This window comes from Ahaetulla prasina, chromosome 10 (assembly GCF_028640845.1).
Source record: "Ahaetulla prasina isolate Xishuangbanna chromosome 10, ASM2864084v1, whole genome shotgun sequence".
Lineage (NCBI taxonomy): Eukaryota > Metazoa > Chordata > Lepidosauria > Squamata > Colubridae > Ahaetulla > Ahaetulla prasina.
The window spans coordinates 33,539,475-34,081,000 of NC_080548.1; the positions used below are offsets into that span (position 1 = coordinate 33,539,475).

The following is a 541,526-nucleotide window of genomic DNA, read 5'->3' on the forward strand; positions in this document are numbered from 1 at the left end:
AAGACCAAATCATCAGCAAATGCTTGTAGTTTGTATTAGGATAGCTCTGGGGGTCAGGGTAACTCTTGGGGGGTCAGGATATTTCTGAGGGGGTCAGGATAGCTCTCAGGGGCTGGGAAGAGCACAGCCCAGCCTGGAACTGCTGCTGCAGCGCAACCGAACAGCTGCCTCTCTCCTTGGCTTATATATATATATATATGCTTATTCCTCCTATTATTTACTCATATATATGTTTATACACTATATAATCTTTTCTGTATAATACTTATATATATTGTTGTGACAAAATAAATAAATAAAATAAATAAATAGATCATGCGGGTGATCCCCAACACACGGACCACGCAGATGGAATGGATGAACTTCACAGAGCACCTGACGTGTGAATGCAGGTGAGGGAGGGGACCAAAAAGCAGCCTTCCTGGATGGCTAGTCAGCGGAGGCGGGATGGGGAGAATTGCTGGAGGTGGAAGAGGACAAGCAGCTCTTGGGTGACAACCCCCCCTCCCCTCCCCTCCCCTCCCCTCCCCTCCTGTTTTGCTTGCTTCCTCCCATCTTTATTATTTTTACAAATAAGGTGGCAAACATATCCCTATTTTCTCCATCACAACAACCCTGTGAGGCGGGTTGAGCTGAGAGAGAGGGACCTGGCTCCTTTTCCACACTGTGGCCCCTGAGCTGCTGCAGAGGGTGGGGTTCTTTGCCTGCTGGCCCTGCAGAGTGCAAACGGGTGACTTTCTCTTTTCAGGCTTCTGATAGTGAGCAGGACAAAGAACAGGAAGAGTCCGAGGCACAAGAGGTACCTGGGGTGGGGCTGGGGGTTAACAGAGTTGTAAGGGACCTTGGAGATCTTCTAGTCCAACCCCAGCTGGGAGGTTTGGGGCAGGAGGGCAGAGGCTGTCTCAGAGCTGCTTGAGCTGACCTCTTCTCTTCCCCCCTTTGCAGGAGACAAGCAGAAGGGGAGCCAAGAGCCAGACTCCCCTTTATCTGACCAGCCTTTGACTCCAGCAACCCTTCAGGGTGGGAGGTTCTGCTCTGCAGAGGCCAGCTGGGGCGGCCCTGTTCTTTCTGGTGCTGGGGGGGAGGGGAGGGGAGGGATGTCCAACATCTGGAGAAGTCACTGTGTGTCTGTGTGCCTCCCCCGTGTTTTTTGAACTACAAAACACATCACTCCCAGCCAGCAGGGCAGAACTGAAGGCCCAGTGCAGCCTCCCTTCTGAACAAGCCAACAATGGAGTTTGAATTTGTGGCACCTTTTTCTTACATCTGAAAGCCAAGTTTGACCAACCCATCTCCCTTCGGCTTTGCCATTCTCTCTCAGCTTTAATGGCTTTTAGTAAAATTGTTCTTGAATACACAATTTTTAAAATTAAGATTTAATCTCTCCCGGCTCCTCATCAGGGGATCTGGGGGAAAACATTTAGTTTCTTTTAAAGAAAGTGGAATTATATCTTTCAGCCCCGTCTGGATCTGCATGATTTTTACAGAGCCTTTGAATAAAGGGAGTAAACTGTAGGTGGCTTCCTTGCTTTACTCTCAATGTACAACAGGTGGCGCTGTTCTGTAAGGATTGCTAGTTTTTAAGCAACGTCTGCCTCCCGGTGTGTTCACCTCTGCAAGGCTTGAACCCAGACCGAGTTTGTATATTTAGGAGGTAGTTTGCAATCCCAGCTTGCTTGCGGCTTCAGACTGCAAAAACACAACTCTTTTTCCCTGAAACCTGAGGGCACCTGGGGAGGTTGGAGCCAAGTCCTGACACCTGTCTGGGTGACAAGCTTAGTACAAGAATTGGCAGGTATGGAGGGAAGCCCCTTCCCCCCTTAGTGTCTGTCAATGTGGCAGCAATTTGATGGTGTGCTCAGCAACCTGGAAAGGGGGTAACTTGTTCCGTGAAGAGAAGCAACCTTGCGAGCACCTGGAGGTGCTACGTGTCCTTGAAAGGCAGCCAGGGCCACCTGGCCACCATGGCTCCAAACAGGTGGCTTCAACTTCCCAGAATTCCCCAGCCAGCATCAAGTCTTAAAGTTGCCAAGTTTGGAGGCTCCTGCTCTGGCTGGAGAATTCTGGGAGTTGAAGCCCACAACGTTGCCAAGTTTGGAGAGCCCTGCTCCAGAGGGTGACACGATTGAGTTGGGGCGGCCCCAGGTGTGCTGGCTGCTTAAATTAAGATGGTTTCACATGGCTCCACCGAAGCGCATTATGTGCTTTAAAGTTTTCACGTGAGGACCTGTGTGCATGTTTGAACATTGTACAGGTAGTCCTCGACTTACGACCTCAATTGTGGCCGAATTGTTAGATGAGACAGTTGTTACATGAGTTTGTCCCTTATGGCCTTTCACTGCAGTTACTTTAGTAACACGGTTGTTAAATGAATCTGCCTTCCCCATTGATGTTGCTCGTCCCTGTGACCTTACGACCTTGGGTCCTAACTCTGAAAAAACGGACATAAGCCACTTTCTTCAATGCCATTGTAACTTTGACCGATCTCTAAATAAAATGTTGTAAGGCGAAGATCTCCTTTACTTGGCATCTCAGTAATAAAGGCGACGGCGCGGACGGGGTGAAACCCATTCAACTAAAATACCAATTTCAACCCTCCCCATCCAGCGTTTCCCCCCCCCCCCCGCCCCAACGGCGGATCATCGAGTGCTGCCCCCTAGTGGCGCCTTCAGTCCCGTTTCCCACCATCGTCTCGGAAAGGGAGGGGAGGGGGGCGCCGGGGGGGGGGGTGCGAGAGGCGGGCGCGGAGTTGCTCAGTCGCTGCACTCTGCACCGGCTCAGAGGCCGCCCCTCCGCTCTGGGGCAGGACGAGCCGGGGGGCGGGGGCGGCTGGCAAAGGAGGGGAGGGGAGGGGAGAGGCGGGGGGCATTCCAGAGACGTGCGTCACGCGGGGAGCGCGGGGGCCGCCGGGAGTTGTAGTGCGGCGCCATCCCCGCTCCAGGTGCGCGCTCCGCTTCGCCCCGCGCGCCCATCCCGAGCCGGTCTCCCCATCGGGTCCCGTCCGAGGCCGCGGCGGTCCCCGACCCATCGCCCAGGGGAAAGCCGGGACGGTTCCCGCAGAGCGGCTTCCGAGCGCCACCCCTGCCGGGCGGCGGCTCACCTGGCCGGCCGGGCGGGCTCTGCGGCGGGAGGCGGTGCGGACTGCAGCTCCCAAGGTGCAGCGCGCCCACCTGCGGGCGGGGCGGGGCTCTCCGGCGGCGGCGGAGGGCAGAAGCGCGGCGGCGAGTCCAGCGGAGCCCGAGCGAGCGCCCAGCGGGAGGCAGAGGAGCGGCGGAGGGTCCCGGCAAGCGCGGCCGCAGCTCAGCTCCCCGCCGCAGGTCGGTGGCGGCGGGCGGGGGGGGGGACGGGTGCTGGGGACCGCCGTTGTCCGTCCGAGGAGCCCGCGGAGGGTGGGGTGCCCGAGCCCATGGCAGCCGCCGACTGAGCGGCCCTGTCGCGGGAGCCCGGCTGGAGGCTCTGCGCCCGCCATCCGCTGTTCCGGGCCGGCCGAATGAAGAGCGGCCGCCCCTTTGGCCCGTTGGGCTCTGCGCTCCCTTCCCGGCGAAGAAGAGGCGAGGGAAGCCCGGTCGAAGCCTCTGAGCGGCTCCGGGGAGAGCTGGGTGTTCCGGGGCGGGTCTCCCCCGAGGGAAGGGCGGAGGGGTGGTCGTGGCCTTTCCGGGGAAGCCAGGATTCCGGCACCTGGCAAAGCCCCTCCCGCCCTCCAGATGTGCCCTGCCTGGCGGAGAGTTCTGGGAGTTGGCATCCTTCCCAGTGGAGGAGGCCGGTTTGGAAGTCAGAGCAGAGAAGGGGTCGCCGAGGATCCTTCTCTTGCAGCAGGACCTTGGGCTGAGAGCCAGAAGGTCACCCTCTCCACTGATCGCCCAGCCGGCAGCGCCCAGGCTAAACTGGGGCTGGGGTGGCACTTGTCCCCCGCCCCTTGCAGGTGGCTCCAGACCCCACGTGGATCTCCTGCTGGAAGAAACTAGGTGGGGAGGGCCTCCCCCCCCCAAGTTTCTAGGGAGCTGGATCCCACACAGGCCCTTGCCTCCATCTCTGCTTCTGAGGGGGGCCCTGACTCTAGCAGGGTTAGGGTTAGGGTAATCAACTAAAAGATCTTCCCTTCTTGCTGATCCCCAGTATTCAGAGATACGCTGCTCCTGATCAGGGAGGTTCCGCTGCTCTCCTGGCCAGGGGCTGCTGCTGGGTCGCCCCTCCACAGCTGGCTCAGTCTTTCCAGCTCTCTAGGAGCCTTTGGGGTGTGGACACCCCTGATCATCTGTCAAAGGGGGGGAATAGCTTGAAAGGGGATGAGTGAGCCAGTCAGCGAGAATGCAGTTCTGCTAAACCTGCCCTGCTTTATCGGATGACCTTTTCAGGCTAACCATCAACACGTCAGCCTGCAGCTATTCCAGGCTCTTTGTGTGGCATGCTCCCAGACCCAGACTCGGCTGTTTGTCTGTCTGCCTGCCTGTCCCCGGGTGGGAAGTCTTTGGGGTGGAGCAGGTTCCTTCCTCAGGCTCACAGCCACACAAGGTGCCTGGCTGCTTCCTGCGTTGGTGGCCGCTGGCTGTGACAATTAGCATTCCGGGCACATTCTGGGCAAGCTGCTAGTCGGACTGCTGTTGGGGAAAAGTCCCTGACCCAGGCCCTGAGTGCCCCTGCTGATGCCCTGGGCCAGTGCATTCTTGGTCTCCCAAAATCTCAAGCTCCGGTGGTCCTCTTTTGCTCTTTCAGGCAGAACCTACTGAGATCAGGTGTATGTTACCTGTAGCTCCCTGGATATTCCTGAACTGCAGATCCCAGGCCATTGGTCCTGTGTGTTGGGGCTGGAACATCTGGAGGGCTACACATCCCTGGCACTGTTGGGCTCCTGCAGCAATCTTCTGTGCCAGCCATTGAGCCAAAGAGCTGCCCAGATAGAATGAAATGAAACCTATTAACCTTTTGGATAAAATGAATCCTGTGGTGGGTTTGCTCTGTTCCGGTGCAATTATAATGCGGAGAAAACCAACACCAAGTGCAGAGATGTGGCTATTTATTTATTGCTGTTTACCTCCTGCTTTGTAATAAACATGTCGTCAGTGGCTTACAGGGGTGATTAATGCTGACCAGCTAAGAGAGGACTCCAGATTCTGCTTCAAATCCTAAGCAGTAGCGCCAGCCCCGATGGAGCAGAACTGTTTGCCCCTTTAGAATAAATAAAGTCTCCATCTGAGACTTCAAGATGAACTTTGGAAATCGAGCCAAAGAGCCATTTAACATTTTAAAAATGGATTTAAGTGTAACAACTCTGTAGGATTGCTCACAAATGCTGGGCACTTCGAACTGACGTTCTTGGGTTGTTTCTTGGTCCGGGAGAAAAAAGAAAGGAAGATATTGTATTAATGAGTAAAGTCAATAATGGATTAGGGAAAAATGTGGTTGGGTAGCTTAATAGGTGGCTTTTGTCTTCCCTGTAAAATATGATAAATGAGAAATTGCTGTTGCAACGTTACACAGTGCTTCCCACTCAGAGTAAACCGGGTTGAGATTTCGGCTGCTCTGTTGTTTCGTCAAGTTGTTGCCTTCCAGATGAGCTGTGTTGCCCTTTCCTCCCAACTGGAGCCTCTTTGGGCTGGTGGGGGATACTAATAGAATAGAATAGAATTTTATTGGCCAAGTGTGATTGGACACACAAGGAATTTGTCTTGGTGCATATGCTCTCAGTGTAATCTAATTCAACCTCAGCCGCTTTAAGATGGGGGCACTTCAACTCCTAGAATTCCTCAGCCAGCGGGCCAGGGAACTCTGGGAGTTGAAGTCCACCTGTCTTAAAGTGACTGATGTTGAGAAACACCCGTTTAACCAGTTGTGCTGGGCCTGGTTGGGAAAAACTGGGATGAGCCCTGTAACCATCCGTGCACATGCAGAGAGAACCATTTTTTTCCTTAGTCGGTTTGAGAAGTCAGGATTAAAAGGGATTCGTTTTAGCTTCTTCCAGGCTGGAGCAACTTAAGATCATTTAAGATCACTTGGCAACTGGCATGTATTTACAACGGTTGCCGTGTTCCAGGGTCACGTAATGCCCTTTTGCGTCCTTCTGACAATCAAAGTAAATGGGGGAACCAGATTCACTTAACCGTGTGACTAACTTAACAATGGCAGTTATTTGGTGGATTATTCAAAATGTACTGAAGAAGAAGATAAAGTTCCTGCCACAATTTTTCCTTTTGGGAATTATAACAGATTGTACAGGGATTGAGACTAAATTGATTCTGAATTTAATAACAGCAGCAAGACTGTTGATTGGACAATACTGGAAGAAAGAAGAGGTACCTACAATAGAAGAATGGATACTGAAAGTCATTAATTTGGCTGAGATGGCTAAAATCTCAGCTTTTTTAAAAGACAATACGCAGGAAAGATATTTAATTGAATGGAAAAAATGGATTGATTATCTACAAAACAGATATCAGATTAAGAAATATCAGATTGCCTTTGAATAATTAGAAAGTTATTTTATGTAATGGGGAGGGGGTTGGGAGATGAAAAGCTTTGGATGTGGTTATTTGGATTGGAAGGGAAAATTTTATTCTATGTTTGGTTTATGTATAACAATACCTTGTGATTGACCCGGGAAGCCGGGGAGGGAGGGGGAAGGGGTTTTGGGGAGGGAGGGGGGAAAAAAGGGGGAAAAATTTTTTGTTTTTTAAAACTCTTTCAATAAAAAAAACAATGGCAGTTATTCACTTAACGACTGTGGTAGGAAAGGTTATAAAGTGGGGCAAAACTCACTTAACAGTTGTCTTGGTTAGCAGCAGAAATTCTGGGCTCAACTGCGGTTGTAAGTTGAGGACTACCTGCATGGAGTTTCCTGCTCACAGCCTTTTGTGCCTCCTCCTGGGCAGAAGTGCATAGACTGGCTGGGCCAACTCCCGTCATCGGCCCAAGTGCATGTGGCCCCACCCTGCTGCAAGACTCTGGCAGGACCCCACAGCGTTTGAATTGAAGGCAGAGATTTTTGTTTTTAATCTGTATCCTCTGTATCCTTCCTTTATGATTTTTACAAATAACTCAAGGCAGCAAATACAGCCAGGATACCTTCCTCCTCCTCCTATTTTCCCCACAACAACAACCCTGCAAGGTGGGTTAGGCTGAGCGAGAGTAACTGGTCCAAAGTGGCTTTCATGGCTAAGGCAGGACTTGAACTCATGGCCTCCTGCTTTCTAGCCTGGTGCCCTAACCTCTAGACTTGAAGTGGCTGCAGATGCTGAGATAGGTGCTCCTTATTGGTTCCAGAAACCAGATGAACTCTGCTCACGCTCAGAAATTCCTTCTTGTTTACTCTTTCTGCAGCTCTGTTCTCCAGACCAAGACCTCCAGACTGGCAAGATTCTTACAATAAAAGCAGAGTTAGTCGTCAGGGTTTTGGTTTCCTGCCTGGACTAGCTCAAATATCTGACATCAGCCTTTGCAAGCCTGGGAGCATTCCCCCCTCCCCGCCTCTGCTTCCCAGAGAATTAGGGGAGGGGGTCCCTTCTGAGTCCCACCCCTTCTTTGGATTCGGATTTCTCTTTATCTTTCCTTGGTCGACTTCTCCCCAAGGTTATTCTCACAGGGCTGGAAAAATGCCTGCTCAGCTACTGGTTGTTTAAAATGCATTTTTGGGGGGAGGGGGGTTGTTTTACATTGCAGCCCTTTATTGAAAGTTTTGAGCAGGGCTGTCCATCTTTGGCAACTTTAAGACCTGTGGACTGCCAGGAGAACTGGCTGGGGGATTCTGGGAGTTGAAGTCCACAGGTCTTAAAGTTGACACAGACACTTCTGGCTTAGAAATTCCTCTTCTGTTGTTGAGAGTAAAAAGTGGAAAAGAGTCTCCTGGCTTACAACTGAATATGGCACCTTAAAGTGAACTCAAAGCTTTGGGGATCCCTCTTTTTCAGCCGCAGCCCCCCTTCAAAATGAGAGCGGAGTACCTCTGAGCATGAGCCGAAAGCTTTTGCCTTCCCGCTTGGTGATCCTGGGCTTGAGATCATTCACCGGGATAATTGTTCTAGGTCTGCCAAGGTGAACATTTGGGGAGCTGCAGCTGGGCGCACGGGGGGCTCCACCTGGCCCCATAGCCTCGTGCGCTGCATCCCCACTGGGGATCTGGGCCCTTTAGAGAGTGCGTATTTTTGGCAAGGGCAAAGGGTTGGCGCCTGCCCCGCAGGGCTGGGTTGAGGCTGGCATGTCTGGGTTGGCAGGGTGACGCCCTCTGTGCCTTGCGAGGGCAGATTGCATCCTGCATGCAAATCAGGGTAAATATTTTTAGTCTTTGCTTTCGTTTCCAAGGGGGTAATTGGCAGCTTGACCAGTGAGTGACCTGGCCTTGAATGCACTTACCTGGTCATTTCACTTGTGAAATCGGGCCGTTGCAAGAATTCCATGGGGTGAAGTCACTGGGGAGTCGAGCTTGATGCCGGATGACTTACAATCCATCCATCTTAATTCCTTAACAACAATGTGGGGTTTGTTTGCTTCCCGATGTCTGGTTTTGCTTCCCAGCCTTGTCGGGAGACATGGGATCCTGGGTGGTCTCCCATCCGATGCCTAAACAATTTTTCTCAGCTCAGGCAACTCAAAGCAGCTCGGAGCTTCCAGGGGCACCTTAAAATAGTTTATTTGTGGCTAGAAGGAAGCGGCTTCCTTCCTTCAGACATTTCCTGAAAAGCAGCTCTGTCTATGGAGGTTTATAGGGGTCTTTGGGGGCGGGGCTAAGGAGACCCAAGGCCTCCCCCCCCCCCCGTGAGCGGGAGGGGGGGAGGATGCAGTCCTGCTTTATTCTTTCCCTGAGTTGGAAAGAAACTTGAGTTGAGAAAGACAGACGTGGGAAGCTTGCTTAAGGATTGTAGGAGGCAAATTCCCTTGCAACAGTGACTCCGTCTTGGGAATGCAGAGGTATTGAGGAGGGACGGAAACCACCTTTTCTAGCAACAGGACGTCCTTGCAGGCTCAGGACTGGGAGAAGGCAGGGATAGGGTGAGGATAAATACCCCCCCCCCGGGAAGCCTCCAGCTGTGGGTCAAGCAGGGGTAGAGGGCGATGGGTGGCAAAAGGGGCTCTGCTGGGCTCCCTGGATGGAGGAATGAAAGTCAGAGGCATTTTTCTCCTTGCGTAATTGGATTCCTGGTGTCGTTTTTTTTCAAAGTTAGCTCTAAAAAGGCCGCTTTGACCACTGACCGAAGTAACAAGGGAGTTCACCAGATCTCCTGCCTTTTTGCTTGTCATGACTTTGGCCCCTTCCTGAGGACTAGAACCCTGTGCCAGCCTGAAGCTAAGGCCCCAGAACCATCCTGGAAGCCAGCAAGAGGCTTGTTTTGAGGAGCTATTTACTTCCCAGCTAGTCTGGCACCTGGCCCAAGAAGAGGCCACACGGGTGGGGCAATCCTGGGGCTTTTTAGCTTTTGGCCTCACCCACCCACCCACCCTCTGAAACTCGGATGGGCTCCCCGGGAGCTTTGTGATGGCGCAGCCCTTCCAAGTCCTGCCAACCTTGCCCAAAAGGCTGGATTCAGAGCTCGGCTTGCTTCTCGGCCCCTCTGGAAAAGCTGCACTGGTGCCAACTTGCAAGCAGGAGACAGGGAAGGCTGATTCCTTGGCAGCTGCAGAGCTGTCCTGGGCATGTCACGGGTGCCAGGAATAGGCATGGAGGTGCCACCCTGGGGCAGGGCAGCAAAAGAACTGGTTGGATGCCATTTACGGAGATGCTTCCTCTTCCCAGGTCACTGAGACCCTCGGAGTGCTGCTAGCTGCTGGTGTGGAAGCCCAAGTCGCTCGCCATGGCCAGTCAAGACCTTGCCAGCACTCAGGAGCTCCTGGATCTCACCTTCCAATGTGAGTTGAGGGGAGGCAGAAGAACAGGCGTGGGCTGAGAGAGAGAGAGAATTGGAAGGGGCCACACTGGGCAGCTCTGCTTGGACCCCCCCTCCCTCAACCACCTTTCTTCTTCCAAGAAAGCCAAGTTGGATCTCCACGTGGAAGGCCTCTCCAAGCCCAATTTCGACAGCAGCAGGTTTCCTAAATCATCTATAATTAGCCTTTGTCAACCTTGGTGACTTTAAGATGGTGGATTTCAACTCCCAGAATTCCCCAGCTGGCTAGGTTGAGACTCATGATCCCTACCTTCTAGAGCAGAAGCCCCTCGGTCCCCACACTGAGGCGGGGCTGCACTTTTGCTTCCTTCCAGGCCCACCTGGGTGACCTCTTTGTGCCTGAGATGGCCACTAGGAGCGTGGGACCCTGGACAGCAATAGCCCTTCCCAGTGCTTTCCAGCCCTCTCTAAGCAGTTTACAGAATGACCCCAGAATACAGAATTGGGGGCAATTCCCTGTATAGGGAGCCTCTTGCCCCCAACAATCTGGGTCCTCATTTTACTCACCTCAGAAGGATGGAAGGCTGAGTCATCCTTGAACCGGTCAGGATTGAACTCCTGGCAGTGGGCAGAGTCAGCCTGAAATGCCGCACTCTTAATTACGGCGCCGGCAGGGTTCAGTGGTCAGAATGCAATAGTTGAACCTAAACTTCTTTGCATTCCTCTCTGATTGGGGAGGGGGCTGTGGAACGATGGGCAAGCACCATCTGTAAGAAGAAGAGAAGAAACAGCTCAGTTTGAGTTTGCAGCTGCAGTCTGGAATGTGAACGAAACAGCTTGTATGTTTGTACGGAGCCTGTATTTTGTACATGCAGATATATGAGTGATGGTTATAACTGTTGGTTAAATGGCCCCTTGTTGCTCTGAGTGTCTCTGAGGCTGATGGTCGCATCCCCAGAGGGTCCCCCTGCCCCCTTCCAGAGGGGCCCTGATTCCCATTGTTTGGCTGTGCCTACTGGGGATAAGGGGGATTGTAGTCCAGCTTCTTGGCTGGAAACCCTTACCCCAAGCTGTGTAGATTCCCATGGACGGCGTCTGCCTCTTCTACAGGTTTATCTTGGTAAAAGAGGGGCGGAAGCTGGAGTTGGCAGAGAGCAGGTGTCCCTGCATTCAGTGGAGACGTGATGGGGTTAGAAAGTAGCCAACCGGCTCATGTCCAGTAATTTAAATGTAAATATAGTACAGTACTATAGTACAAATATAGGCAGATATGCAGGGTATTTACACCTGATTAGCTTGCTGCTTTAAAGTGCAAACACAGTTAAGAAGCCTGGGATGCTTCCTCAGAAGCAAGGACCCCTGAAGAGTCCAGCTGTTGCACCAGGCCACTGGCTTCCCCCCTGTCCATTTTCTTACAGTGGTCAAGGAGATGCCCCCTTCTTGAGAAAACCCAAGGTGAACAGTTTCACCCCCGCCCCATCACCTGTCATCTCATTTCCTTGCTCCTGCCATTCTGCTAGCTGGGAAATTCTGGGAGTTGAAGCCCACAAGTCCTGGACACCCCTGAGCTGGAGGAATCCCTTCCAGGGCCCCTTTGGGCTGGAGAAAGCGGGGGCTGCTCGTCTTAATTTCGAGAGGCAGAAAAGGACCCCCTTGTGGGAGCATCTTGCTAAGGACAGGGCCTTGGGCTAACCTCCCAACTCCCGCTTCTTGCCTTGGACTTTGATTCCCATCATCCTGTACTGGCCAAGGATAATGGGTGTTGAGGTCCACCATGCTCAGAGGTTGTTCCTAAAGTTCTCGGGGGGGGGGCTGCCCCTCCTCACCTGCTGTTCTTCCCCATAGCCCTGGCTTGCAAGCACATGGACCTCAAGCAGCTGGAGCTGGACACGGCTGCAGCCAAAGTGGACGAGCTCTCCAAGCAGCTGGAGTCGCTCTGGACGGACCATCCTGGGCCAGCCGCCCTGCCATCCCTGGTGAGGCAGAGAAGGCGAGGCCAGGGCTACCCTGGGATTCTGTGGGGCAGGGCGGGGCCTGCCGGGCTGCTCAAGGGGGTTCCAGGTTAAGCAGTTCCAGGTTAACACTGGAACTGAGGTCCTGGGAGGCGAACTGGGGATGTTCTTCATGGGAAACTGCAGCTCTGCCACTCGGCATCCCCGGCCACCTGCATCCTCCGGTGCCAAGCAGTTTGGGGGGAGGAGCCAAGCCCTTCTCTGGAGGGTGGCCAGGATGCTCCCTGGATCTACTCCAGAGGTTCTGGGGCAGAGAAGTTGGAAACCAAGCCCCCCCGGGGGTGTCCCATGCCCTCCTTCGAATAAACAGACGTGTCCTTTCACGTTGGAAAATGGTGATTTGGGGATTGGGCCCTCCCTAGCGCAGGGAGACGGCAGCGATCCTTGGCAAAGCCCCCACGTCAGGCGGAGGCTGCCTTTCCTCTGCCTGGAAGGAAAGACAGCTGATTCTCACCCCACTTTGCTTGGCAGATGGCCGACAGGTACAGCTCCATCTCTTCCCCGGACCTGCTGAAGATGGATGCTCGGGCTGCCTCTCCCCTGCACCTGCGGAAGAGCCCCACCTGGGACCTCGCGGAGCCCAGCGGCCCTCCCAGCTTGTCCCCCTACAGCTCCTCGCCCAGCCAACTTCTGGCCCCCAAGCCCACCCTGGGCCGCTCCTCCTCCCCACGGCCTTCCTTCTTCCTGCAGTCGGATGTGGACTGGAGCCCCACAGCCCCCTCCAGGCCCAAAGTCATGGCCGTCCCTTATGAGGGCCTATCTGGCCCCGGGGCCCATGGCGGGTCCCCTCGCTCCCTCCGACCTGCCGGCCTTCCTGAGCGTCAATTTGACTACCGGCCCTTTGCTGCCACCGGTGGGTGGGGAGGCCGTGCTGGTTCTCCGCGGCTGCCTGGAGAAAGCTCCATGTCCCAGGCCTTCTTCCCAGAGCGAGGACCCTCTCCGCGCCCCCCTCTCCCGCCCCCATACGAGAATCACAGCCTGTATCCTTCAGCGCCAGGCTCCTGGGCACAAGGTAAGTGCCTGCCAGACCTGTTTGGCCCTTTGATTGTTTTGGTGCCCTGCAGCTGCACAGCGCCTGGATTGCAACCCGGGTTCCGTCTCTCCCAAGTGTTGCTTAAGAGGCTAATTATGACTACATTCAGGGCACAGAGAGTGGGGTGTGTCGGCTGAAGGGGGTTGGAATGTGCTCTCCCAAGGAACCCGAGCTTCGAATATCAAGTTTCCAGCTCTTAGGAAGCTGCCGAGACGTGTTTGGGCAAGATTAGATGGATGCTGGGGGCCATCTTGGCTAAGCCAGATTTCTGGTGGGAGGGAGTGGAGAGCCGGTGTTCCTTTTATGTCCCATTCACTTCTTTGTGCTGCTGAAAAGGGACGGAGTAGCAAAGAGAAACAAGAGGAGAAGAAATCCAAGCAAAGTGAAAATCTGCAGAATTTCTGTTGTAGAGTCCAGAACATCCCTGGGTTATAATAGCAAATACGTCTGTCTCCCTTAGCATCGTTTTAACTGCTCCCCCCTCCACACCCACATCTCTGTTTTTAATTTGGCCGTTTCAAAAGATAAAAGTCTTGTAGCAGAATTTGAGAGCTTGTGCAAAACAGCCCTTCCCACCTGGGGATTACTAGTTGGACTGGGTGCACGCCCCCCCCCTTCTAAGCAGCGGGACCTCTTGGTAGCAGGTGCTGGGAGTTCCAGTCCTAGCGCCTGGGGGGCTGTAGGTGCTGGAGCTGCCCTAGAAGAAAAGAGGTGAGCAGAGCTGGCAAGAGTAAAACGAGGACACCTTTTTCTCCAAGAAGCTGTTCAGGCACCCCCCAAAATCTGGGCTCTGCTGCAGTCTGGCCAAAGGCTGGCATGGCTTTTCCCACAGTTGTTCCCCTCATCCAGGACGGAGGCAGCTGGAGAGACCCTTCTGACGCCATCCGGGCTGTTTCTTTTCTGCAGACGACCTGGTGATTCGCAGGAGAACACCGAAAAGCTGGAACGAATCGGATCTGGACGTGGCCTATGAGAAGAAGGCGCCACACGCTGTCGGCTACGAACGTGAGCCTGCCCTGCGGGGGAGGGTGGAATTCCCTGAACAGGCCTGGCATTCACGGGGGGCACATGCCAGAGGGTGGCTGCCCCAACAGAAGGCTCTCCAGTGCCCACTGGCAGATAGATTCTCCCAGAGGATCCTGGATTCCCCCTGGTAGATCCCAGTCCCAGGGGATGTGTGCTTGGGTGCCGGAGGGATCCTGCCGGCAGCCGATGGCTGTGACCTCCTGCTGAGCGAGGGTCCCTCAGAGGCCGTTCCCCATGTCGGTGCCTGTGACTGGGGACAACTGCTGGGCACAGGAGAGACCCCTGGCAGAGGGAGGGGCCAGACAGAGACTCGGCCCCACTGACGATGGTCTTTCCCCCAGGTGTGGATGCGCACGCAAGCCTTCGCCAGAACGCGGCTGGGCTGCCCCTGGCTCCCTGGAAGGAGTCCAGCCTGGATGGGGGCTGGCCAGGCAAGGTCAGTCTCCCTGCCGGAGGCCCTTTGCGGCTTCAGAGACGGAAGCTGGCAGAGAGGAGGAGGAGGAGGGACGGAGGGAGGGTAACAAATGACCGTCTCTCTTGGCTTCCCTCCCCCTTCAGGAGGATCATTATGGGATGAACAGCGCCACCTTGCCCAGGAATTACAAGGTCTCGGCCCTGGCTGGCGAGAGGCGCCCGGACAGCTCCTTCCGCCGCTCCCTGGCTGTCAACCAGGCCGGCACCCTGCCTCGCAACTGGCAGCCCATCTCCCGCATCCCCATCCCCCCGCCTGCCCCCCAGGGTGGCAGCCTCCCCAGGCGCCACAAGCCGCTGCCCCTCTCCATGATCTTCCGGCTGCAGAACGCCTTCTGGGAGTCGGGTGCGGCAGGTGGCAAACTGGCCCCGGGGCCGGTGGGGTCGCCATTGGCCCTGCGCTCCTTGCAGAAGCTGCTGCTACAACAGCCGGTCGCTCCAGTGCAGCCCCCCCTCCGGACAGTGCAGCCCGGCAGCGAAGGTGAGTGGTGCTGGAGGGAGGGGGCAGCCAGATTCACTTAACAACTGTGTTACTGCAGTGATTCGCTTAACAACTGTGATAAGAAAGGGTATAAAATGAGGTGTGACTTACTTAACAACTGTCTTGGTTAGCGACGGAAATTTTCTGATCATAAGTCGAGGACTACCCATACACAAATGCTTTTGCTGAAGGCGCCACCTTCCCACTTCCGGTCTTCCCCCCTCTAGGCAATTCCAGCCCCAGGGCCGCAGCCATGCCAGCTGAGCGCAACGTGCCCATTGTCCTGACACCGAGTGAAGCGGAGCCCGAGCTGGAGAGCCTCTTGCCAGGCAGTGAGCCGGCCGAGATGGACAACCTGGCCCGGCCCCTCAGCCCCACCCGGCTGCAGCCGGTCCTCCCACCCGAGGCCCAGAAGGTGCCCGAGTTTGAGGAAGTGGCCCGGGTGCTGGCGGAGATGCCTCGGCCCCTGAAGCGCCGGGGGTCCATGGAGCAGAACCCCAGCCCGGCCCTGCTGCCCCCGCACAAGAAGCAGTACCAGCAGATCATCAGCCGCCTGTTCCACCATCAACCCCGCAAGGAGGAGGCTGCACCCGTGGGGGACCCCCCCTCTCAGCTGGACCTCTCACCCATCACTGAGGCCACGGAGCAGAAGGGGGGCCCGGCCACCCCAACTGCCACCCCTGCCATGACCCCTCCGCCGGCACCAGAGAGTCCGGCCACTCTCTCTCCAATGCCCAGCCCGGTAAGTGGAGAGTTTGACAGCTGTTTTGCCCAGTTCCCTGAGGATGGGAGCCCCCACCTGCCCCCTCTGGAGGAATGACCAGCTGGCAACCACAGCGGAGAGACCCTTTGCAGACCTGGAGGCTGCTCCTCCTTGCTTAGGACTCTGGTGCTCCATAGAGAGGAGGCCGAGAGGGGAATGGCTCCACCTTCTGCTTGTGAACCCCCCAAAAAAATACCTGTCTGGACTGGGGGGGCCTCGACCTGCCCTGGCTGGGCTGTTCTGGTGCCCATCACGGGCTTAGCAAAAGGCTTCCTTTTGACTTGCCCTTTGGCGATTCTGTGCAGCTCCGTGACTCCTCCAGCTCAAAGGGTCCAGGAGCCCCTGGAAGGAGGGCAGCTCATTTGGTTGAGGAGGGGGCATAGGGTGCCCACTTGAGGCCTCTGATCTGGATCGCTCCTTCCTCCTACTGGCTTGGGAAGGGACTCCCAGGGGCTGATAGCAGGAAGCGGGAGTTTGTGTGTGGAGGAGGGTTGGTTAGCCTTAACCGCTCCTTGGGCTGCTCTGCAGGAGAAGCGTTCGGTGCTGCGCAAGGTCTCTTCCCCCCGGAAACGGACAACCAAGAAAGCGCGGCTCAACCCCTTAGTGCTGCTGCTGGACACAGCCCTGACCGGAGAGCTGGAGGTGGTCAAGGAGGCGGTGAAGGAGGTGAGCTGGTGCCTGGCAGCCCCCGGATGGGGCACCTTCCCCTGACTGAATATGCCCTGCGGTGGTTGTTATGGCGTGTGGTTCGTGGTTCTCTTTTTAAGCAAACAGCAGCTGTGCGAGGCAGGTCAGACTCAGAAACTGCGACTCCTGCAGAGAGAATCGAGAGTAATGACCTGGAATAAAAGGGGGTTCATAGAAATGAAGCTCCGTAGCTGGACTGACCGTGGTGCTCTCTGAGCTTGGTGGTTTCCTTGGAGACGTTTCGTTACCAGACTGGATCACATCCTCACTGCAAGCAATCTGCCAAGCTCAGAGCACCGAGAACTCTGCAATAGAGGGAGGGGGCCTAAATGAACTGGGTGGGTGGGTGGGAGGTACAAGCAGATGAGGCTTTGGGGTAAATCTGTCCCACGAGTTGGTGTGGCCATTCTGCAACCCAGTCTGCAGCCTTGGATGGCTCTCTGCCTTTTCCTGCCACAGCTGAATGATCCGAGCCAGCCAAACGACGAGGGCATCACTGCCCTGCACAATGCCATCTGTGGGGCCAACTACAGTATTGTGGACTTCCTGATCAACATTGGGGCCAACGTCAATGCTCCAGACAGCCACGGCTGGTGAGTCCCAGGGGTGGGATGGGGAGCAGGAAGGATGGCAGCCTCTGCGGCGCTTCCCGCCCTGTGTGCCCATTGGCCGGACACAATGCAGGCCTTCCCTGAGCTGGCCGCCTCCTTCCTTCCAGGACCCCCCTGCACTGTGCAGCTTCTTGCAATGACACTGCCATCTGCATTGCTCTGGTGAAGCACGGGGCTGCCGTCTTTGCCACCACCTTCAGCGATGGGAGCCTGGCCATCGAGAAGTGTGACCCATATCGAGAAGGCTACAACGAGTGCTTCAGCTACCTGGCAGGTGAGGGGGAGGAAGGCCGGCTGGCTGGGAACCCCGGAAGGCAGGAAAGTCCTGGCAGCCCTTCGATTCTGCTTAGTGGCACTGAGCAGGTCCCACTTGGCGAGCGCCCTCATTTCTCAGGTGGCACAAACTGGCGGCACAGACGTTTCTGGGGCACTGAAGCCTGGGGGCTGACTGCTTTCTCATTGTTTGCCATGGGCGGGGGTCTCTCTTGCCGTAGATGTGGAGCAGAACATGGGGCTGATGAATAATGGGGTGGTCTACGCCCTGTGGGACTACAGTGCTGAGTTTAGCGACGAGCTCTCCTTCCGTGAGGGCGAACCGGTCACTGTGCTGCGACGGGATGGCCAGGAGGAGCTGGACTGGTGGTGGGCCTCTCTCTATGGCCAGGAGGGCTACGTGCCCAAAAATTACTTTGGGGTGAGTTTTGAGGACCGGAAAGTTTGCCCCGGGGGAGCCCAGGCCAGAGGCAGCCCAGGACCTGAGGCCAGAGCAGCCGGGCTGTGTGTCTCCTGCTTTCCAGCCACATGGGGCTGCCGGCTTTGTCTTGTTAGCTGCTAAGCCGTGGCCTTTCTTGGTCCTCATGGCCCCCTTCCTTTCCCAGCTGTTCCCCAGAGTGAGGCCCCAGCAACAGAAGACGTAAAGGTCCAGCGAGGCTGTTGGAGGGGGAGCCCGATGGTGGGACTCGCATCCGTGCACGTGGAGAGACCCAGGGGAGGGTCCCTTTCCCTGCTTCTGCTGGCCACCCTCTGCTTTCAGAAGAGTGTAAACGGAGGGACCGTCCATACTGTCCCCCTCCTCCCATCGCTTTTCTTGCTTCTCTACGTGAATCCCCCCCCCCCCAACCTGGAGGAGAGCTTTGGTGTCTTTCATCACAGCCAATGCAGCGATGCGCCCCTTCCCCAAAGGCTGACCAGGGAAATTGGCGCAGGGCATCTGGGGCTTGGCTGCACTGGGGAGCTCGGCTTCCAGTTTTCCTCTACCCCCGTTTTGCTGACTCTCTTCTGGAGCCCCCAGCAGAGTTTGCCTGCGGTGGAAACTCCTGCCTCCCAGACTTGGTCCTTGGGGTCACAGCGGTGCTGCTGCCCCCAACTCACAGTCAGTGGGATTTTAAACATCTTTTCTTTTTACCCTCACCAACACCATGAAGGAAGAAGACAGACGGGGCACCCCCTGGCTCTTTCTGTGTCTTCTTTTTGGGCATCTGGAGAAAGAGTGAACTGCTTCTGTGCAAGGACAGAGTGCAGAAGCGGGGGGGCACAGCCCCTAGGAGCTGAACTAAAAGTCATGGGCTCTGTAGTCTACACTTTGTTTTAAATGGGCTATCCTCAACTCCAGAAGTTCTTTCTCAAAAATTCTCACTGCACTCAAGACACGTACGGCTGACAAGTTCCCCTCATTTTGAAACGAGTTAAAGTGATCCTAAGTTGTCCCTTCTCGGTATAAATCTCAAGTGATGCCAAGGGTGGGGTCTGCTCCCCATGGCTTCTTGATTCAACGTTAAGACGGCAGTGCAGGGGTCCCCTGAATCCAGAGCAGCCAACTCTTCCCTCTCAGAGTAGCATAGCCCCCCGTTTTTACAAATCATGTCTAAAGTTGAACCCCATTGTGGACTTGATTCCCTGAGGTTACAGTTGATGTTCTGCCAGGGCGGAAGGGAATGCCCTCGGCTGCTTAACCTGAGTAACTCAAAGTATCTCACTCCTACTCCGGAGGGAGGAAGGTGGGGAGGTGCCCCCTGCCAGTGGAGGGACCCTGAGTCTGTCTGCCCTGCTGAGAGCCGACAGAGGCCGTGCAGCTGGGCAGCAGCTGGGCTCCTTCTTGCCAGTGCTGCCCACAGGCTGATATTCCAGCTGCAGCAGAGGGACTGTTCATGATGCTGCTGCTCATTGTGCGTACTCTACAGCTGGAATGAGATCACAGGGAAGGAGGGAGGATGCTGACCCCTGCTGTCCAGTGCCACCTTTTGGCCCGCCTGGGCAGAAGCTGCAACTTGCGTGCCAAAGCTTGGTTTCTGTGCCTGCCTCTGCCAAGCCAGCATGGGGTCTCCGTGAGAGTTTCGCCTGGCCAAGGGCCCTTCTTTTCACACTGTGCCTTAATTTGGGCCGGGATGCCAGGGCATGTCCCGATGCTTCTGGGGTACCTTTGGTTGGAGCTAGGGAGGTGATTTTGTGCCTTTAAGGGAATGGGGTCTTTTAGGAATAGCTCCATGCAGGTTGGGGGTCCGTGGCCTGCAGACCCCGCATCTGAAGGCTGTTTCAGATGGGGCTTGGCCAGACCCAGATCCAGGGAGGGGGAGGGGGTCACTGGGGTCCAGGTGGGCCCTTCTTGGGATTGTTGCTAGCCCTGGCTGGAAAATGTAGCATTCCGTAATAAAATGGTCTAACTGGACAAATGTGGTGGCTATTTTCAATGCAGTGGGGGAGGGTATTATCGCCTCTGTGCAAGGAGGAAACATTTGGCTGTGGGGTGGAATGGATGATCTGAGTAAAGACTTCAGAGGTGGCTTCCTTGGACAGCAAAAGTGCCCAACAAGCACAATAGCGCATAAGACCAGTCATGTCACTAGAAAGCAAAATCATGTCTCACTTGCTTTGATCACATCTTGCAGAGGAATTGAATGGAGAAAGCATTTATGTTGGGAAGAGCTAGCAATAGTTTATGCTTCGATTCCCACAAAACTGGAGTTTGAATAAAAAGCACCTTGGAAATTAAAGGGGCAAAACAGAATTACTTTGAAAATGCTAATAAACCAGGTAGATGGTTAGCTTACAAACTGAAAAAAGAGAAAGAAACCTGTAGAATACCACAACTAATGGATAATAAAGGCCAGATTCAATATACAAATGAAGAGAAGAAAAAAATTGTGCAAAACTACTATAGGGAACTATATGAACAAGAGAAAATTGATGAGGGAAATATTATATATCTACAGAAAGCAAATTTACCTCAGATTTCCAAAGATACGGAAATGATGCTGGGAGGAAATATAACAGTGATGGAACTAATGCAAGCACTCAAAAAACAAAAAAGTGGAAAAGCACCGGGCCCAGATGGACTGCCAGTTGAATATTATATGACATTTCAAGATCAGTCGAGTCTCCCACTACTAGAGGTCATGAATGAAGTGATGTTAAAGAAAAAAATACCTGAGACATGGACAGAGCCATATATTACACATATCCCGAAAGAGGACACTGATTTACAAGTTAAAAATTATAGGCCTATATCTCTGTTAAACTCAGACTACAAAATTTTTGCTTTAATATTGGCAGAAAGACTTAAAAGATACTTGAATGATTTTATACACTCTGTTCAAAATGGATTTCTGCCCAAAAGACATATCAAAAACAATATGAGAATAATACTGGATACTTTAGAATATTATGAGGCCCATCCCGAAAAACATCTGGCGCTGATTTTCTTTGATACACAAAAAGCCCTTGACAATGTTAACTGGCGCTTCACAACTGGAACAGATGTTTTTTGGTGGAATGTTTATCAAGGCAATAGAAGCTACATATCATAAGCAATCGGCTAAGGTAATGATAAATGGCGAATTGACTGAATCGATTCAAATTAAAAAAGGAACAAAACAAGGTTGCCTGCTGTCACCGCTGCTGTTTGTGTTAACATTAGAAGTACTAAATAGAAGTATTAGAGAGGAAAGAGAAATAAAAGGTATGAAAATTCAAAAGGAAGAATATAAACTACAAGCTTTTGCTGATGATTTGGTTTTTATTATTGAGGATCCATTAGAATCTATAACTAGTTTGAAAGATAAAATAGGAGAATTGGGGAAAGTTGCAGGCCTGAAAATAAATAAAGATAAAACAAAGATCTTAACAAAAAATATGTTAATGAAGCAAACAATTGAATTAGTAGAACGTTCAGGGATGCAGATTACAAATAGTTAAATATTTGGGGATATATTTGACTGCAAGATGTAGCACGTTGAAAGAGAAAAATTATAGTAAACTCAAACAGCAGATTGTGTCAGATTTGATAAAATGGGAAAATTTGCAATTATTGCTTGGAAGAATATCAACGATTAAGATGAATATACTACCTAGAATTTTGTATCTGTTCCAGACAATTCCAATCAGACTGGGGAAAGGATATTTTGAAGAATTGAATAAAATAATGTTAAAATTATTGCAAGATGTGAGAACAAGAGGGGGTTTTGGGCTACCCAATTGGAAACTGTACTATCAAGCAGCAAACTTAATGTGGATCAAGGAATGGATAACACTATGAAATAATAGAATATTGACTTTGGAAGGCCATGACTTGCTATTGGGATGGCATGTTTTCTTATGGTATGGGCAAGTTAAAACACAAGGATATTTCAGAAGACATTTTGTTAGAGAAGCGTTATTAAACTGGGAGAGGATTAAGAAATGCCATTTTTTAAAAATTCCAATTTGGGTATCATCTATTGAGGCATTCTCATGTTCAATAACATTTAGAAAGGAACAAATTGTTAGATATAATGAATTGTTGAATGAAAAGGGTGAATTAAAAACTAAGCAAGAACTAGAAGTAGAAGGCATAAAAATGAATTGGTTTTCTTACTTGCAAAATACACTCCAGATACGATAAAGATTCCAAAACAGAAGGCTTCTATAATAACTTAACTAGTTTTGATAAGATTTTAACAGGTACTGATGATAACTTAGTTAGGAAATTGTTATGGATATTTATTAGAGGTTAAATTGGAAGAACAACAAGTAAAAGAGACAATGATTGCCTGTGGGAAGAATTTTGGTCATGGGATAGCTCTAGAGATATGGCAGAAATTATGGACATATAATTATAAAATGACAATGTCTACAGCATACAAGGAGAATTTGTATACGATGTTTTACAGGTGGCATTTACCTCCCCCCTCCCCAAGAATCGCCAGAATGTTCAAGGACAAATCTGAAAAATGTTGGAAGTGTCTCCAGATACCTAGATCATGCTATCATATGTGGTGGACATGCGTTGAAGCTAAAAGATATTGGACTAAAATACACACATTGTTGGAGAAAATGATTAAAAAACATATAGAATTTAAGCCAGAAGTTTTTCTGTTGAGGATTATACCTGAAATATATAGTAGAGAATTAAAATATTTGATGGTGAAGAGCAGCTAGGATTGTGTTTGCTAAAAATTGGAAAAATGAGAAACTACCTTTGCAAGATAAAATCATTAGGAAGATAATAGCATGTGCAGAAATGAGTAAATTGACATTTGAAATTAGAGAACAAGAACATAAGCAATATTATAAAATATGGGATTTATTTTATCAATGGTTAGAAAAAAAGATATGTTAGAAAAGAGTTAAAAAAGGTTGTTGTTAAGAGAAGCAACTGAATTAATCCAGAATGGAATGAACAATGTTATTAGATAAAGCACTAATTCTTATTACATCGGTAGATAATCGCCCAGCCGCCTTGTTTAGGGTGACCCGCTCCCTAGTTGAACAGGGAGCTCGGGAGGACCCTTTGCAGGGTCGCGCTGAGGACTTTGGTCAGTATCTGTCCGATAAAATCGCTCAGATCCGGGATGGTCTGGACGCTGATTGGGTGGATCCTTGTGGGATGACAGAGGCTGTTCTTGAGAATGTTATCTGGGGAGAGTTTGATGCTGTGACTCCCGACGACATGGACAGGATACTGAGGAGGCTGAATGCGACCACATGTTTATTGGACCCGTGTCCCTCCTGGTTGGTACTGGCCACACAGGAGGTTACGCGAGGCTGGCTCCTGGGAATTATCAACGCCTCCTTAATGGAGGGCGTCTTTCCTACTGCCTTGAAAGAGGCGGTGGTGAGGCCCCTCCTTAAGAAGCCCTCCCTGGACCCGGCTATTATGGCAAATTATCGTCCTGTCTCCAACCTTAGCTTTGTGGCGAAGGTTGTTAAGAGTGTGGTGGCATGTCAGCTTCCTCGGTACCTGGATGAAACCGTCTATCTGGACCCGTTCCAGTCCGGCTTCAGGCCTGGGTACAGCACGGAGACGACTTTGGTCGCGTTGGTGGATGATCTCTGGAGGTCTCGTGACAGGGGTTGTTCCTCTGTCCTGGTCCTGTTAGATCTCTCAGCGGCTTTTGATACCATCGATCATGGTATCCTGCTGCGGCGGTTGGGGGGTTTGGGAGTGGGGGGCACCGTTTTTCGGTGGTTCTCCTCCTATCTCTCCAATTGATCGCAGACGGTGTTGGCAGGGGGGCAGAGATCGACCATCTAGGCACCTCATTTGTGGGGTGCCACAGGGGTCGGTTCTCTTGCCTCTCCTGTTCAACATCTATATGAAGCCGTTGGGTGAGATTATTCGTGGTTTTGGGGTGGAATACCATCTGTACGCTGATGACACTCAGCTGTACATTTCCACCCCTAACCACCCCAATGAAGCCGTCAACGTGATGTCCCAGTGTCTGGAAGCCGTGCGGGTCTGGATGGGGAAGAACAAGCTTCAGCTCAACCCATCCAAGACAGAGTGGCTGTGGATGCCGGCATCCCGGTACAGCCAGCTTACACCATTGCTGACTGTTGGGGGTGAATCATTGGCCCCCTGGGGGAGGGTTCGTAACTTAGGCGGCCGTCGCCAGGGGAGCTTTTTATCAGGTCCACCTGATTCGCCAGTTGCGTCCCTTTCTCGACCGGGATTCCCTTCGCACGGTCACTCATGCCCTTGTCACTTCCCGCCTGGACTACTGCAATGCTCTCTACGTGGGGCTCCCCTTGAAGAGCACCAGGAGGCTCCAACTGGTCCAGAATGCGGCTGCGTGGGTAATAGAAGGGGCACCGCGATGCTCCCATATAACACCGCTCCTGCGCAGCCTGCACTGGTTGCCGGTGGTCTTCCGGGTGCAATTCAAGGTACTGGTTATCACCTTTAAAGCGCTCCATGGCACAGGACTGGGTTACCTTCGGGACCGCCTACTGCCATCTATAGCCTCCCATTGACCTGTGCGCTCCCATAGGGAGGGCCTCCTCAGGGTGCCGTCAGTCAAACAATGTTGACTGGCGGCCCCCAGGGGGAGGGCCTTTTCTGTGGGGGCTCCAGCCTTATGGAATGAGTTACCTCCTGGGCTGCGTCAACTCCCTGACCTCCGGTCTTTTAAACCCGAGCTCAAGACTTTTCTATTCCACCGTGCGGGGCTAGCTTGAGGGAATTTTAAGATGGGTTTTAGGATTGTTTATTTTAGTGCTAATTTTAAATTTGGCCTGTTTATAATTAGTTTTTAATATGTTTTTATATTAAAAACATTATTTTATGTATTTATGTACTAGTTGTTTTTATTTGGCTGTTCACCACTCTGAGTCCTTCGGGAGAAGGGTGGTATAAAAACCTAAATAAATAAATAAATAAATAAATAATTTGGGGAAATTAACATGAAATGAGAGCATGAAATGTTATAACCATTGTTTAATTAAAAATTGACTGAGTAAGAGATTTGGATAATGTAAGATTAGATGAACGAAAGAGATGTTTATTTTGAAATTGCACAAGAGATATGCAAACACCCCACGGACACACTGTAATTGGATTGAAGAGGCATTTATGTTTGTTTGTTGTAAAAAATAAAAAAAATTATATAAAAAGCACCTTGGAGATGGTGACACATGGCTCTCAGTCACAAAACAAAATCTCAGTTTGGTTTAGTGCATGTGCATACAGCACAAGAGGTTACCCAAAACCTGATGGAGTAGAGCTGCTTGCTTCCAATTTGAAAAAGCCAGACTGACATTAGGCAAATTCTATTACGATTTGTGGCTTTGATTCAAAATGGCCCAGCACCAATCATGCTGGGCTTCTCTGTTTGAAAGGAACAGGGTGCCAAAAATCCTGTCTGTAACAGCCCCTCACACACACATTACAGCAGCCTCGCCCCTTGCATCTCCCTGCTTTCCCTTGCAAAGAGCAAAATGCCCCCACCAGAATGTGAACAGGACCTGCTGGACCATAAAGAGGGGTCTCAATGGGGTAACTAACTTCTTAAGCTGGCTTGTCAGTTTGGGATTCAATGCCAGAAGCGTGGGTCAATTACACGTTGCTTCAGTTAGCCAAAGTTTACAGCCACTAGAGTCTTGCTTCCTCCTTGGATCATTTCTATAGGAAACCTCCGGTTAAGGAACTGGGGAGGGGGAGCTTTGGGGTTTGTGACTTCAATCCAGCCCATCTAAATGGCATATAATTAAGGAGGACAATTCAACAGGTGAAGAAGGCAGGATGAATGGCAGCCACTTTCCCATAGCCCGGAGCCTCGCGGTCCCAGGAGCGGAAAGCTACTGCGAGATTTCAGTCTGCTAGGGAAAGCTAAATCCATGCTCTCCGGATTCGACTTCTTCAGCCTAAGTTGCAGGCACGCCGTACGATCGTCTTTTGAGCGGCTCGTGATGCCTGCGCGTGCGCAGCCGAACGCTGGGCGGAAAATCTGATAGCGGGCGGAGGCGGGCTCTTTTCAGATCAGCCACTGAGGCCTTCGTCGGGGAGTCTTGTGAGCCAATGGGATCGAGAGCTATAGAAGAAGCGGAGTGGCGACCGAAGGAACAGTTTTCCTTTGAGAGGACCGGAGTGAGAACTTCACGGCAGCGCGGCTCACGCCGCGGACGAGACCATGAAGTGAGCGGCGGCGGGGGGGCGTCTGGGAGATACCACTTGGGCGGCGGGAGGCGGGCGGGGGTCGCGGGGCGTTTGCCGGCTGGGGATGATGGGATGCGGGGAGAGGCAGCCGGGGCACAAGGGGGCGAGAGGGGTGCGCGCTTCGCCTCGGTCCGTCCGCCGCGCGCCCGGGTGGGCAGATGTGTCCGGGGAACTCTCGGCCACTCCCTCCCTCCACGCAGGCTGAACATCGACGGGCTGCTGGTGCTCTTCCCCCACGACTACATCTACCCCGAGCAGTACTCCTACATGCTGGAGCTGAAGCGGACGCTGGACGCCAAGGTGGGCCGGGCGGGGGTCTTCGTGGGGGGGAGCATCTGGACTGGAGCGGGGAACAGCAGGACTGGAACTCAGAGCCTGCCTCCGCTCCCAGCCCGGCACCTTCCCCGGACCCCCCGCCGGCCCTGGGTCCCTGACGCTCGCCCCTCCCTCGCCCCGCAGGGCCACGGGGTGCTGGAGATGCCCTCGGGCACCGGGAAGACCATCTCCCTGCTGGCGCTCATCCTGGCCTACCAACGCGTGAGTATGCGGGGGGGGGAGGGGTTTGCCAAGCTGCAGTGGCCCCGCAGGCGGCCGAAGGGGGTGGGCTGGGCGACCCTCGCTCCCACTCTGCCTGCTTTTCTTCCAGGAGCCCCCTCCCCTCCCAAGCGTAGCCCTCTAAGCCAGCCCTCTCCCCCAGGCTTACCCGCTGGAGGTGACCAAGCTCATTTACTGCTCCAGGACCGTCCCGGAGATTGAGAAGGTACCCGAGGGGGAGGGCGGGCACCGGGAGAGATGCCCTTGGAGGGGGGGGGAGTGCCAGGCCTGGCTAGGAGGGCTTTCCTGGTGGGAGGGAGGGGCTGGCCTGGAGAGGTCTGGGAGCCTCCCCCATGCCAGCCACTGGGCTTCTCCTCCCCAGGTGATTGAGGAGCTGCGGAAGCTGCTGGACTTCCACGAGAAGCAGACGGGGCAGAAGCTGCCCTTCCTGGGCTTGGCCCTCAGCTCCAGGAAGAACCTCTGCATCCACCCCGAGGTGCCTCTGCCAGCTGAAGGGCAGGGTGGGGAACTCAGCCTCTGGGGCAGCCGGAGGAGACTCGGGGAGCCCCTCTCGGCCGTCTCTGGTTCCACTTCTGTCCTTCAGCCAAATGCATTGCAGGGGGCCCGGAGGCTCCCTTGCCTCTTCTTGATTCCTCTCCCAATAACCGGGTTGGCTGGAGTGAGAATGGCCAGGTGGCCTCTTCCTCCCACTCTCTTTGCTAAGAGTTCACTGTCCACTTTGGGCCACGGCCACTGAATCCCCTGGCAGTGGGAAAAGTCGGGTGCTGTAGGCGCCATGTCCCTTCTGCTCAGACCTTGCAACCCCCCTCCCCTTCCTTGTTGCAGGTGAGCAGCCTGCGCTTCGGGAAGGAGGTGGATGGCAAGTGCTTCAGCCTGACCGCCTCGTACATCCGGGCTCAGCACCAGCAGGATGGCAGCCTTCCCTCTTGCCGCTTCTTTGAGGTAAGGGTGAGGTGCGCAAGGGGGTGGGGCAGACAGTCAAAGCTCCCCTCCCCCGGGCCCCAGGGAGGAGGACCTGGGTGGGGCCCTAGATCTTCTCCCCAGGGCGGAAGAGGCCAGATTGAAAAGTGAGCTGGACCAATTCTGCCCCTCTCTTTCCCCTATTAAACTGTCTTTGTGTGTGTGTGGAGGGGGATTGCAGAAATGTTACAGAAACGTGTGTGTGCAGAGGCATTTTTTTCCCTCAAAGTATGTTTGACGTGAGAATTTGAGCAGCCGAAAACCATTCTGGCTTGTTTGTAAGGCCGGGGCAAGGAGATCAGTTCAGCCCTGCTGTGAATCCCTGCAGGAATTCGATGCCCACGGTCGCCAGCTGCCTCTTCCTTACGGTGTCTATAACCTGGATGACCTGAAGGCCTACGGTCAGCGGAAGGGCTGGTGCCCCTACTTCCTTGCCCGCTACTCGGTAAGACAGGTGGCTGGCCTGCTTGCGGTCACAAGCCCCCTCCCCTCTTTCTAGGGCAAGAGAGGTCTCCTTGAAGGATCTCTGGGCTTGGTTGTTTTCTGGCAGACGTTTCATCACCCAAACTAGGTAACATCATCCATGCTAGTAAAGAGAAGGCTTGGCTCTCAGTTTTATTCCCCTTTATGGGATCTGTTTGGTTAGATGAGCTTTGGTTAGTCAGGGAAAGACCCTGAGCAAAAGGAGAAAGTTGCTGCTGCTTGTTATTGCAGAAGTTGCAGTAGGGATTGAAGTAGCCGGTGCAGGCTGAGTCTCAGAAGCTGCACAGTGACTGAGCGCGGTTGGTCTTTCGGGAACTTTGTGCCTCCCACAGTGAGCTAAATCCAGCAGTTCTATCAGTGGGAGATTCAACCCCATCGATGCAAGTTTCTCATAGCGTTTTTCCCTCTGCATTTGAGCACCGAATCCAAATTGCCTGTGAATCTCCCAATGCAACTCTTTCATTCTGAAATGTCCCTCTGTTGTCAGAAAGTCTGCCTAGGTAGCTTTGAAGTTAAGAGAAATAAGTACATTTTGTAGTTAAGTATACAGCTAGTCCTCGACTTACAACGGTTCATTTGGTGGCCACTAAAGTTACAATGGCTCTAAAAAGCGACTTATGACCCGTTTTCACATTTATGACCGTAGCAGCATCCCCATGGCCATGTGATTAGAATTGGTAAACTGACTCATATTTATGATGGCTGTGGTGTTCCAGGGCCACGTGATCCACTTTTGTGACTTTCTCACAAGAAAGGTGAATGGGAAGCCAGATTCACTTCACAACTGTGGCAAGAAAGGTGGTAAAAACTGTGTCGCTTAGCTACAGAAATGTTGGACTGAATTGTGGTTGTCTGTCAAGGACTCCCTGTGTCTTAGCACATGAACAGACCTGGGGTTGGTCCCTTTCTCCTGTCTTTGAGAGTAGAAATGTCTCCCAGCCCAGAAATCTTGGTATTTCCCGCATGACTGAGAAGCCAAGTGCTGTAATTCCCATTTGGGGATTTCGAAGTTCCTCCTTTCCCAAGGCGAGTGGCCAAGCTCTGCTCTGCTCTGCTTTCTCTCCCCACCTGGAACAGATCCTCCATGCCAACATTGTGGTCTACAGTTATCACTATCTCCTCGATCCCAAAATTGCGGACGTGGTCTCCAAGGAGCTGGCCAAGAAGTCAGTGGTGGTTTTTGATGAGGCTCATAATATCGGTAGGTGTGAGAGGGGCCAGTGAGCCCTTCTGGTCCAGGAGGGGAATTGGGCTGCCTGAAAAATACGTTGGGATCCACTTTCTTCCCTTAGAGGAGAGTTTCTCAATTTTTCCAACTTTAAAATGTGTGGACTTCAAACCCCAGAATCCCCAGCCAGAAACACAGCTCTAGAGACAAATTCCTCTCTCACTCGGTTTAATTTGGGTGGATGAGAACTCAGCCAAGCCGCCTGTAAGGAAACCAGATTCAGATTTTTTTTAGTTGTAGTTTTATCCTTAGTTTATAATAATTTTCTTTTTTTTCTCCTCTTAATTACAGATAGTCTTCGACTTATGACCCCAATTGAGCCCAGATTTCTGTTGCTAAGTGAGACAGCTGTTAAGTGAATTTTGCCCCATTTTTGATGTTTTTTGCCACAATTGTTAAGTGAGTCACTGCAGTGAGTAACCCGGTTGTTCAGTGAATCCGGCTTCCCTATTGACTTTGCTTGTCAGAAGGATGCAAAAGGGGATCACGTGGCCCCGGGACACTGCGACCGTCATAAATATGAATCAGCTGTTAAGTGTCTAAATTTTGATCAGGTGACCAGGGGCCTGCTGCAACAGTCCTAAGTGTGAAAAACGGTCATAAGTCACTTTTTTCAGTGATGATGTAACTTTAAACGGCCACTAAGTGAACTGTTTTAAGTCGAGGACTATCGGAACTGTATCTGCTAAGAGTCTCCTGGATTAAAAAAATAAAATTGCAAGCGTGTCGCCCTGAACCGTTTCTCTGAACTGCCCTGAACCATGCAAGTGATGGACATCAGCTGTCCTGGGCTTCCTTGACCCCCTTTTCTTTCCCTTGACCCACAGACAACGTCTGCATTGACTCCATGGGGGTCAACATCACGAGGAAGACCCTGGATCGCTGCCAAGGGAACGTGGCCACGCTCCAAGCTGCCATTCAGAAGTGAGCAAGGACTTCCTGGCCTTTTGCTCTCCCCACAAATGACATCTGCGTGTGTAAAGACACAGAATTGGAAGGGACCTTGGAGGTCTTCTAGTCCAACCCCCTGCTCAAGCAGAAAATCCGTATTCTACCATTCCGGACAACTAGCTGTTCCACAAGCTGTTCCTCTAATCAATCGTTCTCACTGTCAGGAAATTCCTCCTTAGTTCTAAGTTGCTTCTCTCATTGATCAGCTTCCGTCCATCCACAGAAGACTCTTTCCTGGCACAGCCTCCTCTCTGGAGTCTCAGCAGGCATTGCCTGTCACGGCACGCATAACTTCATATTCATGCAGGCTAGAAAGTAGAAACTTGCTTTGCGTTCTGAAAGCAGACTGGTTCAGGGAACTGAATCTGGGGCCCTGAGCAGGGAGTTGGACTAGAAGACCTCCAAGGTCCCTTCCCCACTCTGTTATTCTGCCTCTAAGAAACTGCCTGGGCCCCTGAATTGTACCAGGCTGCATTATATTATGGGATATGCGCATGCAAGGGGCAGTCATGACTGCCTCTCGGCTATCCAAGCTCCATGAGCTGACAGCCTGACATTAGCAACGGCCGGGAGGGGGGGATTAGAATGTAGGGAGGAAGAAGGGGAGGATGGAAGCCCAACTGAGCTGGCCAAATTGTGAGAGGCTTCAGCCAGCCAAGGTCAGCCATTGAAACATAGCTGGGAACTGAGCCACTGTGTCCTAAACAATATACAAGCACATGACTGGACATTTACGGATAACAGGGAGATGGCCAGGGAGGAAAAGGAGAATTTCCTTTGTGTTGTTTGTATGGGAAAACCTCAGATTCGGCTTCACTGCTTCTGTAGTCACATGCTTCAGTAAAGTACATTCTTGGCCAGAACAAGTGGCCAGGAATCTCCCTTGGTTAGATGGCTTGAGTGGGGGCAGTTGACAGGCTCCGAGTTCCAGTCCTCTCACCTTCCCTCCCCATCTGCTCCCTTTCCAGAATCAAGGAAACGGATGCGCAGAAGCTGAAAGAGGAATATCAGCAGCTGGTGCAGGGGTTGCGGGAGGCCAACGTCGCCAGGGAAACGGATGTCTATTTGGCCAACCCAGTGCTGCCGGCCGAGATCCTGCAGGGTACGTCGGCCCCTTTGTGGGCAGGAGAGGGGGAGCTGATGCTTGGATGCTGGTGGGGCGGGAGGGAACGCCGGTGCTCGCTGCGCTCCCCTTGCTCTTCTGCCGTTTGGCATTGGTTGCTCCTGCTTAGGGAGGATGGTCTTGTGTGGCCTCATTGAACCCGGGGATCGGGGTGGGAGCAGGGGCAGCCGGGCGACCTGCCTTTGAGCCACTGTCCTGACTGGCCCTCCCCTCACGCAGAGGCCGTGCCGGGCAACATCCGGACAGCAGAGCACTTTGTGGCTTTCCTAAAACGCCTCTTGGAGTACCTGAAGTCCCGGCTGCGCGTCCATCACGTGGTCCAGGAGAGCCCCCCGTCCTTCCTGAAGGACATCTTTGAGAAGGTCTGCATTGAGCGAAAGCCCCTCCGGTGAGTGTGGGCAGGAGGACCCCCCACGGGCTCTTTCCCTCCTCATCTTAGCGGATGGGTCATCCCTTCCTCCTCCCCCACCGCCAGACCCATGTTGCTGAGCCTTGCTCTGTTGCTTGGAAAGGACAGGAGCAAGGGTGGGGGGGCACATGAGGAAGAGCCCGGCCGGGTCCAGCGGGCTATCCAGAGGGCCTCGGGGCAGCTGTTCCAGGGTGTCCTCCTACCAGCCTCCATTCCTGGGTTCTGGCAGGTTCTGTGCCGAGCGGCTGCGCTGCCTCCTTCGCACGCTGGAGATTGCGGACATCTCCGACTTCTCACCTATCACCCTCATCTCCAACTTCGCCACCTTGGTCAGCACTTACTCCAAAGGTAAGGAGGCCTCTCTTCAGCCAGCCGGCCTCCAGGGTGTTGTCATTTCTTCCCAGCCACGTCACCACCTCGGAATTGGCAGGGCGAAACCTGGGAGGGACCTGGAGGGCGGCCAAGAAGGAGCTCTGGGGAATTACAGGTCTGCTTTCGGGAATTGATAGGAAGGCCAGCTGAGGATGACACAAATAAGCAGGCAGCAGCCACCTTCGCTGAAGGAAAACCATCATGGCTTCTGCGCCGTCCGGCCCAGCTCGGATGAACATTTGGGAGTCTTTTGGCGTCACCACAAATATGTCCCTAAGGTGCTCTTGGAAAAGGCAACTAGACTTCCTTGATTTTGTTCCTTGAAAACGTTTTGCTTCTCATTCAAGAAGCTTCAGAATGAAGAAATACGAATTGAAGAAGCTTCTGGGATGAGAAGCGAAACGTTTTCAAAGGAAGAAAACAAGGAAGTCCAGTTGCCTTTTCCAAGAGCACCTTTGGGGCAGCCGTGACTCGGAGAACTGAGACCCTCCAAAGGCAGCTCAAATGTGTGGGGAGGGTTGGTGCCCCAGGCTTGGATCGTCAAAAAGCCCTTGACGAGGCTCTTCGCGTGAGCTCCCCAGAGGATCCCGGTGGCCACTGCTGGCTGGGGGCGGCCTTCCCTGATCCGGCCGTGCAGGGGGGAGCTCCGTGCCCCTCGTCAGCGCCTCCTCGTTTTTGTGCCTCAGGGTTCACCATCCTCATCGAGCCCTTTGACGACAGGACTCCCACCGTCCTCAACCCCATCCTGCACTTCAGGTGAGGGGATCCGGGATCTGGCTGGCCGGGAATTCTGGGTGTTGTGGTTCAGGGGAAAGCTACGCTGGGCAGGTAGAGTGGAAAAGGGCCTGGCTCTGACTTCGCTCTTCAGCGGATGAAGGATCTCTGGCGGTCTCTTCCTTCTAAAACTTTGGGGTCTGAGTTGGGAGGAGACGGCTCTCTTCCAGCTGCCTCATGCCAGAGAAATCAATACTTCCTCTTCCAGCTGCATGGATGCCTCGATCGCCATCAAGCCCGTCTTTGAGCGCTTCCAGACGGTCATCATCACCTCAGGAGTGAGTGAGTGGGGGTTGGGGGCATTCTCGGCCAGTGGCAGGACACCATCTGTGGGGCTGGAAGTGTGGGAAGCTGCCGCCCTGACCTGCTCTTCTCCTCCCTGGCATACAGACCCTTTCCCCCCTTGACATGTACCCACAAATCCTGGACTTCCGGCCGGTGACCATGGCCACTTTCATCATGACCCTTGCCCGGACCTGCCTCTGCCCGATGGTGAGTGCCAGAGGCTGGGAATAGAGAGAGACTGCCCAGCCTCCCGTTCCTTTCCTAGGGGACCAGGCGGGCCCAATTCGGTCTGGCCTGTGGGCCCCTCTCAACCGGCTCCCTGGCTCTGGCTGGTGACAATGGGGGCCCCGGGCCCTTCCTCTCATCGGTTTCCCTTCCAGATTGTGGGCCGAGGGAATGACCAAGTGACCATCAGCTCCAAGTTTGAAACCCGCGAGGACATTGGTGAGGGTCTTCGATGGGGAGGGGGCAGCAGAGCCTGGAGCTTCCTCCCTTCCCAAGTGCAGGGGGCATCCCCTTGTCCACTGAGGCTGCCTAGCGGAGGGGAGGGCAGTGGTGAAACCGCTTGCAGCTGGGATTTTGTGGGGACGACCCCTGCCTTGCCCTCCCTTCCTGGCCCCAGTTGTGAGGGCCTGGGAGCCTGAAGGGAGTGTGTTTCTCCGGCAGCCGTGATCCGCAACTATGGCAACCTCCTCCTGGAGATGTCGGCTGTGGTCCCTGATGGCATCGTGGCCTTTTTCACCAGCTACCAGTACATGGAGAACATCGTGGCCTCCTGGTATGAGCAGGTACGCCAGGCCAGCTCTGCTCGGGGCTGCTTTTGATGGGGCCTTTTGGGGGGGCTTCTGCCGAAGCAGCAAACAGAGAGAGGCGGTTCCTGGTGTGCCTGAAACCCCTGAGAATTTCAAAGGGGAAAAACTCAAGTCTTCTAAAATGGGGGCTGTGTTGCGTCCAAGACCAGACTGGCCAACTTACTCTCGGTCAAACGCTCAGTCCAACTTGGGGAAGGAGAGCCTGACCGCTGGGGAATTTGGGGAACGGTTTCCCTTCCTCCTCTGCCTGATGAGCTGCAGCCTCACAGCTCCTTGTTTCCTTCTCCAGGGCTGATGCCAGGAGCAGGCGCTGAGTTGAAAGCATTCAAAGTTTATTCTATGCTCCCCCTACACAAGGCTGCGCTACTGTCAAGGCAAATTGGCCCTAGATAAAAGTCAACGGAATTCATGGGGGTGGGGGGAGACAACTTAGGTCGCTTGTGGCTGCATAAGGATTCCAAACCGATAAGGCATTTGACCCACCTTCATCTCTGACGCCCTTTCAATAGCTGATCCCAGAGCGTACCTCTGTGGTCATTAAGCGGGGCACACATCAAAGACTTTGGGGATGTGGAAATAGAGTGCCCCCCCAACACAAAGCAGGCCAGGCCTTCCGCAGGTCTCACAGAAACCATCCAGCTGCCGCTCCATGCTTTGAGAAGTGGGTGGGGAGGGGAGAGACCCAGGAGCAGGGCGGGGCTGCAGAATCGAGCAGCCATACCAGGTGGGCTTTCCACAGCTGGGGCTCCACCTCTCTCCTCTCGGGCTTCTCCAGGGGATCCTGGAGAACATTCAACGGAACAAGCTCATCTTCATTGAGACGCAGGACGGAGCTGAGACAAGCGTGGCCCTGGAGAAGTACCAGGAGGTGAGGGGAAGACGGGGAGGGGCTCAGTTGAGCAGGTTTCCCCCCCCTCCCCATTTACCTTTCTCCTGAGGCAGGACTTGCTGCCTTTTGGAGGCGATCAGTGCACTGACTTTTTTTCTGAATTTGGGGTAAAAAGATGTTGCGGGTGATAAGAGGATGGGTTGGTTTGCACCCCAGGCCTGCGAGAACGGCCGAGGAGCCATCCTGCTGTCGGTGGCCAGGGGAAAGGTCTCCGAAGGGATCGACTTTGGTGAGTGCCCTCCCCCCTCCCTTGACAAGCTTTGAAGGGGATCCAGGACCACGAAAGCTCTTCTGGGCAGAAGTTGTGTGCCCAGCCTTAAATTCAGGAACGTCTTGAAACTGCAGGGAAAAGACCCATTTAGATGCAGTGTTGACCTCCCCTCCACCCTCTGCTTCCTCCCTTCCCCAGTGCACCACTATGGGAGGGCCGTGATCATGTTTGGCGTCCCCTATGTTTACACCCAAAGCCGAATCCTGAAGGTGAGCCCCGTGTCGGCTGCTCCTCTGCCTGTTCCTGCTCCGATTTGATCGGGCAACAGAGCCTTCCTTTCCTCGAGGGGGAAGGTCTGGGACCCCCCCCTTTGCCTCAATTGGGGGGGACAGAAATAGCCCATTTTCCCACCCGCTGTTGGCTTGGCTGTTTCTCACAAGCGGCAGATGGAGGGAAACTGTTTCTGGCGACCTGAGCTGATTTCTTGGGGAAGGGGGAGCAGACCCTCACTGTCCTTTCTCCCATCCCAGGCCCGGCTGGAGTACCTGAGGAATCAGTTCCAGATCCGTGAAAACGACTTCCTAACGTTTGACGCCATGCGGCATGCGGCCCAGTGCGTCGGACGGGCCATTCGTGGCAAGACAGACTACGGCCTCTTGATCTTTGCTGACAAGGTGTGTCCAGTGGGGGGAGGGGGGTCCTCTTGGCTGCAGCCTGGACGGCCGAGCAGCGGCTAATCCAGTGTCTCCCCTGCAGCGCTTCGCCCGGGCGGACAAGCGGGGGAAGCTTCCTCGCTGGATCCAGGAACACATCACAGACGCCAACCTGAACCTGACGCTGGACGAGGCCGTGCAGGTGGCCAAGCACTTCCTGCGCCAGATGGCCCAGCCCTTCCGCAAGGTGAGGCAGGGGAGGCACTGTGGTGGGAAGAGGCAGGCTCCAGCCACGGGCATCTCGTGGCCCAAAGGTCTACGAAGTTGGCAGCTTTAAGACTTGCAGACTCCCCAGCCAGCCATGCTTATTTTTAGTTGTTATTTTATTATTAATTTTTTTTTGCCACCTGTGTCTAACGGCTCTGAGTAGAAGTGGGTTTGGTTGTCCTGGCAGGGGGCCAGTGGGCATCTTTTTTTTTAAAATTTGCATTTATATCCTGCCCTTCTCCGAAGACTCAGGGCGGCTTACACTATGTCAAGCTACAGTCTTCATCCATTTGTATACTATACAAAGTCAACTTATTGCCCCCAACAATCTGGGTCCTCATTTTACCTACCTTATAAAGGATGGAAGGCTGAGTCAACCTTGGGCCTGGTGGGACTTGAACCTGCAGTAATTGCAAGCAGCTGCTGTTAATAAGACTGTCTTACCAGTCTGAGCCACCAGAGGCCCTCTTGACGCCTCCTCCCGTCTTGCTGTCTTTCCAGGAAGACCAGCTGGGCCTCTCCCTGCTCACCTTGCAGCAGCTGCAGTCGGAGGAGACCCTGCGCAGAGTGCGGGAGATTGCCCACCAGGTGTGAGTGGTGGCCGAGGATGTCAGCCAGCGCACTCTGCAGAGCAGGGACCCTGGCTGGCTGGCCATCCATCCATCCATCCATCCACACTACGGAGCTCAGCGGGCGGCAGAGAAGAGAAAGAGGCCTTCCCTTTCGACCTGGACCAGCCCCTCGGCCCTCTCCCTCCTCCCCTCCCCCCCCCAACTAATCCTAGATTTCTGGGTTGGGTTTTTAATAAAGGGGATTACTGTGTTGCTAGTCAAGTGATTTTCTCTGTGTGTGTGTGAGAGAGAGAGAGAGAGAGAGAAAAAACCTGGGGGAGGCATGTAATCTTTTTCATCCAAAGCCACTTTGCTGGGTGGGCTATAAAACTTGTAGAGACCCCTCCCCCGCCCCAAAATAAAGAGTCCTCCTTCATTCCCAGCAGACTTTATTTAAGGAAAAATAAGGTGCATAAATAAATGAAGGATTGGCTTCACAAGAGCCACAGAGGGATTGGGATGGGGGGGGCAGGCTGCTGCTCCTGCCCCAAGGAGTTTAAGGCAATAGCCAGAGGGGGAGAAGCTTCCTCCCCCCCTACCATTGTGACGCTTTGGGATGGCAGCAGCTGCTCCATTCCTGAGAAAGAGTCCTTTGTGAATTGGGAGGGGCGCCTGCCACACCCCTCCCCCCAGGAGGACTTTCAATGCATGCAGCGGTCAGTCCAGGGAGTGCCAGGTGAAGTGCTCCAACCAACAGGCGGCCCAGGGAGATTGAAGGCCGGTGGGCCTAGTGGGCGGTGCGGTGCGTGAGGTCCTGGATGCTGGTGCTCAGGTTCCGAGTGGGCTGCAGAAGAGAAAAAGGAGGGGTCCATTTCAGGCCTCCGCCTCAGCCGTGTCCCTCTTCAGGCTGTGCTTGGAGAAATGGATGATTTACTGCCACAAATGTTCTCTGCACCAATTCTTGCTTTTCCTCTTGGGGTTTGCTGGGTTTGAACAACAGGCTGAACCGGATTACCCAGCGAGCTGCTTTGGCAAATGCTCCCCTGAGCCTCCTGGCTTCAGCTAAGGCTTTGGCTGTTTTTTGACTGCATGAGTCCCTGCAGCCTCCTTGGCAAGGTTGTCCACAAGCGGTTGGCCATTGCCTCCTCCCAAGGGCTAAGGAAGTGACTGGCCCAAGGTCATTCAGCTGGCTTCATGCCTAAAATGGGGACTAGTCCGTCTGCTTCTGGCCTGGCACCCAGAGCCACTGGACTGGACTGTTTCTCAACTGAGTGGGAAACAGGACACAGCCCTAATTAAAGGTGCCCGATGGCTCCGGTTGTGTGAACCCAGCCCCTCCTTTGGAAGGGAAGGTCCCCCTTTCCCTCCCCCGCATTGTTTGGGGCTCAGCCGGGGCCTCCGCAGGCCTCTTTGCTCTGGCCAGACCAAGCCATCTGTTAGCTGGCCAGGACCATCCATGGGGCTGGCTGGGGCCTTTGTCCATTGCCCCGGTGTTCAGCCTGGGCTCTGCTGCCAAGTGTGGTGGTCCTTCTGGGCCCCCAACTCACCTTTGGGGCTGTGACCGCTGCAGCCTCGTTCAAATACAGCATGTTGAGGGAAGTGGCTCGCGTCATCCTGAGGAACAGAGGCCCGGTTAAGCTCTTCCTGGCCGGCATGGTTGAGCCTCCCTAAGGCCAGACTTGCCATGGAGGCTTCTGGGGAGCCCCGACTCACCTGGGGGCTGCAGTGTCCTTGGGCTGCCCCACTGCTTGGCCCCGGAGTTTGGAGACCAGCTTCTCACTGCTGCGTTTGAGGGACTCCCGGAAGCGAGAGAAGGAGCTACTGCGTCTCATCCCCTCCTGAAGAGAAAGGGGGTGCATTCAAAACTTGGGGAGCTTCTCCATCCCCCCCCCAACCACCTGTGGTCCAATTCCTAACAAACAGGAAGCAGCAGGTGAAGTTAAGCAGAATCAAATCAGATACCTGTACAATTAGCACAGCCCCCCCCCCCAAGGCTGTGTGCTCTCCCCACTTCTCTCTGTATACCAATGACTATCTCTCTAACGATCCATCTGTTAAACTACTGAAGTTCGCAGATGACACAACAGTGATCGGTCTCATTCAAGACAATGATAAATCCGCATATAGACGGGAGGTTGAACAACTAACCTCTTGGTGCGACCAGAACAATCTGGAACTGAACACAGTCAAAACTGTAGAAATGGTGGTGGGCTTTAGGAGAAACCCCTCCATACTTCCACCTCTCACAATACTAGACAACACAGTATCAACAGTAGAGACCTTCAAATTTCTAGGTTCTACCATATCGCAATATCTAAAATGGACACCTAAGATCAAAAACGTCATCAAAAAAGCAGAACAAAAAATGTTCTTTCTGCGCCAACTCAGAAAGCTCAAATTGCCCAAGAAGCTGTTGATCCAGTTCTACAGAGGAATGATTGAGTCTGTCATCTGCACCTCTATAACTGTCTGGTTTGGTTCTGCAACCCAATAAGATAGAGACAGACTTCAGAGGATAATTAGAACTGCAGAAAAAACAATGGCTACCAACCTGCCTTCCATTGAGGACCTGTATACTGCACGAGTCAAAAAGAGGGCTGTGAAAATATTTACAGACCCCTCACATCCTGGACATAAACTGTTTCAACTCCTACCCTCAAAACAACGCTACAGAGCACTGCACACCAGAACAACTAGACACAAGAACAGTTTTTTCCCGAAGGACATCACTCTGCTAAACAAATAATTCCATCAACACTGTCAGACTATTTACTGAATCTGCACTACTATTAATCTTCTCATGGTTCCCATCACCCATCTCTTTCCATTTATGACTGTATGACTGTAACTTTGTTGCTGGCAATCCTTATGATTTATATTGATATATTGACCATCAATTGTGTTGTAAATGTTGTACCTTGATGAACGTATCTTTTCTTTTATGTACACTGAGAGCATATGCACCAAGACAAATTCCCTGTGTGTCCAATCACACTTGGCCAATAAAAAATTATTTCATTTCATTCTATTCTATTCTATTCTATTCTATTCTATTCTATTCTATTCTATTCTATTCTATTCTACTCTATTCATGGCAATGGAGATAGCCACGGTCTGCCTGCTGCCCTCTTTACCTCCCTCTCTGTAGGCTCAGCTGACAAGGCTTGGAGGAGGCAATGGTGCCAGGGTGAAGCGGCTTAAAAGATTTGCTCCTCCATGCCCCTCCCTGCTTGCCATCCCTCCCCAGATGGTCAATCTCCAAAGCCGCTTGTGGGGGAAGTGCTGCAATGACTCACCTGCCCTTCCCAGGTGTTGCCAGTTCCTGTCCAGCTATAATCTGAAGAGGATGGAGGGAGAGGAGGGGAGGGGAGGGGGTTTCAAGAGGTGAATCCAGATGCTGAGGACCCTGCCTTCCCCCCCCCCCCACCCTAGGGAAAAGGCTGCCCAGCACTGGGCTCTTACCACCCCTGGGGGCGCTCAGCTCCTGGTCCTGCAGGGACAGGATCTCTTTGTACAACTGCTCAGCCTGCTGGAACTTCCCCTGTTTCACGAAACACGAGGCCTGGCCGGAGAGAGGAAGCAAAGCACGAGGGGGGGGTGAGCCCCTCCGCTCTTCAAATAGCATTTAAATAGAATTCAAATGGACCCCCAGGTGGGCACAATCCCTCCCACCAACCAGCAAACACAGCCACCCAAAGGGCAAACTAGGAATCCACCCCAGGAAAAAAGCCACTGCTTTGGCCTCGTAATTCTGACTGGGGGGTGGGGAGGAAAGGGGGAGGGGGTCGGAGAGAACTAGCCACTGCGACACCACGGTTGAAACCAGGGGTGAAATCACCTGATCAGGTAGCAATGGCGGCGGATGGTTCGGAGAACCAGTAGCAAAATGCCCTGCCCCCACCATGCCCAGCTGAGCTGTGCGATCATCTGAGGTTATTTTTTTTAACTTTTAAAAGCATTTTTTCTTCGGCTGAAAAAATGCTTTTAAAAGGCTCCTCTGGCGATCCCAGCTGAGATGCCTGATTATCAAAGGCTTTTAAATGCATTTTTTTACAACCTCTTCGGTCAAAGTAGTAGTAGAAAAAATGCTTTTAAAAGTTAAAAAGAGTTGGCCACACCCACCCAGTCACATTATATCCCCAAGCCACGCCCACAGAACCAGTAGTAACAAATTTTACATTTCACCCCTGGTTGAAACAGATCCTGGCTTAGTTTTAAAGCTTATTGTTCAATGAAAGCCTTGTCATTGGCATATGTTTCCCTGCCTTAAACATGTTTTAGCCAAAGAAATTTACCCCGGCTAAACTTCAGAGCCAGCAGTAACCCTCAAAGTCCCAGGGAGAAGCTCCAAGCTCCCCTTCCCCTCCCCCTCCCCAAGGTTACCAGGTTATTCTTGGTCTTGGCCACGTTGCCGTCATTGGGGCCCAGCTGGGTCTGGTAGATGCAAAGGGCCCGCTGGTAATACTGCTCCACCTCTTCGAACTTGCCCTGGTTTTGGCACAAGAGGGCCAGGTTATTGAGCTGCTTGGCCACATCTGGATGGTTGGCGCCCAGCACCTGTGGGGAAAAGAGCAGCGGTGCTCAGCTGATGGGCTGCTTGTGCAGCTGGGCAGTACTCGGTGGGGCCATGCCTGCTCCTTGCCCATCTCCGATTGCAGGTCTGAAAGCCGGGCGTCTCCCCTGGCCCCAGAAAGCGCCAACTGGTTTATAGCAAGGGGTCTCCACCCTCGGCCGCTTGATGACTTGTAGACTTCAACTCCCAAAATTCCTGAGCATAGCAAGTCGTCAAGTGGCCGAGGGTGGAGCCCCCTGGTTTATAGCCACCTTCTCCATATTCAGGCAGGCCTTTGGCTGTCAGGACCAGCTCAGAGCCTCTCCCCACTTCAGGACTTCTCCCCCTCACTGCTCCTGCCTGCGCCAAGGCTACTTTGGGAGTGGGGGGGGGGGAGAGAAGAGTTCAATTGCTGGTTCTTCTCCCGCTCCAGATCTAAACCTTTCCAACACTGCCTGGAGGCCCCAGGGCAGGAAAAGCTGGAAAGAGATCCACTGGCTCTCCCCAAGGATCTAAAAGGGGATTACCCAAACTTTCCCATAGCAGGAAGTGGGGCTTCGGTGCCCTCCCTGCTCGGCTGGGGGCGAGCTGCAGCACTGTCCCTCCTCATCTGGACTGTGGCCTTTGGTTTGTATTAACTTATTTATGTTTTTTAAACTGTCCAGAGTTACTCTAAGATGGGCAGCCAATACATTTTCTTTCTTTATAAATAAATAAATGAATAAGTAAATAAATAAATAGTCCATTTCAAGAGGCCAAGGACACAACCTTTCAGACTCGGAATTGTCAAGCCTGTGTGTTTGTGTCTACCTTCTCTCGGATCTCCAGGGCTCTCTTGCACAGAGGCTCGGCATCTTGGTACTTTCCTCGCTTGCCGTACAGCACAGACAAGTTGTTCAGGGTGGCAGCCACCTGACAGGAACAAAGGCTGCTTAATGAGATTGGAGACCCTCAGAAGCAAGATAAAATGCTGGCATTTTGCATGGAACCAAGCCGGGTGCTCCCTCCCTCCTTCTTGGAGCCTCTGCCAGCACCAGCCTTCCCCCCCCCACACACACACACAGCCTGGGCACTCACAGAAGGGTGTTCCATGCCCAGCGCCTGCTCACGAATGTCCAGGGCGTCATTGAGCAGCTCCGTGGCCTCCTTGTACTTGTTCTGGTCCCTGCAAGATGAGAAGCAGGGAGATTGGGGGCTGCAGGGGGCAGCCTGCAGGCGATGCCAGGGCAACCCCAGGATGCAGCTGCTCAGACGACTCCAGGGGTGTGGTGGGAGCAGAGAAATGCAACAGCCAGAACAAAAGGATCCCCGGTCTTCCCACATGTTCCCCAGAAGCAGGGCCTGGTGGAGGGGGGACAGGCAACCCTAGCATCTTACCGGTAGACCAGGGCCAGGATATTGAGCATCGTGGCAACATCCGGGTGGTTGTGCCCAGAGCTCTTCTCCAGGTCCTCCAGGGCCTGCTTGCAAAGCGGCACGGCCACCTCGTAGCGCCCTTGAGACGCGTACTGGATCACTAGGTTGTGCAGTGTCCGCAGGCGTGCTGGGATCTCATACCCGCCCTGCTGGGCTGCCAAGGCAGCTGCACCCGGACTCTGCCCCTCTGCAGGACACAACACCGGCCAGACGGTGAAAAGAGAGCCTGGGTGGCCAGCCTGGGTAGAAGCAAAGGGTGCTTCTGAACCCGCCCACCCTCATCCCTGGCCGGGGGCTTCTCCTGCTTTTGTGCAGGTTAAAGTGCTGCCCATGGAGATGGCAGGGGCTCTTTGCAACCGGCGGCTGGGCCTCAGCTTCAGCCTCATTGAGGCAGATAGGCAGCAGTTCGTCAGGCCGAGCTCTGCTTGGGAGCTGACTGAGAAAGCCAAGGAAACACACCTGGCCTTTGGCCGTCATCCGTGCTGAGAAAGCCTTCCTCCGTCTCCACCTGCAAAGAGAACCTGGGAAAGTCAGGGAGAGGCAGGGAGGAGCCCTCGCCCTGTTTTCCTTTAGAAAGCTCTCCGCTATGCAAGATCCATGTTCCCCTCCCTGCCTCCTCCTACACTTCCAATCCTCCTGAGCCAGAGTACCATCTCTGAGCATCCAAATAATTCGGACTGAAGATTGAACTCAGGTCAATGATTCATAGGAACCTTCAAAATTTCTTTGTGGACTTGAATTCTGTCAGCTGTAAGCAGCCTGATCCACAAATGGGTGTCACTCCGAACAGTTTCCCCATCCTCCAACCTGAGAAAAGCCCCTCCCCCACCTGGGCGCACCTGCTCCTCCCGGGGCTCGTAGTGCTTGAGCTGGTTCAGGAAGCGCAGGTGCTTGTTCTCTTCCTCCAGCTGAGCCACGGCCTCCGCACTGTGCTGCAGCCGCAGCTGGGTGCCGGCCAGCTCCTCCCGCAGCCAGAGGTTCTCCTGGCCCAGGCGCCTCACCTGGGCCCGCAGCTTCTGCTTCTCGGCCTCGAGCGCCCCGATGTGCGAGGAGAGGGCGATCAGCATCTGCGGAGAGGAAGGGGCAGCTCCAGCAATCGCAGCCTTTGTCCTGAGGAGACCCAGAGGGGGCTGTGCAGAGCCACAACAAATGACTTACAGAAATACGAAGAAAAAAGGAAGAAAATGGGAAAACAGGGGAGGAAAGGGGAAGGGAAAAAAAGGGCATTGACTTCCAAGTCCTTTGGGTGCAGTAGAATAAGATAACATTATTTTTATATTTTGAGAAACTATTTTTTATATATTGTTTTTTGATAAATTTTGCATGTTCTATTGCTCGTGTTTGCGTTATATTCAATTCCAATATTTTGGAATTGGACCTACCTATTCTCCAAAGCACCTGAAGGCAGGACAAGAAGCAACAGATGGAAACTAATCAAGGAGAGAAGCAACCTGGAACTAAGGAGGAATTTCCTGACAGTGAGGTCAATGGTTTCCCTCCAGAAGTTGTGGGTGTTTCATCACTGAAGGTTTTTAAGAAGGGACTGGACAGCCACCTGTCTGAAATGGTGGAGGTTCTCCCACTTCAGTAGGGGTTGTGAGTAGAAGACCTCCAAAGTCCCATCCCCCTCCCCACCCCCACCCCTTAACAAATAAAATATTTAAAACCAAACCAATAACTTGAAGGCAACCCAGGGACAGTCAGGACAAATGGACACCCTTGACCTTTCTGGTTTGAGCTGGCTGTCAGGGTGGCCCCTGCTAGCATCACCTCCCAGGCTTGTGCAAAGCGCCCCGGGAATTCCCAAGGATTCCTTGAGCTTCTTTATGCTCCATGATGTCATTGCCAGCCAAGCAGCTCCTGGCTACCCCCCTCTGGGCTCCCGGTGTACCTGGCCTTCAGCAATGCCCAGCTCTATGCCTTCCAGGCTCCGGCAGATGAGGTCCTGCTTCTCCTCCAGGAACTCCAGGGCCTGGGCATCAGCAGCTGCCAGGGACTCCTCTCTCTCCTTCAGCAGAGCCTCCTGCAGCTGGTGGTGGATGCTCCAGTTCTCGCTGCGCAGGGCTTCCAGGCCCTGCATCACCTGGCGCGTCTGGAGGATGATGTCATCGCCCGTCATCCTCTCTGATTGGCTGTCATCCAGGCCCACCATGATGGACATGGCGGGCCACGTTGGCCCCAAGGAAGGAGGGCTCAGAGCTCCTGGCGTCTCCTGGGGTGTCTTCTAAAAGGCAAAGGAGGAGCCCTTCTGGCCGTTTCATCTCAAGGATGGCAGCATGTCCTCCAATCCAGGGGTCTCCAACCTTGGCGACTTTTAAGACTTGTGGACTTCAACTCCCAGAATTCCCCAGCCAGTGCTGGATAGGAAATTTTGGGAGTTGAAGTCCACAAGTCTTAAACTTGTCAAGGTTGGAGTTCTTTGCTTTAATCCTAGACAAGAAGATTAGCCAAGCCCTTTGCACACTCTCAGTGGCATTTCGGGTCTTCAAACCCTGACCTTTTTTCACCCAGGATCTATTAATCAGAAGGAACATCAGCTAGACAAGTTGATGAGGAAAAAAGTGAAATTTCTGGCCCCAGATAAAACGGCGCACTCCATGTTGGGAATGCAGGAGCCCTTCAATTGCAGCCAGGTGGGGCTGGGAGTCCACCCCATCTGGCCCAAGCCCTTTGGGAAGGCATCCAGCTGGATCCACAGCTGAATCCCAAACCAGTCTCTCCAGCTGGATGCCACCACCAGAAAGCAGGCAGCAACATGCTTCTCGGCCGAGCCTGTCTGCAGCCACACACGCCTCCCAAGGTAGAATCCTCACCCACCTGACTTCGCCTCTGGGATCAAGGCTCCCCTGCCCTCGCCATGGGAAGAGTGCCAGCAGGCCTTTCTGAGGCTGTCCTGGGCCCAGACTGGCTGCCCGGCCACTTCAGAGACCCCCAGGGAAGAGCCCTCAGCACTGCCGAAAGTGGATGTGGCTGGTGCACCATCTGGCCCTGGTGGCTGCTTTCTTATTCTCAATGGATCTGACCCCTTTCAGAGTTTCTCCGTTGGGTGCCCATATTCTTAATCCAACCTGTGCAGAAACACTGCCAGTATTTCCTGGGCAAGTCTGCTGCTTAAAGAAGCCCCTGCTTTTTTTTTTTTTTGTTTACATTTATACCCCGCCCTTCTCCGAAGACTCAGGGCGGCTTACAGTGTATAAGGCACTCTTTGCTCTTACTTCACTCTCCCACCAAAAGGCCAGGTTCTAGTAGCACTTAGACTTATATCCTGCTTCCCAGCCCTCTCTAAGCAGTTTACAGAGCTAATAGCACCGCATAATAAAAATAAAAATATGTACATATTTTGGAAGTGTGGCAACCAGAGCTTCACACAGTACTCCCTGAGAATACTCGTGGTCCAAGAGAAGGGCATTTCTCTCGTGCCACATCTGTCGAGCTGCACATCTGTTACATCAAACTGAGGCACTCTTCCCATGTCTGCAACCATCAGGGCAAGGATGTTGGTTTGTGGATGCTTTCCAGAGGGCCTCTCCCCCTCTGGAAACAGCCCAGCACTGGCCCAGGGCTGAGGCAGGAGTCCCCCTCCTCCCATAGCCTCTCCCTGAGAACAAGGTCTGGTGTAAAAACTCCTTTAACTTTTGGGGCTCTCTGAGCTTGGCTGTTTTCTTGTAGACATTTCATGACCCAACTAGGGAACATCTTCAGTGTTAATGTGATAATGAAACTTGTTCAAGGAAACAGCCAAGCTCAGAGAGCCCCCAGAGCACACACACCCCAAGTTCAAGATGGAACTACAAATATTCTTTTCTGCTGCCACAATCCGTGCATTCCCATTCACAAGTCTGGAAGCATCTTCTGAGCCAGTGAAAAGATAACTTTCATTGCAATCCTCTTCTGTGGCAGAGTAAATATTTTACACAAAACTAGATATTCTGTGTAAAGCTCCTTACTCCCCTCCCCACTTGTAAGTCCATCACACGCAAGCGCCTCCTAGCTCTTCACTGCGGCTGGCTTCTCCTCGGCGGGACCCGCCACGCTTCCGCGTGGGAGACCCCGGTAAGCAAACGGGTTCAGTGCCGACTGGAGCTCAGTCTGGCTCTCCTCGCGCCTCTCCGCACTCAAAAGCGACTCGGAGGGAAAACAGGCCGGCCCGATCCCGCTGCGTCGGAGCCCCAGCTCTGCCAAGAGACGGGACTGAGGTCTGGGACTGGGTCGCTCCCTAAGGGGCCCCTTGAACAGTCTTGCGGATCCGTCCTCTCTCCCCTCTCCAAGCTCCCCCGGACATCCCCTTCGCCTAGGGGAAGCGGAGAGCTCCTCCAGCGCTGGCGGCTTCGGAACCGGGAACTCTGCGAGCCGCAGCTCCGGCAGCGAGGAAGACGCGGCAGGATTCTCCCGGACAAATCCTGGCCCGCCGCTGCCTTACCTGCCGGCCTGTCCAGGAGGAGGGAATCGGCGCCGTGCGCCCCAATCCGCCAGTCGCGCCCCAGCAGCCTCCGCTCAGTGCCTCGCTGGGAAGGAGGGGCGCTCCTGCTCCGCCCAGCGGACCCGCGGCTTACCTGGGCCGCGACTGGAAGGCGCTCTGCACGTGCCCAGAGGCGCCCGCCCCTCCTCCTGCGCGGGGGGTGGGAGGGCTCTCTTGAAACCTAAAAGCAGCTCGCCCCAATTTCTGTAAGGGTCCCCCGCCTTTCTCCTAAAGCACGATCCCTTACCTGCGCCGCCTCCCTCTCACCTGCGCCCGACGTCTTGGGAGGGGGCTCCGTAAAGAGACGCGCCTCTTTTAAAGACCCTCCCGCATCGGGTCAGCCCCTTGGGTCTTTCGCAGGAAAGGTGTCCCCTCCCCGCCTGGCCTTGAGGCTACTGCAGAGACCGCAGCATTGAGCCTTGCCCTCTCCCTGCCTCGGCGCCGTCGGGAAAGCGGTGCCAAACAGACCCTCCGGCTCTCTAGCCGAGGTGGGGGGAAGCCATCACCTGGCAGGCTGGGAGCCGCCTCATGAGCCCTCCCCCTCCCCCGGCGGGCCTTGGCTGGAGTGTCAGGGCGAGGTTGGAAGAGATGGAGAAGCCGGGCGCACCAGGCGACCTCGGCCTGCCCTACGTCCCCACCCCCAATGCCGCTCTGTAACCTTCGCAGCCTCCGCCCAAAATTGGATCTCTGCGCCCAGGAAACCAGTTTGCAGGGCGTCCTCAAGATATGGGAGCAAGCAAGCCAAGAATAGCAGAGGCCGGGCCTCTACTCCGCTCCTGTGAGCGGGAAGGAATCACGTGTCTAACGGCAAAGGTGGAGGGTCTGCATTTAATAAACTTCTGCCAACTTCTGTTCGTTGTGGGTGGCTCGGCCTGACAGTTGAAGCAGCCTTTGGTCGCTTTACAGGTCAATGTTGATCCAGGAAATGGCTCGGTTCAGTCAGGTTATTGTGTGAACCCAGTCCCGTGTCTTCGGCTGGTTCTATCCCTTCAAGGTCGAATTGCAGAAATTAAATCCCGGGAACTCTCTTCGACCGCGGACTGAAACAGGAGCTCCTCTGAGCATTGGTCAAGTTTCTTTCCCTACCCGTTGTGCCTCGGGGACTCAAGGGGAAGATTCCCTCACCCACCCACCCAAAAATAAAGGGTCTCCGCCCGATCCTCGCCTTCGCTCTTTGCTTTCAAGGTTAAGCTAAAGCGACGCTGCTGGTTGCGGGGGGGGGAGGAGGGGCTTTGCAGCAGAGCGGGTGGGGGGCGGCAGGCAGGTGCTGCCAGGCTGCTCGTGGTCAGGAGAGGCAGGAAAGGGAGGGGGGAGGAGCTTCTTCCAGTTCCTTTAATATTGTATAAGGGCGCTTGGAATGCGCTTCGCTTCCCTGCTTAGCTCGTAAAAGGCTCCACTGGCCCAAAGCCAGTCCAGTTGCTCTCTTTCTCGGGGGGGGGGAGGGGAAGGGACCCGGCAACGCTAGTCTGGAGACTGGCCGGCAGTAGAGGTGGTGGAGGGGAAAAGGCAAAGGGGGAGCTGGGCCCTGTGCAGACCTCCGTCATCACCGGACACCGGCCAAGCCAGCGCATCCTCTCGGCCAAGGACGAGCAGCGAGTCGGTCCCTGCCCAGCCGGGTCCCTTCGGAGAGCCCTTCTAGCATGGGGTCTTTCTAAGGGACCGCGGGTCGCCAGACTTGTCTCTGGGGAGGCACAAACCAAAGTGCCAGGAGCCAACAGAGGCCCGCCCAACCACAAGGAGAAGGAGATCTCTTGGTTAAAGCCGGGGCTTCCCTGGTGGTCCCCCATCCCGGTTCAACCTCAGCCCGGGAAAGGCGGGCCTGGTGCGGCCTCCTGCCGAGCAAGGCCTTCATCCTTCGAGAACCGGGCCGGACGGGCGCCTCGCCACGGGGCTCTCCTAGCATAAAGACCCCCGACCTCCCCCGCTGCCTTCCCTTCGCTTCTGCCTCTCGCGGGCCGAACAAGGACGGTTCCCTGGATGATTCTGGGGCGCGAATAAAGCAGGGAGCCAGAGCCGCCCAGTCAGCACTTTTAAGAAATGCATTTATTCCGGGGTGGGAATGGACAGATGGGGAGATGGCAAGGCGAGGAGGCTCCTTTGCCAAGCGCTGAAAGCTGCAGAGCCGCTGCCAACCCCGCTCCCGGCTGTAAATTCTGAGCAAATCCTCTCGGCTTCTCCGCATCGCGTTGGCCTCACGACGGGTCAGCTGTCTCGCTCAGGAACACTTGCCCGGCTTCAGAAATCGGCCCGAGGCGAAACATCCCCGAAACAGCCGGGCTGGTTCTGGAGGAAGTTCGCGGAGGATACGGACACACCTACCCACCCACCCCGGCCCAGTAAGGCCCTTGGTCCCCCGGGTGCCTGCTGTCTGGAGCAGAGCGTCTTACCCTCCGCCCAGGGGCTCTGACTCTTCCCCCCTGCAAGTATGAAGCCGCCCCCTCAGCCCGGGGATTCCCTGGTGGGCTTTCATCCCGGGGCGAAAGCTGACACCCTGTTCCGTTATGCCCAAGCCCTACGGCTCTGCAAGCAGCCACCAGAGAGCGCTGCGTTTCCACGCCGGACCCGCGAGCGGCCGAAATGGGCCGGCGAGTTCTTCCAAGCGGCGTCACTGCGGGACGGGACCCCCCCTCCCAATCTGGAGCCCGGAGAGCCTCCCTGCGGAGGGTCTCCTGGTGCTGCTTCAGGGGAAGGTTGGAGTGGATGCCGGCTCGGAGACATTGAAGCGGAAGGGCGGGGACCGGTCAAAGGTGCGCCCCCCCCCGTCGATGGGAGGAGCCCGGCAGACTTCTTGCTTTGCCAGCCCAGGGCTGCAAAGGCAAGCCGGTTCTGTAGGTTGGGAGATGCTGTGGGGAGGCTGAACCCCATTTGCCCCCAGGGAGGCTCTTTGCCTCTTCTGATTTCCCCACCAACCCATTGGCTTAGGCGATGTTTTTCCCCCCCTTGAGAGCTGGAAGAGGTGTGGACTCAACTCCTAGAATTCCCCAGCCTGCTCTGCTCTGCTCTGCTCTGGAGTTCTGGGAGCTGAAGTCCATATTTCTTCCAGTTATCAAGGCTGAGACATCTTGATCTAGGGGATGATGGGAGTTGGAGTCTGGCACAGTGGGCCTCAGTGTTTGTTTCTGCCAGGACAAGCAGGTGCCCTTTGTGCGTCCTCAGCAGCATCAGATTGAGCCTGCTGTGCCCAGAGCCAGGCCCCTCTCTCCCTCTCCGAGGAAGGTGGTATCCATGATCCAAAATAATGACATTTCCTTAATGTCTCGGATCGCAATCCGTAGACCGGATTGGTTCATGGATTAACCAACCAATGGCCAAAGTAGGCTGTGCAGCTCTGGGTTGGCTGCCTGCATCAAACCCAGTTCTGGAGGTGATCCCACCAAGGCCAGGATTCCTGGATCCATCTGATTGTGGGAAGAATGAGCAAGCCCCTTCCTAGGGTCTGGAGAAAACAGGCCGAAAGAGGGCAAACTCTCCCCTTCACAACCGGGTGGCCTTGAGGACTTCATATCTCTGGGGCCTGGGAGATGGCACAGGCGATGGGTTTAGGTTGGGGGGGACAGCTTCCTTCACCTGCACCCAGAGACCCAGACTTGCCCAGAAGGTTGTTTCAGAGTCTGCAGCTGCTCAGAGATATCTTGATAACCTTATATATTTTTAGACTTCTGCCGGGTAAGCAAACAGAGCAGGTAGAGAGACCTTTCTGGGACACAGAGAGTTGAAGGGTGGAGAGAGACAGAGGGGAAAACGTGGCTTCCCTCTGCTGCTCTGCCTTCTTGACACGGAGGGACCCACACCCTGCAGGCAGAGATCACTCTGGAAAGAACCAGAGGTGCTCCCCAAATGGGGGAACTGCCCAGGGGCTGCCCTCCTTTTGAACTCCTGAATAACAGAGTTGGAAGGGACCTTGGAGGTCTTCTAGTCTAACCCCCTGCTTTGTGTACACTGAGAGCATATGCACCAAGACAAATTCCTTGTGTGCCCAGTCACACTTGGCCAATAAAAATTCTATTCTATTCTGCTCAACCGGAGAGCCTATATCAGGGGTCTCCAATTTTGGAACTTGAAGAATTCTGAGAGTTGTAATCCACCAGTCTCATTGCCAGGTTGGACACCCTTACCCTAATTGTTCTCACTGTCATGAAATGTCTCCTTAGTTCTAGGTGCCTTGATCTCCTTGATTACCTTCCATCCATGGCCATTGATTCTGCCTCTTGTGCTAAGGAGGGCTTTGCCCTTAATAGCGCCTTTATCAGCAGCAACCTGCCCAAGAGTTGTAAATAATGAGCAGAGGCAGCCGCTCTCCACCTGTCCTTCCTGGGAAGTGAGTGTGTGAGGCAGAGGGCGGATTCAACAGCAAAAAGGCCCAGAAGTTGCCTTTTCAAACAGAATCCGGTGACAGATTTTCTGTTTTTTAAAGGAGGCCTCACTGGATTTGGGAGAGGTGGGAGAGCCTCCAGCCAAAGGAGCGAAGTGTGGGTTTGGCAGCATCTTGCCCCTTCTTTTCAGAAAGCCTCCTGAAAGTGGGACAGAGCCCTGCTGGTGCAGATGGCTCTCCTGGGGCCTGGGCTGTGGTTAAACCAGAAGATGGCATTAATTACTGAACCATCTCTTGGGGGCCTGGTCACGTCTGACCTCTTTCCTTCTTCTCCTGCCTGGCACAATGAGGGCTACCTCCAGGCTTCAAGTGATGAGCTGGAAGTACAACGTGGTGTTGGTCTGTTGGTGTTCAGTCTGCTTGTCATTTCTAGAAAAGCGAGTTGTGGTGTTGCTGTTATTTGGCAGAGGGAAAGAGTCTGTCAAGAGTGCTCGGAGCATTTCGGTCCTTGGAAGCTGGGAATTTCATTGCAGGGATGACACCAACAGCACAGGCTCCTCTTCAGATGCCACACAGTTCTGCTCTAGAATCCATTTTCCACATCTGGGCTCAGCCAAAGCTTTATAAAGCTTTGAGGCCAGGCCTCTGAGCATGGGCAAAGTGCCTTTACAATGTCCCTTGTGTACCTATCTTCCAGAACCGAGTCTGAGCTTTGGGGAAAATCACCCTTGGAAAAACAGTCCAGCCGGAATGCTTCACTGCCCAGCTGTTGCTCAGCTCCAGCCTGCTGCTGGCAGAGGGTCAGGCCTCCCACACGGACCCCTTGGAGAGCTCTGTACACTGACCTCTCCCACAGGACCCCTTCAACAGGTGGACCTGCCAAGTGTTGCCCGGGAAGTGGGGGCTAGGGCAGCCTGCGCATGCCTTGCCAGGAGCAGAGTAGTGGCCTAAGACATGGAGGGGAGGGCGCAAGGCAGCTGCTGCAGACCCCTGAAAGGCTTAAGAAAGGCGGCCTCTCTCAAACTCAAACGCAGGAGCCCTGGGAGGTGTTGCTATCCTGCTTGGTGCCCTTGGTGCCCTTTGCTAGCATGGAGGACATCTGCCTGCCAGGCCATCCTCCTCCACAGGCCCTCCCTCCTTATGTGTGCAATTCCAGGCTTGTTAGAGCTTTGCCAAAGCGGTTGCCGAGAGGAGACCGCAGATTGCAGGCTTCTCCCTCTGGTGTACAAAAGGGCAGGATTTTCACATGGGTGACTGGCACAGGGGCTTTTGGCCTAAGGCTGTCCTGCCCCCAGAACCTGCCCGCTTGAAAAGAAAGGAAGGAAGGAAGGAAGGAGAGTGGGTAGCTTTTACAAGCATCCTCTCCCATAATGGGAGGGCTACCCACACCCCCATCGGGCACCTGCCCACTCCCCAAAGCCTCTGCCTGGGACCAAAACTTGCCCCTAGTGGCCAGACCCCTTCTACCTTTGGGTTCCTAAACTGGCCCTCCTCCTTCTGTGCACACCCAGAGCAATGAGCAAGCAACCCACTGGAGACAGGCAGCCAATCAATTGAAACAAACACACAATCTTAACTCAGTGGAAAGAATTGCATCATCGCCAGAGGCCACATGGCTGTTGGCATCCGGACTTCAAATGAGGAGGAGGGCAGGGCGATTGGTGACTATTGACCATGGCTTCCGTGTCCAGCTTGCCGCTTTCCCAGGAACCTCTTGCCCCTCCCCAGAAGAGACCACAGTGGGGCCACAGTGACCCTGATCTGGTGTGGAAGAGCTGATCTTCCTCCCGATTCATGTGCCATCTCTGGCATTGCCCAGCTCCAAAGCATGGCTGGAGTGTGCCATACCCAGGCAAGGGGTAACTCTGAGGGGAGGGGCTGGCCTGGCATGACCTTTGGCCTTTCTGGGGGTATTAAGGCCTCTCACTTGCAGGGGGCTTGCAATGGCCAGCCTTGAGCCCCAAATCAGCCTCGGCTGCCCCCCCCATCTACCCTCTGCCCTCCTTTCACACCCAGGCAACAGAGAGCTGTGGGGAGCTGGCTACAAAAGTTGGGGCTGTCCGAGAGATTTGGGGCAGAGAGAGTGGTGCGCAGCCCTTCTTTTTCCTTCCTCTCTTTGGTGTGAAACTAGAGACAGTTGCGGCTGTGGTGGGAGAGGAGGTCTCTAAAAATACATTCTCCTTGCCCTCCACCCTCCCCTGGTTGCCTGCGATAGAATTCCCATGGGTTGCTGACGTCAGATAGGGTGCCCGGTTCCCAGCGAGGAAGTGCCAGCCAAGCCCCTGGAGGAAGAGGGGTGGAATGTGGCCCTCCAAGCTACGGGATAGAATAGAATAGAATAGAATAGAATAGAATAGAATAGAATAGAATAGAATAGAATAGAATAGAATAGAATAGAATAGAATAGAATTTTTATTGGCCAAGTGTGATTGGACACACAAGGAATTTGTCTTGGTGCATATGCTCTCAGTCTACATAAAAGAAAAGATACGTTCATCAAGGTACAACATTTACAACACAATTGATGGTCAATATATCAATATAAATCATAAGGATTGCCAGCAACAAGTTATAATCATACAGTCATAAATGGAAAGAGATTGGTGATGGGAACTATGAGACGATTAATAGTAGTGCAGATTCAGTAAATAGTTTGACAGTGTTGAGGGAATTATTTGTTTAGCAGAGTGATGGCCTTCGGGAAAAAACTGTTCTTGTGTCTAGTTGTTCTGGTGTGCAGTGCTCTATAGCGTCATTTTGAGGGTAGGAGTTGAAACAGTTTATGTCCAGGATGCGAGGGGTCTGTAAATATTTTCACGGCCCTCTTCTTGATTCGTGCAGTATACAGGGCATCAATGGAAGGCAGGTTGGTAGCAATTATTTTTTCTGCAGTTCTAATTATCCTCTGAAGTCTGTGTCTGTCTTGTTGGGTTGCAGAACCAAACCAGACAGTTATGGAGGTGCAAATGACAGACTCAATAATTCCTCTGTAGAACTGAATCAGCAGCTCCTTGGGCAGTTTGAGCTTACTGAGTTGGCGCAGAAAGAACATTCTTTGTTGTCCTTTTTTAATGATGTTTTTGATGTTAGCTGTCCATTTTAGATCTTGCGATATGATAGAACCTAGAAATTTGAAGGTTTCTACTGTTGATACTGTGTTGTCTAGTATTGTGAGAGGTGGAAGTATGGAAGGGTTTCTCCTAAAGTCTACCATCATTTCTACGGTTTTGAGTGTGTTCATTTCCAGATTGTTTTGGTTGCACCACAAGTCTAGTCGTTCGACCTCTCATCTATATGCGGATTCATCATTGTCTCGAATGAGACCAATCACTGCTGTGTCATCTGCGAACTTCAGTAGCTTAACAGATGGATCATTGGAGATGCAGTCATTGGTATACAGAGAGAAGAGAAGTGCACCCTGTGCTAATTGTACAGGTATTTGGTGTGATCTTGCTTAGCTTCACCTGCCGCTTCCTGTTTGTTAGGAATGTGGAGCCCATTCAGATCTGATTAGGATGGGAGTGGGTATTTGGCATCTGGGCTGGTTTCCATTCATCTTTGAAAGCCTAGGGCCTCTTTCTCAAGCTTGGCCACTTTAAGCGATGTGGACTTCAACTCCCAGCAAGCTGGCCGGGGAATTCTGGGAGCTGAAGTCCATATCGCTTAAAGTGGCCAAACTTGAGAAACACGGGGGGGGGGTTTGTGCCAGAGAGGAATGGCATCACATGGTCTTGTGGGGGGGGGCGTCCCTCTTCACCTGCAGGTCAATTGCTCAACAGGCTGACAGGTTTCCTTCTAATGTGTCTCTCTGCCCTCCCCGCCCCCCCGCCCAAGGGCTAGATTTCCGTCTTCTCAGCAGTCCAATTTGGTTGTGCAGACGAGGCATCTCCTCTGCCAGGAAAGCGTTCCTGTTGCCGGGATCCAGATTGAGCCAGTCCAAAGCCTCAACGCAGGAAGGAAGGAAGGCCTGAACACAAGGCTGTCTCTGAGCATGAGTTGAGTGTCTCTTTCGTTTGGGGAGTCTAAATACAGGCATCTTTCTGCCAGGCCGAGCACAACAAAGGAGGCTGTGGGGCAGGAGGTAGACATTATTGGTGCCATCCACATGAGCTGGGGATGATGGGCTTTGTTGGGCTCCAAGGGTGGAAATTGTGCAGCTGTCTGCCCTCGGAACTGGGCAGAGGCATCCTTTATTCCTCAAAACCTGAAGATCAGCAGACCTTTGTCCAGGGGCAACTTGCAAACACTCTTTCTTGGAAAGATCAGATGGTACTTTAATTCAATCAGCCAAGATCCCTCCATGTTGAGTCACTCATTCGCCTTCCCTGCCTCCAGATCTTGTGGGAACAAGAAATGCTTGAGATCGGTTAAGGCCAGAAGCGGTTAGGAGTGTGCGGGATAGGAGGCACTGAGGCACGCAGAGGGTGCCCCGGCTCTTTGGCTGAATCATAACTCTCCATAAATGGAGCTAAACAGGATTAAATTTAAGGTAGAGGGAAAAGCTGGCAAAAAAGAAAGAAAAAAGAAAGAAAGAAAGAAAAGAAGAAAAAAGAAAAGAAAAGAAAAAAAGAAGCAAGCAAGCAAGGGAGAAAAAAAGACATTTTGAAATTTCCCTCCCCTTTTCTGGGGTCTTTCCGAGAACTATTTTTAAGAGGCTCTGCAGGATTTCCTAAGATTGTGTCTCCTTTGGGAAAGGGGGGCTGGATGCTGTGTCCCCCAGAAGCAACTTCCCAGTTTCTGATTGGAAACTGATGTGCTTGGAGCCTCCTCCTTGGATGCAAGTTGGCCCCCAGAGCCCCGGACCTGCCTGCAGTCTGCTCTCCCAGGGTCTTCTTGGGGGGCTTAAGGGACCATGCCTGCCAAGACCTTTTGGTGGCCCCAGACGGAAAGTCAGGCAGCCCTTCCAGAATTCCCCTAAGCAGACACGACTTCCCCTTCCTCCAGAAAAGCACCCTTGGCCCCAGGCCGCTTCTCTCTTTGTGGGGCCTTGCTGGCTGGGGGAGGGATGGGGGGGGGGTCACACTCAGACCCAAGCTGAGAAGAACCCCTTGTGTGGGCTCATCCTCTCTTAGAAACCAGGAGGGCTTCCTTTGCCTCCAGGAGAGACTCTGCTCCTGGCAGCCTTTCTTAGTCCCCCATTTCAGGGCTGGCAAAACCTGCCCCAAATGTACTGCTGGTCCTGCCTCCCCACAGCCTGGACAAAGGGGCAGCTCTTTACACCTGGTCAGGCCGCAGGACCCGAGGCAGGCATAGACAGGGAGAGGGAGGGAGGGAGGGAGAGAGCGTGAGATCAAATTCCCAGAAATCCGTCCAAAAAGGCAGCTGCTGTAGGACAGAGGCTTCTCCCCAGAGAATGAGGAACCTGATCCCACTGGCTGGGGTGGGGGAGGGCTGGGACAGGCCCAGTTTGCAGTAGGCATCCTGGCCCTCTTGGAGGGAGCGTGTTTCTAACTGTGGCCCCAGAGAATTTTCCCATGGAGATTAAATCCGGATCCCCCACTTTTCCAGGACGGGCAGAGGAAAAGAGGCCTCTGAGCTTGTGCAGAAGGCTGAGAAACAGTCTGGGTCTCTTCCTGTGGCTGGCAGTGACTGGATGTCCTATATGTTGGACTACAAACCACATTAGCAGAGCGAAGGCAGTGCATGATAGGCTCCGCTCCAGCCCTTGTATTTCTTACCTAACCTGAATGCCTGGCGGGGGTGGGGGGGTGGGAGGCACATTCCCTCCCAGCAGCACCAGGGATCTGGTTACCACACTGAGATGAGGAGGGGGCCGGGTCGGGCAGCAGCTGGAGGCCCTGCACCTGCTGGGCTGGGTGCTGGGCGTCATGGGGTGGGGGTGGGGGTGCATGGAGGAAGAGATCTTTGGAGCAGCTGAAGGTGGGGGGCGGGGGCAGAATGGTCCTGGGGAAGCAGAACTTTTTCCCTGCAAGTCAGAAAGCCAAGCTCCCTTTTTTCACTTAATTCTGCTCTATCTGAGGGATGTGGGGGGGAACCTGGCTTTCGCATTCTCTGATGAAGCCCACTTGCCAAAGGAGGCAGAAGCACAGCTGGCATCCTTCCTGCCCTGGGATGTGCATAGAAGGACCCCCGAAGGCTCCCTGGGAGAGGGTCAGGCCTGGCAGGGGTCCCACTAGCCCCAGAGCTTGGGGGATTCTGATGTTTGACAGGCAGTCCGCCTCTGGATGCCAGTTCTTGGAGGGGGGGCATTACTTGGGGGTCTTTCTGGAAGAGGAGAGATCTCATCTCATCGACCCGCCAAGGAAGCAAAATCCTCCAGCAAAGAAATGGGGTTTTTTGAGCTGACTTTCTCTTTCCCCTGCATCCCATGGCCCAGGCTCACCCCAACTCCCACAACCACCCGCGCGGAGGTCCTTGGCAGAACCTCTGGAAGCTTTGGTAAAGCCCAGAAGCCCAGACTCCTGACCGGTCCTCCTCCTTCTCCCACAAACAACGGGTCTCTTTTCTCTGTCCCCCTCTTTCTCTAGGGTGCTTCCAGCATGGCTCAGGCCCCTCCAAGCAGCCCCCAGCCTTCCTTTCCGCACGCCATTTGCCTCCTTTCAAGGCAGCGTTGAGGGCCTCTACAAAGCGAGCAAACGGTTTTTGCAAAGGTCCGTCTGTCTCTTTCTGCTTGGAGGCTCATTCAGGAACTGTGTGGCACCAGTTCGGGTGAGGAAAAAGCTTTCTCCACACACTCACAGCCACTCCTACAAACCTCAGGCATTACTGGCCAGATCTTGGGGGGGGGGCGGGGGGGGGAAGGGAGGCTCTGGGGCTAAAGCCGGCAGGTGCCCCGTCCAGAAAGGATGGGTGATGCCTTTTCCAGTGATCAGAGCGAATACTCCCACCCAATTTCAAGTTGAGCTGAGGGTGCTAGGTCCAATCACAGCTGGGCTGCTGGCCGGGCCTCAGCCAATGGGAACGAGGGCCAGGCTTTATATGCTGAAGCCCCCAGCCCGGACTCTTGGGTCACCTATTGTGCAGGAGTGAGACAAGGCAGCCCCTGGGACTCTGCAGGCTTCGTTTCTCCTGGTCAGGTAACCCCTCTCTCTGGTCTGGATTTGCAGCAGGTGGGTGAGTGGGGAGACAATTGGCAGAAATAGGTGCGGTACTTTTGCTAGCAATTTAGGGGGAAATTTAAATGGCCTTTTTTGAAAACGCTGCCCTTCGTGCAATCCTCTATTCGTAAAATCAGGGCTGGGATTCGCTTGCAGGGGGCAGCTCTTCTAAGCGGGTACTGGGGGAGGATGTATGGGGAGGGTGACCACAGATCTGGCCATGACCTTGTGCTCTCCCTATGGTGTGGGGATCAAGGGTGAGCAAAGGGAGGTTGGAGACTGGGGGTGCCTGACAGAACCCCATCTTCTGCAGAGGCTATGCTCAACCTCTCCACCCCCCTGCAACCGCCTTCCCTTCCTGGGCTTTCCCCACCCCAGAGGCTGGGTGTTTGGCTTCTCTCGTGGCTGCAGAGAGTGCTGACAGTGGTCAAAAGTCGCCCCTGGAATGCCACTACGCTCGCAGCCAAGGTGCCGCCCTATGCAAAAGCCACGAGAGGCGGTGATCGGGGCCCTTTTGTGGACAAAAAGAAGCCACTATAAATAAACTTGCTTCCGAGAGGCTAAAATTATCCTGGCTTTCTGTGGGTGGAACTGAAGGGGAGGGGCAGAGCCTGTGCCCTCCCCACTGTCTCACTCTCTTGGCACCCACACCCAAGATGGTCTGCGCAGTTGCTGCCTTCTTGGTCAGCTGACATCTCCAGTGGTTGACCTTGAGGGTGACCCTCAAGAAGGGGACCCCATTTCAGTTTTAGTGCCACTGGGGATTAAGACTGTCCCACCTGGAAACCTTTTGGGGTGCAAGTGAGGGAGAAGGTGAGGGTCTCCAAACCCTGGCTTGCCAAGGGCTTCCTCCTGCAAAGATGGCCCCCCAGGCATTGCTTCCTGGAGGGACTCAGTCCTGGGTTCCCTCTGGTATTGATGGCCCTCAAGAAAATAGAGCAAGCAGATGGCTTCTTGGATGGTGGGCAGGTTTGCTTTGAAGGATGCCAAGAAGGAGAACTCTTCGGATCTCCAAAGGGCCGGGTCCCCAGTGATTGAGGGGGTCCTGTCCGCTGCCCCACATTGGGGAGATGACCAATTCTGGCTTTAGAATCTTAGATAGGGGTCTGATTGCCCCCCAATATCTGTTACTCAATATCTGACACCCCAAGTGCAAGGAAATAGCCCCAAGCCAGGTCCATCCTGCAGTGAAAATGTGGAGTTTGGCGCAGTGTGAAGTTGTGGTCTGTTTTCTTTTCAAAATCTCCTCTTTCTCACTGAATTCTTCACCTGCCAGGTGAAGCTTCCCCTGTGAATTTTCCCACATAAGACCCACATTTTACATCTGGTCAAGGAAATCTTTTCAGGCAGTGACCCTAAGAGCCCTTCCCGTCCTTCTAAGCCTCTTCTGGAGGGGAAGCGATTTCCATAAGCCCCCATCTCTGGGCACATTTTCACAAGCCTCTTTCAAGTCTCTCTGCCCAGAAATTCCCACCAGATTCTGGATCAGCTGTAGCTCCAGGCCCTTCAGCCTCTCCCTGTCTGCCCCAGCAGGACTTGCCGTCAGCCGCCACCATGCCTTTCGGAAACACCCACAACAAGTGCAAGATGAACTTCCCTGCGGAGGAAGAATTCCCCGACCTCAGCGTGCACAACAACCACATGGCCAAGGCGCTCACCCTGGACATATACAAGAAGCTGCGGGACAAGGAGACGGCCAGCGGCTTCACCCTGGACGACACCATCCAAACCGGCGTGGACAACCCAGGTGGGCCCTGCCCCTCCCTTGGTCTGGCTAGATGCAGTGTGGCCCCTTGTCCGTTTTCTCTCATCCCACCCTTTGATTGGCAGCAGCCCTGGAGGGCGTTGCCACTGACCTTGCCCTCCATGCAAAGCACAAGCTGTGCCTTCCAGTGCTCCCTCCTCTCCTATAGCTCATTCCCCCCTCCGGCGGGGGCTGGCATCACATTGAGCAAGCTGATTGCCTTTGGATGAAGGCAGAGCAGAGCCCAGCTTGGCTGTCTCTTCTCTTCTCTTCTCTTCTCTTCTCTTCTCTTCTCTTCTCTTCTCTTCTCTTCTCTTCTCTTCTCTTCTCTCCTCTCCTCTCCTCTCCTCTCTTCTCTCTCGTCTCTTTCTCTCTTTTTATGAATTTCTATATGTACTCTGGAGCTGGCCTGACTGAGGCCATTTTTAGGCTCCAGGGTTGCCACATGGAGAGTTGGTTTAATGTCAGGGTTCCAAGTAATACGCCCATAGCAAAGAAAACTTTAAGGTAGGTTCCTTAAAGAATAGTTTTATTGTATATATCATATTGATACAGGATGTTGAAAACCAACTTTAAAGACTCCAGTGGTTTTCATCTAATTAAAAGTTTTCCCCCTTTCCCAAATAATCAGTCACGTAGTCTAATCAAGAAGCAGTCCGGTTGGTTGGCCAACATCATTCCTCCTCCCTTCAGCCATCTGTGGGAACCCTGACTACCTACCTACCTACTACCTAACTACCATCTCTATCTCTCTGTGTCTTGCTATACATCTAATCTTTCATCCATCATCCATCCATCATCTATCTAATTGCTTTCTCTCTCTCATCTCTCTCATCTCTCTCTCTCTCTCTGTTTGTCTAGCTATCTAGTATCTATTACTGTATCTATCATTCATCCATTTTCTATCTAATCTATCTATAATCTATTTGATTTGTGTGCTGCTTATCATGCGCAGAGCAGACTTCCGTGCATGGGAAGGGGAGAGGCAAGCTAAAGCATGTGAAAAAATCAAACCCATTCTTTCAGTCTTATTATTCACATGGACTAAAAAAAGTTGGTTATTTCTAGACATTAACTATGAATCGCTCTGCTGGCAGGAGAATTCTGGGAGTTTTTGTTTTTACTTTACTCCTTGAAATTTGTAAACATTTTGGAGTAAGACAAATGGAGAGGTGAAGGCAAAGGCTTTAGGGGCCCCTGCCTGGAAAGAAGCATTGCTAAACTAGGTTAAAAAGTTTTAGGAGCAACGTTTAGCTTGATAAATGTCACCAGGGTCCAAGGGGGCCAAATGCCGGCATGCATTGACCTGGGTAGCCTTGGGGGTGTGTGTGAAATCTGGCTGGGCTTCCTTCCCACTGATCCCTGCCGGACATTCTGCTGGGGGTTATGCTCAAGCCCCTCTCCCTGTCCCACTACTCCTGTCCTCGCCTGGTCCCAAATGTGTTTGGGGCAGCTGAGAAAACTGGTACCAGGCAAGGGTGAGCAGAGACCTCCATGTGTGCCAACCCCTTGTCTTTCAGAAGGGGACTTGAGTCCCCTCCCCACTGAAGCCCCCTGTTCTTGCAGGTCACCCCTTCATCATGACGGTGGGCTGCGTAGCTGGTGACGAAGAGTGTTATGACACCTTCAAAGACCTTTTTGACGTCGTCATCCATGACCGCCACGGAGGCTACAAACCCACTGACAAGCACAAGACTGACCTGAACCATGAAAACCTGAAGGTGGGGGCAGTCAGTGGGGAGGGCTTGCTTTGCGGGGGTGGAGGAGGAACTTCAGGGAAGCCCTTGCAAAAAAGTGTGCAAAGATCAAAGTGTGTGTGTGTGTGTGTGTGTGTGTGTGTGTGTGCGCTCCCTGGGTATCCTATGTAGCCCAGGCAGGTGCCCTCCAGAAGCATGTGGGGAGGCCCAGGAAGGGCACGGGGGTGGCGGGGTGGCGGCGGGGCGGGGAGTGTCTGACAGACTCCAAAGATTTCAGAGTTCCCTCAAGGGGCTGGGGGAGGGGCTGGTCAGCCTGGGCAGAGAGAGAACCCCCGACTTTCCTTCCCTGCAGGGCGGTGATGATCTGGACCCCAACTATGTGCTCAGCAGCCGCGTGAGGACCGGCCGTAGCATCAAGGGCTACACCCTGCCCCCCCACTGCAGCCGGGCTGAGCGCCGGGCCGTGGAGAAACTGTCCATCAAAGGTAAGAAGGGAAGAATGCGTGGGGGGGAGCCGCTTTGTCCAAAATTGGGGGTCTCCACCCAAACTTTGGAGCTTGGTTGCTGTTTGGCTGGGTTCACAGCCCGACCAGTCCCCATTGGCTGGCTGAAGGCAGCGCCCGGGGTCGCGCCCGGAGGGTCCCCCGCTGGTCCAGCAGGTGGCGCTAGTCCCGCCGAGAGCTTGCCCAGCTGGGGCTGCCCCGAATATTTCAGGTCCGCCTCAGGACCGCGTCCCAGTAACAGACCTGGGGGTCTCCTTCCCGTGTTGAGGATGGACAGAAACACCGATTTCAGCCCCCGCAGGGCTGTTGAGGAGACCCCCCCCCAGTTGAGCGGGAGAGGGAGGAGGGGCGGCAGCAGCAGCCTTTGCTGAGGGTGGTCCCGCTGTGTCCCCCTGCCCAGCCCTGAACAGCTTGACCGGAGAGTTCAAGGGCAAGTACTACCCGTTGAAGAACATGAGCGACGCGGAGCAGCAGCAGCTAATCGACGACCATTTCCTCTTCGACAAGCCCGTCTCCCCACTGCTGCTCGCCTCCGGCATGGCCCGCGACTGGCCCGACGCCCGGGGCATCTGGTGAGCGGCTCCCGCCCGGCCTGCCCTGCCCACTCGGCTCCGAATCTCCCCCGTGGCCCAAAGGTTGCTCCGGCTACCCACTTTCCTTACCCAGTTCCTGAATCTGCCCCCCCTCCCCAAGAAGAGCTGCTGAAAGCCGCCTTGGCAAGTCGGGTGGTGGGCAGCCGAGGCCCCTTCGATGCCCTTTGGTGCCGCCCCATCCAATGCCGATTGAGCCCGAAGGCCAGCAGGCGGGGGACGCTGAGGCCTCTGCTCCCCTCCCCCCCCAGGCACAACGACAACAAGACCTTCCTGGTGTGGGTGAATGAGGAAGACCACCTGCGGGTCATCTCCATGCAGAAGGGGGGCAACATGAAGGAAGTTTTCCGGCGCTTCTGCGTGGGGCTGCAGAAGGTGAGGGGGGGCTCCAGGGAGTGGGAGTGGGGCAGGAGAGGGCATTGTGGGATCCTGGACAGGCCACAATGTCTGGTCCTGCTCTCTCTGTGGTGACCCCAAAGTGATGGAGCTTCCCTCCCATGTCAATGGTGTAAAGACCTTGCTGGGAGAAACAGCACTGGGGGGGGGGGACGTGGGTATCGCCTGCTTTGCCACTAACCCCTGCCAACCTCTGCTTCCCCCAACCCGCAAAAGATTGAGGAGATCTTCAAGCAGGCCGGCCACCCCTTCAGCTGGAGCGAACATTTGGGCTACATCCTGACCTGCCCCTCCAACCTGGGCACCGGCCTGCGTGGCGGTGTCCACGTCAAGTTGCCCCATCTCAGCAAACATGCCAAGTTCGAGGAGATCCTGAAGCGTCTTCGCCTGCAGAAACGCGGCACAGGTGGGAGGAGGGGCCGGGAGGGCAGAGGGGGGGCCAGAGCAAGGATGCCAGTTCAGCTTGGGCAAAGGGCCAGCTCGCCAGTCGTGCCCACTCAACTCTCTTCAAACAAGGGCCTTTTGCAACCCCTCCTGCCTTTCATCCTGGCGGGGGGTGGGGGGGTGGAAGAGGCAGCAGCACAGGGAATTTGCTTCTCGGCCCTGCGGACCCCCCTCCTTTCCAGGGGCCTTGTTTCTGTCTTCAGGATGGTGCTTCAAAGCAGCCCCTTTTTCCAGTCAAGGATAAAAGCTGCTGGCATTTGCCCACCATGTGCCGGGCACTCACGTGCCCCTTGTCCTGGGTAGGAGTCTGGCCGGGTGGGCCCACTTGGCCACTGGAGTTGCCTGGCAGCATGTTTAGGGGTCCCACAGATCTGCCCCCACTGCGGGTCAGTGGACTGAGCGGGCACTGTGCTCCCCTCCCCCCAGGTGGCGTGGACACAGAGGCCGTGGGCGCCGTGTTCGACATCTCCAATGCGGACCGGCTGGGCTCCTCCGAGGTGGAGCAGGTGCAGCTGGTGGTAGATGGTGTGAAGCTGATGGTGGAGATGGAGAAGAAACTGGAGAAGGGCCAAGCCATCGACGACATGATCCCTGCCCAGAAGTGAGGGGGCCCCCTGATCCTGGGCGGCCTGGGGCTTGGACTCCGGGGTGACCCCAACCCTGCCACTCGTAGCAGCAGCTCCTGGTGCTCGTCTCTCCCCTGTGAGGGGCTCCGAGTGCCGGGGGCAGCTGCCCTTTGCCAGCTGGGAAGCTCTCCTCCTGGGAGCCCCGGTGGACGGAGTTAATAAAGCAAACGATCGGCCCCAGAGCCTTGTCTCCCCCCCACAGACGGCCCCCCACGTGCCTTTCTTCTCTTTGCCGCACATGCTTGGGGCGGGGTTGTTTCAGAGCAGTGGGGTCTCCCATTTTGCCTTTCAGCCCTTGAACACGAGGCTGCCCAGGGGAAAGCAACTGGCAAGCCAGTGCAGGGTCCCCTAAGTCTCTCCGAGTTTCCCAGGAATGCTTTCCTCCACCCAGATCCAGGTGGCTGCCCTGCCCCCCTTCATCTCCAAGTGGGCAGAGGGGAACACTGGCTCCTAGGTGGGGAAGGGGCTTTTCTTAGAAGGGATCTCAGCCCACACACCTAGAGCACCTCTGCCGTGATCATTGAGCATCCACCCACAGTGACAGTCTACCTTTATGAGCAGAGGGGTCCTTTTGCCTCAGTTTGGGGGTCTCCGAAAAGCAGCGGCTGTTCTGGCTGGCTGGCTCTTAATGCAGGGCTGCCCTTGGAGGGGGTCCTCTTCCCAATGCCCACCGAGAGGCTTTCTTTGGCAGCCGTGCCTCTTGCCCCAGGAGCCGCCAAGGCTGGCAGGACTCTCACCCAGGGCCTTGCCAGCAACCAGCCCCCCACCTTCAGCTCCACGGGGGACGCAGGGAGCAAACGGAGCCAGGAGAGTTTCTACGTTTATTGAGGGTTGGACACGACCATCATTTGGGGCCGGAATAACTTACATCGTCCAGAGGTGAAAAGGTGGCGCTTAATCTCTCTACCCAGTGATACGGGGCTAAGGGACTATTATTTACAGGGGGTTTGTACAGAGTGGGGGGCACCCAAGAGGCCAGATTTGAGGGGAGGGGGGAAGTCACAGCAGGGGCACCCAGTAAACAAAGGAAAGCCGGGGGGGGGGAAGGAGGGAGCGGGGCATTGCAGCTTTCCCCACTGGAGTGGCCAACTCTCCCATCAGCAGCTGTGTCTCTGCCTGTCCGCCCACTTATCCTGGCCAAACAGCTCCACCCTGCCCATGCCCAGGGCACCTGGCAGCTGTGCCACCCGCTATGCCAGTCCCCCTCCACGGCTCCTCCTCGCTGCTGGGCCCCAAACTCTCAGGGCTGAGAGGTGCCAACCTGCCATCCAGCATGGGCTTCCTGCTGCACTGAAGCAGAGCTTCTTGGGCACTCAGCATCACCAACTCGTGCCCACTCCAGTGAGATGGCCAGCAGCCGTCAAGGTGACTGACTCCTGGCCCCTCCACCCACTCAGGAGGACCAGCCCCTTCCGAGTGGGGTCCTGGCTCCACTTTCTTCAAGCTTCAGACTTGGTTCTTAGTCCGGTCACGAGGTCTGCATGGAGACATGAGAGTTCTGCCTGCTGCCCGCTGCTCTTGTTGAATTTTACCCTTAAAGAGTCCTACAGATGGCATCAACTTAGCTGGTAAAGCTATTCCTGGCATCAGGTTAAGTGGAGCCAAATGCTTTACTGCCTATGAAAAGCTCCGAAGCCCTCCAGATAAGAAAATATAGAGCACGGGTCTCCAACCTTGGCAACTTTTAGACTTGTGGACTTCACCTCCCAGAATTCCTCAGCCAGCAAAGCAAAGCTTCTGGCCCACAGGCCTTTGGGCAGGAGGACCTCCGGTGCCCAAACTGCCCGAGGGCACAGCTGCCTGCCCAGTCGGGTGCGAATGGTGCTGCCACTGAAGGCAAGGCTGGATATAGTACTGCGAAGACCCAGACCCCTTTGCCAGTCGGGTGGCCCTTCCTGGCTCAGTTGAACTACTCTGCTCTATTCCCCTGCCCAACCCCTCCCCCGCTGACCCAGACCGCACTAGTTCCCTTTATCCTGGAGGATGTTTGAATTCCTGGGGGCAGCAGCTCTTCTCGCCAGTTCTCCAGCCAGAGTGGAGCCCAGGATGTGTGTGTGTGTTTGTGTATGATCCTTTGTGGGTGCCAGGAAAGGGAGGCAGGACACTCTATGGGCAAGCCCCGAAACCGCTCCCCCTCCATTTTGGGAAATGAAAGCGCTTTGGCTCCTGGAGTCTGGATGGCAATGAGGTGGCGAGTGAAAGGGTCATGGCTGGTGGCCACAGCACAATGGGCAGGGGTCCCCTTTGTACAATGGATGAAGCAGGGGGCGCATCTGAGCCTCGCCTGCAGTTCCCCCCATGTGACTCGGGAAAGGGAAGGCCAGCTAGCCTTTCCCTCACCCAATTAGGGGCCAGAGAAGGGGCCAGCGCCCTTCCCTGCCAGCCCCCCTTATTCTCCCCTCCCTCCTGTCCTCCCCCTGTGCCCCTCCTAGCACCACTGACAGGCTGGCAGGCAGCAGCTGGTCCCACTGGCAGCAGAGGTGGGTCCAAGGACCGCCTGGGCCCCCGGAGGGAGGCTGGGAGGCCCCGGGGTCACGTCCTCCCCCGCATGGCTCCCCAGCCTGGGGGGTCAGTCAATGCACGGAGCAGGCTGGGCCACCCTAGAGTTGCAGCTGGTCTGTGATTTTGGCCACCAGACTGCGGAAGGCCAGGGAGGTGCCAGCCTGGCGCCGGAAGAGCACCCCGTGCAACCCCCCCAGCCGCTGCAGCCGGCAGACCTCCACCTCGAAGCAGCAGAAGTGCTCATTGGCGCTCTTCCCATGGGTGCAGGAGAGGACGAAGGGCTCCGTCTGGCGGCGGCAGCAGTTGGCAGAGTCCGTGGCCTGGCAGAGGGCGGCCAGGATGGCCTCGGCGGAGCGGGTGCTGGTCAGCTTCACATTCCAGGTAAATCGGAGCAGCCGGGGTTCTGCTTCCTTTTGATGCCAAGGTAGATTGCAACTGTGGGCGAGGAGGACCAAGAGCCTGCTCAGCAAGCACCAGCGCCAGATGCCCCAAAGGCCCTGGAAAAGGGACCCCGGGCCAGCCAAGATGCCAAGGGGGCACGTTTAGCTTGGTCAGGGTTTCTGACCACGGCTTAAGGCATCGTGAACCTAGATTGGCTACGATTACTCCAGCCTTGCCTTAGTCCCTCTATGTTTGCTGCCATGAGTTACTCATAAAAATAAAGGTACAATGTAAATAAGTAAAAATAAACTCCAGCAGACTGTAGATATTGGAGGAGCCCAGATAATAGTTAGGTGAACAAACCCTGGAAAGAACGGACTAGTTTGCAGAGGTTCCCCCCACACCCCAACTGAGCTGGGCTCCAGACCCACACATTTTACGTAGCACAATCACCCACATGCAGCCCCCACCTGAATTCTGCAACCGAACTGTGCAAAATCAACACAACTCTCACAAAGCCGAGGTTTCCTGCTGCTGCTGAGAAAGTCAAGCCCTCCCCCCCCCGCGGCCTCTCCATCAGCCCCCTTTGGCCTTTCGAGCTCTCAACATAGCCTGCCCCACAGATGGGGGTGGCCCCCCAGGGACTCACCTTGTGAGCGCAGGTCCCCTGATTCTCTCAGGTTCGTCTGCGACCCTGAAAGGCAAGACAGGAACAGCAGTGAAGGCAAAGTGGATATGGGGAGCAGTCGTGAGGGTCATCTGGGGGAGCCCCCCTCCTTCACTGTCAACCTCCAGCTCCAAATCCTCAGGGAGACGAGGCAGATGGGGTAGCTGGGCAGGGGCCGCCCGGGAGTGGGTCATTTAGAACTGCAAAATGGGGTTCCCTGGGGCCAAGCCCTGCCTCAGTCTGCCGCCCAGAGAAAGGGGGGCAGGGCTCGGCCACAGCTCTGCCCCCTCCCTTACCTGCTACCTTTCTACAGGGAGGGCTTGCTGCTCTGCCTGGGTGCCTTGCAGCCAGGGCAGGGCAACTGAGGCACCAGCTGACTGCCCGGCAGAGGACAGGGAGCAGGCTGGGCTGCTGTGCGGTTTCCATGCTGCCCACAGGCAGAAAGGCAGCCTGGGCACGGTCCACCTGGGACCCCCTTCTGCAGAAGCCGGCCGGCCTCTGCCCTGGACTTGCCCGGCTGCACACCTGGCCGGGCTCTTATCTGGCCTTGCTTAGCGTCCCGGGTGGGCAGAGGGCACCTCGGGCTCAGCTCCAACCTGCAACGTAAGGAAGAGAGTCCCGAGTGCTTCAAAACACCTTTTCTGTGCCTCTGGAACTGGCCAAGTGGGGGGGGCCTCCGGAGCAGTCAGGTGTAACTGAGAGGCATTCCCAGTGGGGGTTGCTAAGGGCTCTAGCCAAGTAAGAGGGAGCCAGGGGTGGGGGTGGGGAGAAGGCAGAGAGAAAGGTAGCAGCAGAGGGGGGAGCAGCCACTTACTGATTTTAGATCCTTGAGGCACTGAAGCACCCGAGACGCACCTGTTAGAATTCTGCCGCTTAGAGGGGTCAAGAGTGACCCTGAAAACAGAGAGAAGCCAGAGTGAAAGGAGCGCGGAGGGCGGGGGGGGGGACAGAGCAAGAGGGGTTAGTGGGGAGGGGGCGTCAGTCCTGCCTCAGTGGCTGCAAACGCTCCGGGTGGGGAGGGGGAGGTAGAGTCCAGGTTGTGCGGGGAGAAGCTCCTTCCAGCTGGTTTTTGGGAGTCTGCCTTTCACCCCAGAGGCTCCTCTGGCTGAGCCCCCCAAAAACGAATCTCCAACTCCTTTTCTGCACTCAGCCAAGTCTGCTGCCAAGAGTGTGAATCCTGCCCCGCCCATTTGCACCTAAATATCCTCCCTGCCCTGGGTAGCAACCTGCCCTCCATTCTGCCCCATTGGACACCCCCCTCGCCACCCCCTCAGGGCTCTGGCTCCTCCCCAGCTCCTGCAAGGGTCCTGCCCATCTCCCTTTCTGCCCCACAGTCCCGTCGAAGGACTTGTGGGGCCCATGCTCAGGATGGGGCTGCCTGAGATTTTGGCCCTTCGCTTCCATGCCCCCTGGTTGGGGGAAGGAGCTTCCTGTTCTAACCTTCCTGTCTGGAGTCCCTATCTGAGCCAGCTGTTTTCTCCTCCCCCCCCCCACTTCTTTTCTCACCTCTCCTGGAACTGGGGAGGGGGTAGGCCAGAGCCGCCCCTCCCCTCTCCCAGGAGGGTCTCCTGGGGAACACAGCCGCCTTCAGCTAAGCAGTGCTGGGACGAAGCAGCTCCACCCAGGGCTCACCGGGGGGAAGCCATGCGTGCCCCACACAGAAGTCATGCTCTTTTGCTTGCCCTCCCAGGGGGGGCTTCAAAAGCTCTGCCAGGCTCTTTGGGGCGAAGCTTTCACCGCGGGGGGCTGCAGAAAGTGCCCTGTCTTTGGCCAACCATCCGGGAGTCCTTGCGGGAGTGGGGGAAGAGACCAGTGGTGAAATCCTCCACAGTTTGCCACCGGTTCGCTGCCTGCGCATGTGCAATGCGTGCCAAATGTATGTTTCGCATGGAAAAATGATGCTTAACAAGGTAAGTAGAACACTAAGGGTGGGGGGAACAGCTGTGCTGTGCAATTTAGATTTGCTAGAAAGTAGCATTTCCTGCTTTCTAGCGAATATAAATCACGTGGCACAGCTGATTGTTGGAAATGCCAGTTCGGACCAACCAGTAGCTTTTTTTTTTACTACTGGTTCGCCCAAACCGGTGCAAAGAGGTAGAATTTCACCACTGGAAGAACCTCCTGGTTTTCCCTGGATGGCAGACACAGGGCCAAGCAGGCTGGGGAGGAACTCGGGAAGGCTTCAGAGGGGGTCCCCAGGGGGGAAAGGCTACGCAGGGGAGCCCTCCATGGGGCAGAGTCAGCCTCCTTCAGAAGAGAGGCACCTTCCCTTGCTGGGCTGGGCACAGCTGTCCTGAAGGTGCTTTGCCACCTCCGAGAGCTGCAGGGGGAGGCCTGGCACCAGTGGGGCAGGGCCAGGGGAAGGGGCCATGGAGGGGGGGTGCTGAACACCCTTAAACCTCCCCCATTTGTTGCTTCTTGCCTTCTTTCAGGCAGTCCTCGACTTACAACCATTCACTTAGTGACTGTTCAAAGTTATAATGGCACAGAAAAAAGGGACTTATGACTGCTTCCCACACTTATGACCATTGCAGCATCCCCATGGTCATGTGTCAAAATCCGGTTGTTTATGACGGGCGCAGTGTCCCAGGGTCACGTGATCCTCCTTTGTGACCTCCTGACCAGCCAAGTCACCTATCAGCCGTGTTACTCACTTAACAACTGTGGCGAGAAAAGTTGTAAAATGGGGCAAAGCTCACTTAATAATAGTCTTGCATAGCAACAGAAACCGTAGGCTCAGTTGTGGTCATAGTTTGAGGACTTATCTGCGGAGGGGGCAGGAAAGGGGCTTAGGTGCTGCCTGTATTCCAGGAATGGCCTGAACTTTGCAAACTAACTTGAGGGGGTGGGGGGAGGATTCGATGTTGCAGCTCCCCCCCTGCTCTGGCCAGAAGCGGCCTCCACTTACCTCCGTGTGAGCTTCGAGGTCAGTTTGCTGAACAGGTTGGAGGTGGCCCGGCTGCGGCTCTGAGGCAGAGTGGGGGCTTCGTGGGAGAGGGTGGGAGAGGGGGGCGGCCCGTTCTGCACACCGGTGCCACGTCGGTCCCGCACTTGGCCCCCGTGGAAGGTGCTGCGGATGTTGGTGCCGCGAGAGAGCCTGGTGCGGTCGGAGGAGGAGGAGGAGGTGGCGATGCTGTGGCTGGAGGGGGAGGCCGGCGGCACCCGACTGGCACCTGAGCTGCAGGGGGAAGAAGGAGAGGGCACCACTCAGGGCAAACCAAGATTATTCGCCCCCAACAAGGGCAATGTGGGGCCCGGAAGAACTTTGGGGCAAAAGATTTGAGAAATCCCAAAGGTTTGGCCTTTGACCCCTGAGCCACCCCTGGTCTCCTGCAGCCCCTTGAGGTGACCCCCCCCTCCTCAGGATGCTGATCTTGTGCCTGGTTTCTGGACATGAGATGGCCAAAGGCCCTGCTCCCTCGGTGGGATGCCCAGGACCACTCAGGAGCCGTGGGGCAGGCGCTCATAGGCATCCTGTGCCCCCGCTGTGTCCCTCTCTGGGGGCTTCTGGGAGGGGCCACATGGCTCTCTTGGTCTCTTGTTGAGCTGAAACAGCTTCTGTTTCTCCCTTTGGAAATGAGGATCTCCAGGCCGGGTGTCTCTCCGTCTCTTGAAGAAGGGTGGACTTCAACTCCCAGCAGGGCTGGCTGAGGAACTCTGGGAGTTGAAGTCAAGCCAACTCCAAATGGCCAAGATGGAGACACCCTGCGCCAGACACTTAAGTGACCATGCCCCAGAGCCACAACAATGCTACCCCACATGCCCCGCCACACCCAAAGTCCACCTGTTCTCCTTCCCGTTCTGGAGCAGGGAGTGGCGGTCGCCCCCAGGCCTCTCCGTGCAGACATAGGTGTTCCGCCGGGTCATCATACTGGACGGGATGTTATTCTGAAACAGGAAGGAAGATGGCCAGCTCAGAGCCCGGTTGCTGGGGGCCAGTAGGTTAGACAGGGCACGGGGCCCTGGAATTAGGGGGATGGAATGGGGTCAGCTGCATCATAGTCTCAGCATCCAGGTCTTTGGCAAGTTAGACATTAACAGAATTAACAGGATAACAGAGTTGGAAGAGACCTCGGAGGTCTTCTAATCCAACCCCCTACTCAAGCAGAAGACCCTCTATCATTCCAGACAAGTGGCTGTCCAGTCTCTTCTTAAAAGCCTCCAGTGATGAAGGGCCCACAACTTCTGGAGGGAAGCAGTTCCACAAGTTAATTGTTCTCACTGTCAGGAAATTTCTCCTTAGTTCTGAATTGGGTATGGCCTGTCTACAGAAAAGAAGGACTAGGGGTGACATGATGGCAGGGATCCAATAGTTGAGGGGCAGCCATAAAGGAGAGGGTGTGTGTGTGTCAGCCTATCTTTCAAACCACAGGACAAGAATCAACGGATGGGAACTTATGAAGGAGAGAACCAACCTAGAAATGAGGAATTTTCTGACACTGAGAACAATTGATCAGTAGAACAAATTGCCTTCAGAAGTTGCAAATGCTCCAAGACTGGAAGTTTTCAAGACGAGATTGGACAGCCAATTTGTCTGAAATGGTAGAGGGTCTCCTGCTTGAGCGGGGGGGTTGGACTAGAAGACCTCCGTGGCCCCTTCCAACTCTGTCAGTCTGTTAATAGTTGTATCACTGATCGTAACACAGAAGAGGCCCCAGGGTCACCTTCTAATCCAAGCCCCTCTTTGGCAGATTCTGCTTCTGCTTGGACGCAAGAAGCATGACCAGAAGAAAGGCTCTGGAATTTCGCTCCTGAGACCCGGCTGAGTGTCAGTTTTTTGCCTGGCTCCGTGACTCCTGGGCACAGAAGGACCCGGGCAGCGCTCCGAAACCACCCGGTGCCCTGTCAAACTCCATCCCGCGTTCCCCGACGTCTAAGGAAAGCTCCTTGGTCCTGGCAGGGAAGGAATGCCCCCCCTCCTGAGGCCCTGGCATAGATGCCCAGCTGCCCTGGGGGAAGAGCACCATCGCCTCCCCTGCCTGCCCCACCAAATGAAGGTTTGTGCTGAGGGAGGAGCCCGCCAGCCCCCCACCCTCCCCCCTCACCGTGTTGACCGCACTGTCCTTGCGCCGGTCGGGGATCTCCGATTTGTTGGGGTTGTTTGCGCTGCTCACCATGGGGCTGGAGGGCGGGAGGCCCCCCCGGCCGCTGCTCACCACGCTGCAGCTGGCCTTGCGCGAGGGCATGCGCTCCTCCTTCAGCTCCCCATCCCCGGTGCTGGTGGGGCTCCGCTTGGGGTGCAGGGGGGTGGGGGAAGGGCCACCTGGGGGGAGGGGAAGGGGGCACTTTCAGACAGGGCAGCATCCAATGACCCTGAGTGGGCAAAGGGGCTCAGGACAAAAACTATTGTCCATTTACTTTCTTTAAAATTTCCCCTGAGATGAAAACGCAGAATAAACACCTGTATTCGAAGGTAGTTCTCAATTTACAACAGATCTTTTAGTGACCATTTGAAGTTACAACCCACTGAAAAAAGTGACATGCCTGGTTTTTCACACTTATGACCATTAAAGCATCTATTCATGGTCATGAGATCAAAATTCAGACGTTTGGCAACTGAGTCATATTTATGACGGTCAGTGTCTCGGGGTCACATGATCCCCTTTTGCAACCATCTGCCGAGCGAAGTCAATGGGGAAGCTAGACTTCACAACTGGGTGGCTAACTTAAAAACTGCAGTGATTCAGTTAACAACTGTGGCAAAAAAGGTCATAAAATGGGACAAAACTCAAGAACTCTCTCATTTGGCAATAGAAACTTGGGCCTTAGTTGTGGTCATAAGTCAAGCACTACTTGTATTATGTTCCCCATCTCAACATGCCGACCATCTTGGATGCACCTCAAACCTCTGGAAGGAGAGCTCCACAGCTGCAGGAGTTTAGAGGGTTAGAGGACTCCTTGAGGCCATCAAGCCAACCCCCTGCCTTCAAGAGGACTCCAAGAAGCCTCAGCTTCACACCACTGCCGGATTCCCATGGACTCTTGGACCATTTTATGATTTGGGGGACAAAGCTAAGAGAAGGGCTGGGGTCTTAGGAGACCCTCCAGGTAGTGTGCTGGGGGGGTCACGCCAGACCCCAAGAGCGGCCCTCAGGGCTCCAGAGACGACAGCCCCTCTCCTCCTGGCCACTTACAGAAATCGCTGTGCCGCCGTTGCCGGTGGTATGTGGAGGAGCTCCGTTGGCCCTTAGCGTGTGAGGAGGACTTGCTGGTGCCGTTGGAGACCTCGCTGGGTGGCCGTGTTCGGGCCAGCGAGAGGCTGCTGCCTGTACGGGACTCCCCCGCTTCCACCTGCTGGACAGAGCAGATCGCCAGGCCCATCAAAACTGCTGCAGCACACGCTCAAGCAGGCATGCGTGTGCCTGCAGCGGGGGGGGGGAGGGAATTGCTCCTTCCTTAGGCCAGCTGGAGTCCAGCTCCTCAGAAGCCAAGGACCCACTTCGACACCCAGGGTTCTTGGGCAAATCCAAAACCTGCCCCTTGTAGCCTCCTGGCAAACAGAGCATCACTGAAGCGTGTGCCACCCCCACTACGGATTTGCAGTAGGATGCCCCCCACGCCTGCTCAAACCCGGGGAGGGGTGGGGGGGGGAACATGGCTTTGGCAGCATCCATACCTCGTTCTTCCTGCCCAGCAGCAGGTAGGTGGCTGTGACCTCATTGTACTTCTGGTTGGCCAGGGCCTCCTTGATCTCCTCCCGGCTGTAGCCCATGCCCACCATGACCTCTGGAGGGAGGAGCAGAGGCAGCGGATTAACCCAGCCCACGGCCCGGAGGGGCTGGAAGGTCCCACTGCTGTCAGGGATGGGGGATACTGCCCAGCTGCCCCACTGCCACTCCCCTCGGTGCCCAGGAGAGCAGCTGGGCATTGACGGCAGACCCTTCAGTCTGGGACGCCTGTGCAGGTGGGAGACCTCAGGCAGCAGGATCAGCCGCACTTGTGAGGGGGAGGGTCTAGGCCGCTCACCCCCCAAGCACCGGGCGGGGGGAGCCTACCTATGCGCTTGGCATCCGCAAAATCCTCCTCAGGTTCTCGGTAAGGCTTCAGCTCGTCTCCTTCATAGCCGATGTTGATCCACTTGTCCTTCATTATTTGCTGGGGGGCGAGAAGCGTTAATGGGGGACTGAACTGCTGGGGCCCCTCCCGGGCCCGCCTGGCGCCCTGAGCGTCAAGCCCTTGTAACTCCCACCTGAGGCATCTGGGCACCCCAGGTGAGCAAAGGCCAGTCCCTGCAGCCCTCAGCACATGCTCAGAGGCACCTTCAATTCTTCACCCAAGGGACTCCCCCCATTTTTTTCCAGCCTGGGTCTCCATTTCAGGGGAAGCACAAACAGCCTCGCAATAATCTACAGGGTGCCTGCGGAGGCCCAACCGGAACACTCGCTGAGCTGTGCCAGAAGGGGAGGGCGTCCCTGACACACCGTGCAATTATCCTTGAGTCAATTAGGCTAATTACAGTCATTGGTGGGGGGGGGAGTCAGGGGAGGAAGGCTCAGCAGTGGGGAGGGCCAGATCCCGCAGAGACGGTTGCTAATTAAAGGCCCGGCTTCTGGTGGGTGCCCAGAAAACTAGCATGGGGGATGGGCAGTGCCAGCTGTGCTCCTTCAGCCCCAGAGGGACCACAAGGGAGGAAGGAGCATCTGGAGCCGCCCAGGGATGGCAAATTGCCACACGGGGCTTGTCACGGAGCCGGGGCCCCTCACCTCCAGGGTGCAGCGCTTGGCAGGATTCAGCACCAGGAAGCGCCTCAGGATGTTTTCGCAGTCCGTGGACATGTAGAAGGGGACACGGTACTTGCCACGCAGCACGCGCTCCCGCAGCTCCTGGGAGGGGGGCAGGGAGAAGAGGCCTGTCGGTCAGAGCGGAGCCTGGCTCTCCCCCATCAGTCGCTCTGGGTAGCCAGTCTGCTGGGGGGCAGCGCTGCCTGGCCAAGGGCGCCAAAGGGCTCATGCCAGGCCAGTGGCCACGTACCCGGAAGGTGCCAACACTCATTTCCCTGGTGGGAACCGGCCTTTGCAACTTCTGGCATTGGGCAACCAGGCAGAGGGAGGAGAAAAGTCTTTGCACAGAGAGGCAGGAGATATGCCAATTCAAGACATAAAGAAATAAACAAACAGCCACGGGCACAGAAAGGGAAAGCCGAAGAAAAAAGGTGGAGACGCTGAATGCCCAGGTGCCCTTTTCCCGACTGGATCCAGATCCAGGAACTCATCCGGCACAGCCCTCCCCACCCCGAGCAGCCCAGCTAGCCCCCCCTTTGCTGACCTGATGCTCCCTTCCTTGCAACTGGGACCCCTGCCCTGCCCCACCCTCTGCACCCCAAAGCTTTCACCCCACAGCCTCACCTTGAGGTTCTGCCCATCAAAAGGCAGGGAGCCACTGACCAGGGTGTACAGAATGACCCCAAGGCTCCAGATGTCCACCTCCGGCCCGTCGTACTTCTTGCCCTGGAAGAGCTCCGGGGCGGCATAGGGGGGGCTTCCGCAGAAGGTGTCCAGCTTGGAGCCGAGCGTGAATTCGTTGCTGAAGCCAAAGTCCGCTATTTTAATGTTGGCATCCGCATCCAGCAGCAGATTTTCCGCCTGGGGGAGAGAAATGGGGGGTAAAGTTTTGCTGCAGGCCCCGAGCCCAATAAGCTTTTTGGAACCTGCACCCAAAGTCTAATGACCAGCAAAATGCCGGCCGGAGAAGCTGCCTAAAGTCCAGCTTCCCTGGTTCTTCTAACTGTCCTGGTGAACTGGCATCAACTCTAAGAGCAGGCAGCAATTCTTCCCATTTTATAGGTGGAAGCACTGAGGCTCAGAAAATCCAGCCACTCGGGGTAAGCAATGGTGGCTGAACCATTGCTCTCATACAAGGAGAGGAATTGGGGAGGGGGAGGCAGAGATGGCAGCAGCATTGAAACTCCTCACCTTCAGGTCTCTGTGTACAATATTCTTCTGGTGACAGTAATGCACAGCCGAGACAATCTAGGAGTGAAAAGGAGGGGTCCTGGCTAGTGTGCAAGCCCCCCTCCAGCCCCTCCACAGCCCCCTTCCAGGCAAAGCAAGTGAACCAACCGGTCCTTAGGCCCTGGAGACTGGACTCTTAGGCCAGGTGGGTGCTCAGTGGAGGAACCCATGCCAGATGAGCCCATTTGCCCAGCAAGGTGAAGGGAGTCAAGCAGACTCTGCCAGGCAGCCAGAAATGCTTGCCCACCCAGCCAGGCCCTATGGGTACCCTTGCCCAGGGCCCAAAGAGAGGGAATGCTCGGTGGCATCGTGACACCCCACCTGCCTGAACTTGGCCCGGGCTTCTTTCTCCTTCATGCGGCCATGGGAAACCAGGTAATCGAAAACTTCTCCTGCATCAAGAGAGGAAGGACAAATGAGTGAGGCCAGCCTGGATGCCAGGGCTAGAAACAGGGAAGGGTGGAGGAAGTGGAGGAACGGTGAAGCTGATGGTGGGTGCCACGGACATTTTGAACCTGGGGCCATCAATGCCAGGGAAGGGCAGGGTGCGCTTGCAGCTGTTCCTGGAGATCTGCCGGGAACAGCCTGCCCAGGTAATGGGGTGGGCAGAGCAAAGAAATTCCTCAGCTTGTCAGCACAAAATGGGGTCAGGCGAGGACAGCTGGAGCGCAAGAAAATGCATCCTGGTGGATGAGCCTCCAAATGTAGAGTTTTGTCGCCCTTAGAAACCAGTCCAGGTGACAGACTTTCCTGGAGGGGCACATGCTGACCCCCAGCCTCTCTGCAGAACCCCTCCCCCAGGTCGCAATGTCTGTGTGGTCCTTGGTGCTCTCTGAACTTGGTGGTTTCCTTGCAGACATTTCAGGACCAAACTAGGGAACATCATCAATGCACTGACAGCCAACCTCAGAGTGTACTGATGAGGTTCCCTAGTTTGATCCTGGTTTGGTCAAGGAAACCACCAAGTTCAAAGAGCACCAAGGACCCAACAATCTTTCTCCTCCTCCTCTTCCCCTCTTCCTTCCCCTCTACTCTGCAAAACCCACTCCTTAATAACACTGACGAGGTTACCCAGTTGGGTCATGAAACATCTGCAAGGAAACAGCTCAGCTCAGAGGCCACCAAAGACCCCTCATGTCACCCTTGAGCTACAAATGTTCTCTTCAACCCGGCCAGAGCGAGCTGGCATTTTCCAGCCGGGAAGGGCAGGCGAGGCTTACCGGCGCTGGCATACTCCATCACCAGGTAGAGGGTCTTCTCCGTCTCAATCACCTCAAAGAGTTTCACTGCACAAAGAACCAGAAGCCACGTCAGCCTCCCCACCAAGGAGCTGCCCTCCCCGGGAGGCTTCATTACTGATGCTGCAGCTACCCCACTCCCTCTCCCACCCCCACCCCCGTCACCAGCACGAACCTCGCAGGCCTCTTTTTAAGGGTGGACTATTTTCTTTTATATGGGACAAGCACTAGAGAGGGAGGCCGCACTAGGCAAAACTGGGAAAGTTAAAATTCTGGGCAGCAAGACAACAAGCGGGCACTAGGACCCCCATCTGCGATTCTGCAGCAATCTTTCCCTGGGGAGCATGAAGCCTTGCAGGGGCATCCCACAGCAGTCCCTGCTCCCCAAAGCTTTGCCCACATCCCAGATTCTGCTCATTTCTTGGGGGGGAGGGTCCTTTTTCTGAGCCCTACCACCGTACCTAGCAAGCTTTTGCAACCTGATGCCCTCTGAGCCCCCCTTCCTATCACCAGCAAGTTGTCTTCTGAATTGAAAGATGGGCCCCCATTTTGACCCCAGCCTCCAGACCCCTTCAGCTGCTGAAGAGCACGACTTCCTTGTGAGGGGGGGGCTTCACAGGGCCTCCCAGACTTCTGTTTCTTACCAATATTGGGGTGATTCAGTCCCTTCATGATCCTGACTTCTCTGAAGAGCTGCAAAAATGTCCCAAACAGGAGTTAGCTGACACCCCCACCCCGAAAGGTCACAGTATAACATTTTTCTCTCCACAACCCCACAACCCCCCAACCCCCCAAAGACAGACCGGTTTTAAATTCCCCCAAACAAGGACGTTTCTGTAGAAAGGGGACGCTGGTCCAGTTTTGCTGGCCAAATGGAAATGGGACTTTCCCTTCATTTACCAACTTCCCCCATTGTCCATAAACCTTTATTGTACTATTTTCCTTCTTTTTCAGTGTTTCTGTAATTTCGAAGAGCCACTGAATGAATGGTCATAGGCCAAGGACCAGCTGTATACGTGATATGGCCCTGGGAGGAGATGGGAGGAGACAGGAAGACCCAAAGTTTGGAATCTGACAAATTCTGGGCAGTTTCATCAGCCTTGAATGCAGAAAAAGGCTAATAATGTCGGGCTGAAAGTAAAATCTTTCAGCCTGTGAAATGCCCCTTTATAGCTGCAGAGAAGGGACAGATCAATATCGCTCCAGGGAGCCAAGATTTAATTTGCTCTTGAAGAAGAGTCCTTGTGTTTGATAGAGGCATTGGGATCTTCTCTTCCTTTCTCTTTCTAATGGGCCTTAGCAATCACATGATAACAACACACTAAAAACAAAAGTCTGGGACTTGCCGTGAGCTGTCAGAACCCCATTAAGGATTCTGGGTCCCATTAAGCCTCCCTTCACTTCTGTCCCAGGCAGCCTTTTCCCTGTGCTTATATGGTGTGTACGTGTAGCTTGGCTCACTTGCTGGAGCGCTTTGCTGGAATGTCTAGAGCACCCAGCTTTGGAAACGGCCCTTAGGTTTGACCTGCAGGTCATGGATTATTGGACTGTCAGGTCTGAATTGGCCATGGCTGTCTTGCCATGCTCTGCTGGGGGTTGAATGGCCTTTAATTGATTAACCATGATTAATAATCACCCTTTCAAGAGGATCTCCCAAAGCAGCTTTTGCATAATTAAATTATAATGAATAACAATACTGCATGTCTGGCTGTCTGCTTGCCCCTCCCTTCTCTCCATTCCTTCTCTTCCTTAGCACCTAGTGAAGACATTCTTAGGGGGCGGGGTGTGTGTTTCTGTGTAGCTGAAGGACACTTTCCTATGCCACACCCCCCAGTCAGCCACCCATAGACCCCACATTCCCTCCAGGGCTATCGTTGACCAGCCTTGGCCACTGATATGGGTCTTGCCCTCCCCCCCAAAAAACCTGGGGTACCCAAAGGGCCAGTAGCTGAACCAATGGCGACTGTGAAGGGGGGCCGGCAGCCTTTACAATTCACCTCCCCCTTCCCTGAAGCTCATTTGTCCTGGAGGATGCAGCCGCTAATTAGCAGGTCCACCCCTCCCCCTCCCTATTGGGAAGCTGGCAGGAGCCGGGTTTCCACAGCGACCAGCTTAGACTCACAGCCGTAATTAGGTAGGGGGGCAATGGGGAGCAATTTCTCTCCCCCCCCCACTGCTGGCAGGCAAGGCAGGGAGCCAAGAGGGAAGGGGGAGACACCTCAACCTGCATTGCCCAGGCCAAGGACTCAAGACTCAGAGGGTAGCACCCTGCCCGCCAGGTGGGGAAGGGGTTGCTTAGCCCTGCAGGGGAGCCCTGCATCTCTTTGTGGGGCTTCCCAGGGACCTTTCTAAGCAGAGGAGGCCATGGCACTCCTCCCTCTGTGTCCACCCCTCTCCCCAGTCCCTTGGAAAGGGAGATGGCAGCTGAGCTCTAAAGCCCCCCCTTGTCTCCCCCCAACATCTGCTCACCTTCTGGAGACTTGTTGGATTGAGCTGCGTCTTGTCGATTATTTTGATAGCCACCTTGAGAAAATACAATGCATAAAATCAGTGGGGCTCCCAGGATGGGGCCTTACAATGGCCAGGCGCGGCCCGGATTCAGGTGGGCTGAAGCTCAGTGGCTCCATGGAGTGGGGGGGGGGCATGGACAACCTATTCAATTCAATTCAAGAGGGAAATCCACAGGCTCCCCACACGCAAGGCGGGAGCTCCCGTGGCCATCACAGCTGGCTGTCCCTGCGGCTGGGCCCTTCTTTTTTTATTATTTCTTTTTGTCACAACAGTATACACAAACAATTGTCATAGATAAAACAACATATCTTGAAGAAAATATATATATAAGTAAAAAAATATGCATCAACCATATTAATTTGATATAATGAAGGGAACAATAGGACAGGAACGGTAGGCACTATTGTGCTCTTATGCACGCCCCTTATAGTCCTTTTAGGAATGGGGTGAGGTCAATAGTAGACAGTTTTTGGTTGAAGATTTTGAGATTTTGAGTAGAGACTATGGAGTCAGGTAATGAGTTCCAAGCATTAAAATTTTCTGCAATCAAGTTTGAAGCGGTTGACATTTAGCTTGAATCTATTTTTTGCTCTTGTAATATTGCGATTGAAGGTGAAGTAGTTTTTATAGGAAGGATATTGCAATAGATGATTTTGTGTGTTAAACACAGGTCATGCCAAAGTCGACGGAGCTATAAGTTTTCTAATCCCAGGATTTCAAGTCTGTTGGTATAAGGTATTTTGTTGTTTTTGGAGGAGTGAAGAACTCTTCTAGTAAAATATTTCTGGATTCTATTGTATTTATGTCAGAGATGTGGTATGGGTTCCAGACGGATGAGCTGTATTCAAGAATAGGTCTGGCAAATGTTTTGTATGCTCTAGTTAGTGGTGTAGAGTTTTTAGAAAAGAAGCTGCGTAAAATTAGGTTTACAACTCTTAGGGCCTTTTTTGCTATGTAGTTGCAGTGGGCTTTGGCATTAAGGTCATTTGATATGAGAACTCCAAGATCTTTGACAGGGTGGGGGTCGTCAGTTAGGTAATGTCCATTAAGTTTGTTTTAAGTTTAATTAAGTTTTTTGTAATGTCCATTAAGTTTTTTCTCTGGGTCTGTGGGGAGCCTTTCCTCACTTTGACTCCTGTGCTCTGGAATGCCCCCCTGCCCCTCCCCCCCATTCAACCTGGCTATTCCGCTGAGTGCAGGAGGGGGGGGGAGACTGTGGCGGAAAGTTTGCTTCTGCAGCTGGCTCTTTGCACTTTTCCCTTCCTTGTACAATTGCAGATACTGTCTTTATTTTATGATTTTTTTTTTGAGTGGGGGATTGTCTTTGAGTGCCCGGGGCCTTCCGGAGGGTCTTGGCCAGGCCCAGCTTTTGCGAGGGGAAACCAATGGCCATTCAAAGCAACCCCAATGGGATGCTTAAGAGGAAACCCCCAGCAGGGGCCCTGACTCCCTGGGAAAAGCCCCCCTCCCCTGAGTAAATGCACTCAAGTGCAGCTGATCCCCACCACCACCTGTGCTGGGCCCAGCGACCCTTCCTCTCGACTTGCTAGCTCTGCCTCTTCCCTGGCCAGTTTCAGCTGCACTGGGAGGGACGGCTCCCCCTACCTCCCCAGCAATCCATGATCCCCCCAGACCCCAAAGGGCACCCGGCCTTCGCCCGACTCACCTCCCTGCCCGTCAGGATGTGTCGGGCCAGCTTGACCTTAGCAAAGTTGCCCTTGCCAATGGTCTTGAGCAGCCGGTAGTTGCCGATGTGGGGCTGCTCGTCGGGGCAGGAGGCGATGGAATTGCGGCATCGGGCGCCAAGCGAGCGGCTGGACCATGAGGAGCCCTTTTCGGAGCGGCTGCTGGCCAGGGTGGAGGGCTGGGGAGACAGCGGCGGCGTCACCGGTAGGGGGGCAGGCTCCAGGGTCACCACCGGGCAGCGCTGGTGCTATGGGGCAAAAGAAGGGTTACTGGAGAGGGGAAGGGGCCTGGCCACCCCAGTACTCAAATTAAGAAGTGAGGGCATAAGCCGTGCCTGCTGGCAGCCGGGTAAGGACTTCACCAACCTGTGCCCCACACTTACCACCTAAAGCCCACCCTCAATTCTCCTTTGCTGCTTGGTCGCATTCTGCCCAGCCCAGCTGCTCACTTCCCGGCCTGTCTGGGCTCCCCAAGGCCTCCTGAAGGGCCCCTGTCCTCCACCCCAGAGACTGCTTTCATCTGGCTCTACAGGAGTTGCTTTGGGGATGGCAGGGGATCCCCTCTCACCCCCCATCAGAAAATTTCACCTGGATCAGTTCTGAACCCAGAGCTTTGGAGGCAAAAATTCCGCCTCCCTGCTCGCCCTGGCAGGCACAGCATTTATTTATTATTTATTTTATTTATTTTATTTATTTTGATTTTTATACCGCCCTTCTCCCAAAGGACTCAGGGCGGTGTACAGCCAAGTAAAAATACAGTATATACAGATTAAAAGAAATTAAAAGAAAACATATTATATTTTGGTCGAAAATTTAAAACAATTTAAAATCTTAAAATATAAATAACCCCAATAAAAATTTTAATCCAGTCCCGCTTGAATGAATAGGTGCGTTTTCAGCTCACGGCGAAAAGTCCTAAGATCAGGCACTTGACGTAAACCAGGGGGAAGTTCATTCCAAAGCATAGGAGCTCCAACAGAGAAGGCCCTTCCCCTGGGGGCCGCCAACCGACATTGCTTGGCGGACGGCACCCTGAGAAGGCCCTCTCTGTGTGAGCGTAAGGGTCGGTGGGAGGCAAAAGGTAACAGCAGGCCTGAGCCTCTCCAGCTGAAAGCGCCCAGTTGCAGCTTTCCAGAAGTGGCCACAATGTGCCCTTGCCCATCTCATGGCCAGTGCCAGAATTCTGGCTGGCAGACTTCCTTGGGGGGGAGGGGGGCATATTCCAGGGCCGAGAACAGAAAGGCCAAAGGCAGAACAGGGTCTCCTCCATGGCAGAGTCACGGGGGTGGGGGGGATGTCTGTACACCTCCCAGTTGGGCTTTACAGACAGGGGTGCTGCTGCAGGATTCTGGGGGCACATTTGAGGGGGGAACCTGAGCTCTTGTTCTCTTTTCGTTTCTGCAAGATTCACGACAGCCTACCCCAAGACTCAACCTGCCCCACCAGATGTCCTCTTAGGGGCCCAGGTACCACCCTTATAAGTGGCCTTGGCAGAAAGGTGGGGAATGCTTGAAGGAGAACTGGCCAGGCTGCCATCCCTGCAGGGAAGAATGCTGGGCAGAGCCAGCCAGGAGGAGCCGGGTGAGATGATGACCTTGTCGCTTGTTTCCAATCGGAACAAATGTCCTTTTGTGGCTTCTGGCCCTGGGCTTTGGGCTGGGGGTTGGGCTGCGGGAAGCGCCCAGAACACGGCTAAGGCCAAGGCGTTGCCCCTAAAGGTCCGAAGTTCCCACCAGAAGGCAAATCTGATCTGCTGAAGGGTCCCTGTGGGTTTCTTCCGGACGGTCTCCATTCTCTTAGCAGGCAGACACAAAGCCCTCATTGTCCCAGCCTCTTCCCAACCAGGCCTCTCCAACCAGCTGCTTTCCAGATGAGTTAGGATTACAAGTCCCACAATCCCCAGCCAGGATACATTCTCTTTGACCCAGGGGTTTCTGTTCATAACCCACAAGGCTCAGCCATATGAGCACAGCAAGGACACACGTGTAGCACAGAGACCCAGATACGTCTGTCACTTTTCCCAGACTTCCTATCGGCTCTTCTCAGGGACAGCTGACCACCTGCTCCCCAGGAATACAGGGAGTCCTCAACATAGGACCGTAATAGAGTTTAACGTTTCTGTTGCTAAGCAAAACCTCTGTTAAGTGAATTTGCCCCAATTTGCGACCTTTCTTGCCACAGTTGTTAAGTAAATTACTGCAGTCATTAAGTTAGCAACACAGTTGTTAAGTGAATCTGGCTTCCCCATTGATCTGGCTTGTAACAAAGTCGCAAAAGGGGATCACGTGACCCCGGGAGGCTAAATTTTGATCACGTGACTCTGGGGATGGTGCAATGGTTGCAAGTGTGAAAAAAGTCAATTTTTTCACTACCGTTGTAACTTTGAACGGTCACTAAATGAGCTGTTGTAACTCAAGGACAACCTGTAGTGCACGAGATGGATGCGGGCCGAAGGCCTCAAGGAGCAGGTTGCAAATATCTGTGTTCCCCATTTCTTTATATGTGGAGGAAGCAGGTACAGCTTGACAGGCGAGGCAAACACCTGGGGGGCTTCCCAAAGGCCATTGAAGGGAGAGAGAAGGAAGAGTGACTGCCAACTAGGGCGGGATCAACCTGGCTTGGGAAAGGTATTTGAAGAGGATGTGACTGCAACCTGAATACAGGGAGTCCTTGACTTACGACCATAAGGGAGCCCAAAATTTATGTTGCCCCAGGGGTAAAATCTACTTACCTTCCCTACCGGTTCAAAAGTGCACGTGCCGCGTGTGCATGTGTCACATCCGCACGCAGACCCTCTGCGCATGAGCAATTCTTCTGCACATGTGCAGAGGGTAAAAAACAGGAAGGTTAAAACCAGGAAGTAATGATAACTGGGCAAGTGGGTGGAGCCTTCTCTGAACCACCTGCTGTCATCGTTACCAGTTCAGCTGAACCGGTCCAAACCCGTAACATTTCACCCCTAGTTTTGCTCCATTTTACGACTTTTCTTGTTAAGTGAATCATTGCAGTTGTTAAGTGAATCTGGCTTCCCCATTGTGTTTGCTGGTCAAAAGATGGCAAAGGGAGGGGTCACGTGACCCCAGGAGGCTGCAACCGTCATAAATGTGAACCAGTTGTCAAGCATCCAAATATAAGTCACATGGGCCATGGGGAGGCCGCGATGGTCGCAAGTGTGAAAAATGGTTATATCATTGTAACTTCTGACGGTCACTAACTGAGCTGTTATAAGTCAAGGACTATATGCACGAGACTCTTGGAGAAGGGGTGGCCCCAAAAGCCAAGACCACACCAGGCGTGCCAGCAGAGGCATCGTGCTTGGCGTCTGACCTCCTGGATCCCATGTCCAGCTGTGGGCATCAATGCCAAAAACTTCGGAGGAACCGAGAGAGCAGCAAGAATCAACAGAGGATGCGGAACTCGGCCCCAGGAAGGCCAAGTGAAGGGAAGAGCTGGCCACACTCCCCTTCCGAAACCCAAATGGGGCAAGGAGAAGAAAACAGAGCCATTTCCCCTCCAGAAGTGCAGGATATGGAATTATGAGAACAATTAACCAGTGGAACAACTTGCTACCAGAAGAGATCAAGAGATTACCCTGTTTCCCCAAAAATAATCTTCCTGGATAATAAGCCGAATTGGGCTTTTGAGCGCATGCACTAAAATAAGGTGCCCCTGAAAATAAGCCCTCCCCGAAAGTATTTAAATGCATTTTCTTTGGTTAGGGTTAGGGAGACACCCACCGGCTGGGCAAGGAATGGAGCCGAGGTGGTCAGGGGGGGGGCACAAAAGTCAGGGACTTTGGCTGGCCGCCTCCGCAGGGGATAGAGGAACAAGGAGGCAAGCCTGCCCCAGAGAAAGCAAGCAGAGGACTCTCCTTCCTTGAGCAGCAGGGGTGGGGTGGGGTGGGGTGGGAGCTGGACCCAGGCCTGCTGCCCTGGCCTGGCCTTTCTGGAAAGCTCCCTGCGTTTCCACAGTGCAGGAATGCCTCGGTGCATTGTGGGATGCCCAGGAACACTGCCCGTCCTCTCTCGTGAGTGCGCAGGGCAAGGGGAGGAGGGAGGGGTCTATAGCATCCCCCCCCCTTCAGCAATCATCAATAATGCACTGGAAAACAGCGCTGCACACTTCAAAGAGACGGCAGGGTGGCAGGGCGCCTGGTGTGTAGATTCTCTCACTCCAGATGGGAGACCTTTCGGAATGCCTGTGGCATGCAAAATGCTGCCATCCTTTGGACACCCCCTTCCCACGCTCGAGCAAGTGCAAAACCTGGGCACATCGTGAGAAAAAGGTGCTTGGTACACGGCCCCTTCTAGGCTGCAGTAAAACCAACAATGACTCAAGGAATTTCAGTGCCAACTCCGTCTTTCAGTCACTAAGCAGGCCAGAAGGGAGCCGCAGTTGCCCTGGCACTCCCAGCCCCAAAAGGTTTAGCCCTCCGTCAATGAGAAGAGAAATCCTTGGCCAGAGTCTTTTGCCTCTCAATACAGGTGGGGGAAAGGAAGCCAAAGACCTAGTAGAGGCAGAACCTGAAGGTGAGGCCACTACCAGGGGCACCGGGCCAGGGAGTGGAGTGCCACTTGGGCCCACGACCACCCTCAGCCGTGGAAATCCACTGGGTGATTTTGTCACCTGCTGTCCCAGCCTACCTCACAGGGTTGTTGTAAACCACCTGGGGCTTTTGGATGAAAGACAGGATAGGAATCTAACAAATTCAAAACAAATAAAGGGGGGACTATTTGTTGCATATATTTTTATACAGCTTTTGCTTGCTAACATTCCTATTTAGATTACTACCTTTGAAGTGCTGAAAATTTGTTTTGCTTTCCCCTCCCATTCTCCTTACTGGAGAGTCCTCTGTGGTTCCTTTATGATGGGATCCAGAGGAAAGTTGTTAGCAAACCACGCTTCCTTCCCAGCCCATTTCCTTTCTCGAGGTGCCAATCCTGGCAGGACCCTGCGGGCTGGGCCAGCAGCCACCCTGGCTTGGCGAAGGAGGACATCCCACAGCATCCACACAGACCCTAACCCTAACCCCAGAGCGCACCTGGCCTCTCTCTCCAGATCCAAGCGGGGCTCTGTGTGGAAGTCTAAACCTCGTCCTCCTTTCCAGCCAGACCTGGGCTCTCATGGGTTCCACACCGCTCCAAAGCCAAGCCCAGGAGCAGATCCGCAAGTGCCAGGCCCTCGGGCTTACTCAAGAGCAGGCAGGCAGTGCTAGTCCCGGGACCATGTAAGACACTCTGAAGCAGATGGGACTCAGGGCAGCACTTTCGCTCAGCAGCTGCTTCCGACAAATCGGCAGGTCGCTCACTCCCCGGAAGCCCCAAATGTTATTAACTTTTAATCCAGGAAGATCATCACAACAACAGAGAAGGAGGAGGAGGAGGAGGAGGAGAGCCCAGGTGATCCAGGAAGTGGCCCTGCCCTGACACCTCATCCTCCAAGAGCCACAGGGCCAGCGGCTGCTACTCTTTCAGAGGAAACCGGAATGGCAGATGAGTCCCCAGCTGGGTGAGCGTCCCACTCAGGGTGGGACACTGGGCCACAACCAGGCAGCCGCTCGGCAGGGGAGGCCTGTAACAGATGTGCTTCCATACCCTCTATCTCCAGGCCCATACACCGAGTGGGTAGCATCCCCCTTGGCCCAGGACTGTTTCCATACAACAACTGTGTGAAGGATGCCAGGAGAGTCATCCAGAAGGCAAGGAGCAGCCCGAGGCCACCTGGGTCCAACTCTTGGAGGGGGGATGTTCTCCAGCCCAGCCTGCTCAAGGCCCAGCTACATAGGGAGGGGTGCGCCATGCAGAGAAGCTGTTGGCCACAGAAGAAACCGGCCAAGGCCATTGCCAGGCAGAGAGCTCAGGATCTCAAGGACGCAAAAGCAGGAGTCGGTGCCCTTTGGTCTCTGCCAACCTAGCAAGGCCAAAGTCTCCGAGCCCTGGTGCCACAGCTCTCCTCAAGGGTGTAATGTGGGGCCAAGGCAGCAGCTTCTCCTCCATGCCAGCTTCATACATAGTTCTGGATTCCCCTTGGGAGTTCAGGGGATGGTGTATTTGTGGCAGGGAGCCCTCAGCTCTCCCTTGACTCCTCTGGAACTGTGATTGGAGGAAGGGCAATGGAAGGGGCCAGCTTCTCCTCCTCCTCGAGGGGAGGAGGACTCCATGGATTAGAGCAGGCAGGGGCCTGCAGCCTTCCAGCTGGGCTTCACCGGCTTGGGCTACCAGGAGCTGCAGGTGCCCGGCCCTTTTTGGAGAAACCCCCATGCCAGGCTGTTCCTGAACTGGTTTGGCAAAGAGCTCTCGAGCAAGATGGCACCGTCCGCCTCACTCCGTCATTTGTATATGCTTTACTCTTTGATCCGAGCTGCTGGGGAACCACACCCGGGCACTCCCAGGCCAGGCAGGTAGGGGCAGGCTGCATTACTCACTTGCAGGCCAAGGAAGCTCTCGGCACATGCTCAGAGACACCCTGGTCATTTGACATCTACTGGCCACAAACGCAGGTGCTAGGGGCGATGCCTAGTTGGCTGCCATGGTGAGGACCTCGCTGCCATGGCAACACAGCGGTGCGGCACTCTTCAGGAAGCCTTGGCGATCTGCGATGTGGTTGTCAGCAGCAGCGGCGGCAGAGAGGGTGGGGCCTGAGCCAGAGAAGGCCTGGCAGACAGCAGTAGTGGGCCTGGGGCAAGTGATCCCAGCATAAGGGGGGAGGGGGCACTGAGGCTGGAAGCGGCCCCCTCCCAAGTGGGCGAGCAGAGTCCATGAGCACGCGGAAAGAGATGCGACAGGAAGCTGGGATTTCAACATGAAAGGAGGTGACATCCTTTGTCGCACAGACATAAATACACCCGCCCACTGCAACTGGAGTCCCACACAGCTTCAGAATATCCTGCTGGTGTTGCTAGGGTGTCAATCAAGAGCTGAGAAAGTCTGTGCTTGGTGGCCCCAAGAATCTCTGGGGCCCGGGGCCTTTTTGCTTCGGAATTTTCAGGGGCAAAACCAGGGCCTGCACCCACCTTTCCCTTAAAGCCCCAGAAACCATTTGCTGACAGTCTCCCCCCCCCTTGACAGGGGCACAAATCCAGGTGCAGACAAACAGACAGAAGTTGCTCAACCTCCCCAAAGTGAAAGCGGCTAGGCTGACCCAGGCAGCATCTAAAGCACAATGCACAAGCCTTCACATCGAGTCTCCCACCCCTCATTCTGCCTGGCCAAGGACACCGCGGCTTCTAATGTCTTTTGGCAAAACCTGGTCAGGCACTTTGCTTAAAAACATACCAAGAATGAGCCCTTATGCCTTACTGAAGTCCTCAAAATGGCATTTTGTGTAGGCTAGCCCCACAGAAGGGCACCCAACACACATGCTTCAGACCAAATGATATGGGGGTTGGAATACTCCTTATTCCAACAGCTTGGCAGACACCCCGGCTGCCACCAGAGAACCAGCAAGCAAGCAAGCTGCACCCAGGACATCCCCTCCCCTGGGAGAAAGGCATTCCTGGACGGCAAGGAGCTCCTGGGATGTCTAAGGGGCGACCGGAAGCGGGAGGGGGGTGGCTTGCACAGCATTAGGGGGAAGCTCGGCCTGCAGGCCATTGCCCGCCCTTGGGGCACTCCTCGGGGCAGCCGAGGGCGCTGGGGCGGCCGTCCGGATCTCCCAGCCGGAGACCGGCTTCCCGCCCCCTCGGAAAGGACCCCCTTTGACCGCTCGCTTTCCGCCTCCTGCCTCCCCCCGGGCTGGAGCGGGCGAGGCAGGACGCAGCGCGGCAAAAGCAGCAGAATCACTTTCCCTCGCCTTCGGCCGCTCACCGGAGCCCCTCCGGTGACCCCCCGGCGAGGCCCACCTCCCGGCCCGCTAAAGCTGCCGCCGCCAGCGCCCCGGGCGGCCTGCCTGGGAAGCCGCGGCACCGGTGGGCGGCCCAGTGGGGTGACTTTAGCCCCGAGGCTGAGTCAGGCCGGAGACTGGAACGGCTCGCGTTTCCTTGGCGGGGCCCGCGCCCCCCCACTTCCCCAGTAGCCCGCAGCGGGGGAGCCGAGCCGGCGCAGAGGCGCAGCGACCGGCCGCCGCCAACTCTGGGCTGCCCGCCGTGGTCGTCCGCCCGCCCGCCCTAGCCCGGCCTTCCTCCAGCCCCGGTAAACAAGAGGGGCTGCCGCCGCGGAAGACTCACCGGCTCGGAATTGCGCTCGTTGCCCGCCGCCAGCGCGATGCGCAAAGACATTTTCTCCCGCGGCCCAAGGCCGGACGCGGGGGGGGCGACGACGGCCGCTTGCCTCCCAGTGGCCACTCATGCGCCCCGGCGCGTTCGGAGGGCGAGAGGCGGGCGGGGGGGGTGAAGGGGAGGCGGCCGGAGCGGCGGGGGGCGGCCTCCTCTGAGCGGAGACGCGACTCGAACAGCGCTATGCGGCCCGGGGGGCCATGGGGAGGGGACGAGGGGAGGGGGCCGCGAAGGCAGGCCCGGGCTCAGCTCCGCTCTCGGCCGCCGCCTCTCGCTCGCCTTCACTGCCGCCTCGGTGCCCGGCCCGGCCGCCGCACTCTCCCCGCAGGCAGGAAGGGGGAGCGGCGCTTCCTGTCACCCCCCATATGGCTGCGTCCCCGCGCTGGGGGGGGGGGGAAGGAGGAGGAGGGATGCGGACGCAATCCGAACCCCGGGAAGCCCCCTCCCGTCGCCAGGAGCGGCCGCTGAGCCCCCTCCTCCCGGCCAGGCGGGGCGCGCTTCAGCTGGGGCTGCTGCCCGGGGGCGCCGGATCCGGGAGGGGAAGCCCCGGCATCGGCCGCTTGGGGATGAGCGCGGGGGTCGAAGCAGCGGCTGCTCGGGAGGCCGAAGAGGCGGGCGTCGCTCAGGAGGAGGAGGGGAGAACGGGGGAAGGAAGCAGGGCGTCGAGGAGGAGGCCGGGCCGGGCTGGACGACACCCGGCAGGAAGCGCCTCCGAGCTGCTTAAAGGCGCCGCCGCCGCTGCTTCCAGAGGCGCGCCGCGGACCCGGCGGAGGGCAGCGGCTCCCCCCCTGCCCTGATAGGCGCGGGAGGGGCCGGGGAGGTTTCTGGGCCGGGCGGGCCGCCGGGGCTCAGGCGGCGGGAAGAGCAGCTCCCAAATCCCGCCCGCCTGGTCCGGGTGCTATTCCCGAAGTCAGGCCGGGTTCTGGCCGCCGAAATGCCGCAGCGACCTGGAAGGCTGTTCCTCGGAGCGCGCAGAGGCTTTGCAACAAAAGCCGGGCAGCCTTTAACTCTGGCTCCAGGCAAAGGGGCCGGTTCGGATGCAACAGGAATCCTCACGGAGTACCCAGGCTTTATATGTTGGGGGCCGGGCGTTCCCGTCTCGGGCAGTTGGCGACTATGTGCTGCCCTGAGAAGGTGCTTCGGTAAGCCCATCCTCCGGGCACTCGGAGTCTGCGGAACGCGCGCTGTCCCTCGAGCCCCGAGACGGCCCCTCCTGCCCAGCCGGCCATCGGCTTCTTCCCCTGGGCACGGCCGGCCAGGAGACGGGCTGGGCAGGGGGTGGGGAAGGCAGCCCTGTCCAGGTGAGCCGGTTGTGGATCCCCAGCCTCTGCTCTCTTCTCCGGCCGAGCTGGAAGCTAAGAAGCGGCCACGGCAACCGGCTCGGACTTGCACCATTGCAGACTTTGGGCCAAGCTCCCCGTCATGTTTGTCCGAGGGTTGCCTGGCATAAATACACGAGGAATAAAAAGGGCCAAATGCCCGGAAAGGTCTCCGGAGAAGAATGAAGCCCTGGAATGATGCGCCCTGCTGCCCTTCCCCTCCAGCCGTCTGTCCGACCTGGCAGCGGGAAGACCTGCGGACTTCAACTCCCAGAATTCCCCAGCCAGTATAGCTGGGAGTTGAAGCCCGGAGGTCTTCCCGCTGCCAGGTCGGAGCCGCGGTTTGAAGAGGCCGCGAAGCTCCGCCTCAAGCCCCAGCACTTCCTTGGGCGGCATGCGGAGGGCAGCGAAGAAGAGTCCTGCTCCAGAAGGCGCCTCCCCAGGCCGGCCTGGCTGGGCTCTGCCGAGGGAGCCTCTTGCACAGCGCAACCGGCAGCCGTGATTTGGAAAGCTGGCATTTCACCTTTGCCACCGGTCAGCAAAGAGGGCAAAGGCGCCCTTTAGCTGCACCTGAACAGCTCACAAGGGGAACCGGTTGCCACGGGAGAAACTCGGGGCGGGGGGACAGTTTAGTTGCAGGGATGCTGATTGTGCAGCATCCCTCGCAATGCGTAGCGCAGCCTGGAAGGGATCCCCACGGAGTGCGCGATTTACTGAACCGGCGGCTCACGACCCCACTTCCCGGCCATTAGGTGCCCCCTTTCCGGTGCCAGGGACCCAGGCCTCCTTTAAACGCAGCCTCGCCTGCAGGTTGCCAGCTGCCAAGCCGTACCCATGCAGCGGCCAGGCACCGCCCCTGCCGGCGCTGATTGGCTGCGAGGCAGCACGGAGACAGGCCGGCCGGTCCTCCCCTTTCCCCCCAGGAGGCCGAGTGGCTTTCACCCGCGCTTTCTATTGGCAGGGTGCACAGCCAATCGCCATCTGCCGAGCACCGCCCTTAATTCTTGCCTGCTCTGCCGGAGGTACCGAGGGAGTCGCTTCTGCGCAGGCGCAACCCGGTATCCGAGGCGAACAATTCTGCAGAGGCGGACCGCCCCGCCCCGCCCCGCCGCGGGTGCTTGAGTCGGTTGCTCGCTGGTCCGGTGCAATCCAGGTGGCTTCCCTGAAAGGTTCTGCAGCCCTCCGCCCTTTGAGGTGGGGTGGAGTCCGCATCACGAGCCGCTCCTGGGAAGAAGAGCTCCCCAAGCTGGCTGGCCGGGGATGATGGGAAGCGTGGTGCCCGGAGCGCACCTGCAGGGTGGGGCCTGTGGCTCGTCCCACCGCCCCCTTCTTGCCCGCCATCCTTCCTCTGCCTTGAAACGCAAAAGGCGGCGGGGGTGTCTGGGTGTCCTGGCTCAGAACGTGGCTTAGAAAGCTGCACCTGGGGAGATGGGCTGAACACCCCCCCCCCAAAAAAAAACCCTATTGCTACCAGAAGTCTTCGGCTTGGTCACAGCCATGGGGGCCTGTGCTGGCTTTAGTAACCTGCTGAGGTGTGGCTGTGCGATGCCAGGCCATATCCTGCCCAACTAGCAGCCCCAAACAAAATGAAATGAAAATGAATAGTTAAAGGGGCAGTTGGACGGTCCTGTGTCTTCCTGGAAGCCGAAGGAAAGAGCTCCCCAGGAAGGAGGCTCACATCACCTGCCCCACGGACAGAGGATCCCTGCCCCCCAGATGGTGGATGCCCTTAAGAGTCTCCCTTCAAAGTCCCTATCAAAGACATTTAAGGCCCAAAAGAAACTGAGTTGATCGGACAGCTGAGCCCTGGCTCTTCCAAACGGCCCTCCGTTGCTCACAGTTGCAGCTTCCAAATTTTTTTCAAGGGGAGCCCCAAGCGCAGCACCCAAAAAAGGCCCCACTGGGCCATGGAGCCATGGGTCCCGGCTGCCACTTGTTTTTTGTTCAAAAAAGTTTTATTTTGACATTCTTATCCAATAACATATCCAATAACATATTTAATGTACCATCATATACAATTAATCGGATCTGCCCGGTCACCACCCCCTTCCTTTTCCTTTTACTCTCCTTCTCTACCTTCTTCTACTTTCCATAACCATCCTCCCCCTCTCTTATCTACATCCTCTCCTCTTTCCTCCCTACTCCTTTCTTCTCCCTCTTCCCCTCTTCCTTCCTTTCCTCCTCCTCCTCTTCTCTTTCCTCCTTCTCTCTTCTACTTCCTTCTTTCCCATCATTCTAAAGTAGTAGCCAGGCAGGTCCGATCTTACATTAATTATACATCTTCAATCATCTTTGTACATTAACTATCAATCCATTTTCTGCCCCTCCCTCCCTTCCCTTCCTCCCCCACCCCCAGGACTTCCGAGAACCGAATACAGGGTATAAAACTAACAACAAAATTAAAATCTAGCACAAATCATAATCCATAGTCATTCCTTAAAACCTCCACTCCTTCCAAAGACAAAGAAGATACTTTTCTTCCAATCCATTATATATCAGACCATTCCACTCCTAGAGTTCTCAGAAGTTTCCGATTGAGTTAGTGTTTATTCTTGAATAAAGTACATAGTTTTAATATCCAACCTTCATCAATCAATATCAAAACAACGTTCCATCTTCCAATATTCACCAAGGGTTCTTCTAAAATGTCTTTCTTCCTAAGCAGTCTCTCAAAAATAGTTCATATTTCCAACTTAGTTTCTTTAATTTTCTGTCCAACCTTCAAGGGTAAGCAATAGTCCATCTTTTCACATCTTTAACATTTATATATACAACAAATAATATTACAAATATCCAAAGTATCAATTGTAGTAGTTAAAATCTTCACTTTACCTTACTTATATCAAATAGTACCCTAAAATTACATTCTAATTAACATTACATCCATCTCTTAAATATAATATTTAATCCAAATTCCTAAATTTTACTATCTATCCTCCAAAATTAAACAATATTCCATCTTCCAATATTCACCAAGGGTTCTTCTAAAATGTCTTTCTTCCTAAGCAGTCTCTCAAAAATAGTTCATATTTCCAACTTAGTTTCTTTAATTTTCTGTCCAACCTTCAAGGGTAAGCAATAGTCCATCTTTTCACATCTTTAACATTTATATATACAACAAATAATATTACAAATATCCAAAGTATCAATTGTAGTAGTTAAAATCTTCACTTTACCTTACTTATATCAAATAGTACCCTAAAATTACATTCTAATTAACATTACATCCATCTCTTAAATATAATATTTAATCCAAATTCCTAAATTTTACTATCTATCCTCCAAAATTAAACAATATTCCATCTTCCAATATTCACCAAGGGTTCTTCTAAAATGTCTTTCTTCCTTTATAATTCAGTGTTAAACCAGCTGGAACCTCCCATCTAAAATATATCTGATGTTTCTTAAGCTCATCCACCAAAAAGGCCCCACTGGGCCATGGAGCCATGGGTCCCGGCTGCCACTTGTTTTTGTTCAAAAAGTTTTATTTTGACATTCTTATCCAATAACATATTTAATGTACCATCATATACAATTAATCGGATCTGCCCGGTCACCACCCCTTCCTTTTCCTTTTACTCTCCTTCTCTACCTTCTTCTACTTTCCATAACCATCCTCCCCTCTCTTATCTACATCCTCTCCTCTTTCCTCCTTCTCTCTTCTACTTCCTTCTTTCCCATCATTCTAAAGTAGTAGCCAGGCAGGTCCGATCTTACATTAATTATACATCTTCAATCATCTTTGTACATTAACTATCAATCCATTTTCTGCCCCTCCCCTCCCTTCATTATTCCCTGCCCATGGGGAGGAGCCGCAAGCCTCGCAGCGAACCACCGGGCAAGCACTGGGAGGCGGCCGAAAAGGGCCATATTCAATTATATTTTCAGAATTTGCTGCGGGCCAATAAAAACTGACCCGCGGGCCGCAGTTGGCCCACGGGCCGTAGTTTGGACACCCCTGCCTTAAAACGTCCACTTCCCTTCCAAAAACAAAGAAGTTACTTTTCTACCAATCCATTATATATCAGACCATTCCACTCCTAGAGTTCTCAGAAGTTTCCGATTGAGTTAGTGTTTATTCTTGAATAAAGTACATAGTTTTTAATATCCAACCTTCATCAATCAATATCAAAACAACGTTCCATCTTCCAATATTCACCAAGGGTTCTTCTAAAATGTCTTTCTTCCCTAAGCAGTCTCTCAAAAATAGTTCATATTTCCAACTTAGTTTCTTTAATTTTCTGTCCAACCTTCAAGGGTAAGCAATAGTCCATCTTTTCACATCTTTAACATTTATATATACGACAAATAATATTACAAATATCCAAAGTATCAATTGTAGTAGTTAAAATCTTCACTTTACCTTACTTATATCAAATAACATTATTAAAATTACACCTATAACTTATCCAAAATATATCTATTATAACAATTACATTCTAATTAACATTACATCCATCTCTTAAATATAATATTTAATCCAAATTCCTAAATTTTACTATCTATCCTCCAAAATTAAACAATATTCCATCTTCCTATTCCTTTATACCTTAAATATATCAAATAGTACCCCTAAAATTACACATTTATATCCACAATAAATCATTTACAAAAATTAACCATAATCATATATAATAAAGTTAAACATTCTCCCTCCCCTTCTTCTGTCTTACACATTTTCGACCATCTATTCACCATTCAACTTAACATCTGTTAACAAAGAATTCCCAATCTTTAATACATTAGTATAAAAATCTCGTGCTTTACAAATTGTGTTGAGAAAATACTTTCTTCCTTTATAATTCAGTGTTAAACCAGCTGGAACCTCCCATCTAAAATATATCTGATGTTTCTTAAGCTCATCCACCAAAAAGGCAAATTCTTTTCTCTTTCTTAACATTTTAGGAGGAATTTCCTTCATCATTATTATATCTTGTCCTAATATTTGAAATTTATTTTTATAAAATGCTCGCAAAATTCCATACCTAATCCTCTTATTTGTAAAATAAATAACCACATCTCTCGGTAAGCACTTCTGCCTTGCCCACCAAGAATTAACACGATAAACCGGCTGCCACTTGTGACTGCATAAACTGGCACCAGAAGCCGGGGTCCAGCTGCTCCCTCTGGGTGGGGCTTAGTGGGGCCTGAAGGCAGCCCCAGAGTGTTACCATCAGCAAAGAAGCTCCTTGGAGGGGAAGTTGCTGCTTGGTGGGATTCAGCCAGTTTGCACCGCTTCCGGAGAACCGGTTGTTAACTTTCTGAGCAGTTTGGCAAACTGGTTGCTGGAAGAAATCATTAGGGCAGAGAACCGGTTGTTAAATTATTTGAATCCCACTACTGGGCCAAACCCTTCGAAGGGGGTCGATTCTGCCTTCTGAGAAAAGGCGATGGCCGCCAGGGGGCAGGATCGGGCTGAGGACGGGCAGCCGAAACAAAGGCGGAGGAGGCAGCCAGCCTGGATGGAGCCCCCACCTTTGGGCCTTCCTGCATTACTGTGCCTGGATAAATCAGGCCTGGCCAGAGACAGTTCGGGAGTGGGTGGCAAGCCTGGTTTGGCCCTTTTGCTCCCTGGTCCAGATGGGGGTCAGTTGGTGGAAGATTGTCCAGCAGAAGGAATGAGAGCAGCTGCCCAGGGACCCCTGCCCAGAATTTTTCACGGGGGGCGGGGGGCAGGGGGCTACAAGAACCTTCCCCCTATAAACAGTTGAGCGGTTTGGGCACCCCAGATGTTGAAGGTCAGAGGTTGGCAAAGTCCTCAGTGCCAGGCTACAGATCTGCTTGCGTTATGCAGCCCATGGCTTTGTGCAACCGTGGTCTATTTAAAAAGATGGAATTGGTGTGATTCGTGTACAGGCAGTCCTTGACTTACAACAGTTCATTTACTGACTTCAAAGTTACAACGGCACTGAAAAAAGTGATCATCCCCCTGGTCACATGATCAAAATTCAGATGCTTGGCAGGTGACTCATATTTATGACGGTCAGAGTGTCCTGGGGTCACATGATCCCCTACTGCAACCTTCTGACAAGCAAAGTCAGTGGGGAAAACAGATTACTTACTTAGCAACTACATTGATTCACTTAACAACTATTGCCAGAAAGGTCATAAAATGGGACAAAATTCACTTAACAAATGTTTCACTTAGCAACAGAAATGTTGGGCTCAATTGTGGTTGTAAGCCGTGGATTATGCTAGGTTCTGAATCCTGGTTTGTGAAAGATGCTGGCTGAGCACCCGGAACAAACCATAACGATCCCCCCGAGCTTAATACAAGTGTGCAAAGCCAGCCTCTAGGTCGGAGGAGGGTGACCCCCCCCCGAAGCACCTGGCTGCAGTCGTCCATTTTGGAGGCAGGCGGAGGGCATCTGCCGTGGTCTCCCCCCTCCCAGCTGGCAGAGCTGGAATTTCCCCGGCTCCACCAGGTTGAACTTGGTTGGTTATCCGCCTGAGGATGACCCCCGCCCTCCCTGCCCAGACCCACAAGAGAAGAGTCACAAGATTGTGTCCAGTTTACATAAAGCTGCCCTGCTCCGAATCATCTCCGGCCTGGCGGGGCTGGGAGGGGCTTCCTTCCAAGCCTCCTCAGCCTCCCCAGCCCGGCTGCCCAGAGCAGCCAGACTGCCCAAGAGGAGTGGGAGCCTGCAGGGAAGGCACCAAGGTAGGGACTTTGTGCTCTGACAGGGGAGAGCCTTCCAGCCCTCTCCCCCTGCTTTCCTTCAGGTGGGTGGGGGGCGCTGCAGCTTCCATCCAGGCATGCCCTGTGGGGCTCGGGGGCCGTCCTGCCGTTCGGATCCTGGAAAGCCCCTACCTCCTACCCACTGCAGACTCTGAGGGTAATTTGGGCAAAACTTCCTCGGAGGGAGCTGTGCTCTGGTGCCCCCTTTTTCACGAGGAGGGGGTTCTTGGGTGGGGGGAAACTTCTGTCTTTTGAGCTGCCCAGAGTTGGTTGGGAGAGATGGGTAGCTGTGCCAATCAAAGAAGTCACCCTCATCATCCTCGTCGATGTTTGCCCCCAGCCCATCTGTGCCCGGCTTGTGGCTGGCTGGGCTCCACTCAGTCTGGGTTCGGGGGGGGGCAGTTGCTCCTTTGCTGACAGTTTTACCTTTACCAGCCGTGGAAGGCAGGCTGTTGTTAAAGAAAGCCCAGCAGGCAGGGGTGTCAGACGGGGTGGGGTCCCTGTTTCCCTCTGGGCAGGGAGTTTTTTGGTGTCATCAATCCCAGGAGGGGCTGGAGAAGCCCTTTGCCTTTCTGGAGGGCAGGAGACCACAGCGAACCCACCCGGCCAGGCCCCAAGCCCGAGCTCAGCTGAAAGGAAGTATGCAAAGGGGCCAGCCTCATCCTGGCCCTTCCTGAACAACTGGTATTGAGAGACCCATAACTTCTCTTGGCTGAGGGCCCCCATCCCATCCTTTGGGGGGGGGCAGATTCTGATGTAACTTCTTGGAAGACTCCCCAATCCTTTCTGAGAATGTAAGAAAGGGAGACCCCTGTCTCTCCCATTCCCCACCCGGCTTCCCTCTCTAGCCCCCTGCCCCTCTTTACTTTTTCTTTTGCGGGGGATGGGGTTAATTCTCTGCTTTCCTCTTGGGGGGGGTTTTCCCTGGACGCTGAGTCACTTGTGGTCCTTTCTGAGTGTTTCCCCTTCTCCCTTTCTTTAAGATCTAGGACTGACCATAAGGAAACGTTATTTCTCACCCCTGTCCAGGGAGCCCAGAGAGTTCCACCCCTTTGCATCCAAGCCCATCACTTTCCTTCGGTGTCCCTTTTTGTCCAGGTCTCCAGGGCAGGGCGATCTCATCGGAAACCCCTCCAGCTTTGGGAATCGCTCTCGAATGAGGGGTCTCTTTCCTCGTCCCTTTGGCAGCTCCTGGATCCAAAGGTTGAGGCCACCAGCTTCAGATGATCGGCTTAGCCACATCTGGGCTCTTGCAAAGGCATTTGGGTTCTTACCTTCGGGTCCTCCTCAAAGTGGCCGGTTTAATTTGGGCTTGGCGGGTGTGTGTGCAGACCCTGTCTGGGGCAACTGGAGCACTGCTGCCGGCACCGGCTACCTCTGACTAGGGATCGGTTCAGCGTATCTGTGGGCCCAGATTGGCTTTGGACCCTGGTCTGCTTCAGGATTATTGTGATTGCATCGTATTCTGGGTTGCTTAACTGCTTAATGTGGCCCGTGATGGCGAGCTCCTGGGGGTAGCTGGAGAACAGCCTTCAGGTCTAGAGACGGCTGCCACTCAACCTGGGTGCAAAATAGGGCACCCTCACCTCACCCCTCCGGTGCAGCTGGCCAGAGAGAACCAAAGGCCTGGCAGGGGAGCCCCGTCTCACTTCCTCTCTGACCCCATGCCAGCCTTCCCAACCCGTTCATCTTTGGCATTGGGGTCTCTAATGCAAACCTGGGAACAGACCCAAAGAAGGGGGCCAAGTGATGCAAAAGCTTCCCTTTCTTAGCTTTGGCTGCTGCCAGCCTTGCGAGGTAGACCAGACAGGTAACATGTGGCTGGATGATAATTCTATTTTTTTTGTAAAGTCACATTAACAGAACCTGAGCAGCCTGGAAGTGCATCTCTCCCCATCCCACCCACCCGCCTCTTTTACAGCCCAAGAAACTAGGGAGGGTCTCTTCTGAGCCACATTCCTGCTGTTGGCTTTTATCTGACTGTCCCCTTGCTGCCTCCCTTCACCTGTCTGCCAAGGTCGTCACATCTGTCCAAAGACACCACAGGGGAATCTGCTGGAAATTTACTGGCAAGGGAGTGTGATGTGTGGGTTTATCTTCTAAGTGGCCTAAAGTTACATCTGATATGACGGGGCCTTAATTGAGGTGATTATCATCCAGATAATCGCCCTCCCCCTCAAAATGTGCATACTTGAATACACAAATACATACAGGTAGTCCTCACTTAATGACCGGCCACCTAGTGACCGAAATTATGTCAGACCCAGAGCCACTTGTTTTTAAAGGCAAGGAGACGACCTTGGCAGCTTGGAGATCAAGAGAGGCTCCTTGGAGGCTGCCTCCCCTCCCCCCCAGCAAAGACCGGGAGTTCCCTGGGGGAGGAATTTCCTCCTCCTCACTTGCAGGACAAGAGTCAAGGCGGAGCACCTCATCACTTTCTCCTTCGCCTAGACTTTCTGACCGCCACTCAACACCGCAGGGAGACGGAACCAATACGTTGGTTCCGTCCCAGGCGCCTGATGGACCCGGAGAGGTTCCAGACGGAGCTTGGGCCGTTTCCTGAGGGTCTGGCTCACGGCACGGCCGAGGAACTTGTCGCGGCTTGGGAGGCAGCGGCGGGGCCTTGGATCGTGTCGTGCCTTTGCGGCCTCTGACCCGGCGTAGGTCTCAACCAGCTCCCTGGTATTCAGAGGAGCTGAGGGAGATGAAACGCCGGAGAAGATGCCTAGAGAGTTCCTGGAGGTCCAGTCGTTCGGAGGCTGATCGGACACTAGTTAGGTCCTATACTAGGACCTACCTAGTGGCAATGGGGGAAGCGAGACGTTGCTACGTCTCCTCCCTCATTGCGTCGGCAGATAACCGCCGGCCGCCCTGTTTGGGTAACTCGCTCTCTCCTTCAACAGGGAGAGCGGGATGACCCGCTGCAGGGACGTGCTGAGGAGTTTAGTGGTTAGCTATACGACAAAATCGTTCAGCTTCGGGATGGTCTGGACCAAAATTGGGTAGATCCGGGTGGGATGTCTGAGAGCCGTCTTGTTGAGATTGTTTGGGATGAATTTGACCCTGTGGCTCCCGAAGACATGGACAGGTTGCTGGGTAGGTTGAATGCCACCACATGTTTACTGGACCCGTATCCCTCTTGGTTGGTGCTGGCCACACAGGATGTGACACGAGGCTGGCTCCAGGGTCTTAAAAATGCTTCTTTGTTGGAGGGGGTCTTTCCGGCCGCCTTGAAAGAGGCGGTGGTGAGGCCTCTTCTCAAGAAGCCTTCCCTGGACCCAGCTGTGTTAGGTAATTATCGTCCGGTCTCCAACCTTCGCGGCGAAGGTTGTAGAAATGTGGTGGCATGTCAGCTTCCCGGTACCTGGAGGAAACCGTCTATCTAGACCCGTTCCAGTCCGGTTTCCGGCCGGTTACAGCACTGAGGCGGCTTTGGTCGCGTTGGTGGATGATCTCTGGAGGGCCAGGGATAGGGGTTATTCCTCTGCCTTGGTCCTATTAGACCTCTCAGCGGCTTTTGATACCATCGACCATGGTATCCTGCTGCAGTTGGAGGATTGGGAGTGGGAGGCACCGTTTATCGGTGGTTCTCCTCCTATCTCTCGATCGATGCATGAGCAGTGTTGACGGGGCAGAGGTCGGCCCCGAGGCGCCTCACTTGTGGGTGCCTCAGGGGTCGATTCTCTCGCCTCTTGTTCAACATCTATGAAACCGCTGGGTGAGATCATCAGTGGTTTCGGTGTGAGGTACCAGCTGTGCGCTGATGACACTCAGCTGTACTTTTCCACACGGACCACCCCAACGAAGCTATCGAGGTGTTGTCCCGGTGTCTGGAAGCCGACGGGTCTGGATGGGGAGAAACAGGCTCAAGCTCAATCCTCCAAGACGGAGTGGCTGTGGATGCGGCATCCCGGTACAGTCAGCTGCAGCCTCGGCTGACTGTTGGGGGCGAGTCATTGGCCCCAATGGAGAGGGTACGCAACTTGGGCGTTCTCCTGGATGGACGGCTGTCTTTGAAGACCATTTGACGGCCGCTCCAGGAGAGCTTTTACCAGGTTCGCCTGGTTCGCCAGTTGCGCCTTTCTAGACCGGGATGCCTTATGCACGGTCACCATGCTCTCGTGACATCTCGCCTGGACTACTGCAATGCTCTCACATGGGGCTCCCTTGAGGAGCACCGGAGACTCCAGGTAGTTCAGAATGCAGCTGCGCTGGTGATAGAGGGAGCCCTCGTGGCTCCCATGTAACACCTCTCCCGCGCAGACTGCACTGGCTGCCTGTGGTTTTCCGGGTGCGCTCAAGGTTTTGGTAATGATCTTCAAAGCGCCCATGGCATAGGGCCGGGTTACTTACGGGACCGCCTACTGCCACCGAATGCCTCCCACCGCCCGTGCGCCTCACAGGAGGGACTCCTCAGGGTGCCGTCGGCCAGGCAGTGCCGACTGGCGACACCCAGGAAGGGCCTTTTCTGTGGGGGCTCCCACCCTCTGGAACGAGTTCCCCCCAGGACTTCGTCAACTTCCTGACCTTCGGACCTTCCGCCGCGAGCTTAAGACACATTTATTCATTTGCGCAGGGCTGGACTAGATTTTTAAATTTTTAAATGTTTAAATTTTAGATTTGGTTTTAACTGGGGTTTTATTATTTATATGTCTATTTTAAATATTTGGCCTATATAATAAGTTTTTTAGATGAATGTTTTACTTTGTATATTTATGTGTTTTTATATGGCTGTACACCGCCCTGAGTCCCTAGGGAGATAGGGCGGTATAAAAATATGAATAAATAAATAAATAAATAAATAAATAATAAATCCTCCCATCCTCCCCTCTGGCCCAGTGCAAAACTGGGAGAAGGAGAAAGAGAAGGATGGGAGTTGTAGTCCAGCAAGTCTGGAGAGCCTGGTTCAAGGGTGGTCTTTGTGGGAGGGTGAGTCCAGACCCTCCCCCTCTGGCTTGGAGCCCCTTCACTGGGGAGGCTCAATATCACTTTGCAGAGGTTCTGCCACTTGGGCATTTTTGGCCATTCCTAACTTGGCAAAGTATACAGAAGAGAAGAAAAACACTGGCCTCTCCCCAGTTACCCCATAACCCTTTGCTAGAACCTTTTTCCTATGGGGGGGGTCCCCACTTTCATTCTCACCTCTTCCCCCTTCATGGACAAGCTGGAATCGAGGTTTGAGAGCTCCTTTTGGGGAAGGCTCCCACCCACTCCCTCGAATTCTGGGAGTTGAAATCCACAAGCCTTAAAATTCCCCAGGTGGGCACCTTCGCTATTTTAGATGAACGGTTGTCCAATCTTTTCTTGAAAACTTCCAGTCTTCTGAGAGGCTTTCAGTCTTGGGGTCCCCCCCCCCGTAGCTCAGCCCGCAGTTGCCAAGGAGGTGGCCTGAGCTGACCGGAGCCCTGAAGGCCACCTCCTCGGGGATCCTGTTAGCCCAGCTCAAGGTCTCTACCGAGGGCTGCCCTGATTGAGGCGTGACCCTCATGTGCCCCACCTTCCCAACTGGGGCTGCCCAGAGGTCTGCAGATCAAGCCGCTGCTGTTCGAGGGAGAAGCTGGCTGTGCAGCGATTCTGAGCCCTTCTCCCTTACAGAGACTGCAGCCTCCAGGCTGTGTGGGCAGGTGAGCCGAGGTGGGGCTGGGCATGAAGGGAAGGAAGAGAAAGTGGAAGCGAGGCTGCCGAGCCTCGGCTGCCAGAAGCTCTGGAACCACGGAAGAGAACGCCGGACCCTCCCAAGGAGCACCCCAGGGGCAGTAAGTGGGCCAGGTCTCCTCAGCGGGCTGATGAACAGTGGGAGCTGTTATTCTTGCTGGATTTCTGCAATTCTTCCTTTAGTTTTCTCCTTTTTCTTGGGGTGAATCTCTGTTGATGCCGAGAGTCCGAAGTTTGCCTCCCTCACTCCGTCCTGCCCCTCTTTTTCAAGGTGCCCCCGTCCATTTGGTCTTAGCAGCCAGGCCCCCATTCATGGGGCCTGCTGCTCCTGCCCAGGAGAGGGGGGCACAGACAGTTTGGATCGCAAGGAATGGTTTCGGCTGTCAGAGGTGTCTGCCAGAAAATATCGGCCTCCCTTCCCACCTTTTCAAGAAGTAGGAAGAGAGCAGGAAAGGGAGGGGGGGATTTCATGCAGCTGAAGGGGGCAGTTGCACAGAAATGGGGAGCAAAGCAACAGGCCCCTGCGTGCCACCTCCACTGCTGGTTCTGTGGGTCAGGAATCCATGGGAGGTGGAGCTTCCACAGATCACCTTTGCCCCCTGCTCTGCCACAGAAGTAGTTCTAAGGTGGGAGAGGTAAACCCCTTGAGCCAAGGGGAGTCTGGGAGAGCCCCATCCAACTCTGGGCTCCCTGGTAGAGCAGCACTTCGGCTGACATTTCTGCTCCAAAGTGATGGCGTCTCTTCCTACATATTTTTTCTGGTCTCCTCTCTGAGGGGGCCACTGTGGGGTCCTGGGTGGGCCTCTCTGCTGCCTCCATCCTCGGGCCTTCCACTTGCCCCATTCCTTGCAATGCCCCCAGTTCTTTGCATGGGGTTTTTCCTGTCATCTTCCGAGAAGCTTTGCTGCCCGGGGGTGTTCCAGTGAAGCGGGCACCTCCCTCTTCTTTTAACCCAACAGCAAAGCAAAGTCCCCAGTTTGAATGGGGAAGCAAACACGTCCTGGGTGTTTCCTTGCTTTGGGTGGAGCCCACAGCTGTCAATTATAAAACTCATTTTATGGCCCATGGGCTGTGTAAACACAGCCAATGTTGGCTGATTCAAAGCAACCGGCGCCCTGGTCCCATATTGGAATCTGGCTCCAGAATTTGGAGTAGGGTGCCGGGATGTCCCTGCCCAGATCTCTTGTGTCAAGTGGGCCCCCCTGAGGGCATCCAGGCAATTCCTAGCAGCCATGACTGAGCATCGCTTATTCTCCGCAGGGCCCAGGGAAGGCAGCCACCATGCCAGTCCTCAAGAACCCCCATCAGCTGAAGGCGGCCGGCAGAGGCCCTGAGGACAGTGGTGGGGATGGCAGCCTCAGCGGGACACTGATCCTGGCCAAGGAGAATCCAGGGACCAACCCTTTTGAGGAGGACCTGGAGGAGAATGAGAAGGACTCCTTCCTTGGGAGCATCTCCCCCGGACGAGAGAGGACCCTCCCAGGGGACAGGGGGGACTTTGAGCGGGGCCTCTTCAGTGGCAGCCCTGAGGACCGCTTCAGACGCCGGGCCACCCTGGAGAAGCTGGTGGGGTTGAGCCCCTTCCGCCTGGGCAGGAGCCGCAAGAGTGGGGAGAGGCGGTCGCCCGGGGGTGAGCAGGGCTCCGACCGGCGTTCCTTCCTGGAACGCATGATGGTACCCCTGATGGAGAGTAACCTGGGCCAGCGGGCACCCGAGAAGAAGAAGCCGCGTCGCTGCTCAGAGGACTTCAGCCTGCTGCAGCGGTTCAACGGGCGCCGCAAGGAAGGCTTCTACAGCTCAGACTGCAGCCCGGAGGAGAACGGCGGTGGGGACGCTGCCAAGCGCAGCTCTTTCCTGAAGATCGGGCTGGGCGGGAAGGTGCGCCGGGCATCCCTGGTGGAGAAGCTCAACCAGACAGAGGGCTTGGAGGCTGCTCCGGCAGCCGAGAAGTGTGACCCCAAGCCCAAGGAGCCACTCTCGGGTGAGTCTGGCCTGGCTGAACGAAACTGGAATCCAGGCGCACCTCTTGGCACCCTGGCAGGTGAAACCCTCAAGGGTGGTGGTGGAGAGAATGCCTAATCTAGGGACCAGCTAGGGGGTTCCAATTGCTAGCTTAAGTCTGGGGGGGGGGCGAAAACCGGCCCCCCACCCTCCAGTGCACTTTTATCCCTACTTGTGTAGGGAAATGTCTGGGAAGACCAATTGCGTAGAATTCCTTCCCCAAGCGAGCAGCTGAGTCCGAGGCAGCCGGAGGTGGACCAGCCGTGACCCAACCAGGACATCTCACCAGTGTGGCCAAACAGCCTGTCCAGGCAGTCTTCTGAGACCCTCAGGGGCTTGGTGGCTGGTTCTAGCCCACAGGCTCAATTACTGCCTGCCTGTAGCATTAACCATATATGTGTATATCATTTCTTCCTGCTATCAACCACACCAAGTGCCGGCTGTGTCCATAGATAACCACAGGGGGGCCTTGGAGGGGCTGCAGGGCCTGGCTGTGTAGAGCTGCCCACCGGCAGGGGAAGCTCTGAGAGGCATGGAAGGGACCCCCTCAGCCTCAGTCTTAGCAATCCCACACTTGGTGCAAGGAGTTGCCGGCCCCGCCATTTCATATGCACGTGCACTGCAGCTTTCTTGTGGCGGTGCTTTCAGTAAGAGGTCTCTGCACACAGCTGAGAAGAGCGGATTGTAGAGAAAACGGCCACTGTGCAAGGAGAGGCCACAAGTCAGAGGCCCATTTGTTTCAACCTCTGTTTTTTTTTTCCGACCCCTTCATTTGTTTGTCACCCACTTCCACAGATTCTGGGCACTTCACAACAACTGCATGTCCTGAGCCACTGGGCTGCCGAAGCCAGAGAACCCCCAGGGTCCCGCTTGCCCCTCTCTGGCGCTGGGTCTCTGCCTTCCCAGGGCCAATGGCTGGCTGTCCAAGTGGCCCTTCCCAGTCCCCCCCCCCCACCTCCGGACAGAGGGAGGGAAGGAGGAGTGCTGGGCGTCACTGACCTTGGCCAGGCTGTTTATCAGGTTTAATGAGCTTCTCTTCCCTTTGTGCACATATTTCGGGCTCATTGTTCCCGTGCTGTGATTCAGAGCCTGATTGCAGGAGCGTCTCCTGAGCAGCGGCCTGTGACCTTCCCGAAGAAGGCGCCAAGAGAAGGGGGAGGCACGGGGGGGGGCACATATGCATGAGCCATCCAGCTTCCCCCCAGAGCCTGGAAAGACCCTTCCCCCTCCCCAAAGGCTCAGGGCCAGTTAGTGGTGGTGGTGGTCTCTTTACCTGAGCGCCAAGACGATGCATCGACCATGCATTGCCCAGGGTCCTCCTGTAGCTGGGCTCAGCAGAGGGGCGGTTACTGGGCAAAGAGGATGAGAGGAAGGCCAGGGTGTGTAGGGGGAGACTCCCCTGTGCTCAGTGCTCCCCAAAAGACCTCGCTCGGCCCTCACCCTCCAAAAAAGGAGCTGCGGGGACGGGCAGAGGAGCTCTCTCTGCCTATGATTCTGAGGAGCCTCCCCGCCCCCCCAAGAACAGATAAGGGGGAAGCCCTCAGGCAGGGGGCAGGCTGTGACTTGCCTCCCCCTTTTCTTTGACTGTCCCTTAACAGTTGCAGCTCTGCCCTGGTAGGTTAGACCTGGAAGCTGCTGACCAGAAGGGCCCCCTCCCCAGCCCCTTGGGCCAGACTGCTGGTCTCTTTCCTAAACTTTCCTTAGGCAAATGGAGTGGGAACCAGAAGACACCTTGGGCCACCCGCTCCCTAGCCTCCTCCCTCAGCCCTTCTCAGAGGAGCTCGAGACCTGGAAAGGGGCCCCTGGGAGCATTTCTCAGATTCAGCCCCAGCCCCTCCCCCCAGCTGATCTCTGCCATTCAGCTGATAAGGTCAGGTCATGGTGGTGGCAGGAGGCTGCGTCATCTAGTCTGGGGCATTTCCCCTCAGTGGAGGGCAGGGAAACGGAAGAGGCTGCTTTTAGCCCAGCCGGACCCTCGGCCCTCCACGGCTGCAGGCAAGGAAGGCTCCTTCCTGCGATGAGGATGAGGGCGAGGGCAAGGGCTGCCTTGAAACCTTCCGGCAAGCGGAGGATGTACGCCAAGCCCGGGACGCTCTTCCCCACCCCCCATGGCTGCCAGGGCCCCTTGTGGCCCCAGTTACTCCACCCCCGGCACATAGGAAAGGTGGGGTCTTGTGACCCCCAGCAATGGATCTTTTTTCTCAGGAGGGGCACCTCAAGCATGCAAGCCGTGGGGGGGTGGGCAAGTTGCCTTCTCCCTGGGCAGGCAGCCCACCACTCCACCAGTCAGGTGTGATTTCGGAGGCCAGAGCAGCAGTTCTGAGAGATTCAGCCCTCAGGAGCTGTTTGGTTTCTTAAAAAACGATAGAGGTACCCACACGTTTACAATGGCCGCATCTCTCGGCCTTTGCTGTTTTGATGATGATGATGATGACGACGGTCTCTATTCAGTCATGTCTGGCTCTATGGATTCTATGGGCCGGGTCTCTCCACCTCCTCCGGTCTTGCACTGCATATTTACAGTTTTAAAGAGCTGCTGGGTTGATTCTCGGCCTGCTTCGAGTCCCAGCCTTTTTTCACTAGGGGACTCAGGCAGCAGAGCCCCTCTTTCTTTGCCCAGAGCCCCTCTGGGTCCTCCTCTGCCTGGGAGGGGGGTGCTCCCTCCCCTCCTAGCCTCAGCCTCCTTTCCCCCTTGTGTCCCTCGCTCAGTCCTGGAGATCTTCCACCTGATCCACCAGCGGGATCTCTGCCTGGCCGACCGGCACATCGTGGAGCTGGAGGCCGAGTGCGCCCAGGAGGGCAGCGGGAAGGATGGCAGCCGCAAGACCAAGGACGTGGCCCTGCTCTACGAGGCGCTGCAGAAGGAGCTCTGGGCGGTGCTGGCCGAGGCGCTGGCTGCCAAGAGCTCCTACCCGCCCCTGGAGCAGCTTGTGCAGGTCATCGAGCAGGAGGAAGACGCTGACCGCAAGTGGCGCCAGGCCCAGGGAGACTCCGTGGGGGCCCCTGGGGCACGGCCCCGGAAAATGAGGTGGCAGTGGGCCGAGGCGGTGGACCGGCTGGTGGGCCAGAAGCTGTGCCAGTGCATGGAGGGCCGGGGGGGCACCATCGCCACCCAGATGGACCGACTGGCCAAGTGCACAGTGGAGGACCTGAGCAGCGTCAGGGGCCATCTCCTGCAGGCCTACCCCAAGGAGTACCAGGCCTTCGGTGTCTACTTGGGCAGCTACCACCGGGGCCTGGCCCGCTGCCTGGCCGAAGGGGTCCAGAAGCAGCTGAGCCTCTCCGAGCTCTACTTCGTCTTGGACTGGAACAGCAACATCTACCAAAGGTAGCCAGTGAGAGACCTCCTGGGGGGAGGGGGAGGCCGGGGTTCTTTGCAGGAGTGCCCACCTGGCATCGACCCTCTTGGGACCCAAATGGGAATGCTGGCTGGGAGCCAGCATGTAGCTTCTGGCAGGTGTGTGTGTGCAAGGCAAGGGGAAGAGTTGTCCTATAAGCTCAATGGTAATTCAGCCCAGCTGGAAGCTTCTTCATGGGCATCTTCCCGCACTCGGGACGCAGCACTTTAAATCTCCCCTGGAGAAAAATTGAGACCTGGCTCCTCCCCCAAATCTCTTTTCAATGGCAGAGCTCACCCCCCCCCCCCCGCCTCCCAACTCCACACACCCCAGCAGAGCCCTCTGGCCATGCCCTGGCTGCTTCTGAGCTCAGAGCTGGCAAGGTGATGCCATTCAGATACCACAGAGGAGTCTGGATTTTGCAGAGAACTGCCCCCCCCTCTCCCCCTCTACAACAGGGAGGTCCTCAGCCGGCCAGAGATCTCCCCCCTGGTCAAGCCCCAGGAGCTCGGACCCCTCCTGTGCCCGGAGACACAGCAGAGTCTGGAGGAGCAGTGCATTGCTGCTGTGAAGGTAATGGCTGGCGGGGGGGGTTGGGGGGGGAACCTATTGAGGCTCTAGACAGGCAAATGGCATTCAAAGTGGGAACAAAACCCCCCACTTGCAGTTATGGGGACTTTCTCCCCTGTTTGGCCCCTAAAAGGCAGCATTTTCAGCCGGGTTGCTCCAGACAAGGAGCTGCCTATCTAGGGCAGCTGGACTGTGTCTCTTTGCAGGTTACCCCGTGAGGCACGTGGGTCCCACTCCCTGCAGGGTGGAAGGCCAGGTCCCAGGGCACAGGTGATTGTGCCTTCCTTGCAAGGGTGTCCCAGAGATAATCCCAGCCAGCCACCATAATCCTGCTCGGTTATAAAAACAGTATAAAGCCATTAGAAATCTCCTTCAGAGCAATCTTAGGGAGCAGACAGGTAGCCAAATGACCTCAAGAGGTCTCCCCACCTCCCTCAAATCCCGAAAGCTGCAAGCCCTAGGTGCCCCCATCACCTTGGAGCCCCCCTTTGTGGACTCTCTCTGGGGCATCTGCAGATGACGATCGCCAGGGACATGAGCCAAGAGCTGCAGAAGGAGGAAGAGTGGTGGGCGCAGGAAGACAAGGAGAACAGCTTTCAGTTCGGCTTGTCCAGCAAAGTCATCTCGGTATGTTGGGCAGTGGGGAAATCCAATTTTTTTTACTACCGGTTCTGTGGGCGTGGCTTGGTGGGCGTGGCAGGGGAAGGATACTGCAAAATCCCCATTCCCACCCCACTCCTGGGGGAAGGATATTGCAAAATCCCCATTCCCATCCCACTCATGGGGGGAAGGATACTGCAAAATCTCCATTCCCACCCCACTCCTGGGAGAAGGATATTGCAAAATCTCCATTCCCACCCACTCTGGGGCCAGTCAGAGGTGGTATTTGCTGGTTCTGCGAACTACTCAAAATTTCCGCTACCGGTTCTCCAGAACCTGTCAAACCTGCTGGATTTCACCCCTGATGTTAGGGTCCCCACCGTGCCCTGGAATCTCACCCCCTCTTTTCTGCTTCGGGCAGCAGGCTTCCTTACAGGATGCTCAGCTCCACAGGAAACGGCCCCTCACCAGAGCCACCAAGGGAGGCTTCCCTCTGCTTTCCAGCCCTGGCCTGACCCTTGGGAGCAGGAGCCAGGAGGCGCTCCGTCCATTGGCCTGGCTGAAGAACTGGACACGGGCTTACTCAGCCTGGGCAGCAAGGATGCCGAGCAGCCTGAGTTGGTGTTGTGGGAAACTGCCCTGTCCCCTGGCTGAGCACAGGCCTTAGCGCTTGTGCCCCAAACCAGAAGAAAAAAAACACAGTGTCATGTCCCACTCCTCCGCTGACGGCCGGGTCAGGGAAATCCGAATCAGGCTTGCCTCTGCAGCTCTGCCCAAAGTCCTAGCAAAGTCCTCAGAGCAGGCAGGAGACCAGTAAGTGACTTCAGCAAGATAAGTTTGACTTTGCCTGACTCAGAGACTGCCAGAAAGCAGATCCTTTATATAGGCCATGGGGTGTGGCTCCATGACTCAGCACTCATTAAGGCCTGCCCCTCCCTTCCTTCTGTTGCCTCCGCCTATCCAATCTTCTGATGCGAGGGTCACTCCAATCAGCTGTTGGTAATAAACCCTCCTCAGGCTCACATGCTGTGGAGGAGGGGGAGGGGTCTAGCTGCTCCGTTTGCCTGGGCATGGAGTCAGGGCTGGGGCCGGGAGGTGCTCCTTCTTCTGCAGTTTGTCTGGGCATGGAGCCAGGACTGGGGCCGGGAGGCATACATTCCTCCGTGTTCGGGAGCAGATAAGAAGGCCCCGGCTGCTCTGAGGGCGGGCAAGACACAACACACAGGTTGGCATTTTGTGGGCATGCAGCCCTAATTTGGAAGAAGGAATCAACCCAGCTGGGCTTCCTTCTGTCCTGGCCCCACCTCTGTAAGTCCGTCCTCCCCCCAACGATCTCCTCAGGGCGAAGGGAGCTGCCATCTGTCCCAGGGGTGAAATCTACTTACCTTCCCTACCGGTATGGAAATGCACGTGCTGTGTGTCACGTGTGCATGCGGACCCTCTGCGCATGCGCAAACCCTTCTGCACATGCGCAGAGGGTTAAAAACAAGTTAAAACCAGAAAGTAACGACAACTGGGTGGGTGGACGGAGCCTCGCGCTGTCATCGCTACTGGTTCTCTGAACCACCCGCCGCCATTGCTACCGGTTCAGCCGAACTGGTTCGAACCGGTAGCATTTCACCCCTGATCTGTTCCCACCCCTGGGACCAGTCCCTTCTCTGCAATGCTGGGCCACTGGAACATGCCTGACCCTGCTGGCTGGGGATGATGGGAGCTACAAACCATTGGAGAATGCCAGCTCAGTACACAGATGGCATCAGAGGCCAGGCATAAAAAGGGTCCCTCTGAGGATAGCATGCTGACCCTGGCAACAGAGGGGGCATCTGCCCTTCTTTCCCCTTTCTTATCACAGGAAGCTCCCCCCCCCAATCTCAGCTGGAAAGTTGCCCACCCCCAATATCCCCAGAGGCCTTGTATGTTTTGCTGAGTCTTTCTCTTGCCTTGCAGGTGCTGAAGGGGCATGCTGACAAAGCCCCACAAATCACAGAGGATTTTGGAAGGAGGGTGGCCCACTGCTGCCTCGCCAGCCTGGCGGAGTTCTTGCAGAGGTACTATTGCCCAGCAGGGAGCTGGGCATGGGGCAGAAGAGGGGCGCCCAGTTGCTGCAGCATCTGTAGCCAGGCCCTCCGTGGGAAGCGGTCTTCAAGGAGGGAATCAGATCTGGGCATCTGTTGGCTTTTTTCTCTTCTGAAATGACTGCCAGGCTACAGACCAGCCGGGGGCAGTTTCTCCGTCTGAACTGGGAGGTGCCTCCCCTCCAAAATTTAAGCCCTGGTTCCAGAGGCTCCTATTCCCTGGTGGGATGCGGATCCTCACCAAGAGGATCTCACCAAGAGCTGGGAAAAGCTGGTGCCGCCCCCCTTCCCTCCCTCTGGCACGATGTGGGTCAAGGTGGAGCAGTTGAGTTTCTTTCTGAGCCCTCCAGTTTTCCTGGGCTGAGCTCAGCCCCAGCTGCCACGTGTTTGCCTGTGCTGTTCCACGGGGGCAGAGACAGGCAGGTCAGGGGAAGACGCAGCATTGCAGATGGTCTTCTTCCCCACAAGGCAGCGGGGGAAAGCAAGAGGTGGCACCATAGAGGGCATGCCCCCAGACCCGTAAAGTGCCTGCCAGGCGTCCTTCTTGCTCCTTGAAGGGTGTCCGGACCAATCGTCCCGTGCTTCCTGTGGGAGAAGAAACATGGAGGGTGGCACAGGGTGGGCATGCGATGGGCTGAAGGGGAACATGGCGCAAAATTTCCATTTCAAACTGGCTGCCAGGAATAGATTCACCTTGGGGTATAAATAGCTGCCGTGGCTCATTTATAAGGAAATGCCAGCGAGGTGGAGCCAAAGGGCCCAGCGGTCAGGGATTCTGGGGTGGACGGCCCGAGCCTGGCCAGAGACTATTTTTAGCTGTTGGCTTCCTGACGTGCCTGTTTTCCGAGAGCTCTGGCTTCCGAGTGTGCTTGCGGTTTGTCTCAATTGTGGCTGCGTCCCCACGGCCACTGTGGAGGGCATTGCAGGGTTGGGGTCTCGCAGGGTCCCTGAGCACAGGTGGGGTAAGGAGGTTGTAGAGAGGGCTGTGGCTGCAATAAGACCCGCCCCTCAGGCAGCTGCCACAGTGTGTCTGGGGCTCTTCCTGCATTCCAAAAGTGGCCAAAGGGCCCAGGGGGTCTTTGGTAAACCAGCCCCCTCTGGGTTGAGAGAGACTTCTTTGACTTAGCAGGTTTAGCAGGTCTGGGATTGCTGCAAAAATGGAGGGAGGGGGTTTCCTGTGCTGGAGGGGCCAACGTCAGGGCAGGGAGGTGGCACTGACAGGCTGGCAAAACGGGGGCCTTCACTACTTTGCTCCCAGCATCCTCTTTACCCCCCACTTTAGTTTCCAGAAGAAAGTCGAAAAGTTTCACGAAGGCCAGGTGGTCAGCAGCCTCAGTCCTGAGAGCTATGTGGGCCGGACCATCATGCTGGTCAACTGCTGCCCGCCCTTCAGGTAAGTGGCCAGCCCTGGCCCTGATGCCAACAGGGAAGCCCTCCTTGCTTTGCCCCCCACCTCCATCTCAGCCCCCAATGTCCCACCCTGAGATCAGTTCAGTTCAGTCCTCCCCACAAATCAATGGGGAGGTTGTTGTGCCCCCCGCCCCCAGTTGTGAGCCTGGCTGGCTTTGCGCAATTCGCATGCAGCTCACTTGATGGGGCTGCTCTTCTAGGGACTACCTGGAGCACCTGGCCAGGTTTGGCAACCCAGACAGCGAGGCTGCAAAGCAGCTGGCAGGCTTGTCCCTCGACCGAGTGACCCGGCTGTGCAACCGAGTGTTGGCTGACCAGCTCTTCCAAAGCCTCAAGGTAACCGGAGGGTCTTCTGGGGCCCGCAAGGAGGAGGGGGAGGCAGGGCGGGTTGTGCTGCTGGCCCCAATCAGATGACTGGCTCAGTGGTGAAATCTGAACCAGTTGACTACCGATTCGCTGGCTGCATGCATGCAGCTCACTTGATGGGGCTGTTCTTCTAGGGACTACCTGGAGCACCTGGCCAGGTTTGGCAACCCAGACAGCGAGGCTGCAAAGCAGCTGGCAGGCTTGTCCCTCGACCGAGTGACCCGGCTGTGCAACCGAGTGTTGGCTGACCAGCTCTTCCAAAGCCTCAAGGTAACCGGAGGGTCTTCTGGGGCCCGCAAGGAGGAGGGGGAGGCAGGGCGGGTTGTGCTGCTGGCCCCAATCAGATGACTGGCTCAGTGGTGAAATCTGAACCAGTTGACTACCGATTCGCTGGCTGCGCATGCATGCTTTGCGTGAGCATGTACAGTGTGCACCATGCACCAAATGCAAGGTGTGTGCGCGCGCGCAGTACACGCCAAAAGGAGGCGTAGGGTAAGTAGAACAGTGCGCAGAGGTGGGTGGCGCTCTTCAGCTGTGGCGTGTGATCTTTTTTTTACTTTTAAAGGTATTTTTTTACAACCTATTCAGCTGAATAGGTTGCAGAAAAAAACGCTTTTAAAAGTAAAAAAAAAAGGCTCTGACGATCACGTGGCTCAGCTGTGATCATCAGAGCCGTGTTTTTTTTTTACCTTTTAAAAGTATTTTTTAAAAGAAGCGTGTAAACGGGGAAGCAGATGACCGAGCTGAACTGGTCCAAACCAGGAGCGTTTCACCCTTGGACTGGATCATGGTCCCCATAAACCATGGTTTGTTCCCTTCATGTTTTGAGAACAGACCTATAGGATTGGCTGACACAATAACACACCAACCCATCAACATGGTCTGCCAGGATCAGTGGGTGGGTTTCCTCGGGGTGAGTTGTCACGAGTGGGTTTTGCTTGGAGCCAGGGAAGCCTCTGCCCACAAACCGGGCCTGCTCTGAGGCTGCATCTGAGACAGGGTCCCTTCCCTGCTCTCCCCCTCCCCAAAACAGCCCTACTTCTACAAGCTGATGAAGCGGAAATGGCTCAGCAACCCCGAGGCCTTCTCCACCATCATGGCTCTCCTGGCGGAGCACACTCAGAAGCTGAGGAGGATGAAGCTGGGGCCCTACCAGGTGGGAACAGGGAGACCCTCCCCTCCAGCCAACCGTTCTCTCCGTGCACTCGGAGGCTTCCAGGCGGGGCCAGGTTGGATGTCGAGCAAGGCCTCTGTGGAGCCAGGCTTGGTTTCTTCTGTCCTTCCACACAGCTGCCCAACCTCTCCCAGCAGGAGCCGGTTCCCCTCCGAGCACCTGCGCCCCAGACTGCCACGGAGGGCAAGCCAAGAGCCTCTTACATGCCTCATGCCAAAGAGAAACCAGGGATGTGGGGCTGCCCCAAAACTGCCCTCTCCTGCCCCAGAGGTCCCGGCCTTCTGCCACCTCTAATCTCCCCCCACCCCAGATGCTGGTGAAGGAGGTCCACCGACGGGTGCTAATCGAGTACGTCAGGCCACTGATGCGAGTGCGGATCATCTGCACTTCGTCCAAGATGAGAGCCAAGGTGGCCCACCGACTCCGGAGCGAGGCCAAGCAGCTGCAGGAGTTCTTCATTCAGCTGGTGAGATGGGGGCCCCAGGAAAAGTGGGGCTTGAGGGTAGACATCAGCAGGCAGGATTGCCCTGCCCCATGGCCACCTCCCCAGAGATTTGGAAATAAAGGAGGACGGGGGAGAAGAGGCCAAGGAAGGTCCCACTCCTCACCTGACCTCTGGCTCCCTGTGAGACTTTTGAGATTCCCAAAGAGAGTTGGGAACTCTGCTTCACCTCCTCCAGCAGTGGCCTCCGAGAAGGTCACTTCCTGAGGGCCTTTGTTTGCACATGCCGCACACAAACCCTCCCTCCCACCCGGACAAACGAGGGTCTCTCTATAATTAACTGCCTCTCCTCCCTTCCTGCAGGAATCCTCCTCCTCCTGGCTGGACTCCGTGGTGCCCCACCTGGCTGGGATCCTGGAGCTGGAAGACACACCGGCCATCCAGATGGAAGTGGCTTTCCTGGCCAGGGCCTTTCCTGACGTGCAGTGAGTCAGGGGTGGGAGGGGAACCGGCCTGGGGTCCCCAGAGCATGTGCAGAGGCTCTTGCCTTCCATCACAAGGCCTCCAGGGGCCTGGCTGGAGCAGACCAAGAGTCATTGGGGAAGGGGCAAGGGCCATTGCTGGTGCCTCTAAACGTATCTCGGCCATGGGAGGCTCTTTCCCCTCTGGGGAGCTGGCCTGTTCCCTCCCCAAAGTGATCCTTCCCCAGTTTGGGGTCCTCCGGGTGTATTGGATCTCAGCTCCGGCCATCCATTCCTCTGGTCATTCCAAGCCTCTTTCCTTTCCCTTTGGTCAGTGGACTCTTGGCAGAGTGGAGCTCAGCTCTCTAGGCTGGGCTGCATTTCCAGAGATGGAACAAGACACCAACCATCCCCAGTCATTTAACGAATGCACGGGGACAATGGGACTTGTAATCCAGCCTCCTCCCGGGAGTCGTGGATTCCTTGCAACTGCTTGGGCCAGCGTCTTCTTTGGATTAATGGCCACAAGATCCATGGAGGCTTTCTAAGAAGGAGATAAAGGCAAGAGCTGTTGAACCCAGCTTCTGCAGGGCTGGCTTCTACCTTCTCCCCACTCTAGGTTGGGGGCTATAGGGCTGCTCATTCTTGGCATGGCTCTTTTGCCAAGCTGGGCACCAGAAGAGGCAAAGCTTTGGTCTCTCCCTCCCCTGCATCTAGCCACAGCCACATTTCCCCCTTTGGTCCACCTGCATCAATCCACGGACTCCTTCCAAAGAACTGGTCTCCCAAGGACTCAACTGAGGCTCCACTCTACTCAAGCCTTGGGCCACACAGTGAACTGGGCCTGGCCCAGGCTAGAGCTTGGCCTGTTCCACACTGTGTCCCGTTGAGAGCCAGGCTCTGGATAGAAGAACATGCCTGAGATGCATCCATCTAGTGGTGGGAAAGCTGCTGCCCCACTCAGAATTGGCATTTGAGGGAGATATGTGCCCCTACCTCCCAAAGGAACAGTTCAGGGTGGAGCTGCCGCTAAGACCCCCTTCCTTCCTCTCCAGAGACTGTACCCCCCATCGCAACCGAGGAGCAGCCACATCTCTATGAGGAAGGAGCAGGACATATCCATGCCCAGCCCCTCCTCCCTCAGCTGTGGGCTTCCAGAGACCACCCAGGCGTCCTGCTCTTCCCCCCACGTGCCCCTCGTAGTTTTCTACCATTGTGCCCACCTTCTTCCTTCTACCAGGAGCAGAAGCCGTGCAAGCAACTCGGAGCTCCCTGCCCAGGAGAGCCCTGACCATCTGCTCTCAGCTCCAAGGATGCTGGGCGGCCACAGCCCCCTTGCCCCTGGGCAGCCTCTGCCTGTTCCCCTCTTCCCTCTTTGATCTCTGCAGGGGAAACTAAGGCAGGTAGATGACGCTCCCAGGTTTCCTGCAGGGCGTCCTCTGTGTCCTCCTCTGCCTTCTCCAAAGGAGCCACTTCTTGGAAGCAGGACTGTCACTTCCAGTTCCCAGGACCAGGCGGCTGGGGAGTTATAAATACCCTTCCCTTCCCTGCTCTGCCCACACGGCTCTGCTGGCTACCAGCTGGCTGCGTCACGGGGGTGGGGGTGGGTGGGGGTGGGGGCAAAGCCTGGCCTTATCATGCCTCCTCCCCCCCTTGTTTTTCTTTCCGTCTTCCTGCTGATTGCATCCTTAGGAATTGTTTCGAGGCGGCAGATCGCCCGTTAAGGGTAGCTGATGGACGTTTCCTGTTTTATCTGGATTTCTTGTTTCTTGAAAGAAAGAGAAAGAGAGAGAGAGAGAGAGAGAATAAAACCGTCCAACAGAGCAAAACAAGTGGCCGAGCTTCAGACAGGAAGCAGAGTTTGGGGGCCATTTCCTGCCAGACTGCCATTTGGGGCTGGCAGCTGGACAAGAACCACACCGGCTCTGTCAGGATTCCCGGAAGCTCCCATGGGGCGCGAAGGGCCTGTTGGCACATCTTTGGGAGAGAATCTTTTGGCAGAGGGCGCTGGCTCAGGGCCGCCCACCAACCTCCTTGGTGCCCAAGACGTGCCGATTGCCAACCCTTGGGAAACTGGGCATTCACCCCATGATGGTGCCCAGCTTGCGGAGGGGGCAGAATGTGTCTGCCAACCCGAGCAGAGGATGCCAGCACCCCTTCTAAGCTGCCCTAGCTGGGAGGAGCAGAGGGGCCTTCCTAAAAACGGGGCAGGAGAGCCATACTGTCAGCCTCACCCCAGGGCTGTATTGGCTTGGATGGTCTTCTGCCCCAACCTCGGGCTTCTGGGCTTGGCTGATTGTGCGGCCAACTTCCTGAGGTTAAGGAGCATTCGAACCAGCCGGGCTTTCAGTAAACTCTTTTGTGGGACAGGGGAGCCTCCTGCGGTCTCACCCCATCTGGGGCTGGAGGGGGGTCCCCAACTCGGTCCTCAGGCACGAGAGCTTTCCAAACTGCCACTCCCTGAGAAGGCCAGAGCTTGGATACCCTCAGGAAGGGCGCCCGTCCAGCGTTTGAGGGTCCTAGGGGGACTCAGCGGCACCTGGAGCTGTGGAGAGCCCCCTCCCCGCTTGGAGGGGCTCCCTGGGGGAGGGTGCCAGGGCGGGTTTTCTCCCAGCCCTCTGCCTGCAGCCAGGTGCCTCTTTCTGGTTGTGAGGCTCCTGAGGATCCAGTGAGCATTTGGGGGCTCCCTTTCTCTGCACCCTCAGCAGGTGAAGCCCCTGGCTGCCTCAGCCTGATGTGGGTCGGTGGGAGAAAGCCCCTCACCCTAATTACAGCCAGTTTCCTTCCCCCGCTATAGCCTCCGCTGTCCAGTATTTTCAGCCACATACAGGGAATCCTCGACTTACAACAGCTCGTTTAGTGACCATTCAAAGTTACAACGGCCCTGAAAAAAGTGACTTATGACTGTTGTTCACAGTTATGACCTTTGCCGCACCCCCCTGGTCACGTGATCAAAATTCAGATGCTTGGACACTGACTAGTATTTATGACCGTTCCTGTGTCCCAAGTGACCCCCTTTTGCGTCCTTCTGATAAGCAGCGTCCATGGGGAAGAGAGATTCACTTAACGATCAGGTTACTAACTTTAACAGCTGCAGTGATTCGCTTAAGAGCTGTGGCAAGAAAGATCGTAAAAGGGAAGGAAGCTCACTTAAGAACAGAAATTTTGGCCTTGATTATGGTCATAAGGACTACTTGTACTCCCTCCCCATTCTTCGTATGGGAACTGCTCCCCCATGCAAGCCCAGCCCTTGGGAAGCCCTGCAACGCAGCCATGCTTGCCGGTCCTGGCGGCCAAAGTCCCCGGGGTGGATGACGGGCTGGGCGTCCTGCCTGCTGCATCTCCCTTCTTCCCTCCCTGCAGAAAGAAGCACCTGTCAGCCCTGCTGGATGTGCGGGGCCTGCAGAGCCAAGGCCAGCGGCAGCTCATCCTGGCGGCCTTGGAGAGCCTGGAGCTGATGGGGGCTGAGACGGGCATCTGCCAAGACCGGGCCTTCTTCTCCGAGATCACCACCGGCGAAGTCTTCTGTGTCCGCGTCCAGCTGCACCGCCTCTCGCACTTCGGGCTTGCCTGCATCTCCCGGATGCGCCGGAGGCCTCCCCGCCTGCAGCAAGAGAGGAGGGGGCTGAGAGAGAAGGAGGCTGAAGCTCAGCTGTGAGGACCCCAACCGGACATTCTTGGCCTTTTGGCCAGAGGGCTACCCTGCCCTTTCCCAAGAAGTCCTGCTTACGGTGCTCACCCACTGAGGAGGAGTGCGGCTGCCTGCTGGACACGACCGCTCGGCTCTTGAGCTGCAGGCCTCCTGCAAGTGGCCGAGAGCCAGACGGGCAACAGCCACTCTTTGACCGCCTGGAGTGGCCATGGTGAAAGACCACTGCCTCACATAGGCTGGATTTGGGGGTGATTGCTGGGGATGGGGGGGTAAGAAAGGGGGCTGGGGGACAAATTCATCCACTCTTAGACTATCTGAAGGGCCCCCACCCCTATAACCAACAGGTGGGTCTGAAATCCTGATGCTCCTCTCAGTCCAGTTCGAGGCCAGGACTATTTCAGGGTTGAGGGAGCCTTGCCCCAACTAGGGCTTCTGGGAGGCCGAGGGAAGGAGCGAAGGGAGCCATGGCTCAGGAGGAAAACGCAGGAAGAGATCCAGGAAACACAACCCTGATTCAGCCTTGGAACCACATCAAACCAGGTGGAGAAGCAGCTGGTGGGAGGGAGTTGGGATGCCAAGTGCCATCTTCCTTGCCAAGAAGAAAGGAGCATGTGGCCTCCTCCTCCGAGACCATAGGACAGGCTCTCCAGACTTGGCCACTTGTGGGCCAAGTCTGTGGGCTTCAACGCTGGCTGGGGAATTGAAATCCACACCTCTTAAAAGAGGTCAAGTCTGGAGATACCTGACATACAACATAAGAGTAATAGGGTTGGAAGAAACCATGGAGGACTTCTAGTCTGACCCCGCCTATAGCGAGAGATCTTATACCGTAGGGGAACCCTCCAGTCAGCTCGTTCACCATGGCCAAGTTGGAGGGTGAAGAACCATTCATACATCTCTCTCGTCATGTCCCTCCCCCGTTTCTCTCCATCCTATGTGTGAAGTGGGGCAGGTGAGAGGAAACCAGCATTTCACCCCTCCCAGCCCCCATCACAAACCAGCACATAAACTTCACCTCCTTCCTTCCCCACCAGCTCAGAGGCAGACTCCCCACCACCACCTTCTTCGGACACCCTCAGTGGATCCCAGGTCCCCATGCTGGGCACTGGGTACCCCAATTCATAGCCATTACCATGTTTTTCCCCTTTTAATGTTTGTACTTGGGTTGACCTTGAAAAAGACCCCAAGGAAAGCTGGGCCTCCACTGGAATGCGAGACCACCTGGAGATCTCAGGCCTGCAGACTAAACCCAGGAGGAGTGAACAGCCAGACCTTCTGGGCACAAGTTGCAGCCTCCTCTTCCTCTGCTTCATAGCTGCGCTGTTACCAATTTTATTTCTGCCAGCACTAGAATGACTAAAGAAATGCTCGAAATTTATTTCTGGCCTTGGGCAAAAGCTGGTCTGTTTTCTAAAGCTTTTTGATATATCTTAATTTGAAATGAATATGCTGCATAAAGACACTTAACTCCTTCACCTCCTGGTTCAGTTCTTTACTTTCTCATGTGTATTGATTAACGTGCTTATTTTGTTATGTATTTGGATTTTTATTTGAATTTTTAAATCCAGTAAGTCTAATATATTGTAAGATGCTTAGATGAATGGCCTACGAATTTTAAAAATAAAGAGCTAAAATAGCCATCTATCAGCCTTCTGGGAAATGCGGTGTGCTTGTTCCAATCCAAGGAGTCCCGGTTGCAGCCCGGACAGCAGGGCCAGCTTGGACCAGCTCGCTCCGTCTGAGCCTCTTGGCCTCTGGGGGGCAGCCTCTCCTCCCCCCCTCTCCACCACAGGCATCTGGATCTGCGCCAAGAGACAAAGTGTCCCCCCAGGACCGGCTGCAGTCACGCCGCGTCCCCATCAATCCTGCTCCTGCCCTGACCTGTCCGGCCGGCCGATCCCTGGCTGTAAACAGAGCGGGAAACGCCACTCATTTATCCTGCGAGATGTAAACTTTCCTGATGGCTGAAGAATAGCCGGCCTCTCGGCCAGCCTGGCGTCCTCCAGGGAACACAAGGCGGCTTTGCAGGCAGAGCAGCAGCAACAGCAACAGCAAGAGGCTTCCAGGAATGCCCCGCCCCTCCCTCTCCCTGAAGAAAAACACCAAGAAAAACAGTTTTTCTTCCTGACACTTCCCATTTGACTCTGCAAGAGGTCATCAAGCCTGTCTCTGGGCTTGGAAGTCTGGAGCCCTGGATCCTACACTGGAAACATCCCAGAACGGATACAGGCGGGGGGGGGGAGGCAGTTGGGGGGGGCAGAGGACGGGGCTGCTGGCCTTGGGGAAAGAGCCTGCTGGGCCCTGCTCCATCCAGCCACCATGGCTCTTGCGCCCCAGCCCATCACTGGGTTGAACTAGGCAGGGGCTGGTCTCTGCAGAAGCCTTTGGGCTCCCACAAGCCCACCTCTCCATTTCTACTGCATGCCTGTTGCCTCCCCACTCAGAAGCCCCCAAGAGCAGTGCTCGCCAATTGCCTCCTTTGGGGGCCGAGGCAACTCCCGCTGGGCAAGAGAAACGGGGGACAAGAGCACCACCCAGGCACAGGTGTCCGCCCAGGTGAGAGGGCACTGCCTGGGGAACGGAAGCCCCCCCGCTTTTCCCTGTCCTCCTGAAGGCTTCCCCAGGACAGGGCCAGAAGGCGAGGAGTGGGTGAAGGGTCAGGGGGATGTTTACAATCAGGGACGCTCAGGAAAAAGCCTCCACTTCTTTGGAGCACATTTCCTTCAAAACAGCCCAGCCTGCCTGAGTGGTGAAATATGACCAGCCCTGCCAGAGGAGGGGTGGGTGGGAAGCAGCCGGGCTCCCTTCCAGCACTTCTGGAGCCTGAAGGTGAGGTGGGGCTGGGCTGATGGGCATGTTCTCACTCTGCCCTTTGGCTTTCTGATCTTCTGGCATGGAGCCCTGGCTCAAATTAACACTCCCCCCTGCAACATCGTCCTTACAGGATGCATTTCTAGGAAGCCCCTCAGATCTCCAGTGGGAAGTGGGAGGGGTTGGGGGGAAGCTAATAGCCTTTAGCCACTTATAATAAGCTGCTCTTCTCATGGCCACATCCAACCATAGAGCCCCCCCCCTCGACATTTTCCTTACAGCCTCTGGCTCCAGACCGAGAATGCCCCCTGCCTGGAAATGCTAAATGAGGAGGCCTTGCAAAGACATGCCAGGCCCTAAGACAAAGATTGGAAAATGCAGCCAACTCAGGGACTCCCAGGGTCTGAAGGCAGCATGCAAGTAAATCTCATCTACAGCGAGCAAGTTGTGCCTGCAGCTGACCTGCCCCAAAGACTTTTTTCTGTTTGTCTCTTCAGTCACCAGAGCCTGCAGGCAGTGGGCAGGTGGATACACTGAGGAGGACCCAGAGCTCTTGCATGCTGGGAAGACCTGGGCAACACCTTGTTGCTTCCTTTCTAACAGGCTGCCCTCACCTGCTGTCCACTTAGCAGAAATGGGAGAGTAGGCAAACATTTGGAAGAAAAGGAGTTTGAAAAATGGTTTGGCACAGGGGCCAAATTAAGTCTGGACTTGGAGAGGCCAGCTGCCTTTGACACTGCTGGGGTCAAGCAAGCAGTGCAGGCTGGGAGTCAAGTCGGATTCTCTTAGGAGCTTTGGCCAGGGAAGAAAACAGGAAGCTGGACCAGCCCCCTCCCCCGCTCCTGAGAGGTTGGAAGTGAAGGTGCAGTACTCACGGGGATCCCAGAGGGTCTCACCCTGCCTGCAGCCCCAAAGGGCTGACGGAGGGACAGAGACTATTTTCAGCCGTCCACCGGGGAGTCCTTATTTATTTTATTTTATTTATTTTATTTAATTTTTATACCGCCCTTCTCCCGAAGGACTCAGGGCGGTGTACAGGCAAAAGTAAAAACAACACAATATACAAATTAAAATACCTTTTAAAAACTTATTAAATTAGCCTGAAATTAAAATTTTCCATACTAAAAACCCCATTTAAAATTAATAAAATTTCCCCTTAAAACTAATTTAAGCCAGCCTTCTGAATAAAAAGATGTGTTTTAGTTCACAAATGTCCGGAGGTCAGGTATTTGACGTAAACCCGGGAAGCTCATTCCAGAGTGTGGGTGCCCCACAGAGAAGGCCCTTCCTGGGGCCGCCAGCCGGCATTGTTTGGCGGACGGCACCCTGAGAAGTCCCTCTCTATGGGAGCGTACGGGTCGGTGGGAGGCATGTGGTAGCAGCAGGCGGTCCCGTAAGTACCCAGGTCCTAAGCCAGCTCCTTCTTGGGAAGGAGCCGCGAGAGGCTTCCTGTGCATAAGCAGAGGGCCTTGAGGACAGGAATAAACCCTTCCTGGCCAAGTGGGAAAGGGCTGCAGGGAAACGCTGCGGAGGAACCCACAGCTGACGTCAGATGTGGGAGGATGTCCGGGTGTTGGCCCCAGAGGACAGGGAGGAGACGCAGGGGCCTCCGCCAACTGCACCCCAGGCCATGACCCTGGCTTGGCTCTTCCAGACCCACTTTGGCTAAGGAGCTGCACCACCTTTCCTGAGGTTGCCTTCCGCAGGCTCTGCTTTCTGATAGAGGCAGGGCAGAGAAGGGCTGAGATCTCTTGACCAGTGGAATCCGCACGTGGCCCAGAAGTGGCTTCCTACTAGTTTTTGGCCTCAGTCTCCCCAGAGCCCACTAAAGCCCTCCTCTTTGCCAGCACTGCCACACAGCAGGCTCCTTTCTCCATGCTCCATTCCAGCCAGGAGGCACCGGCCACTCGGGCTGGGACTGTCTCTTCCAGTGTGGGTGCCAGATTAGCTGTAGGGCAAAGCAGCCCCTTCTGCCGCTCTCCAACCTCCCCACTCTGGCTTGTGGTCGCCTGCGCACCGTGGCTGCTCCTTGGCCGGGGGAACTGACCAGCACTAGTGGGAGCAGCGCCCAGAGCTACCCTCACCAGGCAGGGTTTCCTCCTCTCTAGCCGTGGCTGTGGGGCGCTGCTGACCGCTTCGCTTAATCCCGTGCCCGGCCGCCAGCAAGGCAGCCTTGGATTCACGCACGGAGATCGCGCAAGAAACTTCCACCTCGGGCCGCTGCGCATCCTCCGCCGGGCTCCCGGGGCACCAAACACCGGTGCAACAGCGACACCCAGCGGCAAAACGACGCGCTGCACAGGGCCAGCCAAGGCCAAGCAGGCTTCGCTTCTGATGGGATCGTCGGGCCCATCAGGCACTGCCGAGCCTGACGCCTGTGAGTCTGGGGGCCACGACCAGGTACCCTCCGCAATCCACTGAGCCGGACACAGAAATCCCGGCTCTCTTGCAGGGGGAAAGTCCGGTTGGCCCAGTAAGCCAGGACTGCTGACTTCACACACCGCGTGGAGCCCCTCCAACCCCCCCACAATTGATTGGGCGGAATTGGCTTCGAGTCGCGGTATGAATGCAGCCAACATGCGGTGCATGCCAGGCCAGGACCACCAGTCCCATCAGCCGCGCCACTGGGCGGGGGCCGGGGGGCCTGGGTTGATGGGACCTGCAGCCCGACTCGTGAGCCCATCCCTCCCGGCCTGCGGCTGCTCCGCGAGAAGCTCCCCGAAGGCCTCCGGTCCCTTTAAGGAACGAGCAGGACCAGGTTCCTCGTGGGCGGGGCCACGCCTACGACGTCACGCTCGCGCAGGCGCACCGCGGAGGCGGCGTGGAGCCTCCCGGAAGGCGAGGCGCCGGCGCGGCACGTGGCCCGGCAGAGATGGGGGCGGCCGGCGAGGAGGCGGCGGCGGCGGGTGGGGCTCGGGGGCCGCGTGTCGGGGGGCCCGGAGTCTGCCGGGGGCAGCGCGGGATCGGCGGGCGGGGGGTCCTGGCCGCGCTGAGCACCCCCGTGACGACGCCGTTGCTTCCCGCAGGGCCCGCCCGCTTCCAGTGCCCGGAGGACTTCTGCGCGCGGCACTGGGCCCCCGGGGCCGCCTTCTGCCCGGAGAGCCTGGCGGCGGCCGGCAAACGCCTCCTGCTCATCAGCGCTCCCGCCGACTTCCGGCCGGAGAGGTGCGCGGGGAGGGAGGCTGGGCGAGGGGCCCCAGGCGCTCAACCGGCCCCGACCCGGCGCTGCCTGGGGACGCAAAGTGGGCGGGCGGGCGGGCGGGCGACGCGGGGCCTGGCAGTCTCCGGGCTGGGCGAAGCTGAGCGCCAGGGAAAGTCCTCAGGCGTTCCCCTTGCCCGGAGCGGCGTGGGGCGGGAGGGCGTGCGAGCTGACCGCTGCGTCTTGTCCCCCGCAGCCTCTCCGGCCACCGCCTGGCGCTGCCGGGCTCCCCCCTTTTGAGGGCATCGCAGCCAGATGGTAGCCAGAAAGTCTACAGTCTCCAAGCCAGCCAGGAGGAGAGCGCTGCCCGCCTGCTGATTGCTGCTGCCCGGCCGGAGCGGCTCACCTGTGCCCGGCCTTTCGGGGCCTCCCTGAGGATTCAGGAGAGACACGCGGACCCCGGCGCCACCCCGGCCCTCTTCCCCGTCGCAGAGAGGCCGCCGCCCCGGATCCCCGAAGGACTCAAGCAGCGCTTCTTCCCCTTTGGAGCCCGGGTCAAGGGCCCTCTCCCTTCCTCGGAAGTGGCAGGGAAGGCTGCCCGGAAGAGGGGCAAGAAACGACTGCTGCTGCCTTTGAAGCAGGCACTCTGGCAGCCGGAAGGTCCCGAGCAGCTTCAGGGGAGTTCCCCGGAGCCCGCAGGGGGTCTGCTGGGAGGGTGGGTGGGAGGTGGGAGTGAGCCACGGCTCCTGAAGGAGGAGGTGGCAGCGGCAACTGAGCCAGCAGTGCTCCCAGTGCTTGGTGGGCAGCTGCTGTGGAAGGATGCCCGGCCAAGTGGCCACTTAGAGGAAGGTTCCTTGTTGAGAGAGGTGAAAGAGCTGGACAGGAGAGCCAGGAAGAGAGAGAAGAAGCGGAAGACCCGCCTGGAGACAAAGGAGTTACCAGATCCCAGTTCCAGGTACTGGCAACCTGAAGCGGAACCCTGGTTGCAGGGAGGGAGGGAGCCAAAGGGAGGTGGGGGCGACTGCGCAGGAGAGCCGGCCGGATGCAAAGCCAAGAAGAAGACGACGCAAGAGACCGCGGCAGAGGGGCTCTGGGGCGCTGCTGCCATCAAGGAGGAGCCGGTGGATGTCCCTTGTCTGGAGAGCCTCCTGGAAGAGAATTTGAGGGCCATTGGAGAGGACCCTGCTGGGGTCCCCAGCTGGAAGAAGAAGAAGAAGAAGAAGCGCCGAGAGAGGCTGGCAGAGGGGCTCTGGGGTGCTGCTGCCATCAAGGAAGAGCCGGGGGACGTCCCCTGTCTGGGGAGCCTCCCAGAAGAGGGTCTTGGTTGGGAACTCGCTGGCTACATAAAGCAGAGCCCAGGGAAGGGGGCAGGGGAATTGTGGAGCATTGTGGCTCTTAAAGAGGAGCTGGGGGACGTCCCCTCTCTGGGGAGTCTCCCAGAAGAGAGTCTGGGGGTCACCCCAGAGGACTCCATTGGGGAACACCCCAGCTGCAAGAAGAAGAAGAGGAGGAGGAGGAGCCGAGAGAGGGCGGCGGAGGAGCTGTGGGGCGTCGCTGCCATCAAGGAGGAGCCAGGGGACATCAGCTCTTTGGGGAACCTCTTGGAAGAGGGTCTGGAATCTGCTAGAAAGGGCCCAGCTGGAGAACTCCTGGCCTGCAAAAAGAACAAGAAGGGAAAACTGGACAAGGAGCCCCTACAGGAACAGGGGACAGAAACACAGCTGGACTGGGCTGCCCCTCTCTGGCAAGAGGCAGGGCAGGAAGAGCCATTGCAAACTAATGGGGCGGTTCCAAGCCCCAGACCCAAAAAGAAGAAGAAGGAGGGCAGGAGGAGGGAGGGGGAGGACCAGGCTGGACTCTTTGAGGCAGGAACTTAACAGCCAGGGAGGGATGGCTCTCTTCCTGCCAAGTGTTGCTGATCAGTTGCCATGTTTTTATTCCCGCTCTGTCTGCCCCTCCAAATAAATTCGAGAGCTTTGCATGCCATTTTTCCCCTTAAAAATGAGTGGCTGCCGTATTTGTTTTTTTCCTGCCGGACGGTGCTTTATTGCCTGTTTTCTTGAGCAATGTTCACATAGCAAAATAAGGCTTTGTTTCTTCTCTGAGAGGGAGTTTTATTGCTCTCTTATCGCTCTTCTGGGAGTTTTGAGGGAGGAAGGCCATTGGATCCTGGTGGTTTCAGAGAAGGTTGTGAATCGTCCTGGGCCCATCACCACCTGCTTTTCAGTCCCCTCCTCACTTGGGCACCTTCAGAAAGGGTTCATGAAGGATGTCAAAGAGCCTCTTGGCCTGGAAAGGAAGAAGAGGTGCAAGTCTGTGTGGGAGGGGTCCAGGTGCTTTGGGAAGTCCAAACTTTAAAAGCCTCTTTTCCCCTTTTATGAAATTCTAGGTGTTTCCCACTGAAAGCCTTTTCAGACGTAGCAATCTTCCTCTGCCAGGCCTCCCCCAGCTGTGTTGGGACTCAGAGTGCAAGACATCCAGCAATATTGCGGCTGGGCTACCACTGTGTTTGGCTTCCCAAACTGAAATGGCCGCTTCTCCCCCCTGTGCCAGCTGGTCTCCCTTCTTGGGAGAAAGCCCTGGCTCCACAGACCAGCTGCCGTAAGGTTAAGGGCAGCAAGCGAGGGATGCCCCTTGCACAGGTACCAATTCAGCTCTCCTTAGCTTAGGAAGGGGAAGCCTCTGACTAGGGGAGGTGGGGAGGCTTCCCTTCCATTGTGCCAGCCGATGGGTTTGAGGGCTGGGGCGACAGGCTCCACTCACCTTTTGAGGCCCAATGCCAGGGCACAGGGAGAGGTCCTCCTTGGAGGCATGGACAATGTTGGCTAGTGACTGCAAGGTAACAGCAGAGGGACTCAGTGGGACCATCCCAGGGCATTCACGGGCGTCAGACCTGCCATAAGCTCAGAAGGAAGCGAATGCACAGATGCCAACACCCACCTGGGAGTCAAGGGGAAGGAGGCTTGGAAGGAGCAAAGGACAAGAGGTAGTCGCATCCCTCCCACTTTTGCTGCATTGGTTAGGGCTGATGGGAGGTGGAGTTCAACAACCTTGGGTGTGTGTGTGTGCGCGCATGTGTCACAGATGACCCCTTTCGGCTTGTAGACTACTGGGAAGTGCTGCTCTCAAAGCACCAAATCCTCCCTGCCCATCCCCAACAGAGAGAACTGGCTCACTCACTCTGAACGTGGACAGCAGGCTCAGGGTGTCTGTTTTGTTCACGGATTTCACGCTGGTCAGACAGTCGCTCACCTGGGGGAGAACAAAGCAGCTGCAGCACCAGGCCACGTTTAGCTGCTGCGCAAGGCAACTGGCAGCTCGTGGCTGGGACAGAGGGATGGGGGGGGGTGCCTCTGCCCTCCTTTCTCCCCAGCCAAAGGAAAGCAGTCGCACCCGCGAGAGATAGTCGTGCTCCACTTTCTCCTTCAGCAGGTCAGCCGGCTTCTGCTCGTAGGCCTTGTAGGTCTCCAAGTAGCGTCCGGCTTCTTCTGGACTGAGGGTGGGACAGCATCAGAAAGCCATTGCAGGAAGTTCAGGAGAGCTGCCTCTCTGCTCTGCATTCATGAGGTTATTCCTGTCTGCCTCGGACAAAATCTAGGCACAGGCTTCCCATGGGAGCAGGGGCATTTGCCTTACGGAAAATTTTAAGCAGAAACTTGCTTTCTGGTGCCTCCCCCTTGTACGGGGTCTTCCCTAGCCAGGTTTCTGCCACCTGCCCAGCACTGGGGTCTCACCTCCAAGCCAAGATGAGGGTGCAGTCAGCAAGGATGCAGATCTTGGCCAGCTCCTTGACTGCCTGGTGGGGGTCTTTCTGAAAGCCAAGATAGGAATTGCGGCTAAGGCAGCCAGCCAGCCTTGGAAGGCAGAAAAGGGCCCTGCGCTCCAGCATCTCCCCCTGCAGGCCTCCTGGCAGCTGCCAAGGTCTCGGCAGCCACAGAGAATGAACAGAAGCGTTGTGGGCCTATTTGTTAATGGACACTCGGCTGGGAAAGGAATGTGGGGCCAAGGAAATCCATAGAATCAGCTGCCTGAGGCAGAAAGGGGGAGGGCTGCATCTCACCACATCAATCTGAAGCAGAAGCACCTGCAGCTGGTACGTCTTCCCCAAGTTACGCAGCCGCTCATGGATGTAATTAGGATTCAGGTTGTGGTACCTGAGGCTACAAAGATAAAGGTCAGAATGGAGTTTGTCTTTTTCAAAGGGGCAACCGCTATCAAGATTAGGTTTTACCAAACCTCAAAATGTTGCAATAATGATTGAAAAAAGGGGCCCGATTCTGATCTGCACTGGATTCTGCAATAGGCATCCTAAATCTCTAGCTCCGTGTGGCTAAAATCGGCTGGTGCCTTTCAGACTGTACATTTCACCAACTCTTCATCGTAGGAAGTTTAGAAACATGCTCCAAAGAAATGAATGGAGAGCATTCTGCTTATACCAAGGGGGAAACAGCATTTTGGACCGGAAAAAGAATTTGCAGAAGACCTAATGTCAGATGGTTTCCCGTGTGGTACTCTGATCTCCCCACCCCACCCCCGAAAAGAAATAAGCCTAATTCCTATTGAACTGTGAACAGACATGGGTCCTCTGAACAGGGATCCCCTGAACAGACATGGGTCCCCTGGCAAAGCTTGCATTCAAAACTGATATTACTATACATGCAAGTACATTTACAGTTAATTATAAAAATATTCTCCCTGGCAGGGGACTTGAGCCCAAAGCCACTACTTGAACAGCTTGTGGTGGAAGGGAATGTGGGCTTCCTCTCCTTACCTCAAGAAAAGGGCACATGTGCTCTGGCCCAACACATAATCTGGGACAACTTCGCCGAATTCCCAAGGCACGTTGCGGACAAACTTCAGAATGGGGTTCCCCCTCTGAGGGCAGAAGAGAGTCCTCTGTCACTGTGGAGGAATTCCCACCTGTGCCTGTGGTCACAGAAGAAGGCAGGCAGCCCGCTGCTATGAAGCAAGATGAGAAACTCCCCAAAGCATCAGCAGTACCTGGAAACTCCTGAAGAACGTGGAGGTAATTTATCAGGGTGGAGAAAAGCCATGCCTTCTGCTGAGGGAACAGGGAGGGGTGGGAGCTGGTGCCAGTTAGATAGAAAGGCTTTGGGAAATTCTGGGAGATTAAGTCTACACATCTGAACAGTTCCCAGAATGATCTAAGTCAGGGGTCTCCACCCTTGGCAACTTTAAGACTTGTGGACTTCCACGTCCCAGAGTTCCTCAGCCAGCTTTGCTTTGATGCCTGATCTAAGTGGTCTGTGCTGGATGTGAAGAGTAGCCACGCCCAGTCCTGCCACCTTCCTGGACACCTGTCCCTGAGCACTGACCACATTTGCCTTCTGGCCTTCCAATAATAGCCAGGCTGTCAAAATGGGGGTCTGACCAGGAATGTTCCCTGCTGGCCTGCCTGCTTTGTCTCACCTGCCGGGGACTGACGATAATAGCATTGTGCTTGGCCCCCGCTTTGGGGGCTGTGGGGCTCAAGGGGGAGCCTTTGTCTTCCGCTGTGCTTTTGGGGGCCACAGCACTCTTGTCCTGGTTCTGTGGAGGGGCTTCTTCCGAGATGCTCCTAGCCGATGCAGTGGGAGCAGCTGAAGTGGGTTTCAGCTGAACAGCAGTGGAGGAGGAAGAGGTGGCCACAGCTTGCCCAACAACATAGTCTGCGTAGGATGCCCCCCTGGGCGCAACTGAGGCCGCAGGGACTGTTGCGGCTTTGGCTGCCGAAGCGGCTTTGAAGAGAGAGTTCACCTGGGAACGAGGGAAAATGGGGGTGGGGGGAAGAATCCGTCTCAGATGCTGAAAGGAGAGATGGAGGCCCCTCAGACTCCCCAGGTAGAAGTTAAGGACCCAAATCCCCCCCCCACAGTCAAGGGAAAGGAATCTGCAAAGAGATTCACAGATCACTCGAGAGGGAAAGGAGGAGAGGGGCTGGCAGAGGGGAGGCAAGCGGGGGATTAGCCTCGAATGGGCCCAAGAAAGAAGTTGCCGAAGGCTTAACTGATCTCCTGAAGTGAATCACAGAAGTGCTCTGTGGCTTTTCCTACCAGAAAAGGAATCGGCCCAATTCCTTTTGAATTGTGAACAGAATTGTGGTTCCTCCATTTCCGGCAAAAACGGCATTCAACGCCCATATTACTATGCAGGAAAATACATTTACACTTAATTATAAATACTCTCTTTGAGCCCAAAGCTGCAGCCTGAACAGCCTGTGGCGGAGGGGAAGCTGGGCGTCCCGAAGGCCCTCAAGCAGCCCGGTGGGATCCCCGAGTTAAAGGCAGTAAGCAAGGAAAGTGGGCAACTCTTTCCAGCGCTGGACGGGGCTGTGCCTGCCCGCTAAGGAGGGAGGGAAGGAGGGAGGAATGGAAGGAGGGAGAGAAAGAAAGAAGGAAGGAAGGAAGGAAAGAGGGGGAAGAGAAGGAGGGAGGGAGGGAAACAGGCGCTCACCTCCTCCTCCTCCTCCTCCTCCGCCGCCTGCAGGGCGAACCTCCTGGCCTTCCGGGCCTCCATGGCGGGCCGGGGGCTGCGCCGGGCTCAGCGCGGACGGCCAGCGGGCGCTCCCAGCCGCCTCCTCCCGGCGGGCCCTGCGAGGAACAGGGTCGGGAGCGGCGAGGCGGACGGATTCCCGTGTATTTTATCTGCCGCCCCTCTCGAAGCCGCTGCTCCGGCCGGATGGCAACCGCGGCTGCACCGGTGGGATTTCCGCCTACAGGCTTCTTTCGCGGACGCGACGTCCTCCCGCGTCCAGCTGTGCGACCAATCAGGGCCTTGCCTGTCTGGCGCATGCGCGCCACCTCAGACCCCCGTGGTGGGGCAGCTAGGTTTCCGGCAGCTAGAGAGGCGGGTCCGGAGCGCCTGGTTTCCGCCGCGCCCCTCTGACGACCCGAGCTCTATCGTCCTCCGCCGGCGGGACAGAAAGGCGGCTGTGCCGTCGGAGGGAAGCGGCTCCGGAACTTCTTAGACTGCCGCTCTAGCCGGGGGGCCTCGCTATTTCTTCCACTGGGAGGGGCGGCAGCTCTTGCGGCAAAAAGGGATTAATAAATTTGTATGGAAGGGTAAAAAACCGAGGATAAAGTTAAAAATAATGCAAGACGTTAGGGAAAGAGGGGGTTTAAAAATGCCTAATTTGAAATTGTACTATGATGCAGTTGTTTTAACTTTAATTTCTGATTGGATTAATTTAACAGAGGAAAGGATTTTGAATATAGAAGGTTATGGTTTGTTATATGGATGGCACGCATATGTAATATATGACAAGAAAATTGATAAGACATTTAAGAATAATATGGTCAGAAGTGCGTTGTTGAGGATTTGGAAAAAATATCAATATAAGTTAGATGGAAAGATACCAATATGGACCATCCCCAGACATATGATAGAGAATATAAATATATTACAAAAAATGGAAGTTATCACTTACAAAGAGCTTTTGACTATGGTAAAAAGGGAATTACAGTTGAAATCTAGGGAGAAATTGAGGATGAAGGAAGAAATTATACATGGTTCCAGTATGGACAATTGCAATCTAGATGGAAAATAGATCAGAAAATTGGTATAAGGCAAAGTGATGATAATCTGGTAAAACAAATAAAAGATCAAGGTCAACAGCATATAAAGAGATTATATAATGTATTGGTTGAAATTGATTCAGAAATGGAGTTGGTTAAAGATTGTATGGTAAAATGGGCACAAAATTTTCAACAACCTATAATGTTAGAAACATGGGAAAAATTTGGGTGAGGAATGTTAAATTCACGCAAGCACAAAATTTAAGAGAAAATTTTTATAAAATGTTTTATAGATGGCATTTAGATCCTAAAAAACTGTCATGTATGTATCCAAATGTGAAAGCAAAATGTTGGAGATGTGATTGTGAGGATGCTACCTATTATCATATATGGTGGACTTGCAAAAAAGTTAAAGCCTTTTGGATTAAAATATGGTGGATTATGCAGAACATTTTGAAAAAGAAGATCAAGTTTGTTCCACAGTTCTTTTATTAGGAATAATCTCAGATTGCACTGTTATAGAGACAAAACTGATTCTGAATTTAATAACTGCTGCAAGATTATTGATTGCACAATATTGGAAGAAAGAAGACTTACCTACAATTGGAAGGAGGGAGGGAAACAGGCGCTCACCTCCTCCTCCTCCGCCGCCGCCGCCTGCAGGGCGAACCTCCTGGCCTTCCGGGCCTCCATGGCGGGCCGGGGGCTGCGCCGGGCTCAGCGCGGACGGCCAGCGGGCGCTCCCAGCCGCCTCCTCCCGGCGGGCCCTGCGAGGAACAGGGTCGGGAGCGGCGAGGCGGACGGATTCCCGTGTATTTTATCTGCCGCCCCTCTCGAAGCCGCTGCTCCGGCCGGATGGCAACCGCGGCTGCACCGGTGGGATTTCCGCCTACAGGCTTCTTTCGCGGACGCGACGTCCTCCCGCGTCCAGCTGTGCGACCAATCAGGGCCTTGCCTGTCTGGCGCATGCGCGCCACCTCAGACCCCCGTGGTTGGGCAGCTAGGTTTCCGGCAGCTAGAGAGGCGGGTCCGGAGCGCCTGGTTTCCGCCGCGCCCCTCTGACGACCCGAGCTCTATCGTCCTCCGCCGGCGGGACAGAAAGGCGGCTGTGCCGTCGGAGGGAAGCGGCTCCGGAACTTCTTAGACTGCCGCTCTAGCCGGGGGGCCTCGCTATTTCTTCCACTGGGAGGGGCGGCAGCTCTTGCGGCAAAAAGGGATTAATAAATTTGTATGGAAGGGTAAAAAACCGAGGATAAAGTTAAAAATAATGCAAGACGTTAGGGAAAGAGGGGGTTTAAAAATGCCTAATTTGAAATTGTACTATGATGCAGTTGTTTTAACTTTAATTTCTGATTGGATTAATTTAACAGAGGAAAGGATTTTGAATATAGAAGGTTATGGTTTGTTATATGGATGGCACGCATATGTAATATATGACAAGAAAATTGATAAGACATTTAAGAATAATATGGTCAGAAGTGCGTTGTTGAGGATTTGGAAAAAATATCAATATAAGTTAGATGGAAAGATACCAATATGGACCATCCCCAGACATATGATAGAGAATATAAATATATTACAAAAAATGGAAGTTATCACTTACAAAGAGCTTTTGACTATGGAAAAAGGGGAATTACAGTTGAAATCTAGGGAGAAATTGAGGATGAAGGAAGAAATTATACATGGTTCCAGTATGGACAATTGCAATCTAGATGGAAAATAGATCAGAAAATTGGTATAAGGCAAAGTGATGATAATCTGGTAAAACAAATAAAAGATCAAGGTCAACAGCATATAAAGAGATTATATAATGTATTGGTTGAAATTGATTCAGAAATGGAGTTGGTTAAAGATTGTATGGTAAAATGGGCACAAAATTTTCAACAACCTATAATGTTAGAAACATGGGAAAAAATTTGGTGAGGAATGTTAAATTCATAAGCACAAAATTTAAGAGAAATTTTTTATAAAATGTTTTATAGATGGCATTTAGATCCTAAAAAACTGTCATGTATGTATCCAAATGTGAAAGCAAAATGTTGGAGATGTGATTGTGAGGATGCTACCTATTATCATATATGGTGGACTTGCAAAAAAGTTAAAGCCTTTTGGATTAAAATATGGTGGATTATGCAGAACATTTTGAAAAAGAAGATCAAGTTTGTTCCACAGTTCTTTTATTAGGAATAATCTCAGATTGCACTGTTATAGAGACAAAACTGATTCTGAATTTAATAACTGCTGCAAGATTATTGATTGCACAATATTGGAAGAAAGAAGACTTACCTACAATTGGAGAATGGATTAGTAAAGTATCAAATTTAGCAGAAATGGCAAAAATTTCTGCCTACTTGAAAGACTGTACACAAGAAAAATATATATTGGAATGGAGGAAGTGGATTGATTATATTCAAAATAAGTATCAGATTAAAAAATATCAATTAGTTTTTGAGTGAAGTTAGGAATTATTATGTATTAGTTTAAGAAAGAAGGGAATTGATAGTGTGATGGTGTGAAATGGAATATGTTTTATGTTATATTTTAGATTATGTTTGTTAGTTACAATACCCTGTATTCTGTTCTGGGAAGTCTCGGGGGGGGGGAAGGAGGCGGGGAAGGGGAAGACTATAAATTGATTGGTTGCCATTGTACAGGAATAATGGTAGAATTAAACAAGTTGGAATGGTGTAATGTCGGGACTGCTCGGCAAACACTCCCGAAGGAAAGGGTAAGGAAAGAGGAGTAAAGAAGGAAGAAAGTAGGTAGGTAGGTGGGTAGGGAGGAAAGAAGGAGGAGAAGAAAGGATAGGAGGAGGAGAAGAAGGAGATAGAGGGTTAGAAAGGATGGTAGTGAGAAGTGGGAAAGAGGAGGGGAAGTAGGAAAGCGAGGAGAAGGTGGTGGGGGAAGTTTAAGAAGGATGAGAAGGGAAGAAAGGATTAAAGGGGGGAGTGGCAGTCGAGCAGCCCTGACTGAGTATAATTTGAGTATAGGACTGATTGTTGGATAAGTGATTGTATTGTACACTGGTCAAATTGTGGGAATTATTATGGAAAAATAAAAAAATTTTGCAAAAAAAAAAAAAAAAGAATTCCGAACTGACCCTCAAGTGGCGCTTCCGCCGCGCGGAGATCGCCCTCCGTCGGCCGCTTGGCCTGGGGAGGCCTGGGGAGGCGGAGCCAGAGGCCCGTGATATGGCCAATGGGAAGTGAGGCAGCCCGAAGGGCGGTGCCCTGGGCTCCGACCCGGCTCCCGCGGCCGCCCCCTGCGGGACAGGAGAGCAGCCTATTAGTCGCTGCGGCTGCCGATCAAGCGGAGGGCGTGCCCGCGCGCCGCTCGCTTCGCGAAACGAGCTGGTAGGAGTTGCGCGACCCCGAATGCCGCTGACCTCCATGAGGACTAGAGGCGCGCCCACTGGCCTTTTCGCGTCCTCCGAGCGGCCGGCTCAGCCCCCTCGCCCGCCTTCCAAGGGGCCCTGTTGAAGGTGGGTGGGGGGTTCCGAGCCACGCTCGCCCTTTGGGCTGCGCCTCCGGTGTGGCGCCCCGGCCGGATTTGCGCCCCGGGGGATGCGGAGGCGGCCCCGAGGGGCTTCTGGCGCCGGATCCCTTGCAACGGGGCTGTTTGCGGGATGGAGGCTTGGAAGGGCTCTTTGCGGAGGGAGCCCCGAGGACAGGCTGGTGCGGGGCGGTGATGGTGTCCTTAGTCTCCAGCCCTTTAATCATCTTCTTGCTCTTCTCTGCACTTTTCCCAAAGTCTCAACATCTTTTTTGTGGTGACCAAAATTGGATGCAGAATTCCTGGCCTTGCTAAGGCTTTATAAAGCGGTACTAAGGCTTCACATTATTTTGATCCTTGGAAAGAGGAAAAAAGGAAAGAGAAAGCTGTGTGTGTGTTTGTGTGCACGTACACGCTCGGATGATGTTGCAAACCTTGCCTCTGCGTCCCCTTGCATGGGATGGAGTGAGCTGGGCATGAGCGAGTGTGCACTCCATGTGAAGCAGCCCTTCTGAACCCTGCTGTGTTCAGAAGTCTCTGGAGTGATCCGTGGGCATGTGCATGAGAGGGTGGGGGCTTCCCTTTTATTTGCCAATCCCCCTCCCCCCTTTCCTCAGTTATGGTGGAAGAAAGATGGCTGAGGACATAGGAGGAGGAGAGAGAGGGTCTCTGCCCCATTCAGCAGGTAGGTGAGGCTGCTGGTGGATGGGCAGTTTAACCCAGGGGAGTGGGATAGCTGACCCCCGAAGCCAGCTAAGGGCCCTGGATCTGTTTGCAGCTGTTGCCCCCCCTCCCCTTTCCTCCCTGTCCTTACGCTGGTAGCAGAAGTGTGTGTGTGTGTGTGTGTGTGTAGGGGGATTTCTTCAGTCCCCTCTGCTGCATTTCATTGGTTGGAGCTGAGCTGTGCTTCGCTGGGCTGTCTGGATGCGACATGTGAGGCAGTGAGTGGCCCCTCTGTCCTCCTTTGGCCACTCTCCAGGAACAGAAAGGCAACTCTCCCTTTCAGCACCTCCTGCCCCTCCCTCCCTCTCCCACGTAATCTCACACCGCCCACCCCATCTCCATGGCGTGCAGGGAAGCCTGGATCTTGTGATGCTGGGAACACTCTGTGCTCTTACATAATCTGGCTTGACCTAGGAAAGGCGGTGCAGCCTCTCTGCTCGGGCCCCTTCCTCTCCTTGCCGCCCCCCCCCCCAAAGGCCCTGTGCAAAGCAGACACGTGGCCAGCAAGCTGATGGGTGGTGGGGACGACTGGAGAGTTCACAGTGTTGGGGCATAGCTGAGTCCCCTGGAGACGGGCTGAGCAGGGCGGGACCACATCCACAGCACAGATAAAATAAGGGGACATTCCTGAAAGGGCTGAGCAGATGGGGGAATTGCCCCTTGGCATGCTTTAAACAAAGTGGGCCACATCTCAGCGTTTGGGGCAGAATGGGGCTTGGGCGCTGCACAGATGTTTCAAGCCCTCTGCACCACAAAAGAAAAGATTGAACTGCCATTTGTCAGGAATGGTGTAGGGTCTCCTGCTTGAGCGGGGGGCGGGGGTTGGACTAGATGACCTATAAGGTCCCTTCCAACTCTGTTAAAAAACCCATCAGTCTGTGGGAGTGGGGGGCACCGTTTATAGAGGGCTGAATGGCAGTTGCAGAGATGCTTTCTGTGAATTGAATTGAATTGAATAGAATAGAATAGAATTTTTTATTGGCCAAATGTGATTGGACACACAGGGAATTTGTCTTGGTGCATATGCTCTCACTGTACATAAAAGAAAAGATACGTTCATCAAGGTACAACATTTACAACACAAATGATGGTCAATATATCAATATAAATCATAAGGATTGCCAGCAACAAAGTTACAGTCATACAGTCATAAGTGGAAGGAGATGGGTGATGGGAACGATGAGAAGATTAATAGTAGTGCAGATTTAGTAAATAGTTTGACAGTGTTGAGGGAATTATTTGTTTAGCAGAGTGATGGCCTTCGGGAAAAAACTGTTCTTGTGTCTAGTTGTTCTGGTGTGCAGTGCTCTATAGCCTCGTTTTGAGGATAGGAGTTGAAACAGTTTATGTCCAGGATGTGAGGGACCTGTAGATATTTTCCCAGCCCTCTTTTTGACTCCTGTAGTATACAGGTCCTCAATGGAAGGCAGGATGGTAGCTGTTGTTTTTTCTGCAGTTCTAATTATCCTCTGAAGTCTGTGTCTGTCTTGTTGGGTTTCAGAACCAAATCAGACAGTTCTAGAGGTGCAGATGACAGACTCAATAATTCCTCTGTAGAACCGGATCAGCAACTTGGCGTGGACAGCCTGGTATGTTCAGGCTGAGCTGCGTTCACCAGTCTGCCCTTCTCCTAGAGGTGCCATCTTTGAGTTGCTGATGGTCAGGGAGAGGGAGGGGAGGAGTGCATTAGATTGGATGGTTGGAAGAAGGAAGAGCAGGGAGGACTTGTGTAGCCCAGAGCAGCTTCTGCCACTGCCACGGACGCTTCAGTGCTGTGTGTCTGGCATTCTAGCCTTGGAGGGAGACAGTGAAGCTGCCACTTTCTGCAGCCCCTTGGAGGTCCTCAATTAGGCTGCCTGGCTGTCCTTAAGGTGGGCCTGGGTCTGCTGGGAGATAGAGAGAGAGGTGCACATGGCTGCACAGCCTCCAGGTTAATGCTGCCACAAGCCTCTGTGGGGCAGGCAGGCTCCTCCCTGGGCTCCTCCAGCACCCTGGCTCCAGACCCCGCCCGCCTGGGCACCCTCCTCCCTAGTGGAGGGCAGGTTGGGACTCCCCCCCTCCCAGAGGAAAGGGGAAGGCACCTGCTGCTGGCCACAGCCAGAGAGGCTGTGCCATTCCTGGGGAGCACAGATGGCCTGTGCCATGGGTGGGTTCACAGCCTCCCCAGGGCTGGCTTCATGGGGCCCAGGGTTGTCTGTTGCTTCTCTTTTTAACGGGAGACCCCTTGACCAGATCCAGGCAAGGTCCCTTCCTTGCCAAGACCCCCCCTTGCCCCCCAGTGCACAGGGGAAGGCGACTGGCAGTTGGCTGGCGGTTTAGGAGGGGAATGGGTCCTGCTGGTGCCATCTGGTGGCCTCTGGTGTGTGGTGCAGGGATAGCGCTCCAGCAGCTTGGTGGGTGGGATCAGCCCCTGCTCCTCTGATGGAACAGGGACTTCCCTAAGAGAAACTCCTCCCTCCCCCACACTCAGTCCCTGGAGACTAGGGGTGCCCTTGAAGTTGCTCTGCTCTTTCACTTTGCAGCTCCTTGCCTCATCCAGTGACGGCTCACCTGCCCTTGCTTGGGGGACGTTGGGGGGGGATCCTGTTAGCATGCCTGTCTCTGCCCAGCCCTTAGCAGGGTGCTTGATATGGCAGCTGGTGGGGCACTTCGGGTTCAGCAGGGGCACAGGGTGAACTGGAGCCTTCCAGATGCTGCTGGTTGCCCTTTAGGGGGAGGGGGATTCTGGTTTGTGGGGTTTCCTGTGTCTTTCTCCTCACCATGTCTTTCTCACCACCCTATTTTTGCCTCCTTACAGGACTGAGAGAGGTACAGGCATGCCTTTCAATGAGCCCTTTAGCCCCCCTTCCTGGCCTGCACATCACAAGAGGAGCCCATTGGCCAGGCCAGGTTCTAAGTGGGGGGGTCACGTGGGGCAGCCTGAGAAGATAGAAAGGGACACCCATAATGGCCCCCCCAATCCCAGCTGCCCAGTGAGTGAAGGAGAAAAGGACTCTGGATTTTCAGGTACAGACCCTCGGGGGGGGGGCTTGCTATAACAGCCTTCTTGCTGGGGCAGGGCCTCTGTCCCAGTGGTGGAGAATCAGTTGCTGGGGGCCCTGGGTGGAGGTGAAGGGGGCGAGAGGACCACAGTGGTCGTCTCGCTGGGAGCAGAAGGGTGACCTGCATGATGTGGGGTGAACCTATCGCACTCGCTCCTCAAAACCACCCCACACGCTGTGGGGCCACAAAGGGCCTCCATGGCCAGGAGCTGCCAGCCTGTCCCCTCACTGGCTTCACCCCTCTCTCTTTGCACAGACGGCAGCTCGGAGTGCCTGAGTGCTATTGAGCAGACGGACACCGAGGACCCGGCCAGCCCGCCCTTGTCCCCGGGGCCGGCCAAGTCGCAGAAAGCAAAGAGGGGGCTCCTGGGTGGCACCTTTCCTGGTGGGCTCACACCTCTTTACCTCATCAAGAACGTGATCCTCAAACAGGTATCATGTGTCGCTGGCCACCTGGGCCAGGCCCTCCCCACATCCCACCCCGGTCTGGCTGCCCCAGCCTGGCCACACCATCGGCCTCCTACCTGCAGGCATTCATGGCACCTGACTCCCTATCTGAAGGAGTGCCCGGTCGGTTTGGGGGCGCGGGCTCCCCTTGCCTGCGGGAATTGGGTGCCATTGGGTGGCCCAGGGAAGTCCCCCTTCTGACCCTCTTGCTCTCTTGCAGACCCTGGGAGTGCCCCCCATGACCCCCTTCCTGGCCTGGAGCAAGCAGCACCCACTGGAGAGTGCCCATAGCTCTGCAGCCCACCTCCTCCTCCTCCAGGAGCCCATGGTGCCTCTGAAGCCCATGCTTCCCAGCCAGAAGCCCTCTGACAAGGAGATCTGCTTCCCCACCCACAGCGCTTACCCTAGAATTGCTACTCACCTGGGCTGGCAGGGCAAGGAAGCACCCAGCCCAGTGGCAGAGCCCAGCAGGCACAAGCATTTCTACATGGGGGAAGCCTGGGCATCTCCAGAAGCCCCCACCGCAAAGGACAGCCGCGAGAAACCAGCAGAAGAGTTGCCTGCTGGCCCACAGACTTCTGTCCTAGTGTGCCCAGAGGCACCTGCTCAGCCTACCCTGTCCTGCGCTGGGTTACCCCCTGCTGGGGACAGGACAACTGTCAAGGGTGCCAGGAGACTGGGGGGACACAGCCTGGTGAGACAGCGCCGCCTGCAGAGCACGGTGGAGATCCTGCGCAGGTCAGGGCTGCTGGGCATCACGCTACGGACCAAGGAGCTGCTCCGGCAGAACAGCAGAACCCAGCAGGAGCTGGCCCAGCTGCGGGAAGAGGCCCAGCTGCTGTGCGAGGCCATCCGGAGCAGTGACTCCCGGGCGTGGGCTCGCCTCCAGGATGCCATCGGCTGCTCGGCAGCCCCCTGCCCTTCCAGCAAGGGGGGTGGCGCTCAAATCCACATTTAGCCGCTCATCCCACAGGCCCTCTCCTTCCCAGCCCTGGGGAGCTCCTGTCCAGCTCTGGGATGGCCCTTGGCCCAGAAACCACCTTGGCTGTGGCTCTGCCTTAGCTGCCCCCCAAGCTCACGTTGTGCCCTGGGCAAAGGGGCACCGTCTCTTTCGCCAAAGGAGCTGCCAGCTGCCAACAGGTCCTGCTGGCAAAGGCGTTTCTTTTCCCGGTGTGGTATTTGGTCTCAAGGTGGGCTGGTTTCTCCTGAGCTCCCAGGATGGGGCTTAGCAGGCCCAGGATCAGAGCCCAGTGAGACGGAGAGGAAGGAAGGCATTTGGGAGGCACCCGTCGTGTTGGGCATTGTTTGCATCAGCCGTGAGCCTCTGTCTCCAGAGTTTGGGCAGTCAGAAGTGGGGGACCCACCCAAAGAAGTGGCAATCCGGACATCACCCCCCCGTCCCTTGGCTAGCAGCTGCGCTGGCCTGTTCATCGGGGCAACTGTGCCCTGAAGGAGCGGGTTCTCTGCTGAACAACACTGGGGCACTTTGGGGCTGCACAAAAGTAAGCTTTCCCCTGAAGCCTGCCCTGCTGTTACCAGAAGAGGCGTTAATAAAGCAAAAATCTGGGTGTGATTCAGCCTTTGTCTTTTGCCACTGCCCTGTGGGCAAGAGGGGGACATGGGGTGAACAGGTGCTGGGGCATCCACTGCGGGGCAGCAAAACTTCAACCTTGGAGTGAGGAAAGATTTGGCCACCCCAGAATCAGCCCTTCAGCCTTGCTAGAGATGCTAAGAAACTAGTGGTCAAATGTAAAATGTGTTACTACCGGTTCTGTGGGCATGGCTTGGTGGTGGTGGTGGCGGGCACAATAATTGGTTAGTAATTACATCATTGGCTTTTCGTGAGAATACGTGTTCATGCTAGAAAGCAAATGCAACAGTGTTTCAGGGCTATAACTTTGTTTCATCCTGTGTTCTTGTATATGCTGGGAACGCTGCTTAAATGAGGTTTGCCATCCAAGATAAGAGCGTTACCCACATTCCAAAATGCATACATGATGAACAACAAAATGTTTGCCTTTCACAATGTTTGCCTTTCACAAACCCTTCATTTCCTCGCTTTTTGTTTTTAATGAAGAAAAGAGAGACTTTTCAATAGCACGTAATTGAATTGGATGCAAAGTAATTGGAGAAGGCTTACGGAAAAGAGCACAAAATGAAGGAATGCATTGCATAAAACAACCACAACTTATAAGAAAAACAAATACAATCAAACCATAGAAAAACAATAGTTTTAGCCAAGAAAAATCAGGTAACCAATTACTTAACCAATCAAAAGGAGAAAACTTTTCATGAACATTATCTTTTATGGAAGCCTGTAAATTAGCCAGTTCATCCTCAATAGTCTTATTAAGTGAATGAAAATGCACAGCACAAGCACGCTGACCAACCAAAGTACAAAATCCACCTTGACGAGCCAACAAATAGTCTATAGCAAAACGTTGTTGAAGCATATCTTGATTTAACTCTTCAATCTCATTCTGTAAATCTCTAATGATTGCAGCAGTAGCATTGATTGATTTTTCTAAACAACATGTAAGTCCTAAAATAGAATGTCTATTTTCTTGAGCAGTTATTCCTGGATATGATCCCAAGGTAATGACTCCAGTTATTGCTCCAGTAATTGCACGTCCATAGGTAGACAATGCAGAAAGTTGAGTGTCCATGATGACTTCATTAGAACATGCTGGTCCCAAGGCTACACGCTTCCTGCGAGATGATAATCGACCAGGAACACCTATTTGTACTGGTAAAGACAAATATCCAATTGCAGCACATTGATAGTTCTGAGGGTGTACATTTGTTGCATATTTATCAAAGAAGAACCACATAGTAGGATCTTTTAACTGCCAGCCAGCGCAAATTGATCCAACATTAAAAGAATATTTGGCTTCAAAAAGAGGAAAATTATCAGGATACATATCAGGCACAATATTATGACCTTGTGATGTTTTGTTAATATTACCTCATAACCAATATTTTTGAGTACATGACTATAATTTCCCAAGTTATTTAAAATATGTTTTGCTTTTGGGTAATCAGACCAGTTATTAAGCCAAGTTTGTTTAGCATAACAACAAAAACATAAACCTCGAGTAAACTGATTAATACGAAGATAATTCCATTTGACAAAATTCAATTGACTTGGAGGTTTAGAAAATAACCAAGAAGAAGAAATATGTTGAAGTTGCGAAACAATAAAGGTAGCAGGGGTAATTAGATTAGGAATAAAAGCAACTTGACCAAGAGCCATAGGAGGTTCATAATATAAAGTTATGTTACGACCATGAACTAAAAACATATATTGAGCATGACGAATCCAAAGGTTATGACTAAGGGGAAAAGCAGGAGTTGTTTCAGAAGTAGTAGAAACAGGAGGAGGAAAACAAAGAAAACAACACAAAAGAATAGTAACAGAATTAGCAGTTATAACAGCAAAGACTGCAGTTACAAGATTTTCTGGAGTTTGTGGTAAAGAAGCTTTCTTCAGTTGTTGTTGAGCTTCATAGGTAGTAGCTTTAACTTGACCCCAAGTCATGGCAGGAGGATGTGGCGACCTGAGAAGACGAGCCTCCGTTTTGAGATTCGGATTGAAGTTTGGAATAGGATTGTGAAGACTCTGAAATTCTGAAAAGGAATCTAAAAAGGTTAAGTAAAAAGCAATAGAGATCAAATTTTGAACTTTTCGCAGATTGTATGGACCAGATTCAGTTTTCAGTAATTTAGTTAATATAGCTTTAAATGTTCAATGAGCTCGCTCAATTATAGCTTGCCCTTGAGAGTTGTAAGGAATTCCATGAGTCAACTTAATATTCCATTGTTGACAAAAGGAAACAAAGTCCTTACTAGTGTATGCTGGACCGTTGTCTGTTTTCAGTTGAGTTGGTCGGCCCATTGCAGAAAAAGCAGAAAGACAATGAGATACTGCATCAGAAGTGCGCTCATGTCTAGAAGCAGTAACCCACAAAAAGTGAGAATATGTGTCAATGGATGCATGCAAATAAGTGTATGGCTTAAAATTAGGAAATTGTGTGACATCCATTTGCCAAATTTGATTAGCTTTTGTTCCACGAGGATTTACTCCCATAGGAAAAGGAACAGCAAATTGTTGACAAGAAGTACATCCTCAAACAATATCACGAGCCTGAGAAAAAATATGAAATTGTTTAACCAAAGACTTAGCATTTTGATGAAAATATGAATGACTAGCAACAGGATCAGAAAATAGTATTGCAATATCTTTCAGAGCTTCATCAGCCCGTTGATTTCCTTCTGTCAAAGAATTCTGAAAAGGAGTATGGCTTCTAATGTGTTCAACATATAAAGGAAAAACACGTTCTTCCAAAATATGTTTTAAAGATAAAAATAAAGATAAGAGATTGACATCAAGAGAAGCTGAACAATAAGCATAAGGAAGAGACTGCATTGTAAGAAATACATATTGTGAATCAACAATTAAGTTAAGAGATTGGTCAGAAAATAATCTTAAAGCCAAAATGACAGCAGCCAACTCAGAACGTTGAGCAGATGTTTGAATTGAAGTGTATTTAGAAAACCATTGTTGACCATCTGTCCAAACTACAACACCTCGAGTAGGTGATCCATCTGTGAAAACTGTTAAAGTTTCAGGAAGAGGAGAACGAACAAAAATAGAAGAAAAAGAAAGATTTAATGTATTTGTAATGACTATGCGAGGATCTTTAGGCAAAGAATAGCTAATATCACCAAGATATTGAGAAAAAGCAACATTTCTCCTGTAGAGATTTGAAAATATGGACGGGCCCAATTAATTATGTCTTAACAATTTTTGCCTTTTTCAGGAGCTATATAGAGACCCCTGCTGGCCACAATGGCAGTCAATTTTTTCTAGCGAAGATCATGTAAAAATCTCCATTTTCCACTTTTTTTTTTATAACAAAAACAGGAGTATTCCACGGATATTGGAAGGCTCAATATGGCCAGCATCCAATTGCTCCTGTACTAAGGAATGAAGAGCAATCAATTTTTCAGATGATAAAGGCCATTGCTCAATCCAAACAGGTGTAGAACAAATCCATTTAAGAGGAAATGCCATTGTCTAAAACCAGATGAGTGTTGAGAAGAGAAAGAAGGTCCCTGTCCCCATATATTAGTATGAATATCCCTATAGAAAGAGAAGTAGACCCAAAACCAGAATTACCACGATGCCCTGTGCCAGAAGCAGGAACCTCATATGGAAGAAAAAGAAGTTGTGCCACAGAAGAGTCTTTAGAGAGAAGTTGTGGAATATTAGCCCAAATTTGCATCAGTATAATCAGAATCAATAACTCCTGGAACTACAAAGCATCCCAATTTATGAGCAGAAGAATGTGGTAAAATAAGACCAACTAGTCCAGAGGGAATAGGACCAGAAAACTGTGAAGGAACAACTTCTAAGGGAAATTTAAAATCCAAATCTTCCTGAGTAACTAAATCAACCCCAGCACTACTGGCTGTGGCTAGGGCTGCACAAGAGAGGGAGGAGGAGGAGGAGGAGGAGAAGGTAGGGTTATGGGAAAGGCACACTTTGTTTTCTCCATTGGCAAGTTTCCTGAGCGAAAACTTAATGCCTTCTAACAAACCCTTTGTAAAATTTCCAGTATCTCCATAATCAGTAATAGCTTTTTTCAACTCATGTAAAATTTGATATGGCAAACCTTCCCATTCTGCTATCTGTTGTCTAGCTTGCGGTCCTGGATGATATTGCACTGGGCACACAGATAACAATTCAGCTAACTCTTCCCCAGAAATAGCAGCATCTTTCTTACAATTTTCCACCATCTTTTGGAAAGAAGATTGTGGAACGATGTCAGGGGGAGGTTTTTGTCCAGTATCAGGAGGTGCAGAAGGCAGCAAAAATTTAGTTTCAGATACCGGAGGAAGCACTACAGCAGTAGAAGGCTGAGGCAAAGGAGGTGATAAAAGAGAAACTTCCTCCTGGCCAAATGTTTCCACAGCATGCCTGCACAAATGCCAAGCATGCAAAATTTCTATCTCTGCCCTTGGCTCAGAATGCAAAGCTTCACCAATTTTTTCCCACTCTGACAATTTTAAAGAACCGTTTTCAGGATACCATGAACATCTTAAAGCAATTTCTCGTACCAGCCGAAAAAGAGCTTTCTGTGAAACAACTAAACCTGATCTTTTAACTAGATAAGTCAACTCATTTGCATGCTTTCTCTGCTCATGTGAAAGCGAGCACCCCATACTTACAGAAACCTCGAAAGGTTGAGAAGCCCGAAGGCTGAAGGTGCACCTGTCCTCGCTGGACGAAGTAAGGGGTCCCTGTTCCGGGCGCCAAATGTTGCATGGGCCAGGAGGCTGAAGATGATTGAGAAGACTTTACAGCAAACAATGTCCAGAATCAACAGCATAGAAAGTCTAGAATCAACAGCACTTTATTGAGCATCAGACAAAGTTTATATAATTTCTCAGTTTCTCATGTCTCACCTAACATACGTGTTACTTCATTATTGGTTAATTGGTCTCCAAGGCACAATAATTGGTTAGTAATTACATCATTGGCTTTTCGTGAGAATACGTGTTCATGCTAGAAAGCAAATGCAACAGTGTTTCAGGGCTATAACTTTGTTTCATCCTGTATTCTTGTATATGCTGGGAACGCTGCTTAAATGAGGTTTGCCATCCAAGATAAGAGCGTTACCCGCATTCCAAAATGCATACATAATGAACAACAAAATGTTTGCCTTTCACAATGTTTGCCTTTCACAAACCCTTCAAGGCTCCTGGGCTGTCAGGAGAAGAAAATGCAGCCCAACAACAGTAAACCTATATTTTAAAGTTTCCAAAGAACTAACACAAGGAAAAGTTGAATTGTATAAAAATGTGACAGGGCCCTCATCTGCCATTATAACAGAGCAGAGCTTTGGAAAGTGCCAAAGAAAGTTGTTTAAGTATTTACAGTCTTTAGCTGGGAGCTGTAGGGTGGTTCACAGAAGTTAAGGGAATTCAACAGGTATGTGTTCTGGGTTTCGGAAGTTGGCTGCTTCACCTGCTGTGGCCACAGTGGGAAGGGAGGAGGAGCCTGTCTCTAGGCCAGGACCCACATCTGGGGGAGAGAGGAAGGAAGGAAGGAAGGAGAGCAGGCATGGTGGAAGGAAAGCCTTTTGGCCTGTGGCCACAACATAGGCATCATCTGGTAAAGCTCAGGGACCCCAAAGGGCTTCTTTTAATGGAGGCACTTTGGGGGTTTCCTGCCTAGGAAGAAAGGCGTTAGCCAGGATTAACTAAGAACCCCAAGTGTCTTCAGGGTTTTTTGGCAGTGGTGTATTAACCCTTAAGCAGACTAAGCATGTGCTTAGGGCACCAGGCCCAAAGGGGGCACCACAAAGTTGAGAAAGAAAAAAACCCAATGAAGATTGGCTCCGTTTGTACAGTATATACAAAGGAGGAAGGCACCAAGATTTGCCAGTGCTTAGGGCACCAGTGAGCCTTAATCCGCCACTGGTTTTGGGTCAGGCTGCCACTGCCACCATCCCCTCGGCTCATCTGGAGAGTGAAGAAGGATCCTGGCGGAACCGCTGGTGGTTGGACTCCAAAGTCCAAAGGGTCCTCCCCTTCCTCTCGAGCAGCGGGGGCTGGAGTGGCAGCAGGCCCAGGGGCTACTCCCCCAAGGGGCACACTGCTCCAAACTAGGGTGCCCTTCACAGCCCCCCCTCTCTTGGGGAGGGAAGACCTCCTTCCCACCTGCTCTGCCCAGGGTCACTCGGGTACAAGGACTGTCCTGCCCACCTTCCTTTCAAATCCGGGGCCGGAGGGTTGCGGGGAATGCAACTCCTGGCCCTTCACTCGGGGTCGCTGCCAGTGGCAGCCTGGCTCACCCCTTTCCCCAGACAGGTGCCCAGCTCAGCCGCATCCAGCCAGCCTCCCTGCCGCCCTCCTACAAGAAGCAACCCTTGGAAAAGAGATGGGGGCAGGGGGCAGTGGGCAGGCGGACCGGCAGGGCCCCTTCGCCATCCGCTTCTCCCAGTGGGGGCGCTGTCCTGGGTGGCACTCCCTTCTTCAGCCCCAGCGCAGAGCTGCAAAGGGCGGCACAGGAAGAGATAGTTAGCTGTCATATTAATTGCTTTAGGACAGCCGGACAAGGCCCACAAGAAGGGGTCCCCAAAGGCCAACCGTGATTGGGGGGCAGCTGGGCTGCGGCTTCTGCTCTGGCCTCCTTCCCTCCTCTAAGGGTGGGGGGAGGGGGTGTCAGCACCTTTGGCCGGCATTGTAGGGCTTTGGCTCCCTGCCTGGTGTCAGACTCCACCTGGGCTTCTTTGTGACTAAGTGCTTCTGTTAGTACAAGGATATGATTGGAAACAGAAAACATTTCTGACTAAAAAACAAAACAGCCGCCCCCCCACTTTACAGACCTCCGTCCAACGCTGCAACAGCTTTGGATCTCTGAGCAGCTGGCTGTTGGGGGCAGAACAGGCTTCAAAGGCAGTGGGAATGATTAAAAATTGATTGTGCATTTACACTTAGGAGCAATATACACAACTGGCAAGATGAATATTGCCTCACATCTGCCACAAACGAATGAGGAAGACTTTGGGCTACCCAAGGTGAGGGAAGATGGCACAACTTTGTGTGCTGCCAATACAAAGGAAGGAGTAAGGGAGGGTCCCGTTGGTCCCCAGGTAATTGCCCCCCTCCTCTGCCAGATGTGGTATAAACACTGGCTTCCCTGTTAGCTAAAGTCTTTCCCGAAAATACTTAAAGATGCAAATAGAGACATGGGGAAGACACCCCACACAGCATTTCCTACATCCACCTTCTGCCACGCCTGATCTTGTCCAGATGCCCTCAGTGGGGAGGGGGGTGTTGTCTTCCCACTGATTTCTTCCCTGGGGGTCAACAGTCTCCCCAACAGCCTCCCTTGGCAGACCTGGTGAGTTGCAACCTGCCAAGCCCAGGGCTTTCTGTGGGGACCAGTCCTCTGGAAGGGCCCCGGTCGGAGGAGGTCTCCTCAGTGAAGATCCGTTCTGAAGGGCTGCCCCATCTGATCGGGAGGCTGTTGCTGCTTCAATCCCCAGGGCTGGGAGCAGTGGGGGAGGGAGGCTTTGCTTTCACAGGAGAGACTAAAAGAAAAGTTCTGCTTCAGCCACGCTCCTCTTCTGGCTCCACAGATGGGGTTCCTTGAGGGACCTTGAGGCCCTGGTCTTTATGGTGCTCTTGTGCAGGGCCAGATTTCCAGCTCTTGGCTGCAGATGAGCTTCCTGGCCTGTAGCGTGCCCAACGGCAAAGCCCAAATGCCAGTCTGGAGGGCATCAGCCAGACCCATTTGGTCCTAAAGGGGAGCCTATGGGCTCCTGATCCCCAAGTCAAGACATGAACCCTGCAGCTGTGCCAGCTAACTGGCCAGATGCAGATTTTCCCACTAGGCTGGGCATAATTGCACTCTTAAACTTTAGTTTCCCAAAGTCATGTTTAAGATGGGTGGCCTTATAAATCTTTTAAATCAATCAATATCGATATCAATCAATCCCTAGCATATCTTGCACTGCCTGAAAGAACTGCCTGGTTGCCAACCACAGGCTTGCCACTGCCTCCCTCTTCTCCGGGTCTCTGGGTGCAGCTGCTGGAGCTCCTGGGGTGCCCTTGCTTGAGCTGGCCTGGGAGCTTCTGGTGGCCCTCTGAGCACCTGGAGTGGAGAGGCAGAGGGAGGCCCCCAATGCCAGGACCGTCCCTGGGCAGGAATGCAGCCATGTCCATGGGCAGCAGGGGAAAAACAGAGAAGCGAGGAGATAAGGCAAGGCATAAGCACTCTACAGAGATATGACTGATGAACCCTAGGTCATGTTACAAAAAAAAAAAGCTTCACTTTCTGATTTGGCACCAGTATCAGTGATTAAGCGTTTGATATACTTGCTCTTACATAACCCAGAAGTGGTGCCAAACCCAACCCCAGTTAAATGTCCACACTGAGCACTGAGCCTGGACAGAGGCAGACACCATGGAGCTGGCAAGCGCCGTCTCCCTCTTCTTGGTCGCCTACCTCTCCTGCCTCGTCTTGCTGTTCGTTCGGAGGAAGTCCTCTGCCAGGGGCCGCCTGCCTCCTGGACCCTTTCCTCTGCCTCTGGTTGGGAACTTCCTGCAGATTAAGGCATTCGAAACCTTGCCTTCCCTCCTCAAGGTAAGCCCACCTCCCTTGCCCAGAGGAAGCCCCAGAGATGTCCTCCCCTGGCCTCTTGGGTTGCCCCCTGGGTCTTCCTTCTCCATAATCCCAAATGTTCCCAGCTGTCTCCTTCCAGCACCACCTTCCTGTAGCTTCCGTGAGATTCTTCGGGCTGAATCTTCTTTCGGGATCCAATCTGGGTTGGTCGTCTTTCCTTTCTTCTTTGGCTTCCATTTATGCATTCACACCTATGTGGCGCCTGGGAAAGGAGTTTCCCACTTGGCCATCGTATCTCGGATTTGGCGGAATCGCCTTCTGATCAAGCAGATGGAGTGTCTCCCGGGGAGCCACAAGAACTAAGTTTAGAGAACATTTCTAGGCTAAAGCGGTTCTCGAGCAGCCTGATGGGGCTGGGAAAACGTTTTGCTTTCCTTGGGCAACCATTTCAGGACTATTCGGCTGGCAGATGGAAGCCTGTCCCCAAAAGCATGGCACACAAGGTTGTTTTGGGGAGCAATTCATTAACCTAGAGTAGCCAGCACCCCTACCACCCATTTTTAATTAGTCTAGCGTCTGGGATATTAATGATGAAACATCAGGAAATGCAAATATCTCCCTTCCTGAACTACACACCTGAAGGATACCAATGCTGCCTCCTTTGTCAAAAGATCCCCCAGAGCCGTTTTCTAGAATTTTGGAAGCTTTGTTTCCAATACTTCAGGTGTGTGTGTGGGGGGGGGGGCTCTCTTCTGCCTTGGTGCGACTTCGGGGCATTGTGCAATTTTTCTTTAGACTAAAGGGTACACAGTGTGTTATGCTACATGATGAATAAAGGAATGTTTATTTAATAAACAATATTTATGTCCCTGTTCCAAGAACTGGACTGTCAAGGCAACTGGTGATTCATGAGGCGGGACTTCTGGCATTAAGATTGTACCTCAGGGCACCTTCTGTGTCAATTGCTTGAGCCACTAATGGCTCTGCCTCTGTCCGTAAAACAGTCCTGCAAGTTGAATGACACTTGGCCTAGCCCGAGGCAAAAGTGAAGTGGGCCCTCCTTTTTTAAAAAAAAAAAAGGTTATTTTTAAAAAAATCTTTCATCGTACATGTTTTATGAACAGAGTGTTGACCGGATCACATCTTACACATCTTATACCTTGATGAACGTATCTTTTCTTTTATGTACACTGAGAGCATATGCACCAAGACAAATTCCTTGTGTGTCCAATCACACTTGGCCAATAAAATTCTATTCTATTCTATTCTATTCTATTATACATAATTAAAATCATCATTATAATATATCTTAATCTTCCCATTTTTTCCAATGTTCATCTTTTTTGTATAATCCTTTATCACAAATTTAACATTTTTCTCCATGTCTTATAATTTCAACTTCTGCCACATTATTTTCTTTCCATTATTCTTTATCATTTTCAATTTTATATTTGAATAACATCACTTTATGCCTTATATTTCTCCTCAGTTACAATTACTCCAGTTATTTTTCTTCATTTCTGAAAGTGTCTCTCTAATTCCTTCTTCCCAGTCATTAAAATATTCATCTTAATTTACATTGTTATCAAAATTAATAATATATTATTAGATTACTTATTTTCACCTTTCCATCTGCTGTAGTTTATCACAAATATGTTCTATTCCTTCTTCTTTACAAAAATAATCACTTTCATGATTTCAACATTGTTATTCTCTTTACAATTAACATTTTAAATGTTCCTTTTTATTTACATTTTTATCAAAATTAATAATATTGTCAAATTACTTATTTTCACATTTCTTTTTTTTTTTTTATTAAAAAAGTTTTACAACAATTAAATTTTTCCCCCTCCCCCCTCCCTCCTAAACCCCCCTCCCCCCCCCGGACTTCCCGGAGCAAACACAAGGTATAGTTCCTTAAACAAAACAGTCATACATTAAACTTTTTAAAATCTAACACAATTATAATCTTTCTCTCTCACATAACCTGACTTCTTCCATTAAAATCAAAAATAACATCCTTCATTCAAAAGCAATCCGAAATTTCTTAATCCGATATCTATTTTGAATATAATCAATCCAGTTCTTCCATTCATTTAAATATTTTTCTTGAGTACTGTCTTTCAAGAAGGCTGAGATTTTAGCCATCTCAGCCAAATTGGAAACTTTCAATATCCATTCTTCTATTGTGGGTAATTCTTTTTTCTTCCAATATTGTCCAATCAACAGTCGTGCTGCTGTTATTAAGTTCAAAATCAACTTAGTCTCAATCACTGTACAGTCCGTTGTTATTCCCAAAAGGAAAAATTGCGGTAGAAACTTTATCTTCTTCTTCAGAACATTCTGCATAATCCACCAGATTCTTATCCAGAAAGACTTAATTTTCTTACAAGTCCACCATACATGAAAATATGTAGCATCATCACAATTACATCTCCAACATTTCGCTTGCATATCTGGATACATACATGATAATTTTCTTAGGATCTAAATGCCATCTATAAAACATCTTATAAAAATTTTTCCCTTAAATTCTGCGCTATGTAAATTTAACATTTCTAACAAATTTTTCCCATGTTTCCAACATTATTGGTTCTTGAATATTCTGTGCCCATTTTATCATACAATCCTTTATTAAATCTCTTTCAGAATCTATTTCTATCAACACAGTATACAATCTCTTTATATGCCCCTGAGTTTGATTTCTAATTTGTTTAACCAGATTTTCTTCATTTTGAATGATACCAATTTTCTGATCTTCTTTCCATCTAGCCTTTAACTGTCCATATTGAAACCAAGTATAATTCCTCCCTTCTTCTTTTAATGTATCCAAAGATTTTAGTTGTAAATTTCCCCTCTCATTGTATAAAAGATCTTTATAAGTAATCATTTCTTGTTCCTGTTCTATATTGATATTCTCTACTGCGTGCCGAGGACATACCCATATAGGAATTTTATAATTTAACTTATAATAATATTTTTTCCAGACACGCAGAAGAGAAATTCTCAACACATGATTCTTAAAAGCTTTATCTACTTTCTTATCATACAATAAATATGCATGCCAACCATATAATAAATCATAACCTTCTATATTCAAAATCCTTTCCTCCGTCAAATTAAACCAATCACTTATTACCGAAAGAACAACTGCTTCATAATACAGTTTTAAATTAGGCATTTTAATCCTCCTCTTTCCGTGTATCTTGCATTATTTTCATTTTGACTCTCGCTTTTTTCCCTTCCCATATAAATTTATTAATTCCAATCTGCCATTCATCCAAATTTTTATCTTTCTTAATTATTGGTATCATCTGAAACAAGAACAAGAATTTAGGCAGAACATTCATTTTTATAGCTGCTATTCTCCTAACAAAGATAATTGTAATTTTTCCAAGTATTCATTTCCTTCTGAATTTTTTCCATAACACATCATAATTATTCTTATACAATTTCCATTTGATGAAGTAAGAAAGACTCCTAAATATTTAACCTTTTTTACAATTTCAAATCCTGTTATTTCCTCTAGTTTTTCTTTCTGGTTCTTAATCATATTTTTGGTTAACACTTTTGTTTTATTTTGATTCACTTTAAACCCTGAGACCCTTCCATATTGATTAATTACTTCCAACAAATATACACTCGAATTTATAGGCTGAGTCAACATAACAACCAAATCATCTGCAAATGCTCTAACTTTATATTCATATCTTCTAATTCTAATACCTCTATCTCCCTTAACTCTCTTATCTTATCCAATAAAGGTTCCAAAGATAAAATAAACAATAAAGGTGATAAAGGACACCCCTGCCTTGTTCCTTTCGCAATTTTAAAACTATCTGTCAAACTACCATTAATTATTATCTGAGCTGTTTGCTCTCCATAAATTGCCCTAAGTATTCGTGTAAAACCATTTCCAAATTGCATTTTGTCTGATAATTTAAATAAAAATTCCCAATGCAAACGATCAAAAGCTTTCTCTGCATCCAAGAATATAAACGCTGCCGGAATCTGATTTTTCTTTTCCAAATATTCCAATAAATTCACTATCTGCCTAACATTATTCCTCATTTGTCTCCCTTTTATGAAACCAGACTGGTCAGTGTGAATCCTTTGTTGTACAATTTCCATTAACCTATTTGCCATTATTTTTGCAAAAATCTTATAATCATTATTCAAGAGTGAAATCGGTCTATAATTCCCAGGCTTAGTACAATCCTGATCCTCTTTTGGTATCAATGAAATAAAAGTAGTCCTCCATGATGGTGGTACTCCTCCTCCCATCAATATCTGATTAAATAACTCCATAAGTGGACCAACTATCTCATCCTGTAACTTTTTATAATATATTGCTGTAAGTCCATCTGTGCCTGGGGATTTCCCTATTTTTAATTGCTTTATTACCAAAATAATTTCCTCAGAAGTTATAGGCCGATTCAACTCTTCCCTTTGTTCATTAGTTAAACCTTTAACTTTATATTCTTTCAAATATTTATCAATATCCATATTCAATATTGTATCTCTGGCATATAAATTTGTATAATATTCCAAGAAAGCTTTTTTAATTTTATCCTGTTGAAATCGCACTTTACCCTTGTATTCAATTCCTTCAATAGTACGTGCTTTCTGTCTTTTCCTTAACATATAAGCCAACCACCTCCCTGATTTATTGGCATTACAAAAAGTATTATGTTTAGCATATTGTATATTGGTTGCCACCTGATCTGCCATTAACATATTAAATTGACTCTGTAATATCTTTATCGCTTCAGTAGTTTTTAAATCATGTGGATTATATACCAATAATTGTTGTTTCCTCTGAATTTCCTCTTCTAAATCCCTACGCTGTTTTTGTAGTTTTCTCCTCTGTCTACTATTAATATATATCAAATTTCCTCTCATAAAGGCCTTGCTCGCGTCCCACACCATTTCTATCCAAGTTCCCTTTCCCAAATTATAATCAAAAAATTCTTTCATTTGTTTTTTACATTGATTTACATTATCCTCATATCTAAACAAATTTTCATTTATTCTCCATGATCTTCTTCCACCTTCATATTGCAACTCCATCCATACCGGACTATGATCAGTTAAACACCTTGGAAATATCTTTGTTTTCCTAACCCTAGAAAGCAAGTCATTGGTAATTAATATAAAATCAATACGTGAAAAAGATTGATGCCTGTCCGAAAAATAAGTATAATCTCTATCATCAAAATTCTGCCTTCTCCATATATCTTTCAACTCAAAATCTTCCATCAAATCAAAAAGATTTAGGCAATTTTGCATGCATAGGAATTTTCTTAGAAAGAGTTCTTTTATCTCTTCTAGTGTCCATTACACCATTCCAATCCCCTAATATAATAAATGTTTTATAGTCCCAAAAAGTCAATTTTTCATGTAACAGTTTATAAAATTTTTCTTGTTGTTGATTAGGTGCATATATGCCAATCACAAGTGTCTTTTTCCTTCTAAAATCAATTCAATAGCAATATATCTTCCTTGAATATCCGTTTCAATTAATTTACTTGATATATTTTTCTTCAAATATATAACTATACCATTTTTCTTATTTGGAGCAGAAGAAACAAAATGTTTACCTAATTTCGAATTAATCAAATATTTCTGATCTGATAATTTTATATGTGTCTCTTGCAAACATATCACATCATTTTAAATTGTTTCAAATAATGGAATATTTTTCTTCTTTTCTGTGCTGAATTTAAACCATTAACATTCCATGTCAAAAATTTATTTGCCATCTCTGGCCTCTTGAAGCTTCTGAGCAATTAGCTGAAGACCCTCACTCTTCGGCTTGGCTCCTCCCACAGCTTCAGTAGTAGAATCCCGTTCCTGTCTTTGAAGTCGTTCCTCCATCTCCTTACGCCTAATAGCTCCCTTTGTCACTCTTTGTTCTTGAGATTGTTCTTGAGGTACTGATATCACAGGTGCAGTTTCAGCTTCCCCACTCTGTTTCTCTTGAAGACTTTTATCCACTGTTTCTACATCCACTTTCAATACATTAAAAAGAAAATCTTTTGCTTTCAATTCAGTATCAATTCGATATCTCCTGCCTTGAAAAAATACTGTTAAACCAATTGGAACCTCCCATCTATATTGAATCTGATGCTTCTTAAGCTCTTGTGTAAAAACCTAAAATCCTTCTATCCTTTAACATTTTAGCAGGGATATCTTTCAACTCAAAATCTTCCATCAAATCAAAAAGATTTAGGCAATTTTGCATGCATAGGAATTTTCTTAGAAAGAGTTCTTTTATCTCTTCTAGTGTCCATTACACCATTCCAATCCCCTAATATAATAAATGTTTTATAGTCCCAAAAAGTCAATTTTTCATGTAACAGTTTATAAAATTTTTCTTGTTGTTGATTAGGTGCATATATGCCAATCACAAGTGTCTTTTTTCCTTCTAAAATCAATTCAATAGCAATATATCTTCCTTGAATGTCCGTTTCAATTAATTTACTTGATATATTTTTCTTCAAATATATAACTAAACCATTTTTCCTATTCGAGCAGAAGAAACAAAATGTTTACCTAATTTCGAATTAATCAAATATTTCTGATCTGATAATTTTATATGTGTCTCTTGCAAACATATCACATCATTTTTAAATTGTTTCAAATAATGGAATATTTTTCTTCTTTTCTGTGCTGAATTTAAACCATTAACATTCCATGTCAAAAATTTATTTGCCATCTCTGGCCTCTTGAAGCTTCTGAGCAATTAGCTGAAGACCCTCACTCTTCGGCTTGGCTCCTCCCACAGCTTCAGTAGTAGAATCCCGTTCCTGTCTTTGAAGTCGTTCCTCCATCTCCTTACGCCTAATAGCTCCCCTTGTCACTCTTTGTTCTTGAGATTGTTCTTGAGGTACTGATATCACAGGTGCAGTTTCAGCTTCCCCACTCTGTTTCTCTTGAAGACTTTTATCCACTGTTTCTACATCCACTTTCAATACATTAAAAAGAAAATCTTTTGCTTTCAATTCAGTATCAATTCGATATCTCCTGCCTTGAAAAAATACTGTTAAACCAATTGGAACCTCCCATCTATATTGAATCTGATGCTTCTTAAGCTCTTGTGTAAAAAACCTAAAATCCTTCTATCCTTTAACATTTTAGCAGGGATCTCTTTCAAAACCAACACCTCCTGTTCTGCTATTTGCAATTTCTTTTGGTATGTAGCTTGCAAAATCTGATTTCTTATTGTAGAAGTTAAAAAATAAATTACAATATCTCTTGGGAGCTTTTTCTGCCTCGCTACCCAAGAATTAACCCTATATGCCTTATCAATTTGAAAATCAACTTCTCGAGGGTCCATGCCTAACATTTCAGCTAAGGCTTCTGATATAACTTTTTTAAGATCTTCTTCCTTCCGGTCTTGAAGACCCCTAATTCTCAAAGCCTTCTCCAACGCTCTATATTGCAATACCACCACATGATCCTCATTTTTATCCACTTTATTTTGAAGCTCTCCAACTTTATTATCCAAATACTGATTTGCTTGACTAATTACTTCCACTTTATCCTCCATTACTTCCAAATTTTTTGCCAAACCTTGAAAAACCATCAATAAATCTTCTCTAATTTTTTTATTAGTCTCTTTAATTTCTTCCCTAAGTTGATCCTTCACACCATGAATATTATTCATAATTTCTTTAAATCGCTCTTCAGAAACTCTATTCTGTTCCTTTAATATATCTTCTAAATTAGTTTCAGACCCCCTTCTCGTCATGGGAACTTTTGGTGGCTTAGAAGCCATTTTAATTAATTAAATTTCTGTTAAGATTTATTGTAGACAAATTCTATTCATCTTTATCATATAATCACTTATAATCATTTTCCACCATATCTTATTTTTTCTTCTGCCATGTTATTCTCACATATTTCTTTATCAATTCATTTTCAATACTTTAATCTAGCTAACACCACAATATATCCTATATTTCTTCTCTCTTACCAATACTATAACAATTAAAATTCCATTCTAATTAAAAAACTATCAAGAACATTATTAGTATTATATTGTCTATTTTCCCATTTCCATTTATCAATCTATCTTGTATATATTTACTAATATTTACCTCATCAACCTTCATCTTTAACCATCATCTCTCAATCTTTTTAGCATCCCCTTTTCTAATAGTTTTTTGCATGACCTTTTATCTCGCTCTAACTTCTCAATTCTCTCTTTTTTCCTTTTTATATATGTTACATTTCATCTTCTGGCTTCCTTTTATCTTTTTTTGTTGTATTGTTTGAACATCCCTCACCAAAACTTTCCCTTGTTTCTTCTAGATATTCCCCTTTTTCCCTTCCTTTTGTCTGTTTCTTTTCTAGGCGGGATTTCCCCCCCCCCCTTTCCTCTCTGCTCTTTTTACATTCCCAAACGTTTCTATAGTATTCTCTATATGATTACAATTTTTAAATACTTTCTCTTCAACATTGTTAATGTTAACCGCCCTGAGTCCCTTGGGAGATAGGGCGGTATATAAATATGATTAATAAATAAATAAATAAATAAATAAATTTCTTGTTTCTCATTTAAATTTCCCTCTTCCAACTCCTCTTCATTTTCTTTTTTTGTATATTTAAATGTGTTTTCCATTTCTTTTTTGCCTATTAAAGATTCACACATGCTTTTAAACATCAAAAGTAACTCTTCATACATCTGCAACTCCATTTTATAACAATTTAAAAGGTTACTAATACCTCCCCAATTATATCTCTTTGCAATTAGCCAAAATTTAAAGTCTATATAATTTTCTTATCTCTCCTCTTTTCTTCTTTTCTTCTTTCTTCTTCAATTATTCCTTTGTTCTTTAAAATTAAAATGTTCTTCTCAATTATTAATTATTGTCCAAATTCAGCAACAGTCAAGTCCAATTATAAAGCTATCTTCCAGAAGAGAAGAGAAATTAAACAACAGCCAGATGTAAAACATAGTCACTCCTTAAATGTTTTCACAGTGTCCAAATTATCTTTTTCTACATGGCCAAGGTTGAATTCCAGCTGCTATTCCTTCTGTTTTGTCTATTTGAATAGAATATTACAGTACTTTTTCTTTCCTCCAGCAGATGGCACTCTCCGTTTTTACTCCGTCACAAAATAGTATATTTAATCCAATTATTTATCAAAATATCCAGTAATTTTTTTAAGTCCTCTTATAAATCATTGTTTTCTTCAGAAAATCATTTTTTTCCTTTTAAAATCTTTTGCTTTTCCCAATTTTCCAAATCTAAGACGTCCTCTTAGATTCTTTATATTACACTCCATGCTTTCTCTTTGTGTGTTCCCCCACCCCCAAATGCCAGATAGTCACTAGTCCAAGCTCAGAATTTTTTAAAAAATTTCAATTTCAAATTTTCTTAGTATAAGTTGGCAGTTATCTCACCCAGTTCTAGCACTCCGTCCAAATGTCACTCCGGCTCAATTTTTTGGTTTGGTTGTCCCAGCTTCAAGGTGGCCACCATAAGATGGCCGTCGCCCCTGCTGCTGCTTCAGGAGAACTGTTTCTGTTCCAGCGAGGAAATTACCAATGGTCCACGAAACACCTCTCCTTTCTTCACCATCCCTAAAAGACAGCTATGGCTCGAAAGTCTTCCGGCAGCAGTTTGTCCGGCTGGATTTTGCATGGCTCATCAGAGCCAGCTATTTTGTAGTCCATTGCCGCTGCGACGTCAACCGGAAGGCTGACCCTCCCTGTTGCAGTCCTTCAAAGGGTGGTGGAGGCCGGTTTCCACAGCAGAAAAGTTCTGATTGCATTCCAAGAATTTCTAGTAATCCGGTGACACATGTCCTGTTGGTTCCATGCGATTGGTTGAGGAAGGAAGAGCAAGGAACAAAGTCCAAGGAAGCTTGGATGAATCCCAGCCTTCTAGGTTTTCATACTGATGGCCCTGAGCCTCAGCCTCTGGCAAGGGCACCTCTGGGGCTCCTCACAAAGACATGGAGTGGCTGCTTTCTCCTTCGTCCACCCTGTAGCCCTGGGAATCCTCAGTTCTCCATTCGAGTCTGTCTTCAGGCAGACCTTGCTTGGCCTTTCACGGTTACCCAATTGGTGAATTTGAGATGGGCGGCTCCATAAATCAAAGCAATCTGTCCATCAGCCAAAGGCTGGGTGATGCAGCTACCTACGGAGGCAGGTGGGTGATCCGTCTGAGGAAAGAGGAACCCTGCAGGTGGGGCAGATGAAAGAAGCACCCTGTGGCCCATTTTCTCTCTGGGAAGAATTTCAGCCATGGCCGCTTCCCTCCCTTCAGCGAATGTGAACATGGCAGCCCATCTTCACCTGAAGTAGAACCATGGACAGGCCATCTAACTCTGGAGAGCTGGATCTGAGTAAAGGTAGTCCTTGACTTACAACAGTTTGTTTAGTGACCATTCAAAGTTACAGCGGCACTGGAAAATGTGACTTATGACTGTTTTTCACAGTTATGATCTTTACAGTATCCCTATGGTCACCTGATCAAAGTTCAGACTGTTGGCAGCGGCCTCATATTTCTGACAGTCCAGCATCCCCGGATCCCATGATCCCCTTTTGTGACCTTCTGACAAGCAAAGTCAAAGGGGAAGCCAGATTCACTTAATGACCATGACAAGAAAATTTTTAAAATGGGCCAAAACTCACTTAACAAATGTCACATTTAACAACAGAAATGTTGGGCTCAAATGTGGTTGCAAGTCGAGGACTGCCTGTATTTCCATCTCACCTTTTGCTTCCTCTTCCTCTGTAGCTGCGGGAAAAATACGGGCCCGTCTTCACGGTCTACTTTGGGAACCGCCCGATTGTGGTCTTGTGTGGCTACGAAGCCGTGAAGGAGGCCCTGATTGACAAGGCAGAAGAATTCTCTGGGAGGAAAACCAACCCGACCCTGCAGAGGACCTTCCAGGGTTACGGTGAGGGCCTCAGGCTGGTGGGGCAGGAGTAGGCCAGGTGCCCCCACTTTCCTTGCCACGGGGCCCATTGCTCTCCTCTGCCCCCAGGGTTGATCTTTGCCGGGGGGGAGCGCTGGAAGCAGCTGCGCCGGTTCTCCCTGACCATGCTGAGGAATTTTGGAATGGGGAAGAAATCCATTGAGGAGCGGATTCAAGAGGAGGCCCAGTTCCTGCTGGAGGAATTTCATAAGACCCAAGGTGAGGCTGGGGAGGGGGAAGGGATGGTTTGAAAGGCTTCTGGACCTACCGACCATCCAACCCATTATCGCAATGCTGAGGTCAGATGTCAAGATGTCCAGAACATAAGCATAGAGTCACAGGGCCGAAGGGGGACTGAGAGGCAGAAGACCTTGAGCAGGGGCTCGGACTAGAAGACACCTGTCCAAGAGATGCTTGGGCTGAAAAAGAGCATCACGGAACATAGTTTCTTTTTTGCTGACTCAAAGAGGCATCAGGCATCCCTTCCTCTCCAAATCATTACATACAGGGGAAGAGAGGAACCACCCCCACCATCCCCCCCAAAACAAATCAGGAGAAAATTATTTACCTTTTTGGCCTAAGCGGTTCCTACAACATGTTGACCCTCCCTTCCTTCTCTCTTTCTCCCTCTGCACCAGAGAAGCCCTTCAGCCCCATCTTCTTCCTCAGTTGCTCCGTGTCCAACGTCATCTGTTCGATCGTTTTTGGGAATCGTTTCGATTACAAAGACAAGGAATTTCTGGCTCTCATGAAGATGATGAATGACAGCTTTCGGCAGATGAGCAACAGCTGGTCTCAGGTAGCTCCACACAGCTCCTCGCCTCTCTTCAACAAAATGGGAGCTCCGAGACTGCTCTTCCCTCAGACAAGCTGGCACTCTCTGAAGACGCTGGGCAGCTGCCCTGGCTTGGGGGGATGAGAACTCTGGTCCAAGGCATAAAAGGCAGCCAGGAGGGAGGAAAGAACCCTTGAAAGAAAAAATCTCCATGATTATTTAATATTCCTCTCGTATCAGCTTTATTCTGCAAATGCACCTGCTGATTTATTCTTGAAATGCTGCATTCATTAATTGATTAATCGATCTCAATGAGCCCCTTTGCCTATTCATCCACTGGCTGGAATGAACTTTTTTCCGACCCATCCTTTTCCTCTCTTTTCCCGCAGTTCTACGATATCTACGCCAACCTCCTGAGATACTTCCCAGGGCCCCACACCAAGATCTATGACATCCTGGAGGACATGAGGCTCTTCATTGCCAGGAGGGTGAAGAAGAATAAGGAGACCCTGGACCCCAACTCTCCCCGGGATTACATTGACTGCTTTCTCATCCAGATGGAGAAGGTAGGATGCAGGCAGGGAGCCAAGGATGATTTCCCCAGCCACACGGGGCAAAAGAAGCCCCCAGGGTCGGAGCACGCTCTCCCTTCCAAAGCAAACACAATCACCAAAGGACAGGAAGGCTGGGAGATGGGAGCTTCTCGGCCAGATCTTGTCAAAAGAACTTCTAACCCAGCCACAAGGCAAGCAAGAAGCCCGCCAGGCCCACCAGGCCACAGTCTCTGCAGCTGCACCAGGGTCCAAACCGCCCTTCCTCCCTCGTTCCAAGGGCAACCTCTCGGGAGGCCCAGCTTGTGCGGCTCCTTTCCTGCAGAGGGCACTGGGGCACTGGCAGAGATGGGGACGGAGGCAGGTGAAGCAGGAAAGGAGCCGGGAGTGGAGGCAGCCCATCCCCTGGGAATTCCTTGGCCAATCCGGCCACTTGCTAGGACCAAGGGGCCATTTCTGTTTTGGGGAAACCGGCGCTTGATCAGCCTCCAAGTAGGGCTCTTCTCGCCTGGTGTGCACCCCCCAACCTAGTTGGAAAGCCTCCTTCGAGCTCCCCCAGGGCTTCTCACGCACTTGGCTTCCATTTTGCCTTCAGGAGAAGGACAACCCGGACAGCGAATTCAACCAGAAGAACCTGGAATTGACCACCCTCAACCTGTTTTTTGCCGGGACGGAGACGGTCAGCTCTACCCTGCGATACGGATTTCTGTTGCTGATGAAGTACCCCGAAGTGCAAGGTATTTGGGGGGGTGTAAATCAGCCCAGTGGTGAAATCTGAAGTGGTTTGCCACTGGTTCGCTGCTGCACATGTGCTGTGTGCGGGCATTGATGGTGTGCACCAAACGCGCTGTGCATGCATATGCAGTGTACACCAAACGCACATTGCGCACACGCATATGCACAGTACGTGCCAAATGCACACTTCGTGTGGAAAAAGGAAGCTTGGGAAGGTAAGTAGAACAGTGAAGCGGGGGAACAGCTGTCCTGCACGATTTAGATTCACTAGAAAGCAGGATTTCCTTTTTTTTTTATTACCGGTAGGCCCGAACCAGTAGTTTTTATCACTGCTGGTTCACCTGAACCGGTGCGAACCGACAGCATTTCACCACTGATTCAGTCCCACTGCAGCACATGTCTCTAGGCCAGGAAAGCCCCCCCTCCCCCCCGCTAAGTGCCACAGGAATTGCTAGGCCAGCATGAAGTTGCTGTGAGCTGCACAAAGGCCTGGATCCAACCTGAGAGCCACCCATATAGGAGGTCAGGCCAGAAGCTTCTCCTGCCATGGGGCAAAAGGGGGGGATGCCAGCCCCATGGACCTTGAGAACAGCCCCCTCAGCAGATGGAGACCCCTCCTGCCCAGTTCTTTGCGTGCGCCTCCCCCCCCCGCAGCCGTTGATCCAGGAGCATCAGAGAGAGTGCAGTTGAAGCCACTAAGTTTAAGGCCATCTTTTGCCAGCAAAGATGCAGGAAGAAATTGACAACGTGATTGGCCAGAACCGGATCCCCAACATTGAAGACCGGAGCCACATGCCCTATGTGGATGCGGTCATCCATGAAGTGCAGCGATTCAGCGACCTCATCCCCATGAATGTGGCCCACGCAGTCACCCGTGACACAGAATTCAGAGGCTACCTCATCCCGAAGGTCAGAGCCTTGGGGAGGGGGAGATGGGCCAAGGGGTACGGGGCTGGCATGTCGCCACTCTGGCTGCCCAGCAAGATCGGGCAGAGAGACAAGGGGCTGAGGAGGGCTGGCCAGGAGGCAGGAGCCCCAGGCAGAGAGTGCCCACCTCGAGGGGTCAGATTGTTAATGGCCCAAAGGCAGTGCCTCCTCTCTGCCCACCCTGCCGGCCAGGTCCGATGGGGAGAGGGTGTGGATCTGCAGGACAGAAGGATAGGAAAACCCAGGTACTCAGCACCCATCCAAAGTGGCCCCCACTCTGTCACTGCAAAAAGGAGATGGTCTTTTGGCCGCCTTGCTCAGATCGCTCAGGCATCTTGAGCCACCGGGCGAAAGAACCTCTGCTGCTTTGAGCCGGGCCTTCTCTTCCTCAGGGCACAGAAATCTTTCCCATGCTCAGCACCGTCCTGCATGACAGCACCAAGTTTAAAAGCTCTGAAGGGTTCCACCCGGAGAACTTCCTGGATGAGAACGGGCGCCTGAAGAGGAATGACGCCTTTGTCCCCTTCTCTGCAGGTACAGCCACACCGAGCCCCCCTTCTCCCCCCCCCCTCCCGGGCCAGGCTTCTTGGCTGTCCTTGGGATTTTTCCTTTTGTGGCCTGCTTTTCCAGTTTCCATGCCAAGCTGGAATTGGGACTGCCTTGGCATTTCCTGCGCATGCTAGACCCCCCCCTTTGCCCCACTGGCAACTCAGGAACCCAGGCGAGAGGTGGAAGGTGGCCCTCTAGGCAGTGGCCCTGCCTTTCCCAGAGAACGGTGAGTTTTTGGCCAGGAAATGGCTTGGACCTGCCTGGAGGGACTAAGCCTGCTTCTCCCGCTTTCGCCTCGCAGGAAAGCGCATCTGCCTGGGGGAAGCCCTGGCCCGGATGGAGCTCTTCCTCTTCTTCACCACCATCCTGCAGCGGTTCCAGTTGAAGCCCGTAGTGGAGCCCAAGGACATTGACCTTACACCCCAAGAGTTCGGCTTTGCCACCATCCCGCCCCTGTATGAGCTCTCGGTCGTCCCCCGCTGAGACAAGGGAGCCAAGCAGACGGGCAAGTGCGCCCCGCCTCTGTGCTCCTGTGCTTTTGCACCAGCTAGACTTTCCGGGGGGTTGCACAGTCCCCTTTTCTGTGACCACCCCCAGGGGCCAGGATCTCTGAGGGGCTGGGAAAAGATGCCTCTTCCAGGTATTTGCCTTCAAAATATAAAGCTTTGCGGTGATGGAGGTGACCTAAACTGGTGCAGCCTTGGTTTGTTCTAATCTCTCTCTCTCTCTCTCTCTGCGCGTGCGTGTGTGTGTCTCTGTGTGTGTGTGTGTGTGAGGGTTTGTTTCCTGGTTGTTATCGTATCCCAACACAATCACTTGGGTAAATCTAGATGGCCTCTGTGGTATTGGCTCAAGAGAGCAAAGCAGAAAGAGAGAGCAAAAGCCAGAGAAATGGTGATCTGTCCAGCACGTTTTTTATTTATTTTATTTATTTATTTGTCACAACAATATATATAGGTATCACACAAAAAGATTTATTTATTTATTTATTTATTTATTCGTATTTCTATACCGCCCTATCTCCCTAAGGACTCAGGGCGGTGTACAGCCATATAAAAAACACACAAATGTACAGAATAAAAACATTCAACTAAAAAACTTATTATAAAGGCCAAATATTTAAAATAAGATATAAATAATAAAACCCAATTTAAAACCCAAGCTAAAATTTAATCATTTAAAAATTTAAAACCCTAGTCCAGTCCTGCGCAAATGAATAGATGTGTCTTAAGCTCGCGGCGGAAGGTCCGAAGGTCAGTATACAGTATATGAACATATATATGAGGAAATATAAGGAGGTATAAGCATATATATATATATAGGAAGAAGAAAAGAAAAACAATAGGACAGGAACAGTAGGTACGTTTGTGCTCTTATGCACGCCCCTTATGGTCCTCTTAGGAATGGGGTGAGGTCAATAGTAGAAAGTTTTTGGTTAAAGCTTTTGGGATTATGGGAAGAGACCACAGAGTCAGCTAAAGTGTTCCAAGCACTGATGATTCTGTTACAGAAGTCATATTTTCTGCAATCTAGATTAAAGCGGTTGACATTAAGTTTAAATCTATTGGTTGCTCTAGTATTATTGCAATTAAAGCTGAAGTAGTCTTTAACAGGAAGGACATTACAATAGATGATTCTATGAGTTAAACTTAGGTCTTGTCGAAGGCGACGGAGTTCTAAATTTTCTAAGCCTAGGATTTCAAGTTTGGTGGCATAAGGTATTTTGTTGTTTTCAGAGGAGTGAAGAACTACTCTTGTAAAATATTTCTGGACACGTTCAGTTGTATTGATGTCAGAAATGTGGTGCCATAAAAACGTTGCCATAAAAAGCCATGGGATACCCACCCCTCACCCCGCCTGTCCCGGACCACATGGCCCCAAATGTGACACTCAGGAAGTCCACTTACAGGGCCCAAGAGGAAGTGGACTTCCTCTTGCTCAGGCCGTGAGCTTTGTGGAGTGCGGAAGAGGCTGGACAAAAGACCACGTCGATCCTTCAGCCCTGTTTCTTGGCCCAGTAGAGCAAAGAGCAACTGGCCTGCATTACCCAGCCTCCTTCAGCCACCTTGCATGGCTGGAGAAGAATGACTACCAAGCAGCACTGGTGCGCACTGAGCTCCGGTCAGCTTTTCGGGCCAGACACTGGGCCAGGACAGGACAGGCATCAGTGCCAGCTGAGCTGGAGCAACTCTCTGGACAGAACAAGAGGACCCAGCCAGGTTGGCCAAACTTCAGTGGGATCTGAAACAGCTGCTGATGGGCTGCAGCCCAGAGTCAGCTGAAGGGAAAGCAGCTCACCCAGAAATGAGGGAACCCCCAAAGCAGCAACATCTTTGCCAACCCACAGCTCCCAGGCTGCCTTCACACAAGGTGCATACTTCAGTTACAGAGTCACCCCCCAGTGCATTCAACCATCAACTCACCTACATTCACTTGGTTTGCTAACCCCCCCCCCCAAAAAAAAATTAATCCAGGATGATGCTAAGTGAAATATTAAGCAAGTGCAGCCACAGAATCTGATCTGAATTATTTGTGCGAATGCAGCTGGGAAGAAGGAGCAGAAATAATAATAAATAATGGCCATAATATAAATTGGGAGGAGGAGGAGTGGGGGGAGGAGGAGAAGTGTCCACTATCCAGAGGGCTGAAAGCATGGCAGGGCAAGAGAGCGAAGGGGCCAAAGGAATCCCTGGGCCAGTCCCGCCTGATGCCCTGGCCACAAAGGGCTCCCCTTGCAATGCAGCCTTTCTGGGGTCAAGATCATAATTAGGATTAAAGCTCTTTCTCTCTCCCCTTTCTCTCACCAGGGCAACCCTCTAGCCCCCCCCCTCTTGCCCCCCCCTCGGGTCGCCCTGGTGAGCTTGGCAAAGCCTGCCCTGCGAAGGGGGAGAGCTTTACATAAGCCGTCGTCTGGTTAAGCCTCTTTCTCCACTCACAATGGGAGCCCCGGGAAAGGGCTCCAGTTTCCTGGCCCTCTCTGGCTTTCTCACGGGGCTCATCCCCTCCTGGCCCAGCCCTTTGTCTGCCAGGGCTTCTCTGCACACTTGCTGGCTTCTTTGGGCCAGGAGGGAGGTGGCTTGGCTTGGTTTCCGAGGAACCAAGACAGAAATGACCATCGTGTTTACAGGACGCATTGTGCGAGTGAGTGTTGTGTAACCCCTTTCACAAGTGGAATTTCACAAGGCAAGAGCACATCCAGAGGCCAAGGCAGCAGAACCTGATGTTTAGCATTGCATTGGTATGGATAGAAGGGAGGGGAGGAAACTTCAAGGAAGTTTACTTGCTTCCTGGCACGACTGAACTGCTAGCAGGGAAAAGGGGAGATTTGCTGTTTCCTGGGGGCCCTCAGCAGCCGGGTTCCTTCAGCAAGCATGGAGGAGATGTCTGAAACCGTCCTTCTGGGACCACACATTGTCCACTGCCACCAGAGCTGGAACATGAAGGCACCTGGGAGCCACAGCCTCTGGGGCCCTGGCAGTCGTGTGCCCTTGCCAGTGGAGAGATGTGCAGGGGCATTCCAGCCGGGCAAGGCCACGTTTCACGGTGGATGCACCACCCTCTACTGGAGCAAAACAAGCCGACCCCTGGAGCAGAAAGGGGTGGGCAAGAGATTTCCCCAGTCCCTGCAGTCCAGAGAAGGCGCCGCTGCTTGGGGGAAAGGACAACTCTCTTGCTTGCCATCCCAGAACAGACTCTCCCCAAGGGCTCAAAATGGTGGGGGCAGCTTTCACACTCCCAGCGTGGTGGGAAATGGACCCTTTGCACTATCAAACTGCTTGGCTGAGCCCCCTACCTGAGCCCAGGGAAGGCCGTAATCCCAACCTTTCCTTGAAACTCAGACAACCGGCCCCAAACTCCAGCCCTCTTCATGCCAACCTGTGTTGGTTCTCCCTGGGCCAGATTGGCCCTGTTGCTTTCTTAGCCCTCAGCAAAAGATAACATCAGAGTTTGCTCCTCTGAGTCTTTCAGTGGAAAAATGATAAGGGACGTGTTGCAAGAAAGGATAAAATCCACAGAAACTGAGGCTGTTGTCCTTCTTCATGGAAATTGCCAAAAACACCCTCCCCCCCACACCCTTCTTGCTCATAGGTGTCTGTGCAGAGTCTAAAGGATTGTTTGATGAGCCAAGCTGTCTCCTCAATGGAAGCTCCACGTGGGAAACCTTCCCGGAGCAGTCCTGAAGCCCAGAGGCATCTTGGCTAGCCCTGACCGTCACCTGGCTCCCCACTTTGCTTCCCAAGGAATTGGGCCTCACGTGAGCAGAAGCCACAGAGGGGAGGGGAGGACTATTGCCTTTCAGCAGGTTATATAATATCAGTCAAGAGGTAATTCAATCCTCTTTACATAACTGCCACCCTCCTTCGGTATCGGGGCAGCTCCTTGCAGGACAGCTGTTATGTAACTGAGGATGACGGGAAGGGAGTCTGCGGTTGGGTTCAAGGGCAGGATGTTGACTCTTGGCACCCTACTTGTTCACCCTCCTTCGCTTAAAAAGGAACGAGCCCAATTATTATTATTATTATTATTATTATTATTTATTAGATTTCTATACCGCCCTTCTCCCGAAGGACTCAGGGCGGTGTACAGCCAGAATAAAAACCCAAACAATACAATATACAATTAAAACAAAATTAAAAAACTTATTATACAATTGGCCGAAAAACTTTAAAACATTTAAAATTCTAAAAATTGATTAAAATTCATATAAAATTTAGAAATATAAAATATAAATTTAAAATACAACAAAATTTAAGCCAGCCCCGCGCGAATAAATAAATACGTTTTCAATTCGCGGTGAAAGGTCCGAAGGTCAGATATTTGGCGTAAACCAGGGGGAAGTTCATTCCAGAGGGTAGGAGCCCCCACAGAGAAGGATCTTCCCCTGGGGGCCGCCAGCCGACATTGTTTGGCGGACGGCACCCTGAGAAGTCCCTCTCTGTGTGAGCGTACGGGTTGGTGGGAGGCATGAGGTAACAGTAGGCGGTCCGGTAAGTACCCAGGCCCTAAGCCATGGAGCGCTTTAAAGGTAGTAACCAAAACCTTAAAGTGCACCCAAGAGACCACAAGCAGCCAGTGCAGTCTGCGCAGCAGTGGTGTTATATGGAAGCTACATGGAGCTCCCTCTATCACCCTCGCAGCATTCTGGACTAACTGAAGCCTCCGAGTGCACTTCAAGGGGAGCCCCATGGGGAGCCCACATTGCAATAATCCAAGCACGAGGTGACAAGAGCATGAGTGACTGTGCATAAAGCATCCCAATCAAGGAAGGGGCGCAACTGGCAAACCAGGCGAATCTGGTGAAAAGCCCTCCTGGAGACGGCCGTCAAATGATCTTCAAATGACAGCCGTTCATCCAGGAGAATACCCAAGTTGCACACCCTTTCCTTTGGGGCCAATAACTCGCCTCCAACAGTCAGCCGCGGTTGCAGCTGACTGAATCGGGGTGCCGGCATCCACAGCCACTCCGTCTTGGAGGGATTGAGCTTGAGCCTGTTCCTCCCCATCCAGACCCGTACGGCTTCCAAACACCGGGACAGCACTTCAACAGTTTCGTTGGGGTGGCCTGGGGTGGAAAAGTACAGCTGTGTGTCATCAGTGTACAGATGGTAACTCACCCCAAAGCCACTGATGACCTCGCCCAGCAGCTTCATATAGATGTTAAACAGGAGAGGCAAGAGAATCGACCCCTGAGGCACCCCACAAGTAAGGCGCCTCGCGGTTGATCTCTGCCCCCGTGTCAACACCGTCTGCGACCGGTCAGAGAGATAGGAGGAGAACCACCAATAAACGGTGCCTCCCACTCCCAAACTCTCCAACCGGTGCAGCAAGATACCATGGTCGATGGTATCAAAAGCCGCTGAGAGATCTAATAGGACCAGGGCAGAGGAACAACCCCTATCCCTGGCCCTCCAGAGGTCATCCACCAACACGACCAAAGCTGTCTCCATACTATGTCCGGGCCGGAAGCCGGACTGAAACGGGTCTAGATAGACAGCTTCATCCAGGTAGGCTTCATCCAGCTTCATCCAGGTACTTCGCCACAAAGCGAAGGTTGGAGACTGGACGATAATTTCCCAAAATAGCTGGATCCAGGGAAGGCTTCTTGAGGAGGGGTCTCACCACCGCCTCTTTCAAGGCAGCAGGGAAAACCCCTTCCAACAATGAAGCATTTATAATTCCCCGGAGCCAGCCTCGTGTCACCTCCTGTGTGGCCAGCACCAACCAGGAGGGACACGGGTCCAGTAAACATGTAGTTGCATGTAACCTCCCCAGTAACCTGTCCACGTCCTTGAGAGCCACAGAATCAAACTCATCCCAAACAACCTCAACAAGACACGTCTCCGTCATCTCACTTGGATCATCGCAATTTTGGTCTAAACTATCCCGAAGCTGAACGATTTTATCATATAGATAACCGTTAAACTCCTCAGCACGTCCATGTAAGGGGTCATTCCGCCCCTTCTGATGAAGGAGAGAGCGGGTCACCCGAAACAGGGCGGCCGGGCGGTTATCTGCCGATGCAATGAGGGTGGAAACGTAAGAACGTTTCGCCTCCCTCAATGCCACTAGGTAGGTCTTAGAAAAAGACCTAACTAGTGTCCGATCAGCCTCGGAATGGCTAGACCTCCAGGTACTCTCTAGGCGTCTTCTCCGGCGTTTCATCTCCCTCAGCTCCTCAGAAAACCAAGGAGCCAATTGAGATCTACGCCAGGTCAGAGGCCGCAAAGGCACGACATGGTCCAAAGCCCCAGTCGCGGCCCGTTCCCAGGCCACAACTAGTTCTTCAGCCGTGCCGTGGGCAAGATCCTCAGGGAACGGCCCAAGCTCCGTCAGGAACCTCTCGGGGTCCATTAGGCGCCTGGGACGGAACCAGCGTATTGGAGACGGCCGTCAAATGATCTTCAAACGACAGCCGTTCATCCAGGAGAATACCCAAGTTGCGCACCCTTTCCTTTGGGGCCAATCCCCCCAACCGGCGCAGCAAGATACCATGGTCGATGGTATCAAAAGCCGCTGAGAGATCTAACAGGACCAGGGCAGAGGAATAACCCCTGTCTCTGGCCCTCCAGAGATCATCCACCAACGCGACCAAAGCTGTCTCCGTGCTGTATCCGGGTCGGAAGCCGGACTGGAACGGGTCTAGACAGACAGCTTCATCCAGGTATTGGGGCAGCTGCCGCGCCACAGCACTCTCTACAACCTTCGCAACAAAGCGAAGGTTGGAGACCGGACTATAATTACCTAAAATAGCTGGGTCCAGGGAAGGCTTCTTGAGGAGGGGTCTCACCACCGCCTCTTTCAAGGCGGCAGGGAAAACCCCTTCCAACAAAGAAGTGTTGATAATCCCCTGGAGCCAGCCTCATGTCACCTCCTGTGTGGCCAGCACCAACCAGGAAGGGCATGGGTCCAGTAAACATGTAGTGGCGTGGAGCCTCCCCAAAAACCTGTCCACATCCTCGGGAGTCACAAGATCAAACTCATCCCAAACAATCTCGACAAGACGTGGCTCCGCCCTCTCACTTGGATCATCCCAATTTCGGTCCAGACCATCCCGGAGCTGAGCGATTTTATCGTATAGATAACCACTAAACTCCTCGGCACATCCCTGCAAAGGGTCATCCCGCACCTCCTGATGAAGGAGAGAGCGGGTCACCCGAAACAGGGCAGCCAGGTGATTATCTGCCTACGCAATGAGGGTGAAAGCGTAAGAACGCTTCGCCTCCCTCATTGCCACTAGGTAGGTCTTAGAATAAGACCTAACTAGTGTCCGATCAGCTTTGGAATGACTGGACCTCCAGGTACTCTCTAGGCGTCTTCTCCGGCGTTTCATCTCCCTCAGCCCCTCAGAGAACCAAGGGGCCGGCTGAGATCTGCGCCGGGTCAGAAGCCGCAAAGGCACGACACGGTCCAAAGCTCCAGCCGCGGCCTGTTCCCAGGCCGCAACTAGTTCTTCAGCCGTGCCGTGGGCCAGATCCTCAGGAAATGGGCCAAGCTCCGTCAGGTACCTCTCAGGGTCCATTAGGCGCCTGGGACGGAACCAGCGTATTGGCTCCGTCTCCCTGCGATGGTGAGTGGTGGTTCGAAAGTCCAGGCGAAGGAGAAAATGATCTGACCATGACACCGGTTCTGTTGCTAAATCATCTAATTCCAGATCATTTAGCCACTGTCCAGAGATATAAATTAGATCCAGCGTGCCTCCTCCCATGTGCGTAGGGCCATCATTTACTTGAATCAGGTCCAAGGCCATCATGGAAGCCTGGAATTCCCGAGCTGCAGTCGATGACAAGCCGGTCGATGGCAATGTTGATGGCAAATGAAGCAATCTGCCGGCTGAGCTCTGGGGTCACCACAGGGCAGCCTTTGCCAATTGTGGCCTTGGTGCCAAGTCCAATGTACAGGAGGCGCAGACCCAAAAAAAGCATAAAGGTCCTGGGTCCTTTGGCATCCTGCCCATTGGGCTTCTCTGTGGGGAGAGCGGGGGAGGGAAGCTGGTCCTAAGGACCACTTAAGGGAGAGTCAGGGCCAAAGCAGCCCCTCCCTGCTCTCTGAGGTCTGGCAAGCCACTGGAATTTGCTAGAGGGTCACCCCCCACCCCCACTGCTCTAACCAAGAAGAAAGCTTGTTTTTGTCTCCTTCCATCTTTGACCCTTTTCTGGGCAGGTCAATAGAGAAAACTTTGGTGCAAGCACGACCTTCCCTCCTGGCCCTTCTGGAAAGCAAAACTCAAGCTGGACATACCTTTCCTTCCAGCACTTCAGAATTCCTTCTTTATTTTTTAACTCAAAGCAAACTCCATATTTTGTAATGCACTTGGTCAAGATTCTGGTAGTCACTGTGGAAATTGTCTGCGCCCCACCTGGTGCCCAGAGGCATCACCTCTGGGAGTCCAGACCCCCAGAAGACACTTCCAAACCACCCTTCAAGTGTCCTTTGGCCATCCAGACATTGCTGATGAAAATTCCCAGCATCCCCTCTTGTTCTGCTCTCTTTGGTGAAGTGGGAGGGTTCTCCTGGGTATCCAAAACTCACCAGCATCTGAAAGGCAGAACCACCCCTTCCATTGGGGTCCAAAAAGTCTCCAGCACATGTAACTCCGGTTGTGGAGATTCTGTCTTCCTGTCCCAGTTAGGGTGGGAAGATGGCATAGCTCCCTTCACATTAGGCCAGAAGACCTCCACAAGCCCTTCCTGCCCAGGGAGATGCCCACTCCCTGCCTCCCTCCCTGCCAGGCGCCCAACAAACGTGGCTTTGAAACCCAATCTTCTTTTCCTGCTCAGCTCCCGGGTTTCAGTGCCAGGAGAGGCAGATAAATAGCAGCAAGTCCTGGGGCCCCCAGGTACATTTCCCGCCTGGTCATCATGGAGCTTGGGGGCACAGTGGGCATCTTCCTGGGCATTTGCTTCTCTTGCTTGCTGCTCCTCTCTGTGTGGAAGCGAATGCACAAAGAAGGGAAACTGCCCCCAGGACCCACCCCGCTGCCCTTCCTTGGCAATATCCTGCAGGTGAAAACCAGCGAGCCCTTCAAGTCCTTCCTGGCGGTGAGTGGTCCCCTCTTTGGTGCAAGGAGGTGCAGGGGAGAAAAGTCAACTAGAGGTATTCAAGCTCATGGGGTGGCTGAGCAGAAGCTCCAGGTTGCCCAGAAGGAGCAATTTTAAGCTCTGGGAATGAACACCCCCCCACACACACACATACCCAAACATGGTTCCTCAAGTATCTCTAGGGGTCCATGAAAAATGGAGGAAGAACTTTTCCCAAGCCTGGTTTGGCAGCACCACAGCCAACCAGATCTCCAGGGCTTGATAGTGGTGCCACCCCATTATTGACCCTACAATAAGCAGGCTCCTGGGATAGGCAGCTCCCAACCATGGACGTGCCATTGAAGGTTCCTCAAGGCTGTTGGAATCCTTCACAGAGAGTAGATCAATCTAAATCCATTTTAGAGTCATCGAAGATCTGGGTTTCACCAGACAATCCCCCAAAGAAAAACTGTCCTGCCCTCTGGCCTAATTTTGCTGCCACGACCCTAAGTGGAAGCCATTCATGAACTTCTGTCCTTGGTCTTTCCTGCAGTTGAAAGAGAAATATGGCCCCGTGTTCACAGTCTATCTGGGCCCCCGGCGGGTGGTGGTTCTGTGTGGACACGATACAGTGAAAGAAGCTCTGGTGGACCAGGGTGATGAATTCAGTGGCAGAGGGGAAATAGCCACCATTGACCGGAACTTCAATGGTTTTGGTGAGTAGACCAGATCCAGGGCATCTCCTCAAGAGAACCCAGGTTTTCTAGCAGAAGGAGAAGCCGGTGGGAGGTTGAGGGAACATTGTGGGGGAACTCTCATCTTCTGCATGGTTCATTGCTTCAGAAAGGGAAATGTTTTTATGGGACTGAAGATGGTGCCTTCAAAGGAACATGCCCCTTGCTTTCTAGGTGTCGCTTTAGCCAATGGGGAACGCTGGAAGCAGCTCCGTCGCTTCTCCCTCACCACCTTGAGGAACTTTGGGATGGGCAAGAGGTCCATTGAAGAGCGGATCCAGGAAGAGGCCCAGTATTTGATGGAGGAAATCAGGAAAACCAAAGGTCAGTGATCACCAGACCCAGCAACACCTGAATGGAGTTCGGGCTTCGCATGTCTCCAGTTTAGGGAAAGCTGCATCCTCAGGTAACCCTTTGCTTCCTGTCTCTCAGGCCAGCCCTTCGACCCCACCTTCTTCCTGAGCCGCACAGTCTCCAACGTCATCAGCTCCGTTGTCTTTGGCAGCCGCTTTGACTACGAGGATAAGACCTTCCTCTCCCTGCTACAAATGATCAATGAAAGTTTTATAGAGATGAGCACCCCTTTGGCACAGGTAGTGGACAATCCTGAAGCAGGCCTTCTCCCAGGTGTGCGGATGTGGGCCAGAAGGGTCCTCCCACTGGGCTCTTCCTTGCAGAACCAGGAGCAGACTTCTTTCTGGGTTGACTCTGGTTAATTTCAGGGTACCGATTTTGCCCAACAAACATGCCAAGTTTCTTTTCTTTGCCTTCCAGCTCTACGACATGTATTCCTGCATCATGCAGTACCTGCCGGGAAGACACAACCACATTTACTACCTGGTTGAGGACCTGAAGGACTTCATTGCTGGGAAGATCAAAACCAACCAGGCAACGCTGGATCCCAGCAACCCTCGTGACTTCATCGATTGCTTCCTCATCCAGATGGAGAAGGTACCGCCAGGGATTTCTCATCCACAAAGAGAAGCCTGGAAATCTGAGAGATTAGAAGATGGGGCGGAGTGGGAGATGGGTGGAAATTCCCACTGGAGTCTGTCCCACAAGACTATGAAGGAGTAGGAAGCCATCTCAGGAGCCATTTCTTCTCCCTGCAACACAGACGGTGGACTTGTCTGGTGACAGCAGGAGGACCCCCACCTTAGATTAGTGTTCCCCAGCCTGCTTCCTTCTGCTCCCCCAGTAATTTTGGGGAGCCATCATTGCATTTCAGTTCCAGAATACCCAGCTAGTAAATAAGCGAGTGGCTTGTAAACCTGGATTTTCTGAATCCATGTTGCTTCTTACACGGTTCCTCTACTCACCATGCACGCCCTGCTGAGACAAGCCGTTTCTTCTCTCGAAGGAAAAAGGAAACCCTTCCACTGAATTTAACCTGAAGAATTTGGTCCTGACCACCCTCAACCTGTTCTTTGCTGGGACAGAAACCGTGAGCTCCACCCTGAGATATGGACTCCTTTTCTTAATGAAATACCCAGAAGTGGAAGGTAGGTCAGTCAAACTCTGGAGCCGTTTGCATGGACTTGTCCGAGGGAAGGCAGCTTCCTCCCCTCAGATTCCAGGAAGCTGCCCCCCCCCCCAAGATGGGAATCTCAGCTGTCTGAATGGAGCACGGACATTCACCCCAATAAGCAGCTTACAGAAGACCCATTCAGAGTGGAGAAGGCAACCTGGCCCCTGCAGCCAGCCAGCAGGAATCTTTCTGTGGGTATAGCAGGAACGTGGGTGGGTGAGCAAGGTAATTTTTATCGAGGTGGCCCCAATGAAATAACAGGGGTGAGTGTGTCCCTTAGGTGAATCTACTCCCACCTGATGCTTCTGCCTTGGCTGTGAGAATGGGGGCCGTGGGACTTGGAAAAGGGACGGGGAGGGAGCTGCTCTGGACCTCTTCAGTTTCAGAGGCCTACCCAGGCCTGCCCAGCTTCCTGGCTAATGGGCCCAAGGCAGTGGCCCCCACTGGGTTGAGAGGCCTGGGCCACTCGTGGCTCCCCCAAAAGGATTTCCTTTATGTTTCGGCAGAGAAGGTCCACAAGGAGATTGACCAGGTCATTGGTCCCAATCGCCTTCCTGCCACGGAAGACCGGCTGAAGATGCCCTATACGGATGCCGTTGTCCACGAGATCCAGAGGGTGACAGACATTGTCCCCATGGGAGTGCCCCACACGGTGATCCGGGACACTCAGTTCCGGGGGTATCTTCTGCCGAAGGTGAGGAAGGGGACGTGTGCAGCTATGATCTCGGCCATCCCTGGTGAATGGAGCCTCATTCTGAGTTTGTGTTTTTGCAGGGCACGGATGTCTTCCCCTTGCTTGGCTCAGCCTTACGGGACCCCAAATATTTCAGCGACCCTGAGAACTTCAACCCTGGACACTTCCTAGATGAAAACGGCCGTTTTAAGAAGAATGAGGCTTTTGTACCATTTTCCTCTGGTAAGGGTTGAGGTTTGCTCTTTTTCTCTTCAGCTGTCCTGGCTCTGGGGCACCTGACCAGGGCAGCGCAAGGGGCAGCACAGGGGAGGCCGAAAGGCAGCGCTGCCTCAGGGCCCAGGCGGGACCTTCCCAAAGAGCTTGTTCGGCCATTTGAGCTGCAGTTTTACAGCCGGAAAGAAGAAACAGCTTCTGCCTCCGATGCTCATCAGGCTCCCTTTGGAAACCCGTCCCCCCTTAAGGAGGCAGTATGGGTCTTGTGGGGGCAGTATGGGTGGCCTGGCTCCTGGAAGCCTGCTCCAGGCTGACCCTCTGTCCCCTGGCCTGGCCCTCCCACTGGCTCTCTGGCCCAGCCAGATGGGGCGATGAAGAGAGTGGTGGCCTTGGCCTCAGCCCCCCCCCCACCCGTGATAAGCCCCCTCACTGCCTTCAGACAAATCCCTCCATCAGGTTATGGCCCTCCCCCACCCTACCTGAGGCCTTGAAAATATGGTGGCCCCCCAGGGGCAAAGAGAAGGGGGAAAGTCTCCCTCGGTGGACAAGGATTCGTTGTGGGCAGACTCTCTGGCCAACGTCTCTCCTCTCCTCCAGGGAAACGCGTCTGCCTGGGGGAAGCCATGGCTCGGATGGAGCTCTTCCTCTACTTCACCACCATGCTGCAGAACTTCTCGCTGAAGTCGCCTCTGCACCCCAAGGACATTGACGTCTCCCCCAAAATGAGCGGCTTTGGGAACATTCCCCCCATCTACCAGCTGAGCATGCTGCCCCACTGACCCCGGGCATCTGTCTGCTTCTCTCTAGCTCTCTTCCTGATGCTGCCCTGTCCAAGCCCCACAGCCACCCCACCCGGGAAACATTTCCCTCCAGACAGCTCTTGCCCTGGGCACCTCCCTGCCTCCTGCTGGGTCAGTTGAAGCAGATCACATGCTCTTGGATGTGCTAGGTCAAATGGATCCCTTCCTCAGAGCAGGCCCTCTTCTTGTCCAGATCCCAATCAGGGGGAAGAGGGAGGGCATCTGTGAGGAGCCCACAGCATCCCAGTTGTATTCAGTCCTGGGAAAACTGCTTCCCCTCCCAAATCAAGGGGCACCTTTTTCCATCCCAGCCCTGCTTGGCCCTCCAGCTGGGAGCTCTGGCCTCTGCTCTTCTCTCTGCCCCACCAGAGCCCATACAGGGTTGCCGCACTCACACCCCGCCTAAGACCTTCTCCCAGCCTCCAGCCGTGAGCGGAGTGTGCTAAGCTCAGTCTCTGGAGACTGCAGTCAGAACAATCTGGAGGTAATCAAAAAGAATGCCCTAAACGTTACGTATTCCTTCTGTCTCTATTTGGCTCTTTAGTTGGAGACTTCCTCTCCTGTTTCAGCCTCCCACAGCCCCTTCACGGCCCAAAGAAAGATCAAGGACAACCCACCCAGCCAGCTTGCTGTGGGACAATTCAACGCTGTATTAATCATTGCATTCAGTTACTTTTATTATTGGTGACCACATTTTTGTCAAAATTATTGTAACTCTCACATTTTGGATTGACTTTATTATTATTGAACATGGTTCCACCGAAATCAATATAACTTTTGTATTTGTTGAATTGTCCTACGGCGAGTTGGTCATGGCATGTTGCCTCCTTCCGCCCCAAGAGAGGGCCTGAAAGCCCCCCGCCCAAAGAAACTTTGTACAGGAGCTGCCTTTATCCACAGCGCTGATTCCAGAGAGTCTTCCGTCAGTCTTCTTCTGACATGTCTTAGCTTAGAAATCTGCCGGACCTTTAAAACTGCAAATAAAAGTCAGTTTAGAGAAATAAGCACACACACACAAAAATCTGTATTTTAATAACAAGATATTTAGACTTGGAGAAGTGAGTGAAACTGCGGAAACAGAGGATGCTGCAGTCCACCTTCCTAAGCAGAATTTATTTCAAAAATCCTTTTTTACTTTCCTATGAATATTACTTTTATTATGAGCATTGTGAAGACATAGAAGTTTTAGGATGAAAGAGGACAAAATGCTGGATTTAGTAAGAAAATGCTTATTACAAATGAACCTGTACAGAGTCAGGACAAAGTTTAAGCACAGAATAAAACAAGTTTTACTATCAAGAGATTATGGATTAAATTTTACGGGGATTAGGACATCTATATTGTGTATACACAGAGGCTTCACTAGGTGAACCCCAATGCCTCTGCTTGGGTTGGCTTCAGCCCAGGAGAGTGTTTCCCAGAGGGAAAATAAGAGATCCTTTTGGACCCCTCAAAACACGGAGAAGCCACAGGGGAATAAAGTGCAGCAGTCCCTCCTTAGGACTGACAACTGGACAAGCCATCCTCCCTTGTCCCAGGCAGGGCAGTGGGGGGGGGGAGGGTGTCCTGACATTCCCATAGACCCATCAGCAGCAGTGCTGTGGGGTGTGAGAGGCAGCCTTTGCTCCAGCGAGTGCGAAGAGCGAAGAGCTACATGCTCAGGCCTTTGGCCAATCCAGCGGTCGGGTGAGGGTGGGGAGAAATTGCACAACCTCGGCTCCAGCCAATTCCCACCTGGGAGAACTGCACAAGAGCAGCTGTGTGCTTGAAGGAGTCCAGAGGGGTTTCCAGAGAAGATGGCATCTTCCCCTTGCCCCATCACTGCACACATCGCTTGTGGAGGGGCCGTGGGCATTGCCCGCCCATTGTTGGGGCATCTCTTGGTTCCTTTCCATCCCCCCTTCCAAGCATGTGGGAGGGGGATCCCGACTCCCATTGGCCACAGCCCTTAGTGACTGCCTTTCCCTTCAGAGGCCTACCCATGAGCCCCCCAAGTCTGCTGCGCTGCCAGTTCTGGGTTTGGAGTTGATCCAAAGCTTCATCCATGAACGTTCCTTGCCCTTCATGCTGACATTCCCTGAATCACAGCCTTTGGTGCCTCCCGTCCTCAAAACCCCCACCAGAGTCACCTCCTTGTCCATAAATGCAGGAAGGGGAAGGGAGAGACTCCTGCAGCTGCCCTCCAGAGGTGGCATGCACCCATCCTTGCATTCAGGGCAACCAGAGGGCAGCTCTGCGATGTCCCCCTCCAGCCTGCAACCTTGGGAGCTTCTGGGGCCTTCAGTGCAAGTCCTCCCCAACCCTCCTCAGCCTTCTGTGGCCAGAGGAGCAGCCTACCACCTGCTCCTCTTCTGCTTCTTTGGGGGATTGATCAGTTCGCATCTCCCTGGCTGGGCTGTGCAGAAGGGAGGCCCGGAGGCCCAGTTGGACCAGACAAGCCTGGGACCAGAGATGCCAAATCTCAGAAAGGGCAGAAATGCACTCTAGGCGTCGCTCTCCTGCCTGGCTTGGAAGAGACCTGGGCTGTTGCACAACCTGGATGATGAGGTGGGCGTTGCATTCCTTTCTGGGTCTTATATTAGGTGCCTGGAGAGCCAGGCTGACACTCTCCCCACAGCAGCACCTGGGAAGGGCTGGAGCTGCCCCTCCCCATGGATCTCCTGGGAGCAGGGATCCTCCTCCTGGCCATTGCCCTGGCCGGCCTTTTGGTCCTCTCCTCTTGGCAGCAAATGCACGGAAGGAGCAAGATGCCCCCTGGACCCATGCCCCTCCCCCTGATTGGAAACCTGCTCTGGATAGATCGAAACAACCTGCCCAATTCACTCATCAAGGTAAGGCTCCCCCTGCCCCCTGTGACCCAAACCCCTGCCCTTCTACCTGCTCCTTCCTGCCTTCCCCATGACCAGCTCAAGTGGCCCTTGCTGGCCTTGGACTCCCTGGCATCAAAGGCCAGCCGACTGGGGGAGCCCAGCACCCCAAAGCTTGAAGGGGATTCTCCCTGTCCCCCTCTTCAGAGGACCTAAGATGGAGGAAGAGGACTGCTTGGGTGGTTGATAAGGCGCCATCAAGTCCTGGTTGACTCTTAGTCGCCCAGCAGGCAGATATTCCCTAGGGAAAGCAACCCAGCTACTGCCGTTCTCTTCCCTGCAAGGGCTCCTGCTTCGTGTGGACAGCCAGAAGTGTGCTGTGACCTTTTGTGCACTGGACAGGGGCCTGGGGGGAAGAGGGCAGAGGAATGTGCCCTCTCCCATCAAACACCCTCCATGTCTCTTCATAGAGCCTGTTGGGTGCAGCTGGTGGGCATTGGTCCTTCCAAAAACTGTTGCTGACAAGAGGGCAGAAACCTGACCGCAGAATCTCCAGGAATCATGAAGGAGAGCTGTGTTAGTCTAGAGGAGCCAAAGACCAGGGGGTCTTTGACCTCCCATCAAATGTGTTTTTTCAGCAAGTGAGCCAATGGGAAAGCAGCACTCTCTGTCTCCTGTGGATTCTGGACCAGCAGAGATGTTCTCCCACGGGTCTCATAGAATAGAATAGAATAGAATAGAATAGAATAGAATAGAATAGAATAGAATAGAATAGAATAGAATAGAATAGAATAGAATAGAATTTATTGGCCAAGTGTGATTGGACATACAAGGAATTTGTTTTGGTGCATATGCTCTCAGTGTACATAAAAGCTTCTGCCGTTTTGTAAATGTCTTATTCAGAAAACGAGCCCCAGATGCCTCCTGATGTTTTCAATACTTATTGTGTGAAACAGAGATTGCAGCCCAGATAGAGCAGACCCATATATATGCTAAATCTCGATTTTAATACAAGTCAATCTTTCTTTCCAGTTGGATTCTGTTTCAGCAACCAGACAGATAGGAAGTTGGAGGTAGAATTGGGGAGTCACTGGGAGGGTGGAAAGTGCTGCTGAACCAGAGGGCACCTTAGGAGTTAGCCTGAGATGATAACATCAACCTAGAGAGGAGAAAAACAGTCCCCTTCCCCAGCATCTGAGGTTCTCAGGGGATAAACACCTGCTGTTGAATAAAGCTAATCCACATCAGGAGACCCACCCCATAGATTTCCCCACCGAGACCCTCTCTGTCCAGAAGCTTCTTCCCAGGGTCACAGCTGGTCAGCCAGGGGAAGATGCTCATAAGGGCCAATTCAGTTCCGCTGCCCAATTCTCTCCCCTTCTTTTTCCCGGTTCCTCTGGCAGCTGAGCGAAAAGTATGGGCCGGTCTACACGCTCCAGCTGGGCCCCCGGCGCATCATGGTGCTGTGTGGCTACGAGGCCATTAAGGAGGCCCTGGTGGACCAGGCGAACGAGTTCCGGGACCGGGGCCAACAAGCCAGTTTTGACTGGATCTTCCAGGGCCACGGTGTGTTCCAAGTTCTGCGTCCCCCAGCAACTTGATGATGAGTTTTGCTAAGCAGCCATCTGTGGGAGAAGCCATATTTGATGTTCCTTGCACCAGGCAGGAATGCTGGACCAGGCAATGCGCTCCGTCCCTCCATCTCCCTCATTTCAGGGTTGACTCAGCATGACCCACCTTTCAAGACCACCGGAGAGACCCTTCTCTGTTCTCCAGGGAGGGAGCTCTACACTGCTTCTCCTCTAAGGAAGGGCTCAGAAGGGTCTCTTCCTACTCTGGGCCATCCTGCGCTTGCTGGGGGTCTTTCTGTGTTCCAACACCCCTTTCCCCCCACCCTTGTCTTTCGGTCTGCAGGAGTTGCCTTCAGCAATGGGGAAAAACCCATCCATCTGCGACGGTTCTCCATCATGACCCTGCGCAATTTCGGGGTGGGAAAGAGATCCATCGAAGAGCGGATCCTGGAGGAAGCCCACTTCCTGCTGAAAGCCCTGAGGGGCACAAAAGGCTGGTGGATTTCTGGATCCCCCTGAAGTGGGGCAATGGGGCAATTCACGGGGGGGGGGGGGGCTGGAGAAAATGGTACATGCTTGGTTAACGAAGCCCAAAGATCCAAAATGGGAAGTTGCCTTAAGCCATCCAAACAAGCTTTGTCAAAGGCCCCAAGACCACCAAGGGAAGGTTCCACTTCCTGCAGCCCACCCCCCCAGCACACTCTCAGATTTAGCCTGGAGTGTTTTGTTTTTTTCTTTGGAGGGGGCAGCGTTTCCATTTGCTTTGGTTCTTGGCTTCACCAGCCTGCACAGCCCTTGGCATAGCCGATTGCAGCCTGGTTGGTTCAGGCAGTGGCGGATTAAGGTACCCTAAGCACTGACAAATCTTGGTACCCCCCTCCTTTGTACATACTGTACAAATGAAGCCAATCTTCATTGGGTTTTTTTTCTTTCTCAACTTTGGGCCTGGTGCCCTAAGCACACGCTTAGTCTGCTTAAGGGTTAATACACCACAGGGTTCAAGGTTCATGTCACTTTTGTTCTCTTGACCTGCAAAGGAAGGGCTGGGGCTCAGACTTCCCTGCTGGTTTCAGTGGTGGACACACCTGAAGTCATCCCATTTCCGAAGGTCTGGGCTCCCCCTTTCTGGCCCAGGGATGCCCACAGCATCAACTGCTCTGTTTGAGCTCCTGGCAAGGACACTAGCTACCAAAGGGTGCCCCCCCCCGCAATCCCTACTCCAGGAGGCAGAGCTGAAGCCAGAAGCGCTTGAGGAGGGGTTGAGCCTGGCAAGGCAGAGACACCACAGTCCTCTGTCTGCAAGGCCCATCGTCAGACCCCTCAGTCCCTGCACGAGCATCAAGAAGAGCTTCTCTCCCCCCAGGAGCCCCCTTTGACCCCACCTACTTCCTGAGCCGCTCCGTGTCCAACGTCATCAGCTCCATCATCTTTGGCAGCCGCTTTGACTACGAAGACCAAGAGTTCCTCTCTTTGCTGACCACAGTGGCAGAAATCTTTCGCTTCAGTGCCTCAGCCCAGGGACAGGTACCCAGCCCCCTTCTGCTGCTTCTGCTTGGGGAAAGCATCAGCGTTCATTCAGGGCTCTGAACATTGAGGCACTGGGGATGAAGTCCTTGAGAAGAAGCGATGAAGGTTTCCTGTTTATTGGCTTATTTATTTATTTATTTATTTATTTATCAAATTTATATACCGCCCTATCTCCCGAAGGACTCAGGGCGGTGTACAGGCATTTAAAACACATAAATACAATGTAAGAAATATAAAAACAGTTAAAAAACTTATTCTAAACGCCTATTAATTTAAAATTAACAATATAAAATAAAAGCCAATTTAAAAACCAGTAATTTAAAATTTAAAATTTAGCTCAGCCCTGCACAATTAAATAAATGTGTTTTAAGCCCGCGGCGGAAGGTCCGGAGGTCCGAAAGCTGACGAAGACCGGGGTAGTTCATTCCAGGTGGGGCCCCCACAGAGAAGGCCCTTCCCCTGGGTGCCGCCAGACGACATTGCTGCGCTGACGGCACCCTGAGGAGACCCTCTCTGTGAGAGCGCACGGGTCGGTGAGAGATATTCGGTAGCAGTAGGCGGTCCCGTAAGTAACCCGCCCAATGCCATGGAGCGCTTTAAAGGTGGTCACCAACACTTGAAGCGCACCCGAAAGCCACAGGTAGCCAGTGCAGCCTGCGCAGGATGGTGTTATACGGGAGCCACGGGGCTCCATCTATCACCCGCAGCCGCATTCTGACTAACTGCAGCCCCCGGATGCCCTTCAAGGGGAGCCCCATGTAGAGAGCATTGCAGTAATCCAGGCGCGACGCCACGAGTGCGTGAGTGACCGCATAGGCATCCCGTCCAGAAAGGCGAACTGGCGACCAGGCGAACCTAGAACGCTCCTGGAGACGGCCACAAATGATCTTCTAGAGACAGCCGCTCATCCAGGAGGACGCTGTTATGGACCCTTTCCATCGGGGCCAATGACTCGCCACCGATGGTCAGCTGGATTTAGCTGACTGTACCGGGATGCCGCATCCACAGCCACTCTGTCTTGGAGGATTGAGCTTGAGCCTATTTCTCCCCATCCAGACCCGCACGGCCTCCAGGCACCGGGACAGCACTTCAAAGCGCTGGGTGGTCCGTGTGAAAAGTACAGCTGGGTGTCATCCGACAGCTGGTACTTCACACCAAACCACTGATGATCTCACCCAGCGGTTTCATGTAGATGTTGAACAGGAGGGCGAGAGGATCGACCCCGCGGCACCCACAAGTGAGGCGCCTCGGGGCCGACCTCTGCCCCCGTCAACACGACTGCGACCGGTCGGAGAGATAGGAGGAGAACCACCGATAAACGGTGCCTCCCACTCCCAATCCCTCCAACCGCGCAGCAGGATACCATGGTCGATGGTATCGAAAGCCGCTGAGAGGTCTAATAGGACCAGGGCAGAGGAGCAACCCTCATCCCTGGCCCTCCAGAGATCATCCACCAATGCGACCAAAGCCGCCTCCGCTGTAGCCGGGCCGAAACCGGACTGGAACGGGTCTAGATAGACAGTTTCATCCAGGTGCAAGGGAAATTGATATGCCACCATATTTCTACAACCTTCGCCGCGGCAAGGTTGAGACCGACGATAATTACCTAAAACAGCCGGGTCCAGGACGGCTTGAGGAGGGCCTCACCACCGCCTCTTTCAAGGCAGGCGGAAGACACCTCCACCAAAGAAGCGGTCAATCGCCTGAGCCAGCCTCGTGTCACCTCTCGAGTGGCCAGCACCAGCCAAGAGGGGCACGGGTCCAGTAAACACGTGGTGGCATTCAACCTACCCAACAACCTGTCCATGTCCTCGGAGCCACAGGGTCAAACTCATCCCAAACAATGTCACCAAGACCGCCTCGAGCATCTCACCCGATCACCGCAATCTTGGTCCAGACCATCCCGGTTGAACGATTTTATCGATAGATAACGTTAAACTCTCAGCACGCCCCTGCAACGGGTCGCCGCTCCCCTGGTGTAGGAGGAGCGAGTCACCAAACAGGGCGGCTGGGCGGTTATCTGCCGATGCAATGAGGGAGGAGGCGAGCTACGCCTCGCTTCCTCAATGCCACTAGGTAAGTCCTAGTATAGGACTTCACTAGTGTCCGATCAGCTCCGAACGGCTAGACCTCCAGGAACTCTAGGCGCCTTCTCCGCGCTCATCCTCTCAGCTCCTCGGAGAACCAAGGAGCCGGTTGGGACCCGCGCCGGGTCAGAGGTCGCAAAGGCACGACACGGTCTAAGGCCCCGCCGCGCCCGCTCCCAGGCCGCAACAAGTTCCTCAGCCGAGCCGTGAGCCAGACCTCAGGAAATGGCCCAAGCTCCGTCCGAACCCATCCGGGTCCATCAGGCGCCTGGGACGGAACCAACGATCGGCTCCGCCTCCCGCGGTGGTGAATGGCGGTCAGAAAGTCCAGGCGAAGAAGAGAGTGATCTGACCATGACAAAGGTTCAATGACTATTTCCTTTAAGTCCAGATCTCTCAACCACTGACTAGAGAGAAAAATCAAATCCAGAGTGCCACCCCCAATGTGAGTAGGGCCATCAACTACTTGAGTCAGGTCCAAGGCCGTCATGGAAGCCATGAACTCCCGAGCTGCCGTCGATGACGAGCCGGAAGATGGCAAGTTAAAGTCCCCCATGACTAAAAGTCTGGGGGTCTCAACTGCCACCCCAGCCAGCATCTCCAGAAGCTCGGGCAGGGCGGCTGTCACGCAGCAAGGAGCCAGGTACGTGATCAGCAAACCCATCTGACACCTACGACCCCATCTCACAAAGAGGGATTCGCACCCGGCTTATCTGGGCCCCCTCAACAGATTCAGGAAATGCCCACTTGCAGAACCTTTTCTCCAACGTGGGATGAAATAGAATGCCAGGGTCACACCAGACTTTGTCTGCTTGAAATATACTTTAAGGGGCATCTACTCCCCTCCCACTGAAGACAGTTGGGGCAGCAGCTGGCTCTCTCCTCCCACACAGCTGAAGGAGGACCTTCTTCTGCAGACCTGAAGAAGCAACTCGCCTGGGGGAAGAAGGAAGGAAGGGTCAGGGGTCCACAGGTTTCCTGGGATCAGTGGTGTGTTGCTATTGGTTTGTCCCAGATTGGGCGAATCGGTAGCGGTGGCGGCGGGAGGCTCCACCCCCCCACCTGGATGTCTCTGTGCATGTGCAGAAGTGTGCATGCACACATGAGCAAACCAGTAGATACGGGATTTGGGATTCTTCACCTCCTCCTCCCAGGCCTTGCCCACCCCCATCCCCCCTTAGCTACACCTGGGTCGTCTACTACCAGTAAAACCTTCTTTTCTTCCCTTCTCCAAACTCCCACCCAACCCGCAGCTTTTGGACATCTTCTTTGAAATTGTGCAACACCTCCCTGGAACACAGCAAATGGTTTTCAAGAGGTCTTCAGAGCTGAAGGAATTTGTGGCCAGGAAGGCAAAAGCCCACCAAGAGACCCTGGACCCCAATTCCCCACGGGATTTCATTGACTGCTTCCTGATAAAAATGCTGCAGGTAGAAGGGGGGGCTTGATGGGATGATAAACACACAGATAAATACACTCAGCCCAACTCAGATGACGGGTCCTTGGTGCTCTTTGAGCTTGGTTGTTTTCCTCCTTTATTGGCAACTTGAATGGCACCAGATACAAACCTTTGAGAGATTCTCCGTCCAAGGGTCTTTTGAAAGGGACTGCGCCAGATTCCTGCCCTACAGAAAGCCCAAAAAAGCAGACAAGTGCGTAAGGTGTGGTCCAAATTCAAATCCACAAAAAACCAGTGTGGGACAGCAAAGTCAGCCTCATCAAAGTTTGGGGTGTCCAGATTTCTAGAGAAGCTCTCACATCAGCAGATTAGGAGAGCTGTGAAATACTTGGAGCTCCACATCTCTTGATTTTAAAATTTCCTTTTCTCTCACCAAGGAAGAAAAACCCCAACTCCTCTGTTGCATCCCATTGGGGAGGGGGACAGGGGGTCCTCCTGCCCACCAGCCTCTGCTCTGGTCTTTTGCAGGAAAGCGCTACTGCTTCGGGGAACATCTGGCCCGTGCTGAGCTCTTCCTCTTCCTCACCAGCATCCTGCAACATTTCCGCTTCAAGTCAGCTGTGCCCCCTGAAGACATCGACCTCTCCCCAATGTTGGTGGGGTTTGCCACTATCCCACGGATCTATGAGTTCTCTGTCATCCCCCGCTGAGCAAGGGGCCCTCTGGAGCCTTTGCAACATTCCTTTCTACATCTCCCCCCCCCCCACGCCTCTTTCCTCTGGCTGCAGGAGATGCCCTCTAAGGACATGGTTCTCTTGCTGAGGGCACTGCAGCTGTCTCTCCATCTCCAGAGAGCCTGGCATTCCTTGCATTGGATTCCGGCTCCTGCTTCTGTACTCCAACCTCTGTGCTCTTTCCTCCAGCAGCTCCGGCCAGGCCAGCTTTGGGTGGGGGGCATGGAATTCAGCTGGTGTTCAGGTCTCCCCCTTCTCAGACAGTCTAGTTCAGTCCTGCCTCTCTCCTTTGAAGTTGCCAACTCAGACGGGTTACTGGTGTCAGCTTTGGAAGCCATACTAGGCCGAAGGCTTCCACACGCTGCCACTTTCTCCAGAAGGGTTTTCTGGAATGCTGACAACTGGCTTTTAAAATCTCCTCTGTATGTTGACCTGTTTTCTACATGAATAAACCTTCTTTGCCAACCTAAAATGGAAGCAGAGGCGAAGGTCAAGGGTTCTGTGCCAGCAGGCAGAGCTGGAGCTTGAGGTTGGTGCCAGTTGATGCCAAGAGCTGACCCATCCTTTCCTCGTCCTTCCTGAGCAGAATTTGAGATTCTTCTGCCCAGATGTGGAAAAAATTCAGCTTGAAGAATCCATTCCAGGCTTCCTGGGAAAAGAACAGCTGGACTTTCGGAATTGCTTTGCAATCCTTGGAGCTCAAACGCAATAATCAGAGTTCCTCTTGGCTTCCGGTTTGCTTTAATCGGCACAAGAATATCCCAAGAATTTGAGCCTCCAGAAGTTCTTTTGACCTCTTTCTCTGCAGGAGGTAATTCAATGCAACTGCACAGCCCTCCTTCCCACCATTAAACACACACACACACACACACACCCGCTTTCCCTGTGGTCTTGTCTACTGAGCTTCCTGCTGAACCTGAAAGGTGGGTGAAATTTGGGGTTGGATGGCACATTCACAAAGAGGGAAACTGAGGCAAGGGACCTGGGAAGAAGCCTTCCTGAGCAAATGATGTGACTTCTTGGGGTGACTGTCACTGCTTTTCTCCGAATTGGAGGCTGTTGCATGGAAAAGAACTCAGGCCATCAGGGAGCAGAAGGGGCCCCACTCCCAGGGACCCCCCAGCAGCTGAAGAGCCCCTAAGAGAGCTGTGCCTGCCCTGGGGAGGATGGTGGCTGGATGATGGTCCCCTGGAAAGAAGGGGGTCCCACTTGGGGGGAGTCAGTGGGTATTCGCAGGACTGCCGGTGTTATGTCCATCGGCCCACCCTCCCTAGACCCACATGTGGATCTCGCTCTGCCTCCCTCCCCAGAAATGTCTACTGGCATGAAAGGCACCTCCTGGCCTCTCTCTGCCAGGGCCAAGGCGACCCCCCCCCCTCACACCGGCCCTGTTCCATCCCCATCCAGCCTTTTCCCTCTAAGCTCTGCAGCTATTCCTTCATGCTCTGCCCTCAAAGAGGAAAAGTACAGATCCCTCCAAGGAGAATGAGATTACCGTAAAATGCTACATGTGCAATACATACGCCCATCAATCATGTTTGGGATATACTGAAGACATAATCCAATTTCTACAAAAGTCTACAAATTTATTTACTCATCTCTGCCCATCATGCAAACCCAGATTAGACCAACTCAGTATCATGTCTGATAAGATCAACAACACGAGAACACAACTTTCATCCTTTAACAACATAGAAACACATTTACTATCATCCTTACCAACATAGAATCACGCTTAGTACCACTTGAAAACATAAATACAACACAGAAATGCGAACATCCAGTAAATCAAAATTCTATCCCAATTCAACCACCTCAACAACAGCAGCAACAACCACAGCAACAACAACAACTCCTACCACAACCAGCCACCTACTCAACAAATGACCTTTCTTTACTCATCAGATGCCATTGAACAAGAACAGAAACATCACAATGCCATCTTATTTGGCCTTGAGGACACCAATGAGTCTAATGATATTACAAAAGTACGTGACATCTTCAACAATTGTCAGACACCATCCATCTCTGCAGAAGAAATCATTGATGTTTTCCGAGATGGCCCTGAGTACAGTGATAGCTCAGTGATACAGTGATGGCTCAGTGGCCCCACGTTTCTGCAGAGTAATATGCAAAAATGAGACCAACAAAAGGAAATTCATTCATACCATCAACTTAATTGCAAGAAGCAACTCAACTTTGCTCAAGGCCTGACCTATCTATGCTTCAAAGACCTGTGAACTAAGTGCTGAACTCAAAACACGCCAAAACCAGGGAGAAACGGACCTATACATTGATTACCATGCCAACTGTATTAAAAGAACGACAATGGTCCTCATCCCAATAACCATCACCCCAACAACCAACACTAGGCATGCACACCCCTAACTTCCTCAAAATTCATGCCACAAATCTTAAATGCAAACTGTTATGTATTCTTGTATGTACCTTTAAATATTTGGGCGGGAAATCAGCACGTTGCTGATTGGACGAAGCCGCCAGTAGAACTGTATAAAAGGAGAGGTTTTTCCCCAGCCTGTTGCTGGGTTCACCCTATATTAAAGAGCTGTTGTCACTACCCTGGTCTCCAGCCTCGTTACTTCCAGAACTTAACACTGGCGAGGATGGGATTTGAGCTGAGAGAACCAGAACCCAGCTGAAGCACGATAGACCTGAACCCAGCAAACACAGGGCAGAAAAGCGGAGATGGCCAGTTACACCGCCCGCACCATTTGACCCGCTAGAGAGAAATGGGGAACGATATGACCCGCTTCAAAGCTTTCTAGAAGCCAACGAACTGCAAGGAGTTCCAGATAACCGCAAAAGGGCTTATTTCTTAAGCCACTGTGGTCCGGAGGTCATCGATATCATGGAAGCCCTGGCAGAGCCAACGCCGATACAATCGGTATCGTGGCCAACTCTACAGACTTACTAAAAACCATTTCGCGCCAACGCCCAAATACGGCGGGCGGTTTGAATTGGAGAGCGAAGACAGATGGAGGGCGAATCCATCGGTGACTACATGGCCGCCCCTAAGGAAAGCGCCCAAGGACTGCGGATACCGCGACCTAGACGAGGTGCTCTCGAGCAACTCATCCGAGGGGTCAGGCGGCTGCTAGCAAAGAGCAACCTAACGCTGGCAACGCCTGGACGCCAGAGCACATGAAATGTCCACCCAAGCGGCGGAGACACTGCAAAAGCCTCCCACCAAAGGCGAGCGAAACCAACCCAGTGCACCAGGAGGAGGTTCAGACCGAATCCGACGGTGAAGATGAGGAAGGGGTCTGCCGAACCGAGAAACGCATAAAGAGGACCGAGACGAATGCGGAAGCTGCGAGGTCAACACCAGCGCCAACGCTGCAAGTTTAAGGACGCATATGTCGGGCGGCGGAAAGAAAGGGCACCTAGCTCAAGTTTGTCGAGCGCCCAACCTTCCCGCCGAAAATTCAAATCGGCCAATCAGAGCGCTGGATCGGCAAAGGCGACCCGCGATTGGCTCAAACAAAAAGGCGCGGATTCAAACCAAACGACTGTGGTCATAGGTCGCCAACCCGAGTGGAGAAGAAGATCTTCACCAAACCCAAAATAGAAGGGAGTGGTGCCGGCTCAAGTAGACACGGATCAGCGATCACCATCATGTCCTGGGACACTTTGTCGAAGTCACTGCCACGTCAAGCGCCACCTGCAAGCACAACGGCCACGAGTCCACGACTACCAAGGGAATCGCATCCCTGTTCGAGGGACCACCTCCGTCCGAGTCGAGTACGGACCACACAAGAAGACCCTGCCCATCACGATCGTCGAAGGACCCTGCCCAGTCTGTTGGGACTAGACTGGTTTCGTGCCCTGGGCATGGGAGTGACTGGCATCTACAGAAGTGACTGTAACCTGAAAGACATTCTCTTAACGAGTTCAAGATATATTGAAAGAACAATTAAAACTTTCTGAAGATAGGCAAAAAGAGATGATGGAGAATTTTAATGCAAAAATAAGAGAAGATATTATCATGGCTGTTCAAGGTTTGAGTAGAACTTCCTTTTAATGGACAGCTGTACCTCATCCATAAAACTGAGCAGGAGAAGGGTCCAGTTGTATATTCATCTTACAGGATTGCTATGAACACCATATCACTGAAGAATAACCCAATGGGCCACAATGTGTTCCTTGAAGGGAATATCAGAAGCAGCAGTGGGGAGATCAGACGCATGACAAAACTTGCATCATAACATCATGATGCCAACCCTGTGATTTGCATTCTTGTGTATGATATCAGAATGCACATTTCTTCATTTTGTCCTCTTCTTGGCATATATGGAGACAAATGGCAGGAAACAATATCACACTAATATCACACGTGTGATATTAGTGTTTTGTCAATGTAAATTATGTGTTATTGCCAGGCTGGTGAGTGAACCAAGCCCCTTTCCATAATTGCTTAATTCCATAATTGCTTAATCACATGACTGTGAGAGGGCTCTTGGAATCCAAGTGGAAAATCATTTAAATATGAGCCAGCAGTGTGCTGCAGCTGCCAAAAAAGCCAACACAGTTCTAGGCTGCATAAACAGAGGCATAGAATCAAGATCACATGAAGAGTTAATACCACTTTATAATGCCTTGGTAAGACCACACTTGGAGTACTGCATCCAGTTTGGTCACGATGTAAAAGATGTTGAGACTCTAGAAAGAGTGCAGAGAAGAAGAACAAAGATGATTAGCGGACAGGTGCTAAAACATATGAAGAACATTTGCAGGAACTGGGAATGTCTAGTTTAATGAAAAGAAGGACTAGTGGAGACATGATAACAGTGTTCCAAGGAAGAGGGAGTCAAGCTATTCTCCAAAGCACATGAGGGTAGAACAAGAAGCAATGGGTGGAAACTAATCAAGGAGAGTAGCAACTTAGAACTAAGGAGACATTTCCTGACAGAACAATTAATCAGTGGAACAACTTGCCTCTAGAAGTTGTGAATGCTCCAACACTGGAAGTTTTTAAGAAGATGTTGGATAAACATTTGTCTGATGTGGTGTAGCATTTCCTGCCTAAGCAGGGGGTTGGACTAGAAGACCTCCAAGGTCCCTTCCAACTCTGTTATTCTAAGAAAAGCTTGCCACAATAAGCCTTTAGATTGGAAAAAATAAAATGCATCAAGAGAAAGCTTGGTTTATTAAATTATCAGGAAGTTATTCCATATCTTTCATGAATTAGGCTGATCTTCCTCAGGCTGTGGAATTTTGGGAGTGACCGGTCCATGACCTCTGAAAGAAATCCCATTAAATAGGTTTGAATTTAGTTAGTCTTACATGTGGCTATGTGTTATGTATTCATGTATGTACCTTTAAATATTTGGGCGGGAAATCAGCACGTTGCTGATTGGACGAAGCCGCCAGTAGAACTGTATAAAAGGAGAGGTTTTCCCCCAGCCTGTTGCTGGGTTCACCATATATTAAAGAGCTGTTGTCACTACCCTGGTCTCCAGCCTCGTTACTTCCAGAACTTAACACTGGCGACGAAGGTGGGATCTCGAGGCTGAGGAGAACCAGAACCGAGCTGAAGCACGATAGACCCGAACCCAGCAAACACAGGGCAGAAAAACGGAGATGGCCAGTTACACTCCGCCCGCACCATTTGACCCGGCTAGAGAGAAATGGGGAACGTATATGACCCGCTTCAAAGCTTTCTAGAAGCCAACGAACTGCAAGGAGTTCCAGATAACCGCAAAAGGGCTTATTTCTTAAGCCACTGTGGTCCGGAGGTCATCGATATCGCGGAAGCCCTGGCAGAGCCAACGCCGATACAATCGGTATCGTGGCCAACTCTACAAACCTTACTAAAACCATTTGCCAAACACCGTCCAAATACGCAGCGGCGGTTTGAATTGAGAGCGAAGACAGATGGAGGGCGAGTCCATCGGTGACTACATGGCGCCTAAGGAAAGCGCCCAAGGACTGCGGATACCGCGACCTAGACGAGGTGCTCCTCGAGCAACTCATCCGAGGGGTCAGAGACATTATGCGACGGCGCAGCAAAGCAAAGAGCAACCTAACGCTGGCCAACGCCTGGAAGCCAGAGCACATGAAATGTCCACCCAAGCAGCGGAGACACTGCAAAGCCTCTCCCACCAAAGGCGGCGCAAGCCAACTCCAGTGCACCAGGAGGAGATTCAGACCGAATCCGACGGTGACGATGAGGAAGGGTCTGCCAACCGAGAAACGCGACAAGAGGACCGAGACGAATGCGGAAGCTGCGGAGGTCAACACCAGCGCCAACGCTGCAAGTTTAAGGACGCAACATGTCGGGTGCGGAAAGAAAGGGCACCTAGCTCAAGTTTGTCGAGCGCCCAACCTTCCCGCCGAAAATTCAAACCGGCCAATCAGGCGCTGGATCGCAAGGCGACCATTGGCTCAAACAAAAAGGCGCGGATTCAAACCAAACGACTGTGGTCATAGGTCCGCAACCCGAGTGGAGAAGAAGATCTTCACCAAACCCAAAATAGAAGGAGTACGGTGCCGGCTCAAGTAGACACGGATCAGCGATCACCATCATGTCCTGGGACACTTTGGCTAAGTCACTGCCGTCAGTCGCAAGCGCCACCTGCAAGCACAACGACCACGAGTCCACGACTACCAAGGGAATCGCATCCCTGTTCGAGGACCACCTCCGTCCGAGTCGAGTACGGACCACAAGAAGACCCTGCCCATCACGATCGTCGAAGGACCCTGCCCAGTCTGTTGGGACTAGACTGGTTTCGTGCCCTGGGCATGGGAGTGACTGGCATCTACAGAAGTGACTGTAACCTGAAAGACATTCTCTTGAACGAGTTCAAGATGTCTTCAAAGACTGCCTGGGCAAGTACAAGGGGACCCCTATTTCCTTCAACTTAGACCCCAGGTAGCTCCCATTAGGCTCAAGGCCTGACCTATCTATGCTTCAAAGACCTGTGAACTAAGTGCTGAACTCAAAACACGCCAAAACCAGGGAGAAACGGACCTATACATTGATTACCATGCCAACTGTATTAAAAGAACGACAATGGTCCTCATCCCAATAACCATCACCCCAACAACCAACACTAGGCATGCACACCCCTAACTTCCTCAAAATTCATGCCACAAATCTTAAATGCAAACTGTTATGTATTCTTGTATGTACCTTTAAATATTTGGGCGGGAAATCAGCACGTTGCTGATTGGACGAAGCCGCCAGTAGAACTGTATAAAAGGAGAGGTTTTTCCCCAGCCTGTTGCTGGGTTCACCCTATATTAAAGAGCTGTTGTCACTACCCTGGTCTCCAGCCTCGTTACTTCCAGAACTTAACACTGGCGACGAGGATGGGATTTCGAGGCTGAGGAGAACCAGAACCGAGCTGAAGCACGATAGACCTGAACCCAGCAAACACAGGGCAGAAAAGCGGAGATGGCCAGTTACACTCCGCCCGCACCATTTGACCCGGCTAGAGAGAAATGGGGAACGTATATGACCCGTTTCGAAAGCTTTCTAGAAGCCAACGAACTGCAAGGAGTTCCAGATAACCATAAAGGGCTTATTTCTTAAGCCACTGTGGTCCGGAGGTCATCGATATGCGGAAGCCCTGGCAGAGCCAACGCCGATACAATCGGTGTCGTGGCCAACTCTACAGACTTTACTAAAAAAACCATTTGGCGAACGCCGTCCAAATACGTGCGGTTTGAATTGGAGGCGAAGGCAGATGGAGGCGAATCCATCGGTGACTACATGGCCGCCTAAGGAAGCGTCCAAGGACTGCGGATACCGCGACCTGGGCGAGGTGCTCCGAGCAACTCATCCGAGGGGTCAGAGACATCCGTTTGCGGCGGCGGCTGCTAGCAAAGAGCAACCTGGCGCTGGCCAGCGCTCTGGGAAGCCAGAGCACATGAAATGTCCACCCAAGCGGCGGAGACACTGCAAAGCCTCTCCACCAAAGGCGCGAAGCCAACTCCAGTGCACCAGGAGGAGATTCAGACCGAATCCGGCGGTGAGATGAGGAAGGGTCTGCGAACCGAGAAAGCGACAAAGAGGACCGGCGAGAATGCGGAAGCTGCGGAGGTCAACACCAGCGCCAACGCTGCAAGTTTAAGGACGCATAGGCGGGAAAGAAAGGGCACCTAGCTCAAGTTTGTCGAGCGGCCCAACCTTCCCGCCGAAAATTCAAATCGGCCAATCAGGCGCGGATCGGCAAGGCGACCAGCGATTGGCTCAAACAAAAAGGCGGATTCAAACCAAACGACTGTGGTCATAGGCGCCTCAACCCGGTGGAGAAGAAGATCTTCACCAAACCCAAAATAGAAGGAGTACGGTGCCGGCTTGAAGTAGACACGGATCAGCGATCACCATCATGTCCTGGGACACTTTGGCGAAGTCACTGCCGTCAGTCGCGGCGCCACCTGCAAGCACAACGGCCACGAGTCCACGACTACCAAGGGAATCGCATCCCTGTTCGAGGACCACCTCCGTCCGAGTCGAGTCGGACCACACAAGAAGACCCTGCCCATCACGATCGTCGAAGGACCCTGCCCAGTTTGTTGGGACTAGACTGGTTTCGTGCCCTGGGCATGGGAGTGACTGGCATCTACAGAAGTGACTGTAACCTGAAAGACATTCTCTTGAACGAGTTCGAAGATGTCTTCAAGGACTGCCTGGGCAAGTACAAGGGGACCCCTATTTCCTTCAACTTAGACCCCCAGGTAGCTCCCATTAGGCTAAAGGCGAGGAGAGTCCCTTTTGCCCTTAAGCCAAAAATTGATAAGGAGCTAGATAAGCTCATAAATCAGGGAATTTTGGTACCAGTCGATCACGCAAAGTGGGAGACGCCAATCGTCACCCCAATAAAACCAGATGGGTCAATTAGAATTTGCGCTGACTACAAGGCGACGCTAAACAAAGCCTTACAGAAAAGCGCTTACCCGGTTCCCGTAGTGCAACACTTGCTGCACTCTTTGGGGCAAGGGCAGGTCTTTGCAAAGTTAGACTTGGCCCAAGCCTACCAACAACTGCCCGTAGACGACAGCACGGCCGAAGCCCAAACGATTGTAACTCACAGGGGTGCATTCAAGTGCACCCGATTACAATTTGGGGTGAGTGTGGCACCGGGGCTGTTCCAAAACTTAATGGAACGACTTCTGCAAGGGCTCCCAGGGGTAGTTCCCTACTTCGATGATGTTTTGATTTCAGCGGAAAACGTAGAGGAATTGGGGGAGCGTTTGAGAAAGGTTCTGGGCATTTTCCGGACAGCCGGATTAAAAGTCAAAGTAAACAAATGCCAGATAGGGGTCGAATCCGTAGAATTCTTGGGCTACCGGATAGACAAGAAGAATTCACCCACTGAGAGCAAGGTCAAGGCAATTAAAGGCTCCAGCGCCCAAAAACAAAGCAGAGCTACAGGCATTCCTGGGCTAGTGAATTTTTACGGTTTTTAAAAACAAAGCGACCGTGCTGAACCGCTGCATAAGCTTTTAGGAAAAATACTGTTTGGTCTTGGGAAAGTCGGAGAACAGGGCTTTCAAGCAGTAAAAACCTGCTCTCGAGCCGATAGCCTGCTCATCCAATATCATAACTCATTGCCCCTAGTGCTGGTTTGCGATGCCTCCCTTACGGGTGGGGCTGTACTCAGCCAGACTTCAAACGCACAGAAGCCCCTATAGCCTTCTACTCCAGAACAATGTCCTCCCAGAGAGGAACTATAGCCAGTTAGATAAGGAAGCGCTAGCAATTGTGTCAGGGTAAAAATTCCACGAATATGTTTTTGGGCGAGACTTTGAAATCGTGACTGACCACAGACCGCTGTTAGGGATACTGGCTGGCGACACCAACGCCTGTGGCACTTTCGCCACGATTGACCGATGGACTATTTTCTTAGCCGCTTATTCTACAAGCTGCAGCATCGACCAGGAAAGAAGTGGGGCATGCGGACGCGTTAAGCAGATGCCCACTACCAGGGCGATCAAGACCCCACTCCGGGACGCCCATCCTGCTTATTGACTCTTTGGACTCTGGCCCAGTCACATCTAAGGAAGTGGCTCGGGCATCATACCGACATTATTTGAGGACTGTACTCGGTTGGGTACAAAGAGGGTGGCCCGCGCGGTGAACGTTTTAAAATTTGTTAAAAAGGATGAACTCTCGGCTCAAGGGGTGCCTGTTATGGGCGATCGGTGGTGATCCCGATAAATTAAGGGAAAGGTACTGGACCTCCACGAGGTCACCCAGGGATCGAAGGATGAAGGGGCTAGAGAAGCTATGTGTGGTGGCCACTCATGGACTCAGAGATTGCTGAGAGGGTGGGAAATGCCAGGCTTGCCAAGAGTCCAGACCACTACTAACGGCCCCAGTCAGGAATGGGAAAAACCCCAAGGGCCCTGGTCAAGAATCCACATTGATTTTGCTGGCCCTTTCCATGGCCAAACTTTCCTAGTGGTTGTCGGCATTCTCTAAATGGTTGGAGATCATACTCATGAAATCCACTACGGCCGAGGCAGTAATCGCAGCCCTCGCCACCTATTGCAACCCACGGGTTGCCTGACACTCTGGTGTCCGACAACGGCCGCAATTCACGGCAGCCCAGTTGAAGAATACTTGGCAGAGGAGGGCATCCGACATGCCCTCTCTGCGCCTTTCCACCCGTCGAATGGCCTTGCAGAGCGTTCCGTCCGGGCGCTAAGGAGGCATTGTCCAGGCTCAAGCCAGGTGACTGGCAAACAAAGATAGACTTCTTTCTGGCCGTTCAGCACAGAACCCCAAGCACTGCTACAGGCAGAAGCCCAGCGAATTATTGATGGACGGAAACTCCGGTGCCCACTTGACCGTTTGAATCCCATTACACACCAGAGGGTTACAAGGGGAAATAGACAAAACAAGGGAATTGGGCATAGGCGACCAGTGTGGGCCCGCAACTATGGGGACGGCCCAAGTTGGCTAGCAGGGCAAATCATAAAAGCAACTGGCCCAAAGTCATACTTGGTGATTACAAGACAACCGAGTATGGGCGCCACATAGATCAGATAAGGAACGAATAACTGAACAAACCGAGCCACATGAAACAAATCATGACCACTCCTTATTTGAACCCACAGCTGACCATGACCGGGAGGCGCAAGACTTAGCTGAGGTCCCGGAGGTCCAGCGGCGCCATCAGGTTCCCGAGGGAAACAGCAGGACGGCAATAATCCAAGGCGGATGGCCAAGAAAAAAGTCTGCAATAATCCAGGGCCGATGGCCTAGAGAAAGAGCTGGGAGGAGAAAACAGACCTCCGACCAGCTCAACCCACCCAGGACTGAACCACGCAGGTCTGAAAGAACTAGGAGAGGCCCAGGTTATTTGCGTGACTCGAAAATAACATGTAAATAATATGTAGATAGAGGCAAAGTGTTTTCTGGGAGGGAGGAGTGTTATGTATTCTTGTATGTACTTTAAATATTTAAGGAAATCAGCACGTTGCTGATTGGTTGAAGCCGCCAGTAGAACTGTATAAAGGAGAGGTTTTTCCCCAGCCTGTTGCTGGGTTCACCCTATATTAAAGAGCTGTTGTCACTACCCTGGTCTCCAGCCTCGTTACTTCCAGAACTTAACACACAAACTACTTAATTCACGAAGCCTCATGAACAAAATACCAGAATTCCTCCTTCTACTAAATATGACTATATTCAATACTATATTTTTATGTGAGACATGACTGAATTCATCACTACCAGACTCCATTATCACAGTAAGAGACTATCATGTATACAGATCTGACCGAAAATGTCATTTTGTTCTGGGAAGTCGGGGTGGGGGTGGGGGAGGGAATTGGTTGAGGCTAGAGATGGAGTGATGGTTAATGTACATTATATTGAAGATGTAAATATAATTAATGTAGGTCTCTGCCCAGTTACCATTTTAGAACGACCCATTTGAATTTTATTAAATAACTCTTTAAGTGGTTCAACCATCTCATTTTGTAAATTTTATAATAAACAGCTGTTAAACCATCATGTCCTGGGACACTTTGGAAGTCGTGCCAGTCGCGAAGCGCCACCTGCAAGCACAACGGCTACGAGTCCACGACTACCAAGGGAATCGCATCCCTGTTCGAGGGACCACCTCCGTCCGAGTCGAGTACGGACCACACAAGAAGACCCTGCCCATCACGATCGTCGAAGGGACCCTGCCCAGTCTGTTGGGACTAGACTGGTTTCGTGCCCTGGGCATGGGAGTGACTGGCATCTACAGAAGTGACTGTAACCTGAAAGACATTCTCTTTAACGAGTTCAAGATGTCTTCAAGGACTGCCTGGGCAAGTACAAGGGGACCCCTATTTCCTTCAACTTAGACCCCAGGTAGCTCCATTAGGCTTAAGGCGAGGAGAGTCCTTTGCCCTAAAACCAAAATTGATAAGGAGCTGGATAAGCTCATAAATCAGGGATTTTGGTGCCAGTCGATCACGCAAAGTGGGAGACGCCAATCGTCACCCCAATAAAACCAGATGGGTCAATTAGAATTTGCGCTGACTACAAGGCGACGCTAACAAAGCCTTACAGAAAAGCGCTTACCCGGTTCCGTGGTGCAACACTTGCTGCACTCTTTGGGGCAAGGGCAAGTCTTTGCAAAGTTAGACTTGGCCCAAGCCTACCAACAACTGCCCGTAGACGCAGCACAGTCAAGCCCAAACGATTGTAACGCACAGGGGGCCTTCAAGTGCACCCGATTGCAATTTGAGTGTGGCACCAGGGCTGTTCCAAAACCTAATGGAACGACTTCTGCAAGGGCTCCCAGGGTAGTTCCTACTGATGATGTCCTTGATTTCAGGGAAAACGAGAGGAATTGGGGAGCGTTTGAGAAAGGTTCTGGGCATTTTCCGGACAGCCGGATTAAAAGTCAAGGTAAACAAATGCCAGATAGGGGTCGAATCAGAATTCTTGGGCTACCGGATAGACAAGAAAGGAATTCACCCCACTGAGAGCAAGGTCAAGGCAATTAAAAAGGCTCCAGCGCCCAAAAACAAAGCAGAGCTACAGGCATTCCTGGGCTAGTGAATTTTTACGGTCTTTTAAAAACAAAGCGACTGCTGAACCGCTGCATAGGCTTTTAGGAAAAATACTGTTTGGTCTTGGGGAAAGTCGGAAAATAGGGCCAAGCAGTAAAAACCTGCTCTCAAGTGATAGCCTGCTCATCCAATATCATAACTCATTGCCCCTAGTGCTGGTTTATATGCCTCCCCTTATGGGTGGGGCTGTACTCAGCCATAGACTTCCAAACGGCACAGAAGCCCCTATAGCTTTTACTCTAGAACGATGTCCTCCCAGAGAGGAACTACAGCCAATTAGATAAAGAAGCACTAGCCATTGTGTCAGGGTAAAAAAAATTCCGAATATGTTTTTGGGCGGATTTTGAAATCGTGACTGACCACAGACCGCTGTTGGGATACTGGCTGGCGATCGCCCAACGCCTGTGGCACTTTCGCCACGCTTGACCCGATGGACTATTTTCTTAGCCGCTTATTCTACAAGCTGCAGCATCGACCAGGAAAAGAAGTGGGGCATGCAGACGCTAAGCAGATGCCCACTACCAGGGGCGATCAAGACCCCACCCGGGACGCCCATCCTGCTTATTGACTTTTGGACTCTGGCCCAGTCACATCTAAGGAAGTGGCTCGGCATCATACCGACATTATGTGAAGGACTGTACCGGTTGGGTAAGAGGGTGGCCAGCGCCCGGCTAACGCTTAAGGAATTTGTTAAAAACGGATGAGCTCTCGGCTCAAGGGGTGCCTGTTATGGGGTGATCGTGGTAATCCCGATAAATTAAGGGAAAGGTACTGGACCTCCTCCACGAGGGTCACCCAGGGATCAAGGATGAAGGGGCTAGCAAGAAGCTATGTGTGGTGGCCACTCATGGACTCAGAGATTGCTGAGAGGGTAGGGAAATGCCAGGCTTGCCAAGAGTCCAGACCCTACCCCAACGGCCCCAGTCAGGAATGGGAAAACCCCAAGGGCCCTGGTCAAGAATCCACATTGATTTTGCTGGCCCTTTCCATGGCCAAACTTTCCTAGTGGTTGTGACGCATTCTCTAAATGGTTGGAGATCATACTCATGAAATCCACTACGGCCGAGGCAGTAATCGCAGCCCTGCGCCACCTATTCGCAACCCACGGGTTGCCTGACACTCTGGTGTCCGACAACGGCCCGCAATTCACGGCAGCCCAGTTTGAAGAATACTGGCAGAGGAGGGCATCCGACATGCCCTCTCTGCGCCTTTCCACCCTGCGGAATGGCCTTGCAGAGCGCTCCGTCCGGAGCGCTAAGGAGGCATTGTCCAGGCTCAAGCCAGGTGACTGGCAAACAAAGATAGACTTTCTGGCCGTTCAGCACAGAACCCCAAGCACTGCTACAGGCAGAAGCCCAGCCAATTATTGATGGGACGGAAACTCCGTGCCCACTTGACCGCTTGATCCCCATTACACACCAGAGGGTTACAAGGGGAAATAGACAAAACAAGGAATTGGGCATAGGCGACCGAGTGTGGGCCCAACTATGGGGACGGCCCAAGTTGGCTCAGGGCAAATAATAAAAGCAACACCAAAGTCATACTTGGTCGAATTACAAGACAACCGAGTATGGAGGCGCCACATAGATCAGATAAGGAGACGAATAACTGAACAAACCGAGCCACATGAAACAAATCATGACCACTCCTTATTTGAACCCACAGCTGACCATGACCCGGGGGAGGCGCAAGACTTAGCTGAGGTCCCGGAGGTCCAGCGACGCCATCAGGTTCCCGAGGGAAACGACAGGGAAAATTACAAAAGTAATCCAAGGCCGGACGGCCAAAAAAAAGAGTCTGCAAATAATCCAGGGCCCGATGGCCTAGAGAAAGAGCTGGGAGGAGAAAACAGCCCCTCCGACCAGCTCAAAACACCACCCAGGACTGAACCACGCAGGTCTGAAAGAACTAGGAGACGCCCAGGTTATTTGCGTGACTCGTCGAAAAATAACATGTAAATAATATGTAGATAGAGGCAAAGTGTTTTCTGGGAGGGGAGGAGTGTTATGTATTCTTGTATGTACCTTTAAATATTTGGGCGGGAAATCAGCACGTTGCTGATTGGACGAAGCCGCCAGTAGAACTGTATAAAAGGAGAGGTTTTTCCCCCAGCCTGTTGCTGGGTTCACCCTATATTAAAGAGCTGTTGTCACTACCCTGGTCTCCAGCCTCGTTACTTCCAGAACTTAACACAAACTACTTAATTCATGAAGCCTCATAAGCAAAACAACAGAATTCCTCTTTTTACTAAATATGACTATATTCGACATTATATTTGTATGTGAGACGTGGCTGAATTCATCACTACCAGACTCCATTACCACAGTAAGAGACTATCATGTATACAGATCTGACCGTGAAATACCCTGCATTTTGTTCTGGGAAGTCGGGGTGGGGGGTGGGGGGAGGGGAATTGGGGGGTTGAGGCTAGAGATGGAGTGATGGTTAATGTACAGGGATTATTGAAGATGTATAAATATAATTAATGTAGGGTCGGGTCTGCCCAGTTACCATTTTAGAACGGTGGGGAGGGAGAAAAGAGAGAGTAGGAGGTAGGAAAGAGGAGAAGAGGAAGGAAGAGGGGTAGAAGAGGGAGAAGGAAGGTGGAGGGTGGAGGGAGGAGAGGATGTAGATAAGAGAAGGAGAGGAAGGTCTGGAAAGTAAAAGAAGGTAGAAGAGGGAAGAGTGTTAAAAAGGGGGGTGGTGACTGGGCAGGCCCGACTAAATGTATATAACTGTACATTGAATGAGTTGTCCTCCATGAAGGGGGAACATCTCCTCCCATTTGAATTTTATTAAATAACTCTTTAAGTGGTTCAACCATCTCATTTTGTAAATTTTTATAATAAACAGCTGTTAAACCATCTGTACCTGGTGCTTTACTGATTTTAAGTTGCTTAATTGCTAACAAAATTTCCTCTGAAGTAATTAATTGATTCAGTTCTTCTCTTTGGTTTTCTGTAAGCTCACAAATATTTTGTTGTTGTAAATATCTTTCTATCTCTGTATCATCAATCATATCCCTAGAATATAACTTACTATAATACTCTAAAAATGCTTTTTTAATCAAGTTCTTTTGATAAACTTCCTTACCCCTATATTCTATTTTATCAATCGTTCGTGATTTCTGTTTTTTCCTTATTAAATAGGCAAGCCATCTTCCTGGCTTATTGGCATTATTAAATGTATTATGTTTTACATATTGTAAATTAATTGCTACTTGATCTGCCATCAACATATTAAACTGACCTCTTAATATATTTATTGATTCTTTTATTTTACTATTTCCTGGGCTATTTATCAATAATTGTTCTTTCTTTTAATTTCCTCTTCCAGTTCCTTTTCTTTTCTGCAATTTATTTTGTATTTAATATTCATTTGTATAAGATTTCCTCTCATATAGGCCTTTACATCCCAAATCATCTCTATAGATGTCTCTTTTTCATATTCATAATAAAAATTCTTTCATTTGCTTTTTACATTCATTTACATTTTGTTCATATTTAAACAAATTCTCATTCAACCTCCATGATCTCCTAGCCTCCTTTTCCCGATCAAATTCAATCCAAACCGGACTATGATCAGATAGAGTTCTTGAACAAATCTCAGTCTTCTTCACTCTAGAATACAAATCATTAGTAATCAAAATAAAATCAATCCTCGAAAATGATTGGTGCCTGTCAGAAAAGAAGGTAAAATCCCTCTCTTCTGTATTATGTTCTCTCCAAATATCTCTTAATTCCAAGTCCTCCATCATTTCAAAAAAAGCCTTTGGTAATTTCACCCGGCTTGATATCTTCCTTAAACTTTTTTTGTCTTTTTGAGTATCCAACACACCATTCCAATCACCCATTAATATATATGATTTATAATCCCAAAATACTATTCTTTTATGTAAAAACTTGAAAAAAAATTCTTGTTGTTGATTCGGAGCATAAACTCCTATTAATAATGTCTTCTTTCCCTCCAACAAAAGTTCAATAGCAATGTATCTTCCTTGCTTATCCACCTCAATTAATTTTGCCGATATATCCTTCTTTATATATATAACTAAACCATTTTTTTTCCCAAAGAGGCGGCAACAAAATGTACTCCCAGTTTTGAATTTATCAAATATTTCTGGTCTAAAGATCTAATATGTGTTTCTTGTAAACAGGTAATGTCATTTAAATTGTTTCAAATAGTGAAATACTTTCCTTCTCTTCTGCGGTGAATTCAAACCATTAACATTCCAAGATAATAGTTTAATTACCATTATCGGCCAAAGGAAACTTTTGGAACACTAGCCGCAGATCACATTTTGCTTTAGGCCTTGCTCCTCCCACTGTTTCCGTTGTAGTAGTTGCCAGTTGTTGTGCCTTCATCTCTTGTTCCTTGCATTTAGCAGCAGCTCTTGTCAGCCTTTGTTCTTTTGAGTCTGAACCCGTCGTAGGTATTTCCAACACTTGTAATAAATCTTCTTCCATCACAATCTGTTCTTGTACCTGCTTCACTTCTCTTTCCTTCACTTCCGTCTCCTTCTTCTAGCTTCCAATGGAGGAAGACTTCCAACTTTAATGCCTCAACATAAAATTCTCTTGCTTTTCCAACTGTATTGAGACGATGTACTTTCCTGCATAATATACTATTATACCAGTTGGAATATCCCATCTATATTCAATCTGACGTTTTTAAGTTCATTCACCAGGAAGGCAAATTCCTTCCAGCCCTTAACATTTTGGTGGAATTTCCTTTAATATTAAAATATCTTGACCAGCAATCTGAATCTTCTCCCTTATATGAGGCTTGCAAAATCTGATTTCTCACTGTTCTATTTGTAAAATAAATAACAACATCCCTTGGCAACTTTTTGCCTTGCTATCCAAGAATTCACATGATATATTTTATCAATTTGATAAGCCACATCTGCTGGACGAGCTGCTAATATCTCAGCAAATACTTCAGAAAAAATTTCCCTTAAATTCTCTTCTTTATTCTCTTTCAAACCATGGATTCTTAGAGCAAATTCCATATTTCTATATTGTATCAAAACTATTTCATCATCTGTCTTTTCCATTTTACTTTGAAATTCAGCCATTTTATTTTCTAATTTTGAATTATGCTGCTTAATTTCTTCAACTTCCTCTTCTAATAAAATCACATTTGTTGCCAAACTTTGTACTGCAATTACAAATCCTTCTTAACTTCTTTATTTCCCACTTGAATTTCTAATATCTGCTCTTTCATTTCAGACATCTCATCAGTTATTACTTTAAATTTTTCTTGCATAAAGTCTTTTAAGTTCTCTTGTACCGCCTCTAAGTTCAATGTTCTAGTCTCTGCTGTATGAGCTGGAGAGGCACCAGCTGATGAAATTCCAGAGCCCTTTGTTACAGTAGACTTTAATTGTTTGGCTGCCATCTTCTATAAAATTATTTATTTATTTCCAACTTAATATTCACTTTAAATCTTCTTAACCTCTGAGAAACACAGTCTTTTAAAGCAATATTTAAAAAGAAAATCTCCCCTAGATTCTAGGCAGCAAAGAGTTAAAGAGTTGAAGTAGCAAATAACATGCAATTTACCAGCACCAGACGGCAAACGCTAAAAGTATCACTTTCGCTTTCCACTCGTTAACTTGTTAACAATTCGCCTCCATTTTCTTGCTGTTTTCAAGCTTGTTACAAAATAACGGGGAATTGGCTTGGCTACTTGCATAAAGTTCTCCCACTTTCGTTCTGTCCGGTATAATCCTTTATTGTCCAAAATAAATCTCGGTGTTTGGTCGTGGTGATTGGTTCCGCCAAAGCAGAAAAATCCTCGGATCTGGAGCACTTTGGGTTACTGGAGGGAACTTAACCCTTCAAACCCCTTTTTTCTCAGGGGCTTTAGGGAAATTCAACCTCTGCCCTCAGCTCACAATCTCTTCTTCTCCCGAAGAGAGGGTTTTTCGAACCGCTGGGGAGCAGATTTAAGCTGTCCTAGCGATTCCACATAATCCAGAGGTTGGTGATCGTAAAGATCACCGCCATCACCTACGGTGCCAAACAGGAAGTCCTTGCCAAACCAATTCTTGAATATAGCTCATCTGTCTGGAGCCCACACTGCATATTGGACATTAATACAATTGAATGAGTCCAGAGATATTTCACAAGAAGAGTCCTCCACTCCTCTGCTTGCAACAAAATACCTTAATGCCATCAGACTCGAAATTTTGGCCTTAGACAATTTAGAACTTTGTCATCTTCGGTCTGACCTAAGCATAGTACATAAAATCATCTGCTACAATGTCCTACCAGCCAATGAATACTTCAGCTTCAACCAAAACAATACAAGAGCACCCAATAGATACAAACTCATGGTAAACTGATCCAGCTAGACTGCAGAAAATACGACTTCAGTAACAGAGTTGTCAACGCCTGGAATGCTCTACCTGAATGTGGTTTCTTCCCCAAACCCCCAAAACTTTAACCTAAGACTGTCTATTGTTTGTTTGTTTGTTTGTTTGTTTGTTTGTTTGTTTATTTAATTTAATTTATATACCGCTCTTCTCCCAAAGGACTCAGGTCGGTTTACAACCAGGATAAAAACACAACAAAGAAAAGTTAAAAAACATATAAAAACTACTTAAATTAAAAACTGAAGGAATATAAGATTATAATAAAACCCCAACAGAAACTTCATTAAGCCAGCCCTGCACGATAAAATAGAAAGGTCTTTAGCTCGCGGCAGTTGATGTATCCTCGGAGGCAGCTCATTCCAGAGGGCAGGAGCCCCCACAGAGAAGGCTCTCCCCCTGGGGGTTGCCAGTCTACATTGTTTGACCGACGGCACCCTGAGGAGACCCTCTCTATGGGAGCGCACGGGTCGATGGGAGGCTATTGGTAGCAGCAGGCGGTCTCGTAAATAACCAGGTCCTATGCCATGGAGCGCTTTAAAGGTGATAACCAGAATTGCACCCGGAAGACCACCGGAAGCCAGTGCAGCTCGCACAGGACAGGTGTTACATGGGAGCCTCGGATTGTTCCCACTATTACCTGCGCGGCCGCATTCTGAACCAGTTGGAGCCTCCGGGTGCTCTTCAAGGGGAGCCCCATGTAGAGAGCGTTACAGTAGTCCAGGCGGGAAGTGATGAGAGCGTGAGTGACCATGCATAAAGAATCCCGGTCCAGAAAGGGACGCAACTGGCGAATCAGGCGAACCTGATAAAAAGCCCCCCTGGCAATGGCCGTCATATGCTCTTCTAAAGACAGCCGTACATCCAGGAGGACGCCTAGATTGCGAGCCCTCTCTGTGGGTGCCAATGACTCGCCCACATTCCTAAGAGCTCTGTAAGGGGCGTGCATAGGAGCACCAGCGTGCCTACTGTCCCTGTCCTGATGTTTTCTTTAATTCATATCCTTTACATGTGTTTATAATTATGTTTACAGTTGTATCTGTCATAAAATACATGCTTGACAAAATAAATAAATAAAATAAAAATAAAAAAGTACAGGCCCTTTCTTTGAAGGGGGGGCAGTGGTCGAAGGGCTCAGCAGCTGTCCCTTGTGCTACCTGGATGGGTTTTATCCTCTGGGGCACACAAAGAGGGCAGAGCTGCTAAAGGCCAGGAATGTCCTTGGTGAAAGCAAACCTGCCAACATCCTTTCCAAGGTCTCAGGTGGGGGCTGGGAAGACCAAAGATGTCCCCCCCTATCTTGCCTGCTTGTCCTACCCCCACCAGAGAGAAGAGGACTGCTCCCTTGCAGGCCAGCTGTTGCATGCTGGGCTTCCTTCTGATGGGGGCAAAGTGAAAACAGAAATTGGCGTTACTGAAGAAAACATTTTTTATTCCAAGCATTTTGTTTGTTTGTTTGGTGGCTGTGGGAAAAACACTCACCTAAGCACAAAAGTGACTCAATTTGGCTCTTTGGAAACAGTGCCATCCCAGCCCCTGAACTCTAGGGGCTCGTTCCCTAAGTAGCAACTTCCTGATTTGGGGGGTGATTGCAGATGGAAGCAGCTGCTGCGCCATGCGCCCTCAAGGGAGCTGGAAGGGGTCCTCCTCAGTGCTCCCAGAGCTGGGTGGTTTCCTTGCAGAGGCTTCACGGCTGGGCTATGCCGGAGTGGCACTGAAGGGTCTGCGAGGAAAGCGCCCAGGTCAGAGAGCCCAGAGGAGGAGCTCACAGTCCGACCTGAACCGTGGAGGTGATTTTCTATTAATAGCATTGGGTGCCTGTCACAGGAACTTGCTCCCAATAAATTGCCCTGCTGAAGGAACTTGCAGCCTCCCACCCTCTGGGCATTTGAAGAGTATGACAGAAGGGAAACTGTGTGGGTAAAGCAGACTATCAAGCTTGGCGTGGTGCCACCAAGAGCTGGTATCTCATGGGCACACAGCTGACTCCACTGGCATCGGGCACAATGCTGATCTCACCCAGGGACACTGGTGACATGAGAGGAGGAAAGAGGAAGGGAGGAGAGGGGAGAAAAGGGAAGGGGAGTCCCCCCCCCCAACCTCCAGCCCCAGGACACACCTGCTGAGAAAGGCATGAAGGCATCTGCCCTCTTGAAACGGCCATAACTGTCCAGGAATTTCCTGGGGTCAAACTGCTCAGGGCCGGCGTGATGCTCAGTGTCATAGTGCACCGTGCTGGGTAAAGGGTAGACGTAGGTCCCCTGGCAGGAACATCCAAGCAGAGGAGCAGAAGGGAAATTGGAGGCAGTGGCAAGAAGGAAAGCCCAGAATGAGGTGCCCACCAGAGACGGGAAGTTAGGATTGAGTGGCATTTCAATGATGCTGTCCAGGGCAGAGAACCTTAGAAACTTTGCTTTGCAGTAGCCAAAAGAGATACCCACCATCCTTCCACTGCAGAATCTCTGCTTGGGCACATCCTCCACCCACAGGACCTTCCCCAAAAGCCTTTCTCGGCTAGGGAGCTGCTGCCTATCCCATTGGACAAGATTCAATGGAAACTAAGGAATTAGTTTCCCCTTTCCCTCTTCTCGGATAACAGTTCAACAAAGGCCAGCTGGCGCTTGAGCATGCAGAATGGCATGGCCAGGCCAATGGGGCAGGTGCAGCTCTGGCGCAAATGACACCCCCGCCCCACAGCGAAGTGCAGACCCCGAAGGCTGTAATGGAAGGGAGCATGCTGGACAAACGCTCTAGCCGGTGCTGAGTTCTGAGCCCCAGAGCCTCACCTTCGGGATAGTGTATCCCCTGAAGCGGGTGTCTCGAGTGACGGCATGAGGGAGGCCCATGGGCAGAATGCCACTGAACCTCTGGATCTCATGCAGCACTGCCTCCAGGTAGGGCATGGGCCTCCTATCCTCGGCCAGCCCCGATCACTCGGTCAATCTCCCTGTGGAGCTTTTCTGGGGAAAGATGACCGAGGAGGCTCAGGGGTCAGACTTGGGGGACAGACCCACCTGCTTGCCACGAAATGGGCATGCAGAGCAAAGCAGCCCTGCACAGGTGGCAGTGAGTAGCATTTATGGTCCAGGGGCCGCAGAGGCCGAATGGGCCAAGTCAAAATAGGAAGAAGGTTTCCTCCATGTACAAAGGTCAAGAAACTGAATTGAATGAAGAGCTCTTAAAATGATTGTTCCCATATGGTTAATTCATTTCTATCCTACTTATTTAAAAGACACAATGTGGGATTAACTTCTAGAGCTCCCTAAGGGCCACAAGCCAGCCTCAGAACATGCACCCCTGGACTGCTAACACCAGCAGCTGAGGCCTGAATGTTGTTGTGGACTGTCCACCTTCCCAGACCAGAAGCTCTCATGATACCAAATGGACAACTGAGAAAAGAAGCCACCTCCCAGGCTGAACTACATCTCTCCCCCGCTTGCCAGCCCACCCCTGAGGAGGCCCCTGGCAGTGCTGGGGGGGGGCTCCTTCCTCTTTTACCTTGGACCTGTGGGTGCTTCATCAGGATGAGGAAGCCGTATCTCAGGGTGGTGCCGATGGTTTCTGTGCCAGCAAAGAACAGATTGAAAGTGGCCATCACCAAATTCTCCATGCAGAATTCAGAATTTGGGTTGTGCTTTTCCTGCCAAAGATCACGGAAGAAAAGAAAAAGTCGTATTTGTTTTCAGGCCCTGCTAGCTGCAAATCTTCCAAATTTTGCTGGTGCAGGTAGAATAAACCTGCAGCCAGAATGACTGGCAGCTACAGAATCGACACTGGCCAGTGTCAGTTTCTCAGGTACTGCTTCATGCCCTTCATCCTTTGGGCAGTATGTGGCCCTGAGATCTTTCCTAGGGGGAGCTTTCCAAGGCCAATTGCTTTCCGGGTTGACCTCCTGGGATGAGAACCGGGGCACTCCAGAGTGGAAATCTGTAATGTATTTGAATTTTAGGAGGGAAATTTGGGCGGGAAAATGCATGTTGCTGATTGGCTGATGCCTCAGCCAAAATACTATTTAAAGAAGGGTTTTTGCCTGTTGGCTTTTGCTGGGATCACAATAAACCAAAGAGCTGTTGTCACTTGTATCGTCTCCTGCCTCTTCATTGCCCGAACATAACATTGGCGACGAAGGTGGGATTTTGAAGGCAGGATAGATAAGGAAGGCATCCACCCAATTGAGAGCAAAGTGCGAGCCATTAGAAAGGCTCCAACCCCAAAAAACAAAACAGAATTACAAGCATTTTTGGGGCTTGTAAACTTCTATGCAGCATTTTTAAAAAACAAGGCAATGGTAGCCGAACCGCTACATAAACTGCTAGCGAAAAAAGCGTCTGCAGCAGCTGTGGAAATCCCTGCTTCTCAAATTCAGCAGAAGTGAACTTCAGTTCCTAGATGTCAAAGAAGATTCTCAGACATCCAAGTACTGTTGTCTGGAAGCTGACACATTTCGCTGCTAATCCAAGTCGCTTGTTCAGACTTTGAGAAATGCTTTGAACCAACAAGAACCACTTGCCTGGGCTCAGCTTCCATTCAGCTCCTAGAATTCCCCAGACAGCACAGATGAACTTCAACTCCCAGAATTCTCAAAGTTGAAGTCCACACATTTTAATGTTGCCAAGGCTGGGAAGCCCTGATCTGAAGAGTCATTGTCCAGGAGTTCAATTCCCATAGCGCAGGAGTGAGGAATGAAGGCCCTGTTATGACTGGTGGACTTCAACTCCCGAATTCCAGACCCAAGATGTCTGGCTCAGGAATTCTGGGAGTTGAAGTCCACAGGTCATAAAAGGGCCATGGTTCCCCACCCCAGCCATAGAGGCTCAAACCCCCTTGTGAAAGCAGTCAAGTAATGAGCTCCAGTAGAAAAAACCTGGGTCAATAGAAGGAAAAGCCTGGTGCTCAGATAGTACCCAATGAGCATGTCAGGTCTTGTTCCCTCCCCTCACCCACCCACCCTTGCAGTTTTCCATGTAATCCACTTCTAAATAGACCGAAGTCATTTGAGAGCTGAAGGTCCACATTTCTCTATTGCAGGCAATGTGAAGTCTGCCCGGTTACGATCCTGGGCAATTTCTCTTAAGCAGAATAGGAACAGACCACATGAAAGAAACTTTGTTCATTGGTTCTCTAACTCAGCCTTCCATAACCTTTCCAGTTTTGTGGACCAGTGGTGTGTGTGTGTGTGTGTGTGTGTAAGAGGGGATGGTTCCGCGGGAGCGTGTGCACGTGCACCCAGCTCTATTTGTGCCAGTGGCAGGCATGTGCACCCACCACTCACACAAATGGAGTTTCCAGCGCATACTCACCCTTTGCTTACACAAGTGCAACTGTGCATGCAGGTGACCTCACCTGCTGCTTCCATGGCCCAGTAGTAGGCTGCAGCCTGGAGGTTGGGGACCCCTGCTCTAACCAATTCATTACTTAGCTAAGCTATGAGTTGGAAGGTGACTGTAGAAGTGTTGGGTCGCCTGTGCCTAAATCTTGACCCAAACTCTGGTGCTGGAGATTTGCCTGAACCCTGAAGACCTGACAGACCGACAGCCTCAGTTGTTTTTGATGGCTATAAAGAAAGGGGGGAATAACTTCTCCTCCTTCCGTTCAAGGGAAGAAAGCTGGGGGGGGGGACTCTGGGGCCAACAGAAAGACAACAGCTGCACCCCAAAGACCCACAACCAACTCATTTGCCTGGCAGCTGAACTCAGGTGAAGCACTTTCACGCCACCAAAGTGAGAAGTGAAACTCCTTTGATAAGTAGGGTTACCTGCTCCATCTTTGCCAAGAAACAATCAATATTGTTGGGGCCTCTGGTGGCTCAGCAGACTAAGTCTGTCTGTTATTAACACAGCTGCTTGCAATTACTGCAGGTTCAAGTCCCACCAGGCCCAAGGTTGACTCAGCCTTCCATCCTTTATAAGGTAGGTAAAATGAGGACCCAGATTGTTGGGGGCAATAAAAGTTGACTTTGTATATAATATACAAATGGATGAAGACTATTGCTTAACACAGTGTAAGCCGCCCTGAGTCTTCGGAGAAAGGCGGGATATAAATTCAAAAATAAATAAATAATAATAATAATTTTGGGGGGGCACAAGGATCGAGCAAGGCTTGCTGCATCTGGATCCTCTCCTTTATGAAGCCGATGATCTGTTGAGAACACCTGTGGCCTGCGTGATGCACTCCAGAGATCTTCTCCATGATCTCTGGAACGATGTTGTACAGCTACCCCATGTTTGACAGGACAAGGGGTGAAACAATAATACTATTAGCTTTTCTTGACCACAGAGTTTGGGTGCACCGGGCTTAACTTGGTAAACAAACTGACGTATCTGGGCAGATCGTGCAATATACACATGGGTTAACTGGCAAAACAGACTATAAAAACGAAGCAAGCTTAGATAGCTGTGTGCAAGCAGCTGCTACTTCTTAATCACACTGGTGAAAGGCAGTTGTGAGCACATCCTTCTGCCATGTGTGTCTCTGAAGACGTTGCTCCACTTTGAGAATATTGGTGAAAATTCACAGGGAGGGGGAAGGAAGACAGGGTTCCAGTTGGACTAAATTCACCAGTGTCCAGAAATGAACTTTCTCCAGTTCTTCACATAAGAGATCAGATGCAGCCGATTCCAGCCAGCTTGGAAGCAAATTGAGTTTGCTCCCCCATCCCAGGCAGGATGGACCTGGAGGAACCTCCACCAACATTAGAACTTTCATCCTTTTCTCACCGAGGGAGGAAAGCCACGGGGAGCTTTTTCTCCCCCAAGAATAGCAAATTTAGTTATGGACTTTCAAATATTTGGGGGACAAAATGCCAGACACTCAGCAGAAAGTGGCTTAGTTAGTTCATGGTTTGATTAGGGAAAAGGCAGCAAAACTGAACAAAGACTCCTGCTGGGCCTCATCGCGGCTTCGGTTGAGCTTGCAATGCGGAAGCGCTCTGTTATCAGCTTGTTCAACCTGAGGAATTTTTCATCATTGTACTTGAACCGATTCCCAAACACAATGGAGCAGATGATGTTGGAGACAGCTCAGCTAAGGAGGAAGGTGGGGTCAAAGGGCATCCCTGGAGAAAAGAGGGGGGAATTTTGCTGGGCCTTGAGCATTCCCTTTCTCTCTCTGGGCTGAGCTTCCCACCCACCTGCCCAACATTAATAATAGCCAGTCTGGACATCTGGCTGACTGTGCAACAAACCATCATGAAAATAATCGCAATTGAATATGGACTCAAAAGTCCAAAATCCTCACTTCCGGGAAGGACAAACAATTGCAGGGAACATGATGACATGATGTGGGGAAGGGGGTCAGTTCTAGAGCCCAGGAGCCCGCACAGCAGGTAAGCAGCAGGCAATTCTGGCCCATGGAAGCGAGGGCTTGCGGGTCACATCCTGTCTGTGGCATTTGGACAGAAAGGTGAGAAGGGCTACTACTAGCCCTTGATGATATCTGGGATCAGTCAGGATCAGCTTCTGGGGGGACTGCTCACAAGATCCCAGGGCATCTAGCTGGCCACGGTGGAAAACCAAACTGTCGTGTCCCACTCCTCCTCTGAAGGCCGGGTCGGGGAAGTCCGTATCAAGCGTGGCTGCAAAGCCTCTGCAGCTTTGCCAAAGTTCTGTCAGAGTTCTCAGGGCAGGCAGGAGACCAGGATGTGACTTCAGCAATCCAAGTTAGACTTTGCCTGACTCAGAGAATGCCAGAAAGCAGATCCTTTATATAGGCCATGGGGTGTGGCTCCATGACTCAGCACTTATCCAGGCCTGCCCCTCCCTTCCTTTTGCTGATGTCGCCTCTCAATTCTCCGGAAGCGAGGATCTCTCCAGCCTCCAGCTATTGGTAATCTTAGCTCATGACTGGCTTCACATTCTTCAGGCTCACATGCTGTGGGGGAAGGGTTTAGTTGCTCCGTTTGTCTGGGCATGGTGCCAGGACTGGGGGCTGGAGGCACGTCAGGCCATTCGTCTTGCTCGGCCTGTCTGGACATGGTGCCAGGGCTGGGGGCTGGAGGCATGCCAGGACATTCTTCTGCACTATCAGCATCCGGCAGGAAATAAGAGGGGCCCGGCTGCGACGGGGGGAGCGAGCGAGGCACAACATAAACCTTCCCCTGTTGGGATTCTAGCAACCTCCTGATCAAAAGGAATTGGAAGGGGAAGACTTCCTTTGCCTGCTATTCTTCTATCTCCCCTTGAGTAAGGCTCAGGTAAACTGAGGTAAGGGAGGGAGGGGCTACCTTCGGTCTTCCGGAGCTCCTCCACCAGGCACAGGGCCTCCTCCTGGATCCATTCTTCAATGGACCTCTTGCCCATCCCAAAGTTCCTCAAAATGGTGAGGGAGAAGCGACGGAGTTGCTGCCAGCGCTGCCCGTTGGCAAACACAATCCCTGCCCAAAAGACCAGGAAGACAGGTGGTTTCTCTCAGGACTCCCCCCTCAATGCAATACAAGCCCAGCGAGGCCAGTTCAGGCCCATGGTTTGTAGCAAAACCATTCCTCACCATGGTGGTTGAAGTCCTTGGAGAAGGCGGGCACTGAACTCTTCTGCCTGATCCACCAAGGCCTCCTTCATGGCTTGGTAGCCACAGAAGACCACAACCCGCTGCAGTCCCAGGAAGATGGTGAACACCGGCCCACAGTCCTCGTCCATCTGCCAAGAAAGACCAGGAGTGCTTTGAAGGGCCCCGCCCTCATCTGTCTGTCTGTCCGTCTGTATTCGGAGCCTTTAGCAGCCCAAGAAAAGCTCTTCGTGAAGGAGGTAGAAGGCCTCTGAAGTCCCATCAGCCCAAACTGCCTGACCCTGCCAGAAAGATATCAGCTTTCTCATTCTCTCTCTCTCTCTCTCTCACACACACACACACACACACACACACACACACACACACGAGATGCACAACAGTTGCTGAGCAACAACTCAGCTTTTCCCCCAAATCAGAATCAAATGCTGAACATTTGAAACTGCAAATAGTCTGATCTGAATTTCAGATTATGCATACAGACAGACAGGTTTTTGTTTTGTTTTATAAAAGCATCTCTACAGAAATCCTGGGTTCTTGCATGAATAGTTTGGGTTCAATGCTCTTCTAGGCTCAAAAGGGCTTGAGTTGCTTTGGGCTAACAGCCGCGGGCAAACCCTGCGGTCGAGGAAAATTAGTGTAAGGTGAGATCCAGCTTAAAATCCCGCAGAGGAACCTTTGTGGATGGAAGTTTCCAGCTGGGTGGAAGAAACATTTCTGGCCAACACTGACACCCAGTTCTGAAGTATTCTCCCTGCCTCTCCCTTCCCTCCGGGCACGATACTCAACACTGCTTGGCACCCAGTGCCACACACACACACATACACACACACACACACACACACACACACCGAGGCTGAGCTTTGATGCCAGCTTCAGATGTTGACAGACGAGGGGCATCGAGCCAGGTTGGAGGGGAGGGGGGCAGAAGAAGTGGGGCCTGGGAAAGAGGCAGAGATGCTGCAGCTGCTCCCCAGACAGGCCTGCTTGGCTCTTCCTGACCCATCTCTCTTTCCTCTGGGTTTCTCCCGACACCTTTTCCAAGAGGCAGAAAAACCAAGTTGTTTCTGGGGTGAAGGAGAGGGAGGGTTACAATAACCAGCTAGATGAGTGATGCTGCCAGTGGAAAATGCTGGCCCAAGGAAAGAGTTGCTGGTGGCTGGAGGAGCAGGAGGGAAGGTCGACGTGAGGACTCTTCCTTGTCTTTGACGCTGCACGCTCATATACCCCCTTCCAGTCCCAGTCAAGGGGGTCTCCAGCAATCTGATGGCCCCACATCCTCCTAAGGCTCCTTTGGGTCAGGGAGTTTTATTGGGCTATTCACCCCCAGCAGAAAAGGCAGCCCAGCAAAGGCAGTTCCTGCTTGCATGCCAAGCTCCACAGGTGGATTCTGGGGTGTCTTTGGTGGGTGGGAAGGTGGAACCTCCTCTTCCTCCTCCCTGGAAGCCATTTCCATCTTTTTTCTGAAGGGATCAAGCAGGAAAACTTAGCAAAACTCTTCACCCACCAGTCAATCTCTTTTTTCTCAAACTGTTGGGAATTCAGAATAAAAACCAGGGAGATGAGCAGATTCCTCGGTGCTCAAGATATTCTTGTAATTCTTTCTTATTCTGGAATGAGTTGTCAGGATTTCTTCCTCTACTATTGTCCCCTTATCTCCACCCACCCTCCGAGTCTCTTGAGATGGGGCCAGAAGACCCCACTTCTGATAGACCCCAAAAAGCCAGACTGGACATCACCATTGCCTGGGGGATCCCCGCTAGGGACTCCTTTCATGTCCCCATCAAAGAGCTAGGACTGTATGATAAAGTGGGCACAAAATTTTCAGGAGCCAATATTATTGGAAACGTGGGGAAAAATTTGGGTTAGAAATGTTAAATTCACGCAGGCACAGAATCTGAGGGAAAATTTTTATAAAATGTTTTATAGATGGCATCTAGATCCTAAAAAATTATCGTGTATGTATCCAGAAATGCAAGCAAAATGTTGGAGATGTAATTGTGATGACGCTACATATTTTCACATTTGGTGGACTTGTAAGGACATAAAGGCCTTTTGGATAAAAATTTGGTGGATTTTACAAAATGTTTTGAAAAAGAAGATAAAGTTCCTGCCGCAATTTTTCTTGTTGGGAATTATTACGGATTGTACAGTAATTGAGACTAAATTGATTTTAAATCTAATAACTGCAGCAAGATTACTAATAGGACAATATTGGAAGAAAAAGAAGTACCAACAATAGAAGAATGGATATTGAAAGTTGCCAATTTGGCTGAGATGGCTAAGATATCAGCCTTTTGAAAGACAATACGCAAGAAAGATACTTAAAGGAATGGAAAAATGGATTGACTATATTCAACGAGATATCAGACTAAGAGTTATCAGACTGTTTTTGAATGATTATGATGTATTATTTTTGATTGCTTTTGGGGGAAGTTAGGAATTGATGATTGTAGGGGTACAATTAAGTTGGGATGAAATTTTTTTAGCATATGTTTGTTTTATTTTTAGCTATACCTTGTGCTCGTTCCGGGAAGTCGGGGGGGGGAGGGGGGTTGCGAAGGGAGGGGGGAGGAGGGGGGGAAAGGGGGAAAAAAAATTTTTTTGTAAAACCTTTTGAATAAAAAAAAAAAAAAAAAAAAAGAGCTAGAGCTAGCGACAGGAGCTCAACCCACCAGGCAGCAGCACTTGGGTCTCGAACGTAGTCAACCTCCAACCCAGCACCTAACCATGTGAGCCATGTGCTCCTTCCAGCAGGATAATGACCTCCAAACATACATCTGAGAAAACCCAAGAATGGTTCCGAAATGACCTGCTGTGACCTGAACTCACAGAACAGGGACTCCAACCTTGGCAACTGTAAGACTTGTGGACTTCAACTCCCAACATTCCCCAGCCAGCATGGAGACCCCTGCAATAGAACATTTATGGAAAGAGCTGAAATTCACAGGGGTGGGGGGAGAAGGAACCCACCCAGCCTAAGGCATCTGGAGCAGTGGGACGGTTGCCTGTTGAGAGTTTTCTTCGGAGCTGCTGAAAAAAGTGCTTGCCTGCAGTTAACTGCTCCAAAAACGTTTGCTGTGAAAGATTAGGGCATCAACAATTATGTCCGTGGCATTTTAATTTCTTTCCTGCTTTATGACATATGACAATATGTTAAGCCATTCATCACAGTGTCTGCTTTGTGGACTGTGGAACAAAGAATGGTGGGTGCCATTTATTTGTATCAGTTTCAACATTTTGTGGCCAACTGTAATTCTTTGGGTTAGAATAGAAGGATATCAATATTTCGGGCCACGTCTGTGTATCAACCCCTGCCAGCTGCCTTCACGATTGCAATGCCTCCTCCCACCCCATGTGACTTCCCTGATCCCTGAGCTTCCGCATGCCCAGGCCAGGAGGACACCATCCAAGAGCTGGACCAGCATAAACAAGGCCAGGCCGTTGTGTGGACTTGTCCTTCTCTCTCTGTCTCGGGAAGAGGAGGCACCATATCCTCGGATGGTAGGGGTATTCCATCTACTTCTGCCCTCTGCAAAAATGCCCCAGGTGCCCTCGACACCTGGTCAAAGGTCAGCCGTTCCTTTTTTTTTTTTCTCATAAAAAAGTTTTATTTTTACAATCATATCAAGCAGCTCATCCAATGTACAGTTACATACAATTAGTCGAGCTTGCCCAGTCACCACCCCCCTTTTTAACACTCTTCCCTCTTCTACCTTCTTCTACTTTCCAGACCTTCCTCTCCTTCTCTTATCTACATCCTCTCCTCCCTCCACCCTACACCTTCCTTCTCCCTCTTCTACCCCTCTTCCTTCCTCTTCTCCTCTTTCCTACCTCCTACTCTCTCCACTTTTCTCCCTCCCCACCGTTCTAAAATGGTAACTGGGCAGACCCGACCCTTCATTAATTATATTTATACATCTTCAATAATCCCTGTACATTAACCATCACTTTTTTTTAAAATTTACATTTATATCCCGCCCTTCTCCGAAGACTCAGGGCGGCTTACAGTGTGTAAGGCAATCCTCTACCCTCAACCCCCCAATCACTCCATCCTCTACCCTCAACCCCCCAATTCCCCTCCCCCTTACTCCCCACCCCCCACCCCGACTTCCCAGAACAAAATACAGGGTATCAAAACTAACAATCATAATCCAAAATAAATCCTAAATTATAATCTCTAGTCACTCCACACATAAAGGTCAGCCATTCCAACATTGCCCATCAAGCTCGCTGTGAGTTTGTACCCCGAGAAGAAGCTGCTGGCTCTCAAGGAAGGAAACCTAACTCACCTTCATCAGGGACTGGACTAGATTCTTCCGGTCCAGCTGGAGAAAATTCCCCAGGATGGGGAGTGGGGTGGGCCCAGGGGGCAATCAATCCCCTCTTCCTCCCATTCAACCTGAGCAGCAGCAACAGCAGCAACAACGGTGAAGGAGAGACCAACTCCTTGTTAGAGAGCCTGGGAAACTGAAAAGAAACAAGGCAGCTATTAGCCAGGGAAAACAGAGAAGAAGAGGGAAAGGAAAGGTGATGCTTACATCTATCCGGCTACAACTTTCAGCTACCTTCAGTGGCTGCAGATTCAACCATAAAATCCCAGTCCTGCAGGGACCCCCAGGGTGGCTTCGTCCAAAACAGCCGGAAGCCTGGCAGAAGTTCATGGACAGAAGCAATCTACTTTCCATATTCGTTATCCTTTCCCAAGTTACGCTTCGCCCACCTGGATTTTTAACCTCATCTAGCCGAGTTGCAAGGAGAAAGAGGATTCACTCACTGAGGGGACAGTGGTCATTTGGTAAAACAAAACTGATTTTTTAAATTCAATCTTGGTGTTAGATATTGACAGTTTGCATAGTTTTTTATCTGGTCCATTGTTTGAGTAGGAAGAATACTCAAACATGATTAGCTGAGCCCTCTGGCAGCTCCCTATATAACGGCTGTCTCTCAGAGAGACTAGCTGCTGGATTGTACACAGTTGCTGAATAAAGAGCTGTTGTCTGAAGCCTGTCTCCAGTCTCCTAATTCCTCCAATCTAACATTTGGCAAATTCTGTTAAGAGCAAAGTTAGATTCCTTAGGATGAATAAAGAGATTTTAAAGAGATTTTATGAAAGGAAACTACAACCCAAAGGCTGAATTCATACAACAGGATAAACCCTAAACCATGATTAACAAAACAAAACTTCCATGATTACGTTGGTTCCTAAGTCCAAATAAATAAACTGCATTGTTCCATAAGGTGATGGCCCACAACTGGCTAAGTCAACTGCTACAGTTCCACCACCGATGATCTGCAAACCATTGGCTTGTGCCCCACTTGGAAAAAGGCCAGAAGTTCCATTTCACAGAAGGAAAGGGCTGCAGCCAATTCAGGCAGAGCACAAGCAGCCTTCTCTGGGTTCTTACAGTGCAGAAGAAGTCCCTTTTGGGACTGGCTGCCTGGAATTGAGCTGCAATAAAGGAGAATATTTGTAGTTCAGGGGTGAAAGGCTGAGCACTCAGGACGTTACCTAGTTTGGGTCATGAAACAAAATGCAAGAAAATAACCCAGCTCAGAGAGCCCCAAGGAATTGGCCACAGCAGGAAAAGAGGGGTGATTCCAATTAAGACTGATGCAGCCTCCTCTTCCTTATTCCTTGTATTCTTTTACACACAAACACACCACTGACACGCATCTATGGAGATTTTCATTCCTCCAGGACAGGTCATGGTTATCCCAAAGGTTTCTAAAAGGCAACTGGACTTTCTTGGGTTTTTCCTTCAAAACATTTCCCTTCTCATCTAAGAAGCTTCTTCAGTTCTTCGGTCAGAACTGAAACCCAAGAAAGTCCAGTTGCCTTTTGGAAAAGCATCTTCGGGATACACGCCTATTTCCTACCGTTGTCTGGGTTCATGCCACCTGCTTTATCCCTGAACCAAGCTTTGCTTGCTCAGCCTGTTCCTCTGGGCCTCTGGCAGGAGTTCAGAGTAGCCAGCTGGGCCTGGGCTGGGTTGCCGGGGCCAGCAGTTGAACGTAGTGGCTAGTTGGGGACTCAACAAGCCATCTTGTCTTTATAGCCCACTTTCAAAGCAGAGTTATGGAGGGACAGATCCAGGAGAAAGAGACTTTTCCCAGCCCTGGAAGGTCTTTGCTGTAGAAAAAAGGCCCCAAGTGAGCAGGAGGCGGAGAACGGGGGGGGGGGGGAGCGCCTGGTGCAATAGGAGCATGGACATCCATGCAGTGGCTGGCCTGGACGTGGCTGGGTTAATGTTTGGCCAATGGAGCAGCCCCAGCCAGAGCTTTCAGGAACTGCAAAGCAATGTGCAAACATGTCTTGAGAAATCTGGGTAACGATGGTGGCTTAATTTCAGCCTTGTTTATCTGTTAAGGAACAGATAAACAAGGGTGTGCCTTGCCAAGCAGGCAGAAAGGGCAGATTGCGTGCATGAAATTGTCTTGGATGCTGCAAGATACCACAAGCAAGGAAAGGAAAGGTACCAAGACTTTCCTGAAAAACTAACAACTTCTTTAAAGGGGGATTTTAAAAAGAGTCAAAAGGTTCCTGGATCCCCAGCGGAATTGGCCTCCTTCAGTGCAGCACCACCCAGCTGACATCAGCCGAGCCTGGCTGTGGGCCAACTTCCGGTGGGCCGGGGACTGGCACAAGCGAACACTTCGGAGTCCCGACCGTATATATCCTGCCTGGTTGGCAACTGCTTGGCAGCCCCAGCTTGACTCGCAGCAGCCATGGAGATCTCGGCCCTCACTCGGATGGATTGGGGGGGAGCCTTCAGCGTTCTGTTAGCCATGGCCGCATCCTGCCTCCTCTTCCGCCACTTCGCAGCCAAGAAGAGGTTCGCTGGCCTCCCACCGGGCCCCTCCCCTCTCCCCTTCATCGGCAACATACTCCAGGTGGACGTGAAGGAGCTGATCCCCTCCCTCAGGGAAGTGAGTCAGGGCAGGTGGGGGCTCCTGGGAGGGGGGAGGGAGGGAGGGAGGGATGTGGAGCGTAAGGGGCAAAATGGTTTGTCTATATGTCTATCATCTGTCGATAGATATCTATTGAACAATCTGTCTATCAAACCATCAGTCGGTCATATCTCCCTGACAGAGAGACCCCGGGTGCAAATAGAAGAGAAGCAAACAGGAAAGCAAGACAAGCCCAGGCAGTTGGGAAACTGGACCGGCTCTCTGTTTGGTCAACTGAGGCCAATGTGGGTCCCCACCGAGCCAACGGCATCTCCCCGACACCCAGGGAAGGGGCCATCTTCCCTTCCCAGGCCAGAGCAATGCCCGGCATCAGGCCCCCTCCCTGCCTTGGCCTGAAGCAGCAAAGCCCCCCTTAGTTGTAGGGGGTGAAGCACGAGGATCCGAGACATGGGGCAGCTCAAGCATCTCTCTGTGGGGAATGTCTGCCGGGCCCCACAGAGCAGCTCGAGCTGAGCCGGAAGGGTGTGGCCCTGGGCAGGCACCCCAAGGGCCTGAAAGCACACAGCTCCACCCAGGAGCTGGGAGGGTCCTCCTCTTAGCAAAGCCCCCTGCCCCATTCTAGGTTTGGCCTCTTCTCCACCAGCCTTAATTCCAGACAACTCTAGATCAAAGAAAAGGCACAGCTTCCCCCAGAAAAGTGAGTTTGTGTGCACATATTAAATTAGATTGAATTAAAGTGGAACCCAGCTAAACTAGGGGCCCTTCCTGTTGAGAAACTACTAGCCAGGCGAGGAGGGACCGAGCGGGGAGTCTTAGGACTGAGCCCCCACCCCTCCACTGAACCTCGCCTGTTTGTTCCCGAGAGAAACTGGGCAGCCTGTGGGAGACTCTTGCATCATAAGCAGAAGGCAAGAAAGGAGAAGGTGGCTTCCAGCCTTCATTTGTGGGTCTGGTGGGTCCATCAAAATAATTACACAATAAACTGCACCAACTGTATTATAAAGCCCCCCTGCCTGCCCTGCCTGGGAACCAGGGGTGAAATGCTCCCGGTTTGGACCGGCTCAGCCGATCGGGTAGCGATGGCAGTGGGTAGTTTGGAAAACCGGTAGCAAAAATACCTGCCCCCACCCACCTATGCCCCCCCCCATGCTCGGTTGCCCGCTTCCCCGCTTGCCACTTCTTTTAAAAAATGCTTTTAAAAGGTTAAAAAACACAAGCCCGACTAATTGTATATAACTGTACATTGAATGAGTTGTTTGACATGATTGTAAAAATAAAACTTTTTTATGATAACAAAAGGTTAAAAAAAAAGGCTCTGACGATCCCAGCTGAGTTGCCTGATCGTCAGTCTTTTTTTTTTTACTTTTAAAAGCATTTTTTAAAAGCATTCAGCCGAATAGGTTGTAAAAAATGCTTTTAAAAGTAAAAAAAAGATCACCCGCCACAGCTGATCATGCCCCCCCCCACGCTCTGTTCTACTTACCCCATGCCTCCTTTCGGCATGCACTGCGTGCGCCTGCACCTGGCATTTGGTGCGTGGTGCACAGTGCACATGCACAGCCAGCGAACCGGTAGCAAACCGGTTCAGATTTCACCACTACTGGGAACCCGCTCCTCAGTGGAGGGAAAGAGGCTTTGAAAGCCCAAATCCCTGCTGAGTTGGTGGTTCTTGTTCCCTGCTAGAGGAGCCACCCACCCACCCAAGAAGGAGCCCTGCCCTGACCAGTGTTCCTCTTCTCCCAGCTCAGCAAGACCTATGGGCCCATGTACACCTTCCATCTGGGCTCTCGCCCTTGCGTGGTCCTTTCGGGGTACCAGGTGCTGAAGGAGGCCCTGATTGACAAAGCTGAGGAGTTCAGTGGCCGGGGGGACTTTCCTGCTGTCCAGATGTGGAGCAAAGGAAACGGTGAGACATTGGAAGGTGGGGAGGCGGCGGCAGCTGCCCAGGTCACTCTTCAGTCCTGGATTTTGGAATGACGATGATGCCACGTTCAATGAAATATATTTTTCAGGGCTTCCAGAGCTGAATTTTGACTGTTAGAAGAACCAGTGAGGGGCAGGAGGTGGGGAGTGAATCATAGCCCAAAATAAGCCCAAGTTAGTCTCAAAATAAGGAGATTCTTGTTTCTGATTCTCTGGGCTGGAAAGAGCTTTGGTGGGAGGGAGCTGGTGGGCTTTCTGGGAAGGAGGAAAATTGTGGGCAGGGCAGGCTGGACCTGGTCTTGGGTATGTTGTCCCATCTCCACCCCCACTTCATCCCCAGGAATCGTGTACGGGACAGGGGAGCGCTGGAGGCAGCTGCGCAGGTTTGCCATCGGGACCCTGAAGAATTTTGGGATGGGGAAACGGTCCATGGAAGAGCGGATCAAGGAGGAGGCCCAGTTCCTGGTGGCCGAGTTCCGTAAAATCCAAGGTGGCTGGAGGGTCCTTGCCCCACCCTTTCCTTCTCTGGCTTATAAGGCAGGACAGGTCTGCCTTGGGGTGCTGGTGTTTTATAGCAGCAGCCAAACGCGGCGCTTTCCCTCAGGGGTCAAAGGGGTCCTCCCTTCCTTTGGGGCCAGAAGAACCCCACCTGCTGGATCCCAATTTTAAAAGAGGCTAATATCACCTCTGGTGGAAAATGTGCTGAGTTTGTTAAGGATTGTTCAATTAGAGCAGGTGGCTCCCTTCCAGTTCCCTCCTCTGGAAGCTCTCCAGGCCTTTCCTGAATATAAAGTGCCTCATTTTCCAAGAATTCCCTCCCCCAAGGAAGCCAGAGAGGCTGTGCAAGAGAGGTGCAGCTGCATTCGCAGGCTGTGCTCCTCCAGGTGTGTCGGGCCCTTCCTTCATCTGATGCCCTCCAGGAATTCTGGAGGCATCAAACACCACATCTGGCATGGAGCAGGTTGGAAAGACTGCTAGGCAGAGATTTCAGTTATGCCAAGTTATTTCATTTAATTATTCAATTGCCATATTTAAGTCAACTTTTTTGAATTGTGCCAAAGAAAGGCTATATGGCGTGAAGCAATCCCCGGGTGGGTGGGGGAGTGGAGGAAAGTTATAAAATACCCCTGGACTGACCGCTATTTCCCCCCTTACCCCGTTTGCTCACAGGCCAGCCCTTTGACCCCACCTTCTTCCTAAGCTGCGCCGGCTCCAACATCATCTGCTCCCTTGTCTTTGGAGAACGGTTCGAATACACAGATCAGACCTTCCTCACCTTGCTTGATTTGATCAACAGCAACTGGAAGCTCATGAGCTCCACCTGGGGACAGGTGAGGCTGACCTGGAGAAAGGACTCAGGTCCTTCAGCCCACTTAGAGTTGGCTGTTGTGATGTGGGGCGGGCTGGTTCTCACCTAAAGCTGCCATGGGGCCAAGGGGAAAGGGCAGAGGCCAGTTGGCCAGACCCAAATTGAGAAGGAAATCAGATTTCATTGTGTAGTGGCTAATAATTTAACCGCTCTGTGCCAGTCCAGTGGAAGTTTCGAGATCATCCTCACACATGTGCCAGCAGTGGAGTGCCAGGGCTTGTCAAGTAGAGCTGGGGTGATCCAAGGAGGGCAAAGAGCAAGAACAAGTCCAGACCCACATCAGTGCCCCTCTTCAGGAAGCCCTACTCCCAGCTGAAAATCCTTAATGGAGGGGGAGAGAGAGAGAAGGAGAGACAAAGGTCACCCAATCTGCAATATTGAAGTTGCCACCTGAGCTGTGCCTTGTCTAGTGCCAGGGACCAGCTTAGGCAGAGCAAAGGGGCAGTGGAGCTGAAGGCCAATGAGAGAAAGAGAGAGAGATGGAGGAAGAAGGGGAGAGAGAGAGCTAGAGAGAGAGAGAGAAGACAATGAGGCAGAGCACTCTTCTGGGGAAAAGTCCAAAGGAGGCCAAGGGCTACGGGTGTCAGGGCCAAAAAGGGCCGGGCTGATGCAAGACTAAACCTGAGCACAGGATCTTCAGCTGACCACTCGCTGCCACCCCCAGAGTAGCTGCCCTGTGAGAGGGCCTGGCTTTCGCCAGAGTGGTTTGGCTCATTTCTGTGGATTGGGGGACCCCTAACCCCACCCCACCTCCTCTGCTGTCAACTGAGGTTGATTCCTGAACTGCCTTATTGTAGTGGATGGTTGATGGCTCACCCCAGAATTGGAAAGGACCAGAGAAGCCCCTCCCCCCGGGCTCAGTCTCTGGGCTCCCTTCTTTCCATCTCTTAATTTGGGGAGGGGGGTGAGGTTGTGACCCTGAGAGGCTTCCATCCATCCAGGTGGGCCTGCTGGAAGCAGCTGGGGTCCGCCCAGCCAGAGACCCCTTCAGAGCAGAGCTTTGCCCTTCTCCTTCAGCTGCTCTTCGTCTTCCCAAACATCATGAGGTGGGTCCCAGGGCCCCACCAGAGAATCTACGCCAATTACCTGAAGCTGGCAAAGTTTGTGGGCGAGCGGCTGGAGATGAACAGGCGGACCCTGGACCCCAACTCCCCAAGGGATTTTATTGACTGCTTCCTCATCAAAATCCAGCAGGTATTGCCGTGGCCCCTGCCAAGTGGGGAAGGGGCTTTCTCCCGGACCCCCATCCTCAGGATTCCTTGGAGGAGGCCACACAGTTGCTGCATCACCATCTGGGGTCTTGCACCCAGGGCCGGGCAGCCGTGCTGGCTCTGCTTGGGCCTTGGGGCGGGTGGCAGCTCCATTGTGGGGGAGCCAGGCTGAGCCTTCATTTCCTGGGCCCTCCTAGAAAAGCCCATCCTTGTGGGCAAATGGGGTGGACTCTGATTTCCAAACAAGATCCCTCAGCCTCAGTTTCTCGACTGGCATCTTTGCAGTCCTGTTAGAACCAAACCGGGCTGGTTTCTGCTGCTTTGCAGGAAAAGGGCAACGCCAGTTCTCACTTCAACGAGGACACGATGTCCAAGACCACCGTCAACCTCTTCTTTGCTGGCACTGAGACTGTCAGCTCCACCCTGCGCTATGGGCTGCGCATCCTCCTGAGGCACCCCGAGGTGGAAGGTAAACTGGGGCAGGGTGTGGAAGAAGGGGGCCCCCTGCAGCGTCCAAGCGTGTGGGGGTCTCAGAGGGACAGGACAGAGACCCCCATCTAAAGCAGAAGGACAGGCAGCCCCCTTTGAATCCCGCCCCCGCCCTCTCCCAGAGGGGACCTCAGGTGGTCCCCTCCCCTTGCCGTGGCTTTTGGGGTAACTCTGGAGTTCTTCTGGCAGAGAAGCTGCATGAAGAAATCGACCGCGTCATTGGGGGCAACCGTGCCCCCTGCATGGACGACCGGAATCAGATGCCCTACACGGATGCGGTCATCCACGAGATCCAGCGCTACGCCGACATCGTCCCTATGGGGGTGCCCCACACAGTCACAAGAGACATCAAATTCCGGGGATACAGTCTTCCCAAGGTTCGGCCAAGTAGAGAATAGGGGGCGGGGGATGGGATGAGGGTCAGCAGCGGCCTCTGCCGTGATCGACTTGGGCTGGTTCCCAAAATGAGCAGCACACCTGTCTTCTCCCCAAGGCCAAATGGTGCGGCAGGCACGAGGATGCCCTGAGCAGAAAGCGCTCTGCACATGCCTACGATGACGATCTTCTCCACTCAGTGGGGGAGAACTGGGTTCAGGGCAGGCTGCCCTCTGATCACCCTGCCTTCCCCCCTCAATCATAGGACCTCAACATCATCCCCTTGCTCTGCACCTCCCAGTTCGACCCCACGCAGTTCAAGAACCCCAAGGCCTTGACCCGACCCACTTCCTGGACGAGTGGGCGGTTCAGGAAGAAGGGGAGAGAGAGAGCTAGAGAGAGAGAGAGAAGACAATGAGGCAGAGCACTCTTCTGGGGAAAAGTCCAAAGGAGGCCAAGGGCTACGGGTGTCAGGGCCAAAAAGGGCCGGGCTGATGCAAGACTAAAGCCTGAGCACAGGATCTTCAGCTGACCACTCGCTGCCACCCCCAGAGTAGCTGCCCTGTGAGAGGGCCTGGCTTTCGCCAGAGTGGTTTGGCTCATTTCTGTGGATTGGGGGACCCCTAACCCCACCCCACCTCCTCTGCTGTCAACTGAGGTTGATTCCTGAACTGCCTTATTGTAGTGGATGGTTGATGGCTCACCCCAGAATTGGAAAGGACCAGAGAAGCCCCTCCCCCCGGGCTCAGTCTCTGGGCTCCTCTTCCATCTCTTAATTTGGGGAGGGGGGTGAGGTTGTGACCCTGAGAGGCTTCCATCCATCCAGGTGGGCCTGCTGGAAGCAGCTGGGGTCCGCCCAGCCAGAGACCCCTTCAGAGCAGAGCTTTGCCCTTCTCCTTCAGCTGCTCTTCGTCTTCCCAAACATCATGAGGTGGGTCCCAGGGCCCCACCAGAGAATCTACGCCAATTACCTGAAGCTGGCAAAGTTTGTGGGCGAGCGGCTGGAGATGAACAGGCGGACCCTGGACCCCAACTCCCCAAGGGATTTTATTGACTGCTTCCTCATCAAAATCCAGCAGGTATTGCCGTGGCCCCTGCCAAGTGGGGAAGGGGCTTTCTCCCGGACCCCCATCCTCAGGATTCCTTGGAGGAGGCCACACAGTTGCTGCATCACCATCTGGGGTCTTGCACCCAGGGCCGGGCAGCCGTGCTGGCTCTGCTTGGGCCTTGGGGCGGGTGGCAGCTCCATTGTGGGGGAGCCAGGCTGAGCCTTCATTTCCTGGGCCCTCCTAGAAAAGCCCATCCTTGTGGGCAAATGGGGTGGACTCTGATTTCCAAACAAGATCCCTCAGCCTCAGTTTCTCGACTGGCATCTTTGCAGTCCTGTTAGAACCAAACCGGCTGGTTTCTGCTGCTTTGCAGGAAAAGGGCAACGCCAGTTCTCACTTCAACGAGGACACGATGTCCAAGACCACCGTCAACCTCTTCTTTGCTGGCACTGAGACTGTCAGCTCCACCCTGCGCTATGGGCTGCATCCTCCTGAGGCACCCGAGGTGGAAGGTAAACTGGGGCAGGGTGTGGAAGAAGGGGCCCCTGCAGCGTCAAGCGTGTGGGGGTCTCAGAGGACAGGACAGAGACCCCATCTAAAGCAGAAGGACAGGCAGCCCTTTGAATCCCGCCCCCGCCCTCTCCCAGAGGGGACCTCAGGTGGTCCCCTCCCCTTGCCGTGGCTTTTGGGGTAACTCTGGAGTTCTTCTGGCAGAGAAGCTGCATGAAGAAATCGACCGCGTCATTGGGGGCAACCGTGCCCCCTGCATGGACGACCGGAATCAGATGCCCTACACGGATGCGGTCATCCACGAGATCCAGCGCTACGCCGACATCGTCCCTATGGGGGTGCCCCACACAGTCACAAGAGACATCAAATTCCGGGGATACAGTCTTCCCAAGGTTCGGCCAAGTAGAGAATAGGGGGCGGGGGATGGGATGAGGGTCAGCAGCGGCCTCTGCCGTGATCGACTTGGGCTGGTTCCCAAAATGAGCAGCACACCTGTCTTCTCCCCAAGGCCAAATGGTGCGGCAGGCACGAGGATGCCCTGAGCAGAAAGCGCTCTGCACATGCCTACGATGACGATCTTCTCCACTCAGTGGGGGAGAACTGGGTTCAGGGCAGGCTGCCCTCTGATCACCCTGCCTTCCCCCCTCAATCATAGGACCTCAACATCATCCCCTTGCTCTGCACCTCCCAGTTCGACCCCACGCAGTTCAAGAACCCCAAGGCCTTCGACCCGACCCACTTCCTGGACGAGAGTGGGCGGTTCAGGAAGAGGGAGGCCTTCATGGCTTTCTCAGCAGGTAAGGAAGAGAGGCCTGCCCCCCCCACCTGGTGGAAAGAGGCCTCATCCAGTGTGGGGCAGGAGAGGCTAAGAGCCTCATCGGCTCCTCTGGCACAAAAGAAGCCGGGAGGTGGTCAGGCTGACCAGTGCCGTGGGGGTCACTCGCTTCCTGGCATCTTCCCAGGAGTGGCTTGAGGAAAGCAAAGGAGCCGCTTCCTCCAGACGTATTGGACTGCAAAGCTCATCATGCTCAGCCAGCAGGGGAGGGCGAGGGATTGTCCAGGGGCTTTGGAAAGAGCAGACGCTTTTGGGGGGCGGATGCCAGGCTGGGCCTCCATCACCTCCCTTCGCTGGCAGAGGCGCCAAGGAAGCCTTCTCTCCCCACAGGCAAGCGGGTGTGCCTGGGCGAAGGCCTGGCCAACATGGAGCTCTTCCTCTTCCTCACCACCATCTTGCAGAACTTCCGGCTGAAAGCCCTGATGGACCCTGCAGCCATCGACATCACCCCCGAGTCCACCGGCCTGGGCAGCATTCCCCGGCCTTACCAGTTGTGCCTCCTGCCCCAATGAAGGGTTGACCTGGGGGGCTCAGCTGCTGTGGGTTGCTTTCCTCCCGGATGCCCGTTGGGGGGTCCCTGCCCCCCAACCCCTCACTTTCAGGTGCCCCCCCAACCTCTACTTTCCTCTCAGCCCAGTGCTCCCAGCCAAGCCAGTCGCCCGCACCTGCCTGCCTCCGTGTGGGCTCCTCTGGAGACGCTTGCCCTGGTGGCAGGGATGCCAGGCTCAGCTGTCTCTCAGGCTCTGGGCTACCTTGGCACCCCAGCAGGCATTGCCTAGTGCCGGAGAAGGTCTCAGAGCAGGAACCTCAGGGGCACGAGCCATCTGCCCTGCAGGTGCCAAGGACAGAGCTGGGTGCTGCCACGGGGGTCTTTGCAAGGCTGAGGAAGTTCTACATTAGGAAGCGCTGGCTCAGTTTCTTTACCCAAAGCCCCCTCACTTGATGCCATGTTTTCCAGGGGAAGGAAACTTGCCAAGGAAGTGCCAGGGCTGATGATGCTGCGCAAATAGGCCGGTTGCCCAACTTGCAGATGGAGAAGCCACTTCCGGGGGGAGGGGCTTTCTGGGGGTGGGGGAGGTACAGAAGCACATCCAGGTGCCCCACAGGAAGACAGGCTGATCTGCACAGCGTCTGTCCCAGCCAGCCGGGGAGGAGAGCTCGGCTGCCAGAGTCGATTCCTCAGTGGGTTCCTGCTTCTCACAGCCACCAAAGTATAGCTGGTGGCTTTCAGGGGGATCCCTTCTGCCCTCCTGGATGGGCTTTTATGACCCTGCTACTCCAGGGGGCGGCAGCTTCCCTAACCCTAAGTCTTACTGGCTGGAAGTCAGGAGAGGCTGGAGAAAGGGAAGTTTTGGTCACACCAAGGGTGATTTGGGCACTCTGAGTGCAAATCCCGCCTGGATTCCCAGCCCTGGTCCCGAATGCAGGAGGGGAGCTTCTTGTGCGTGCTTGCTTAGCATTTTATTTATAATGTTTGTATCGCACTTTCCTATCCCCGAAGACCCTCAAAACAGTTTGCAAAAAATTCTGAAAGATAAAAACTCGCTGAAATTGATTAACAGAGCAGAAGAATCTCTTAAAAAGCAAGATTATTCCATCCCTCAGCCCATTTCTCCAAGGAAGCCTCTCTGCCCCAAGTCAAGTCAAGGACAGGAGCCAAGACACTTTGGGGGGGGGGCACTTTGGGGGGGGGCACTTTCTCTACAAGGGAAGCATTTTCCAGAGGTTCTGAAAACTGTCGGTGTTTTAACATAAAAATATGCCAATGTCACTTCACTGACTTGGAAGTAACCTTTGAAAACATTTGTACTGTGCAATTCAATTTTTGCATAAGAATATTTCTTATTTTTTGTTGTCCCTCTGCAAGTTATCACCTTTCAGCCTCACCCACGGGGCCTGAAAAACAGCATCTGGTAACAGGCACAAAGGGCTCTCAACGGCCTATTAGATGGAGGGTTGGGCGGCTCTGGATTAGCACAATTCAGCAACGGCATTCCAGCCTTTTATTACACGGTTTACGGCAGGTGTTCACTCCGGCGGGTTTTTCCTTTCTGTCTGCATTTGGTGCCTCGTGAAATCGTCTCAGGTGCAAAAGCTTACCCGGATTAAAGCGCTAGGCGGTTCCTCGGTTCCGCAGCCCTGAAACCCGAGGCCTCGAGTCGGATTCAGGGCTGGAGAGGCGGCACTTTCGCTCCCGCTGCGGCGCTGGCGAGCGGAAGGGGGCAGGCCGGCCCTTGGGGGCTCCGCGCTCCTGCCGCCGCCCGCCCAGCTACCGCCTCACCGGGTGGAGTCAAGCCATTAAGCGGAACCCAGCAACCTGCGCGCCCAGGGAAGCCCCATCATCACCGCTCTCCTGCAGCCCCGCCGCTCCCGCTCCGCTCCGGAGGGCAGGCTGGACCCTGAGCTCCTCCTGCGCCCCCCCCCCCGCTGCCCCCCGGCAGCAACGGCGGCATCAGCGGGCGAGCGGGCGGCAGGTGTAGGGCCGAGGCACGTTCCCGATGCCGCTGGCGAGGGGCGAGAGGTCGAGCTGGTCGCGGGGGCAGCTGGGCTGGAAGGAGAAGCGCTGCAGGAGGGCGGTCAGGAAGAGGAAAAGCTCCATGCGCGCCAAGGCCTCGCCCAGGCACAGCCGCTTCCCTGCAGGGCCGAAGGAGGGGGGGTCAGAAGGGGGGCTGCTGGGCTCCCCAAACCTCCCGCCCCGCACGCGCTGCCCCGTCCCCGGCAGGAGGGGGGCGACTCCAGACTGGCCTCTGGCGGTCACTCACCAGCGGAGAAGGGCATGAAGGCGTTGGAGCGGCGGAAGGCCCCCTCCTCGTCCAGGAAGTGCCCAGGGTCAAACATTTCTGGGTTCTTGAACTGGCTGGGATCTTGGTGCACGGAGTGGAAGAAAGGCAGGACGTTGGTGCCCTGTTGGGAAGGGGGGAAGGGAAGCAAATGAGCAGCCTGGAGGCTGGTCTGCTTTTAGATGTCCTTCCGACTCGGCATCTTTCTATTTATCCACCCTCTGTACGAAAGGCCTCCCTGCCTTCACTTTATTCATCCTCTGCAACCAGAAAGAGAGGGAAGGTCCCCACTTGGCTTGTGGCTTCATGTTTCTCCAGTTGTGCTTGGCAGAAGAAAGGGGCATGGACCTGTTGAAAGGGCACCCAGCAACTGAATGCACATCCTTGAAAACGCACATATCTTCAGGCAAAGACTGGCCAAAATGTAAGGCACAAGGTGGGGGGTGGGGATCACTGAAAAATGTGTAAATAGGGAAGTCATGCTCACATTAGCTTAGGGGAAATATGTATGAAAATGAATACTAAATTTTACAACCCTGTTTTGACTGAGAAACTCCCCAGCACTAGAGATCTTTGCCTCTTTCTATCCTGAGACACAACTCGGGGGATGGGGAGTTCCCTGGCAGGAATGGAGGACTTACAATCAAAGCTACAGATATTTATTTAAATGAGTATTAAACAAAAATCAACCAAATATTACTTGTCCTTCGTTCAGTCATGTCTGATTCTCAGAGACCGTTTGTACAAGTCCCTTCAATTTCCTTGGCAAGGTTTGCCATTGCCTCCTTCCTAGGGCTGGGAGAAAGTGAATAGCTGAGGGTCATGTCCAAGGCAGGGTTAGAACTCAACTCTCCCGGTTTCTAGCCAGTGTCTTAACTGCTACACCATCTGGCTCTGCAATATTTTTTTGTTGACTTAACAAACTGATATGGCCACCCGTTTACCAAAAGGAACTGGAGGATGAACGTTTTTCTAAAACACACAAAAGGATTAGCAAATAAAAATCATTTAAAACAATCCCAGAAAGAAACCCAATAAAAGCATGCAGGCACTAATAAAACTTGCATCCATCATACAACTGTTGGCACCATCAGTGTACAAGAGACAGGTATGAAAGCAGAAGGTTGTGCTGATGCCACCCAATTCCCTGTGCCCTGGGGAGAGGTTCGCTCAACCCACGCAGACCCACCTCTAAGAGAAAGCAGCTGCCATGACTGCCAAGGGGAGAACTACAGCCAGGCTGAGCAGGAGCTATAAAGGGTGAACCAGGCCTGGATAAAGCCTCCCCCAGCCCAGACCCCATGGCACACTCCGTCACCTCGGGAAAGAAGAAGCCCCGGAAATGGGTGTCCTTGGTCAGGGCATGGGGGATACCCATGGGGATGATGTCGGCGAACCTCTGGACCTCATGGATGACGGCCTCTGTGTAGGGCATCTTTGCTCGGTCAGCAACGGAGGGCAGGCGCTCTGAGCCAATGACCTTTGCGATCTCCTCCTGCACCTTGGCTGGAGACAAAGGGGTGGGGAGGGGCGTGAGACCCCCCCGCCTGGGCTGCTTTGAGGGCTGAAAGGCCCTGGGTCCCTCCCTCCATCTCCTCAGTGCCCAGGGAGAAACTGTCTAGCAGGGTCTCCACCAGCCTCTCTCCTCTCTGCCCTGTGTTCCTGACTGGTGCTCGCTGGGCAGAGTTGGAGAGGTGCCACCTTTGCCAGCCTCGGGCGCTCGGATGCCACAAATGGCGATTGCCTCTCTGGCCCCGGGGGTGGGGTGGGGGCTCCTCTTAGCCTCACCAGCAACTTCGGGAAACTTCATGAGAATGAGGATGGCGTAGCGAAGGGTGGTGCTGATGGTCTCGGTGCCCGCAAAGAAGAGGTTGTGGGTGGTCATGATCAAAGTGTCGGTGTGGAAGAAGCTGCGGGAGTCTCCCTTCTCCTGCAGGCACAGGGATGCACAGGGGTGAGCCTGTGTGGCTGACTCCTACCCCCATTGCCGGGTCAGGCAATCCTCCTGTAGGAAAGGGCTTCATGCAGACGGTGCGACCATGGGTTCGCCTTGTCGGGAGGCAGGGAGATTTTTCCTGCACACCCCAAATTTTCAGATCCTGTGGCTCTAAGAGCCAATCCCCTGGATGGGAGGCTTGCATCTGGGCTGCCCAGGAGCCACATCTGGCCACTAAGTTCCCATCAGCTATTGCTCTTCCCTGCCCTATTGGTGGGGGTGGGGAGGGCAGGTGTGGCTCAGGAAACCAAGGTGAGAGAAAGGAAGGGCTCCTCTTTCCCCCATCCCTGCCTTTGCGGCCAGCGGGAGGTTCAGCCTTTGGACAGCAGCAGCAGCCAGGAAGATTTTGTGGAGAGGAACCTGGGCGCTGTCTTCCCCCTTCCTCAAATTGCACTGTGACAATGACCCCCACTCTGCATTTGACAGGTGGCAATCTTGTCCCTCTTCTGCCATGGAAGCCCACACAGGGAACCACAAAGCCCATTCTCACCTGCTCCATCTTCAGGAGGAAGCTGTCTATAAAATCGCGTGGGCAGCTAGGGTCCAGGCTGGCCTGGTGGGCCTTGGCCATCTCCTTCACCAGGGCCCGCAGCTTCTCAAAGTTGGCAAATATCTGGTTGTGCGGTCCAGGCAGGTAATACATGATGTGGGGGAAAATGTTGTACATCTGAAAAGAAGGAGCAGGGATGGGATATGGAGGCAGCCAAAGGAGTGAGGATGGGGGGCTGGAAGCCAATCAAGCCGATCCCTTTTGGGAAGCAGGGGCAAAGGATACAAAGAAAGACCCCCTCCCAGCCACACAACCCCACCCTTCCCTGGGAGCTTCCCAGCTTCCCCTCGGCAGTTGTGGCAGCTGCTTAGCAGGCCCGGCAAACACAGGATGGCCTCTCCCACCTCCAGCCCTTGACCGTGGAGAGGAGAAAGTGAGGTGGGGCGGGTGTCTCCCCTCATCTCGCATGTGCTTTGAGATGCCAGGAAGGCCAAAGGTTGCCTTTGCCTTTGCATCACTTTCACGACATCATCCTAAAGGTGCTTTTTCAAAAGGCAACTGGACTTTGTTTTTTCATGAAGTTGTTTCACTTCTCATCCAAGAAGCTTCTTCAGTTTTGTTGAGACCCTCAGGGTCCCTGAATCAGTGCAAATGGGTGCAGAACCTTCTTGGAACTGCTAAAAGGACTCTGTTGTAAACAGGAGATGGGTGGTGTCGTATCCCTCCCCTTCCGTTGTCAGAGGATTGTTCAATTTTAATGTAGATGGCCTCTTTGACTCCTCTTTCAAACCAACACACCATTGGGCTGATGCCATGAAAGTGATGCCGGAGGCTGAAGAAGTCTTTCAGTACTTTGAAGATGAAGGTAGGGGAAGCTGCCATGGCCAGAAACCCCACAGGAGGGCCCAACAGGAAAGAGGGGCAGCGAAGGGGCTGCTTCTTCCTGCAAGGCCTGTCTACTGCCTCTGCCTGGCCTCACCCCCCATCCCCACCCCAGAGCAGGTGATCACCTGGGCACAAGGAGAGCTGAAGAGGCGGAAGTTGTCATTGACCAGCCCGATGAAGGTCAGGAATTGCTGATCCTCATAGTCAAAGCGATTTCCGAAGACGATGGAGCAGATGACATTGGAGACCGAGCAGCCAAGCAGGAATGTGGGGTCAAAGGGCTCTGCAGCACCGAAAGCAAAAGGCCCGAAGGACTGAGAGGTGGGCTGGCCAACCAGCTCCCCACCACCAAATGTTGATATTCTTCACAAAAGTGAGATTGCAAGACTTGGCCAAAGGGGCAGCCTGAATCTCAGAGCAGAACCCTCCATGAAGACAGAAAAATGCAGGTTAGGCAGCCTCACTACCAGATGTAGTCATAACTGGCTGAGCAAGTGCACTCAGCTTAATGGAACTGCACCTACATCGGGGGGGGGGGAAGCAGTGGGGTGCCCCAAGGCTCTGTCTTAGGCCCAGGACTCTTCAACCTCTTCATCAATGATTTAGACAAGGGAGTAGAAGGGGGACATCAAATTTGCTGATGACACTAAACTGGCAGGAGCAGTTAACACCCCAGAAGAGAGGCTTAAGATAAAATACAGAAGGATCTTGACAGACTCGAACAATGAAATTTAATGTGGAGAAAAGTAAGGTTTTACACCTAAGCAGAAAAAACCAAAAGTACAAGTACAGATTAGGCGAAACCTGGCTCAACAGCAGCAATTGTGAGAGGGGGATCTTGGAGTCCTAGTGGACGATCACTTAAACAAGAGCCAGCAGTGGGTGGCAGCTGCCAGTGCAATCCTAGGCTGCAGAGGAACAGAATCGAGGTCACTTGAAGTGTTAATACTACTCTATAATGCCTTGGTGAGAGCACACTTGGAATATTGCACAGTTTTGGTTGCCACGATACAAAAAAGATGTTGAGACTCTGGAAAGACTGCAGAAAAGAGCAACAAAGAGAATTAGGGGACTGGAGACTAAAACATACAAAAAACGGTTGCAGAAATTTGGTAGTCTAGTGAAAAGAAGAACTAAGGGAGATATGATAGCAGTCTTCCAATATCTGAGGGGCTGCCCCAAAGAAGAGGGGGTCAACCTACTCTCCAAAGCACCAGAAGGCAAGAGAAGAAGCAATGGACGGAAACTTTTCAAGGAGAGAAGCAACCTGGAATTAAGGAGAAATTTCCTGACAGTGAGAACAATTAACCAGTGGAACTCCTTCCCTCCAAAAGTTGTGAGAGCTCCACCACTGGAGGTTTTTAAGAAGAGACTGGACAGCCACTTGTCTGGAATGGTATAGACTAGTCTCCTGCTCGAGCAAGGGGTTGGACTAGAAGACCTCTGAGATCCCTTCCAACTTGGCTATTCTGTTAAAGTGAAATGTTTGTTTCTCGTCCTGCTCTTCAACTTTGCTGCTGCTGCTGCTGCTGCTACTATTACTACTACTACTACTACTACTACTACTACTACTATTATTATTATTATTATTATTATTATTATTATTATTATTATTATTATCCTCATCAGTGCTCATTCTTTGGGGTTTTTTAATAGGTTTTTAAAAAGGAGGTTTTTAAAGGGGGGGAGGGTAGAGACGGGTAGGGGGAGAAACCCGTCGGGGAGGGTATGTCCAGTCCCAGTGTCTGCTCACGGCATTATTCTACCTGGTCCGAAGGGGGGGGAGGGGGGTGCTCAGAGCGTAGAGTGTCATTCCATCTGTACGGTAAGTAGGAGAGGCAGATATGGCAGAGACGAGGGGCCGTATCGTTCTTCGGGAGCACGTGTTCGCTGTTTAAAAGCAATCACGTGCTCCAGCCCCCCAGTCCTTACTTGTTCCCTGGATGGCCAGGACCCTCAGAGCTTGGGTCTTCGGCTGATGCTGTGCAATGTCCGGTCCGTGGTTAATAAGGCTCCCCTGATTTGTGATCTTATTCAGAGGGAGTCCGCGGACTTTATGGGCATTACGGAGACCTGGTTGGGCACAGAGGGGGGTGTACCCCTGGTTGAACTGTGCCCTCCGGGTTTCCGAGCATTCCATCAGCCGAGGGCCCAAGGTAGGGGTGGAGGGGTGGCAGTTGTGATTAAAGAAAGTCTAGAGCCGAGGGAGTCCACTGTGCCTCAGATAGCTGGTTGTGAATCCCTCCTTGTGAAGTGGGGCCATAGGAATCAGATGGGTTTGTTGATCGCATACCTGGCTCCTTGCTGCGTGACTACAGCCCTACCTGAGCTGCTGGAGGTGCTTGCCAGGGTGGCGGTTGAAATTCCCAGACTTTTGGTCATGGGAGATTTCAACTTGCCATCGGCCGGCTTGTCATCAAAGGCGGTCCAGGAGTTCCAGGCTTCCATGATGGCCTTAGACCTGATTCAAGTAACTGATGGCCCTACACACACTGGGGGAGGCACACTATATCTGATTTTTATCTCTGGACAGTGGTTTAATGATCTGGAATTAGGAGATTTAGTGACGGAACCTGTGTCATGGTCAGATCATTTTCTCCTTCGTCTGGACTTTCGGACCGCCGCTCACCACCGCAGGGAGACGGAGCCAATGCGTTGGTTCCGTCCCAGGCACCTGATGGACCCCGAGAGGTTCCTGACGGAGCTTGGGCCGTTCCCTGAGGATCTTGCCCACGGCACGGCTGAAGAACTAGTTGTGGCCTGGGAACGGGCCGCGACTGGGGCTTTGGACCATGTCGTGCCTTTGCGGCCTCTGACCCAGCGTAGATCTCAATTGGCTCCTTGGTTTTCTGAGGAGCTGAGGGAGATGAAACGCCGGAGAAGACGCCTAGAGAGTACCTGGAGGTCTAGCCATTCCGAGGCTGATCGGACACTAGTTAGGTCTTTTTCTAAGACCTACCTAGTGGCATTGAGGGAGGCGAAACGTTCTTACGTTTCCACCCTCATTGAATCGGCAGATAACCGCCCGGCCGCCCTGTTTCGGGTGACCCGCTCTCTCCTTCATCAGAAGGGGCGGAATGACCCCTTACATGGACGTGCTGAGGAGTTTAACGGTTATCTATATGATAAAATCGTTCAGCTTCGGGATAGTTTAGACCAAAATTGCGATGATCCAAGTGAGATGACGGAGACGTGTCTTGTTGAGGTTGTTTGGGATGAGTTTGATTCTGTGGCTCTCAAGGACGTGGACAGGTTACTGGGGAGGTTACATGCAACTACATGTTTACTGGACCCGTGTCCCTCCTGGTTGGTGCTGGCCACACAGGAGGTGACACGAGGCTGGCTCCGGGGAATTATAAATGCTTCATTGTTGGAAGGGGTTTTCCCTGCTGCCTTGAAAGAGGCGGTGGTGAGACCCCTCCTCAAGAAGCCTTCCCTGGATCCAGCTATTTTGGGAAATTATCGTCCAGTCTCCAACCTTCGCTTTGTGGCGAAGGTTGTAGAGAGTGTGGTGGCATGGCAGCTTCCCTGGTACCTGGATGAAGCTGTCTATCTAGACCCGTTCCAGTCCGGCTTCCGGTCCGGACATAGTACGGAGATAGCTTTGGTCACGTTGGTGGATGACCTCTGGAGGGCCAGGGATAGGGGTTGTTCCTCTGCCCTGGTCCTATTAGATCTCTCAGCAGCTTTTGATACCATCGACCATGGTATCTTGCTGCACCGGTTGGAGAGTTTGGGAGTGGGAGGCACCGTTTATCAGTGGTTCTCCTCCTATCTCTCTGACCGGTCGCAGACGGTGTTGACAGGGGGGCAGAGATCAACCGCAAGGCACCTTACTTGTGGGGTGCCTCAGGGGTCGATTCTCTCGCCTCTCCTGTTCAACATCTATATGAAGCCGCTGGGCGAGGTCATCAGTGGCTTTGGGGTGAGTTACCATCTGTACACTGATGACACACAGCTGTACTTTTCCACCCCAGGCCACTCCAACGAAGCTGTCGAAGTGTTGTCCAGGTGCTTGGAAGCCGTACGGGTCTGGATGGGGAGAAACAGATTCAAGCTCAATCCCTCCAAGATGGAGTGGCTGTGGATGCCGGCACCCCGGTACAGTCAGCTGCAATTGCAGCTGACTGTTGGGGGCGAGTCATTGGCCCCAATGGAAAGGGTGCGCAACTTGGGTGTTCTCCTGGATGGACGGCTGTCGTTTGAAGATCATCTGGCGGCCGTCTCCAGGAGAGCCTTTTACCAAGTACACTTGGTCTGCCAGTTGCGCCCCTTCCTTGACCGGGATGCCTTATGCACGGTTACTCACGCTCTTGTCATCTCTCGTTTGGATTATTGCAATGCTCTCTACATGGGGCTACCTTTGAAGTGCACCCGGAGGCTTCAGTTAGTTCAGAATGCAGCTGCGCGGGTAATAGAGGGAGCCACACGTTGCTCCCATGTAACACCACTCCTGTGCAGTCTGCACTGGCTTCCTGTGGTCTTTCGGGTGCGCTTTAAGGTTTTGGTTATCATCTTTAAAGCGCTCCATGGCTTAGGGCCCGGGTACTTACGGGACCATCTGCTGTTATCGTATGCCTCCCACCAACCCGTACGCTCACACAGAGAGGGTCTTCTCAGGGTGCCGTCCGCCAAGCAATGTCGGCTGGCGGCCCCCAGGGGAAGGGCCTTCTCTGTTGGAGCTCCTACTCTTTCATTTCATTTTCATTTCATTTATTAAATTTTTATAACGAACTTCCCCCTGGTTTGCGCCAACTGCCTGACCTTCGGATCTTTCGCCATGAGCTGAAAACGCATTTATTTATTCAAGCGGGACTGGCTTAAAAGTTTACTAAATAATTTTAATCGGGGTTATTTATGAATTTTAAGGGTTTTTAAATTGATTGTTTTAAATTTCGGCCATTTATGAAATATGCTTGTTTTAAATTTTTGTTTTAATTTGTATATTGTATTGTTTTATAATTTGGCTGTACACCGTCCTGAATCCTTCGGGAGAAGGGCGGTATAAAAATCTAATAAAAAAATTAAATAAATAAAATAAATTCACTCCCATCCTGCCCCTCCTTTCTGGGGCCAGGCGGAGTGTTCCGGAGCAGCTCGCTAGGTCCCTCCTTGCCGATGAGCCTTTTTAAAGCGTGCAATTAACTGTTCTAAGAAGTTGCTGAAGCGAAGTCCCCCTTGGAGGGAGCGAAGGTGCAGCTCAGCCGGTCCAAGCGCCCCCCTCCCCGCAGCCCTGCGCACCTGTCCTCTTGGCCAGCTCCTTCACCAGGCACTGGGCCTCTTCCTGGATTCGCTCCTCAATGCTGCGCTTGCCCATCCCGAAGTCCCGTAAGGTCTGAATGGCAAACCGCCTCAGGATCTTCCACTTCTCCCCATTGGAGAAGGCAATGCCTGGATGGGGGGAGAGGGGGCAGAGGAGTCAAGGGCAGGACTGGCTCCAGCAGTGGCAGCTGTTTCTCCTGGACAGCCGGAGGGTCATCAGGTGGACAGCTGGAGAACCCCTGATGTCCACAAGCAAGAAAGGGCAAACTGCCCCTCCCTGACTGGGATGGAGCCATACACACACACACACACACACACACACACACAAGGTCCTGGAAAAAGGATGACTCACGCAGAAGAGCAAGCCTTGCAACGGTCTGCTTGGAGCCTGCTGGCTGCCCTCCTCACCCATTCTGGGGCAGCCACCTTTTTAGGGAAACTGATAGCCCTGCTGGCTCCCCAGCCCATCGTTCTCCTGCCAAGGGCAGCCCCAAGGAAAGCTCTGCAGCCAGTTGGACTCACCGTTGCCCTGAGTGAATCGGAACAAGACTGGCATGTCTCCACGGCCGCTGAACTCCTCGCCTTGGTCTACCAGGGCCTCCTTCACCATCTGGTACCCACATAGCACCACCACTGGCCGGGACCCCATGTGGATGGTGAAGAGCGAGCCGTACTGCCTGCTGAGCTGGAGGCCCACAAGGGGAAGAAATCTTGGGCTGGGCAGTGCCTCTTGTGCAATGCCCCGTGCCGAAGAGACGCCTTGGCCCTCGGCCTGCCTTCCTCGACCACTGCCACCACAGACTCCTCCACAGAGCATCTGCCACGCCTGTTCCCGATTTGTGGCAGAGGCTAAGCTTACCTCCAGCAGGGACTTGATCATGTTCTTGGCATCCAGGTGAGGCAAATTGCCGATGAAGGGAAAGGGCCGAGGGCCGGGGGGCAGGCGTGACTTGGTATCCCATCGTCCTTGGAGGAGGAGGAGCAGGAACAGGCAGGAAAGGCAGAGAGCCAGGAGGAGAACCATGGCTGCGCTGGCTTCCATGGTCGGAATCCTGATTGGCCTGGCTGGGAGAAGGAGGTGCCCGCCTCCCATGCCTGCTTTTATGCCCTGGGCACAGGGACCGAGAGAAAGGCGTGTCCCCTCCTGGCGGAACCTGATCCCTCAGGGCGGCTCCAAAGGCAGGCTGGGTGTTGGAGCTGAGGTGGCTTTCGGTCTCTGATAGCCGCATCACCTGCTTGCATAACACTTTCGCCCTGGGCAGGAACGCTGCCAGGCCACCCCCTCCCCACCTGGGGCCTTGGGGCAGAACGTGCCCTGCACCCAATTCGGTCCCCAGAAGAATTGCCGGGCAGAGAGGAAAGGATTCTCCTGGGTGCTTCCCACCTGCCGGGCCACTGTGGACCCCAAGCTAGTGACCTGGCCGGGGAACAGCTGGGGAGGATGGGTGGCCCTCCCTGCAGATGGTCCGGACGCTTCTCGCCCCTTGTCCGTGTCAGGCCTGCCAGGGAGGCTGAGCTACCTGCAGCGCCCAGCATTTTCACCAAAGGCTTCTGCAGAAAAGCCAGGAAACTGCAGGGCTGCTGTGGAAGGGAAGGTGGGGGGCGGTCAGGAAGGTAAAAAGGAGAAGCCCCCCTCCGCTTGGACCCCTTCAAGGCAGGGGTGAAATCTAAACATTTTCCCTACTGGTTCTGTGGGCGTGGCTTAATTGGTGGCGTGGCTTGGTGGTCAGATGACTGGGTGGGCGTGGCCAATAACAATAAATAATAAAAATAATAAACAAAGTATACAAAACAATAAGAGGTTCCAAAAACCAAACTTTTACACTTTACACACACACAACTGACTCACACACAATGTAAAAGCAGCTGCACTTCACCCAAAATGGCCCCTACAACATGCAGGAACCTCACACAGCCACAAAAAGCTCAAAAACCAACTTTCACACTTTACACACACACAACACAACACAACACAACACAACTGACTCACACTCTCACACACACACAAAATGCCACATAAAGCTTTGTGAGATTTTGTGTGCTTGTGTAGTTAAAGTGAGACACTACAGAAACACACCAAATCTCAGAAAGCAGCATAAATATTTTATTTTATTATTTTATTTTATTCATATTTTTTAGATCAGGGGTCTCCAACCTTAGTAACTTTAAGGTTTGTGGACTTCAATTCCTAGAGTTCCTCAGCCAGCAAAGCAGGCAGATTCAATTGCTAGCTGATGCAGCTGATGTAAAGCATGGCTTTCCCAGCCGAAAGGAGCAGTTATTTCAGTAAGTGCTTCATGGCAGCCCAGAACCTCTTAAAAGGGGGTGTTCTGTCCCCGTCCCCACTTCACAGAGCAAACACCAAGACGCATGTCTCCCAGTCTTTTTATTTGCTACAGACCTGATTTTCTTCAATTGAGGAAATACGAGGCAGTGACCGTGCAAAGGCCTGCCAAGTGCTGGGTCCGTTATCTCGTTTCCAAGGTCCATTGCCAAAACTCATTGACAAAGTCTGTTAACCCTCCAACAACCAAGCTGCAGTGCACCTTGATGGCTTTTTTGTCCATGGGCCACATGGGCCCATGGCAGCTCCACCCACTTTTATACCCTGTGGGGTGTGGCTCAGTGACTCAGCAATCTCTGAGCCTGCCACACCTTTTCCTCTGTTGCGCATGCTTATTTTTACTTCACTGCCTTGGATCAATCTGGGATTGATTGTCAGAAGCTGGCACTTGAGGCGTTGCCAGGGAGGAGGAAGGTGCGGGAGACGGAGGCCTTGTCAGCTCCTCCTCCTGGCCTGCAGCTGGAACTTGGGGCATTGCCAGCAAGGAGGGTCCTGGCGAGGGAGGCCTTGTCAGCTCCTCCTCCTGGCCTGCAGCTGGAACTTGGGGCATTGCCAGCAAGGAGGGTCCTGGCGAGGGAGGCCTTGCTGGCTCCTCTTCCTCACTCTCCGAATCATTCTCCTCCATGAGAACAGGCTCGAGGGCCGTAGTCACAACAGGAAGCTTTCTACAAGCTCTTCAGCTGAAGAGCTTATAGAAAACATGTTTTTTAAGGTTCTGGTGATGAGAAACTCAGTTGGGATCGCCAGAGGAGCCTTTTAAAACCTTTTTTTTTCAACCTTTTTGGCTGAAGAGGTTGTTAAAAAAAAAGTTTAAAGGGTTTTGACGATCTCAGCTGAGCTGCGGGATCCTCAAAGGCTTTTTTTTTTAACTTTTAAAGGCATGTTTTCGGCTTAAGAAAAACTGCTTTTAAAAGTAAAAAAAAACAACCTCTGATGAAGGTGCGGCTCAGCAGAGGCAGGGGGCGGGGCCAGGGATTTTTGCTACCGGTTCTCTGAACCACTGACCGCTATCGCTACCGTATCGGGCGAGCTGGTCCGAACTGGGAGCATTTCACCCCTGCTTCAAGGGCTTTCCCTGCGGCAGCAGTTTTGGCAAACTGCCCATCAGAGCACCTGTTGGATGGCCTCTCTTGCACCCCTCAGTGGGAGACGCCTAGCCAAGAGCACAGCCCCCTGCTGTTCTACACTGGGAATGGAGAGCTCTCCCCACAGGCCCAGGGACCCCTGTGGTTGTGCCACATCCCTATTTTCTAACATGGAGAGATTCAGGGCCGCTGCCAGCATGTCACGAGATGGGATGGGGGAGGTTCTGGTGCCAGGGGATTATCAGGCTGATATAAAAACAGCAGGATAGTGTTACAGGATCAGGTTTCCACCAACCTTGGCATCTCTGCCACTGCCGACCCCACCCATGACCTCACAGCGATTGTGAAAGCCTCACACCCTCCTTTAGCCAGCACCAGGGAAGCGAAGGGGGGGCTCAAATGCCAAGGATATTCTTGGGAACGCCTTTCTCCTCCGCAAAGAGAGCAGAGGCCCAGCAGCTGCCCTGGGCCTTGGCCGCCCCGGGTGGCCCGGTCCTTGCTCCCCCCCACTCCAAGACTCAGCTCCTGTCACTGGCTCAGTCCCCTTAGTGGCTCCTGCTTCAGGCACCTGGGAGAGGGAAAAGCCATTCCCTCCTTTGGGACTTGAATGTGTGTAGGAGTTAGGTCCTCTCTATACATTCCATTGGCAGGGGTTGGGGGGCTGTTCAAAAGCTATTGCAGATTTTGAGAAAAGTCCCCAGCAACCATTTCAGATTCCTGACATTCACAGCCCAGGGCAGCAGGGATCACTTCTGGCTGAGAGGGGCCCCATCCCCCAGGCCTTCCTTCTCCCTTTGTCTCCCGCACTCCTTAAGAGCAAGAGATCAGGTCTGCGTCCCTCAACTTGTGGCAAATCTTCCCACGATAACTGGGGAATCAACTTCTTAGCAAAGGATGCTTTGGGGTGCGGAGGTGGATGCACAAAACCCTGGAAGCTGCCCGGTTGTTTGTCCACCCAGGGATCGCTCTGCATTTCCCAGCCTGCAGCCCTCCCCTCTGCTGTGTGTTCTGCCCCCTGAGCAGCTGCCCCCGCCCTGGCACAGAGGCCGGGTTTCGACTTCGGCAGAGTCAAGAGATTAAAAGGGCAGCCTTGCTGATGTTTATCCTGCATGCTTCAGCTGCCCTGAAGAGCCGGGCGGAGGGCCAGGCACGGCTGCCAGTCCCCTTTGTTGCTGTGTTCGCTAGGAGACGCTTCCCTAGAGAAAGGCCCCAAATCCCCGCTCGGCTTGTTTAGGCACTTACTGTCTCCTAGGGAGGGTCTAAGTGGCAGCCATTTCATCCTTGGCTTGGCAATGTCGAGATGTGTGCACTTCAACTCCCAGCATTCCCTGGCCCAACCACCACCACCGCAAGCAGGAGGCCCAGCCATCTCCCGTTTCCATCCCGGAGAGGTCGGGGAGAGGCTTTTCTCTCGTGGCGCAGAGCCAGGAAAGGAGACCACGGCCCACAACTGTCCTCAGGCACAGACCCAGTTTGGCCCAAAAGCTGGCAAGGCCCCAGAGGGTCACTGACACCCCCCACTCCCTGCTTTTCAGGCACATTGCAAGTGTTTACCTCACCAGGTGTCCTTCGAGATGGGCAACCAAATGTGGGACAGAGCCAAGGGGCAAGACTGTGGGGGGGAGGGGAGGCAGTTCTTCTGGCCCTGGAGGGAAGGGGGTCGCAAGAAGTCCATGTCCCAGCCAAGGCAACTCTGTGGCTCAGACTGGTAAGACAGTCTGTTATTAACACAGCTGCCTGCAATTACTGCAGGTTCTAGTCCCACCAGGCCCAAGGTTGACTCAGCCTTCCATCCTTTATATAAGGTAGATAAAATGAGGACCCAGATTGTTGCAGGCAATAAGTTGATTTTGTATATAAATATACAAATAGGATGAAGACTATTGCTAATAGTACCTTGATGAAAGTATCTTTTCTTTTATGTACACTGAGAGCATATGCACCAAGACAAATTCCTTGTGTGTCCAATCACACTTGGCCAATAAAATTCTATTCTATTCTATAGTGTAAGCCGCCCTGAGTCTTCGAGAAGGGCGGGATATAAATGAAAAAAAAACCCCAAAAAACTCAAGGGCACCACCTGCTGGCCACCTCCTTGCCTGCATCCTTCACTTCTGGCTGCTCCCTAAATCCCCTCCACCCCCAGCCCCCATTGGCCTCTCTTCTCCCCATGGACCCTCTGGAGACTTCACAGGACAAGAGGGCAGAGAACTATTTCCAACAATCCAAACTGAGCCCTCACAAGGAAGGAGAGGAGAGCTCAGAGGAAGAACCCCCAACCCTACAAGGGGAGGTCCTACCCTGGGGCTGCCAAGGTGGCAAATGGGGAGACGCCGCCCACCAGAAACAGACCAGGCTGACGTGATTGTAACTGTCATAGCCTGTCGTGGGAACAGGGCCAACAATGGGGCATCACGGGTGCACAGCAGTCATGGGAACGCAGCTGGGGCACTTTAACCTGGGTCATGTGTCAAGCCCCCCTCCCCAAGAGATCAGCCAAGAGCCTTTCCAAATGAGGTATCTTTATTGCACAGTCCTCCTCTCTCTCTCCCTCTCTCTCTCCACATCCGCAAAGGGGTGATGCGGGCAGCAGCAGGATGGGGCAGCCAGGGGGGACCCACAGCACCCCACGTGGAGCTGCGTTTACAGACTGGCCAAAACACAGCTGCACACCATAGGGACACACATCCAGGGTTCCTCCTTGCACTCGGGGCCCCTCTCTCCCGAGACCCCCTCCCTGCACCAGGGCATCCTAGCCCAGCAGTGGCAGCATCCGCAGGCAGCTGGGATGGCCAAAGGAGGGGTGGGCCTTGCCAGTCAGGTTCCCATGGCAACATCTTCCATCCATCACGTGGGGCCGTCAGTTCCTGTCCCAGAAGAGGCTCCTTCCTTCTGAGCAGAAGCTGCGGGGGTGGGGAGGCTGGGGTTACTCACAGGAAAGCCTCCCTCCCAAGCAGAGCCCCACATCTCCAGGCACCCCCCGCCCTTTCTCTCAAGCTGCCCTCCACTGCTTTGCCCTCCTTTTCCTGCTCCTTTCCCAGCTCTGCCACAGCCTTTGCAAGCCCCAATTGTGAAGTGGCCCGCAAAGGCCAAAGAACCCTCAGGGGGGCAGCAGCCTCTGTTCACTGCTCACCAGCAGACTCTCCTGGCCGGCCAGCCACCATAGGCCAAGCCCCTCTGGACAACAGTCCATGAAGCTTCCAAAGCTGGGTCTACCCCACAGCTAACTGGGCTAGCCATTCCCAGGGAAAGACCCTCCCAGGGGCTGCAAGCAGACGACTCCAGCACCCAGGCTACAGGGGCATCCCCACAGCACCTCTGCTGAAAGGAGCCCCCATCCCCCTCTTACCCCGCTGGTGCGCCTCCTTGGCTCTGGCCCGCTCCTTGGCGTCGAAATACCAGACTGTGATGGCATACCTGGGCAGATGGCAGAAAGTAGGTCAGGAGGCAGTGGGACTGTGAGAGGGGTTGAGAGAGCTGACTGACTGATCTAATGGGGGGAGTCTCTATGGGTAGCAAAATATGGGTAGGGCACAAGAATACTCCCCACATTGGTTCTTCTTAGCATCTTCCCTGCATGCCTGATCTGAGGGCAGCCCCTCCCACAGAAGAGCTTCCCCCCACCGCCCCAGCCTTTATCAGCAGCAGCCCAGAAGCCTTTGGCTACAGCCTCTCCAGAGGAAGCGGAGGGATCGTCTGTCCAGCCCAGGGACCCAGATCTGGCTAGGCATCCCAGTCCTCCAGCCTCTTGGAGGGTGCTGCCACTGGACTTCCCTGCCTCTTTCCTGTGAGGCAGTCAGCTCTGAAGCCTTCCTCTCTACGGGACAGGGGCTCCATCTGGCTCCTCCCCCCATTGCCAGCACATCACTCTGCATGTCTGGGGAGGAAACGACTCATTTGCAGACCCAGGGTGGCTCTTGCCCAGCCCCTTCCCTCCAGCCACCCCACCCCCACCCCGTCACCTGGTAGCATAGGCTGGCTTCACTTGGTGTGGGTTGCGCTGGTCAGACCAGAAGATCAGCAGCCGGTCAAAGATGGGATCGATGTTGGCCACAACCGGGCGGCCCTCTGGGAAGATCTGCAGGAGGCCCCCGTGCACCTGGGGGAGATGGGGCCAAGGAGGACCCTTCAGGCTGGCCATGGAGGCTGGGGGCATCGGAAGGGCAACCCTTCGTCCCAGGCCTTGCTGACACCCGATCTTGCCACCATGAAAAGGCTTCTGTCCGAGACCCCAGGCCTCCATCCGCAAGCTCCCCTCAAGGGAAGCCCACCTGCTCTTTGCAGCATTCTAGAAGCCATCGAAACCTCCCCTTTCAGGGGCTTCAAACTTCCCGCTTTTCAAGACTGGGGATTTTGCTTGGGGCGGCTTCCTTTCCCCACATTCGCCCTGAAACAGCAGCTGAGCCTCAGTCACGATCCTAACTGCTCTGAGCTGCCTCGGAAGGCAAGGAAGAAACCCTTGAAGCCCACCAAAACCCAGGAGTTCCAGCCTTGCCCCCTCCTCACACACACCCCGCACCTGCCACCACCTACCTTGCTGTCCCACTTCCGGTTTAGATAGTAGATGCAGGTGACACAGCGTCCATCTCCATGGGGGTTGTCCACATGCCGCACGTAGCCCAGGCCATTGCCAGGGTAACAGGCCACCATGGCCTGGGACACAGTAGGAGAGGAGGGGAAGGGAGGGGATGAGCAGCTAACAAATCCACTAGGGCTGCACCCAGAAGTTCCCTGCCCCTCTTGCCAGCCAAGGACCACCTGGCAAGACACTTCCCAGCATTCCAAAACAGGCGTGGAGGGGAGAGCGCAAATGCTAGGGGATGAACTCTTCTGCCACCATCAAACAGGTGCCAAGGCCTCGCTTCTGTCAGAGCTGTTTGACCCACATACCCTCACTGCAGGCACCCCAGATATAGGAGGCAAGTCCAGGCAAGATGCTCTCCTTTCAGAGGGGAGCCCCCACCCCACATCCACAGAGACTCCCTGTGAAAACCAGAGAGTTTTCTCCTTCAAACCCAAGGTGGACAAAAGCTGGACTTAGCGTATGCTCAGAGGCAAAGTTATTTGCAGGATCTATTTGCAAATGCCCCCATCATGAATTGTTCATCTGAACAATGGCAGCCCCACCATGAGAGGGATGCTGGCGGTGGCCCCCAAGCAAGGCATCTGCCCTTCCTGCCCCCCAAGCCCATCTCTTCCTTGGGCAGCCAACCCTCCTAGCCAGTGGCGCTGCAGCAGGGACCCTCTCCCCACACAGGGCTGGAGCAGCCTGTTCTCAGGATCACCGAGGACATCCAGTCCCAGTGAGGCGGGACCTGCTACCTCCCAGCTGGGCGGCTGCCATCCACGTGGTGGATGTTCCCTGTAGGGTCACCGGAGGACAGAGGGGAGGAGATGCCAATTCAGAGAGCCTTTTGACCAGGCTGCAAAAGGAGGCAAAAGCAGGGCTAGTTGCCCGAGGGGATGCTGGCCTCCGAGGCTCCTCTTATCACTTCATGGATGTGGGCACTTCAGCCAGGGTTTCGCTGGGGCATAGGCTGGCAAGACTGGTAAAGGGAGGGAGCCTCTTCTGAGTCAGAGAGGGCTGGTGGTCAGAACCAGTTGAGGACAGGCAAAATGCCCATGCTCCTCCTAAACCTGACCCATGTGCCCCACAGCCCCTCCCCTCTCACTTCCTCCCCCTTCCTTCAGGGCTCAGCCCAACCACTGTCTCCAAAGTGGGAGGGGGAGAGGCGGGAGAGGCTTATTTCCCTTCTTGGCCTGAAATCTACAGCAGAAAAGATCCAGGAAAGCTGCTCCCATCATCCACAGCTGCCTGTCCCTTCCCAGGTAATAGGAGGGCACGCCTCCCTTCCAATAGATCGAGCCCGGGAAGCAGAGGACCAAGGCAGTCGCAGGAAGAGCCAAAAGCACCAAGGCCTTTCTGGGGGAAGGGGAATCGGTTTCTGCCTTGGCTGCTCGCCCAGCGCCAAGCCCCCCCTCCCCGCCCAGCTTAAAGTCGATGGCTTTTAGCGCCCTCGGGGTGTGTGTGTGTGTGGCCCCCCTCCCCATGTCTGCCCGAGGGACCGGCTGGAGGGGCTGCCCTGCGGGCGGGGGGCTGAGCCCGGGCAACGGTCCTTCCGGCCGGGCTCCTGCCTGGCGGTCGCTTACCTTTGTCCGGCCGTTTATCTCGTAGCTGCCCAGCTTCCCGGAGCACTGTAGGATGAGCTCGTCCAGGCGGGCCATGAGGGCGCCGATGGCTCGGCAGCCGGGCTCCCGGCCCTCCACCCAGGCGACCTGGTCCCCGCGGATGCGGCGGGCGGGTCCCGCTCTACGAAGCACTAGCTGCCCGTCCTGGAACTTGCCGCCGCGGTGCAACCCCTCCACCTGCGCCAGGATCTGCCCGCCCAGCGCCTCCCCGAGGAAGGCGTCCTTCACGCAAAGGCCGTAGCGGGCCAGGCAGGGCACCACGTAGTCCCGAGCCAGCCGGCAGACAGGCCCGCGCCGGAAGGCGCCCGGCTCTCCCCGCGGCCGCCGCTCGGCCGAGCCCTCCGCCTCCGGGCTGGGCCGCTTCGGCTCCCGGGTCAGGGCCAGCCAGAGGAGGCCGCGGACGGCTACCCCTTTGCCCTCCGCACAGCCCGCCGCCGCCTGCTTGCCCTGGCCAGCAAGCAGCCCTACGGCAGGACCCGCCGGGCGGGAGGCGTCCATCTCAGGACGGGGCGGCGCTGGGCGCGGGCCGGCAGCATGTTGCGAGCGCCAGGGCGGCCCAGCGCTGGCCCCAGAGGTCGCCGAGTAGCGGGAGGGCCCGGGCCCGGTTGCCTGCGGGAGGGAGAAGAGGGGGTGAGCGCGCAACGGGCCCGAGCGGACTCAGCGCTCCCAACCCCACTCCCATCCCCAGGAAGGAACGAAGCTAGCATGGGAGGATTGGGGGGAGGGTCAGAACGGGACTGGCGCTCCCAACCAGACATTCCCAGGTCAGGCACCCGATCACAGGTCCCACCATCCCCGACCAGTTGCAGAGGCTGGCGGGACCGTCATCCCACAAATGGCGAAGAGTTGCGGGAGGGCTGCGGGAGATCCCGGCATGACGGGCCACTGTCCGCGGGCAAACCGGGTCCCCAAGCGCCGCCACGGCTGAATCCCGGAGCCGCAACTGAGGCGCAACTTGGCCTTCGGCAGCCGCGGCTCCGCGCTTGGCGACTCGGCTGCAGAGCGGCGGGGTCTCTCCGGGTGAGGGCTGCCCTCCGCAGGCAGCCGCGCTCTCCTCGGAAAGGGGCTAGTCCTCAGCGCGCACCAGGCGCTTCTCACCTGCACTGGAGCCGCCGCTTGTCCTCCCGGGCTCCGGCCAAGCGTCACCCGGGAGCTAGCCGGCTCTGGCGCCGCCACACGGGGCCCGCGCAAGCCCCTCTGAGCGGAGGAAGCGGAAACGAAGCGCGCGGGGGTCGTTCGGGGCGCCGGGCCTTTCCTGCCAGCGCGGAGCTGCGCTTTTCAAGCGGCCGCCTGAGCCGAGTTGCTCCGGGAGCTCCGCAGGGTTGGAGGACGGCTTCCCGGGGTAGCCGAAAGGCGAAGCGCCCGGCCCGGCTATTACGCTCCCGCGGCCGGCCCCCCTCCGGCCCCGCTGCTCGCCGGTTTTTCCTCGCAGCCTCTCTGGGCAGACCCGGCGCCTCTCTCCAGCCAGCGCAAGTCGGAGCCCGGGGCGGTGGGGATAGGCAGAGGGGCAGCCCACCGCTTCTCCCGACTCGATCTGGTCAAGCGCTCCCTGAACGCCGCACCTTTCCAGCGTCCCCCACCGCCCCGTAGGTTTTTGGAGTTGTTCTTCCTCCAGGTTGGACAAAATGTTCCTTTCTCTCTCTCTCACACACACACACACCGGCCAAGGCAAGCAAAAATGGTCAGCTTGGGTCAGGCATGAGGCTTCCGAGGTACAGCTGGTGAGCAAATTTTCGCGGGAGGGAGGGGCTCTTGGGTGGTACCGATATCAAGCATCGAAGGCAAAAGGACTCAACCCTTCCTAAGTGGGCACTAACAAGGAAGTTGGGCAGGCCCACGGATGCCACCCCCATAGAAACCATCTCTTTCTTCCCAAAAGGCTGAAAAATCAAATCACTGAAGGGGGGGGGAATTCTGGCAGAGGGGTTCTGGTCTGAGATTGCAGTCTCCCCTTCCTTCTCTTTCCTCCACATGCTGCAGGCAAACCCAAAGGGCCACTTTCTTCCCTGCTTTCTTTCTAGGGATCTGCCTGTTTGTGGCAAACCACTGATGCTCTGAGGCACCCTCCCCCCCTCTGGTCCAACTTTTTGAGAATGCCAAAACTAGAGGCTGCTACTCACCAAAAGTCTCTGCAGACTGCCTGGGGGCCTCTTCCAACACTACCATCCCGAGTATTTAGAGGGGGCTTCTTGGAGGGTTCCTAAGCCCGCCCACCCATCCAGTTTCAGCCAGCAGAGGCTTTGCACTTCTTCCTCTGAATTGAAAAAACACTAGTGGGGGATTCCCGTTTTTTGGAGCTCAGCTAAAATGCATCTTCACTTTCAGATCACAGCCGAATAAGAGTCATTTGTGGCCAAGAGAGGCTTCTTCCTGGGAAGCTTGGTGGATCCCTGCCATGCACTTGATCTGCGGATTTGGAGAAGATAAGAACTTTCAGAAGAGGTGCTCCATGGATTAACTGGGAAACTGGTCTTTTAATTGTTGCTCTTTATTTTCTGAAAACATTTTCCAATTTGTCTTTTCTGTTTCTGTTTTAATTTCTGTTCAGTTACAGGCAAGAAATGTGATAAAACATGTAAATCTTGGAGAACTCGAGTAAGGATTCAGTCTGAATTAAGTTAAAAGTACTACAGGATCATTCCTTGATATGGTTATTGCATATATCTTCTGAATGGATGGCTTCTTGTTACCATGCTGTTTTGTTATTAAAAGGCTATAGAATTTGTCTTCAATGAGAATCAGGGATCCGGTGCTTACTTATCCCTCCCTCTCTATAGTAAAGGACAGGAACATCTTATGAGAATAACAGTCTTGACAATTCTCCTGTCATTTGAAAAAATGAAAAATGCCCCTTTCTCCTTTGGAGTTCTTTTGCCTCCTGTCAGCTGTAGAGCAAATCGCCCAAGTTAAGGGAAGGAGGGAGCTTTTGGGCAGAGAAGCAAGGGAGGATTTTCCGCACTTCCCAGCTGAACACAGTGCTAAAAGGAGCAGAAACAGCTCCTGCCACCAGAAGGCCTGACGGAGATGCAGAAGAATTCTGGGAGCTGAAGTCCATAAGGCTTCAAACTGCCAAGGTGGCAGAGCCCTGCTCTGGGGAGCAGCTAGAGGGCCCACTGCCCAATGCCTGGCCCGGTCTCACTCTTGACAGGGAAGGGGAGAGCAGTCAGTTGGAGGCCCTGCTGGTGAGATTCCCAAAGCAGATCAGCCATGGTTAGAAACAGCCTCTCTTCCCCCACAACCAGCGTTTATCGGTCCTACAGGCAGCCTCCCCTACATTTGAGTTGCCTTCGGCCCTCCTGCTGCTTAATTACCATATACGTATTGCTTCAAAAAGAAAAAAGCCATCACAATTCTGACATTTGTAAAAGGGGAAAAAACATTTTATGTATGAGTATCGGTTTCACAGCCTTAAAGTTGGAGGGAATGTTTGCATCTATAGAAAAAATAAAATAAACCAGAAGATTTAAGTTTTAAACTGCGTATAATTATCAGCTGTTTAACTCTGGATGGAAGGAACTCCTCCTCCTACAAAGCTTAAGGAATCAAACCTGGGATACAGCCGAGGTGGGCAAATGAGAGCAGGGACCCCACCTGCAAAGTGAGCCTGTTTCTGCCCTTGACACAGAAGAATAAATAACAAAGAGAAACATTACACTTAAAAATAAAATACGAACTACCACCCCCGTTTCATCTTCCTTTCTTTTTGAGGGTGTAGGAGGAGAGGAAGCGGAACCTTACCAGCACACAAGCAGGAGCAGAGATTGCTACATCCTAGCAGAAAAAAATAGGTCCCACCTCCAGGTTCTCACCTTCCCATTATGTCACTATAAAACTGGGGAGGGAAGGGAGAAAGTCCCCCAATCAGAGCAGCTCCTCTTCCTGCAAGGGAGCAACCATCAGTGGCCAGAAGTAACTGCTAACAGGAACTCCCAGGTTCTACCTACCTTCCTCAGTGAACCAGGGAGGACTTCTGGCCCAGCAAACTTTTCCAAACCCACCTAGCTTGCCATCATCTGGACCCAGGCCCATTCTGGATGGCTGGCAAAAACCAGATCCCTGACGATCCATGCAAATGTGGATCAACACACAGGGAGGCAGCTCCTGGCCCACTGGAGAAAGGGAGGCGGGAGAGAGCCAGGCTCTTTCAGAGGGTTAAGAGAAACTATTGTAATTGGGGGTGGGGGGGAGGGAATCCTCATCAGAGCTGGTGCCTCTCAAAAGATCCCCACCAAACCATCCTCTCCACTGCAGGACCCAGACAGCAGAGGGACCCCGCACAGCAAGCCTGGTAGCGCTGGCCACGGGACTGGAGGCAATTCCATAACTTGGTGTTTTTTCTCATCTTCTTGTGACAAAATTCAGGCTGGGCTCTTTGGAAGTCAGGGGTACTTTGTCAACAGTGGGCCTCTCTTGACTCGGCATCAGCCTCTCATGCTGGTGCCCAGTCAAAGGCTCTAGCGATACAGACCTCTTGCAGCACTTGAATGCATGTGGGAATCCAAGCGTACCCAAAGTGGGGGGGGGAAGCCCCACAGCTTCCCACACCAGGAGGGAAGCAGAGATTTTTCTGCCAATGCTATGGCTTTCTTGCTGTGGACTCAGCCCAGAGTAAATCACCCAGGAAAGAGCTCAAAGAAATTGCCCGAAGGGAGCATTTCTCACTCCATCAACACTGGGCAAAAAAAAACCCCTCAAGAACCAACCCAACCTGCCCACTGGTCTGGCCCAGCCACTGCAGCCCCAGGAAAAAAGAGGGGTGCAGGCAGAGGCACAGGCCAAGCATAAGAGGGGCCTGGAAAGCCAAAGAAGGCATGGAAATGCCACCCTGCACAAGCGAACCTGGGGGGAGAGGCATTCGCTCGGGATCCTGCCCTGCAAACAACACCACAGTTTCCACCCCCACAACTGTGCTCCCACCTGCCCCCAAACCTCCCCCCCCCCAATTTCTCAAGGCAGCTTGAGATTCAGTGCAATGTAAAAGATTTCAAGGTCTTACAGAGGGAAGGAAGGAAGGAAGAAAGTAGAGCATCTCGGGAGGGACATGGACATTCCTTCCCAATCAGAGGGATTGGCTGCTATTCAGCTGGAGGCAGCTACGGAGCGCAGACGGGGTCAAGAAGACTCCATGCCCTCTAGGGGCACCCCACACAAACACCTTTGGGGAGCAGCAGTGTGCGAGGGGGAGGATGAAGGGGCCTGGCCACAGCTACTTGTGCAAACCTTCTGCTAGGAAATCTGAGAGCCGAATGTGCAACCCTTCTTGTCTGAGGACAGGAGGCGAGGCAAGGGGAAGGAAGCGGCAGTGGCTGTGGCAGCAACAGCAGGGGGTGCAGCGGGGTCTTCAGCCCACAAGGCCTGTTGCTTTGGAGAACCAAACGGAAGAAGAGGCTTCATGTAGCCCTGGGCCCAGAGCAGCGGAGTTCCAGCACTGAGGAAAGAGGGGGAGTATGGTGGGGCCCTGCAGAGGCACCAGTTCTTGGCAACCCCCTCTGGGGGATGGACTTGTGGCCCAAACCTCCTGACCACGTAGCAGCCACTTTGATTGTTCACCAAAACTCCCCATTCCACTCGAAGGTTAGCTTCTTGCCTGTGGCTCCGATGCATGGGGGCTAAAGCCAGGTCATGGAGTGGGGTGCAGGCTGGAGGCACTCCCAGTCACCCCTTTTTCTGAGATGGAATTGGAAAAGTCCCCTGCCCACACAGTCCCAGTCCAGCCTCGGGGGCAGAAGGCGCACAGCAGATAGAAGGCCCTGAATGGCAGAGTCACTGGGGAGCAGTTCCCAGCTCACCTTGCAAGCCGGTGGGGACCTGGGGCTAGCAGGTGCACTGCTGTCGCGCCTGTGCCTGGCTGCTCCGGGGCTGCCGCAGCTGCCGCAAGGACACATCCCCGTACTGGATACCTGAGCCCATCCTCTCTGGGTCAAGCTCACCTGGTAGGGGAAGAGACAATCAGGTACCACTGGCTTTGGCCACAGTCCCCCACAACAGCTGCCCAGTCCCAGAGCCTCTTTGCCACGTGGGTCAACTTACCCAGAGTGAGTTTGGGCAGGTCTTAGGGCCTCTGGCTTTGGCACATCATCCAGAGCTTAAGGGACCCCAATTTCAACCTCCTCAAAGCCATTTTGACCCTAACCACTAAGCTGCGTCTTTCCACCTCTGGCCCAGGCGACTGAGGGATTTGTACTGCTGACTGCACAACAGTTTCCACAGTTACACACCACCCAGAGTCTTTCAGGACTCAGATGATTCATAAATCTGCTAAAAAATAAATAAATGGCACACCTGATTCGATTTTATTTAGTATGGTCCGTGCACATTTCAGGAAAGCTTCTTCTACATTCTCTCCAGTCAAGGCACTGGTCTCGAGAAACATCAGCTCTGCCAGGTGAAAAGAAGCCTCAGATTAAGACCGCTGCCGTAATGCTTCAATATATGTTCTAGACCCAGAAGTGAGCTTGGTTAAAGCAACGGATGGGTGGGAGGAGCCTTCCTGCACCCCAGGACAGAAACCCAAACCAAGTGGTGCAGAGGGGGGTGATTGCAGGCCTCCCATGGTTTCCTGAAGTTCCAGCCTCCAGGAGAGAAAAACAACCCAGCAGTTGACCCGAGGTGGCTGCTCCTGCCCAAAGTATCTCAGCAGCAGCTCATCATAGCCAGTTCTCCCTGCCCCCACTCAACCCAGCAGCATGAGATGCTTCCAGCGAAAGCAAGGCTCCAGGGGCTGAGCTCCCTCCAGTGCCCACCCCCACCCCCTGTATTACCATTCTCTTGAGCAAAACGAGAAGCCTCTAAAAAAGTGACTTCCCGGTCAGCATCCAAATCCTTCTTGTTGCCGCATAGAATAATGACAATATTGAGGCTGGCCAGAGTCCGGGCATCGGTTAGCCAATTGGTCAAGGCATTGTAGGTCTCTCTGCTGCAAGACACAATTGACAGATTGAATGCCAGACAAGAAAATGTCTGGGATACTCAGAGAAGGCTTTGTCCCAAAGAGGGAATGGAAACAGATTTCTGCAGGAACTGCTTTGCTGGCTTCCTCCCGCAAATCCCCCTGCTGGCCTACTGACCCCTCCCCACTGCCATTCCATATGTCAAGGTGCTCCTCTTCCCCTAAATTCCACTAAGAAACAGGATCACAGCTTTTCTACAATGAAAATAGTCTGTGAAGAGCCGTAGCAGAAACAGCCCCTTCCCAGGAATTCCTATTGCTGAAAAGCAAGAGATAGGGGTGCAACATGCTCACCTCGTTATGTCATACACCAAAAGTGCCCCAGCTGCACCTCTGTAGTAGCTTCTAGTGACAGACCTAGAGAGTAAGTGAACAAGGCTTGAGACAGCTATGACAGACCGGGTGTAATGCAAACTATGAAAATGGCACTCGTACATGGCTAACTTGAACCTTATTTCTAAGTGGGTTCATAGAATCTGGATTGTGCAGTTAGAGCCACGATTATTACTCTGAAATCTTCTGTGAGCTACGAAGCATTCTCTAGGCCAACATGTGGGATAGGCTTAGATTCAAACTTACAGACAAAGCATTCTTTGTTTTAGAGAAGACTTTGAAAAACTGGAATGGCATCTGAAGCCTTGCACAAACAAGTCTTAATCCGGAAGGAACCTCTCCCCCCACATATGTCCTTGACATCTTTTCAAAAACAACTTTAACAACTGAGTTATGAAAAGAATAATATGAACCAGAAAATTCAGCAGATGGCTGATCTTGCAAGCTTGGATAAATCGGTACAATCCTTGCAGAACAGGCTCTGGTGAAAATCTACTTTATCAATATCCTGTGCCTGCAAATCAAAAACTAGTTACTTCAAACCCTTTAAAAATCCTTTCGGGTGCCCTTCCCAGTGCGGCACTATCCAGGCTCGTCTCCCAGTGCCCAAAGCAGACTCTTCTCAACGACTGGGGGGAGGAGGGCTTCCCTCGCCAAAGCCCGCAACGGCCGGACCCACCAGCCTCGCCGCCGCTGACCTGAACCGCTCCTGCCCAGCCGTGTCCCAGATCTGCAGCTTCACCGTTTTGCCGCCGACGGTCACCACCTTCGACCCGAATTCCACCCCGATGGTGTGGTTGGAGTCCTGCTTAACTGCCGAGGGACAAAGCGGGCGGCAGGTTACGCGGGACAGCCCGGGGACGGCTCAGAGAGCGGCCTGCTGTGGCTCCGTCGCTCGGAGAGGAGCCGAGAGGCGCCGCCTGCAGCCGGAGCCCGCTGGGTGGGCCGAGCCACAGCCGCCCGGGGACTCCGGTCGGGCAGCCCCGGACGGACCCACACCGCGACGGGCCCGGGCGAGTCACCCCCCCGTGTCCGTTTCCCCTCCCCGCAGACTCACACTTGCTCTCGATGAACTGGTGCAGCAGGCAGGACTTGCCGGTACCGGCGCTGCCGATCACCAGGAACTTGAAGAGGAAGTCTGCGGGGGAGACAGAGAGACGGGAGGCAGCCCTTGCAGAGGCCCCCGCCGCCGCGCCCCCCTTCGGCCCCGCCGCGGCCCCGGCGCCCACGCACCGTAGGTCTCCGACATGGCGGGCGACGCGTCGGCCCTCGCCGCCTGCTCTGCCGGCCCGCCCGCCGGCCTAGTCGCGCAATATGGCGGCGCCCAGGGAGCCGGCCGAAACGGGCGTCGCGGGGAGATGACGTCATGGGCGAGCCAACGAGAGCCGCGCCGCCGATCAAAGGACGGAGAGCCTAGAGAGGCAGCGCGGCGGAAGGGAGCTGTGCTCCCGTCGGCCTTTATTCAGCCAAACGGTCCGCGTGCGTTATTTGGGGCCCCCGCGAGACGTCACGGCTGGCTCTCGGCCTGCCTTCCTCCGGGTGAAACCGCCGCGTCCAGTTGTCTTTTTCTTCCCACCTGGCCCTGACCCTTCCGATGCAAGCTCTTCCCCCTAGGAAGCTGGGCGTCTCCTCCCTCCCGTCTGCCTTCCCGTGTGATCAGTTTCCCAGCCTGAGACGATCCTCCCTTTGCTCTCGTGTGCCCAGGCACTCAGGTGGGAGGCTGGTTGGGCCAGGAGATCAGGCACAAGGAAAGGGCCGATGTCAAGCCACAAAGGGCAAAAAGCGCTGACTGATCTGGTAGCAGGAAGGCACCTGTGTGTACACAGCGGGCAGCCTGGTGGAATATATCCCAGCCTCTGACACTGGCAAGGCAGCCAGTACCCTCCCTGCACCTCACTGAGCCTTTCCTCTTCCCTCCAGCCCCACAGGCTCCTGCAAGCCCGCTTTGGGAGACTGGCAGAAGAGACAAGTTGCTCTTGGCAGGAACACCCTGTCTCTGCCAGGGAAACAGCAGTGCCCGGCAGGCGCTCAGGGGCAAGGCACAGTAGGGCACTTCCTCCTCCTGAGTCCTGCAGCAAGCAGGAGAGGCGAGGGTTCAGAGAGCCCAGAGGGCATTTAGGGGTAAATATGGCCTCCCCACCCCCTCAGACTGTCAGCAAAGCTTGAGATCTCAAGGGATGAAATCGCAGTAACTGAACCCTAACATTCCCACTCCCACTTAGCACAATAGTGTTCCTTCACATCTCAAGCTACCAAGCTGCCAAGAAGGGCCAGCTGATCCTGGATGTCTTCTCCCTCTCTCTCCCTCTCTCTCTCCTCCTTATCTGGCATTCTTTATCTTGAGCAAGTCAGGGCTGTTGTGTGAGTCACCCTTTCGGGGTTGGGCAGTTTTCAGGACTGGGAGGAAGAAGGTTGCCCTGAAAGGGCCTGGATTGACAGCAGATGGCAAGAGGGAGGTTGAACTGCTGCTGAAATATATATGATACTTCCTCATTATCAACAAATCTTTACTCCAACCCCTGCTCCGGTTAATATTAACCTCACAAGCCCCATTACATCTTGCAAAGTGTACAATGCTGCTCAGGCCATAGAGTTAATCTTTCAGTGTTTCTGCTATGTGCAGAAAGTTCTTCTTTACTAGCACTGATGATGTTACCTGGTTTGGGTAATGAAACATCTGCAAGAAAACAAGCAAGCTCGGAGAGCACCAATGACCTTGTTCTTCTCACAGAATACCTACATCTTGGGGTTCAAGGAGGAATGTCCCAAATACTCTGTTTAGGGGAAAATACATCGAAACAGGTAATAGTTGCAGAGAAAATGCAGAATGAAAATATTTAGTGCAGAAAGCCCAGGGGAACAGAAATATTGCACCACCTCAAACTTTCTTCCATAAAAATATTTGGGCAGGGTGATCAGCTGGCACTGGGCACTCCTGTCAATCTGTGGGGCTGCAGTGGCTACAGTTAGAAGATTGGCAGGATAAAGAGCGACTGGGATTAATAAACCCTAGAGATCCCAAGATAGAGAAGAGGACTAAAAGTCAGCAGGCTGCGCCAAAACAAAGGCTCCGAGATTAAGGCCTGGGATTTGCCTATCGCATGCAATTTAAAAACAAAAACAAAAATCCAGTTAGCACTGTTCTCTGAAGCGTTTTGTTAACCATATTTTTTAAAGCATGTCATTTCACTTCTCAAAATCATACTATTGGATTATGCATTTCTGTTTACAAGAAAATCAACTCCTTGGTCAAAACTTTGCACCGTCATTTGGGATGACAACAGCAGGCGCTTTGGTTGGTTCTGCCCTTCAAGGACCCAGGGCCGTTTTTTCCTTTTTTGCACTCAGCGAGAGAGAAGAGTTTGGATCTGTCCTTCCCTGGAGGGTCCTGCCCAGGCAGCCCTCCCGTTTGAGGCTTTCACCACAGACGGCAGGCTGGCAAGAGGCATTATCCTTCAGGAGGGGCACAGCGCTGAGCTTCTGGGCCCCTGACCCAGGAGCAGTGCGCCAGAATGCACCATGATGGATGCCAGCGCTGAGCCCCATCCCTGGGGTGGCAGGAGAGGATGCTGTCCCCAGGGCTACCGCACACAAACGTATTTGTTCCACCAGTCTTTGGAGAGGGCCCAGATGCAGCTAGGGGGGTTCCTCTGCCCCTTGGGGGTCTCACCAGTCCGCAGCCCCAACACAATAGCGGTGTCAAAGACTTCCTTTAGATTCTGTTGGGTGAGGGCCGAGCACTCTATATAGCCGGCCATGCCCAGCTTCCTGGCCAGAGAGCGGCCGGCAGTAGGAGGCACTGGCTTCTCCTGGCACTGGGAGAGGGCAATCAGCACCTTGACATCCTGGCGCAGGTCTGACTGGGTCCCCACCAGCAGCACTGGGGTGGAAGGGCAATGGCGACGCACCTCCGGGTACCACTTGTCCACAATGTTCCGGAAGGAGGTGGGTGCCACCACGCTGAAGCAGAGCAGGCAGATGTCAGCCTTCGGGCAGCAGGCCTGCCACAAGGCATCAAATTCATCCTGCCAGCAGAGCGGAAGGGCACAGTGTGAGGAGAGACTCATCACTCCCTCCTAGAGTTCCCCTCTCCATCCAGGGCCCAGCCTTGGTCTTTGCAAATAGATGCTTAGGGAAAACCCAACAGGAAGCCTGACCAAAGTTCAGTTGGGATGCAACATCAACATCATTGCTTGGACGAGGCCTCAAAACCCTACTCCCACCCAGTGATCAGCCTCTGGCAGTACAACTTCAGTTGCTCATTGCATTAATAATGTCATAAATCATCATTGGGATTTTGAATATGCCTCTGTGTGTGTGTGTATGCAGAGTGCCTGTCTCTGGCTTCCACACATTGCTGGGGGGTTGAAAAGAAGGTGGAGGCCAGCAAAGGGCACCCTATGGCTCTGGAGAGGGGCTCTGGGAACCAGGGTGTATCCCAGGTGGGAGTAAAGCAGAGCGGGACCCAAAGAGATCAGGGCTGGCTCCGCTCCGTTGGGGATCCCGCCCAGGCGAGGCTGCTCTTCAAAGGACTCCGAGGAGCCGCAGCCGGGTCCGCGGAATCCACTTTTGCCAGGCGCCTTGACCCGGGCCGCTGATTCCGGCCGCAAAAACAACGCCGCACGCGGCAGCCTGAATTCCCGCCTGGAAGGCCGCCCGCACCGGCGCTCCAGACAAGCCCTTACCTGCCCGGCCGTGTCGCACAACTGGAGACGGATGGGGGCGCCGTCCACCTGGACTACAGCTGAGGAAACACAACAGGCGCTCCGGTTAGCTGACAGACCAAGGGAGTCCGGCGGCCAGAAGTGGCGGTCGAGCCGCCGGCGCGGCGCTGAGCCCCTCCTGGCCGGGCCTCCCCCGGGGGATTCTGCCCTGGCGGACCCGGACCCTCCGGCTCCCGCCAGCCTGCGCACGCGGCGCCGGCCTAGGGATGCGCCCTCCCCGTGGCGGAGCCGCCGCGACGGTACCGGAGAAGCGGTCGAGGGCCGTGGGCACGTAGCGCGCGGGGAAGCCGTTGGTGCTGTAGCTGAGCGCCAGGCTGGTCTTGCCCACCGCGCCGTCGCCCAGCAACACGCACTCCAAGCCCCGCAGCGGCCGCCACCGGCGGGCTCGGGGACGGTGCGGAGGCACCGGCGGCAACGGCATCGGCGAACCGTCGGAGCGCGGCGGCGACTGCGGCGCAGCTGGAAGGCGAGAAGACTCCTTTGCCTGACCACGCCCCCTGGCCGCGGGGCGAGGACCTACAGCATCTGCACCCTGGACCCGCCGGCCTTGAGCGCGCCGCCGGCAGCCCAAGGGAGGGGAGGCCGGCCCGCCGGCACCTTCGAGCGGGGACCACCGCGAACCGGGCAGGGAGTTCCAGGTGGTCCCGGCTTTCTGGCGAGTCCCAAGCGGCGGCTTCTTCCCCTCTGCACTGCAAGAACTGCCCGCGACCTCCCAGAGCAGGGTTCACCAACCTTTCAGACCTCAGGGACCACACTAAATTCATAATTTTAAATCCCGTGGACCACTAACATGATTTTTAAAAAAAGATAAATAGCATTTAATGCAATATAAAAAATGCAGAGAATTTTTCTGCAGACCACCAAAATTTTCTCATGGACCACCGGTTGGTGACCACTGTCCCAGAGGTCCATCAGGCAGCGCAGTTCCAGGGAAAGGGGTTCGGCCTCACTGCCCTCCTGCTCGGGAAGAATTCTACTTTTCGTGAGCCCCACCCCGGAGGGGGCTTTCTGCTTAGCAGGGGAAACTCTGGCAAGGTCACCCAGGAAAGAAAGGACAGGGGAGGAGACAAGGGAAAGGCTTCTCTCTGGCTGGGAGCACTCGGCTGATGCTCAGAAGTGAGATCTTCCTTAGTGGTCACTGGATGAGATCCCATAGGTTTTTCCATGGAAATTGAAAAACATCCCTTCCCGGCTAAGCTTTTTTTATTTTGAGGTTGGGGGCGTTTTTCCCTGCTTTTCAGACCTAGCAGGAACACCCCTCTTCTTGGGGCTGGGTATCCCTGCAAAAAACAGGAAACATTCGAACCCTTCGGATGGGGTGCTGGAAGGTCAACTGCTCTACCATGGCAGATTCCCCAATCCCACTCCCAGCATGTCCTGCCCCACCCCCACCCAGAATTGCAGGATCCTGCAAAACTCGTTTGGCAAGGAGCACCTCCAGTCCTGGGCAGGGATCCCAAAAGGAAAACAGCAGTGCTGGCAAGAGGCAGACCAACCTCAGGCCTGGCCAATCCTTGGTCTTGGGAGCAAAGAGCCCAACCAGCCCTCCTGCCCAGGAAATGTCTAGGCTGGGATTGGAGGGAGGCAGAGAATTCCAAGGCTGAGCATCTGATTATATTTTCGGCAGGAGCTCCAGTGCCACCAGGCAACCCATCACACAAGCTCCAAGCTGCCGTTTTGCCTGGCCGGTCAGGAAGCCGAAGCTGGAAGGAGCTAAGCTCTGGCTGGGGGTCGATGACTCCTCCCTATTTCTACTTGAGGGATAGGAAGGGGGCCTAAACCTTGAAGGCCTTTTCTGCACTGGAGGACTTAGCTATGAGGACCAGAGCAGATCTGTCTTTGACAGAGGAGGGGAGCCAAAAGTTGCATCCATTTGGGGAAGCCCCTTGGGGGATGCAGCATCTTCCTGAAATCTTAAGCGGCATACAGCCCAGCCCTGGAAATCTGGATGGTCCCAACCCTGTCAGCCTTTTGCAAGGCTCTGGAGCCCTGGCAGTTTCCCAGGGGCTTGAGTCTCTGCTGCTGCTGCTGCAATTGCTGGGGTTTTTGTAACTTTAGGTGGTATGTTTTCATCCCTGGGTGCAATTGAGAAGAAAAACTTGCTCTTAAGCAGAACCTGCAAGGGTCCCCTTCTTGCAGGCCGCGGGATTAAGCCCCACCCATCAAGGGTTCAGTTTTGCAAGACTCTGATAGCTCTTGGTCACTGAAGCCCCCCCACCCCCCTTTTGAGTTCAAACATTTGTCCACTAGGATTCCAAACTTACAGCCAAGTGTTCAATAGCTGCTCTGACAGTTTTGCAGCAGCATAAAAACCACTCTGGGAAGACAAACCTTTGCTCTCAATCAAAAGCGAATGGTGACTCTTTTATGAACTAAGCAGCACTGCCAGGCCAGCTTGGAAATGCAATCAGCCAAGGGGGGATCAGGGCCCAAGCTGGGTGCTGCTCCCCTCCCACCCCCATGGGGCAACTCCTCACTTGGCCTGTGGTGAGAGAGTGGGGCAGAAAGTTTCAGGGGCTTACACAGCAACCGCCCCAAGAACCGAGACCCACAAGCCTCTCCGGTCAATAAGATCCAAATCCAAAAGAAAGAACAAAGAAACACATTTATTGCCCAAAGGAAAAGCTCCAGGTGCGATGTCTGGCCGTCAGACTCTGGGTACAAAGCTTTTGCCAGGACTCGGCTGCTTTCTTTCAGACTCCACACATCCAAAGGGCAGACAGCTCCGCCGGCCTTTCGTGCAATCGCAACTTGTTTCACTCATCCACACACACACGCACGCACGCACACACACACTTACCTGCACAGGAGACAACATTAGAGAAACATAAACAATTTTACAGGCAAAAACTAGAAAAAAAGGCCAACAGTTCAGGAAATGCCCCCACTTCAGGACGGGGCCTCACTTCTTGGCAAAGGAGATCTTCATAGCATTGTTCTGGGTGATCTTGAACCCTTGGAGGGCATCACGGGCGGCACCAGCCTGCACCTCATTGTCGAATTCAACGAAGGCAATGTCATGGCGCCCGGGCACCAACCTCACCTCCTTGAAGCCAGGGAACCTGCAGCAAAGCAAAGAGAGCAGCTCAGGGCTGAATCTGCAAGGCTGGCATCTTGGAAGAGAATGGGGCCGCAGAGTCCCACCCCACTCTGAGGGAAATGCACAAGGCCATAAAGTCAAAAAAGGGTTCTTGCATTAAGAGGCTCTCGTGGGCATCAGCATAGGAAAGGCTGGTGCGCACAGAGCATGGAGTGAAGTCCGCTGCCCGGTCCTCCCCCAAAGCCTCTCCAAAGAGCGGAACTTACTGATTGAAAAGCATGGACAGCATCAACTCATTCGTCTCCTCGGGAAGGTTGGTGAGGAACAGGATGTGGTTAGGCGGATTCTCGGACAGCTGCAGGGGGCAGAAACATCCCACCGTTCTGATCGCTTAAGGCCCAGGAAGGAAGGGCCCTTGGACCCCCTTATCAAAACGGGAGTAAGACACAGACCCCCAGTGGTTTCTACCCAATGAACCAGCCCTGACCAAGCTGGCCCTGGGTCGCTCACCTGCTGCGCTGTGGCCATCTGTCCTGGCAGCATCTGTTGTGGTGGCATCGCCCCTGGAGGGATGGAGCCCGGTGCCATGCCAGGTGGTGGCATCATGCCTGGAGGTGGCATGTAAGGGGGCTGCCCTGGCATGTGATGCATCACACAGGGGCCCTGGTTCATGGGGGGCATGCCCTGAGGAGAAAGCCAGGGATACAGGAGGTTCATGCTATGCCTCCCTCCTGCACCTCAGAAAAGCCAGCCTGGGGCCCTACCCCTCCAAAAGGCACAAAGAGACCCCCATCTCTTGCGGCTGCAATTCAAAAGCCAGCATGAAACTTCCAAAGAGCCCTGAATCACAAGACCAGGCCAGGGAAGAAAAAAATTCACACTTCAGAAAAAAACCACAATCCCTCCACACTCTGCCAGGGTCTGGGTTTCATCTTGGAGAAGGGCATCCTTGTTGTTTCCCCAGTGTCCAGAGGCACTCACTGGCACGGTGCCCTGGACAGAGGGGGCAACTGGGGCAGCTGCTCCTGGCATCTGCTTCTTAACTGCTTGCGCCTCCTGGCCTTTGGGCTTTCGCTTCTCTCTCTTGCGGTCCCGCTCCACAAAAGTGCCCTTCATCTTTGCTATGATGTCAGAATCTGCCTTGGCATACTGGATCCTCTGGGTATGGAAAAGAAGCACCAAGTTACCAGACACCTGGCAAGCAAACTCCCAAGCTTCACTGGATCACAATGGCAGAAAAGGCCATCTTGGTCCAGCCACATGGGAGTTCACAGGCATTTGGCTAACGGCAATTAGATCTCCTTTCTCAGGAGAGCCACCTGCCTCACCCCCCACCCCCCGCCCAAGCCAAGAATGGTGGTGACTCACCATGGGCTTGTCATAAAAAGGGAACCCCTGCATGGAGCGTAAGGCATTAGTGGAACTGCAAATCTCTTTGAAAATGACAAAGGCCTGGCCTCTCATTTTCAGGTTGCGGGACACCAGAATGTCGAGGATCTGCCCAAACTGGGAGAAAATGGCGTACAGAGACTTCTTGAGCTCTGGAGAAAAAGGAAACATTTTTAACTTTTGCTCTATGCTGCAGTCGTATCTCCTTCAGTCAAAACACACATAGGTTATTATGTTCTTAAGATACCTCAACTCTGGGACAGTTTTTGTCCTTCCATAAATACCAGGACAAAAATAAGCAAAATTTGCACACAAAGCATAGATGCTGCAATATATGCTAACATACTCCAAATACTCTTCCTTTCCAGGAGAATCTAGGAACCCAAAATAGATCACCAATACGGAAACTGCAGCCCTCCTAAGGCAAAATCCCCACCCCTAAAGAAATCCCCAACTCACCATCTTTCTTGATTTTCTCATTGAGATTATTGATGTAGATGGTGTGGTTGGACCGGGATTCTGGGACCGCCATGACAACTGCAAAACTGAGGCTGACAGGGAATGAAAAGATTCAACCAAAGTAATTAATTTTTGCATTAAGATAAAACTGAAAAACAAGAGAAAAAGCTTAATTATGGAGAAGTTGAACTGGAACACTCAGTCAGCCCCAAGGAAAGGGCCACCCGTCCATCTCCAACACTCCACAGAACGGAAGGGAAGGAGCCTGTGGTTCCCCGTTACCGAGACCGGGTAACTGAGAGCGGAAAGGAGATCACTCGGTAAAGCATGGCCACCAGAGTGCCTTGATGGGAGGGGCAGGACGGAATGCAAGGAAAGCGCTTTCCTCCAAACGGCCGGCTCTGGATCAAATGCCGCTCGAGCCTTCCTCCTCTTCGGAGCAAACCAAACGTTGTCTCATATTGTGTATTATCTACCCGGGATCCACTTTCCTTCTAAGAAACCGCGACCGCCGCTTCCCTTCTAATTCCTTTTTTTAATTTATTTTTTAAAGCTTTTTATTAATAATTCAAAATTATTCCGCTCGAGCTGCGACGGCTGCTACCCGGGATGCTCTGGCTCACGCGCGCGCCCCCACGTCCTGGAGAAGCCAAGGAGGCGGCGGCGGCGGCGGCGGCGGGGGGGGGGGGCGCTCGGACAAACGAAAAGCGCAGTCCGCGCCGCTGCCCTCGAACGGAAAGCCCGCCCAGCGCCTCGCCCCCAGCGACACCCCACGCGCGGATGGCGCCCCTCTCGCCCGATCCCTCACCGATCCTGTGCAGGCCGCGTCAGCTCACGAACAAGCGGTCCCGCCGAGCCTTCCTCGCGTCCTCCACTATTGGACGATCGTTTGCCAATCACCGCTGGGAGATGACGACTTCCTCTGCCTCGCTAACGTCCAATGGCCAGCGTGCCTTACTTTTTCTCCCACCCTAAATGGGGTCATGTTAGGAAGATCTCTTCCGGAATGTACCCCGCCCATCATCCCAGTCGCAATGTTCGATTGGTTGATTAATGAAATCAGTCCAAGATCGGCGCGTCACACGCTGGGAAATAGATTGCGTCATCTATTAACTGACGCGAATAGATGACGCAATCCGAGTACCGCCTAACCAACCAATGACGATTCGGCCGAAGGCTTCGTGACCCTTGACCCGCTGGGTGTGAGGCGGCATGGCTGAGTTCGTCCGGAGTTTGGTGGCGGAAGGCCCCGCGCCGCCGCCGCCGCCGCCGCCGCCGCCGCCCCCCCCTCCCCCGCGGGGCACCGCGTTCCTCCTGGCGACGGCGCAGCAGGCGGGCGGCCTAGGGGACCGCGGCGACGTGAGGGAGCTCCTGAGGCGGCAGAAGGCCCGGTAGGGCGACGATCGCTCTTGCGCGTTAACGGAGCCCGGGTGGCGCTTGGCCTCCGCGAGCGCGGCCGCCCTTTAGTACGCTGCTTGGGGGGCGCCGAGGGCGGGAAGGGCCGCTGGTGCCCGGCGGAGGCTCTGAGGCTGCCTCCCCGCTGCTGTTGCAGGTTCAGCCGGCATCTGACGTGGCTGCTGTTCCTCCGTCCCGTCCCGTCTCTCATCCAAGACGGCCCGCAGTGAGTATCGCTCGGAGAAGCTAGTGGGGTCTGGCCCGGCCCATTTCTGTATGATTAGTCCCTCCGGCTGAAGATTAAAAGATGCGGGCCTTCGTGCAGTCAAGAGCCTCCGGCTTTCTTCCTCCTGCAGGTGTGGTTTGGTGGCCCTTTGGATGGCCGGTGCTCACCTTTGCCTGCCTTCTGAGGTTCCCCTGGAGAGAATTAGGCAGGTGGCTTTGGCCAGAGGCTACACAGCCCAAGGAGAAATGTTCTCAGGTCAGTAGCTGAGAAAGACAAACGGTTACCCTGCAAATCTGTCAGGGGCCTAGAGCTTCTCTAGGTTGGCAGCGGGTGAACCACTGGTTCGGCTGCCCTGTTACACAGGGTGCCAGTTGGGTCAGATCCTCCTTTGTAACGAGCCCAGCATTCCCCTTGTCACCCCCCTCAGCCGCTGACATGGCCAAGCTGGCCAAGGAGGTCTTCCCCTGTAAAACAGAGCTGCTGTCTGGAGGCCTGCAAGGACAGAATCACAACAGGATTCTTCAACATCTCGGTGCTGGCTTCCCTGTGCTGATACCGTATCCTTCTCTAGGGAAGCTTTTCCTTTCCGTTTCCGTCAAGGTTTCTCTGACGTTTGAAACTGTTTACTGAGACTTTCAGTGGGTCTCTTGTCAGTGGGGGAAAGAGTGTTTTCACCCAAGGCAGCTGGTGCCACAGGGGAGCTTCCTCTTGAACCAATCTCCAGACCTTAATGCCTATTACAGCTATGACGAGGACTACAACCACGAGCCCTGCCTCAGGAATGGCTACAAAGCTCACTGGGCTGTTGCCTCTGGTATGCCCATGTCCCTGGATGGGGATTCTGGGAATCATGGTCCCAGCACAACTGATGGATGACCAAGTTTGGGGTGGGGGGTGCAGATCCTAATACATCTCTGTTGTGGAAGGGAGGTCAGTTGGGAAGGACAGATTTAGCCAGGGATAGGGTTAGATTTCAGTATCAGGACTAGCTTGCGTGAGCAGCAGTAAAGGCAGCCCCTCCTCCCCCGGTTCCACTGAGGGCCCAGAAATCTCTTCCCCCATATCTCATTTTTTTCCCAGGAGCTCTGCTTGGTCTGAAGAATGACTTCCACCTACCTGCCTGTCAGGAAGACGAGGACATCCCAGGGCTCTTCCATGCCAGCCACACTGCTTCAGCTGTTCCTTTGGAGGCTGTCGCTGAGACCTACCTGCTGTCAAAGCAGGGCAAGAGTTGCCGCTACCAGCTGTGGAACTATGCTCAGATACAGGAGAGCAATGCCCAGCTGACAGGCTTCAGTCCCCAGCGGGCAGCCGATGGAAAGGTGTACATTGTGCCCGCAGGGGGGGTGCGAGAGGGACTTTGTGGACAAGCGGTGCTGCTGCAGCCAAAGGCATGAGCGTGCTCTGGCAGCACCAAGTCTGCACTGGAAGGAGGCTGCACCTAGCTTTGCAGAAGCACCACGGGGCTGTTAAAGGGTCTTAGACAAATGCATGGGAACTGTTCACATTTAGCAGTGCCTTTAGACAGGAACATTAGGAGGCAAGAAAAAGAGGTGTCCGCCGCCCCCTCATGCAGAGCTCCAGGATGCCTGGACAAGGTTGGGGAGAGAAGTTTATACTTGAAGCTCATTTATGCCAACCAACCTGGCACTAGAACTTTGTGTTTCAGTAGAAGGAAGAATGCAGGAAATAAGGCTTTCAGGTAGCTTAAATTTCCTCTGCAGAGTGCTTTTTGCCTTTAGAAATTAGAACAGCTTACTGTTCTGATTATAAATGAGATCAACTTTGAAACTTTAAGGAGGGAATAGAAATGCTGGTGTGAAAGTCAAGCGACTGCCTGCCGTTTTGCCCTGTGCTGCTGGTGTTAATAAAGGAGCGTGACACTTTGGGCCTTGGCCGTGCAAGGTTTAGAGCTTCACTGGTTGCTTTTCCCTCTCTTAGCTGTCGCAGTTCCCTCGCTCTTTACAGCTGGGCCACAAATTTTCCCTTAAAATGCCTGACTTTTAAAACAGCCTTCCTCATTCTGTGCCAAGCGACTGCAAGAAATGGCTTGTTTGTGATGCTCCCCTCCAAGGAGCCAGCAAGGCAAAGGTCATTTTGAATTCGAGATGGTCTTTCCAGATTTTTCTTGAATTAGGGGTTTCTAGCCTGTGGGCTACGGCCCAGTAGTGGGCCATGCCCTAATCACCAGCGGGCTGCGTGAGGGCTGGCTGGTGCACACGCATTTGTGCGCACTGACAGCCCCTCTTGTATGAGCGTCGCCACATCACAGGAATTTGCAGCCCCACTTGTGTGAGCATCATCACAAACATCACAGGTGCTTTCTCGTGTATGTGCCCCTCCCACCAAATCGTCCCCTCCCCCCCTTCTGGGTTACCTAGAATGCCAGTCATGGATCACTTGAACAGGTTTATTTAATTGACCTTACAGGCCACCCCAATCAGGCTTACCATACTAGGTCTCCTTTTGATTGGTTAATGAAGGGGAACTGACAGAGCCTTCCTAGCAAAATCCCCCTTTGTATTCCAAGTCACTTGAAGAGTCCTAGTGCAGAGACAAGACATGTCTTATGGTGGCCCAGCATTCGGGTTGGAAGGAAGGTTAAAAGGAACCATTTCCATCATGAAGTTTCTAAACATCCAGCGCATCACATGGAAGTTCTTCAGCTGAGTTTTTTCAAGCATGGAAAGATGCCCAGGCGGGCTTTGCACTATAAAACTATGCTTCTGTGCACTGCTCACGTGGAGAAGAGTGGCTCCTTCTGAGGTCCTTGCATCTAGCTGATTTGATTGACGAGTGCTTGAGAAGCGCACCCTCTTAAGAAAAAATGTTGACATTGGTATTCTTAAATCTGTTCCTTCCGCTCGTTCAAAAATTAAAGCTTTTCTGCCTTCTCAGAATTGACAGAGAATTCTCTGAACATGGGATTGCAGCTTCTATGGGAGGACCCCAACTCTGTCCTGGGGTCCTCTGGCCATCCGTACTTCCATAAAAGTTGACTGCTGGGTATTCGGAATGCTGCTGCCAGGTTCTCTGGGTAGCTGCAGTCCAGTCCTAGACATTCCTGGGGTTTCTTAGGATATCTGGCTGAAATTAAGTCAGAGTCACTGGGACTACATGTTGCTCCTCTGGTTACGTCGGGCTTGTGTCCAGGGTGCTGTCCGATTTTCCCAGCATGCTCTGCATGATTGCCATGAGGTTTTCCAAGCCCCACAAGTATCCATCTTCACGATTGCCTTCCACCCAGGGCAGCCGATGGGTCAGGGTTTGTTTGTCAGGCAGTGGCACCGTCTTGCCGAAGTCAATCATCCAGACTCTGGCAAGCCCCGTTTTGTCATGCACAAAAAGGAGGGAACTGCCTACCACCTGGAAACAGAGAAAACTCAGCAAGGGCCATGAAGGTGCCAGACAGATGCCCACAGATCACCTTGGCGGGAAGGTGCCAGAAAGTGTATCTGCTTAGCAGAGTTGGTCCCAGGGGCATCTAAACAGGGTTTACTGAACCAACCAATAGTATCAAGCTAGAAGGACGCCACCAATTGTTAATCCTAACATGTGCCAACCTAGCCAGAAAAGGCATCCAAGGTAATGGGGCAAGGCTGCCCTTCTGGGAGATTCTCCCCAAACAAAGGCAAAAACGCACCTCATGTGCCTTGAAGAACTCTGACTGATCCAGTGCCGCTCTCACCTCCTGCAGCTGCTCCAGGTAACTGCTCTGTGGAGAAAGGAATGAAGCAGCCACAAGCTCGGTTAGGGATCCTTCCCACTGACCCCCTGTACAGTGAAGAGGCTTGGATTATTATTTTTTTTTAATTGAAAGAGTTTTAAAAAACAAAAACATTTTCCCCCCTTTTTTCCCCCTCCCTCCCCCAAAAAAAACAAAAACCCTTCCTCCCCCCCCCCCTGGCTTCCCGGATCAATCACAAGGTATTGTTATACATAAACCAAACATAGAATAAAATTTTCCCTTCCAATCCAAATAACCACATCCAAAGCTTTTCATCTCCCAACCCCCTCCCCATTACATAAAATAACTTTCTAATTATTCAAAGGCAATCTGATATTTCTTAATCTGATATCTGTTTTGTAGATAATCAATCCATTTTTCCATTCAATTAAATATCTTTCCTGCGTATTGTCTTTTAAAAAGCTGAGATTTTAGCCATCTCAGCCAAATTAATAACTTTCAATATCCATTCTTCTATTGTAGGTATCTCTTCTTCTTCCAGTATTGTCCAATCAACAGTCTTGCTGCTGTTATTAAATTCAAAATCAATTTAGTCTCAATCCCTGTACAATCCATTATAATTCCCAAAAGGAAAAATTGTGGCAGGAACTTTATCTTCTTCTTCAGTACATTTTGAATAATCCACCAAATTCTTATCCAAAAGACCTTAATTTTCTTGCAAGTCCACCAAATATGAAAATATGTAGCATCATCACAATCACACCTCAACATTTCGGTTGGATATTAGGATACATACATGATAATTTTTTGGGATCTAAATGCCATCTATAAAACATCTTATAAAAATTTTCCCTTAAATTCTGTGCTTGTGTAAACTTAACATTTCTAACCCAAATTTTCTCCCATGTTTCCAACATTATTGGTTCCTGAATATTCTGTGCCCATTTTATCATACAATCCTTTACCAAATCCTTTTCGAATCTATTTCAAGCAACACATTATACAATCTCTTTATATGCTCCTGGGTCTGATTTCTAATTTGCTTTATTAAATTTTCCTCCTTTGCATTATACCAATTTTTTGATCTTCTTTCCATCTAGCACTTATTTGCCCATATTGAAACCAAGTATAATTCCTCCCTTCTTCATTTAATACCTGTAATGATTTTAATTGCAATCTACCTCCTTCAGCATACAAAAGTTCTTTATATGTAATCATTTCCTGTTTCTGTTCTATATTTATATTCTCTATTGCATGTCTAGGGCTCGCCCATATAGGAATCTTGTAATCTAATTTATAGGAATATTTTTTCCAGACCCACAAAAGAGCACTTCTCAACACATGATTCTTAAAAGCCCTATCCACTTTTTTTTCATAAAATAAGTACGCATGCCATCCATATAACAAGTCATAACCTTCTATATTCAAAATTCTTTCCTCTGTTAAGTTAAACCAGTCACTTATTACTGAAAGGGCTACTGCTTCATAATATAGTTTAAAGTTAGGCATTCTTAAACCACCTCTTTCCCGTGAGTCCTGTATTATTTTCATTTTAACCTCGCCTTTTTACCCTGCCATATAAATTTATTAATCCCAATCTGCCAATCTTCCAAATTTTTATCCTTTTTAATTATTGGTATCATCTGGAACAGAAACAAAAATCTAGGTAACACATTCATTTTAATAGCAATCCTTCCCAATAGGGATAACTGCAATTTCTTCCAGCCACTCATATCATTCTGAACTTTTGCCATAGCAAGTCATAATTATTCTTATAAAGTTTCTTGTTCGATGAGCTAATATAGACCCTAAATATTTAACCTTTTTTACTACCTCAAATCCTGTCATTTCCTCTAGTTTTTGTTTCTGTTGTAGAGACATATTTTTAATTATCACTTTTGTTTTATTCTGATTTATTTTAAATCCTGATACCTTTCCATATTTATCAATTACTTCCAACAAAAATCTACTTGAATTTATAGGATTTGTTAACGTAACCACTACATCATCTGCAAAAACTCTAACTTTATACTCATATTGTCTAATCTTAATTCCTCTATTTTCATTAATTCTCGTATTTTATCTAATAATGGTTCCAGAGTCAAAACAAACAATAATGGTGATAAGGGACATCCCTGTCTTGTTCCTTTCGCAATCTTAATAACTTCTGTCAAACTACCATTTACTATAATCTGTGCTGTTTGCTCTCCATAAATCGCTTTAATTATTCTAATAAAACAGTCTCCAAATTGCATTTTCTCTATTAATTTAAATAAAAAATCCCAATGCAATCGATCAAAGGCTTTCTCTGCATCCAAAAAAATAAGTGCCGCTGAAGTATTCTTCTTTTCCAAATATTCCAATATATTAATAATCTGTCTAACATTATTCCTCATCTGCCTCCCTTTTATAAAACCAGATTGATCAGTATGAATTCTTTGTTGTAAAACTAACATTAATCTATTTGCTATTATTTTTACAAAAATCTTATAATCATTATTTAAAAGTGAAATTGGCCTGTAGTTACCAGGTTTAGAGCAGTCTTGCTCCTCTTTCGGTATCAGTGAAATAAAAGATGTTTTCCATGACGGGGGTATTCCCACTCCTAATTGTATCTGATTAAATAATTCTTTAAGTGGGCCTAATATTTCATCCTGTGTTTTTTTATAATAAGTTGCTGTAAGACCATCTGTACCAGGGGTTTTCCCCATTTTTAATTGTTTAATTGCCTCCACTATTTCTCCAGTAGCTATCGGCCGATTCAGCTCCTCCCTCTGTTCTAATGTTAGAATATTAACCTTATAATCTTTCAAATAATCATAAATGTCCCTATTCAATATTTTGTCTTTTGCATATAATGCAGTATAAAATTCTGAGAATGCCTTTTTAATTTTATCCTGTTGGTATATCTCTTTACCTTTATATTCTATTTTTTGTATGACACGTGCTTTCTGTTTCTTCCTTAAATTATATGCCAACCATCTCCCAGGTTTATTTGCATTACAAAAGGTATTATGTTTAGCATATTGTATATTCGTTTCCACCTGGTCTGCCATTAACATATTAAATTGACTCTGTAATATTTTTATAGCCTCTTTAAGTTTGTGATCTTGTGGGTTTTGAATTAATAACTGTTGCTTCCTTTGAATTTCTTCTTCCAAATATTGGATTATTCACCGAGGCCCATAACTCAGTTTAGAGCTTTATATACTAGAGCAGTGATGGCTAACCTTTTTGCCATTGCGTGCCAGGATGGGGGGGGGGAAGGTTTGTGGGCGCGCGTACCCACACCTGGATGAAGCTGTCTATCTAGACCTGTTCCAGTCCGGCTTCCGGTCCGGGTATAGCACGGAGACAGCTTTGGTCGCGTTGGTGGATGACCTCTGGAGGGCCAGGGATAGGGGTTGTTCCTCTGCCCTGGTCCTGTTAGATCTTTCATCGGCTTTTGATACCAAAAGCCATCGACCATGGTATCCTGCTGCGCCGGTTGGGGAGTTTGGGAGTGGGAGGCACCGTTTATCAGTGGTTCTCCTCCTATCTCTCTGACTGGTCGCAGACGGTGTTGACAGGAGGGCAGAGGTCGACCGTGAGGCGCCTTACTTGTGGAGTGCCTCAGGGGTCGATTCTCTTGCCTCTCCTGTTCAACATCTATATGAAACCGTTGTGCGAGGTCATCAGTGGCTTTAGCGTGAGTTATCAGCTGTACGCTGATGACACTCAGCTGTACTTTTCCACCCCGGGCCACCCCAACGAAGCTGTCGAAGTGTTGTCCCGTTGCCTGGAGGCCGTACAGGTCTGGATGGGGAGAAACAGACTCAGACTCAATCCATCCAAGACGGAGTGGCTGTGGATGCTGGCACCCCGGTACAGTCAGCTGCAACCGCGGCTGTCTGTTGGGGGCGAGTCACTGGCCCCAACAGAGAGGGTACGCAACTTGGGCGTTCTCCTGGATGGACGGCTGTCGTTTGAAGATCACCTGGCGGCCGTCTCCAGGAGAGCCTTTTACCAGGTTCGCCTGGTTCGCCAGTTGCACCCCTTTCTGGACCGGGATGCCTTATGCACGGTCACTCATGCTCTCGTCACTTCTCGTCTGGATTATTGCAATGCTCTCTACATGGGGCTACCCCTGAAGTGCACTCGGAGACTCCAGTTAGTCCAGAATGCAGCTGCGTGGGAGATTAGGGAGCTCCAGGTTGCTCCCGGGTAACACCACTCCTGTGCAGTCTGCACTGGCTACCTGTGGTCTTTCGGGTGCGCTTCAAGGTTCTGGTTACCACCTTTAAAGCGCTCCATGGCTTAGGGCCCGGGTACTTACGGGACCGCCTGCTGTTACCTTATGCCTCCCACCGACCCGTATGCTCTCACAGAGAGGGTCTTCTCGGGGTGCCGTCCGCCAAGCAATGTCGGCTGGCGGCCCCCAGGGGAAGGGCCTTCTCTGTTGGAGCACCTACCCTCTGGAACAAACTTCCCCCTGGTTTGCGCCAACTATCTGACCTTCGGACCTTTCGCCATGAATTAAAAACTTATTTATTTATCCAAGCGGGACTGGCTTGATTTTTAAATTTTTCAAATTTTTAATTTTTAGTAATTTTATATGGGGTATTTTAGGCTGGGTCAATTTGACGGTTTTAATTTGGCCATTATTAAATATGTATTTTAATTGATATTTTAATTTTGTATATTTAACTGTTTTAACCTTGGCTGTACACCGCCCTGAGTCCTTCGGGAGAAGGGCAGTATAAAAATTTAAATAAATAAATAAATAAATAATTCTATGTGCCCTGCCCTGCGCGCGCGCAACCCCCTCCCACCCCGCTCCTGGCACATGATGGCCTGGTAGGCCCGTTTTCTTTCTCACCTGGCTCCAGATCCCCTCTATGCATTTGGAGAGGGCGAAAACAGCTCATTTTCCAACTTCTGGTTGTACAGGAAGTGACTTTTTTGCTGTCCCCAGCCTCCAGAGCCTCTCTAGGAGTCTTTGGAGGCAAGGGACAGCAAAAAAGTCACTTCCTGTCCAACTGGAAGTTGGGAAACAGGCCGTTTTGGGCCTCTGGAGGGCCTCCAGAGGGCCTGTTTTCGCCCTCCCTAGATGCATAGAGAGGATCTGGAGCCAGGTGAGAAAGAAAAACGGGCCTTCCCCACCCACCACAGGCCCTCCAGAGGCAGGAAACAGCCTGTTTCCCTACTTCTGGTGGGCCCAGAAGGGCCAACTATCAGCTGGCTGGCGTGCGTGTGCTGGAGCTGAGCTGGCGTGCCCACTGATATGGCTATGTGTGCCACCTGTGGCAGGCGTACCAAAGGTTTGCCATCATGGTACTAGAGCAACAAAGCTGCTGCATCAAATTCAACTCCAGTGAGAGGCTCTGTTGCTGGCTGCCGGGCCATCAAAACCACCACCAGAGCAATGGCAGAGCAGTCCTACAGCAGATCCCCAGACAGAATGGAAGGATAGAAAATGTTGTCAAGGGCCCTCCTGCTAGGGCTCTCTCTCAGTGATGGGAGCACCCCAAGCCCCATCTTCCACTGGGCAGAAGCTGGATCCTCACCAGAAGGTGTTTGTCCTTGTCCAGGAAGTCCCAAAAGGCCTCCACGACCTGCTCAGCTTGCCGGGTCTTCTTAAAGCTAGTGCTGCAGGTGCCACTGGCCCTCTGGGGATCCGGGGGGGGGGGGAGAAAGAGGAGGAGCCTAGTCAGTCTTTACTTAGATCAGAAAACAGACTCCACAGGAAGAGCAGGAGGAAGCTCTGTGGAGACGGCTCTAGGAGCAGAATCTTGCTGTTCTGCATGGTGGGTTCCTCCCCACTGCTTATGCCCCGGGGGACCCAGCCTGAGCCTCCTTTCCCAGGACACAAGACAGGCTTGGTTCTGGCAAAGATCTCCTTGAGTCTCTCCCCAAACAGTATCGGATGGCAGGGAGACTGGCCAAGAGTGCCACCAGGATCCAACGGGCAGAAGGCAACTGAGCTTGGGCAAGGGGAAAGCCCCCTCCCCAACCAAAACTGGGCTTCCCCAGCATCCAAGCAAGAGGCAGCCAGTTTTTGGAATGCTTTGCCTTCCTAATGAGGAGCGCCCCCCCCCCCCGCTCACCTTGACCCCCTCAATGCGGAACCCGAGTGAGCTGGTGGAGCTGAGCGATTCCCTCCATTGCATGTAGCGGGGCTTCAGCACGCCACGCTGGGCGTGCTCCTCTGGTGTGGGAGCGGAAGGGTCCACTTCCATCATTTTGTCATACATGTCGTGGCGCAGGCAGGGCTGCTGCCTCGCCTTCTCCAGCTCCTCCTCCAGGTACGTCCTGCACACGGCAGGAAGAAGACTGTGCCCTTGGAGACATTTGTGGGGCAAAGCTCTCCAGAAGATGCAAGGAGCCTGCTTCCCACCCACCCCCCGCCCCACCAAGGATATCTGCGGCTGAGCAAAGGAAGGCTCACCTGATGCCCATTTTGCAGTCCATGATGGAAGGGTTCTCAAAGCCAGACAGCAGGTCTTCCATCTGGATGTAGGGCTCCCCATCATGCTCCACCATCCCATAATATGCTGGGACATAGGGCTGCAATGCATCGCCTCCCAGGCGCTCCAGGCACTGCTGCTCATTGGAGCAGTGTCTCTTCAAGACGTGGCCCAAATCCCCGGCCTTGAAGTTGCCTGAAAAGGAGGAGTAGGATGATGGAGGAGAGGCTTGGCAGGAAAGATGCCCCCCCAGCATCCTCCCAGTGCCAGAGCTGCTCCTTACCTGCATGGCCAGCGAGCTGAACCCAGGAGTAGCGCTTCTGGAAGGAGACCACACAGGGCGACCAGTGCACCAGGCTCTTCAGCTTCTTCCAGGGCTTGTTCTGCAGACAAAGCGAAGGGAGGAGGGTGAGGGGGGAGGAATCTGCCCCAGATTCAGAGAACGGCATTGATCTGAGGATTGGAACTTTTTAAGAGTGAGTCTCAGCTAGCTCAGCCACAATTGTGGCAGATGCAGACTGTCAGGCCTGGAAACCATACTAGGCCCTAGGTTTCCAGACGCTGCCACATTTCTCCCCTGCGGGGAAGAAGGGGGGTTGAGGGGTATGGTAACATTCTTCAAGCGGTCAAGGTCGGATTGTGTTCGCATCTGAGAAGGAGTGGCAAGAAGAGGTTTCGAATAAAGTGAAAGAATGTTGGACCATGTGACCGGCAAAGGGGTTAGGGAGGTGGGACGCTTGGGGTTTGTATAACTGGGAAAAGAATCCGGAAGTTTCAGTTTTGGAATTTCACTCATCGTGTGCCAGTTTCCTTATGCTAGTAAAAAACTTTGAAAGACAATGGCTTCAGAGTTTTTTTCATGCAGAAGAGGTTTTTCTGGAACTATGTCACAGAGAAGAAACAAGCCAACTCGATTTTCTTTTCCACCCGTGACTTCGTTTATTGGTTCTGCTGCAAACCGAGTTTCAGTAATAGTCGAGGTCTTCTGCCTCTCAGCCCCTTTTAAACATCCCACGCTGCTCATGCCCTGCCCCATGGCTGAACTGCTCCGTTGATTTGACGCCCAGCCGCTCTCCCTCCTCGTCTGACAGCCTCAGCTGCCACGTCATCTGCCAAATCCCAAAACTAAACCAGCTCTTCATGATGCCCAGCCCTCATCTCCCTCTATCCAGGCCACCAGTGTGATGATCTCCTTCCCATGCTTCCCAAGCGCAAATCCCTGCAGCGTCATGTGTCGAGCCGAAGCTGGGCTCGATAGGGAGAGAGAGAGAGAGAGAAAGAGAGAGAGAGAGAGGAAGTGGCTCGCTCATGCCTTAGAGTTTGATGGAGGCAGGCTGCCAGAGAACACAAAGGAGAGGCGGCTCCTTAGAAGCATGAGAACAGCTGGTCTGATACACAACAGCAATACTGCAGAAGAGCACCTGCTGTCACACCTGAGTCAGTCTCCCGAAAGAAAATAGCACGAGGTGCCAGGAAAGGCCAAGTCTGACGGCAACCAGAAGGAAAAACGATTGGAAGGGCTTGGAGCTCATTGGCTGATGAACCCACCTCACAGGGTTGTCGTAGGACAAAACAGGCCCGCCATATTTGCTTCCTATGATTCTTGAAGCAAAAGCAAAACCCCTTATTATTTTCTCCATGGCAATGAGTTCCAATGTCCATAATATACGATTGTTACTGTCTTGAATTGTCTCCCTCTATTTTCTTCTAAGATAATTTCAAAAACGTAGAATGAACACCCAAAGAGTGAAGGGTCCCAAGAGCAGACCCTCTTGGAGGAACTGGAGCCACCAACAGCATCCCATTCCAGTCCTTCCCCCCCACTCCCCACAGCAGCCCCCAAGTAAAACTGGGCCCAGCAGTGGGAAAGATCCTGCTTGGAAGATCTTAGAGATGGTAGAGAGAGATGCCAGAGCAGCAGGAATGGGCGGGGGGGATGAAATTTCAAAATAAATCACAGAGATGTTGCTTTTGTTGTATCACAGGGTGCAAATGCCCTCCACGGTGGAAGCCTTTTATCTACAATATCAGGACAGGGAGGGGGCCAGGCAGGAGGACCCTTCTCCTGGCCACGTCCCCATTTGCACCCAGCTGACGAAATCTATTCCCTCAGCTGAAAAAGCCACCAGCTCCCAAACCACAATGGAGAACACAAACCGGCTGGTGCAGTAGCCCCACAGCCTCCTCGGGGCTCCTGGGCTCTGGACAGGGACTGGGCAGGAAAAGGGGGGAAGTAGCGTCATGAGAACCATCTCTGGAAGAAAACCCAATGTGCCCACCTCCCCAACAGGTTTGGCTGGTTAGCACAGGAGAGACTGCGGGCAGCAGCGGCAGCAAGGATGGCAGTGGCAGGTGCCAAGTTTTCCATCTCTTGTAAATAGACAACTTCCGGGGGAGACCAGCCTGCCAGAGCACACCTGCAGCCCAGCACCCCCACCAGCCCTACCCCTTAAGAATCCCAGGCCAGTTTTGTGCTGACAGCCAGCTATTCAGGAGCCCTGATCCCCAGAAGGAGACACAGCCCATCAAGAGAGAGGGGGACACCTGCTTCCCGCCAAGGCAAGGGAGTGTCCCCTGTCCCCAGCAGAAGCCTGGATGAAAACTGCCAGAGCGGGTCTGTGGCTGGAGAGAGTGGGGAAGTGCCTACAGGGCCCTTGTGAGGCAGCCCCTTCCTTTCTCCAGCTCCGAGGAAGACCCTCGGAAGGAGGGGGACACTCACTGGAAAGGAGCCCGTCCAACTTCTCCCAGGCCAGGAACACTAGCTCTCCAGCCAGAGGAGGTTGGCATCTACCCAGCCGTGGGGTACCCGCAGGCAGGGTGTTTATACGCTGCTTTCCTGGTCACACCGCTTGGCATGATGCTGATGGCACCCATGGCCCCTCCCTTTTCCTGGAAGTGGGGAAAGGAAGAGCAGAGAGGAGGCAGTAGGTTGCTTAGCAACCTAGGGATATTGCAAGGAATTTTCCATGACAGGCAAAGAGTAGAGCAAGAGGACCATCAACAGACAAGAGGACAGTCACTGGAGAGCAAGATGTCTCTGCCCTGGAGGCCCTGACAGCGCACAGGCTCTGCTTAAGTCCGAGGAGAGCGATCTGGCCGGACTCACAGTGAAACATGTCTCAGATAATGCAGGCACACCTGTTGGCGCCGCTCGAGGGACCCCATGTTGTCCCTCACTCAGGAGGGCCAGACTGGAACATTCAAGCTGGGATGAGTGAGAATCACAGCTCCGTTCCTGGCCACATCTGCAAGGGTCAATCTCCAAGCAAGGCAGGAAAGATGCAACCTCCGAGGAGCAGGGTGTCCACGCAACGCCTGGCAGACAAGCTTAAAAGGACTGTGTGTGCTGTGCAAGGGGTGGCACTTGAAAGACATTGTCTTGGAGCCCACTTTGCCCTGTGAGGAAAGCACGTGCAGAACCTCCATCATTCTTGGCACTTCAACTCCTCCACCAAGCAAGCAACACAGCGATTCCCACCCAAACCATTCGGGGCCCCCAGGAAATACCAGCCAGCAATTCAGGACCAGAAGCTCCATTCTTCCAGAACGATCCTCTGGTGCAATCGGAGTTCTTTTGTGCAACTGACCAGGGACCAGGAGGAGCAGCTACCCTCAGCCCTTCCGTAGAGCAAGCACCGTCCCTTCCTTGCCGCTCTAGCAGGAATAAACTCTTCTGTGTTTTGAACTCGGCAAATGCTCCTGACACATTCTTCTTGAATGTCAGCAGCACCAACGCCCCCCTCCCCAGGCTGGGGGGGGGATGGTGTCAAGGAGGTTTGTTTCCCCCAGGGAGTATTCAGTCTGCATCCAAATGCTTGCAAAAGACCCACAGGTGGGGAGGATCACCGTTGATCTACAGTGGCCTTCAAAGAAGCTTGAACTGCTTCTTGGATGGGAAGCAAAACATCTTCAAGCAAACCAAGTCCAGTTGCCTTTTGAAAAAGCACTTTGGGACAACCATGAACTGGAGAGCTGAGGATCTCCTTGTCTCACCTCTACCTCTTGGTCTCTGAAATTGAGCGTCCTTCACAGCAGGGGTCACCAATCTTTTGGACCTCAGGGACCACTAAATTCATAATTTTAAATCCTGTGGACCACTAATATGATCTGCCTAATGACCGGCTGGGTGAGCGTGGCTATGTGGTCATGTGACTGGGTGGGTGTGGCCAACTCAATATCTGTTGTGGCTCCCACCCCCGAACCTGGCCCCATGCCCGAAAGTGCTTTGGAGCCGGGCCTGCTGCCAGAAAGTGACTCGGAGCCGGGCCTGCTGCCAGAAAGTGATTTGGACAGTGAGGGGGAAGGGCCGTCAGGACTTACCTCGGAAGCACCGGCCTCCCTGGATCAGCTCCAGGAGCCAGAAGCAGACCAAGGATAATGAGGCCTCCTTCTCCTGACTCTCTCTCTTCCCCCCCCCCCAGGCCACGCCTGCAGACCCAGCTGACAGCAATCAGGCTTGGCTCAATCCCAGGTTTCGTAGGCAGGAGAGAAAAGAACAACAGAAGCAGGGAAGGGGCAGGCCTAGGAAGTGCTGAGTCATGGAGCCACACCCCACAGGATATAAAAGGCAGCAAGAGCTGGTGTGTCTCTTTGTATCAGGCAAATCCACGGATTGACTAGAGCTGAAGGTTGTGACTCACCAGCGTCTTGGCAGCTATCGAGGGCTCTTGGCAGACGCTGATTCTTTTGCTGCCAGAGTTGATAAGAGCCGGCTAATTAAGCCATCGTTCGGATGGAGGTGAGGAGGACACAACAACATCACTCACATGGAGGGGCACCTCGCCAGCCTCTACTCCTCCCTCCCCTCCCAGCCACTCCTCCCTCCCCAGGCTCCTTACGGCCCCAACAGGAAGCAGTTGTTGGAGCCAAACAGCCACGAGGAGAAACAGTTGGCAAAACAGCTGGCTCAGTTCAAATTGGATGTGACCGAGAAGGAGACTCAGTAGAAGCACCTCACTGAGGACTAGGAACATAGGCTTTCCAAGCAGAGGGAAGACCTGTGGGAGTGCAAGGCCAGGTACCGGTGCCTGGAGGCTCAGCGGGCTGAGATGGTCAGCCAGTTCCAGGCCATGATGCAGTCCCACTGGAACAAGGCCCGCCGGCTCTTCGCCACCAGCAGCACTGCCCTCCAGCCTTCGTCCAAAGCCCAACACCAGGAGGCTAAAGCAGACTCCAAGTCAGAATTTCTACACCCCTCTGACCCACACAAGAAGACCCCAAAGGGGGAGACTCTCTGCAGCAACGCAAACGTTCATTTGCACTTATTTATTTATTTATTTATTTATTTATTAAACTTTTATACCGCCCTTCTCCCGAAGGACTCAGGGCGGTGTACAGCCAAGATAAAAAGCAATAAGTATACAAAGTTAAAAATCAATTTAAAATACCTATTCAATAGTGGCCGAATTAAAACCGTCAAATTGACCAACCTAAAATACCCCATATAAAATTACAGAAGATTTAAAAATTTAAAATTTAGAAATTTAAAAATCTAAAAAATCAGTCCAGTCCCGCTTGAATGAATAAATGAGTTTTTAATTCCCGACGAAAGGTCCGAAGGTCAGATATTTGGCGCAAACCGGGGGGAAGGTCGTTCCAGAGAGTAGGTGCTCCAACAGAGAAGGCCCTTCCTGGGGCCGCCAGCCGGCATTGCTTGGCGGACGGCACCCTGAGAAGACCCTCTCTGTGAGAGCGTACGGGTCGATGGGAGGCATAAGGTAACAGCAGGCGGTCCCGTAAGTACCCGGGCCCTAAGCCATGAAGCGCTTTAAAGGTGGTAACCAGAACCTTGAAGCGCACCCGAAAGACCACAGGTAGCCAGTGCAGACTGCGCAGGAGTGGTGTTACCCGGGAGCAACGTGGTGCTCCCTCAATCACCCGCGCAGCTGCATTCTGGACTAGCTGAAGTCTCCGGGTGCACCTCAGGGGTAGCCCCATGTAGAGAGCATTGCAATAATCTAGGCGAGAAGTGATGAGAGCATGAGTGACCGTGCATAAGGCATCCCGGTCCAGAAAGGGGCGCAACTGGCGAACCAGGCGAACCTGGTAAAAAGCTCTCCTGGAGACGGCCGCCACATGGTCTTCAAACGACAGCCGTCCATCCAGGAGAACGCCCAAGTTGCGCACCCTTTCCGTCGGGGCCAATGACTCACCCCCAACAGTCAGCTGCGGTTGCAGCTGACTGTACCGAGATGCCGGCATCCACAGCCACTCCGTCTTGGATGGATTGAGTCTGAGTCTGTTTCTCCCCATCCAGACCCGTACGGCCTCCAGACAACGGGACAGCACTTCGACAGCTTCGCTGGGGTGGCCTGGGGTGGAAAAGTACAGCTGAGTATCATCAGCGTACAGATGATAGCTCACCCCAAAGCCACTGATGACCTCGCCCAACGGCTTCATATAGATGTTGAACAGGAGAGGCGAGAGAATCGACCCTGATCTCTGCCCTCCTGTCAACACCGTCTGCGACCGGTCAGAGAGGTAGGAGGAGAACCACCGATAAACGGTGCCTCCCACTCCCAACCCCTCCAACCGGCGCAGCAAGATACCATGGTCGATGGTATCAACAGCCGATGAGAGATCTAACAGGACCAAGGCAGAGGAGCAACCCCTGTCCCTGGCCCTCCAGAGGTCATCCACCAACGCGACCAAAGCTGTCTCCGTGCTATGCCCGGGCCGGAAGCCGGACTGGAACGGGTCTAGATAGACAGCTTCCTCCAGGTACTGAGGAAACTGCCACGCCACCACACTCTCTACAACCTTCGCGATAAAGCGAAGGTTGGAGACTGGACGTAATTACCCAAAATAGCTGGGTCCAGGAAGGCTTCTTGAGGAGGGTCTCACCACCGCCTCTTCAAGGCGGCGGAAGATCCCTCCATCAAAGAAGCATTTATAATCCCTGAGCCAGCCTCGTGTCACCTCCTGAGTGGCCAGCACCAGCCAGGAGGGCACGGGTCCAGTAAACATGTAGTGGCATGCAGCCTCCCAGCAGCCTGTCCACGTCCTCGGAGTCACAGAATCGAACTCATCCCAAACGGTATCAACAAGACGCCTCAGTCATCTCATCCGGATCATCGCAATCTTGGTCCAAGCTATCCCGGAGCTGAGCGATTTTATCGTATAGATAACGTTAAACTCCTCGGCACGTCCCTGTAGGTCATCCCGCTCCCCTGGTGAAGGAGGAACGGGTTACCCAAACAGGGCGGCCGGGCGGTTATCTGCCGACGCAATGAGGGAGGAAGCGAGAGCGCCACCCTCAGTGCCACTAGGTAGGTCTTTGAAAAGACCTAACTAGTGTCCGATCAACCGGGCAGCTGGACCTCCAAACGCTCTCTAGGCGTCTTCTCCGGCGTTTCATCTCTCTCAGCTCCTCAGAGAACCAAGGAGCTAATTGAGATCTGCGCCGGGTCAGAGGCCGCAAAGGCACGACACGGTCCAAAGCCCCAGCCGCGGCCTGTTCCCAGGCCGCAACTAGTTCTTCGGTCGTGCTGTGGGCAAGATCCTCAGGAAACGGCCCAAGCTCCGTCTGGAACCTCTCAGGGTCCATCAGGCGCCTGGGATGGAACCAACGTATTGGTTCCGTCTCCCTGCGGTGGTGAGTAGCGGTCTGAAAGTCTAGGCGGAGGAGAAAATGATCTGACCATGACACCGGTAACGTCACTAAATCTCTTACTACCAGATCATTAAACCACTGTCCAGAGATATAAATCAGGTCCAGCGCGGATCCCCCCGTGTGGGTAGGGCCATCAGTTATTTGAACCAGGTCCAAGGCCGTCATGGAAGCCTGGAACTCCTGAACCACTGTCGACGACAAGCCGGCCGATGGCAAGTTGAAGTCACCCATGACCAAGAGTCTGGGGATCTCCACCGCCACCCCGGCTAGCACCTCCAGCAGCTCAGGCAGGGCTGTAGTCACGTAGCAAGGAACCAGGTACGCGATCAACAGACCCATCTGATTCTTATGGCCCCACTTCACAAGAAGGGATTCGCAGCCGGCTATCTGAGGAACAGTGGTATCTCTCGGCTCCAGACCCTCTTTCATAACAACCGCCACCCTTCCACCCCTACCCTAGGCCCTCGGTTGATGGAATGCTCGGAAACCTGGAGGGCACAGTTCAACTAGGGGCACACCCCCTTCTGCGCCCAACCAGGTCTCCGTAATGCCCATAAAGTCCGTGGATTCCCCCTGGATAAGGTCACAAATCAGGGGGGCTTTATTAACCACGGACCGGGCATTACATAACATCAACCGGAGGCCCGGGCTCTGAGGAACCGGGGAACGGGAAAAGACTGGGGGCCCGGAGCACGTGATTGCTTTTAAACAGCGAGCACGAGCTCCCAGAAAGCGATATGGCCCCTTGCTTCCGCCATATCTGCCCCTCCCACTTACCGTACAGATGGAACCAACTTCCACCTCTGGAACGTACCCCTCACCCCCCTCCCTCGGACCTAATAGATAAACACTGGGAACAGTTTCCGGGACTAGACCTGCCCTCCCCGACGGGTTCTTCCCCCCACCCGACACTACCCTCCCCCCCTTTAAAAAACCCTTATTAAAAAACTTATATACAAAGCCCCACAAATTCTTCTTCCTCGCATGCCACCTCTCCGGGTCCCAAGACCCCTCGTTAAGGCCGGCCCTCGATAACCCAGAGGGCCATTCCTGCGAGGCGGGGGAACCTCGCAGTCGAAGAAGTTCGGCAGACGTATATTTCATGCGATTAAGATGTAAATGACAGCGGGAAAAAAAGGGAAATCCCAGGTCGATAGATGGTATCGCGGACAACAGGCAGACCCGAATAGTTACAGACCACAGCAAAAGGCCGGTACGGCAACAGTCTGATGGAATAAAGGATGGAAGTTGGGCTGGTGGATTCTGCCCATGGCATCGCCCGGCAACTTATCTGTCCAAGGGGCCGTAGTTTGAGGACCCCTGATTTAATGCAATATAAAAATTGCAAATATTTTTTCTGCGGACCACCAACATTTTCTCACGGACCACCAGTGGTCCACGGACCATCAGTTGGAGACCGCTGCTTCACAGGACCATGCAAATTCAGCACCACCACCTCAGCCTGTCTGCATCAAGGTTTTCTGGAGAGGTTCCCCCAAATACTCTTTTGCCTGAGGATCCCCGACAACTGAGGCCTCCCTCCTTCTGCTCAAGAGGGTCAGCTGCTGCCAAATCCTGAGGCAGCTTCGCTCCAAGCCAGGGTAGCCAGGCACTTTAGAAGAAATTCTATTTTTATGCTTTTATCATTTTCAATGTGACTAATTCCATTATGTTTTTATTGCAGTGAATTAACTTGTGTAAACACATTCATTAGTAGTTCTTTGAACACTGTCCCAGCATCTTCCTATGAAGGGAAATGCAGAAATATCTTAAACCAGGGGTAGTCAACCTTTTTATACCTACCGCCCACTTTTGTATCTCTTAGTAGTAAAATTTTCTAACCGCCCACCAGTTCCACAGTAATGCGCTATGTATGGTCGTCTGCACATGCCTCTCGCGCATCATGGATTGGAGTTGGGGGGAGGGCGCCAACTACCAGCTCTGCTTGTCTGTTACAGCTGGGTGGTGTGGGGGGAGATGCGCGAGCTATTCTGGGACGAGGCTCTTTTGTTTGCGGTTGCACTATAGCGCCATTTAGTTTCACTTACGTAACGTGAACTAAACTTATGCGCGGGTGATACAAATAGTATATTTTCAGAAATTTAAATTGTCACAGGGAATTTTATGAAAACCTAATGAAAATGTTTTTAAATAATGCTATGAAAATTTTTTAAAAAGTCAATTAAATTAAAAAAAAAGGAAAGTGCTTCAGTATCGGACAAAACCCCTATCGCCCACCATGAAAGCTGGAACGTCCACTAGTGGGCAGTAGGGACCTTGACTACCACTGTCTTAAACAAACATCTTGGTTTACAGAAATAAGCCCCTTTTTTTGCTCTCCTTCAGCTTTCAGGATTTTTCTAAGGGTTTCCATTCAGGAGGCGAAAGGGACCAATTAAGAGCCTAAGCCACCACTTTAAGGTTCATAAAAAGCATTTAGCCCTTTTTGTATTTCGAATGGCCATAGAAAGGGGCGGCCTGCCATTCTGGGTCTGCCAGGACGCTTCCCCCCTCCCACTTCTGCTTCCCCTCCTTTGCAAAAGCGTGGATGGGCACATGCCCAAAAAGGCAGCTGGAGCTCCAGGGCCAGTTCAGCCCTCCAGCCGGCATTAGTCAGGCGTGCTCAGCTCCACAGACTGGCCAGAAGCACCTAAATCAGCCCACGGTGATTCATTCTGCTGGAAATGAATCCGTTGCACCTGAAGCAGCTCATCAAGAGACCAACAGGTGCTTCACAGGTAGAAAAAAGTGCTCTGTATCAGGGGTGAAATTTAAAAATTTTCCCTACTGGTTCTGTGGGCGTGGCTTAATTGGTGGGCGTGGCTTGGTGGTCAGATGACTGGGTGGGCATGGCCAATAACAATAAATAATAAAAATAATAAACAAAGTATACAAAACAATAAGAGGTACCAAAAACCAACTTTCACACTTTACACACACACAACACAACACAACAGACTCACACACAATGTAAAAGCAGCTGCACTTCACCTAAAATGGCCCTGCAACATGCCGCTACAAAAAGCTCAAAAACCAACTTTCACACTTTACACACACACAACTCAACTGCCTCACACACACACAAAATGCCACATATAGCTTTGTGAGATTTTGTGTGTTTGTGTAGTTAGAGTGAAACGCTACAGAAACACACCAAATCTCAGAAAGCTGCATAAATATTTTATTTTATTATTTTATTTTATTTATATTTTTTAGATCAGGGGTCTCCAACCTTAGTAACTTTAAGGTTTGTGGACTTCAATTCCCAGAGTTCTTCAGCCAGCAAAGCCAGCCAGCATCAGTTGCTAGCTGATGCAACTGATGTAAAGCATGGCTTTTTTTAAAAAAAAATTTACATTTATATCCCGCCCTTCTCTGAAGACTCAGGGCGGCTTACATTGTGTAATTTGTACTAATAATGTACATTGTGTACATTGTTTCCCAACCCGAAAGGAGCAGTTAATTAGGTAAGTGCTTCATGGCAGCCCAGAATCTCTTAAAAGGTTGTTTTCTACAAGCTCTTCGAAAACATGTTTTTTACGGTTCTGGAGATGAGGAACTCAGCTGGGATCACTAGAGGAGCCTTTTAAAACCTTTTTTTTTTACAACCTCTTCAGCCGAAGAAGTTGTTAAAAAAAGAGTTTAAAGGGTTCTGACGATCCCAGCCGAGCTGCGGGATCATCAAAGGCTTTTTTTTTACTTTTAAAGGCATGCTTTTGGCTGAAGAAAAACTGCTTTTAAAAGTAAAAAAAAAAAACCACCTCTGATGATGGCGCGGCTCAGCAGGGGCAGGGCCTGAGATTTTTGCTACTGGTTCTCCGAACCACCAGGCGCCATTGCTACTGGATTGGGTGAGCCGGTCCGAACCGATAGCATTTAACCCCTGCTCTATATGTTCCAGAATGTTCCAGAAAACAAACAAAGGCAGGAAGGGATGATTGGAGCAGCTTTTCTCTGTGTCAAAAGAATATGGATATTTGTTTGAAATAGAACTTTTATCAAACTTCGCCCTTTCTTTCTCTTTCTTTTGGCTTTTGATACCATCGACCATGGTATCCTGCTGCGACGGTTGGAGGGACTGGGAGTGGGAGGCACCGTATTTCGGTGGTTCTCATCCTATCTCTCCGACCGATCGCTGACGGTGTTGGCAGGGGGGCAGAGATCGACCTCGAGGCGCCTCCTTTGTGGGGTGCCACAGGGGTCGGTTCTCTCGCCTCTCCTGTTCAACATCTACATGAAGCCGCTGGGTGAGGTCATCAGTGGTTTTGGGGTGTTACCAACTGTACGCGGATGACACCCAGCTGTACATTTCCACCCCTGATCACCCCAATGAAGCTGTCGAAGTGCTGTCTCGGTGTTTGGAGGCCGTACGGGTCTGGATGGGGAGAAACAGGCTCAGGCTCAACCCCTCCAAGACTGATTGGCTGTGGATGCCGGCATCCCGGTACAGTCAGCTGCAACCGCGGCTGACTGTTGGGGCGAGTCATTGGCCCTGATGGAGAGGGTGCGCAATCTGGGTGTTCTCCTGGATGGACAGTTGTCTTTTGAAGAACATTTGGCAACCGTCTCCAGGAGAGCTTTTTACCAGGTTCGCCTGGTCCACCAGTTGCGCCCCTTTCTAGACCGGGATGCCTTATACACAGTCACTCACGCCCTCGTCACTTCTCGCCTGGACTACTGCAATGCTCTCTACATGGGGCTCCCCTTGAGGTGCACCCGGAGACTAGTTGGTTCAGAATGCGGCCGCGCGGGTGATAGAGGGAGCCACTCGTGGCGCCCATATAACACCGATCCTGCGCAGGCTGCACTGGCTACCTGTGGTTTTCCGAGTGCACTTCAAGGTGTTGGTTACCACCTTTAAAGCGCTCCATGGCATAGGACCGGGATATCTTCAGGACCGCCTTCTGTTACCACATGCCTCCCACCGGCCGGTACGCTCCCATAGAGAGGATCTTCTCAGGGTGCCGTCAGCCAAACAGTGTAGGCTGGCGACCCCCAGGGGGAGAGCCTTCTCTGTGGGCGCACCTACCCTCTGGAACGACCTTCCCCCAGGACTTCGACAACTTCCTGACCTCCGGACCTTTCGCCACGAGCTGAAGACATATCTATTCTTTTGAGCAGGACTGGCTTAAACAGGGTTTTTAAATATGGATTTTATTGGGTTTTTTTAATATTTTGTATGGTATTTTAAATTTAGGCTATTTTGAATAAGTTTTTTAAAATGTGTTTTATTGTAATATATTGTACTATTTTATTTGCCTGTTCACCGCCCTGAGTCCTTCGGGAGAAGGGCGGTATAAAAATTAAATTATTATTATTATTATTATTATTATTATTATTATTATTATTATTATTATTATTATTATTATTATTATTATTATTTCTCTTCTCCTCTCAAGATAGACAGAGTGTCCTGGGCTCACATGCACAACCTCCCACATGCTTCTCATTCTCTGGGAAAACATGTGACGGAAGGAGCAGCCCCACACTTGGGACAGGAAAGCGGGAGCTCTACCTACCTGGCTGGGAATTCTGGAAGTCCCCAAAGTCAGCCCCCCATTTGGGGACGAGGATTGAAAAAGCCTCTGATCTCCAAGCCTTTGAGCCCATCAAGAATACCCTGGGCCTTTCCTGGGAAGATTGGAGGGGCCAGGAAGAGACGGGCCCCCAAACGAGAGGCAGGAGGCAAGCACCATTCCCTCTCCTGCCGAGCCCAACCACTTGCTCATGGAAACCAGGTTCTTAAAAAGGCAGAAAATGTGGCTGAACTGATGAGAAATCACAGAAGATCCAGGATTCAGAACAAGAAGTCCCTGTTGATTGAGTTGCTCAACTCTTGTAAAATTGGAAATACTTTGCACATCCTGCACTAGTGGGGCCAGCTGTTGCTCTCAGGTAGAAGTACGCGAAGGGAAGGAGGCATAGGGGAGGCTGTGAAACAAGGGAAAGACTACCCTTGACTACCCTTGTGGCTGGCAGATGTGAGATTTTATTCTGTTTTCCACCTGAGCAGCATTTAGGTTTATTTTGATCTTTGATCTCTGCAGATGGGAGAGCATGGTCCATCAAGATAGTACCTCGCATTGGGGAAATCTCCTTCTCATGTGGCAGCAGGATTCCCCAGTTGGTGGCTACTCTTGCTAGGAGTTGATCACCAAGCCAGTTCTACCTGACCTTGAAAGCAGGATCAGACCGCCAGGACATCCACAGGTGGGGCTGGGCAGGATGCATCCCAGAGAGAGCAGAGGCAAGTTTGTTCCATGTTGCTGTGGCTACCAAAGAAACTCCGTGCTGAGACCTGAGGGATCCAGAATCCAGTGAGGCTCTGGCTATAAAATGGAGCCTACCATTGCCATCTTTGTTGTTTTGGTGCCCACATATCTGGCACATGTGATACCATCAACTGCAAGCGGTGTTGGCTACCAGTGTGAGTCTGTGAGGCGATTCAAGGTGCTGTGTGTCTCTTTCGAAATTCCTCCCATCTGACCTGGCAGGAAAGGCCTGCTGCAGGTTTCATCAACCAAGAGGGAAGAGGAGCCTTTGCTGCTGCGGCACCTGCCTGCAGGAGCCTCTCCCTCCCAGGATTCGGTTGGAGCTCAGGTTGCCGGCCTCTGAAAGGCCTTGGAGGCCTGGTTCTGGGTGTGTGCAGAAGCCCAGCCATGGCTACCTCCAAGGCCTTTTATGATTCTTCAGCTGCTATGTGCACCGTTTTTAAAATTATTTTAGTAATTGTACTTTATTTTAAATTTGTACACCGCCCAGAGTCACGTGAGATCTGGACAGCCCTATAAGCGAGATAAACCAATAATAAAGCATAAATCACAGCTGAATGCCCACCACGGGGCCCTTCTCCATTCAGCCAGCGGGTTCCGAACTGCTTGCACCCCGCGGCCAGCCGTCCTAACCCCGAGCCAAAGCAGCTGAGCCCTCGGAAGGGGATCCGTCAGCTGGTCCTCCGCCCACCGGGCTCTGGCCAGAGGCTTCTGCGGAGCGGCTGCATCCGGCCCGCGCTCGGCAGTCGGGCAGCTCGGGGTCCCCGGCCGGAGCCTCTGTGGCCATGGCAGCTCCGGCTGCGGGGCCCCGATCCTTCGGGTTGAACCTCGCGGGGTCGCGCCCACCGCCCCGCCATCTCCCGGGGCAGTCGCCCTCCCCTCGCCCCTCTCGGGGTCCCGGCAGCGCAAGGCCCGGCCCGCAGCGGAGCCTCCCCGGCCCCAGAACCCTCCCCCGGCTCGGTCCCGTCACCCCCCGCCTCACCTGCGCGTCCCCGCGCTCGTCCCCTCCGGAGGGCGCTTCTCCCGCGCCGGCGGCCTCCAGCCGCATCGCCCTCCCGCTCCGGCCGCTGGCGAGTGGGCGCCGTCCGGCCGGAGGAGGGGCGTCCGGCGGCCGCGTGGGGACTGGCGGCGTCCGAGGCGATCCCCGCCTTCTCCCGGCGAAGCAGAGCCCCGGTGACGCTGGGACTGGCTGCCGGCTCAGGCGGGGCGACGCTTCGGGAAGGGGCGGGGCGGGGCGCCTCCGGATGCCCGGAATCAGCCGTGGACATCGCAGAGCCCGTCCGGAGATCCCCTCCCCCACCCAGGCCTGGCCTGGCCTGAACCGACCCGGGTGCCCCAGACCACCGGGAGGAAAGGCCCCTTTCATCCTGGCTCAGGGGTTCACACTCTGGACTCCTGGGGGTTTATGCAAGCAGCCCTGCAACTGAGCCAGCCCAGTCCTGGCCAAAGGAGGGCCCCGTCACCCAATTTTTGGGAGGGGCTTCGGGAGGCCTGGAGCAAATCGGTTTCTTCTGGTGGGTGCGACTCGCCCCCCAAAGCTGTGAGTTTGAGCCTGCGCCAGGGTCTCTTGCCCTGCCGTGCCTCATCCCCAGGGTGACTCAGCACATCTTGCCCACCTTTTGTCACTCACGCTGCCTGGATAGCTCTTCTGGGGTCAGGGATCTTTTGTGCTATGCCTTCCCACTCCCAACTCTGACATATCTGTCAGCAAATGTTGCATCACCTGTCCCCAGCAGCTCTTCCTTGCATGACTCAGACAAAACAGATCCGGGAAACTGAGCGAGTCATGTTCTGTCCTGCTCCTGTGACTGGTTCCCTGGCAGAAAACATGCAAATATTCTCTGAGCATCTCGTGATTCCTCCGGAAAGATGTAGTACAATTAGTCAGTGATGCTCTGGGATTTGTACCCCTATCAGGATGGATAAAAATCGATGATTTAAAAAAAAAGATTTTTTTTAATTTAAATCAATTTTTTTTATTTTTATCATTTATTTTAATAAAATGTTTTTGGAGTAAAAATCTAAAGATAGTTTTCTATTTAAGATGCATTTTAGTTTATGAATAAATTTAGTTTATTCAGCATGAAATGGAAGCTTAGTTATGTAGCATGAGGCTGTATATTCTGCAATACTGGGGCTGTCGGTGAGTCAACAGCAGGTCAGAGGAGGAGCTGCTGTGGGACAGAGGTGGCAGTTGCTCTTTAAAAATTATGATTTAAATCAACTTGATTTAAATCAAATACACCCTGACCCCTGTCCATGACTCCCTTGTCCCAAAGAGCAAAGTCCCAGTTATTTATTTCATTGGTCAAATTTCTTGGCCACACATCTTACTACAGGGTAAGTTATGGCACTGGAAGACTGCCACGTTCAGGTTGATGGGCCTGATCCATTGGCCAAATGTTCCTCGAGGAGAAAGGAAGGGCGAGCCACTGTTTTTTAGTACACAAAATAGCCCCAAGAATTATAGTACAGGAGCGTACTAAAAACACTAGTAAGGTCTCACATTCAGACCTATCTAGTAGCGATAAGAGAGGCAAAACATAATTATTTTTCCGCTCTTATTGCATCGGCAGATAACTGCCCAGCCACCCTGTTTAGGGTGACCCGCTCCCTTCTTGCGCAGGGAGCTTGGGAGGACCCCTTGCAGGGCCGTGCTGAGGATTTTGGACAATATCTGTCCAATAAAATCGCTCGGATCCGGGACGGTCTGGACGCTGATTGGGTAGATTCAGGTGGGATGACAGAGGTAGTTCTTGAGACTGTTATTTGGGGAGAGTTTGACGCTGTGACTCCCGAGGACATGGACAGGATACTGAGGAGGCTGAATGCGACCACATGTTTACTGGACCCGTGTCCCTCCTGGTTGGTACTGGCCACACAGGAGGTTACACGAGGCTGGCTCCTTGGAATTATCAACTTTAATTAGCCTCTTTAATGGAGGGTGTCTTTCCTACCGCCTTGAAAGAGGCGGTGGTGAGGCCCCTCCTTAAGAAGCCCTCCCTGGACCCGGCTATTTTGGCAAATTACCGTCCTGTCTCCAACCTTCCCTTTGTGGTGAAGGTTGTTGAGAGTGTGGTGGCATGTCAGCTTCCCCGATACCTGGATGAAACTGTCTATCTAGACCCGTTCCAGTCCGGCTTCAGGCCTGGGTACAGCACGGAGACGACTTTGGTCGCGTTGGTTGATGACCTCTGGAGGTCTCGGGACAGGGGCTGTTCCTCTGTCCTGGTCCTATTAGATCTCTCAGCGGCTTTTGATACCATTGACAATGGTATCCTACTGCGGCGGCTGGGGGGCTTGGGAGTGGGAGGCACCGTTTTTCGGTGGTTCTCCTACTACCTCTCTGACTGTTCGCAGACGGTGTTGGCAGGGGAGCAGAGATCGACCTCACGGCGCCTCATATGTGGGGTGCCGCAGGGGTCGGTTCTCTTGCCTCTCCTGTTCAACATCTATATGAGTCCGCTGGGTGAGATTATCCGTGGTTTTGGGGTGGAATATCATCTGTACGCTGATGATACTCAGTTGTACATCTCCACCCCTAACCACCCCAATGAAGCCGTCGAAGTGATGTCCCGGTGTCTGGAGGCCGTGCGGGTCTGGATGGGGAAGAACAAGCTTCAGCTCAACCTGTCCAAGACAGAGTGGCTGTGGATGCCAGCTTCCCAGTACAGCCAGCTTACCCCATCACTGACTGTTGGGGGCGAGTCATTGGCCCCCGGGGGGGGAGGGTACGCAACTTAGGCATTCTCCTGGATGATCGGCTGTCTTTATTTATTTATTTATTTATTTATTTATTTATTTATTTATTATATTTGTATACCGCCCATCTCCCGAAGGACTCAGGGCGGTTCACAGTCAAAAACAACAGAAAAACATATAATACATAAAAAGCTAAAAGAATAGACAGTTAAATTCAATTGATGCTCTAACTTTTAAATACAAATTTAAAACCTCATTTAAACCCTTTTTTTTTTAAATCCCAAGTTTAAAACTACGTTCAAGCTAGTCCTGCTCTTCGAAACAGCAGCGTCTTCAGCTCGCGGCGGAAGGACTTGAGATCGGGGAGTTGACGAAGCCCCAGAGGAAGCCTGCCCAGAGGGTAGGGGCCCCACAGAGAAGGCCCTCCCCTAGAGGTCGCCAGCCGACATTGTTTAGCTGACGGTATCCGGAGGAGGCCCTCTGTGAGAGCGCACTGGTCGGTGAGAGGCTAATGGTGGCAGTAGGCGGTCCCAGAAATATCCCGGTCCTAGGCCATGGAGCGTTTTAAAGGTGATAACAAGTACCTTGAAGTGAACCCGAAGACCACTGGGAGCCAGTGCAGATTACGAGGAGGGGTGTCACATGGGAGCCAAAAGGTGCTCCTCTATCACCCGCGCAGCCGCATTCTGGACCAGTTGGAGTCTCCGGCACCTTCAAGGGAGCCCCATGTAGAGAGCATTACAGTAGTCCAGGCGGATGTAACCAGGGCATGAGCAACCGTGCATAAGGCAGCCCGATCCAGAAAGGAACGAATTGGCGATCAGGCGAACCTGATGAAAAGCTCCTGGTGACGGCTATCATATGATCTTCAAAGACAGCCGTGCATCCAGGAGGACGCCCAGATTACGAGCCTTTCCGTGGGGGCCAATAGTTCGCCTCAATGGTCAGTGATGGAATTAGTTGACTGTACCGGGCCGCCGCATCCACAGCCACTCGGTCTTGGTGGGATTAAGTCTGAGTCTGTTCCTCCCCATCCAAACCCGTACGGCCTCCAGGCACTGGGACATCATTTCAACAGCCTCGTTGGGGTGGTTAGGGGTGGAAATATAGAGCTGGGTATCATCAGCGTATAGATGACAACTCACCCCAAAACCACGGATGATCTCACCCAGCGGCTTCATATAGATGTTGAACAGAAGAGGCGAGAGAACCGACCCCTGAGGCACCCCACATAAGAGGCACCTTGGGGTCGATCTCTGTCCCCCCGTCAACACCGTCTGCGACCGGTCGGAGAGGTAGGAGGAGAACCACCGATGAACAGTGCCCCTCACTCCAAGTCCCTCGAGTCGGCGCAGCAGGATACCATGATCGATGGTATCAAAAGCCGCTGAGAGATCTAATAGGACCAAGACAGAGGAACAACCTCTGTCCCGAGCCCTCAAGAGATCATCAACCAATCTTTAGAAGAACATATGACAGCCGTCGCCAGGGGAGCTTTTTATCAGGTACGCCTGATTCGCCAGTTTTTCTTCTTCTGCGCATGCGCGAGTATGGCGGCGACTTGATTCTCATGGAGACAGCAGGCCGGGTTTCCTAGGCCGAGAAGCTATATGGGCCAACCGCCGAGCTGCCTGAGTTTTCCGCCCCGTATTCTATCGTTTCAGCAACCGAAGGAGAGGTTTCTGGGCCTCGTTGGACCCTCGGCTGCCGAGAACAGGGCTGGAGTCCTGATTATACAGCGGATGGCGGTGGCCATTTTGGGGGGTGCGGAACGGCGCTCTCTGAAGATGGCCTGCCGGATTGCTGCTTCTAGCCGCGATTGACATCGGCGGCTAGAACTTCTGCTGCATTTGGTAGCAGCGGCTTGGACATCGGTGGCTCTGGCGGCGGAAATCACTATTAATGGACCACTAATCCACAAACGACATCAGCGGGACCATCAAGTGCGAACGACATTGGCGGCCAGGATTTTTCTGCCACGTCTGGCATTACGCCTTTGGACTCTTGCGGACTCTGGCGGATGGAATTTTGTCGCCATATCTGACATCGGCGGCAGTGCGGACGGAATTTCTTCTTTATCAGTCCGAAGTTTCTTTAATTCCAAATTCTGGTCGTTCCACTGGCCTGGCTCTTAATCATGATCAGGCTCTTGGTTTCAGATGGTGATTTCCCTGCAGCGGCGCACCGGACCACCATTTTCATCAGCGGTCTACGGACAGCCCGATCCCTGATGACGTTCTTCTGTGAGGTTCGTCTTGATACTACTGGTTTGCGGTTGTTCCCTTCGTTTCTGGACTTACCGGCTTTGGCGGATCCTTTTGATCTTCCGGCCTTTATGGGTCTTGCGGCCATTTTGTGGCACGGGTCAGCATTTCCGGCCTGGTCTGGCCTGTTCCCCAGGCCGCAATTATCATCAGCGGCTGAAATGGTGGGGCCTGACTCTGGCCGTGAGTCTGCTGTTTCCCTGCCTGAACTTTTGGCCATGGCTCGACCCTGGTCGCAATTTTCATCTGCGGCATACTAGTCTTTATAAGATAACAACATCAATGACAATGTCAATTAATAACAACATCAAGAACAACAATGGGATAGGGATTAAGCAGACAGTGGGGACGGTTTCATGTCGGCTAGGGCAGCCCCTTTTTTCTGCTGTTATTCCAATCTTCCATGAGATACTCGTCTCTCGAACTTTTACGACTGCGAGGTTCCCCCGCCTCGCAGGAATTGCCCTCCGTACTATCGAGGGCCTACCTTAATGAAGGGTCTTGGGATCCAGAGAGGTGGCATGCATCGAAGAAGAATCTTTGGGGGTTTTTAAATAGGCTTTTAAAGAAGAGTTTTTTAAGGGGGGGAGGGAAGAGACGGGTGGGGGGAGAGGCCCGTCTGGGAGGGTATGTCCAGTCCCTGCGGTTGCTCGCGGCGTTATTTTATCCTGTCCGAAGGCGGGGGGGAGGGGGGTGTTCACAGTGTAGAGTGTCGTTCCATCTGTACGGTAAGTGGGAGAGGCAGATATGGCGGAGGCGAGGGGCCGTATCGTCCTCTGGGAGCACGTGCTCGCTGTTTAAAAACGATCACGTGCTCTGGCCCCTCAGTCCTTACCCATTCCCCGGATGGTCAAGACCCTCAGAGCCTGGGCCTACGGTTGATGTTGTGCAATGCCCGGTCCGTGGTCAATAAGGCCCCCCTGATCTGCGATCTTATTCAGGGGGAGTCCGCGGACTTTATGGGCATTACGGAGACCTGGTTGGGCACAGAAGGGGGTGTACCCCTGGTTGAACTGTGCCCCCCGGGTTTCCGGGCATTCCATCAACCGAGGGCCCAAGGTAAGGGTGGAGGGGTGGCGGTTGTGATTAGAGAAAGTCTAGGGCCGAGGGAGTCCACTGTGCCTCAGATAGCCGGTTGTGAATCCCTCCTTGTGAAGTGGGGCCATAGGAATCAGATGGGTCTGTTGATCACGTACCTGGCTCCTTGCTGCGTGACTACAGCCCTACCCGAACTACTGGAGGTGCTTGCCGGAGTGGCGGTTGAGATTCCCAGACTTTTGGTCATGGGGGATTTCAACTTGCCATCAGCCGGCTTGTCATCAACGGCGGTACGGGAGTTCCAGGCTTCCATGACAGCCTTGGACCTGATTCAAGTAACTGATGGCCCTACACACAGTGGGGGAGGCACACTGGATCTGATTTATATCTCTGGACAGTGGTTAAATGATCTGGAATTAGGAGATTTAGTGATAGAACCTGTGTCATGATCAGATCATTTTCTCCTTCGCCTGGACTTTCGGACCGCCGCTCACCACCGCAGGGAGACGGAACCAATGCATTGGTTCCGTCTCAGGCGCCTGATGGACCTCGAGAGGTTCCTGACAGAGATTGGGCCGTTTCCTGAGGATCTTGCCCACGGCACGGCTGAAGAACTAGTTGCGGCCTGGGAACGGGCCGTGGCCGGGGCTTTGGACCATGTCGTGCCTTTGCGGCCTCTGACCCGGCGTAGATCTCAATTGGCTCCTTGGTTCTCTGAGAAGCTGAGAGAGATGAAACGCCGGAGAAGACGCCTAGAGAGTACCTGGAGGTCCAGCCGTTCCGAAGCTGATCGGACACTAGTTAGATCCTTTTCTAAGACCTATCTAGTGGCATTGAGGGAGGCGAAACGTTCTTACGTTTCCACCCTCATTGCGTCGGCAGATAACTGCCCGGCTGCCCTGTTTCGGGTGACCCACTCTCTCCTTCATCAGGAGGGGCGGGATGATCCCTTGCAGGGACGTGCCGAGGAGTTTAACGGTTATCTATACGATAAAATCGTTCAGCTTCGGGATAGTTTGGACCAAAATTGCGATGATCCAAGTGAGAGGATGGAGACGCGTCTTGTTGAGGTTGTTTGGGATGAGTTTGATTCTGTGGCTCTCGAGGATGTGGACAGGTTACTGGGGAGGTTACATGCCACTACATGTTTACTGGACCCGTGTCCCTCCTGGTTGGTGCTGGCCACACAGGAGGTGACACGAGGCTGGCTCCGGGGAATTATAAATGCTTCTTTGTTGGAAGGGGTTTTCCCCGCCGCCTTGAAAGAGGCAGTGGTGAGACCCCTCCTCAAGAAGCCTTCCCTGGACCCAGCTATTTTGGGAAATTATCGTCCAGTCTCCAATCTTCGCTTTGTTGCGAAGGTTGTAGAGAGTGTGGTGGCATGGCAGCTTCCCCGGTACCTGGATGAAGCTGTCTATCTAGACCCGTTCCAGTCCGGCTTCCGGTCCGGATATAGTACAGAGACAGCTTTGGTCGCGTTGGTGGATGACCTCTGGAGGGCCAGGGATAGGGGTTGTTCTTCTGCCCTGGTCCTATTAGATCTCTCAGCGGCTTTTGATACCATCGACCATGGTATCTTGCTGCACCGGTTGGAGAGTTTGGGAGTGGAGGCACCGCTATCGGTGGTTCTCCTCCTATCTCTCTGACCGGTCGCAGACGGTGTTGACAGGGGGGCAGAGATCGACCGCGAGGCGCCTCACTTGTGGGTGCCACAGGGGTCGATCCTCTCGCCTCCTGTTCAACATCTATATAAAGCTGCTGGGGGAGGTCATCAGTGGCTTTGGGGTGAGATACCAGCTGTACGCTGACGACATTCAGCTGTACTTTTCCACCCCAGGCCACCCGAATGAAGCTGTCGAAGTGCTATCCCGGTGCCTGGAAGCCGTACGGGTCTGGATGGGGAGAAACAGGCTCAAGCTCAATCCCTCCAAGACGGAGTGGTTGTGGATGCCGGCTCGGTACAGCCAGCTGCAACCACAGCTGACTATTGGGGGCGAGTCATTGGCCCCAATGGAAAGGGTGCGCAACTTGGGTGTTCTCCTGGATGGACGGCTGTCGTTTGAAGATCATTTGGCGGCCGTCTCCAGGAGAGCTTTTTACCAGGTACGCTTGGTTCGCCAATTGTGCCCCTTCCTCGACCGGGATGCCTTATGCACGGTCACTCACGCTCGTTACCTCTCGTTTGGATTATTGCAATGCTCTCTACATGGGGCTCCCCTTGAAGTGCACCCGGAGGCTTCAGTTAGTTCAGAATGCAGCTGCGCGGGGATTGAGGGAGCCACACGTGGCTCCCATGTAACACCGCTCCTGCACAGACTGCACTGGCTACCTGTGGTCTTTCGGGTGCGCTTTAAGGTTTTGGTTACCACCTTTAAAGCGCTCCATGGCTTAGGGCCGGGGTACTTATGGGACCGCCTGCTGTTACCTTATGCCTCCCACCGACCCATACGCTCACACAGAGAGTCTTCTCAGGGTGCCGTCCGCCAAGCAATGTCGGCTGGCGGCCCCCAGGGGAAGGGCCTTCTCTGTTGGAGCTCCTACCCTTTGGAACGAACTTCCCCCTGGCTTGCGTCAATTACCTGATCTTCGGACCTTTCGCTGTGAGCTGAAAACGCACTTATTTATTCAAGCGGGACTGGCTTAAATTTTTAAATAATTTTTAACTGGGGTTACTATTTTATGAATTTTAAGGATTTTAAATTTAAATATTTTAAAATCTGGCCATTTATGGAATATGTTTTTTAAATCTTTGTTTTAATTGTATATTGTACTGTTAAAATTGGCTGTACACTGCCCTGAGTCCTTCGGGAGAAGGGCGGTATAAAAATCTAATTAAATAAATAAATAAATAAGTTGCGTCCCTTCCTTGACCAGGATTCCCTTCGCTTCATGCCCTTGTCACTTCCCGCCTGGACTACTGCAATGCTCTCTACATGGGGCTCCCCTTGAAGAGCACCAGGAAACTTCAAATGGTCCAGAATGCGGCTGCGCAGGTGATAGAAGGGGCACCACGATGCTCCCATATAACACCTCTCCTGCGTAGTCTGCACTGGTTGCTGGTGGTTTTCTGGGTGCAATTCAAGGTGTTGGTTATCACCTTTAAAGCGCTCCATGGCACAGGACTGGGTTACTTATGGGACTGCCTACTGCCACCTATAGCCTCCCATCGGCCTGTGCGCTCCCATAGGGAGGGCCTCCTCAGAGTGCTCTCAGCCAAGCAGTGTAGACTGGCGGCCCCCAGGGGGAGGGCCTTCTCTATGGGGGCTCCTGCCCTTTGGAATGAGTTGCCTCCTGGGTTGCGCCAACTCCCCGACCTCCAGTCTTTTAAACGCAAGCTCAAGACTTTTTTATTTCATCGTGCGGGGCTAGCCTGATGAAAAATTTTAAGTGGGGTTTTATGGTGGTTTTGTATTAGTTTTAACTTATTGGGCCATTTATAACCAGTTTTTTAATTATGTTTTTAACTTCTGTGTATGTTTTTATAGGCTGTAAACCGCCCCGAGTCCTTCGGGAGAAGGGCGGTATAAAAGTTTAATAAATAAATAAATAAAATAAACATATTAAAAACAATCTCAAATAGCTGCAATAGGCATCCATTGACCTGGCAATTTTTTTTAACTTGAGATTTTAACAAATCTTTCAGAATTTCTGATGGGCCTGAGAAATAGATGCTGTAGTCCCACCAAATGAGGCTAAATGGGTTGGTGTGATTTTGTGTAAGGGAACCCAGCCAGTCATTATAGGAGCAGACAAAAAAGAATTAATGTACACATTTCCAACCAGTTTTAGGGTTTTTTTTAAAAAATGTGTATTTATGATTTTAATGCAGGGTGTCTGGGTTATTTTCTGTCTGCGCAGTTAGCCTACACGTGGGAAAGCCAGAGTAATATGTTAAACATCACAACTCATTACCCTGCCTGCTTGAACAAAAAAACCGCGCACCGCCTGCTCACCAAAGCAGCGCAATCAAAGCCGAAGGCTGCGAGGCAGCTGGCGGCCAAGGAAGCGCGTCGCTTCCTTGCGCGGGTCCCGCTCCCCTGGCCGCCGATTTGCAGGAGGAGCCGGCTCGGAGTCCGGGAGCTCTTTCCCAACCGATACCATTTACGCAAAGGCTTCCCAGCTAAGGCTGCTGATATTCATGCCCCTTTTGCGAAGAGGGGGCCCGGCTCACCCTGCAGGCTCCGAGCGACGGCCGGGCTCCGTCTCAGCGGCAACAGGATTCCGGGCGCCCTGCACCCACCCAACCCGGGCGGAGCAGCAGAATAGGCTCCTCTGCGCTTTCCCCGAGCGCCAAAGGGCTTCGCGGCTCCTGAATCTGCCATTCGGGGGAATAAGCGCCAGGCCGCATCCAGCGTTGGGCCACGACCCGCCCACCCAGAGAGAGTCACGCTCCAGCACCGATATATTCCTCCAGGGCTAAAGCCAGACGCCCGGCCGCCCACCTGCCGAGCGCGGCTCCCCCCGGACGCTCCTTGGCCCACCCGCGCGCGGCCTGGTCGCCTCCGACTCAGCCGTTAGCAGACGACCGCTAGGACCGCGCGGCAGCCTGCCGTCGGGCGCCCGGCGGGAAAGGCGGACCTGGCCGCGGCCGGAAGTTACGCACCGGAGGCGGTCCCTTCCGACCGGAACCCAGACCCAGGGCGATGTGGTGGCGGGGCCGCGCGGCGGGACGCCCGGTGAGCGGGGCGGGGCGGCCGTTGCTCCGCGGCGCCGCTCCTCTCCTCCTCCGGCCGCGGGGACTCGGAGCGCCGGACGGGCCCGCGTGGCTCCCCCCTGCCTGGGCGGCGCTGCACCGGTCGGCGCGGCTGCGCGGGCTGAGCGCGGAGGAGGTGCGCAGAGCCCGGGAGGCCCGGCCGCGGAAGAGCGCGGGAGCGGCCAAGGCCAGGCCCCAGGTGAGCGCCTTCCCGGGCGGGGCGTCTGGCGGCCGGGGCCCCGGTCGAGGCGGCGCCTGACTTGTTTTCTCTGCAGCTGAACGAGCGCGCCCGGGAGCGGAAGGTGCCTGTCACGCGCGTCGGGCGGCTGGCCGCCGTCGGAGGTGAGCTGGGCGGGGCGGGGCTGGGGGGCTTCTCCCGCGGCTGCTGCTTCCCCTGTGGAGACGGGGCTCCGGGATCGTCTGCTGCGATGGCCGGAGGTGGGTTGCGGAAGGCCGTCTGGGGCGGTTCGGGGAGGGCAGCGAGCCTCCCGACGGAGCCCGGTTCTCGAAGGAGCGGAAAGCCCCCTCCGTCTCCTGCGCTGAGCTGCCTTTGGGGCGATGTGGATGCCGGGCGCTCCCCTCGTAGGCTGAGGACCTTGCCCCCTCCTCCCCTTGCAGGGCTGGCCGTGGGGCTGGGCTTCGGGGCTTTGGTTGAAGCTGTGAGGAATTCCCTCCGTGGGGACCGAAGCACCACCGGTAAGAGAGGCCGCTTGGGGCTTTGGAGGCGTGGGGTGGTGGTGGCTGCAGAGCCTGCAGCAACTTAGTGCCGGTGCAGGCCCTCTTTGGGGGGAAAGAGCCCACCCTGATGAGCTTGGGTCCGCAATGCTTCCCTCCCCGCAGAGAGCAGCGTTTCAGAAGCCAACGCAGAGCGGATTGTCCACACACTCTGCAAGATGCGAGGGGCAGCTCTCAAGATCGGCCAGATGTTAAGCATCCAAGGTGGGGACGGGGCTTCTCTGTTCACTGGAGAAGCTGCATCTCAGCTGGACCAACCTCCCATTAGCACATCTCTGACAGATATCTCTCACATGGGATGGGGGGCATTGCAGCCCATTTTCAGTAGCCAAGCACTGAATGTTTCTGCTTTCCTGTCGCTCCATATTTAGCAAACTACATTTCTTGCCATCTGTTACAGACTTTATGGCATATGGGTTTAATGGGGACCAGCCCCCCAGTAACCCTCCACTCTTCCCACAGACAACTACTTCCTCAGCCCCCAGTTGCAGCAGGTCTTTGAGCGTGTCCGGCAGAGTGCAGATTTCATGCCACCCTCACAGATGATGGTGTGTTGCTGATGTGGAGTCGGGGATGGTGGTGGTCAGTTTTAAGCCCTTGGAAAGCCCCAAGTGGTGGGACAGGATAGAGGGCAGTGGCAGCTAGAATCTGGTGGCTTTCAGCCTCTGCAGAGGAGGGGTCTGCCTGGGCAGCCATCGATGTAGCTGTTTGCCGGCTGGTTGACCAAACCCCACCCCACCCCCCAAAAAACCTGCTCTATGGGATCCTCCCCTTCCAGGGGGTGCTGTCCGAAGAACTGGGCACCGACTGGCGTGAGCGGGTGGCCTCCTTCGACGAATTGCCTTTTGCTGCTGCCTCTGTGGGGCAGGTGCACCTGGGAGTGCTGAAGGATGGGATGGAGGTGGCAATGAAGATCCAGGTAAGGACCATGGAAAGAGCCCAGGAAGGGAAGAGGTGGGAACCATCACAGGGTGCCCTGTCCTGCCCCACTTCTAACATCACCTCGACCTCCAACCCTTGTCCTTGCAGTACCCTGGAATTGCCCAGAGCATTCGGAGCGACGTGGACAACCTCCTGTCGGTACTCAGGATGAGCACGATGTTCCCGGCAGGTAAGGGGAAACGGTGTCGCATGGGATACATTTCTTGGGCTTCTGACTGGCATGAGTGGGGAGGAGGAAGAGCTCCCAGAAGCTCAGCTGTGGCCCTGCCCACATCTGTGTCCCTAAAAATGTGGCTGCTGGGCTGTGAGCCTCGTGCCCCTGTGAGGAAGGCGCTCGCCATCTGTGAGGAGCCAGGAGAGGGTTGGCATTGAGAAGGGCAGAAGGTGAAGTTGGGCAGCCCTCCGCTCTTCCTTCTCCAGGCCTGTTTGCAGACAACACCCTGCAGGTCCTGCAGAAGGAGCTGGAGAAAGAGTGCGACTACGAGCTGGAAGCCGGCAGCACCAAGAGGTTCAAGTAAGCTGTGGCCAGGTGGGAACCCTTGGGCCGGTGGCTTTGTGACACCCAGTTAACCATCGGTTCTTGCGTGGGGTTTTCCCCAGGTGCTGTCCCTGCTGGCCTCTTGGGCCTCAGAGGCTCATTACCCAGGAAGGGGCTTGTGGGGAGGGCTCAGACAGCGGTCCCAACAGGGCTCTCTTTCGCCAGGCAGCTTCTGGAAGGCGACCCTTTCTTTGAGGTGCCGGAGGTGGTGGACGAGCTGTCCACCAAGCGAGTGCTGTCTATGGAGCTGGTGGGGGGAATCCCGCTGGACCAGTGCCAGGAATTGAACCAGGAGGCTCGCAATGAGGTGAGGGCTGCTGGGCAGGATTTTCGTCAGAGTGGCGAAGTCTCCCGTCATGGACCCTTCTGCCCGTGACCCACCAGCTGCCTCTCTCCCCCAGATCTGCTCACAGATCCTCCGTCTTTGCCTCCGGGAGCTCTTCGAATTCCGGTTCATGCAGACAGACCCAAACTGGGCAAACTTCTTCTATGACACGGAGAGACATAAGGTGGGCCTTCCCTCAATTCCAGCCAGGCCCTGGGGGGAGGCAGCCCTTCTGTGGGGGGAGGACTGTTGTTGCTGTGGCCCTCAGCACCACCTTCCTTGCAGGTCACCCTGCTGGACTTCGGAGCTAGCCGAGATTTTCGCAAGGAGTTTACTGACCACTACATTGAGGCAAGTTCTGAGTTTCTGCCCATGCGATTGTGGCAGCCTCAGGAATGGAAGCAGGGCAGGCCCTTCCCTGGAGGCTCCCCCCCCTCACCACATCCCCAGGTTCCCTTCTCTCCCTTCATGGAGTAGGTGGGTAAGGAGCCCTACTGTAGGGCGGCTTACCCCATTGGCACGTTTGGTGCAGGTGCTGGAGGTGGGCCAGCGGAGGAAAGACAGGAGCAGGGAAGGTCTGAAAGTTTTTCTGTTTGCCCAGGTGGTGAGAGCTGCTGCCGATGGCGACAGAGAGAAAGTCCTTCGGAAATCAAAGGACCTGGGATTCCTGACTGGATTTGAAAGCCAGGCGAGTTCAGCAGTGGGAAGGAATGGGAGGCCTGGCTTTAAAAGTGCTTTTGGGGGGCAGAGGGGGTAGCAGTTGTTTCCCCTCCCATGAGCCCGAGGACTTCACTTGCCTGCCTTGTCCCTTTGGGAAGGCAGGGAGGTTGCACAGCTGACTGCAGCTGGCCCCCCTTCCAGGTCTTTGAGGAGGCCCACGTGGATGCGGTGATGCTCCTGGGCACAGTCTTCTCAGGCCCGGGGCCCTTTGACTTCAGCGCTCAGGACACAACCCGCTGCATCCAGGACCTGATTCCCTTGATGATGAAGCACCGCCTGTGCCCACCCCCAGAAGAGAGCTACTCCCTACACCGCAAGATGGCTGGTGCCTTCCTCCTCTGTGCCCATCTCGCTGCCGTCGTGCCCTGCCGGGAGATGTTCGAAGAGGCCTACAGCCAGTACACAGGCCGCGAACATGCCGCCCATTTGGCAGAGGAGCAGGGGGAGACCCCTTCTAGGCTGGGGTGAGGGTCTCTGCCCACTTCCACTTGGTCATGGCTGCCTTGGCACTCAGGTAGCCCACTGCATCTGTACGGCCTTCAGAGAGATCAGTTCCCTGTAAGTGAAGAGAAGAGGGTCATTCTCCCGTCCCCTCCCTGGGCCAGGAACCAGCCTTCCTCCTCCAGGGAATCCTACTGCTTAGACTGCAGGGGCCGAGAGCAAAGCCTGCCTTCTCTCTGCTGCCTTTCTGTGGGAAGCATAGGGGGCTGTGGGGCTGTTGGTTGCCCCACAAGGAAAAGGCAACTGACTCCTGGGCTGCAAAGGGAAGAGAAAGTGGCTGGACCTTTTGTGACTCAGGCTGCACTCGGCTGTCAGTTGCTTGTCCGGGTGTCCATTACGCAGCTCTGGATAAACAACTGCCCTCTAGATGGATTGGGATATCACTCCCATCATCCCTAGCCAGTATGGACCACTTTCTGGAGGAACTCTGCAGGAAAGCAGAGCAGGGTGTCCAGGCTCCCCTGCCAGAAGTGCTGATGGTTCCTTTGCAGGAGCATCAGGGACTAGCTGACCAGGCCCCCAACTCGCAATGGGGGGGGAGGGGAGGAGCCGCCTTGCCTTAGACGACAGCCCTTCCCCTTTCTGCCAGTTTATCTCTCAACACCTTTTGTGGTGGCTACTTGACCTCTGGGTTTGTGGAAAGCTGGCCAGGAGCCAGAATAAAGACAACTGACCATCTTGGTGGCTGCAGTGGGGCTGGGTCACCCCAAGGCTCCTCCATGGGGGGCCTAGCCTTTCTGCACCTTTCTCCTTTTTTGAGCCCTTGGTCCCGAGTATCATGAAGAGCAGAGAGAAGGGGGGAGAAATCTCTGACACCCCTCCCCTCTTGGAGAGGGCAGCCCTGGCTGGGCTGAGAGGCAGGTCCAGAGTGACCCAGGGGAACGTGCCCACACGCCCAAGCTGATGCTTGGAAGGCAGCTGCTCTCTAGGCCTGCACAGCCTTGGCTGCTTCCTGCCCCGGAGGGGAAGTAGGGGCTGATGGTTGATTGGGGAGGGCCCACGCCTCCTCTTGGCCTCCCTGCTCTGAAGTTTGGTGAGCAACTGTCGCCTGGCAGGGAGGCCCACAGCAATCATCCACTTCCCTCCATGTCTTCCCCCACCCAGTCAGCACCAGGCTCCCAGCATGGAAAGCAGGCCCTCTGGCATCACCTGGGGTGCTTTGGCCACTGTTTGTGTGTCTAGCACTTGGAGGCAGGGGGAGGGGGGGCTCTCGGAAGCAAGCTTGGCGCCTTGAGAGAGGAGTGGGGCTTCTCCAGGAGCTCCTGGCGGCTGCTGCCGGGGCTCAGTCCTTTTCAGTTCAAGTAGCCAGGTGGCATTTGCCCACTGGGGCCCCCTGCATCGTGAAGTCAGCCCATGGGGAGCCTCAGTTTGGACCAGTAAGCTTTGCTGCCTCCGTTTCTGCTGGGCCAGGAGCCAATGGCTGCTCTTGCAAAGAGGAAATTGATGCATGGTTTGGCTCTTGCATGAGAAATGGATCTTGCTGTCAGTGTCCATGTTCATTTGCCAAGTTTTGTAACCTTTAAAAGCCCATTTTAGAACTCTATAAATATAGAATTCAACCCGGTTCCTCCTCCATGTCAATTCAGCATAAATCAATTATTTGTTCCTGGAGAAAAATCTTCTGATTGTGTTTTCATCCTGGAAATTGCTGCTTGTGAGGACGAGAAGAGCTTTCTTGGAATGAATCCTCTGAAGCGCAAAACCCCTTGTGGGAAGTTTTAAGCAACCTGCATGCACACTGGTTAGCTCAGCCGTCCTGGCTGTGGGCTTCCAGGATCAGCAGTGCAGAGCAAGGGACTGCTTGGGACTCTGGGGGTCCCAAGTTGGTTGGGAATGATGGCTTATGGCTACATATGCCAGCTGTTTTAACCTGGGTTGTGGGGCCCTGACAAGCCAGGGGAGTGGGAGGGGTTTCTGCTCAGACTTTTTTGGGACTTGAAAATCAACTGGGGATTTTCTGGAGGCAAAAATAGCCCCCTGGGTGGGTTCCGTTCCCCATGGCTTCCTTGGGCTGCACAGCTGATCTGGGGTGTCCCCAAGCTCTTCCGCTCCCTGGAAGCTTCCCACTTATAATGGAGAGCTGGCTGGCCAAGGGAACTCCCCACTGTGCTTAAGGAGACTTGATGGGGTGGGGGTGGGGGAGGTGGCATCCCTCTTCCCAGGAGCACCTGTGGCTTCCATTGCATGGAATCTGGAAGGGCCTGGCTCACCCCACCCCCATCGCTGATCGTTAAATGGGCTGGCAGCAAAGCCCAGCTACAAACAAGGTGGATCGATGGGGAGCACATTGGGGCAAGGCAGGGGTCGATACAGCAGTGAGCATTCTCGCTCCCCTCCAAGTGGCAGGTTCGGGGAAGGGGAGCAATTGGAGCTTCCGTCTCGGCTGCCTCTTCACTTGCTCAGCCTTGGAGGCATCCAAGCTCTTCTGGGTCAGGCAGCCGTGGACCTTTCCTGAGGGAGGGGGCTATTTGGCCAGAGGGGCAGAATCTGCTCCTCCTCCATCACTGGCTTGAGTGATCCCCCTCCCCAAATTATGAGCACTTTGGCATTCTCTGTACTGGCCCTGTGCACTTCCTGGCATTCAAGGAGTTTAGGGGAGACAGTAGGCAAGGATAGGTGGTGCTGGCAAAAAAGTTGCTTGGCCTGAATTTAGCTGAGTTTTGTGCATGCTATCTTGATTTGTAACCATGGTTAGCCTTGCAGTGTGATTGTAATAAATGTTAGTTTATTCAATAAATGACAGTCAAACCATAGCTTGATGGGCAAATGCAGTTTTCACCCTGCCTTGCTCCTTAAAGGAGCCCTCACAGATCAAACTGCTCCAAGTTGCTGCTTCCAAGGAAGCCAATGGCCGTCTGCTGAGGGTTTGAAGCCAGCATCCATTAACCCACCTGACTCTGCCCGGCCTTCTGAAGCTCCTTAATGGCTGTAAGGTGCTTCAAAAGACATTCTGGGCAAAGACTCCATGAAACCTTAGGTGGGCTTTCTCTCTGGGCTCTTCACAGCCTGGGCGGGGTCTCCCGGGGGTTGGTTTTGGCTCATTCAGTGAGCTGGTCCTCTACAACTTCAGAGGGAGGTTTCCAGGGAGTGGGTGTGTGGAGAGATTGCACAACACATAATCAGTGCCAAGGCCTCACTATTTTTACTCTTAATTTTCCTCCTGAGTATCTGTTTGGAGCTCCAAGCCTCTCTTCGCTAAGAAAGCTGAAATACATGATTTTTATGGGAGATGTCTAAGAGCCCTTGTGCTGCACCGCCACATCCCATTCCCCTCGGCAATTCCTGGAGGCTCTTCCTTTCCAGCTTGTTAATCTTCCCTGTTCCCTGCTGGGTAAGCCTGACTCCTGGGTTTAGGATTTAATAAACAGGCTGTTCTGTGGAATGTCCACTCTCTAAACTTTTCATCTGTTATTGTCCCTATAGCACCATTTCTGCTAGAGGTATTTTCCAAAGGAGGTCTTTGCCCAAGGCAGCAACTTGTAAATCTTGCCCAAAAGAGGGCCTACAAAGGGTTTTCTTCTTTCTGCCCAACACATCATGGCTCTAAGAGGATATAAATATAAAGAATACAATACAAATCCAGAATTTTGAACAATAACATATACCATTCTTGCAAACTGATCATCCCTGCAAGGGGCCTGTGGCCCAGTGTAGCGCAAGGAAGCTTTTTTGGGCCCCTTTGAATAAGTGGGGGCATAATGCCAGGATGCCTCCAGGTAACCATTACAGCTTACGGAGCTGTTGTGCAACACAGGCAGGCCTGGGAATGCCAGAGCAACAACTTTCTGAACCAGCTGAAGTGCCCTTCAAGACAGAAGACATTACAGCTGTCTAAATGCAAGGTGATTGATATATGAGTGACAGTCTGAAAAATCACCTGCTCCAGCAATGGGTGCATTCAGTGAATGCATGGCACAGTTGCCTCAAGAAGGAGCTGCGGGTCCATGAAGGCACCCAAAGTGGAAAGCACCCAGTTCAGGACAAAAGTTGGTCCAACACCCACAGCTAATCATCTCTGAGTTGAGCTCAAGTTCTCCCCCAGTCTCCAAGCCCTGGGACAAGATCTTGGCAGCAGCAGATATCCTGGCTCAAGAGGTACAATTGGGCAGCATCCTGATAATACCCAGCCTCAAGCCAAGAGATAAAGAGATCGCGAGCTTAAAACACACTTATTCATTTACGCAGGACTGGATTAGTTTTTAAATTTATATTGGTTTTAAATGGGTTTTTATTATTTATATTGCTTTTTAATTCGGCTTTGTAGAATAAGTTTTTTAAATGTGGTTTTAGTGTGTATTTATATGTCTTTTACTTGCCTGTGAACCGCCCTGAGTCCCTCGGGAGATAGGGCGGTATATAAATGTGAATAATAATAATAATAATAATAATAATAATAATAATAATAATAATCTTGATCAGCAGTGTTATGTAGCTATTGAGCAGGACAGGTGAGAGCACTGAGCCCTCCCGGCACTCCTCTTGCCCACATCTACGCTCCATTCACAGAGGAGGAGATCTGGCCCAACACAAGGGCCCTGACTCTTAAACCCACCAGCGGTAGAACATGGACAAAGGCATCAAAAGCTTCCCAAGAGATCCAGGATGGCTGCACCACCCCCGTCCTAGCTCCACCAGAGGTCACCAGCAGAAACTCCAAGGCCATCTCAGGACAATCTTCCACTAACCCCTAACAGAACTGGGTTTTGATCATCCATGCCTTCCAGGGAGCCCTGAAGCTGCAGTCTTCTCAACCTCCTTCATGAAAGTTGTTGTTTTGGTCAGAGCTGCAGGTAGAATGGCCCCCTTGAAAGCAGCTCCTTCCTTCTAGGGACTGAGGAATGAGACGGCGCTTCCTCCAAAGTCCAGTGGGGCAAGGATGTCCTCCACAATTTTTTTCTGGCAGTGATCCGGCCTTGTGGGCTCCACCCAGGTTCCAGGATCAATTCTTGGTTCCTCTGCCCTTGTGTTTTTTCCAGCTGGTTTTCCCAGCATGTTTCCTCCTGACCCAATGCCCACTGGGAGGGGAGCGCTTCCTTGCTGGCTAAGCAGAGCTCTCCCCCCCCCTCTGCCCAAAGTTAGAGAAGGAGGTGCTTTCAGGGTCCTCCTTGAAACCCCTCGGAGGGCTGCCTCCATCTGCCTTCTGGTTTTCCTTGCAGAGACGGCCCGGCTCCTCCCTGCCCAGCCCATCAGGCACTGCCAGCTGAATTTCATTGAAGCCTCCTTTCCCCGGAAAAGAAAAGGGGGTGGTGGTGCTCCACTGCAAGGGTGTGTGAAAGGGGAGAGTTGTTAACCGTTGCTCTCCTTCTCTGTGCTCTGAGAAGGGAGGGAGCCCTAGATCCCTGCCAGGGGGAGGGGAGCAATCTCCTCGCCCCATGGATGCAGGTCATAAGCACCTCCGAGATCCCCGAAGTCTCACATCCTGCTCTCCCAGCCCGTCACCAGCATCTTCCCCAGAGTGGAGACTCCGCTTGTGGTACCCAGACTCCGGAGCGCCCCACCCACCCAACATGTGCTCTGTGCCGGCCCCTTAAACGCTTGGGAAGGCGCAGAGGGGGCCTCCTGCACGCAGCCTGACCCCTTTCCCCTAATAGGGGACTCCCGCACAATAGCCTCGCCCCAGGACAACGGCGCCTCCCCGCTGCCTCTTCTCTGTGGCGCCGGCTGCCTTTTCCTCCCAGGCGGCGGGATGTCGGTCTATCGGCCGCCTGGCTATTTCTTGGCTCTCGCAGCTACTGAGGCAGCATCGTTGGTTCTCGCGGGAAGGTAGAGGAGCGGCAAACATGTACAAAGTGCCTCCGGCTTCGGAAAGGCGCCGCTTTCTTTCAGGCAGGGAGGCGCTCTCAGAGCCCGCGCAGCCACAGGCAGTAGGAGCCGGGCCGGGCCGGGCCGAGGAGCGGGGAGGGGGCGCGGTCTGGCGGCGGGGGCGGGCCTGCCTTGCATCTCCGGACCCGGGGCGTGGCCAGGCGGGCTAGAGTGTGTCCTCGGAGGAAAGGCGACAGGGAGGGGGAAGCGCGTGCGTGCGTGCGTGCGGCGGCAGAAGAGACGAAGCAAGGTCCGCGGGCGGACGGAGCAGCAAGGGCGGCATCGAGCCCTTCCAAGCTCGCTCCCCTTGGATGCCGACCCGGGAGGAGGATCGCAGCTACCACATCCAGGTGAGGACGCTGCCCGCTTGCGCGGACCGCCGGGGAAGGCTCTGTCCTCCTTGACGGCTCCACGAGCCCCGCTCCCCCGGCCGCATCCTGTGGGGCGCCAGGGCTCCGAGGCGCGCTTCTCACGCAGAGGAACCCCCGGCCCAGGAGCCCTCCCCGCCCTTCTGCCTCTGCCTTCCACATAGAGCAACCCTTTCCGGGTTGGCCAAAGGGGGTCGCGGGGAGGGGGCAGGGATCGCATCCCGCCGCCCCCGCGTCTCCGGTTAGCTGCTTGCCGGCAGGCGCGCCGGGAAGGTCTGGCTTTCCATTCTGGTGAGGCGGGCGCGGGCTGTCCTATTCGCCCCCCACCCCTTCGCCCCGCCACACCTCAGGCTGGCCGGGAAGCTCCGGCATCGGCTGCCCCACCCAGCGCTCCGGCTCTGGCGCCCGCCATCCTTCTCCACCCGCGCCCGAGCGGGGGGGATGGAGCAGCCCCCAGCGCCGGCCCCTAACTTGCTAAACGGGCTTGCGGAAAACTTCTCGCCCTGTCCCCCTTTCTGAGAGGGGCTAGTAAGTTCCCCGCCAGGCTAGCGAGGTTTTGAGGGTGCAGCTCAGGATGCTGCTTTTGTTGCGTTACTGGGAATTTCCAGGAAGGGCGCTGTGCCTGTATGTGGAAGTTTGCAAGAAATTGGGGTGTGGGTCACAGAGGGCAAAGCTTGCAGATGGTGCTACCAAGCAAGGTCTCTTAAAGTGGGGATGATCAGCGGAGGGGTCTTAATTTTCTCTGTTCTGGATGGTTTACGGGAGACGATTTCTGTCCCGAATTCTTTTGGAGGGGGGTGATTTCCTGTCTGATCCAGCCACTTGGACCTACTCAAAGAATGGGCTCCATAAGTTATGCTGATCTGCACCCTTAATACATTCTGTGATGTGCTTCCCCACGACGACCCTTTTGGAGAGCAGCCTTGACTCTGAGAGGCTGGGTGGCTGCAGGTTTAGCCCCCACCTTCACTGCCCCCCCATTTTCCAGACTTTGCAGGGGGGGGGGCTACCCTCCAGCCCCTCCATCTGCCAAGCCCCAGTTCTAGGCAAAGGGGCCTGCTCAGCTCCAGGAAGAGGATTGCTCAGGTTTTCCTGCCTTGAGACAAGTAACCACCTCTCCCTCCATCTCCTCTCCTGGGAAGCTGCTGCCTCCAACAGGACTCAGCCCTCGAACACCCCATTTGCCTCCCCATGGCCTGGCTGCCTCAGCTATTTTAAGCTGCTTAGGAAGTCTGCCTGGTCTGTTTCCTTCCCTCCAGGATACTTTTTTCCTAGGTGGGGCCGACAGAAAGCTCTGTGACATGTTCAAAGCAGGCTCGGAGGGGGGGGGTGTCTCCCTGGTGGGCTCACTTGTGGTCAGCCTTGGAAGAAATGAGGATGAGTCGGGGACAGACCAACATTGGGGGGCAGGGAGGCAGGATGAATGAGGCCCTTTTCAGGTGAACATTGGGGAGCTCGACTTTGGAAAAAAGCCATGGAGGAAACCAGGTAGCATACCCCCCCCAAAACCATAATTTCCTGGGAAGGAGGAGGGTGAGTAGATCCAGAATTCAGGAAGAGGCTCCCAGACATTGGAGGGGGCCACCACCCCAAGGAGCCCCTCCCTGTGCAAGTAAAGATTCCAGAGCGTTCTTGTGCTGGTCCCAGCAGGGAGATTTGTTCAGATTCCTTTCCCCGCAAAGCTCTGGTGGTTCCGATGAAGGGCACCTCCCTCCCACAGGGGGCATTTCTTTGGGGGGTGCACAGGCAGAGGAGTGGTTTCTCTGTCATCATCCCCCAAAAGGTGCTGCTCCCATCATCTGTAGTGAGTGGAGGCTGGAGAAGGCTGTTAGAGCTCCGGGATCCAATCCAAATAGCAGCCAGGGGTGAGGGTCATCCTTGGGGAAGGAATGCTGTCTGCACTCTGCCTATTGCTCATTGCATATCCTCCGGCTCAGGATCTCCCTGGATCTAATCCAGGCAGGGAGCTTCTGCCCACTGGGATGCCGTCTCTGGGTCTTGGCCTGAGTAGATGGCAGGCAGCCAGAGGGGCCGGTGATATCTTTGGGGTCCTTTCTCATTCCTGACACTGCAGACCCACCAGGCGGGCTCTCTTGCCAGGATCAGTTTGGCCTGCAGTTCCACCATGGAAAGGCCATAGGAACAGGTCCACATTGGCTCTTCCCGGTCCTCCTGGCGCCTCTCGAGCCAAAGGGAGCTGCTCTGCCAGGTCCTTATAACATGTTGGGGTGGGGTTCCAGGGTGAGCCCCAGACAAATAGGGGCGCCCGCCCAGGATGGCCTGGAGAAGATCGCATCCTCCCTTGGCTCCTCTTGGGGAAAGCAGCAAGCAACGCTGTGGACTGGCTAAGAGACAAGGAGGCGGGGTGGGGGGTGCCCACCTATTTTTAGTGTTCTCATAACACCCAAACATGACATGCAGTTTCACACAGACAGCTGTGTATGTAGCTGGGAGAAACTAAAATCCAGTCATCCTGCCCTGTGCCACTACTTCTTCCCTGAGCTGGGCACTGCCCTGGGGTGTGCCTCTGGGCTAGAGGGGAGCGATGGAAAGGGGGCTCGTGACTCCTGGTGGGGCAGCTTCTGCACATGGACCCTAGCACAAGCAGGTGGGCTCACTTGCACAAAAGGCCCAGCTCCCCTTGTTTCTTTGGGGGGGAGTACTGTCTTGTGCAACCACCTCCATTTAATTAGCGGGGTTCAATAGTTGACCAAAAACAGATTGACTCAGGAAGCAGATTGTGCAAATGTAGCCAGCTTTGCATTGGCCCAACCAGAACCTGTTTTGGTCAGAAGCATAGAGCTCGTCCAGCCCTGCCCCGCCCCACCCCTCACACACAAACAGACTGTTCTCTGGTGCAGGAAGCCATAAGCTCTCCTGGGTTGGGACAAGCAGCAGGCAGGCCAGGCAAAGGGCCCCTCCTGTTTCCCCCTCCTCGAGGCTTGGCCTGCTTTGTGGGCTTTTCTGCCATGCTGAGATGAGCTGCCAAGGGCAAGGTTGCCGAAGTTCCTGGACTCTGCCTCCTCCAAGAGATCCCCAGATTCCCTGGATCCTTCTGTCCTGGTCCTGATCACCAGGGACAATCTCTCTCTCTTTCTCTTTTCTAGGCCCACTCTGGGCAAGGAGAGCTGCTCCCTCTCTTGCCCTCCTTGTTCGCCTGGGAATAAATCCCATCTGCTCCCCATCAAGGCCTGCAAACCCTTCAGCCACTTGGGTATGCCAGGCTGCCGGTGGCCGGGGGGGGGGCGGCATTCTGGTGGCAGCTGAGAAAACCCTCTTAGCCAAATGTTTGCCCAGCCCCGGTGCAGCTGGTGCGCTCGATGGGGAAGGGGGAGGAGGGCCGGGATACACACAGCTGTTGAGGGCTCCCCCAAGCCATTCAGGGGCAGCTGCTCGCCTGACGTGGGGGCCCTCCACGTTGCCCTTTTGTTTTCACCAGCTCTAGGCAGCTGTTGCGTGGAAAAGTTTGACTTTGCTAAAAGGCCATCTTTAAACAGGACCTCGTTCCTCCTCCCCACAGACACACTTCCCCTAACCATGTCTATGTCTGGGCCCCTTTGTGTGTCTCCCCAGCGTTCCAGGGGCTTCGCTTTGTGGCCATTGTGTGGGGCACAAGCTCCGCACAAAAGAGACCAGGCTTGGTCTGCACTGTGGGGCAGAGTCCATTTAATGGCCTGGACCATCTGTGAGCTGAGGGATGCCTGCTGGATTTTAGCAGAAACTTTCCTGTAGACTGGAAGAGTTTGCAAAGGCAAAAGGAGGCTGTCCCCTCAGCCCTCGATTACATCTGCCCAGCCAGATTGGCTTTAAGCGGAGTCGGGGGCTCAAGGAAGCCGCACGAGGGGGGCTTTGTGCCCCTCACTGCAGGTCTTCAAGACAGCAACACTGGCAGGGAGCAGGAACACAGGAGGGACAGAGATGGGGTTCTATCTGCTCCCCAACATTGGGGTGCCAGTGAAGCAGCATGCAAACTAAGGGGCCAGGATGCCACCTCTGAAGCCGGCCGCTGTTTCCAGGAGACAGGAGAGGAAGGCAGGGGAGCGTCCAGCTCTTTGCATCTTTTGCATTATCAGAGCGTGACTGAGAGGCCCCCCTCCCCCACCGCATGCAACAGCTCCAAAATGGAATGGGACAAGACCCTCTGCCCCCCACCATCACCACTTATTTGATGGGGATGAGGTGTGGTGGTCCAAACCCAGGCAAGCCTTTCTGGTGGAGTCCAGAGATTGATGTAGGGCTAAAACAGGAGAAAACAGGGACAAAAATAGCTGGGGTGGTTTATTTATTTATTTATTTATTTATTTATTTGATTTCTATACCGCCCTTCTCCCGAAGGACTCAGGGCGGTGTACAGGCAAGAATAAAACAGACGGTACAATATACAAATTTAAAATGCAGTTAAAAAACTTATTTTAAAATTGGCCTGAGAAGTAAAATATATAATAAGCTAAAAAACCCCATTTAAAATTAATTTCTAAGAATTTAAAAATTTGTTAAAATCAATTTAAGCCAGCCCCGCGCGAATAAAAAGATGTGTCTTCAGTTCGCGACGGAATGTCCGAAGGTCAGGTATTTGGCGTAAACCCGGGGGAAGTTCGTTCCAGAGGTGGAGCCCCACAGAAGGACCTTGCCCTGGGGCCGGCCAGCCGACATTGCTTGGCGGACGGCACCCTGAGAAGTCCCTCTCTGTGAGAGCGTACGGGTCGGTGGGAGGCATGTGGTAACAGCAGGCGGTCCCGTAAGTACCCAGGCCCTAAGCCATGGAGCGCTTTAAAGGTAGTAACCAACACCTTAAAGTGCACTCGAAAGGCCACAGGTAGCCAGTGCAGTCTGCGCAGGAGCGGTGTTATATGGGAGCTACGCGGAGCTCCTTCTATCACCCGCGCAGCTGCATTCTGGACTAACTGAAGCCTCCGAGTGCACTTCAAGGGGAGCCCCATGTAGAGAGCATTACAATAATCCAAGCGAGAGGTAACGAGCGCATGAGTGACCGTGCACAAGGCATCCCGATCAAGGAAGGGGCGCAACTGCCGAACCAGGCGAACCTGGTGGAAGGCCCCCCTGGAGACGGCCGTCAAATGATCTTCAAACGACAGCCGTTCATCCAGGAGGACACCTAAGTTGCGCACCCTATCCTTTGGGGCCAATAACTCGCCTCCAACAGTCAGCCGCGGCTGCAGCTGACTGAATCGGGGTGCCGGCATCCACAGCCACTCCGTCTTGGAGGGATTAAGCTTGAGCCTGTTTCTCCCCATCCAGACCCGTACGGCTTCCACACACCGGGACAGCACTGTTACGAGCCATCCCACCCACAATGGGCTGGGAGGTGTCAGAAAGAGAGGAGAGATCAATACTAGAAGCTGCCTTTGGTCCCCAGTTCCCAGGAGGCTGCAGCCCTCTGAGGAGCCTGAGAGAAAAAGTGGGAAGGGTCTCCTCCGCTCAGCAGGTGAACTCTGCTCCCACCTTGCAAGGGTTGGCTGGGCTGTTGTCTCAGGAAGCCAGAGGAGTGGAGCCCAAGGCTAGGCTCTGCCTGTCCCTGGCAGGGCTGCATCTGTGGGGAGCCAATGCCTCGGGGGGGGCTTTTCCTGGGAAGAGCACCTCCTATTAGGGCTTAAAGACATCCGGGGGGCGGGGGTTGCCCCAAGGACTTAGCCACAGCTCAGGGTGAACTTTGGAGCATCTCCGCCCCCTCCCCCCCAGCCAAAGGATATGCCAGCCCCATTTCTGACATCCTGATGAGGAAAGGCCAGCTTGGGATTTCCTGGACAGTCCAGGGAGATACTGGCCACAGGCCGACACTCCTGAGCACCGGAAGGAGAGTCTTACTGAAGCCTGGGCTGTGCATGGCTCCTTCCCTGGAACGCAGCTGGGCTCACCTGCCCTCTCCCACCTCAGGCCTGGCAGGGGTGAGCAATGAACAAACTGCGGCAGAGTCTCCGGCGCAAGAAACCATCCTACGTGCCCGAAGCCAGCCGCCCCCACCAGTGGCAGGCTGATGAAGAGGCGGTGCGTAAGGGGCGCTGCAGCTTCCCGGTGCGGGTGAGTGGCCACCCCTTTCCTTCTTGGGCTGGCCCAGCCCCTTTCCGCAGCCCCATTAAGGCCCTGGTAGTGCCTCTGACCCTTGTGGGCGGGAGGGAGCCCCTTTATTTGTCTTGCAGCAGCCAAAGGGTTCTGATGATTGGGGCTGTGCTGGGTCCCCTCGATTTGTGCTTTTCCTACCAGTGCGGGTGGTCAGATTCTGGGCATCCTGGGCAACCTCACGATGCAGCTCTTGCTGCTCTTTCACTTCTGTGGCACAAAGATCATGTCCTGTCTGCTGACCCCACCCCTTCCTTCCCTTCCTCCCTTCCTCCCTCCCTCCCTCCCTCCCTCCCTCCCCGCAGTACTTGGGCTACGTGGAAGTGGAGGAGTCCCGAGGGATGCAGGTGTGTGAAGAGGCGGTGAAGAAGCTGAAAGCGGTGAGGGTCCAGTTGGCGAGGAGGGGGCTGATACCCAAGGAGAGCTCTGGCCAGACCGGAGGCTGCGCACACATCCCGGGCTCTGAGCAGTGGGAGTTCAGGGGGCTTAAGTCCAGTTTGCGACTTTCTTCTTTGACTTTTTCTTAATTTGGTCTTTTCTGGAGGAGGGGCAGATGGCTGCAGGGTCTTATTGGCCATACAGAATCACAGTTGATGCTGGACCCCCTCAACGCCCAGTGGGACTTCCTGGCCGGGTGGCGGAAGGTTGCATCCAAAAATGCCTGTTTGGTCTTTGGGTGACTCATCAGCAACTTTGCACAAAATATTGCCAGGATTCATCTTCACCCCATCCGTGAAGCTAGTTACTCACCCAGGGATCCAAGTTCCCACAACATGCTTGTTAAGGCTGACCTTTGGCAAACTTAGCATGTTGTGTAAGTGCAAGGGTTAAGTGTGTCCTGCCGTCGCAGTGTACTACAAAACAAAGTTGCTCCTTCTAAAACTTTTTAAAATAATTATTGATGAGTTTTAAGGATTATCTTCAAATCACAAGACTCAAAAGGAGCAGGCAAAATGTATGCTTTGCTCTGTGAAGCTGCCATTTGTCATTTGTCTGAATTCCAGCAGAGGAAGCCGAGGCATTGATTAGTGAAAGATAATTTGATGTACGCAAGCTTTCAAACCATTGTTTTGCAGAGGGGGTGGGCAGGCTTTGGGTGGGTAGGGGCACATCTCCGCTGCTGAATCTCCCAGAAGGTAAAGAGCGTTCCCCCACCCCGCCCCGGGGTGGGAGGGATGGAGATGTTTCCACTGCAAACTGCAGTGTTTATAAATAATGTGCCAACAAAAATAGGCCTGACTAAGAAGGCCTTTTAGTCCTTTGAATAATTTAGCTAATTAATCCGAGGCACAGGTTGCAAGGGGCACTTTGTTTGCTTGCTCTTCATCCAGGAGTCTCATCTCTTCGTTTCTACCCTCACAACCCCCCACCTCCGCCTCTGCTTGGACTGGGGGAGCAAGTTTGCAGGCACAAGGCTTGGTGTGATTCATCCATGTAAAGTGAGGATTCCCTGACACAGGCCCCACCCGCCCAGGAACAAAATTCAATTTGAATCCACATTTCACATCACTAGGCACAAAATTCAGTGGCCTCCACCCTCTTGCCAAGCAGAGCAAAATGACCTGCAGGCTTCTCTCCTGCTCCTCCCCCCAGCCCTCAGTGGGCCTGTTTCTGCCCAGAGGAGTTTGGAGAAGGAGAGAACCTGGGGGCAAGAGGGCTTGGGATGTGGGCCGGCCCTTAGTGGCCCCTGATGATGTGGTCCTACTCTGTGGCCTCCACAGAGCGGCCGCAAAACTGTGAAGTCCGTGCTGTGGGTTTCAGCCGATGGGCTGCGCGTGGTGGACGACAAGACCAAGGTAGGCATCTGGCAGTGGGGAAGGGTAGTGTGCCTGTCCGAGGGTGTCTTGCCTTCAGTGCCCAAAAATTGGTGGCCTTGACCACAGCTGGGCTCCGCTTAAGTGGGAGGAAACCATGCCCCCTTTCGGCCCCTTCCACCCCCCTTCAACCAAAGCCAAGCAGCTGCTCGTGGCAAGGTGGGAGTGGGGGGGACGTCCTTCCTGCTCTGGGTGCAAGCTACAATGATGAAAGTGTCCAGAGCATGTGCAGACTGCTCCCCGCCCCCAGGACCTGATTGTGGACCAGACTATTGAGAAGGTTTCCTTCTGTGCTCCGGATCGCAATTTTGACAAGGCCTTTTCCTATATTTGCCGGGATGGCACCACCCGGCGCTGGATCTGCCACGGCTTCCTAGCCCTGAAGGACTCGGTGAGTGCTGGGTTTCCTCCCTGCCACAAGGGAGGGACGGTCTGCTCCTCCTCCTGGCTCTCTGCCCCAGAGGGAGGGTGGTCCTGAGGAGAAGCTGCCCCATGCCTGGTGGATGGCCAGGATAGCCCCTCATGGATCTGAGAAGGTCTGGTGGATTGCAGGGCTCTTTCCAAACACTGACTTGTCAGTCAACAGGAAACTGAGGCAGACTGTCCCATTCTGGGGTCACCCGTTCTGTCCCTCTCTGGCTCTTCAGTCATCTCTCCAGACCCAGGAAGGGAACGGCACACCCTGTTTTCTAGATCCTTCCCCACCCCCCAGCAGAGCCCCATGTTCACTCGCTTTGCCCCTTTGTGCCAGGGGGAGCGTCTGAGCCATGCCGTGGGCTGCGCCTTTGCTGCCTGCCTGGAGCGCAAGCAGAAGCGTGAGAAAGAATGTGGGGTGACAGCCTCCTTTGATGCCAGCCGCACCAGCTTTGCCCGGGAGGGCTCCTTCCGACTACCAGGTCCCCCGGCACCCACCTCCCGCCCCTCTGGAGCAAGGCCCCCCCAGGATAAGAAAAAAGGTAGGGGGCACCAGGCTATTTGCGTGAGCTGGCACCTCAGGCTGCAAGCCTCGTGCTGGGTTTGCCCCGTTGAAAGGCTTGGAAAGACTGGTGGCTGTGGATGATGGGTCTCTGTCCAGAGAGAGGTGGGGACTACTTCTGGGGGGGGGGCGAGCCAATCTGATTCTCCTTCTCTACTGCCCCTCTCGGCTGTCAGACGAAGGGAGCAGCTTTCTTGTGTTTCCTGAACTCTACAATTGTGGTCTCTTTACTCTCCATCTGTTGGGAACAAGCCGGGATCAAACTGCATTTGTAAGGGTTGACATGATGATTTTCCAAGGACAGAAGCCATTTCGAGAGACTCTGCTCGCTGACCTCCCCCTGGGCCAAGCTTTGCTCCCCCGCGGGGGACAAGGAAGAAGGAAGGGCTTGGCCAGCTGCTGGGGGCACTCCAATGTATAGCAGGGGCTTTGGGGGAGCGGCACCAGCAAGATCCCCGGTTTCTTTCCTCTTTTGCAGCGGAAGCAGCTGCCACCCCCTCAGCCCCAATCCCAGCCCCCACCCAACCCGGCAGCACCTCCCCTCACCAGGGGGCCACTTCCCCAGAGGAGAAGGCGGAGGCTGGGGGAGCACACGCCATCCCGCGCCGCCATGCCCCCCTGGAGCAGCTGGTGCGGCAAGGCTCCTTCCGAGGGTTCCCCACCCTGAGCCAGAACTCCCCCTTCAAAAGGCAGCTCTCCCTCCGCCTCAACGAGCTGCCCTCCACCCTGCAGCGCAAGGGCCACGCAGAGAGCAGCACAGGTGAGGCGGCACTTGGTGCCAGGGAGGGTGGGCAGAAGCTACTGGCCGGAGGGAGGCCAGAGGGGCTCTCCGGTCCAGGGGAGAAAGGGGCAGAAGGAAAAGTGCGGGGGAGGGAAACAGATGCCCCAAGCGACCAATTGCATTGAAAGCGGGACTTCTCCCTCCTTCTCTTCTGCCAGTCTTCGAGGTGGAGGCAGCCCCCAGCAGGGACTCGGATGGCATCTCAGCTCTCTGCACTCAGATTGACACTTCACTCGCCCAGCCGGCTGGAGAGCCCCCCGCAGCCCTCATGTCTGCAGAAGGGGACAGCACAGGTACAACCAGAAGGCCCACTTCCCCTGTGCTGCGGGTGGTTGGGTGGAGCTTTGGAGGCCTGTTTGTGAGGGTCTCTGACCTTTGTATTGCTGTCTTCTCAGGACCCCCTTCCTCATGGAATGACCCCCAAGCCAACCCCCTGTTCCAGCCGGGACACAAGAGGACCCCCTCGGAGGCAGAGCGCTGGCTGGAAGAGGTTGCCAAGGCTGCCAAGGCTCAACAGCATCAGCAGGTGCCCTTGGCTGCCCCCCTGCCTCTGCCTGGCTTTCCTCTGAGCTACGAGGCAGCCCCCATCCCCGCAGGCATCTTCACGTCTCCCCACATGCCCCCCACCTTTGTGCCTGTGGGCACTGCCTACATGCCTGCATTGCCCTTCCCTGCCATCCCCAGTGTGCCCGTGGTGGGCATCACGCCCTCCCAAATGGTGACCAATGCCTTCTGCTCCGCCACACAGGCTCCTGTTACAAATTTGGGGGTCAAGGCCAGCCCCTTCCCTCAGGCCCTCCTGGATCCCCCTCGGCTCAAAGCCAATGGGACTATCTGGCCCTCCAAGCAAAGCCCCCCAGGTATTTCTGCCCCCCACTCCGAGCCCCCTGACCCCTTTGAAGCCCAGTGGGCTGCCCTAGAGTCCAAGGCTCCCACTGCTGCCTCCAACCCCTTTTCTGGTGACCGGCAGAAAACCTTTGAAATAGAATTGTGATCCCAATTTTTAAGGTTCCCCCTTAGCACCCCATCTTGCTAGGCTAGCTTGTCTAAATCTTGGGGTGGGGAGAGCTGGCTGGGAGCAGCACTTCGAAAAGCAGCCAGTGGGGACCGGGAGAGCTGCCCCCAAGCAATGGGGGGAGCCACTCAGGAGCTGAGAACGAGTGGCCGGTTGGAAACCAGGGTAAGCAAGCGGCCTTCCAGGCCTGCTGCAGCCTCCAGAGAGCAGGGGAAGGAGGGGGGGGGTTTCTGTTCTCTCTCCCCTCCCTTGTGCAGCAGCAGCACCAGAGTCCTTTTTTTTGGGGGGGGTGCCCCACTCTGTGCATGGCAGGCCCCCTCCTCCTTGGGCAGCTGTCCTCTCCTCTTCCCAAAAGGGGGGGCATCTTTGTGGAGCTGCTGGGGAGGTTCTGGGCGCCTCTACTCCCCCCACCCAGGCTGCCTGTGGTTTGGCCTGAAGCTACGAAGGAGGCTCCTTTCTCTCCAGAGGCAGAGGGACCCTTCCTCAGGCTGAGGTTCTGATATGTGATGCACATGGGGGACAAACAGGGTTAGAGTTAGGGTAGTACAACACCCCCCCCATTGGATTATTGGGAAATCCATGATCTTTTTGTTGGGGGGGGGAGACAAGGGGAGGAACTGGCTTTCCTCTCCAAAACTTAAATGGTGGGGGGTGGGGTTGGTAGAATGGTTATTGCAGAAGAGGTGCCCCCCCTCCTCTGTTTTGGCTAGGGTAGAGAAAAGTTCTTCAGATTAATCTTTTTACATGTTCCCAATGTTGGGTCTGGCAGGTACTAGTGCTCAAATTGCAGCGGGAGGGGAGGGGAGGACATTCCCGTACATTTCAGGTTGATGCCTGGCCTTGAGAGGCTCCCCTGGCTTTGCCTCAGTAATCCAAGCATGGGGAGTGGGAGGTGGGGAAGAATCCCTCCAAGATGTAAAGGCTTGGGAAGAATCTCTTTCTTGGGGGACTTCAGGGTCACTGTTCCAGAACAATAAGGCTGAGGGTTTCCCACAAGGCACCGCAAGGGTGATCTGGGAGGGGCAGCCGAGGGAGGACTGGGGTGGGGGGTGTTCCTTCTCTAGTGGGAGAGCCGACTTCAGGCAGGCTCTTGAAAGCAGCTGCCTCCCCCACCCCACCCCACCCCTGCAGCTGCCTGGCTGAAAGGCAGCAGCCCCTCCCACATGGCTCCTTGGCCTCCTCACCCTCCCCCCCTCAAAAGCAGAACCATGTTGCTTTTCCCCCACCCCCACCTTGGGCGAGCAGAGAAGACAAAAGTTGAGGAACAATGCTTCTCCTGACCAGACTGCCTGGAGGTTTCCAAAAATGGCAGAGGGTGTTATTTTTTATCTTATTTTGAAACTTTTTGTATTAAAGAATCCCACCTATTTGTATTATACAATAAATAACAGAGCCAGTAATATAATACTGTACTGCAAAGCTTTTATGGGGGGGGGGGTTGAAGGGGGCAGAGGAGGGACACCTTGAGCCTCTCAGCACAAGAAACAAATGTGGGGAGGGGGCTTCTTGGCTTGGGCCCTTTTGCAGCCTCTGCAGTCCTGTCGGATACTTTATGGGGATGAACCAGGAAGGTGAAGCATTGGTGCCTGCAGGCTACGCAACTGGGATTTTGGTGCCGCCATGACCAATTTTCTGGGTTGGTGTGCCAGGAGATATTCTGCTGGAAACTGATGGTGGCAGCTGGTGTTGCTCCTGCCAACGATGCCCACAAACGTGGCTGGGAGCCTATCGCATGCTCAGCCAGGCACTGGTTTCTCAGGCCTGGCCCCTTACTCATTTTAACAACGTGTTACGACCCTCCCGCAGGGGCAGGCGCAACACAGCAGGCGGGGGGTGGGGCGTCGCCTTTGAATCTGTAGTTTTAGCGCAATTCGAACCCGAGGCAGGTGGCTGCGGGCGGCAAGGCCTCAAGGCAACAGCCCCGGGACCTCGCTAGGCCGCCTTAAGAGCACCCCGAGCGCAGAAATCCCGTTTCTCTGCTGAGCGGCGCGGACGAAGGAAGAGCGAAACCGCCAAGCGGAGGGGCGGCCAGGCAGGAGAAGCCCCTTCACGTGCGGGGCGGCCGAACGGCTCGTGGGGCTCTCGGAAGGCAGAGCGCGCCAGTCGCCTTTTGCAAACAGATGCCGGCGGGCGCCTGGCCCGTCGCCTCGGTTCCCACCCAGACCTCCGCCTCTGCCCCGCCCTCCAAAAAAACTTGCAGGGCTCTTGTACGAACCTCGCAAAGGGAGGAACTGGCAGCCACTGGGAAGGAGGGGCAATGCCCGCCGCCGGGACTCTTTTGCCCAGCGGAGGGGGGGTAGGTGGGCGGCGGCATTCCTTGAAGAAGTCGGAGGGCGGATCCTGCTGGTCCCATGAAGCGGGGCTGCCGGTCAGGCCTTCGCCCGGAGGCCAAGGCGCTTCTCTGCGCCCACGCAAACGACGGAGCGGCAGGAGGGGCGCTGCTCTGCCCACCGACTTGGCCTCGCGGATTAGCGACCGGCGGTGGGGGGGCGAGGTTTTGCCCCGGCCTCCAACCCATAGCGGATCGTCGCGAGACGTGAAGGGCCAGAAGAGGGGCGGTTGGAGTACCCCCCCCCCATGCGGATCCTTCGAGGGCATTTCCAGCTCAGTTGAGTGGAACGCCCCCTCCCCGGCGACCCGTTCTTCGTCCGGACGAAAGGGGACGGAGGAAAGCGGGTGGGGGTCGCCTAGCGGGGGAGAAACTGCGAGGCTGCACGACCGGAAAAGCGCTGCGGGTCCCGCTCGACCCCAGATCTTTATGCCTGGAAGCGCTCTGCACATGCTCGGGAGCACCCTCTCGGTTCCGGAGCCAGGGACGGTGACTTAGTTTAACTCCTGTAGCCTGCGCCTACTAGGTGTTGCCGCTGCCGATTCGGCCTCCCTCTCTTGCGGTCGCCCCAGCAAGCCCGGATTGCGGTCTTGGCGGCCGAGAGCCCCGCCCGCCCGAGCCGCTCCTCGGAAGCCGCGCTGCAACCGGCAAGGAAGGGCGGCTTCTTGCAGCAATGCCATTTACAGTGAGATTAATCCCTCTCCCGTTTTTTTAATATCCCCAACCAATCCTCCCTCCCTGTGGAGGTGGATCTCCCAGCTGTCAAACGCATGGTCTTCTGGGAGTTGTAGTCCTCCTGTGACATGCCTGCTTCCTATCCCCAGTGGGTAAAGCACTTGCAAAGGAAGGAGGGGAAAAATATTAATGCCAAAAAAGTGTCTGTGCGTGTGTATGTGGAGAAGTCTTCTGTAAGACCGAGACTACATTCCCCATGGTGCACCGGGCTCAAAGGAGCTGGACTGTGATTGGCCCCCCTTGCTGCAAGCTGCTCGAGAATGAATAAAATTGTACAGTATATTCCGATGTGAGAGGTAAAAAAGGGGGGGCTGGGAAAAAGAAAAAGAAAGAGAGAAAAGAAAGGGGGATCTGTGGTTTCTCCCACCAGCCCAGCCAGGCTGGGTGAGGCATTTTCTCCCGTATCAAAATGGCCACAGCTGTGCACAAGTCTATCAAATGGTGAGTGCCCCACATCTGGGGGGTGGCACGATTCCCCGGCAGGCACGAGGGGCAAGGATGCAAAATGGGGGGAGGGAGATGACTGGAGTCTCCCTCCCCTCACGCGGCGGGGGCTTAGCCGTTCCGGCAGCTGTTCTTGGCGAGAGGAGGTGGAGGAGGGAGGGGGCAGATGGGGGGGCGAGAGGCTCGGTCTGCCTGGTGGCTGGCAGTACAGATGGGCACGGGGAGGGCACTTGGGGCTGGGAGAGGTGGGCAGGCATCTGAAAGAGGCCTCCGCGGGGATGTGACTGCGCGTTCGGCGGATCGGCACCACCGTGGGCTGGTCTCGGTGTCCTTCCCGGTGTCCCGCGTGGAGGTCTGTAGGCACGCATGTTGCAGGAGGGCCAGCGGTACAGGTGTGCCCGAGGAAACAGGTGCCGGGGCTCTCCCCAACAAGACGCGACGGCCAATCCAAGCAGCAGGCGGCCCGGCTGCCGGGGTGGGGTCCGCTACCGCTCTTTCCCCCATTGTTCGGTGCCGGACTTGCTCAGCCTCCCCGTGGGAGGAACTGAAGGCATTCCGCACCCCCGTCCCCTCCTGGGCCGAGCTAGCAGATGGGCAGAAGCCAGTCTGATGCCATGTCCCAGCTGGTGCCTTCGAGCCGAGACGCTGCCAGGCCAGGAACAAAGTCCCCGGATCCCCTCTGGGGAGGGGTCTCTCGGGCTGGTTTCCCAGGGGAGGGGACTCTTCCAGGGGCAAATGGTCTCCTCCTCACCCTTTGGTCCTGGACCAGCCGTGGCCATCGCCTCTTCCTCTTGGGGACCAGCTCTGTTTTTCCTGGACGGTGGGAGGGGACGTGGGGTCCCATGCCCTGCCGCCTCTAGGGGCACGGACTCTCTCCATGCTGCAGCCGGCGGTGGCCTTCTCCAGCTCCCTGGACCCGCTTTCTCGGCTCTCGACAGCTTTTGACCCGAGGGCTGCTGTGTGAGCCGCGGCGGGAGCGTGTTGGCTAAGGGCCGGGCTTTCTTTTGCAGCCTGGGCGAGGATTTCTACCGAGAAGCCATCGAGCACTGCCGTAGTTACAACGCCCGCCTGTGCGCCGAGCGCAGCATGCGCCTGCCATTCCTGGACTCGCAGACAGGGGTCGCTCAGAACAACTGCTACATCTGGATGGAGAAGACCCACCGGGGCCCAGGTGCGGACATGCCCGCTGGGCACTGTACGTAATGCTTACCCTCCCCCAGGGACCACAAAAGCCGAGTGCCTAGTTGTGGGGAGGAGAGAGAAGCACACACTCCGACTTCATGAGGATTAGGAGCCTGAAACTGATGTGCAGAGAGGCCCATAGGTGGGCATCCCCCCCCCCGGGGGGGGTGTCAGTTCTTCCTGAGTTCCCTGGGCATCAGGACAGGCTGAGTTCAATGGTGGAATAAGAACAGAGAGAAACACAGCCTGCCTTTAAAGCACTCCCCTCATGCCAAACGCCATGCCAGGAGGGCACGGCAACCCATTTACTTTCAGCTTCCTCCAGGATTCCATGAGGCTGCTCCACTTCAGAGCCCTGGCAGAGCTGAGACTCCTCTGCCAACCTTCAGATGCCAGGGGAGGGAGGCTTGCCCTCCCTACTTTCCCTGCCAAGTTCAGGAAAGATTGTGGGCGTCTCTCCTGCAGGCCTGGCACCCGGTCAGATCTACACCTATCCAGCTCGCTGCTGGCGGAAGAGACGGCGGTTGAACATCCTGGAGGACCCACGGCTGCGGCCCTGTGAGTTCAAGATTGGTAAGGAGCTGGGGGGCAAGGGGGGTGGAGAGCATTGCCCTGGGCGGGTGCTGTATCTCAAGTGCAGCCCCCTTGCAAATAATGGCTGCTGGGATTCTGGAGACTTCAGAGTGGCAAAAGATGCCAGTTGCCAACCAAGTAAAACGGACCCGATTCGGGCCGTGGCTAAATGGGAACTCTGGAAAGACTAGATCAGAATTTGGCTTTGAATCATGATTTATGGAAAGATGCTTGCTGGGTAAGTGGGCAGCCTTGCTTAGCAGTGGTGGGCAGATTATTTAGTTATTAAAAAAAATTACGGAGGTGCCAGAAGGAGCACTGGTCACCAAACAAAATTAAAGCAGCTGGGTGAGGAGACCATTGAAAACAGTTCCCTTCCTGACAACATTAACTCTTTCCGGCCTGTGGAATTGCTGCCTGCAGTCTCTGGCCTCCCAGCTTGCACAGGTTGAGGTGATCCTCAGCTTGCAAAGCCCTGGACTAGCCATGGGCAGGAGATTCCAGCTTGAGTGGGGGCAGGACAAAACTGCTTTCCCCCTCAGGTTAAGCTTTAGGGAACAGGTGTGTGTGTGAGGAGGAGGATGCCCTTACCTCGGAAGAGGAAGGGGCCAGAGGCAGGAGGCCTGGGGAGGGAGAATGAGCAGGAGCCTTGCACTGCTCTGTAGGTTCTGGGTGCGAACTACTATGGCAGGTGTTACTCTGGGACGAAGCATTTCCCTGGCAGGAAGCAGCAGCTGGGGCCGGTGGAGGGGAGGGAGGCGATAGTGCCACAAGGAAGACCAGAGGAGGGGCTCCTGTCTGACCCATCCTCCGCTTTCCCCCTCAGATTGTGAGCCTCCCCTGAAGAAGGAGGCCTCTCTCCCAGAAGGGCCTGTCCTGGAGGCCCTGCTCTGTGCCGAGACGGGAGATAAGAAGCCGGAGCTGAAGGAGGAAGAGCTGATCTTAGACTGCCCGGTGAGGGAGGGGGAGGGCCAGGGTCCCCCCCCTCGGGCCTCAGGATGAGGGAAGAATCTGGACGGTCTCCTTGCTGTCCGTCCCCCAGCTTCCTGGTTTGAGTGTCCGCAGGCCCTTCAGCTGAGCCTCCCCAGGGTCTGGGAGGGTGGTGGCCTCTGATGCACTCCCTCCACTTTCTCATAGAAGGCTCCTCTTGGCGAATTTCTGCACGATTTGGATCCTGAAGATCTGGAGGAGGATATCCCCCGGCGGAAGAACAAGGCCAAGAACAAGGTGAGGCCAGCTTCTGCTGGGCAGCAGGGGGTGAGGTGGGGGGGTGTCTGGGGCATCTTTGGCTGACAAGAGAAATACATCGGGCATAAGAAGCCTGAGCTTTGCCCCCCACATGCTTCAGAGCCACTAAATTTGCCTTGACCAGCTCACGAAACCCAACACGTTTTCTACATCTTAGAAAAATATGATCTTCACCAATGAGAAAGCTGGAGAGAAAAAGATCACTTGATTTCCTACTGTTTTCAGGCAGGGTCGAAAGAGAGACCCTAATCCATCAATCGCAGTTGTTTGCTGGGATAATTGGCAGAACTTCCAGCAACAGAGGCAGTCTAGCTCCAGGCTTTCCAATCAGGAGGTGGTGGGCTTCCTCAGGGCCTCTCACTGGCTGCTTGGGGAGGGACAACCTGACCGAAAGGGGCTACCTTAGTCCGAGGCCTTCCGCCATAGCTGCCTTTGGGGCTCTTGGATCCTGGGGGTGTCCTTGGCTGCCAGCCTGGCCAAGGTGGGAGGGCCTCCACCAGAGGGGCTCCTGGCCAGCAGTCACCTTGGAGGCCTCTGCCAGCCATGGCAGCCCCTGAGTTCCTGCCTCCTCACAGCGGGTGGCACATCAGATGGCAGCTGCCCCCAGGCAAAGACCCACAGTGGGGAGGTGGAGCAAAGAATAGTGGGGAAGAGGGACAAGGAAGAATGGGGGGGGGATCCAGAGCCCCTTTGTTTGGCACAGACCCCTGGAGAGCAGCCAGGGGAATTCTGGCACGGTTCCAGCAGTTCCAAGGCGAAAGCCTTGGGTTGTGTGGAGGGCTCAGCGAGAAACAGAGAGTGGGGTCCATCTCTGATCTGCGCCCCCACTAGAGTTGCTCCCAGTCACCCATGAAACTCAAAGCAAAATGCCAGAAAACAAAATAGGTCATTTTGTTTAGGGTACAGAATTGATTCAAATCGCATCAGTTGTGTCAGAAGCTGAAAGCACAGTGACCAGAAGGGGGCAAGGAGCCTCTGGCCAAAAAGCAGGGAGGGTGACAGCACAGCTGAAGGTGGGGGGGGAGGGACCCCCCTAAAAACTCAGAGACGCTTGTGCAGGGAGGGTCTACAGTGTGTCTCCTCTTTCCCCACAGATCACCCACCAGTGCTCATGAGGTCTAGAAAGTTGCCTCCATTTAAGAGTCCTGGGAGTGTCTCACTGCCTTTCTTCCCCACACAGGCCTATGGGATTGGAGGGTTGCGGAAGAGGCCAGAGACGGCCCTGATGGAGGACCGGGACAAGCCCTACGTGTGTGACAGTGAGTGTGGCTTCCTTCTGGGAGGGTTGGGGATGATTTCTGTGCTGAGGCTGGGGGGGGGTGTTATGTGGGGCCTCTCCCACCGGGCTGACTTCCGCCATGAGCCCCCATGTCCACCTGATGTCCCTGATTAGAGGCTGTAGGGGAAGGAAGGGGGAGTGGGCTCAGGGCGGCCAGGAGAATGACCCTGTAGGGCCTTCTGGGGGATAGGGGGCACCGTTGGCAGCCTCCCAAAACCACCTGGGGGAGAGGAGAAGCCTGCAATTTCCAGGATGACAGAGAAGCTGGGGAACCTTGGGGTGCCATCCAGGTCAGCCTTTGGGGTGCTTCCTCAGCAATTTTCTGGTCTTTTCAGTCTGCGGAAAACGCTACAAGAACCGCCCTGGACTCAGCTACCACTACACGCACACACACTTGGCGGAAGAGGAAGGTGAGGAGGGCCCGGAGCGGCATACCCTGCCCTTCCACCGCAAGAACAACCACAAACGTGAGTGCTGTTCCCCCACCCTACCGCCCTTTGTGCCAGGGTTGCAGCCTGCCTGTAGCCTCTTGAGCGGGGGAGCCAGCCTGGGGTGGGTGTGCTAAGGCAAGGCCAGGATGCAGCTTCCCAAATCAGGTTTAAAGGATGGGAGAGTCTCCCAGGGAGCCCCCAGAGGGATAGCAGCACAACTCTTAGGGAAGGGGCTACAATCTGCAGCCCCTGCCTTGTATGGGGAAGCTCTCAGCTCAGGGCCTGCCAGAGTTCCCAGCCACCCAGGAAAGCCCCTGACCCAATCTCCATCCCTGCTGCCCTTCTTTCCTTGCCTTGAAGGGGGCGGAGGTCCCAGCCTCCTTTGCTAGATGTTTCACAGGCCTTCCTCTGGGGGAAACGCCCTAGACGCCACCCCACCCACAAAGGAAAACATCCCGCACCCCAATGGAGCAGCAATTGCTGTCTTCTGCGAAAGAGCAGCAACTGGAGGTTTGGGGCTGGGGGGAGGGCTCTGGGTTCCCAAGGTTGGCACATTCCAGACAGGCACCTCACCCTCCCAGAAAGTCCCCCCTCCCTGCTTATCCACCACTGAGGGAAGGCTCCGCTCTGAGAATCTCCCACCCTGATGCAGTTGCCATGGAAACACGGTGGGCGAACTTGGCAGGTGGAAGATTTCCAGCTTGGCCTTATCCAAGAGTGGGGGGGACTGGTCTGGGGGAGACTGAGGCTGGTTGGGGAATGGGAGCTGGAAAGGCAAGGGGGCAGGGAGGGGGGGCATTCATGTTTGCACACATATGCACATGGAAACCTCTGCCTCCCCAGGAAAGCTTGGGGGCTGAGTGTGCAAAGAGATGCCTGTACAGTTTCAGAACAGAGCTCAGGTTTTTCGGCTTGTCTGTATGTCTGTCTGTCTGTCTGTGCGTGTGTGTGGATGAATTTCAGGGAAGGGAGAGGCCGGATGGGGCAGAAGAGGAAGGACTCTTCCTCTGAGAAGGCTGCAAAAATGGGACCCCATTCCTTTTGGGGAGGAGGGGGACATGGAAAGTCTCTGCAAGGGGGCGCGCCGGATGAAGCCCTCTCCAGATCCCTTCCCCAGACCTGAGGGAAAGAGGCCTCCCCCTCCCTAACAAAGACATCCCCTCCCCGGTCTTGGTGGTTGCCATGGAGATACCAGCGCCGTCGCTGGAATAGTCTGCATAAAGCGCAGGGAGGTTGGGGGAAGGGGCTATTTGGAGCCGCCGTCCCTGGAGAAAAGGGGCCGGGGGCCTGCTGGGTCCCCCCCCCTCGACCGAGTCCTGCCTTTCTCTCCCCCAGCGCCGGTTGCAGAGTCGCTTGCTCGCTCGCACCGCCTGGGCTGCTTTTCGCCGAAAACTACCTCCCCCCGCCCCGCGCCCCAGTTCTTCCCCAAAGCAGTTCGGCCGCTCCTTCGGGAGATCCGCTTCCTTGCTCGCTCACCTGCTTGTCCCGACAGGCCAGAGGTCCGGAGAAGGCAAACGCCCCTCCCAGGCTTGGTTCCCCGATTCAAATAAAATATATTCCTTTATTTTTTCTTTTCTATGCTTATTTCCCTCTTTTCCCTTTCTTCTTGCCATTTCTGGCTTTCTCTAGAATTTTACAAAGAACTGAACTGGGTCCCAGAGAACCAGCGCAGGCACACAGGTAAATCCCACAACAGTGCTGAGAGGTTGAAGGCGTGGGAACGTGGGGTCTGTCTGGGACCCCCGTGTGGCCTCCCCTCCCCTGTCCCTCAGGGGCTTCTCTAGAATTGTGGGGAGGGTGGGAGGAAGCGCAGCCCCACCTGTCTGTCCTGTGGTCAAAGTCTCAGTTTGGGATCAGCCTCCCAACTGTTCGTGATCCTCTGAAAAGCGGCAGGGAAGGGGAGCATTTTCGCAGCCATGCAGGCGGCTTCCATGAGGCAGCTGCGCGATTGCTGTCTTTTGTGATGTGCCCACCTACCGATGCAGGCTGCCTGAGGAGTGCCTGGGTGGCAGCTCCTGGCAGAAACCTGAGCTGAGTGCGGAGGGGGGAGGGTGTCTGTTCCCTTTGGGTCCCTCTAGTGCACAGCCAGGTGCTTGCTATGCACCCGGGCGAGGTCCCCTAACTAACCAACCTCATTGTACATATGTTATGCACTGACAATAAAGATTTGAACTGAATTGAAGGGGGGAGCGCGGGAGGCCAGAGCAAGCCTCTTCCAGCCCCGGGAGAGCCGTTTGGGAGTGAGCAAGTGAGCGCGCTTGTGGCAGGCTGGATGTGGCAACCCCCCCTCGGCGTGTGTGTGTGTGTGTGTGTGTGAAGACAGAAGGGCGTGTGGGTCCACCCCTGATTTCGAACTCTCCTTGCTGTTTTGCAGCTAAGAAAGCTCCGGATGGGACAGTCATACCAAATGGTTATTGTGATTTCTGTCTAGGCGGCTCCAAGAAGACTGGCTGCCCAGAGGACTTAATCTCCTGTGCTGATTGTGGACGCTCAGGTGAGCCGGGTCAGCCTCTGGCCAAATGGCACCTGTGGGCATGATGCAGCCATAGAGTTTGGGGTCTCCGGGGGACCCATGAACCCAAAACTTTGCTCCCCCTTTTTTGAGGGAGGGAATAGAGTGGCAGTTGGGAATTTGGTGGCTACACACAGCACAATGAATGAGGATTGCTAAAGCCCTGCCAGGGCTGGCATGTTTGTGGCTTGGCCCAATACTTTTATTGGGTACACGATAGGATGTATTTTCTGAATCCTCCTTGCCACTGATCAATAACCAAGTGAAGCCAGTTGTGTGGATGCCCAGCCAGCAGAGTCCTTTTTGCCCAGTGGCAGGACCCACCTGTGGCTCAGAGGCACCACCTGAACATGAGAGGGGGGCATCCCTGGTCCATGCAGGTGCCTTAAGGTCTTTTGATGGCGGAGTGTGGAAAAAGCTGCAGGGCCTGGCTTGTTAGTTGTAGGACGGCTGGAGCTTTGGGTTTTGTGTGTGCAAGGCCAGGGGTCCCCATCCATTCTGCTTCGGTCCTTCCCCAAAGCTCTTCCAGCTTCCCCTGCTGGACGGCTGGCCCTTGGAGGCCATTCCGGAGGGGAGCCCAGCCTCGCAGGTCGAGCCTTGGAGGCAGCTGCCCACCTCAGGGGCTGTTGGTTCTTCCCACCCCCAGGGCACCCGTCGTGCCTGCAGTTCACGGTGAACATGACGGCCGCTGTGCGGACCTATCGCTGGCAATGCATCGAGTGCAAAAGCTGCAGCCTCTGTGGCACTTCAGAAAATGACGTATGTGAGCTGTTGCTGGACAGCAAACGTGGCTCCTCCGCTCCCCCTGCAGGGTTGCCTGGAGCTCCCCACCTTGGCCTGCCAAAAGCGTGGCCCTTTCCTAGGCCAGTGGCAGGCTGTCAGGGCAGCTATGGGGGGGAGGGTTGCTTCCCCCACCCCTTGGAGCAGGGTACCGGATGCGCCTCTCAGAGGCGGTCCCTTCTTCCGCCCCCCAGGATCAGTTGCTCTTCTGCGATGACTGTGACCGCGGCTATCACATGTACTGCCTGAGTCCACCGATGGCTGAACCCCCTGAAGGTAAGGAACCGCCAGCCGGGCAGGGCAGGGCAGGGCAGGGCAGGGAGGGGACTCCCTCTGCAGAGGCCAGGCTGTGACCCCCAGCTACTTTGGCTTGCAGGGAGCTGGAGCTGCCATCTGTGCCTGAGGCAGCTGAAAGAGAAAGCCTCTGCCTACATCACCCTGACCTAGGCTGCAGCCTCAAGGCCCCCCCTCCCCGCCAGCCTCAAGGCCTCCCCAGGGGCTGGAATTGTACTGCAGGCCATACCCGGGAGCAATGCAGGACCTCCACCCGTGACTAAGAGGAGCATCGAGGTCTGGCACCCAAAATGTTGATGGGGCTCCTGCAGTGGGGTCTGGCACTTGCCACCTCCTGGCTCCACCTAGGCCACCCCAATGGGGACAGTCCACACAAAGCCATATGCCGGGGGGGGGGCAGAGACCAGCCCCTCTGCCCTGGTTGTGGGGGGGGGGGTGAAGCTCCATCCTCCAGACGGATGCATGTGATGAAATTGTTTGCCTTTGCTTGCAAGTCCAGAGGCTGGCTACCTGGAGGGGAGGGGGGGCGTCCTGGCTGTGGACCGTCTTCCTGCCCATGGGAGCAACTTGCAAGGCCTTTGACCAGCCGGCGGGACTGGGGTTGGGCTGGGGGAGGGAGAGCCAAGAGCAATGGGGGGTGGTAACCACTAAGCTGTTGCAAGGCTGGGGGTGTGTGTGTCTCTTTATGATTTTAAAGGTGGGGGGAGAAGAAAGTTTTAAAAGGGCAGCCTTGAAATAGGGTGGGTGAGCTACTCCAGGGACAAGCGCCTGGGAGTAGCCAGAGGCCTGTGGGGGCCTTGCCCTGCCAACCTCTTGTGTACCTGTGTTGTTCCGTTGCCTGCAATTTTTGTGTGCTTGGATTGTTATGTACATTAAATGTGGTCAGAATCGCTGCCTTCGCCTCTCTCTGCCCCACTTGCAACAATGGGAGGGCAAATACTGGCCGGGGATGGCTATCGGAAGGACGGTAGCCCCTTCCCGGCCTCGGTCAGGGTCTCCCAGTCACCCTGACAATGGAGCACCCGAGCATTGGGCCCCTCTAGGAGCTGAGGTTAGAGGGGATCCCCCCTCCCATCCGGAGTTTTGCCACCCCCCAAAAAGAAGGCTGAGATTTCCAGAGTATTAGAGAATTTATTTTACAAAAACTGATGGTTCTCTCCATCAGCAGCTTTAAGATAGAGCAAAATTAAATAATACAGATTTGATCTGCAAAGATTCTTATAAAATTAAAAACGAACATGTAATACAACCGATAGACATGAGGAGCTGCAGGAGACATCGTGCTCACAACTGGGGAATTCTTTCTAGAAAGTGAGGGGAAATCCTTAGGACACAAATTCCAGTGAGGTCCCACTACAAAATTAAAAAAAAACAGCCTAGAAAGGTTGCTAGGGTGGTGGGCCCAGAAGAGCGGCAATGGGGGGCCCTGGCACTGGTCTCCCCCCACCAACCCGCCCAGAGAGGGAAGTGGGGATTCCTGCAGAGCCCCTGGATGGGCTCATCGGCAAATGGCTTCCCAGCACTGGGGGCCAAGAGGAGACAGGAGCCCCTCTGCCCACATGCAGAATTAAGGCTAGAGTGGAAGGGGAGGGAGGTCCCGCAGCCCCAGTGGTGCCTCTCTGGCCAGGCAAAAGTCAGGAGCCTTTTTGCCCCCCTTTCTCATTTCCCTGAAACCCTGGCAGATGGAAAGATGAGGGAGGGGGAGGAAGGCTGACCCCTGGCAGATCTGGGCCAACCCCCGGGACAGGATGTGCTTCGCATAGATCATACATAGGCTGGTTTTGCAATGTGAAGTGTGGAGGGGGAGGTGGGGAGAGAAATGGTCCAGGCCAGCTGCTCCAGGCTTTCGTTGGCAGAAGCCTCAGCCGAGGAGGGTGAAGGACCCCGCAGGTCACTGAGCAGGACAGACCCCCCCCCTCTCAACCGACACCCCCTTTGGGTGGAAGGGGCCCCTCGATCTGAGCGTAGTGGAGACAACGGAGCACTGTGTGTGCCCTGCTGCCAGCCAGCCCAGCCCAGCAGGACTGGCACAAGGGCAGGAGGCGAGGCAGGGAGCCCTCACGCTCCAGAGCAGGCACCCAGGAGGGCCCGGGGGTGTGTGTGACTGGGATGGGGGGGCGCATCCCCCAGCCAGGAGCCTTCACCTGGACCTCTATGGCTTTGTGTCAGGGCAGGGTCCCATCCCTGCTGCCACTGGAAGAAACCAAGTGTGCTGAATTCAGTTGCATGCACAGAAATGCAATTGAAAAAGATTACAAACAGTACCATTGATACAAATATAGTGTTTTATAAAGAATGTAGACATTTAAACTTTTTTTTAAACTTCCTGAGGCGCTCTGCATTCCCTAGAAAATAATTTAGTTGTGAGAAAGTGCTCTGAGAAGCTTGGCTGCACTCGGTCGCCCAGCCTGTCGGACACAGACCGACCCTCTGACGGCCCTTGACTGGGGGGTGGGGGAGCGTGGCTGGCCTGCTCCAGCCAGGGCTTAAGGACCCCTCCTGTGTCACGACAGACCTTCTCTCCAGCTGAGGCATGAGGGAGGCCATGGGGTCAGAGCCCAGCTGGGAGATGGGGTGCTGGTGGCGTACTCTCCAAGGGAGCCCCTGGGCAGGTGCCACGCATGTTCTCCCCCCCACACACACCCCAGCCGCTCACAGCTCCTCTTTGTCGACGGCGCTGGAGAAGATCTGGGCGAACTTGCGCAGCTGCTCATTGGCAGTCTGGGACTCCTCCTGCAGCCGCTGGTTGCTCTGCCTGAGTGTGGCCACTTCTGCCTGCAGCACCACCTTGTCCTGCTTCTCCTGCGGGGACCAAGAAGGAGCAGGGAGTCCCAGGCCACGCAGAGCCCTGCCCCGCCCCGCCTTCACAACCTCGTCCCTCCCCCTGGGGGTCCTGCCAAGCCCCCCCAAGTTCCTTACTTTCTGCAGGTCACTGTGCAGCTGCTTCAGCATCGCTTCCAGGTGGGAGACCTTTCCTGTCAGATCCACCGGGTGCTGCTTGCTGCAAGGGCAGACCGGAGAAGGTGTAACGCCAAGCCCGCCTGGGGCTCCTGTAGAGGCTCTGCCAGAGGCTCCCCCGCCCAAGCTGTCCAGAACAAAGGCCACACACCCACACCCCAAGCCCGGGGGTGAGTGGGGAGGGCAGAAGCCACATGGAGGTGGGAGGAGGTTCACTTGCAAGGCGGGGCTCCAACCTCACCCAGACAGACGGGCAGATCTTGGTGGTCCCAACATCCCAAAATATGACCTTCCTTGAGGAAGTTTTCTCATTGTCTTCTCAAAACATACGTCTGCTCCCCTCCCTCGGCCCCCTGCTCACCTTAAGACAGCAGCAGTATGTGGTGCTGGCTGCCTCTCCAGGCTCAGGTGGCCAACGCCAGAGCTGCCAGCCGGTGCCACATCTGGGCTCAACGTGGCCTCATGGAGGGAGAAGAGGGAGACAGCTCTCTGCACTGGGGGGGGGAGTAGGGGGGCGGAAAAGAGAAGGAGAAACTGTAGGCTGTCAGGTGAAAACTTCCAGGCCCCCGACCACCCAAAACTGTCACCACTGCCAGGGCAGAGAGCCATGCCAGCCTGATGACAGGTGGAGGAGCTCATATGCCCTGGAGGGCAGCCCCCGCCCAGGTCCTGGAAGCCCCTCTCTGGGGCAAGGGAAACATTTAAGGGGATGGAGCAGCACTTGGAAGGCCATAGACACCTCTGGGTGGTGGGAAGGGAAGGGGACCCCTGTTTGGAAAGTCCATGCTGAAGGCTCAACCTAGCCCCTAAGCAGCAGCCCCTCCCCCACACACCCTGGTATCCTGGCAGGCCTTCTCGCTTTTGGCTTCCATGTGCCACCGTACACTCCAACCCTGAGCTCAGAGAATTCAGCCCAGCTGCCCCATCACCCCATTCTCTGCCTTGCTCGTGAAAGCAGCCCAAGGCCAACGGCCCGAATTTGCACAGAAAGGAGGCACAGCTGGCATGAAGCCCATGGGGGGAAAGCTCTGCTGAAAACTCCCACCGTCCATCCGGCACAGTGGCCGCTCTGGCAGTGGCCGGTCTTGCCCCACCTTCCGCCTTTGCTTACCTTTCGGCTGGCTGGCTGGGCAGCAGGAGGAGAAGGCAGCCCCTGAGCCCCCGTCTCTCCGCCATGACTTGGAGAAGCAGCCTCTCCCCTTATTCACCAAGCCCTTGCCCAGAAAGGCGGTGCCAGCTGAAGGCAGCCAACAGGGCTGCCAGTGAGGGAGACGCCTGCCTGGGCCGAGGAAGGAGCTGTGCCCTAACATGCAGGCTGCCTGCACACTTTCCTCCAAAGGAGGCAGGCAGGTGGGGGGGAGGGGAGGGCAGACTGAGCGCAAAAACTGACAAGCAACCACCACAGTTCCTGCTGACACCAACTCTACCATCCTGAAATTGGGGGCAGCCAAGCATCTGGGCTGGAGGGCAAAGCACTTTGTGGATGCTTGTTTCCCATCACTCTGCATGAAGGGTTTCCCTGCCTCATGCCATGGCCGGGGGTGAGGGCAGCAAAGGAAGCTAGGAGGGATCAGGGCTGCCCAGGGAGGGCAGAGGCCCCCAAAGCAAGCAACACTCCCAATAGCCAGCTGGCTCTGGGCCCCGATGCCAAAGTCCTTTCCCGCCTCCTCAGAAGCAGCGCTAGAGACCCCGTGCCCCTTCCTGGGCTGCCGCGTTTTCTGCCTGGGCAGGAGGAAGAGGGCACACCCCCTTACCTTCATAGGCCTTTGCGGCACTGACCAAGCTTGACCACTCCAGGCCTGCAGCTGTGTCCGGCAGGGGCATCAGGGCAGGGTCAAGGCACCGCAGGGGCTGGTCGCGAACCTCGGTCAGGGAGAGCTCAGAGGCCGAGACGGTGGCTGCAGAGAGGGAGGGAGGGAGGGAAAAGGCCCCCAGACCCATCAGCCAACCTGTGTAGGCAGCCCCGCCGGTGGAAAATGGTCCCCAAGCAAGCTCCTCCTGCCCTGGATGTTGGGGCAAAGACTGGCTCCCTTGTATCCTAGGAATATCGGGGAAGACAGGGACCCCCATTGGCCGCCTGTGACCTACACTGGGACTCCCCCACTCACCCTTCTCCAAGGAGCCTCCCTGGCTGCTGCTGGCCGGCCTCCGCCCAGGGAGGGTGCTGGTGAAGAGCATGTCACTGGAGAGGGGCTGCTCAAAGCAGGCGCTGCTGGCGAAGGAGGGATCTCGCCGGCCACTGCACAGGCTTTCATCTGAGAGGGTCCGCTGGAGTGTCTTCTGGGGGGTCTGCAGGGGAGAGTGGAGACCCTCTTCAAAGACCCAGCAAGTCTGCAGCTCTCAATTCTTCTCGTCCCCAAAGAGTTGGAAGGGATCCCTGGGAAGCCTCTAAGTGGCATCTCCTCCAGTGTGCAAAGGCTGCCAAGACTCGATCCCACCGAGGCCCAGGGGAGCATTCGGACACCAGCCCCTTCCCTTCCCACCAGCTCACTCAGACCCGCTCTGATGGGGAAAAGCCGGTGCGAAGCCCTGACACATTTATGCCGCAGGTTCTAAAAATGCCCCCCTCCAGCAGATCCCCCTTCCATGGGAAGGAAGGCGGTGGGGTGGGGGGCGCACCAGCTCGTCCTCCTGCTCCAGGCCGGTGGAGTCCATGATGATCAGCTTCTTCAGGTCATCTTCGATGGTTGACTTGTGGGCCTTGCGTGGAGACCGAAGGTCCCGCAGAGAAGCTCGGAGGCGAGGCTGTCCAAAGACGTTCCTGGTGCTCAAGTCCATTCCTCTGTGGGTAGAGGGGGGGGTCAATCCCCCTCCTCAGTCTCAATCAGAAGCCTTCACGCCCACCCCCAGCCAAAGCAGCTGGCCATGGCACTAGCCAAAGCAGGGCTCGCTGCTGCTCCCTGCCGATGCTCACTTTTGGGGCTCCGTGAAGGGGGCTGGCCTGGCGGAAGCCTCGGGACTCTTCTTCCACCCAGCGGGTTGGGGCCTGGCACTCTGGCCACTCTGCTTGGACGAGAAGGACTTGGGCACAGAAGCCGAGAGCTGGGAGGAGCTCGCCTGGGGTCCAGGAGCCACCCAGGAGCCATCTGCGGGGGGGGCCTTGTAGACCTGGATGGGGTAGGTCAACCTGGAGCCACTGGGGCTGAAAGAGAGATGGACAGTCTGCGGGTGGCTGGGCCCCCAGCTGGCCATGCAGGGGCCACTCCCTCAGCACCTGGCCATCCTGCCTACCCCCTGCTTGGCCCTGGAAAAACAGCACCTGCCTCTCTTGGGCGGGGAGGGAAGACCCCCACCCCAAATCCAACCCTGGAAAAATCAGGACTGGGGCTGCTATCAAAGGCAGGTCTGGCCCTGAGGCCCTTGCCATTCACCCAGGAGGTCCTCCCTTCTGAAAATTGAGCAGCCTACCCTACCCCCCTTCTGAAAATCAGATCTCATCTTGCAAGACCCACAGACCCCCCCTGGCGCCCAACAGGCCTGCAAGCCCACCACGTGTTCAAAGTCCTGGTTATGTTGGTGGGGGGGCAGCTGCAGGGTCCTTACCTGGCTTGCCAGAAGGGCTCTGGGGCACTGTTGTTTCCCCCCCTGGCGGGGCCGCCAGCACCTTTCCCAAAGGCCCTGGGGCAGTAATTCCAGCTCTGTCTGCCCAAGTGGCCAGCGGGCCAGGCCACCTCCGCCCTCTTGCTATGGCCTTCGGGGAGGGCGGGGCCAAAGAGTGGTGAGGACACAGGGACTCGGTCACGCCGGGTGGACGTGGCACCACTGGCATCGATGCCACTGTTGCTGGAGACCCCGCCCTTGGCCCAGAGCTCTGGTGTGCTGTCTCCAGGATCGGCTGGGTCATCGCTGTGGCCACTGGAGGCATTGCTGGAGAGTGTGTTGCTGCTGGAGGTCTGCCCCTCACCCTACAAGGGGAGGGGGAGTCAGCCACTCAGACATGGAGGGAGATACCCATGGGCAAACTCCAGGAGCCCATGCTCACCTTGGGGGGTTGGTCTGGGGAGTCCAGCAGCTCCCACTGGCCTGGCCTCTTATTCCCGGAAGCCGCTGAGAATCTGGTGGGCCCCGGCATGTGCCACAGTAGCTCTGGCAGGGCAAGGAGAAGAGTCAGGGGGAGCCACTCCTTTGGGGCCTCCAGGTGGGAGATGATTGGCTTCCTGCTTCCCCAGAGCCCCATCCCTTGGCTAGAGGACTGGCCTCTGCCAGCCCTCTTTTCCTCCACCACCATCTTGGGCGAGGCTTCTATTATCCAATGCCAGGCTGCAGGAGACAGCAATAGTGGCGTGCCACCTGTCTGGCCCCATGCTGGGAAGGGCAGCCCTCTCTGTGCCCAGGCAGGGCTTCCCCTCCCCGATGTCTGGTAGCTTCAGCAAAGAGGCTGCTTCTAAAATCTCAGCCCAAGCACACCACCAAAACCCCCCTGTGCCTGCCATCCGTGCTCACCGGGCTTGAGCCTCTCCGTGGTGCCTTCCTGGCTGGCCAGCCCTCCACCGGATGAAGAGGAGTCCCCGTTCGGGGTCACCTCAGAGGGACAGAGCGGCTCAAAAGGCCCCAGAGGCCGCAAAGGGACTACGTATCTCTGCACAGAGCTGAAGCAAAACAGGGCAGCTGAGAATGCCACCGACACAGCAGGAAAAACACCACCCAGCCCGTTTGTTAACAGGTTTTAAAAATACCAGGCTTAAAGGAGGGAGGGAAGAGAAGCACAGGGGCGGAAGAAGGGAGCCAAGTCCTCCTGCACTCGGTTCCATGGGTGGGCAACAGAGGGGCATCTAGAAGGGGTGGAAGGCCAGGCCGAAGGGCCAAGCCAGGCTCTCAGCTGGCGCAATGCGGTGCAAGAACCATGAGCAGCATCCTGGAGCCTTTGGGTGTGGATCAGAATGCCCCTTGGCAACTGTCTACAGTGTCTGAGGGTGCAGAGAGAGAGGTCTCCCTCCTCCCTCCCACTCTCTCATTAACAACCTCTCGAGGCAGAATCGGGCAGGGTCAACATTTTGAGCTGACAGACCCCATTTGCAGAGGGTCCCTTCCCCCTCCAAGCCCTTCTGCCTGCTACCAACAAGAGCAAACAACTCAGGTAGGAAGCGGCTCCCACCCAAACAACCCAGGATGACAGGTTCAGCTCTCTGCATTTCCTGGTTTGCCCCTTGCCCTGGTGGACTTGCAAGGTCTGGCCCAGCACGGCCTCTGGCTGCTTCTTTGAAGGAAAGCCTCCCCCCCACAGCCCTGCAACTGGAACTGGAGTGGGATGCAAACTGCTACGCAGCAAAGAAGCCCCCCACCCCCGGAGCCAGGCACTCCCCTGGTTCTCTGGAACAAACCCTGCATCTTTGCTGCCAGTGGGCAGCACCTTGCTTGAAGAGAACCCGTGGGATGAAAAAGCCAGGCTGGTCAAGCAGGCGGGACCCAGGACCTGGGCATCCCTCTCCACCCACGTACTTGTCCGGTGAGGGCCTGTAGCAGGCGAAGGAGCCTCCCGAAGAACTCGGAACGGAGAAACTGCCTGAGGGCTGCCGGTACGACTGGCTCTTCTCTGTGCCACTCTGGGAGGAGGAGACGACACGGGGGGTCTCTGGGAAGCTGGCGGGCCTAGAGAAGGACGGAGAGCCCTGAAGGCTGGGCCCATGGCTACATGGCCCACAGTGGTGCCCAGGAGTCATGCAGGCCTCCTGCGGGGCCATGGCCCAGGTCAGAAGAGGGCCATTGGCCAGGCTGCATCCACCAGAGGCCACAGCAGAGCACACGCCGCAAGACTCCAGGTCCTAAAATTCATCCTGGCACGGAGCCTGCAGCCTAGCTCAGAAACATTGGCAAACAGTCACCAGAGCCCAGGCCTCCCCTCCTCCTCACCTTTTGCCATGCAGAGGCTGGGCCTGGCGGTAAGGGGTCAGAGCGCTCTGCTTTGGGGTCCTGGTGAGGGACTGGGACTGGCCATGCCCTGGCTGCTCCACCCATTTGGGGGGCTGGGAGGAGCCTTGGGTGGCAGAGCCACTCCACTGCCAGGCTGAGTTGCTGCGGTACGGAGGCCGAGAGCCCCCAGGCAGGCTTTCGGGTTCCCCCCTGGGTTCCACTGCACTCATCTTCAGGGACTCGGCCCACCCCCTGGAGAGAGAAAGAGAGAGAGGAAAGCCAGGCATCTCTGCCTGCCCAGCCCAGGAGGTATCAGGAGTCGTGCAGAGAAGGGTGCCAGGCAGCTCTGTGAAGAGAAGTTGCAGGCATAGAGGTCAGCCTTCCTGGTCCTCATCCTGCCTGCCAGTTGCCCACTTCAGGACCTGCACCAGGGGCACTGCTGCCCCCCAGAAGACCCACAAGCAGTTGCTGACACAGCCTGCCTAGGCCCTTGCCCAGAAGGCCCTATCCTGGGCCCCCTCCTGGCTGCTTCAGGTGCCTGTGAGGGGCCCCAGCCGCTGCAGTGCCTGAGAGGCAGGCATCATTGCCCCCTGCCCCTAGCCGAACCTTTGGCTAAGCAGGTTCCAAAAGCGGCCTAGTCTGCAGGAAGGGGGCAGCCCTGTCAGCCCCCCTTTCTCAGGTACCCTGTGCTGGTGGGCGGGAACGCAGCCTCCCTTGGGGGTTCCTCCACCGCTCACAACATGCAGTTCTTGGCAGACGGAGCCATCTAAGCCAGCTCTGCAGCTGCCAACACAGGAAACGCCTCAAAGCCTGGGGCAGCTTGGCAGGAAGGGACCCTGGGCAACCTCAAGCTTCCAGCCCCCTGCCCAGCCCCTCCCCAGGCCAGGCCTTGCTACCTGCCACCCACCTCCTGACTCCATGCAGCGTAAGAGTCACTGGACGACCACCCTCCAGCCCAGCTGCCACGCGAGAGCCAGCTCAGTGCAGAATCCTACCCTGCCTATCCTAAAGCTGACGGGGAGGGAGGGAGGCATTGCTGGAAGCCACCAGGTGCCTCGACTTGCTTTGCAAACCACACCTGGAAAACCAGATAGGAAGCTGGGAGCTGTGGGGGGGCACCTCCTCCTCCTCCTCCCTTCTCTTAACTGTTTTAGAGGGAGGAGGGAGGAATGTCTAAATGTGTGTGGAGGAGACAGCAAGCGACTCTCAGGTAGGGACATTCAAGAGTGGAGAGGTGGAGAGGTGTGATAACTGGAGAGTCAGAAGGAAGCAGGGGAGGGCCAAGCCCCGGCAGTCCCCCTTCTACACAGCCCACCAGATTTAAGCCTGGATGCCACCCCAGGCCTGAGAGGCCCACAGGAATCCTTGGCCTCTGCGCTTGCCTCCCTCCACACACATTTAGTGGCTTCTTAGCCCAGATCCAAGGTGGTGGCACCTTGTCCTAAAACGAAGGCAGCCCCACAGGTGGTCAGAGCAGCTGCACCCTGAGCCCCAGGACCCCCTCAACCCCTCTTTTTGACCTGAGGAGCCATCAGCCGGCCTCCCTCTGTTTCGCTCCCAAAAGCAGCTCAGATTCCCAGCAGCTTCCCACTCTCAGCCAGGGGCTTTCCCGAACAGCAGCCCAGATTCCCAGCCAGCCCCGGTACCTGCCAGAAGAGCCACTGTTGCCACTCCCCACTGGCTGCCGAAGCCACAGTCATCCCAACAGGATCTGCCCAAGGGGTTCCCCTCTCAAAAGCCAACTGTCTTTTCCTGGAGATCCCAGACCAAGAAGGGAGAGCTACCCCAAGAGGGGCACCGCAGCACAAGAGAATCAACCCAGCAGGGTAAAAGCCCCCTCTCTGAGGAGCTCCAAACTCCCACCAAGGCCAGGAGCCAGTGGAGCAGTGCAGAGAGGCTGGTAGCCTTGGGGCTTGGCAGGGTGCCCATACCCCAGGACAGACCTCCTGCCTTACACAGGGCTACCCACGGCACAGGCTATGGGGTAAGATAGATCCAGGTTATTCAGAGGCTCAATTCTGCTGTGGGACTGCAGAGGATTTCGCTTTTCTCTGGCTGAGCCAAGAGGGCCCCCGTTGGCCCCTGGCTGCTTCCTCCTCCTGTGTGGCCCCTGGCTCTTTCTTAATCCTGCCTGGAGGCGCAGAGGCTCACCTGCGTGGAACACCATCCTCATGTGGCGGAATCACCACCACTTTCACAGTGACGGAGGTGCGCAGCCAGTCAATCATCTGGTCGTGGCTGAGGGTAACCACGGCCACCTTGCAGATCTCCACCAGCCGGCTGCCCTGCCGCAGGCCTGCCTGCCAGGCGAAGCCATAGTCCTCCACCTCAGCCACTGTCCCGTCAAACTTCACATGGAAACCCAGCTGCCCCAGCCCGTTCCTCCGCAGGGTCATCTCCACCGTCTCGACACCAGAGGTCATGACCTGGATGAAAGCACACAACCCCGGCGGGGTCAGAAATACCAGTTTCCACTCAGAATGGTGGGGACATCTTAACTAATCAATGGGCAGGGGTGCTACTGACCTTCAGTCTCTGCACAATCTCTTTAACATCTTCAGGATTATTCTCTGTGGCCTGGACAAAAATATGGTCCCCCCGTCCATAGAAAATTTTGAGGCTGCAGCTGTCTGGTGTCCATCCGATCACATCTGCACAAAAGCAGTTGAAGACCACTTCCTTGGTGGCCAGGTCCAGGAGGGCCATGAACTCATTGGAGATGCCCAGCAGGCACTCAATCTCTGCTCCCTGCGAGTAGTCCTGGGCCAGAACGCGCCATACGAGGGCTCCCGTGCTCTGCTGCTCGGCTCCGGCCCGGGCCCTCAGCTTCTCCCTCTTCTTAGAGGCCAGTGAGATCAGGTTGAACTTCCCCGTGGAGTCGATGGGGGTACTGGTGACGCTGTTCTCAGCCAAATCCTTCAGGTACTCGTGACGCGTGCGTGTAGCCATAGTGTGGAACTTGTCTGACTTGTGGGCGGCATTCTCAGCATTAATCACCTTGGCGAGCAGGAAATCCCGGAAGACATCCGACTTGTAGAAGGTGGCCTGACTGGGGATGGCCGGACCAAAGGGGGGCACATCCTTGGAACGAGTCACTGCCACACTTGGGACATGGAAATGAAAACACAGGCCTGTGGCTGAGACTACACAGGCCGCTGCCAGGTTACTCCTTGGCCGTTCCCTGTGGGCCAATCCCAGGGAGCAGGACGAGGCCCAGTTCAACCCGAGGGCCCAAGATCGGAGGATCAGCCGCCCAAGAAACCAGAATTGCGAGGATACCTGCAGCCCTGATCCATCGTCCGAGAAAGGCCGCCTAATCGGCCCAGCCTCTGGAGAGCTGAGGGAGTCACACTGGTGCCAGGATGCAACCAAAGCCCAGAGGCTGTGCTCCTCAGATGGCCGAGCCCAAACTCTGGCCAGACCCCCCTCCTGCAGCCTTACCTGTAGCGGACGTTCTCTGTGCAGGGACTCTGAGCACAGACAATGACGAAGACGTGCTGGAAATGAGAGCGGATGTTCTGGGGGGTGAAGGGCAAGGCTCCTGGCTCCTGGAAGATGATAGTGACGATGTCGTTCCCGATGTGTCTCTTCCGCAGCAGCTGGGAGGGGAGGATGGCACTTGAGAGCCTGGGACAGAAGCCTGGAGCCCAGCCAGAGGCTCAGGAAACCAGGAGGAAACATGGTCTCCCTCCCTAGTGGGATGCGGGAGGGGGTCATGGTGCAAAAGAGAAATGAAAGCCAAGACCACTAGATTTGAGCCCCACAATTAGTGACAACCCCACAATTCAGTATGCGCCACATGACCCCCAAGGCCAGTCTCCTCTGTCCTCTGAGCCAGCCCCCCACCTGCCTCGCCCAGTACCTGCTGCCTGTTGTTGGGGGTGTAAGGAAGCATTGTGGAGACGTGGAACATGATCTCATAGCCCTGGTAGGTCGTGTAGAGGGAGTGGGTGCCAGTGGAGTCGGCTGTGAAGGAAGGAACAGGGAGGACTCAACTGGGTGGCTGGGCCCCTCAGAGGGCAGATATGGTACCAGCAGTGTGTCCCGCCCTACCAGCCCCCAATCCCCCCTTGGCAAAGACTTACTTTTGGTGTCTAGCTGTGCAGCATATTTGCGGAAGCCCCTCAGACAGACCTTCTCCCCCAGCAGGGCCAAGAACTCCTCAAAGGCCAGGCCGGCCTCCTCGTTATTGTACATCTCCTCCTCTGAACTCTGGCCAGCCTTGCAGTACAGGACGCCCACCTTATGTTTCCAGCAGAGCTGGGGGGAAGGCAGGGAGAGCCCCCTCAGAGCTAGCTGGGGTCCATGGGTTAGGGTTAGGATTCCCAGGGACTCTTGAGAAGGGGCTCTGGGAAAGAACAGGCAAGGTGGATGGGCAGGCAGGAAAGCCTTCCACCATCACCCAGGTCACAACGAGGGTGCTTACTCCTTGCTCATCCAGCTTCCGCAGCTGCTCACAGACTTGAGGCACACTCGGAGCCAGGCGCAGGCAGTGCATATTCAGTTCGGGGATCACATGCTCCAGCACGTCCTTCAGAGGGATGCCACGGACGGTGCCGTGCTTGGTGGTGGTGGGTGTTGCATCTTCTAGGATAGCACCACGGAGGGTGGTCAACTGCAGGGCCCAGAAAGAGAGGCAGAAATGACGCTTGACGAAGGGCCACCTGAACTCCCTTCTTCTGGCACAGCATAGCACAATTACAAAGACCCATAAGTCTCCTCATTCAGGCCATTGTATCTTCAAACCGTGGATCACTTGTATATTATAAACCGGTCAGACCCCACCTGCTGCCCAGACCCCACCCTTTGAGAAGGGTCAGGAAGACAGAAACTGCCTGCTACAAAGAAGGTGGACCTCAGCCTTGCAAGAAATCCAAGAAGGGGACAGAAAGAGAGCCACCATCGTTCCAAAAGAGAGCATGAGGATAGAGCTATGCCAGAGATCCCAACTGAATGTTGCAGAAAAAGGATGAAGATTATGAGCTGTCTGCCAGAGTCCACACAATTGCTGGTCCCCCCTTTCCTAGAGATGGTCAAGCTGGGATGGCTTCTGTATGGAAGCGGGACTTGACGCCCTGGATACAGGAACCCCTTTCCATTGTGGGATTCTAACTCTCAGGCAGGAGACCCTCCCACGGGAAGGATTAAGGCAGTCTCTAAGCTGCATCCACAGTGACCAACTGTCATCCTAATGTCCTGGTAGGACAGCAGCCAAGAAGACCAAAGACGTGTCTTGGGCCGGCTGGATGATTCTCCTGCCCCTTGAGCTTCTCCGCACTAGGAGGGGGTTATCTCCCAGCCAGTTTGGGAATTAATGGGGGTTAAAGCCCACTGACTCGCAGAGATCTTTTTAAAACCCACCATGCTCCAAATCCTGCAGCTTCTGCCTCACCCACCACTGCTGAGCTGCAGGACCTTCAGTGGCTCTGAGCAACTTACCTCACTGGTGCGAAAGATAATCCTGTACTGGTACTGAGGCCCATAATCCCGATGGTCCTCCAGCTTCTCGCGCCTGATGCTGACTGCCACGGGGCCCAGCTTCTCATCCACCCCAAAGTAGTTAAAATGTTCTGATGGGGCAGACAGGAAAAAGACTTAGCTATTCATCCTGCGCATCATACCCTCAACTGCGACATAGTTCCAGCCATTATTTACCAATCAGCAGAGATGCCCACCCACTCCAAAGCTCCTCCAGCAAGGCTGAAACTTGCCTGCCCAACTAAGCCAAAAAGGCAAAAAGGATATGAGGGGCAACGGGGGGCTGAGGGGAACTGGAGGGGGGGAAGAGGTGCACCAGGGGAACAGAAAGGAGGAATTTGGGGTTGCTGTCTCCATTCATGTAGGTATATCCTGGGATCAAGCCTCATCCTCAACTGCCCACCTCCTCAGGGGCCAATCACCCTCTAGCACCCCAAATGGCAAAGCCCCAAAGTGCCAACCTTTGCCAGAGAAGTAGTCCCGGTAGTACCGGGCGCCCAGGTCCATGTGCTCGATGCTGTAGTGCTTCAACCGGCTGAGACTGTGCTGCAGCTCCTGTGGCGTCTCCAGCACAGAGATGCTGGCATTTGTGCAGTAAGGGGCAGGGGTTGTCTCCGCAAAAGCTCCCTGCCCACAGCTACTCATGGAGGGAGGTGAAAAACTGATGTTGCGCTCCACCTCGCCCCCAATCTCGTTGCGGAAGTGAGGGCAGCTGAGCAGCAGACTGTTGCTGCTGTTATCCCCTGGATCATGCTCCAAATTCTCCTTGGAGTTCAGGTCCTCAGGATTGAAGAAAGTGCTGGGCGCATCCAGGCCGGCCAGGCCGCAGCCGACAGCAGCTGAGCCTGCAGAGGCAGCCGAAGCCCCTGTGGTGGTGTTTCTCCGCTGAGCCACACAGACCCGCCTGGCCACCACCTCATTCAGGTCAAAGAGCAGGCTCTGGACGTCATAGTGGGCCAGGCCCTTCGGGCACAGCCAGCCCCGGCCCATCTCCTCCGCCTCCCCCAGGGCCCTGCTGCAGTCTCCCTCCACCCGGCCACTCCGCAACTTCCGGAAGATGGAGTCCCCCCCACCCCCCTCTGCCCGGAGCCCCTTCTTGCGGGGCTTCTCCTTGGGGTGAAGAGGCAATCCTGATTCTGCCCGGGCCTCTGCCTTGGCACTCCTGGCAGTGTGGAAGGGATCCACCAGCCACTGCCGCTGCCCAGTCACTGCCTTCCCGCTCCGGAACTCCTTCAGCATCTCGTAGAAGCTCTGCTCAGAGAGGCCTTGTGCATCGATGGAGGATGTGCTGCCATACTCACGGAAGAGGGGCAGGCCACCAGCCAGCCGGGCTCCCCGGGGCTCCATCGTGGCTTCCAGGTCGCACTCGCTCAGGGTGACTTCACTGTTGCTCCTGTTCCTCAGCGCCAGGAACACCCTGCCAGGAGAATGCGGCCACCCATCCTGGAACTCAGTGTCCTTGGACCTCCTCCGAGCCAGGCGCCGGGAAGGTCTCAGCCCCGATGGGAAGGCAGCCTCCCTAGGCGACTGCCCATTCTTAAGTTCCCACAACATGGGGCCCGGGGTCTCTGGGGCCTTGGCAGTACTGGGGGCAGCTGGATCCTTCAACCCTTCTCTTTTGGGGGGCCAGTCGGCAATCCGGGCCCGCACCCCCATTTTTGGCACAGCAGGGGTTGTGGTGGCCGGTCGCAGAGGAGAGGCATCATCCGCATGTGGGGCACAGCCATTCTGGGACCAGGATCCTGGAGAGGAGTAATCGCCCCCTGTAGGATCCGGGCCCCCCACATCACAGCTCTCGTGCACAGGCCGATATGCGGTCATAGTCTGGGTTGGGCTCCCTGCAGGAAGACGCTCTTCATCTCCATTGGGACATGGGACACCACAGCCGGCATTGGGGGTGCCTGGAAGAAGCTGAGGGGGCTCAGGGCAGCATTTCCCCCAGCCTCTCCTCAAGGCCAGCACTGGGGAATGATGAGAGCAGCTGGGCTTCCATTACTCCAGCAATATGAATCATTCTGAAAGAGAGGGAGAAACGGCATTAGCCTTGGCGCTCTGGGGCAGAACATGGGGGCGGGCAGGCCCACTTTGCTACTGGGGAACAGAGCTGGGAATCTGCTCTTCTGCAGAAGCCAAATATCCTCTATGCTGGGCAATAAGGAAGTCCAAACTCCCTCAATTCGTTTTGTCCGGGGCAGCCCTCGCCCTGCTAATCAAACGAGGGCGGTGGGGCGCTGAGTTTGCCTGCAGATTGTGGTGCCCAAATTCCCCCTAAATCTGGAGGCCAGAGGATAGCCTGTGAAAGTCCTGAGACAGGCTGAGGACCGGCTGGGTGGCTGCTCACCTATGCCTGCGTGGAGCAAAGCATTGTGTGTTTTTTGTGTGAGTGTTTGTCAGCCCTCCTTGCCTATTCATTCCTTTATTTAAAAGATTTGTATAGTTGCCTATTTTAACTGCAACTCTGGAACGACCCACAACCCGGTGTCCCACCGGACAGTGGGGCCCCAGACATCCCCCTTAAGGCAGAAGGGAAAGGGGGCAAGGGCTCTCCCAGGGTGGCAAGGGGGTCTGGGTTTGCAGCCATTTCTCAGGCCGCCTGCAGTGGGGACCCAGCACTGAGCACTCTGGCGCTGCTGCATCCACGTCTCAAGTGATGGAAGAGGCAGAGGGAGGAGAGGGCATTCCTGAACTACAGATGAGAAAATGGACCCCTCCCTCCGAAAAACAAAATGGAAGTATCAGCATCCTTCTCTTGAGCTTCAGACCTGCAGTACAAGAAGCATCCCAGCACCTGCTGCTGGCTTGAAGGGGCCTCCAAAGGGCAGTGCCTTTTTTGCCAGGCACTGCCAAGGGAAAAAAATTGTATTCCTGATGAGCCTGCCCTCTTGCCCCCATCCCACCCCCCTGGAGGACATCATGCTGCAGAAGCTCGCAGAGCAGAGGAGTCCTGTGCCCAAATGTTCGTCTCACAACATCCCTAAAGCCTATGGGGAAACGTCCAGCTGCCCCAGCCTCAAGAAAGGTTGGCAGCCGCCTCAGCATTCTGTGTCCCCTCAAATAAGCCTCTCCCGGCCATTCGTGCTCTAGAGGCCGTGCTTGAAACACTGCAGTGGAAGGCCAGCCTCCCACTGGGCCACAGCCACATCTCACTCGCACCCCCCCGCCTGACCCTCTCTGTCATGCCCCACGCTCAGGAGCCCGCAGGTGGAAACATTGTGCACCCTTGACTGTTGACCCTTGTCCAGTGCTAGACAAACATTTCAGACTGAGCAGAAACTCTTTAGGGAGAGCTCTGGCTTTTGGCTTTTGGAAGCGCTGCAGGCCGGGGAGGGGCAATGCACGCACACACACACACAGCTCTGGTGCTGAGTCCAGAGATGTCCAGAAACAACTGCCACTGCTCATGCCAAGCAGAGCTGGATGCTTTTCCCCCCTCATCAAAGGCTGTGCAGCAGGGGTGGATTTCAAAACCCGTCTGGGTGGGTAGGTGGGTGGAGCCTGCTGCCACCACCGCTGCTACCGGTTCGCCCTATTCGGGGCGAATTGGTAGAACTCACCACTCCTGTGCAGAGCCCTGGCCTGTCTGGGCTCCGACAATAGCAGCCAGGAGCCCCAGCTGGCCTTCCCCAACCAGTGGGATGGATAGGAGCCAGGAATGCCTTGCAGCCTGGTCCACGCCTTGAGCTGAAGTAAGGGAGCCCTTGGGAGCCTCCTGCCAGAGTCGCAGGATCCCAAGCACTGCTGCCTGACCAGGCAAGCCAGCAACACAGGCTCAGGTGCCCAGACCTAAGGAGCAGGGATAAAATCTAAAATTTTTCCCTACTGGTTCTGTGGGCATGGCTTAATTGGTGGGCGTGGCTTGGTGGTCAGATGATTGGGTGGGCGTGGCCAATAACAATAAATAATAATAATAATAATAAACAAAGTATATAAAACAATAAGTGGTACCAAAAACCATCTTTCACACTTTACACACACACAACATAACAGAACACAACTGACACACACAATATAAAAGCAGCTGCACTTCACCCAAAATGGCGCTTGCAACAAGCAGGAACCTCACACAGCCACAAAAAGCTAAAAAACCAACTTTCACACTTTACACCTACACAACACAACACAACTGACACACACACACAAAATGCCACATACAGCTTTGTGAGATTTTGTGTGTTTGTGTAGTTAGAGTGAAACACTACAGAAGCACACCAAATCTCAGAAAGCTGCACAAATATTTTATTTTATTATTTTATTTTATTTATATTTTTTAGATCAGGGGTCTCCAACCTTAGTAACTTTAAGGTTTGTGGACTTCAATTCCCAGAGTTCCTCAGCCAGCAAAGCCAGCCAGCATCAGTTGCTCACTGAGGAAATAGATTAGCTAGCAACTGATTCTGTCTGGTGCTGAAAGTAAAACTGCTCCTTTCGGGCTGGGAAAGCCATGCGTTAGATCAGTAATCTAAGTGCCTTAGAATCTCTTAAAAGGAAGTTTTCTACTTGTAGAAAACTTGTTTTTTAAGGTTCTGTTGATGAGGAACTCAGGTGAGATCACCAGAGGAGCCTTTTAAAAAAAAATTTTTTTAAAGTTTAAAGGCTCTGCCGATCTCAGCTGAGGGGCGGGGTTCTCAAAGGCTTTTTTTTACTTTTAAAGGCATGTTTTCGGCTGAAGGAAAACTGCTTTTAAAAGTAAAAAAAAAAACCCTCTGCTGATGGTGCGGCTCAGCAGAGGCAGGGGGGTGGGGCCAGGGATTTTTGCCACTGGTTCTCCGAACCAGCAGCCACCATCGCTACCGGATCGGGTGAGCCGGTCCAAACCGGGAGCATTTCACCCCTGCTAAGGAGGCACCGGGGACACACGGAGACCGTCACTGAATCCTGCAGCTGAAGCCTCTATTCCCCCCAGGAGCCCTGCAGAGATTGGGTCAAGGAGAAGTGTTCTCCAGGAGAACTTTGCTTTGGCCATGCACCCTCCACACCCCACAGCAGCTGCAGGACAGCACACCCGGTCTGCCTCCTGGACAGCACTGGGGGCTGTCCAAGCGGCTCTCAATTTGTCCAGCCTTGGATTGGGAACCTCCGTGCCAGCCCTCAGAGCCAACTGCCCCCCACTGTCCAAACACTCTGCCCACCTCCAGAGTCTTCCCAAATGGCCTCCACCCAACCAGACATATATGCATGCAAAAGCCTTGCTAACGATTTTCAGCTGCGTGCAAAAATGACCAACGATTCAAGTTTTCTAAGACTCCCTCTGGAAAGAGAAGCCAGCAAAACCTCTGCATGGAAGAAAGTTTCCCACACATTTTCCCCAAAGGCCGAAGCAGACTTCTATTCGGGTGCAGTCATGCACAATCTGTACAGAGCCCACAGTCTGGCTCATGTCACAGCACTTTCCTCTGAAGGAAGGTTGCTCAAAGGACAATGGTGAAGAACTATTTTCTATCGCCACAGAACCAGGACAAGAAATATCAGTTGCACGTGCCTGAATTTTATTTAAACACAAGGAAATAAGATCTGTGCCTAAAACTCTTGGCCAGCTGAAGAAGTCCAACTCAGCCAACTTACTTCCACATCCTGGTGGAACCTAGGATTCCAAAGCCCATTCCTTAGGGAGCTACAGCCTCCTTTCCAGGCTCCTGTTTCTAGACAGAGTGCACAATGACACACTCACGCTGTGCTTCCTGTTTCCTCCAGTGCTGGAATACAGCAAACCCTGGAGACCCACATGCCTGTGGTCATGGGGTGCTCAGCAAATGGAGGAAACCGCAGGCTGTACCTCAGTTTCTCCACTAAGCAGGCCCCCGGAAGCCAGAAAGGAGCCAAAGGAACATCCAGAGACTGAAGGACAGAATCCAGGAAGCAAACCCCGAGGCACCAGCCGTTCCCCACAGAGGCATCTCTGGCCATTAAGCTACCACTGGATCAGCCTAGGAGGATCCCCACTGCTGCAGGCCCATCTCCAGAGCTTCTTGTCTGACAAGGCCACCTAGGCAGAGTCCGTGGTGGTCAGCAGGCAGCTGCAGCCCCCTTTAGATCCAACCACCTCCCAAAACTAGAGTTGCTCCCGTGGTGGCAGAACCAGGCTGGGGCCATGGCAGGATGCCCCATCCTGGAGTGGGGCAGTGGGGAGAGCCCGGTCGACTCACTAGAACCCAGAAAGCATTGGCTCCTTTTGCCAGTCGTTCAGGATGGCATCTGGGGTGGTTCTCAGAAGGAGCAGAGAGCAGCAAGAGAAGATGCGGCACCAAGGCTGGCCTGAGTCCATGCATGGAAGGAAGCCAAAGCTGGCCTGCATTGGAGAGAGGGAGCCATGCTGAACCCAGTTCTAAGTTGGGTTTACCTCGAGGCTCCAGTGACGTCACCGCTCCTGCCGGGTGCTCTAACAGAGCACTCCGTGTTAGAAGATTGTAAAAGTCAGTGAAACAGAAAAAAAATCACTGTTCACTGATCTTAGCATACCCTCCGGGCGAAAGAGGGTTATCAGAGTTGTGGAAAAGTGGCAGGTCTGACAGGGGGTTTGCTCTTAAGAGCGAATTTTCCTGGATTTATGGTCCCACCGAATTCCACTACCTCCAACTTCAAACACGCTCCTGTTTTTTTTTCAGGAAAAAGGAGTAGGGGGGTCATTTCTGCTCAAAAGGACTTATTCAATTGATTGATTTTCTAAGCAGACGGGAATTTCACAAGCGTTCGATCTTTGATGTAGAATCAGCACGGCAAGTACCGACTCCCTTTTTGAAACCTGAAACCTTTCTTTGTCTTTGATTAATTGACTTTTAAAATGGCGTCTGAAAGTGAAAGTAAAATTTTTTAGTACGATAAAGTAGCGTTATTTGTGGATTGTTACAAACGGAGTTTTTTTATACTGAAAGGAGGGAAGGAAAGTTATTAAGTTTAAATTCCTGATTCTTTTGAAGACAGAATGGCAGCTAAACCTTTAAAGCCTTCTGGAAGAAGGGGATCTGAACCAAGTCTTGAGGATATATTGAAAGTACAATTAAAACTTTCTGAAGATAGGCAAAAAGAGATGATGGAGAATTTTAATGCAAAAATAAGAGAAGATATTCTCATGGCAGTTCAAGGACTGAGTAAAAAAATTGAGGGATTGGAAGAGGAAATGCAACAGATCTCTCAGTCAAATAAGCATTTAGAAGACAAAATGAAAGGTGTTCAGAAAAAAGTGGATCAAAATGAAGATCAGGTTGTGATATTACAATATAAACTTATGGAAGGAGCTCTTAGAATCTGTGGTATGCAAGAAGAGCGAGGAGAAGACTTAAGAAAAATTATATCAGAAGCATTGGCTGAATTTATTGAAGTGGAACCCCAAGAGGTAGCTTACCAAATTGATAAAATATATAGAGTTAATTCCTGGATTGCAAGACAGAGAAAGCTTCCTCGGGACATTGTGGTTTATTTTGTGAAAAGGACTATGAGAAATCAGATTCTGCAAGTTTCATATCAGACAACTTTAAAAATTGGAGAACAGGAGTTGAAGGTGTTGAAAGAGATTCCTTCAAAGATGTTAAGAGATAGGAAGGAATTTGCTTTTTTTACACAAGAACTTAAAAAACATCAGATTCAATTCAGATGGGAGGTGCCAGTTGGACTGACAGTATTCTATCAAGGAAGGAGATATAGAATTGACACTGTTTTAAAGGCAAAGGATTTTCTTTCTACAGTTTTGAAAGTCGAAATAGAAGTGATAGAAAACTTCAAGAGATCCAAGAAGGCGTGGTGATCCAAGAGCCTTCATTGCTGCCAGTATTAGAGGAACCACAAGAGCAAAGGGTGACAAGAGGAGCTCTTAAGCGTAAAGAAGAGCAACAGTCTCAAAGTAAAAGTCAGGATCCCAGTATGGAAGCTGTGGGAGGAGCTAGACGGAAGATACCGGAGGAGGAGCTTCCGTTGTCTGCTTCAAAGCTTCAGGAGGCCAGTAATGGCAAATAGAATTTTGTCATGGAATGTTAATGGCTTGAATTCAGCTCAGAAAAGAAGGAAAATATTTCACTACTTGAAACAATTTAAAATGATGTGATTTGTTTGCAAGAGACACATATAAAATTATCAGACCAAAAATATTTAATTAATTCAAAATTGGGTAACCATTTTGTTGCATCAGCTTTGGAAAAGAAGCATGGAATTGTTGTATATATCAGGAAGGATATACCAGCTAAGTTAATTGAGGCAGATATTCAAGGAAGATTTATTGCTATTGAACTGGTGATAGATGCAAAAAAGACTTTGCTGATAGGTATTTATGCACCTAATCAGCAACAAGAAAAGTTTTACAAAATGTTACATGAGAGGTTGACCCTCTGGGATTATAGTTCGTTTATTTTATTAGGAGACTGGAATGGAGTAATTGATACAAGAAGGATAAGAGAACCTCCTCCAAGAAGATACCTATACATGCAAAACTACCAAAATCCTTTTTGAAATGATGGAAGACTTTGAGTTTAGAGATATATGGAGGTTACGGAATCCAGATGAGAGAGATTTTACTTTTTTTTCTGATAGGCATCAATCTTTTTCACGTATTGATTTTATTTTAATTTCTAATGACTTGCTTTCTAGGGTGAAGAAAATGAAGATATTTCCGAGGTGTTTAACTGACCATAGCCCAGTATGGATGGAATTATTACAAGGGAAAAAAGGTGGTAGAACATGGAGGTTGAATGAAAATCTGTTTAGATATGAGGATAATGTAAATTATTGTAAGAAACAGTTGAAAGAATTTTTTGATTTTAATATGTACAAAGGGACACCTATAGGAACTGTGTGGGAGGCGAGCAAAGCGTTTATTAGAGGGATATTGATTTATTTGGATAATAGGCAAAGGAATAATAAACAAAGGCAGCGTAGGTACTTGGAAGAAGAAATTCAAAGGAAGCAACAGTTATTAATTCAAAACCCACAAGATCACAAACTTAAAGAGGCTATAAAAATATTACAGAGTCAATTTAATATGTTAATGGCAGACCAGGTGGCAACGAATATACAATATGCTAAACATAATACCTTTTGTAATGCAAATAAACCTGGGAGATGGTTGGCATATAATTTAAGGAAAAAACAGAAAGCACGTGTCATACAAAAAATAGAATATAAAGGTAAAGAGATATATCAACAGGATAAAATTAAAAAGGCATTCTCAGAATTTTATACTGCACTATATGCAAAAGACAAAATATTGAATAGGGACATTTATGATTATTTGAAAGATTATAAGGTTAATATTCTAACATTAGAACAGAGGAGGAGCTGAATCGGCCGATAGCTACTGGAGAAATAGTGGAGGCAATTAAACAATTAAAATGGGAAAACCCTGGTACAGATGGTCTTACAGCAACTTATTATAAAAACACAGGATGAAATATTAGGCCCACTTAAAGAATTATTTAATCAGATACAATTAGGAGTGGGAATACCCCGTCATGGAAAACATCTTTTATTTCACTGATACCAAAGAGGAGCAAGATTGCTCTAAACCTGGTAACTACAGGCCGATTTCACTTTTAAATAATGATTATAAGATTTTGTAAAAATAATAGCAAATAGATTAATGTTAGTTTTACAACAAAGAATTCATACTGATCAATCTGGTTTTATAAAAGGGAGGCAGATGAGGAATAATGTTAGACAGATTATTAATATATTGGAATATTTGGAAAAGAAGAATACTTCAGCAGCACTTATTTTTTTGGATGCAGAGAAAGCCTTTGATCGATTGCATTGGGATTTTTTATTTAAATTAATAGAGAAAATGCAATTTGGAGATTGTTTTATTAGAATAATCAAAGCGATTTATGGAGAGCAAACAGCACAGATTATAATAAATGGTAGCTTGACAGAAGTTATTAAGATTGCGAAAGGAACAAGACAGGGATGTCCCTTATCACCATTATTGTTTGTTTTGACTCTGGAACCATTATTAGATAAAATACGAGAATTAATGAAAATAGAGGGAATTAAGATTAGACAATATGAGTATAAAGTTAGAGCTTTTGCAGATGATGTAGTGGTTACGTTAACAAATCCTATAAATTCAAGTAGATTTTTGTTGGAAGTAATTGATAAATATGGAAAGGTATCAGGATTTAAAATAAATCAGAATAAAACAAAAGTGATAATTAAAAATATGTCTATACAACAGAAACAAAAACTAGAGGAAATGACAGGATTTGAGGTAGTAAAAAAGGTTAATATTTAGGGTCTATATTAGCTCATCGAACAAGAAACTTTATAAGAATAATTATGACTTGCTATGGCAAAAAGTTCAGAATGATATGAGTGTCTGGAAGAAATTGCAGTTATCCCTATTGGGAAGGATTGCGGCTATTAAAATGAATGTGTTACCTAGATTTTTGTTTCTGTTCCAGATGATACCAATAATTAAAAAGGATAAAAATTTGGAAGATTGGCAGATTGGGATTAATAAATTTATATGGCAGGGTAAAAAGGCGAGGTTAAAATGAAAATAATACAGGACTCACGGGAAAGAGGTGGTTTAAGAATGCCTAACTTTAAACTATATTATGAAGCAGTAGCCCTTTCAGTAATAAGTGACTGGTTTAACTTAACAGAGGAAAGAATTTTGAATATAGAAGGTTATGACTTGTTATATGGATGGCATGCGTATTTATTTTATGAAAAAAAAGTGGATAGGGCTTTTAAGAATCATGTGTTGAGAAATGCTCTTTATGGTCTGGAAAAATATTCCTATAAATTAGATTACAAGATTCCTATATGGGCGAGCCCTAGACATGCAATAGAGAATATAAATATAGAACAGAAACAGGAAATGATTACTTATAAAGAACTTTTGTATGCTGAAGGAGGTAGAGTGCAATTAAAATCATTACAGGTATTAAAATGAAGAAGGGAGGAATTATACTTGGTTTCAATATGGGCAAATAAGTGCTAGATGGAAAGAAGATCAAAAATTGGTATAATGCAAAGGGAGGAAAATTTAATAAAGCAAATTAGAAATCAGACCCAGGAGCATATAAAGAGATTGTATAATGTGTTGCTTGAAATAGATTCGAAAAGGATTTGGTAAAGGATTGTATGATAAAATGGGCACAGAATATTCAGGAACCAATAATGTTGGAAACATGGGAGAAAATTTGGGTTAGAAATGTTAAGTTTACACAAGCACAGAATTTAAGGAAAATTTTTATAAGATGTTTTATAGATGGCACTTAGATCCCAAAAATTATCATGTATGTATCCTAATATCCAAGCGAAATGTTGAAGGTGTGATTGTGATGATGCTACATATTTTCATATTTGGTGGACTTGCAAGAAAATTAAGGTCTTTTGGATAAGAATTTGGTGGATTATTCAAAATGTACTGAAGAAGAAGATAAAGTTCCTGCCACAATTTTTCCTTTTGGGAATTATAACGGATTGTACAGGGATTGAGACTAAATTGATTCTGAATTTAATAACAGCAGCAAGACTGTTGATTGGACAATACTGGAAGAAAGAAGAGATACCTACAATAGAAGAATGGATACTGAAAGTTATTAATTTGGCTGAGATGGCTAAAATCTCAGCTTTTTTAAAAGACAATACGCAGGAAAGATATTTAATTGAATGGAAAAAATGGATTGATTATCTACAAAATAGATATCAGATTAAGAAATATCAGATTGCCTTTGAATAATTAGAAAGTTATTTTATGTAATGGGGAGGGGGTCGGGAGATGAAAAACTTTGGATGTGGTTACTTGGATTGGAAGGGAAAATTTTATTCTATGTTTGGTTTATGTATAACAATACCTTGTGATTGACCCGGGAAGCCGGGGGGGGGGAGGGAGGGGGGAAGGGGGTTTTTTGGGAGGGAGGGGGGAAAAAAGGGGGAAAAATGTTTTTGTTTTTTAAAACTCTTTCAATTAAAAAAAAAAAAAAAGTTGGGTTTACCTCCTCCCACCCCAGTCCGAATTTGGGGCCTGAGGCACCAGAGCAGCGACATTCAATGGCAGGAAGGATCAGAGCTGCAAACAGGCAGGCAGGCGTGTGGGCAGCTTCAACTGCTCGACAGCTCCCTGGCAGTGCACCCCACTCATTACGAGTCCCAGACAGGCTGACCTGGTGCCTTCTGCTCCTTCCCAATGATTCCTCCCCAGCCTGGAACTTGCTGCTGGCCCACTCAGCCCACCACCCTGTGTGGTTGCCTCTGCTACCTCCACCCCGCCCTGCCCCCCACCCCGCCTGCCTGCCTGCTTCTCCTTGGCCCACAGCGCCTGACTCTGGCCCTTTAGTTTGCCCAGCAGGCAACCCAGCCTTGGAGGTCTGACAGGCATTTTTAACCAATAGGCACTATTAGCCACTAAACTTGGCAGACAAAGAGGAGGAGCTGCAGCTCCCCAAACTCTCTAGCAATTGGCGCCTCTGGATATCTTGCAAAGAAGCCAAATGCAGATCGTCACGTCAAGGCTGATCTGGACAGAGTGAGGCCATTGCCTTCTGGAAAGAGGACCCATTGGGCATCCGGCCGTCTTCTGAGCAAACCAAAGGAAGAAAAGGATGCTAAGCCTTTCTTGACCCTCCGTGCCAACCATGAACGCCTGGGCCTTCCGCAGCAAACAGAATGCCAATGTGCCAATATTAAGCCTCTTCCACAGCTAAACAGACTCTGCCGCCCAGGTATCCAAGGGAACGGCTGCCCAGGGGGCAACGAGAGCCCCCATTATGCCTGTTTGACTCCCAAGGACTCTGGAGGAGCAGACAAGCAGAAGCCTTGGAAAGTCCTGTGTCCAAGAAAGGAAGCCCGCTGGCCTGGCTGTGTCTCCAGCTTTCGGTTCTTTGTCCCAACCGGCCAGGTCAAAGGTCCCAAGGCTGTCCTCACAGCTACCCGAGCAGCTCTTCCCTCCCACCGGCTGTGGCTGCTCCCTCTGACTTCTGCTTACCCTCCCTCCTCCCCACAAGACACAGCTCGTTCTTGCTGGGAAACAGCAGAATTACCTGGCCTGGCTGCCCTGTTCTAGCCAGTGTCTAACCGCCCCATGGGGGGTGGGGCTGCCTTGCCTCTGCCCGCTTTTCTGGGGCACAGCCATAGTTACCAGGTGACCAGATCTGAGGGGCAGATTTGCAGCAGCAAAGCAACTAGATGCAACTGGTTGGGGGGAGCAATTCCTCCTCCTGCTCCTCCTCTGCACAGTGCAAGCAGGGAAGAGAGGAAGGGCACGGGCACGGACAGGGCAAGGGCACGGACAGGAGAGGGGTGGGGAGCCCTGCCCTTTTCCCAGTCCCCCAAATGCCAACTACCCCATCAGGCCTGTCTCCAGCCGCCTTGCACCACCTTGGCCAGGAGAGGGCAGGCCTCTCAGTAGCCCTGCGGAGCAGACCCAGGTCACTGATCAGAATATCTTAGAGGGAGGGGTGGCTTTGGAAATTGTATCACAGGCTCCTCCTACCGATGGTTTCAAGGCAGCTCTGGACTGCAGGCTAAAGAACCTGCTTGATGCTTGGCTCTTCCCACTGGTTGCCTTTGGCCACTGCACAGGCTCTTCCTTCTGCCGCTTCACCTGCGCTGAGCCGCGAGGCCACTACCTGGGGTGAGCCAGAGACTGTTTCTCCCTCTGATCTTGGAGATGCTGAAGCCTTTGGAGCCCAGCCCCTGGGGAAGCAGCTCAGCACTTCTGGGGTGGCCAGAAGAAGCAGGGAACCCCTAGCAAAGAGCCCAGGGGGAAGGGGTTGTAGGTGGGCAGGTCTCAAAGGTGCACTGATCAGGATCAGGATCAGGATGCGGCCTTAATGGTTTACTATTGGGAAAGAGCAATTGTTCTGATGACAGGGTGGACCAGCTGAAAAGGGAAACACCTGTAGCATTTCAGGAAGCCAACCCCATAGGATGAGGCAGAAAATGTGGGGAGCAGATCCAGCGAGGCATCTGCCAGTTCCACTAACCAACCTAACCCCTAAAGCTGCACTGACAAAAGCTGTTCAACTGCACACTGAAGCCTCCAAGCAGCCCACTGAGAGCCCCCCTCCAGGAACTGGGGGCATTGAGCCTTCATGTCTGCTGCTCCGGAAGAGGCCCCTTGCAGCTTGTTGGCCACCTTCAACAAGAGGACGGGGGGGAGCCAAGGAGCACCTCACTGGGACCTGCATTTTATGCATTCCTGGAAGAGGACAGGGGTCCTGAGCAGACTTGTCTGTTCATTAAAGTTTGTTAAACTATATAGTCCTAGACCAAACACCCAGAAGTTAAAAAGTCCACTGCAGACACACCCACCTGTCCAAAAGCTGTTTATGCCTACAGCTGGAGAAGCCATTCTTAGCTACCCCGGTAATCATGGATTACATAATGTAGAACTGCCATACAGGAGGAGTCGGAAGAGTCTGCACTCGGGATCGACTCAGCTCCACAAAGTTGCAGATGCCGCCCCGCCCCCCTGGGGAAGAGAAGAACTCCCCGTCGAGCTCTTGGCACTCCCAGGTTCCCTTGCAGGCATCTCACTGATGGACTAGGAAGCACCTTTGGCGCTCAGAAGAGTAGATAACTCAGAAGCAGGAGCTGCTCTCTCGGTTTCAAAGCCCAAGCAGATGTTGTGAGTGGTCAAGCAGAAACCAAGAGCCCAAGGCCCCCTCCCTGAAAGAATTCCATGAGAGGAACAACGCTTTCACTTTCGTTCTTGATTCAGTGATGCCCAGTATTTGATGTAAGAGGAGCGACTATATAAATGGCTTAAATACCTACACAGCCCCATAGAGCCACCACCTGAGCCAGTGTTGATCGAGAGCAGAAGTAACACAATTCTGTCCTGCTAGCATTCGTTTCTCTCTATCTAGGCACCACCAGCCTTCAGACACAGCTCCAGCTTCCCCCAGGTGACCTCTGGCAGCGGCCATCAGCATATGGATGACAGCTGACTGGAGGAGAGGGGACCCTCCGCCTTCTCTAGCTAAGCTGGCCTTCCTAATCTAGTTGGCTGCAGCAGTGAGCAAAAGAGGTCTCAGACACGTTAGAGGATTACTGGGTGGGGGGGTATTGGTGGGGGTGGGGATAGTAACAGGAAGTCAAAGAGCTGGCTTTGCAGGTGGGGGGGGATACATGTTGTTCTTGGCTAAGATGGTCATTCACAACATCCTGAGACACATTGACTTACGACAGCTGTTCCTGTTGCCATTGTAAAGTGAATCCCATGCAGTCATTAAGCGTGAAGTCACATGATGGCCACTGGTGGCACCTGCCAGCTTCCCCATTTTGCTGGTCAGAAGCTGTAAACTGCAAATGGCGATCACGTGCACACAAAATGTTGCAATTCTCACAGGCACCCAGCTACCAAATCAAATCACACGACTGCAAGGATGTTGTAACGGCTACAACTTCAAGGAACGGTTGTAACTTTGAATGGCTGCTAACCAAGGACTGCCTGCATTATGGAAAATCCAGTCGGACCATGCCAACCACTCAGTGTTCTGAATAACATCCCATCTGCAAAGATCTCTGTGCTGGGCAGAAGGAACGTCTCCTCAAGTGATCTGGCACAGAAAGTGTTTGAAACAAATTGAATCAATGTCTATGTTTGGGGTTTTAAATGAGAGGTCCCGGCCAGTGATGAAATGTAAAATTTGTTACTATCGGTTCTGTGGGCGTGGCTTGGCGGGTGTGTGTGTGTGTGTAATGTGACCGGGTGGGCATGGCCAAGGTTTTTTTTTAACTTTTAAAAGCATTTTTTCTACAACCTCTTTGGTTGAAGAGGTTGTAAAAAAATGCTTTTAAAAGGCTCCGATGATCCCAGCTGAGCTGCGCGATCATCAGAGGCTTTTTTTTTTTACTATTAAAAGCCTTTTTTCAGCCAAAGAAAAAAATGCTTTTAAAAGTAAAAAAACAACAACCTCTGATGATCGCGCGGCTCAGCTGGGTATGGGATGGGGGCAGGATTTTTGCTACCAGTTCTCTGAACCACCTGCCGCAATCGCTACCAGATCGGGTGATCCAGTTCGAACCGGAAGCATTTCACCCCGGGTCCCGGCTACTGTTTTGCAGTCCAGACTAGCATCCATAATTCATTACCCTGTGAATTTTGTTACATTCTGCTGTAAAGATTTTTGCCTGAACAGAAGGTAGGATTCACAAGAACCCAAAGTCTGAGCTGGAAACAGCTTGTGAAGCTCTTGGAAGCAAATGCAACTGTCCTCCAGCGCCAGCTGACTGAGCAAGGCAATCCCAAGGCGGTGGCAGCTTACGACACCCACACATTTCCCGTAGACTTCAGCTCCGAAAAGGGTTTCTTGCCACCTTCCCCACAAAAGCCTTTGCAGCCAGGCAAACGGTGGGTAAAGACCCCGGGGGAATCTGCAAGAGGGCAGGCTGAAGAGTGCTCACCCATCCTTAAAAGTCAACAGATGTCTTAGCTGATCTTGGTTCAATCAGATCTAGAACTGGACCCACTTTTGTCTACAATAAAGGTCTAGGCTAGGTAATCCTGAGGAAGAGAAGGAGGAGAGGAGGAGGAATAAGAGGGGGAGGAGGAGGAAGAGGAGGGAGGAGGCGGAAAGAGGAAGGAGAAAGAGGGGGAGAGGTGGAGGAGGAGGAGGAGGAGGAGGAGGAGGAGGAGGAGGAGGTGGAGGAGGAGGAGATCTTACCAGACTAAGACTCTCAGCATCTCTCCATCTACAATGAGCCGGGGTGGTCCACTGGTGAGAGTGCAGCACTGCTACTTCTGCTGCCTGCTGGCTGCCTGCAATTTGGTAGTTCAAATCTCACCAGGCTCAAGGTTGACAGCCTTCCATCCTTCCGAGGTCGATAAAATGAGGACCCAGATTATTGGGGGCCAGATGCTGACTCTGTAAACTGCTTAGAGAGGGTTGTAAAGCACTGTGAAGCAATATATAAGTCTAAGTGCTATTGCTATTGCTATCTTCAAAGGGAAAAGGAGTTCTTTTCTGTCAGCTTAAATCACTCAAGCATTTTTCATATACCAGCTTCAAACTCCTCCCTAGCTGAAGGAATGGGGAGGGATCTCCCACCCCTCTGATACATATACACAAACACAAGATCACAAATGGTTTAGAAAACCTCCTTGCAAATCTTCAGTGCCACTCATCGAAAGCATTCCTCATCCAGAGAAAAACCAAATTAGCCCTCACTGCAAGCAACCAAAGGGGGGCTGCCAAAGCTAAGGGGGGCCCTGCTCCCTCTCCAGATCCTCCTATCCCAGCCTTGGCCCTACCTAAGGAATAGGAGCTGAAGGCCCATGGAGGCTCCTGGGCACGAGGCCGAGCTGCTTCCTAAAAGCCACCAGGAGGGTCTCTGGCGCAGCAGACAGGCACACTGTCCAGGCAGGCAGGGGCAACCACCATGGCTCTCATCAGCACTGACCAAAAGGAGCTGAAATTTTCTCTCTCTCACACACTCCAAGTTCCAGGGTGCCTGCCTGCCCCACAAGAAGCAAGAGCCACAGAATCTGGAGAGGCAGAGAGACCCTAATCTCAGAAGCCACCCACAGACCATGGGCCCACGGAAGCCCTTCCTCTGCAGACTGGGTGGACTCCAGAGGAGGATTTGCCCTTCGGAATGCAGGGCTCAGGCCTCCTTGGACCCTGACCTCTTTCAGCCATCCCACCCACCCCCATTGGGTAGAGTGCCCCAGAGCCTCCGGATGGTCACTTCCAGGTGCTTGAGCAAGAATGTGGGCAAGACAAACATGGCCAGGAGTGGCTATTTGTTTAAGGGAGCGATTGTTGCCTTTGTCAACAGAAGTCAAACAGAAATCTCCCTCCACCTTTGTTTTTATCAGGGCAGGCTTGTGCTGAACAGGGACGTCCCGCCATGTGGTTTCTCCAGCGGGCAGGCCCACTTTTCAGGTGTCACCTGGGAAGAGCGCGGGAGTCACCTGCTCTGTGTACAAGAATGGACTGGGAGGAATCCTTGGCATTGCAGTCTTCTCAGAGCCATTGCCACAAGGCCAGCAGAAAACCACTGAACCGTCTGGCTGCTCCTTTCGTAAAGCATGTGGCCCGAGAGGACTCCGAGCCACATCTCAGGAAGCAGCCACTTTCGTTCTTGATTCAGTGATGCCCAGTATTTGATGTAAGAGGAGCGACTATATAAATGGCTTAAATACCTACACAGCCCCATAGAGCCACCACCTGAGCCAGTGTTGATCGAGAGCAGAAGTAACACAATTCTGTCCTGCTAGCATTCGTTTCTCTCTATCTAGGCACCACCAGCCTTCAGACACAGCTCCAGCTTCCCCCAGGTGACCTCTGGCAGCGGCCATCAGCATATGGATGACAGCTGACTGGAGGAGAGGGGACCCTCCGCCTTCTCTAGCTAAGCTGGCCTTCCTAATCTAGTTGGCTGCAGCAGTGAGCAAAAGAGGTCTCAGACACGTTAGAGGATTACTGGGTGGGGGGGTATTGGTGGGGGTGGGGATAGTAACAGGAAGTCAAAGAGCTGGCTTTGCAGGTGGGGGGGGGATACATGTTGTTCTTGGCTAAGATGGTCATTGGGACCAGGAGGCACAACATCCTGAGACACATTGACTTACGACAGCTGTTCCTGTTGCCATTGTAAAGTGAATCCCATGCAGTCATTAAGCGTGAAGTCACATGATGGCCACTGGTGGCACCTGCCAGCTTCCCCATTTTGCTGGTCAGAAGCTGTAAACTGCAAATGGCGATCACGTGCACACAAAATGTTGCAATTCTCACAGGCACCCAGCTACCAAATCAAATCACACGACTGCAAGGATGTTGTAACGGCTACAACTTCAAGGAACGGTTGTAACTTTGAATGGCTGCTAACCAAGGACTGCCTGCATTATGGAAAATCCAGTCGGACCATGCCAACCACTCAGTGTTCTGAATAACATCCCATCTGCAAAGATCTCTGTGCTGGGCAGAAGGAACGTCTCCTCAAGTGATCTGGCACAGAAAATGTTTGAAACAAATTGAATCAATGTCTATGTTTGGGGTTTTAAATGAGAGGTCCCGGCCAGTGATGAAATGTAAAATTTGTTACTATCGGTTCTGTGGGCGTGGCTTGGCGGGTGTGTGTGTGTGTGTAATGTGACCGGGTGGGCATGGCCAAGGTTTTTTTTTAACTTTTAAAAGCATTTTTTCTACAACCTCTTTGGTTGAAGAGGTTGTAAAAAATGCTTTTAAAAGGCTCCGATGATCCCAGCTGAGCTGCGCGATCATCAGAGGCTTTTTTTTTTACTATTAAAAGCCTTTTTTCAGCCAAAGAAAAAAATGCTTTTAAAAGTAAAAAAACAACAACCTCTGATGATCGCGCGGCTCAGCTGGGTATGGGATGGGGGCAGGATTTTTGCTATCAGTTTTCTGAACCACCTGCCGCAATCGCTACCAGATCGGGTGATCCAGTTCGAACCGGAAGCATTTCACCCCGGGTCCCGGCTACTGTTTTGCAGTCCAGACTAGCATCCATAATTCATTACCCTGTGAATTTTGTTACATTCTGCTGTAAAGATTTTTGCCTGAACAGAAGGTAGGATTCACAAGAACCCAAAGTCTGAGCTGGAAACAGCTTGTGAAGCTCTTGGAAGCAAATGCAACTGTCCTCCAGCGCCAGCTGACTGAGCAAGGCAATCCCAAGGCGGTGGCAGCTTACGACACCCACACATTTCCCGTAGACTTCAGCTCCGAAAAGGGTTTCTTGCCACCTTCCCCACAAAAGCCTTTGCAGCCAGGCAAACGGTGGGTAAAGACCCCGGGGGAATCTGCAAGAGGGCAGGCTGAAGAGTGCTCACCCATCCTTAAAAGTCAACAGATGTCTTAGCTGATCTTGGTTCAATCAGATCTAGAACTGGACCCACTTTTGTCTACAATAAAGGTCTAGGCTAGGTAATCCTGAGGAAGAGAAGGAGGAGAGGAGGAGGAATAAGAGGGGGAGGAGGAGGAAGAGGAGGGAGGAGGCGGAAAGAGGAAGGAGAAAGAGGGGGAGAGGTGGAGGAGGAGGAGGAGGAGGTGGAGGAGGAGGAGATCTTACCAGACTAAGACTCTCAGCATCTCTCCATCTACAATGAGCCGGGGTGGTCCACTGGTGAGAGTGCAGCACTGCTACTTCTGCTGCCTGCTGGCTGCCTGCAATTTGGTAGTTCAAATCTCACCAGGCTCAAGGTTGACAGCCTTCCATCCTTCCGAGGTCGATAAAATGAGGACCCAGATTATTGGGGGCCAGATGCTGACTCTGTAAACTGCTTAGAGAGGGTTGTAAAGCACTGTGAAGCAATATATAAGTCTAAGTGCTATTGCTATTGCTATCTTCAAAGGGAAAAGGAGTTCTTTTCTGTCAGCTTAAATCACTCAAGCATTTTTCATATACCAGCTTCAAACTCCTCCCTAGCTGAAGGAATGGGGAGGGATCTCCCACCCCTCTGATACATATACACAAACACAAGATCACAAATGGTTTAGAAAACCTCCTTGCAAATCTTCAGTGCCACTCATCGAAAGCATTCCTCATCCAGAGAAAAACCAAATTAGCCCTCACTGCAAGCAACCAAAGGGGGGCTGCCAAAGCTAAGGGGGGCCCTGCTCCCTCTCCAGATCCTCCTATCCCAGCCTTGGCCCTACCTAAGGAATAGGAGCTGAAGGCCCATGGAGGCTCCTGGGCACGAGGCCGAGCTGCTTCCTAAAAGCCACCAGGAGGGTCTCTGGCGCAGCAGACAGGCACACTGTCCAGGCAGGCAGGGGCAACCACCATGGCTCTCATCAGCACTGACCAAAAGGAGCTGAAATTTTCTCTCTCTCACACACTCCAAGTTCCAGGGTGCCTGCCTGCCCCACAAGAAGCAAGAGCCACAGAATCTGGAGAGGGGCAGAGAGACCCTAATCTCAGAAGCCACCCACAGACCATGGGCCCACGGAAGCCCTTCCTCTGCAGACTGGGTGGACTCCAGAGGAGGATTTGCCCTTCGGAATGCAGGGCTCAGGCCTCCTTGGACCCTGACCTCTTTCAGCCATCCCACCCACCCCCATTGGGTAGAGTGCCCCAGAGCCTCCGGATGGTCACTTCCAGGTGCTTGAGCAAGAATGTGGGCAAGACAAACATGGCCAGGAGTGGCTATTTGTTTAAGGGAGCGATTGTTGCCTTTGTCAACAGAAGTCAAACAGAAATCTCCCTCCACCTTTGTTTTTATCAGGGCAGGCTTGTGCTGAACAGGGACGTCCCGCCATGTGGTTTCTCCAGCGGGCAGGCCCACTTTTCAGGTGTCACCTGGGAAGAGCGCGGGAGTCACCTGCTCTGTGTACAAGAATGGACTGGGAGGAATCCTTGGCATTGCAGTCTTCTCAGAGCCATTGCCACAAGGCCAGCAGAAAACCACTGAACCGTCTGGCTGCTCCTTTCGTAAAGCATGTGGCCCGAGAGGACTCCGAGCCACATCTCAGGAAGCAGCCACTTTGCTTGCGTCCCTGTGACGAGCTGCCACCCACAACCTGCTACAGAGTCAGCACGGATCTCAAAGGGCGTAGGAGGCTACCTGTCCAGACTGAGAACTGCCAAAGAGGATGGGAAGCGGCTGCCTTCTAACTGCAAAGGTTCCCAGCCTTCCTGAAAAGTTACTTTAGCAGAGAAAAGGGACAAAATGCAGCCTCTCTAGCCAGGGCAGTAACCCAAACGGTAAACGGGGTCTGGGGCAGAGAGGGAAGGGCCGCTCGGGAGAGCCTTTCAGACCACCGCCTCGAGGTTAGGGTCGGTTTAGGCGCTGCAGCCTCCAGCTGCCCCAGGGGATCGGGTCCAGCCTCAAACCCCGGCCAAGAGGTCCAAGGGGGGAATCCTAAGCACGGGCCTGGGAACTAGCCGCAGACTACAACACCCATCCTTCTCTGTCCCGCGGAGACAGCCTTCCCGCATCCCCGGCCGACCTGGCCACCCCTATGTGGAGGCACCGCCGGCTGCCAATCTCTCCCGGCGACGCGCCAGGGGAGCAACAGGAGGGCGGCCGGGCGGCCTGCAGCGGCTTCTGACGCGGGGGGCGGCCGGAGCGCTTTCGGGAGCGGCCTAGGCTCGGCCTTGCCGGCCCGGCAGCAGCGCCCCCGAGGCCGCCCTGACACCTGCCGCCAGGTGGCCCCGAGCCCGGAGGGGGCGGCCCGGCGCTTCTCGGCCCTGCGCTCGCCGGCCCCGGACGCCATCCGCTCCCCCGGCCGGCCCGGGGCGCCCGCCGGGGTCGACGCGGCTCCCGCCCGGTCCGCTGCAGCTGCGGCTTCCGAAGCACAATGGCGGCCGGGCAGCTCCGGGCAGGAGCCGCTTCCCGCCGGCGGCCGCCGCCGCTTGGACGCTGGAGCCAGGGAGCCCAGATACCCCACAGCCCCGCGCCGGGGACTCCCAGGGCGGCTGCAGCGACCCCTCCCGCCACGCGCGCAGATCCCGCGGCCTCACCTGGCGCTCGGCGGCGGCGGCGGCGAGCGCGGAGCACCCGGAAGGAGGGCGGGCGGGCGGCGGGTCCTGGGGGCGGGGCGGCGGGAGCCCCGCCCCCCAGGACCGAATGCGCCAGCGCCGATGGGGCGGGAGGGGAGGGGAGGGCGGCGCTCCCTCCCTCCTTCCCCCTCCCCCCCCCGGCCGCTCAGCTCCGCTTCAACCGTTGCACTGCAGCCCCCCCCCCGCCGGCGGCCGTGCCCGAGCCGATGCCCGGTGGGAGAAGGGAGCGGCGTCCGGCTGCAGCTGCAGGAGCCCGGCCGAACGGGACGGTCCGCCCTCTGGGCTGCACGCGGCCTTCCTGGCCGGCCGCGGGGGGCTCTCTCTGGGCGCTGCGGAGCTTCTTGTCCTGCCCCCTCGGTGGCGGAGGATAGTTTTGCCCAGAGTACAAAGAATACAGAGGAGCCTCCGCTTTCCGTTAGGTCGGGCCCCAGGCGGGTCACTTGGAGGATGCCGCTCCGGACGCTTCTGGCTCGGAGTCCGCCCGTCCGTCGCCGAGGAGCGGGAGCCGTTTGCAGACGAGCAAGGCAGGCGCGGGCCACGGTTGGAGCGGGCATTGGCCGGCTGGGGCGGCCCTTCCGCGCTCCCGGTCCAAGGGCCGCCCAGTGCTGGCGCCCCGTTCTGTCCCCTGGCCCTGACAACCCGGGAGGAGCCCGCGGCTCTCAGCCAGTAGGAAGGTTGCGTTCTTGATCTGTTAGCTTAAACCATCCCAATCATCACCTCTCTTCCTTTCTCCTTTCTTTTGGGATACAAATACTTGGACCAGTGACCATCATGGCCTCCCAAACAGAGCATCCCGTTCAATGGAGTATCTCTGATTTTGCAACATGGTACAGAAAAAGATCCACCTGAGCTGAAAAGGAAGATCGCCATTATTACTTATAATCATCAATAAGGTTGCCCAACTACATGGTGGCTCTGGGCAGTTTAGGCACCTTTTTCTGCCCCCTCCCAAATTAGGAGGTGTCCGACCCCCAGCCTCGTTTCCACAGGGGCTCCTTGCCCATTGGGTGGAATGCTGTGATGTCATAAAGCCCTCCTGGGATTCTCCTGGGATTCCAAGGCTCCAGGCAAGTAATTCCTGGTCCTTTGGGCCTTCCCTCCCATCCCATCCCACCCCCACTTCATCCAGATACCTCCCATCAGGACTCAGCTAGGCAGTGCCCACCAGCCACCACCAGGCCCCTCCTGCCAAAGGCCTGTTTTCCTCCAAGCTGAGGTGGCAGCACCCTGCAACCATGAGGGAGCTTAGCTTTTTTTTAAAGAAAGAAAGCTCTAACCAGGAGGGGAGACCCTCCGTAAATCCCGGGGCTGAAAGGGAGATGGGGATGCTGACAAAAAGCTTCTGAAAAGGAGAATGATGGCCGCCACTGTTCTGTCAAGAAAAACATCAAGCAGTTCATGGCACCCTCGGCAGCCAAGCGCCTCCCTCCCTCCACTCCAGAGGCCCTTCTGAGCTTGTTCTGCTTTTCCCCGGGGGCTGGCTGGGATCAAGCCACTTCCATGCGGCTTTTTGGCTTCAGGACCCAGCAGCTGCTGTGGTTTATAGCCCAGCCATTATGGCTTCTTCCACGAACCATGGTGGAGCTCTATGAGAACTGAGCCGATGCCCGCCATCCATATTTCCCAGGCTGCTACCAGGGAAGATGCCAGCAGAGACAGGATGCTGAAAGGCCCCGTCCGTGTCGCCCCTCAGTGGAAGGAGCTCCAGAACCAACTCAGGGGGAGGCTGGAACTGCAAAAGGTGAGGGTCCCAAAGCCAGTCTGGAAATCTTGGCCCAAAGTGGGAGGGGGCCATGGGGCAGGATAGGGGATCAGGACACAAAGGGGGATCAAGGCCAGAGTCTCAAAGAATCAGGTTTCTTGAAAAAGAAGAGACGGGGACAGAATCCTGGGAAGGGGATTCTTTGACTGTCGCTGAAGCGATGGGGCAGGTGCCCCTGGCCTCACTGATCCGGGAAAGGATGCAGCTGTGTCAGCAGCCAGCTCCTCCCCTTTCCTAGCCCTACTGCTCTGGCTTCTGCCCTCGCTCGGTGCTGCCCTTCCCCCCCCAACCTCTGCAGCCCCCCTCTCTCTTGGCCCAGGCCTTGCCGGAAGGGGCGGAGGGGACTCCCTTTCTCCTGAGTGACAGACCCAGCATCGTCTTCCGGGAGAGCTGCTTCCCCAGCTACATGCCGCTCTTCTGCTACTACGCAACCGAGTGGGGGAACTTCTTTGCGTCGTTCACCTGGAGGAGGGCCAAGCGGAGCAGGGTGAGTGTGAGGGAGGCTCTGCCCACAGCCTAGAAAGAGGCTCCCCCCAACAGTGTCCAGAGGTTCTACTGCTGGATCAGGCCAAGGCTGCCTGCAGGCCACGGCTACGAGCCTTCGGATCTGTGCTTGATCAGAGCAGGCTGCTTCGATGGCCTCTTGCCGGCCGTCCTCTCCCTACCTGCACCCAGAACTGTCCTGGCCTTGGTGCTAAAAGGGGCTGCTGGCATTTGGGCCTCCTTGATTGCACCTAACTTGGTTTAAAGGAGGACCTGGCTTGTCGTCCCCACATCCCCCCCCCCACCGTGCCTGAGGACGCTCTGGTCTTGTGTTCTCCAATCTGGCTTGAGTAGCTCTGAGCCATTCAGCCTTCCCCTGCCCAAGAGGGAACTGGCCCTCTGTGCCCCAGTCCTGCTGGTCAAACGAATCAGCAAGTCCCTCCTCCTTGTGCCCAAAGATGCTCAGATTATGGTGGGATCCTCTTTCACAGCTAGACAAGATCCCAAGCCCCTTGCAGTCAGATCTCCCAGATCCTTTTTCTCCCTCTGAGCAAAGGGTACCTGGCGGCCCAATTCTCTTTTCCCAGCCTCCTGCTATGGCCCCACTGCAGGCAGGGCAGAGGAGGGAGGGTCTTTCCACTCTGCCCATCCAGCCTCTTCTCCCTTTGCCACAGAAGTCCAAGCAGCGCTGGGTTGAAGGGCTTGACGGGGCAGGTGGGCACAAGCCTTGAACGGAGGAAAGGTAGCGCCCAACTTCCCTGCTCCCTGAATGGCCACTTTTGCTGACTCTTCCTCTTTCCTGGCAGGTGCGTGTCTGGAGTTATAGCATGGAGGACGAAAGTTCAGTGACTGAGAAAATGTACACCTTAGATGAGCATCCAGGGGTCCTCACCATCACCTATGTCCCCCACGTGCACCTCTTTGTGGCTTACTGCGATGACATCCACTTTCGCTTTTTTGGGGACCACACTCGGGACTTCAAGCTGCTCTCAAAGATGTCTTCCCCCTATTCGGTCACCAGCTTGTGCTACAGTCCTGAAACGTGTGAACTGATTTCTGGTGCCATTGGAGTAGTGGCTTTTTGGACCTTTTTGATGTTGGAGGTTCCCTCTATGAGTGTCACACAGGAAGTATGTGTTGCGACTGGTGAGTTTGTGCATTTTCTCAGGGTGGAGCAGGAGCGGAGGATGCTGGTGGCCCTTTGCGAGAACATTATTCGGGTGTATGACTACCAAACCAAAGCCCAGATCTGCACCTTCCAGATGAGCCAAGGCGTCTCTCTCACTTGCTGTGCTGCCTATTGGCCCCAGAGCTTCCTCTACACAGGAGACCTGGCTGGGGATGTCAAGGTGTGGAACTTTGATACAGGGACCCATGTCAACCATTTCAAGGCTCACCAGAGTGCCATCAGCAATGTAATCATCCGGATCGCTGTGCACAGCTTCATGACTGCCTCTTTGGATGGAATGCTGAAGGAATGGAACCTGACGACCTGTGAGCTTCTCCGGCGGGTGGACATTGGAGAGGAAGTCTTCCAGATGCAATTCCTCAATGAGCAGACTTTCTTCCTCCGCACCCAGTATACCTTCTCCATCCGTACAGTCAACAATTTCTACCAGCTCTTCAACAGAAGCAAATCGACTCTCAAGGGGTTAGTGCGTGTAAAGTGTGGACCAGACAAGGCCCGCATCCTGGCCACCACTGAAGATGGAGTCATCCGATTCTTATCCCCTGTGACAGGAGAAATGTTGTTTGTTACCTGGCCCTTCCAGCTGCTAGAAAAAGCTCTGGACTATGTTTATGACCCAGATCGAGAGGAACTCTTGGTGACAATGGGCACAAGTGACATTTACGTGTTGGATACCACCAAGAACCCTTGCCCAGCCAAGTACATTTTGCGTACTACAGACAGCATGGACGACAAGGTTCTGTGTTTGGCCTACAGCCGTCTGGACCTGAATGGCCGGACCACCAGCTTCATTTTCAGCGGGTTCAAGAGTGGCAAAGTGCGCTCGGTCACTCAGCAGTTATATCGAATGGGCGGTCGCAAACTGCATGATGGCAATGTAGTGGCCCTCAGCAGCCTCTCAGGCTCAGGGTACCTGTCATACCATTCAAGGGAAGCCTCCTTCCTCTGCTCCTACGGACTCGACGAATACATCATCCTCTCGGAAGTGATCTTGAAGAAGAACAGCCTCCTGGAGTTGCTCCCTCTGGTCATCATTCCCAGCACCAACTGCAGGATCAACATCCTCCTGCTCATCCCCGGCTACATCTGTGCCTTGACGGAGCAGAACCGAGTCCGGCTGTGGCGCCAGGCAGCCCTGGTTCCTGGCGAGAAGAATCCCTTCTGGAAGGAGACGGCAGCCATGCACTCGAGCACCATCACCTCTTTCGACTACTGCCACACCCTGGGCATATTGGTGACCGGCGGCTCGGATGGTTCCGTGCGCATTTGGGACATCCTGGGGAAAATGTTGGTGGACTTTGACACCACCCTCAAATTCAGCCGCGTCTGTTTTGCCAACCAACGGGGGGACCTGGTGGTTGGCTGCAGCACAGACATCTACTTCATCTCATGTGTTACATACCTACCAAGGAAGCATCTCACCAGTTTGTTGACCCATCATGTAAGGGATGATGTGATTGAATATCCACTGCCCTTCCTCCCCTGCTTCCTTCTTACCTTCGATATTGTTTTTGTGCCCAGGTAAGTGGTTCCATTGTGTTTTGGTGAGGTGGCTAAAATTATCTGTCTGTCTGTCTATCTATAGCCATATATCTATATCAATCTATATTCTATCTATACCTACCTACCTATCTATCTATCATCTGTCTGTCTATCATCTCTATCTTCTGTCTGTCATATTATCTGGAGCTTGTTGGCTTAACAGACATTGGGATTTGAATTTTATGGTGCTTTATGATTTTTTTTCTGGAGAACATCTGCCTTTGCATATTCCAGATAGCTGCAGGTTTCTGCTTTGTGTGGTGTTGGTTTTTTTTTACCACTACTGTACCAGTTGGACAGTGGACGCAAACCTCCTTGGCCAAAGGTTTCCCCCCACATCCACTAAATGCAAAGTGCTTTGCCCCAAGGTGACTCTTCCAGGGCTTGGCTTTTTCACAGAAGCTCTTCTCATAGGTCAGACACTGAATACTCTTCTTACTCATCCCTTCAAGTTTTTTACTAGCTCAGTTTGAGCTTCGAAGCTTTTGCTGGGATCATTGGGCTGGAAGACCCTCATCCTTGCAGACCTTTGGATGGTTAGTCGTAAATCTCAGTGGGCTCTCTGGCTCCAGAGCAAAGTCCCTTTGCCTCTGCTTCTAATTGAGCTCTTCACAAGCAGGAAGAGCCTCAGACCAGAGGATGAACGGTTCAATGAAGGTGTCGATACTTGTGGAATTGCCAGGTGAGATTCCCCTTCAGGATCAGCCAGGATCTTCTTTGCATCACTCTTGTTTCTTGAACCTGTAGCCCAGCTACATTTTCATGGATTTAATTCTATGTCTGCATCCCAACCTAAGTAATTTTTATTAATATGGGAAGTAATTAACTTGACCGGTCCAATTATTGTATCCATACTCTCTGTGTTTAATGTGGATTTTCTTTGCATCATAGATTTATGTAGCTTTGTTTAGATCTACCTATCTTGAGAACATTGTCCTCTCTCTCTGAGTTAACAGAGCACACCCTGTTCAGGATGGGTCTTCAATGCTTGAACTCTTGAAAAAATTACTGAGTTTCATTAAAAAACCCCAACATAATTTGCTGACCTGGGATTGAAATATACTGTTGAGTCTCCTCTGCGTGATACCCAGCCCAACTCTGGGGAATAACCTCACCCAGCAGCTTCATACTGATCGAAAGTACGGAAGGAGAATGTTGAGTCCATGACATCCCACCATGGAGGAGGCTTCCACTGGCTATCCTCTCCCTCCGCTGGCCTTTCTTTGGGCCTGATGATGGCTGTGACCATCTCATCTCCTTAAATTCCCGGTACTTGGCCAAGCCTGCTTGGATTGAGATTGCAGAAGCTCTGCATGGACCAGACATCCTGGGATCCTGTCTCAGAGAGGGGTGACCACCAGGTCAACCACTATCTGCACCTCTTATCCATCCTAATCATTCCTTAGTTCCTTACCACTCACCATCGCCTCTTTCTTTTGTCAGCATCTTCCTTGGCATTTCCCTGTGAGTTCCCTTACTTCGTTCATGCAACAAACCACCTGCTTGGTTTAGATTGCAAACACTCATCCGCCTGAGGTCAGATTCATCTGAATTGCTCCAGAAAGGCGCAGTGGGATGGCGCACCCCTTTTCCTTGTGGGTATCATTGTTCGATGAGGCCGTGGTGCTATGGAAGAGTCGGCGGCAGAAAGACAGCCAGACCCCCTAGCAAGGGACAGCTGTTTTGGCTGCCATCCTTCCCTGCCATCTGGCGGTTACCATGCTTTTAACCGTATCCGCACACAGATACCCTGTTTTCTCTTCCATGCCAGTAGACCATGAGAGGCAGGAGCAAATGGACCATTGTGGGGCTTGCAGGTTACTTAGACACAGTTTCCACTTGGGGACTGTTTTGAAGAAGGGAGGCTAATGGAGAGGGACACCTGGAAGTTTATGGGTACCTGATTCTTTTAGGATGGATGGAAAAGTGATGCTTTTTCCATTAAAGATTGGGACCTTGAGCACTGTTGGGGAATCAGCCCGGGAGATGGCATGCCACCTTTTGCAGTCTGATGCCCACTTTTGCGCTATGGATTCTGGAAGTTGTAGTCTAACTTATCTATGGGGCAGCAAGTGGGCATCTGCTGATAAACTGCTTGGGAGGTCAGGCATGATGTGCTGTATGGTTAGGAGAAAGAGGCGGCTTTTAATTCTCATGTACCACCATCCTTCGTTGTTCAGGTACCTGCAGGTCGGCAAGCAGGCCAAGACGTTTGAGCGGATGGAGCCCCTCACCAACCACAAGGAGGTGTTGATCGAAAAGAATGTGGCCAAGGTGGTGGAGTTCGTCGGCAGAGATGTGAGCGTCTTTCCTGGCCCTGATTTCTATGGGCTGCCCCTGCCACTCCCCAAGGAGACGCTGCCGGAGTTTGCAGTGGAATACCAGCTCATTTCGCAGCCCACCCTCAGACCTTCTCTGGAAAAGAAACTTGCTCCCCCACCGCCTTACCGTGGCCTCCCGCGGATGGTGGAGCATGTCCCCTTGCTCCAGACCCTTCGCTTCCAGGAGGGGCACTCCTGGCCAATGGCTCCTGATGGCTACGTCCCCAACTCAGTCATCCGGGCTCAGCTCTTTCCCAAAGGAACTCCTCCCGATCTCTGGTGCCCCTTGCTGTCAAGCCGGGACCCCCTGCCCAAAAGGAAGCTTGTCAAGATCCAGATGCCGGAGTGGGACACATCCGAGGTGGTGGAGAAGGCGCGGAAAAAAAAGGCCCAGAAGATGAAGCAGACACCCTCTGCCACCAGGGGCCATCGTGACTTGCTGGCAGAGATCATGACCAAACCCTGGCTGAGGCACAAGCCCAGCGACACCAGCCTGCCCTCCATCATGAAAGCCATCCTCAACCTCATGGACGATGTCCCCTACTCCACCTACCTGCTCTGCACCTCCGCGCTGGTGCAGCTTTCCGAGTCTTACACGCTGCCCTCCTCCATACAGGAAGTGGCCTTTGAGCGCCTCATCCAAGACACAACCCATAAGGAGGTCAGGGCAGGCGGGACTGGGGCACCTCCAGGGGGGTCCTCGGTTGTCATTGTCCACATCCTCCTTGGAATGACGAGAGGAGGGGTGGGGGAACGGCAGTTGGTATGTGAGAGTGGAGGAGGAGGAGGCGGCAGTTCTTCCTCCCCACTCCAGCCCAAGATGGACGCACAGTCAGAGCCAAGTGACAACGGGGTGGGGGGTGGGGGCAAGGAGGAGAAGGCAGGAGCTCCTCAACTCCCAGGGAGAGGCAGCTGCTTCTCAGGAGCTGCAGGGCTGGCAACTATCTAGCAGGTTGGACAGGAACATCCAGAGATGACGATGTGTGTATCCAACCTTTCCCTCCTGCTCTTTCCTTCAGGGATTGGAGGCAGAGGGAAGAGCAGCTGGCTCAGGTGGCCTGGAAGGCTTTGAGAGCTGCTCAGGGGCACTTCCAGAGGCTGAGGTTCCCGCCTTCAACACCTGCTTATTCTTTACCAAGCTTTGTTATTTAGCCAGAATTGCTGCAGCCAGTTGAGCTGCTGACGAATCCTTGTAGAAGTTGGCCTGAGCCAGGTCCAGGTCTAACTCTGACCATCCTGCTTCAGCTCAGGCATCTTATTTCCCAGGTGAGGATGCGGCTGGCGGCCTGGGAGGCCTTGGGGAAGATGGACCTCCTGAGTGAACAAGAGGTGGTACCCCTGGCTCGGGCCCTGATGGATGAGAACAGGAAAGTGCGGGACCTGGCCCGTTCCTTGCTCGACTCAGTGGCCGGCATCACCGACAAGTTTGTCCTGAAACAAGAAATGCAGCGGCTGGCGGCAACAAGCCTGGAAGACCTGTGAGTCCCTTCCCTGCCTGGTTGGAGGCAAAAGATGTGTTCCCACTCTTTCTGTTCGTGTGAGAACCAGACCCTTCTCCTCTGGCCAGAAGCAGGTCCTGGAAGGGTCTCTTGCCCAACCTTGCAGTGGGCAATCTATCTGTGTGGCCGATTCCCATCAGATGGCCTTTAACCCTGAAGACCCACTGCTCACTGGGGCAGCCCCCAATTCCTGCTGCAATAGCAGAAGGGCGGAAACCTCTGCCTCCACCCTGGCTTCCAAGCACCCCGGAGTCTTCCGGTTGGCCCATGTGAGAAACAGACAGGAGCTGGGCTCAGGTGGTCCTCGGCCTCATCCAACAGGGTAGTCTTTTCCTTTGGTGTGATTTTACCTCTCTATCAAGGTAGGCCGTGGGTCAGGCTAAGGGGCTAAAAGATGCCACCCCCACAACCTAAGGCTCCTCTGGTAGGCCTGGGGCCCTCAGGGCTGCTTTCCTCTCCAAGGAAAGGCAGATCCAAAAGAGCCGCCAATATCTGCAATATCTGGACTCAGGGCTTTAAACCGGGTTGTCCTCAAGGAACCAAGCGATGCCTGTTTTCCTGTGGAGCATGATGGTTTCCAAGGTGGGGAAGGACCCTCCCTCTGGACCGCCTGCCTTCACACAGGGGTCTCTCTGTCTTTCCAGGAGGGTGATGAGCCAGAAAGAAAGAGCCGCGTTTCCTCGCAGAGTGCGAGCGGCCGGCATCGTGGCTGACTCAAAGGATGAAGCCGTCTATGCCTTGACGGAGGGCACTGAGAGGCTGATGACCTGCATAGAGAATCAGCTGACAGCCAATCTCTTCCTCATGTCTGAGTTCCCCCCACCAGAGGCCCAGCTCTTGGGGCAACCTCCCCCTTCCCGGCGGAGGCGCATCTCTGGAAAAGCAGCTGAAGAGTACGGAGAGCCAGAAGGGCCAGAGGCCGGCCAGGCCCGGTGGCTGGGGCTCTTTGGCCGCTCGGGCAGGAAAGAGGCCGAGGCTCGAGGTAAGATCCCTTGTGCCTTGGAAGCAGTGTGGCTTCCCTGCGGCCCCCCACCCATGTGTCTTCCTGTGGGGCTTTGAGGCCTTTAAGTCCAGCCATCTGCGGCCATTCTCCGGCAATGTCAGAAGGCTGTTGGGGGCACCCCAAAACTTCTTTTGGGCTCAGAGCCTGGATCCCAAGGGGGAGCTCATCTTGGCTTTGCTCTGATGGGGGACAATACCTGCCGCTCTGGAAAAGGGCATTCATCTTCACACAGATGCCGTAGATGAGATGGATGGTTGGAAGCTAGGGGGTTGTGGGGGGTTTCTGCTCCTGGCGCAGACGGTGTCTTGTTATTTGCACCCTGCCTCCTTCCTTTCACTTCCTCTCTCCAATTGCCCCACAGCTACCACTGAGGAGGCCAAGCAGACTTCCCCCAGGAAGCTGCCCCGCATCCAGCAGGCCCGAGGGAAGGGGGTTGCCATCATGCCATCCCCTGAAGCGCCAGAGAGCAGCAGCAGCAGCAGCCCCAGCAAGCACACCACTAGCACCAGCGGCTCCCCCACCACAAGCAGTGGCAGCTCCAACACGCGGGAGCTGCGGGCCGCCAAGAAGGCGCAGCGTGAAAAGGAGAAGCTACGGCACCCCAAGGTCCCAGCCACCTCTTCCCAAGATGTCCACAGGCTCAGGAAGCTGCGCAAGCGGGCCCAGCCCATTCTCCTGCAGCGCCGAGACACCCGCACACAGCTCTACACGGAGATGCTGAAGAGCATGAAGGTCCGGAAGGAGCAGTCGGCACCAGCGGTGGTAGTTCCTCCAGCGAAACCCAAGGCCGGCAGCAGCCTTATACAGGCCAAGCCCAGCCCCGTGGAGCCACCCGTGGGGCCACCCGTGGGGCCCCCAGGGGCCCCCAGGGGCCCCATCAAAGGCATCCTCATCGATCCTAAGCAGCAGTATGCAGCCGACAAATCTAACTGGCGCAACGACCTCTACAAGCTGATGATGCTGCGCATCGCCCCCTCGGTTGAAGGGCGCACCGTAGGAGAGGACTTCCTGGCCTCCGCCCGAATTGCCCTTGCTGGCCAAAACCTCTCCTGGGAGCTCCTGACCAACCTCAGCCAAGCCCTGCTCAGCTCCCAGGAGAAGCTAACCACAGAGACCCCCGCCTGGAAGAAATACATGGATGATTTCATCAAGCTTTCCCTGAAGGAGTCGTGGCTCCAGTCTTCAGTGGAGAGTTTGGAAACGGTCTTGGCGGTGAGGACAGCCGGAGAGATGCCCAGCAGCTCAGAGACTGATGAGCTCAGCCAGGGTGAGGCAGAGAAGGGGCTGCGGGAGGAAGCGGAGGAGAGAGCCATAGTGGTGGAGAAGAGGCTCCGAGAGCATGGAGCTAAAGAGGGCAAGCTGCTCCAAGTGGCCTCCGAAAAAGAAGCAAGGCGGATGGCTAAGTTATCCGAGAAGTGGGGTGCCAGAATGGAAGAGTTTTCCAAACGGAGGCCGGAATCGGGGGCCAGGGCCAGGGACCAGGAGCTTGCTCGGAGCAAGGAGCAGTTGCCTGCCAGGGGAAAAGAGCGGGAACGCCTCCTGGAGAAGGAGAAGGAGCGGGAGCCCTCTGGAGGCAGAGCACGAGGAGCAGAACCTTGGAGGCGGAAGGAACGGGAAGCTCCTGAAAGGAGAGGAAAAGACGTGACTGTGCACAAGACCGGCCAGCCTGCAGGCAAAGAAGAAGAGAAGGCACAGGAAATGGAGGAAGCAGAGAGGAGCCAGGAGGAGCTGCCCAGCATGGAAGAGCTGCAGAAGAAGCCCCTCCTAACGGACTCTGAGAGGATCCTGACCCAGCTGTCGGAGGACATGCTGACCGAAATGAGGGCAGAAGGCAAGGCCAGAATGATGGAGGAACTGAAGGCTAGAGCTTGGCAGAAAGCCCTGGAAGAGATCAAGGAGAGAACCCTGGCTGAAGCCCACCAGATAGCTCTGGCCGAGGCCAAAGACCGGGCATTGCTCGAAGCCCGAAAGAAGGCCCTGGCAGAAGCTTGGGAGAAGGTGCTGGCAGAAGCCCACCAGAAGGCGCTGGAGGAGGTGATGGAGAGAGCATTGGAGGAGGCAGAAAAGATTGTCCAGGCTGAGGGACTGCAGGGGAACATGGCGGAGGAAAGGCTGCAGGAACTGGTGCTGGTAATAGCTGAGGAACTGGCCAAGGAAAGAGCCATGGAGTTGGCCATGTTGGCCAAAGTAGAAGTAGATGAGGCCAGAGTTCTGGAGCTGGCGGAGGAAGAGGCGATAGAAATAGATGAGGTGAGACTTCTGGAATTGGTTGAAGCAAGCCCCCGAGAAAAGGCTGAGACCAGGGCCCAGGAACTGGCTGAAGCCATCATACTGGAGATGCCAGAGGAAAAATTCCTGGAACTGGCTGAGGTAAGAGCCCAGCTGCTGGCCCAGGCAAAGCTAATGGAGCAGCAGCTGGAGCAGGAAGAAGAGGAGTGGGCCGAGAAAAGGGCTCTCTTCTTTGACAAAGAGAAGGTGGGTTCCCCAGAGGCCCTGGACGACAAGGGCATTTGGCTCCTCTCTGAAGACGAAAGAGAAGCCCTGGTGACCCTGTGGGAGATGGACCAGGCTCCAGAGGCAGAGGCTGAGCTGACCGACCAGGCCCAGCTGCTCCTGGAAGTCCTGACTCAGCCAGAGAAGCTTCAGAGGAGGGATTCCACCACCTTTCAGAATCTCTTCCGCCTGGTATCCCTGGTCAGGGCCCCCTCAACGGCACACCTGCAGGAGATGGTTGATGCTCTGCTCCAAAAAGCCGAGGACCTGCTCAAGGAAGCTGAACAGAGGCAGGAGTCCTTGTCAGAAGAACAGGTGTCTGTGCTCGGGCGTCTCAAGGAGGCGGTGGAGGCCCACAAGCCCTGGAATGCCAGCCCCAGGCAATATGGCGCCCGGATGAAGAGGCTTTTTAAGTCTGTCCTGGCTGTGATGCAGGCCAGGAACCTAAAGAGGAGGCTGACCAACAATGTCTGGCTGCAGGCTTGGCAGCAGAAGGTGGAGAAGGCCTGGACCCAGGAGGAGCGCCAGGAGGAGCGCCGGGAGGAGCGCCGGAAAGAAGACCAGAGGGCCTGGCTGAGGAAGAAGCTGAAGCAGGCCTTTGGGAAGTTTCAGGCTGAGCAGGAAAGGGCTCAGCAGGAAAGATGGGAGCAGCAGCGCAGGGAGAGGTGCCTCAAATTCAGATCGCGGCCCATTGTGCTGGGCTTCCCGGAAGGGGCAGAGGGGAAGGAGGGCAGGACAGAGGAACGGGGGCAGAGGGAGGAGGCGAGGGGAGAGGGCCTGGAGGTGAACAGGCTGGCGGGCAGGCAGAAGTCATCCCTGAGAAAGGAGAGGGCAGCAAGGGACCATGGGAAGCTGACGTGGTCCATGGGTGAACAGTGGGAGAAGGCCTGGCATGCCTTTTTGCAGATGGAGGAGCTGAGCCCAGCCCTGGCTGCCCCCCAGCCAAGGGGGTACCGCCTGCCCAAAGATTCTCTGTATAAGACGACCAAGCCCACCCGGCGCCTCCATCGGAAGATGCTCCGGCGGGGCGGGCGGCAGCACATCTTCCGCCTGGACGAGGCCAAGGGGGTGGACTGGGAGGCCTTCATGGGGCTCTACCTCTCCATCGCCTCCATGAAGGAGGAGGGAGTGGCGGCTGCCACGTGGCAGGAGCAGGCAGCCACGTTGCTCGACCTCTATGGCATGAGCAACCCCCTGGTGCGGGCCATGATCCAGCAGCTCCTGGTGGGTGACCATCGCCAGCGCAAGTACGTGCCCAGCAGCTGCTGGAGACTGAAGACGGCGCAGGCCGACCTGGGCCAAAGGATCCTCTACGAGATGATTGTCCACTCCGCCCATCTTCGGCCCCCACAGCCCGCCTTCCACCACGTCATCCCACTCAGCTACCAGAACAATGTGCAGCCCTTCAAGATGCAAGGCATCACCCACTTTGGCCCCCTCTACCTTAAGTGGAAGACCTTCTTCCCCAAGGGAAAGCTGCCCAAGCTGAGCCTCTACGTGTATTCGCATCCCTCCTCATAGCTTTCTGCTCTGTCCACATGGATCCCTTCCTTCCCACAGACGAAAAGCTCTGTTTTGCTGCTTTTCTTGTTTAAAGAATAGCCTCAGAGAGCTAAGATTATTTTTTTTTGCAGGGGTGGGGGGAGCAATTTATGCAAACTGTAGAATAAATTAGTTATTTGGGCCATCTGTCTGGATCATTGTTTTAAGTTCGCTTGGTTATTTAATTGTTAGTCCTCTGCACCAAGCAGAGACAAGAAGGGGGGGTGCGATTAATATATATTATAACATATACACTGAATCAGGTCAGACATCACCTTCCTGGGCTGGATATTCATAGGGATGGGGAAGACGAAATAAAGACTAGCAATGGTCTAAGCAGAATAAGTGGAGAGACATCACATAGAGCACAAAGGGAGATATTTTCATTGTGGTGTTTGTGACATGTGACTGTTGAAGCCAGAAAGGCTGGGTGAAAAATGGCCACTGGCTTTGAGTTGCACTCCTGGAGAAAAACTGAAAAACATTTTGGGTTGCAGGAAGAGCAAATCTCACATCTCCAGAACACACAGCGGTCTGGGCACAGAGGCCTGACAGAAAACCACAGCCGAGACCGTTCAGTTGAGTGGCTGGTCCCAGGAGGCAGCCAGCAGAGCACAGCAATGCTTACCAATCCAATGTTCCTCTTGGACCAGTTTCTGTTTGGGATTAATGTACATTATTCAATTGACATTATTCTTGTTTTCCTAAAGTAGCCGTATGAGTTTCACCTGTCACACTCCATATATTAGACCCATTTTTTTCAAATATATGATACATTATTTGAGAATTACTATTTCCAAACAACTTTACTTCAGGACCAAAATGATCTTCAAATGTACCAGAAGAACAAGCTGGGGTAACACAAAATCTGCTAGATAAAGATTACTTTTAGAATAGGTCACTATACCTCCAGATAAAATTTTACCGCACTGCTTTTCTCCGATGATCTCACACCATTCCTGTTTGACAGATCCCTTTGTAACAAACAGGCAAAACTTAAGAAATTCTTTTCCAAATTCGGTGGCTCAAAAATTATTTTGACTGACAAACCAGTAAAAAAGTCTTGGGAAGCTCCAAGTGATGGCTAATGCCTGCAAAATCCTGCAGGGCAGTGACATCTGTGGGCCACTCAAAAGCCTGCAATGGAAGAAGACAAAGGAATAGCATCCAGGAAACCCACCAGAGCAGAATCTAATGTCTGGTCTTGCTCAATAAGCTTAGATCCTTAGATCCATGATGGCGAACCTGTGGCACGCAGAACCCTCTGCTGGCATGCACGCCATCACCCCAGGTCAGATCTCCGTGGCGTTTCTTATGTGAGCTTCTATTTCACCATTTGCAAACGACGAAACAGAAGCTTACGAAAGAAAAAGATCTTGCTGCACTGCCGGTGTTGGGATGCCCCGTTGGCCAGCTGGTCTTCAGGTCTCTGCTGCGCATGCGTGCATGTCTGTGTGCGCATGTGCACCTTTCAGTTTGGGCATGCCTGCGTGCACAGTTTGGGCACTTGGTGTCTAAAAGGTTTGACATCACTGCTTTAGATGCTTTGGGCAAAAATTACAGGACCGTGTTTGTTGTCACTTACATTGTCCTGATTATCTGTGTTGATCTTTACATGTTAACCAACTGAGATATTGAAGTCTTACCTAACCAATATACTCCTATTCCATTCTGTGATATTTGCAAATTCCCTATTCATTCACTTTGTCTTCTTTTTCTTTGAGCCTGTTTTTCCTCTTCACGTTTCTTCTTTTTTTCCTTCTTGAATGGAGAAGGAAGGAAGGAAGGAAATGGATGGGAGGCAAAAGAAAGGAAAGCCTCCTCCTCCCTCTCTCTACTGCTGGCCCAACGGCCATTGCCACCTCCTTCTGGGAAATGGAGGACGGGGGCAGCAGTGGCCCCATGGCTCACTGCTCTTCTCCAGTCCTGGTTCCAACTAGAAAGCCCACAAGAACACAAATTAGCACTGTGGATATGGGCAGAGGCTTGCTTGTGTCTGGGACCTGTCTTCCGAGATCAAGAGTGCCTTGCATCCTCAGCTGCTTCCCTGCTTTTCCGTGGGGGTCTCCAGGGCTTCTGCATCTCAGCCATTGCTCAGTTTGCCCTGTGATAAGTCCTTCTGGTCAACAACTCCGAACGCCCTCTAACCTTCCAGGCCAATGATCAAGGGCCAGACGAGATGGGGGGGAGGCACCTGCAGCTGAAACCTTCTAAATATTTAAGACCACATCTATGGAGATTCTCAGTCACCAGGCTGTCTCAAACTTATTTTTTCAAAAGGCAAGTGGACTTGCCTCTTTTTTCCTTAGGGAAGAAGACCTTTCCTTCTCATCCAAGAAGCTTCATCAGTTCTGAACTGAAGAAGCTTCTTTGATGGGAAGGAAAGGTCTTCTTTCTTAAGGAAAAAACAAAGTCAAGTTGGTTTTTGAAAAACGCATCTTTGACATTTGCAGACCACCTGCCAACCCTTCCCAAATGCCAACCAAGTGCTCATTGTTGCAAGGAGTGCCAGATAAGAGAGCGCCGTTCTTGGCAGCCCCCCCTCCCCCCTTTCAAAAATACTGGTTCTTGCCAGATTGCTAATTGGCCACTTACCACAAAGGTTGCGCTGCAACCTCCTTCGGATTGTGAAGGAGAAAAGCGGAGGTCAGAGGCTAGAAATAGCAGCCAGCCCGTTGCCTCTGGAAAGCAAAGAAGCGCTCGCTGCCCGGGGAGAGGACCGGGATCCAGGCAGGATAAAAGGGGACCGCAGGGGCTGCCCGCTCTCCACCTGAGAGGGAAGCCGTCGTGGAAACTACGAATCCCAGCATGCCCCAGCCTCCCTTCCCCCCCCCCGCCAGCTTGCCTGGCTATCCTCGCACAGCTGACGGATCCAGCAGCAGTGGAGGAAGACAGGAAAAAGTGGGGGGAGTCAGGGAGGCGGGAGGCGGGAGGGGGAAGGAGGGAGCCTGGGCAAGCGTGCAGCCGAATGCAGTAGTCGGGCGCGCCATCTCGCCGCGCCTCCGCCTTCTCTCGCAGGCACGATGCTTGCGGGGACGGCCAACGGGAGGGGGGATCCGGAGCTGCGGACAGAGGCCCGGGACCGCTACCGAGGACGCCTAGTCTATGATGTGGAGCGCACCGCGGGGGCTGCTCCTCGGCCGGTGTAGGGCGCCAGAGCCAGCGGCGATCGAGCGGCACGAAGCCCCAGCCAGAGCTGGCCGGCCAGGTAAGTGAGCGATAAGCAGGTGAGGCCAGCGCGATGCAGCCCCACCCCCCGTGCCCAGGTAGCTGCCACCTGGCAGGCCCGGATTCCCCCACCCACCCACACACACACATATCTCTTTGTCGGGCGAGGGGAACGTGCGGGGAGCAGCAGCCGCGGAACCGAGAAAGTCCCAATCCCGTCAGCTGTCTCGGGACCCCTCCTCCCCGTGGTCGGTCGCGCCGTCCTGAGCGAGCGCTGCTTCTCCATGTCTTGCTCGGGGGGATGGCGCCGCGCAAACGTAAAGCCTCTTTCTTATCCAGCCGGGAGTGGGATGCCCTCAGCTGGGCTGCAGGCGGGCGGCCAGGGCCAGCCGCAGGAGGCCTCGCGGCTTGGCAAAAGACAAACGGACGAGGAATCAGATTCCTTTGCAGGGACTGCAGCGCCGGGAGCGGATGCCTTTCCCTGGACCTTAAGAAGATTCCCGGGGCAAAGAGTCCTGCCCCCCGCCCGCTGGGAAGATGCGGCCTCAAGAACCTGGGGCGCCCCCTAGCGAAGGGCTGAGAAACGGGGCTTTGGCTTGAGCTGCTGCTAGCCTGTCAACCTTGCTGGCTGGAGGCAGACAGACTCCATGGTCCCAGGCTGCAGGGACCACGAGAACTGCAGTGCCCGCACTCCAGGATCTGCCCACTGGCCCCCAACCCCTTCTGGATGGCCGTATTTGACTACAAGGTCCCAGCTCGGGGGATGTTGGCTGGTGGACAGGGAAGCTCCAGGAGAGAAGTATTTCCCCCAGCAATTACGTGTCCAGTGACCCCAAGTATGCCCAGGTCCCTGCCCCCTTGGAAATCCCCTTCCGGGAACTGGAGCTGGACGAGATCATTTGGTGTGGGGGGCTTCAGCAAGGTCTACAAGGGGCTGTGGCGAGGAGAAGAGGTAGCTGTGAAGGCCACCCACCAGGATCCAGAGGAGAAGCTCGCTGTGGCAGTGGAGAATATGCGTCACAAGGCCCCAATATTATTCAGCTGAAGGCGGTTTGCCTGAGCCCTCCCAACCTCTGCCTGGTGATGGAGTATGCCCGCGGAGGGACGCTCAACCAAGCCTTGGCAGGCAAGAAGGTCCCTCCTCAGATCCTGGTCAACTGGGCAGTGCAGATTGCACAGGGCATGAACTACCTTCGCCAGGGAGTCCTGGTTCCCATCATCCATCAGGATCTCAAGTCCATCAACAGTAAGTCACCTGGGTGGAAGACCTCTGGTGGATGCAAGATTGTATTATTTAGCCCCCCACCCCCACCTTCGTGTTTCAGCCCCCTTGGTCCTCCCAAACTTTCTCCCTTCTAGGCTGGCGGCTCCACTGATCCCCAGGCCCACAGGGGTTTGAGCCCTCCAATGACTCTTCTCCAGGAGTTAGAGGAGGTTTTTAAGGAGAGATTGGACAACCGTTTGTCTAGAATGGTCTAGGGTCTCCTGTTTGAGCAGGGGGTTGGACTAGAAGACCTCCAAGATCCCTTCCACTCTCTTATTCTGCCTGTGACATTTGGTTGCTGCCAGTGGCCCAGCAAACCGTTCTCTTCTCTCAAAGCATGGTGGCTGGTACCTGCTCTTATTCATGGCCAGTTAATTAGTAACTCACTATTTGTTGTCATTTCTCCCTTCTGGCTCTGAGCACCTTGTCCAATTGTGTGTCCCGCCCCACTTCCAGTCCTCCCTCTGGGTGCCAAGAGAGAAGGACCAGAGGACTGGACTGGGCCCCATGAAAGGGCTCCAGTGACTCTGAGCCTTTGTGGCCTCAGGCCTCGGCACAGAGTTTGCAAACCAAAGTGTCAAATGCAGCCTTGGAATAGATTGGATGCTCTCTAGTATGTATATATGTATATATGTATGTATGTATTTTTTTATTTTTTTATTTATTATTTATTTATATCCCACCTTTCTTATTTTTGTTTGTACAAATAGCTCAAGGCAGTGAACATGTTCAGCACACCTTCCTCCTCCTCCTATTTCCCTCACAATAACAACCCTGTGAGTGAATTGGGCTGAGAGTGAGTGGCTGGCCCCAGGTCACACAGCTGGCTTTCGTGGAGAAGGCAGCACTTGAACTCATGGTCTCATGCTTTCTAGCCCCTGACCACTAGGCCTAGGTTGCTCTGAAAACATCCCCTCCCCCCACACTCCGCTTGTCCCTTTTGTGGACATGGTGTGATGTAGAAGAGTTTCTTTGCTAGGACTGCTGCTCCCAATTGAGCCAGACTGCAGCCACCCACCCACCCACCCACCCCATCACGGGGCAGAGCCAAACCCAGCACCTAAGCCAGTGGTGAAATCCAGAGTTTTTTACTACCGGTTCTGTGGGTGTGGCTTGGTGGGCTACTACTTGGTGGGCTACTACTCCTATAGTGTGGCCATGAATAAGCTGATGCTGCCCATCCCTTGCACATGTCCTGGACCCTTTGCCCGCCTCCTGGAAGGTGAGACGGAGGCTCCCAGCTGTGGCAGGGCACTGCCAGTTCTGGGAGGGGTCTCCCACTCCCTACCATGCAGGAAAGGGGAAGGGCAGGGCAGCCCTCTTCCTCTGACATGGTCCCTTTCCCTGCTTCTCTCTATGCCAGCCGCTGCTCTTATGTACCGCTCTGAGGCCAACATCCAGGATACCCTTGAAACAAATGCTGTCCACCTGGTGAAACTGGGCGAAACTGGGCCATAACATTTGAGCCCCCCTTCCCTCCACAGGGCCTGCCCTCACACATTAAGCCCGGCACTTTCCTTGGCTTTGCTCTGCAGAATGCTGGCACCCAGACCCCCATGCCCGGCTGGACTTCGGCAGGATCCTGGGGCAGCTGGTGGCCATATAGCAGTTGTCCCTCTTTCAGATGCTCCTGGGTCCTTCCAGTCACTGCAGCGGGACTGGAAGATGGAGATTGTGGGGCTCTTCCATGATCTGCGCACCAAGGAGAAGGTGACCCCCCCATCCGCCATGCCCTGTCTGGGCCTCGTCAGTCCAAGAATTTAGGTTGGGCAGCACTGCTCCCACCTCCCGCTGTGAAATGCAAACCACATCAACCTCTCTTCAGGTGAAGCTTGGGTCGCCAGTCCCTCCACCCTGGGTGGGAGGTAGGCAGGAAGCACCAGGCGGTGGTGGCTGAATCACTTGTCTCTCGGCTCGTCTAGGTTTTGAGCACAAGATCACAGGGCAGGCGTCCCCCAGCCTTGACTGGCAGAAAGTGCTAGGGGCCCCCAGACCCCCAGGAAACCCCGGCCTCATCCATCTGCGGGCCATTCACCATGAATCCCACAGCCACCGGATCTGCTCTGGGAAGGGCCAGCACTGCAGACACCTGCATGTCGGGCGGAGCAAATGTTTCCGAGGAGCAGGTGGGAGAGATCTAGGGAGGGAACCACCACAGGGCCCCACTTGTTATGCTGGGAGTCTGGCAAAGTTGGCTAGGCCACTTTGGGGGATGGAGGTTCCATTGATTGAAAGATCCCTCCAGTTCAGCTGATGCCCTGAGGACCTGGTAGAGCTGGGACTCCCTGAAGCCCCCGGGGAAGGGTGATTGGAGGTGGTGCCGCAGGGGTAGAGGACCACTGCTCAAAAGCCGCTTCCCCATCCCTGGTTTTGCAGTGACCCCCTTGGATGGAAACCAGATGTGGGGCCGAAGTAGCTTGGCCAAGGAGGAGGAGCCAGTGGGGCCCAAGAAGGAAGGGCGGATGGGGGGTGGGGGGGCTGAGCTCCACAGTCCACAAACAGAGACTTGGTGAGAAGGACAGATATGGGGCCAGGTGGCTCCCAGAAGCTTGGCTGGAGAGGCTGGAAGTGGATGGTGGCAGACTGAAGCCGCCGTGACAGGATGTCCTGTGTGGGAGAGCCTGGGATGGTCATGGTACGCCTTCCTCACCTGCACCAGCTGAAGTCCCTGGCTCAAAGCAATAAACAGTGCTCATCCAGTGCACCCAACTTGGGCAAATCCCCCAAGCATGTGCCCCTGGCAGTGGACTTTTCCAGCCTCATGGGAATGGTAGGCTGCTCCCCTCTACCCCAAGAGCCACCTTCTGCACCCCTTTCCCCAGCAGCTGAGAGCCGATCCCTCAGGCGCAGATTTCTGGGCATAAGCAGGGTGCCTCGGAATGGCTGCACGGTCCTTTTGTAGCCCTTAACTTAAGGGCCTGAGATAGTTGCCATGGATTTGGTCCTGCACTTCTTTGAAGTTCTCCTGTCCCTGTTGGACTGTCCAAGAATGAAAGTCCGAGTTGGGTTGATCAGCGATGATTTAAATGATTGATGTTTCCAATGTGGATGAACCTGAGCAGGGGAAACCTCAGTGGAGGCTGAAATGAGTAGGGGCTCCTCACTGTGCTTCCTTCCCCACATCTCAGCTTTAGCAGGGCAGGGTGGGGAAAAATGTAGACAAGTGTCTAGAGCCCCCTGAAGCAACAGCAAGGGGGGGCTGCTGCACGAGTTTGCAAATGTGAGCATGTGTGCATGCGCATATGTGCGTATGCTTGCGCACACCTCCTCCATGCATGCACAGAGCTTTCTGCGCATACACAGAGAGTCAAAAACAGGATGTAATGACGTCCAGGCAGGTGGGTGGAGCCTCCCATAGCCTGCACTACAGGTTTGCCTGAGCCAGATAGAACCGGCTGAATTTCACCACTGGGTTGCTGCCTAGGAAGCTGTGTTGGTCATGCCACAAAATCTGCCTTCCTTTTCCTTTGCCTCCCCCAGAACAGCTCACCGAGAAGAACGCCTCCCCCCCCACTCCAGCCATACTCACTCCTAGGAGTCCAGTTGCAGCTGCTGCCACCCACTGCCGAGGGACCCAAGCAGGCTTCAGCCACTGGGCATTGTCGCTGCCACAGTGACCTCATCCTGCTGGGCTGCACATCAATTTTGGCTTCCCTTTTGCTGGGCATGGAGTTGGCTGAACTGTCAGGCGATGGGCCAAGGCTGCCCCCACCTCCCGGGTCACCCAGCAGAGTCACCCTACTGTCCCTTTCTGACAGCAACTCCACCAAGTTGCTTCTGCCTTCTGACACGGAAGATGGCCCCCTGGATGAGCAGGCCTCGCCCCCAGAAAGCCCTACCTGCCTTCCCCAGTGGAGTCCCCTGGTGGACATGGCAGTAGAAGGCTTTGAGAAGGACCCTACCAGCCACTCGCCCCACCCACCCACCCACGTGACTGCCACACAGGCCCTGAGCCAAATGCACCGCCAGACACCATCCGAGGGAGCTCCCCAAGCTGGGTCCTGGCCATCCAGGTGGGCATCAACTGCAGTTGAGGTGCAGGCTAAAAGGACGCAAGGCTGATGACCGCAGAAATGAATCCCGAGCATGGAGGGGCTTCCCAACTCCACCTGAACTTCCAGGGGTCTTTCTGACCTATCCTGGCTCTGGGAAGAGGGTGGGGATGGGGCGCTGTTGGCAGTTCAGAGGCTAAAAATGAACCACCTGGCTGCTTTGAGGCAAATAACTCGGTAGGGGTTGGGGATCGACTTCCACACAAAACAGAGCCTTCTGCCCTCCACCATCTTGGTTTTTCTCCCTCCAGGCTGCCAGGAAGCCCTGCCTTTTTTAGCTTCCCTAGATCCTCACTTGCTCTCCACTGTCCAAGCCGCCAGCCAGGACACGAAGCAGTTCAGTCCAAGTGCCACTGCAGTGCGGCCTCCGCAGACACTGATCTTTACACCTCTACTTGGACTGACCTCACCTGGACCCCTGGAAGCTCATCTCCCTGGGCCGAATCCCGAGGGCAACCCTCTCCCCAGGAACTCATGAGTCCTGCCAGACCCTTCTGGACGTGAATGTGGGCGGGCAGCCCCAGGACAGCATGGTAGCCCTTTGTCAGGCACAGCCATGTCTGTGCAGCCTGCAGGCTGACATTTCTCCCTGACCCACAGCCTCACTGGCCCCTGGAGGACCCTTTGTACTCCAGGACGTCCTTGGGAGGCTGAGGGAATGGGCCGGCTTTGGGCTCCAAGGACCCTGAGGGGAGCTTGTGTCCAGGGGGGGATGCTGGGCTGACTAACCAACTGGAGGCTGCTGGATTTTTGGGCTTCTGTGATTGATTGTTTTTAAAGAAAAGGTGTGTGAGAGAGAAGGACAGTGCCTGCCTGACCTGCTTTTGCTGGGTTCCTGCCTCATTTAAGAAGGGGCAAATGCCATTGTGCGATGGCACCTTTGCCCTTGCTCTGAACTGTGGTATCAGTATTGCATGATCTTCCTACAGGCTTCCCACTCCAACAGTTCTGCAGGGCAGGCTCACTTAGGCTACTGAAGAGCTCCCAGCCCTTCCCTTCCTGCTCTCCCTCAAGCTTTCTGCCCCATGTTTGTCAGGTGAGTTTAAATTTCTAAGTGAAAAACAGAAATTGGTTTCACTTTCCAAGGAGGTCTCTGAGACCACCCCTAAAGCACAGAAATAAAACAGAGGAGCTACAGCCGAAGCTCACAGGACCTTCCAGAGAGGGGAGCGTGGCATACCTGGGCAGACCCCCTTAGCCAGCCTTCTGTGAGAAGGTCTCCCCATGCCAAGTCTAGACCCTGCCCCGAGGGATGAGATGGTTACACTGAGGCAAACTGCTCCAACTGTGGCAGGATAGCCAGGAGACCCCCAACTCCCAGGTTCTGGGTGCATAGAAGGGCTGCACCTTCACCCACACATGAAGGAAGCCTGGCTGCCTTTTCTGAATGCCTAACCCCAACCGGGGCTTCAGCATCACAGAAGGCAGCAGTCAAAATTGGGCCTTTTGCTAGTACTTGGAAGTGGGGGTAAAGGAAGCCAGGAACTGAGCAATGGGGAGCAGACCATTGATAGCTCTTCTCCCAGTTAGCATTGCTGTCCTCTGTATGGCCCTGGCACAAGGAAGCTGCACCCCATTTCCCCCTCCCCAGCCAACCCCCAGGGCCTTCCTGCATGGTGGCCAGAGGGCAAGGACCAGCCTGTGCCTTCAAATGGTTTGCTGTTTGGCTGAAGAAACCCCAATTCACAAAGAAGGACCGGGGGGTCTGCCCAAATATTTTCTGCCCATCAGCACTAAGAGGAGGCTGGGTGGGATGCCCGTGGCAGCCCCTCTCCCCAGAACTGATTTATTTAGGTGGTCAGGAACCACTTTGTGGATCCAGAGGGATTTTGAGATCATCTTATGGCACAAACCAGAACCAGAACCTGGGTTTTAGGCCGGGGGAGGGGAATGGGCTGCAGATGGGAGGGGGACCAGCCAGGCAGGAAAATATATCCTCCAAGGGCTACCCAGAAGCAATTGGGCAGCCAGAGCAGAACTGGGGGTGGGTGGGAATGACAGTGTTTTCCTGCCAGGTGAGATACTGAGTGTGAGGAGGAAGGAAACAGCAGGTGCACTTCCTTCCTTCCTTCCTTCCTTCCTTCCTTCCTTCCTTCCTTCCTTCCTTCCTTCCTTCCTTCCTTCCTTCCTTCCTTCCTTCCTTCCTTCCTTCCACTAGAAAACCCTTCTACTCTTTGCTGGGGGGGTGGACCCCGAGGGGAGTTCTGCGGGTGCTCCCACAGCTTGGCTAAAAGAATGCTGTGTTCACCCATTCTTGGGGGCGGGATGATGGCCATAGCCCCAGAACCCTCTGGCTGCTCCCTTTGCTTTTACCCCTTTCTCCTACTTCCGAGGAAAACCCTCCAGGACGCGGAGCCGTGAAAGGAACCCGCGCCTGTCCAGAAGCCCCTCCTTGGAGCCTGTCGAAGGTCCCGCTTGCGCCGGGCCCGTCGCATCTGTGCCCTTCCCCGTCCCAAGAAAGCACGCTGCACCCCAGAGGTGTTTGGCAAAAAAACACTACATTCTCTAGCTCGCAGTCCGGGTCGCTCTGGGTCAAGCTGTCTCCGGAGTGCATCGCGGATTCCCAGATCTTGGACGCAGCTGAGGCTTCGATCAAGGCCCGGCCCGGCCAGACAGACGGGAGGGAGGGAGGGAGGGAGGGGCAGGTCCCTTCTACGCGGTCACCTCCTTTTCGCGCTGGTGGCAGCGGCTGAGCTTCAATTCCGTCAGCTGGATGTAGCGGAGGACGTTGGTGTCTGGGGGGGGAGGGGCCGTGAACGTGGGGGGGCTGCGCCGAATGGGAAGTGCCCTCCTCCCGCTTCCCTCCGACATGGCTTGGCCCCCTTCTTGCCCGGACCTAGAGCAGCGGGGGCTCAGGGCCGGGGTCCCCGAGCGGCCCCTTACCGCCTGGCCCGCTGCCCGCCCAGAAACCCACCTGTGGGCTGGCGGCCCTTGGCCTCTTTCAGGTAGAGCAGGGCCTTGTCGCAGTCGCCCAGGTGGTAGAAGGCGATGCCCGCGCGGTACATGGCTTTGAAGTTGCCCTTCTCCTTGGCCAGCACCTTGAGGCAGTATTCGCGGACTCGCTCGTAGTTCACCAGCTCCGACTGCAGGAGGCAGGCTGCGAAGAAGAAAGCGGAAGGCACCGACACACCCCGAGCTCGCCTTCCCTGCTTTCACCTGCGGCGGGGGCGGCGTGGTGAGACTGAGCCGCCCCCGAGAGGTGACCCCCCCCGCTGCGCTTCATCCAACCCGGGGTCAATGGCACCTCAGGCTGCAGCAAATGGGGGCGGGGGCGGGGGAAGGAGAGCTGCTCCCTCTAGAGACTGCGCGCGCGCCGCACTACCTCTCCCCAGCAGTGAGGCTATTGTGAGGCTCCCTCTTTTTTCCAAGTTTAACTCTTTGGGGTTAAACTGGGGTGGGTCTATTTCTTCTTCCTCCTCCTCCTCCTCCTCTTCAAATACTAAGCTCTTTCCTTCATTTTGTCATTTCTCTTTCTTCTCTGAGACAAAAGCACAAAGTTGTCGAAGTTCATTTCAAGCTACAAATCCCACCTGAAATGACCCAGCTGAAGGCTTCCATTCTGCACACCAAGAATGCAACCGGAAGTGCAGCTCTAGCCGCCTCTTTCGCTCCTCGAAGGGCTTGTAGTGGCAAAAGGGTCAACGTGACACTAAGGATCCAGAGACCTCGCGGTGCTGCCAGGCGCTGAGAAGGACCTCCATCCCGCACCGCTGGTCTCAAAGCAAGGAGGCCGGTCCGCAACCAGGACGGGCCGGGAGCCATCGCCTGGCGCTTTGGGACGCGGTTGTGAGGCGGGCGGGTCAAGCAAGGGAACTTCGCCTTAGCGCTGAAAGGCCCCGGGGGCTTTTGGGGCTCTTTGGGCCAACTGGTGGCCTCGGCCCATCATCCAGGGGGGTTTAAAGGTACAGGGAGCAGCTTGGCTCCATTGGAAGGAACACCTGATGACATTAAAGGGAAAAGGCTACCAGAAAAAAAACATGTTTAATTGGCATTCAATGACCAAATGGCAAGATTAAGTTCGGCGGCCCCTTTTCAGGCTTTGCAGAATTCCAGTTGGCCACAAGCAGCGCTTCCCTGGGCGTCGGCAGGCAACAGAGGCCCCTTCCACAGTGCTGGGAGCGGCGTCCGACTCTGAAGGGCTTTCTCCAGCTGGGCGGGCTGGGTCGGGTTTTTCTACCCCCCGCCTGGGGCCAGGACTACGCGGCTTCCTCCTCCCTCCCACCTCGGCGGCGGGGGCGGGCTCTTACCAGTCAGGCTGTCGTAGCACTCCATCTCGGTGCTGTCCGCCTGCTCCCGCTGCTCGGCGGACAGGTGACGCCAAACGACCAGCGAGCTGCCCTTCGCAGCTGCCGCCTCGGCCTCCCCCTCGGCGGCCGGCGGTTCCAGTCCCTTCAACTGCAGCAGGGCTCGGTGGTACTTGCCGATGGCTTCGCGGAGCTTCTTCTGCTTGTAGCAGCGATGTCCCTCCGTCTTGAATTCCACCGCCCGTTGGAGTTTGGCCTCCAATTCCGCAGCCGCGGCGCAGCGGGCCCGGCAGTCCCCTCCACCGGTGCCCAGCACTAAGGAGGCCCCGCCGGCCTCCAGGCGGCTCTTCTGGTACGGGCTGCGCTCTTCCATCCCCGCCTTCACTGGCCGAGACCCATAACGAGCCCAACGCCTGCTTCCGCCGGACGGGGAGCTAGAAGAGAGGCTGGGCGTAAAGGGAGGGATGCGGGCAGAGCCACCAGCGCCGCTTCAGCACCGCGGATAGCGCACTAGTGCATTGTGGGAAACTCCTCCCGCCTCAGCACCAGCAGCCTGACCTCGCACGGCTCGGGACCGAATCGGGAGAGGTTGCTACAGGCAGCACCCCAGCGGATGGGCGGGCTAGCGCCTCTTCCCTGCCTCGGAGGCCTGCTCGACCCGACATTTCCAAGCTGGACTCTAGATCGGGTTTCCCACAGTTTGAAGGGAGCTGTGTGGTCAGACAGCCGGCTAGGCTGAAGTTGGCTTGAGAGGCATTGTGAGGAGCCAGTCAACGGGGGGGGGGGGTGGAGGGGGGGGTGTATTAGCTGCAGCACATAATGGAGGACTCATGGCTATGAATGAACGAATGTCAAAATGGCTTGTAACCTGCTTGGAATGTCATTGGAGCAGGAGAATTCAAAGCCTGGGATGCCCTCCAGCATGGTCAGCTGGTAGCCACAGCAGCAGCAGCCCCCCAGCCCCTCTGGGACCTGAGCTGTGAAGCCTGGGCCCCACACTGCAACTGTCTCCTGGGTCCCGCCAGCTCCATGGGAGGGAGAAGCACCCCATTTTTCTGACCTCAGAAGCAAGAGTGTTTCCAAGAGAATAAAACACTTTATTAGACATATGAAGTCCCTTTGCTTACAATCTCTTTTTTTGTTTTTAGTCATGGGGGGGGGGGATTGTGCAAGACTCAAGACCACAGAGAGAAGGTGGGATAGACAGACAAACAGACCAGGATGAAGTGAGAAAACTTTCTGTATGAAGGAAGAAAAGGAGAGAAGGGGTCCCACACACTCTCTTGAGCCTAGAGTCATGCCTTTCTGCACTCCCAGTTCAAACGTCATCCCGGCATCCTTCTCCCTCATTGGATGGGATCCCCCAGGAAGCGGCTCAAGAACTTAGAGGCAGCAATTGCAGGGTTGGTGCTGACACAAAGCTTCTGTGGCCTGGAGTATTTCAGGAAGATGGCACGAAGGGAGGCGTTGGCGCCCTGCAAAACTGCCTTGGCCATGGACGGGAAGACAGCCGACAGCTCGGTCTCACTGTGAGGAGAGAGGAACAGTTAGAGGGCACTTACCGACTGAACCCATCTTTGGTTGGTTACTGTTCAAATGCCCCAGTCCCTGCGGTTGGGAGGACAGCCAGGGCCATCTCGCTGGGCTGCAGCTGACCTCCAGTGTCCTGAATGGGGCACAACTGTACAGATGTAACCGGGCACCCCATGGGGCATGAGACATCTGGTTTCATGCAAGAATTGGGGCAGTAGCCACACCTGCAGTTCCCATGCCCTCTGGGCACATGAAGGAACATGCAGCCTCACGACCAAGAGGTTGTGCTTTAAAAAGCTGGGAAATGAGGGAGAGATGCCAGATTATTTTCACCTCTGCTATTTCTCATTGACATTACCTCCGTTCCTTGCTTATCATACCTGTATACGTGGAACTTTGGAAAATATTCCTGAATCGCATCCATGTCTTGGATTCTGGCTTCCCATGACAGCCGGTGTGCCAGAGACAAAGACGCAAAGGACAACTGAGCAGGCTCAAAGCGCAGGCAGTCCACCTCCATCAGAGATGCTTCCAGGAAATAGAGGGCCAAGAACTGGACCTGAACATGGGGAAAGAGGGAGAAGAGGATGGTTGCTGCCTCCCCCCAACACTCCAGGACTAAATCTCGGAGGGGGGGTGTCCTCCAGGTCCGCAAAGGTACCTCTCTCTCTCCTGCCCTCCCACAAGGCCAGGGATCTTTACCCAGGGACCACTTGGGAACAGCAACTGGTGATCCTGAAGCTGGTTCTGGGCCTCGGCCAGCTCACTTGGGGACCTTTACCTCCAAGGTGCAATGGGCCACTTCTGCCAGGAGGCGGAACAGGTGGATGGGATTGGCATAGTGTAGCTCAAACCTGAGCCGGGCTAGGATTTTGCGTTCCATTTGCAGGAGGTCCTTTCGGCTGCAGGAGTTCTCCATCATGAAGCATAGCTGGGCTGGCTGCAGGAAAGGAGAGAGCAGCTCAAACCTTATGCCAGAACATGATGGGGGCTTCCAGAGAGGTTCAGATGCCCTCCTCTGCCAGCCTCAAAGGCCAAGGACCAAGAAGGGCTGCTGGACTAAAGCAGAGCAAGCAAGTCGCTTGGCTTGCCCTGGTCTCTGGAAGGGCAACAGACATGCCCGAATCCAGCTTTTGTACTCTCACCTCTGGACAGGTGTGCTCCTCCAGTTTGCACGCTAGAAAGAGGCAGGTGGCGCTGAGGAGCTGCAAGTGAGTGATCCTGACCCGGCCTGCTCTCATGTAGCAGTTCATGAGATGGACGGCCAGGTGGAGGGTCTCATCAGCCAGATTCAGATAGTCCTGGAGGGAAAGGAGCAGAGGTAAGGGGGAATTCCCCTCCCACTTTTAGACCCAACAAATCTGGCCACCCCAACCCAGCACTTACATGCACTTGTACCAGCCAGTCCACCAGAAGGGCTCGCATCTCCACTGTCACTGACCGCGGCAGGTCAAAGCCCTGGAATGCATACGACGGCTGCTTCCGCTGTGAACAGTTCAGAGCCAAAGGTTGGGCAGGGCCTGGCCCCTGGCACAGTGTGCTCATTGGGTAGGCCAGGGGAAGTAGGTGGACTAGAGAGGTTCCCTGGAATGGAGCTGAGGGGGAGGCAGTGTTCTGCTCTGCTCTTCTCCAGTGCAGGGCAGACTCCTTGGAAGCCCTCAATGGGTGTACGTGGCACACACAGCAAGAGGCCATAGTAGCCAGCAAGCCCCAAATGATGGAGATTTAGGCTGCCTTGGCTAGGCAAAGATGCCATCAGAGGAACCCTGAAACCTGGGCCAAGCCAAGGGGGTCCGTCTCTATCTTACAGTTACCAAGACTGCTGGTAGCATCTTCCGCCATTCCAGAGGATAAAGCACCTGGATGCCTTAATTGGGTTCCCGCAGGGAATGCAGCAAGCCAGCTCTCCCGCCTTCACCTGCCTCCCCAGCAAAGAGCATTCTGGAAGCACAATGCCAAAGGCATCCAGGCCAGGTGTTCCCAAAGGCCGGGCCGGGTGGGGGGGAGGGCTCCATTGCCAGTGCTCACCATCAAGTTGCTAAAGATGTCAAAGGCGTACTCCCTTTCCAGGGCCATGTCCATCCGCAGCATCGCTTGGGACAGCTCCTGCGCAAGGGCCAGTGAGGCTGGGACCACTGGGGGAGAGGGGGGAGACTGGGAGATCAGCAGGTCTTCCTTGCGATGAGGGAATGCTGGCTTGTCACAGAACATGGTGCACGCGTAGGATTATCCCCCCACCCCCCGAAGATGGACTACATTCGCTGCCTTCCAGGGCCCTTTTGGGTTATCAGCACCTCACCTCGCTCTCTTGGCAAAGGAGCTTCAGGCAGGGCTTGGGGGCACCCCCACTTCTCAGCCTCTTTTTCATAGCTTTCCAGGCCTTTTTTCTGAAAGAGGAGGGAGTCGGGCAGCCAGAAGGAAGGCAAGGCACGGGACGGGGTAGGGAAACAAAGCCCAAGCAGCCACCTTCCCCCCTCCCAACCCTTTGCACACAACCTGCTGCCCTCCATCTCAGAGCCTGGAGCCCTGGAGGGCTCAAGGTTGCCTCCTGCTGTGTCCAATGCTGGTCAAAGGCAGGATTCCGGGCCTTCACCCCACCAGGGGAGCCCACCCCGAGCTCCCTCTTGCAAATCTCATGGCTGCAACCTAATGCTTGACAGAGGCACCCTAGCTCCACCTCCTTCCCTGGCTAGAGTTTCTGGTGGTCCTATTTCACCCAATCCCCCTGGGAATCTGGCACCCAATGTATTGGGGGAGGATTTGGGGATTTGTTCCTACCATACTGCCACAGCTCAGGTGCAAAGGGGCTGAAACATGCCTCTTACGCAGTCCCACAGAGAAGGGGGCATTAAAGTTGGGCTGGCCATCTTCTCTCCCTTGACCAGATGGATTCTTGCCAGTGGCCCCCCCTGCAGCCCCAACTTTGGGTTGACTTCCCCCAGGATTGATTCCTGAGAGCACCCAAATAATTTCCAGATCTGAAGCTTCAGGCTGAAGCTGCCCTCCCTCCCCACTGCAGGGCCAGGAGTGACCCACCTTCCCAGGTGCTTTTTCGGTGCTCTGGCCTTCATTGCTCTTGCTTTTCAAAGGCTCCCTTTTCTCTTCCACCTGAAAGAGAGCAGCATTACTGAAAGAGGGAGGTTGTTTAAAGGAACAGGATGCAGCCTCATTTTATTAGCGAACCTTCCCAGCTGCCCCAGAGATGGCAGGCCTTCCATTGGCCCCTCCCGAATTGGTGGGAGTGGGAGTCCTTGCTCCCAAGTGACTGAGACGCTGCCTCTATTCCTCCTTCCCCCCCCCCCCAAGTTTGAGGAACCCAGATGAGCAGGGGGTAACTTTGCAGCTCAGACAGAGGAGCTACCAAGGCATGTTTGTAAGCAATGCCAAAGAATTGTTTCTCCAGATTGCCAGAACTGGTCATGGGCATCTTTGATGAAAGATAGTGGCCACAGATCCTCCCTTTGTGAGAGGACAAGAATAGTATTTCTTCCATGACCACCCTCTGAACGCTCAACCCCCAACAGCCCAGGGCACTTGCTCAGCTTAGTCTGCCCCACAAACAAGGCCCTACCGAAAGAACAGCTCTTTGCAGCTGCAGCAGCGTCCAGGGCCTCCTCTCAGGGCCTGCCATGGCCTTTGCCCAAACACCCTGAAGGTGGGAGGGAGCTCAGAGCGCCAGAGGATTCCCAGCTTGGCTAAATTAGGGCTCATTAGCAGAACAAGCCACCAGCGAGCGGAGCAGGAAGGACGTTTTGATGTTCTAAGGTAAGGTAGAATATAATATTGCAGGATATAATTTTAGGTCACTTTTCAAAACCGATGGCAGACTGGAAGGGAAAGGGAGCAAGAACACATATCCTGGCATGGTGCCAATTCCTGAAAGGTAGGGCAGGTGGAACCATTGCCTGATGCTCAAAGGTTGGAGGGACCATGGTGGACCTGGGGCAACTCTGGGGGTTGCTTTAGCGCTGATCCACCATTGAAAGGAGGGGGCTTAAATTGCAAAGATTGAAAGGAGGTGAGGAAGACGGGGATGGATGGGCTTTGCTGAAATTCCCTGGATAAAATGCTCATCCTTACGAAAATGAGGTAAGCAGCCTTCCTCAAAAGACCACGGCTACCTGGGATTGAATTTGTAGATAATCAATTACAATGAACAAGAGCTTGGGCGTTGCTTTAAAATTGTAAAGTATTTTAATAATACTAAATAAATACAATAAATTAAAAAAAGACCACCACATAACCAAGAAATAAAATCTTTTATTGCTTGTACCGTACAAATCTGAGGGTGGAGGAAGGCAACTCTCTGGTTTACCAAAAAGGAAAAAAAAGCCTTTCCAGTTTTTGTGCTTATCAGCCACATTTACAAAAACACTCCAGCAAACTTTATTTTACAAAGGGAACTCAGGCTCTCAAGCCAGCCCTGTCTGCGAAGGGCCAGAGGGGCTGCTGACTTCCAGCAGTGGGGAAGAGAAGGGGGAGAAAACGTGCCACAACAGAGCGGGCGCTTCACTCTAGTCTAACAGTGGCAACATTAAATTAGTAAATCTGAATTAGAACTACAGCAAACATGAAAAACTGTTCTTTCCCCAATCACCCCAAGCGTCACAGAGATCCTACCCAGCCCTACAAGTCCAGCAGGGCACAAGAGTTCCTCCCCAGGAAGCCGAACCCCAGGCTGAGATGCGTTCTGGGCAGACCCAAGAGGCTCAAGGAGGCTGGGGGCTGCCGGCACTTCAGGTGTGCTGAAAAGAAGGCCACGTGGGGGTCTGGAGCAGCTAGGGCTCACCCACCCTGCACTTTCAGGAGCTCTGGCCAGGAGTGCCCAGTGAGAGCCCCCCACAAGGCAAACAGGCAGCACCAGGGGCAGCCGATCAGGAGTCCCAAAGGCTGCATTCACTGGGGGAGCCCTGTCCTCTCCCTCCAACTTCCCACAGGACCCCTCAGGACATCGGATCACGGAACGGCCTGCTTGAGGGCTCTGCACAGTGCAATCGTGCAACTGCCACTGGCTGCCTGCAAGAGTTGACACACGGGAAGCCAGACAGGGCTGCCGTGGATATTTACAGCCAGGTTCACGCCGTGCCCCCCGCCTCCAGGTTTTGTACAAAGACTCGTGGTGGAGCCCAGAGCAATCGTGAAATTGGCAGAAGTCCCTAGCACAGGCAGGTCCCCAAAACCCAGGACGCACGGGAACCCCAAGTCTGCTGAGGTCAATAGGAGAGTCAGATAGAGCAAAGATGAGCTCAGGGCGTTTGCTATCCTCTGGCCCACCAGGTGGCGTCCTCTGGTACCTGCCCAAGAGGCGACATAGGTAGGCAGGAGGGACTGCTCTGCCCTGCCAGCTACACAGCTGGAGCAGTCCCTTTCCCTGAAGGCCTCCCACTCTTTGCACTGGGATGGATGGGGGGCTGTGGACTATTAGCCAGCTGCGGGAAGGTCTGTCCACTTTCCGGCCATGCTTGCCAGAGGACCACAACCTCCTCTTTAGCAAGAGGTGTGTCTGTCTGCCTGGGTGGCTTCTGGGCCCTCTGCAGCAACTCAGCTGAGCAGCATCTGTGCCCTGGCAAAGACTGAGCTGCTCAAATCTGCCTGGCCTAGCCTGCTCCTTCCCTGGTCAAGCCACATAGGGCTGGGGGGCAAGGTGAAAGGCGGCCGGCTAGCAAACCTCCCTTCCTCCCAAGGCAGGGCCCTGTAGCCGTGGGAAGAAGGGAGGAGGGCTGCCATCCCCACAGGGCCAGAGATGGGAGACCACAGGCAGCCATCTTCCACAGCTGAAAATTGGGAGGGAAACACTGCCAGGGCCATACACACCCTGCTCCACCAGGGCAGCCCCCTTCATAGGAACTAATGGGCAGGGGCAGCTGGGGACCAATCGCTCCAGTGAGGGCCACTGCTGGGCCTTGCAGGGGGCAAGAGAGTGAGGCTGCCATGCCCAGCACCCTGGCTTTTGTTAGAAAAGGCCACTGTTCTAAGCGGGGGCCAGTTCCCCATTATTTGGAGAGCAACTCAAAAGTTCCTGTTAACAGCAGCAGCACCACTGGAGGTGATGGGGAAGCCCACCAAAGGTCAACAAGGTAACAGTTGCCAGGCCACTGACCCCAAGAGGCACCTGAGTGCTGGCCGGCCAGCCGGCCACTATCCCATAGAAATAGGATGGCGGGATTTTGGGGCTCTGCCCCTCTTAGCACAGCATTGCAAGCCACAGTGCTAGGATCCTCCACACTCTGGGGTCCAGGGTGGCACCCCAAACATGAGCCAGCGAATGGTGCTCCCTGCCTTCCACTGACACAATTTGGTGGCAGAGCGCAGCCCTCAGAAGCCAACCAAACACGCCAAAGCAATTTCCATGTAAGGTGGCCCAGAGGCAGGGAGAGAGGATGGTGAGTGTGGGAGGGGGGGCAGGGACACATGGGCACAAGTGAGCCAGCTGATTCTGACTGCAAGGGCTGACGTGGCAGGTCCAGGCTCCTCCGCTTGGCTCCCAGCAGTGGGAAGGTGGGATCAACCAGATGGGGTGGTCCACCCCCCACCCTGAGTCCTGGCTCTCTCTGGCTGGCGCTGCAGCCCTACTCCCGAATGCTGGCGGAGTAGGAGAACTGAGGGAAGTGGGTCCGCTGGTCGGCATCCAGGGGATCCATGCAGTCGTCTGTGGACAAGAATAGCCCGGCCGGGGGCTTCCCAGTGAAGCCAGAATCAAAGAACTACATGAGGTCCGTCCCCCCGCCTCCCAATGAAAAGCCCCCTACTCACATCGGTCTGGTGGCGTAATGGTGATGGACTGGGCTGTGAACTCGTCATCAAAGTACCGCGTATCTATTTCGGACGTCACCTGGGGCTTGAAAGGGGGCATGAGCTGGCGGGAGAGAGCCTGCTTAGTCTGCGCCAAGGGGGGATCGTGCTGCAACTCCCCTTCCCCGCCTCCCCATCCTGGAGAGCCCCAGAGGGGAGAAGGGCGGCAGCAGCAGCAGCAGCAGCACCGCAGGGCCTACCTTCTTCTGAACCACGTCTTGCCAGTTAATGGCAACAAAGAACCGATGCTCCATTACCTCCTTGGCATCATTGGGGCCGCCCCCCAGTCTGGCAAGAAAAGGCTTGGTTAACAGCTTTCTGTGTGCATGTGTGTGCCCACAGATTCAGGCAGAGGGCAAATGCCTGTTTGAGGGAGAACCAAGCCCTTTGGGAAAGACAAAGAGGGAGAATTCCTCAGGGTGGGGCTAGCAGCCCTACCCCCCCAAGAGCTGCACCCCAGCACCTCCTCACTGTATATTCTGCTGAGAGGAGGGCACTCACATTATACGTGCATTTGTGCAAACTATGCACTAAGTGTTTATTTCAACCTCTAAAACAAAGATGTCAACTGTTATTTATTCCCAATGCTGTATTCATGCCAACCATGGCTTGGCCTTTGAATCTGATCAAGGGACACACACACACACACACACACACCCCGATCCAGCTCTTGCTCTCCGGCACATCCAGCAACCCAGCCCAAGGACCCCTGACTTTGACAGCTTGGCCCCTCTGCTTCCCAAGCGAAGGCCCAAGGCCTGGCTGACGCTTGGAGGGGCAGCCAGGAACTCCCTCACCTCTGCTTGGGGTCTTTCTTGAGCAGGCCAGCCAGCAGGGCCTTGGCTTCAGGGCTGAGGGTGCGTGGGAAGCGGATCTCCTCCAGGAGGATCAGCTCAAAGAGGCGCTCGTGGTCCTGGCTGTAGAAGGGCAGCCGGCCACACATCATCTCATACATGACCACACCCAGGCCCCACCAGTCCACGGCCCGCCCGTAATCGTTGTCCTCCAGCACCTGTGGGGCAAAGGGCAGGAGAAGGGTAAGACACGCAGTGTTTGGCAGCGGGGGCTGAAAGCCATTCCACATGCTGGCCATGGCCCCAGAGGAGGCAGCCCTGGGCCCCCTGTGGCTGGGCGAAGCTGGATTCGCCCTTCCTCCCATACCTCTGGGGCCAGGTACTCCGGTGTCCCACAGAAGGTCTTCATGGTGGCACCATCTGAGATGCCTTCCTTGCAGAGCCCAAAGTCCGTGATTTTGATGTGCCCATCTTTATCCAGCATGAGGTTCTCCAGCTAAAAGGCACAAAGGCGGTTGGGTCCTAGCCGAGGGAAGCCCCCCCTCCCCCACACAGCTGACCTGGGGCCCACCCTTTGGACCCTCATCTCCACCTTGATGTCTCGGTAGACGACATCCCGTGAGTGGAGATACTCCAGGGCAGAAACGATCTCAGCCCCGTAGAAGCGGGCACGCTCCTCCGTGAAGACGCGTTCTCGTGAGAGGTGGAAGAACAGCTGGAACGGAAGCGGCCGGGTCAGGGGGAAGCGGCCAGGCAGGGATGCCAGACCCAAAGGCCACTGCTGCTTCCAGCGAGAGCGTAGCAACTCCAAAGAAGGGACTCCTGGCGGAAACCCACCTCCCCTCCATTGGCGTATTCCATGACGAAGCAGAGGCGATCATTGGTCTGGAACGCATATTTCAGGGCCTAGAAAGAGGGGCAGAGATTTCCCTCAGAAATGGCCCCTCCAGAGAAGCCGTTCCCTGCCCACCATGGCCCTGCGCTCTGAGTAAAATCAACCCGAGGCTTGGCACACAATCCTATTCTTCTGCCTTGTGTATTCTGATGTCGCCTGATGGGAAGAGAAGGGGAGAGGGAGAGAGACGAGGAGGAGGAGGAGGAGGAGGGTACTTCAGAGGCTCATTCACCTGAAGCCACGATGTGGAATTGAGCCAGCCTCAATCTGGGCCTCCAGATTGGGGCAGGACCCCCAGGCATTTAATAGCTCTGGGCGCCCCCCTCTACTTAGCCCAGAAGCAAAGCATACTTCCGGCTAACGGAAGTATTCCAAACCCTCCCTGGATCATGGCCAGCCTGCCCTTGGAATGTACCGTGAGAAAGGGGTGCCTCGTATTCTGCAGCACTCGGCTCTCTGTGACGGTGTGGGCCACTTCATCCTTAGAAGAGAGAAGAGCGTCTTCACCCAGCACACCTGGCAAGCACCTGCCCTTCACCACCAAACTCCCCCCCACCCTGTCTCTTCAGGCTCCAGGAAAACAGCAGGAATGGCAACCCTTCCCAGGGCCGGTGAAGAGGAACAGCTGGTGGGAGTAAAGACATGCCCTTCTCCCCCCATAGCTGAAACAGGCAGCTATCCTTAGCCAAATGGCTAACTTCTCTGCGCGTGTATGTGGGTCGGATCCATTCTTTTTTTGGGTGGCAGAGGAAAGGGGCTTCCCAGAATCAAACAGTCTGAGAGCTCGTTTCTTTCTCACTCCAGGCGCAGAAAGCCCCCGATTCCAAAGGGCTTCCCCACTACCAGATTTTCTGAGGAAGGACCCCGGGTCAGCCCTCTGAAGGAGAGGTGGGCGAATTCTACCCTAAGAGAATCCTAGAGGACTTGAGACGGCTTGGATCCGTCAGGGCGGGACCTCCCTAAACATCTTCCTCTGGCCGCTAAGCCTTAGATAGGCCCCCTCTCTGATCTGCTCTTGGGCAGCAGCCCTCTGGCTGGTCCCCCAAGGCCGCCTGTTGCTGGCCTGGCCAAGCTTCTCCATTCTTCCGCCCCTGCCCGCCCCCAGAGGGGCTGGAGCTTCCGCCCACCTTGGCAATGATGACCTTTTTGCGCAGAATCTTCATGGCATAGTAGCGCCCCGTGGCCTTTTCCCGTACGAGGATAACCTTCCCAAAAGTGCCCTTTCCCAGGAGTTTCAGGTAGTCGAAATCACTCATGGTCTGGCAACAGAAGGCAGGGGGAGAGAGGGGGGGGGGAGGAGAGGGAGAGGGAGAGGGAGAGAGAGAGAGAGAAGGAGAAAGGAGAGCTCCTTGCCTGCCTGAGCAAAGCCACTCAGGTAGAATCCCTGGAAATCCCACAGCCGTCATTTGACAGCACCGCTCAACCAGCCAAGATCAGCGTCCGTCTCCTTCCTGCAGACCCGCTTCACTTACCGCTTTGGTTCTGGCCTTGGTCACTGCCACTTCCATTTCCTCGGCCCCCGGACTGTCGCTGGGGGAGCCACACTTGTAGTCCATCCTGTCCTCCTCTTCCACCTCCTGGTTCTTTAAGCTGTTGGCCACCGTCTGAATGGCCTGGATCCATTCTTCCCTAGGAAGATGCAAACCGGCGCTCAGGGCGCCAAGAAGCTTCAGAAGTCTGCCAAGGCAGGCCAGCTCCGTTACAGGGCAGCCGAGACAAACCAAGGGGGCAGCCCCAGGCAGAAGGTGCCATTGCTGGGTAAGAGAGCCGCCATGGTCAGGGAAACTGGGCATTTCTGGCGGCCAAAGACGACCGGGGTGCAAGAGTTTGATGCAGAACTATGCAGGACGGGAAATGACCCCAAACAGACCACCCAGCACTCCCAACTGGCATCTGAAACCGCAGCTGCTAATGGTTTATGGTTTATGGTTTATTAGATTTTTATACCGCCCTTCTCCCGAAGGACTCAGGGCGGTGTACAGCCGGAATAAGAACAAAATATATACAATTTAAAACAACAGTTAAAAAGAGCAAATTTTAAAAGGCTGAATTATTAAAATTTAGATTTAAAATTTAAAAAATATTAAGAATACCCAATTAAAATTCATCAATAATTATGCCAGTCCCGCTTTAATGAATAAATATGTTTTGAGCTCACGACGGAAGGTCCGAAGATCAGGCACTTGACGCAGGCCAGGGGGAAGTTCGTTCCAGAGCGTCACTGCCCCCACAGAGAAGGCCCTACTCCTGGGGGCCGCCAGCCGACATTGTTTGGCGGACGGCACCCTGAGGAGACCCTCTCTGTGAGAGCGTACGGGTCGGTGGGAGGCAAAGGGTAACAGCAGGCGGTCTCGTAAGTACCCGGGTCCTAAGCCATGGAGCGCTTTAAAGATAGTTACCAGAATCTTGAAGCGCACCCGAAAGACCACAGGAAGCCAGTGCAAGCTACGGAGCAGCGATGTCACATGGGAGCCACGAGCGGCTCCCGTTACTACTCGCGCAGCCGCATTCTGGACTAACTGCAACCTCCGGGCGCACCTCAGGGGCAGCCCCATGTAGAGAGCATTGCAATAATCCAGCCTAGACGTAACCAGAGCGTGAGTGACCGTGCATAAGGCATCCCGGTCAAGGAAGGGACGCAACTGGCGAACCAAGCGAACTTGGTAAAAGGCCCTCCTGGCGACGGCCGCCAGATGTTCATCAAAAGACAGCCGTCCATCCAGGAGGACGCCCAAGTTGCGAACCACCTCCTTTGGGGCCACTAACTCACCCCCAACAGTCAGCTGCGGATGCAGCTGACTGTACCGGGATGCCGGCATCCACAGCCACTCCGTCTTGGAGGGATTGAGCTTGAGTCTGTTTCTCCCCATCCAGACCCGTACAGCTTCCAGGCACCGGGACAGCACTTCAACCGCTTCGTTGGGGTGGTCCGGGGTGGAAAAGTACAGCTGAGTATCATCAGCGTACAGATGGTAACTCACCCCGAAACCACTGATGACCTCACCCAGCGGCTTCATATAGATGTTGAACAGGGTAGGCGAGAGAATCGACCCCTGAGGCACCCCACAAGTGAGGCGCCTCGGGGGCGACCTCTGCCCCCTGTCAACACCGTCTGCGGCCGGTCGGAGAGGTAGGAGGAGAACCACCGATAAACGGTGCCCCCCACTCCCAATCCCTCCAACCGGCGCAGCAGGATACCATGGTCGATGGTATCGAAGGCCGCTGAGAGATCTAATAGGACCAAGGCAGAGGAACAACCCCTGTCCCTGGCCCTCCAGAGGTCATCCACCAACGCGACCAAAGCCGTCTCCGTGCTATAACCGGGTCGGAAGCCAGACTGGAACGGGTCTAGATAGACAGTTTCCTCCAGGTGCCGGGGGAGCTGCCATGCAACCACACTCTCTACAACCTTCACCACAAAGCAAAGGTTGGAGACTGGGCGATAATTTCCCAAAATAGCTGGGTCCAGGGAAGGCTTCTTGAGGAGAGGTCTCACCACCGCCTCCTTCAAGGCGGCGGGGAAAACCCCTTCCATCAAAGAAGCATTTATAATCCCTGAGCCAGCCTCGTGTCACTTCCTGAGCAGCCAGCACAAACCAGGAAGGGCACGGGTCCAGTAAACATGTAGTTGCATGTAACCTCCCAGCAACCTGTCCATGTCCTCGGAGCCACAGAATCAAACTCATCCCACATAACCTCAACAAGACGCGACTCTGTCATCCCGCTGGATCATCGCAATCTTGGTCCAAACTATCCCGAAGCTGAACGATTTTATCGTATAGATAACCGTTAAACTCTCAGCTCGTCCCTGTAAGGGGTCATCCCGTCCCTCTTGATAGAGGAGGAACGGGTCACCCAAACAGGGCGGCCGGGCGGTTATCTGCCGATGCAATGAGGGTGGAACGAGGAACGCTTCGCCTCCCTCATTGCCACTAGGTAGGTCCTAGTGAAGGACCTCACTAGTGTCCGATCAGCCTCGGAACAGCTAGACCTCCAAGTACTCTCTAGGCGTCTTCTCCGGCGTTTCATCTCTCTCAGCTCCTCGGAAAACCAGGGAGCCAATTGAGATCTACGCCGGGTCAGAGGCCGCAAAGGCACGACACGGTCCAAAGCCCCAGCCGCGGCCCGTTCCCAGGCCGCAACCAGTTCTTCAGTCGTGCCGTGGGTAAGATCCTCAGGAAACGGCCCAAGCTCCTCTGATGGTGGTCGAAAAGAGGCCTCGGGGCTGTCCACCCACCTTTCTTCTGGAGAGTCCACATGGAACGTCCGCTCAATGACCGTTGTCCACTGCAGGCAGCGGATGATGAATGTGTTGGGGCGAGGTCGCTCGGCTTTCATCAGCTGGCATTCTGGGGAGGCAAGGGGAAGAGGAGGAGGAGGAGGAAAGGGCCCCCAGGTTGGAGTCTCCCCAGGGAGCCTTTCCAGAGGCCCTCTCAGCCCAGCCCTTTCAAAATGGCCCTGGTCTAGCCCAGTTCCACTGACCAAGATCTACACGTGCTTAGCCAGGGCAACTTCCCTCAATGCAGAGGCAAAGAGGAAGAGGGCAATGCCAGAGTACCCGTCAGTCACACACCCAAGTCACTTGGTGAGGGAAGATCCTCTGCCAGTGTCCCTGGAGGTCTGGAGAGCAGCCCACCCACCTTTTCCAAGCTAACCTGGGCAACGCACCTGCCACAGAGAAGTTGTTCAAAGGGGGTGCGCTGTGATCAGCAGCTTCTGGTTTCTCCTTGTAGCCAATGAAAGAGCCGTCGCTTTTGAGTAGGAAGTATCGGGGCCTCCAGGTTTTGATGTATTCCCCTGGAAAGGCGTTCTGGAGTTACCCAGGGAAACGTACTGGGCCCAGCCATCCCCAAGGAGCAGGCAGGGTTTGTTCTCCCCCCTCCCCAATGATCGAATAGGGTAGGCAGACATAGAGATGTGAACCCATCAACCTCCACATTCGGCCCAACACCCTTAAAAGCTCCCATCTGGCCTAAATGTTGGAAAAGGAACAGATCCGCATATGTCCCCTTGCCAGACCATCAGAGGCGCCTCTTCCATTGGCTGGAGAAAGAGCTTCTGTGGGTGGGGAGGGGGGACAGGGGAGGCCTCCTGCTGCTCCAGGGCAGGAACCTTCTGGCCAGGGCAGCTCAGCCCAGGCGAGAGCTTTTGGAGGGTGGGCTGCTCTCCTGTCCAAGCCCCCGTTGGCAAAAGCAGACTGAGGCTTGCCACAGATGAGTCTGCCACCTCTCCAGGCCACGGCAGGACCAAAATAGCCTCCAGCTGCGGTCTATATTTGTCTGCTAGAAACCAGGACTGGACAAGAAGCAGCAGCTCAGGGGAGGGGGGGGGAAGGAGACCTGCCTGGTGACAAACAGCTCATGGCAAGACACCTCCATTGATTTGTTTTGGGTTGCCCTACAACCAGCGAGTCCTAGATGGTTGAGACAAGCCCCTTAAGAGCAGAGACTACAGAACCACAACTGTGGCAAAGGATGGAACCGCTGGGTCTTCCTCGGGCTGGAAGAAATGCAGCCCAGTGGCAGAGGGCCCCTCTCGGGGAAGGCTGCTCAGGGCCTTCAGCAGCTGCAGCCAAAGCAAGGAGCATCCCGACACTCAGGAGTGGCCTGCAGCCCAGGGGAAAGGTCTCCATTGGGGGAGAAGCCCCGCTGCCAGCGCAGGACCTCTGACAGGGCAGGCAGGGCACCGCTCACCTCGCTTGTGCAGCCATCCCTCCTTAATCACTGACACCTCACTCATGTTGCTGCCACCACGGGGCACAGAGAGGGGCTGTTGCCTGCCAGGGGGGCCAGAGGTGGCCTGGCGACCTGCAGGAGAGAAGGGAACGGCTGTGGTCCTGAGAACATCGGTGGCCACTCCGATGCCCTGCTACCCACCCAGCACTGCAGAGCAAACTCAGCTTCTGAACACCGTGACATTCTCGACGAAGCCACAATCGACACCAGCTTGGCTCCAACCCTTGTCCCCCGATCCCTCGTCTGCACTGGCAGGTGGCTAAGATCTATGACCGATTGAATGCCACAGTGCTTCCACTGGCTCCCCTTGACCTCCCAGTCAGAGCCAAGGCCATGTAGCTGCACCCCACATGACCGTGGCCAGCAGGAGAGGCCAGGATAACGAAGCAGGACGCCACAGACTTGCCACGGTCAACACCAGGGATCTTCCAGAAGCGGCTTGTTACTTGCACGCTTTGTTGGAGCACATGGCTGCCTATGAAGGATTGGCTAAGCTTGGATCCATCTCCATAAGGCAGCTCTTATTCTGCTGGGCTCCCAGAGTGAATCAGAAAGCTTCTGTGGGCAGAGAAACCACATAGAGAAAATGTCTCCAAGGGGCAAAGAGGTTCAGAGAGGCACCACCACCACCAATAAAGATAGCAGGTGATGAGGAAGAGGCAAAGGGAGCAACTTCTGGAGCCTAAGAACCTCGGGTCACAAACCAGAGCAGCCATTAGAGCCATCTTATGGAATGGCCTACAGGCACAGAGCTTCAATGGGATGGTACCCGGCCTCCGTGCAAAGACCCCCAGCAAAGAGAAACCTACCACCCCTTTGCTGGCAGCCTGCTTAACTGGCCAACAGCTTGCACTGTGCAGTCGGGAAGTCCTTCTAAATGTCTAGCCTGACCCTCCTTCCTTGGTGCTGGTCCCTCTTTCCTTCTGGGGCAACAAACTGCAAGGCCATTCCTCCTGGGTGATCACCTCCAGAGGCTGGAAAATTATCACAGCCCCATCTTTTGTACACTAAACACTCTCAGTCTAGATACTTCTTTCCAGCCTCCAGACTGTCTTGTCAGCCTCGGGTTTGGTATTATGCTTTTTAAATAGGGGTTCCCCAAACTGGCCAGTGTGTATTAGAAGCACCCAGATTGCTGGGGGCCAGATGCTGTAAAACACTTAAGAGAGTGCTGTAAAACACTGTAAAGCAGGATAGAAGTCTAAGTGCTGTTGCTATTATCATCCGAGTTGGGCAAACAACCACTTTCTGTCATCTGCCTCCTGTGCCCTTTCCCAATGGCTGAGGCTGCTGGAGGTGGAAAGAGAAAGCTTCTCTCTTTGCCCCAGTTGGGAGACTCTCCAGAAGGATGTTGCGCAGTGTGTTGTTGCTACAGAGGCTGAGAGCGGCAGGGACGGCGAGGGGGTTGCAACCGAGCTTTGGAGTCCATTACGGAAGACTGGAGAGGAATGGATCAGGAGGCTCAGCCCAGGCTTGGGCAAAAGGACCGGAGGCTCCTCTCCCGTTGGCTCTGCTTCTGCCGATAGCCAGAAAAAGAGCAGAAAGCTAAGCTGGCCTCTGCGGCTGAAGCCACGTTGCCTTCTTTCCTCATAGCATGCAGGCAAGGTAGGGCAGTCGGCTGGAATCTGCCCACGAGACAAAAGGTCTTTCAAATGGCAGAGGGCAGGGACCAGACTGACACAGCTGCTCAGCATTACAAGTGTTATGCTTTTACAAGCCACCTCTAGTTGTAAGTAAGTTGGGGAAACTGAAAGGACTGTGGTCGACGGACTCTGATCACGTATGGCAGAAGGGACACAGGACGGGGGCAAATGCCTTCCACCTCCCTAAAAATGAACTGCTAAGGAATAAATAGAATAGAATCGAATAGAATTTTTTATTGGCCAAGTGTGATTGGACACACAAGGAATTTGTCTTGGTGCATATGCTTTCAGCGTTCATAAAAGATATGTTCATCAAGAATCAAATGCACCGTCTGTCTAACTCAGTGTCTCAATAAGCCAAAATGCATCAGAAGTGGCCATGACCCAAACATAGCCAGGGCACCTTAAACATCCACTTTTCAAGCCCACCTTCTGCTGCCCAGAGATGGGAGGGTTTTAAGTCAACGCAATGTTGCAAAGGTGGCTCTCCTGGAAACGGCACCTGGAAAGTCTCCCAGCAGGAGATCAGAGATGGGAAGTGGTGGGCAGGGCTACATTGCTGATGCTGTACCCTCTGATTGACATTTAGGCTCAGGAATGCCCAGGAGGAAGCAGCATCGCTTTACCCTCTGGCAAGGTAGAAGGGTGGATATGAAAACATCTGTGGGATGCACAAAAGAGAGGCCTGGGGAAAGACTCTGGTGTCAAGGTTTTGCATGCTCTGCAGTGGCAGTGATGCGGAAGCACCACTTAGAACCAGCACAGCCCCTGGGCGGGCAGAGCATCCGCCTGCTCTTCCTTCGCACTGGCTGCCCCCCCCGCCCCCCAAGACCGCACTCCGCTCATGGCTCTCCCCTGACTTCCAAAGCGGCCAGGCCAGGCTTGAATCCCACGCTGCTTGGACTTTTGGGTGGCAAGGAGGCGAAGTTCAAGGCCTGAGCTTCTGCCCACCTTGAAACAAGCACCAACTCGCCAGCCTTTGTGACCGGGAGCCCTCCTAGTTCGAGACATTTGTTAAAGCGTTCGCACTGTTTGGCCTGTTTAAAATGAAAGTGTTATTTCCCCGAATCGAGACTTCCTCCTGGAGGCCCCTGGGGTGCTGGGAACTCCCTCCCTCCGGAGTGACCATCCTCCAGCCCCATGGGGCTACGCTGGACGGAGCAGGTAGAGGGAGGTTGGGAGAGTAGATGTGGCAGCCCCTTGGTCTCCCCGGGTTGAGCAGCCCGAGAGTCCCAAGTCTCCCGGGAGCCTCCACGGCCCAGGGCGTCCGGACCGGTCAGCCGCTCCGGCAGCGCTCTGTCCCGCTGAAACGCCGCCAACCGCCACTCATCCCGGCAAGCGGAGGGGCTGCGCGGGCCGCCTCGGATTCGGCTTCGCCAGCCAGCCGGGCAACGCAGCGAGGCTCACCGCCGGCGCAGGAAGTTAGTGGGGCTCAGCGGGCGGGCTCCGAGGGCCCTAAGAGGGGAAGGGCGGCCGGGCCAGGCGGCTCCACCAGCTGGAGGCCCGCGAGCGCGAACACGAGCCGCGGGGGCGCGCGCCGCCAGAGCCTTCGCCCCCTGCCGATGGCCGCCTCCGCCCCGCGCCCTCCCTTCCCCCGCCGCGCGGCCGATGGTTCGGCCTCCCTCCCACAATGCCCTGCGCGCGGCCGCCCGGCGCCGGCGATCTCGGCCAGGCGGTGGGGCCCGCGGGCGTCGCCTCCGCCCCCCCTCACCTGCCGCCGCTACCGGCGTCCCCACGGGGCCATCCTCAGGGCTGCCGTGGCGTCAGGTCCGACGGCGCCCGCGCCCGGAAACCCCGCCTCCTCCTGGCCCGCACGCAGGAAGGGCGTCCGGGACGCGAGCAGGAACGATAACAACCCCGCCGCCAGCCAGCCTTCGCCGTTCTGCGCAGGCGCGTTGCCGAGCCTCCGCGCCTGCGCAAACATGTCCCCTCGCACATGCGCAAAGGCGGCCAGCAGCCGCCTCCCGAGGGAGCAGCTTCTGCCGCTCCGGCAAAGAAGAGTCGAGCCACAGCAGCCATGGGGAAACACCGTTTTATTGTGAGCGATCGTCCGCCGGTCCGACTCGAGGGCTGCGCGGTCGCGTTACAGCTTGAAGCTCTCATCATCCCGATCTAGAGCGACTCCAATTGTTAAACCCGCTTTCCAGCAACGAAGCCCCGATAGGCGCCTCCGGCTAAGCCCTCGTGCAGCCCCATGTATGTTGGCAGTCTGAACCGGCAGCCCTGGGGACAGGGAGGTACTCCCTCTTAACACCTCCCTTCCGCCACGGTGGCTCTGGGGGACGTGCGGGGGGGGGGGAGCCAGAACTCCCCTATCAAGTAGGAGGCGGAAGACCGTGCGGGCCCCAGGTCTCCACCACCCCCGGGAGATCTTGCCAAGGTGGGGTTGGGGGCAGATGGCTTCACAGGTCTTCTGTAAAAGCCAGAACTGGGGCTTTTTCTGGTGGTAAACAGTAGGAGCCCATCAGTGCCAGGCGCCCTTTCCTGGCAGATTTACCTCTCCTTAAACTTGCGATGCCCAGCCATTTCCTAAGGCCAAGGCCAAAGCTGTGCTGCCCTACCTCAAATCCTGCCAGCTGGGGGGTGAAGGGTTAGGGTCTAAACTGGGGGAGGGTGTGTGCCTAGGGAATCTAGGATTCCCCCCACTCCCAAGACTGAGGGGGGAGGGGTGGAGAAATATCTGATTGATCCAGAGATGCCAGCCACCTTCAACATGGCAGGTGAGGGAAGAGCCTCAAGACATCGGATATGTACGTGTGCTTTAAAAAAATGGGTTTGCTTTTGTCTGCTTAAAAAGGGTCTAAGAGGGAATGGGGGTGCAGCCATTTGCACACACGCACCCCCAATCCAAGAACAGCTTAATTCAGGAGTTCAGCAAAAGAAACGGAGCTAGATCCATCAGGAATCCTAACATGTAAGACAAGTAAGGGCGTTTCTCAACCAGAAACTCTTAAAAATGGAAAAGGAAAGGAAAGAAACCCAGAACACTGCCAAACCCGCCTTGACAATTCCACAGCTCCAGCATCCACTAAAAGAGATGTCTGGCACCCAGTCAGTTGCCCTTCCTGGAATTCGGGTGTTCCAGGATCGGCAGGTGAAAGTTCAGGACAGAGAAGGGAAAAGAAGGAAGGGACCGCCTGTCTCTTATGGACACTACTTCCTAGGAAAAAGCAAACACCTGCAGAGAAAAACAAAAGGTGTGTTCAGAGGGCTGGCCAGAACTCCTTGCTTTCTCTTCAAGGCCTTCTAAGCGCTCACACCCTGCCAGGACTGGGTTTTTGTGCGCCTCAACCATGCGTGGCCCTAAGCAACTCTGGATGCAGTGCTGGGAGAACCAACCAAGAGCTTCACAGAAGCAGACCCGCATTGGCTCCAGAATGCGGCCACCCGCTCACGTCACAAAGGGAGCTGATGGGAGAGATGCACACACACACACTCGCTTGCTCTCCTTGTCTGGAAGCTCCTTTCAAGCGGGGTCCCAAGCCAGGCTCACACAGTCTTCCTGCCCAGCCTCTTAAAGACACTGACGGTGCCTGTGTGGTCCATCTGAGCGCTGGGAGGCTCTGCAGGGCTGGAGCTGCTTACCTTGGAGCTCCCTAAAGTTCTCTTTATGGTGACTCGGAAGGAAGAGTCCGGCCTGCTCCTGGAACTAGTAACGCTGCTGTCCTGGGCCTCAAGGACTTTCAGTGAGCGCTTGCCCAGTCTTTTGGCCACACTGCCAGGGGCAGGAGACAAGCCCTGCATCTCTTCCTTGGCAGGAGCAGCAGATCCAGCCGCACTCTTGCTCCCCCGTCGCTGGATTACAGTGCTGACGGCATCAGCCGCCACCTGCCTGGCCTCAGAGCTGGTAGCTTTGGCCTTGATGGCGACGCCAACTTTGCAGATCTCCTTGGGCTGAGAGGGTCTTTTCAGCACTCCTGCATACTGCAGCACAGAACTGTCATCATCGCTGTCAGCCGCTTTGTCTTCCTGCATGTCCCCCAGCCGGCTGAACACTCCTGTGGGCTGTGGAAAGACAGAGCAGAGCTCAATGGCTAGATGATTCTGGGTCCCTCTGCTCTGGAGATGAAGCAAGCATCACTCTGGTAGGCCAAGAGTACCACTGGCCTTGCGCTCAGGCAAAAAACCGGGAGGCGTCTGGCAGCACTTTGCCTGGCTGTTTAAAGCCATTAGTTTACATACAGAGAAGGGGAGAGAAAGACCATTTGGTGGTGCAGATGTGGGATCCAGAGGAAGGTTCACAAGTACACAATCAAGCAATTAGAATTGACAATCAAGATACTGAAGTGGTGGAAAACTTCTGCCTTTTAGGATCAGCTAACATGAAAGAAACAAGTGGTCAGGAATTATGCTACAGAACAGCATTCAGCACAGCAGACATGAAGGCTTGGAAAAGATATCATGAATGCAGCCTATGGCTTTAAAGGTTAGAACTGTGCAAGGCATAGTACAGCATTCTCTGACACACTGTGAACACAAAAACAGGACTTTGAGGAGGCAAGAGAGAAAGGGCACAAACACTTTTGAACTTTGATGCCGGAGAAGATTCCTGAGAATGTCACAGACAGCCAAGAAAACAAATTGATGGCTAATCAAATCCAGAATTCATTGAAGTACAAATGACCAGACTCTTAAGTATGCTATTTTGAGGAGACCCAGCTCTCTGGGAAATGGTCTGATGCTGGGAAAGTTGGAAGAAAAGAGAAAAAGACAATGACCAGCAGCCGGGTGGAGGGACAACAGTAATGCAGCACCCTGGGAGGAGCTGAAGTTCCAGGACAGGGACAGACAATCATGGAGAAAATCTAAGTGGGTGACAAAGATTTGATAGCAATTACCATTATCACAGATAAGCAAAAGATTGATGAAGTCACATCAAAAAATTTCAGGCAATCTCAAGATCTCAACACACACGGTAGTGTGTTATTGCACTAGGTACTTGTGATCTGTTTCACCTGTATCTACATAACCAACCAGTCTTCCCTTCCCATCTCACCTGTTTAAATCTTATCTCAGTTTAGTCCCTCATGCATCTGAAGTGAGCTGCAGCTCACAAAAACTTAATCTTTTTAATAAAATCTGTTAGATAGAAAAGACTTTACCAGACTTTCGATTTTTGCCACCAAACACAAATGCTCTACTTTTAAACGTAGAGAATCTCTACAGACCTCTACTTCTAAAGTGAATTTATACCAGTGTGAGTGTAAGGGGTAAGCTAACATGGCATAGTTGTCTTCCTGACACGAACGACTGCTGCAACCTCCAACCAAAAATAGTTCATGACAAGAATCCTCCACCATTTATAGCTTGTTCCTTTGCAGCAAGATCTCAGAAAGAAAGGAACTGCAAAAAGCAGAACCAATCAACCAACCAACCAGAAAAGTCCATGCTGCTGTGTCAGAAACAAGACCCCCAGGCAAAGAGTCCGCTCCCCTGAAGGAACCTGCTATAGCTGCATCCAGGCTCCATCCAGGCATGGTTAGGGAGCCCAGCAGATCAGAACTGCCACCTCCCACCCAGGGCACCCGGGTCAGCATCAGATACATTGGGGACCACTGAGTCAGTGGAAAACACACCAGAAAGGAAAGTAGAGAAACTGCCATCAACTGCAAAGAAGAGGTTCCCCCCCACACTGTAAGCCGCCCTGAGTCTTCGGAGAAGGGCGGGGTATAAATGTAAAAAAAACAAAAAAAACAAACAAACCCCCTCACCTTGTTTCCTATGGCTGTCTCTCCACCAGTCTCTGCACCAAGCCGGTCAAACACAGAAGTTCTTTGCAAACCTGACAGAGAACACAAATATGGATGCATACAACATCTGCACTATGAAATGACTAGAAAAGGAAAAGCTTTTCCCAAGAAAACAATCAAGCTACAGATTTTTTATTCCCCTGCCTCCATGCTGCTCCGAAAGAGGCTCTCGAGTTTCCCTTCAAGAAAATGGAGAAAGGAGATGTTGTGTCTCTCTACAGAAGGGAGACAAGGAGTAATAGATCATCTCAAGGGAACCCTGCCTAGTATTGCCAACAAGATCAGAAAAAGCTCAGTGACCAAAAAAACTTCCATTATTAGATAAAAAGATATTTGGTTTGAACAAATGCTCTTAACTGGCCACTTTTGCTTGATGGCCTGTTTGTCCTGATCAAAATTTTGTTTTTATATCCTTACCCCCACTTTCATTTCAAGTTTCCCGCGACCTCCTTCTTTTGAAGAAGCAACACCCCCCCTCAAAAAAAAAAGATAGCTACAGTACCTTTTGCTGCCTGCTGCTGCTCCAGGATCTTCTTAGTCCTGGGAGTAGTTCCTTTGGGCATGTGGACAATGTACTTCCCTTCCATCTCTGCTGTGACGCGGCGGCGCTTTACTGGGATGGTGGGATTCTCAGCCCGAGGAGCACAAATAGCTGCAACGGCAAAGAAGACATAAGCAAGCAGATGCAGTTCAAGGGATGCTCTTGTACTGCCTGCAAATGCCACAAAACGCTTTCCACTGCTTCTGCTCAGGAGCCCAAACAAGCACAGTCACTGGGATGTGAAAAGAGAAATTGCTCAGATTCTTGAGTGGCCTGTTCATTTTTGGCTCCAGGTCCTCCAGCTGAGCAGCTCAGTTCTACCTTTGTGGAAGCAACAGAAGCCTAGACCTTAATACTCCAACAATGAAGGGAGAACACCCAATTACGGCACAGGGAATAATACGTTATATAATGTGTTATACAAAAATAATATTTTACTTTTGTTGACTTCCATAAAAGTTGCGTGTTTTTAGCCTATGTGTTTTCTTCTCTACACTCTAGCAGCAGGTAAAAATATCTTCAACCACTATTGATTTATTAAGGACAGCTGATGCTTGTAGCACTGAGAACATGAAGCCCTCTCCCCTTTCCCTGCCCAGCAGGCTTGGATCCCACCAGCATGGAACATTCCTAAAAGTTCCTGGCACCCTCAATTAAAGTGCCCTGAAGATAGTATTAATGCCACACAGGGTGCTGCACAATTCCTAGCCCAATAACTCCTCACCGACCAGCAGCTTCACCTTGCCAATGAAAGGCTGAGACTAAGAAAAGCTAAGCTTCTCCTCAAATGCAGCATTCCCAATTCATCTCCTATCCCACTCGAAACAGGATTGTTTTGAAACAGGATTGAGCACCACAAAGGCAACAGCTGCACAACGGCGATGCCACTTAGAACAGAAGTTGCCAGCAGATGAATGCATTCAGCCATGGATTTTTAAAATTACCTGCTTTGGTACTTTTTCCTGCCATTTTGTTAGATACGGTGATGGAGATTTTGGAGGCACTGGTATCAGGCCTCCGAACAGGAGTAGAAGGTGGAGAGTCTCGGCTCAAACTGTTGGCAATCATCCTGGTGGCAGCTGCAGAAATTGGTGAGATCACAACTGTAAAGAACAACCACCATGGAGGTCTGGACTCCGCTGAGACTCTGCGATCAGCAACACAGGTAACCTGTACTCACCAGTATTAGCATTCCTGCGGAGTTCAGATTGCAAAGCAGTTTGGCTGGAGGCCACTGACTCAGTTGCAGCTTTGCACATTTCCTGGAGGAGAAAATGCCCACAATAATAAAATGATCATAAGCAGATCAGGAGACTGGACTTATCTTCACCAAAATGGCTACTAAACCAGAAGAAATGCATCAAGCCCCCAGGTTAAAATGTTGCATTCTGGAGAAAAGGCAGCTTGAGGAACAGCAGAGCCTCAGATGCAAAAATGGCTTTTAGTTCCTGAAGCATCTGTGAGTTTTAGCCTTTCAGAATTTCTTCACTCCAGAGCTTGAAGACTAACAATGTCTATGGGGAGACAGGTCTAACTTCAGAAACTCCATGTGCACTGTTCAGAACAATCTCCTTGTACTAGGTGAAAGATTATTTGGCATCCCCAGGTGACAATCTTTTTTTTCTTTTTACAATCCTATAATCCCTTAATTTTGAGTAGAGTTGGGGTAGTTAAATGAAGCTGAGCCTTTACTGGTCAGATGCCCTTCCTGATGCCTACGTGGAGTTTGCAGTAGATATTTTCTCCCGGCCCCGAGAAATACCTGCTGCTACCTAGGACTTTCAACCTTCTGAATGGGAGGGGAGCATCTTCAGCACCAAGCCACCAAGCCATTCCCGCAGGTACAAACTCCAGAATTATTAAGACACCACGAAAGCCCTACATTTATTGGTCTCAGCACCAAAGTTCATCCTGAAAACCATGACTCAATAAATGTCCAAGGCCTCAATGTATGGAAGAGAGCGAGGATTAGCTTCAATTCCACAGAACTTACCTGTCGATATACCACTTTAGCATGCTTCAGAATGGCAATAATATCACCAACTATCGTGATACCCAGCTCATTCATGATCTCCTTATTGAGGTCCATCAGCATATTCTTCTGGATCCTGCAAGGACGCAGACAATAGTGGTCAACTCTATAACCCACAATTCCCACAAATCCTTGTTTTGACTCTACAAGGTCCTGAGAAATTATTTAAATGAAGTGCCAAATGGCTCCATCTAGATGGTATAAAGGCACTTGAAGCCTATCTTGGAATGTCATGGACATTTTGTCATAGTATAGTATAGCCTTTATTGTCATTGTACATCATATATACAACAAAATTGGTTTTAGCCCCACTGGTGCAATCCATGACAAAAAATACAAACAACATAAATAGTATAAAGAATAATCCCTATGCAAGTAATTGGGGTGGGGAGAACGAAAAACTAGACATATGTTTCCACGTGTGCATGGAGTGATTATGGTTGTTTTTAAGAGTCTGACAGCCCAAGGATAGAAACTATTTTTAAACCTATTTGTTCAGCTGACTATGCTTCGATGTCTTCTGCCTGATGGTAGAAGTACGAAGAGACACTGACCAAAGTGTGAATCATCTCGGAGTATCTTCCTTAGTCTGCTAAAGCAGCGAGACCTGGCAATGTCATCCACTGGTGTTAGAGGACAACCAATGTTTCTTGTGCCGAATTGATCACTCTGTAGTGCCTTCCTGTCCACAGCAGTTAAACCAGCATATCATACTGTAATGCAATATATGAGGACACTTTCTGGACCGATAGAAAGAGGTCATCAGCCGTTGCCCCACCTGATTTTTTCCGCAGGACTTTTAAGGAAATGAAGTCTCTGTTGGGCCTTGCCAATCACCAGGGACCTGTTGTTTTTCCAGGTGAGATTTTGACTAATAAGCATTCCCAAGAATTTAAAAGAGGAAACCCTGTCCACACAGCCCCCCTCGATATACAGTGGGGCAGGTTCCTCTCTGTGCTTTTGGAAATCTAGCACCATCTCCTTTGTCTTACTAGTAATTGTTTTTTGAGCACCATGCCTTCTGGATTTCTTCCCTGTATGCTGATTCGTCCCCTTTGTCATGATTTGTCATGTCCCCTTTGCTTGATAAACATATAAAAATGTTTAAAAATGAACTAAAATGCACAGTTTGATATAAACAATTTTAAAGAGGGAAATGGGTCGTTAAGAAATATGAAAAATAAAAAAGATCAATATTCAATTGAAACCAGAACTTTTCCTTTAAAACTAAATGGATAAGTCACACATGATTATTTCAATATTCAACATTTCCCATTATGGAGAAATGGCTGGAGAAGTTGACAAAATTTTGCTAAAATGGATAAACTGATTTATCAGAAAGAAGATATTGCTTAAATTTATTAGTGACCAGAAGCTTTTTATGAACTTTTGGGGGGGGGGGCGGGGGCGGGGAGGGTGGCTGGATAAAGATGAACTTTTGATTTACAGCTTTAATTAGACAGGGTAAATTATAGAAGGAATTATTGAAAAAAAGAGTACCGATGTAACTTTAAGGAGAAAAGTTAAAATACTTGTACTTATAATTGCCGTGAAGAACACTGGAAGCTACCCTCTTTCTTTCTCTTCCTTTCTTTCCTTGAGCTTTTTACTTGCCCCTTGATTTCCTTCTCACTTTATTTTAGTCTACGTTAATTCTTTACTGCTTGAAAGTTTCGATCCCGGCAGGGCCAGAAAGAGGACCCGGCGGGCGCGGAGGAGCCACTCGCCTGTTATCCACGAACGTGACGGCGTAGTTGACCGCGGGGCCCGGGGGGATCCCGGCTTCCTTGAAGAACTGGATCCACTCCGAGGTGGCTGCGGGACCAACAGCGGCGTTAACCGGGCGGGGAGGCAGGGCCACAGCCAGCCCCCCAAAGAGGGCGGCCCCCCCGAGCCCACTCACCCATCGTCACCGACGCCATCGCGCTGCTCCAGGCGGGGCGGCCGGAATGCCTGCGCAGAGCGACACCGCTTGAAGCCACCCCACGGCCGCCCAGGCCCGCCCCTCCCCTCGCCGCACGGATCCCGGGGCTCATCGCCTGCCGGGGCCCGTCCCCGCTCACCCCGCCGCCCACAGGCCGCACCGGAAGGCGGCGCGGCGTCACTTCCGGCGGCGGCGCGGCGAACCCTCGGGAGCACCCTCCCCTCCCCTCCCGTAGCGCGGTGGGACGCCTTCGCCGCAAAGAGAGCAACGCACCAGACAGAGAGGCTGAACGACGAGCCTTTAATCGCCCAAAGCCGCGCCTGGGCACGGCGGGTGGGGGGAGTGCATCCAGCAGGCGGGAGGAAGCGTCGATGCCCCCCCCCACGTCCCTCCCCCATCCCTAACACGCCCCCCGCCCGGGCCGCTCTCCCGCCCTGCTTCTGCCCAGCGCCGGGGAGAAATGGGGGTGGTGGTGGTGGTGGTGGTGCTGGGGACGAAGGCTCCTCTCCCGGGCCGCCAGGCGGGGCTCTAGCGAGCGCTGCAGAGAGGCTCCCCCTGGCCCTGGGGCTCCAGCTCCCGGCTGTATCTGGAGTTCCAGTCCCGCTCAAAGATGCGCTGCAGCTGCTTCCGGAGGGTGGCTTGGTCCCCGGCCGGCCTCTGAGACACCACCAGGGCAGAGCCTGCCGTGTGCAGGAAGTAGTCCCCGGACCAGTTGGAGGTTCCTGCGGGGAGGAGGAGGTGATGAGGAGGGATTCCCTGGGTGGCCCTTCTGCTCTTGCCCCGCCCCCCCCATACAGACACAAGCACTCTTGAGGTGGGACCAACCAGCCCTTCCTCTTTGTAACCTACTCTTTCCCCCCCACACCGAAAGAGCAGCTCCTTTTTCTGGCTGGAGCTCCGGGGAGTTTTGCCAGGCTGCTGCCACTTCCGCTTCCCCCTGCCTGCTTCCCCTGGACCTCCCCAGTGTGTGCTGACCTGAGCTGTCCCGACTTACCAATGTAAGCCACCTTGTCTGTAACCATGAACTTGCTGTGGTTCACTCTGGCATAGGGGATCTTGCCCTGCGTCTCATTTGCAGGCACCACAAAGAGCCTCTGGGAAGGCAAGTTGAATGAGATGGGTTAGGGAGGGGGCTTGTTGGGGGATCCCCCCCTCCCATGCCCGGCTCCTTGCTCAGCCCCAGAGCAACTCCCAGAGAGGTTTGTGCGGGAGTCGAAAGAGCAGGCCGACCCCTCATTTCGGGAATGGGAGGCCTGCGTCTCCCTGCGCCTGGGAGGCAGGATGCCATCGGGCCCCTTACCACTTCCAGGCTGTAGTGGGTGTGGTTGTCCTGCAGGGCAGCTAAGGAGCGCAGGAAGGGGAACATGTTTGGCTTGGAGTGTCTCCAGCAGCCAACCAGGAGGCGGAGGCGGACTCTCTTCTCGTAGGCCACTTTCCGGAAGTGGTCATCGATGGCTGGCCAGAACCTGAGGGGAACAGCAGGGTTGAAGTCAGAACAGAACAGAGTTGGATGGGACCTTGGAGATCCTCTAGTTCCGTTGCCCCCAACCTTTTGGGTACCAGGTTCTGTGGAGAGAGGTTTTTCTGTGGACCGGAGGGGGCTTGGTTTTGCATGCTGTCTGTATCCCACATGGCAGCCCCACATCTACTCCCGAGACGAGAGTCTAGTGATGCCCAGAGGCATCTAACAGTCCCCGTTGAAAACAAGCAGCACCCGTCCCCAGCCTTTGTGGAGTTGCTATGAGGGAGGGCGCCTCTTCAAATGCTTAGGATGATGTTCCCCCACTACTGCTTTCCTCCAATTTACCTTCTGGGGTGGGAGAACTCCATGGTGGGCAAGTAACTCATCACAGACACATAGACAAATTCCTGGGCCCCTTCAATGATGCTCAGCAGGGACTGGAGATCGTCTGTCCGCCCGGTGGCACACAAGGCTGGGGGGGCACTCTGGGCAGCACAAAAGAGCACCCAACTCAACGTCACTATCATTTTAGCAAAGCAGGCAAAGTCTGCCCGGAAGGCAGCAGATATCCGGCCCCATTCAGCGGTGGTGAGCTGGCATCTCCCAGCCCCCCTCCAAGAGCCAAATCTGGCTGGGAGCCTGGTCTGCCCAGGGCTGGGGAAAGAAGCCCCCTCATCTTGCCAAAAGGACGGTGCTGGGTTTTTTCCAGGGCAGCAGCAATCCAGCTGTATTTTGTGTCCCTGCTTGGGCATGGGAAGGTAACCCCAATCCATCAGGGCCTGCTACTCTTCTTGCTGAAGCCTCTTAGCAAAAACTATCATTTTTGCACCTTGGGGAAGATGTTTCGTTCATGAGCAACCTTGCAGCTGCTTGGAGCAAAGTACTTAACCGTGTCCACACACAGGTCCTCACCGAAAAGTAGACGGCAGCCTCTGTGCCATTCAGCTCCAGCTCCAGGGGCGTCTCCTTGTTGTAGGTGGTGGAGTAATTGGCTGGCCAGGGTGATGGGATGGTGGTGTTCGGCAGCCCGAGGATCCAGTAGGCCTCAAACATCTTCCCCAAGTCCTGGGCCAGACAGCTGCAGTTGTAGACAGCTGCCCCGAGCTCCTTTACCTGGCACCAGAGAGAAGAATGGGTCCAGCACATCTGGCTGCTCTCCTGTCCCCACGTGGGACACAAGGAGCTGCAGGCACATGAATTAACAGGTGCACCCACTATCCCAGTAATGCTCCAGAAAAAAAGGGGGGGGCTTCTGAATGACTCAAAACCCCAAGAGGCCGTCTTGGCTGCCAGCATACCAAGTCATAAAGCAACAATTTTGTTGGGACACCTGGGCAAATTTGTTTTGCCTGATGGTGCCAGGTAGCCTGCGTTCTGGAACCTTTAGAAAGCCTCCAAAGAGGGACGAAGAATGCCTACAGAGGGACCCTACAGGAGACGCCTAGTTGCTCACCAAAACCCTCATCAGGAGCCTCAAGGTTTGGGCGAGGGAACGCCAGAAAGGCTGAGCAAGAGGGCAATACCTGTGTAAGGGCACGCCAGTCCATATTTGCACTGCCAAGATAAATGTGTAGCTGGTCCACAATCCAGAATTTGGTGTGCAGGACTCCCCGGGTCAGCCTGGGTAGGTCCACTTGGCGGATCTGGGCTCCTGTGTGTTTAGAAGCAAAGACCATGGTTGGACTGGGCTCCTTTGACTGGGCCAGGGAGACCCAGAGCTGCCACCAGCAGCAGCTACCACTCCCCAGTTAACTGACTTGAGCCTGCTATCACGAAAACTCACCACTCTTCTCGAGGAGCTGAAGGTCGGTACTGGGCATCCGGGTGGAAGGCGGGTTGACTGCTATCCGCAACACAATCCCTCGCCTGGTAGCATGCAGCAGCTCAGTCAGTATTTCCTCCCCCTGGTGGGAGAGCAAAAGGTCCAGGAGGCAGCAGAGAAGTGACAGGGATGGGGTGAGCAGAGAGGAAACCCTCTTCCTTCCCGGGAGGCCCCTTCACTGAGAGGGCACATGATGCCCCAAATGCTACCCAACCAGCCCTGGCTCGATCCCTGATGGCCTCTCGGATGAAGCCTAGGCCAGTAGAGCAACGCAGGCTTAACACTCTCATCGTTTGCTATAGTTTTAGCTGCTGCTGAACTTGCTTTCTCACATGAGAACCACACACAGCAGCCTTGGATAGCTGTCAAAATGAGAGAAAGAGGCTTTTTGCTTTCCCTCTGTAACCAAAGTCTGAACCAATGGATGTTCCACGGCCCTCAAAGGGAGCTTTGATGGAGTGCAAGGCCACGCATGGCTCCACGCCTGTGCAATTAGCTGCCCGTTTCATGTGGGTTTGGCCACAGTCCCATGTGCTAATTGGCATCTGCCTCTTGGCCCTGTCAGCCCCAGACCCCTTCCTGTCTTAGCAGCAAGTGCATGCCACACACCTAAGAAGTCTTGTGGTTTGAAGATGGCCAAAAGATGAAAAAAATGATCTGTTGTTAAAACTAACCAGTGAGACTAATGCCTGGGAGAGGCTTCACCGTGCTGGGACTTTACTGATCTGTGAAGTTCATTTGGAAATTCTGGGAACTGGTAAATTAGAATAGCCATAGCGTCCACTTAAAGAACGATTCCCAGATGGAAAAAGCCGTCTTAGACCAGACCCAGCTTCTTACAGCTAAGAAGAGGCTATTCGAAGCCCAATGCCAGGGAGTTAGATCACAGAGGCTGGGAGGGAACCTTTGGAGTCTTCTAGTCAGCCAACTGCCCGTGGCAGGAACCTTAGACTGTCCTAGGCCATTGCTTGAAAACCTTCATGACTCCAGGAAGCTGGCTAACCTACTGTCAGTTCTCACAGTCAGGAAATTCTCCTTAATCCAAGTATGAATCTCCCTCTGTAAAGCTTCCACGCATTGGTCCTTGTCTTGCTATCATGACCTCTGGATTAAGCTAAGGACCCATCTCTGCCTAAGTCTGTGGACCATCTGCTGAGCCACGGGATGGAAGACCTGCCTTTGGGCTTGATCTCTCCTCCAAATGTGACTCTCACCCTCCCTGGAGATGAGCCTGGGACTTCTGCACTCCTCCCCTCACCTGGCTGGCTGAAGGATCATGGGTATGGGTATCCTGGTTGCTGAGAGTCCAGTAGAAAGAGGCGATGTCCACCGAGCTCCTTGCATTTCTCAGAAGGCTTTGCCAAGTCTCAAAAGTGGAAGGGCCGAGTGTGCTGTTGTCATCGTATGTGAGTCCCTCAGGGATGCTCTCCACCAGCACACTCCTGAGGGAACAATTGGGTCTTTATGTGTTCCACAAGAGTATCACATCACACTGCAGACTCATTGAGCCAGGAAGCCCCATAACCTCTATGGTGTCCCAGGAAGGCATTCAGTCTGAGGGATTTTACTCCCGGGCCAGCAGCAGTAGAGTCTCCTAGCCTTATCTCTGGGCATTGCCCTACTCTACTGCATGAGTGGGGGAGCCATGGGGCTAGTGGGCTTCTGGCATGCAAGCAGGTGGTGTAGGCATTGCTATACACATGTGTTTTTCCAGGAAGAAGTTGGTGAGGCAAGGCAGTTCTGACAGAATCCCAATTCCCCTCCCAGGCCCCTTGCCCAGCTTCTCATGTGGCCAGTCCCCTTTTTCCTGGAAGGACCATCCACGTCTTTGTTCTCCACAATACTTTTTGCAAGTGGACAAAGGCCCAACAGAACTGAATACTCTTCTTTGCAGTTAAGCAAAGCCACAACATTTTCTGATGGAGAAGGAGCATTTACAGTAGCCCATGACATGACATCTCTCTACCTGAAGCCAGAGCCCAAGAAAATCACATACCTGCACGAGTCGCTGCACCTGTGATCCACATGTGGGACCGATGCCACATGCCCTAACGTGGCCAAACCGTGCAAGGGAAAGAAGAAGGAGTGGACCACCAGGACCACCACCAGCACAGTGGATAAAATGGCCATCACCAGCATGCACTGGAAATCCCAGGACAGGATGGACGTAGATTGGCTGGGTGGCTCTGCAGGACGCAGCCCGGAGGCACTGTGGCAGGGCCTCCCCAGTGCAGAGCCATGGAACTGCAAAGGAAGAGGGAGCTCAGCACCACATTAGCCACAAATATCCATGTGCACTCTCTGGGTAAGGGAGGAGGGAGGTGGGCAATGGTCTGCCCGGCTCTTGTTGCTTTGCTTTCATTACTGGGGACTCTTGGAGATGAGCAGAGCTGTTCAATGCCTGCTGACCAACCCAGCAATGTCTGGAAGCAGCCTGACTACTGCTCAGGCCCCCTCAACTCTGGAAAGGGAAACCTGGCTTGTGCCAGGCCTGGGAACCTTGACAGCTTGCAGGCCGCCCAAACAGGTTGCTGGTGCCCTTGCTCAGGACCAGTATCCAGTGGAGAAGGGACAGTGAAAGCAAACAAGGAAGATGGAGATACAAGTTGATCTTCCCCAGGCAAAAGAGGCTGAAGCATTTTAAAGCCTAGAACGAGAGATAACTTGTGGAAGGAGCTTAGACCCTTCTAAGAAAGGGGAACCAGCACAAGCAGACTGGCAAGATTTTGTTCTACTAGCTGGTCTCAAGCAAAATAGTTTTAGCCTGCCTTCCTGGGAAGTTGATTTCCTGGTGTGGCCTGACAGCAAGACTGGGTGAGCTTAATGCCTCTCTTTTTTGCCCCCCTCTGGGTTTGGGCCTCCCATTTGAAAACAACAAGAGAGATGCCACCGCAGGTGGAAGACCCACCTGGCGCAGAGTCTGGCCGGGCTGCTCGGCCAGGGGCAGCAGCTCCTGAGAGCTCTCCAGTGTCTTGAGCTGTGAGGAAGAGCACAAAAATGTTTTCCACCCTCAGGAAAAAGCCACAGGGCAGGAACAGGCCCATTCCAAGCTACCAGCACAGATATGGCCGCAGGCCAGCCAGAATCCCACGCAAAACTCTGAGAAGAAAATTAATTGGCTTTCAACAAACAAACAGAAAGCAGCTCTGCAAACTCACCTCAGCCCTACTTGCTTGGTGTGTGTGTGTGTGCACGTGGGCCTCTTATTTGCTGAAGTCTTTACCCCCCCCTTGCAGATTAACAGTGGGGCGCCTCAGGTGTCATCACCCCACAGGCAAGAGAACCCCACACAGCACAACCCCATCCCTGGTGCGGCTGAGAGACTTTACCTTCTGGTACGCAACTGGGGGCGTCATTTCCTCAGATCCTCCTGAGTGGGAAAGAGTTTTGAGGAACCTGTGAAGGGCACAGGAGGAAAGAGGTGCCGCTCAGGGCTCTGTGCCCACCCTGGGTCACAGTGGCCGGGGCCAATAGGAAAGGATGTCAGGTAGTGGACTTGTCCTGCTGGAGGCTTAGCCAGGGCCAGTTTTTCAAACCCCGTCCTTGAGCACTTTGGTCATGGAAGCAGTTTTGGAAGTGAGGAGGTTGAGCTTCGAATGTGGGTGCTGCCAAGGAGGGCCAGCCAGGCCCGAGAAGATACTCACAGGCCTTGCAAGGCTGGGAGGCTGTTCTGCAAATCAAGGAAACTTGGGCAGGAATTCTGGGGGGCTCCTTCCGAGGTTAGTGTGAGGGGAGGCACTGGGCATCTGAGGCAGAGCAGAGAAAGGCAGGGTGGCCACTAGATCCTTAGATTAGTGTAACATCCAGGGCTGGATTGGGGATCTGTCCCAACTCCCAACTCAGAAGTGTTTTCCTTTATTCTTGGCAAAGATCGGACCCTTCTGGTATAAGAGGGGCCAGTTTAGCTCACGCTGGTAAAAGCCTGTTATTAAGAACACAGTAGCCTGCAATTACTGCAGGTTCGAGCCCGGCCCAAGGTTGACTCAGCCTTCCATCCTTTATAAGGTAGGTAAAATGAGGACCCAGATTGTTGGGGGGGCAATAAGTTGACTTTGTAAAAAAAATATACAAATAGAATGAGACTATTGCCTTATACACTGTAAGCCGCCCTGAGTCTTCGGAGAAGGGCGGGGTATAAATGTAAACAAAACAAAAACAAAAACAAAAAAAAAGCCCAGGTGGAAGACTGGAAACCTGCCTCCTCCCCCATGAAGGGAAGGTCTTCCCAATGCTCAACCCTCCCCAAAGCAGGCCCGGGGGTGGGGGAAGCGGCGGGAGGAGCCGCCTTCTCAAGGGGCCACCTCGGCCTAGCGGCTCTGCCAGGGACTCACCTCCCGCCGCCGACAGCATCAACCTGCCGCATGCAACGCCGCGCCGGCCCTGCCAACCCGACTTCCTCGGGCCGCGTGGCCGCCCCCGCCAAGCGACTCGGAGTCAAGCCAGCAGCCCGGGCAAGCCGCGGCGAGACCGTCCCTCCGACGGCCTCGACGGAGGGAGGGCCGGGGAGGGCTCCTTGTCTCGCCACGGCTGCCCTCCCGGGGCTCCCAGCGGCTTTCTCCGGCAAGCTGCCCGGCAAGACGCGACTTCGGCAGCCCCCTCCGCCTCCAGCTGTTGCCCGGCTCCTCCGAGGGGAGGTCTCCGTACTCCAGCTCCGGCAGGGACGCAGAGCCGGAGGTAAAGCGCCCACCGGCAGCATCACGCCGCGCTCCTCCCCGCGGGACCCGGCGCCCTCCCGGCGCTGGCCACTGAGCGGCGGACTCGGCGGCGACTGCCGCCACGCCACGCGGGACGTGCCAGTCGCGACCCCCGATTCCCCTCGTTCCGGGTCCGGACCCGCCGCCCCTCGCGCACCGTACAGCGGACAGCTCGACTTCCCGGGCAGCCCAACGCGTCGGATCGCTCGCTCGCTCGCCCCGCCCGAAGCAGCCAAGTCCCGCCCGCTGCCAGGCTGGTTCCGTCCCTCCGGGGAGCCAAGAGGGGACCCCCGCCCCCTCCTCCCCCCGCTGGAAGTGGCTCCGAGGGATCGGGCGGGCGGGCGGGCGGGCCGGCGGCTTTCCTGGGACAGACGCGGAGCAAAGGCGGCGAAAGAGCCGGGCATTCCGTCTGATCCGGCTCGATCGCCCCCCCCCTTGCCCTGATGGTAGATCCCTCCCGCTTACCGGGAATCCTGGGAGTTGAAGTGCGGCGCCACGCCCGACGCTCCCTGCCTGCCTGCCTGCCAGCCAGCCAGCCGCTCCCGCGCCGAGGTTGGCGCCCGACGCCTTCTCGCTTGACCCGGCGGCGGCGGTCCGAGACAACCCGCCCGCCGCGAGGTTGCAAAGAGCCGGAGCGACTCAGGGGGCAGCGCCGCGGTTCGACTCTTTGGCTCCTTCCGCGGGGAGGCAGCTCGGGGTGGGGGGGGCAGCGTTCCTGGCTTCTTCGGCTATTGGTCCCGGTGGCGACTGGCCCGTCCTCTGTCCCCAGGGCCAACCCCGAAACGCTCCGGCTCTCCTGCACCCCGCAAAGGCCGGCTTAAGAAGGCTGCTGGCCGAGCGCTCCGGGCTGTCCGGCACCACCAGCTGGAATGAGGAGGGGGCAGCAGAGCACGTGAGGGGAGGGGCTGCCCGTAACCTCCAGAAAGCCTCCCTGGAAAAGCTTCCCTCCGATTGACCTTCCTGGTTCCGCCCGCCGCTGCCGCCGCCAGATTCTGGGAGATCAGCCTCAGCTGGTGCTACCCTCTCCGTCTAGGGTAGGCCTTGCTTGCTGCCCTGGGCTCCCTCCCTCCCTCCCTGCAAGATTCCAGGCTCTCCGTGGGAGGAGGCTGATATTCCCTGTGGAGCAAAGCTTTTAGGTCACAAGCGGGGGTGGGGTTCAGCAGGCAAGTCAGGGTGGAAGCGTGGAGGGTCCCTAGACAAACATGCCCTCAAAGCAGTCTGTAAATGATAATGAGTTTATTAACGATGCAACAGGTCAGGTGCCACCTGGACACTCAGGGGGGTCAGTGTGGCCTGGGTGTGCTGCCCTCGGCTCCTGGAAAGACCAGTGGGCTGGCTGTGGTTGGTCAGAGCCCCCCAACTCCGTCACCTCCCCCCCCCCGCCGGGTCTGCTTTGGCCTGCCCTCAGGGCTCTGTACAGCTCAGTAACAGCAAGATGGTGTTTATTAAGTAACTGGGGCTGGGCAGCGAGGAACAGTCTATATATTTAATGTCTAGAAAGGTATCTGTCCGAGCCTTGGTGAGCCATCTCCGCTGTGCCTGCCCTCTTCCTGGCCAAGGGTCCGGGGCTAGTGGTGGCTGGCAACGTGTTGCAGGTAGGGCTGCAGCTGGTGACGGTTCCGGGGGGCGTGCAGCACGGCCTTGAGTGGGACTCTTTCCATGCCGTGTTCGGCCAGCCACTCCTCACTGGATAGCCAGGGGTTTGGCCCAGGCAGTGGCACGGCCGGTTCAAAGACCTCTGACTGTCCCTGCTGCCAAAGAGAAACAGAGCATTACTGGGGGAGGGGGCCCGGGAAGGTGCTGGGGGTGCTTGGGTTCTTGGAAGGGTTTTTGCATCGTATTCCTCTTCTTCACAGTCTTGCCAAAATTGATTGGTTTCTACCCACCCACCCCTCTGCAAACTAGGGAGGGCTGGGCTGGGCTGGGCAGAGAGAACTTTGCCAAGCTTCATGGAAGATGAGAGCTACAAAGGCCATGGATAGGTGTGTGTGCATGAACAATCCAACAAAAGACCCCCTCAGGGTAGTTATGTTCCTTTTCTCCGAGGTGGGTGTCCATGCTGAGCCTGGAATGTGCAGATTCTGTTATTGCTTTTGCAGCCTGCCACGGCTCCCATAACTCCTTGTAAGCCCACCCGGGATGGGAGGAGGCCGACTGGTTGCGGGCTAGGACAGCCAGTGGGCCCTCTTGGCTTTGGTGATGGGCTCCTGAGCTGGACCTGCAAGGATGGGGCGGGACTGAGCATTCTTCCCCAGAGACGTTGCTCAGGGAAGGTGCGAGCACATGCGAAAGATTGCTGTGAACTTGGACTACTGAGGCAGCTTCATGGGTGGCCTAGGAAAAAGGAGAGAGCCAATCCTCAGAGCGACAGTATTGGTGTGGAGGGGGGTACCACACCTCCCATGTCTGACTCAATCCTCTTCTGAGGCCCCATTCATGCCACCTACACCAGCCATTGCCTATACTCCCTTGTTATGCCACCAATCGGCTCAGGGGGCACCTTCTATCCTTTGTGATTTCATGAAGTCCAGCCCCCTTCCTAATATATGGCCTCCTTTGACCATCCTTGTTACCTGTGTGGTGGGTGAGAGGACCAGGCCTTTGGGGTAGCTCGCCTCCTCCCGGGCACCGGACTCTGGCAAGGAAGCGGCGCTGGCATTGCTCTCCTTCTCCCAGCTGGAGGGGTCTTCTGGGGTGTACTGCCCCAGAAGAATCAGGTTCTCAAAGGTAGGGTCTGGCTTCACGTGGTGAGAAGCCTTGTGGTGTCTGGGGCTGCCGGGCCGGCTTCGGTAGTAGGCTGGAATGGGCTCCTGCTGTGCCTGCTCATGGCGCAGCCGGAGACTCTGGTGGGCTACTCTGTGCCGATTTGCCACCGCCTCAGCCGGGTCCGGGTGGGGATCATAGCCTCCCCCGCTGGGCCCTTCACCCCACACCTTTAGGGGCACCTCCCGGCTGGCTTCGGCAATGCTGAGCTCGTCCATCTGGCTAGTGGTGCCCTGGATGCCGTGGGCATTTTCATCCCGACTGTAGAAGCGGTCCTCGTCCATGGCGCTGTAATGTTGCGTTTCCTCCTCGGAAGCCTTGCCGTGGCTGGGCAGCGACTCCCGGAGGCTCCTCAGGCAGAACTGGTAGTACTGGGTGAGGTCGTAGTTCTGCTTCAGGGGTTGGGTTGAAATATAGGGGTGTTTCAGGGCTGCATTGGGGGTGATGCGCTCGTGAGAGTCCCATGTCAGCATGCGTTTGATGAGCTCCACCATGCTCCGGAGGTCAAAGTATTCAGCCAGGGCTTCTGTGTCTGGGTAGATCATCTTGTGGACGTTCACCGTCTCCATCTGGTCCAGGGACTTGAGCACATACTTTCTCCTCTCCACAGACTTCACTTTGGTGTCAGCCAGATACTCTGCCGGGGTTTTCAGCTGCCAGGAGTTCACCACCTCGGCGTGCTGGCTCCTCTTGAAGAAGAGGTGGGCCTTTCGGGCTGCATTCAGGAGGGCGGGCCTAGGCATGCCTTGGGTCTCGCAGATGTACCGGATCTGGTCGTACTCATTGTTCCCGGGGTAGAGGGGCCAACCGAGGTGCAGCTCAGCCATCACGCAGCCCAGGGACCACATGTCCAGCTTCTCACAGAACGGCAGCCCCAGCAAGATTTCTGGGGCCCGGTAGAATCGGGACTGGATGTAAGGCTCTTTGACATAGCGCACTTCGTTGAAGATGCTGGCTGATCCAAAATCAATCACCTTGACCCGGAAAGGGTACCTCACCTGGTCCACCAACATGATGTTCTCTGGCTTTAGATCAGCATGGATGATTGACAGCTCTTTCAACTTGGCCAGGGCTCTCAGCACCTGTGTGGTCACTGTGCGGATGTGCCGGACCGGCAACGAGGAGAAGTTGTGCTCTTTCTGGAAGTCGAAGAGGTTTTGCTCCAGGAGCTCAAAGACCAGGTAGAACTTGAGCTCGTCATGGAAGAACTCATGGAACTGGACGATGTGAGACTCCTCGGAGTCCACCTGGGACATGGTCTGCAGCAGCTTCAGCTCATTCTTGATGATCCTGCTGCGGTACGAGTCATTCTTCAAGATTTTTATGGCGACCATCTCCCCAGTGCTCCGTTTCCAGCTCTTCACAACCTCCCCAAATGTGCCCTTCCCCAGAATCTCAAAGACGTCATAGAAATCGGACTCTGACTCGATTGTGACCATTGTCCTGGGCTTGCCCAAGCTCAGAAAGATGGGTGCAAAGTGGCTTCTTGCAAAGAGAGGTCCGGCCGCCGCAGAGCAAAGAGAATCCCAGCCTCCTCCGGAACAGGAGGTGATGCAACAGTCAGCCAGGTTCCAGAGTTGCTAGGTGAAGAAAGTTCTGTTATGGAGGCAGGGAGCCCACTCCCCCTGGGGTCTCCTAACAGCCCCTTCCCTGGGAGGAAGAGCTACTCCAAGGTAGGAAACCAGTCCAGTGCAGGAACCCCTCTGCAGTGCCGGTGGTTTAGCCAAGGGTGAGTAATGCAAATGGATGGGTGTGAAGAGGCGTTTGCAATGTGGAACGGACGTTCCATGGTGAGTGGAGGGATGTGGCTCTCTCAGAGGAACCCCTCTTTCACCCCACACCCCGTCTTTACATTCAGAGTGTGTGCCTTGAGTGAAGGGCCAGCAAAGGGCCTCTCACTTTCCTGGAGTACATGCAACACTTAAGCCTAGATTCTTAACATGGCATTGTGTTTAGAGGATCTAATCAGTTTGAGAATTAATAATTTAATTAGGCAGAACTTTATATAGGTACCACACAACTTCTTTTAGTGTCTCCGAGGAGAGGACTCCCTCTGTAAAACAAGCTGACTGTAAATGAACACCACAGCTGCCCACAAGGTCTCTCTTAAGGCCAACAAGGGGGAAATGGTTGCAGAGAGAAAGGACTTTGTAAGGACCTGTCTGCTCTACAAGCCCATTGGCCCTCCAAAAGTATCACCAAACACCCTAGAGGAGGCAGAAAGCCCCCTTGTAGTTATGTCCTTGCCCCCCCCCCGCCCCCGGTCAATTCTAAAGGCACCTGCAGACCAGATGTTTGCCAGCCCCTCACAAGGTGAAGAAGCCCCAGTAAAGAAGCTTCGTTTGGCTTGAGGCTAGCAAAGCTAGCTTGCTGAAAGGCATCGGTCTTGGACACTATAAAGACTGATTTATAAATGCAGGTGCTTTCGCGGATCACTGCACATGGCCCCAGATGCCCAAAGGCCCCAGAAAGCGCATCGGATGGACTCCTGGCTGTTGGCTTTTCTCTCTCCTGCAAATCTGCCTCCCGACACCCTATCAAAACATTGACTTCCTTCTCTGAGAAGGCACTGGCAGAGATGCCCTCCTGGCATCCAAGATGGAGGAGGACCTGGTTTCTGCTGCTTAGGTGGTGATGGCATTTCCGGCACAGGAATTTGCTTCAGGTCCCAGCAGCAGGTGACCAGTACAAGGGCAGAACAAGTCAGGATTTCTGGATGCTGGAACTGACTTTATGAAGTCCCACCTTCAAAGTGATGTGAAAGGGAAGATGAAGGAAAAGGGAAAGGATTACTGAGTCCTTGGCTACTTTGACTGCTGGGCTGGTTCTGTGCAGATGGACAAAAGTGATATATCTATGGAGAGCTCAAAGATGAAACATGATGCAAACGTAATGGAATTAGTTCACAGATTAATTTTTATTCAAACCCGGGATAGAAAACAAGCAGCAGCTGTAGAACAGACTATCTGAGATAGTGTAACTTCCTTTACATGTTTTAGAAAAGGTCAGCTTATAATTTTGGGAAAGAAGCAGTTATCAGATCTTTTAGTTTTTTTAAAAAAGGCCACTTCAGAAGGCCATATTGGTTAAACATTAGAATAAAAGATGTCTGTACATTCAGAGCACGTGAAATAATTTTGCCCCATCTGAGAAGAGGGAGAGGCCCCCTAAACTGCCCTTAACTCTCCCAATTTCCCTGGGCCATTGCCTCCCTTGATGCCACAGGTGGTCTATTCCCAGGTTATACCATTGGACAAGAAGACCAAAGGGGTGGTGGTTCCGAAGTGAAGGCAGTGGAAGCAGCCTCCCCTGGGCGGCCCTTTTGTCCCCGCAGGCTCAGCATCCTCCTCCCGCAGGCATGTCTCCCATCAGCTCTCCAGATGAGGGGCATCCCCTTGTTTGCAGCATCAGTGTGAGGCCTGCCCTGCCCCTGAGGGCCAATCCCTTTTGCAAACACCATGGAGCAGCCCCAGCTCCTTCCCCACTCAAAGCTTCCTTCACCCCCACCCCCACCCCAATTCTAAAGTTACAGAATTAATGTTATCAAAGGAGCTGGGAGTGGGGCTGTCTTCTGATGGAAAAAGCAGGTAAGACCTTTGTCCCAAATGCAGTCTGTGCCCAGGAGGCAGAGGGGCATCTGCATCCCTTTCTGGGCTGGCTTCCTCTTTTAAAGCACAGCCCTGGAGCAAAGCAGGAGGGCCCCCGTGGTGGAGGGGCAGTTAAAAAGGGAAGCCCATCAGAGAGGCAGCTCTACACCTGTGCCAGCCAGCCGCCCCTCCCTGCCAAGGCATGTCCTGTCGCATCCCCCCCCCCAACGTGGTTAGTGCTTGACCTTACATGGTGTGAGCCAGGCTGGGGAGCACCTTCAGAGAGCCGCCTTTTCCATGGGCTTCCTGGGAGGGGCCCCTCCCTCCTCGGGGCCACTCTCTGCAGAGAAAGCCACAGCAGGCAGCCTGAAGTTGCCTCCCCCCTGATCCTGCTGGTGCTCGGAGATCTCCAGCACCTCTTGGGATCTGGAGCTTAACGCCAGTTTTGGAAACCTGAACTTGCTGGACGGCTCCCCTTTAGTGGTTGTTTTCAAAGATGTCCCCCCCGCTTGGGGCCTGGGTGCAGTTACAGCCTCGGGGGCCAACTCCCCGTTGCGCTTCTTGAAGCCAGAGAGTGCAATCCTGGGGGGCTTGAATTTGGCAGCCTTGAGAGCTGTGGCACTACAGTGGGCTTCCTCCTTGGCCTCGTCTGCCTTAACCAGCTTGAGGCTCAGCTCTGGGTCAGTCTCAGCCCCCTTAGAGGGAGACAGGAGTTCCACCTGGGGCAGCGGGATCTTCCCCAATTTGCTCACCCCATCCTGGAGTAGCACCTCCACCCTCTCTCCCTGGAGCTGAGCAGGTCCCTCGGCCTTGGAAAAACCCAGCTTGGGCACCTTCAGCCTGGAGGAAGCCTCCTCCTCGGCTTCCCCATTGAGTTCAGTGGCCCACTTGGGCCTGGAGAGGGAGACCCCGAAGGGGGGTCGCAGCTTGAGTTTGGCAGCCTTGGCCTGGCTCTCCTCTTCTCTCGCCAGGAGCCCAGCAGACCCTTCCTTCTCTTTGGCACTCCCCAGGGCCAAGAAGCCCCCCTTGGTTTCTGCCTCCTTCCCCACAAGGCCCTCAGGAGCCTCCAGCCCCACCCTGGGCAGGAAGAGGCCAAACGTGGGGATCTTTACCCTGTGCCGCTTCCCTGCATCTGAGTGGCCATCTGTCGGCTTCCAGCCCTCCTTGCCTGCGCCTTCCAGATCCAAGGAGCCCCTCTGCCGCGTGTGGGGGGCCCCGACCTCATATTCAGCATGAGTTTTGAGACTTGGAGCAGAAATTTCCAAGCCAGGGACCTTAAAAACCGATTTCTTCCCCTCTGGCTCTCCCCTACCCGCACCCCTCTGGCTTGGACAAATGGCACTCCCTGTGGCCCACTTGGTGTCTACTGCCCCACACGCAGTGATACCGATTTTGGGCATCTTCAACATGCCTTCCAGCCCCCTCTCCAAGTCTGTTGCTCCTGCTGCCTTGGCCTCCTCTCCCCTCTCCTGATCCCCAGAGAAGCCGACATCGGGCAAAGCAATCTGGGGCATCCTGAAGGCAGGCACTGCCTCATCGGCAAGACAACAGAGGGGCTGTGTATCCAGGCTCAACTCGGCCTCTGGCTTGGAGACGCTGAGCAACGGAAGCTTCAGCCTGAATCTGCTCTCCTCGGTTTCCGTCCCAGCTTCTGTTTCCAGCTTGCCAAGGCCAAGAGGCAGAGTGGGCACCTTTAGCTGGCCCTCTTTCATCCCCGTTTCAGAGTCCAAGGCATCTGTCCTTCCTCTGAATTTGGGAGGCTTCAACTCCAGTTGGGGGATCTGGGCCAAATCCTCCTCACCCTGCCCTTCTCCTGCTGAGCCCAAGGACCCAAACTTAGGCCACTTCACTGAAGGAGTGCCTACTGTGACCTTGGGCATCACCCCTCCCCCATCCAAACCCATATCAAGCTCCAGCTCAGGAGCCTTCGTTTTTGGGGCACTGAGTTTCGGCAGCTCCATTGAAGGCATCTTGAATTTTGCTTCTGGCCCTTCCAGGCCAAGATCCACCTTGGCTGGAGGCAGCTCCACCTCTGGCAGCCAGGCCTTGGGCAAGGAAATGTCCACTTTGGGCAGCCGTACCTTGGTGCCCAGGGCAGAGGCTTCAGCCATCCCTTCTAGGTCTTTCTCTCCTTCCTTCCCCAGGAACTGCACAGCTGCCTCTGCCTCTTCCACCTCGCCCTTCCCAAGTTTTGCCAGCTCCACCTTTGGCAGCTTGATTATGGCACTTGTGCCAGGGGCTGCCTGGAGAATGCCCTCTTCTTTACCAGCCATGGGCAAACCAACGTCCAGCTCTAGTGTGGGAGCAGACACCTGGATGGGAGGCGCTCTGGGCCTCTTGAGCTCTCCCTCCTGCTGCTGGAACTCCACCTTGGCTGCATCTCCTGCCAGTTTATCCACAGTCGCCTCCCCTTCAGCTTTGGAACTAGGCACAGCAATCTCCACTGATGGCACCTGAACCCTGAACCCAGGGCTCTCTGGCTCTGGGATCAGCCCCGTCTTGGCTCTGGGGGCAAGCTTTGGCAACTCTACCTGGGGGAGGACTTTCTCATCTAGTTCTGGAGCTAGAAGGTGGACCTTCCTTCTCTCTCCTTGGGCCTTCAGAGAGGAAAGCTTCAGCTGGGGCATCTTCCCAAATGGGCCTTTTGGCTTCTCCTTTGGACTCCCAGGGACCTTCTTGGCTTTGGCCTCCACTTCTCTCCTCATGAGGCCAAAAGAAGCTATCCTGAACTTGGAAGCCTTGGCGTCCTTCTCCAACATCCTGGGCTCCGGCTGCCCTGTCAAGCCCCCCTTGCTGCCTTGTAACTTTACCTCCTCACTCTCTAGGGCACCCCACTCTTCCTCCTTGCCTTTGCCCCCAAAGCTCGGTAGTGAGAGTTTTGGCCCTTTAAATTGGACACCGAGGAGTTCAGGGGAGGTTCCCTCCCTGTCTCCATCAGAACATCCTTCCATGCCTTGTGGGTAGCCAATATCCACCTCCACTGTGGGCAACTTCATTCTGCTCTCTGTAGTTTTGCCAAGCCTTTCCTTGGGCACTTCCCCTTCAATCTCAAGGGCTAATTTGGCATCTTCTGCCTCTGCTTCCCATTTTGATTTGGGGAAAGAGATCCCAAACTTTGGCAATTTCAGCTTTGTACCCAAGTCGGCAGCTTCTCTGCCCTCCACTCCAGACACCAAAACGTCTGGGCTCATTTTGCTCCAGACTTTGGGGCCCGAAATGCTAAATTTGGACAGGGCAAATCGAGATGTTTTCGCCTTGACCTGACTATCAGTAGTCATCTCTGGGAGACTTATTGGTGGGATCTCTACAGTTGGCAGCTTCATCTTGGCTCCTTCTAGGTCAGTCTTTGTCCCTTCAGCATCTGCTGGCTGTTTCTCAAAGGCAAGGTCCACCTTCGGGAATTTGGCTACCATCCCAGCAAGAGCCAGCCCTTCAATGCTTCTCATCCCTGGCTCCAGCTCAGGTTGGCTGACCACACACTTTGGGAGACTGATTTCTACCTCTAGGTCTTTGCTCAGGGTCTCTAGGGTGGCCTCCTGGGCTTTAGCACCCTGCTTAGAAACGTCTCTTTCACGCTTCGCCAAATCCAGCTCTACTCCAACTTTTGGCAGCTGAATGTCCAGCGCAGGCACAGTTGCAGATGAAAAGCTCTGTGGGGCTGGAGGAGCAGTCATCTCAACTTCTGGCCTCTCAACAGAAATGCCCAGCTCTGGCTTTGGCACCTTAGGAAGTTGCACACCTGGCACCTTCATTGCCAGCAAGGAAACATCCACCTTTGGGAGGCTGACCTTTGTTCCGGGGTCTCTTTCTGGTTTCAGCATTTTGACCTGGACTGAAGGCGGGGAGGGGACTGCCTTGACAGGGAAATCAAATTTTGGGAGGGATATTTGAGGCATTTGAAGCTTAAATCCAGCCCCTTCGGCAGCCTCTTTGGGTTTTGCCCTTCCAGAAGGGGCAGCCGGTTCCCCCAGGGCCTTGCAAAGATGCATATTCTGGACTTTGGGGGTAGAGATGTCAAGAGAGGGCACCCTCACCTCAGGGAGCTTCACCTGAGTAGCACCTGCCACTCCAGCTGCCTCTTGGCTTTCCAAAGGCTGCTCTCTCGGGGAAATCTCCAGGCCAGGCATCTGAATTACGGAGCCCCTCATCTTGTCTGCCTTGCTGACTTCCACCCGGGGCAGTTTGCCTGCTCCTCCTTCTTGGGCTTTGGAGCCCAGCTGGGGTAGGCTGACCAAGGAGACTTTGCCCAAGATTTCATGGCTTTCCATGCCCTTCTTCCCCTTGGGAAAGGGGAGCTCTAGATCCACACTGGGAGCTGTTATGCCCAGAGAAGGCACTGCCTCTCCTGGTCTCAGCTGGTCCTCAAAAACATTTTTTTGACTTTCTCCCAGGGCAGGAGCCTTCATCAAGGGCAGCTTCAGTTCTGCTTCCTCGGCAGAGATCCCAAACTTGGGGACTTTGATTCTGAGCCCTCCTTTAGGGGCAGCCTCTGGGGCAGCACACTCCAACCTGGGCAGGGCCAAATCTACATCCACCTTTGGGAGGCTGACCTTTGTTCCGGGGTCTCTTTCTGGTTTCAGCATTTTGACCTGGACTGAAGGCGGGGAGGGGACTGCCTTGACAGGGAAATCAAATTTTGGGAGGGATATTTGAGGCATTTGAAGCTTAAATCCAGCCCCTTCGGCAGCCTCTTTGGGTTTTGCCCTTCCAGAAGGGGCAGCCGGTTCCCCCAGGGCCTTGCAAAGATGCATATTCTGGACTTTGGGGGTAGAGATGTCAAGAGAGGGCACCCTCACCTCAGGGAGCTTCACCTGAGTAGCACCTGCCACTCCAGCTGCCTCTTGGCTTTCCAAAGGCTGCTCTCTCGGGGAAATCTCCAGGCCAGGCATCTGAATTACGGAGCCCCTCATCTTGTCTGCCTTGCTGACTTCCACCCGGGGCAGTTTGCCTGCTCCTCCTTCTTGGGCTTTGGAGCCCAGCTGGGGTAGGCTGACCAAGGAGACTTTGCCCAAGATTTCATGGCTTTCCATGCCCTTCTTCCCCTTGGGAAAGGGGAGCTCTAGATCCACACTGGGAGCTGTTATGCCCAGAGAAGGCACTGCCTCTCCTGGTCTCAGCTGGTCCTCAAAAACATTTTTTTGACTTTCTCCCAGGGCAGGAGCCTTCATCAAGGGCAGCTTCAGTTCTGCTTCCTCGGCAGAGATCCCAAACTTGGGGACTTTGATTCTGAGCCCCTCCCTTTTAGGGGCAGCCTCTGGGGCAGCACACTCCAACCTGGGCAGGGCCAAATCTACATCCACCTTGGGAGCTGCCACTTCGGCTGCAGGGAGCTTCAGCCCAGCCTGGAGAAGACCTGGGTGGGTCTCCAGGGCACTGGCGCTTCCTTTGGGCGGGGCAGCCTCCACTTTGGGCCACCCGAACAGAGATTCTAAGACCGCGAGGCTCTTGCCTTCGGGGCTGGCCTCAAGAGACTCATCCTGAGCCCCCATCTTAGGCAGAGCAAACTCTACTTGCGGGGCTTGGAATCCTGTTTCCATTTTTGCCCTGGCTTCTTCCTTGGGCTTCTTTGTTTTGGAAAAAGGCATGGTGAATCGGAACATCTTCCCCTCACCTCCTCCCCTGCCTGCCTCCTTCAATTCCAGACCAGCATGTGGCAGACCCATGGCAAGGTGGGCCTCGGCCGCAACTGCGTCCTTGACCTTCAGGCGGGGGAACTTCAGTCGGTGTCGCTTTGTCTCCAGAGAAGACAACTTCCGCGAAATGCCTGGGCTTGGTTCAGCCACGGCCACCTCTCCAGCACTCCTGGCCTTGCGCAGCTTGGAGAACTTGGGGAAGGAGAACTCCACATCAACTGGGGCCACCTCGGGCTTCCTGGCTGCCAGGGGTGCCTCCGTCTCCTCCAGGCTCTGTGCCACCATCCTCCTCCTCTTCTTCTTTTTCTTCTTCCTTTTCAGGGAGGAGAGACCCTGGATGTTCTGAGGAGAGAAGAAGCAAGGGGTTGGTGAGTCTCCCTGGCCAAGAAGCCTGCCTCATTCCCCGAGACCTGAGGGGCGCTTCTCCTACGCAGGTCTTGACGGCCTCTGGCAGAACTCCTGCATCTAAGGGTCCAGGAGAAAAACAGCCCCATTTCCAGAGCTCCTCTGCCTTTACGATTAACGGGGAGGGGCAGGGGTTTCCGGGCTCTGTTTTCTCAGGTCATCAGGCCTGTCCAGGGAAAGTCAGCATCTACCTCTCTTTAGGCCCTCTCAGCCTTCCCTACTGTTGGGAAGGGAAATGAACAAACAAGCAGGATTGAATCTGGATTCCATTATAAATGCAGCTTGTATTTTAGATGCAGCTGCTGCTGGAATTTCCCTTTAACGGATTTCTTAGTCCTGCAGTAAACTTACTTATCAGAAATCTCCCTTCTGGGATGATGGCCTAGGAGACTCCCAGTTCTTGTTTCAGCCAAGAGAAGGCCAACAAAAATCCCTTCCCGTTTCTCCTCTGAACTTGTGCTCGGAAAGAAACAGCCTTTGAGGACAGCGGACGGATCTCCCCTTGTGCTCCACCTCAGCCTCGACTTGGGGCCCTCCCTAGGTGGCTGCTGTGCAAAGTCTGGGTTCCCATGGGTAAAACACCCAGGGTTGTCAGCGTCACCTACCAGCTTGGCCATCTTGGCTTTGGGACCTTTCACTTCAAAGACTGTGGCTCCAGGCTTGCGAGAGACGTCTGCGCTGGGAATCACCCGCTTCAGGCAGAAGGAGATTTTGTATGGTTCGGCACACTTGAGGATCTGCAGGGCGTCTTCATACTTGATGTTGTCGAAGTAAACTTTGGCACTCAGGAGTTGATCACCTGCAAGTTGCAAGATGGGTGAGGGAGGATGTTAAGGGTATTGCGGCAGGCTGGTTCCCAAGATCTCTGGCCACCAGGCAGCCCTCAAGGGCCTGGCACCCGTTCTCCCACAGATGCAGCCTTTAAAGTCATCAGAAAGCTTAAGCATTTCCAAGCAGCCAGACGAGGCAGTGCCCTGTCTCGTCCTGCCAGGCCTGCTGCTGCCAGACTCTGCCCACCTGAGTTGGGCCCTTCTGGAGTAACCAGAAGGTTTATTGGTTTATAATATGAAATACAAAAGCTAATAACAGGCAAAATAGGGGAGGGAAAAGGGAAGAGAAAAGTGTAGGAACTTTGATGTTACGTATGTTGATGGCAGCAAAATCACTTTATGCACAAAATGGAAGGACACTTCAATGCCCTCAGCTGATGGAGTTAGCAGAGGTGGCTAAACTGACGGCTTTGCTCAAAGACAAAAGCACAAGTGCTTTTGTTTCTACTTGGAAACCGCTTCTGTGCTTAAGGTGGAAAAAAATGAAACTTTGATTTTGAGCTATACTGATTAGATAGATCTGTCGTTATAGAAATGGTTAGTTTATACTATTATGCGAAAGTAAAAAAGTTTGGTATTACTTCTTATTCTACTGCACCAAAGGGAGTCAGAAATCAGTGTCTTTTCTTTCTTTTTCCCTTCATTACACTTTTCCTATTCTTTGCTTTTGTATTTTTGTATTTTATGTTGTAAACTAATAAAAAGCATTGATCTGAGTTGGGTCCTTCTGGATCGCTCACCTTCCTGGAGACTCAGCACTCGCGCAGCTGGAGAGTCCTTGAGCACATCCTTCACAAAAAGGCCTTCCTTCCCTCCACCGGCCACGCTCAGCCCCCGGGCCCCGGCTCCGGCCTCAGTCTCCACTACCATCTCCAGCAGCTCAGAGGCCTCGATGGTCTTCTGCAGAGGAAAAAAGAATCCACCCCTAATCCGTTGCCTCTGGGATAGGAAGTGGGGGTATCTACTAAATTTGCCACCTGATAAAAACTGGCTGCTTTGGAGGACTCTCTTTACAAGGCTGCTTGTCAAGCAGGGCAACCTCAAGGAGCGGCAGGAGTAGAGAAGGCGGAGGACAGGAGGGTACATTGGGGAAGCAGGTGCAGAGGGCATGTCTGTTTGATAGTGGCTGCAAAGCTTTATTTGCATCAGGAAGCAGAGCCTTCTTCTGCCAAAGCTGGTTTACCTCCCCTGCCTGGTACACCTTGCCAAAGTCACCCAGCCACTGCCCCCTGCAGGGGACTTCAGGTGAAGAGAGGACCCTGGCCTATCCAGAGGCCTCTCTGAGCTTGGTTCCGTTTGCTCAGCTGAGCCAGGGCTCTCTTGGGCTCATGCCTAGTTTCCAAGGCAAGGTGATCCTAGAGGCCCTCCTGCCATTCAGAGGTCCCTTCCTGTAGCCATTGAAGCTCTGCAGCCTCCTGCCGTGCTCACCTCCATTGCAATGAATTGTGCTGTCATCTTCGGGAAAGGGGGGGTAGCAGAAGGATGTGCCCCTCCACTTCAGGATCTCCTCCCTGGTTCGTGCTTTTCTCAGGAGGGCCCCCTTCGGCACCACATGAAGCTTCTCTTGTAGGCCTGGAAGGGGACAGTGTGTCTCAACCCCAGCAGAGTTTCTGTAGGCTGCAGAGGTAGGAGCATCAACCATGTTTCCTGCAAGAGTGCTGAGACACCCCTAGAATCTTCTCTGCTGCCTCCCCCCGGCCCCGGAACAATGATGTCCGAACTTCAAGAATCACTCCAAAGTAGTCCTGGCTCTCCCCCTGCCTCGACCTACATGAGAGACCCCCTTGGAACAAATCCTCTCCCCCACTCCCTCTTCCTCCCACCTGAGGTCCTTCAGAGTGGGCCCAGGACTGCAGCAGGCAGCACATCCCTCTGCCCCCACACTAAGAACAGGGAGCAAAAGCATGATTGCTGAAGGGGGGGCTAAAACCTCCTCCTCATCAGTTGCAAGTGGGTTGTCATGGAGTAGGCTCATTACCCTCCTGCAGGCGCCCACAAGCCCTCCTTGCCTCAGAGCAGTCCAGCCTTGGCATGGCACTCCCCCCCCTCAAAAAAAGCTGCCCCTTTTTCCAGGAGGAGGAAAATGTCTTGGACTTTGCTGGGGTGTGTGTGAAGAAGAGCACCTGAAGCCCAGAGGCAAAGGAGCTTCCCTTGGCTCCATCAGGAAGGCCAGCTGCAAGGAAGCTGAACGCAGGGAAGGCAGGGCTGCTGCCATTCCTTTTGCCCCTCCAGGAAGCCTGGCTCCAGCTCCCATCAGCTGTGGGGGGCAGATACTGGAGGCATTGGCCACATTCAGAGCCACTGCCCAACTGCCACTGGCAGGATTGCTCAGCTGAATCCAGCCTGTTATGACCTCATCCTTTCCTTGGTAGGCTTCTGCCCCCACCCTCGGTGTGGTCTCGTTCTGTTCTGGTTTTGGACGGGTGGGCAGGCAGAGTGAACCCATTCCAAGATTCTTTGGCTTAGAAAGAATCAGTAGAGTTCTTGCCCAGGTGGGAGAATGAGAAAAGCAGGCAGGTAGGGGTGGAGGCAGGATTGCTGAGATGTAGACTTAAAGCAAGGGAGGCATCTTTGGGGAGACAGCAGGTCCTGTTTGGCCAGTATCCGACAGGAATCCCCCCGAATCAGTTTTCCAAAAGGGCACTGGTTACGGGTGCCTTTCCAGGACTGAGTAAGTCAAAGCGGAGGGCGAGGGGCGTTAGGACAGGACATCAGTTACCATCTGAAAAGTGGGTAGAGCTGTTCAGAGACGGCAAACCTGAACCTGGAAGCCTCTGATAAGACTCATCCTAGGTGTACCATATTTTTCGCACTATAAGATGCACCGGACCATAAGATGCACATTAGCTTTAAAGGAGGAAAACAAGAAAAAAAATCTGCCTCCCAGCATCCATCTGGTATTAATCTGGCTAGCGTCCTTGCAGCAAACAGCCTGGTCTGCTTCAGCACATCATCGCAGCCCCAGCACGTGACTCGTCAGGGCTTCGGTCCGTTGCACCTACCACCGGTCAAGTGAGCTGAGGAGCTGCTGCACCACCGACAAACACTGGAGTCTTCGCTGCCGAGCAGCTCCTTGGTGGTTGGATTGGCCTCCTGGAATACTGCTGATTTGCCACTGTCTATTGCTGCTGTTTGCTGCTGTTCGCTACTGTCGCCAAATGGCCATTAGGCAGTGGAGAGTGGCGGCGAATGGCAGCAGTGGCAGCAATCCCCGCTGCCTAGAACAGCTGATCTGTGGTATTTCAGGAGGCCGATCCAACTGCCAATCAGCTGCCCAGCAGCCAAGGCTCCAGTGTTCCCCAGCGGTGGTGAACAGCGGCAGCAATGACAGGCAGATGTAACAGAGGGTGGCTCCAAACGCTGCTGCTGAAACAACCCCCTCCCCCCCACCGCAATATTCACTCTATAAGAAGCATGGACATTTCCAGCCACTTGAGGATGCATCTTATAATGTGAAAAATACGGTAATTTCCTTTCCTTAAGGAGGGGAAGCCAGAGGTTGGTTCTTTTCAGGGGTGAAATGCTCCCAGATCGGACCGGATCGTGTGATTCGGTAGCGACTGTGGCTGGTAGCAATGGCGGAGCAAAACTCTGCCCACCTGCCCGGGTGTCATTACTTCCTGATTTTAACCGGGAAGTAATGTGTTTTTTACTTTATGCACATGTGTGTGCACTTCCAAACCGGTAAGGAAGGTAAGTAGATTTCACCACTGGTTCTTTCTCTCTCTCCCTCCCTTCATCAAATTTATTTCTTTTTCAAATTTATTTGCCACCAATCTCACAGTTCAGGCAACTGCAGGATACATCAAGCTGCCTGGCCTCTGGCCATAGCCTTAGAACGGGCAGCAGCAAAGGCAGCCGCAGAAGGCACTGGCCTACCACCTGAACTGCTGTGAAGTCGGTGGCTGCAGAGCGGCAGAAAGAAAACCCTCCGTGGGACTTTTGCTTCCTTTCCTGCTGGTCAGCCCAGGGTTGGGGGCTGCTCTGCTTAAAAGCAGGCTACAACACAACAGGTTCTCAAGCTCCCTCTGGGTGAAATGGCACCCTCTTCACAGGCAAACTCTGCCCGCAGCCGGGAGTTCGATCCTGACTGGCTAAAGGTTGGCTCAGCCTTCCATCCTTCCAAGGTCAGTAAAATGAGGATCCAGATTGTTGGGGCAAAATGCTGACATTTGTAAATAATCCAGAGAGGGCTGTAAAGGACTGTGAAGCGGTATATAAGTCTAAGTGCTATCGTTATAGTGCTATTGCTATTCCTTGTGCAAACTTATTGGACAGAATTTTGCAATGATTCTGCTGTATTTGTACCACACCTGGGCACTTATTTTAGATGTTATTTTTGTTATTATTTAAGTTTGTATGCCATCGAGAGACATTGGGAAGTATACAAATACTAATAACAATTCTCAGTTACGTTTTAATTTGGCAGCAGCTTGGGGCAAGGGACACATATATGTCAAGACTGCTTGTTATGCCTTTAATCTGGACAGGGAGAGCCCTTGAGAAGGCCACCCCTCCACCCCTTGGGGCCTCTGGAAAAGAGAGCCAGTCTCTGCCCAATGGATGCCTTTGGGATCCCCTCCCCCCTCAAGTATCATCAGCAGTTTCTTTCTTGCCTTCCAGCCCAGTCCTGCTGGGGCCCATGCTGCTGTTCAGACAGGGCATTTCATTCCCACACTGGACACTGGGGCCCACGCCACTCCATTCCCCAAAAGGTCAGGGCTCCATGCCAGACATTCCCTGCCCAGGAAGACAAAGGGGCGCTGAGTCCCAGCCAGGCCTCTGGCATTGCCAGCATTCCAAGGAGAATTTCTCCACGCCTCTTCAGAGTCCACTGTGGATGGCAGCCTCAGAGGCTCCTTTCCACAGCAGCCATTGAGCAGGAGCAGGGCCCAGGAGCAGCCAGAGCATCCCCCCCCCTCTTCTGACCAAGCAGAGGGGTGAAGGGAGCCAGGGTGCTGCCTCTCTCAGTTACCTGTGCAGCCTACCCACTGCGTCAACTCGGAGAACCAGCCTGGGAGGACGAAGGGGACCTGTAGCAAGAGAAGAAAGGATGTAACATACAGCCAGGAGGGTTTTCAGTCCACTGGCTCTGGACAGGCATCTCTGGCAGGGCTGGGAACAGCTCGTAGAAGTGTTTGTGGTCACCAAAAGGCCAAGCAGAAGCTGGAGGGGTTGAGTGCCTCGGCCAATTGGGCCAGGCCTTCCATGGACCCCAGAAAATAGCTTCCAGCAAGGCTCAGCCAGGCCTGGTGGGAAGCCCCTGGAGGTGAGGGCAGTGCCCCGTGCTTCTTTGGAAGCCAACCCACAGCTGTCAGAGGCCTTTTTCAGCAGGAGTCCAAGTTGCCTCTTTGGCAACGGCACAGTAAGTTCCTTACACATGTTCAGGACTGGAAGCCAAGATTCCCCAAGCATGGGCAGCAAAATAAAAGTGGACCCAAGGAGGTGCCAGGCTGGGCCTGGTAAAGAACTCCTCAGTCCCTGAGCCAGCCAGAGGGAGACGCAGACGTGACTTCAGGAGCTCCCATAGTTTGAGTGGAAGAGGCAGCAAGCAAAGAGAATCAGGGGGCTTCTTCGGTCCCTCCCCCCTCCACTCACAGCTGAGCAGCTGGAAGTTTGGGGAGAATGTCAGGCATTCTGTAGTCTCAGCAAAACTCAAGTGGGGAGCAGAGCTGGGGCCAAGGCTGCAGTTCCACCCAGCAGAGACCTCCCAGGAAAGTGACTCAGCCTCCTTCCCGCAGATGGGCAGCCCAGATGCATTTTAGGCACAGGCACCATGATCTGGCCTTGCTAGACCACTGTGCCCATTATGCACTTGTGCTGGACATTCACCTGCCCACCCCTGTCTCGTTCACCTGCCCCTTGAGAGCAGCCTTGCCCTGGCCAGGTGGCAAGACCTGGCAGGTGTGAGGAAGAGGCTTGATTTCGGGAGAGCAGGACACAAGCCCAGTCAAGCAGAGCTGCGGGAGTGAGTACAGGAGGAGTTACCCCAGAGCACACTGGGGGAGTAGGGAGCTGTGGAAATCAAGAGCAGAACAAAATGCTAAAATTAGAGTCATCTCAGAGTCAAGAGGAGCAAAAATGAAATAAAAGAGAACTTACTCCTTCGGGACAGATTGCCAGAATCAGGGGTTGCCCTCAGAGACTCCGGGCCAATTTTCTCTCTCTTTCTTCAGGCGACCTGCTGGCTGTGCTAGAGCATTCAGCTCAAGAGAAAGGCGGCTTCCCAGTTTGCCCACCTACCCACCTGCCCCAGCCCAGCATCCTGTGGCTAATTCTGGGTCCCGATCCTGATAAACCCTTCCAGTCAGATGCCCTCGAATCAGTGTCCCCTCCTCCCTCCTCAGCAGGCTAAGGATGGTCCCGTTTTGAGAAGCCTCCTCTTCTTCTTCCCAAGAAAGCTGGTTGGGGGAACAGGCATCACATGTCCTGTAGAGAGACAGCTTGAGCAAGCACAAAAGTTGGAGTTGGGTAAGAAGAAAGGAGGATCAGCCCTCAATCCCTGGCTTGAAAGGATCCCTTTTAGGCTGAGCTGTGAAGCACAAAGCCCTCAGTCTCCAGGGATGGCTTCCAATGGCAGGCCCAGCACCAGGACAAGAGCTGTGGGAAGGGGGAAACCTGGTCTGAGCCCTTCTCCTGCAAGTCAGGCCCAGGGCTGGGAGGAACGAGGCTTTCCCTCTCCCATGCTAGACCGCAAGGATGACCTCTAAAAGCACCTGGTCCCCTCAAAGCCAATTCCAAGGACCACCTGCACCCTGTCCATCTGGTCCCTCCCTCCTTATCTGGGTCCTGATCATCCTCCAAGAGCTCTGCCCTCGCCTCCCCCTTTCCCTCTGCCCCTCTGTAGCCTCTGGGCTCTGCTCCCATCTCTCCTTCCAAAAGACTTTCCTTTTGAGACCCCTGTCTTGTCCTCTCCTTTTCCTGCCCCCAAACCATACAGCAAACATCCTGGCAGCTTTATTTCCTGGCCTTGACGGCAGGGCCTGTAGTGCCAAGACTTTCCTCCCATTGTCTCCTGGATGACCCCCCAGCACATTCCTGGCACTGGGCTGCCCATGTCCAGGTGGGGGAAGCATTGTCAAGGGCCCTGCCCAGGCAAAGTGGGCTTCCCCGAGATCTCAGCAGCTCTTAGGAAAGGAACCGACTCCCTTCCTGAGTTGGAACACCAATTCTCCCTTGCCAAATACAGGAAGAGGAACCGAGGAGCTTTCCTGGGGTTCCAGAGTTCATGATTCAATCAAACAGGAAAAGCCATTTTCAGTCAGTTAGGAGCTGCTGCCTGAATTCTGAAGATAATGCCATCTCTTCGAAGCTCTGCCAGCTCTTCTTGTGTGGGTTGTCCCAAGCCACCGGGACCCTTTCGCAACTCGAAAAGCAGCTGCTGGGAGATTTGGGAAGCAGAGCCCAGGTGCCTAGAGGTGAGCATGGCCAGGGACCAAAGCCTGGGGTTGCCTAACCAGGAGCAGCTTGACCATCCTATCCCAACTGCTGCCAGGTGCCCTGAGACTGTGACTCTAGCCAGGAGAGCCACCCCCCCCAGTTTGCTTTCTTTTCAAGAGCAGGAGGGAAGCTCGGAGGGCAGCTGTGAGGCCACAGCACAGAGCTACCAACATTGGCTGCCATTTGGTGCTCCTTTGGATTCTGCAGACCAGAACTGCTGCCCCGAATTAAGTACAAGATGGAAAAAGGAAACTATCAATCAAAAGTTGAAAAAGGCGCCTGGCACCTGACCCGGGAACCAGCGGCTCTGGGGATCTTGTGTAAATTTGGAAGGAGAAAAAGCGGCCGCTCTGCAAACTCGAGCTGAGCCAAGCTCAGCAGGGTCTCTCGATCCCCTCTCCCACTCGATCCCCCGGCACTGGCTTTTCCTGGGCCGCGGGGCATCCAAAATTCTCCTAGTTGATATCCGAGGGGAGCGGGCTGACCGGGAGAAAGCTGACCGGGAGAAAGCTGAGGGTGCGCCTTCTCCTGTGGCCGGGTCAGGAAGAGCGCGGAAGCTCGGGAAAAGGCGGCGAGTTGAGGGTCGCTCCCGGGGGCTCTCCCGGCCAGCAGATCTGCGGCGCCCCTTGCCCAGCGGGAGTCCGCGCGCCCCTTCTCTTCCGCGCTCGGCCGCGTCCAGTGAGCCAGGCTGGGAAGGGGCCGAAGGACGCCGAAGCTTCCCTCCCTCTCGCACAAGACCAGCGCAGTTCTGCAGAGCGAGTCGCTCCGGTCTGTCCCGAGAGGAGCCACCGGTTGGGGAACAGGGCAAGCCGCGAAGCCCCGGCCCCTTCGGACTTACCAGAGCCGTGCGTGCGCTCCACTCCGCAAAGCTCAACCGCCGGTCTGCCTGACGCGCTCCGGGCGCGGTCCAGCAGGAAGGGGGCGGCTCTGGCCAACCCTCCATCCCGTGGGCGTCCAAGGCGGCCGCGGCGGGGCCAGGGTAGGGTCTGGGCGGCGTCGAGCCGGCTGCCACGCAGCCCCGCCCAGAGAGAGACATTGCGACCGAAGCACACTTCCGAGCCTTACTCCGACACAAAAGGCCAGTCGAGCGGACAAGGCGGCGCCAGTCATGATCTGCCAGGCGGAAGAAGTGATCAGGCGAAGGATGGGAACTGAAAAATGTACCTGGGGAACGCCTGGGCATCCTTCGCTCTCCGCAAAGGACCCTGCCGGAGCTACCGACTTCCATCTTTGCGGGCAGAAAGCATGCGGGCACCCACCCACCCAGCAGCTTCCTGGAAGACTCCGCATTCTGGGAATCCGAATACACCTCTTTATCCTGGCAGGAGTTTTGTATTTATTGTATTTTTAATCTGTCTTTTAATTCTGCTTCTGTTTACAGTAATGTCAGATTCACTTAGAAGAACTCAGTAAGGCGGGGGTGGGGGTGGGGTAAACCGGCCAGCGAACCAACCTGCCACTCACTGAAGAAAGAAGACCTGTGCTAACCAGGGCTGCTGGGGAAGAGTCTCCAGTTTCCCAGTGGGTAAATTTGGGCCTGGCATCTAAGTGAGGCACCAGCTTTACCTCAGCAGCCTGGGCATAGTGAGAAGCCAAAGGTGGCTGCCAGGAAGAATTTCTGGGCTCTGCACAGGCTTCCACCCCATCTCAGCCACAAGGCTGGGGAAGACGCCCTCTTGGTGCACCCTCCTCCAATTGGGAGCTGAGCTTCTTCAGAGGGACGGGACAAATGTGCCCCTCCTGCTCTCTGCTGGATTGGTGCTCCAACCAAGTCACCCAGAACCCTGCTTGTCGGAAGAGCACCATGGAGGTGGGAGGTCTCAAGAGCTGCCAGCTGGGGTGACATCTTGGAGTGCAGTGGGCCACACAACTTTGGAGAGCAAGATATGTTTGTGGGTGAGGTTATAGCAGTTGGGTGAGGCTGGAAAACGTCTCCTTGCAGGCACACACTGAGAACCAGTGTCATTTTCTGTTCTAGCCTCTTGTCCCAAAGATACCCTTTCCAAAAAGAAATTGGACTTTCTTGGGTTTCTTTTTCTTTGAAAATGTTTCACTTCTATTCCAAGAAGTTGAACTGATGAAGCTTCTTAGAAGTGAAACTTTTTCAAAGAAAAAAATAATAAAGAAGAAAGTCCAGTTGCCTTTTGGAAAAAGCACCTTTGGGACAACCCTGACCTGGATGGTTGAGAATCTCCATAGACGTTCTACCCTCTTCCTCCAGAGGTTTTCATTTTTCTTTTCCTTATTATCTATTTGCTTATCAAACCTCTGCCACAATCAAATGACTTTTGGTAACCCACATAGAATATAAAGTTTTTTACGCAAAGTGTTCAAAAAGCAGATTGGGTCAGCCTTAGTGTACATTTAAATGTAAACACAGACATCTGTAACTTGCAAAAAAGGGCCAAGGAATGCTGATAGTCCTGAGATTAAGAACCTCTTAGGAAGGCTTCAGAGGGGCAAAGGGGAAAGTTCCCCCCCCTTTCTTTGCTACATTCTTAATAACAGTTTGATTCACAGAGCAAGATAAACTGAGACAGGCTGGCCTTACGTGAACTTCTGTAGTTGTGTCAATAAACAAGTAACTAGTCAAAGCATAATTTATGTATTGTTTCACCTGTAACCACCATGAATTCCACTGCAAGGTTGGGAACAGCCACTTGCTTAGAAAAATTAAAGATGGATTTATAACACCAATTATGGGAAGACAAGCAGGCTAGAATCTCCATGAGCAGCAGGCGGAGATCAGGCCGGGCAGAGCAAACCCGGATCACCCTCTCCTTTTTTCATTCATAATTGGGTTGTCACTGAGAAAGAAAAACTTGGACTAGACGCCACCCCCCCCTTGAGTCAACCCCTATTAGTTCTACATTCTTCACCTTAAATTGGTGCCAAATCCATTCAGAATTGATGCTCCCGCTACTGCTGACAGTAACTGATTCTAAGCGCAGAGCAAAATGCCAATGCTTTATAATAGTGCAAAGGAAAAAAAGGAATATTTATCAAAACTCTTCCTTGAGCTTTGCAAATAGCCCATTTACAGGAAAAGAAAGAGGCCGATGGCAAATGAGGCTTCCCCAAGCCCCATGTTCCCCCAGGATGCAGGACTACTGTTCCCATTGCCTTAGAGAACATTGGTACATGAGGCAACTAGAGGTGAAAGTCTGCTTTAATAGACTTTTTGTCAGCAACTATTCTCAGTTCAATTTACTGAGATAGAATATACAGTAGTATGGAAGGAGTTTGCTATGACACCAAGCCAGGAAGATCAAGGATGCTTGATAAAAGATAACCTAATTTGTTGAGATGTTCTCATACCATCTGACATTCCTCTCTTATTTGAAATCATGAATGCATTATGAGGACACATCAGAGGCATTTCAAGGGAACTAGGAAGACTTCTATGAAAATATTATCAAGCCTTAATGAGCACCAACAAGAAAGAGACCCATAACAACTACAGAGAATTAAAATCTCTTTTCTCTATCCTAAAAGTGCCAGTGACTTACCAAAACAACTTTGGGAGAGGACTCCCTGGCTGGAAAGCCATCGATGCAATTAAGCTCTTGCTAGCTTTATTCCCAAATTTATTTATTTATTTCATCATTTGTGAGGTGGAATGTACTCTGGATTCCTAGGAAAGGAGGGCTGCATTCCAGAGGACCAAGAGAAAATGAAGTTTAGAAAGTTTGGTTGGAAGGAAGAGGCTCATGTCAGAAGTTCTCAGGATTATAACGATACAAACAGTTCCTTTGGTTTGGCAAGATTTTTGTCTATAGCTGAGGAAACTGACTCTCTGTGGGTTTGGGTTTTTTTGTTTTTTTGTTTTTGGAGTCTGACTTCTGTTAAGATATATATCCTGCCTTTTACTCAAGAGGTCAAGAAAAGTTTATAGTGATCTCCCTTCATTTTGTCCCCATAACAGGAACTCCATAGAGTAAGTTGAGCTAACAGAGAGAATGATTAGCCTAGTAGAGACCCTACTGTGTATCTATTACTGAAGTTCTTTCTCAGTCCAAGGCAAACATCTTAAACTGTTGCACCACACATGAACATGGCTTAGTAGCTAACTGGCAACCTGTGCAGTTGATTCAACCAAGTAAACATGTACAAGGTTGTTGATATTTTTCCCAGCAATCTTAATTCCAATTTTTGATTCACCCAGCCCCCCCTTTCTCATGATCTGCTCTGCATATAAGTTAAATAGGCAGGGCGATAGTATACAGCCTTGCCGGACTCCTTTCCCAATTTTGAACCAATCGGTAGTTCCGTGTCCAGTTCTCACTGTTGCTTCTTGACCCGCATACAGGTTTCTCAAGAGACAAATAAGATGATCTGGTACGCCCATCTCTTTTAAGAACTTGCTACAATTTGTTGTGATCCACACAATCAAAGGCTTTAGCACAGTCAATAAAACATAACTAGATGTTTTTCTGGAACTCCCTAGCTTTCTCCATGATCCAGCGTATGATGGCAATTTGATCTCTAGTTCCTCTGCTTCTTCGAAATCCTGCCTGTACTTCTGGTAGTTCTTGATCCACATATTGCTGGAGCCTAGCTTCTAGGATTTTAAGCATAAACTTACTAGCATGTGAAATGAGTGCAATTGTGCGATAGTTTGAACATTCTTTGCCATTGCCTTTCTTTGGAATTGGAATGTAAACTGACCTTTTCCAATCCTGTGCCCACTGCTGAGTTCTTCTATTTTACTATTCATGAAATCCTGGTTTTTCATGTTTCCCTGCATGAAAAGCAGCTGAGTTATTGCCCCAGACCTCCAGTGTGGACATTAAATGCCCATCCATGTTTATTCCCTTGCCATTTATGTGTCCCAGTGCAGGTGCGACAACGGCCAGGCAGGGTGCAGCCCATCCACCCCACCCCCACCCCAAAGCAGGCCTGATCTGTAATCCCTCTTTAGGGCCACCAGCAGGGAGCAAGAACCTCACTTTTGTCTTTTAACCACAACACGAAGAATTGATGGTTCAGGACAAGATATCATTGAAAACTTCTTCCAAGTCAGTTCTTAATTAGATCCCAGTAATCACATTACCATCCAAATAGTTTAGCGTTTATTTGATTAGCTGCTTATGCTTTGTATGCTTTCAAGTTGCACAGAACGTTGCAAGCATCAACATTTATTAAGGTTTCTTAGCAACACAGGAGGAAGGTTAGCATTAACCTGGGGATATTCAGTTACTTGCCGTCCAACCTTTTACTACTTCTGATGGGTTTGTTTATAGCTGGATACCTAATTTTCAAGGTGGCCACTGCATCCAACCTCCTCTCTGCTGATAGAAGGGGCTTGGCTGCTGCCTTCCACTTGGAACATAGAATCATAGGGTTGGAAGAGACCTTTGAGGTCTTCTAGTCCAACCCCCTGCTCGAGCAGGAGACCCTAAATCATTTGTTCTATGGTTCTACCATTTGTTCTGTGCAAGGGCTTTCCTCAGTATAGCAAAACTTTCTGTCGTCCAAAGAGCCCTTTCTGCCATGGGAAAGAAGCTGCAGACCACCGGCCCAGATGGGGGCCACAGCCAGCCCAGCTGTGTTTGGATTCAGGGGCACCTTGGCGCACAGGGACTGGCCTTCCTGTGAGGGGGGGAGGCACTCAGTAGCACAAGGGGCACTGGGGGAATGTGTCCGAGGCAGCGATTTCCAGCCTTTTGAGGAGAAGGGTCATTCCTTGGAATAATGCCTGGAGAGGTAGACATTTTTTCCATCATACTCAGATGTGGTCAGGCACTTGAGAAAGAAGTGCCCCAGGTCATGCTTTGAGATAACTCGGGCACCGCTTGAAGTGTTCACGGTTACAGTGTAGTTGCCGGTGAGGGGCTGGTCACCTGCAAGAGGAAGAACACCCATTGCCAGAAGCCGCATGCAAAGCCCAACTGGGCCAGCCATGCAGCACCTGACTCAGCCCCAGCTGAGAAATAGCACTGGAAATGGGGCACATTTCTCCAGTAGGGGGTTCCGGGTTATACCACTGGTGGAAAATGGTTTTTTGTGCATGATTTTGCTAACAGCCTCCACACGCACAAACCCTTCCTGCGCCCAGATAGACCTGCCAGTTGCCAGCCACTGTGCCCCCACCACCCAGATCTCTGCCCAGGACATACCTGCAATGTGGGGTGGCATGACATAGACGCAGTCCAGGCCTGACTCCTTCAGGATCTGCTGCATCCGGATGTGGTCTTCAGTCACTGGCTGCAGCCTGGCTGGAACTTTGTCCAGGTCCCACATCAGGAAAGCTACAAGAAACCGACAGCCCCGGGCCAAGTCAACTCAGCCCACCTCTTTGCGGGGAGAGAGGGGGAGCATCCAAGAGCCTTGGGAACCTCAACACCCCAAGATGAACGGTGAGAAGGAAACGGATGTGGAGACCAAGGAAGGCAAACCCCCCTGCAGGAATCTGAGGCAGCTCTGCACATCCCAGGGGGCCCCCCCGTCCCCTATTTGTTCTGGAGAAGAGCAGAGGTGGGGCCAGCATCCCACTGGCATTCACTTCCTTCCAACCTCCAAGACCTCCAACTGCCCGGCCACTGCAACCATTTCTCCATTCTCTTAACTCCCAGAGACCCCAATGCAGTTCTTTTCCCCAAGGAAACCCAGGGCTGTCAGACAGATGGCCTGGGGGGCGGTGGGGGGGGGGCTCCTGTCCAGGAGGCAGGAGCACATGACATCCGGGCTTTTCACGGGATGCCTACCTGAGAGACAGACTACCACTTTGCTGATGCCGCAGGACTTCATGGCTTCCACAATGTTCCGGGTGCCTTCAGACATCATGGTGGTGGGACCTGAAAGGCAGAGAAGGAAACTCACATGACCCCAAAGCATCAGAAGAGAGAAAGGCTGAGGAGAAAGTACAATCGTTCCTACTGAGGTCATTGCGGGTGCCCAAGACGATGATCACGGCGTCCTGCCCCCTCACGGCTCGATCGACGTCTGCCCGGTTCAGCACATCTCCCACCACCACTTGTGCTGGCTGGAGGTCAGGGGGCAGCCGGACAGGATCCCGTACCAGCACTGTCACCTGGTAGCCTGGCAAGGGGGAAGAGAAAGCAGCTGGTAAAGGCATCCTCCCCCCAAGCTCTTGGAGAGAGCAGCAAAGGAAGCCTCAGAACAGGCAGGTGAAGAAGGCTTCAGCCCTTTGCCCTGAATGGGTTGGCAAGGGGGGGGAGGGAGACTTCAGAGGAGGAATATCTGCTCCCCCCACCTCCTGGACAGCACTCTCGCCTGTCCTTCTGCTCTAGCCACCTCAATGGAGAAAAGGGAAGGAGGAAAGGATTTTGGTGCCCGTTTTCCTTGGCTGCAGTCCTCTCTTTGCAAGACTGTCTATTCCCTCTAACGTCTAATTGTCTCCTCGGGTGGTTCAGCATTAAATGCTTTGTCTTTTTTAAATAACTTTAGGTAATTTTTTTCTTGGCTTGTTCACATATTTAAGAAATAAATTACAGAGGAAACACTAAACCTGTTTAGCCTTGCAGAATTTTTTGTATTACAATTTTTCGTGTGGTAAAACATTCTTTTTTAGATCATTCTCCTCTAAAGCCTTCTTCAAGCACACCAGCCTTCTTTAAGGTTTTTATATGTTCATACAATTTTATATGTTCTGCCAGTGAAGGGTATTTTATGCAACTTACTACCCTTAAATGGGCCGTTCTCTTGTTGTGGATTTTTTTTTCCTTTGAAAATTAACCTGAGCTGCTTTGGGCAATTCTGGCATTTTCCCTTGCCTCTGTGCCAAGTTTGAGAGCACAGGACCAACCCCCTCTAAGCAGTTCAGGCTCAGCCCCAGTTAAATGTAATCCAAGCCTCCACCCCCACCCCCACCCCGCCCCGCCCCCATGGCATTGAAGCTTCCTTTCCCTCTTCCATGGCATCACAAGCTGCTGACGCAGAGGACCTTTATAAATGTTCAAACTCAGAAGAAGCTCGAAGGCCAGGCCTAATCCTACAAGCCACCAACTCTCCCCACCTGGGTTGATCAGCCCAGAGCCCCACCCCCTCCCCAGTTATGGCTGCAATGCTTATCCAGAGGGGCACTGGGGACCCCTTTTCACTTCCTCATCCAAAACATCAATTGCATCAAGCTTTGACCCACCCCTCTCCTGTCTGTCTTGCAAAGGGGGGGTGGGAACACTAGCAATATTTCTCCCCAGCAGAGGTGGACCAGCCCCCCCCCCACACGCCTTGGCTGAGGAAAAGGGGGGTGGGGAGAACAGCCTCCAGAATTAGCTCAACTCCCAAAGAAGCCAGAAGGTCCCTGCAGGGCTGGCCCCATACTCTCCTCCTTATCACTGCACAGCACAGGGCAAGCAGTGGGGTGGGGAACACCAGGCGACTTGTGATAGCGTCCCAGGCACCCAGCCAGCCCCGGCCACTTCAGCCTGCCAAGTACACTGGAACTCGACCAGGGCTGTTTGGGGTTCAGGTCTGGTGGCATCACCGGCTACACCAAGATCCCATTTCCAGAAACCACACTATGGATTATGGGCTTAGTGGTAGCACCAGCACCATGGGATAATTTGCAGGTGCAGCGCCAACTGGGGAAAGGCATCCTTGACCGGAAAGCCTTGAATCTTGACCAACCCCACTTCGCAAACAAACACACATGCAGCAGCCCCGGGTGCAAGGCGCTGCTCCTTCGGTCCTCGCTCGCCCTCCCCCCCACTTGTCAGCCGCTGCCGTGCTGCTCCAGGGAAGCAGCCGCGTCCCGAGCGCGTCCTTTCTCAGCCAGGGGGACGGCGAGGCCCTTCGCGAGTCCCCCGTTTGTTCTGCCCCTCAGGCCGCCGCCCGCCGCCCTGCCTCACCCGCCTCCAGGGCTTGCGCCAGGGTGGCCAGGCCAGTCATGCCGGTGGCGCCGAAGATGGCGATTTTCTTGCAGGCTGCTGCAGCCCGGCCTCCGGCCGCGCGGCTTCCCTCCATGCCGTCGCCTCCTCGCCGCTCCAGCCCAGGGCCAAAGCAAGCCCTTCCGCCTGGAGCTCCGCCCGGAGAGGCAGGGCCAGCGGAAGGCGGCGCCTTACCGCTTCGGTTCCCCCGTTGGACAGGGCGCCCGTGATCCGCAGCCAGGGGCTCGAGCCCCACGGGCTCGTTCGGGCTCGCGGCAGAAAGAGCAACCGAAGCCCGTCTCCTCCGCCGGCGCGCCTGCCTCCACTCCCCAGGCTCTCGGGAAAGCCGCTCGCCGGCCCTGGGCGGCCGTCTCGAAAGGGGCGGGAGCGGCTGATGCTGTGGGCAACCCGCGGGATCCAGTCGGAGCCTCCAAGGTCGGGGCGCCTCCCTGGGAATTGCTAGCCGGCCCGGCCCAGGATTTGGCAAAAGAGGGCAGCGCGGAAAGGGGAGAGGAGAGGAGGAGGAGGGGCCTTACCCGAGCCCAGCCGGCAGAGAAAAACTGCCAGGCTCTGCCGTAGCCCTTTCGGGCGAGCCGTCCCGGCGCGGCTCAGCCATGCGGGGCCCTCCGTCGCGCTTCCTCCGATTTAGCGAGGTCAGCTCAGGTACTGGCAAGAGCAGCCGCCACCTCGCTCGCGCCTTCTCACCAGCCAAGCTGCCGGGCGTTGCTTCCAATTCAAGCTACGCAGCCGCGGGAGCCCAGCGCTGCGCTTCCCCTCTCTCCAACCAGCGGCCGCGGCTGGCGTTGAGAAGCGGCCGGCAGGCCGGTTGGCCGGCCGGGAAGGCGGGGCGGGTGCAAGGTGATCCGGTTCTCTCCCGCCTGCTACCGCAGACCCGCCCGGGCAGCTCTCCGGCGGGCTCGTGCTGCAGGACCGCATCCTCCGGGGCTGGCGAGCGGCAGCAGAAAGGCAGCCCACCGCTCCTGGAAAGCATTCTGTGCAGCGGGCGCGGCGGCTGCGGCAGGGGGGCTTGCTGCCTTTCGGGGAGGGGCTGAGCGGCGCTCCTGGATTGGCTGTTCGGCCAGGACGGCAATAGCGAGATCGGCGTAGCAGCCCCGCCGGCCGGCTCGGCTCGGCTCGGCTCGGCTCCTGCGCCCATTGACGAAAGCGCCCGCCAGCAACATCTTGCCTGGTCGCTGCCGCCGCGTAGGCGGCGGGGAGAGATGAGGCCCCGCCAGTCGCCGGGGCTCAGGTGAGGTTGGGCCGGCCACGGCTGCCCTCGTGGGAGGAGGCACGAGGGCCCCTCAGGGGCGCCGACCACAAGACCAGGAACGGGAGCGAAGCGGAAAAGAGCCGGAGCCGGTTCTCCAGAAGCCTCTCGGGAGGGGAGGGAACAGGGCGAGAGTCGGGACGCACAGCAGATGGCCCGCACTCCCGGACCCCCGGCTCCGGCCGCCCTTCGGGATCAGCCGTCCCCGCAGCAGACCCACTCCCCTGGGCGGGGGAGGTGCAGAAAGGTCGCTCTTGCCTCCGTGGGGCAGAACCCTCTGGAAGCCTATGGCGGCTGCTGAAGGGCTGAGGAGGGGTCTTCTGAACCCCGGGCTGTGTCTGGTGTCATCCGGATAGAAGGAAGGGGAGGGGTGGTGGTATCATCCAGGCCCTTCACCCCTCCCTTGCTGAGCCCTTTTTGGCCAAACAAGGCCAGGGACCCGGTTCTTTCCCTGCCAAGGATTGGATGAAACAGCATCTCTCCTTCGGCCTTGCAGTGTTGAGCTCCAAATTCCCAAACCTGGCAAAATTTGGGCTGCATATTTGGGGTGACCAAATGGGTACATAAATGATGCCCATCTTGCTCCCCTGCAAGGGATCAAGCAGCTTGCTGGACAGGGGTGTTGCCCCAGAGCCCTCCCTCCACCTGCCCTGGGAGCTCTGAGCAAGGGAGTTGGTGTCCTGTGCTCAGATCCATGTGCTGAGTTCCATCAGAGAAGGCATAAGGAGCTGCTTCACCCACAATCCTTGGCCATCATCTGCTTCCCGGCCTTCTTTGATAGGTGACTCTCCTAAGGTGAGGAACCCCATTCTCTGAGCGGCTCCTTAAGATGGCCAGGCACCCCAGGGCTCCTGAAACCATCTGTGAAAACCCACCAAATGAGAGCCACGTTGCCTTAAATATGGGGGGTGGGGTTATTCTGTCATACTGTGTGGCTGTGGCCTGATGCTGTGAGTTTCCCTGGGGGCTTTTGTCCTGCCGCAATTCACTCACTCTCATCCCCCTTAAATTAACTTCTTTAGGATATTCCCTCAGCATCATTTGCCTTCCCCAGCAATAAATATCTATTCCAAGCCTCCTGCTCCTGCTCCACAGAGGGCGACTTTCATTGGGGTCAGACTCTGTCCTTCCACTACTCTCTTCCTATAATTGACGCAGGAGCCAGCCCCCCCCCCTCCATAATTTAAGGTGCAGCTGCTTCTGCCCCAGATTTTCCTCCTGGGGGACTCCCAATCTTCTGAATGGGCCAGACAAGTTTCTAGGGGAGGAGAGGAAAGTTGTGGCAGTATACAGAAGGTTTTGGGGACACACACACCTCCAGCTAGTAGGGCAGTCTAGCTGCCTTGAGGGTCTCCAGGTTGCACCCTGAGGGAAGGGGGGGGCTAGTTCAAAGAGATGAGCTGTGCCGTCCTCTCATGTGCTCCAGGGGACAGCAAAGACCTAAGCACCAAATTGCCTGCTTTTGGATTGTGTCTTTTCTCAGCCTTGCCTGGCTGGCTACACTGGGGACTGGTTGAAAGGCGGGGTGCGCATCTGCCAGCCCCTCTCCATCCTCACCAAAGAATCACCCAATTGGTGACATCTTACACAGTCTTTGGGGCCAGGTGTAGGCATCACAAAGCAGGTATGCCCAACAGGTGCTCGCTTTCAAGAGCTGCCATTTTCTCTTTCATTCTTTCTTTGGAATTCTGAACTCAGCATGTAAGCAGCTGGTGCAGATTCAGGGGTTCATGTGGCCCCTTTATGGGGCTCCCAGGAAAGCAGCAACATGGCAAACGTTGCACCGGCTCAGCTGGATAACCAGGAGGCCCAGCAGCAACTCAGCAATACCCGATGGGAGAGCACCGACCCCCACCAGCCCCGGCCTTGGGAGGAGGCCACGGCCACCGTCAAGCTCTTCGAATGCTCACGGATCAAGGCCCTCGCGGGTAGGCCTCGCCTCCTCCACCTGGACTCCTCTTGTTGGGCAGGAAAGGATATTGCCAATGGGGAGGGGCACCAAAACGGAGCTGGGTGAGGGTGCTTCCCCTCTGAAATGGTCCAGCCAATGGGTTTTGCTTCAGAGAGATCTTCCTTAAGTATGCAGGGTCAGGGAGGAGTGCCTACCTAATGCTGAGCCCTGAAACATGGAGAAGGGGGAGGTGGGGAGGGGATTGCTGGACCAGGTCCCAGGAATCTCCATGAGGCGAGGCTCTGGGAATAAAAGGTTTAGCCCCAGGAGGAGTGAGAAGAAAATGCTGCACAGGTCTGGGATTGGCCCCATTACGGCTGCCATCTCTCTGTGTTTAAACACCATCATAGAGAAGGGCCCCATGGCTGCAGCTGTGGCCCCTTCCCAGAAGTCCCCTAGGCCAATTAAAATGAAAAGCTCCCTGGGGCGGCAGGGTGTCTCTCAAGCCCAGCCTTGCACTTCTGGCCCTTGGGGAGCAGGTGGGCTGTCTCTGCGGTGTGAGAGATCAGCCTAACGCCACCCCTCCCCCCCCTAAATTTTGCCAGACGAGCGAGACGCAGTGCAGAAGAAGACTTTCACCAAGTGGATCAACTCCCACCTGGGCCAGGTCTCCTGCCGAATCGGCGACCTTTATACAGACCTGAGGGATGGATATCTGCTGACCAAGCTGCTGGAAGTTCTGTCTGGGGAGCAGCTGGTATGGGGGTCTCTCAGCTTTTTCAGGGATGACTGCCCCAGAGGACGAGGCAGAGGGGCTGGTCGTTCCTGTTAAGAGGGCTGCACTTTTGACCCAGTTGGAGTCACCCTGATTTTTGCTGGGTAACTTCAGGCCTCAGGGTCAAAGGGGAGCTAAGCCCTGAAGGGGAAGACAGTGATGGGAGGGAGGGGGGAGGGTCTGGGCAGGATGCTCCCTGCCCCACACCTATTCTCTGCAGGGCTGTGAGGAGTTTTTGAGAAGGGTGGTTGGCAAAGGAAGAAGACAGGACTGTTTTGTTGTAAATCTCTTAACCGAATTCTGGAATTCTGCAACCAGTTGTAAATTCAAGCTAGTTTGCCAACGCCAGAAATATGACCACGTGATTGTGCCTTTGAAGATAGGTTCTAAATAACTGTTTTCAAGTCTGTTGTAACTTTGAATGGTCATTAAACAATGATTTGTTTAAGGTCGTAAGAACTACCTGTCAGTGTTACCTGTGCTGTGACTTAGAAACATACAGTAGTATTTTTATTTTATTGCATTTGTGCAATTTTAAAGGTTGTTATTTTTACTTGTCAATTCTGAATGTGCTTAGACTGTGTCCTGATGGGAGCAGTCATATTTTGATTGGCTTCTGTGGCAGCCCAAACCCACCCGGGGGAGAATGCGGATCCATTCCTTGGAAAATGTGGACAAAGCCCTGCAATTCCTTAAGGAGCAGCGAGTTCATCTGGAGAACGTGGGTTCTCACGACATTGTGGATGGCAACCACCGGCTGACCTTGGGCCTCATCTGGACCATCATCCTGAGATTCCAGGTAGAGCAATAGGGGTGACAGATGGGGCAGCCTGGGCAGCTGGGCCAGCTGGGAAGGTCATCTGCTGCTGGAGGCTTCCAAGTAAGGCCTGAAGCAATCTGGAGACCGTCTTGTCTCCCTAAGCTTTCCCGAAGCAGGAAGAGCTAGAAGGGTATTCTGTGCAGGTCACAGAGAGTTTGGGGAAGGATGGGTGTCCTGGGCAAAAAAGGGAGGGAGGGAGGCAGCTGGTTTCTAGGGCATGTCAGGGAAGTCACCTATGGAAATGAAAACTGGAGTGGGGAGGGGGCTGAACACAAGTGAGGTTTGGAGGGAGGAGAGCGAAAGGACCCCCATCTACTGCTTCTCTTCTCAGATCCAGGTGATTAAAATTGAAACAGAAGACAGCCGAGAGACCCGCTCAGCCAAGGATGCCCTCTTGCTCTGGTGCCAAATGAAGACGGCAGGGTGAGTTCTGAAGGTGGTACAGGTGTCTCTGAGGGGGCCAAGTCCTGACAACTGAAAGGTGACGATGCTGTGAGCAGATGCTTGCACACTCAGAAGGGTCCTCTCCTGCCTGGATCTGCACAAGAAGCCTGTCGGTGGGCAGGTGATCCCTGGGGCCCTGCAGCTGCCTGCTGGCATGGAGGGGGAAACAAGGCCCCCTCACTATCCTAAACCGCCCTGGTTCAGAAGAGGCTGCTCCTCCTTTTCAGTTACCCCGAGGTTAACATTCAGAACTTCACCACCAGCTGGCGGGACGGGCTGGCCTTCAGTGCTCTCATTCATAAGCACAGGTGAGGGGGCTCCAAGGGGGCTGGAGAAAACATGGCTAGAGGGTTGCTGTCTAGGGGCTACTGTCTCCAGCCAGGGACTGGGTGGGTGGGTGGGTGGGTGGGTGGTAGGTGGCCTCTTCCGCAGGAGCTGTCAATTGGCCAGCTGCAAAATACAGGGGGTTTCTCATGGACTTTGGCCCAGGTTGGAGTAGGTTCAGTGCCATGAGAAGGAATGCCCTCTCAGTCCCACCCTGGACAGGCCCAGGACTCAAGAGGTCTTCTGTTTCCTCCCCAGGCCGGATATCATTGACTTCAAGAAGTTGACCAAATCTAATGCAGTCTACAACCTCCAGCAGGCCTTCAACACCGCCGAGCAGCAGCTGGGCCTGGCTAAACTTCTGGACCCCGAGGGTAAGGCTCTGAATTGACCCCGAATGGCACAAGTGGCTTTTTCTGCCCTAGACACCTGGAGAAAGGAAATCCTTTCCAAGCCTCAGGAGGTGGGAGATGGCTCTGAGCCGGGAAGGATTCCTGGCAGTTGCATTTGGGTGGTCTGTGGGGATGGAGGTTGGAGGTCCACAGCTATGCCAGGCCCAGCTTTCCTTTACAGGCACAGACCCCTCTTGCTGGAAGCTTGTCCCAAAGCAGTAAAGTGGCAAAGGAGCAGAAGGCAGGATTTCAGGCACCAGGACCCAGTTGGCCTGCCCAGGTGCTGCCCTGCCCTCTGCAGCACTTGAACTGGGTTGGGAAGGAGCTCCTCAGTCAGTCTGGCAGAAAAAAAACTGGTTTCTCTCCTGCCTGCTGCCAGTCTGGGCACTGTGGCTCCGGAACTGGGCTTTCTAAGCAATGTTTCCTGATTTGCCAGGATTAGACTTCCGCTATTGCTTTTTACGGGATGTGGTGGCTCAGTGGCTAAGATGCTGAGCTTGACGATTGAAAGGTCGGCAGTTTAGCGGTTCAAATCCCTAGTGCCGCATAACGGGGTGAGCTCCCATTACTTGTCCCAGCTTCTGCCAACCTAGCAGTTCAAAAGCATGTAAAAAATGCAAATAGAAAAATAGGGACCACTTTGATGAGAAGGTAACAGTGTTCTGTGCGCCTCTCGTGTTTAGTCATGCCGGCCACATGACCATGGAGACGTCTTTGGACAGTGCTGGCTCTTCGGCTTTGAAACGGAAATGAGCACTGTCCCCTAGAGTCAGGAACAACTAGCACATATATGCGAGGGGAACTTTTACCTTTACCTTATTCCTTTTTAATCTGAAGTGGAATGGAGACCCATCTGCTGTCTGTCTCTCAGGCCAGAGTTTGCCTCCCCAAGAGAGCTCTTTGCCCGGCGGGCTCTCTAGCCCTCGATGCCCCAATTCAAAGGCAACGGTCAAAGAGGCTCCTCTCCAGGGTCCTTTTGCAGAGAAGTCTGGCAGCTACCCCTTGGGTTGCTGAAAGAGAGGTGTAGCTCATCTTTTGGACCAAGAGAAGCCAGGAGACAGGCGTAGCGGCCTTTTGTTCTGCCCTGCCTTGGTCTGGCAGAAGGAGGGATGCTGTCTCCAGGCCCCCAGTGGCAGGGCTGCAGAGGGTCAAAGAGCCATTGTGCATAAAGCGTCCAGACAAAACTGGGGGATGGGCTGATCTGTCCCTGCTAATCCTGGCGGGCTGTGCCAGGATCTGACCCGCATAGTGGGTGATAACCCACTCGTCCCTCAGGAACCTCAGAAGTGAACACGCTTCCCCAGCATCCATTACCTTTTCACAACAGTCTGCAAGTTGGTTGGGGTGGCAGCGGGTGGGCCGCTTGAGTCTCTTTCTGGGGATGACTTGGGCCTGCACCTGCCCAGGCTCTGCCTCTCAAATCCTTGTTGGTCAACCATGGAGAGGAGACATTGGCAGACCTCCTGGCTGGCTCCTCAGCTGCTGTACTTTCTCTCCACCACCTTCTCCACCCCCAGATGTCAATGTGGAGCATCCAGATGAGAAGTCCGTTCTTACCTACGTGGTTTCTTTTTACCACTACTTCTCCAAGATGAAGGCGCTGGCTGTGGAGGGGAAGCGGATAGGAAAGGTGAGCCTGGCAGAGGCACCCGGCCCATGCTGCCCCCATGCATTAGGGGTACTCAGGAGGCTTGGCAGAGGGCGAAGGCCGCACTGCTGGTCCAGAGCAAGGAAGCCCCCCACACACACACACCAGCTTGGGTGGGATGTTTCATATGCTCAGCAGCTCAGCATGGATCCTGGCAGGAAGGAGCCTCATCCAGCTTTTGGGAGAGCTCCAGGAGGAACGTGAGTGTCTGTTGGTAACCATTGGTCTGCCAGGGTCTCTTGGGGGACCACATGGACCTGGGCATCTGGCCAGGCAGCCTAACTGGAGGGCAGAAACTCCCAGAAACAGGCGCCTGAAAATTGGCAGCACTGGCTGGCCATTGCGGAGGAATTAAGGAGTGCTCAAGGCCATGTGGCAGGCTGGGTAAATTGTGTGGATGCCCCAGGGGGCATCTGCTTGCTGCCATGAGCACAGCGGGATTTCACAAGTCTCCCCTATCCCTAATCCAGGTGTTGGATCAAGTGCTGGAGATCGAGAAGATCATAGAGCGATATGAATCTCTGGCCAGCGAGTTACTGGATTGGATCGAGATTACCATCCCCTTCATCACCAACCAGAAGTTTGCCAACTCTCTCTCTGGGGTCCAGCAGCAGCTGCAGGCCTTCACCACCTTCTGTACCCTGGAGAAGCCCCTCAAGTGAGCCTGCTGGGACTGTCTTGGCACCGAGGGGCCTGCCGTCTCCCAGCAAGGCTCACGCTCCAGGCCCCTGTGTGCCCCCCAAGGCTGCTGCTGCCACCTTCCCTGCTTGCTCAGTGGGGACAGTCCACCCCGGCTGGGCTGACCCCGTGCCCTTTGCCCGCAGGTTTCAGGAGAAGGGGAACCTGGAGGTGTTGCTTTTCTCCATTCAGAGCAAACTCCGTGCCAACAATCGCAAACTCTATGTTCCCAAGGAGGGCAAGAGCATCTCGGATATCAACAAGGTAAAGAGAAGCGGGTAGTCTGATGGCATGTCTTGGCTCTGGCAGGCCCTGCCTTCCCCTTCCCCCCTCTCCTCTCTATCTCTCTTGCCAGGCCTGGACACGGCTGGAGAAGGCAGAGCATGAACGGGAAGTGTCCCTTCGCGCTGAGCTCATCCGTCAGGAGAAGTTGGAGCTGCTGGCCCAACGTTTCGATCACAAAGCCATCATGCGGGAAACTTGGCTGAATGAGAACCAGCGGCTGGTCTCTCAGGTAGCAAGACTGGGCTGGGCTGAGGGAGCCCAGGTGTCCCATGGACAAAGCTTTCTCTTGATCCTTTCCACTGACCCTCACTAGAGAGTCCCATGGAGCTCAGCTCTGGGGGGCATTTCTAAAAGTGGGGTGGGGGTGGCCGGCCTGGGTGGGGACAGCTGGAAGAAAGGCTTCCATGAAGCACGGAAGAGGTCCGTGAAGAGTTCGGGCAGCTCAAGAGCCTCGGCAGTTGTTGGGGTACAGCCAGGCAGGATTTCCTGGGGTTGGGGGTTGTCCTTCAGGCACCCCTTCGTGGAGCCTTCCAGAAGGCAAGAGAGCTGCTGGCTTGCTCAAAAGGTATTCTGTGCATGTGGAAGAACACCTTGTCCTGCCTCTACTCACCAGCTGAACTTTCTTCCTTTCAGGACAACTTTGGCTGTGACTTGCCAGCCGTGGAGGCCGCCATGAAGAAGCATGAGGCTATCGAGGCAGATATCTCCTCCTACCAGGAACGCATCCAGGTGGTGCTGGAACTGGCCCAGGAAGTGGAATCCGAGGGCTACTACGACAGCAGGCGCATCATTGCCCAGAAGGACAACATCTTGCGCCAGTGGGGACTTCTGACGGAGCTGGTCAGTGCCCGGCGCACCCGCCTGGAACAGAACATTGCCCTGCAGAAGATCTTCCAGGAGATGGTCTACATGATTGACTGGATGGAAGACCTGCAGGTCTGAGGCCTCCCCAGGGCCTCCTGGGGAGCTTGGGTGGGTGGGGGTAGTCTACAGGGACCTTGCCTCATCCCCTGCTCAGTAACAGGGGAGATCAGCTGGCAGGTGGGTCTTTCCCCCTGCCATTTTGCCAAGCTGAATCCCAGCAGCTGCATTCGTGCAGATGGACATGTAGGCTCTGACATCTGATCTCAAAGAACACTGAGTGGTATGCAACATCACACAAAACCCCACAAAATGCACAGAGAGTAAAGAGAACCAAGTCAGGGGCCACCCTGTTCTTTAGGCTGAAGTCAGTGTGCCACCCTCTGAGCCTGGAAACAGAGCGCCCCATGGATCCCTTCCAACTTGGCCTGGTCCAGAGGAAATTCCTGGCTCCCTGGTATGTTTTGTCCCCAGAGCAGCACTCTAGAGTGGGTCCATCCCCTGAGCCAGCAGAGGCTTGGTGTGGCTCCAGCTGTGGCCTCTCCTGGGAAAAGAAACCACAGGTCTTGTCACTGGCACTTATGCCTGATCACCTTGGCAGGCCCAGCTGGCATCGAAGGAGTTCGGGAAGCACCTTCTGGAAGTGGAGGACCTGCTGCAGAAGCACAGTTTGCTGGAGGCCGACCTGTCTGCACAGCACGACCGGGTCCAGGCCCTCAACGCTGCAGCCCTCAAGTTCTCGGAACTGCAAGGTGATCCTTGGTGCCTGGTTGGCAGCAGCGGGGGGCACTTGTGGGCTCATCATGCAGGCTCCCACCACACATTCTGGGCATTCTTCCTCCCCCAGGCTACCAGCCTTGTGACCCCCAGATTATTTGCAACCGTGTCAGCCACGTCCAGGGCTGCCAGGAGCGGCTGCAGGAGCTGGCATCCAAGAGGCGGAAGGAGCTGGAGGCCTCCCGCCAGCTGTGGTCCTTCCTGCAGGAGGTAGAGGAGGCTGAGGCCTGGGTGCGGGAGAAGGAGCGCATACTGTCATCCTCCCAGAGCTTCGGCAAGGACCTGGACAGTGTGGCCAAGCTGCTGAGCAAGCACAACCTGCTCCTGAGTGAGATGGGTGGCCGCCGCTCCCTGCTGCAGGCGGCCATGCGGCAGGGTGAGCAGGCCTTGCTGCGCAAGCGCTTCGGCCTGGGCAATGTACAGGAGAAGATCCGGGATGTGCGCCTGCACTGGAAGAAGTTGGAGGGGCTGGCGGCCATCCACCTGCAGAAGCTGCAAGGGGCCCTGAGCTTCCACCAGTTCAGTGCCGACACGGATGACCTAGTGGCTTGGCTTCAGGATGCCTACCGCCTAGTCTCCAGTGACGATTTTGGGCACGATGAGCACTCCACCCGCTCGCTAGTCAAGAAGCATAAGGGGGTAATGCAAGAGATCGACAAGCACCGTGCAGTGGTCCTGACACTGCGGAAGCAGCTGGCCGCCCTGGCACCCGAGTACCACGAGACTATGGAGGTGCAGATCCGCATCGTGGAAGTGGAGCAGCTGTACGAGGAGGTGGCTGAGGTGGCCGTGCTGCGGTGCCAGTGGCTGCAAGATGCCCTGGCTGTGTACCATCTCTTTGGTGAGGTGAATGCCTGCGAGATTTGGCTTGATGAGAAAGAGCAGTGGCTCAACCGGATGGAAGTGCCTGAGAAGCTGGAGGACGTGGAGGCGGTCCAGCACCGGTAGGAGAGACAGTGGAGAGAAAGATGGGGATGGAGTTGTTCGGGGCCCAAACGCCTTGGCCTTCTTTTCTTTGTTGCTACTTCTTCTGTTCCCTCCTGCCCCCTCCCACCCAGGTGGGCTGTCCTTTCACGGTGAGTTGGGCTGATCTCACCTCCCTTCCCATGCAGGTTTGAAAGTCTCGACCAAGAAATGAACAGCCTGATGGGTCGCATTCTGGATGTTAATGAAATTGTTCAGCAGCTGGTTGAAGGGGGCCACCCTAGTTCCTCTGAAGTCCGATCCTGCCAGGATCATCTCAACAGCAGGTAGGAAGTGCCCTGCTCTGGAGGGAGAGGGCAGTCCAGCTGAATGTCTGGCATGAAGGCCAGCACCCTCCCCTCTGAACCATGTACAGCTTCTGCTATTTTGTCCCCAGAAAACCCTTCAGGGACCTAGGTGCTCCTCTCTCTTTTCAGATCTGGGTCCCTTTGGACTGCTCCACTGAGAGCAAACAAGGAAGGAGGGACAGGCTGCTGGAGATGCTCAGGCAATTGCCCCATCAGCTCAGTGCAGCTTCCCTTCTATCCTGCCTCCCACAACCCCTGGACACTTGGCCAGGGGTTGCCTGAGCCAAACACTGCAGGAAGAAGCAGTTATATCTCTTTCCTCCTGCAAGAAATCCCTGCATGCTTGGCCAGGAGAGGACGACCTTTCTTACAACTGGGCACTGTACCGTGTGTCCACCATCTCTGTCCCACGTTCCTTGCTCAAGCACTGAGCAGAACTCTAAACAGGGACTCTGGTGCTCGGTCACAGCTGAACACAGCCTTACTCCCAAGGCCCAGACCCTGCTGGCCTACCCAGGTGCTGGACAGAGGGGGCCAAGCGTGTCTCTTCTTCCCATACCCTCATCATGATCTTTCCCATGCTTGTCACCCTTTTTCTGGTCCCGTGGGGTGACTAGGTGGAACCGAGTGGTGGAGCTGGTGGAGGAGAAGAAGAACCACCTTGGCTCTATCCTGAATATCCAGAACTACCTGCTGGAGTGCAGCGAGATCAAGTCTCAGATCCAGGAGAAGCGCAAGGCCATTGAGTCCACCCAGTACAACAGTGGCGACCTGGGCAGTGTCCTCTCGCTCCAGCGCCGCCTCTCCACCATCGAAGCAGCCCTGGTACTCCTGGAGCCCCGGCTGGTTGAGCTGCAGCAGGAGGGGGAGTCCTTGGCCACCACCCACCCTGCCCAGGCCATGGAGGTCCTCATGCAGTTCGAGGAGATCAGCGAGGAGTGGGAGGCTTTGAAGAAGACACTGCAGGGCTGCGAGGACTCGCTGACCGTGGCCAGCAGGTCAGCGGGGCCAGTGGCTGAGGGATCAGGGCATGGGGCTCGCCACAGGTGGCCAACAGGAGTGGTGGAATTGGAGAAAGCCAGGGAGGCCAATCTTGGCCTCTCAGTGCCCTGGCCTCTCCTTGCAGGCTGCAGCAGTTCATCCAGGACCTGGACAGCTTCCTGACCTGGCTGGTGAAGACCCAGGCAGCCGTGGCTTCACCTGGGGAGGAGCTGCCAGGGGACCTCTCGGAGGCCGAGCAGCTACTGCACCACCATGCTCTGCTCAAGGAAGAGATCAGCTGCTACGAGGAGGATTATGCTAAGATCCAGGCTGTCAATGATGTGCTGGCACTGGAGGAAGCTGAGCTGCCCTACCTGTCCCTCCAGCAGTGGCTGCAGAAGCTGGAGGTGGGCTGGAACAAGCTGCTGGAGAGCTGGGAGCACCGCCGGGAGGTCCTGGTGCAGGCACACATCTTCTTCCTCTTCCTGCGTGATGCCAAGCAGGCCGAAGTTTGTCTGTACAATCAGGTAATCTTCAATGCGGCCTGGCATCGCTCTCCTCTGCAGCGGGACAGATGTGGCACAGCGCTGCCCCTGAGCTGTGGTGGAAACTGAGGAGGCAGAACTGGGAGGGCCTCCTGCCTCCCAGTCACTCCTCCTCTGGCTTCGGAGGAGGCCACCCACTTCCCTGCTCCTCAGCCCTGGGGAGCTCAGAAGGGGCCTGCTCTGGAGGGAAGCTGCCCTGAGGTGCTTGGCCAGCCCATTCGGCCCCGTGGTACCCATGGGACTTGTCCAGGTCTGCACCATCCCTTGACTGTCTGCTCCACAAAAGATGGGTTATTCCAGCTTTCCCCAGGCTTTGGTGGCCTCTGAAGAGTTTGGCCAGCGGCTGAGAATGTGGGGCTTCTCCCCAGATGCAGAGAGGCTGCCTGCTTGGGGCTAAGGGGGTCAAAGTTGCCAAGCCAACCTTAGTCAATTTGAGGTTAGGGGCAGAGCGGAAGACACTCTGGCTTGGCAGGACATGGGATCTCTGAGGTAGTTTCACTCATACCCACTGAAGCAGTGGTGAAATCTACTTACCTTCACTACTGGTTTGGGTGTGCTCCTACGCGGGAGTGCACGCGCTCTACGCCTTTTCTGTGTATGCCCAGAACCTTCTGCACATGTGCAGATGATTTAAAAAATGGGATGTAATGACGTCTTGGCAGGTGGGCAGAACCTTCCACCACCAGTGCTGCTGGTTTGATGAGCCAAATAGAAGTGGCGGGGATTTCACCGCTGCACTGAAGGTGTGCAACAGGTTGAGTGTTGCTGGGTTTGTACAATAATTTGAGTTCTACACTGCCAGATGGGCAGTTTGCAAAGGGCTAACACTGGCTAATCATAGCAGAAATGGGGTAGCTTCTTTTCTGACCAACAGATTTTATTAAAAGGCAAGAAAGTCTTCCTGCACCTCACCAGACCTTAGATTCTGGTGTGCAATCCAGGATTTTAAAAGGCAGCGAGGCAGGGTGTGTGTGGGTCATGCGGGGCCTTGCCTTGTTGGAATTCCTCTTCTCTGCAGGTCTGGGGGCTGGCAGCTCTCTCTCTGTGTGTGTGTGTATGGAATTCTCACCAGCAGGCACAACCAAGTCTGTGGCTGGACTTTCACAGAATGCCCACCTTTAACATACGCTAAGCCCCCTTAGTTAGTTCTCAACAAGGAAGATGGAGCTGAGCCAGTTCTTTTAGTTTTCTAACAAGGGGATGAGGGGAAAATCAGTTTTTCCTTCATAAATTTGACTTCTGACAAGTGTAAGCTCTTATGATAGAGCATAGGATTTCTGCCTGCTTATATTACTGGTTCTATCTTCAAGGGTGGGGTGGCCTTACATTGTCAGGGTCGTTGTCTTCTCAGGTAAATTATGGCAGATTTCTAGATGCATTTTAAGCCTTTGTATGCCAAAAGAATAATAGTGTTGGTTGGGCATTTGGTGCTTGAAAACATTCTGGACAGTTCTCTCCTATATCCTTTTTTAAAAAGAAGAAAGCTTTTGCAAAGAAGTGAGCCAAGCACTGGGTGGAGATCACAGTTGTCTTCCTTAAGGAAGATATTGCGGTTTCTGCCTGGGGACATGCTGGTGGGGAGGAGCAGGGTTTTCTTCTGGCTTTCATGCCATTGCAGAGCAGAAGGACCATGTCCATATCAGAGGGTTGCAAGGAGTTGGTACAACTGCAGGCCCACCATCCCTGAGGCTGGGCCCCGATCCGAACAGGGGTGGGATGGGGGGCAAAGAAAGAGCAGTAGCCCATGCAGAGTTGCCTTTCACACTTGCCCTCCGTGCCCCCGCCCCCGCTTCTTGCCTTTAACCATAAAATCCAATTTCCATTGTATCTTGGAGTCTGGGCAGAGGGTCATTCAGATTTGGGTTTTCAACCAGTTGTGTCACAGACCCTTTTTGGGGTGATGGGCTTGCTGGGTTAACTCTGAATGCAGAAAACTTGATTTGTTTGCACAATGTTTTCCTCCCATTTCAATATTAAATAAATTCTGATATAATATTTTGCCCTTTTATTATCTGCAGCCTTGACCATATCAGCCTTTTCATCGGCTTGCCCTGATCACTTTCCCACCTAGACCAAAAGGCAGAGAGTTGTGCATTTTCTACCTGGCTGCCTTGTAGCTTCATCCAGGGCACGACCACCTGCGTTTAAAACTTCGCTGCATGCTAGCCTTATCTGTGTCATGCTGCTTCTGGTTTTGTTTTCATGCAGGTTTATCTTGTGCACAGCATCCTGATGTTTGCAAAGCCTTCAACCAATGTGTTAAGGTGGGGAGGGGGCCCAGCCTTGTGGATGATGCAATTGGAAGTCTCCTGGCCCCCTGGCCCGGCTTCCACAGTTTTTGCAGAGAGTCTACATAGGAGCAGCTCAACCAGCTGAAGGGAGCAGGAGGATTTTGACGGCTGCGGTCTCAGCCCCCTCTTTGGCATTGTTGCAGGAAGCCACGCTGGCCCACACAGAGCTGCCCACAACAGTGGAAGGGGTGGAGAAGGCAATCAAGAAGCAGAAAGAGTTCATGAGCACCATGGAACTTCAGATGCAAAAGACCACTGTGGCTCTCAAGGCGGGCGAGAGCCTGATTCGGCAAGGCAACCCCTATAGTGAGCGGGTGAAGGACAAAATGGAGACTCTCCGGGCAAAGTAAGCAGGTGGTCAGCAGAAGCCCCCCCACCAGTGAAAAACCCACAGGACCTAGCCAGGTCTTCTGTTTCAACTCTTGCCTGCCTGGAGGGGCTAAACAGAGTACTGGGAAGTCCCTCCCTGGGTCAGAATCCCAGGGTGGCTTCATGCCTTTCTCTGCCACTCTCCCGATAGCCTAAGCTCGGCCTTGCTAACTAGGAGCAGGTGAACCCTTGGCCAGCCCAGTCATGTAGGCTTTGCGATGGGGAGAAAAGCTGCAGGATGCCCTCCCCCCACCCCCACCTCCGTAGCTCCTAGGCCTGAGAAGGGAATTGACCAAAGGGAAAAGGCTCCACACTCAAGCCCTAGGGAAATAAACACTAGTTCCTCCCCATGCCTTCTCCCACCGGGTGCCTTGAGGAACTGTGATGGAACTGTGGTCATTTGCAACTGCTTGGATGCTGCTGGTTGGGGAAGGCACCTCCCCCTCCCCCCATCTGCAGGCCAGAGATTGGCTCTCAATCTCCCTCAGATGACTGTCTGGCTGCATTCCCCACAGCTCCCAGGGCTTGGGTCCAAGCAAGGTGCTAGATCCACTAAGATGAAGGAGGGCTGCAGCAAAAGGGCTGGGGTCTGAAGGAACATGCTGGGAAGGGCTGCTTCTCCCCCTCCCCCTTAGAAGCATCTCTTTGCAAAGGGCCAAGTGCTAGTTTCTTTTGACTTCTTAATTGGTGTCAGATCCCAAATCTAGTTTCCTGCTCCAGATAGAAACAGCAGCTCAACTGTACTTATTTTTTTTAGCCCAAAGCAGGAGGGCCAGAGAAGGTGTTATTAAGGGGCCGGGTGTTATTATTACCACTGTCATCATCTATTTGTCCAATCAATATTATGGTCTTTTTGCTTATAGTGATTTGGGTTCTTAAAGAGGAATGCAGACACCGCATTCTCTCGGGTAGCATTTTTGTAGGTTTGTGAAGTGAGGGGGAGTCACTTTGACTACTAATTCAAGTCCAGCTCTGGTTTGGCTGTTGGGAGGTTAATAGAAAAGGGGCTTCTGGGAGCACAGAGACCTTCCCTGGATGTGAGGGGCTCTGAAGCCCAGCTCTGCCTCCATATCACTGAGCAGAAAGGGGGCCTGGCTGGGTCGGATACCAGGAAGGGCTAAAAGGGGGCAGGGATCCATGTGCCAGGCAGAATCCTCCTGGGGAGGAAGCTAACTAGGTTGACCAGTTTGCTCTCCTTGCAGGAGCGGACAAAATGTCCAGCTGGCCAACCTCTGGATGCTGCGCCTCACTGACCACCTGGAGCTGCAGCGCTTCCTGCAAAGCTGCCATGAGGTATGGAACCCCGGAACTCCAGGGGTGGGGTGGGGGTGTATGCCCGAGAGGCTAGAAGAAACCAGGGGCTGGAAGGTGGCAGATGTGGGAAGACTTCTGCCCCAGTTACACTCCCCCCAAATGCAGCCAGTCCTTTGGAGGGCCCCAGAAAGGATGCCAGGGAGCCTGTTCTGCTTTGGCCAGAGAAATCTGGCAGTGAAGGACCTCCCCCACTTTGCAAAAGGGGAGGGTAGTGTTGATTGTTGGGGGGGGTTCATAAGTGAATATTCGAGCATGCAGCCTTAATCTATGCCCGCAGTTCAACTAACAGGATGAGCTGGCCTATGGGGGGAGTAAGGAGGAAGGAGTAAAGCAGAAGGATCCAAGGAGCAGAGTTACTCAGAGCTTTCCCCTCTCATTTGCTAGCGAAAGGAATGTAGTTCTACCTCCGCCTTTCCTCCGCGGGCCCGGTGGACATTGCATTCGCGGGGCGGTCTATCCATACCCCCCGCCGCTGCCGCACAGCTCCCAGCCTTCCCAAGGCCTCGCGATCCACGGCTGTTCCTTCAAGATGCTAATTCGGCCTGGTTGAGCTACGGTTGCCGTTGGGAGGGGCCGGCTATGGGGGATGCCTGAAGCCCCCCCCTCCCGGTTGTAAGGCATGCAGTGACCCGGACTTTTCCATTTCCCACGGCCCTCCAAGCGAGGACTCCGCCGGGGGTTATTCTTGGGGGCGGGCGAAGAAGAAGAAGGTCGCCCGGGCACGCCCGCATTCCGGAGGCCTCCATCCGCCCTCCTCTGCGGCGGCTGCCCGGCTTGAAGCCCCTCCGGCCTTCGCTGCCCCTTCCCGAGGCCGTGGGGAGACGCTCCAAGTGGGGTGGGGGTCGCTTCGCGGCACACGACCTCCCCCCACCCCCGAGTTTTCCCCGACCTCGGAGTGGGCTGGCTGGAGGCTGGGAGAAATGAGCCCCTCTCCACCCCCCACCCGCCAAAACTGTTATCCGAAAACGAGCGCCCCCCCCTCCCTCGAACTGGGGATGAGCCGGCGGGCGGAAGGGAGGGCGACTCTGCGGCTGCCAGCTCTACAGCTGTAGCGCGCCGGCCGGGATCGGGGCACTGGGGTCCGTGACGCGGTAGGGCCTGGACTCGGCTGCAGCCGCCGGGCGGAGGCGCCTCCTGCGCAGGTAGGAGGGGGCGAAGGGAGCCCGGGCCGAGCGGGGGTGGGTGGCTCTTCGGAGCCGGGCTGAGCGCGTCTCCCCGCCTGTCTCTCTCGCAGCTGGATGGCTGGGTGGCGGAGAAAGAGGCGCTGATGGCCAGCGAGGCGCCTCGTGACAAGGACGCGCCGTCAGGGAAGCAGCCGTCGCCGGCTCCCAAGCGATGGCTCCGGCACCGCGCCTTCATGGCCGAGCTGGCGCAGAATAAGGAGTGGCTGCATAAGATCGAAAAGGTGGGTGCGGGAGGAGCGAGGCTGCGGGCTCGCCTGGCGGGGGAGGAAAGACCCTCTTGTCCCCGGCCGGCCGACTAGCTGATGACGAAGGGCGAGCTTCGGGCAGCGTGTTGCTCGGCTCAGGTAGGGAGCCCCCCCCACTCCCGCGCATTGCGTCTTGGAGGGTGTTCGGGGGAAGCTGGCCAGATGCCCGGCGCTTTCCGAGGGTTTTTGCTCTGCCTTGGCCCGGGAGCCCCGGGGGGGGGGGATGCAAGCTCCCCCCCCTTCGAATCTGGCCTGGAGGGACGTGATTCTGGGACCAGGCCGCCTGACTTGGGCTGGGAGGTGGGGCGCGGCGGCTGAATATCCGGTATATCCCTGACTTGCCAAGGAGGGGCTCATTTGCACCTGCTGGTAGGTGGAGAGTTGAGTGACATGTGCTTGAAAAGATGCTGTTTCTCAGGTGAGGGTGGATCCCTTGGAGATGGGGAATGAGAAAGAGGAAGGGGGATTTCTTGGCACCAGCCCTGAGAATGTCCGGATTAGATTGGAGCTGCTGTTTGATGTGCCATGAATGCAGAGCAGATGGCAGCAATTAGAGGGCAGCTCCTGCCCCATTGGCACCGCATGGTATAGCTGGAGATACAGGTCTCTTCTGAGAGATTGGGCACCAGATATCTCTTGCCACAGGCCCGGCATCCCTTCTTTCCTTCAGTCTGCATTCCTCTGAAGAGGTGATCCCAGTGGGCCCTGCCACAAAGTGACTGAGGCTGCAGGGATCTCAGGGCAGCAGGAAACCCTCCGCATGGCAGACCACTTGCTTTGGGTGCCAAAAATTTGTCCCATCCAGAAGGGTTCCCAGGCAGCATCCCAATACCTCCTTTTTCTTCTGTGGGAGATCTCAGCAAGCCTAGTGGAACAGGAAACCCCAGGCTGAGTGAGTGGAGGGAGGTCCATATTTTCACAGGAGATTCCTGTGAGATTCCACAGGAGATTTCAGGGGGCAGGCTTGGGGTAAACATCGACAGAGAAGCGTGTGGGTTAAACTGGCCTGCCTGCCTCCTGCATAAATCAGGCTAGCCTATCATAAAGGTCTGGCAGGCAGGAGGGGGCTGGGGTATTATGCACAACCGTTTGCCCTTGGGGGTTGGGGACTGGCAGCATTTTCTAGTGGCTCCCACCCAGAAGCTCCCTTGACAACTGGGGGTGGATCGTGTGTGCGCCACATGAGAAGCTTCCCTCAGCAGAGAAAGATGGGGGTTTATTTCCAAGAAAATAGAGCAAGCTAGCAGCCCTCCTGAAACTCCCCAAGATCTGGGCTTGTAAGTGTTGCCAAGAGCCCCAAAAGTGCACGTCTGATGTCTTGACCCTGTGGCCTGGGCAGGATGCCGCTTGCCCAGGAGCTTTGCTGGAGACTTGCAGGCGGTGCCCAGGGAGGCATTGGGCTGATGAAGCTATCCAGGTAGTTTAATGCAGCTTCCCAAGTCCTCTCCTTCCCAAGACCTCTCCTGCAAGCTTCCCAAGACACCTCCTGCAAGACCTCTCCTGCAAGGGTCAGAGTCAGGGTCAGGGAAGATGGCTTGTACACAGCTGCAGTGGGAGCTCCTGCCCTCCCTGCTGCTGCCCCCTCCCGTCTGACATAAGCCAAGGCAGCGTTTCTCTCTACTGCTCTTGTGCATCCAATGACGGCAACTCCTGGGAAGGGGGCAGGATGAGCGGCTCCCTGCTAGACGGACTGCCTTCCTTCCCCATCTCAAGGTGAGAGACAAAGGGAGTGCTGGCTGAAAGCACAGCTAGGTCTGCAGAGCCATCCTCGGGCCCTTTCAAATCCCGGAGCCAACGAAAGAGGGGAGAATGGGGTTTTCCAGGGCAAACAGCGCTGCAGTCAGCAATTCTGGGGAACCTGTGTTTAGACGAAGCCCCCAGGACGGGAGTGCATGGGTCTCCCTCGACTGGTGGCAAAAGCAGCTCAGGTTGTTGAGCCACAATGTGTGGTGGCGGTGGTGGCCAACATGCCTAGTGACAACCTGCCGCTGGTGTTGGCGAGTCAGAGGGTCAGACCAGCTGGTAAAGTTGCAAGGCCACTCGCGTGCAGGGTGCAAACAAAGCAAGTAGGAGAATTTCTTAGAGTGGTAATAAGCGACCATTTAGGAAATGAGTTACTAACAAATTCCTCTCTTATTTTCTGGGTGTGCATTTCTGACATTCCTCCTGTTACTTTCCTGGCTTCCCCACAATCCCGCAGAAACTCAAGGAATGTTTTCAGGAAGGGGCTGATGAGGAATCCAGATTCCCAAGTTGTGCCCAGAGGCCCAGGAAGCCTTGGCTCAGCTTCTCAAGGGCACACCGGGAAATATTCCTTCACCCTGGGGCCCTCCAGAGCAAGAGGCATTGGACCCAGCATCCAGGGCCATTGGCAGAATGCGTGAGGCACTGTGCCAGCTCTTCTACTTCCTTTCCCTCATCACCAGGAGGGGCAGCGGCTGATTCAGGAGAAGCCTGAGTTAGCAGAAACGGTGAGGAAGAAGCTGGGTGAGATCCGGCAGTGCTGGGCAGAGTTGGAGTCAGCCACCCAGGTGAAGGCCCAGCAGCTCCTGGAAGCCACCCAGGCCGACCGGATAGTGCAGAGCTACGTGGAGCTGGACAAGCAGCTTCTGCACATGGAGAGCCAGCTGCAGATGGTGGACGCTGGGTCAGACCTGGCCAGTGTAAACAGCAACCTCAAGAAGCTGCAGGTGGGTTGCAGGGAGTCAGCAAAGGGTCTTTGAGGAGAAGAGATTTGGGTGCTTTGAGGGTGGGTTTCCAAAGGGCATCTGGCTTTGCGGCTCCAGTTGTGGGAAGGCTTTGCCAGTTTGGACTTCTCCAGGGCAGAACATTCAGGGCTATGGCCTGGCTCAGATGCTTTCCTGAGATGCTGAAATGCCCGGACCTCTTTTGGCTTCCCAGGACAGCACTGAAAGAAAGGGCAACACACTGCAAATGAAAAAAAAAGTCAGCAGGTGCTGAAACCGGAAGCCTCCTTGATTACCTCCTGCACTCTCCAATCAGCTCTGGTTGGTACTGGGGGGATGAGGGTTGCCTGGAGTAACCCTGGACAGCAGTGAGCCAGCCTTGCCCACCCCTCCCCTCGAAAGTCTGTGAGCCCCAGGAAAGGAATTCAACAGCCAGGAGACGAGGAGAGCCTGTGGAAATGCTGGGGTGCAAAGGGATGCCTGCTTGGCTGGCCTGTTTACAGTAGTAACAGACTATTGTAGCTCTGGGTTGAAATGAGGAATTCTTGGTACTCTCTGAGCTTGGTTGTTTTCTTGCAAGCATTTCATTACCCAACTTGGTACCATCATCAGTGCTAGTCTGATGTTAATGCTACACTAGCACTGATGATGTTACCTAGTTGGGTAATGAAACGTCTGTAGAAAAACCACCAAGCTCAGAACCACAGACCCCTCTAGACACTGGTAGGTTGCCTCCCCTCTGATTTGTGGCCAGTCCTTTTGGGGCGGGGTGAGTCACCCCTTGGTTATAGGGCATCTGGCCTAGCTCTTTATGGGAAGAGCTGGTGGCATTTCTGGCACACACCACCTCTCTGCAACTGTTCTGGGTTCTCAGTTGCTGCTGCCCTCCTTTCCCATGCTTTGTCTATCGGAGTTTTTCACATTGCCCTTGGATTCCTGTTAATGGGAAAGTCTTTGGCTTCCTTGCCACCTGGAGCCCACCTTGGGAAAAGGGTCACTGAGCAGTTCTGTGGAGTTTGGAGACCAGTGGAATGCCAGTTGGGCAAAGTAGGCCATGGCCAGTTGTTGGGCTCCACCATGGCAAGAAGCTGCCCGTGTAAAGTTAGAACAATTAATAAGTGGAACGACTTGCCTGCAGAAGTTGTGAATGCTCCAACACTGGAAATTTGTAAGAAAATGTTGGATAACCATCTGACTGAGATGGTGTAGGGTTTCCTGCCTGGGCAGGGGGTTGGACTAGAAGGCCTCCAAGGTCCCTTCCAACTCTGTTGTTATGTTATGTTATGTTAAACTGGGGCCCAGAGGGGGCGATCAGAGGAAGCCCTTGGGCTTAGCCAGGCCTTCACCAGAGTTGACTCTTCAGGCAAGCTCTGGCTTCTGTTGCTGGTGTGTTGGTGGGGAGGGGCAATCTTTGTGGACCACCGAAGGAGCTACAGAATGGGGGGTAAGGCTGAGAACTGCCCCATCTGGGCTCCTGGGCACTTCTGCTGGAGCAGCCGGTCCAAATCAGACCTATTACGGAGTTGTGCTTCCTGCAGTCCGAGAGGTAAGTTGCTGCATCTGGAGGGAGCATAGCCCTTCAAGCCGGGAAGAGCTGCCCCTCTGCCTCGCCCCCCTCCCCTCTGCTCTGTGGGTCTTCCTGGGTCAGTTCCTTTGGAGGAGAAACCCCAGAGAAGCTGCTCTTGGAGAGGCACATCTGATCGCCTCAAACACGTGGAATGGAAGGGGAGGATAAGCAGCTGGTTGGGCCGTGAAGGCTGGAGGAAAGTGCCCCTGCCCCAGCCCCACATAGCTGCTCCCCACTTCCCACCTGCTGGAGATTAGCTTGGTGCCCCATAATCTTCTCTTGAGATGGTTGCTCTCATTTCTGCTTCTATCTTGAAGTTTATTTGGTTCTTTTAGAGCAGAGATGGTCTATGCGAGAATCATTATTATGGTAGTTAAACAGCCAGGCAGATGTTGAGACAGGACAGCCGCTTCCTCTCCACTGCCCCCTTTCAGTTTCCTCCCTCTTCTTGGGCGCGCGGTCTCCCTCCAGCCTCCCTTCTGCGGCATCAGGTGTTCCAAGCTTTATTCCCAAACAGGGGCAGGTTGGTTGGAGAGAGGCAGCTGAGCTGGAGCTGCCCCCAGGCTCCTCCCAGTCAGGGCGTAGACACAGCTGACTGGACAAATGACTGGGTGACCAAGCTTTCAGCTCTCGGAGCCAAGACGGAGCCAAGACGGAGCCTTCAGCAAAGATGTCAGTTCCATCTTCAGTGAATTTCACCCATCAAGCAGAACGATGATGGGGTGGTGGTAGAGGGCACTCTTCCAGCAGCCAACTTTTTCCCAGAGGAAGGCCTGGGGTTGCAGCAGAGCGCCTTACCCAGATTCACACTGGCAGAAGCCGGAGCGTGTTCATGGCTGCCAGCCAATGTCAGCCCTCTCTTTCGCAGACCCTGGAGACGCAGGTGGAGGAGTGGTCCAAGGAGGTGGGGGAGCTGCAGGCCCAGGTTGCTGCTCTGCCGCTGGAGACGGCTGGTCAGGAGATGGTGGATGACAGGCAGAATGTGGTGGGGGCACGGATCGTGCGCCTCATTGAGCCCCTCCGTGAACGCCGAAGGATCCTGCTGGCCTCCAAAGAGCTGCACCAAATCAGCCACGATCTGGAGGACGAGCTGGTAGGTGCTGGGTAGAGGTGGCAGCCAGATTGGCTTCAGGAAGGCTGATGGGGGTTTGGAGTCAGCCATCTGGGGCACCGGGCCATGCAGGACTCTTCTCTCCAGTTACAGAAATCCATAAAATGCTGGGTTTTTTCTGCCCCCCCCCCAGCCAGAAAAAGCAGCATGAAGCTCCCCAGCCAAATGACAGTCAAGAGAACTGATGCGTAGAGTAAGCTGCACTGTCTCCACACTAGAGCCCTTAGTATCAACTGGCCCCATGGGTCATATTGCTTTCAGCAGCCTGGCCCTGTTTTTGCCCTTGCTTTCCCTCTAGGTCTGGGTGCAGGACCACCTACCACTGGCGATGCTGAAAGACCGGGGGAGCAACCTGCAAAGCGTTCAGCAGCTGATCAAGAAGAACCAGGTGAGAAGGAGACGAGGGCGCTGGTCCCAAACTTTGCGGGCAGACCTGCCCAAAGAGGGGTCTTGGCCAAGAGACCGCTTGGCTCTGAAGCCAGCCCGGATGGTGGCATTGCTTCAGAAAGCTGCGCTGGCAGAGCTGAGCCTCTGAGTCCCAGCCCAGAGCCCCTTCTCCCACAGCCTAAATGGAGAGTCAGTTGGTAGTTGCAAAGGATGGTCCTTCACCCTGCCTCCCCATCCCTGGGGCTGGACCTGGCAGCCAAGCTCCATTCTGGCTGGAGGCTAAAAATCAGCTACCCCCAACTCTCTGTCTCTGACACCAGAACCTGCACCGTGAGATCCAGGTGCACAAACCTCGAGTAGATGAGGTGCTGGTGCGAGCTGGCGGCATCGCCTCCATCCAGAGCCCCGAGGTAGACACAGTGCGGCTGCTCTGGGAGAAACTCTCTGAGCTTTGGGGCACCCTGCAAGAGGAGACGGAGCAGCGGCAGCAGCTGCTGGACGCCACCTACCAAGTGGAGCAGTACTTCTTCGATGTGGGGGAGGTAGAAGCCTGGCTGAGCGAACAGGAACTCTTCATGATGAACGACGAGAAGGGCAAGGTGAGCCTCCCCTCTGCCCTGCGCAAGGGAAGTGGTTAACCAGCCAGTGGAGGGGGTCTGCTGGCTGGGGAGCAGCTCCCTTTCCCAGGCTTTTCCCAGGAGCCCTTGAACAGTCAAAGCCGCCCCTCTCTTCAGACTGCTCTGGGGATCCTGCGCAGGCCTGGTCCTTCTGGCTGGCCGAAAGAGAGGCACTTGGGGAAAGCAGCCTTCTCCAGCTGTGGGTCTGAGGCCACCCACTTGTGGGAGGGACCACCAGGGCAAATAGGGATTAAGTGAGGGGCCTTCCCACGCTCTCATCCCTGGAACCTTTTTTCTAGGATGAGCAGAGCACGCTGCAGCTGTTGAAGAAGCACCTGATGACCGAACAGACAGTGGAGAACTATGCAGAGACCATCGCCCAGCTGTCGCGTCAATGCCGGTCCCTGCTAGAGCTGGGCCATGCAGACAGGTGGGGCCCTGACCTTCCCGCCCCTTGCCTATCCCCCTTACCAGCCACACTGACCAGCTTGTGTCCTTGCCAGCGAGCAGGTCAGCAGGAGGCAGTCCCAGGTGGACCGGCTCTACGTGTCCCTGAAGGACCTGGTGGAGGAGCGTAAGGCTAGCCTGGAGCAACAGTATTGGCTTTACCAACTGCACCGTGAGGTGGACGAGATGGAGCACTGGATTGCTGAGAAGGAGGTGGTGGCTGGCTCACCTGAGCTGGGGCAGGACTATGAACACGTGACTGTGAGAAAGGGCAAAGAGCCAAGGGCCCGGAAGTGGGAGGGGGACCCTGCATGGGGGATAGCAGGCCCACCAAAAGCTGGCTTCTTGTGAGCTGCTCGGTGAGGCCGCAACGTGCTTTGCCCTTGCCTAGGAAATCCTCTCAAGCCTTGTGCTGGTTCCAGAGCCAAAGAGGGGCAGAGAAAGGCAAGGAAAAGAAAATGGCAAAAACGGCATGTCCAGAATGAAGAAAGCAAGGAGGGTTTTGGCTGCTGTTGCGTAGGACACACCAGTACAATCTGCATAGCTCTCTCTTTGTTTTGCACAGTTGCTGCAGGAGAAGTTCACCGAGTTTGCCAGCGAGACTGGCACTATTGGCAATGAGCGGATCTTGGCCATCAACCAGATGGTGGATGAGTTGATTGAGTATGGGCACATGGATGCTGCCACTATTGCCGAGTGGAAGGATGGGGTGAACGAGGCCTGGGCAGACTTGCTGGAGCTGATGGAGACCAGGGCACAGATGCTGGCTGCCTCCCATGAGCTGCACAAGTTCTTCAACGACTGCAAGGATGTCCTCTCCCAAATTGAGGAGAAGAAGCAGCGCCTGCCCGCAATTGCAGCCCGGGAATGCAAGACCTCGGCTGGGACTCTGCAAAGGATGCTCAAGTCCTTTGAGCATGACATCCAGGTGCTGGTGGCCCAGGTGAGTGGGGAGGGCACAGAGCTCAGGGAACACTCACCCCGGGAACAAGCAAGCTCCCAGGTAGGATCATATCTTCCTGTTCTGGGGGCGGGGACGGATGGATGGCAGGTACGGCAGCTGCAGGAGGTGGCAGCCCAACTGCAGACGGTGTATGCGGGTGAGAATGCTGACGCCATCGCCACCAAGGAGCAGGAGGTGATGCGTTCCTGGAAAGAGTTGCTGAGCTCGTGTGAAGATTGCCGGCTGCAGGTCACCACCACGGCCGATAAGATCCGTTTCCTGAACTTAGTGCGAGACCACATTTCCTGGATGGATATCCTCCTCTGCCAGATTGGTGCTGGCGAGAAGCCCAGGTACTGCCAAGGGCAGGGAGAGTAGCCCCGGCCTGCCCTCAGAGGGAGTGGCGCCGGCTCCTCATGGCCCTTCCGCTCTCCCCACGCCATCTCTGTGCGCAGGGACGCGTCCACCGTAGAGGTGCTGATGAACGACCATCAAGGCCTGAAGGGAGAAATTGAGGCTCGCAGCAAGTCCATTTCCGCCTGCGTCGATCTGGGCAAGACGCTAGTGCTGAACAGAAGCCCGGCCTCCGAGGAGGTGAGTCTCAGGGCCCATCGCAGGGCCAGCAGACGGGTGGGCCCACTGTGTGTGGGGGACAGGCGACACCCCAGATGTGGCACCTGGAGTGCTTGGGGGATTTAGCATATAGGGGCTCACTTGGTTGCTGAGGTTTGTCAGAGGTTTTCCTCAAGTCCATCGCTGAATGTAGGTCTTAATCTGCACAAGGAAACTGCAGGGAGGAAACAACAGGCGGGGGGGGCGGATCAGCTACCCTGGACTTGCTGAGGTTGTGTGGGGGGATCCAAGCCCATTCTGTGTCAGGTGGGAGGGGGGAAGATGTTGTGTGGCCTTCTCCTTCCAGAGCCTCCCACAAAGCGAGAAGTGGGGGGGAGCGAGAACCGTTGCTGATGCAGCTCCCCTGGCCGGAGCCAGGAGCCAAAGAGGGATTCCTCTGCGCATGAGCAAACTGCCTTTGCTCTGATGATTTCAGCGGGAAGCACGTGTGAGAGGAGGTGCCTCCAGGACTGTTACGGACAGCACAGTACAGCCCTTCCGAGGGCAGCAAGCGGGCCAGGGAGGAGGGCAGCTCTGTTTGCTCGCCAGTCTTTGGGTTTCCAGCCTTTGCCTGGCCTAACACCAGAGAGAGCCGAACTACCCCTGGGTCTGGGGGCAGAGGGGCCTATGGCGAGTGCCCGGCTTAAGGCACTGAGCAAAGGCAAAGCTTTCCAAGATGGTGGCGGGGATCCTGGAAGGTTCAAATTTGCGCCCCTCTCCCCCTCCCAGCCAGGATTCTCTTGCTTGCAATGCAGATCAAGCTCCACCTGGAGAAGCTGATGACCAAGAAGAAGGAGATGGTGGACAAGTGGGATCAGCATTGGGAGTGGCTGCAGCAAAGTGAGTCCTCTTGTCCCGCCCCTCTTCCCAGCGGTAAAGGCCAAGGAGAGAGTCGGGCTGTGGGACCACCAGAGGAGCAGCAGCTTGGAGGGCAGCAGTAGGCGTCCTCATGCTCGGTGGCCGCCTCTGGAGTGATGCTTGCCCAGCTAGAGAGAGAGAGAGGGAGGGGAGAGGAAGGGAGGGAGGGAGAGAGAGATAGAGTGAGCTCAGCAGGCTGGCCCCTGCTGGATCCTGGGTTGGGCATTGCTCTGCTGCCCTGCCTCTGGACTTCCTGAGGTTGGGCATGTCCAGAGAGCCTTTGTTGAGGACTGTTCCTCCCTCCTTGGCAGTGCTGGAGGTGCACCAGTTTGCCCAGGTGGCCGTTGTGGCAGATGCCTGGCTGACCGCCCAGGAGCCCCTGCTGAGGAGCCGGGAGCTTGGCAACAGCGTGGATGAGGTGGAACAGCTCATCCGGCGCCATGAAGCCTTCCGGAAAGCCGCTGCCGCTTGGGAGGAGCGCTTCAGCTCCCTGAGACGTCTCACCACCGTAGGAGCCCAGACTAAGGCCCCTCGCCCTGGGAGGTGGGCTCAGTGTGGTGAGTGCACAAGACACTTACTGGCCTTTCTTTTGTCTTCGTTGCCCCTTAGATTGAGAAACTGAAGGCCGAGCAGAGCAAGCAGCCCCCCACTCCTCTTTTGGGCCGAAAGATCTTCCCAGACCCTGCTGAGCTGAGCAACAAGAGTGCCTCCCTCCTGTGCCAGCCGCTCTTCGAGAAGGCCCACGCACTGCTCAACGGACTGGAGTCAGAGCCCACTGAGGCCAAGATGGCCTACGTCCGGCAGGAGCTGAAACCGGAGCGGCTGCAGCCCAAGATTGACCACCTGCAAGAGAGCCTGGGGGCTGCAGGGGAAGCCAAAGCCCAGGAGAAAGCAGGAGAGGCCATCGCAGCTGTGGAGGAAGCTCTCAGAGTGGGCACCTTGAGCCGAGCTCCAGGGTCCTTTCTAGAACAGGGAGAGGCCAAGGTAAGCCGGTCAGATAGGCACCGGGAGCGCCAGGAGCCCCGACGCCAACTGGAACGGCACGAGTCCACCGAGCAGGATGCAGCCTGGCACGAGCCAGCCGAGCGCAAAAAGGAAAGACGAGACCGGAGGGCAGAGCGGCGGGAATCCAGCGAGCAGGAGGCTCCCCACATGGACCCCAAAGCAGGCGGGTAGGTGCTGGTGCCTCAGATGGCAGGCGTGAGAAGGGAAGCCACAGCTTGCCTCTTCCCATGTGCAGGACTTCCACCTGGGGACTCTGTGCCCAAGGGTTAGCCCTTCTTTGGCTGCAATTTCAGTCAGGAGAAAGGTTAGTCCGGCAATAAAAGAGGGATGAACTGGCAGCATTTCTGAGGTGGTGAGTCCTTTGGGCATTCAGAAAGAGAGCTGTGGCCAGGCCGAACTGGGACAGCCCCTCCTCCAAACGCCCACTTCCTCCTTGGCCATACAACTCTGCTAGGCTGCCCGCTGCCGGCTTCTGGCCTGATCCTCCCTGTCTTGCCCACAGCAAAGCCACTCTAGCTGACATTGTGGAGCAGCTTCAGGAGAAGGAATCGGGGGGGGTGGCCCCTGCCACGGTGAGTACCCTTCCTTTCCTGGCTGGAGGGGCCTGGGAGCCCCCAGCATGCAGTCCATGGGCCCCTCCTTTTTTTTTGGCTGTCCGTGGGCCTTTCTCCCCTGTAGCCTCGGGAAAGAGAGTCTCCTGCCCGCCTTTCCAATGGACTCGATATGCTCCCGGAGAGGACGCCACGGCCAGACCGGCCCCGTGCCCGCGACAGACCCAAACCTCGGCGGAGGCCCCGTCCCAAAGATTCCAACGCGCCACCAGGTGAAGCTCGGCGTTCTCGCTCGGCCCCTGCCCAGAGCAGTGCCCCACCCCCGCCGCCCCCAACACATACCATCCAGCAGGAGGGCTACCTTTTCCGCAAGCTCGAGCTGGAAGGGCCAAACAAGAAAGCCGCCAACAGGTGAGGTGAGGGGAGGGCAGGGGGGCAACAAGACTGCTGCTTCAGGTGGGGGGGTAGCCCAGTTCTGCAGCCAAATCCTATGGAGCAACAGCTGGCAGCTGCCACTCAGTCAAGAGGGAGGCCTGGTTATGGGGCCAGAGCATTTGAGTGGGCAACTGGGCTGGGCAAGCTAGGAAGTGGGAGGAGTTCATCGTCCCCGGAACATGGAGTTCTGGAAAGGGCGTTTTCCTCTGAGCTGCTATGAGCGCACCTGAGTTTGGGGTCCTGTACTAAAACAGAGTGCTAGGATGTCACAACATCCTGATTTAAAGGAATTGTTGTTTAAATGGCCCAGATCCTAGCAAAGATTAGGGTCTGTGAAGGTATTGAGGGTGAAATTCCAAAAGAGGCAAGAGGCTTCCTCGGCTGGGCGCCAAATGTAGCCTCTCCTAACTAGGTTCACACAATGATAGAAAGTCCCAGAATTCCTCAGTGAAGCAATCTAAGAATTCTGGGAACTGAAGTCCCCACATTTGGAGAATGCAATCTCGGTGACTCTGTTCAAAATGCTTTGGGAATCTGAAGAAGCCATGAGAATGACAGCAGAGGTGAGAGACTTAGGGAGGGTGAAGGAGCAGAAGTATAAGCTGGGACCTTATTTGGAAGTGGAATTTCCATCCCTAACTGAAGCAGTTGTTAAGTGAAACATCATGTGGCTAGATAGCAATGGTGAGCTTGGTTGTTAGGTAAACAAGTTTTCTCCTGCCTCCTTCTCCGGCCTCCGCTTCAAATCCTCCCATGGCCAAGGTGAAGAGTCCCATTTTCTGCCATTCCCTCCCCTTCCCCACAGCTGACCTCTCCCCCACTCCCCAGTCACCTAAAGCAAGACTAAGGTCTGTCCCTGGCTGGAGGGCTCTGCATGCCCCACACATCCCTGTCCCACACAAATCGGCTCCTTGGCTGTCCTGCCCCAAGGAGGGAGCCATCCAGAGTGCTGCCCAGACCCCACCGGAATGGACCCCAAGCCCACCTGTGTTGAGTGAGAGGAGACTTCATGGGGGAGACTTGGCCTTCCCCAAATGCAAATGCCCTGGGACAGGATTGGAACTGATCTCCAATGGAAAGCAAGGGAGCTGCTGGGAAGATGGATGGATCCTGAGAGAGTTTCTCTCCCACCTTTCATTCTGACAGATCTTGGATTAACCTCTACTGCGTCCTCAGCAAAGGGGAGCTGGGCTTCTACAAGGACTCCAAGGGCCGGGAATCCGGGAGCACCCACAGCAATGAGCCTCTGCTGAGCCTGCAGACTGGAACCGCGGAGGTGGCCAACGACTACAAGAAGAAGAAGAACGTGCTGAAGATCAAGTGAGCCTCCTCCCGGGGGGCGGGTGTGGGGCTGTCGGAGCCAAGGATGCAGGCCCCGTGGAGGGACAGGCAGGGTTGCCAGGAGGGGACCAAAGCTGCCCCCTGTTGATGGGATTCTCCCCTGCAGAACTAACGATGGGGTCGAATTCCTCCTGCAAGCCAAGGATGAGGTATGGTCTTTCTCCACCCACCCCCAGGGCATGGTGGGAGCCCCCCCCACCTCTCTCAGACTTGTAAGGATTCTTCCCTCCTTAGGAGGACATGAAGACTTGGCTGACGGCTCTGAATTTGTCCATTGCGGAGCATGGGGAGATCACCCGCTGGGGCCAGGCGCTGCTCACCACATCCTCCACAGACGAAGGCCTCCCCAAGCGGGACACGGACAGAAGGGCCAGCACGTCTGGCAGGAAGAAATGAGACAGCTGCCCCCCACCCCTGGGGCTGGGAAGGACAGGCAGGCAGGCAGGCCGGCCAACGTAATCTTGGTGTGTGGAGAAGACTCGGGTGTGGCTGAGGCGCTGCACAGCAGGAGCTCTGAGTCTGCCAAGGAGGGACCAGGGGTGGCCATGACTTGTCTATGAAGCAGATGCTGGACCTGTGTGGCTGGACAAAGAGCTTCTGCCTGCCCTATCTCTTCGAACTGCTAGGAGCTGAGAGGCGCCCTCAGCCTGGGGACAGAGTTTTGCTTCCCCATGAATGGCAACAGGAGACCAGATGCCCCTGGGCTCCCCCAACCCCTCTTCCTTTCCTGTCAGTGTCCCAGCAGCCAGACAGAAGGATCCATTCCACAAGGTTCCTTTGGCTCCTCTGTTCAGTGGAATTACTGCAGCTCCCCAAAGGAGTCCCGTCAGTTGACAAGCACTGGGGCGCAGCCAGCAGAGAGGAAGCCAAGTAATGACAGAGGAGATCCCGGAGGCTGAGGGGCTGTGTGGAGCACCCTCTTGTCTTCCTTGCAGCTTCAAGTCTCCCAGAAATGGTGCTACTGTGGGTGCCAAGGATGGTGTGTGTGTGGTTCTCGGGGCTTGCTGCAGACCTCTGCGCGAGTCTCCTTACCCCCACCTCACAAGGGTTACTCGCAAGAATACCTGCACCCACACAGCCTTGGAGGAAAGAGATACTCTTTGGGATTCCGTTGCCGCTTTCAGTCTGCCTTGGAGAGGACTTCCATGTCTGCTCCCCAGCCGATTGCCTTTGCCTCCCTCCCCTTTCAGTGATGTGCTTGGACGCATGCTGGGTGAATCCCCACAAAGATGGCCTGGAGGGGTTGAAGGGCAGATGCTCTTCCAGCTGACCCTCCAGAACTTCAGCTGGTGTTTCTGAGAAGTCTCCTGCTTTGCTTGTCAACCGCCCCTTGAGCACCGTGTTTGGGCTTCTGGATCTTCCTGCTTTCCAGGGTGAAGAAGGCCAAAGTGGAGGGTAGGCAGCTGCCCCAACATGTGGGAAGGCCCCTTGCCCTTGTGAACAAGCCATAGTCACATCCCTGCTCCTGCTGGGAGGTAAGGAGGGGCTCACCCAGGTGTATTTATATGCAATAACACAACGGGAGACTGGCTGGCCTCAGTGTAGCCCCTCCCAGCGGAGCAGTGAGAGCTTGCATGGGACCACCCGACTCTCAAGCCCGCCTCTGGTGCCAAGTATCCAAGGGCTGTCCAGTTCCTGACTCCCTCCGTCCCTCTGCTGCAGCAAGTGGGTGGGGAGGGAGGCTGCTCTGAAGCAGAACTAGAAATGCCTGTCTCTCTGGCCATAGAGTCATTGTGCATGCCAGTCCCCTTCTCTGCATAGCCAGTATGTGCCCCTCTCCCCCCTCCTACGCTTGAGGAAGCAGGAAGAGATCGTGGCTGTGGGCCTCTGTGTGGAATCATGCAAAGCGTAGGAAACCCATGTTCAGTAGTTCTGATTTGAAACTCCCTTTCGTGACATGCTAATGTAGATGTATACATACAGAAGAACCAGCAAAGATAACTAAGGGGGTTTGGAATCGAAATGTGTGTACTGAGCCCAGAAGAAACCAGTTTAGCTGCTGTGTGGCTCAATCGTCTTTTCCCAAGGCACCTGTCTCCCTCGGGAGCATCCTTCATCAGCCAGGACTCAAGGGGCTAGTAGGTCGGTTACTGCTTCCTGTGGTTGTGTGACACACTGCCTGAGTTGGGGCCAAATCCAGCCTCTTCTGGGCCTGATGTACCTTCCACAGTGCTCCACCCTGGATAGGGTTGGCGCAGCTTGTCGGGGAGCTTCCCTGATTCAGAATTGTAACTGCTATTTTTTTTTTTGTCTAGTATAAAGTATCAATCAAAATACCAACAATTGGGGGTCACATCTTTTTTCTAATTGCTAATCTGGACGTGGAATTTCAGAGACCGGTTTGTAAACGTTTTGAACCCTAGTATGAGATCAAAAGGTGGGGTCATCCACGCTTCGCTTCCGACAGCCAGATTTCTGCAGTCACTTTGGGAAGTGACTGGCTGAAGCGTCCATAGAGCAGCTCGTCTTCCTCGCACAGAAACGATGCGACTTGTTCAGGCACCTCTCGGGTTCCAGCAGTGGGGAGAGCACAGACCCTTCGCCGATGAAGGGAAACGGGGCGGTCGAATCCCGTTCTTTGCGGGGGGGGGGGGGATCGATTTCCAGTATAATCTGCCCACCGGCGGGCGAGGCTGAAAACTGCCGCTTCCTAAAACTCGCGCTGGCCGTTTCCTCACCGTGTCTCCCGGGAGGCGTCTGCCTCGGTTGCGTCCCACTGTAGACACTTGGCGGAATAGTGTCGACAAAGCGGGGCTCGCCTTCTGCTGGGAAGGGAGGGGCTCCCGTTAGCCAAGAGGGGAAATTCGTCCAAGCAAGGGCTTGAGGAGCGGGTGTCGTCTGGAAGCGGCAGCGGGACAGAGGCTGCCAAACAGGAGCTGGCCAGTCGCGGCCTTTCCCGCCCGGCCAACGGCCGCTTCTAAAAAAGGCTGAACTCCTCCCTCGCAATGGGGCCCCGGTTTGCGTTACTCGAGGCCCCCTTGATTATCCCGCCTGAAGGGGGACGCCGCTTGCTCCCCCAGAAGCCCCTCCCCCTGCAGGCAAGCGCCGGGAGCTTTCGAAAACCCGCAGCGGCACCGCCACCGAAGCCCAGGAGAGGCGGCGGGACTACGACGCCCATCGGCCCCCGGGGGAAGCCCCTAGGAAGGCGTGGCTGCCGGGCGTCCAGGGAAGCCAATGAGCGACTGAAGGGCGGTCCGTGGCCAATCGCCCGGATCCGGAAGCGGCCTGCCGGTCAGGATGGCGGCGAGCGTCGGGCCGGCGCCCGGCGGGGCAGACCTGGTGCAGCTGAACGTGGGCGGGCGCAGGCGAGTGGCCGCGGCCCCGGGAGGGAGGGAGGGAAAGGTCTGGCCTGCTCCTGCGCCCTTCACTCGCCTCCTTTCTCCGCCTGCAGGTTCTGCACCTCCCGCCAGACGCTCGCCTGGGTGCCGGACTCGTTCTTCTCCAGGTGCCGGGGCAGGGGGGGGGGCGCGGCAGAGGTGGGGTTCAGCAGGTTCTGACCAGTTCTGGAGAACCGGTAGCGGAAATTTTGAGTAGTTCGGAGAACCGGTAGTAAAAATTCTGACTGGCCCCGCCTCCATCCATTCTCTGCCTCCCGGGTCCCAGCTGATCGGGAGGAAATGGGGATTTTGCAGTAACCTTCCCCTGGAGTAGGGTGGGAATGGAGATTTTACAGCATCCTTCCCTGCCATGCCCACCAAGCCACACCCACAGAACCGGTAGTAAAAAATTTTGAAACCCACCACTGGGAGGCAGGGGGCTCTCCTCTCCTGTGCCCTGCCTGCCCCGCCCGTGCCCCTCACAGCCTCTCTCGCCCGCAGCCTCCTCAGCGGCCGTATCTCCTCACTACGGGACGAGACCGGCGCCGTAAGTCAGCGCCCCCTTCCCCCTGCTGCAGGGGACCGGCGCTTCCCCGGGCAATGGCCACTGCCCAACTGCGCATTGCCCCACCTTTCCCTTCCCTTCCCGCAGATCTTCATTGACCGGGACCCCGACCTCTTCGCCCCCATCCTCAACTTCCTCCGCTGCAAAGAGCTGGATCTCAGGTAGGCGCCTAGCTGCTTGGGTGGGGGGGCGGGATGATGCAAGGGGCGCTGGGGCTGCCGCACCGGTTTCTCCGCCTTTTCTGCTCCACAGGGGGAGCGATGTCTCGCTGCTGCTGCACGAAGCCCAGTTCTACGGGATCACGCCTCTCAGTACGTTGTGTGGCTGCAGCTCCTGGGGAGTCATCCTGGGCCCCCAAAGACGAGTCTGCGGAACACCCCCCAGCCTCAAGAATTCACCTGGCCTCTCTGCCTTGCTCTCTTCTTCACAGTTCGCCGCCTGCAGTTGCATGAGGAACTGGAGCGGTCCTCTTGCGGGAGCGTCCTGTTCGAGGGTTACCTGCCCCCCCCTTCTGGTAGGGCCCGGCCACTGGAGATATGGGCTGCAGCCGTCTCCCTGCAACCCAGTCAGCTCTCGTTCTCCTTTCCTGCAGTGTTTCCTGCCAAGCGGTGGAACCGCCACAGCATCACGGGGGGACAGTTGGCTGCCCGGCCAGGCAACCCCCTGGTGCGCCGGAGCAACACCATGCCCCCTAATCTTGGCATCGGAGGGCTTCTGGGGAGAGTGGAGGAGAGGAGCACGGCAGCCGGTGGGTGTCAGGAAGGGAAAGGTGGAAGCAGACCTGGGAGGTGGAAGAGTGAGCCTGGGGTGTGGCTGTGCTATTGCTGCGATGGCTCTGGTGTCTGGTTTTGTTGCCCTGCAGCTCGGTTGATACAGCTTGTAGTTTGGTCTTAACGATGGAAGAAGCTGGGATGCTTAAGGCATGGAGGGTGGCTTGTAGGAAATACTCTCTGGATTTTGGAAATGATGTGCCATGCATCTGCATTGCACATTCCCTTTAGGAGCCACAAATGATCCAGGGATGGTTCGTCTTATCTGTGGCCATCATAACTGGGTCGCTCTGGCTTACGTTCACTTCCTTATTTGCTACAAGTAAGTGCGAGGGGTGCATCTGAATCCTCAGTGTGGGGGGGTGAATGGGAAGAGACTGGTCTCCCTCTGCTTCCTGACTAATTTCTCACTCTATAGGATGAAGGAGACCTCTGGCTGGCAGCTGGCTTTCTGTAGCCCCCGGCTGGATTGGGTAATCGAGCGTGTGGCATTAAATGCCCGGGTGCTTGGTGGGTCCCTGGGTGATAGTGACAAAATGGTGGCTGCTGCCTCCTGCAGCGAAATCCTTCTATGGGCCCTTCAGCCTGACGGGAACGGCACTGAGATTGGTGAGAAACTACCCACACACACACACTTGTCCTTAGCAATCTAAAATGCCTCTTGGGTGTGGGGAGGCCAGCTAGATTTCCTGGATGCTGGCTTTGCCTGGGCTTAGGTAAAAGTTTGTTCTTCTGGGCAGTGAGATCAGAATAAGGCAGGTTGATAGGTAGCTGCCAAGAACCTTCCTCTTTGATCTTGTGTGAATGTCTCAAACCTGTCCCCAAAGCCCAGCTGGCTCTGTGGTTGAGTCTTGCACTCCCAGATGGCTGAGGAGGGCTTTTGAAGAAAATGAGGAGAACCTGTAGGTGGGGGGGCTCAACTGCTGTCTTCACTTGTACTTTCAGAGACAAGTTGGGTGAAGAGGAATAGGCAGTCCAGTTGGCCTCCTGCTCTTTGGGGGCAGCTGGTTCAAGAGTCTCATGGGCCCAATCTGGCAGCCTCTTCTGCTCTTCTCCCAGTTGCTTCTTTTGTTCTGTAGGTGTGTTCTGTTTAGGGGTCCCCCTAGAAGGTCTCTTCTTTGTTGGCAGCCAGCTTATTGCGACCAGCCACACGGGCAAGATTGGTGTCTGGAATGCAGTCACCAAACACTGGCAGGTAATGAAGCAGCTCAGAAGAGGGGGAGGAGGATTCCTAGAAGCGTTGAGGGTTGGCTTGTTACAAGGAGTTGTATAATAGCTGCAGATTTGGGATTAATTAAATACAGCTTGGAGGGGGTTGCTGCTGTTGAGATCTTTCAGTCTGACCTGTGGCAGCTAAACTAAGTTCAAGTTTACTTTATTGTCACTGCAACTCATACGACAAAATTAAATGCTATCTTCAGTGTACATCATACGTAAGAAAACTATAAAAAAATAAAACAAAAACACACATCCTTCACATTCTACACAATTGAATTGAAAACCCCTGATGCTTTGCATTAATATTGCACTATATTTGGCAGCGCCCACCCCCCACCCCCGCACACCTTTTGAAGATGGGGACAAAAGTTACTTTACTCCACTTCTCTGATTTTTAATCAGCTCTTCATGATTTTCCAAAGATCGTAACAAAGTTTTGAACAAGTTGTTTACCAGTTCCTGTAATTCATCTGGCCATGAACTTATTCACGCTCCCTGGGTGTTGTTTGACTGCATTTCATCCAAGTTGCTGGGTGGAATACGGAGGATGGGTCCCAGATGGGGCTGATGAATGGCATTTTGTCCTCTTTGTGGAACAGCTTCAGCACTAGTGCAGCTCTTTTCATTTAAAACATCCATGAAAAGTCTTTGATTCCTTGAAGATTTTCCTGTTTATCTCAGCTGATGGGGTTCTTAGTTCAGGATCCGCCTCAATTCTCGGATCGAGAATTATCTGTAATTTTCTAGCTCTCTGAGGTTGTGATCTCCGGGTCCCAAATCCCCCTGTTCTCACCAGTTGCTCCACCTCCACAGACTCAAGATGTGGTTCCCATCAACAGCCATGATGCTGCGGGCTCCTTCTTGCTCCTGGGCTGCCACAATGGCTCCATCCATTATGTTGGTGAGTCATGGCCAGCTGTTCCAGCAAGGCTACGTTGGCTCTGTCCTGCCAGCTGCCCTTCTCACCTGCTGGCTGCTTCCCCACAGATGTTCAGAAGTTCCCTCTGCGCATGAAGGACAATGATCTCCTGGTGACCGAGCTGTACCGTGACCCTGCGGAGGATGCTGTCACTGCCCTCAGTGTCCACCTCACACCCAAGAACAGTAAGGCCCTCCCGGGCGGAATTAGGCATAGGAGCCTGGGTCACCTGCCCAGACTTCCAGCTACGCTTTGCTTCCCTTCCTGGGCTGGGGCTGGCCTTTCTGGGCTGGGGCAGGTTTGCTTGCCTCCAGGCCTCTGCTCCTGTGTATAGGCCACAGTGGAAATTGGATTGAAATTGCCTATGGCACCAGTTCAGGGATGGTACGAGTGATTGTCCAGCACCCAGAGACAGTGGGCTCGGGACCCCAGCTCTTCCAAACCTTTGCTGTTCATCGTAGCCCTGTCACCAAGGTGATGCTGTCAGAGAAGCACCTTATCTCAGGTACTGGCTTTGAGGGGGAGGGGCAGATGAGTGAGGCCAGCCAAGTGTTCTGTCCCTCTCTCCACTCATTTTTTCTGCTTCCCCCTCTCCCAGTCTGTGCTGATAACCATGTACGGACGTGGACGGTGACTCGATTCCGTGGGATGATTTCTACACAGCCTGGCTCCACCCCGTTGGCTTCCTTCAAGATTCTGGCCCTGGACTCAGTGGACGGGCAGGGGGGCTGCAGTGCGGGCACAGACATTGGTAGGGACATCTGGGGTGCAAGGGTGGGGCCTGTGAGATCTGGGCCCTGGGACCCCACCTGCTTCCTTCTCTCTCCCATGCAGGGCCATTTGGTGAGCGTGATGACCAACAGGTGTTCCTCCAGAAGGTGGTTCCAGATGCCAGCAAGCTGTACGTGCGCCTCTCCTCTACTGGGAAGAGGTGGGTCTGCAGTGGTCAGGCTAGCAGGCAGCTGTGCTTGAGGCCAAGCTCCAGTGGGTGAAGCTGGAGGCAGCTGGCTGGTCTCCTTGAATTTAGCCCTACTCTTGCCTTTCGGCAGACCAAAGGTGGTCAGTACCACACCCAGCTTCACTGGGAGAGGTGGTGCGCTGGTGGTGTTTCCGGGGTGGGTGGGTGGGGAAGTCTCACCTTTTTTATTTTTATTACACTTTTCTTTTTTCATAACAATTGTACATATTCAACAGAACCGTGACATTATTGTGTATTTCGGATCTGCCTTCCATATAATTTCTATATACATTATATACATCTAATCATCAATAGCCTTATATATATTTTGTTTATTATTTCAATTGATTGTCCATGTGTACCAGTTTTCCCAGACCGCATAGTATTCTGAATCTTTTTTTTTCTTGTAATTCTATGGTAAGCCTATCGATTTCTGCTCAATCATATACTTTTTGGATAATCAGACTCTCAGGTGGTATGTTATTGAGTTTCCAGTATTGCGCGAACGCAATCCTTGCCGCTGTTAGAATGTGCAAAATCAAGTATCTTTTTTTTTTAATCAAGTTTTATCTTAAGCATTCCCAAGAGAAATATTTCTGGGTTCAGTTCAGTTTGGCGTTTTGTTATATCCTGTAACCATCCCTGTATCTTAACCCAGTACTTTTTCGCTTCGGGGCACATCCACCAGACATGGAAGAAGGTACCTTGATGTTGATTATATTTCCAGCACTTTGGACTTAGATTTGGGTACATTTTGGCCAACCTACCTGGCGCTAGGTGACAGCGGTAAAGCATTTTATATTGATTTTCTTTGTAAACAGTAAATTTGGTTAATTGTAAATTTTTATTCTAGATTATTTCCCAGTTATCTAAATCTATATTGTGCCTTATATTTTTTTGCCCATGCAGTCATTGGTTCTTTCACCACCTCTTCCATTCTATCAAACTCTAGTAGGTATTTGTATAATTTAGATATTAATTTTCCTTCCGGGCCTATCAATAATTTGTCTAGTTGATTTGGTTCCGTATCAATTTCAAATTCTTCCATGTCTTTCTTATATCTGGATTGCAGTTGTAAATATGGCCACTAATCTATAGATATTTCCTGTTCCTTTAATGTCTGAATATTTTTGAGTTTTCCCTGTTTGTCTAATATTTCCAAATACCTTGGTATCTTACTTATGTCTAGTGTGTTGGGGTGGATCATCGCCTTCATAGTGGATAACCAGCCAGGAATTTGCATGTAGTGTTTTTTCCTTATGTCTTTCTTATGTTTTTTCCTTATGTTTTTTCCTTATGTCTGTGAAAATATGAATGTGTCTTACTTCCCACATGAAGGCGTGCCACCCCTTTTGTAAGTCGTGGCCTTCCAATGCTATAATTCTTCTATTTAAATTGACCCATTCCCTTATCCAAACCAAAGATGCCGCCTTGTGGTAAAGTTCCCATGCTGGAAGTCCAAAGCCACCCCTAGAGACGTATTGGTACGGAATTGACAAGACAGGGGTGTCCTTCTCAGCAGCTGGTGATTGCCTTTCACTTTCGCTGCCCTCCGGACTTCCCCTCTAGTCCGCAAAGCCCTCCAGGCTCTCTGTGCCCCGAAGTGTCCCCAAAATGTGGAATATTCAGGGTTTAGGAACAGAGACTGTTCCCTTTCCCCCACACCACTACAGTGACATAGCCTCAATTGTTAATTTATGATTAGGCAAATTAGAAATATGAAAATGGGAACAAAAATATGATAGAGGCAATTTATTCGACGCAAAAGGCAAAAGTAATAATAAATGGAGATACCACTAACACCTTCCAAATAACCAAAGGGGTACGCCAAGGATGTCCACTGTCGCCACTCCCTTTTATTTTAACAGAAGTATTCCTAAATAGCATAAGAGCAAATCGAGGAACAAAAGGAATAGAAGTTAAAGGAGAAGAGTTTAAAGTACAGGCCTTCGCAGATGACATGGTATTCATCACTGAAGAACCTTTGGAATCTGATCCCACTCTAATACAAGAAATAGAAAAATATGGGGAGGTGTCTGGACTTAAAATCAATAAAGGGAAAACTAAAATGATAGTTAAAAATTTAATAACCAAACAGAAGGAAGAATTGGAAAAGGAAATGGGTTTATAAATGTAAAAAAAATAAAATACTTAGGGATATGGCTAACGGCAAAATGTTCATCACTTAAAAAGGACAATTATATGGTATTAGCTCAAAAATTAAAGAACGATTTGGGAAGATGGGGGAGGTTACAACTATCGCTTTTAGGTAGGATAGCAGTTATTAAGATGAACGTCCTACCTAAATTGCTATACTTATTTCAGACAGTCCCCATATTATTAGACAGAATTTTTTTGGGAGAACTTAATAAAATTATCACAAAATTTGTTTCGGCAGGAAAGAAGGCAAGAATTAAATTATCCTCTCTTCAAGATAGTAGAGATAGGGGTGGCTACATAGACATCCTTGGCGTATCCCTTTGGTTATTTGGAAGGTGTTAGTGGTATCTCCATTTATTATTACTTTTGCCTTTTGCGTCGAATAAATTGCCTCTATCATATTTTTGTTCCCATTTTCATATTTCTAATTTGCCTAATCATAAATTGCCAATTGAGGATATGTCATTGTAGCGGTGTGGGGGAAAGGGAATAGTCTCTGTTCCTAAACCCCGAATATTCCACATGTTGGGGACTCTTCGGGGCACAGAGAGCCTGGAGGGCTTTGCAGACTAGAGGGGAAGTCTGGAGGGCAGCGAAAGTGAAAGGCAATCACCAGCTGCTGAGAAGGACGCCCCTGTCAACCCAATGTGAAAGTGTCTGCCATCGAGCTACGGCAGACCCAAGGCTGCGATGAGCCACAAAGTATACGGAAGCAAAGATTTTGATAACAGACTGTGAAATTCGAGCAGACTGATCATTCCGAGAATCGCAAGGCTTACGATAATTTGGAAAAGTGAGTCCTGGCTGTTTGGTTAGAAGAGAAATTATGAATATGGTGAAAATGCACAAAAGATTTGTAACCAACCAACACACTGTTTGTGTTTACAATTGAAGATGGTGTTATGTTTTTATATATGTCTGTTCAAAAATAAAAAAAAAATAAAAAAAAAAGAGAGAGAACTCCAACGGAGAGATCAGGCGGCGACTGGGCGGGAGGAGCAGTGATTCAGCATAATATATCTAACCGCTAAACTGACAAAGAAGAGGAAGGACTAAGGAAGGACTAAGCAGTTTAAAGAGCGATTTTGCAGCAAGACGGGGGGACTCTCTGAAGAAGAGGAAAAGTGAACAAGAAGAGAGAGCTGACAGCCCAGAGTGACAGAAAGAGAAGGAGGAAGGGAGGAGAGGGACAACAGACTACCATGATTACAAGAGAGGCTTGAATACCGGAGTGTAACAGCAGAGAAGGATTTTATTGCTGTAACAGAACTCTTGAAATTTGGGTCTGAGGGACCAGACTAATCTAAGATTAATTAAAGATGGAGAAAGACAATAACTTTACAATCGAGCCATTGAAGACCCAGGAGAAATAAAGAGATCTAAAATTGGGTGAAGATATAAGGATTCACATATACCTAGGACCAATTCATGGAACTCTATAAAGTATTTAAGAGGATTTTAGAAAATTAAATATATCTATTTTGTGTGTGTGTGTGTGTGTGTCTTTGGTTATTCGGGTTTTCTCCCACGTAAAATTGAAGTGTCTTGGCGACGTTTCGACGAAGTCTCATTCGTCACCTTCAGGCTTCAGCTTTGTGCTTCTGGGAGCAATGTGTGATCGCAGCTGTTTCTTCCTTTTAACTGCTAGTGGGGGTTTGAACTGATTGGGTGGGAGCTTGGCTGTGCTCTGATTGGATGGGGGGGGGTTGTGCTCTGATTAATAAAATAATAAATAAGTAAATACAGTAAAAGTAAATACAGATACCAATATATTATATTTTTCACTTCTTGCCCTACAAAGTTTGTAAATATTATTAATTCATAAATGCTTAGATTTCCATTTATATATATATAGGTCTTTGGTTATTCGGGTTTTCTCCCGCGTAAAATTGGAAGTGTCTTGGCGACGTTTCGACAAAGTCTCATTCGTCATCTTCAGGCTTCAGCTTCGTTCTTCTGGGATCAATGTGTGATTGCAGCTGTTTCTTCCTTTTTAACTGCTAGTGGGGGTTTGAACTGATTGGGTGGGAGCTTGGCTGTGCTCTGATTGGATGGGGGGGGTTTGTGCTCTGATTGGATGGGGGGGTGTCCTATTTGGGTGGGGGCTTGGTTGTGCTCAGATTAGTCTGTGTTGCAGGGGGATTTGAGCTGGTGAGCTGCATTGCTGTTGTTTGGCTTCGTGGTCGTGGTCGTGCCAAAACTGAACACTTTAACAACAGAATAATCAGAGAAGCCATCGAGATAGAAAAACGCCCACACAGCATGAACAAACGAGATGATACCTCCTGCCTACCAGCCATTTGGAAACCCGCCCTTATTGACAAACGAGTCCCTAACACGAGCAATGACACCAGAACCACACTCACGAGGTCCACACAGGATGTCACCACCACACATCCACCCAGAAAGCAGACCCAAACCTACACTGATCATGAAGCACGACCAAGGATCAGAAGCCAGACCGCAGCTGCAACATTAGCCATTTCAAACCCCTCCAATCCATACATGCAGCAGACTGACACCCACTATGAAGATGTAGCACGACCACGACCACGAAGCCAAATAACAGCAATGCAGCTCACCAGCTCAAATCCCCCTGCAACACAGACTAATCTGAGCACAACCAAGCCCCCACCCAAACAGGACACCCCCCCATCCAATCAGAGCACAAACCCCCCCCATCCAATCAGAGCACAGCCAAGCTCCCACCCAATCAGTTCAAACCCCCACTAGCAGTTAAAAAGGAAGAAACAGCTGCAATCACACATTGATCCCAGAAGAACGAAGCTGAAGCCTGAATATGACGAATGAGACTTCGTCGAAACGTCGCCAAGACACTTCCAATTTTACGCGGGAGAAAACCCGAATAACCAAAGACCTATATATATATAAATGGAAATCTAAGCATTTATGAATTAATAATATTTACAAACTTTGTAGGGCAAGAAGTGAAAAATATAATATATTGGTATCTGTATTTACTTTTACTGTATTTACTTATTTATTATTTTATTAATCTGGAAACTTAGAACTATAAATAGAATTAATTCTAGATATATATTAATCAATTGAGTAGTTTAAAGCTTTGACTTATTTATTTGCTTAACATATATAGATTATTAATTGTGAATTATGTGTATAGTCATATCCTCTTTTTTACCTTTTTCTGATAATTTATTGTTTAAATTATTGTTTATAGTTCTGCAACAGGGCTAGATATTATCAGTGGAACTGAATGCTTAATACTTAATATTTAATAAGACAAAGCAAGTAAAAAGAGGGAATAAACAACAACTGATAATATAAATTGGATGATAGTGTGGGATAACATCTATAGAATATTGGAAGAGCAAAACAGGGTTTTGAAAGAGATGACGAGCATCACAACAACGACCCTAAAGGCAGGGAAAAAAACAGCATCATATCAAACGATAACAACAGCCTCCCCATCTAACCAACGACTGACGGAGGGGTCATCAAAGATGGAAAAAACTAATACGACCCCAAGCATACAAACGATGCAAGATACATTGACATTGATCCAAGAAACAATGATTAAAATGCAGGAAACAATGTTTAGCAACCATGGAGAATTGAAAGTGGTTATCCAGAAACTGGACAATAAAATGAGTCTCACCTATTTTTATCCCATTTTGGTGCCTCTTTCTTCTCCGCAGGATATGCCAGGTGTGCTCAGTTGATGGCTCATCCATCACGGCCTTCCTGGTCCAGGAGTGTGAGGGCTCCAGCCGCATTGGCTCCCGTCCGCGCCGCTACCTCTTTACCGGCCACAGCAATGGCAGCCTCCAGATGTGGGACCTCACCACCGCGATGGAGATGGGGGATCAAGCCCCAGGTGCAAGGGCTGGGCTTGGCTGGGAAGGATAACTGGGGGGGGCAGCCGGGGGCTCTGCAGTGGGCATTGGTAGACTGCCCCCGCCCAGAGAAGGCATCCCCACTGCCTTCTGCTGTTCACCGAGTTGTTTCTGGGTCTTGGCAGGCTCTAATCTCTGCTACTGCCCTTCCTCCTCCTCCCGTCCTGTAGATTGTGGTGGTCTCTCAGAACAAGAGCTACTGTCTGAGCTGGGGCAGAGTGACCTGGCCCTTACCCACACCCTGGAAACAAGTCCTACGGGGTCTTTCACTCTCTCCAGTACTTCTGGAATCAGGTACAGTTGGGCACGGGTGCCTGAACAGCTGATGGGGGCAGGTATTTGAAAGGGAACCCACCAGTAACTCCAGATGTGCAAGTCTGCAAGGAAAGAGGACTGACTTGCCAAATCCCCACCTTCCCTGCCCTTGACTGGCCTTAGGTGTTGCTCAATGGGATCGAGCTCTTCTCTTCCCCATAGATAGCACGTAACAAGGTTGTGATTCTTCTAGCCGCCCCCAAATCCAAGACATTGATGGGACCTGTGAAAAGCCATTGAAAGCCTCTCCAGCCAGGTTGGACTTCCAGCGAGGAGACCGCCACCGACAACAGCTGGTCGGGAACTTCTTGGACCGATCCACCAAGGACCAGTGGATCAGCTACTCTAGGGAAGGGCTCTCTGCTAGCCTTCTGAGCCAAAGATCACCCAGCCCACATCCTGCCCCCCTGGAACCCACCCTCCCCCTAGCCCCATCCAGAGTACCACTTAGTGAAACCTCTTTCTGACCTCTGGCCGCTCTTGGGGAGCAAGAGAGTCAGCGGGGACCCCTGTTGCTGCTGCGTCCTGCCTCTTGCAATTCCCATGGCCTGGAGCTCAGTGGAGTGGAGCCTGCCACAGAGCTGCCCACCCCGCCTCCTTCAGGGCTCCTTGCCTGGGAACTCTGTCCCAATCCCTTTCCAAGACTCTCAGGGCCTTAATCCTCTGGCAGGGTCGTTTTTTTCTCCTCTCTGGTGTGCAAGTGCAGATTGCATTAGGTGGTAACACGTGGCCTCTGCGAGGCTGCCCCTTTCCTCCTGTTTGTGAAAAGCCAAAGATATTTATGAGCAATAAACACCACCCCTCTTCAATTGCCTTGGCTGACTGGTTTCTCTTCCCTTTCTCTGGTAGATAAGCAGCAATAAACATGCATGGAAAGATGTTCACAGAACCTCTGGAGTCTTCCTGGGATTTGCTGGAGGGCAAACCTTTCCAGGATCTTGTAGGTTGGAGTCATAGGAGCCCAGCGATCCAAGTCCTGGTTTTGGCCAAGCAGATCGGGGAGCAGGGGAGTGAGAGCCAGGAGTTCTGGAGAGCAGAGCCAATGCCCTGCCTTGACTGGAGGGACAGCAAATGGTCAAGTCTAGCAAGGACCACTTTGTGGTTGGGGTGGGGGGGTAGGAAGAATCCCTCCCTGTGGTAGATGGAAGCCTTGGAGGTCTTTGGAGGATCCTGAATTTGGATGGGAGGGGAGCTGAGGATCTCGCCCACCTCTCCACTGCCGGATTTGTGCGACCAGTTTCCATTAGTGCACATGATGTCCGGCACACTGAAGTTGTGTCTGCCCTTGAGAGTGTTATGTGTCCGGCCATTCCTCCTGTTCGTGGTCTGCTGTTGACTCCTTCAGATCGAGCTGTTCCTTGGGGCCTGTCGGATAGGAGATGAACAGGCAGCTGGACAACCTGGAGGACTTACCTTACTTATGTGGGCTGGCCACTTGCCTTTGGGGTTGCCAGTGGTGATGTTTTCCGACTGTTAGGGATAAAGATGAGGGTGGGTTCTTTTGCAAAGGAGAAAGCTCGGTCTGTCTGCAGGATCTGCCCTGCCAGCCCCCTCAAGTCTGGGCCGTGCAAGCATCTTGTAAACTTAATTCATCTACCATTGTGTAGAATGTTTTTGGGAGTGTTTTCCTTGGTTTTTTACTCATTTTTGTAGATTTATAGTCCAGTTCATTATCCACTATTGCATTATAATCCCCCATTATACAAATGCTTGGAGAAAGAAAAATTTAAAAGAAAGCCAACATACATTTTATTCAAATAGGCATATGTCACGGTGAAGAATAGATATGAAGGAGGCTCCAGTGACGTCACCGCTCCTGCCGGGTGCTCTAACAGGGTACTCCGCGTTAGAAGATCGTAAAAGTCAGTGAAACAGTATAAATCACTGTTCACTGAGCTTAGCATACCCTTTGGGCATAAGAGGGTTATGCAGAGTTGTGGAAAAGTGGTAGATCTAGACAGTGTTTGCTCTTAAGAGCGAATTTTCCTGGATTTATGATCCCACCGAATTCCACTATCTCCAACTTCAAACGCGCTCCTGTTTTTTTTCAGGAAAAAGGAGTAGGAGAGTCACTTCTGCTCAAAAGGACTTATTAAATTGATTGATTTTATAAGCAGACGGGAATTTCACAAGCGTTCGATCTTTGATGTAGAATCAACACGGCAAATATACCGACTCCCTTTTTGAAACCTGAAACCTTTCTTTGTCTCTGATTAATTGACTTTTAAAATGGCGTCTGAAAGTGAAAGTAAAATTTTTTAGTACAACAAAGTAGCGTTATTTGTGGATTGTTACAAACGGAGTTCTCTTATACTGAATGGAGTAAAGGAAAGTTGTTAAGTTTAAATTCCTGATTCTTTTGAAGACAGAATGGCAGCTAAACCTTTAAAGCCTTCTGGAAGAAGGGGATCTGAACCAAGTCTTGAGGATATATTGAAAGTACAATTAAAACTTTCTGAAGATAGGCAAAAAGAGATGATGGAGAATTTTAATGCAAAAATAAGAGAAGATATTCTCATGAAGGGAGAGGAGGCACGTCTTGTTGAGTCCGTTTGGGATGAGTTTGACCCTGTGGCTCCCGAGGATGTGGACAGGTTGTTGGGGAGGCTTCACGCCACGACATGTTTACTGGACCCGTGCCCTTCCTGGCTGATACTGGCCACTCAGGAGGTGACACGAGGCTGGCTCCAGAAGATTATCAACGCTTCTTTGTTGGAAGGGGTTTTCCCTGCCGCCTTGAAAGAGGCGGTGGTGAGACCCCTCCTTAAGAAGCCCTCCCTGGACCCAGCTATTTTGGGTAATTATCGTCCAGTCCCCAACCTTCGCTTTGTTGCGAAAGTTGTAGAGAGTGCTGTGGCGCGACAGCTATCCCAATACCTGGATGAAGATGTCTATCTAGACCCGTTCCAGTCCGGCTTCCAACCCGGATACAGCACGGAGACAGCTTTGGTCGCGTTGGTGGATGATCTCTGGAGGGCCAGGGCCAGGGGTTATTCCTCTGCCCTGGTCCTATTAGATCTCTCAGCGGCTTTTGATACCATTGACCATGGTATCTTGCTGCGCCGGTTGGAGGGATTGGGAGTGGGAGGCACCGTGTATTGGTGGTTCTCCTCCTATCTCTCCAACCGGTCACAGACGGTGTTGACAGGGGGGCAGAGGTCGACCGCGAGGTGCCTCACTTGTGGGGTCCCACAGGGGTCGATTCTCTCGCCCCTGCTGTTCAACATCTATATGAAGCCGTTGGGTGAGATCATCAGTGGCTTCGGGGTGAGTTACCAGCAGTACGCTGATGACACCCAGCTGTACTTTTCCACCCCGGGCCACCCCAATGAAGTTGTTGAAGTGCTGTCCCGGTGTTTGGAAGCCGTACGGGTCTGGATGGGGAGAAACAGGCTCAAGCTTAATCCCTCCAAGACGGAGTGGCTGTGGATGCCGGCATCCCGATTCAGCCAGCTGCAGCCGCGGCTGGCTGTTGGAGGTGAGTTATTGGCCCCAAAGGATAGGGTGCGCAACTTAGGTGTCCTCCTGGATGATCGGCTATCGCTTGAAGATCATTTGACGGCCGTCTCCAGGAGGGCCTTCCACCAGGTTCGCCTGGTTCGGCAGTTGCGCCCCTTCCTTGATCGGGATGCCTTGTGAACGGTCACTCATGCGCTCGTTACCTCTCGCTTGGATTATTGTAATGCTCTCTACATGGGGCTCCCCTTGAAGTGCACTCGGAGGCTTCAGTTAGTCCAGAATGCAGCTGCGCGGGTGATAGAGGGAGCTAAGCGTAGCTCCCACGTAACACCGCTCCTGCGCAGACTGCACTGGCTGCCTGTGGCCTTTCGAGTGCACTTTAAGGTGTTGGTTACGACCTTTAAAGCGCTCCATGGCTTAGGGCCTGGGTACTTACAGGACCGCCTGCTGTTACCACATGCCTCCCACCGACCCGTACGCTCTCACAGAGAGGGACTTCTCAGGGTGCCGTCCGCCAAACAATGCCAGCTGGCGGCCCCCAGGGGAAGGGCCTTCTCTGTGGGGGCTCCCACACTCTGGAACGAGCTTCCCCCGAGCTTACGCCAAATACCTGACCTTCGGACATTCTGTCGCGAACTGAAGACACACCTTTTTATTCGCGCGGGGCTGGCTTGAATTGAATTTTAATTTTTAAATTTTGTAAATTTTATTAATTTTAAATGGGGTTTTTAGTTCATGGCATATTTTAATTTTTTCAGGCTAATTTTAAAATAAGTTTTTTAAATTGTATTTTAATTTGTACATTGTATGTTTTATCTTGCCTGTACACCGCCCTGAGTCCTTCGGGAGAAGGGCGGTATAAAAATCAAATAAATAAAAATAAATAAATAAATAAATGGCAGTTCAAGGACTGAGTAAAAAAATTGAGGGATTGGAAGAGGAAATGCAACAGATCTCTCAGTCAAATAAGCATTTAGAAGATAAAATGCAAGGTGTTCAGAAAAAAGTGGATCAAAATGAAGATCAGGTTGTGATATTACAATATAAACTTATGGAAGGAGCTCTTAGAATTCGTGGTATGCAAGAACAGCAAGAAGACTTAAGAAAAATTATATCAGAAGCATTGGCTGAATTTATTGAAGTGGAACCCCAAGAGGTAGCTTACCAAATTGATAAAATATATAGAGTTAACTCCTGGATTGCAAGACAGAGAAAGCTTCCTCGGGCATTGTGGTTTATTTTGTGAAAAGGACTATGAGAAATCAGATTCTGCAAGTTTCATATCAGACAACTTTAAAAATTGGAGAACAGGAGCTGAAGGTGCTGAAAGAGATTCCTTCAAAGATGTTAAGAGATAGGAAGGAATTTGTTTTTTTTACACAAGAACTTAAAAAACATCAGATTCAATTCAGATGGGAGGTGCCAGTTGGACTGACAGTATTTTATCAAGGAAGGAGATATAGAATTGACACTGTTTTAAAGGCAAAGGATTTTCTTTCTACAGTTTTGAAAGTTGAAACAGAAGTGATAGAAAAACTTCAAGAGATTCAAGAAGGCGTGGTGATCCAAGAGCCTTTATTGCTACCAGCATTAGAGGAACCACAAGAGCAAAGGGTGACAAGAGGAGCTCTTAAGCGTAAAGAAGAGCAACAGTCTCAAAGTAAAAGTCAGGACCCCAGTATGGAAGCTGTGGGAGGAGCCAGACAGAAGATACCGGAGGAGGATCTTCCGTTGTTTGCTTCAAAGCTTCAGGAGGCCAGTAATGGCAAATAGAATTTTGTCATGGAATGTTAATGGCTTGAATTCAGCTCAGAAAAGAAGGAAAATATTTCACTACTTGAAACAATTTAAAAATGATGTGATTTGCCTGCAAGAGACACATATAAAATTATCAGACCAAAAATACTTAATTAACTCAAAATTAGGTAAACATTTTGTTGCATCAGCTTTGGAAAAGAAGCATGGAATTGTTGTATATATCAGGAAGGATATACCAGCTAAGTTAATTGAGGCAGATACTCAAGGAAGATTTATTGCTATTGAACTGGTGATAGGTGCAAAAGACTTTGTTGATAGCTATTTATGCACCTAATCAGCAACAAGAAAAGTTTTATAAAATGTTACATGAGAGGTTGATCCTCTGGGATTATAGTTCGTTTATTTTATTAGGAGACTGGAATGGAGTAATTGATACAAGAAGTGATAAGAGAACCTCTTCCAAGAAGATACCTATACATGCAAAACTACCAAAATCCTTTTTTGAAATGATGGAAGACTTTGAGTTTAGTGATATATGGAGGTTACGGAATCCAGATGAGAGAGATTTTACTTTTTTTCCCGATAGGCACCAATCTTTCTCACGTATTGATTTTATTTTAATTTCTAATGACTTGCTTTCTAGGGTGAAGAAAATGAAGATATTTCCGAGGTGTTTAACTGACCATAGCCCAGTATGGATGGAATTATTACAAGGGAAAAAAGGTGGTAGAACATGGAGGTTGAATGAAAATCTGTTTAGATATGAGGATAATGTAAATCATTGTAAGAAACAGTTGAAAGAATTTTTTGATTTTAATATGCACAAAGGGACACCTATAGGAACTGTGTGGGAGGCGAGTAAAGCTTTTATTAGAGGGATATTGATATACTTGGACAACAGGCAAAGGAATAATAAACAAAGGCAGCGTAGGTACTTGGAAGAAGAAATTCAAAGGAAGCAACAGTTATTAATTCAAAACCCACAAGATCACAAACTTAAAGAGGCTATAAAAATATTACAGAGTCAATTTAATATGTTAATGGCAGACCAGGTGGCAACGAATATACAATATGCTAAACATAATACCTTTTGTAATGCAAATAAACCTGGGAGATGGTTGGCATATAACTTAAGGAAAAAACAGAAAGCACGTGTCATACAAAAAATAGAATATAAAGGCAAAGAGATATATCAACAGGATAAAATTAAAAAGGCATTCTCAGAATTTTATACTGCTTTATATGCAAAAGACAAAATATTGAATAGGGACATTTATGATTATTTGAAAGATTATAAGGTTAATATTCTAACATTAGAACAGAGGGAGGAGCTGAATCGGCCGATAGCTACTGGAGAAATAGTGGAGGCAATTAAACAATTAAAAATGGGGAAAACCCCTGGTACAGATGGTCTTACAGCAAGTTATTATAAAAAAATACAGGATGAAATATTAGGCCCACTTAAAGAATTATTTAATCAGATACAACTAGAAGTGGGAATACCCCGTCATGGAAAAAATCTTTTATTTCACTGATACCAAAAGAGGAGCAAGATTGCTCTAAACCCAGTAACTACAGGCCGATTTCACTTTTAAATAATGATTATAAGATTTTTGTAAAAATAATAGCAAATAGATTAATGTTAGTTTTACAACAAAGAATTCATACTGATCAATCTGGTTTTATAAAAGGGAGGCAGATGAGGAATAATGTTAGACAGATTATTAATATATTGGAATATTTGGAAAAGAAGAATACTTCAGCAGCACTTATTTTTTTGGATGCAGAGAAAGCTTTTGATCGATTGCATTGGGATTTTTTATTTAAATTAATAGAGAAAATGCAATTTGGAGATTGTTTTGTTAGAGTAATTAAAGCGATTTATGGAGAGCAAACAGCTCAGATTATAATAAATGGTAGTTTGACAGAAGTTATTAAGATTGTGAAAGGAACGAGACAGGGATGTCCCTTATCACCACTATTGTTTGTTTTGACTCTGGAACCATTATAAGATAAAATACGAGAATTAACAAAAATAGAGGGAATTAAGATTAGACAATATGAGTATAAAGTTAGAGCTTTTGCAGATGATGTAGTGGTTACCTTAACAAATCCTATAAATTCAAGTAGATTTTTGTTGGAAGTAATTGATAAATATGGAAAGGTATCAGGATTTAAAATAAATCAGAATAAAACAAAAGTGATAATTAAAAATATGTCTATACAACAGAAACAAAAACTAGAGGAAATGACAGGATTTGAGGTGGTAAAAAGGGTTAAATACTTAGGGGTCTATATTAGCTCATCGAACAAGAAACTTTATAAGAATAATTATGACTTGCTATGGCAAAAAGTTCAGAATGATATGAGTGTCTGGAAAAAATTGCAGTTGTCGCTATTGGGAAGGATTGCGGCTATTAAAATGAATGTGCTACCTAGATTTTTGTTTCTGTTCCAGATGATACCAATAATTAAAAGGGATAAAAATTTGGAAGATTGGCAGATTGCGATTAATAAATTTATATGGCAGGGTAAAAAGGCGAGGGTTAAAATGAAAATAATACAGGACTCACGGGAAAGAGGTGGCTTAAAAATGCCTAACTTTAAACTATATTATGAAGCAGTAGCCCTTTCAGTAATAAGTAACTGGTTTAATTTAACGGAGGAAAGAATTTTGAATATAGAAGGTTATGACTTGTTATATGGATGGCATGCGTATTTATTTTATGAAAAAAAAGTGGATAGGGCTTTTAAGAATCATGTGTTGAGAAGTGCTCTTATGGTCTGGAAAAATATTCTTATAAATTAGATTACAAGATTCCTATATGGGCGAGCCCTAGACATGCAATAGAGAATATAAATATAGAACAGAAACAGGAAATGATTACTTATAAAGAACTTTTGTATGCTGAAGGAGGTAGGTTGCAATTAAAATCATTACAGGTATTAAAATGAAGAAGGAGGAATTATACTTGGTTTCAATATGGGCAAATAAGTGCTAGATGGAAAGAAGATCAAAAATTGGTATAATGCAAAGGAGGAAAATTTAATAAAGCAAATTAGAAATCAGACCCAGGAGCATATAAAGAGATTGTATAATGTGTTGCTTGAAATAGATTCGAAAAGGATTTGGTAAAGGACTGTATGATAAAATGGGCACAGAATATTCAGGAACCAATAATGTTGGAAACATGGGAGAAAATCTGGGTTAGAAATGTCAAGTTTACACAAGCACAGAATTTAAGGAAAATTTTTATAAGATGTTTTATAGATGGCACTTAGATCCCAAAAAATTATCACGTATGTATCCTAATATCCAAGCGAAATGTTGGAGGTGTGATTGTGATGACGCTACATATTTTCATATTTGGTGGACTTGCAAGAAAATTAAGGCCTTTTGGATAAGAATTTGGTGGATTATTCAAAATGTACTGAAGAAGAAGATAAAGTTCCTGCCACAATTTTTCCTTTTGGGAATTATAACGGATTGTACAGGGATTGAGACTAAACTGATTGTGAATTTAATAACAGCAGCAAGACTGTTGATTGGACAATACTGGAAGAAAGAAGAGGTACCTACAATAGAAGAATGGATACTGAAAGTCATTAATTTGGCTGAGATGGCTAAAATCTCAGCTTTTTTAAAAGACAATACGCAGGAAAGATATTTAATTGAATGGAAAAAATGGATTGATTATCTACAAAACAGATATCAGATTAAGAAATATCAGATTGCCTTTGAATAATTAGAAAGTTATTTTATCTAATGGGAGGGGTAGATGAAATTTTGGATGAGGTTAATTGATTGAAGGAAAATTTATTCTATGTTTTATGTATAATACCAGGATTGACCAAGCTAAGGGAGAAGGGTCTGGGAGGAGGGGGAAAAAAAAAATGTTTTGTTTTTTAAAACTTTTTCAATAAAAAAAAAATAGATATGATATTTTCTAGATTTAATATCTAAGACAAGATCAGATAGAGACAAAATTTTGTGCAGAGCAACATAATGATGGTATAAAAAAACACAAAAAAGAGATGGATATTAAATCAAAGCTTACTTGAAAAGACTTCTTTTATACAATCATGAAAAAGAATGACATTTTTTCGAATAGAAAGAAGACATCACTGCAAAATATATGGGACCCAGTAAAGCATATATGTTTTGCAGACTTATGCATAAACAGAATAAACAAATACAAAGGAAATAGATAGGAATATAAGAAATTAGAGAAAATTTCATCCACAAGACAAAAACATTAAAAACTTAATGGACTTGAAAACATTTGAATCTAATTGAAATGAAGATTTCAAGTAAATCTAAAAGCAATTTTTTTTAAAATGCAAATAAACCTAATTTTAAACAACCACCAGGCTCAAGTCTTAAAATTAGACCTTTTACCAATTGGTGTCATAAGAAAATGAAATTATCTCCATTATTCTTTCAGAACCTAAACATCTTGGCTTTCTTAATCCTATAAATGAACGCTTATATTCTCCTTTCATTAAAATTATCTGCCTCATAAACCAACTCTAGATTTTCGGACAATCTTAAACCCAGCAGACCAAATCAAAACTGGCTACAAATAATATGTTCTCTGTTACAGATCTCAGCTCAAAATCAGCAGCTGACAAGCGACTGATCAATTATTAATCTGTTTAGACTGTCTTAATCGTCATTATTTTTCTGTCTCAACATATCTCTATAAGCAGACTCACATCTTCTGCCAGGCTGGCTAAACAATCTAGGAATGTAGCCATACGATTCATTTAGAATAGAGAAAGACTGTTTTTCCAGTTAATGCATGATTCTGCTCTCCACATTAATTTAATATCAATTTAAATAGTTCTTTGCTAAAGTTTATTTCGAATAACTCACAACCAATTAAAAACAAACGCAGACAAAAACTGGTAATAAACAGATAGTCAATCAAAATTGTTCAGGGACTGCAGCCAGCCTAGCATGTCCTTGAGATCCAGTTTGTAAAACAGCAGAATCAACTCTAGGAGAAAATTGAACCAGTGTCCAAAATGTGATTCTGTTAGATTCGGGCAATAACGAGGCAGGAGACCAGGATAGTGACAACAGCTCTTTACTATATGGTGAACCCAGCAGCCAGTGCTGGGAGAAACCTCTCTTTATATACAGAGGCTTCAACCAATCAGCAACGTGCTTTTCCGCCAAAACTTTTAAAGATACATTACACTCCTTCCCTCCCAGAAAACACTTTACCAATATTTATAAAAATTAACATCTTATTTTTCAACGTAATCACGCAAGTAGACTGGGCGTCTCCTGACTCTTTCGGACCTGCAATTCATTCTGGGAGTGAGTCGAGCTGACCGGAGGGACTGTTTGTTCCTCTCAGCTCCTCCTCTAGGCCATCCGGCCCTGGATTATTTGCAGAGTCGCCCTGCTGTTTTCAGGAGGAACCGGTTGCCGCTGGACCTCCTGGAACTCAGATAAGTCCTGCCCGGGTTTGAGTCAGCTGTGGATTCATTGTGGGTAGTCAGGGCCTGTTTCGCCTGTTTCTGATTTACGCGTTTCCTTATCTGGTCTATGTGGCCCATACCCGGCCATCCTCTATCTCTACTAGATATGATTTTGGTCCTGTTATCTAGGATTTTCCTGTTACCCAGGTCGGGCCTCGCTGTAGTTGTGTGCCCACACTAGGTCGCCTTGCCATCCTCTTGTTTTACCCTGTACCCTTTGTAACTGGTGTGTAGTTTGGGTTTAAACGGTCTAGTGGGCACCTGAGCTTCCGACCCATTAATAGCTCTGCCGGCTTCTGCCAGTTGACACAGGGGTTCTGTGTTGGACGGCCAGGAAGGTATCGATTTTGTTTGCCAGTCGCCTGGCCTGATTCTGGACAATGCTTCTTTGCGCCGAACGAACGCTCTGCAAGGCCATCGCGTAGGTGGAAAGGCGCGAGAGGACATGCGGATGCCCTTCTGCCAAGTACCTCAAACTGCCGTGAATTGCGGGCCATTATCGGAGACTAACGTGTCGGGCAACCCGTGGTTACAGGTGCCGAGGACTGAAATCACGGCCTCGGCTGTCATGGATCTCATGAGAATGATTTCCAGCCATTTGGAGTAGGCATCGACTACTACCAGAAAGGTTTGGCCGTGGAAGGGGCCGCAAAATCGATATGGATCCTAGACCAGGGCCCTGGGGTCTCTCCCATTCTCGAATCGGGGCCTAGTAGCGGTCTGACTCCTGGCAGGCCTGGCATTTCCTACCCTTTCAGCAATTTCCAGTCCATTAAGGGCCACCACACATAGCTTCTCGCTAGACCCTTCATTCTCACGATCCCTGGGTGGCCTCGTGAAGGAGATCCAATACCTTTTCCTCAATTTCTCCGGGATCACCACTCGATCCCCCATAGCAGGCACCCCTTGAGCTGAAAGTTCCCCACGCTTTACAAACTCTTTAAACGCCGCGCAGCGGCCAACCTCTTTGTACCCAACCAATTACAGTTCTTATTGTAATGTCCTTATACGGCCCGAGCCACCTCTTTGATGTGACTGGGCCAGAGTCCAAAGAGTCAATTAGCAGAACTGGTATCCCGGAGTGGGGTCTTCGATAGTCTCTGGTAACGGGCATCTGCTCAGGCGCCTGCATGCCCTAATTCCTTCCTGGCCGGTGTAGTAATTTGTAAGAATACGCCCAGGAAGATAGTCCATCGGGTCAGTCTGGTGTGCCACGGGCGGGCTCGCCCAACAGGCCTAGCAAGGGTCTATGGTCCGTGATGATTTCAAATCACGACCAAATACATATTCATGGAATTTCTTTACGAGACTATAGCCAAGGCTTCCTATCAAGCTGGCTATAATTCCTTTCAGCTGATGACATGGTTCGGGAGTAGTATGCAATAGGGGCTTCTGTGCCATTTGGCAACCTGTGGCTGAGCACAGCCCCACCCGGGGAGATGCATCGAGCTTAACACTAATGGCAGCGTGCCATTGTATTGATAAGGAGGCTATCACCGACAGGAGATTCTACCCTTCAATGCCCTAGCTTCCGCCTTTCCCCAAGACCATGCAGCCGTCTTTGCTAGTAATTTATGCAGCGTTCGGCTACTGTTGCCTTATTCCTTAAGAATACTGAGAAGTTGACCAGACCTAAGAATGCCTGTAACTCCGTTTGTTCTTGGAACCGGGCCTTCCTGATGGCCCGTACCTTGCTCTCAGTGGGTGAATCCTTCCTGTCTATCCGTAGCCCAGGAATTCCACAGATTCAACCCCGATCTGGCATTTGTTCAGTTTAACTGTGAGACCGCAGACCGAAAATGCCCAAAACTTTCGCAGCTTACCCCTAATTCCTCTAGGTTTTCAGCGGATACCAGTACATCGTCAAAGTATGGTACCACCCTGGTAGTCCCTGCAATAACCGCTCCATTAGGTTCTGAAATAACCCTGGAGCCACACTAACCCCAAACTGTAACCGGCACACTTAAAGCCCTCTGTGAGTCACAATTGTCTGCGCTCGCTGTTGCTTCTACGGCAGCTGTTGATAGGCTTTAAGTCTAGCTTGGCAAAACTGCCCTTGCCCCATTGAGTGCAGTGCTGTACCACCGGACGGGTATTTTGCAACGCTTTGTTAAGCGTTGCCTTGTAGTCAGCAACCGGACCGACCGTCCGGTTTGACTGGGGTGACTATAGGGTCTCCCACTTAGCATGGTCAACTGGCACTAGAATTCCCTGGTTTACTAGTTGTCCAGTTCCCGGTCAATCCTGGGCTTTAGGCGGGACCCTCCTAGCCTTTAACGGATAGGGCAACTTGGGGTCTAAGTTAAAAGAGATAGGGGTCCCTGTACTTGCCCAGGCAGTCTCTGAAAACGTCCCCAAATTCTTTCAGAGCCCTTTGAGGTTGACGCTTCTGAAGATTCCAGTCACCCCATGCCCAATGCTCGGAACCAGTCCAGTCCCAACAAGCTTGGCAGGGTCCCATCGACTATGGTGATGGGCAGGGTTTTCAGTGTCCATACGACGTGGACGGACGTACCTAACAGGGATTTTTGGTAGTCTTGTACCTTTAATTTCTGTGGTTGCAGCTTGCGCTTATGATGGCGGTAAGGCTCACGAGATTGTCCCAGGACATGATCGTGATCGCTGAGCCGGTGTCCACCTCCAATCGGCACGGCACCCCTCAATCTTTGCTTTGTAAAGATTTTCTTCTAGCGTGTTGATGCGTGACCCACTCACGACAGTCTGATTCAACCGCGCCTTTTTAATGACCATCGGGCCGCCGCCCCCGCTCTGATTGGTCGGTTTGAATTTTGGCGGAAGGTTGGGGTGCTACAGGCCTGTGCTAGGTGCCCTTCCTTTCGCACGCCGACAGCATCCTTAAATTTGCAGTTGTCGCTGGTGTTGCTCCGCAACTCGCACAGTCACCCCGGTCTTCTTTCTCCGGCCTCCCGTGTGGAAGACTCTTCCTCTCCTCACCGTCCGATCAGCCTGGACTCCTTGTGGACCGGGGTTGATTTCGCCAGCCGCGACGGCTTTTGTAGGTTTCCGCTTGGGTAGACATCTCGTGAGCCCTGGCTTCGGCGCTTGCCAGCGCAGGTTGCTTTTAGACAGCAGCCGCCTCCAAACGGATGTCCCTGACCCCGGATGAGTTGCTCCAGCAATGCCTCATCCAAGTCTCGGTACTGCAATGTTTTGAGGCTTTCCTCAGGGCGCCATGTATGCGCTGATGGACTCGCCTCTGCTGTCTGCGCCTCCAATCGCACATACTTGGACGGGCGAAATGGCCAATAAAGTCTGCAGAGTTTGCCACACCGACTGTACCGGCGCTTGCCAGGGATTCTTGTGTCAAAACCTGGACCGCAGTGGCTCAGGAAATACGCTGCTTCCTGTTGTCTGAAACTCCTTGAAGTTCGCTCGCCTCGAGGAAACACTCAAACGAGCCATGTATGACCCCATTTTCCTTAGCTGGGTCGAATGGCGCTGTGTGTAGCCGGACATCGCTGCTTTCCGCCTTGTTTGCTGGGTTCGCCTTCCTGGTGAGTTCAGCTCTTCCTGGCGCCTAGCCTCGAGATCCCACCTTCGCCGCCAGTGTTAGATTCGGGCAATAACGAGGCAGGAGACCAGGATAGTGACAACAGCTCTTTACTATATGGTGAACCCAGCAGCCAGGCTGAAAACCTCTCTTTATATACAGTTTACCAACCAATCAGCAACGGTTTTCCCGCCAAAACTTTTAAAGATACATTACATTAACCAAATGACACTGTCACTTGAACTCAGCTGGCAGTAGAATTGAATCTACTCCAGAGCAATGTTCTTTGAATACAAGTACGCTTGGTTGTTTATGATATGGCCACCCAAAAAGTGACTAGGGTGTTAGGATATATAAATATGAGGTTTTGGCATTTCAATTTTTCCCTTTGTTGAAAGTCAGGAAAAGAAATATGCAAAATATTTTAAATGCTACAAAACAAATATATAAAAATTTATTCCCTTCTTGCCTGGCAAAAGTTATTTCTGTTAAAAAGAACAGGTGAGATCCTCTTTCAGATGATACCAATAATTAAGAGAGATAAGAATCTTGAGGAATGGCAGAAGGGAATTAATAAATTTATATGGGAAGGTAAAAAAGCTAGGGTTAAAATGAAAATAATTCAAGATTCTGAAAGGAGGTTTAAAAATGCCTAATTTTAAATTATACCATGCAGCTGCTCTCTGTAATAAGTGATTGGTTTAAACGGAGGAAAGAATTTTGAATATAGAAGGATTGCTATATGGATGGTATGCATATTTAATTTATGATAAAAAAATGATAAGGCCTTTAAAAAATCATGTGTTAAGAACTGCTCTTCTGTTTGGAAAAATACCACAAACTAAATTATAAGGTTCATATAAGTCCTAGACATACAATAGAGAATATAAATATAGAACAGAATCAGGAAATGATTATATATAAAGATCTTTTGTATACTGAAAGAGGTAATTTGCAATTAAAAACTTGCAGTACTAAAAGAAGAAGGAAAATTATACTTGGTTTCAATATGAGCAACTACGTGCTAGATGGAAGGAAGATCAGAAAATTGGTATAGAGCAGAACGAGGGAAATTTGGTAAAGCAAATTAGAAATCAGTCCCAGGAGCATATAAAGAGATTGTATAATGTGTTACTTGAAATAGATTCTGAAAGGACTTGCAAAGGACTGTATGATAAAGTGGCAAAAATTTTCAGGAGCCAATATTGGAAACTTGGGAAAAATTTGGGTTAGAAATGTTAAATTCATATGAGGCAGAATCTGAGGAAAATTTTTATAAAATGTTTTATAGATGGCATTAGATCCTGAAATTATCGTATGTACCCAGATATGCAAGCAAAATGTTGGAGATGTAATTGTGATGACGCTATATTTTAATATTTGGTGACTTGTAAGGATATAAAGGCCTTTTGATAAAAATTTGTGGATTTTACAAAATGTTTTGAAAAAGAAGATAAAGTTCTGCCAATTTTTTGTTGGGAATTATTACGACTGTACAGTAATTGAGACTAAATTGATTTTAAATCTAATAACAGCAGCAAGATTACTTAGGACAATATTGGAAGAAAGAAGTATTTCAATAGAAGAATGGATATTGAAAGTTGCCAATTTAGCTGAGATCGAAGATATCAGCCTTTTGAAAGACAATACTAAGAAAGATACTTAAAGGAATGGAAAAATGGATTGACTATATTCAACGAGATATCACTAAGAGTTATCAGACTGTTTTTGCTGATTATGATTATTATTTTGATTGTTTTAAGAACATAAGATATAATTGTTGGGAAAAATTTTTAGCATATGTTTGTTTTATTTTAACTATACCAGTGCTCCAAGTCAAAAAAAAGATAAAAAACTGTAAAACTTTTTGAATAAAAAAAAAAAAAGAACAGGTGAGTAAGACCAGAGCAACAGTTTTCCCAAACTGGGAGTGTTTACAGGCTACGGGTGTGGGAGAACCACCCTCTCTTGAGGCAGTCACTTCAAATGCTGAAAATCTCTTTTACCATTAGAAAGTTTTTCCTAAACGCCAATTAAAATCTACAGCCTTTGAGTTGAAACCTTGTCCATCTTCCAGAAGGACAGTCCTTCTGACACTTGAAGACCCTTATCATGCTTCCTAAAAAACAGGAAGCAGCAGGTAAAGCTAAGCGGGATCACTTCAGATACCTGAAAGCACAGGAAGGCTGTGTGCTCTACTTCTCTGTATACCAATGACTGATCTCCAAGATCCATCTGTTAAACTACTGAAGTTCAGATGACACAATAGTGATTGGTCTCATTGAAAATGATGAATCATAGACGGGAGGTCAACTACTAGCCTTGTTTGACTGAACAATAAACTGAACACACTCAAAACTAGAAATGGTGGTAGACTTTGAGAAATTTGTACTTCCTTAATTTTGACAACACAGTATCAACAGTAGAAACCTTCAAATTTCTAGGTTCTATCATATCGCAAGATCTAAAATGGACAATTAACATCAAAAACATCATCAAAAAGGACAACAAAGACTGTTCTTTCTGCGCCAACAGAAAGCTCAAACTGCCCAAGAGCTACTGATCCAGTTCTACAGAGGTATTATTGAGTCTGTCATTTGCACCTCTATAACTGTCTGGTTTGGTTCTGCAATCCAACAAAAAGGACACAGACTTTAGAGGATAATTAGAACTGCAGAAAAAATAATTGCTACCAACCTGCCTTCCATTGAGGACCTGAATATTGCACGGATCAAGAAGAGGGACGTGAAAATATTTACAGATCCCTCACATCCTGGACATAAACTGTTTCAACTCCTACCATCAAAACGACACTATAGAGCATTGCACACCAGAACAACTAGACACAAGGACAGTTTTTTCCCGAAGGCCATCACTCTGCTAAACAAATAATTCCCTCAGCACTGTCAAATTATTTACTAAATCTACACTACTATTAATCTTCTCATCGTTTTCATCACCAATCTCTTTCCACTTATGACTTTATGACTGTAACTTTTTGTTGCTATCATTAAGGGTTAAATTGCAACCTATGACCATCATTTGCGTTGTAAATGTACCTTTGATGAAGATATTTTTTTCTTTTATGTACAATGAGAGCATATGCACCAAAACAAATTCCTTGTGTGTCCAATCACACTTGGCCAATAAATTCTATTCTATCATGTTTCTTCAGTCTTTCCGGGCTAAGCACACCCAGCGCCTCAAACTATTCCTAGCAGGATTTCCCCCTTATCCTAATGAATGCTCACCTCTGGACATCCCCCCGTTATTGGTGTCCTTTCTAAAGTCCAGTGCCTGGAACCGGAGACACAGATTCTAAATTCCTTCTGACCAGCACAGGCTGACTAGTCCTCTACATCTGTCAGGGCAATCCAGCTTGCCACTATTAGTTGGTTTATTCCAGCTTTTCTGGAACTGTTGGCTCATGTGACCCATCAAGACACCCAGATCCTTTTATGTACTTTTATGGTTTAACCCTTGATTTAGCCTTTGCTTTTTCCTGTCCAGACATAGGCTTTTGCATTTTTCCTGTTGAAATTCATCTTGCTGGTCTTAGCTGAATATTCCAGCTTGTTGAGATCCACCTGGGTCTTGGTACCCCTTTTAAGGTGCTTGCTCCATATTTTATCCCAGATTCAATAATTGTACTTTTCGGTACTTCATCTAAGAGATTTATAAATAAGTTGAACAGCACTAGGCCTGAAATGAGGTTGGGGCCCTTGGTGTACACTTCTTGTATCTATTGCTCAGTCAGCTCTGTAGCCACCTACTGCCTGATGGATTTGGGGTAATCCAGGCCATATTTTCTGCCAAGCATTCATGAGAAACCTCACTGAATGCTTGGATTACATCAAGATGCGCCACCTTATTATGAACTCAACAGGTCAGTAAAAAAAGCAATCAGGTTCCTTTGGCACAATTTATTCTTAATAGACTCTTGATGGCTCCTGCCCAGCCACACAGTCTTTCAGAATATTTGGGAAGTGATTGCTGCTTGCTCCCAAATTTTCCATGGAATTGTCAAGCTGACCAGTATGTAGTATCCAAGGGCCTCTCTTCTCCCCCTTTCTGAAGCCAGGGAGCAGCCTTAGCTTTTTTCCAGGCTTCTGGTGCTATGCCTGCCCTCCATGATTTGTGACAGATCCCAGAAGAAGCTCTGAGCTGATAATAATAATAATAATAATAACAGAGTTGGAAGGGACCTTGGAGGTCTTCTAGTCCAACCCCCTGCCCAGGCAGGAAACGCTACACCATTTCAGACAAATGATTATCCAACATTTTCTTAAAAATTTCCAGTGTTGGAGCATTTACAACTTCTGCAGGCAAGTTGTTCCACTGATTAATTGTTCTAACTGTCAGGAAATTTATCCTTAGTTCTAAGTTGCATCTCTCCTTGATTAGTTTCCACCCATTGCTTCTTGTTCTACCCTCAGGTGCTTTGGAGAATAGTTTGACTCCCTCTTCTTTGTGGCAACCCCTGAGATATTAGAACACTGCTATCATGTCTCCCCTAGTCCTTCTTTTCATTAAAGTAGGCATACAGAGTTCTTGCAACCGTTCTTCATATGTTTTAGCCTCCAGTCCCCCAATCATCTTTGTTGCTCTTCTCTGCACTCTTTCTAGAGTCTCAATATCTTTTTTACATCGTGGCGACCAAAACTGAATGCAATATTCCAAGTGTGGCCTTACCAAGGCATTATAAAGTGGTATTAACACTTCACGTGATCTTGATTCTATCCCTCTGTTTATGAAGCCCAGAACTGTGTTGGTTTTTTTGGCAGTTGCTGCACACTGCTGGCTCATATCTAAATGGTTATCCACTAGGACTCCAAGATCCCTCTCACAGTTAATACTATTGAGCAAGGTACCACATATCCGGTACCTGTGCATTTTGTTTTTTTGACCTAAATGTAGAACCTTACTTTTTTCACTGTTGAATTTCATTTTGTTAGATAGTGCCCAATGTTCTAGTCTGTCAAGATCTTTCGGTATCTTGAGCCTATCTTCTGGAGTGTTGGCTATTCCTGCCAGCTTGGTGTCATCTGCAAATTTGATGAGTTCCCCATCTATCCCCTCGTCCAAGTCATTGATGAAAATGTTTTACAGCAACTTATTATAAAAAAACACAGGATGAAATATTAGGCCCACTTAAAGAATTATTTAATCAGATACAATTAGGAGTGGGAATACCCCCGTCATGGAAAACATCTTTTATTTCACTGATACCAAAAGAGGAGCAAGATTGCTCTAAACCCGGTAACTACAGGCCAATTTCACTTTTAAATAATGATTATAAGATTTTTGTAAAAATAATAGCAAATAGATTAATGTTAGTTTTACAACAAAGAATTCATACTGATCAATCTGGTTTTATAAAAGAGAGGCAGATGAGGAATAATGTTAGACAGATTATTAATATATTGGAATATTTGGAAAAGAAGAATACTTCAGCAGCACTTATTTTTTTGGATGCAGAGAAAGCTTTTGATCGATTGCATTGGGATTTTTTATTTAAATTAATAGAGAAAATGCAATTTGGAGATTGTTTTGTTAGAGTAATTAAAGCGTTTTATGGAGAGCAAACAGCACAGATTATAGTAAATGGTAGCTTGACAGAAGTTATTAAGATTGCGAAAGGAACGAGACAGGGATATCCCTTATCACCATTATTGTTTGTTTTGACTCTGGAACCATTATTAGATAAAATACGAGAATTAATGAAAATAGAGGGAATTAAAATTAGACAATATGAGTATAAAGTTAGAGCTTTTGCAGATGATGTAGTGGTTACTTTAACAAATCCTATAAATTCAAGTAGATTTTTGTTGGAAGTAATTGATAAATATGGAAAGGTATCAGGATTTAAAATAAATCAGAATAAAACAAAAGTGATAATTAAAAATATGTCTATACAACAGAAACAAAAACTAGAGGAAATGACAGGATTTGAGGTAGTAAAAAAGGTTAAATACTTAGGGGTCTATATTAGCTCATCGAACAAGAAACTTTATAAGAATAATTATGACTTGCTATGGCAAAAAGTTCAGAATGATATGAGTGTCTGGAAGAAATTGCAGTTATCCCTATTGGGAAGGATTAAAATGAATGTGTTACCTAGATTTTTGTTTCTGTTCCAGATGATACCAATAATTAAAAAGGATAAAAATTTGGAAGATTGGCAGATTAGATTAACAAATTTATATGGCAGGGTAAAAGGCGAGGTTAAAATGAAAATAATACAGGACTCACGGGAAAGAGGTGGTTTAAGAATGCCTAACTTTAAACTATATTATGAAGCAGTAGCCCTTTCAGTAATAAGTGACTGGTTTAACTTAACAGAGGAAAGAATTTTGAATATAGAAGGTTATGAGTTGTTATATGGATGGCATGCGATTTATTTTATGAAAAAGTGGATAGGGCTTTTAAGAATCATGTGTTGAGAAGTGCTCTTTTGGTCTGGAAAAATATTCCTATAAATTAGAATACAAGATTCCTATATGGCGAGCCCTAGACATGCAATAGAGAATATAAATATAGAACAGAAACAGGAAATGATTACTTATAAAGAACTTTTGTATGCTGAAGGAGGTAGATTGCAATTAAAATCATTACAGGTATTAAATGAAGAAGGGAGGAATTATACTTGGTTTCAATATGGGCAAATAAGTGCTAGATGGAAAGAAGATCAAAAAATTGGTATAATGCAAAGGAGGAAAATTTAATAAAGCAAATTAGAAATCAGACCCAGGAGCATATAAAGAGATTGTATAATGTGTTGCTTGAAATAGATTCGGAAAAGGATTTGGTAAAGGATTGTATGATAAAATGGGCACAGAATATTCAGGAACCAATAATGTTGGAAACATGGGAGAAAATTTGGGTTAGAAATGTTAAGTTTACACAAGCACAGAATTTAAGGAAAATTTTATAAGATGTTTTATAGATGGCACTTAGATCCCAAAAAATTATCATGTATATATCCTAATATCCAAGCGAAATGTTGGAGGTGTGATTGTGATGACGCTACATATTTTCATATTTGGTGGACTTGCAAGAAAATTAAGGTCTTTTGGATAAGAATTTGGTGGATTATTCAAAATGTACTGAAGAAGAAGATAAAGTTCCTCCCACAATTTTTCCTTTTGGGAATTATAACGGATTGTACAGGGATTGAGACTAAATTGATTCTGAATTTAATAACAGCAGCAAGACTGTTGATTGGACAATACTGGAAGAAAGAAGAGGTACCTACAATAGAAGAATGGATACTGAAAGTCATTAATTTGGCTGAGATGGCTAAAATTTCAGCGTTTTTAAAAGACAATACGCAGGAAAGATATTTAATTGAATGGAAAAAATGGATTGATTATCTACAAAACAGATATCAGATTAAGAAATATCAGATTGCCTTTGAATAATTAGAAAGTTATTTTATGTAATGGGGAGGGGGTTGGGAGATGAAAAGCTTTGGATGTGGTTATTTGGATTGGAAGGGAAAATTTTATTCTATGTTTGGTTTATGTATAACAATACCTTGTGATTGACCCGGGAAGCCAGGGGGGGGAGGGGGGGTTGTTTTTTTTTGGGAGGGAGGGGGGAAAAAGGGGGAAAATGTTTTTGTTTTTTAAAACTCTTTCAATTAAAAAAAAAAAAATGTTGAAGAATACTGGGCCTAAAACAGAGCCTTGGGGTACTCCACTGCATATTTCCCTCCATGTGGACCTACATATTGAGGACTACATGTTGAGTGCGGTTGGTCAGCCAGTTACAAATCCATCTGGTGGTGGTGCTGTCTAACCGACATTTTTCTACTTTATCTAGTAGTAGGTTATGGTCTACTTTATCAAATGCTTTACTGAAGTCCAAGTAAATTAGACCACCAAGCTTTAGACCGTGTCGTGCCTCTGCGGCCTCTGACCCGGCGCAGATCCCAACCGGCTCCTTGGTTCTCCGAGGAGCTGAGGGGGATGAAACGCCGGAGAAGACGCCTAGAGAGTTCTTGGAGGTCCAGCCGTTCAGAGGCTGATCGGACACTAGTTAGATCCTATACTAGGACCTACCTAGTGGCACTGAGGGAAGCGAGGCGTTGCTACGCCTTCTCCCTCATTGCGTCGGCAGATAACCGCCCAGCTGCCCTGTTTCGGGTGACCCGCTCCCTCCTTCACCAGGGAAAGCGGGATGACCCATTGCAGGGACGTGCTGAGGAGTTTAACGGTTATCTATACGATAAAATCGTTCAGCTTCGGGACGGTCTGGACCAAAATTGTGGCGATTCGGACGGGGCGTCTGAGGGCGGTCTTGGTGATATTGTCTGGTATGAGTTTGACCCTGTGGCTCCCGAGGACATGGACAGGTTGCTGGGTAGATTGAATGCCACCACGTGTTTACTGGACCCGTGCCCCTCCTGGCTGGTGCTGGCCACTCAGGAGGTGACACGAGGCTGGCTCCAGGGGATTACGAGCGCTTCCTTGTTGGAAGGAGTCTTTCCGGCCGCCTTGAAGCCTTCCCTGGACCCGGCTGTTTTAGGTAATTATCGTCCGGTCTCCAACCTTCGCTTCGCGGCGAAGGTTGTAGAGAGTATGGTGGCATATCAGTTTCCCCTGCACTTGGATGAAACTGTCTATCTAGACCCGTTCCAGTCCGCTTCCGCCCGGTTACAGCACTGAGACGGCTTTGGTCGCGTTGGTGGATGATCTCTGGAGGGCCAGGATAGGGGTTGTTCCTCTGCCCTGGTCCTATTAGACCTCTGAGCGGCTTTCGATACCATCGACCATGGTATCCTGCTGCGCCGGTTGGAGGGATTGGGAGTGAGAGGCACCGTTTATCGGTGGTTCCCCTCCTATCTCTCCGACCGATCGCAGACGGTGTTGACGGGGGGGCAGAGGTCGATCGCGCGCCTCACTTGTGGTGCCGCAGGGTCGATCTCTCGCCTTCTGTTCAACATCTATATGAAGCCGCTGGGTGAGATCATCAGTGGCTTCGGTGAGGTACCAGCTGTACGCTGATGACACCCAGCTGTACTTTTCCACACCGGCCACCCCAATGAAGCTATCGGCTGTCCCGGTGTTTGGAAGCCGACGGTCTGGATGGGGAGAAACAGGCTCAAGCTCAATCCCTCCAAGACGGAGTGGCTGTGGATGCCGGCATCCCGGTACAGTCAGCTGAGTCCATGGCTGACTGTTGGGAGCGAGTCATTGGCCCCGATGGAGAGGGTGCGCAACTTGGGCGTTCTCCTGGATGAACGGCTGTCTTTTGAAGACCACCTGACGGCCGTCTCCAGGAGAGCTTTCCACCAGGTTCGCCTGGTGCGCCAGTGGCGCCCCTTTCTAGACCGGGATGCCTTGTGCACAGTCACCACGCCTTGTGACGCCTCGCCTGGATTACTGCAATGCTCTCTACATGGGGCTCCCCTTGAGGGGCATCCGAGGCTTCAGTTAGTCCAGAATGCAGCTGCGCAGGATAGAGGGAGCCCTCGTGGCTCCCGTGACACCTATCCTGCGAGGCTACACTGGCTACCTGTGGCCTTCCGGTGCGCTTCAAGGTGTTGGTGAACGCCTTTAAAGCGCCCATGGCATAGGGCTGGGCTATTTACGGACCGCCTGCTGCCACCGAATACCTCTCACCGACCCGTGCGCTCTCACAGAGGGACTCCTCAGGGTGCCGTCGGCGCGACAGTGTCGCCTGGCGCCCAGGAAGGGCCTTCTGTGGGGCTCCGCCTCTGGAACGAACTCCCCCCAGGACTCCGTCAACTTCCGGACCTCCGAACCTTTCGTCGCGAGCTTAAAACTCACTTATTCATCTGCGCTGGACTGGGTTAGTTTTAAATTTATGGGTTTTTAATTGGTTTTTATCCTAATTTTTAATCTTGGCCAATTTAATAAGTTTTTTAATTGTATTTTAATCGTATTTATATTGTATTACTGTGTATTTTTTATCTGGCTGTGAACCGCCCTGAGTCCTTCGGGAGAAGGGCGGTATAAAAATTTAAATAATAAATAATAAATAATAAATAAATAAATAAATTATATAGACAGGATTCCTCTGGTCCACTAATTTTGTCACTTTGTCAAATAATGCAATAATAATGCAGATCTGGCATGATCTGTTTTTGACAAACCCATGTTGGCTTTTGGTTATTACTTTGTTTGCTTCTAGGTGTTTGGTGATTCGTTGCTTGATTATCTTTTCCAGAATCTTCCTTGGTATTAAAGTTAGGCTGATAGGTCTGTAGTTTCCTGAATCTGTTTTTTTACCTTTTTTGAAGATGGGAACTACATCTGCTCTTTTCCAGTCCTCTGGCAGTTCCCCTGTGCTCCAGGATCTTTGAAAGATATAATTCAGTGGTTCTGAGATTTCATCTGCCAGTTCCTTCAGAACCCTGGGGTGTAATCCATCCGGTCCTGGTCATTTGAACTCGTCTAGGGTAGACAGATGTTCACTTACCATTTTTTCCCCTACTTTAACTTGTGTTCCTAATCTGTTTTTTGTGGTGCTGTTTTTGATAGGTTGGATTGTTTTTTTCCTTTTGTGTAAAGACAGATGCAAAAAATGAGTTAAGTAGATCTGCTTTCTCCCTGTTGCTTGTCACCTTCTGATGATCTTCAAGACTCTCAGATGCAGCTGATCTGGCCCTGCAGGCTTCATGATAGGCCGGTGCTCCGTAATTATGCCTTTTGTTAGCCCAAGTTCAGTCATCTGCTCTTTTTAGGTCCATTTCTCTTTGGGAGAAGAGCAAAAGACAGTTGTTGAGGACCATTGCCAGCTCCGTCCCATCACCTCTTCTTGTCTTAGCAGTTTTTTCCCACCATGGGCTCCAGTTAGAGTTGCCTTTTTCCAGTTAGAGTTGCCTGCCTGCTTTGGGACAGTTCTCCACAGCTGTAGCAATGAGATTACTCTGGTCCCAGAGGCAAGAGGGAACGTCTGGTCTCTTGATAGAAAATAGCTGCTCTCAACCACCTCTGGAAAGAGCCTAGTATTGAGGTTGTGGTCCCAGAGAATGATGTGGAATCTGGAAAACATGCCGAGTATTTTTTACATTCTAGTCATAGGACGATCAGCCTCTCGAGATCCCTCAGGATCACCCTTGTTCAGATCTGACCACCTGAAGAAGTCAGTCCAGGAAGAGAGTGCTGGAGCGTGCCACACAGCCTTCGTTTAGTGCTGATGGGAAGGAAACCTTTGGGCAAGCCTGTGCCTGGCCTTTGTGAGTTGGGCTTTCCCCCACCCAAACAGCTGGCAAGAATGGCCATGCAGGAGCTCCAGCCACTGGCAAGCATGGAAGGAGCAGCCCTGACATAGAAGCTCTGAAAAGAGAAAAGGGCCCTCCTGGAAACAGCCATTCTGGCAATCCCAGAGGTGAGGAGAGGGTAGTGGGAAGGCAGGAAACAGAGCTGTCAAGATTGTTGGGAATTACGCTTTTTTTTCGCTGAGCTGTAACTTGAGGGTGTCAGTTGTAGAGCTGAAGAAAGAACTGGGAGAATGGCAGTTTTGGCAAGTTGCAGAGGCCCACAGTTAGGGTTAAAGCAGAAGGGCGTTCACGAGTGGATCCTCAAGAGGTTAAGACTGATAGTTTTTAATAAAGAAGTGCAAGTTATGCAATCTGCCTTTTTCTCCTGGAAGACTGGGAGCATGTGCAAACGGTGTTTTGTTTTTTTCCAGTGGGAATAGATGAATCCATGCTAGATCCACTAATCCTGAGAAGTATAATCCTTTTTGAAAAAGAATTGGCATGGGATGTCCTGCCTAGAGTTCTCGGAAGCAGGTGTTCTCGTGGTGTGTCTCAAAAAGATGCCTTCCTTTAGGCCGGGTAGAGGATAAAGCCTCAGGACCTGGCTTGGAGATGGTTGTCTTGGTCAGGTGGCAGCACTGCCCCTGGGCAAAGTGGCGGGCTAAGCAGACGAGGGGCAGCAGTCTGAGGGCAGGTAGCCTGGCCTGCATAGAAATCACTGGGCTGAAAGCAGTAGGTGGGCTCCTCTGGAAGGGGGCATCTTTTATTTATTTATTTATTTATTTTTCATATTTATATACCGCCCTATCTCCCTAGGGACTCAGGGCGGTTCACAGGCAATTAAAAATACATATAAATACAAACTAAAATGACAATTAAAAAACTTATTCTATAGCCGAATTATTAAAAACAATATAAATAATAAAAACCCATTTAAAACCAGTAAATTTAAAATCTAATCCAGTCCCGCGCAGATGAATAAGTGTGTTTTAAGCTCGCGACGAAAGGTTCGGAGGTCCGGAAGTTGACGAAGTCCTGGAGGGAGTTCGTTCCAGAGGGTGGGAGCCCCACAGAGAAGGCCTTCCTGGGTGTCGCCAGACGACACTGCCTAGCTGACGGCACCCTGAGGAGTCCCTCTCTGTGAGAGCGCACGGGTCGGTGAGAGGTATTCGGTAGCAGTAGGCGGTCCCGTAGATAGCCCGGCCCTATGCCATGGAGCGCTTTAAAGATTGTCACCAACACCTTGAAGCGCACCCGGAAGGCCACAGGTAGCCAGTGCAGTCTGCGCAGGATAGGTGTCACGCGGGAGCCACGAGGGGCTCCCTCTATCACCCGCGCAGCCGCATTCTGGACTAACTGAAGCCTCCGGATGCCCCTCAAGGGGAGCCCCATGTAGAGAGCATTGCAGTAATCCAGACGAGACGTCACGAGGGCGTGAGTGACCGTGCATAAGGCATCCCGGTCTAGAAAGGGGCGCAGCTGGCGCACCAGGCGAACCTGGTGGAAAGCTCTCCTGGAGACGGCCGTCAAATGGTCTTCAAAAGACAGCCGTTCATCCAGGAGGACGCCCAGGTTGCGCACCCTCTCCATCGGGGCCAATGACTCGCCCCCAACAGTCAGCCGAGGACTCAGCTGACTGTACCGGGATGCCGCATCCACAGCCACTCTGTCTTGGAGGGATTGAGCTTGAGCCTGTTTCTCCCCATCCAGACCCGACGGCTTCCAAACACCGACAGCACTTCGATAGCTTCATTGGGGTGGCCCGTGTGGAAAAGTACAGCTGGGTGTCATCAGCGACAGCTGGTACTCACACCGAAGCCACTGATGATCTCACCCAGCGGCTTCATATAGATGTTGAACAGAAGGGGCGAGAGAATCGACCCCTGCGGCACCCCACAAGTGAGGCACCTCGGGGCCGACCTCTGCCCCCCGTCACACCGTCTGCGACCGGTCGTAGATAGGAGGAGAACCACCGATAGACGGTGCCTCCCACTCCCAATCCCTCCAACCGGCGCAGCAGGATACCATGGTCGATGGTATCGAAAGCCGCTGAGAGGTCTAATAGGACCAGGGCAGAGGAACAACCCCTATCCCTGGCCCTCCAGAGATCATCCACCAACGCGACCAAAGCCGTCTCCGTGCTGTAGCCGGGCCAGAAACCGGACTGGAACGGGTCTAGATAGACAGTTTCATCCAAGTGCAGGGGAAACTGATATGCCACCATACTCTCTACAACCTTCGCTGCGAAGCGAAGGTTGGAGACCGGACGATAATTACCTAAAACAGCCGGGTCCAGGGAGGGCTTCTTGAGGAGGGGCCTCACCACCGCCTCTTTCAAGGCGGCCGGAAAGACTCCCTCCAACAAGGAAGCACTCGTAATCGCCTGGAGCCAGCCTCGTGTCACCTCCTGAGTGGCCAGCACCAACCAATCTTGAACAGGTCATCTCTTCCAAGATGAGGGAAAGGCAGGGGTCACTCATTCAGTCACAGCACATGGCCTTGGATCTCGCTGGGAAGATCACAGCACTTCCCTGGCAAGGAGAGGCCCATCAGAAAGCGTCAGGTGAATTGAGGGTCCACATCCCTGGGGAGGCTCAAACGCTTGCAGCTGGAGAGAAACTCAAGAGGTAGGTGGGGACCCAGAAGGGGAGTTACGGGGACTGAAATCTTGAAGGAAGGGCCATCCAAGGAGGGTTTGGTGCTTCTCTTTAGTTGGTCCCTTTAGGGTCCCAAACAATCCTCTTGCCAGTTTGTCTCCCACACATCTGGGCTAAGCAGGAGAGATTCTTCTGCAAGAGGGGCCTGGGGGGGGGGAGGGCTTCTCTCTCTGTAGAGAGAGGCAAGGGACTTGCAGATGCCTCCCCCCCTTCCCCCCATCTGGAAGTTTCAGAAGAGTTCCTATGTCCAGCTCAGTCCCCACCCCTCTGGGTCTTGCAGTTGATCTGTGCTGCCCCCCCCCTAGGTTTTTCCAGATGATGTCATGCAAAGCTGCATTGGAAGGAGGAGAGCGGGTGCTGAGCCTTTCCCCACCGCCCACAGGCTTGCTTCTTCCCTGGGG

General features: G+C 53.0%; 36 protein-coding genes and 2 pseudogenes across 107 annotated transcripts in view; 20 read left to right on the forward strand and 18 right to left on the reverse strand.

The window, feature by feature from the left end:
• Positions 1-882, forward strand: part of LOC131204872 (snake venom vascular endothelial growth factor toxin apiscin-like) — a 6,505-nt gene extending 5,623 nt beyond the window's left edge. The window contains exon 4 of the mRNA XM_058196497.1: positions 313-882. Within this exon, the coding sequence (XP_058052480.1) occupies positions 313-396 (84 nt within the window). The 3' untranslated portion in view covers positions 397-882. The remainder of the gene's footprint in view (positions 1-312) is intronic.
• A 2,285-nt stretch (positions 883-3,167) lies between these two features.
• PPP1R13L (protein phosphatase 1 regulatory subunit 13 like) lies at positions 3,168-24,438 on the forward strand. 4 transcript variants are annotated; one of them, XM_058196058.1, is made up of 14 exons: positions 3,183-3,317; positions 7,902-8,025; positions 9,722-9,834; positions 11,658-11,788; positions 12,296-12,836; positions 13,764-13,862; positions 14,225-14,319; positions 14,442-14,835; positions 15,063-15,577; positions 16,127-16,264; positions 16,745-16,878; positions 17,004-17,170; positions 17,391-17,590; positions 18,321-19,555. In XM_058196058.1, the coding sequence occupies exons 3-14, from the start codon at positions 9,780-9,782 to the stop codon at positions 18,387-18,389; spliced, it is 2,538 nt and encodes an 845-aa protein (XP_058052041.1). In that variant the 5' UTR covers positions 3,183-3,317; positions 7,902-8,025; positions 9,722-9,779; the 3' UTR covers positions 18,390-19,555. The 4 variants fall into 4 exon arrangements, with proteins under 4 accessions (XP_058052042.1, XP_058052043.1, XP_058052040.1 ...); XM_058196059.1 differs by lacking the exons at positions 7,902-8,025; positions 18,321-19,555 and adding an exon at positions 22,041-24,438 and having other exon boundaries at positions 3,168-3,317; XM_058196060.1 differs by lacking the exon at positions 7,902-8,025 and having other exon boundaries at positions 3,169-3,317; positions 17,775-19,555.
• Positions 24,439-25,459: 1,021 nt separating this feature from the next.
• ERCC2 (ERCC excision repair 2, TFIIH core complex helicase subunit) lies at positions 25,460-36,598 on the forward strand. 2 transcript variants are annotated; one of them, XM_058196066.1, is made up of 23 exons: positions 25,483-25,783; positions 26,005-26,104; positions 26,264-26,341; positions 26,502-26,564; positions 26,721-26,834; positions 27,185-27,301; positions 27,648-27,764; positions 28,880-29,003; positions 29,858-29,954; positions 30,950-31,083; positions 31,324-31,492; positions 31,743-31,861; positions 32,572-32,641; positions 32,868-32,937; positions 33,050-33,151; positions 33,325-33,388; positions 33,611-33,732; positions 34,532-34,624; positions 34,802-34,874; positions 35,055-35,125; positions 35,387-35,530; positions 35,613-35,756; positions 36,278-36,598. In XM_058196066.1, exons 1-23 carry the CDS (start codon positions 25,779-25,781, stop codon positions 36,368-36,370), a joined length of 2,283 nt encoding a protein of 760 aa, XP_058052049.1. In that variant the 5' UTR covers positions 25,483-25,778; the 3' UTR covers positions 36,371-36,598. The 2 variants fall into 2 exon arrangements, with proteins under 2 accessions (XP_058052050.1, XP_058052049.1); XM_058196067.1 differs by lacking the exons at positions 35,613-35,756; positions 36,278-36,598 and having other exon boundaries at positions 25,460-25,783; positions 34,761-34,874; positions 35,387-35,524.
• A 161-nt stretch (positions 36,599-36,759) lies between these two features.
• Positions 36,760-47,358, reverse strand: KLC3 (kinesin light chain 3). Of its 4 annotated transcripts, none has more exons than XM_058196071.1 (13): positions 47,022-47,358; positions 44,187-44,519; positions 43,135-43,362; positions 42,755-42,803; positions 42,257-42,482; positions 41,957-42,044; positions 41,690-41,791; positions 40,711-40,884; positions 39,790-39,889; positions 39,624-39,664; positions 38,041-38,165; positions 37,875-37,941; positions 36,760-37,171 (listed from the first exon to the last, which is right to left on the reverse strand). In XM_058196071.1, exons 2-13 carry the CDS (start codon positions 44,454-44,456, stop codon positions 37,115-37,117), a joined length of 1,527 nt encoding a protein of 508 aa, XP_058052054.1. In that variant the 5' UTR covers positions 44,457-44,519; positions 47,022-47,358; the 3' UTR covers positions 36,760-37,114. The 4 variants fall into 4 exon arrangements, with proteins under 4 accessions (XP_058052054.1, XP_058052053.1, XP_058052051.1 ...); XM_058196070.1 differs by having other exon boundaries at positions 47,002-47,358; XM_058196068.1 differs by lacking the exon at positions 47,022-47,358 and adding an exon at positions 46,716-46,957.
• Positions 47,359-57,944: 10,586 nt separating this feature from the next.
• CKM (creatine kinase, M-type) lies at positions 57,945-64,325 on the forward strand. 2 transcript variants are annotated; one of them, XM_058196072.1, is made up of 8 exons: positions 57,945-58,103; positions 59,658-59,871; positions 61,435-61,589; positions 61,918-62,050; positions 62,469-62,640; positions 62,910-63,033; positions 63,271-63,460; positions 63,925-64,325. In XM_058196072.1, exons 2-8 carry the CDS (start codon positions 59,679-59,681, stop codon positions 64,101-64,103), a joined length of 1,146 nt encoding a protein of 381 aa, XP_058052055.1. In that variant the 5' UTR covers positions 57,945-58,103; positions 59,658-59,678; the 3' UTR covers positions 64,104-64,325. The 2 variants fall into 2 exon arrangements, with proteins under 2 accessions (XP_058052055.1, XP_058052056.1); XM_058196073.1 differs by having other exon boundaries at positions 58,055-58,136.
• A 606-nt stretch (positions 64,326-64,931) lies between these two features.
• On the reverse strand, positions 64,932-90,361 carry MARK4 (microtubule affinity regulating kinase 4). Of its 4 annotated transcripts, XM_058196065.1 has the most exons (18): positions 90,224-90,361; positions 82,041-82,307; positions 80,333-80,386; positions 78,508-78,556; positions 77,846-77,911; positions 76,947-77,017; positions 76,587-76,643; positions 76,020-76,256; positions 75,378-75,497; positions 74,670-74,769; positions 74,291-74,400; positions 73,809-73,968; positions 72,720-72,937; positions 71,459-71,562; positions 70,583-70,852; positions 68,200-68,270; positions 67,657-67,701; positions 66,858-67,061 (listed from the first exon to the last, which is right to left on the reverse strand). In XM_058196065.1, the coding sequence occupies exons 1-18, from the start codon at positions 90,272-90,274 to the stop codon at positions 66,997-66,999; spliced, it is 2,115 nt and encodes a 704-aa protein (XP_058052048.1). In that variant the 5' UTR covers positions 90,275-90,361; the 3' UTR covers positions 66,858-66,996. The 4 variants fall into 4 exon arrangements, with proteins under 4 accessions (XP_058052045.1, XP_058052047.1, XP_058052044.1 ...); XM_058196062.1 differs by lacking the exon at positions 68,200-68,270 and having other exon boundaries at positions 64,932-67,061; positions 73,809-73,965; XM_058196064.1 differs by lacking the exon at positions 68,200-68,270 and having other exon boundaries at positions 64,932-67,061; positions 72,789-72,937.
• Positions 90,362-98,102: 7,741 nt separating this feature from the next.
• Positions 98,103-120,283, forward strand: EXOC3L2 (exocyst complex component 3 like 2). The gene is made up of 13 exons (XM_058196001.1): positions 98,103-98,251; positions 103,865-104,025; positions 105,185-105,905; positions 108,635-109,253; positions 109,722-109,836; positions 110,350-110,460; positions 112,381-112,481; positions 113,791-113,901; positions 114,119-114,254; positions 115,318-115,440; positions 115,769-115,924; positions 116,264-116,385; positions 119,725-120,283. Exons 3-13 carry the CDS (start codon positions 105,206-105,208, stop codon positions 120,017-120,019), a joined length of 2,589 nt encoding a protein of 862 aa, XP_058051984.1. The 5' UTR covers positions 98,103-98,251; positions 103,865-104,025; positions 105,185-105,205; the 3' UTR covers positions 120,020-120,283.
• A 5,356-nt stretch (positions 120,284-125,639) lies between these two features.
• POLR1G (RNA polymerase I subunit G) lies at positions 125,640-127,958 on the forward strand. The gene is made up of 3 exons (XM_058196143.1): positions 125,640-125,730; positions 125,851-125,989; positions 126,220-127,958. Exons 1-3 carry the CDS (start codon positions 125,697-125,699, stop codon positions 127,838-127,840), a joined length of 1,794 nt encoding a protein of 597 aa, XP_058052126.1. The 5' UTR covers positions 125,640-125,696; the 3' UTR covers positions 127,841-127,958.
• Positions 127,959-127,980: 22 nt separating this feature from the next.
• On the reverse strand, positions 127,981-134,911 carry ERCC1 (ERCC excision repair 1, endonuclease non-catalytic subunit). Of its 4 annotated transcripts, none has more exons than XM_058196145.1 (9): positions 134,111-134,911; positions 131,394-131,720; positions 130,735-130,838; positions 130,024-130,123; positions 129,698-129,774; positions 129,357-129,456; positions 129,144-129,215; positions 128,727-128,795; positions 127,981-128,252 (listed from the first exon to the last, which is right to left on the reverse strand). In XM_058196145.1, the coding sequence occupies exons 1-9, from the start codon at positions 134,168-134,170 to the stop codon at positions 128,199-128,201; spliced, it is 963 nt and encodes a 320-aa protein (XP_058052128.1). In that variant the 5' UTR covers positions 134,171-134,911; the 3' UTR covers positions 127,981-128,198. The 4 variants fall into 4 exon arrangements, with proteins under 4 accessions (XP_058052128.1, XP_058052127.1, XP_058052129.1 ...); XM_058196144.1 differs by lacking the exon at positions 134,111-134,911 and adding an exon at positions 132,417-133,218; XM_058196146.1 differs by lacking the exons at positions 128,727-128,795; positions 134,111-134,911 and adding an exon at positions 132,417-133,223.
• A 1,655-nt stretch (positions 134,912-136,566) lies between these two features.
• Positions 136,567-142,753, forward strand: CIPC (CLOCK interacting pacemaker). Of its 14 annotated transcripts, none has more exons than XM_058196117.1 (5): positions 136,695-136,830; positions 139,194-139,281; positions 140,490-140,698; positions 140,990-141,165; positions 141,401-142,753. In XM_058196117.1, exons 3-5 carry the CDS (start codon positions 140,509-140,511, stop codon positions 142,136-142,138), a joined length of 1,104 nt encoding a protein of 367 aa, XP_058052100.1. In that variant the 5' UTR covers positions 136,695-136,830; positions 139,194-139,281; positions 140,490-140,508; the 3' UTR covers positions 142,139-142,753. The 14 variants fall into 14 exon arrangements, with proteins under 14 accessions (XP_058052090.1, XP_058052100.1, XP_058052098.1 ...); XM_058196114.1 differs by adding an exon at positions 137,228-137,298 and having other exon boundaries at positions 136,700-136,830; positions 139,194-140,698; XM_058196118.1 differs by lacking the exon at positions 139,194-139,281 and adding an exon at positions 137,228-137,298 and having other exon boundaries at positions 136,700-136,830.
• An 8,368-nt stretch (positions 142,754-151,121) lies between these two features.
• LOC131204541 (cytochrome P450 2G1-like) lies at positions 151,122-166,486 on the forward strand. The gene is made up of 9 exons (XM_058195928.1): positions 151,122-151,336; positions 162,070-162,232; positions 162,320-162,469; positions 162,889-163,049; positions 163,415-163,591; positions 164,172-164,313; positions 165,033-165,220; positions 165,631-165,772; positions 166,089-166,486. The coding sequence occupies exons 1-9, from the start codon at positions 151,157-151,159 to the stop codon at positions 166,268-166,270; spliced, it is 1,485 nt and encodes a 494-aa protein (XP_058051911.1). The 5' UTR covers positions 151,122-151,156; the 3' UTR covers positions 166,271-166,486.
• A 7,943-nt stretch (positions 166,487-174,429) lies between these two features.
• On the forward strand, positions 174,430-181,722 carry LOC131204542 (cytochrome P450 2G1-like). Of its 2 annotated transcripts, none has more exons than XM_058195930.1 (9): positions 174,430-175,333; positions 175,866-176,021; positions 176,214-176,363; positions 176,472-176,632; positions 176,814-176,990; positions 177,400-177,541; positions 178,074-178,261; positions 178,342-178,483; positions 179,072-181,722. In XM_058195930.1, exons 1-9 carry the CDS (start codon positions 175,147-175,149, stop codon positions 179,251-179,253), a joined length of 1,485 nt encoding a protein of 494 aa, XP_058051913.1. In that variant the 5' UTR covers positions 174,430-175,146; the 3' UTR covers positions 179,254-181,722. The 2 variants fall into 2 exon arrangements, with proteins under 2 accessions (XP_058051913.1, XP_058051912.1); XM_058195929.1 differs by having other exon boundaries at positions 174,430-175,290; positions 175,823-176,021.
• A 146-nt stretch (positions 181,723-181,868) lies between these two features.
• LOC131204543 (cytochrome P450 2A13-like) lies at positions 181,869-188,928 on the forward strand. The gene is made up of 5 exons (XM_058195932.1): positions 181,869-182,105; positions 183,485-183,647; positions 183,996-184,145; positions 185,016-185,176; positions 188,520-188,928. Exons 1-5 carry the CDS (start codon positions 181,926-181,928, stop codon positions 188,712-188,714), a joined length of 849 nt encoding a protein of 282 aa, XP_058051915.1. The 5' UTR covers positions 181,869-181,925; the 3' UTR covers positions 188,715-188,928.
• Positions 188,929-209,982: 21,054 nt separating this feature from the next.
• On the reverse strand, positions 209,983-221,709 carry LOC131204873 (cytochrome P450 2G1-like; annotated as a pseudogene).
• A 1,947-nt stretch (positions 221,710-223,656) lies between these two features.
• On the forward strand, positions 223,657-233,585 carry LOC131204544 (cytochrome P450 2F3-like). The gene is made up of 9 exons (XM_058195933.1): positions 223,657-224,242; positions 225,968-226,130; positions 226,488-226,637; positions 227,318-227,478; positions 228,534-228,710; positions 229,055-229,196; positions 229,406-229,593; positions 231,806-231,947; positions 232,316-233,585. The coding sequence occupies exons 1-9, from the start codon at positions 224,042-224,044 to the stop codon at positions 232,495-232,497; spliced, it is 1,506 nt and encodes a 501-aa protein (XP_058051916.1). The 5' UTR covers positions 223,657-224,041; the 3' UTR covers positions 232,498-233,585.
• Positions 233,586-233,700: 115 nt separating this feature from the next.
• On the reverse strand, positions 233,701-248,734 carry LOC131204540 (cytochrome P450 2F5-like). Of its 2 annotated transcripts, XM_058195926.1 has the most exons (9): positions 244,258-247,820; positions 243,921-244,083; positions 243,378-243,527; positions 238,262-238,419; positions 237,252-237,428; positions 236,554-236,695; positions 236,084-236,271; positions 234,748-234,889; positions 233,701-234,619 (listed from the first exon to the last, which is right to left on the reverse strand). In XM_058195926.1, exons 1-9 carry the CDS (start codon positions 244,489-244,491, stop codon positions 234,438-234,440), a joined length of 1,536 nt encoding a protein of 511 aa, XP_058051909.1. In that variant the 5' UTR covers positions 244,492-247,820; the 3' UTR covers positions 233,701-234,437. The 2 variants fall into 2 exon arrangements, with proteins under 2 accessions (XP_058051909.1, XP_058051910.1); XM_058195927.1 differs by lacking the exons at positions 243,921-244,083; positions 244,258-247,820 and adding an exon at positions 248,070-248,734.
• Positions 248,735-249,332: 598 nt separating this feature from the next.
• EGLN2 (egl-9 family hypoxia inducible factor 2) lies at positions 249,333-253,514 on the reverse strand. Its single transcript, XM_058195483.1, has 5 exons — positions 252,978-253,514; positions 251,361-251,480; positions 250,790-250,926; positions 250,177-250,244; positions 249,333-249,730 (listed from the first exon to the last, which is right to left on the reverse strand). The coding sequence occupies exons 1-5, from the start codon at positions 253,512-253,514 to the stop codon at positions 249,675-249,677; spliced, it is 918 nt and encodes a 305-aa protein (XP_058051466.1). The 3' UTR covers positions 249,333-249,674.
• A 1,972-nt stretch (positions 253,515-255,486) lies between these two features.
• RAB4B (RAB4B, member RAS oncogene family) lies at positions 255,487-265,837 on the reverse strand. 2 transcript variants are annotated; one of them, XM_058195480.1, is made up of 9 exons: positions 265,266-265,837; positions 264,984-265,042; positions 261,356-261,436; positions 260,997-261,111; positions 260,260-260,322; positions 259,778-259,932; positions 259,299-259,394; positions 258,806-258,946; positions 255,487-258,444 (listed from the first exon to the last, which is right to left on the reverse strand). In XM_058195480.1, the coding sequence occupies exons 1-8, from the start codon at positions 265,784-265,786 to the stop codon at positions 258,831-258,833; spliced, it is 1,206 nt and encodes a 401-aa protein (XP_058051463.1). In that variant the 5' UTR covers positions 265,787-265,837; the 3' UTR covers positions 255,487-258,444; positions 258,806-258,830. The 2 variants fall into 2 exon arrangements, with proteins under 2 accessions (XP_058051463.1, XP_058051464.1); XM_058195481.1 differs by lacking the exons at positions 264,984-265,042; positions 265,266-265,837 and adding an exon at positions 261,532-263,881.
• A 1,772-nt stretch (positions 265,838-267,609) lies between these two features.
• Positions 267,610-270,847, reverse strand: SNRPA (small nuclear ribonucleoprotein polypeptide A). 3 transcript variants are annotated; one of them, XM_058195662.1, is made up of 7 exons: positions 270,719-270,847; positions 269,911-270,002; positions 269,431-269,603; positions 269,107-269,220; positions 268,573-268,746; positions 268,329-268,417; positions 267,610-268,084 (listed from the first exon to the last, which is right to left on the reverse strand). In XM_058195662.1, the coding sequence occupies exons 2-7, from the start codon at positions 269,981-269,983 to the stop codon at positions 267,925-267,927; spliced, it is 783 nt and encodes a 260-aa protein (XP_058051645.1). In that variant the 5' UTR covers positions 269,984-270,002; positions 270,719-270,847; the 3' UTR covers positions 267,610-267,924. The 3 variants fall into 3 exon arrangements, with proteins under 3 accessions (XP_058051645.1, XP_058051643.1, XP_058051644.1); XM_058195660.1 differs by having other exon boundaries at positions 269,044-269,220; positions 270,719-270,846; XM_058195661.1 differs by having other exon boundaries at positions 269,044-269,220; positions 270,747-270,810.
• Positions 270,848-271,059: 212 nt separating this feature from the next.
• On the forward strand, positions 271,060-273,449 carry ACTMAP (actin maturation protease). Its single transcript, XM_058195659.1, has 6 exons — positions 271,060-271,301; positions 271,463-271,531; positions 271,662-271,786; positions 271,959-272,088; positions 272,275-272,345; positions 272,612-273,449. The coding sequence occupies exons 1-6, from the start codon at positions 271,123-271,125 to the stop codon at positions 272,926-272,928; spliced, it is 891 nt and encodes a 296-aa protein (XP_058051642.1). The 5' UTR covers positions 271,060-271,122; the 3' UTR covers positions 272,929-273,449.
• Positions 273,450-273,927: 478 nt separating this feature from the next.
• Positions 273,928-297,294, reverse strand: ITPKC (inositol-trisphosphate 3-kinase C). Of its 4 annotated transcripts, none has more exons than XM_058195643.1 (8): positions 297,166-297,294; positions 295,452-295,575; positions 281,949-282,048; positions 281,647-281,860; positions 281,306-281,510; positions 280,766-280,867; positions 275,175-275,246; positions 273,928-274,897 (listed from the first exon to the last, which is right to left on the reverse strand). In XM_058195643.1, exons 2-8 carry the CDS (start codon positions 295,506-295,508, stop codon positions 274,664-274,666), a joined length of 984 nt encoding a protein of 327 aa, XP_058051626.1. In that variant the 5' UTR covers positions 295,509-295,575; positions 297,166-297,294; the 3' UTR covers positions 273,928-274,663. The 4 variants fall into 4 exon arrangements, with proteins under 4 accessions (XP_058051626.1, XP_058051627.1, XP_058051628.1 ...); XM_058195644.1 differs by having other exon boundaries at positions 295,355-295,575; XM_058195645.1 differs by lacking the exon at positions 297,166-297,294 and adding an exon at positions 296,532-296,556 and having other exon boundaries at positions 295,355-295,575.
• Positions 297,295-306,121: 8,827 nt separating this feature from the next.
• Positions 306,122-312,624, forward strand: COQ8B (coenzyme Q8B). Its single transcript, XM_058195641.1, has 13 exons — positions 306,122-307,445; positions 307,522-307,588; positions 307,865-307,942; positions 308,087-308,185; positions 308,444-308,529; positions 308,760-308,900; positions 309,011-309,092; positions 309,344-309,437; positions 309,627-309,768; positions 309,863-309,970; positions 310,072-310,137; positions 310,388-310,474; positions 310,648-312,624. The coding sequence occupies exons 1-13, from the start codon at positions 307,197-307,199 to the stop codon at positions 310,972-310,974; spliced, it is 1,626 nt and encodes a 541-aa protein (XP_058051624.1). The 5' UTR covers positions 306,122-307,196; the 3' UTR covers positions 310,975-312,624.
• Positions 312,625-316,981: 4,357 nt separating this feature from the next.
• Positions 316,982-329,186, forward strand: NUMBL (NUMB like endocytic adaptor protein). Of its 2 annotated transcripts, XM_058195640.1 has the most exons (10): positions 316,982-317,159; positions 322,437-322,623; positions 323,073-323,216; positions 323,561-323,635; positions 324,977-325,051; positions 325,320-325,460; positions 325,821-326,025; positions 326,524-326,805; positions 326,985-327,119; positions 327,222-329,186. In XM_058195640.1, the coding sequence occupies exons 3-10, from the start codon at positions 323,091-323,093 to the stop codon at positions 327,818-327,820; spliced, it is 1,638 nt and encodes a 545-aa protein (XP_058051623.1). In that variant the 5' UTR covers positions 316,982-317,159; positions 322,437-322,623; positions 323,073-323,090; the 3' UTR covers positions 327,821-329,186. The 2 variants fall into 2 exon arrangements, with proteins under 2 accessions (XP_058051623.1, XP_058051621.1); XM_058195638.1 differs by lacking the exon at positions 322,437-322,623 and having other exon boundaries at positions 327,222-329,185.
• Positions 329,187-330,309: 1,123 nt separating this feature from the next.
• On the forward strand, positions 330,310-340,541 carry DPF1 (double PHD fingers 1). 12 transcript variants are annotated; one of them, XM_058195655.1, is made up of 12 exons: positions 330,310-330,449; positions 332,360-332,544; positions 332,997-333,104; positions 333,931-334,058; positions 334,242-334,331; positions 335,533-335,611; positions 335,967-336,098; positions 337,692-337,742; positions 338,437-338,556; positions 339,221-339,333; positions 339,549-339,630; positions 339,731-340,541. In XM_058195655.1, the coding sequence occupies exons 2-12, from the start codon at positions 332,436-332,438 to the stop codon at positions 339,799-339,801; spliced, it is 1,083 nt and encodes a 360-aa protein (XP_058051638.1). In that variant the 5' UTR covers positions 330,310-330,449; positions 332,360-332,435; the 3' UTR covers positions 339,802-340,541. The 12 variants fall into 12 exon arrangements, with proteins under 12 accessions (XP_058051638.1, XP_058051629.1, XP_058051636.1 ...); XM_058195646.1 differs by lacking the exon at positions 330,310-330,449 and adding an exon at positions 330,456-331,346; XM_058195653.1 differs by lacking the exon at positions 330,310-330,449 and adding an exon at positions 330,456-331,346 and having other exon boundaries at positions 338,494-338,556.
• A 224-nt stretch (positions 340,542-340,765) lies between these two features.
• On the reverse strand, positions 340,766-376,359 carry SIPA1L3 (signal induced proliferation associated 1 like 3). Of its 3 annotated transcripts, XM_058195636.1 has the most exons (22): positions 371,120-371,322; positions 370,533-370,740; positions 354,396-355,949; positions 353,896-354,026; positions 352,883-353,071; positions 352,542-352,716; positions 352,319-352,422; positions 351,898-352,055; positions 350,983-351,559; positions 350,608-350,882; positions 348,457-348,708; positions 348,046-348,195; positions 347,050-347,195; positions 346,589-346,692; positions 346,150-346,511; positions 345,521-345,748; positions 345,226-345,388; positions 344,715-344,895; positions 344,361-344,504; positions 342,968-343,100; positions 342,568-342,649; positions 340,766-342,450 (listed from the first exon to the last, which is right to left on the reverse strand). In XM_058195636.1, the coding sequence occupies exons 3-22, from the start codon at positions 355,753-355,755 to the stop codon at positions 342,301-342,303; spliced, it is 5,064 nt and encodes a 1,687-aa protein (XP_058051619.1). In that variant the 5' UTR covers positions 355,756-355,949; positions 370,533-370,740; positions 371,120-371,322; the 3' UTR covers positions 340,766-342,300. The 3 variants fall into 3 exon arrangements, with proteins under 3 accessions (XP_058051619.1, XP_058051620.1, XP_058051618.1); XM_058195637.1 differs by lacking the exons at positions 370,533-370,740; positions 371,120-371,322 and adding an exon at positions 376,294-376,359; XM_058195635.1 differs by having other exon boundaries at positions 370,533-371,322.
• A 907-nt stretch (positions 376,360-377,266) lies between these two features.
• On the forward strand, positions 377,267-390,303 carry WDR87 (WD repeat domain 87). 3 transcript variants are annotated; one of them, XM_058195633.1, is made up of 8 exons: positions 377,267-377,399; positions 377,960-378,073; positions 378,414-378,581; positions 379,384-381,287; positions 383,489-384,290; positions 384,896-385,107; positions 385,773-386,110; positions 386,493-390,303. In XM_058195633.1, the coding sequence occupies exons 2-8, from the start codon at positions 377,993-377,995 to the stop codon at positions 390,143-390,145; spliced, it is 7,158 nt and encodes a 2,385-aa protein (XP_058051616.1). In that variant the 5' UTR covers positions 377,267-377,399; positions 377,960-377,992; the 3' UTR covers positions 390,146-390,303. The 3 variants fall into 3 exon arrangements, with proteins under 3 accessions (XP_058051616.1, XP_058051615.1, XP_058051617.1); XM_058195632.1 differs by lacking the exon at positions 377,267-377,399 and having other exon boundaries at positions 377,921-378,073; XM_058195634.1 differs by lacking the exons at positions 377,267-377,399; positions 378,414-378,581 and having other exon boundaries at positions 377,921-378,073.
• Positions 390,304-393,981: 3,678 nt separating this feature from the next.
• On the forward strand, positions 393,982-396,362 carry LOC131204874 (mitogen-activated protein kinase kinase kinase 10-like; annotated as a pseudogene).
• Positions 396,363-396,396: 34 nt separating this feature from the next.
• On the forward strand, positions 396,397-400,486 carry LOC131204273 (mitogen-activated protein kinase kinase kinase 10-like). The gene is made up of 2 exons (XM_058195364.1): positions 396,397-396,724; positions 398,079-400,486. The coding sequence occupies exons 1-2, from the start codon at positions 396,635-396,637 to the stop codon at positions 398,658-398,660; spliced, it is 672 nt and encodes a 223-aa protein (XP_058051347.1). The 5' UTR covers positions 396,397-396,634; the 3' UTR covers positions 398,661-400,486.
• A 174-nt stretch (positions 400,487-400,660) lies between these two features.
• Positions 400,661-403,729, reverse strand: TTC9B (tetratricopeptide repeat domain 9B). The gene is made up of 3 exons (XM_058195367.1): positions 402,898-403,729; positions 401,565-401,747; positions 400,661-401,385 (listed from the first exon to the last, which is right to left on the reverse strand). Exons 1-3 carry the CDS (start codon positions 403,265-403,267, stop codon positions 401,303-401,305), a joined length of 636 nt encoding a protein of 211 aa, XP_058051350.1. The 5' UTR covers positions 403,268-403,729; the 3' UTR covers positions 400,661-401,302.
• Positions 403,723-408,134, reverse strand: CCNP (cyclin P). The gene is made up of 9 exons (XM_058195363.1): positions 407,999-408,134; positions 407,464-407,535; positions 406,727-406,814; positions 406,456-406,562; positions 405,814-405,912; positions 405,573-405,728; positions 405,209-405,367; positions 404,808-404,986; positions 403,723-404,421 (listed from the first exon to the last, which is right to left on the reverse strand). The coding sequence occupies exons 1-9, from the start codon at positions 408,056-408,058 to the stop codon at positions 404,241-404,243; spliced, it is 1,101 nt and encodes a 366-aa protein (XP_058051346.1). The 5' UTR covers positions 408,059-408,134; the 3' UTR covers positions 403,723-404,240.
• Positions 407,464-422,185, reverse strand: AKT2 (AKT serine/threonine kinase 2). Of its 3 annotated transcripts, XM_058195358.1 has the most exons (15): positions 421,998-422,185; positions 419,050-419,201; positions 418,602-418,715; positions 417,577-417,705; positions 417,146-417,257; positions 414,381-414,537; positions 414,036-414,167; positions 413,324-413,389; positions 412,851-412,919; positions 412,606-412,728; positions 412,381-412,509; positions 412,017-412,231; positions 411,420-411,507; positions 411,181-411,283; positions 407,464-411,076 (listed from the first exon to the last, which is right to left on the reverse strand). In XM_058195358.1, exons 3-15 carry the CDS (start codon positions 418,645-418,647, stop codon positions 410,997-410,999), a joined length of 1,449 nt encoding a protein of 482 aa, XP_058051341.1. In that variant the 5' UTR covers positions 418,648-418,715; positions 419,050-419,201; positions 421,998-422,185; the 3' UTR covers positions 407,464-410,996. The 3 variants fall into 3 exon arrangements, with proteins under 3 accessions (XP_058051341.1, XP_058051340.1, XP_058051342.1); XM_058195357.1 differs by lacking the exon at positions 419,050-419,201; XM_058195359.1 differs by lacking the exons at positions 412,851-412,919; positions 419,050-419,201.
• Positions 422,186-422,302: 117 nt separating this feature from the next.
• C10H19orf47 (chromosome 10 C19orf47 homolog) lies at positions 422,303-430,708 on the reverse strand. Of its 3 annotated transcripts, XM_058195362.1 has the most exons (9): positions 430,513-430,707; positions 430,337-430,424; positions 428,571-428,685; positions 427,758-427,839; positions 427,522-427,680; positions 426,539-426,688; positions 425,998-426,068; positions 423,872-424,291; positions 422,303-423,464 (listed from the first exon to the last, which is right to left on the reverse strand). In XM_058195362.1, the coding sequence occupies exons 1-9, from the start codon at positions 430,643-430,645 to the stop codon at positions 423,447-423,449; spliced, it is 1,236 nt and encodes a 411-aa protein (XP_058051345.1). In that variant the 5' UTR covers positions 430,646-430,707; the 3' UTR covers positions 422,303-423,446. The 3 variants fall into 3 exon arrangements, with proteins under 3 accessions (XP_058051345.1, XP_058051343.1, XP_058051344.1); XM_058195360.1 differs by having other exon boundaries at positions 422,303-424,291; positions 430,513-430,708; XM_058195361.1 differs by having other exon boundaries at positions 422,303-424,291; positions 427,522-427,656; positions 430,513-430,706.
• A 289-nt stretch (positions 430,709-430,997) lies between these two features.
• On the reverse strand, positions 430,998-439,534 carry PLD3 (phospholipase D family member 3). Of its 8 annotated transcripts, none has more exons than XM_058195352.1 (13): positions 438,977-439,534; positions 437,462-437,563; positions 437,147-437,213; positions 436,726-436,794; positions 435,814-436,061; positions 435,076-435,259; positions 433,779-433,899; positions 433,519-433,646; positions 432,908-433,108; positions 432,341-432,480; positions 431,834-431,999; positions 431,528-431,627; positions 430,998-431,255 (listed from the first exon to the last, which is right to left on the reverse strand). In XM_058195352.1, the coding sequence occupies exons 3-13, from the start codon at positions 437,171-437,173 to the stop codon at positions 431,062-431,064; spliced, it is 1,578 nt and encodes a 525-aa protein (XP_058051335.1). In that variant the 5' UTR covers positions 437,174-437,213; positions 437,462-437,563; positions 438,977-439,534; the 3' UTR covers positions 430,998-431,061. The 8 variants fall into 8 exon arrangements, with proteins under 8 accessions (XP_058051335.1, XP_058051330.1, XP_058051328.1 ...); XM_058195347.1 differs by lacking the exon at positions 438,977-439,534 and adding an exon at positions 438,674-438,948; XM_058195345.1 differs by lacking the exon at positions 438,977-439,534 and adding an exon at positions 438,149-438,948.
• Positions 439,535-439,551: 17 nt separating this feature from the next.
• On the reverse strand, positions 439,552-442,713 carry HIPK4 (homeodomain interacting protein kinase 4). The gene has a single exon (XM_058195356.1). The coding sequence runs from the start codon at positions 442,711-442,713 to the stop codon at positions 441,001-441,003; it is 1,713 nt and encodes a 570-aa protein (XP_058051339.1). The 3' UTR covers positions 439,552-441,000.
• A 1,454-nt stretch (positions 442,714-444,167) lies between these two features.
• Positions 444,168-456,762, reverse strand: PRX (periaxin). Its single transcript, XM_058196498.1, has 5 exons — positions 456,705-456,762; positions 453,158-453,301; positions 452,470-452,629; positions 451,505-451,698; positions 444,168-450,836 (listed from the first exon to the last, which is right to left on the reverse strand). Exons 2-5 carry the CDS (start codon positions 453,182-453,184, stop codon positions 445,140-445,142), a joined length of 6,078 nt encoding a protein of 2,025 aa, XP_058052481.1. The 5' UTR covers positions 453,185-453,301; positions 456,705-456,762; the 3' UTR covers positions 444,168-445,139.
• A 7,466-nt stretch (positions 456,763-464,228) lies between these two features.
• On the reverse strand, positions 464,229-468,413 carry BLVRB (biliverdin reductase B). The gene is made up of 5 exons (XM_058195365.1): positions 467,983-468,413; positions 466,049-466,210; positions 465,877-465,966; positions 465,289-465,420; positions 464,229-465,012 (listed from the first exon to the last, which is right to left on the reverse strand). The coding sequence occupies exons 1-5, from the start codon at positions 468,095-468,097 to the stop codon at positions 464,849-464,851; spliced, it is 663 nt and encodes a 220-aa protein (XP_058051348.1). The 5' UTR covers positions 468,098-468,413; the 3' UTR covers positions 464,229-464,848.
• A 123-nt stretch (positions 468,414-468,536) lies between these two features.
• Positions 468,537-501,961, forward strand: SPTBN4 (spectrin beta, non-erythrocytic 4). Of its 9 annotated transcripts, none has more exons than XM_058195336.1 (37): positions 468,537-470,062; positions 470,966-471,195; positions 471,764-471,915; positions 472,559-472,732; positions 473,085-473,176; positions 473,425-473,505; positions 473,780-473,895; positions 475,431-475,543; positions 476,032-476,219; positions 476,386-476,503; positions 476,595-476,753; positions 477,158-477,460; positions 477,987-478,137; positions 478,233-479,106; positions 479,275-479,412; positions 480,051-480,431; positions 480,560-480,941; positions 483,394-483,596; positions 484,822-484,912; positions 486,168-486,338; positions 488,789-489,052; positions 491,485-491,709; positions 492,026-492,115; positions 492,435-492,713; positions 493,031-493,161; positions 493,235-493,439; positions 493,744-494,121; positions 494,230-494,474; positions 494,577-494,715; positions 495,489-495,573; positions 495,903-496,099; positions 496,201-496,763; positions 497,099-497,168; positions 497,275-497,558; positions 498,729-498,902; positions 499,030-499,072; positions 499,158-501,961. In XM_058195336.1, the coding sequence occupies exons 2-37, from the start codon at positions 471,036-471,038 to the stop codon at positions 499,317-499,319; spliced, it is 7,581 nt and encodes a 2,526-aa protein (XP_058051319.1). In that variant the 5' UTR covers positions 468,537-470,062; positions 470,966-471,035; the 3' UTR covers positions 499,320-501,961. The 9 variants fall into 9 exon arrangements, 8 of the variants coding, with proteins under 8 accessions (XP_058051319.1, XP_058051320.1, XP_058051321.1 ...); XM_058195337.1 differs by having other exon boundaries at positions 468,537-469,249; positions 469,862-471,195; XM_058195338.1 differs by having other exon boundaries at positions 468,537-469,249.
• A 141-nt stretch (positions 501,962-502,102) lies between these two features.
• On the forward strand, positions 502,103-513,833 carry SHKBP1 (SH3KBP1 binding protein 1). Of its 2 annotated transcripts, XM_058195353.1 has the most exons (18): positions 502,103-502,228; positions 502,315-502,368; positions 502,742-502,787; positions 502,893-502,966; positions 503,058-503,116; positions 503,236-503,319; positions 503,398-503,553; positions 503,807-503,897; positions 503,994-504,184; positions 504,655-504,770; positions 505,607-505,694; positions 505,781-505,897; positions 506,047-506,217; positions 506,311-506,463; positions 506,547-506,643; positions 512,508-512,686; positions 512,876-512,999; positions 513,214-513,833. In XM_058195353.1, the coding sequence occupies exons 1-18, from the start codon at positions 502,161-502,163 to the stop codon at positions 513,485-513,487; spliced, it is 2,142 nt and encodes a 713-aa protein (XP_058051336.1). In that variant the 5' UTR covers positions 502,103-502,160; the 3' UTR covers positions 513,488-513,833. The 2 variants fall into 2 exon arrangements, with proteins under 2 accessions (XP_058051336.1, XP_058051338.1); XM_058195355.1 differs by lacking the exons at positions 502,103-502,228; positions 503,058-503,116 and having other exon boundaries at positions 502,317-502,368.
• Positions 513,834-541,526: the final 27,693 nt, after the last annotated feature.

Coding starts and splice junctions, on each gene's coding strand:
- EXOC3L2 (XM_058196001.1), top strand. CDS start 105,206: ATGCCAGTCCTCAAGAACCCCCATCAGCTGAAGGCGGCCGGCAGAGGC. Junction 110,461..112,380: donor TGTCCAGCAAAGTCATCTCG/GTATGTTGGGCA, acceptor CTTGCCTTGCAG/GTGCTGAAGGGGCATGCTGA. Junction 113,902..114,118: donor AACTGCTGCCCGCCCTTCAG/GTAAGTGGCCAG, acceptor CTGCTCTTCTAG/GGACTACCTGGAGCACCTGG.
- ERCC2 (XM_058196066.1), top strand. Junction 29,955..30,949: donor CTCCAAGCTGCCATTCAGAA/GTGAGCAAGGAC, acceptor CTCCCTTTCCAG/AATCAAGGAAACGGATGCGC. Junction 31,862..32,571: donor GGTCAGCACTTACTCCAAAG/GTAAGGAGGCCT, acceptor TTTGTGCCTCAG/GGTTCACCATCCTCATCGAG.
- WDR87 (XM_058195632.1), top strand. CDS start 377,921: ATGAGAACTGAGCCGATGCCCGCCATCCATATTTCCCAGGCTGCTACC. Junction 378,582..379,383: donor GGAGGGCCAAGCGGAGCAGG/GTGAGTGTGAGG, acceptor CTTTCCTGGCAG/GTGCGTGTCTGGAGTTATAG. Junction 385,108..385,772: donor GCAACAAGCCTGGAAGACCT/GTGAGTCCCTTC, acceptor CTGTCTTTCCAG/GAGGGTGATGAGCCAGAAAG.
- ACTMAP (XM_058195659.1), top strand. CDS start 271,123: ATGGCTGAGTTCGTCCGGAGTTTGGTGGCGGAAGGCCCCGCGCCGCCG. Junction 271,302..271,462: donor CTGAGGCGGCAGAAGGCCCG/GTAGGGCGACGA, acceptor CTGCTGTTGCAG/GTTCAGCCGGCATCTGACGT. Junction 271,532..271,661: donor CTCATCCAAGACGGCCCGCA/GTGAGTATCGCT, acceptor TTCCTCCTGCAG/GTGTGGTTTGGTGGCCCTTT.
- AKT2 (XM_058195357.1), bottom strand. CDS start 418,647: ATGAGTGAGGTGTCAGTGATTAAGGAGGGATGGCTGCACAAGCGAG. Junction 417,706..418,601: donor GGGATGGCTGCACAAGCGAG/GTGAGCGGTGCC, acceptor ACGCCTTTCCAG/GGGAATACATCAAAACCTGG. Junction 412,729..412,850: donor AATACGCCAATGGAGGGGAG/GTGGGTTTCCGC, acceptor CTTCCGTTCCAG/CTGTTCTTCCACCTCTCACG.
- SPTBN4 (XM_058195336.1), top strand. CDS start 471,036: ATGGCAAACGTTGCACCGGCTCAGCTGGATAACCAGGAGGCCCAGCAG. Junction 471,916..472,558: donor TTCTGTCTGGGGAGCAGCTG/GTATGGGGGTCT, acceptor CTTCTGTGGCAG/CCCAAACCCACCCGGGGGAG. Junction 489,053..491,484: donor GCAACCTCAAGAAGCTGCAG/GTGGGTTGCAGG, acceptor TCTCTTTCGCAG/ACCCTGGAGACGCAGGTGGA.
- RAB4B (XM_058195480.1), bottom strand. CDS start 265,786: ATGAATTTAGTGTGGTCCCTGAGGTCTGAAAGGTTGGTGAACCCTGCT. Junction 261,112..261,355: donor CCAGTTCATCGAGAGCAAGT/GTGAGTCTGCGG, acceptor GTCCCTCGGCAG/TTAAGCAGGACTCCAACCAC. Junction 260,323..260,996: donor GCTGGGCAGGAGCGGTTCAG/GTCAGCGGCGGC, acceptor CTTACTCTCTAG/GTCTGTCACTAGAAGCTACT.
- PRX (XM_058196498.1), bottom strand. CDS start 453,184: ATGACAGCACAATTCATTGCAATGGAG. Junction 452,630..453,157: donor CACAATTCATTGCAATGGAG/GTGAGCACGGCA, acceptor TTTCCTCTGCAG/AAGACCATCGAGGCCTCTGA. Junction 450,837..451,504: donor AAGCCAAGATGGCCAAGCTG/GTAGGTGACGCT, acceptor TTCTCTCCTCAG/AACATCCAGGGTCTCTCCTC.
- LOC131204540 (XM_058195926.1), bottom strand. CDS start 244,491: ATGGGAGGCGGGCACCTCCTTCTCCCAGCCAGGCCAATCAGGATTCCG. Junction 244,084..244,257: donor TGATCAAGTCCCTGCTGGAG/GTAAGCTTAGCC, acceptor GTGGGCCTCCAG/CTCAGCAGGCAGTACGGCTC. Junction 236,272..236,553: donor GAAGTTTCCCGAAGTTGCTG/GTGAGGCTAAGA, acceptor CTTTGTCTCCAG/CCAAGGTGCAGGAGGAGATC.
- LOC131204544 (XM_058195933.1), top strand. CDS start 224,042: ATGGAGATCTCGGCCCTCACTCGGATGGATTGGGGGGGAGCCTTCAGC. Junction 227,479..228,533: donor TGAGCTCCACCTGGGGACAG/GTGAGGCTGACC, acceptor CTTCTCCTTCAG/CTGCTCTTCGTCTTCCCAAA. Junction 228,711..229,054: donor TCCTCATCAAAATCCAGCAG/GTATTGCCGTGG, acceptor GCTGCTTTGCAG/GAAAAGGGCAACGCCAGTTC.
- PLD3 (XM_058195345.1), bottom strand. CDS start 438,915: ATGCCCGGCTCTTTCGCCGCCTTTGCTCCGCGTCTGTCCCAGGAAAGC. Junction 436,062..436,725: donor CCGGCCAGACTCTGCGCCAG/GTGGGTCTTCCA, acceptor CTTCCTTTGCAG/TTCCATGGCTCTGCACTGGG. Junction 433,109..433,518: donor ACTGGCGTGCCCTTACACAG/GTATTGCCCTCT, acceptor CTCTGGTGCCAG/GTAAAGGAGCTCGGGGCAGC.
- BLVRB (XM_058195365.1), bottom strand. CDS start 468,097: ATGGAGGGAAGCCGCGCGGCCGGAGGCCGGGCTGCAGCAGCCTGCAAG. Junction 465,967..466,048: donor GGGCACCCGCAATGACCTCA/GTAGGAACGATT, acceptor TCTGCCTTTCAG/GTCCCACCACCATGATGTCT. Junction 465,421..465,876: donor AGTGGTAGTCTGTCTCTCAG/GTAGGCATCCCG, acceptor GGTTTCTTGTAG/CTTTCCTGATGTGGGACCTG.
- CIPC (XM_058196107.1), top strand. CDS start 136,676: ATGGGAAGTGAGGCAGCCCGAAGGGCGGTGCCCTGGGCTCCGACCCGG. Junction 136,831..140,489: donor TCGCTTCGCGAAACGAGCTG/GTAGGAGTTGCG, acceptor GCCTCCTTACAG/GACTGAGAGAGGTACAGGCA. Junction 141,166..141,400: donor AGAACGTGATCCTCAAACAG/GTATCATGTGTC, acceptor GCTCTCTTGCAG/ACCCTGGGAGTGCCCCCCAT.
- MARK4 (XM_058196061.1), bottom strand. CDS start 90,274: ATGTCTTTGCGCATCGCGCTGGCGGCGGGCAACGAGCGCAATTCCGAG. Junction 70,853..71,458: donor CAGAACGGGAAGGAGAACAG/GTGGACTTTGGG, acceptor TTCCCCCTGCAG/CTCAGGTGCCAGTCGGGTGC. Junction 67,062..67,656: donor AGGGGACCTGCGCTCACAAG/GTGAGTCCCTGG, acceptor CCTCGCCCACAG/TTGCAATCTACCTTGGCATC.
- C10H19orf47 (XM_058195360.1), bottom strand. CDS start 430,645: ATGAGCCCCGGGATCCGTGCGGCGAGGGGAGGGGCGGGCCTGGGCGGC. Junction 428,686..430,336: donor GTCACGTTCGTGGATAACAG/GCGAGTGGCTCC, acceptor GCGTCCTTGCAG/GATCCAGAAGAATATGCTGA. Junction 426,689..427,521: donor AGGAAAAAGTACCAAAGCAG/GTAATTTTAAAA, acceptor TTGCCGTTGCAG/CTATTTGTGCTCCTCGGGCT.
- HIPK4 (XM_058195356.1), bottom strand. CDS start 442,713: ATGGTCACAATCGAGTCAGAGTCCGATTTCTATGACGTCTTTGAGATT.
- SHKBP1 (XM_058195353.1), top strand. CDS start 502,161: ATGGCGGCGAGCGTCGGGCCGGCGCCCGGCGGGGCAGACCTGGTGCAG. Junction 502,788..502,892: donor TACGGGACGAGACCGGCGCC/GTAAGTCAGCGC, acceptor CCCTTCCCGCAG/ATCTTCATTGACCGGGACCC. Junction 503,117..503,235: donor CTACGGGATCACGCCTCTCA/GTACGTTGTGTG, acceptor TCTTCTTCACAG/TTCGCCGCCTGCAGTTGCAT.
- LOC131204273 (XM_058195364.1), top strand. CDS start 396,635: ATGAATCCCACAGCCACCGGATCTGCTCTGGGAAGGGCCAGCACTGCA. Junction 396,725..398,078: donor CAAATGTTTCCGAGGAGCAG/GTGGGAGAGATC, acceptor TGCCTCCCCCAG/AACAGCTCACCGAGAAGAAC.
- KLC3 (XM_058196071.1), bottom strand. CDS start 44,456: ATGTCCATCATGGTGGGCCTGGATGACAGCCAATCAGAGAGGATGACG. Junction 40,885..41,689: donor CCCTGGAGATCCGAGAGAAG/GTAGACACAAAC, acceptor TTTTCCCCACAG/GTGCTGGGCGCCAACCATCC. Junction 37,172..37,874: donor CAGCGGTCACAGCCCCAAAG/GTGAGTTGGGGG, acceptor TCTCTTCTGCAG/CCCACTCGGAACCTGAGCAC.
- POLR1G (XM_058196143.1), top strand. CDS start 125,697: ATGGGGGCGGCCGGCGAGGAGGCGGCGGCGGCGG. Junction 125,731..125,850: donor CGAGGAGGCGGCGGCGGCGG/GTGGGGCTCGGG, acceptor TGCTTCCCGCAG/GGCCCGCCCGCTTCCAGTGC. Junction 125,990..126,219: donor GCCGACTTCCGGCCGGAGAG/GTGCGCGGGGAG, acceptor TGTCCCCCGCAG/CCTCTCCGGCCACCGCCTGG.
- PPP1R13L (XM_058196057.1), top strand. CDS start 9,780: ATGGCCAGTCAAGACCTTGCCAGCACTCAGGAGCTCCTGGATCTCACC. Junction 11,789..12,295: donor CAGCCGCCCTGCCATCCCTG/GTGAGGCAGAGA, acceptor TTTGCTTGGCAG/ATGGCCGACAGGTACAGCTC. Junction 14,836..15,062: donor AGTGCAGCCCGGCAGCGAAG/GTGAGTGGTGCT, acceptor TCCCCCCTCTAG/GCAATTCCAGCCCCAGGGCC.
- LOC131204542 (XM_058195930.1), top strand. CDS start 175,147: ATGGAGCTTGGGGGCACAGTGGGCATCTTCCTGGGCATTTGCTTCTCT. Junction 176,633..176,813: donor TGAGCACCCCTTTGGCACAG/GTAGTGGACAAT, acceptor TTTGCCTTCCAG/CTCTACGACATGTATTCCTG. Junction 176,991..177,399: donor TCCTCATCCAGATGGAGAAG/GTACCGCCAGGG, acceptor CTTCTCTCGAAG/GAAAAAGGAAACCCTTCCAC.
- NUMBL (XM_058195640.1), top strand. CDS start 323,091: ATGAACAAACTGCGGCAGAGTCTCCGGCGCAAGAAACCATCCTACGTG. Junction 323,217..323,560: donor GCTGCAGCTTCCCGGTGCGG/GTGAGTGGCCAC, acceptor CCCTCCCCGCAG/TACTTGGGCTACGTGGAAGT. Junction 323,636..324,976: donor CGGTGAAGAAGCTGAAAGCG/GTGAGGGTCCAG, acceptor TGGCCTCCACAG/AGCGGCCGCAAAACTGTGAA.
- ERCC1 (XM_058196144.1), bottom strand. CDS start 132,479: ATGGAGGCCCGGAAGGCCAGGAGGTTCGCCCTGCAGGCGGCGGAGGAG. Junction 130,839..131,393: donor TTATCGTCAGTCCCCGGCAG/GTGAGACAAAGC, acceptor TTCTGCCCTCAG/AGGGGGAACCCCATTCTGAA. Junction 130,124..130,734: donor ACATGTGCCCTTTTCTTGAG/GTAAGGAGAGGA, acceptor TTATCTTTGTAG/CCTCAGGTACCACAACCTGA.
- CCNP (XM_058195363.1), bottom strand. CDS start 408,058: ATGGCAGGCCCTGAGAGGAGGCCCTGGACGCTGCTGCAGCTGCAAAGA. Junction 405,913..406,455: donor ACATCTTTAGCAACTTGATG/GTGAGCACTGGC, acceptor AACTGTTCACAG/CGGAAGCAGCCGTCGTATGC. Junction 404,987..405,208: donor TGGCCCATTGCACCTTGGAG/GTAAAGGTCCCC, acceptor CCCCATGTTCAG/GTCCAGTTCTTGGCCCTCTA.
- SIPA1L3 (XM_058195637.1), bottom strand. CDS start 355,755: ATGACCGCATATCGGCCTGTGCACGAGAGCTGTGATGTGGGGGGCCCG. Junction 350,883..350,982: donor AGATTGTGCAGAGACTGAAG/GTCAGTAGCACC, acceptor GCTTTCATCCAG/GTCATGACCTCTGGTGTCGA. Junction 348,709..350,607: donor GAGGATGGTGTTCCACGCAG/GTGAGCCTCTGC, acceptor TTCTCTCTCCAG/GGGGTGGGCCGAGTCCCTGA.
- LOC131204543 (XM_058195932.1), top strand. CDS start 181,926: ATGGATCTCCTGGGAGCAGGGATCCTCCTCCTGGCCATTGCCCTGGCC. Junction 182,106..183,484: donor TGCCCAATTCACTCATCAAG/GTAAGGCTCCCC, acceptor TTCCTCTGGCAG/CTGAGCGAAAAGTATGGGCC. Junction 184,146..185,015: donor AGCCCTGAGGGGCACAAAAG/GCTGGTGGATTT, acceptor CTCTCCCCCCAG/GAGCCCCCTTTGACCCCACC.
- ITPKC (XM_058195642.1), bottom strand. CDS start 296,915: ATGAAAGGGGCCTTTCCTCCCGGTGGTCTGGGGCACCCGGGTCGGTTC. Junction 282,049..296,531: donor ACGAGCGCGGGGACGCGCAG/GTGAGGCGGGGG, acceptor CTTTGTCTGCAG/AACAAGCCCTGGAAGAAGCT. Junction 274,898..275,174: donor AGTTCTTCAAGGCACATGAG/GTGCGTTTTTGC, acceptor CTCTGTTTCCAG/GTGGTAGGCAGTTCCCTCCT.
- LOC131204541 (XM_058195928.1), top strand. CDS start 151,157: ATGGAGCTGGCAAGCGCCGTCTCCCTCTTCTTGGTCGCCTACCTCTCC. Junction 164,314..165,032: donor GAAGTACCCCGAAGTGCAAG/GTATTTGGGGGG, acceptor ATCTTTTGCCAG/CAAAGATGCAGGAAGAAATT. Junction 165,221..165,630: donor GAGGCTACCTCATCCCGAAG/GTCAGAGCCTTG, acceptor TCTCTTCCTCAG/GGCACAGAAATCTTTCCCAT.
- EGLN2 (XM_058195483.1), bottom strand. CDS start 253,514: ATGGACGCCTCCCGCCCGGCGGGTCCTGCCGTAGGGCTGCTTGCTGGC. Junction 251,481..252,977: donor AGATAAACGGCCGGACAAAG/GTAAGCGACCGC, acceptor ACTGTGTCCCAG/GCCATGGTGGCCTGTTACCC. Junction 250,245..250,789: donor AAGCCAGCCTATGCTACCAG/GTGACGGGGTGG, acceptor CCATCTGCCCAG/GTATGCCATCACAGTCTGGT.
- SNRPA (XM_058195660.1), bottom strand. CDS start 269,983: ATGGCGGTCCCAGAATCCCGGTCCAACCACACCATCTACATCAATAAT. Junction 269,604..269,910: donor TGAGAAAATCAAGAAAGATG/GTGAGTTGGGGA, acceptor CTTTTTCTCCAG/AGCTCAAGAAGTCTCTGTAC. Junction 268,747..269,043: donor CTGTCCAGGGCACCGTGCCA/GTGAGTGCCTCT, acceptor CTTTCTCCTCAG/GGCATGCCCCCCATGAACCA.
- TTC9B (XM_058195367.1), bottom strand. CDS start 403,267: ATGGAAGAGCGCAGCCCGTACCAGAAGAGCCGCCTGGAGGCCGGCGGG. Junction 401,748..402,897: donor GTGCTACGACAGCCTGACTG/GTAAGAGCCCGC, acceptor TCTTCTTCGCAG/CCTGCCTCCTGCAGTCGGAG. Junction 401,386..401,564: donor CAAGGGCCGCCAGCCCACAG/GTGGGTTTCTGG, acceptor CTCCCCCCCCAG/ACACCAACGTCCTCCGCTAC.
- COQ8B (XM_058195641.1), top strand. CDS start 307,197: ATGTGGTGGCGGGGCCGCGCGGCGGGACGCCCGGTGAGCGGGGCGGGG. Junction 309,438..309,626: donor GGCAGCACCAAGAGGTTCAA/GTAAGCTGTGGC, acceptor CTCTTTCGCCAG/GCAGCTTCTGGAAGGCGACC. Junction 309,971..310,071: donor ATGACACGGAGAGACATAAG/GTGGGCCTTCCC, acceptor CCTTCCTTGCAG/GTCACCCTGCTGGACTTCGG.
- DPF1 (XM_058195646.1), top strand. CDS start 331,315: ATGGCCACAGCTGTGCACAAGTCTATCAAATG. Junction 334,332..335,532: donor AGAACAAGGCCAAGAACAAG/GTGAGGCCAGCT, acceptor TTCCCCACACAG/GCCTATGGGATTGGAGGGTT. Junction 336,099..337,691: donor CCGCAAGAACAACCACAAAC/GTGAGTGCTGTT, acceptor GGCTTTCTCTAG/AATTTTACAAAGAACTGAAC.
- CKM (XM_058196072.1), top strand. CDS start 59,679: ATGCCTTTCGGAAACACCCACAACAAGTGCAAGATGAACTTCCCTGCG. Junction 62,641..62,909: donor CCCGACGCCCGGGGCATCTG/GTGAGCGGCTCC, acceptor CTCCCCCCCCAG/GCACAACGACAACAAGACCT. Junction 63,461..63,924: donor CCTGCAGAAACGCGGCACAG/GTGGGAGGAGGG, acceptor CCCTCCCCCCAG/GTGGCGTGGACACAGAGGCC.